Consider the following 576716-nt stretch of genomic DNA (forward strand, 5'->3'; position numbering starts at 1 on the left):
TGAAAGCAGGTTTCCCCCCTCTCCCTCCATCCCAGCTTTCAGTTGCTGGAGGGAGAGAAACACAAGGCATCCTTCTGTAATTAATCCCCAGGGTCTGCATTCAATTGTAAAACGCCCACAAAGTATATGTAAATCGCCCTCTGTTAATTTGTAAATTGCCTGCTATTTATATGTAAATTCTGTGTGCAATTGGGTTATCATTTAAAAACCTGCATTGATAAATTATTTCCCCTCCTCTGCATGGTACTCACCTGGAGGATGTAAACAACTACTTCTACTCCTATTGAGCCTGCTACCAGATACTGCACTTGTAGAGTGGTTCAGCCCTGTAGCAGGGATGAGTAAAGATGGTTGCTTGGGATGCAAAGGTGAACAGGTGGGGTGCAGAGGTACACAGTAAAGGGATCACCATTTAGCCCTGGTTCACACTGTTGTGATGCAGGAAATGCAGCCATTCTTGTGTGTTTCCCACACCCCATAGCAATCGCACTGTGTTCATGTGATCTACTGTGGGTGCGAATTAAAAGTTAATGACACCCCAAAAGCAGGCCACAAAATGCAGTGTTGAACCAGTGCAAAATAAAAAAGCTGTCTAACATTTTTCATGTGGATGTGGTGTAATTTGAGCCTTTCAAAATTAATGGCTTAAATCACACTGCAAAGAATCACATGTGATTCCTGTTTGATTCATGTGTGAATCACATGCAGTGTGCAGTGTCAACTGAGGCTTAGGGTACAAAGGTAAATGGGGGAGGGGGTAGTGTGCAAAGGTGAGCAGAGGGGCATGTAGAGGTAAACAGAGAGGGGGTTTGGAGTGCAGCGGTGAGCAGAGGAGGTTGGAGTGCAGATGTGGGATTTGGGGTGCAGAAGTTAGTAGAGAAAGGATTTGAGGTTAGCAGGGGTGGGATTTTGGGGTGCAGAGGTTAGCAGAAGAGGTGTTTGGCGGACAGAGGTTAGCAGAGGAGGAGTTGGGGGACAGAGTTGAACAGAAGGGGTTTGGAGTGCAGAGATTAGTAGAGGGGGTTTGGGGTGCAGAGGTTAGTAGAGTGGGGGGTTGAAGTGCAGAGGGTAGCAGGGGGATTTTGGCTGCAAATGAGAGGGGAGATAAGAATTCAGAGATTAGCAGCGAGATGGGAGGGGGGTCACTATCAATACCCCTGTTACATTGCTGATCAGTGTAAATGTCTCAACTACATTAGTGGTTGGTGTAAATACTCCTGTTGTGTTGAGGTCAGTGTAAATGATTCACACTCTACAGGGCACAGCACCTATGTGAATGATCCTCAAGACCTCATTCACACAGAAAACATTATTTATTACTCAATGCAGTTTTATCTTTCAGCAGGAATTTTCTAAGTTATGTTATGTTTGTGTCCATTAATGATTTTAGTTTAGAGCAATATTGTGCTTAGATGCCCAAAAAATCCTTTGATATGGTGGAGTGGGAATACCTATGGGCTGTATTGGAAGCATTTGGCATAGGCCCTGGATTTTTAAAATGGGTCAAAATATTATATGGGGACCCTAAAGCAAAGGTAAGAATTAATAATACACTATCCAGCCCGTTTACTTTATCAAGAGGGACAAGGCAGGGTTGCTCCTTGTCCCCACTATTATTCGCTATAGCAGTGGAGCCTCTTGCCCTTGCCATTAAACAATCAACAGAAATAATAGGATTCTGTCGGCCAGAAAGAGAGGATAAAATAGCCCTTTATGCAGATGAAGCTCTTATTTTCCTGGGGATACCTCAAATTCATTAATGGAACTTATGAGCCTTTTCTCCATATTTGGGCTGTTTCGGGTTTCCAGATAAACTGGGATAAATCCATATTATTACCCCTAGATGAGTTAAAACCCCCTCTATTAAATCAAGCCTTAAAAATTCAAATTAGGGATACAGTGAAATATATAGTGATCTCTCGGGATGTAAAAGACTATTTTAACTTGAACTTGAAACCTCTATTAAAAAAATTTAAGGATAAATGCCGAAGTTGGTGTACGTTACCTCTCACGGTGATAGGTAGAGCAAATCTTATCAAAATGATTTGGACCCCGCAACTACTTTATATGTTTAATAATCCACCTATATGGATTACAGTACCTTGGTTTAAAAAAATAGAATCTCTATTTAGAGAGTTGATTTGGAGGAAAAAGCATGTCAGGGCTGGCTTAGCCCTTCCTTCTCTGGGCTGGCTGCTCAGTTGTTGGCTAATTGCCAGCTATCATATAAATGTACTCACCGAGGCCAAGATGCCAAGAGCGGCCACTGTTGCAACTCGGCGCAGACCACCCCTGAAGGTAGCACAGAGGGTGGTTGCCCCAAGAGGCACAAGCTACCAGTAGGACAGTCATTTGCTAGTAGATCAGCAGGTAGCTTGAGCAGAGCTGAAAGGGGATGTCCCGTGGGAAGGTCCAGAAGCAAAGGTAGCAAGTCCGTAAGGCAAAGACAGAATCCAGGAGACAGGCCAGGGGTCAAACACAGTCCAGATCAGAAGACAACAAGTACCAGGAACACTGAGACAGAAGGATAATCCAAGACAAGCCGGGGTCAAACACAGGAGATAGCAGGTAAGTCCAGATGCAGGCTGAGGGTCAAACACGTTCAGAAAGCGGGAGTCCAAGGTCAAGCCAGAGGTCGGGTCAGGAGAAGATCAGCGAGGTCGATGAGGCAATCCGGGTCACAACGGGTAATACAGATCACAGGAACAGACGTGTGAATCACAGGAAGCTGAAGACGAACCAGCAGTGTGTTTGGATGACCTCACTTCCTTTATAGGTCAGCGAGGGGTCACACCCTGTGTGTGTGTGCTTGTGTGCTTTAGTTTATTCCTATTGCACACAGCTGTGCGCCAGAGCGCTTTACCCGTGCGCATCCTATGACACCAGCTCTCATCTCTCTCCACAGTCACCCTGCTGTTCCTGATCCTACTCGTCTGACCTACCTACTTAAAGCTGTCCAGCTCACTTCATCTCTGCCTTCACCTTGGTCCCATCAGAAGAAACCATTTCCTGCGGTTCTGTTTAAAGATTGGCTTGCTGACATCCCTTCTGGCTCCTTACCCTGCTTGCTGTTGCTCCACTTGGATCCCTGACTTCTGGCCTGGCTGATTACCCAATTAAGTTATTGAACTCTGGACTGGCTGACTACTCGATCTGGTTACTGGACTCTGGCTATGCTTTGACTACGCTTACTCTATTTACCTTTTTATTTTTTATTAATAAACAAGTGTGATTTAATTGTACTTCTGTCTCGGTCTGGTTCATGGTTTCTGACAAAGCAACCACGTATAAAGTTAACAACATTAATGCTAACCAAAGAAGAAGTTGGATTGGCCGTCCCCCATCCCCAAAATTATTTTTTAGCCTTTCAATTACAACATTTTTATGGTTGGACAAGAGTATTAGTCTCTGATCCTATACAGACGTTGTTACTATCAGTTTATGAAGACTACCCATTGATTTCCCTACTAGAGTCGAGAAAGATAAAGGATTTTTTACAGGAATATTATTTGATAAGGTATGGCAGGAAATGAGGAGAATTACTGGAATAAAGGGACATACATCATATACTCCAATTTGGAACAATAGTAGTTATACAGAACTGTTGAAACTGTAAGGGTTTACATTTTGGAGGCAAAAAGGATTAAGGTACATGATACAGTTATTTCAGGAAGATGAGATGAAAATCTTTAGTGAATTAAGAAATGAATATAATATCTATCTGCTGCTTCCTTCCTCTGCTATCAGCATGAATCACTTCTGACAAGTTTTCCTGACAAAGAGAAAAAATGTGACAGAGGAGGGATCTCCAGCTGTTTGACAGTCTCAGCTCTGTTCCTGTGTGTTGTGTGAAGGGGCTGTGTTCCTTCCCTTCAATCAGCCCTCAGAGCTCTCCTCACTGAGCTCTGCAGCGTGGGATTTCAGCCCTCCATCCCTTTTTTCTGACGGCTCAGACAAGCTTTATTCATTACTTACTTTGAATGGATGTAGATAAGAGAACCCTGCAGATTAACAGGTACAACTTATGTAGGAGGATTTGTTTCAACACTGCATATCACCTGAGGCCACTCGCTTCACTGGACATATGTTCAGGTTTATTACCACTTTAAAGCGGGGTTCCACCCTAAAGTGGAACCTCCGCTGATCGGATCCCTCCCCCCCTCCGGTGTCACAATTGGCACCTTTCAGGGGGGAGGGGGGTGGAGATACCTGTCAAAGACAGGTATTTACACCCACTTCCGGGCATAGACTCCCGTGGGAGTCTACGCCATTTCCTGTCCTGCCGCGCTGTCTGCTGGGACACACACGGGTCTCAGAGACAGCGCAGAGAATTCCTATTGCGCTGCGCGACTCGCGCATGCGCAGTAGGGAACCGGGAAGTGAAGCCGATTCGCTTCACTTCCTGATTCCCTCACCTAGAATGGTGGCGGCAGTAGCCGAGGGCCGAGCGATCGATCAGCCTCGGCTGCCGGCATCGCTGGAACCCGGGACAGGTGAGTGTCCATTTATTAAAAGTCAGCAGCTGCAGTATTTATAGCTGCTGGCTTTTAATATTTTTTTTTTTGGTGGAATCCCTCTTTAATGACTATCCAGTTTAACCCTGTCCATACTATAAAAGGATAATACAGCAGCAACAAAGGAAGAAGTTCCACAGCAGTTATGAGCTACTGTCCAGGTTACAGAAGCTTAAGAAAGGAATGCACTTTTACCATGCAAAGAAGACCAGGTGCCATGCCATATATATTCAAGCTATAATGAATTACACTGCATTCTGCTTCAGAGCATTCTTGGTGAGGTTAATGGTCAATGAGTTAACAAAGACAAAACACTTAGGCCGCGTACACACGGGCGGACTGTTCGCCCAACTTTGTCCGCTGAACAGTGTTTCAGCGGACAGTCCGCTCGTGTGTGGGCTTCAGCGGACAGTTTCAGCGGACAGTCTGACGAACAAAGTTTTTCGGAATTCCCGTAAGACAGTCCGCTGAAACTTGGTTTGAGCGGACAGTCCGCTCGTGTGTAGGCTTGTTTGTCAAACTAAGTTCCACGCATGCTCAGAAAGGATTTACACGCCGAAGGTTGCATTGCAGTGTATAGGACGTAGTTTTTCGAGTCCCGTCGTACGTGCCGTTCACGTCATCGCGCACGCTTTCAGCGGACTGTTCGTTCATCGTGTGTGGTCAAGTCCGCTCATGCAAATTTTGAGCGGACTGTTTGTCGGATTGTTTGACAAACTAAGTTGGGCGAACAGTCCGCCCGTGTGTACGCGGCCTAAAAGAAAAATTTGACTGCGATTGGGATTGAAGAAATATAAGATATTACTCCTCGCACTACAAAATAAGGCCCTGTTGCCTAACAGTTAATGAGATACTGACTTTCTGCAACAGTCCATATTTTAAAACAAAAAAAGAAAGACTAATGAGAAGATGACCAGTTTACGTATACTGTACCTCAATTACATAAGTTGTAGGAAGGTCTTCTGATCTTCTTGCATACTTCAATTTGAGGTATAGAAGGGAAAGATTATGTCTAAATATACACCAATTAGCCATAACATTATGACAACCCATCATAACATGACCACCAACCTAGTATTGAGTAGGTCCCCTTTTGCTGTCTAAACAGCCCTTAACCCATTGAGGAGTGGACTCCACAAGACCTCTGATGATATGCTGTTGTATCTGGCACATAGCCTTCAATAGCAGATCATTTAAGTTCTGAAAGGTGCAAGGAGGGGCCTCCATGGGACTGATTTGTTTCTCCAGCCCATCCAACAGAAGCTCAATTTGACTGAGATCTGGAAAACGTGGAGGTCAAGTCAACATCTCAGACTTGTTACTGTGTTCCTCAAATTGTTCTTGAATCATTTTAGCAGTGTGGCAGGGCATATTATCCTGCTGAAAGTGGCATCTGCTGTTTCTGTGAAGGGAGGCACTTGGTCAGCAACAATATTTCAATGGGTGGTACATGAATGGCAAGACCCAAGGTTTCCCAGCAAAACATTGCACATAGCATCACATTGTCTCCGCTGGCTTGCCTTCTTCCCATACTGAATCCTGGTACCATCTCTTCCCCAGGTAAGGGATGCATTCCTTACAATACAAATCCTAATATGCACTATGCAGTAGGAGGTGTGGAGAGATGATTTTATATTGAACTGCCTGGGAAAGCTCTTGCTCTTGGCACCAGAGTTAAAAAGAGAGCACCTCGGTCTGGATATTCGCTGCCAGCGGGAGACCACACCAGCAGAGATCACCTGGGGGCAGATCAGCACCACCCTCACCACGGCACCTGCACCACTGCATTTGGGAGACTGGAGTGTCCACTCACCCTCTGCTTCCTGCCACTTATGACTGAAGGATTTCGAGGAGAGACTGAGGCCCCCCTTTCTACAGCAAGAGATAACTGCAGCACCCTGGGTCTGGTGAGAGGGCTATTCACCCATTGTTGATACTGCTAGCAGGGACTGAGCTGCTAAGAGCAGGACAAGAAATGTACCCAATTCATACCACCCCCATACTGCACTCTATACCACACTTATTCCAAACCTAGACCACACCTATTCCAACACTATCCCATGTTACACCAAACCTTTGCTGCATCTGAACCACATCTACCTTGCACCTATGCCGAGACCATACTGTACTTACTGTATACTGTACATATACTACATGGAGGTTAACTGAGAATGTTGTTAAAGAGGAGGGCCGGTTATACAAAAAAAAAAAAGTCGGCAGCTGCAAACACTGCAGCTGCTGACTTAATCAACACACTCACCTGTCCAGGGTGCCCGCGATGTCGGCCGCCCGAGGCCGACCCGTCCCTCGGCTCTCGGGTCCCGGTGCTGCCATTCCTTGTAAGGGAAACAGGCAGTGGAGTCTTACGGCTTCACTGCCCGTTTCCTACTGCGCATGCGCGAGTCCCGCAGCTACTGCGCATGCGCGAGTCCCGCAGCGCTTTCTGAATGGGACGCGCTGTGTTCTGGAACACACAGTTCCCAGAATACAGCGCGACTCATTACCCAGAAGACGCCGCGACGAAGACAGAAGACAGAAGATCTCCGCGGAGGAGGAAGAGGAAGATTAGGAGAAAGTGCCTAGCAACAGGCATTTCTGGTAAGTAAAAAAAAATTTTTTTTCATTTTTTTTTTTTTATATTTTTTGGTAATTTTTAATATTTTTTTTGTTTTCAGGGTGGCCCTCCACTTTAAGTACAAATGTGCTCAGTACATAGTTGGCTGACCTCAGACGCTGGGGACTCAGCCACGGTCCTAGAAGCGGCACACCTGGGCTCCTATGAGTCCCTGCGGTTGGTCATACACAGAGGGATCAAGATGGATCTTCCTCTTACTGTTTCAATGAAGGCCACGTTTAAGGCGTGGGGGAAGGCAGTTGGAATGGCATGCCCCAGTTATCAAGGTCTCTCTCCTTCCACTCCCTTGTGGATGAACCCTAAATTGTCACATTTTTACTCATTCAACGATCCCATAGGCTAAGTAACCAGAGGAATCAAAACTCTCAAGGACATATACTATGGACGGGAAATTGCTGAGGTTCGAGCGTAAGCCAGACATAACTTACCTTACACACATTACTTCAGGTATGTTCAGCTGTATCATGCGTTTCAATCACAATTTAAAAATAGAAGGATAGAATCCTTTCCCTCTGACTTAGAGAATCTGTTAACAACAGAGGACCTTTTCCAAAAAACGCTCTCAGTTTCCTACAAAGAGTTGTTCAAAACCAGGTCGAAGGCAGTACACAAGTGTAGAGAACGTTGGGAGGCTAAGGGCCCAGATAATCAGGGTGAGGACTGGGACGATATGTGGGCACACCCATTTCAACATTTGGTTGCAGCTAGGGATAGACTGATCCATTTTAAGTTCTTGCACAGGATTTACTATATTCTAGCTAGGTTGGCGTCTATTTACCCAACAGTGCAGGCGGAGTGCTGGAGATGCTCTTTTGCTCCAGCGGCGGCTAAACATATATTTTGGAGCTGCCCTCAGATCAAACAGTTTTGGTCTGAGGTCACCTCCTGTATATCGGAGGTTCTGATGACTGGTCTCAGTGACGGTCAAGGTATGCCTCCTGGGGTTGGTTGAGGAGGTCCCATCGTGGGCCCATAGAACTCTCCTCAACATCCTCTTGTTCTATGGGAGGAAGGCCATTTTGTTGCGGTGGTGGTACCTGACCTGTGCTTCTGGAAGGGGCTGGTCAATTCTATGATGCCATACTACAAAGGGACATACTTATCTAGAGGCTGTGTAAAGAAATTTGATAGAGTTTGGTAGACATGGTACAAATCTGAGCTAACTGTAGGTTAACAACAGTACACGGGGGAAAGGCCGATTTGAATCTCTTTGAATAAAATGGTCCTGCTGAAAGATCTGGGGCCCTGCCTTGGGAGTCTGGTCACAGTGTGTTGTGGGGCAAAACTGCTGTATCTGGATGACTTATGTGGGATGGAGAGAGAGGGAACTGAGCAAGGGAGTGTGTGTGGGGAGGGGGGGGGTTGTTTTTTAGCTATGATCGGTAGTTAGAATACTACTGTCAGTTAGACAGGTCAAGTATCTGTAAATGGACCCGTACATGTAGGCCATATTGGCCTATGCCGACTCAGCGGAGCTGGGTCACTACTGTTTATTTTTCGTGGTATGTGTTGTAAAACAAACAGTAAAAATAATTAAAAAAAAAAGTACAAATACGCTCTTAAAGGGTCCCAACGAAGAACAGCTCAAAGGACTGCCCCTCCCATAAAAATTATTCTGCAAGCCCCCTTTGTTCTCCTACCCCTTCCGCTACCATCTTCCTTTTATTTTGGACAGTGCATACCCAGTCAGTCTAGGACTAGCACTATTGCTATAAATGCGCTCAAATGGCAGTAAAGTTCCAGCACTCAGTAGATTAAACTTTACTACTGCTCACTGCTACACTTGAGGTGGCCTTCCTACTGTTTATGCTGATCTAGATGCAAAATGTCATCCATTTCCTAGTCCTTACTTTTAATCACTTTGTGTTATTACCATTATTAATTCATTTTATGCTTCTCTAATTACCAACCAAATTTGGGTGACAATATATTAAGTTTGACTTTACTACCTGGTTTGATGTGTGTATTCTTTGAGGTAGCACTATACTAAGTATTACTTTTAGTGATTTACTGTGATATATTTGGTATGTTTGTACACTCAACGTGGTGTGTCAGAGAAGACGAGGTTCTCAAGAAGGTTGAGGCAAAGAACAGAGGGCCCATACTGTCTAGCAGCTATTACAGAGGTAGCACTACGTGAAAAAGACCACAGAAGTAGCAGCTTGTCATAGTCACCAGATGGAAAGTGAATGTCAGTTTATAAATTCCTGCAGAGTTAAGCATTCCTGTTTATTCATGACTCAGACATGTGACACCATTTGGACTTCTAAATCGTCTGAAAAGATGAGAATAAAGCTATTGTTATGTAAATACACAGATAATCAAAAATAGCCACCTATTGTATACAGTACCATAGGTGAAGAAAGAGTGGCATATCACTGGTGTTGGCATACCTATTCTCAAACACTGGTATAACTATATACACATTTGTGACTGAGCCAAAGCTAAAAACAAAAGCCTGTCAACTAAAAACAGATTCAGTATATGATTCTCTGAGATAAATTTATGTTTAGCATTGCCTGTCAAGCTTTAAAAGAAAAGATGTTATTTGATCCTGATCTCACATTAGACAGCCTTGACATTTTGTTTGAATCACAGGGACCAGAAATGTACAAATTGAAGCAATGTGTCCTGTTCTACCTGAGAAGACAAACAATGCATGCTGTATGTCACTGTAAAACATCTGCCAACACAAGTAATCTGTTAGGTCTATGCTTTAAAAGCTGACCATTAATGCATTGAGAGTAAATAAAAAGTAATATAATAAACAAAAAACTATGCTAAGGACAGCTGCTATTTTTTTTTTTTATGTTAGACCTGGGGCAGACCAACTGAGAATCCTCAACACTGCTCAACCATTGGAAAGCTGGTGTATGTGTAAAGTACATCTAACTACATTAATGGGCTGTAGTTGCGTTTGCAAATTTGAGGAGAAACAAAGTGGCTTGGGATATGAGACTATGTTTAAAATGGCAATTACTGGTTTTATTGGAAAGAATATTATTTCTCAGAGAAATTCTAATAAATCTTAACAGGTTGATGTAGCCCCACCTAGCCCTCCCTCCTGGTTCTTCATTGCCTCCCATTCTAGAATTGGATGATTTGCTACCCCTGTCCAGTGCATCTTCTCTCCTTCTTCTTCATAGTCTATCTTCTTTATGAAATTACATGCTGTTCTATATATGACAGGGAATGCCTGAATGATTAATTTAGTCAGCTAAATAGATAGCATCACAGTGCCTCCATTACAAGAATAATTTATAAAAATAATATAACTGACTTAATTAATTATTTTGAGTTATTTTTCCAAGCAGCATTCTTTAACCACTTGCTGATCAGCCACTGTCATTAAACTGCAGCAGGTTGGCACGTTCCCGCAAATTGCCGTAGGTGTACGTTGGCTCCTGTACAGCAGGGCATCTGATGCGCGTGGTCAGCGGCTGCGATGTCTGCAGGCCACCTGCGATTGTGGGAACGAGAGCCAGAATGGGGATCTGTCAATGTAAACAGACAGATCCCCGTTCTGACAGGGGAGTTAGAGAGAGATTTGCTGTTCCTAGTGATCACGAACAGCGATCTTTCTCTTCTTCCAGTTAGTCCAGCACCCATACAATTAGAAACACTCCCAGGGAACACACTTAGCCCCTTGCCTGCCAGTGACATTTATACAGTAATCAGTGGCTATTTTTAGCTCTGATCGCTGTATAAATGTCAATGGTCCCAAAAAAGTGTCAAAAGTGTCTGATCTGTCTGCTGTAATGTTGCAGTCCCACTAAAAATTGCAGCTCACCGCCATTACTAGTAAAAAAATAAAAATAATAAAAATGCCATAAATATATCCCCTATTTTTTAGACGCTATAACTTTTGCGCAAACCAAACAATATACGCTTATTGCAATTTTTTTTACCAAAAATATGTAGAAGACTACATATTGGTCTAAGCTGAAAAAGTGTCAAAAGTGTCTGATCTGTCTGCTGTAATGTCGCAGTCCCACTAAAAATTGCAGCTCACCGCCATTACTAGTAAAAAAATAAAAATAATAAAAATGCCATAAATATATCCCCTATTTTTTAGACGCTATAACTTTTGCGCAAACCAAACAATATACGCTTATTGCAATTTTTTTACCAAAAATATGTAGAAGACTACATATTGGTCTAAGCTGAAGAAGACTTTTTTTTATTTTTTTGGGATATTTATTATAGCAAGAAGTAAAAAATATATATATATTTTTTAAAGTGTCGCTCTTTTTTTGTTTATAAAAAATAAAAACCACAAAGGTGATCAAATACCACCAAAAGAAAGCTCTATTTGTGGGGAAAAAAGGACGACCGTGCAATTGTCAGTTAAAGCGAAGCAGTGTCGTATTGGGGGAAAATCTTCCGGTCTGTAAGTGGTTAAAGAAAACATGATAAGATTGATGTAAGTATAAACTGAGGCTATCGAAAATAAATTAATATTTATTCACAATAAGTCACTTAAAACATCTTAAATAATAATCATATTGTGATATACATAGACACTAAGATACTTGCATAAAAATTCTAAAATTGTCTGTAACAGAGGAGTATATATAGTAGACATGTGCATTTGTTTTTGTCCGAATGCATTTTCGTCCCAAATTCAGCTATTTTCGTTTTCGTTTTGACAAACGATAACGAAAGCACAGAATCCGAAAAACGAAAGATCCGACATAAATAAATGCTTTATTTTCGTTTTCATTGTTACAAAAGTTCGATATAGAATAGGAGATTCAATGTGACTCTGACAATAACAATCTGTCTATAGAACCTGTGGTTGAATGTGCCTAACCTTACCTCTATTAGTCCAAGATTATATAGAGAAAATATTCGACAGAGAAAAGAAAGATTTGACAGAGAGAAAAGATTCTGCAAGTTACTGTCCTAAAAAGTGTTTGGGGACCCGGGTCCTGCCCCAGGGGACATGTATCAATGCAAAAAAAAGTTTTAAAAACGGCCGTTTTTTCGGGAGCAGTGATTTTAATAATGATTAAAGTGAAACAATAAAAGTGTAATATTCCTTTAAATTTCGTAGGGGGGGGGGGGTGTCTATAGTATGCCTGTGAAGGGGCGCATGTTTCCCGTGCTTAGAACTGTCCCTGCACAAAGTGTCATTTATGCAGGAAAAAAAGTCCTTTAAAATCACTCGCAGCTATTATGAATTGTCGGCTCCGTAATACAGAGAACACTCATGGAAAGTCATTGATAAAAAATAAATAAATAAATAAATTAAAAAAAAAGCGTGGGGGTTCCCCAAATTCAATTACCAGGCCCTTCAGGTCTGGTATGGATATTAAGGGGAACCCTGCCTCAAATTTAAGAAAAAATTTGACGTGGGGGTCCCCCTAAAAATCCATACCAGACCCTTTATCCGAGCACGCAACCTGGCAGGCCGCAGGAAAAGAGGGGGGACGAGAGAGCGGCCCCCCTCCCTCCTGAACCGTACCAGGCCACATGCCCTCAACATTGGGAGGATGCTTTGGGGGTCTGTGACCCCTCAAAGCACCTTGTCCCCATGTTGATGAGGACAAGGGCCTCATCCCCACAACCCTGGCCGGTGGTTGTGGGGGTCTGCGGGCGGGGGCTTATCAGAATCTGGAAGCCCCCTTTAACAAGGGGACCCCCAGATCCCGCCACCCCTGTTTGAAATGGTAAGGGGGTATAAAAGTACCCCTACCATTTCACAAAGAAAGTGTAAAAAATTGTTAAATAAGACAAACACGCTTTTGAAAAATTCCTTTATTAAAAATAAAAAAAAAATTAAAAAAAGATTCCAGCGGTGGTAATCCACTCTTGCTATCCAGCGACGGACGGTCATCTCTCCAGCGATGGCTCATCTGAATCAGCGCAGCGAATCCATCCTTCTTCTGTCTCCACGGAGGAGACACTGCAAGGATTCCGGTGGCCTGACGTTTCTTATATACGGAGGGCGGGGCCACCCGTCACCTGACCCCGCCCCTCTGACGCAAGGGGAAACCCGGGGTTCCCTGTGACGTATGGGTGACCCCGCACCCCTCTGATGTAACACAGGCAGGTTTCCGTTACATTAGAGGGGGGCGGGTCACCCATACGTCACGGGGAACCCCGGGTTTCCCCTTGCATCAGAAGGGGGCGGGGTCAGGTGACGGGAGGCCCCGCCCTCCGTATATAAGAAACGTCAGGCCGCCGGAATCCCTGCAGTGTCTCCTCCGTGGAGACAGAAGAAGGATGCTGCGCTGATTCAGATGAGCCATCGCTGGACCCCGGAGAGATGATCGTCCGTCGCTGGATAGCAAGAGTGGATTAGCACCGCTGGAATCTTTTTTTATTTTTTTTTTATTTTTAATAAAGGAATTTTTCAAAAGTGTGTTTGTCTTATTTAACTATTTTTTACACTTTCTTTGTGAAATGGTAGGGGTACTTTTGTACCCCCTTACCATTTCAAACGGGGGGGGCTGGGATCTGGGGGTCCCCTTGTTAAAGGGGGCTTCCAGATTCTGATAAGCCCCCCGCCCGCAGACCCCCACAACCACCGGCCAGGGTTGTGGGGATGAGGCCCTTGTCCTCATCAACATGGGGACAAGGTGCTTTGAGGGGTCACAGACCCCCAAAGCATCCTCCCAATGTTGAGGGCATGTGGCCTGGTACGGTTCAGGAGGGAGGGGGGGCCGCTCTCTCGTCCCCCCCTCTTTTCCTGCGACCTGCCAGGTTGCGTGCTCGGATAAAGGGTCTGGTATGGATTTTTAGGGGGACCCCCACGTAATTTTTTTTTTTAATTTGACGCGGGGTTCCCCTTAATATCCATACCAGACCTGAAGGGTCTGGTTATGGATATTTAGGGGGAACCCCACGTCAAATTTTTTCTTAAATTTGAGGCAGGGTTCCCCTTAATATCCATACCAGACCTGAAGGGCCTGGTAATTGAATTTGGGGGACCCCCACGCTTTTTATTTATTTATTTATTTATTTTTTATCAATGACTTTCAATGAGTGTTCTCTGTATTACGGAGCCGACAATTCATAATAGCTGCGAGTGATTTTAAAGGACTTTTTTTCCTGCCTAAATGACACTTTGTGCAGGGACAGTTCTAAGCACCAGAAACATGCGCCCCTTCACAGGCATACTATAGACACCCCCCCCCCCTACGAAATTTAAAGGAATATTACACTTTTATTGTTTCACTTTAATCATTATTAAAATCACTGCTCCTGAAAAAACGGTCGCTTTTAAAACTTTTTTTTGCATTGATACATGTCCCCTGGGGCAGGACCCGGGTCCCCAAACACTTTTTAGGACAGTAACTTGCAAATTAGTCTTTAAAATTAGCACTTTAGATTTTGAACGTTGGAGTCCCATAGACTTTAATAGGGTTCTAAAGTATGCTATATACTAGCTCCGTCGAATCTTCTTTATACATTCGACAGACACCATAAGCCTTCAAAGACAGATTCGACCGTAATTCATGTGGATTTTCGGACGAATGCAATTTTTGAACGAAAAACGAAATAAATAAAAACAAATTTCGGGAGCAACTAAATAAATTAAGTTTTCGGACGAAAACGAAATTCCGAAACGAAATATTTTACTCTGCACATGTCTAATATATAGTGAGTTAAATTCAATAATTAATTTTTCCTCATAGACCACATAACCAATGATAACTACATAGCAGACAATAATCTGAATAATCTGAAATTCGACTGTTAGTCTCTGCAGAAAGTATAAGCATAAAAATACGTAAAAGTGAGCACCAATATGGCCCAAGAAAACAAAAATAATAACCAAAAATAATAATGATAATAATAAAAAAAATTTACCTAACACAAGTGTTTATGCTATCATGGGAGAAAGACTACATTACAGCATGGGTTATTGTAATTGGCATATTAATTTGGGCAAGCAAAATCACCAAAAATGATAATATATTATAATTACCCTCCAAGTATACTAGGTAGGCCTTTAGGTGGCTAATGTCCAGACCCAAAGACGACTGCCGAATTATGGGTGGAGTTTGCCCAAAAAATGATGTCTAGCCATGTTGGAGCTGAGTAGGTATGAGCTTGGAGTTGAACATTGCCTGTTCACCTGTTCACCGAACAGCAAACAATTTGGGGTGTTCGTGGCAAATTCAAAAAGCCGCATAACACCCTGTACAAGTCTATGGGAGAAATCTAAAGTGCTAATTTTAAAGGCTTATATGCAAGTTATTGTCATAAAAAGTGTTTGGGGACCTGGGTCCTGCCCCAGCGGACATGTATCAATGCAAAAAAAGTTTTAAAAACGTAAATTTTTTTGGGAGCAGTGATTTTAATAATGCTTAAAGTGAAACAATAAAAGTGTAATATTCCTTTAAATTTCGGATCTGGGGGGTGTCTATAGTATGCCTGTAAAGGGGCACATGTTTCCCATGCTTAGAACTGTCCCTGCGCAAAGTGTCATTTCTGCAGGAAAAAAGTAATTTAAAAGAACTCGTGGCTATAATGAATTGTCGGCTCCCCGTAATACAGATAACAGTCATTGAAAGTCATTGATAAAAAAAAAAATCATGGGGTTCCCCCAGATTCAATTACCAGGCTCTTCAGGTCTGGTATGGACATTAAGGGGAACCCCATTTGAAGAGGAACTCCACGCCAAAAAGAAAAAAAATGGCGCGGAGTTCCCCCCAAAAATCCATACTAGACCCTTTATCCGAGCATGCAACCTGGCAGGCAACAGGAAAAGAGGGGGACGAGAGAGCACCCCCCCTCCTGAACCGTACCAGGCCACATGCCCTCAACATTGGGAGGATGCTTTGGGGGTCTGTGACCCCTCAAAGCACCATATCCCCATGTTGATGGGGACAAGGGCCTCATCCCCACAACCCTGGCTGGTGGTTGTGGGAGTCTGCGGGTGGGGGGCTTATCAGAATCTGGAAGCCCCCTTTAACAAGGGGATCCCCAGATCCCGGCACCCTTTGTTAGAAATGGTCAGCGGGTATAAAAGTACCCCTACCATTTCACAAAGAAAGTGTAAAAAAATGTTCAAAAACACACACGTTGGGAAAAGTCCTTTATTAAAAAGAAAAAAAAGATTCCAGCGGTGGTAATCCACTCTTGCAATCTAGCGATGGGTAATCTGATCCAGCGATGGGTGATCTCTCCCGATGGTCCAGCGCAGCGCATCCATCCTGTCTCCACCGGAGACACTGCGGGAATCCCGGCAGCCTGCCACTTCTTAGCTGAAGAGGGTGGGGCCATCCATCACCTGACCCTGCCCCCAGTGACGTACGAGGACCCCACCCCCCCCTCTGATGTAACGGAAACCTGCTGAGTGTGCTAGCTTCAGTGTATTGCCAGATGATGTGATGTGGTGATTGCTAGATGATGGGCATCTGTCCAGGTGTTCAGATGACGTGTCTGCTGATGATGGGTGTCTTTCCTCTCTGTCACATGACCTGCTCTCTTTTAGAGTGGCCAGACAATACTTTCATAAAACTTTGTTAAACCTGGCCCAGAAGGTGTAACCCTCTCTAGGATTGGTAGGGCAATCTATCAACCCTGTGTTTACTTATGTACTAGCTCACTTGGCCACGAGATGGCACCATGAGACAAGAAATGTTCATATTGAGGTTTCCAATGGGAATGGATCTTATGAAATAATCTGTTATAGGACAAATAATGTTTTACTATAACAAGTTGGATTAGGTTATTCTATTTAAATATATAGAATGCAAAGGAGAGTCTGGTGATTTTCTGTTGTATGGTAGCAGCAATTACAGTATATGGGAACTTTTAACTATGAAAAGGTGGAATCTCATACATAAGAATTAGAATAATAGCTGTACACATACAGGGAAAATAAAATAAAATAAAATAAAAAATGTGTATACTTAGGCTACTTATAGATTATAGCATTAGCTACCCTATAACACACATGTTTTTAACAACCATATTCATATTGAGAAACCCATTTTCTGGTAGTTGGAGATATTGTAATGATAAAATATTTTTGTATCCAATCACCAAATATACCTTGCAATATTGTGTTACAATTTAAAATCACATATTTATAGATAGGGTCATGATAACTATAGTGGCTTTGTCAGGTATGATATGTTTATAATCCATTAGCTTGTAAGCAGGCACAGGCAAACAGGCTTGTTAATGGTTGTGTCTACAAATGACACAATGCATATACAAGGATTCATTTCTCATCTATCTGGTCACACATTCAATGTGTCTTCACAATAGACATTTATGGGACCTGGAAGTCCTTGTAAATATTTGTCAGTTTGTCTTTGCCCATATCGCAAGCAATTGTGCTTCAAGTTTGAAAATGACTCGCTAAACTATTGCTAGACTTGCCAGGCTTCACAAGTTTGTTGCACAATTGCAGTCCACATTGCATGACTCCAGATCAACTTTCTTTGCAAACTTTGTGCAAGTCTGCTGGAAGTTCTTGTTCGGTTATGTTGTGCAATAGTCATCCCACCACAGGGGTCACTGTGGCTGAATTTTCATGTTGTAGACTTGCAGAGCTCTTGCTGTAGACTTGCAACTTTGCTCTTGTTATAGGCTTTCCAAGCTAATTTGCTACAAATTGGAAAAGTGTAAACTAGAACGTGTGCTTCAAGTGCTCTGCAAGTGTACAACTTGCCAGTGAAAATTTGTGGCAAGTTATCCTTGCTATCTGGGTGGTTTCAGGTGTTGTGGGAATACCAGAAACCCATTGTCCAGAGACTACAAGGGTCTTGACTTTAATTAAGAGTCCACAACTTGTTTGTGGACCAATATTTTCTCCTGGGGTAGTCAAACTAAAATTAAGACATTTTCCTGTGCTTGCGTACTTTGTTTTATATAAACGAAAAATTAAAAATGATAAGCACACACACACACAATATATATATAAGTATATGTAGTTTACCCATAACATTTCTGACAGATTGGTGCTTTGTTGACATTTACATTATGCATTTTCTCATTGTAATGTTTTCTCTGGCATTGGCATTGGCCTCATTTACAGCTATTCTTGCTGTTAAAGTCTTCTTTTTCTGTGTAACAAATTTCATTATTACTGACACCTGTGTCTCGTACTTCTAATGCTGAATTTGTTTTTCTTTTTTTTGGTTCTTTGCTGTATATTCTAAAAATGTATGAATAAAGAATGCAAATAAATAATTAAATACAAACACTGTTACTCTTGTAGCACTGACCCCCGAAAGGGCGGCTGGTTTTGCTGGGCTTACCTTTTACCTTCTCCACCTCATTCTTGTCTAGGGGTTTCCTGAGGTTGATGGTCCAATAAACTGCAGAGACCGACACTTGAATCCATTTGGGAATTTTTATTTGCATAGAACGTTGAACAAAAGACAGTCTCTCAGTTGGGAATAGAGGGTATGGGTAGTAAAGCCCAGGTACTCTTGGAACTGCTGACACTTGAAATGTCTCTCTCTAGTTGATCCAGGGAATAACCATTCGCAACTGGATATTTCAACTACCGGATAAATCCCTGTTTGTGGATTTAACAGCCGACAGGTGATTTAAGCTTAGCAAATTCTCTGCCACAGACTTTGTCATAGAAATTTAAATGAGAAAAGTCTCTGCCACAGAACTTTAAATTAGCACAGAAACGTAGGTGCAACTCAAGGATGAAATTAGGAACTTTCTTACAGTACCAGTATCTTGCAGCCGGTCCGGCGATACCATAAGAATGTGGATTTACTTGGTGTCCTTTCAGCTCAGCTTCCAGGCTCTTACCGAGCAGCCAGCCTCGTGCGTGGCCCTCTCCTGAAGAGTCCTCCCCTGGTTGCGTTTTGAGTTGCTGGGCCTCTCCAAACCCGAGACGGCACCGGAACACCTTGAAATCCTCCTTCCAGTTACTGTGCCTCGGACTAGCCAGTCCTAAGACTTGGAAATGGATGGATCTGCACCCCAGGCCATGAGGGCCTCTGGGGGCTGGTCAGGAGGACCAGGACCATGGAGTCAGAACATACTTCTAGACTGGAACCCAGAACCATGTGACCTCAGCTCCTTAAGTACCCTCTCCCGGAAAAACAATGAGACAACGCACCCACTGGTTGGCTCAGAGAGAGAGATTGGTACCCAATGTGTCCAACCATGCTGCGTTCCAATGCCTGTCAAAGGGGATATCTACACCTATGACCAGGCAGAACATAGTACAGCCCAGCCAAACTGATGCCAAGACCACAATTTACTGAAATTAACCCTAAGACCCAACTATGGTCTTAGGAAAAAAGTAAATTTACAAAACATAGCGCGTGTTCTTCAGGAGCCCGGCGCTACACTCTTATAAAGCATGACCAAGTAACTGCAAACAGTATTGGAAATGCAAGCAAGCAGTGCCCTTTTTTATAGACATGTCATAAGCGTAGACAGAATAATTTTGTGAAGTGCTGCAGGACAGAAATTACTAAAACCAAAACCAGTAAAGAAAGGTCATAGTGGGCAGACTCCTATTTTTTTTAAGTTTTGAAGCTAGCATAAGGTATAAAACAAATAATATGGCTGGTACGCAGATCTAACAGCAGGAGATAGCATAATTCAAATCAAGCAAGATATTGGAACATTACACCAGTTTGACTGATTAACTTACTGCGCCACATCATTCGTGTTATTTAAGTAACTTGTGCAGCACTATACATGGAAGAACTTCTGGTTTATGGGGTCTTCTTCTTCTGATGACCCACTCTGGTAGTATCTAAACTCATCAACACACCTCGGGTTTACAATGCTTTTATTGATCAAATACAGTATACCCTGCAAGAAGTTAAGAGAAAGCAACTATTATGAAAGAAACACTGCTGAGAGGCCTAACTAATATCAAGGAATCCCTCGCTAAACCACTGACCAGCGGATTCTGAACACAGTTAGCTGGCATTGGCCCTGTATCTTTGGTTGGAGCACTCACTTCCAACTGGGAGTATTTGTAATTCCAAGGGTAACAATGTAAAAAAATGGCCAGAGGCTTCTTACCACCCCAGATGATACAGCGACATTCTCTGGGACAATCATTCCTTGTGTCAGTACTAGAATCCCTTTAGGACCCAGCACAACTCACCTGACACAGCCTGTGTCTGGGAAACAACAGTGATTGGCCTGCTCACGTTTAAATCACCTGTATCAGCATTCAGTCAGCGCTCGTGTTAGAGTTCACTCGTGTTTGATCCAGCTGATATTTGCTCTGTGACTTTCGTGTTTGACCCGGCTTGTTTGACCCTCCGTACTTGCTTCTGATTCTGTACCGTTTGGATTCTGATCTACCTGTGTATGACCCAGCTTGCCTAGACTACGCTTTGCCTGATTCTACTAGTACCCTCATCTGCAGCAGTGAACCACAAGGTCCAGCAATCATCTATCCTCATCTACAGCAGTGAACTACAAGGTCCAGCAATCATCTATCCTCACCTACAGCAGTGAACTACAAGGTCCAGCAATCATCTACCTTCGTCTGCAGCGGTGTACTACTAGTCCCAGCTGACCTGCTCTGCTTAGACCAGCTCATGGTATGTGCTTTGAACTCTTTGTATAATCAGCACACCTGAACTGTTACTTGTTATCTGCACCTAGCCTGACACCTTGCTCCTCTTCTAACTTAGTTCCTGCCAGCCATAATGCAACATTCTCCTTGCAGTCGTTTTGCCTATAGCGGGTGCGAATAGTAGCTTTTCACACAGCAGCACTGAATACACACAAAGTTATGATGCTCTAGGCACAGCTGTACAGGAACAGCAACACAGTCTCTGGTGGGTTCAGCACAGTAACTCTTATACGTACAGTGGTCTGGCAGCTGCACTCTGTTGGTTGTGTCCACATGGTCCTGATGCATTAGGAGGTGTAGTCCCCTTCTCCCTTGGAGCTCAATACTGGGATACAGCAGCCCTGGAACTATTCAAAGCATGATTAACTGGTCTCTGGAACAGCAGGTCTCTGGGACAGCAGGTCTCTGGGTAGCACGGTACGGCTAGCACTATCTGGGGTATCTGTGCACACTGTGCAGCTCAGAGAGTTCCAGAAGTCCACATACTGTTCCTCCAGCACCCAGAGTAGGCTCCCCCATCTCAGAAACAAATGATGTACCTACTTATCCACTTATAGGGCACTGTTGAAAATGATGGTACCTGAGACAACACTTATTCTGTACTATAAAATACCCAACAATGCTTACAATTCATTGCTGAATGTGCAGGAATACAAGGGCGATGTTTCAACTGTGGTCCAGAAGATCTGTTTTACAATGAAGAGATAAAATAAGAAAGCAACCTGGAATCCATAGCAACCAGTAGTAGCGTCTACATCAGAGCCATTTTATACAGCCTTGTAGATTTTCAAGGCTGAGATTCTCATTTTATACGGCGGAGGCATATACAGTACACCATGTAAAACCTCACAATCTCCTATGGAACAGTTGATAACAATGGCTAAAGTAGAACTATAGGCAAAACTTTTTTTTCATTTTGGATAGCGTAAGGGAGGGTTATAACCCCTGTCAGTTTATTTTTTGTCCTATTGGGGAGATTTCCCTTCACTTCACGTCCCATGGCCCAGGAAGTAAGAGAACATTTCTGCAAATTAAGGGAATCTCCTGGGGACCCCCAGGTCACCAGAACTAGTGTGCCTCTTGTAGGATTTCCCCTCTTCTACTCTTCTAGTGACAACCCAAAATTTGGGATTTCTATTTACTTTCACTTTCAATGATAATGTTACACAGGACAAATAGAGCTGGTGAATCTCCTTAACAAAGGCGCAAACAGCAATACAAACCTGACAGGCGTTGTAATCCCTTTCCATTCTCTCCAAAAGTTTAGCCTTTAGTTGTACTTTAAGTACTGGGGGTAAATGCTACCCAAAGAGACACAAACAGCAATAACATCCAAAAGAGTTTATAATGATTTACTTCCCTTCACTATTTGTTTCATGCCTCCCCCTCCTCTATTAAATCCTATAAGCATAGTGTTACCCGAACACCTCTTGAAAACTAGACATGTGCAGAGTGAAATATTTCATTTCGGAATTTCGTTTTGTCTGAAAAATAAATTTATTTAGTTACTCCCAAAATTTGTTTTTATTTATTTCATTTTTCGTTAAAAACTTGCATTCGTCCGAAAATCCACATGAATTACGGTCGAATCTGTCTTTGAAGGCTTATGGTGTCTGTCGAATGTATAAAGAAGATTCGACGGAGCTGATAAACTCTATATAGCCTTTAGGCGGAGCATTTGACTCCAGGAAATATATGATTGCAGCATCGTACAGTTTTGATGCTCCGTCTAATATTATTATAAACGTGTGTGTTTTTCGTTGCTTTGTCGAATCTCCGTCGTTCATGTTGAATGAATGGTCTAAGTCTCACAGTGTCAGGTGTCAGATAGTGAGTGACTGATAATAACAAATATGGCGGCAACCCATTGTGAGAGCGACATGGAGGCATTGGAGGACGTTCCTGGGCCATCTACAAGTGTTTCTGTATATATATTATATACTCGTTCAAACAGAAACTGGTGCACTGGTGATAGTAATCACTGATCAGACAGGTAACACGATTCTATAATAATAAATCCCCCCAACAACACAGGCAGCAACTATCACTAGAAGGTTCTCACACTAACACAATAGCAGCAGATTATTAGGAAAAAGCTAAGTTGAACTGTAGCTTGCTTCACTATTGTTCTGCTGCTGTGCTTATGCTAAACCGGTTCCCGACCGGTGCACGCCGATGTACGTCGGCAGAATGGCACGGGCAGGCATATTGGCGTACAGGTACGTCCAATCTTCAATGGCGCCCTGCCATCGCGAGCGCGCCGGCGGGCATCACTCGATTGCCGTGGGCATACCCGCGATCATCTCACGGGACAGCTGAATGGAGGAAATGCCGTGTAAACAGCATTTCCCCATTCTGCCTAGCAACTAGTGACGCTGATCTCTGCTCCATGTGATTGGAGCAGAGATCAGTGTTCACTAAATGAAAGCCCAGCCCCCCCACAGTTAGTAACACACCCCTAGGGACACTTAACCCCTACACTGCCACCCACTGGTTATCCCCTTCACTGCCAGTGTCATTTACACAGGAATCACTGCATTTATATAGCAGTGTTTACTGTATAAATGACAATGGTCCCAAAAATGTCCGATGTGTCTGCCGCAATGTCACAGTCACAATAAAAATCGCTGATCGCCGCCATTACCAGTAAAAAAAATAATAATAAACAATTATTAATAAAAATGCCATAAAACTATCCCTATTTTGTAAACGCTATAACTTTTGCGCAAACCAATCAATAATCGCTTATTGCTTTTTTTTTTTACCAAAAATATGTAGAAGAATACGTATGGGCCTAAACTGAGGGAAAAAAATGTTTTTTTATATATTTTTGGGGGATATTTATTATAACAAAAAGTAAAAAATAATGCGTTTTTTTCTAAATTGTTGCTCTATTTTTGTTTATAGCGCAAAAAATTAAAAACGCAGGGGTGATCAAATACCACCAAAAGAAAGCTCTATTTGTGGGAAAAAAAGGATGTCAATTTTGTTTGGGAGCCACATTGCACGACCGCACAATTGTCAGTTAAAGCGACGCAGTGCCGAATCGCAAAAAGTGGTCTGGCCTTTGACCAGCAAAATGGTCCGGTCTGTAAGTGGTTAATAATAATTCGGGTTCTCTGACATTTGACAATTCAAACGGACCAGCTAAGATTGACTGTCTTCTGAAATGATTCAGTGTGTGTATCTCTCTCTGCTAGCAATCGTAAGTGAAAGTAAGTTGGCTGTACGTGTGTACTTAGTTCTAGCTATTTTACTGCTCCTCCTCTTTGGTTACAATCAGCCAATAACATTCATCATCATCATTATTTTTATTTTACTTCCCCTACCCAATTCCATAATCTTTTCTCTCTGTCGAAACTTTTCTCTCTATGTCGAATATTTTCTCTCTGTCAAATCTTTTCTCTATATAATCTTGGACTAATAGAGGTACGGTTAGGCACATTCGACCACAGGTTCTATAGACACAGATTGTTATTGTCAGAGTCACGTCGAATCTCCTATTCTATATCGAACTGTTGTAACAACAAAAATGAAAATAAAGCATTTATTTATGTCGGATCTTTCGTTCGATCTTTCGGATTCTGCGCTTTTGTTATCGTTTGTCAAAACGAAAAGGAAAATACCTGAAATTCGGACGAAAATGAATTTGGACGAAAATGAATGCACATGTCTATTAAAAACTGCTAAGAGCCTTATACCCAAATTTTGAAATTTACCGATATGTTCAACTTTGCAGGATTGGAAAAAGGAGGTGGACAGAGTGATGGAGGCAGAGCGCTGGATCTATACCATTAAAAGCAACGTATTTTCCAGCGTATAAGACCTTTTATACTTAAAAATATCCCCCAAAAATCAGGGGTCATCTTTGATTAATAGAATACATCGCTCGTCGTGATTGTCTCAGTGCGGTATACTGTATGTATACTGTATATAGCATGTTACCGAATGCGCTGATTGGAACCATCTCGTTTGGACAAAATCAAGCCTGTTCCTGTCAGCAGTTGTTCTGGCTACCCCTCCGCTCCTCTTCCTTCCACGGCCATCTCGCTATCCACCACCGGAGCATTGGTTTGAAGCACCTGCCCCCCCATCTGGCTCTGCACACATTGGCTCTCCCCTACAGTGGATTTTGCCAGGCACATGAGGTACCGTATTTGCCGGTGTATAAGGCGACCCGGCATATAAGACGACCCCCTAATCTTACAGGACAAAAACGCTTTTAAAACTGTACTTACCGTATAAGACGACCCGGCTTTCGAGGCTTCATATTTCTTCCTTCTTCCTGCTTTTGCTGGAGCCAATCACGGCGAGCAATGTATTCTATTAATGAATACAAAGCCTGTTTGGATTGGCACAGGCTGTAACATCATCAGCCGGTGCCTTTCTGACTCCCAAAGCCAATCTGAGCAGGCTACAGAGTAGCCTGCTCGGATTGGCAGAGGTTGTTACTCCAATCTGAGCAGGCTCTGTATTCATTTGAATACATCGCTCACCAGGATTGGCTCAGCGGTATATACTGTATGTAGCCGAAGCTACATACAGTATTACCGAACACCAAGCAGGCATCTGAGGGGCTGACCCGGCGTATAAGATGACCCCTGCTTTTTGGCCAGTTTTTTTTACATGTAAAAGGTCGTCTTATACGCCGTACAATACGGTAGTTACCACTGCAGCATTGATTCACAAAGCTGGTGATAAAGTTGGAGAAACGTATTATTGCTGTTTCAGTATGTTACCGAAGCTATTAAACAGACTAGTCAGAAGGGGGTCGTCCTATACAACGAGTATATCCCAAAACCAACCTTTTAGCTGGAAAATTAGGGGGTTGTCTTATACGCCCAGTCGCCTTATATGCTGGCAAATACAGTATTTTGTCGGCCTTGATGTATTATTCCTTAGAAATTGATGACCCAAGCGGCTCCGGACCCTGACTTCTTTTGTTTCCTTACCTGATCTGACTGCACTGCTTTCTAGTTTTAATACATACTCTATACTAGTTTATCGGGTTCTTTCCCTCTAGAGTGACCTTAACCCCCGTGAGCCAAATTGTCTCCCCTACCCTATATTGGGGCTTTACTATATTTATTTTCTTATTGTTTCTCTGTATTGCATTATATTGTATTGAATTGTCCAGGATTACTACATCTACTTGGGTATAAAGCATTAATAGTTATATAATGTGTAATTGCCCATTACTTTATGTTGAACCTTGACCTTTTTGTAATGCGACCTGAATATTTCTAACTGTTCTAGATGACTGTGGTTTGTTAGAGATAAGTGGCTAGACTATGGGACACATTGGACTTGTCTCTTATCTAAGTACTGTTTTTCATTCTTTTGTAAAACTCAAATTTTTATTTTCAATAAAAAGATATTATACAAACGAGGTTATAACCATTCAACTTTTAATCTAAAAGTATAAAAAACTTATTGAAAGGAGATTCACTTTCAAGAAAGACTTTATATCTCTGCAATAGTGCAAAAAAGTTTCAAGCAATAGCTCATTCTTTTTGGAATAAAAGACTCACACTAAGCCTAGGTTCACATTTTAGCGATTTGTCATAGGATTTGAGAGATCAAATTGCAGGACTAGTCACAGCCTATTGGGGGCAATGGCACTGTTCCAATCGGTGTGACACCGATTTGCAAAAGTATTTCCTGCACTACTTTTGCTGATTTCAGGTGCAACTTCATTAGATATCTGTGTATGAAGCCACACAGATTTCTATCATGTAGCACCTGAAATCGCGCTGACCTAGCTACTTTGAAATCACGCTTTCACTTTAAGTAGTGCAATTTCAAAGTAGCATCAATGTGAACCAGGGCTAAACAAATGAAGGAGTGGGACAGTAAGGATAAGATGCAAGTCTACACCTGTGGGGACTTCACCAAGAATGCCTTTGACAAAAATTTAAAATGGAGTTGTTTTAAAGTCCCCTCTGCTCCCTGTTCTACACCTTTGCGAGTAACTGGCTTTTTTTTCCTTCATTTTACTTTCACTTATCCAAGTTTGATGCTTTCTTTTAACAATTTTTTTTATCACTTTTATTCCTATTACAAGGAATTTAAACATCTCTTGTAATAGGAATATGGCAGAACAGGTTATCTTTTTAGTGAGATCTGGGGTCTATCAGTTCCCAGATCTCACCTCTAGGCTGGAATGCCTGAAATAAAAAAAAGATCAGCTTCCCTGCGGCATTTTTTCAAATGTTATGACATCATGCCGTCCTCCGAACGACCATAGAGACTCCTGGGACCATCTGGCCCACCAGAAATCTCTATCATCAGCGTCAGCGGATCCCTTCTCTGGCTCACCGATCGTACTGGTGAGTCGGTAGAAGCACCGGAGAACGGCGGGGGGGCTTCCCCACATCGCCCGTAAGAACAATCAAGCCGCTATGACCATTCTTATGGTGCAGGGAATCACTGGCTCTAAAAAAAGATATCTGAATGATGCATGTAGCTGCAGGCAGCATTCAGATATCACTGCTCAAACCCGACTATGTCATATGATGCTGGGCAGGCGGCAAGCAGTTAAAGCAGAGTTCCACCCAAAAGTGGAACTTCTGCTCATTTGTCTCCTCTCCCCCTCCGGTGCCTGTGACATCACCGTGGGGTTCCCTCCTGCTCCCTCCTCCTCTCCCTGTCCCCGGGCCAGTAGGAGAGAGGAGCAGGGCCTCGCACATGCGCAGTAGGGTTCCTGGTGTGAAGCTGTAAGGCTACACTGCCGGGCACCTTACCCGCAATGGGGGCGGCAGCACTCGACAGCTGATGGAAACATCAGCTGCGGTGCCGACATCGTTGGACTCCAGGACAGGTAAGTGTCCTATTGTTAAAATCCAGCAGCTGTCGTATGTGTAGCTGCTGGCTTTTAATTTTTTTTTGGGGGGCGAAAACCACTTTAAGTGGTATGATAACCTACAGCCAATAATCACAATCACAAGCCAATAAGTGTGTCACGTGACTGTACCATTGTTTGCTTGTATAATTTGTCCAGTTGTCGTTCTTATGGCAATTATTTATTCTATAAAAAAGGACACACCTATGATTGGCACCTGGGGCGAGAGGAAGTGGTACAAGGGTGCTAAGACAGCCAACCATTTGGACGCACATCGGTGTTGACAGAGACATTTGCTGCTAAGACATCTGCAAATACAGTACTACTACTGACAAGTTCCATTGCTGAATTCAGCCAACATGGTAAATGTCTGTTAAGCTTCTCCACCTCATACTATTTAAGGTTGAATATATATTTTATTTTGTAAAGAAGAATAAAATACAAAAATATGACAAAGTTATTTACACATCGACATATTGGGATGAGGGTGCAGGAGGGGGTATTGGAGGGGAGGGAACATAGTGGGGTCAGGGAGGAACAAAGGGAAGAGAGGAGTGAAGCAGAGACTGTCCTCACCCTGCTACATAACATGTCAAAGTGCAATAACAAACATCTTCATAAACCAGAAACAGTTTCCAATATAAACATTAGTAACCTCGTGCAGTGTCATCACTCTTTGGACACCGCCCAAGGTTTCAACATCTTATCAATAATCTGTCCCCAGGTGGGGGGTATCAGATGGGTCAATATGGGTTGAAAAGGGGGAAAAAAAGGGGGGGGGCAGGGGGAAACCTAGTTTTCACCGTTGTCTATCTACCAATAATCTCTGACCCCATCCTTAGGCCCGTAGACTGTTGAGGAAGCGCTCAGAGGTGGAGTGGTGGCGCCAGAGGGACCACAAGGCGACATATTTGTCGTACATGTCTTCAGCCTTTGCCTGCAGTTCCTCCATAAGCATTATATAATTGAGGATGTCCACCCACCCTGAAACGGAGGGGGTGGAGTCCTTCTTCCAGTAAAGAGTAATATTATGACGGGTAGCTGAGAGGAGGAATCTTAAAAGACTTTTTTTTGCGACTGAATTGAACCAGGGATGATGGATAGGAGAGCAATTAAAGGCAAAGGGGACAGAGAAGCCTGATACATATCATTATATATTTCAAAAACGTTATCCCAAAATGGACGAACCTTGATACAACCTTGATACAATCCCGCCATATATGAATGTATGATCCTCTTCCTCTGTGACATCTCCAGCAAGTGTCTGTAGCAGTGGGGAACATCCTGTGCACTGGAACTCTATACCACCTTGAGATCAATTTATAATTCTTCTCCTGTGTGAATCCCGACCTGGATGATTGGTGGGTAAGTGTAAAAGCGGTATTCCACTGTGCTGGAGTTATCTCAGCACCTAGGCCACTGGACCATTTGAGTGTATAAGCCGGGAGAGTGGCACAGAGGTTGGATTGGATGTCTTTGTATACAAGTGACAAGGTGTGTCTGGGAGTCTGTGAGAGATTACACAGTTCCTCGAACGAGGTGAGAGGTCTATGGATTAAACCCGAGAGGTGTAGTGATTTACAAAAGGGAGATTTAGGGTTTAGGGAGATTGTGGAGAGCCAATCCACAGTGGTGGAGGGCTGTGGGTCTGTGGGCGACTGGAATAGTCCTGTGGAGGGGTGAACAAATTGATTAGCCGTAGGCCAAGTCTCCCGTCTGTATGTACCGTATTGTTCTTTAGAGAGAGAGGTAGACAGGTTTGCGTTAAGGGGAAAGAGGACTAGGGTCCGTGGAGAGGGCGAGTTTACTGGCTTTATTATACCACATTGTGAGAACCGCCGTAGTTAATCGGGAAATCCCTCGAAATGCGCGTAATTTGGCGTGATATCCCCATAAAAGGGCTCGCAGGTCAACCTGTACCATATCGTGTTCAATAGCAACTGAGGGCTTAAGTAGGGGTCTCGGGAACCATTCAAGCAGCCTGGAAAATAAAGTTGTGGTGTGGTATGTTTGGAAGTCTGGGAGACCAGTGCCACCCTTGCTCTTGGGGGCACACAGGGATTTATGTTTAAGCCTAGGAGGGTGGTGCTGCCAAATAAATTAGATTACCATAGTACAGAGGGAAAGGAAGAAAGCCCTGGGGAGAAGGATAGGCAATGTCTGGAATAAGTATAAAGTTTTAGGTAATATATCCATTTTTATAATGTTCATTCTTCCCCCCCATGTAAGCTTCAGATTATGCCAGGTTTCAAGGGAGTGCCTGACTTTGGTCAGCAGCGGGCTAAAGTTTAGGGGGTAAATGTCTTATGCGTCTCTAGGAATTTCTGTCCCTAGGTATTTAACTGAGCGGGATTGCCATTGAAACGGGAATCTCTTCTGAATAGCGGTTAGTTCCTGCAGAGCTAAAGAGATGTTCAGGGCTTCAGTTTTAATGATGTTTAATTTAAGCTCTTCTAGAATGGCTGGGATGCTAGTTCGGGGTTGGGTGACATATAGAAGTAGGTCATCAGCGTATAGTGACAGCTTATGGGGAGCCGAAGGAGTAGGGATCCCATGAATAGAGTTGTTTTTTGCGGACGGCTTGCGCCAAATGTTCCACTGTAATTGCGAATAATAACGGCGAAAGGGGGCAGCCTTGCCTTGTGCCATTATTAATAGTGAATGGCTCGGATTTTTCCCCATTAGCTGTGACCCTCGCGGTGGGTTGGGTGTATAAGGACATCATTTTTGACAGTAACTTTGGGCCCAGGCCTATTTGTTGTAGTGACGCTCGTAGGAATGGCCATCTCAACCTATCGAATGCTTTCTCGGCATCACATGCCAGAAGGCAAGCTGGGATGTTGTGGTATTTAGCATATGATAGGAGGTGAAGAGTTTTTTGTGGTATTGTCTCTGGCCTCATGACCCGGAATGAAACCTACTTGTTCGCTGTGAACTATGGAGGGGAGAAGGGGGGCTAGGTGCGTGGCCATGATTTTAGAATAAAGCTTTAGGCCAATGTTTAACAAAGATATGGGGCGATAGTTACCGCATTGTGTATGGTCTTTTCCGGGTTTAGGGATCACTACTATCTGGGCTTGCAAAAGTGGAAGAGACAGCGGATGGTGCTCGTCCACCTCATCAAATGCCCTTGCCATTATTGGAGCTAGCTGTTTGGCAAATTTTTTATAAAATTGGGGAGTATAGCCATCTGGGCCCGGGCTTTTGCCATTTTTAAGTCCTTTGTAGTCAAAAAGTCAGATGTGGTCAATGGTTGTTCTAAGTTCTCTACGTCATGTGGTGAGATTCTTGGCAATGCCGTGTCCTGTATATATTGTAATAGGTCGGGCTGGGGGGAAGGGTATAAGCTGTTAGGCTAGGGCAGATTGTATAGTGAAGAATAGAAGTCTCTGAACTCCGAGACTATCTCTGAGTTTTTGGATCGCTTCACTTGGGAAGAGGACATGATGTGTGTGATGTTTTGCCTCCATTGTCGAGGGTGTAACATTTGAGCGAGATGTTTTCCGCATTTGTTCGCTTGTGCATAATGAATGTGTCGGCCTTTGTTACAGGCGGTTACTGATCGCTCAGTAAAAATCCGCAATAGGTCTCTACGTGCATTAAAGAGTTCTGCCAACGTCCTAAGATCCAGAGAGCATTTGTGCGAGGCCTCGAGGGAGGCTATTTGAGAAAAGAGACGACTTATGTCCACCGTGCGGGCTTTTTTCAGCCTAGATCCGTGTTGGATGAAAATTTCCCGCAACACACATTTCAGAGTTTCCCATTTAATCAAACTAGATGTTTCGTCATGGGCGTGGGTCAGGTTGTAATCCACAATAGCCACTGCTGCACTACATGCAGTGTCATTTAACAGATTGTCATTCAATCTACAATGTTGCGTCTGGTGTGGTGTGGGGGTCTCCCGAAGGTCACGTGTACCGGTGCATGGTCTGACCATAATTTCAGGCCAATCTCGCTAATGGGATCACAGTCTAAGAGTGTTTGGGAAAGGAGGATATAATCTATTCTACTATAGGATTCATGAGCAGCAGAATAATAGGCGTAGTCCCTCTCGGCCTGGTGCAGTATGCGCCATGTGTCTACTAATGACATGTCTTTTAATTTGGTGCATATGTTAGTTAATGAGGATGGAGATATATGCGACTTACCAGTGGATGAGTCCAGTCTCGGCACAAGAGGCACGTTCAGGTCTCCTCCCAGTATCAGGTTGGGAGTCCCAAAGCTGTTCAGGCGGGTCATCGCGGACAATAGAAATCGATGCTGGTTCTGGTTTGGAAGGTAAACATTTGCAATTGTTAAAACAGTTTGTAGGTGTTGCAGTTTCAAAAATAAATATCTACTATTTCACTATCAAGCACGACAGGATTAAAGGAGCTATGAAAGGCCACAGAGACACCTTTTGTTCTGGCTACGGGGTTAGTGCTATGGAACCAGGTCATAAAGCGTTTGTCTGGGAATGAAGGGATCTTATCTGACCGGAAATGAGTCTCTTGTAGCAGTAAGATATGTGTTTTGGCTTTGTGAAAGTGATGTAAGATCTGTCTGCGTTTTTTCCGGGGTGTTGAAACCTCTGCAATTAAAACATGATATTTTGATTTCTAAAGGGGTAGTCATGGCGGGGATGTGTGCGGGGCCCTGATGTTCTTGTCTGGGGCAGAGGAGTAAATGGTCCCATGCAGTATAGCTGAGCTGCTTTGGGGGGGGGGGGGGGGTAGGATAGAAGAGAGAGGGAGGTCAAGGGGTGATTAGGGGTTGACTGCCCTAAACTAAGGGCGTGGGTCTACTGTCCGAGTGGGAAGCACAGGAACACTAGTGCTAATATAGAAGGTCTCGGTGGTTCCATGTCAGTGTGTCAATTTGCTTAGCACTAAGCTGAGTGTTGTAGATTGTAGGGAAGCTACTCCCTCTAGTCTCCAAAATTGGTGGGGGGAAATGAACACTACACAGTTTTCCTGCGAAATAAATCAAAAACAGAGGCAGTAAAGACTCTACAAACCCTAACGTGGGGAATGTGTCTGGTCAGAACTCAGGGGCTCCACCCCAACATACAAAATATACTAAATATGCTTGCCTGAGGCACACAGCACAATATTAGAGTAAGAACTAATGGCTATAGGTTTAGAACGAATTACTCAGGTAAGAAAAAGTCCCTGCCTATATTCAGCAAGAATAATGTCATGCATATGGACAAACAGGCAACTGAGGTGGCTGAAACTTTTTCCTTGAGAGATTCCAAAAATAATTAGTCAAAAAAAATAAAAAATAAATAAAGAGATAGCCTAAACCATAGAAAGGACCAAAAATAGTCAATGCAAGAGAAGTCTCCATGACTCAAAGTGATTGATGCAAGAAAAAAGAGACAGGCCAGCAACCCACCGGCCAGTGGGAGAAAGGTGGATCACCCTGGTGGGGATTTGGACCTCTTTTTCCTAAATTGCTTTTCCCATCCAGGAGCTTTGGGGAAGCCTGGTGTCGCTGCATTTAATGGCCAATCCGGGATCCTGATCTGGGGTAATTCAAAAATTCCCAGGAAGTTGGGCAGATCTCCGAGGGTGCGGAAGGTGGCCGATTTGCCGTCGTGGGATGCAAACAGGTGGAAGGGGAAGCCCCATTTATATTTAATCTGCTTGGAATGTAGTGCATCTGTTACTAGTTTCAGAGCTTTTCTCATGAGCAAGGTCTGCCTTGATAAGTCCGTCAGGAGCATGATGGGGGTGCCATTAAACAAAATGGAGTCCTGGGCACGTGCTGCTTGCATTATCTCGGATTTAATATTGAAGAAATGTATACAACAGATAATGTCTCTGGGGTATGCCGGGTTTGGATTGCAAGGGCCCAGGGATCTATGAATCCTGTCTATTTCCAATGGGTCTTTTTAGGCTTATACAGCAAGAGATTAAATATGGCGGTGGCCACCTTCGCCAAATCTTTATTTTCAACCGACTCTGGGACCCCACGGATGCGGATGTTATTGCGGCGACTTCTGTTCTCCTGGTCGTCGAGACCATAAAACAGTTGTTGAATCTGATTAGTGTGCTCCTGTAGTATATTGTCATGTTCTATGATCCTAGTCACAGACTCTTCAACAGTGGATTCAATATCTTCAATGCGCTGACCTATGTCATGTCGCAGGTCAGTGATCTCCCTTTTATATGAACGTTCAAGCCTACTGATATAGGCCTCAATATCCCCTTTAGTAGGGAGAACTTTAATATAGTTCTCCATGTCCCAATTCCCCTGCTGGCTATGCTGAGACGGTGAGGGGCTCCTGGACTGAGAGGGGCTCCGGGGGCTCCGGTTCTCTGGGCCAGGGGACCGAGATGGGGGAGGAGAGGGTGTAGGTTGCGAGGCTAGTACCTTAGAGGCAGTGTGTGCTGCCTGTGCTAAGCCACGCCCCTCCACCTCATACTATTTAGTATTATATCAAGTGCAACCAACTGCCTATGCTCTACCATTCACTGCATTTGCATTATTGCTTCCAGCTTTCAGCTTTGATAATTTCTTCTGCTGCAGTTTTAAATTTGTTATTAGGCTGGTAATATAAGTGGGATTGTTTAGTGAATATTGGCAATTTGGATGAATGAATGGCTTATCATTACAAGTCAGCATCAAATATTTGATTGCAGCTATTATCAGCTTATGAGGCAACCAATATTGCCTGCTTATGCATTAAGTATTAATAAGCCTGCTAATGCATTTATTACAGTTTAATTTCCAGGCAAGTAATAGATTTATCATTGAGGGGACACTTAGTGATAATTTAGAAAGCTCAAAGTATGTATATCAAGTCCAAACTTCTTAAGGGGTGTGATAACCTATAGCCAATAATCACTAAGTATGTTACATGGATGTAAAATTGTTTGCTCGTGCAATCCGAGACAATGTTGTCTTAATAATTTTGGTGTGGTAAAGGGTTTTTAAATTTGATTATATGTACTTGTGATACTTAGTAAAGGTATTTAATACATTTGTACCAGATGACTTTTTCAAATATACCTGTCAGTGCCACTCAGTTTGTTTTAAGTAGTTCTACAGATGGAATGCAGGGATTTTGCATGGGGGTGGGCCATTATTGATTAAGCAGACCTTACGTTTTAGTACAAGTTTGTCTTTAATTTTGTCTATGTATTATAAATAATTTGCTCAGGTTGAATTGCCAGGTTCATGACAAATTTACTTTAAGGATCCTCTCAAGAGGAAAGCAAATAATCTTTCCCCTGCACATTTTGCTATAAAGTACAAATCAGGATATGATGAATGATGAGCATATTCAGAAATTGGTGATTCTTATGCCGCGTACACACGATCAAACAATCGGGTGGAAAAGTCCGGCAAACTCAAGTCCGCCGGAAAATCCCCCCGTGTGTAGCCTCCTCCCTTTGGCCCGAAAGTACGGCGGACTTAGAAAGTAGTTTTGCACTCCAATCTTCCCGCCGGACTTGCATTTCGGCGAACAATCCGGCCGTGCGTATGCCAGTCCGCTGTACTTTTGAAATGAACTGACTTTTCCCGCGCGGAGAAAAGTCCGCTCATTTTGAGCACGTCTCCAGGTAGGCGGGGCCCGCGAGGGATGTTTCGCTGGCCCCGCCACCTGGTATGGACTTAAAGGGGAACCCCAACGCCGAAAAAATCGGCGTGGGGTTCCCTCCCACGTCCACATCAGACCCTTGTCCGAGCACGCTACCCGGCCAGCCAGGAAAGGGGGGGGACGAGCGAGCGGCCCCCCTTCCCCAAGGCACCCCCTCAACATGGGGGGTGCCTTGGGGAAGGGGGGGGCCGTGCGGCCCCCCCCAAAACATCTGAAGAGAAGAACAGAAGGCGGCGATGACAGCGGCGACAGAAGACCTGTAAAAGAGCTATAAGAAGGCGCGGTGGCCCGGCAGAAGAACCGAAGAGTGGGACAAGACCCCCAAAGTCGGAAGAAGAGGGCGGCGGCGAAGAAGAACGCGGGGCTCCTCCGCTAGTAAAAGAGCTAGAAGAAGATAGCGGAGGAGATCGGCGAGAAGACCCCAGAATGCGGAAGACCCCTGGAGCTGTGCAATAAACTATTTTAATCCTTGTGTGTTGTGTTTTTTTGTACTTTATTTTACAGGTGAATGGATAGGGGTACATTGTATTACATTGTAATGTAATGTAATAATGTAATGTACATTGTATGTACATTACATTATTAAAGATGGCTCCCGGATTCCGATAAGCCCCCCGCCTGCAGACCCAGACAACCAATGGCCAGGGTTGTCGGGAAGAGGCCCTTGTCCTCATCAACATGGGGACAAGGTGCTTTGGTGTGGGGGGGCGCACCGCCCCCACTTTCCCAAGGCACCCCCCATGTTGAGGGCATGCGACCTGGCACGGCTCAGGGGGGGGGGGGGGGGCGCTCGCTCGTCCCCCCCCTTTCCTGGCCGGCCAGGTAGCGTGCTCGGACAAGGGTCTGATGTGGACCTGGGGGGACCCCCACGCCGATTTTTTTGGCGTTGGGGTTCCCCTTTATATGATATGCATATGCAATATGAATGCATTCTACTCACTGGGGAAATCCTCTGGGGGAATCTAGGATGGAAAAGGACCTGGGAGTCCTGGTAGATGACAGGCTCAGCAATAAGGATGGCCGAACGGTTCACCCGGTTTATGTTTCGCTGCGAATTTCGGCTGTTCGCGGTCCGCCCGATCGGCGGACTATTGCCGCTGTTCGCCCGGCGGACTTCCGTGTTTACTGTGTAAAAGAACTTTGACCTATGATGACACATCCATCATGGGGTACAGGACAGCCAATTGAGACATTACAGCACATGGACACTTGGACATTCCCCCTAACTTATAAATAGACCCGATCCGGTGACAATTTTACATTCTTTCGTATGTCACTATTAGGGATGAGCCGAACACCCCCCGGTTCGGTTCGCACCAGAACTTTCGAACGGACCCCAAATTCGAACGAACTTTAGAACCCCATTGAAGTCTATGGGACTCGAACGTTCGAAATTAAAAGTGCTAATTTTAACGGCTAATATGCAAGATACTGTCCTAAAAAGGGTTTGGGGACCTGGCTCCTGCCCCAGGGGACATGGGTCAATGCATAAAATGTTTTTAAAAATGGCCGTTTTGGCGGGAGCACTGATTTTAATGACGATTAAAGTGAAAAAAAAGTGAAATATTCCTTTAAACATGGTGCCTGGGGGGTGTCTGTAGTATGCCTGTGAAGTGCCACGTGTTTCCCGTGTTTAGAACAGTCCCTGCACAAAATGACATTAAACGGAAATAACACCATTTAAAACTGCTTGCGGTTTTAATGTTATATCTGGTTCCTGCAATATGGTTGAAAATCATTGAGAAAAATGGCATGGGTAGCCCTCCCTGCCCATTACCAGCCTATTTGGGTCTTGTACGCATATTAAGGGGAACCCTGTACCCATATTAAAAAAAGGAAATGCGTGTGGCCCCCAGGCCCTATATACTCAGAACAGCAGTATACAGGCGGTGCAAACAAGACAGGGACTGTGTAGGTTTGTTGTGTTAAGTTGAATCTGTTTGTAATTTTCAACTGGTACATTTTTAAAGTGTAGCTCCAGTCAAAAAAACTATTTTTAAGCTTTTTGGAAAACATAGGGAAGGGTTATCACCCCTGTATAATTTGTTTTGTCGTCCATCTTTTTTCATCTCACTTGCTGTTGTCTCCTTCCGTTTGCAAGTAGGAGATGTTTGTAAATTGGATGTTTGAAAGTAGGGGCCTGCCCTATATGCTCTGCAGAAATGGCGGAACAAGGTGTTGGTTTTGCCACAACATTGTAAGCCCTCAAAGTGACTCTTGGTGGGCGCTGGAGCGCCCTGCTGTGAACGATTATATCAAGAATTGTAATTGCATGCCATTGTTGAACAGTGGTAGAAAAACTGACCTTTGGTGGTTGTGGTGCTGGTGCCACAACACTATAAGTCTTCACCGTTACTCTGGGTGGGCACAGGAAGGGGCCCTCCTGTGAAATATTATATCAAGAATTGTAATTACATGTCCCTGTTAAACAGGGGCAGAAAAATTTGGCCTTAGGCACTGCTGCTGGTGCCACCACACTGCAACCTCTCCCATATACTCTAGTTTTATTGCAGGAATTAGCCCTGCTGCAAAGCATTGCATCAAAAATTGTACTTAAACGCCCCTGTTAAACAGGGGCAGAAAAATTGGGCCTTAGGCACTGGTGCTGGTGCCACCACACTGCAACCTCTGCCATATACTCTAGTTTTATTGCAGGAATTAGCCCTGCTGCAAAGCATTGCATCAAAAATTGTAATTAAACGCCCCTGTTAAACAGGGGCAGAAAAATTGGGCCTTAGGCACTGGTGCTGGTGCCACCACACTGCAACCTCTGCCATATACTCTTGTTTTATTGCAGGAATTAGCCCTGCTGCAAAGCATTGCATCAAAAATTGTAATTAAACGTCCCTGTTAAACAGGGGCATAAAAATTGGGCCTTAGGCACTGGTGCTGGTGCCACCACACTGCAACCTCTTCCATATACTCTAGTTTTATTGCAGGAATTAGCCCTGCTGCAAAGCATTGCATCAAAAATTGTACTTAAACGCCCCTGTTAAACAGGGGCAGAAAAATTGGGCCTTAGGCACTGGTGCTGGTGCCACCACACTGCAACCTCTTCCATATACTCTAGTTTTATTGCAGGAATTAGCCCTGCTGCAAAGCATTGCATCAAAAATTGTAATTAAACGCCCCTGTTAAACAGGGGCAGAAAAATTGGGCCTTAGGCACTGGTGCTGGTGCCACCACACTGCAACCTCTGCCATATACTCTTGTTTTATTGCAGGAATTAGCCCTGCTGCAAAGCATTGCATCAAAAATTGTAATTAAACGCCCCTGTTAAACAGGGGCAGAAAAATTGGGCCTTAGGCACTGGTGCTGGTGCCACCACACTGCAACCTCTCCCATATACTCTTGTTTGATTGCAGGAATTAGCCCTGCTGCAAAGCATTGCATCAAAAATTGTACTTAAACGCCCCTGTTAAACAGGGGCAGAAAAATTGGGCCTTAGGCATCACCCAGAACCAGAAATGTTCTTCCAACATATCAGCAGAGGAGGAAGAGGATAGACAATCAACATAACAGGACAGTCACTCAGCATCAGCATAGGCAGTCTTGAAGGGATGTGATATTTCAAAAAAAATTATTCTGTTACATCAGCTTCAGGTGCTTGGTAGCTGTGGGTGAACCAAGACTGATTCATCTTGATGAAGGTCAGTCAATCAACTGATTCGGTGGACAGGCGCACCCTGTGATCGGTAACAAAGCCACCAGCAGCACTGAAGGTGCGTTCCGAAAGAACGCTGGATGCAGGACAGGCCAGTAGCTCAATTGCATACAGTGCAAGCTCTGGCCAGTGATCCATCCTCAAGACCCAGTAAGCCAGAGGATTTTCGGTGGGAAAGGTGTCCAAGTCTGACCTTGCCCCTAGGTATTCCTGCACCATGTAAATCAGACGCTGGCGATGGGTGCTGGAACCGATCATACCTTGGGGCTGCGGACTAAAAAATTGTCTGAAAGCATCAGTCAGACGGCCACCTTCTCCACCGCTCCTTCTGACCGATGCCTTAGCAACACGTTGTCCAGGACCAGGAGTTTGTAACCTCCCAGTCTCTGGGAACGCGTTGCACAGACCTTTCTGCAAGGCCTCCCGGAGATGTCTCATCCTCTGCTCCCTCTGCGATGGAAAGATAAGGTCGGCAACCTTACCCTTGTACCGTGGATCAAGGAGAGTGGCCAGTAGTGATGGCCGAACGGTTCGCCCGGCGGTCGTTTCGCGGCGAATTTCCGACTTTCGCCGTCCGCGGGTTCGAACGCCTTTTTCCGTCGTTCGCCCCGGCGGACTTACGTGTTTAATGTATACAAGAACTTTAACCTTTCGTGACACGTTTATCATGTGTTACAGGACAACCAATTGAGACATGACAGCTCATGGACACTTGGACATTCCCCCTAACCTATAAATACACCCGATCCGGTGGCCATTTTACATTCTTTCTTCTGTCACTGTAGGGAAAGGATCCTGTGTGGAGTAGGGACAGAGAAAACGCTAGCTATTTGGTACACAAAAGTTCTTTTCAGGACTGGTATAGGTGTTAGGTCAGCAGCCTGAGTTTCTTTTGTCAGTTTAGATAAAGGGACAGAGCGCTGTATGCTGCTATTTTAGGGACAGCTCAGCCAGATTAGTCTTTCTTCATCATCATCATCATCATCATCATTAGCTGTTACTATCAGGTCCACAAAAGAGCTGTTCCAGCTAATCGTTCCAGCCTACTCTTTTTTGCCAATTTGTATAGGGACAGGCAGGAAGCAGTGTGTCAGGCAGTGAGGATAATTTTAAAGACTTGCTGTTACTATTAGTTCCACAAAGGTTCTTTTCAGGACTGGTATCAGTGGTACGGTAATAGGCTTGTACACGTATAATATTCTTTCTTCCAAATATAGAAAGAATATTATACTTGACTGCTGCCCTTCTGCTGCAGTCTGCTAATCATTCACAACTCACTTGTTCCACAAAGCTCTTTATCAGGACTGGTAACTTGGTCTGTCTAGGGTGCTACGGTACATAGGCTTGGGTGCGGTACAGTCTGCTGTTCTGTAAGGACCGCTATCGGTCCACAATACATAGGGTTGCCGTGCACTACTGCTGACCGCTGCCCTATACTGCAGCAGTCCTTCATTGGTATAGGGACTGACGTACAGTCTGCTAATCACTAACACACAACCTGCTTGGTCCACAAAAGTTCTTATAAGGACTGGTAACTTGGTATAGGGTGCTACGGTACATAGGCCTGAGTGCGTTACAGTCTGCTGTTCTGTAAGGACCGCTATCGGTCCACAATACATAGGGTTGCCGTGCACTACTGCTGACCGCTGCCCTATACTGCAGCAGTCCTTCAGCGGTATAGGGACTGACGCACAGTCTGCTAAACACTAACACACAACCTGCTTGGTCCACAAAAGTTTTTATAAGGACTGGTAACTTGGTATAGGGTGCTACGGTACATAGGCCTGAGTGCAGTACAGTCTGCTGTTCTGTAAGGACCGCTATCGGTCCACAATACATAGGGTTGCCGTGCACTACTGCTGACCGCTGCCCTATACTGCAGCAGTCCTTCATTGGTATAGGGACTGACGTACAGTCTGCTAATCACTAACACACAACCTGCTTGGTCCACAAAAGTTCTTATAAGGACTGGTAACTTGGTATAGGGTGCTACGGTACATAGGCCTGAGTGCGTTACAGTCTGCTGTTCTGTAAGGACCGCTATCGGTCCACAATACATAGGGTTGACGTGCACCACTGCTGACCGCTGCCCTATACTGCAGCAGTCCTTCAGCGGTATAGGGACTGACGTACAGTCTGCTAAACACTAATACACAACCTGCTTGGTCCACAAAAGTTCTTATAAGGACTGGTAACTTGGTATAGGGTGCTACGGTACATAGGCTTGAGTGCGGTACAGTCTGCTGTTCTGTAAGGACCGCTATCGGTCCACAATAGATAGGGTTGACGTGCACCACTGCTGACCGCTGCCCTATACTGCAGCAGTCCTTCAGCGGTATAGGGACTGACGCACAGTCTGCTAAACACTAACACACAACCTGCTTGGTCCACAAAAGTTTTTATAAGGACTGGTAACTTGGTATAGGGTGCTACGGTACATAGGCCTGAGTGCGTTACAGTCTGCTGTTCTGTAAGGACCGCTATCGGTCCACAATACATAGGGTTGCCGTGCACTACTGCTGACCGCTGCCCTATACTGCAGCAGTCCTTCATTGGTATAGGGACTGACGTACAGTCTGCTAATCACTAACACACAACCTGCTTGGTCCACAAAAGTTCTTATAAGGACTGGTAACTTGGTATAGGGTGCTACGGTACATAGGCCTGAGTGCGTTACAGTCTGCTGTTCTGTAAGGACCGCTATCGGTCCACAATACATAGGGTTGACGTGCACCACTGCTGACCGCTGCCCTATACTGCAGCAGTCCTTCAGCGGTATAGGGACTGACGTACAGTCTGCTAAACACTAATACACAACCTGCTTGGTCCACAAAAGTTCTTATAAGGACTGGTAACTTGGTATAGGGTGCTACGGTACATAGGCTTGAGTGCGGTACAGTCTGCTGTTCTGTAAGGACCGCTATCGGTCCACAATACATAGGGTTGCCGTGCACTACTGCTGACCGCTGCCCTATACTGCAGCAGTCCTTCATTGGTATAGGGACTGACGTACAGTCTGCTAATCACTAACACACAACCTGCTTGTTCCACAAAAGTTCTTATAAGGACTGGTAACTTGGTATAGGGTGCTACGGTACATAGGCTTGAGTGCGGTACAGTCTGCTGTTCTGTAAGGACCGCTATCGGTCCACAATAGATAGGGTTGACGTGCACCACTGCTGACCGCTGCCCTATACTGCAGCAGTCCTTCAGCGGTATAGGGACTGACGTACAGTCTGCTAAACACTAATACACAACCTGCTTGGTCCACAAAAGTTCTTATAAGGACTGGTAACTTGGTATAGGGTGCTACGGTACATAGGCTTGAGTGCGGTACAGTCTGCTGTTCTGTAAGGACCGCTATCGGTCCACAATAGATAGGGTTGACGTGCACCACTGCTGACCGCTGCCCTATACTGCAGCAGTCCTTCAGCGGTATAGGGACTGACGTACAGTCTGCTAAACACTAATACACAACCTGCTTGGTCCACAAAAGTTCTTATAAGGACTGGTAACTTGGTATAGGGTGCTACGGTACATAGGCTTGAGTGCGGTACAGTCTGCTGTTCTGTAAGGACCGCTATCGGTCCACAATACATAGGGTTGCCGTGCACTACTGCTGACCGCTGCCCTATACTGCAGCAGTCCTTCATTGGTATAGGGACTGACGTACAGTCTGCTAATCACTAACACACAACCTGCTTGTTCCACAAAAGTTCTTATAAGGACTGGTAACTTGGTATAGGGTGCTACGGTACATAGGCTTGAGTGCGGTACAGTCTGCTGTTCTGTAAGGACCGCTATCGGTCCACAATAGATAGGGTTGACGTGCACCACTGCTGACCGCTGCCCTATACTGCAGCAGTCCTTCAGCGGTATAGGGACTGACGTACAGTCTGCTAAACACTAATACACAACCTGCTTGGTCCACAAAAGTTCTTATAAGGACTGGTAACTTGGTATAGGGTGCTACGGTACATAGGCTTGAGTGCGGTACAGTCTGCTGTTCTGTAAGGACCGCTATCGGTCCACAATAGATAGGGTTGACGTGCACCACTGCTGACCGCTGCCCTATACTGCAGCAGTCCTTCAGCGGTATAGGGACTGACGTACAGTCTGCTAAACACTAATACACAACCTGCTTGGTCCACAAAAGTTCTTATAAGGACTGGTAACTTGGTATAGGGTGCTACGGTACATAGGCTTGAGTGCGGTACAGTCTGCTGTTCTGTAAGGACCGCTATAGGTCCACAATAGATAGGGTTGACGTGCACCACTGCTGACCGCTCACCTATACTGCAGCAGTCCTTCAGCGGTATAGGGACTAAGAGTTTTGTCACAGGGTCATTTAAAAAATGACATGCAGAGGAAGAGGCAGGCCCTTCCGCAGGGGTGGTAGGGGTAGGGCAGGAGCAACAGGCTTGAGCCAAAGTGGGAAGTTGCAGAAGGTGCGTTCAATTACTTTAAAGGATGCACCAGACTTGGTTGAGTGGCTCGCTCAGCCTTACTCTTCTGCACCCTCCTCATCCTCTCGATCTGCACCCTCTTCTTCACTCTCTGCTATGTGCACCCCCAAAGACACTACCACCAACAACACGACCACCACCACCACCACCACATACCTTCCGCTTGAGTCACTGGAATTATTTTCCGATCCATATCAAGAGGACATTTCTGATGCGCAGCCACTCTTGGTATTGGATCAGGAAGAGGAGGTAGCAACAAGCGCTACTCAGCAGTCTGACGCCAGTACCCAGATCAGCCCAAGGAGGAGGTTGGTCCCCGGTGTTGCTGCCTACTCTACTTATAGCGGTGGGGAAGGTGACGTTGATGATGACGTGTCTAGTGATGTCACGTGGGTGCCCACAAGAGAGGAAGAGGAGGGGAGTTCAGAGGGAGATATGGACCAGCAGATAGGGAGGAGAAGCAGCAATGACTTACATTGCACAGCAGGGACAAAGCAGACTGCAAATGTATCAGGAGCGAGTCATCGACCATGTACGGTCACATCTGGCGCTCCCAGGACACCGGCACATGGCTCCGCAGTGTGGGCTTTTTTTAACGTGTCCGCTGCTGACAATAGCGTTGCCATCTGCAATCTTTGCAGTCAACGCGTTAGTCGCGGTAAGCCCAATACTCACCTAGGGACGACCGCCTTAAGAAGGCACATGAGCAGCCATCACCGAGCCCAGTGGGAGCAACGGAACACACAAAGCCACACTGCAGGCTCTCACCGTCCAGCCTCGTCTTCTACTTCTCCTTCTCCTCTCTCCTCACAATTGTCCTCCACTCCACCTTCCATCACGCCAAGCTCACATTTTTCTGCAAAAAGGCAGGCTTCCGTGGGCCTAATGTTTGAGCGTAAAAAAATGATGACGCCGGATAACCCTCTTGCCCAACGGTTGGCGGCTGGCTTGTCAGAACTCATAGCCCGCCAACTACTGCCATATAAACTGGTGGACTCGGAGGCCTTTCGCAAATTTGTGGCCATTGGAACACCACAATGGAAGGTCCCAGGAAGGAAGTATTTCTCAGAGAAGGGCATCCCAGAGCTATATGGCCATGTTCAGCGGCAAGTGAATGTATCTCTGGCACACAGTGTCGGTGCCAAGATACATCTGACCACAGACACGTGGTCTAGCAAACACGGGCAGGGAAGGTATATCAGTTTTACTGCCCACTGGGTGAACCTTCTGACGGCCGTCAAGCATGTAACCCGTGGCACCCGTGTAGATTTGGTTTTACCGCCACGGATTGCATGCAGGCCTGACTCTTCTTCTCCTCCTCCTACTCCATCCTCCTCCCTCTCCTCCTCAGCTGCCTCCTCCTTTTCCGCTGCTAGCGTCTCTTCCACTGCACCGCCCAAGCTCCCCAGAACCTATTCCACATGCCAGGTGAGACGTTGCCATGCCGTGCTGCGTCTGTTGTGCCTGGAAGCAAAGAGCCACACTGGCCCGGCACTCCTTTCAGCTTTGCGTTCACAGGCAGATGAGTGGCTAACACCGCTCAATTTGACAGTTGGTAAAGTGGTGTGTGACAACGGTGCCAATCTGCTTAGCGCATTGAAACAGGGCAAAATCACGCACGTGCCGTGCATGGCACACGTCTTAAACTTGGTCGTGCAGCGATTCCTTGTCAAATACCCTGGGGTCCAGGACATCTTGCGGCAGGCAAGGAAAATCTCGGCCCATTTCAGAAGATCTTACACGGCCATGGCTCGCCTTGCTGACATTCAGCGGCGACACCATCTGCCGGTCAGACGTCTTATTTGCGATTGCCCGACGCGATGGAACTCAACCTTCTATATGCTTGATAGGCTGCTCCAGCAGAAACGTGCAGTTAACGTCTACCTGTATGAACTCTGCGAAAGAAACGGTTCTGGGGAGCTGGGTTTTTTTTCACCGCGCCAGTGGCTGCTCATGCGCGACACATGCAGACTTCTGCGGCCATTTGAGGAGATCACCAAACTGGTCAGTCGCAGCCATGGCGCCATCAGTGACATGGTACCTTATGCCTTCTTTCTGGAGCGTGCATTGCGTCGTGTCATTGATCAGGCTGTGGAGGAGCAGGAGCGGGAAGATGAGGAAGTCGCAATGCTGGATGAATTCCCAGGGGGGGCTACTCTATCTGAGACAAGTCAACAACAGGAGTCTGATGAGGAGTCAGAGGAGGATGGTGCCGGGGCGGATGAGCAGGAGCAAGAAGAGCATGCTTTAAACCTTTCTGGGATCCCTGTTGTGCGAGGATGGGGAGAGGAGAATGAAGAGGACGACATTATCCTGGATGATGAGCAGGAGCCAGGCCACCACACCGCTTCCACTTTAGTGCAAATGGGGGCCTTCATGCTCCAGTGTTTTAATAGGGACCCCCGTATAAAAAGCATGAGGGTCAAGGACCAGTACTGGGTGGCAACGTACTTAGACCCCCGGTACAAACACAAAATGGCGGAAATGTTACCGCCGTCGCAGAGGGCTGTCAGAATGCAGCACTTCCAGGCCTTGCTTCGAGAAATGCTGCATTCTGCTTTTGCGTGCGCTGGCAGAGGAGCAATTCCCACTCCCAGAGAAGGATTTGCGGGTACCAATCCAACAGCGCCTGCAAGAAGAGGCCGGTTTGAAGATGTGTTGGTGACTTCGGATATGAGGTCATTCTTTCAGCCGACCCATCGACAGGTGTCATCCGGATCCAGCATCAGGGAACGCCTAGACCGTCAGGTGTCCGACTACATTGGGTTAACGGCCGATGTGGACGCTCTGAGGAGTGATGAACCCCTAGACTACTGGGTGGGCAGGCTTGACCTCTGGCCAGAGCTTGCCCAATTTGCAATCGAACTGTTGGCTTGCCCCTCATCCAGTGTCCTGTCCGAAAGGACGTTCAGCGCAGCAGGGGGGATTGTGACCGATAAGCGTACTCGCCTAGCTCACCACAGTGTTAACTACCTCACATTTCTAAAAATGAATGAGGCATGGATCTCGGAGGAATTCAACACATGTGATCAGTAGACCATGTATATGTCTATAAACAATTTTTGGAATCAAGCACACAGACCTTCTTAATTCATTTGGCTCACTTCCCTGACCCAAAAAAGCACACCGTACTATATGCCCCTACCCTCCTCTTTGAAGAGGTTGAGCGGTGTCATATTTCTACTGGGGCTGCTTATTATGAGGGGTTCCCACCATCCCTGTGCTGTGCTGACTTCCTCCTGGGTGTTCTTATTATGAGGGGCTCCCACCATCCCTGTGCTGTGCTGACTTCCTCCTGGGGGTTCTTATTATGAGGGGATCACACCATCCCTGTGCTGTGCTGACTTCCTCCTGGGGCTGCTTACGGTGCTGCTGTCAGCGCTGTATGTCACGGAGCTGCTGTCAGCGCTGTATGTCACGGAGCTGCTGTCAGCGCTGTATGTCACGGAGCTGCTGTCAGCGCTGTATGTCACGGAGCTGCTGTCAGCGCTGTATGTCACGGAGCTGCTGTCAGCGCTGTATGTCACGGAGCTGCTGTCAGCGCTGTATGTCACGGAGCTGCTGTCAGCGCTGTATGTCACGGAGCTGCTGTCAGCGCTGTATGTCACGGAGCTGCTGTCAGCGCTGTATGTCACGGAGCTGCTGTCAGCGCTGTATGTCACGGAGCTGCTGTCAGCGCTGTATGTCACGGAGCTGCTGTCAGCGCTGTATGTCACGGTGCTGCTGTCAGCGCTGTATGTCACGGAGCTGCTGTCAGCGCTGTATGTCACGGAGCTGCTGTCAGTGCTGTATGTCACGGAGCTGCTGTCAGCGCTGTATGTCACGGAGCTGCTGTCAGCGCTGTATGTCACGGAGCTGCTGTCAGCGCTGTATGTCACGGTGCTGCTGTCAGCGCTGTATGTCACGGAGCTGCTGTCAGCGCTGTATGTCACGGAGCTGCTGTCAGCGCTGTATGTCACGGAGCTGCTGTCAGCGCTGTATGTCACGGAGCTGCTGTCAGCGCTGTATGTCACGGAGCTGCTGTCAGCGCTGTATGTCACGGTGCTGCTGTCAGCGCTGTATGTCACGGAGCTGCTGTCAGCGCTGTATGTCACGGAGCTGCTGTCAGTGCTGTATGTCACGGAGCTGCTGTCAGCGCTGTATGTCACGGAGCTGCTGTCAGCGCTGTATGTCACGGAGCTGCTGTCAGCGCTGTATGTCACGGTGCTGCTGTCAGCGCTGTATGTCACGGAGCTGCTGTCAGCGCTGTATGTCACGGAGCTGCTGTCAGCGCTGTATGTCACGGAGCTGCTGTCAGCGCTGTATGTCACGGAGCTGCTGTCAGCGCTGTATGTCACGGAGCTGCTGTCAGCGCTGTATGTCACGGTGCTGATGTCAGTGCTCTGTATTACGGTGCTGCTGTCAGTGCTCTGTATCTCCTGCACCCTCTTGTTTGCCTACCCTGGTCCCTGACCTTCCCTCTCCTCCATTGCCTTCATTAGCTCCATAGTCCTGAATTGTCAGAACAATTTCCCAAATAAAAAAAAAATGCTTGTAGTTATCGATCCCAAATTCACCTCATACATGTATTATGCTATTGTCCAGGTGGTGGGACTACGTGCTACCCCCTAATAATTACCCCGTGGCCGCAAATTCGACCTAAAGGTTTGCGAAATTCGCCTCCCATTGAAGTCAATGGAGCCCGCGGCGAACGGTCGTTTTCGCGAACGTTTGTGTCCGTTCGCGTTTCGCGTTCGCGAAACGTCCCGTCGGAAGTTCGTCCATCACTAGTGGCCAGCCAGTAATGGTCCCTCTCCTTCGAAGATCCGAAGAATACGAGGATCCTTCCGCAGGCTTTGCAGGATCAGGGAGGCCATGCAGCGTAGGTTAGCTGAGGCATTCGGTCCGGAGTCCTCTGGGTCACTAAGGACAACATGATCCGCAGCTACCTCCTCCCAGCCACGTACAAGTCCACGTGTTTCTTGGGACTGTAAATCATCCCTACAAGACTGCTGCTGCTGCTGCTGCTGATGCTGAGTGCCAGCCTCCACCTCCATGCTGACACAATCATCCTCCTCCTCCTCTTCCTCCTCCTCATCCTCTTCCTGTGTGATGGGTGGCACAGCAGGAACACTGTCTGGATAAAGGGGGCCTTGAGAGGCAAGGAAGTCCTCCTCTTCCTACCTCTGTTCTGCCTCAAGTGCCCTGTCCATTATTCCACGCAGCGTATGCTCCAAGAGGTGGACAAGAGGTACAGTGTCACTGATGCATGCACTGTCACTGCTCACCATCCTTGTGGCCTCCTCAAACGGTGACAGGACAGTGCATGCATCCCTGATCATGCCCCACTGGCGTGGTGAGAAAAAACCGAGCTCCCCTGACCCTGTCCTGGTGCCGTAGTCGCACAGGTACTCATTGATGGCCCTCTGCTGCGTGTGCAGCTGCTGCAGCATGGCCAACGTTGAGTTCCACCTGGTGGGCATGTCACATATAAGGCGGTTCTTGGGCAGGTTCAACTCCTTTTGGAGCTCAGCCAGCCGAGCACAGGCATTAAATGATCGGCGGAAATGCACACAGACTTTCCTGGCCTGCTTCAGGACATCCTGTAAGCCGGGGTACCTGCCCAAGAACCGCTGCACCACCAGGTTAAGGACGTGAGCTACACAGGGCACATGGGTCAGTTGTCCCTGTCGGAGGGCAGAGAGGAGGTTGGTGCCATTGTCACAAACCACCATTCCTGGCTTAAGCTGGCGTGGCGTCAACCACCTCTCGGCCTGCCCCTGCAGAGCTGACAAAACATCCGCCCCAGTGTGGCTCCTGTCCCCCAAACAAACCAGCGCAAGCACGGCATGGCATCGTTTTGCCTGCGTACTTGCGTAGCCCCTGGAACGCCTACGAAGCACCGCTGGCTCTGAGGACAGAGCACTGGAAGAGGCCATGGAGGAAGAAGAAGAGGAGGGGGTGGAGGAGAGAGGTGTGTCACAACCAATAGTAGCATTTTGGAGGCATGGTGGCGGAACAACCTCCAAAACTACTGCATCCTTCCCAGCTGCCAGAAGAGTGACCCAATGGGCCGTGAAAGACAGGTAACGTCCCTGTCCATGCCTGCTGGACCATGAGTCAGTAATATGCACCTTACCGCTGACCGCCCTGTCCAGCGAGGCAAGGACATTGCCTTCCACATGCCGGTAGAGAGCCGGAATCGCCTTCCGTGAGAAAAAGACGTTTGGGGACCTGCCACTGAGGAACCGCACATTGTACAAACTCACGGAAGGGGGCCGAGTCTACCAACTGAAAAGGCAGCAGTTGAAGTGCTAGCAATTTAGCCAAGCTAGCATTCAACCGCTGGGCATGTGGATGGCTGGGAGTGAACTTCTTTCGCCGCTCCAGCAGCTGGGGCAGGGACATTTGCCTGCTATAATCGGACGTGGGTGTACCGCTAGCAGAGTTCCCGGAAGCACTTGGCTGTGACACACCTAATTCTACACCTTCATTCCTCTCAGAGCAGGTTTCAGAGAGGACTGAAGGTCTAGTGGGGTTGGAGATGCCAGCTGATGAGGAGCAAGGAGAGGTCCGCTTTGTTCTTTGGTGTGGGTCTTTGAGGTACGCTTGCCAACGAGCTGCATGGCAGGTCAACATATGTCTGGTCAAGCATGTGGTGCCCAAGCGACTGATGTTTTGGCCACGCGAGATACGCTTGAGACATATGTTGCAAAAAGCAGCGGTGTGATCTGATGCACTTGTCTCAAAAAAGGCCCACACCAAAGAACTTTTAGAATAACGCGCAGAGGCAGCGCCCTGCACAGGCGTAGCTCTGCGGTGTGATTCAGTCGGTGTGCTGCCCCTAAGCTGGCCCCCGGAGGGCATCCTGCCTCGTTGGACATGTGCCTCCTCCTCCTCCTCCTCTCTCCTTCCAGGCACCCACGTGGAGTCAGTGCCCTCATCATCCCCTCCCTCCTTATCGCTGTAGCAAACCTGGCAGTATGCTGCAGCTTGTGGAACATGACTGCCAGATTGCTGTCCTTCTTGAGCATCCCCTCTCTCTGCGCTCACGCTACTGCCTTCCTCTAGCTGAGTGTCATCATCAGAGCCCACAAAACACTGGGCATCCTCCTGGAGCATGTACCCAACACTGTGCTCAAAGAGTTCAGGAGACTCCTCAGGAGGACGTGGTGAGTCTAGGGAAGGAGTCACTGATGATGACATTGAGAGGAGGGAAGACGATGCGTTGGCAGCTGCTTTGCTAGTACCCTGAGACTGGGTGAGAGAGGATGAGGAGGATGAAGAGGGCTTGGTCATCCACTCTACCAAGTCGTTGGCATGTTGCGGTTCAACATGTCCAGCTGCCGAAAAGAAGGACAAGCGTGTCCCATGGCCACGTGCTGACACAGAGCCTGCTTGCCCTCTTTTATCGGCTCGCGCCTGTCTGCCTCTCCTTGCTGGCCTTCCAGACATGGTAATGGCCTGAAGGGAGTTGGGTAAAACAGCAGTGTAATGGAGTCACACAACACCCACTAAGCCCTGCAGATGGCTCTATTAGAGAACAGCAATAAACGGTAGATACAGGTGTATATTGTGCTGGAGTCACACAACACCCACTAACTCCTGCAGATGCCTTTATTATAGAACACCAGAGATAAAGGGGTATACTGTAATTGAGTCACACAACACCCACTAAGAATGGTTCTTGAATATAGGTTATTGGCGCTACCTCCAACCAATTATTTTCAACAAAACTGTTTAATTTCTCAAAGCCCTTATATCAATCACCTTGACCTATCCCCAAGGATTATGTGAATTAAGCCCGTATTCAGTGTTATATCTCAGCTACATCCCATTTGTCCGACACCTAAAACTCCACAAAGGTGGTTCCACACCACTTTATATCACCTCTACTAGGTGAACTAGTGCCACTTATTTTTTTGTGTTATTTTACATATAATTTCATTAATAGCCAGGACATTCAAATCAAAAACATATATAAAAAGTGATTAATTACATTATATGACTATAAAACCTCTAATGCCAAAACCAAGAAGCCTAAGACCAAAGTCAAAAAACAAAAAACAAAAGACCCAAAAAAACAAAAAAAGTTCCAACTGACTCGCAGTACAAAGGCCCCTCCCTAAAATAGGGAAGAAAACCTGCCTGCAATTTTCATACAAATCACTTGTGCTAATTAATAAATTCACTAAATCCCCCTACATTAATTGATGTGAAAAGAAAAAAAGAGAGATTTCCTCATACAATACAAAAAATAAAAATAAAAATAAATTAAAAAATGTGAGACATACGATTACATCCAATAATATATACACCGATCCAAAAGCTTATAAAGCTGTGAAAAAGTCAATGAAAACAATATATATAGAGTATAAACAATATATATATCATAAAAATATCATAAAAATAAAAATAAAAATAAAATTATTTCAGTCCACAGTGAATCTTCTATCAGATATATCAATGTGCAATTGTGCCTCTTCAGAATACAGGAAAGGTGACTTTCGTGAGAGTGCCTGCGCTTTATTGGTGACTTTCGTGCTTGTTCCCCCTCAAGGATCCCCACTCACCAGATCCATTCAACCCCTAAGGGGTTATAAGCCTTTAATCTGTATCCCGTTTGTCCGGAGATTCCACCATCCAGTTGTGTCTTCAGTAGATCCTTCTCAGGGTTTTATTGAAGGTGCAGGTGAGTCCTTATATCCACTAATGGTTCCTCAAAGGAAAGAAAATTCCCTCATGGTGTAGTATTTTTTTGATTATAATTAGGGAAGAGAGGGGAGAACAGTCTGATATTCTTCTTTAGAACAGGTATTTTTAGTTATGTAGAAATAGTAGGAGACTAATAGTCACTTAAAAATATTTTATTACCAAAAAACTTTTTTACAACGCTCCATGCAAGAAAGGGTTCTTTTATGCAAGATGCAGTCTAAAAAACCCACATCAGCATACAGCACCGTATATATATATGTATGTTATACGGCTCACAAAAATGCAACAACCCTTTTCAACAAGAAAAAAGGGGAAATGTATTTATTAAAAAAGAAACAACACAACAAAAGTACAGCACTGATTCCGGAATATATAAAAAATTATACCAAAAATCCACAAATTATAAAAATAAAAAATAAAAAGTAAAAATAAAAATCAAAATAAAAAATCACCTACAGCCCTTTCCATACGACCACAGGACGGCTGCACTCAGTCCTAGAAAGCCCTATTCCCCCAGTACTACAGTCCCCTTTCCACAGTGGGGTTAAGTGATGGTCTCCTCAGGGGGCCGTTTGCCAGGCTTAAATAGGCTGTTGATGGGGCTACGTAGGGAAAAGACCAAAAACAAAAAGAAAGAAACTTGTTGATGCTAAAAATATAAAAAGGTTGTTGGGCTCGCTTCCACTATCCTCAGCCCAAGTAATCAGCTAGCCGGTCCGCCACAGAACAATTCCCTTGAACGCGCGGCGTGCGTTCCAGGCTGCGTTCCAACGGGTCTGGCGCACCGGAAGTGACGTGTGTGCGTAATGACGCTGTACGCGTTTCGTCAGAGACGTCCTCGCTGCTGAGTATAATATTCTTTCTTCCAAATATAGAAAGAATATTATACTTGACTGCTGCCCTTCTGCTGCAGTAGTCCTTTATGAGTATAGGGACTGAGGTACAGTCTGCTAATCACAACCTACTAGTTCCACAAAGGTCCTTATAAGGACTGGTAAGGTATAGCGTACTACAGTACATAGGGTTGAGTGAGGTACAGTCTGCTATTCCTTAAGGACTGGTATAGGTCCACAATATATAGGGTTGAGGTGCACTAATGCTGACTGCTGCCTTATACTGCAGCAGTCCTTTATCAGTATAGGGACTGAGGTACAGTCTGCTAATCACAACCTACTAGTTCCACAAAGGTCCTTCTAAGGACTGGTAAGGTATAGTGTACTACAGTACATAGGGTTGAGTGAGGTACAGTCTGCTATTCCTTGAGGACTGGTATAGGTCCACAATATATAGGTTTGAGGTGCACTACTGCTGACTTCTGCCCTATACTGCAGCAGTCCTTTATCAGTATAGGGACTGATTTACAGTCTGCTAATCACAACCTACCAGTTCCACAAATGTCCTTCTAAGGACTGGTAAGGTATAGTGTACTACAGTACATAGGGTTGAGTGAGGTACAGTCTGCTATTCCTTAAGGACTGGTATAGGTCCACAATATATAGGGTTGAGGTGCACTACTGCTGACTGCTGCCCTATACTGCAGCAGTCCTTTATCAGTATAGGGACTGATGTACAGTCTGCTAATCATTCACAACCTACTAGTTCCACAAAGGTCCTTATAAGGACTGGTAAGGTATAGTGTACTACAGTACATAGGGTTGAGTGAGGTACAGTCTGCTATTCCTTAAGGACTGGTATAGGTCCACAATATATAGGGTTGAGGTGCACTACTGCTGACTGCTGCCCTATACTGCAGCAGTCCTTTATCAGTATAGGGACTGAGGTACAGTCTGCTAATCACAACCTACTAGTTCCACAAAGGTCCTTATAAGGACTGGTAAGGTATAGTGTACTACAGTACATAGGGTTGAGTGAGGTACAGTCTGCTATTCCTTGAGGACTGGTATAGGTCCACAATATATAGGGTTGAGGTGCACTACTGCTGACTGCTGCCCTATACTGCAGCAGTCCTTTATCAGTATAGGGACTGAGGTACAGTCTGCTAATCACAACCTACTAGTTCCACAAATGTCCTTCTAAGGACTGGTAAGGTATAGTGTACTACAGTACATAGGGTTGAGTGAGGTACAGTCTGCTATTCCTTAAGGACTGGTATAGGTCCACAATATATAGGGTTGAGGTGCACTACTGCTGACTGCTGCCCTATACTGCAGCAGTCCTTTATCAGTATAGGGACTGATGTACAGTCTGCTAATCATTCACAACCTACTAGTTACACAAAGGTTCTTATAAGGACTGGTAAGGTATAGTGTACTACAGTACATAGGGTTGAGTGAGGTACAGTCTGCTATTCCTTAAGGACTGGTATAGGTCCACAATATATAGGGTTGAGGTGCACTACTGCTGACTGCTGCCCTATACTGCAGCAGTCCTTTATCAGTATAGGGACTGAGGTACAGTCTGCTAATCACAACCTACTAGTTCCACAAAGGTCCTTATAAGGACTGGTAAGGTATAGTGTACTACAGTACATAGGGTTGAGTGAGGTACAGTCTGCTATTCCTTAAAGAGGAAGTAAACCCTGATGGGTTTACTTCCTCTTTCATTCCCTGCAAAGGCAAAGCATAATGGACTACTATGCATAGCATAGTAGCCCATTATGTGTCACTTACCTGACACAGGAGCCAGCGATGTCACCACTGTCCCCTGTAGTCCGGCGCATCCATCTTTTCGGTGGGGTCTTGCCGCTCCGCCGCTGTCATTCAGTGGAGCCGCGATGACGTCACTCCTGCGCATGCGCAAAGTTCTTTTAAAGCGGAGGTCCACCCTAAAGTGGACCTTCCGCTCATCGGAACCCTCCCCCCCTCCGGCGCCACAATTGGAACCTTTCAGGGGGGAGGGGGGTGCAGATACCTGTACAGTACAGGTATCTGCACCCACTTCCGGGATAGCTCTCTGCGGAAAGGGGTGTAGATTACGCCCCTTTCCGCTAGTGCCCGCCCCTTTCCGCAAGTGCCCCGCTGCCTGCTGGGAAACACACAGATCCCAGAGGCAGCGGGGACTGTCCTTATTGCGCAGCGCGACTCGCGCATGCGCAGTAGGGAACCGGGAAATGAAGCCGAAAGGCTCCATTTCCTGATTCCCATACCCAAGATGGCGGCGGCAGCACCCGAGAGACGATCTAGAGATCGGCTTCGGGTGCCGACATCGTGGGCGCGCTGGACAGGTAAGTGTCACTATTTTAAAAGTCAGCAGCTGCAGTATTTGTAGCTGCTGGCTTTAAAAAAAAAAAAAACGCGGAGTCCTGGAGGACTCCCGCTTTAACCTCCCTGGTGGTATGATTATTTCTGATTTTAGGTGCTGAAAGCGGTACCATTATCTTGCATGGAAATTTGGCATTTTATATTGTAGGCCTGTAATTCTTAAAAATAATTCACTTAAATCCATGCAAACAAGAGGCTAATAGACATCCTGGGTATGATAATTATGTGAAATATGAAATCATCAATTGATATATATATATGTATATATCTATATCTATATGTATATATATGTATATATATATATATATATATATATATATATATATATATATATATATATATAAAATAAAATAAATAACTATAGATAATTATAACAAATAATAATATTAAACATTATTCAATAATGTAATCAAATCAAAAACACTGGAATATGCTTAGTTGCAGAATTGTCACTGTCATTACTTTTAGTGGTTGATGACAAATTTCCCCACAAATTACTATCGCTCAATTCTATGAGTGATTCTAATTTATTATCACTGTTTTCTAGCTGGTCTATAACCACTTTTGATGTAAATGGAACAGTATTTATAATATAAAACTGCATGCAGGACACTGGACAAGCCACAAGGGACAAAGGGGATGTGTAATTATTTGATACAGTACTGTAATCTGTAAGATTACAGTATACTGTATCTATACTGTGTTTTTAACATTTTGAATTTGGCGCCGAACTCCGTCCCTGTGTGGTGTAACACTCGCAGGGAACGGAGTTCGGCACTGTCACAGATCGAGTGAGACACTGCGGCTCACTGATCACAGTGGGGAGACATCTCTGGATCCAGGGGACAAGGTAAGTAACCCTTACATGGATTGAGCGATGCGATCCTGAGTCTGGCTCGGGAATACTGCTTATGGTAATTAAATCTCACCCAGAGCCAGACTCAGGAATACCGCCAGGGAGGCTACGAGAACAGCTAACACACATTGGGGCTGATTTAAGAACGGTTTGCACCATGAGTTGCGGCGCACGCCGATACGCAACAGCCTTTTTTTTGTATATTTACAAAACATTTGCGCCTGTAAGACAGCACAATTCCCCATTTACTATTATATTCTCAGAAAAGGGAGGTGGCAATCAGTGCGCCACTATAGACATGGCGCATGGCATCTTCAACTCAGAATTTAAAGAAGCTGGAAGTGACAATATTATGGGGGTGATGTGGGTGATGTGAGGAAGTATAGTTATAACTGTCCAATTAACAAATATGCCCAAAATAGAATGAGAAAGTAACTTTCTGTGAACCATCCTGCTGCGCCTGCAAATACACTTAGAACTGCGCAAGGTCAATTTATACACTGCGCATGCACAAGCGGCATTTGCGCACGTTCAAATGCTTTGGTTCACTGCGTCGGCAAAATCTTAGTAAATGTCAAGCAACGTAAATGCATTTGCATAAGTTGAACGGGAACACCTCTCAACTTGACTTTTTTTTTTTTACGCTGGTTCACTTTTATGGGTTTTTTTTAAGGCTGTTTGCACACAGGTCATGTTAGCATTAAGAAAAAAAAATAATAAAAAAAAATGCGTGGAGGTCTCCTGAAAATCCATACCAGGCCCTTATACGAGCATGACCCCCTGCGTGAAATGGTAATGGTAAAGTGGCAAAAATGTTAAAAATTACAAGAGACAGTTCTTGACCGGCATCTTCCTCCACGGCGTCTCTTCTTCCTCACTTCGTTCTCGGCCCGCTCCGCTCAATGGGAGGCTCCCGCTGTGTGACGCTTTTCTTCTTCTGACACTTATATAATGGAACCGTGCGTCAGAGGGGAGAGGGGTCCCCAGATGGCCCCGCCCTCCATTATATAAGAACTGTCATAAGAAGAGGAGCATCACACAGCGGGAGCCTTCCATTGAGCGGAGCGGCCTGAGAACGAAGTGAGGAAGAAGAGACACTGTGGAGGAAGATGCCGGGCGAGAACACCGGAGAAAGAAGCAGAGGATTGAAGGATGAAGCAGAGGAAGAAGAAGATGGAGGAAGAAACCGAAGGATGAAGGAAGGAAGACCCAAAGAAGATGGAAAGAAGAAGACTTTAATAAAGGAATTGTCAAAAACTGTCTCTTGTCATTTTTGAAATTTTTGACACTTTTTGGGTGAAATGGTAGGGGTACGTTTTTACCCCCTTACCATTTCACACAGAGGGGGTGGGATCTTGGGGACACCCCTTGTTAAAGGGGGCTTCCAAATTCCGATAAGCCACCCCGCCCGCAGACCCCCACAACCAATGGCCAGGGTTGTGGGGATGAGGCCCTTGTCCTCATCAACATGGGGACAAGGTGCTTTGGAAGGCTACCCCCAAAGCACCCTCCCACTGTTGAGGGCATGTGGCCTGGTACAGTTCAGGAGGGGGGAGCGCTCTCTCATCCCCACTCTTTTCCTGTGGCCTGCCAGGTTGCATGCTCGGATAAGGGTCTGGTATGGATTTTGGGGGTGACCCCCACCATTTTTTTTGGCACAGGGTTTCCCTTAAAATCCATACCAGACCTGAAGGGCTTGGTATGGATTTTGACCGGGACCCCCACGCCTTTTTTTTTGGTGTGGGGTTCCCCTTAATATCCATAACAGACCTGAAGGGCCTGGTCTGCTCTTGGAGGGGAACCCATGCCAGTTTTTAATTTAAAATTAAAGTCGCCTGGCCTGGAGGCGACGTAAAGTCGTGTTGTAAGTCGCCACAAGTCGTGTTGAAGTCGCCCCAAGTCGTGTTGTGATTCATACTCAAGTCGTGTCCAAGTTGCCTCCCAAAGTCGCACTGGAAGTCATGTTTCCCCTGTGTAAATGGACTGTTAATGATACAGCGTGCGCTATTATCAATGGCATATTATTATCGCGTGCACCGGCATATTATCGTCTGTTGCGCTTATGCGTGCGCCGGTTCACACGCTCAATTAATAATTTATCTGGCACACCAATTAAGGTATGAACCGGCGCAGCGCATTCATCTTAGTAAATGACCCCCATTGTACAATTGCAAACAGATGTACTCCTCAATAATCTCCCTCTTGTGGTAACAGATGATGTTGTCTCTTGAGAATATATGTAATCTGATCATAAAAAATAAAAATACTCTTATTACAGTATAAGTTGAAAAAACAATATAAGATGTGCTGCCATATACTATGTAGCTATCATGCTTAATGGGGATGAATGGATGGGTCCTTGTATCATGGATTTAATCCACTGTGGGTATCTCCAGCTTGTATTTCTTTAGAGGACAAGCAGCCGCTCTCACACCCAATAATACCATCAAACAAAAAAGAAGGTATCATAGTGTAAAAGTTTATTAGATAAAGCAGCTTAAAAACAGTATTCCAACAATCAAGTTAAAATAGTCATTAGTGTAAAATAAAACCGCTTGTAAAACTCACATCTGAACTCCCCCACCGCAAACAACAGTAGTCAAGTGGACTGCTCCACCCAACGTGTATCCCAGCCAATGTGCATCCTCAGGGGCCTCTGAGACGACATCATTCATTACCAGAAGAGGGAAGTCGTTAAAGAGTGCATCTGTTTGCAATTGCACAATGTGTGTTAGCTGTTCTTTTAAAGAGGAAGTAAACCCTGATGAGTTTACTTCCTCTTTCATTCCCTGCAAAGGTAAAGCATAATGGACGACTATGCATCGCATAGTAGTCCATTATGTGTCACTTACCTGACACAGGAGCCAGCTGTCCCCTGTAGTCCGGTGCATCCATCTTCTCGATGGGTCTCGCCGCTCCACCGCTGTCATTCGGCAAAGCCGCGATGACGTCACTCCCGCGCATGCGCACGGGAGCCACCACACGCGGCATATTCGCCGTTGACAGTGCTGCGCTCAGTGCGCCTGCACGCCGCTGTCTACGGCGCATGCACCGTAGACAGCGGTGCCTGTCTTTCGGCAAATATCTCCTAAACCGTGTAGGTTTAGGAGATATTTCCTGGACCTACAGGTAAGCCTAGATTAAGGCTAAGTGTGTTGTAAGGGTTTACAACCACTTTAAGTGAGACAGTACTTGTATCTGCTGATTCAGCATTTTTGCTGATTAGCACATTTCAAGGAGAAATGTAATATTCTTTTGTTTATAAGGACTTTTGCACTTAAGGAAATCACATTTGTTTGAGAGTGCTGCAAACTTTTTTGTTTTTGTGTTATTTGGACTTAGACTTTGATCCATTTTTATGGCACCACAAAAACCTTACGCTAATCCAGTGGTACCAGGCCAGTCATTGAAGAGTCTCCAAAAATTTGAAACAATGGCTTAGACAAAACAAACTCAGCTCTTTGAGAACTTTGAAAAAATCTATAAGAGGTCTATTTTATGTTGCCAGCCTGAAAATGGAGCTGGTATTGCCAATAACGATCAGATATATTGTTCATTTTGTAACCTGTCCAAAAATAGCTTAAGCTAGAATGTATGGGATTATTTTTTTAAATTCAGTTTGGCTATTTTTAGTGTACACTACCTGAGTCTAATGCTTCAAATTTGATGTAAACCCTAATTGGATGACATTAATTTTACAATGTGCCATAAACCAGGTTACCAACTTTTTTCTGTATAAAAATACTGTTTTTACCTTTTATTATCTTCTATCTTTTTCTGTGCTATAAAGCTGTGTTTTAGCACGTACAGTTGGCCAATGGGAAGAAAGGAATGATTTGCATGGCACTGTTCGCTTTCCTAAACTTAAAATACGCCCCTTGTTTTGGGGATTATAAGAGCCATGTAGATACCTTCTGTTTTTGCCACTCTACTGTACTTTACGTATGTTTCAGAATTTGAAATATTCATATGTTAACCCCTTCCCGCACAGTCTATTGTAAAATGACAGCTGGGCATTGATGTTCTGTGAGGACACCATATGGTGTCCTCCCAGAATCACAACTTGCGATAAGACTCCTTATTATAAACTCTTTATTTTCATTTTGCAAAGAGAAATTATAGACAGTTATACACCTTATTAATTCAATTAATGCAATCCAGAGAGAAGTATAGTAACCGTAAAACCATCCATACAAGAGAATGTGCATATTCATAGAACTACATGCATTAATAAAAGTACAGCGAAAATACAGTAGGGCTGTGTGAATCATGCGAGACACATTGCATCAATCTCTCAGTTTTCTGACTGCAATCACAGAAACAACTGAACAGGACAGGAACACAAATGAACATCCTCTGTGACATTGCGGTAGTATGGGAAAAGCTCCACATTATTGGAACTGGCATCCTGGCATCCAACACAGAATGTCACCATTAGCTAATATTGAGGTCAGAACAAGAAGAATGTCAGATAAACTTCAGCAAATAAGTTGAGTAGCCATACGGTCATATATGGGCACACATTCTCCATAAAAGTGATCTCTCAGAGTGAGAAAAGTCCAGTGAAGAAAAGAGGAAAATAATTGAGTGGAAAGAGAAAAGGGGGAGCAGGGGCAAAAAAAAAACATGGGTGGCGAAAGAAAAAATGGTAGGTTATGCTGTTGAGAGAAGAGTGCACCAAAAACATAACTAATCAAAAGGGTGTTGTGAATATCTGATAAGTTGACGAGTAAATAAAGTCTGTCCAGTAGAACCAGGTTTTACGACATTGTTCACCAATGCCATTGGCAAAAGCTACAGTCTCTTCAATGAGCTGGATTTTATTAATTTTGCAAAACCAAAGGCTAATCAATGATGCAGTAGTTCGTTTCTACACCAAAGGGATACAAGCCTTTGTGGCATTCAAGAGATGGATGAGAAGCGATTTCCTATACCATTTGGTCGAGAGTGGGGCAAGATGTAGGAGGAAAGCAGCTGGGTCATTTTGTAGTTTGACAATTTAAATATCATTTTGTTCACTGGTTTTCAAAAGTCTTTCAGTGCTGGACAGCTCCAGAAAACGTGTGACATGGAGACCTCCTGTTGACCACATCTCCAGCATAGTGGAGAGGAGTTTGGTTAGAGTTTATGCAGAAGTTGAGGTACTCCATACCATCTAGATGTGATCCTAAAACTAGTTTCTTGCATTCTGCAAGATATGGAGGTGGCATGTGAGAGCCGCAGGATCCTCTCTGTCTGCTTTGTCGTGAAAGTCCTCCCTTGTTCCTGCTCCCAGTGCCGCAGATATGCATGGGGCTGGATATCTGGCCAATGTGTAAGTAATTTATAAGATGTCGAGAGTCCATGATGGATTTAAGACGAGGCCAGACATAGTTGGTCAAATTCAGTCAGGGGAGCTGGGTTATGTCTCCCAGTCCAGATTTTGTTCAGAAAGTGTCTAGTTTGCAATGCCCTCCAAATAGGTAATGGGGTGTTGGACAACGCTTGGATTTCAGGTATTGTCTTCATCGCTGTGGATGACAGAAAGTGTAGTAAACTGAACTTACCCCCCCTCTATCATAAACTGTCCAGCCTGATCTATCTGTCCACGCTGAAACTGCGGGTGACAGATATTGGGGGTCATCACAAAAGGTATGTGCACCACTCCTGATAGGCGTCAGTCTAAACGAAAGGTCGACAATGTAGCTGAGATTAAAAGATGAGAGGAAATCGATTGGGGAAGAGCTTCCTTGTACCAAGGTAACCCCTGCAAGGGAATCCCAACACTCGATTGCTCCAGTTGGACCCATAGTTTATCCTTCTTGTGGGTACGCCATTACAGAATCCGTACCATATGAACAGCCTTATGGTAGCCTAGGGGATCAGACAATCTCAGGCAACCTCTGTGTTCAGGAAACAAAATTAGAGTCTAATTCAGTCTGTGGGATTTAGATGCCCACAATAAATTACATAATTCTGTTCTAACTTTTTTCAAAAACACTTTAGTGATCAGGATTGGGAGAGTTTGAAGTTTATACAAGAGTCTAGGCAGTATAATAGTCCCTTTTAAAATTTTATTCTGCCTGAACCAGGAGAATGAAGAAGACCTCCATTTAGACCAGTTTCTGAAAATTTATGCCAAGAGAGGGGGAAAGTTGGCAGAGAAGATTCCCTCTAGAGCTCAGGTTAGCCGGTTGCTTAGGTAGACGATATTCTGAGATGCCCACTTAAATGGAAGCCGTAATTTGAGTGTCATCAGTGTTGATTCTGGGACGTTAAGATTCAAGGTTTCTGACTTTTGAAGGTTAATTTTAAAATTCCATAGGCGTCCATAGGTAAATAATTCCGTTAATAAGTTGGGAAGCAAAATGCAGGGATTGGTGAGAAAGAATAACAAATCATCGGCTTATCCCTCCAATTTATGTTCTCCATCAGGAAAAGGGAGGCCAGAGACATTAGGGTTAGCCCTTATATGACACAAGAGCGGTTCTAGGGAGAGGTGGAAGATAAGAGGAGAAAATAGACATCCCTGGCATGTTCCAGTCCTTAAACTAAACTCTTCTGACACACTTTGACTTTATTGAAGCCGCTGAATGGGAATAAATTGCGAGTATCCATTGGGTCATAAAGTTGCCCAGACTAATATGCTGTAGTACCGCCTGCATAAAACTACAATCCATTCTATAAAATGCTTTTTCAACATTGGGAGAGAGAGACAGGGTGGGAATATTCCTATGATGAGCCAAGTGGATTGCATTAAGGGCTTGTGTCGTATTATCTTTAGCCTTTTGGTCTGGAATAAAACCTGGTCATTGTGAATAAGCTGTTCTATATAGGGCAGCAGTCTGTTGGTCAATATTTTAGTTTAACATAACAATAAAATAGGATGTTACCTAGAGAACTGCGTGATGTCTTTTCCATCTCTGGGTATAACCAAGAAAGACTGGAAATATGCCAACGAGAAGCCGCCAGGGCCTTGCGCCTTGTTTAGCTTCGATTCTTTCAAAATCGCGTCAGGTTTCTCAGGGGAGATAGGTTTATCTAAAGCCTGCCAGGCCTTATTTGGAAGTCTTAGGTAAACCTGAACCCGCAAAGTATTAATCAAATTGCGTCATTCGCTCTTCTATCGGCGGGGATGAAACCGATGCAGAGGGGTTCTATAAAGTACTATAGAAATCTTTAAAACAGTTAGCTTTCAAATAGTTAGTGAAGTGTCATAGACTAATTTACCTTTACCCACATTTATACAAGGATATGCGATTTTAATCTTCTGTCTCTTAACGCCTTTGCCAATAATTTACCAGGTTTGCTGCCCTACAAAATTGGCTTATATTTTGTATGACACAAGTTGGGATAGCTTATCACGCTGCTGCTGGAGTTTCTGGCTGCTAATGGCTGTTCATGAGCCTGTTCTAGGGACAGTACCTGAGTAGGCAATGTCCTCAGTTTCTCTGTCCGTTGCTTTTTTACCAGGTGCCTTGTGAGATCAGAACTCCTCAGATGTAACACTTGTGTGCTTCCCAAAGAGTAAGTGGGTGTGTATGTGGATGCAAGTTCAGTTGGAAGAATGAGGAGATTTCTGTTGCAACAGCATTCCATACTTTTTCCTCCTGCAAGAGTTAGTTTTTAAGTTTCCAGTGCCAAGTTCTATGAGTGGCCAAGGAAAGAATCATCTCCTAAGACTCCTTTTTATATGTGTCACACAGCTTTGAAAAGAAAGAAAATCCCCCAAATAGGCCAACATATTGCACTTATAATGGTACCAGAGTCTCAGTTAATGACATGTGGCAACTTAAATGAAAGCTACAGGATGTAATTAATCCCCTGCTGTAACATTACCTGCATACTTGTAGAAACAGCAACTGAGCAGTAGGTTTGTTTAGCGACATGTTAGAAATAGAGGTTCAGCAATGCAAACTTGTTTTTTTGTGCATGTATACATTTATAAATGTGTGTGTGTGTTTGTGAGAAGACTGACCTTGTTTCTAATGGACGCTGCCTGCATCCTATCATTTAATGTAAATAACAGTGCAGAAGAAAGCAGAACATAAAACTGAGCTCCCACTGTGAGAATCCAGCATATTACAGGCGGAACGACCACCTGCAGACATCATCTATCCACTGCATCATTTAGCTATCCTGATGTATAATATGAAAGCCAACCTAACCCTTTTAGAGCCAGAAAATTCCATTAAAATTCAGAAGAAAATCTTACATTGGTCTTTCAAATGAATAAAAGTCTCACATATCACATAAGTGAAAGCCCTTGGTTTCACTCTGCTTATTAAAGAACTCCAGGCAAATGTAAAATCCTCCTTTTTTTACTGCAAAACTTTGCTGAATTTATTTTTAAACTGCATGTGATAGTCTGATATGTTTTCTTTCCAAACACCAGAATAGTTACACTAAATTGAGCTGTCCAAATCTGGCTGAGAGATCCAGTTATTTCTTGGGCCCTTATGCCTTGGGTAGGAAGCTAAAAAAGAGTCCAGTTTAGACAATTGCCCATTTTTACTGAACAGCAGTTGCCCATCTGGGCTTAAAGGTCCACAACTGGCCTATGAGAGATGTTTTACCTCGCCTTTGTCAGAAACTGAAGATACCTAAAGGTCGCCGTTCCTCTGGTCTACAAAATCTGCATTAGCCAATTAGGAAGAGGCTAAAGATACTTCAAGATATTACGAACAGAGAGAGATTTATTTGCTACTGTTGTGGGTTGTCCAGTACCCCCACCCTCTTTCCCCCTGACAATTAGTAAAAGACCAAGATTGACATGGAAGTCTGTCTGTTGGTGGTTGATGAGTGTCTGGGTGAAGCAACAAGGCAAATCACCAGTAGGAATGCAAGAGAGCCCATAAAAAAAATCCAGCAGCAGTTTATGGGGGTACTGCTAGACCTGGGGACCAACATGTGACTCCTCTTTCTGGAGGTGATTGGTGAACATTTTAAGCTGGAAACTGCATTACCAAGGAATTTGGTGTTTTTCAAAGTGTGAACTGTGTTTTGAACTGTTTCTGAGAGCCCAGAGGATTCTCACTAGTATTCTGCTTAACATTGGAGGGGAGTTTAGGGGTTTTGTGAAATAGGTCCCTGGTGATCAAGTGATCTTTTTTCTGTCTTTCTTTCTTTGGTGGCTTCAGGAAGGCTGCTGTGAGACCCTTGTTAGCTGGAAAGCCCAAGCCCTATGTGACAAGACACTATGTTGGTTATTTACAAAAGGCAAATCCACTTTGCACTACAAGTGCCAAGTGCACTTGAAATTGCACTGAAAGTGCACTTGGAAGTGCAGTCGCTGTAGATCCGAGGGGGACAGGCAAGGAAAATAAAAAACAGCATTTTAGCTTGCACATGATTGGATGATAAAATCAGCAGAGCTTCCCCTCTTTTCAGATCTACCCCTCAGATTTACAGCAACTGCACTTCCAAGTGCACTTTGCACTTTCATAAATAACCCCCTATATGATCAGAGAAAGAAAAGGGAGGAGCTGTCACAATCTGAAGCTAGAGCTGTCCTGTTCGCTGTCTGTTAGACAAGCTGCTGAGTTTCAGAGAGCAACATGATAAGTTTTTAGCGACCTGCTGCTTTTATTTTACAATTCATCAGAGTGATTAAATCAAAATAAATGTATCCTGAATAATGACTGGCTTAATTGTGTCCAGTAGGGGAACCTTTGTTAACACTGGCCTGCAAGTGCAACCACAGGGAAGCCTAGACCTGTGCACCTTGGGAGAGTATGAGCTTGTAGGCATTACAATTAGAAGGTGTGGGATGATTTTGTTCACAATCAGTCCTTGGAGCCAGTGCAACCACTGCAGGGATATTCTGCTAGCAGTGTTACAGACAATTTTTCCTCTCACGTATTAAGAGTCAACTAAACAACTGAACACATCATGGAGGAGCCAGTAATTACCACTATGGTGCCTGATACCTCACCAGGAGTGACCAGCCTGTGATTGCTGCACATCAACTGAGGTATGGTTGGGCCTCCAATGTCTGCAACTACAGCTGCTGCCATTAGAAGGGGAACCCATAAGAGACACTGTGAGTGTGATCTACATTAGCCATGGCTGTCACGGGCACAGTACCACACTTCCATCATGCTTCAGTTTTTGGCTAGTGTTCTAGGAGAATGAATATCCAGGCAATGCTTAACTACTTAACATAAAAAGTCAGTTATTTGCAAACATCTGAAGCTCAATATTATATACTGTAGATGAATGAATCAATCTGTTTGAGGCCTCATACACACAGGGCATTAAAATGCAGTATTTGACTTTTTTCTGCCGTGAAACATTTGTTAGCGTATGTGTTCTTGCACAACTATCAATTGTGTGTTCAGGACAGACGCTTTTCAGCAGAAAAAAATGCATGTGCCCAAATGCATCTAAATGTATCTTAGCACACATTCATTTCAATAGCCAGAATAAATTACTACTCTGGTCAATAGAATGAATGAACATTCAAGCGTCTGACTTGCAAAATCAGACTTTAAGTGTGTTTCTAATGCTTTTTTTCCTCCCCCAGACCAAAGGAGTCCAGGGGAGGAAAAAAATGTCCTGTGTGCATGAGGCCTAAACTGGGCCATACAGAGTTTTAACCAGAGACAGAATGTTTGAATGCAAACAGCTTTTGCTGTGCTCTGTCTATCCTGTTGCTGAAGCTGCGGGCGGCTATATGGGCAGGTTCAGCATCTTTGGAGGCAGAGAGCTGATGTCATCTGGAGCCCGGGAAAAATCTGCCTATGATGTGATGTAGTGGGCACATACTAACCAGGGTGAGGGATGGTACTGGCCACAGACTAACTTGGGGGGGGGGGGGATTTTAGTAGAAGATATTAACATGGAGGTGGAGGAATTGTAGTGGGCACAGACTAATCTGGGGGGATTGTAGTGGGCACAAGGCACAGACCAACCTGGGGGAAGGAATTATAGTGGGCACAGGCTAACCTGGGAGAAGGAATTATATTGAGCACAGACTAACCTGGGGGGATTGTAGTGGGCACAGGCTAAACTGAGGGGGATTGTAGTGGGCCCAGACTAACCTGGAGGAATTGTAGTGGGCACAGAAATGGCAACCCATCCATATGGTGCGCAGGGGCTCCCTAATCCATGTGCCCGGCCCCTAGTCTACATGCAGGGCACCGGACACATGGATTCCAATGGGGTTTTTTTCTTTTTTTAAGAAGCACATGATTAGAGCCTGAGGCTCTAATTGTCTCCAAAAAGGGTGGGCTTTGGGCACAGAGCACTGAGACAACAGCAAATGATTATTCGCTATTGTCTTCCTGATTCTCCTCCTGACCAATCAGGAAGCGGGTCCTGAGACCTGTCACCCGATTGTCTGAGAGGAGAAGTGATCCTATTGGCCACCGAGGAGGAGGAGGGAGGAGATGCAGAAAAAGACGCTGCCCGCCACTCGGAGGTGGCGTTTGGGTGGATTGCCGCCCCCGAAAAAAAAATATACCACCAGTGGCCACTGGGGCCCAGACTAATCTGAGGGATTGTATTTGGCACAGACTAACCTGAGGGGAATTGTAGTGCACACAAACTAATCTTGGGGGGTGAGGAATTGTAGTGGCTACAGATTAACTTAGGGAGGGGGTGGAATTGTAGTGGGCACAGACTAACTGGAGGGAGGAATTTTAGTGAGAACAGACTAACCAGGGGGGTTGTATTGGGCATAGACTAACCTTGGGGGATTGTAGTGGACACAAACTAACCCAGGGGGATTGTAGTGGGGAAAGAAAAACTTGGGGGATTGTAGTGGCCATAAACTAACTGGGGGGGGGGGGGGTTGTAGTGGGTACAGATTTACATGGGAGGGGATTGTAATAGGCAAAGACTAACCTTGGGGGAGGAGGAGAAATTGTAGTGGGCACAGACTAACCTGGGGGGAGGAATTGTAGTGGGCACAGACTAACCTGAGGGGGAAAGGAATTGTAGTGGGCACAGACTAACCTAGGGCAAGGAATTGTTGTGAGCACAGACTTGCCTGGGGGGAGGAACTGTAGTGGGCACAAACTAACCTGGGGGATTGCACCGGGCACAGACTAACCTGGAGGGGATTGTAGTGGGCTCAGACTAACCTGGGGGATTGTAGTGGACACAGACTAACCTGGAGGGGATTGTAGTGGGCTCAGACTAACCTGGGGGATTGTAGTGGACACAGACTAACCTGGAGGGATTGTAGTGGGCACAGACTAACCTGGGGGGATTGTCTTGCACACAAACTAACCTTGGAGGGTGAGGAATTGTGGCGGGCACAGACTAATTTGGAGGGTCAGGAGAATTATAGTGGCCACAGACTAACCCGGAGGGATTGTAGTGGACACAGACTAATGGGGAGAGGGGGATTGTAGTGGGCACAGACTAACTGGCGGGAGGAATTGTAGTGGGCAAAGACGACTAACCTGGGGGATTTTAGTGGGTACACTAAAGCAGCAGGCACAAACTAACCTGAGTCAAGAATTTTAGTGGGCAGAGGCTAGCCTGGGGGGATTGTAGTGGGAAAAGACTAACTTGGGGGGTATTGTAACGGCCGTAAACTAACTGGGGGGGAGTTGTAGTGGGCACAGACTTACCTGGGAGGAGATTGTAGTGGGCACAGACCAACCTGGGGGAAGAGGAATTGTAGTGGGCACAGACTAACTGGAGGGGGAGGGGAGGAGGAATTGTAGTGGGCACAGACTAACCGGAGGGGGAGGGGAGGAGGAATTGTAATGGGCACAGACTAACCTGGCGGGGAGGAATTGTAGCGGGCACAGACTAACCTAGGGAGAGAGGAATTGTAGTGCGCACAGACTAACCTGGGGTGGGGAGGAATTGTATTGGGCACAGACTTACCTGTGGGGGAGGAATTGTAGTGAGAAAAGACTAACCTAGGGAGAGAGGAATTGTAGTGGGCACAGACTAACCTGGGGGAGGAATTGTAGTGGGCACAAACTTACCTGGGGGGAGGAATTGTAGTGGGCACAGACTAACCTGGGGTATTGTAGTGGGTACAGACTAACCTGGGGGGATTGTAGTGAGCCCAGACTAACCTGAGGGAATTGTAATGGGCAGAGACTAACCTGGGGAGATTGTAGTGGGCACAGACTAACCTGGGGAAGGAATTGTAGTGGGCACATACTTACCTGGGGGAATTGAAGTGCACACAAACTAACCTTGGAGGGTGAGGAATTGTGGCGGGCACAGACTCATTTGGAGGGTCAGGAGAATTATAGTGGCCACAGACTAACCCGGGGGGATTGTAGTAGATACAGACTAATGGGGAGAGGGGGATTGTTGGAGGCACAGACTAACTGGCGGGAGGAATTGTAGTGGGCAAAGACGACTAACCTGGGGGATTTTAGTGGGTACAGACTAACCTGAGGGTTTGCAGCAGGCACAACCTAACCTGAGGGAAGAATTTTAGTGGGCAGAGGCTAGCCTGGGGGGATTGTAGTGGGAAAAGACTAACTTGGGGGGGACTGTAGCGGCCATAAACTAACTGGGGGGGGATTGTAGTGGACACAGACTTACCTGGGAGGATATTGTAGTGGGCACAGACCAACATGGGGAAGAGGAATTGTAGTGGGCGCAGACTAACTGGAGGGGGAGGGGAGGAGGAATTGTAGTGGGCACAGACAAACCGGAGGGGGAGGGGAGGAGCAATTGTAATGGGCACAGACTAACCTGGCAGGGAGGAATTGTAGCGGGTACAGACTAACCTAGGGAGAGAGGAATTGTAGTGCGCACAGACTAACCTGGGGTGGGGAGGAATTGTATTGGGCACAGACTTACCTGTGGGGTTGGAATTGTAGTGGGCACAGACTAACCTGGGGGAGGAATTGTAGCGAGAAAAGACTAACCTAGGGAGAGAGGAATTGTAGTGGGCACAGACTAACCTAGGGGAGGAATTGTAGTGGGCACAGACTTACCTGGGGGGAGGAATTGTAGTGGGCACAGACTAACCTGGGGTATTGTAGTGGGCACAGACTAACCTGGAGGGATTGTAGTAAGCCCAGACTAACCTGAGGGAATTGTAGTGGGCAGAGACTAACCTGGGGAGATTGTAGTGAAGAAAAAACGGGGGGCAAACTGCGCTACGGAATACAGCAAAATATCTAGTAACCCAAAATACAGGGTCTATCGGAAGCTGCAACTCTGATGTACACCAAATATACACAAAATCAAAATAAGAAAAAAAGGAATTGCGCTAACCTATATAAACTATTGTAGTGTGCACAGACTAACCTGGGGAAGGAATTGTAGTGGGCACAGACTTACCTGGGGGGGAGGAATTGTAGTGGGCACAGACTAACCTGGAGGATTGTCGTTGGCACAGACTAACCTGGGGGGATTGTAGTGAGCCCAGAATAACATGAGGGAATTGTAGTTGACAGAGACTAACATGGGGAGATTGTAGTAGGCACAGACTAAACTGGGGAGGAATTGTAGTGGGCACAGAATTACCTGGCAGAAATTGTATCGGGCCGTGACTAACCTGAGGGAATTGTAGTGGGCAGAGACTAACCTGGGGAGATTGTAGTGGGCACAGACTAACCTGGTGGGAGGAATTGTAGTGGGCACAGACTTACCTGGAGGGAGGAATTGTAGTGGGCACAGACTAACTTGGGGGAGAATTATAGTGGCCGCAGACTACCTGGGGGGGGGGGCACAAACTAACCTTGGGGGAATAATTTGAATGGACATAGACTTACCTGGGTGGATTGTAGTGGGGGTTGTAGTGGTCACGACTAACCGGGGGGGGGGGGGGATTGTAGTGGGCACAGACTTACCTGGGGGGGGATTGTAGTAGGCAAAGACTAACCTGGGGGGGATTGTGGCAGGCGCAGACTAAAAGGGAGAATTGTAGTGGACACAGACTAACCAGGGGGGAGAAATTGTAGTGGGCAGAGACTAACCTGGGAAGGAGGGGATTATATGGGGCGCAGACAAACCTGGGGGCGGAATTATACTGGACTATATATGTTATATTGTACATTAGACACACCTGCACTAGATACACTATATTACATATTACGTATGTCTGACCAAAGTGTTTATTGTCTCAACAGTTGCTGGTAGTTAGGCAGTCCCTGACTATTTTAGTGAAGTTATTCTGTAAAGTAGGCTGAGACAAAGTGTTAGTTCTCCCACTATTTTCAGTTTACACAAATCATATGTAATGGCAGTGTTTAATTTTTTTATGGGTACAAGATTTGTTTTATTTAACCACACTGCTGTAAGCCCCTCTCACTGTTAATGCAACTTGACCATGCCCACTTTTTATGGGTGTGGTCAGCTACCATTGCCCAAAGGTTTCCCAAGCCTTTTATAACATGAGCAACAACCCTGGTTTCTATAGGCAAATATAATGCAGAGTTCAGATGCACATTTTCTTAATTTTTCCTTTTAGAAAATATATACATTCACACATTGAAGGTTTTACAGTCTTGCTAAATGGCACACTTATCATATAGCATTGAGTGTTTTGATTTTCCAGTGCTTGGTCACTAACCTTGGAAAACTCTTGAGTGTAAGCTATTACTTCAAATGTTATATTTATATCTTAAAAGTGAGACCTGGAGGAGAAAATGGACAGAGGGGCGGCATAACTAAGGGAGGAACAGGGTCAGGGAATGGTCAGCTAGGTCAGTGTGTTAGGTGGGGGTGTAGCTAGCCCTTACCTGATTGGAGGCATAAGTTGAAGGGGCAGGGTTCAGATGAGAGGGGCTTTGTGATGAGGTAGTTCTCTCACATTTCAAGGAGTCAGGAGAAATGGCAGCTTCGGTCGCCCGCCCTCCCCCCGCAAGAAAAGTGACATGATGAGTGACTTGGAGGCCTTGTAAGATCAAAACAAGGCTGCAGTGGAGGATCAGGGCCTGAAGGGGCTGCAGCAGCAGCTATCGGACATGCTTGGGGTCGGGAGCTGCTCCCTCGCCTGCTACTAGGAGGGCTAGAAGGGTTCATCCTCCTGAGCGCCTCAGTCCTTCACCTGTCCCCCGGTTCCAGCATCAAGGTAGGCGCTCCTGTCATAGGGATCCTCCAGGGCCTGCTGCATGGTGGTCCTGGGAGGAATCCTCATCGCCAGCGGGACACAAGGAGAGAGGGGGCATCCTCCTCTTACTCTCCCCCCTCCCCCTCTCTTCAGGTACTGGAGCTTGTGGTGCCCTCCCTGCTGAGGTGCCAAGTGGGGGGGGGGGGGGGGGCTCAGCATGTGGGACAATCAGGAGGAGATTGCACGGAGGGGAGTATACTTTACACCCTTGCCCGCCTCCGCGGGGATCTGGAGCCATCGGCTCTCTCTGTGGCTTCAGTGCAGAGAGGAACTCAGCCAGAAATAGATCAGCTACGGGCTGCAGGAGGGTTTGGGCTCTTCCAGCGCTGCTGTAGCCTGGTAATGTCTGTGGAAGAAGGCCGTAGACTTGACTTGAAGGATCCGCCCCTTTAAAGTGACAACATGTCCCTGCTACAGCTGGGGGTTCTAAGGTACCCCGCAACTCATCATCCTTGCAAGATATGGCTGGGGCAGACGATGATGCTCCTGGGAGCCCTGAGCCAGAGTCGTCAGAACGCAGGATGCAAGGGACGTTGCTGCAGCAGGTATCTTCTGCCAAATCCGGTGAGGTCATCAGCGAAGATTATGATGGGTGGTCTACAGAGAGGCACCAGCTGGGATCTGGACAAACGGCTGGCTGTTGTTAAGCGCGACTGCAGCTTGGTAAGTCACACTCTATGCCTGTTTCTAGTTGTCAGGGTGGGATGATTAGTTTAGGGGTTCCACATGGGGTTCTTTCAGGGGCGTCAAGTTGGCAGGAGGTTCAGGCGCCCCAGACGTGCGGCTTTCTTTAGGATATGCGGTTGGCACCGGGGTGATGCGCCTGTTTTGGCAGCATTTTTTGCAGGTTTTTAGGAGTTATTGGCTCATCCCAGGGGCCCCTGCTGCTCCTGCATCAGGTAGTATGGGCTTGGTGGTTCCTTCTTCACCTTCCTCAGCAGGGGGACCAATTTGAAGGGCTACAGAGAGGCAGCCGTCGACACTGAGGCAATCGTGTTCTCCATTTCCATAAAATCTTTGGGGGTTGGAACCCCTCAAGGCAAAGGAGATCACAGAGGATAGGGTGCGGTTGGTGGATGCGGAAAAGTGCAAGATTTACGTGTGCTTTGAGGGACCTCTGGGGGTCTATCTTAAGCAGGATGTCAGGAACAAACTCTGTAAGGGGGAGTATGTTGAAATATTCCTCTTGTCTTTGGAGAAATTTAATATAGAGAAGGGTAAGGCAGATGAAAGCAAGAAATAGGATGAGGCGAAGCGCCACTGGCGGCTTATCCCCTGCACTTTTCTATTTGGCTTCAGACTTTTGCCATCTTGGCCAGTGTCATTGGTGAAAAGGCAGTGGAAAATTGTTCTCCACTTTTTTGCTATCTTGATGTCATTGGGGAAGCGTAAGGAGTTTATGGGGGGTAGATCTTGGCTGCTTTATGATGAGCAGTTCCACCAGCAGAAGGCCTGGCTTGTGCTGGGATCATAAGGACATTGGGCTTTGGATGAAACTTATGGCTCAGGCGAGAGCTCCAGGGCAGCCCTTTCTTGGGGCGGGGGGGGCTGGCGGTGTGGGTGCCGCTGGACAGTCGGCCAACCTTAATAAAGGAGTTTGTTGGCAGTTCAGCGAGGGGTGATGCCATCTTGGCGTGGCCTGTCGTTTCCGCTATGAGTGCTCCGGTTGCGGGGGATCACACATTTATGTCAAATGTTTTAAGAGAGGGAAGTCCCAACCCGATGAGTCTGCTTCAAAAAAGGAGGGCACCGGTAAGCCGGTAAGCCTTCCCGCGATGTTGCCGTATCTAGGTAGATTTCCACAGAGGGAGGCGGCAAATTTCAGTTGGGTGCAACATTACAGCCAGGGATCGTTGTTGGCGAAGACAGATATCGAATCTGCTTTTTGCCTGCTGCAGGTTCACCCTGGGAGCCAACATTTGCTGGGTTATTTTAGGATGGGCAGTTCTTTCTTGACTGCTGTCTCCCTGTGGGCTGTTCCATTTGCTGGCCGTCTTTTGAGGTTTTTAGCACTTTTTGTTGAATGGGTGATGCAGGAGGAGATTTCCTTTGCATTGGCCACCCAGATTCCCCCGGTTTGTTCTGTTTTCTTACACACTTGGAATAAATTGCAACATGATTTGGGATTCCTCTGGCACCTGAATTCACGGAAGTTCCTGCCGCGGTCATACAATTCTGGGGTATTGTCATTGACGCATGAATGATGGAATGTCACTTGCCGATTGACAAATTGGAAGATCTGCATCTGATGGTTGAAGAGGTCAAGACAACGAAGAAGGTTAGGCTTGAACAATTGCAATCCTTATTGGGTATGCTTAATTTTGACTGCCGCATTACACCTATTTCCCTAAGTTTCTGGATTGTCAAATTTGTTTACATTGCCTTCGTCATCGCCAGTGGCGCGTTTACTGCATCACCTTGTCTTGCAGTGTTTAAGTTTGAATTGTTTTTGTGCAAGCTGTTCATGTCCCAGGTGTTCTGAATTCCATTGCCGATTCATTGCCTCATTTCCAGCGGGAGAGGTTTCAAAGGCTGGCACCGGCAGCGGAACAGCGGGGGGTTCCTTGTCATGAGCAGCTGTGGATACTGGTGTTGGAGTAGAAGGGGTGCTGTTACGTTGATCTGTGAGGGAGGGTACGTGGGCTACATATTCATCAATTTAGGGTAAGTGGTCCGCTTTGGTAAGTTTGGTTGGTGGTTATTTTTCCACTCTGGATCAATTGTCTTTGCTATTGTATTTTATTGGGACTGAATTTGCCAGGGGCACATCAGTTTCAAAACTGAACAGGGGTTTGGCCGCTTTAGCTTTTCTCTTCCAGATGCATGGCTTGAGTGATGTTACCAAAGACTTTATGGTGAGACAGGCCATGCAGGGTTTTTGGCATAGGAGGGTGAAGCTAGATAACAAAAGGAAAAAGCCGCACACATATAGAAATACTATAAATACATTGAGCATAAACACATGGGCGGCAGCACTCTCACCTAGCAGTAAAAAGGGTTGCGGGTTAAAATCCCAACCACGACACTACCTGCCTGGAGTTTGCATGTTCTCCCTTTGCCTGCGTGGGTTTCCTCCGGGCACTCCAGTTTCCTCCCACAACTCCAAAGACATGCAGGTAGGTTAATTGGCTAATGTCCAAAATTGGCCCTAGTATATGAATGGGGACCTTTGATTGTGGGCTCCTTGAGGGTAGGGACCGATGTGAGTGTGCAATGTACAGGGATAGAGACAATTGTAAACACTCAGATTGAACTGGATGAACTGGTGTCTTTATTCAACCTTACTAACTATGTAACCTATGAGTGATTAATTCATTTATTGCAATAATAGTGAGAAAAGTTGATCTACCCCTCTGATAAATCAAACATAACATAATTTATAAAAAGAATTGTAGATAACAAGCGTTAATAATGAAATTTGAAAAATCCCAGTGAAGTGATAAAAAAGTTCAATAAATGAAAATAGTCCAGTGAGAACTTAAAAAATACCCGTCCAACCTACGCTGGGATGACGTCGGCACATCTGCCACTCGACGTCTGCCACCCGACGTTGTAAAAAGACTTATTTGTGGGGACTTATTCGTGAAGCTAGATACCAGGCACCCGGTCTCGTTTGATTTGTTTCAGGAATTAGTGGAAGAGTTGCCCGGGGTATGCACCCCTGCTTATGTGGTGCAGCTGTTCACTGTGGCTTTTGCACTGGCTTTTTTTGGGCATTCTGGTTAGCAAGAACAGGTGTGGTGTGGATGGCCTGTGAGCCTCGGATATGACAGCGGCTGACCACTGTGTCCGGATTTATATTGGGAAATCTAAAACTGATACGTTGGGAAAGGTGGTTACTGTTTCCTTGTTTTGGGCACTGCCAGACTCAGTTTGCCCAGTTTCTTGTGTTCAGTGGTTTGTCAAGGCTAGGGGGTCGGCACAAGGATGGATTGTCCCTGTCGCGATTTCAGTTTTTGGGTTTTTTCACCATTGTTTTGTTGGGGCAGCAGGCTTTCCCAGTTCAATACTCATTCCTTTTATGTGGGGACGGCTATGCGGGGTCAGATGGGGTTGGGACTCTCAGGTTGTGAGCCGAATAGGGAGGTGGGAGTCCGTTTGTTTTAAGATTTATGTTTGCCCTCATTTGCTCTGAAGTTGTCAGATGTTCTTTGCATTGTGGATTTTCATGTGGCTCTCTGTTTTCTTTTGTTTTCTTTCAGATCTTCCTCCTGGTTTTCACTGGATCTTGGGGGATTCCTATGTTTTTGGGTGGCTGGGTGGGCTGACACTCATCCTAAGGGGAGACAACTTGGCAGTCTATGGAATGAAGCTATTCTGAAATGGATTTGGGGCATGATGTGGGGTGGGTTCTCCCTGCATTTCATTACTATTCTAGGGTCCACAGGCCCCCGGATGTTTTAGTGCTGCAGGTTGGGGGTAATGAGTGGGGGCCCGGGCTGCCAGGGACCTGGTAAGGGATGTCAAATTTGACATTTGCACTTGAGGCGAGATTTTCCCAGATGCATCACTGTATGGTCAGATATCATGGCTAGAAAGGTTTGGCATTTTGCTCACTCCATTCGTCGTCTGAACAAGGCGCAAATTAAGTTAAACTGGGAGGTAGGCAGGTTTGTGGCTAAGCTTGGGCGCATAGTGGTTCGCCACCAGGAGCTGGAGGATCAGTCTGTCTGCTATTGGAGGGATGATGGTGTTCACCTGAATGCGGTAGGGACAGATATTTGGTCTTTGGGCCTAAAGGAGGGGGTGCTGAGGGCGCTGCAGCTGAGGAGGGATTCGCTTGAATGAGGTGTAACTCAAGCTCATGTGGCGGGTCAAGGGGTCTTTGGGGGGTCAGTAATTACATGGTTACAAAAGTGTGGGGCCCATCTAAGGTATGGCACTTCCACTTGGTTAGCAGTGGTTCTCCCAGGAGTAAGGTCCCTGGGGTTGTGGAATATGGAATTTTGTGTGATGTCGGAATGTCTTCAAGCTGGTTGGGGCGTGGCTGAGAACATGGACGATTCCAGTTAAAATTGTGCCTTAAGGACACCCAAAGACCTCTTGTTGTTGGGCATTACATTGTTGAATTTGCACTTATTGGTATGTTTTAATGGTATGTTATTTTATTCTTTGGTTAATAAAATATCCTGCTGTAGCCGTTTAAAACCCATGTCACTCAGTCTGTCTTTATTCAAAATTTGTAAGGACCTAGGTTGACGAATCCTTTAGTCATGAAACATCCATTTGACTGTATATACTACACTGTGCCTTTTGACTTATTTTCATGTACCAGAGATGGTTTACATTTTATTTTCATTAATAGATTCCATACTAGAGATTGTGCACTTAGAGTTTCCATACTAAAATTGCAGAGGCTAATATAGGCTAAGTTTGCATTTAATAGGAGACGAGGGCATGGGCGTCCGCAGAACTTTTTTCAGGGGGGGTGCATCATTTTAGGGTCACCCATGCACCGTCCCTTTTCGACAATGTCATGATCACATTATCATGGTCAGAGACTGCAGACATAGTACAGTCCCTAGGATAAGTAATGGATAATGGCCCATAGTCCCTCTTACCAGACCCAGCAAACTTAAGCAGTGATCCTTCTGGCAGGATGATCACACACTCTGGGTTCCCCTGGGGCGACTCTGACCAATAGTGTAGCATGTCTGTACCCTGGTAGTGGCTAATTTTTTTCTCTCTCTGGTGGCACTGGGCAGTGTGTCTCTCGGGCAGGAAGCTGGGTGGGGAACCTGGTGAGAGCCCCTGTCTCTTGTCCCTGACAGGAGAAAGGGGGGGGGGAGTGGGGGAAACATTTGCTAGCCCGCAGCACGCCTTTCTCCTGTCACAGCGACGCTGAGTTCTCTGCTGGACTGAGCAGGGAAAAGAGCCCGAAGTCACACTACACTGATGGGGGGCTTGACAGCACCTTGATGGTGTTACCCCACTGGCGGATGGCACCCGGGTGCAGGCTGCCCGCACCCCCCGATAGCGATGCAACTGTGCTGAATTTAAGATCTGATCCCTGATTCTGGGGGTGGGGGCACTTGACCCCCCTTGCCCCTACCTGCGAACGCCCATGGAAGAGGGCATAAGAATAAAAGCCATAGTTCATAGTGATCAAACAGGTTTCATCTTTATTCTCTTGGAAAATTGATCAAGGTGTCTAAATAGTAATTACTTGCAACATCTCTGCTTTTACTTTATATTCCCTTTTCTCCAGTTTTAATAAATTTGTGCCAGAATTGACATCCAACTTGAAAAATAGGTGGCCAGATTGGATTTAAAACTGATTCATAAATGCCTGTCTATTAGAGTTGTCTTTTTCTTTCTGGAGGCACTATTTGTCAGCTTTTCAAGAGCTAAGTGAATGATAGAAAAACGATGTATCCAAATAAGCAGGAGACAGAGAGAAGAGTTCATCCCTGAGGATTGACTCAGCAGAGTCTTAAACTAGTTTGTATTTTGTATGGATCTCCTTCTGCTAAAGGGACCCAGGGCTATGAGGTTTATGCTGATAGCCTTTGCATCAGGCCTCCTTTTGCAAGTGCATAGCATATCTTTAATAGAGTCCTGGCACAAAATTGTATTACACTATATCCAACTGTTTCTTTGATTTTTAGGTATTACTCTGTAAATGTAAGGTCTATTTTTCATTATAGAAATGAAAAAAGACAAAAAAATTTGAAGAAACATTTTTTTTTTCACTTTCTGCTAGAAAACATTTCCGATGAAAACTGTTAAAAATCAAATCTCTACACGTCTTTGGTAAAAAAAACAAAAACAAAAAAAAATTCCCAATAGACGTATATTAATTGATTTGCGTGAAAGTTATAGCGCCTACAAACTATGGCATATACAGTATACTGGAATTTGTATTTATTTATTTATTTTTTGTACTAGTAATGATGGTGATCAATGATTTATAGTGGGACTGTGATAGTGTGGTGGACAATCTGACACTGACAGTTTGAGGAAACTGATTAACTGACACTGACATCACCAGTGACATTAATACAGTGATTATTGCTAATAATATACTCTGTCACTATACTAATGTCACTGACATTGGCTGGGAAGGGATTAACATCTAGGGCGATCAAGGGGTTAAATGTGTGCATAACATTGTTTAGTGCGTGTATTATGTGCTGCTTTTACTAAGCAATTTGCCGGAAAGAAACGACACATTGCTGCTGTCGAGAGCCCGGTGTTGTTTGCCTACACAGGGCTCTCTTCTGTCTGTCACTCAGCCGATCAACGGGTCCTGGCCATAAACATTGGCTGGGACCCACTGATTGGCTTGTGCTGTAGCAAATTACAGCACAGCTGGGGCACAGCCGTATATACAGTATCTCACAAAAGTGAGTACACCCCTCACATTTTTCTAAATATTTTATTATACCTTTTCATGTGACAACACTGAAGAAATTACACTTTGCTACAATGTAAAGTAGTGAGTGTACAGCTTGTATAACAGTGTAAATTTGCTGTTCCCTCAACATAACTCAACACACAACCATTAATGTCTAAACCACTGGCAACAAAAGTGAGTACACCCCTAACTGAAATGTCCAAATTGGGCCCAAAGTGTGAATATTTTGTGTGGCCACCATTATTTTCCAGCACTGCTTTAACCCTCTTGGGCATGGAGTTCACAGGTTGCCATTGGACTCCTCTTCCAATCCTCCATGACGACATTGTGGAGCTGGTGGATGTTAGAGACCTTGCGCGTCTCCACCTTCCGTTTGAGGATGCCCCACAGATGCTCAATAGGGTTTAGGTCTGGAGACATGCTTGGCCAGTCCATCACCTTTACCCTTCGCTTCTTTAGCAAGGCAGTGATCATCTTAGAGGTGTGTTTGGGGTCGTTATCATGTTGGAATACTGCTCTGCGGCCCAGTCTCCGAAGGGAGGGGATCATGCTCTGCTTCAGTATGTCACAGTACATGTTGGCATTCATGGTTCCCTCAATAAACTTTAGCGCCTCAGTGCCGGCAGCACTCATGCAGCCCCAGACCATGACACTCCCACAACCATACTTGTCTGTAGGCAAGACACATTGTCTCTGTACTCCTCACCTGGTTGCCGCCACACACGCCACACACGCTTGACACCATCTGAATAAGTTTACTTATCTTAATAAGTTTATCTTGGTCTCATCAGACCACAGGACATGGTTCCAGTAATTCATGTCCTTAGTCTTCTTGTCTTCAGCAAACTGTTTGCAAGCTTTCTTATGCATCATCTTTAGAAGAGATGTCCTTTTGGGAAGACAGCCATGCAGACCAATTTGATACAGTGTGCGGCGTAGGGTATGAGCACTGAGCACTGACAGGCTGACCCCCCACCCCTTCAACCTGTGCAGCAATGCTGGAAGCACTAAAACGTTTATTTTCCAAAGACAACCTCTGAATATGATGCTGAGCACGTGCACTCAACTTCTTTGGTCAACCATGGCAAGGCCTGCTCTGTGTGAAACCTGTCCTGTTAAACCAGTGTATGGTCTTGGCCACCATGCTGCAGCTCAGTTTCAGGGATTTGGCAATCTTCTTATAGCCTAAGCCATCTTTATGTAGAGCAACAATTCTTTTTTTCAGATCATCAGAAAGTTCTTTGCCATGAGGTGCCATGATAAACTTCCAGTGACCAGTATAAGAGAGTGAAAGTGACACCAAATTTCACACACCTGCTCCCCATTCACACCTGAGACCTTGTAACACTAACAAGTCATATGACCTTGGGGAGGGAAAATGGCTAATTGGGCCCAATTTGGACACTTTCACTTAGGAGTGTGCTCACTTTTGTTGCCAGCGGTTTAGACATTAATGGCTGTGTGTTGAGTTATTTTGAGGGGACAGCAAATTTACACTGTTATACAAGCTGTACACTCACTACTTTACATTGTAGAAATGTGTAATTTCTTCAGTGTTGTCACATGAAAAGGTATAATAAAATATTTACAAAAATGTGAGAGGTGTACTCACATTTGTGAGATACTGTATATGTGATCCTGTGCAGCGGGGCCACTCTGTAGCAGTAAAGCTACATAAACCGGTCCTAAAGTGGTTAAAAACACTGTGATTTCTTATCATTCCCCACTATACTATAAATGTGATTTTCTTTGTTCTCATTTGGGATATTCCCCATCACTTCTTGTCCTTGCAGGAATAGAGGTGAAATGTCCCCGGTAGGGAAATAGCAACAATAACCTAACAGTTCTCTAACCCATCTCTGCTTTATCCAAAAACATAACCGACTAGAAATTATAAAGTTACTGTGGGGTATTTCTGCCTAGAACTGGAGCTGGAGATTTGGAGCACTGTATGAAGCAGCTAATGGTGATGCAGGGTCTTTGTACAAATATAGGCAAAAATAAAGACATTTTTTTTCTGAGAAAGGTAAATGATCCAAAAAGGGGTGAGACTATCATTTGAACTGAAAAAAAAAAAGGTATGGATAATTTTCAGCAGGAGATTGGTTTAGCAAAGGCAAATAGGCTTTTCACTTTGCAAGTGAATTTCCCCCAGAGCTTGGTCAATACGGTGAAGTTTCACATTGCCAAGAAAACTCAAAGGAAATAATAAAAAACAAAACAAAAAAAAAACATGTTTGCTTTCTCGTAAATGGATGATGGACGTCAGCAGAGCTTCACAGCTCTGGGGAAAATTCCCATGCAATTTCCATGCAAAGTAAACAACCTACTTGCATTTAGTAAATCCACCCCCATGGGATTAAAAAAAAACATCCTTAGGCCGGGTTCACACCACTGCGATGCGGGAACGCCGCGAATCCGCGGCGTTTTCCCGCATCGCATTACTCCCGTCGGCAGTTCACACTGCACAAAGCGGACGGCTGGGAGTGTCAATGATATGTTAATGACACCCCCAGATCCGTCCGCATATCGCAGTGTGATCTGCCGACTCGCACAGGAATCGGATCGCATGGTGTGAACCCCCATGCGATCCGATTCTGTTGCGGACCAAAAAAGGGTCCCGTGCGAGTTTGGGCTGAATTCGCATCGCTACGGAGATCGGATGTGATTTGCACTGCAGTGCGGTGCGAATCACATCCGGATCTCCCCCCGCAGCAGTGTGAACCCAGCCTTATTCTTGTGGTACAGCTTGGGATTTGAGCCTGATATGAACTACTTGGAAGTTTACAGATTATGTTGACAACCGTGGAGTTTGTGTCACTTACATTTAAAATCCATTTGTTGCTGTTAAAAAGTAAAACATATGATCATAAATATGCAAAATACTTGGATAAGAAAGCTACAAAGTGAGATTTTGTAAAAAGATCTTACATTTTGTGTTTGGATAGGTTCTTTGAATAGTGAAGTTGGGTAAGTGGTGCACCAGTGCCACTTTTTCTTTGTATATCAAATGTGCATATTGTAGTAACAACATTGTCTAAGGCTCCATGTACACCGGGCTTAAAAAAAAAAAGCGCCAGTTCCCTTGGCAGAAAAAAAACAAACGCTCATATAGAGCGTTTTTGTACACAATTTAGGTGAGTTTAGGAGAGTTTAGCTTTTTTTCTGCCAGAAATCTCAGAAACGCAAACCAGAAGGGATTTTTTTTTTCTGCCTCTAAACGCTGAGCTCAAAATATGCCAGTAAGGCCTCTTTTATACTTGTGTGACTTGTCCTGCGACTTGGGACTGCGAAGTTGCAGGACAAGTTGTGCCCCATGTTTTCCAATGGGTACCGATCATAGCAGTGACTTCAAAGTAGGCCTTGCACTACTTTGGTCTGACTTTGATGCGGCTTGAGGCCCACAGACTACACAGGCATTGCCTCTAGTCGTGTTGAAGTTGCGTCAAAGTCGGGCAACTTTCAGGTTGCACAAGTGTGAAATAAATGCCCTAATGTGCATGGACACATAGGATAACATTAAGCTGCTTCTACAGGCAAAACACAAAGCTCCTGTAGAAGCAATGATTTTTAAGCCAGTGTGTATGAACCCTATATAGGCAACTAAAATTTTTTAGTATTCATCAACTGAAGTTTTTTTTTTCTAGATTTATAATCATTTTAATATTGATCCTAAAGTAAATCTATCCCTAAATGTCTAAGCAGTACCCTGAATCTATATTTTTGTCTTACTAAAATAACAGCAGTTCACTTCACATGCAAAGGCACAACTGTGCCTTGAGGCCCATAGCTGCATATCTGCAGTGTGAGTTCATCTATGGCACTGCAGCCTGTGACTACTAGTCTCAGGGTATTTGGAGTAAGATCTTGTGATGCAACTACTGTGTTGCTCAGTATTTTGCTGGAGAAGATCTGCATAAGGACATCATGCAAGTTTCTACCTGCTTCTGCTTCTTTCAGGCCGCGTACACACGCGCGGACTGTTCGCCCAACTTTGTCCGCTGAACAGTGTTTGGGCGGACAGTCCGCTCGTGTGTGGGCTTTCAGCGGACAGTTTCAGCGGACAGTTTGACGAACAAGGTTTTACGGAATTTCCGAAAAACTGTCCGCTGAAACCTTGTTTCAGCGAACAGTCCGCTCGTGTGTAGGCTTGTTCGTCAAACTAAGTTCCGCGCATGCTCAGAAAGGATTTACACGCCGAAAGTTATAATGCAGTGTATAGGACGTCGTATTTTTCGTCCCGTCGTACGTGCCGTTCACGTCATCGCGCACGGTTTCAGCAAACTGTTCGTCCGTCGTGTGTGGCCATGTCCGTCCATGCTAATTTTGAGCGGACTGTTTGCCGAAACTGTTTGACGGACAAAGTTGGGCGAACAGTCCGCGCGTGTGTACGCGGCCTCAGTCTTTTCATCTGTGCTTCTTCCTTCTCTCCTGCTTCTTATGCAATATTTTTTTACCAATTGTGATGACAAATCTTACAGGGGGTTTAGCCTTCTAGTCCTACCAAAATAGTTAGCATTATTGTTCATATACAGTAGAACTATAACATTTTGTGCCTGTGTGCCCTAGGGAGATATTTCCCCCTATCTTTAGGGCAGTGTTTCTCAAATCCAGTCCTCATGCCCCCCCAACAGGTCATGTTTTCAGGTTTTCCATTATTTTTCACAGGTGATTTGATCAGTTTCACTGCCTTAGCAATTACCACAGCCGTTTCATCTGAGGGAAATCCTGAAAACATGACCTGTTGGGGGGGCCTGAGGACTGGATTTGAGAAACACTGCTTTAGGGGAATCAGTCAGGATGGCCATATCCAATGCAAAACAACTTTTTCACACAGAACTGGAAGTTGCCTTTGCTTGTTACAGGTAAAAATCACACCTGTACAGCATCAAATACAACCATGCATGCACCAAAATTAGCACTGCTTCTTAGAATAAGGCAGTAGCAATCTTTCGCCCTAGACAGTTGCACTGTGTGATAGATATTCACAGCTGTTAGCGAAGACAAAACATTTGTGTATTTGGAAAACCTTATAATGCAAACTTCTTTTGTTTTAAGCTACCTAAATGCCATGCCATGCCTTCCACCCGCGTGTTACCCCTGTGGTTTGCTGGCGGCTCCACCCCTTCAGCTTCCAGGCCAGATTTGGTCCGTGATTGCCTCCTAGGAGATCACTTTTTGGAACCTCCGCTTCACCAACTTGGAGCTCTTTGGGGCCTCTATGTGCAAAAGATATTTTTTGTGATATATATTTTCATTTGATACTTTGTCTTTTTAGATATACTGCATACAAAGGCCTACTCCTGGAGAAGCGAGCAGTGGCTCGCAAAACGCATTGAGTTTTAGATGCTTGTATAATTCCACATATTTTATACAATAACATATGTGTATGTTTTTAAGCAATTGTCACCATGCTACATTTTAGGCTGGCTTCCATGACTATGTATTTACTCAGGTTTCGAAATAAACTATATTATTATGTTTACCCTACTTTGTTGTCCCCCATGCTCACCTCATTTAAAGTCCCATGGGCTACTTTCTTCTTTTCTGTTGCAAATGTAAGGATGGGTAGGGTTTGGTCACACCTTAACACGTGTGGCATTGCACAAGGTTGTAATGTACGTTGTCATGTGGTTTTAAATGTGCTGTGTTAATTTGGAAGGGATCCCAAATTGCATTAACCTCCCTGGCGGTATGATTATTTCAGATTTTTGGTGCTGAAAACGGTACAATTATTTTGCATGGAAATTTGGCGTTTTATATTGTAGGTCTGTAATTCTTAGGAATAACTTAAATCTGTCCAAACCAGAGTCTAGTAGACATCCGGGGTATGATAACATTTTAAAAACAAAATCATAAAATAAAATATAATACATAACTATAAAGAATTATACCAAATAATAATATAATAATAATAAAAAATATTCAATAATGTAATCAAATCAAAAACACTGAAATTTGCTCAGTTGCAGAATTGTCGCTGTCATTACTTTTCAGTATTTGATGACGGATCTCCCCACAAATCACTATCGATCAATTCTGCGAGTGATTCTAATTTATTATCGCTGTTTTCTAGCTGGTCTAAAACCACTTTTGATGTAAAGGGACAGTTTTAGTTGCTATGGACAATCTCCAGTTTCCAGGCAGAAAGAACAGTTTTTATAATATAAAACTACATGCAGGGCACTAGGCAGACCACTAGGGACAAAAGGTATGTTAAATAATTACATACAGTAATGTAATCTGTAAGATTACATTATACTGTATGTAATGTGTGTGTTTCACTTTTTGAATTTGGTGCCGTTCTCCGTCCCCATGCGTCGCAGCGCTCGCAGGGAACGGAGCTCGGCTCCATGATAGATTGAGCGGAAGACGAGCCACTCAAACAGCCGGGGGGGACATCGCTGGATCCAGGGGATAAGGTAAGCATACTCATGCTGGATCCTGTGATGCGATCCCGAGTCTGGCTCGGGGTTACCGCTAATGGTACTGAATTTTTCCCCCGAGCCAGACTCGGGAATACCGCCAGGGGGGTTAATGGGATCCACAGGGCTCCACCAATGAATGGTTGAAAGCAAAATAAAATATATAGATCCTTTCCAGCTTTAAATGAATCCTGTTGAAGGAAGTGTGTAGGCTGTCATTGTTCACTCCTTCCCCTGAAAACGTACCGTAAGGTATTTTTCGTCATGCTGACTTCAGAACCTGCTCCTTTACATCCAGAACAAGTTTGTAGATTCTGATTAAGGCCTGTGTTAAAGGACTTTGGCCTTTTTCTAGTGGGCAAATGCAGCTTACTTCCTTGAGTATTTTGGTTGCTTTTGAAATTGGTGAAACTTCTGAGATCATTTGGAGATGATCTCAGAAGTGTCACCAATTGGTGCATTTAACCTGCATTTAACCTGCATTTGACCTCCTAAGTTGCTTCAAATAGGTTCTAGTATTTGTGGTATATATGGAAAAAAGTGGAGGGGGGGCCCCAAGGTGTTCCCTGGAAAAATAAGAGGAGAGGCAGGAGAGCCATTTTAGTGTTGTATGTAGACAGTAAAAGATGGAAAATTAAAGAAAATCAACTTACATTTGGCAAGGTTGGAAACCACCACATTCTGTGGTAGATGCACCTTTTTGAGTGCGTATGTGGAGAATACACCTGTCTCCTTGCAAGGAAAAAATAGGTCACTCTCAATGCCTTGGGAATATCCAATTCTAGGTCCTTTGCTGGGACATCAGGGGAGTTGGAAATGATTTACAAAGGATAAAAAAAAGAAAAAAACACTGAGTACTCGAACAGCAGAGGTGCCTGTAGTAAAACATGTTAGGAATATCTCAAGAGTCCTCATATTTACATCGGACACAGGATTTACTTATTGCACCAAAGAAACATTTTGTAGCCAAAATATGCCACTTCCTCAGATTTATGCACTTTCTAGTGCCTCCTTGGTGTGCAGTCTGCCACCTGGTTCTACATTGATTATGTGGAGCAAAGACTTGGCCAAAAACCCCATTGACATAGACTCAGTTTCAATTTTCTACATGCGTGTTCTGAGTGAGAGATCAGAAAGTACTGAATCCAGAGGCAACTAATATTTTCAGATAGCAGCTTCCATGTTTTTTTTTTTTGTACAGGTTTCTTCTAAAATGCTATATCCATTTAATCTTATAAATAATCAAAATAACCCGGTTGCAGCAGAGGTTCACTGATGTTCAAAAATACATGGTTTCTTCTTTTTTAATAAGAGAAGCAACAGCGTTCAAAGTGTAGTAACCTACACGAGTCATTCAGTATTTATGTTCTAGCAGTCGGAATTCAGTTAACTGAAAATGCTTTGGGTTACTGCTCTTTATACTACTTTACTGAATAAGCGCTGCATTATACAGAAAACGATTCATTGCTCAAAAGCTGGGATTATCCTCTTGTTCTAAATGAGACATTTGTCAGTAAGGGGTTATGACTGTTTAGTGTGTCAGGCATAATGTCATCTTCTCTCGTTTATAATAGACAGTGACATGAATATTTGAAGTTTCTATGCTGCGGCTGTGTTATTTATTTCAACATATAAATATATAACAGGACCGTTAAAAAAAAAAACAGCAACTTTATTAAAATTGTTCAGCCTGACATCAATGCACAGTGTTTATACAGCACATTCTTTTTGCAATTTTTACAGTGTTCTACACTTAAAAATGATGTAAGTTAAGAAAACAAAATGCTGCGGGGTGAAGCATTTCAAAGCATTCATCCATCACATTCATCCATCACCCTATTTATATTTCTCAGCGCAGACTAAGTCACTACTGTGTCATACTGGGAAACAGTAAGTTCTACTAAATCTTTTATATTACTGGAAAGGCTGTATGAATTTCAATTAATACTGCTATTGTAAATGACATTGATATACACATACTGTACCTAAAGTGGATCCCCAGTTAATATAATTTTTGAATAGAGTGTGGAAGAGTTGGATCCTCTATTTTTTTGGCTGTTTTTTTATGGGGGATTTACCCACACTTCTTGTCCTAGTGACAATGGTCACCAGAGTAAAAGATAAGGAAAAATACAAATTTTACATATGTCACTGGAACAGAAATTTCCTAAAGAGGATATTTTCCCCGCACTTTGGGGATATTTTTTTCTCATTTCCCTCAATGTCTCCAGAATAGAATGCAAAATCATTCCTACAGCTTTACAGACATCAATGAGAAACTGATGTTCTAAAATGAAAACATTCCTCCTTTGAGCTTAATAGGAAATCTACCATTGTTTATTATTCTATTGCATGTTACAAGATAAAATAAAGTAAATGCAAGCCAAGAGGAACAGTGCAAAGCTAGCCATACATGTATGCTGGCTTACCAAGAAAGCTAACAGATTCCTTCATCCGCACTAAACAGTGTGAATATAGGAATCTCCCCTGCTAGTATTATGCCAGCTGTGTGTGTCCACTGTCAGAATACCTAAACAGTAGCTACATCTGATTGAATGCAGTCACTGTTTAGCTGACAATTTTACACCTGGCACCTTTAATTAAAGCCCACTGAAAAATATGTAATGAGTTGGGTGGTGCTGACAGGACCACCCATGAAATTTTAAATATTCTATGGCAGATTTAACACTTCAGAACCCCAATGATTTGATGGGACTTATAATAGAAATGTCCCGAATAACAGTGGTAGTAAACGATTTTAGCTTTAACCAGTTGATTTTTAACAAATGGAAATTGTATAATTTAACATACCATTCAAGAGATCAAAATAATATTTTTTGTGTATAGTGTTTGCTAATCTGAAGAATAGAGTATGTAATCTATGAAATGCCCCTGTCACATTTTGTATTATCCAATAAAGAGTGTTTGTAAATATTAATCTTAGCAGCACAAAGTAACCAATTAGAATTCACCTTCTTCTGGTGTGACTTCAGCAGAGTAAAATCTGATTGATTGCTATAAGGGTTACTTCAAAAGGACAGTTATTATGTCAATAGAAAAGCAAGGTCTATAGCTATGTCTAGATTTACCATTAGGCCCCTTTCACATGGACAGACCGTATGTCAGTTTTTCATTCATCCGTTTAAAAAAAAAATGGATATACATGTATCCCTATCGGATAGCGGATGTCAGTGAATGAACATCCGCTGACATCAGTCTCTGCTATGCTCCGTTTCTGTTGACGGAGGAAAACCCTACTTTTCCATCCATCTGTGTATCGGATCGGATGAAAATGGACTCTGCGGTCCGTCATCAGCCAAACCCCCATAGAGGAGAGCGGCACTCTGACAGGTCTGTCCCTGCACAGTGTGCAGAGGCAGACCTGTCATCTACCTGCCCAGCGGGGATCGACAGGGCGATCCCCCGCTGAGCAAAGCTGAGCCCGTACACGGACACGTCTGTGTGAAAGGGCCCTTAGACACAGATGGGTTGATTTACTAAAGGCAAATAGACTGTGCACTTTGCAAGGTGCAGTTGCTACAGAGCTTAGTAAATGTGGTTAAACTTCACTTTGTAAAGAATACTCAAAGCATTGAAAATATGCAGGGGAAATAAAGAAAAGGCATTTTGCTTGCACATGATTGGATGATGGAAGTCAGCAGATATCCTTCTCATTTACTAAGCTTTGCAGCAACTGCTCTTTATGAGTGCAACTGCACTTTGGAAAGTGCACAGTCTAGTTGACAATAGTAAATCAAGCCCAGAATGCCTGTTTTTCGGATAATAAAAAAAAAGCAGAAGCCCCTACTGCCCATCCAGTCAAAACGCCAAATCACTATTTTTGGGTTGTTAGAGACAAAAATAAATAAAGCTATGTTATTTCTTGCTATAGCATTTAGTGGGGTTGATTTACTAAAGGCAAATAGACTGTGCACTTTGCAAAGTTGCAGTTGCTCCAAATGTTGAAAGCTTACCTTTGAAAAGAATGCCCAATCACATACAAGGAAAAAAAAAAAACAGCAGTTTTGCTTGCACATAATTGTATGATGGAAGTCAGCAGAGCTTCTGCTCATTTACTAAGCTTTGGAGCAACTGCTCTTGCAGAGTGCAACTGCACTATGTAAAGTGCACAGTCTATTTGCCTTTAGTAAATCAACCCCAATGTTGCTCTACAGTATACTTAAAGCTATCCAGTGATGATATTCAAGATAGAAAGGGGCATATAAGAATTCATGTTGTCATACCAGCTTTGTAATCCAGAGTGCACGTGCCATTAAATGCCATTTTATCAAAACTCAGCCATCTGATATAACAGGCTGATATAAGGTTTGGGATAAGCATTCCAACAATATATATTCCAAACATATGTATTTTTTTATCAACTCTTTCTTTCAAGTTTTTCTTGCTGTATATGGTCCTGATAGGAAGGACTTCTCTCACTTCCCACTAAAGTACTGTCAATAAGGGTAGTAGAGAATAAAAACCTTTGGCAGGTAAATTGTTCCTTATGAGGTTGTTTTAAACCGTCTTGCCCCAATGACAATGGTCACAAACCAATGACAGTTCTAACTCTTCAGCTCCTATATTTTATGCTATCTTCTAGTTGGAGAGATTTTCTGCAGTAATGTGAATCCTTTCCAAAAAAGCACATAAAAAAATGGCAATAAAAGTCCAATAAATATTCTAGCTGTTCCTCATTACATCCAAAACGAATCATACCTTTTGGCTGGAGTTGCATGTTAACTTGTCATTCATAGAATATTCCAGAACAATATCAATGTACATCTTAGTTGAAGATCCATCTCAGTGTTAGAGTAAGTAATATATGATCCAGTTGAAGTTCATATTTTAAACTAGGGCTTACTTATGTACATACAATATAAATATAAACAGACATATAGTCACTCATTCTTACACCCACACAGCTAAAGTAACAAATGGACAGCAAACCAGCAAGAACTAGGGGGTCAAACGTCTACCACAAAATCGCACATGTTATCTGTAAGCAAACAGTAATAATACCAAAAACAGAGCTCCCCCCAACCCTTATCCCACCCTTAGAAGCCTATTTATAAAGGTCGACGTATACTGCATATTTCCAATACTTGCACCGGTTAGAAAGATGGTGATATCATATGGGGTAGCTCACTAAATTTAAAAGATTTGTAGACATTCTTCATTTTTTGGTTTACAAACCATTTCTGCTGTTTTTAAATTAGAAAGATAGTTTATGCTCACCTAAACCAGAAGTAACCCACTTATTTTTTATGTAGAAAAGCTGGAGAGGAGAGTTTCCTGAAGGTGCCATAATTTGGTATTTTTACCTTTTTTACCTCTTTAACACTCTGCTTTAACACCTCAGCTTTTCAGTTAATGTTTTTTTATAAATACAAGAAAAAAAATCAGCAAGACAAAAGGGTGATGTGTGATGAAAGCAATTCTTTTTTAACAATCCTTATAAATAGGCCTTATAGTCTCCCCTCTGAGAACCCTTTCCCAAATCCTTTTAGAAGCTAGCACCTGTAGATAGAGCTACTTTACTTCTTAAAGCGAAAGTGTAGCAAATAGGATACTCTAATTGTATGACTGAGGATGCACAGCAGGCGCCATGATTTCCCTCCTTGCTCCTACATTTACTGCACTAAACTGCTACGATGATCTGTCACTAAAACCCCTTAAACTGAATTAAAATAAAGACTTTCTGAAAGTTATTTGCATAGGGCTTGGCACCCCCATTGCCCCCATTTGACAGTGCTCAGGGCTAGCAATTGACTGCTCAGGCACTAAGAACTGCATTATGGAGGAGAGGGGGGAGAGTCATGTGTGCCATATACTTTAGCTGAGAATCATGGTGGTTGGGGGTGTGTGGTAAAAGAAATAGGTGGTACATTATGGAGCCTTCTATATACCTTTACTCTACCCATGACATTTTCTTTCTTGATATAAGTGAGAGCACTAATCCATATGAAGTAAAGCCACTACAATGCACATAGGCACTTTTAAAAATCAGCTCATGACATGACAATTTTATGGAAAATAAGACAAGATGTATTTTACCACAGCTGAACTATAATCCGCTTTTGTAGGTGCTTGTATGCAGTAATGATAATGCTTCCATAAATATCAATGCTCTCTATGAGGATGTTAATATGCTCTTCTGCTTACCTGACACTAAAAACACACTCATTTGCACAAAGTCTTAGCCTTTTCACTGCTCAGGGGGCATTAAAAATGGTGAGTTGCCCTACCACAAGCATCAAGTGGCAAAAAGACACTATTTTCTAATCAAATTGCACAATTTAACATTATGCATTTTATAAAAATGAAATTCAATCCCCCTCAGTACGTAATTTTTCTTAAAGTATTATGAGTGCCACAAATTATTATAGCCACCAAAACTATACAGGACTGAAAACCAAAGACTGTTACAGAGAATCCCAAACATCCAGATTGCCCTGTGGATTTGAGCAAAATCTATCCACACATATAAACAGATGCAGATTAATATGTGTTGCTTTTTACAATTTAATTATCGACCTTTCTGCCAATTGGTGATAATGAGGTTTGCCAGGCTCATACTGTGACCCTTAATTGTCCATATTGTCTACCAATAATGGTCCTGGTGTTTGTGATAATCAAAATGGTTTCTCTGAGGGTTATTATTTTACAAATCTTCATCAGAAATTGATTGGCCTTATTTTCTTGCTGCTCTTCACAAATAAAAAGACCATTATAAAATAATAATTTGAGAGAATCTTTTCAAAAGAGTTCTTAAATGAATGGGCCTGAATGTCTATTTCTTGGTTCTTGGAAATGTAGAAGGTGATGTGGCAGATAATACAGCAAGTTATTAAATATTCCTCTGAGTTCATTATGGATATTTCAGTTCCATTGACCGGTTATAGAAAGATGTTGCTTGTTGTAAGACACATACAACACCAGATTTACATAAACATAAACAGTCATATTAAACCTGGTGCTATTTCCAATGAACACATCTCAGAAACATATAGTACTAAATAGGGGTTGGGTTATGTGGTCTTCGGCTGCATCATATCTGTCGCCCCTATGGTTGATGGGTATGTCGGCAGTAGGTGATATTTTCAAGACTCAGTGGCCAGATGCTTCTTAATAGTAAGTGTCCTTATCTCTTCTGTGTGCATGCCGGTCTTCTTTTCTCCTTTCACGGTGGGATTTGTGCTGGTGGTGGTGATGGTTCTTGTGGTGGTGGTGGTGGTGATGGTGATGATTGTTGTTATGTTGATGGTGGTGCTGGTGATTTGTGTCATGTGTTTGTTTTTTGTGTGGGTGATGCCAGTGCTGACGATGATGTCTCCTTGTCCTGTGATGTCTTCTAGCTGTTAGATTATAAAAAAAAATTATATATATAATTAGTGTACTTCTTGTGAAGCTGCTCTTAACATAAAATGCAGATGCATAAAATCTATGCCATTCTTCTAAACTGAGAAAACAGCACAGATCCTCCTCCTAAACAAAGGCAGTGCAAGTCCCTTTCTTAAATGGAAAAATTGACTCTCTTTTTTATGTCGTGTCTGTGCCAGACTCCACATAGAGAGCGTTGGAGCTGTTTGCTCTGGCTCTCTCTGTCCAACCTCCCCCACTTAACTGAGAGCATGGAGCAGGAGGAAGGCTGGTAATCTTGCATTTTTCAGGTTTAACAGCTGGACATATAAGCAGAGAAAAGCACTTCCCTGCCTATATGCAGTCTCTGCCTGTGTAGTGTATTCACATAATGGGCAGAGGGAGGCATGTGAGATAGTCTCCAGGTCCAGGTCTCCCAGGTCCAATCTAGTACAGATCTGTAGCAGTTTTCTCTATTGCAAACTACTGTAATCCCTTTGTAAATAAGGTATGTAACCTGCACCAGCTTCTATTTCACTCTTAAATAGAAACTGGCATGGGTGGCGCTCAAAGACTTTCTACAGGTTATTCTGGCACATGCTACATGTTCAGTTTCCTGTGCCATTATAATGGTGCAAGAAGTTTTGTTCATTTCCCCATTGTTTATTTGAAGGCAATTTTTTTAAGTTTTGCAAGAGTAGGAATGAGTTAAACCCCCATCTGATTGCTGGGGACATTTCTGTTTTGGAGGCGCTATTATCACAGGAAAAGGAAGTCTTCCCCCTTAGCCTTTAATTCTGGTAATAACTCTAAAATGTAAGATTTCCCATCATGTTCTGTTCAATGACAATAGTGATCAGGGTAAACAGAATGTTGAATTTCCCCAGTGAGGACACAGACAGCAAAAAAACTTGTCAGGGTCTAATCCTTAATTACTTTATCCAAAGCCAAAAAAAATGTCCCTTACATAAACTATGATGGAAAATCATACAGCTAGTAACCCTAGTGGGGTACAATGGAATTTAGGTTTTCAAGTGACTTTCTCACCAGCTTTACCACTTCTTATATCTACCCTTTTTGCATGTCATCATGAATTTCCACTGGTCACTGTGACCCGAAAAGAAAAAGGGGGCGGAGAACTCAAGGTGGAAAATGTAACTATTCTTCATGTCATTTGGCAGATTTATAAAATGCTGCTTGGATCTGTCAACATTTAACTATACTCTGCTGTAGAGGAAATAACACACAATGATATACCATAAACATTTGGAATTGATTTTCTTTTTTTTCTTTTCCTTGCACCTGATTGGGTATCCTTTACAAATGCTATTAGCGCTAAGAAAATCAGTGCAAAGTGTATTTTCTGTTTGCCTTTAGTAAATCAACCCCATAGTCTAGTAAACAGGGTGAATCTGTTCACTTTGAATGCCCAAACATGTGCAAAGAGAAATTTACAAATTTATTTTGTTTGTCCCTGATGATTGAAGTGAATGAAGCTTTTCCCTCTTCTCAAAGCTCAATGAATAATTAATCACCACCTCCACCCCATTTGTGTTGGACAATCAGAAATGTCCTGAGTAATGCAAAGTCTGGACTGAAATAAAGACTTTAACAAAAGTTTTACTTACTGGCCCCATAAATCTACTGTAGAAACTGTTAGAAACTGTACATATGGGATCCAACATCTACAGTATCTCACAAAAGTGAGTACACCCCTCACATTTTTGTAAATATTTTATTATATTTTTTCATGTGACAACACTGAAGAAATGACACTTTGGTACAATGTAAAGTAGTGAGTGTACAGCTTGTATAACAGTGTAAATTTGCTGCCCCCTCAAAATAACTCAACACACAGCCATTAATGTCTAAACTGCTGGCAACAAAAGTGAGTACGCCCCTAAGTGAAAATATCCAAACTGGGCCCAAAGTGTCAATATTTTGTGTGGCCACCATTATTTTCCAGCACTGCCTTAACCCTATTGGGCATGGAGTTCACCAGAGCTTCACAGGTTGCCATTGGAGCACTCTTCCACTCCTCCATGACGACATCATGGAGCTGGTGAATGTTAAAGATCTTGCACTCCTCCACCTTCCGTTTGAGGATGCCCCACAGATGCTCAATAGGGTTTAGGTCTGGAGACATGTTTGAGCAGTTCATCTTTTACCCTCAGCTTCTTTAGCAAGGCAGTGGTCGTCTTGGAGGTGTGTTTGGGGTCGTTATCATGTTGGAATACTGCCCTGCGGCCCAGTCTCCGAAGGGAGGGGATCATGCTCTGCTTCAGTATGTCACAATACATGTTGGCATTCATGGTTCCCTCAATGAGCTGTAGCTCTCCGGTGCTGGCAGCACACATGCAGCCCCAGACCATGACACTCCCACCACCATGCTTGAATGTAGGCAAGACACACTGTCTTTGTACTCCTCACCAGGTTTCCGCCACACACGCTTGACACCATCTGAACCAAATACGTTTATCTTGGTCTCATCAGAACACATGACATGGGTCCAATAATCCATGTCCTTAGTCTGCTTGTCTTCAGCAAACTGTGTGTGGACTTCCTTGTGCATCATCTTTAGAAGAGACTTCCTTCTGGGACAACAGCCATGAAAACCAATTTGATGCAGTGTGCAGCGTATGGCCTGAACACTGATAGACGGACCCCTCACCCCTTCAATCTCTGCAGGAATGCTGGCAGCACTCATACATCTATTTCCCAAAGACAACCTCTGGATATGAATCTCAGCAGGTGCACTCAACCTCTTTGGTCGACCATAGCGAGGCTTGTTCTGAGTGGATTGAAAAATATGTACCGCATTGGCGCGGCAGTAATGCCAAGCGTACTATCTCAAGAGCTGAAACTAATTGGATACACAAATTGGGCACGCACATCCCTGGGGGACTCAATGTTGAGTGGGATATCAACTGTTTTATTAATAATGGTTGATGTCCCTCTCTTTAGCCCGTCCCAGTGGTTGTGTTTAACTGGTTTAAATTGATAAATAAAATGCCTACACTCTGATGACTGAGCCATGTGATATCAGGCACTAATATTATGTACTTTTTGTATAAACAGCTTCTGGAATGCCAGTTGTATAACATTATTGTAAAAACAGTGTTATTTTTTATGTTTTATTTATTTTATATAAGGCTATTTGATAAATAGACTATGGGTAATGTTTGGTAGTTGATGCCAGTATGGAATTTTATTGGCACATCCATATATCCGCATATAAATTTTTATGCATTTTTTATGCTTTTGTGGATGGTGGCATTTATATCTATATATTTCATTTGCTTTACAATTTTTTTCTTATCTGTATTTAAAAAAAAAAAGGTTTCTCTACCATTGGAGATAGGGTTGCTCGGTGGTCCCGATCGTTATGTGTTGTTACACATCCATTTTTGCTAATGGACCGATTTGGGTTTCCGATCCCATTCGAATGTGTATGTCGTTCGGTGATTAATCTACAAATTTTTCCATTTTTGGTAACGGGTTAAATTTGGGTTCTGATCCCGTTCGAATGAGTAAGTTGTCCGGTGGTTAATTTACCAAGCCCATGATAGGGGTTTGTTTTTACCTATGGCGGGGCTCCTTACCTTACCTGTAGGCTATAAAAGGGTTTAGCACAGGGGTGTGGGCGTACCCCTGATGACGTCAGATTTTGACGAACCGATCGTCGGGTAGCCACGCTCACCCTTTGTGCTTTAGCATTCGTATATTTTATTTTTTTTGCTAGCAAATTGTCTATTTTTTAACGATACGTTCATTTTTGTATGGCTCGGTGGAGTCGTTCTTTAGCGCTTAAAATTATTCGGTGGAATAAAGATTTACGTGTTTAAACTTTATCACACGATTTGGCGCACTTTTATTTTTGTTTTTATGATGATATGATACTCCAAGACTTTTGAGAGGACCAGAACGGACTTGGTGACTACGAGACATTCGAAGGTGTGGGTTGTCTTCCGGCTTCCTGTATCAAGGCTCCTACGTGTTCGCAGCCACGCAGACCGGCTCACGAGAGGACTCGAACTGATTCGGTGATTGTGGAACGTCTGAGGGACTGGGTCGTTTTCCAGCTTTCCGCATCGAACCGTTTGGATGTCCGCATTTGCGTATACCGACCGTTGATCTGGTAAGCCTCCATTCATTACTGACCTATAGCAGTGAAGGGTCCACGTGGTCAAGCACTATATATTTTTTGTTTGAACAAACAATGATCAACCACACTTTTTGTTGTTCACTCACATAGGACATTATTTATACTGTGTAGCCCTACTATACACTTTTTGAATTTTTTTCACCAAAAATTTTTTTTTCAAATGTATTGGACTTTTGGGTTACTGATGAATGTTTTTTTATTTGATAATTAATTTTTGAAAATACTTTTCACCATTGATTTTCACTATTGATTTTCACTGTATTTGGATTCACTTATATTCTGATTTTCATTATTTAGATTATTTAGGATTCTTTACCAAAGTTTATAAATTTCTTTATTAAGTCACATTTTCATTTTCATAGGTTAGGCGCTGCACTTTTATCTTTTATGTTTTGTTGTGCTTGGTTATAGTGTTCAGCTGCTGTTCTTTTAATTTTTTATTTTTTTAAATTTTGTTACTAAGCGCAGATTTTTTATACTTTTTTCTTGTTCTGAGTGGAACCTGTCCTTTGTAAACCGTTGTACGGTCTTGGCCACCGTGCTGCAGCTCAGTTTCAGGGTATTGGCAATCTTCTTATAGCCTAGGCCATTTTTATGTGGAGCAACAATTCTTTATTTCAGAGTCTCAGAGAGTTTTTTGCCATGAGGTGCCATGTTGAACTTCCAGTGACCAGTATGAGAGAGTGAGAGCAATAACACCAAATTTAACACACCTGCTCCCCATTCACACCTGAGACCTTGTAACACTAATGGGTCACATGACACCGGGGGGGAAATTGGGCCCAATTTGGCCATTTTCACTTAGGGGTGTACTCACTTTTGTTGCCAGCAGTTAGACATCAATGGCTGTGTGTTGAGTTATTTTGAGGGGACAGCAAATTTACACTGTTATACAAGCTCTACACTCACTAATTTACATTGTAACAAAGTGTTATTTCTTCAGTTTTGTCACATGAAAAGATATAATAAAATTTTTACAAAAATGTGAGGGGTGTACTCACTTTTGTAAGATACTGTATATGTTGCACACTTTTGGCTTAAATATTTAATTATACTTAAACATTTGTGGTTTATTTATTTATTTATTTTTGTTAGGGTAACATGTTTTTAATTTGCTTACGTTTGACACATAGGATACGGGGCCTATCCCATCTTCCATTTCGGTGACATCTGATCGTTGGTATGTGGCGCTGTATAAAACCATCCTGGCACTGGTAACGTATTGTAGAATGGATGCTATATTTTTCTTTTTTCTTACCGATAATGTCAGCGTTTTTGACAGATGGAGGTGAACCACAAAGGACTATGGGAAACAAAAATCATCTCAGCATTACACTAATTCTCACTTTTACAGCCTTATTAATAAAAGATATCAGAAGGAAAATTGGCTCATGTTAATTTTTTTCTGTTAAAATTGACTTTGTATGAAAATGGAAGGTACACTTGACTGGCAGCCCCTCCCCCGCCTCAAAAAAAGAATGGCTAAAATAAATCTTTGCTTTTTTTAAAAAACTTTCTTTTGTCAGCCATTTTTTTTATCAATTTGAAATTGGGAACAGAGTTGTTGGTAAAGCGGACCTTCTATTTTCCTCAGAGGCTAGCATAATCTTTGTTCAGACATCATCCGAGGTCAGCATCTACCAGCCTATGATGCTGAAAAGTTAATGACACCATCATGTAAATCATAATGTAGAAACAGTAACTTGTTATATGACACATATGGTCCCTCTGCCTGTAGCAGACTGATGATATTGTTTTCCCCGCATTACTTCAGAAATATGTTGAAAGATGAAGACAGAGGGTTATATTTATACATTTTTACCCAGGATTCACACATTTTACCAAATGAATCCAATTAGAAACTGTGTAAATCTTGGATTTGTGTGAATCTTGTGTGAAAACAATCATAAATTGACCAAATAATCTAGGAAAGGAGTCTGCAAACTTTTTAGTACGAAGGCCACAACAAATATATTACAAATATTTGTGGGCCAAAAAAAACAAAACAAAACGGTTTTATAAATAAATGAATAAACATGCTCCAAGAAATGACTCCACATCAGAGCCAAGAGTTCCCCTTACATATTAGAACCCCCTTACATTAGGGTCCTCGTCAGAATTCTTCTTTACGTTCTCTTTACATTACGGTCCCCATTAGAGCCCCCCTCCACATCTGGGTTCCCATCAGAGCCCCCGTTACATTAGGGTCCTAATCAAAGTCCCTCCTTTCATGGGAGTGCTCACATCAATGTTCCCATTAAATATATCCTTATATTAGCCCTTGTACACAGGGTCGGATATTCTGACAACCAAATCCATTGGATTTTGTCTGATGGATTTTGTCCGAAACTGTTGCATACACACGCTTGGACAAAGTTGTCGGAAAATCCAATTATACATAACGTGATGACGTTACGTCGTTAGGAGGGGACTACGTTCAGGCTAGTAGCCAATAGCTTTGGTCTAGGAATTTGATCTGAGCATGCGTGGCATTTTGTCCATCGGAGTAGGCTTCACATGATCGGAGTATGTCCGATAGGAGCATTTTGTCAGAAAATTTTATGGACAAGCTGGAAAACTTGGTCCGTCGGATACTCCGACGGAAACAGTCCGATGGAGACCACAAACAGTCGGATTATCCGACAAAACGGTCCAATAGGACACATTCCATCGGAATCTCCGACCGTGTGTACAAGGGCTTACAGGATTCAGTGGGGGTAGAGGTGGAGTGTAGAAAATGTCTTAGTGGACTAGATAAAATCTCTGTGGCCTGTGGGCTGTAGTTTGGAGACTCCTGATCTAGGCAGTTGCCTGCTAGCATCTCTACAAATAATATATTTCACTATGCATGAGTGTAACACAATAGTTATAACATCTTGGTTAATGAAAGATTCACCCATAAAATAGTATCCTTACTCAGTGAATTCTTCAAACTAGTTTAGTACTCCATTAATGACTAAATGGAGTCATTAATGGATGAATGCTGAGCCTTACAAACTCTAGTCGTACAATTTAAGCTTGCAGGATTTTATTACATTTCCCGGAAAATTAACTATATTTGACAGTAACTATAACATTATTGTTATTAATGTGTTATTTATGACTTATGCTAACTATACATATAATGATATGCTGTATCTTTTCAATATAGTGATCAATAAAATACCGGTAATTAAATCTTACAGATACCATTTACACTAAATGAGTGGCTCAATTAACGATTGTTTTCTTCAGAACAAGAATATGTCCTGGTAGAGAATCAAATCCAATTCAACCAAATCAATATTTATTTTTGTTGTGTCAAGCAATGGTTTTTAATGTAAATAGTTTTTGAAGCACTTAAGATCGATTGATCATTTGATAAAAAAAGGAAACCTTGTAATATAAAACATCATGAAGCGGTTGCAAAACTTATCATGAAAAGTCTGCAGTGCCTATTGACCACTATTATCTGTGTATTATAACCACTGATGATTTGATACTTTCTTTGCCACAATGTATCCTCTTTGTGTATTAGAAATTTTTCCGAGGTTCATTGGCCTGCAGGAGTTTCTAGCAGCCCAAATCATGCTCAGATGCATGTAGATTCCAGGTTTATCAGACTGGTAGTAGTGGCCAAAGGGGTTATGCAATAGTATGTATGTAGTAGGTGGGCAATCTTAAAGTTTTCCTGGACACTGATTAAAAAAAAAAAAGAAAGTGCATGAAAAATAACCTTCTTACATTGTTACTATAAGCAGGTAGGCTTCTCATAAACTTAGATACACCAGCAGTGTAATGAGTGTAAGACACTTTCTATGTTATAGTAAGAGCATATAAGGACAATTCTGTGCCTAGTATGATTTTACCTTCTCTGCTTCAGTTAAGGTACAATGTATAAAGAACATTATATTTCATTTTGAGGTCTGTAATTTTCATTTTTCACAGTACGTACCAGTTCCTTTCTTGCAGATGTAAGGTAAGTTGTAGTTGCATGGCACATCATTCCACTTGCCCTCTTCATGTGAAACCATAACTACACAGTCCTCTCCACCAGAAAAAAAGTTATCTGGCTGCTGATCCCGCCAGCTCTCATATTGCTGTGACAGATATGAAAATTAAAATAGGTTACAGGTCCTCCATATTTATGTATTATCTTATCATAGCAATTATTCAAAAATAATCCCTTGAGATAATCTCAAGTACAGGCATACCCCAATTTTAAGTACACAATGGGGTTTATTTACTAAAGCTGGAAAGTGCAAAATCAGGCTCATGTCTGCATAGAAACCAATGAGCTTCTAACCCCAGCTTGTTCAATTAAGCGTTGGTAATAAAACCTGGAAGCTCATTGGTTTCTATGCAGAAGTGAGCCTGATTTTGCACTTTCCAGCTTTAGTAGATAAACCCCATTGTGTACTTAAAAGTGGGGTATGCCTGTACTGAACAAAATGTGTACATACATCAATGTATTAAGATTGTTAGCAAAATTTAAACAGAGGACCTCAGTACTGCAAGTCTTCTAGTGCATTTGGGTATCTTTAGTTTGTATCCTTCAGCTTATCAGAAATCTAACAAGGGCATTTATCTCCACATTTCTGAGAGTACCAGCTATAGGTTTGTATATTGAGTTGATTATCATTATCAAAAAAAACATAAAACAATGCAGTTATGAAGTAATTGAGACATTGGGACATGTATTGTTCAATGCAGCTAGAGTAAATATCTAAAGATAGCCATCCATGGGTCGAATTTCTGAAATATTTTCTTCCGAAAACCATAACTAAGAATTTCCTTTCATAATTTTGCACCGTTAGTGGGGCTGCAGCACGGACGATTTTCGTGTGGCCAATGAATTTGAGTGATCAGGCATGTTGGAAATTTTTGGAAAAACAAACTAATCTCTAATCAATGATGGGAAAATTGTGTGAGAAATATAACCGAAAAAAGTAATGCTCATGAGCTGTGATCTGGAAAGAAAAGAAGATTCCCGGCCACAAAAATTATTTTCTGTACCAATATGAGTTGAAATTGAAGGCTTGGTTAATCTAATTTTCTAAATCAATGAAGGCACCGTCGGATCACAAAACACATGAAATTTCTGATTTTCATAAGAAAATTCGTTTGGAATTTGTCCCATGTATGGCCAGCTTAACCACTTAAGCCCCGGACCATTTGGCTGGCCAAGGACCAGAGCACTTTTTGCGATTCGGCACTGTGTTGCTTTAACTGACAATTGCGCGGCTGTGCGACGTGGCTTCCAAACAAAATTCACGTCCTTTTTTCCCCACAAATAGAGCTTTCTTTTGGTGGCATTTGATCACCTCTGCGGTTTTCATTTTTTGCACTATAAACAATAAAAGAGCAACAATTTTGAAAAAAAATGCATTATTTTTAAATTTTTGCTATAATAAATATCCCCCAAAAAATATATAAAAAACTTTTTTTCCTCAGTTTAGGCTGATACGTATTCTTCTACATATTTTTGGTAAAAAAATTGCAATAAGCTTTTATCGATCGGGTTACGCAAAAGTTATAGCGTCTACAAAATAGGGGATAGTTATATGGCATTTTTATTAATATTTTGCTTTTACTAGTAGTGGCGGTGATCAGCGATTCTTATCATGACTGCGACATTATGGCGGACAGATCGAACACTTTTGATGCTATTTTGGGACCATTCACATTTATACAGCAATTAATGTGATTAAAAATGCATTGATTACTGTGTAAATGTGAAGGGGTTAACCAGGAGGGGGCGCTGCAGGGGTTAAGTGTGTCCTAGGGAGTGATTCTAACTTGAGGGGGAGAGGCTACGTGTGACACGACAGCAATCACTGCTCCCAATCACACGTTAGTTGTGATCTGTGTCCTATCACTAGGAAGAATGGGGAAATGCTTGTTTACATCAGCATTTCCCTGTTCTTCCTCTCCGTGAGATGATCGTGGGTATATTCGTGGACATTGATTCCGCGGGACCTACGATCACACTCATGGAGCTTGCGGCAGGGTCGCGCGTGCACCGCCGGCAACTCGCACAGGACCACATGGTGGCAAATTTAAAAGGACATAACTGTATGCCCATTTGCCTGTCCGTGCCATTCTGCCAAAGTATATGTACATGCTGCGGTCGGCAAGTGGTTAAATCTGTCTTGATATTAGTCTATTGTAACCCCTGTACAACAACACTGGTGTGCTACAACGCCAAGCAGCATTCAGACAGGAGGCGAGAGCAGAGAGAAGACTCATTAGGATTCTGCTGCTCCTTCTCTGATGTCTAGCAGAGCAGTGTAAAGCTTAGGACTGACTTGATGAAGTAAATATTTTAAGAAAAACTGTTTCCATATTTACGGCAATATTAAGCATTTAAACAAAATGATTAGTTGTGTAATGTACTATAGGGTATAAGAGTAATGCCGCATACACACGACCGGACTTTTCGATAGACTAGGCCCGACAGTCTTCCCGACTGACTTTATGATGGAGTTACGACGGACTTTCCAAGCGAAAGGACTTGGCCACACACAAGCACACCAAAGTCCAATGGATTTGAACGTGATGACGTTCGACCGGACTAGAATAAGGAAGTTCATAGCCAGTAGCCAATAGCTGCCCTAGCTTCTGTTTTCATCCATCAGCCTAGCATACAAACAAACAGATTTTTCGACCAGACTCGAGTCTGTCGGAAAGATTTGAAACATGTTTTAAATCTAAAGTCTATCTGATTTTTAGACAGCAAAGGTCCGATAAAGGCCCGCACACGATCGACTTGTCCAGCGGATTCGTTCCGTCGGACCTAGTCCATCGAAAAAAGTCCGGTCGTGTATGTACGTGGCATAACACCTAAAAAATGGTTACTGCCATACACAGGGAGATATCACCTCAGTGTGATCTCACTGCGAAACTGGAGTTTCCACTGCTAGAAATCTGGCAAGTTGGGAAAAGAAATCAGATTTCCTGTACTGTACATTCACTGAAAACAGTGCTGATTTTGTGTGCTGTGTGTTTAACTAGATGATGAGCTGTAATCTATTTTGTTCTAATTTCTGTTAAAGTAGAATTACAGTCAAATACTAACTATACTTAAACCTGCTCCCACACCCACTCTAGGCCCTGTGCTAACTACCCTGAAAAGGAAAGATGTCTATACTTGCCTATTACCAATGACTTCCACTGCTGCCTCTGAGCCTATGAGGAGGGAGAGAGCATAGAGAGCTGCTGCTTGTGTGCACGGCGCTGGATCGAGATCAGGCTTGGATAAGTATGAGGGGTGAGAAAAAAACCTACAGATTTTAGAACCACTTTAAGCCTGTGGGGACAATTCTCACAATTAAGCTGTGGGCCTGTTGATTTACCAAAAATGCTTTCATTGTCTATGATAACAGACAAACATTTCTTTTATGTGGATTTGTCTTCCAGGAATCACAGTGCTTTGTTTACGTATAGACTCCCTCCCCCCTTTGGCTTTTCCACATTGTGTAGTGTTACAACCTCTCACTAATGTAAAAGTGGAAAAATATTAATATATATATCTATATATATCTATATATATCTATATATATCTATATATATCTATATATATATATATATATATATATATATATATATATATATATATATATATATAAAAGTTAAAAGCTGAAAAGATGTTATTGCAAAATCATTTACCCCTCTGCTCTAAACTCCAATTCTTAGCTCTAGTCCAACCAGCTTACACAGTATTGTATGCACAAATGAAGGAATTCCACGCAGTGAAGTTTGATTAACTAAAACTGGAGAGTGAAAAATCTGGTGCAGCTCTGCATAATAACCAATCAGCTTCCAGTTTTTATTTTGACAAAGCTTATTTGAACAAGCTGACATTAGAAGCCGATTGGCTACCATGCACAGCTGCACCAGATTTTGCACTCTCCAGTTTTAGTAAATCATCCTCAATGTCCATTGCACTCTGGAAATATAAACCGTTATAATGCATTATTGCAAAAACTATGCTAAACATTGTGCACTTGTGTATATATAATATGAGGGGCTTCTGATATTTGCAGGTTTCAGTGGCCATTAGGGGAGCAGGGGCACCGCCCCCCTATTAACTTGCCTGGCGGTATGATTCAGTCTGGAATTAGGTGCTGAAAGCGGTACAATTATTTTGCATGGAAATCTGGCGTTTTATTTTGTAGTCCTGTAATTCTTAGGAATAACGCTCTTAAATCTCTTCAAACCAGAGTCTAGCAGACATCCCGGGTATGATAAAGTTTATAATATAATAAAGAATAATAAAAATTATTCAATAATGTAATCAAATCCAAAAACACTGAAAAAGGGACACGTTTTGGTTACTATGGACAATCTCCAAATTCCAGGCAGAAAAAACAGTATTTATAATATAAAAGTGCATGCAGGGCACTGCACAGACCACTAGGGACAAAGGGGGTGTGTATTTTTTAATACAGCACTGTAATCTGTAAGATTACAGTGCTGTGTGTGTTTTGTGTCTTTTTACTTTTTCAATTTGGCGCCGATCTCCGCTTCCGTGCGCCGTAACGTCGCAGGGAACGGAGCTCGGCGGCATTCGTCACTGTGAATCGAGCGGAGGACAGCTCGCTCACACAGCGCAGCGGACATCGCTGGATCCAGGGGACAAGGTAAGTAAGTCTCCCTGTGTCCTCCCCTGCATCCAGCGAAGCGATCCTGAGTCTGGCTCGGGGTTACAGCTTCTATCAGTAAATTCCTAACCCGAGCCAGACTCGGGATTACCGCTAGGGGGTTTAATGCATCCAGCCCCTTAATCTACATGTGGGGCACCGGAAGCATGGATTCCAATGGGAGTTTTTTTTTTTAAACACATGATTAGAGCCAGAGGCTCTAATAGGTTTAAAAAAAGGGTGGGCTTGGAGCGAAGAGCACTGCGCCCCAAGCTCACCCAGTTGTGTGATAACAGCATATTAATATTTGCTATTGTTGCACTGATTCTCCTCCTGGCCAATCAGGAAGCGGGTTCCAAGACCCGTTTCCCGATTGGCCAAAAGGAGAATTATGATCCTATTGGCCTAGGAGGAGGAGGGAGGAGGAGGAGGGAGAAGATGTCTGGCTGCCGTGATGCCGACAAGGATCACCTCAAACTAACTGCAGCTCTCGCCATAGATGGGGTAAGTGCGGGGCTGGTAACTGACTGACCATGGGAGGGGGGGCTGCGGGGAGATCGACCAACCAACTCACCCACTGGGGGGCTATGGGTGTATTGTTTGCTGCCCCACCCAAAAAATACACCACCATGCTCAATGTCTATTTTTTTACTTTTTTTCTAGTTAATGTTAGTATTTTACGGATAATTTTGCTTTAATATTGAGTCATTTGAGAGGAAGTGTTAAACCTTATTATGAGCAGGGGCGGACTGACCATTGGGGCACTCGGGCACTGCCCGAGGGCCCCATGCTACTAGGGGGCCCCATCAGGGTTGCCAGCCTCAATATAACCAGGGAAAGTATGTGTCTGTGTGTGTGTGTGTATGTATGTGTATACTGTGTGGCCCCATAATCTCCTATTGCCCAGGGGCCCCATAATCTTCTATTGCCCAGGGGCCCCATAATCTCCTATTGCCCGGGGCCCCATGAGTTGTCAGTCCGCCCCTGATTATGAGTAAGATATTTAGTACATATTCTAATAATTAAAAGAGGCCATTGATAACTCACACGAAGCTGCAGAGATTTACAACTAGGACAGCAAATTATGTCATTATGACATATAGTATATAAACAGAGATGCTTCACAAAGCTGGGATTATGGAAGTGCATTAAAAACAGAATAAACATATTAAATCTCACTTGGAGTTTGGGTGACACGGAAAATCAGAAAATCATGAAATGTGTGTCTTTTTTTTATTCAAGTCTATCACATTGGAAAATGTGTGGTTGTAATGACTTGTTCAAATGTATCTAAGGCAACATAAGTAGGAAGATAGCTTTTATGAAGTTTTCACCAGTGGTAATTTTAAAATAGATGTAACAGATGTAAGTACTAATTTTACAACTTTTCTATTTGATCATGATATTAGTAATTTTGTCTGCTTGTTTAAAGTGGTTGTAAACCTCTGACATGAAATATGAACACAACATATCTATCTATAGCGTGTATTTGTCTCTATTAAGAGCACTAAATGTCATTGCTGTCTGCTGTCTCCTTCCTCTGTTATCAGCATGAGTTTTTCTGACACCAAGAGGTAAAAAGATAACAGGGTAGGGATCTCAAGCACACAGCCTGTGGAAGCCCAAGGATATAAGAGGCAGACATAAATGAATTAGGGCTATTCGGGGTTAATTTTGGATTAATTAGTGTTATGTAGGAGAAAAAGTATTTTGCTTTACACATTTGTTACAAACAGATCACAGAACAAGCTTATCATATTTTAAAGTGGCATTAAACCAAAAAGCAAAAATATAAAGCAGCTTACCAATCATCGATGTGGTGGCTGCATTCGTTTTTTTTTTGTTAGGCCTTTTCCCTCTGTTTTCCCCTGGTTATCTGGTCAGTAAACACACCTCCTGTTTAGAGCCCCCCCCCCCCCTCTGGATGAAGGAGCACAGGGAGCACCCTTGGACTGCAGCAGTGTAATATGTACTGGCAGATATAGATACAATAACAAATTAAAAGCAGACTCCAGCTCACACTTTATAAGCAGTTACAGCAAACTGTTTTCTTTTGGGATAAAAGTTTTATGTAAATAAATAAAAGCTGATAATTGTAAGCACACATGTCAGAGGTAAATGCTTTGTCTTATCGCTGTAACTGATACATCTGTAAGAAAGGTTGTTCTTTTAAAAAACATTAGACTTACTGATTGGATCACCAGAGGAAAACAAGGGAAAGAAAGCCTAAAAAGAAAAGTAATGCAGCCATCACATATTGTGGACAATTTTAGATATATTGTCATAAGAGTCCCCCTGTGTTCATTCTCCCCTAGCCCGCTCTAAAGAGCTGACTGGGGCAGACTGACGCTGGTTGAGATCCGTTAGGTAGTGGATAGCCTCCTGGGATTGGAAAGAGGTGTTTGCAGAGTGGGGGTATATCCGCCAGCGAAAGGGCCCCTATACATTGTACAGACGATCGTCTGGGGGTATATGCTTGCTCTGCAAGGATTGGTTGTGGGTGGATGTGTGCACATTGTCTCTGTTGTGTCTGATCACCACATGTGGAGATCGCAGCGCACATCTGTGTATAACCTTCCATCCACTGGGAAGTGTAGAATAATCCAGGTATACATTGTTCTCTGGAACAATGTATATTAAGGATTTCTATCAACTGAATTGTAGTCATCGTTCATTGGTTTTGTATGGTTTCCATCATTGACTATTTGAATGTATACATGTCTGTGATTGGTTCTTTTGAAGGAAAACAAATGTCTCATTGGCTGTCTGTGAAGACACCACTTTCTTCTGCATTGTATTGCATTGTATTGTTTAATTAACGCTGTTGGAAGGGTTCCTGTGTTGTCAAATCCTTATCATTTACATCCTGTGAGGACACAAGTTTTGTAGAAGGCGTTTAGCTGTTGGAGGCAAACCCTCCAGGGCATGGTTTCCTGTTGAGATGTAAATAAAAGCAGATTGCTCAGCTCAGAGGACACACATGTTGACCATTGGAGAATGTAAGAATGTTGGTGATGTCTCTTTAATGGGGAACTGATACTGATACTGTACTGATATTGCTTACTCTGAATTCACTGTACTCTGTAAATTTCTCACATTGTGCATTAGAAGCTACAGCACATCAGGTAGAGCTTGCCCCATGTCCTGGATGTGGGACATCTAGCTCTTTTATTCCCAGCCTAACTGTACCTGGCCCACCTCTTTCATTCATCGTCTTGAACTTATATTACTATAGTAAAGTGAATACTAATTGGTTGGTGTGGTGTGGGTTGCTGGTCTTTGCCCTTGTGCACCTTGCATTGTTTAATGAGTTAGCCAGATAGAGCTAGTTCAGTTAACTATAAAGGTATACCATTTAGAGCATTGTTCAAAATTCTCTGGTTTACTTACCAGTGCTGTATTATCTGTCCACTGGAAGTCCTGTTCCACTGTTCTATCATTGAGACCAATCCAGGTGTTCTCACGACCAAAACCTTACAGAAAGAGAAGAAGACCAAGATATTTATAATAGTAGGACTCATTTTTTATCCAATTAGACAAGCAAAGCTGCACACAAAGTATATTTGATCTCCCTATTTGTTTTCTGTATCAGTTGGCATCTTGGTCAAGTCTGCCTCATTTTTACATAAAACACAAAGTCAGGCAAGCATTTGCACCAATTTCTTTAACATTACTGACATTGGTTGACAAATCCAGTTAGTTCTTACAAATGCCACATTAAGGAACTGTCACTATGACTTCTACAGGTTCTTAAAGAAGTATTGCCAGTTTGTAGATGAAGAAAATGGCGGTAATTAAAACCAACTTGGAGATGGTGTACAGAGACACCCATGCTCAGATTGGGGCATGTCTGTGCCAGAAAACAGTAATCAATGATATAACTTCCCAGACACAACTGTGTTCCAGGTCCCATTCATCTCAGCTGGGAGCAGGGCTGCCTTTACAATTGATTGGACCTGGGCAGACATTTTCTTGGGCCCCTCCATGCAATTCCACCTGCTCTGAGACATACAATAAATAGTAGTTAGACTAAAAATCAGTTTACTAAATCAGATCAGGAAGTGGTTGTTAGAGGTTACAGCATACCATTACTGCTCATTGGCTGCTAGAGGTCACAGCACGTGACTTCTGCTTTTTAATTGTTTGCTAGAGATTACTGTACATCAATACTGCTCAGTGATTGGTTGCGAGAGGTTACTGCACTTTAGTACTGCTCACTGATTGATTGCTAGACTGTACTCAGGGAGGCATGATATACATATAAATGCCGCCTCTATTTACATATCAATGCAGATGGTCCAACACTATTAACATATTTATGGTGCCGCTATTTACATATCAGTCCCGGTTATTTACATGTAAGCACAGGGTCTGCAGGTGAATCATCTGTACACAACAATAGGGCAGAGCTGGGCAGAATTAGTAACATAACTTGACACTGAGATATCAGGACACAGCACGGGACTAAAACTTCAAGGGACAATGGAATTTAAACTGGGATAGTTGGCAAGTATTAGGCAACTACTTTGGGCCCCAAAACAATGACAGGGCCCAGGGCAGCTGCCCCTTTTGCCCTGCCTTAAAGATGCTCCTGGCTGGGAGCTTCCCAGATTGAAAGCTGAATACAAACAAAGGGGTCTGGGTACTGGCGATGCCATTACCCAAACATGTCAAGTGCCTATATTTGAGAAATGATGACTCACATGCCTGATAGGGAAGTAGTATAGCCTAGTGGAATAAATTTAATGGTTGGGGGGGGGGGGGTCACTTTGACCTCAGTGCTGGCCCAAAATATTTATATGCCTGTTCCTGACAGGTATGTGAATCTTTTGGACCAGCACTACTAATTTTGGTGCTGACACCAGGCAGAATTCTAAAGGGTGTCACTGATACTCTTTATGGATTTTCACGAAATGTCATCTTGCAGAACCCCAACTTTATTATATGTAAAGCTGAACTCCAAGCACAGGTAAATAATAGGGTGTATTCCTTTAATAAGAATAAAATGCATATTTACATGCAACTTGTGTAAGTACGTAAATCTGTCTTGATATTCGCCTCTGTTGCAAACCATAAACATTTCAATCTAATTGTACAATTTAGCTCGATTATGTAGTGCAAGGACCTAACTGATTAGTTATGAATGAAATGGAATGTTTAAGAAGGATCTCAGAATACATAGTTCAATAAATGTATATGAGATTGTATAGGGATTCTATATTTATATTGTAATGCTTACGACCAGCTTGGAAGTAGGACATGGAATCGTAGGGACTAATCAGGATCTGCTGCATGCACACAAGCTATCAAGAACATGCTGACCTGGTGAAGTTAACAGAGTGAACAGTATTAATGACTTATCAGTGTGTTATTGCTTCTTCACTGTCCATTCAGCAGACAGAGAAGTGACAACTCTAGGTTCCGTAACTCTAATGCCGTGTACACACAGTCAGACTTTCCGATGGTTTTTACGACGGAGTTCCAACAGAGTTCCGCTGAAACGGACTTGCCTACACACAATTACACCAAAGTCCGTTTGCTTAGAACGCAATGACGTACGACAGGACTAGAAAAGGAAGTTCAATAGCCAGTAGCCAAAAGCTGCCCTTGCGTCGTATTTGGTCCATCGGAGTAGCATACAGACAAACAGTTTTCCAGATAGGAATTGATTCAGTTGGAAAGATTTAAAACATGTTCTATTTCTAGGTCCGTCAGAATTTTTGAAAAAAAAAAAAAATCAGATGAAGCCCACACACGATCAGAATATCTAATGAAATGATTCCATCTGACCTTTTCTGCCGGAAAGTCTGGTTGTGTGTACACGGCATAACAGAGGAAGTGATGTTACACTCCTGGCTGCGCAGTCTAGCAAAGGCGTAGAAATCACAAAAGAGGCTGAGTAAAATTACAAATCCTTTTGCAATTAAGATGGTGTATTTTACTTTGCATATGCAAGGAGATTAAATATTAAATACAATACAAATGTTTAATGACAATCAAATAAAATATATAAAGAGGAAATAATTTCCTAAAAACTTTCCCTAATTGTACATGAAAATGATTTCACATATGGTATGAGTCTGATTCTCTACAAGTGCAGGTTCTCCGATACCTTGATTAATAACCTATGGAACAACACTAATAAAAAATTCACACCAGTAAGTATTAACTGGTAAAGTTAAATATATCAGACTGTCAGTACTGTGGTCATGTGAGAGCTAGAAGATTAATATTTAATTGTTATAACCATTATTCTAAGTATGTTACATGTAGTGACTAGATTTTGAATTTCCTTATAGCTGTGATGTGTCTTTTCAGATGAAAAAAATGGCTTCATAAATGTGACCTATGTTTATTTCAGCCAGCAAAATAAAGGCTACGAGGAACATTAAGTCCACTCTGAAAAATCAATGCAGATCTATTTTTCTTTGGGGTTGTTTCGTACTTACTGCATACCTTCCAGCTCTTGTTACAATTGCAATAAAAAATACATGAAGACTGAGATCTACCAAATACACTTAAAGGAACATAAAATCAATGATCTCTACTGGCCACTGCAATCTCCCAAACCTCGGGTAATTAATTTGTGGTCTGAACTCACAAGTAAGTGTGAAATACCTAAAAAAATATTTTAGTTTCCTTATAAATATTAATGATTTTTTTATTTGCATTGTGTACAAATATGTACCATGGAGATATACATCAATAGTCTTTTTTTTATTTTATCTTTATGGAATAGCTGAGCAATGTATAGTACCAGAGTATCTGAGTAAGGCACATAGCTGCAAGGAGCAATAATTGGGTAAATCCACTTCTACATTAAAAATTAATCCAATTAAATTGAAAGTGTTTGTTAACCTAAAGAAAAAACAAACAAAAAAAAGAAGATCCCATTCCTTTGAAGCATGTTATACAGCACAGGGCTTGTGCTGTGTAATTTTGCCCCTCTTATTACCTAAAAAACCTGGCTGATTCTGCCTGGCTATACCCTCCCCTCTGTAAACTGACCATACTATATCATGGATGCTGAGCCCTGACACCGTGGTCAGTTTACAAGCCTCTGTCATCCACTGCTCTCCCCTGTCCTTCTCTGACCTTGCCCCACCCCTCCCCTCTCTGCCTATATTCTCATGTCAGTGCCCGCCCCCTCCCATCCTGCTGCTCTCATAACTACTATAAAATCTTCCTATCCCCTCTGTAACATAACATTATGTGTCCCTGTGTTAGATTAAAAAAAAATACCAACCTGTACCTATATGAGAGTGTCTCCTTGCACTCACATGACTCCTTGGCTCTGTTTTCTTCCCCTCCTCTGCTGAAGTCATCAGGAGTTCTCTGCCCTGCCCACTGGAGCTCTCATCCGGGCAGAGGAGAGAGCTGAGGAGTCACGTGAGCTCTGATGTGGGTACAGATCGGCATATTTTTTTTATATGACACATTGGCACATAATGTTATACTACAGGGGATGGGAGTTTTTTTTTTTTTATAGTAGTGGCTTAACAACCCCTTTTTAAAGAGTACAGTAGTTTCTGAGCTTACATATAAGATCATATACAAAATACTAAATAACAAATATAACATGACACTTAAAAATCTCCATGATACATTACGTAGTTTGACCCGTTCTTGTGCTGGTGAGAATACTTAGTAATACCTGCATATTTGTATTCCTTCAATGTGTTCATGCGCCTGAATTAACAGTAAGGCCGCGTACACACGGGCGGACTGTCTGACGGACTTGGTCAGCTGAAACGTGTTTCAGCAGACAATCCGCTCGTGTGTGGGCTTCAGCGGACTTTTTCAGCGGACAGTCTGGCGGACTAAGTCTTTCGGAATTTCCGTAATATTGTCCGTCCAAACTTGGTTTCAGCGGACAGTCCGCTCGTGAGTAGGCTAGTTTGACGGACTAAGTATGGCGCATGCTCAGAAAGGATTTACACGGCCGAAGGTTGCATTGCAGTGTATTGGACGTCGTATTTCTAGTCCCGTCGTACGTGCCGTACACATCATCGCGCAAGCTTTCAGCGGACTGTCTGTTCGTCGTGTGTGGTCAAGTCCGTTCATTCAAAAGTAGGACGGACTGTCTGTCGGATTGTCTGACGGACTTAGTTGGACGTATAGTCCGCCCGTGTGTACGCGGCCTAAGTTACACATTTTTAGCATTTCGTCTTTTGTGACTCCAATGGGTAGAGAGCTTTTAGAAGAGGATTGAGAATGCCTTGAAGTAACAGAGCTCAGAAAAAGGGAAAAAAAGAAAGAGAAACGCTCAAGTGATCCACATGGAGGCAAGAGGGAGAAAAGAGAAGGAGTCAGGAGAGGCAGGAAGGGTGAGGGAGAAGTGTATCTTGCTGAGGGCTATAGGAACGCCTCATAAATAGGGCTGCACTTTAGTTGAAAATTGATCCATGGATACCATATTGATAGGAACTTTTTATAAGAACTATTATCATTCTTGAAGGCTAGCTGTTCAGGGGTAGTAAAGCCCACTTTGTTATTTTTACCTACAGGTAAGTCTATAATAAGGATTACCTGTAGGTAATGTCAATATTTCCCAAGTTCACTGTTTAGGAGATATTCACCCTGCATGCAGCTGGTGATGCTCTGAAGGTCCGGCATACCTTGTTGGACTTTCAGAGCTTCGTGCCAAAACCGAGGGCACACACATGCGTGGGAGTGACCTCATGGCCAATCACACTGGAGAGTGCAAACCCGGAAGAAAGACTGGGGGAAGATGTCAGCCCTCTCAACAGTGACAGCTCACCGCTGGAAGGCTTAATTCCAAGGTAAGTATTTCATAATGTGCTAGTATGCAATGCATACTAGCACAATCTGCATTTGCCCTACAGGTGTTTTTTGTAACCATCAGCTGGTTACTACCGCTTTAGTTTATCCATCCTCAAAATGTAGTGAAGTTCTTTGACTCATTCTTTGAGAGTGGCCATTAAAATCTTAACTTATGTATTCATCATTTCAGGTTTGAAATTCTCACACATTTTTACTATCCTGCTTTGTTTCCATTGGTAAATGCGGCCTTCTAAAGCTGTAAACACATCCATGGATCCAATCATTTTATAATGTCTTTGTATGACATCTTCTGTCTTAACCACTTCCCGACTGGCGCACGACAATACACGTTGGCAGAATGGCACGGGCAGGCAAATTGGCGTACAGGTACGTCCATTTGTATTTGCCGCCCTGCCATCGGTGCGCGCGTGCCAGTCGGGACCCCCGTGAGTCGATCGCCACCGGGATACCCGCGATCATCTCACGGGGAGGCTGAACGGGGAGATGCCGATGTAAACAGCATGTGATTGGAGAAGAGATCGGTGTTCACTAACACACAGCCCAGCCCCCTACAGTTAGTAACACGCCCCTAGGACAAACTTAACCCCTACACTGCCACCCCCTGGTTAACCCCTTCACTGCCAGTGTCATTTACACAGGAATCATTGCATTTGTATAGCACTGATTGCTGTATAAAAACATCCGATGTGTCCGCCATAATGTCGCAGTCACAATAGAAATCGCTGATCACCGCGATTACTAGTAAAAAAAATTATTAATAAAAATGCCATAAAACTATCCCCTATTTTGTAAACGCTATAAGTTTTGCACAAACCAATCAATAATTGCTTATTGCGATTTTTTTTACCAAAAATATGTAGAAGAATACGTATCGGCCTAAACTGAGGAAAAAAAAAGTTTTTTTATATATTTTTGGGGGATATTTATTATAGCAAAAGGTAAAAAATTATGCGTTTTTTTTTAAATTGTCACTCTATTTTTGTTTATAGCGCAAAAAATAAAAAACGTAGGGGTGATCAAATAACACCAAAAGAAAGCTCTATTTGTGGGAAAAAAAGGACGTCAATTTTGTTTGGGAGCCATGTCGCACGACCGCGCAATTGTCAGTTAAAGCGACGCTGTATCGAATCGCAAAAAGTGGTCTGGTCTTAAGCCAGCAAAAAGTTGTGCTAGGTTTTCTGGAGGAAGGTAGGGTAAATATACAGGAACAATCATGGAACTGGCTTATTTTGAGGGAGGCAATAGCAATGTTTTCTAGAACACCTGAAAATAGCTTGATTAGAGGATTGTCATCTAATTTTTTATTGTGATCTCAAATCACAAAGTTCTTGAATTTTACTAGAGCACAATAGAGATCCCACAAAGTGGTTTGGATTTTATTGTATGTCACTTCCAGATTGTAACCTTTGAGTTTGTCCCAAGTAATGGGGTAAAAAAAGGCAAGTATTACAGTAGATTGGAAAATTCGATTTTTTTAATTTAACCTGTGGGCTAAACAATAAAAAAAAAAAAAATCTGAAAAACAGATTCTTATATCCAAGCTATATACCGCAGATAAACAAACTCCTCTTCTGGGCTATTGTATCCCAACAACCGCCTGGGGCAACTGTCAGCATTTCTGAACAGTGGATGCTTTTGCTTGGATGCAGCTGCTGTTTGGCCAGCAGACACTTTTTAACTGAAGGATGACGCAGGCAGACAGAAGCACCCACTAAGTGAATTTCGGTCAGTTCATTCGGAAACCAGCTGAAACTCGGACAATGTATAACCAGCTTTATTAAAGTCAAAAAGTTTAAAGTATGAGCTGGGGCATGGACAAATTAAAGCAGCATTAATTTAAATCAAAAATATAATGTATGGCAGCTTACCAATTATTTGATGTGGTGACTGCATTAGTTGTTAGACTTTTTTACTCTGTTTTCACCTGGTGATCTGGCCAGTAACACACCTTCTGTATTAGAAGGCCTGCACTCTGAATGAAGAAGCACAGGGGCACCTTTGGACAGTAGCATTATCTGGGGGGAGGGGAGTGTTAGATGTACTAGCAGATTTAGACAAAGCAACAAACTGAAGCCAAACTCCAGCTCACACTGCAGTAACAGCAACAGTTTTTTTTCTTTTGGGATAGAGTTTTTATATGAATAAATAAAAGCTGAACATTGTAAACAGCCCTGTCCATGTTAAATGGTTTGTCTTAACTGATACATATGCAGAAGAGCCTGTTCTGTTGAAAAACAACTGACTTATTGGCTGGATCAGCAGGTATAAATAAATGAAACAAAGCCTAAGAAAAACAAATGCAGCCATCGCATCTAATGCCGTGTACACACAACCGGACTTTTAGACGGACTAGGTCCGACTGTCTTCCTGATGGACTTTCAGCAGAGGTCTGACGGACTTTCTGAACGAACGAACTTGGCCACACATGACCGAAGTAAGTCCGTTTGAAAGTCCGTTAGTTTTGAACGTGATGACGTAAATGAGACTAAAGAAGGAAGTTCAATAGCCAGTAGCCCTTGCATCATATTTGGTCCGTTGGCCTAGCACACAGACAAAAGGTTTTCCCGATTTTTATTCCATCCGATTTGAGTCCGTCGGACAGATTTGAAACATGTTTTATTTATTTCTAGGTCCATCGAACTTTTGGGAAAAAGAAGTCAGCTGGAGCCAACACACGATCTAATTGTCCGACGGATTCCGGTCCGCCGGTCCAAGTCTGCTGGAAAGTCTGATCGTGTGTACATGGCATAGGAATTGGTAAGCTGCAATATATTATTGCTACAATGTTACTAAAGCGCTGATGTGAATATAAAAAAATTGTGATATAACTGGAAAAAAAAATATTAAAAGATAATCAAATGATAATTGCTACAATTATTGTCTTGTGTACTGATATCACAATTTTTTTTAATATATAGGGTTAATAATGCACTAATATCAACCTTCTAATATTGCACAGTGCACCAACAAACTATTATTATATATATAAATATTTGGAAAAATAAAACATATAAAATAAGTGTCCAATAAAACATCCACCACCATTAAAGTGATTCCAACTACTCCCAAAGTTAATGAATGAATGCTGTGGGAGGACAAAAAAACAGACACCTCTCTTGATTAATTAAAATCCAAGCTCTCAAACTTTGTTGGTCGGACATTCCGACGAAAAAAAGTCTGATGTAGCCCACACACGGTCAGATTATCTGACAATATGGTCCGATCGGACCTTTTCTCCAACCATCACAGCTCCCAGACTTTGTTATATTTAACCAGTGAATTGTGGAAGCAAACTGTAAGCTTTTCAATCAATTAGACATCTCGGATCCTTGTGTGAAGTTCTATGATAAATAGGGGATCAACAGTCTTCCATTTGTGGACCGCTAAGCATCTCTCTGCCATGTGTGTGTATGTGTTAGTAATTTTTTGGCTGGTTTGGAAAAGTCTTTTGGGGGTAGACCCAAGAGGAAACCTTTGTGGGGGGGGGGGGGATACAGGTGTCAAACCCTCAAGATATGAACAGTTTTCCTGTAGGTTTTCATAAGTGGGCATTGGCAGTATATGTGTTGCAAGGACCCGAGGTCCTTCTTGCATATCAATATCTGTTAGAGGATATTGGGTATATGTTGCATAGAAGGTCTGGTACCAATGGAAAAAGTATTTTGCATTGCTCTTAGAGGCTTTTAGTGGCTTGTGACCATATTATTTACCATATTTCCAGAGGCAATTCCTCTTCCAGAATTTTCTGCATTGGCCATTTATGGAAGAGTAGCAGCTTCCCATGATTGGTTGGTTGGTTCAAGTGGCTGATTTCCATTGTAATTTTTTTTACCAACTGGTTTACCCCTTACATAGCTGGTACCACTTCCATTAGTAATAAATTAAACATTGGAGTTAATCTTCATTACCAAAATACTTTATTATTTACACCATTAGTCTCTAAATTGACTCGGTGTTCTTTCAAATGTTCTTTTCAGGCTTCTGATATGAAATTGTAAGACTTTTAGTAGTGATTCATCTTTATATTTTTTATGCTTCCATGTTTAAACTCTGCAACATGCTCTCAGATATGTAAATTATCTGCTGCTGTTAAAACTGCTTATTACCACCTCCAATTTTCCCATTTAAATATTTTCCACACAGAGTTTTTACTCTGGAATATTTTGCAATATGCTGTCAGACTGCCTAATACTGAATACTTAAAATTCTGCCTGAAAACACATTTTTTTTACATATCTTATTCTATACTTACTTGCCAATTTATTCACATTCCCACTCACTGTGCACAGCACTCCATCCTCTTCTGTGACATATTTATAGATGATATCTTTATCATATTTTTTATTTCTTAATTGTATATAATCTTTTACCAAACTTTTTCTCCTGCTTATTAACTCCATGTCTAATACTTGTCTAAATTGGAAGTAAAGTGCATTTTTAAACTTGTACCTACAAGTATGCCTACAATAAGGCTTACCTGTAGGTACAATGAATATCTCCTGAACTTGCAATGTTTAGGAGATATCCATATGGGATGCAGCACCTCATACAGCTGGAGCCCACAAACCTGGAAGGAAGGCGGGGTGAAGTTTGAAGTGTCCGGGAGCCATGACAGCGTTGTGCTGGAAGGCTCTCTGTGCAGTTGATCTGTCATAATGTGCTAGCATGTGGTGCAACGCTGAAGGGGGCCCAATTTTTTATTTGTTTGGGGCAGTTTACTACCGCTTTAATTTGGAGATCCCCTCCATAATACCTTCTTCCCTAGCACTTTGCCACTTCAATCCTTCTCTTCTCTATTCTGCTACTGACCACCCCTATGACAGAATCTCACCCCTGTCTTGCCCCAATCTAGTCACTTCTGTCTACAATAGATCTCTGTGCTTTCCCTGGACAAGCTTACCCCCCTCACTACACACAGAATCAGACCCCGACCCCTAGAACCCTGGCAAACAGATGACATTAGAAGTCTCAAAAAATGTAACTGTGCTCTTGAGTGTCTGTGGTGTCAGACCAAGTCTCACAAAGACTTCCACCAATATAAGTCTACTCTCTAAAAATACAATTCTTGTCTCCACACTGCCAAGCAGACCTATTTTATAACTCTCATTGACACTTTCTTATCCAGTCCTTGCCAACCCTTCTCCACCTTTAACTCTCTACTTTGTCCTCTTCTGCCCCCACCCACTAACTCACTCACTGCCCAGGAGATCACCAATCACTTCAAAAATAAAATGTATTAAATTCATGATGAAATATAAATTTTACATATCACCCTACTTAACACCCCATATCCACAGGTACAATCAACACTTCCCTTATTCAACCCTGCTAATATAGACAAGGTTGGCAAACTTATTTCTAATGCCCACCTAACCACTTAACCCCTGGTTGCAGTTCCCTCTCAAATACTGTGGTCACCCTCTGACTATCCTACACTCTCTAACCCACATATTAAATCTCTCCTTCGCTTCTTGCATCTTCCCCAACTCTCTAAAACATGCACTAGTCACTCCCATATTTAAAAAAGCCTTCATTGGACCCCATCAATCTTAACAACCTATGCCCTATCTTCTTGCTCTCCTTCTTGAATAACCTTCTTGATCCCCTTCAGTCTGGATTTCGCCCTCAACACTCCATAGAAACTGCTCTCCTAAAACCCACTAACAGGAAACCCAATGGACACTATTCTGTACTCCTACTTCTGAACCTTTCGGCTGCCTTTGATATGATTGACCACCCCTTCTAAAAAAATGTTTTACTCTTTTTATCTCTGTGACTGTGCTCTTCACCTTTCCCACCGCACCTTCAATGTCACAATTCTACTTCCTCCTCTCCTCTTTCTTTCTCTGTCAGGGTCCCCCAAGATTCTGTTCTAGGACCTCTCCTCCTATTCTCAATCTACACATCCTCCCTGATTTCAACATAATTTCTATGCTGACTACACCCAAATATATCTCTCTACCCCTAAGTTCCCAACATCAATCTCCTCACACATCACTAATTTACTGACCAGCATATCAGTCTGAATGTCATACCACTTCCTCAAACTCAACCTGTCCAAAACCAAGCTCATAATATTTTCTCCCCCATGTGCCTCTTCCCCTGAATTCTCTGTCAAAATCAATGGCACAACCATTAACCCATCCATGCATGTCAGGGTTCCATGTTTTTTATCCTGGACTCTGAACTCTCTTTTTAGCCCCACATCCAATCACTTTCCAAAGCTTGCTGCCTCAACCTCTGCAACATCTCCAAAATATGCCCTTTCCTAACGAATGACACCACAATGCTCCTAATTCACTCCCTGGTTATCTCTTGCCTCGACTACTGCAACTCCCTCCTCATTGGCTTACCTTTAAATAGGCTATCCTCTATTTAGTTCATCATGAATGCTGCTGCCAGGCTTATCCACCTTAAAAACCACTCAGCGTCTGCTACCCCTCTCTGTCAATCCCTTCATTGGCCGCCATTCACCCAACAAATTAAATTGTAAATACTAACAATAACTTGTAAAGATGCTTTATATGGTCCACCACTTGAGGTTGGTGTTCAGTGAAACTCTTAAACGAAAATGTGTGATTATAACCTTAATTATAAAATCACAATACAGCAACTTTAAAAAAATGTATAGTACATATTAGAACAATATTAAAATTACTCAAAGCAACTGAGTTCCTTATAACATTGCAGCTGCGCTCTTGTCATATAATAAAAGATGGCAAGCTTCAATATAGTGTTCATATATGGAAATTTACGATGGCCACATAGTCTAATACTGTCAGTAAACATTTTAATAATTCTCAAACAACCCCTTACAATATATACATACAAAAAAACAAATTGGGCAAACAATAAAAGTGCCTGTGCATGAATCACCCATTAGCTGGTATTAGTAAAGGAGCGTCTGTGTGCATCAGTGGTCCGATCCTACTTCCTGGTATTCCAGCTGTCTGTGAAACGCACGCGTCACTTCCGGAAACCATGGAGATCACGTTCCTGATGCGTTTTGTCACTTCCTGATTTTATCTGAGGGCAAGGTCTCGTGTTCCGGAAGATAGGGTTATATAGAGCTAGTGCGTGTCACTGCCCTACGCTGCCTGGAATCCCATGACATCTATCCTGACTGCCCACATAGCTCTCAACCAATGGACCAGCATGCAAACAGTCAAACTGGAAATCGTCATGATCACAGAACCGGCAAATCATAAGTAAATCAGCAACTAAAAAGGCATATATGTAATACATTTAAAATTTGTAAACATAATAAAATGCTAAATTAATTAAAATCATTATAACATTAAGAGCAGCTAACCTCTAGATGAATATGGTACTAGCGTATAATCAATCAGACCTGTTGGATCCTGATTGTGTTTCAATTTAAAATGAAGGGACACATTATGGTCCTTGAATCCTATCTTAATATTGTTTTCCGGAAATGACACGTGCGTTTCAGGACATCTGGAATACCAGGAAGTAGAATTGGATCGCTGATGCACACAGACCCTCCTTTACTACTACCAGCTAATGGGTGATTCCTGCACAGGCACTTTTATTGCTTGAGTCAATTTGTTTTTTTGTAGGTATATATTGTAAGAGGCTGTTTGGAAATTATTAAAATGTTTGCGGACAGTATTATGCTATGTGGCCAATTAGTTTTTTCCACATGGATCCCTGAATGATACATCTTTATTACGGTGGGATTCAGTTTAAGATTTCAGGCACATTATCTTTGCATATGTGGTGAGTGCATTCCCAAAGGGGAGATCATCTCACATGGTGAATTTTCTGGTGGAAGGTGCTTCTTCACGATTAATTACTACATATGACATCACTGAATCGCATCATAAATTTCCATATATGAACACTATATTGAAGCTTGCCATTTACATTATATGACAAGAGCGCTACTGCAATGTTATAAGGAACTCAGTTGCTTTGAGTAATTTTAATATTGTTTTAGTATGTACTAACAATAACTTACAAAGTCATCCACAACTTGGCCCTCAACTACATCACTAACCTAGTCCCAAAATACCAACCAAATCGTTCTCTTCTCTAGTTCCCTTGTCATCTCCTCCCATGCTCACCTCCAGGACTTATCCCGAACCTCTCCCATCCTTTGGAATTCCCTACCCCAATGTGTCCAAATATCTCCTAATCTATTCACTTTTAGTCGATCCCTGAAAACTGTTCTCTTTAGAGGAGCCTGTCCTGCCTCCACCTAACTATATAAATATATAAATATAAATAATATAAATTCTGTATAACAATGATAATAATAATACTAATAATAATAATTACACCAAAACCTGAAGCTAGGATATGCGTACGCATCTGCATTTTCTTGTCTGCATTTCATCTCTTATACTTACTACTGCAACTTACTCTTCTAATACACATGATTGGAATTTTGGTCGGAAAAAGCTCTGATGTTTTTCCCGACGGAATTCCAACGGGATTTTGCTCAAGCTGTCTTGCATACACACGGTCACACCAAATTCCAATCGTAAAGAACGCGGTGACGCACAACACATACGACGGGACTAGAAAAAATAAGTTCAATACCCAGTAGCCAACAGCTTCCATCTCCTAGTTGAATCTGAACATGCGTGAGTTTTTGCATGTCGGAATTGCATACACACGATCGGAATTTCCGATAGAAAGTTTTTCCATCAGAAAAATTGAGAACATGCTCTCAAATTTTTTCTGGTAAGAATTCGGGCAGCTAAATTCCAATGGAGCATACACACGGTCGCATTTTCCGATGAAAAGCTCTCATTGGTCTTGCAGCCCGAAATTCTGATCATGTGTACCCAGCATAACTCCTTAATCTAATTTTCCTCGAGAGTACTTTTCTATTTCACAGCCCCTCTTTTCTCTTTATAGAGGATCTTCATTGGTGTTAAATCCAATAAGAGACTCTAGCCAGTTTTCCCACCAGCTATTACATGTTTTTTGAATATCTACAGACCATTCCTATTATCTTAACTTGTAAATCTGTAGACCTCTGATACATTTGACTGTGAAGCCAGATGTTATAGTTTTGGCAACCAATTGTGTATTGCCCATATCTGTGTACTCTTCTACTGTATATTGTTGACTGTATTTTAAAAATCTGTAATAACAACTTATTGAAAGTGAAAAGAATAAAATGGCAGATATTTTGCCTACTATAGTATACTTTTAATCAAGAGTGTAAAGAGAAAGGGGAATGACTTTTTTTGTTAGTATGAGCAATAAGGAGTCTTTTGACTTCTCTCTAAAAACCCCTGTAAGCCCTCTCCCCTTCATTGGAATGTATCTGTATTTGTTCAGAGGTTCCCAAAACTGCCAAAAATGAAAGAAAAATTGAATACCGTCCTGTTATCCAGAAACAGGATGTGACTTGGGAGTCAAGGCATATCAGCTTTTATCTGTAGCTTTCTATGTAAGTATTTTGCTTTGTGGTAGAATGTAACAGCACAATCTAAAAAATCTGTATTGAAGCTATGGAGAAATTACACAAATTTGATTTTTATTATTTTTGCTACATCTGCCTAGAATTCAAATATAGAGAGCACTTATATCATTTAAATATTTTACTTACCATTAATAGATTGGATGAGACATGCAAAAATACAGCTTAACTGTGTGTTAATGATTTTTATTTGTACAGTAAATTTTGTTTTAAAATGCTACTTCCCAATTTCCTGTTTAAGTGTTATTACCTGTGTGATCTTGGAATCGTGCTACATTAAAATTTATCTACCTGGCACATGGCAGCATTAAATTTCATGTTTTTGCTGATAATCAGCAGAGGAAATGTAGACCATGAACTGGGTAACAAGGATAGAGATCAGCATCCCTATAATGTTATGCTCTGGCTGACAGCATAAGGGCTATTAATGTTAATAGTACTGGCACTGTCACTAATTAAAAGTCTTCCAGAACAGGGTTTATGAATACCTTGGGCAAAAAAGGAAAGGAGGAGGAAGATGATACAGTGTTGGGATGCTTGCTTTGACTGACAAACAATCAATTGCCTAAGCAGCTATGAAATATATGTATTACCCCACAAATTATGTAGGCAACCATTATATAAAGTAATGAAAAAAAAAGTCTTAGATACCAATTATGTACAACTTCAGGACTTCTACTACACTAAGGGAGCATGAGTAGGTTTACCAAAAGTCTTCCTTACTCACTGTCATGCCCTTCTTGTAGACTTTGAGTTGAGAGGGAACCCTTACTAATAAGGTGCCTGAGATCTACTGCTTAGGACAGACAAGATGATTGCCATGTAAAAAACAAGTGGACTCCACAAATGAGGTAGAGCATTGAGAGCCTTTTTCCAAAAAGCACATACAGAATTGGAATGCCTTGATGCATTTTGCGCTGTTTTGCTTAGTCATAATAGCCCTATGACTAAGCACAACAGCATGAAATGCATCAAGGCATTTAAAGTGACACTAAAGGTTTAAAAAACAAAACAAAAAAACAAACATATCATACTTATCTCCACTGTGCAGCTCGTTTTGCACAGAGTGGCCCTGAACCATGTCTTCTGGGGTCCCTCAGCGGTGCTCGCGGCTCCTCCCTGCTTCAGATAACCCCCTGGGAGAAGCGCTCTCCCGGGGGGTTACCTTGCGGGCGCTTTCCCAAGTCCAGCATTCGGCGTCCATAGACGCAGAATGCAAGACTTGGCCCCGCCCTCCTGGCGGCCACGTCATTGGATTTGATTGACAGCAGCAGAAGCCAATGGCTGCACTGCTATCAATCTATCCAGTCAACAGCCGAGAACCCCCTAGCAGAGAGACGGCACGTCCTCGTGGGACAAGTTTGAGGGTTCAGGTAAGTAAAATGGGGGGCTCGATCACTGACATTTGTTTTTTCACCTTAATGCAATCTATGAAAAAACATGAACCTTTACAACCCTTTTAACTTTTGTATATGCTTTTTGGGATAAAGCCTCCTGGTGCTCTACTTATTTTGTGCAGGCTACCTGTGGGTTTACATGAAGCTCACAGATTGGAAAAGCTAAGAAGTTGATAACCAAGTGGTAGTAGGGTTGCATGCCAGTCCTTGTGTAGCATGGGTATTCGTATATGTTTTGAAAGTGTTGCCATGGAACTTTTTAAAAATAAAATAACATAAAATAAAAAGAAGAAGGCAACTAATAAAAATTAGATTTTAGCATAGTCCTAGCCTATAGCCTCCACTTTTTGAGTGTCAATATAGTTTGTATAATGTAATAAGAAAAGAGTACATATGAAAAAGTATATGTATAGTAAATACACTAAAATACATATTTTGAAATATTTAAAAGAATATTTTCTTTTTGTAGTAGGTGCATTTTAATGAAAATAGGAAATGTATATATGGGTACATCTTTAAAGTGCACCTGAGGCAGTAGTATAATTATAAAAATGATCACCATCACCCTTTCTGAAGAGCACTCTTATTTTCAATGAGCTGTAGTATGCAAACACCAATCATATCCTGTGATCCCAAGCCTTATAAAGCCTACAACTGTCTCACCACTGAAATGAGAAGCCTTCACAGTGATGGGCCAATAGTAAGGCTAAGGGGGCAGGCAGAGCTGGAAACCATGTACTCAAATAGTTACACTGTGGGTGTAATGACCAAGCCCCTGGGGGCGAAGTAAAACGCGTTGGGGGTGGCCTGGTCGGAGTCCAGGCTGAGGTTGCCACTTCATTCATCTTTCTAGGACACCTTAGATGTGCGACTTCCAAGGGCACCCCCTTCTTTCCCTAATTACACTGTGGGTACTTTTTTTTTAAAGTGCATTTCTAATTTATAATAACATTTAGCACAATAGTATCTTACATTACCTACACCAAACCAAGCTAGCTTGAAAAGATTTATGAGTTCATATTTCCTTCTAACAGATAATATGTTCATCTAGCTCGACAATACAGAAGGATTTGAGTAATGGAGCTATGGACCAGGAAGGCTTGCCTCCTCTATTACTTTTTGAATGCAAATTAAGCTTTGATTTTTAGAAGTCAGTATCTTACTGTGAATCAGGTGAGACAATGAGTGTACCCAATCTCAAAACAGTGATAGAAGATGCAACTGTTAAGAAGAGCTTACTGTTAACTTCAGGCTACTATGCTAAACAGCAACTGTTTCCAGTTAAAAGGTTTGAGCTTTTTTAATGAACATGCACCCTTAAAAAAAGGTTTAAGTCTATGCTATACATATAATCTGTTATATACTTAACCTGGTACATATATATTCTTCTGTGAGTGAAGTTAAGATTCTTATTCAATAAATAGTAGAAGTAACAAAGTACAAGGTGCAGTATGTAGTTAAGTGCATATGGACATGCTTACTCTTGATAAATACTTGTTCCTCAGGAGAGTGGATACTAGTGAGGTGGCCAGATCTCCTTCTACAGTCTCTTTCTGCCTCCTCCCACGGCCTCCGCTGAGGAAAGTATCTGTAACAAGATCCTTGGAATTTGTGCCAGTTATGATCACAGCCTTCTGTATCTAAAAAAGAAGAAAATAGAAAATACAACACTTCTGTGTTAACCAATGCAGATTTTGACTTCAAGCAACATAGTTTTGAACCATTAAAAGGCCACTGTTGCAATAAATAATGTATTTTAATTACTGTATGTGGTTAGTTCATATAATGGTAGTGACAACAGTGGGGACAAACTACCAGAGTGAAAAACTTTTTCAAACTTATGCTGCAACTGCTCATGCAAGTGTTATACGTGATCACAGTGCCTGCCACTTTGCATTTGTATGTAAAAGTCAAGAAACTTATTTAGCAAAGCACTTGCAATAAAAAATGAATTCACGTACAGTGTTTATCGATACATGTATTAACTGTCTACAGTTATTAGAATATAATAACTTTCAATTAGTGGCATGGCTTTAAAGCATAACGTCAAGCAATTTCTAAATACACATAAAACAATTACAAGAGTTGATTTATCTGCCAAGGATTTGTATCTCTGCCCATCTAGTCCTCAAATATACACAGCTTTGCCACACAGCACAGCCCTGTTTGGCAGGGCAACTGACTTGATGTAACTCTGCCATAGTTAAGTAACATTTACAAGGCTTGGCCCCTCTCCCCTTATCCAGTACCTGGACAGTGAATGAAGAAGCAGCAGACAAATGTCAAATCATTATGTTCTCTCCTCCTGTCAGCAGGTTCCTTATTAGCACAAATGCGCTGCAGCAACTGATTAGTTCTTTGTTCTAAAAAATTATTAAGGCTTGTTTTGCTCAATGATTATTTAAATGCTGTCGCAATATGTAGAAAGCTGCTGCCTCCTCTAAACACAACTACCAGGGTGAAGTTTCAGTTTGATAAAATTAAGTATTGGGTGTGGTGCTGCTCTGTGGGATAATGTACAAGTATATAAAAATAAATAAACTCAATATGTTCCTGCGTATTTAATATTCACATTATATACAGTAAGTATCAGGTGTTGTAAATCATATGTCGGTGTTAGAAACACATTTTTTATTAGCAACCGCTAAATATTATTAAAAAACAATACATATAAGTTCATAACCATGTGCAAAAATATCCTCAAAATTAACAAATAAAAAAGTCCATCATTATTTTATTAAAAAATTAAAATTAAAAATAAAGTGACAAGTGTTCTTTAAAAGTGCTTCAAAATATGAAGTTAGCAATTTATATAATATAAGTTCATAAGCATGTGTAAAAAAAATATATATGCTCAAAATTGGCAAAATAATTAATCCATTGGTAACTGATAAAGTGACAGGTGATCTTTAACCACCAGCTGACCAGCTGCCATCATTCTACATTGGCAGGTCGGCTCTCTCCCGCAAATCACGTAGCTGTACGTTGGCCCTTTAAACAGCTAGAGCAGGCACACGCACACTGCATGGAAGGAGCCGTTGCGCGTGGCCGGCGGTCGCAATGACCGCCGGCCATGCATGACCGTGGGCACAATAGACGAAATGGGCATTTGTGTGTAAACACAAAAATCCTGGTTCTGTCAAGAGATGAGAGTCAGATCATCTGTTCCTACTAGCTAGGAACAACGATCAGGCTTCTCCTCTAGTCACTCCCATCCTCCCACAGTAAGAAACACACTGAGGAACACATTTAACCCCTTGATTGCCCCCTAGTGTAAACCCCTTCCCTACCAGTGACATTTACACAGTAATCAGTGCATTTTTATAGCTCTGGTCGCTGTATAAATGTCAATGGTCCCAAAAATGGGTAAAAAGTGTCCAATCTGTCCACCGCAATGTCGCAGTCCCGATAAAAATCACTGATTGCCACAATTACTAGTAAAAAAAATAATAATAAAAATGCCATAAATATTGCCATAGTTTGTAGACGCTATAACTTTTGCACAAACCAATCAATATGCGCTTATTGCAATTTTTTTTTACCAAAAATATGTAGAAGAATATATCGGCCTAAACTGATGAAGACATTTTGGGATATTTATTATAGCAAAAACTAAAAAAAAATATATTTTTTTCATAATTGTCGCTTTTTTTTTGTTTATAGCGCAAAAAATAAAAGTGATCAAATACCACCAAAAGAAAGCTATATTTGTGGGAAAAAAAGATGTCAATTTTGTTTGGATACCACGTCGCACGACTGCACAATTGTCAGTTAAAGGGGCGCAGTGACGTATCACAAAAAATGGCCTGGTAATTAAGGGGACAAATCCTTCCAGGGCTGAAGTGGTTAAAAGTGCTTCAAAATTCATGTGTTGTGCTAGTGCTCCAACTCGTGCTCCTCCTCTGTTACCGCACTCACCAGAGAGCTTTCCCCTCTAGGGGGTAGACAGCATTCACAGCACACACTGGCTGAAACAGTAGACCTCAGATCCACAGTTGGTGTATTGCTCCTCTCTTCTTTAGTTTTTATTTAAAAAACATTTGAACGGCATAAGATTCAAGGAAGTCTGGCCAGTGATGTATTCCACTGACCCTAACTGGAAGTGACACAATGACCCTGGTAGCTCTTTCCTATGCGTTTTGTCAGAATGGCATCATCAGGAGTGGCCCTTTATTCTGCTTCTTCTACTCTCATTCTGAGCTCTGCTGTACAGTGGCTTGTTAGAGGCTAATACCAATTTGAATTCAAGTACTTACACTGCTTGTATTTAAAAAAGCTATGTATAATGATGTGTTCATTAATACAGAGCTGTATTAATATGTGTCTTTATATTATTAGTATTTATATTACTCTGGAGTTCAGATTAATTAGCTATACTGTATTTGTGCACTCACTGTTAAGACTGAGCCATTATTTGTTCCCAGTGACAGCATTTTGACTGACATGTAATTAGTGTACACCAAAACCAGTGTCAAAAGTAAAGTAATAAAAGTCACTAATGTCCTCTATTGTTTATTTAATTATGTCATTGTAATTATGTTACAATTAAAATGGGTCATAATGTGATAAAATAATGTCAAGTTCACAATTTACATTACAAAGAGTGATGTTATTAATGCCTGCACTGAAGCATAATTTAATTTATTGAGAATATATCTATGTATAATTCTTCTGTTCTGCATTCTCAGTAAATGAACAAACTCTAATCAGTATCTCTCTATCTGCCCATAAGGTGTACATACTCTTGCGGGCCTCTCTTATTACTGTTAACCATGCAATTCTCAACACAGCTGTCTTGTTCCAAGTGCAGATCACGCAGGTCACATCATACGGGGAGGGAAGGACACAGGCACTTGGCTTAACTGCTGACACGGGTGAAGTTTTACTGTAGGGAGCTGATTATGCACAACATCCGACTCATTGCTGACTGTACCAAGTTGCAGTGCTAGAAAGCAACTGCATTGCTCAATTCAGTGATTTTACAAGTGCAGATTTGTTTTTGCAATCGGCTTAAGGGCACAAAGCCTGTAAAAGTGTCCACTGACCTTAACAAGAGTACTAAATGTCTATCAGCCTTGTCACCCAGATTTGCTAGCCACAAATCCTTGATGATAATTTAATATCAAAGTAAGCATAAAACAGTTCTTGTTAAAATATTATTTCTTCTGTAAAAGTACGCTTTACAAAAAAATAAATATTACTTCTGTTCTGCTGGACAGGAGTGACACTGCAGTCACTCCTGTCAATGACCAGAAAACCAGGGGAACTAAGCCTGGTTGCCAAAGAGCTGATAACCTAGGCAAAAAAGCCTGCATGTTCCCAGTATGAAGTTACGTGTGGTTTTAAGGCAATCTTTTAAAATGTGTGTCCATTTGATAAACAGTTGTCCATTATTAGACACCCCTTCTCTTAATTTGTACCATAGAGCAGTGGTCATCAACCCTGTCCTCAGGGCCCACTAACAGACCAGGTTTGCAAGATAACTGAAATACATCACAGGTGATATGATTTGCTGCTCAGTGATTGCAGTATTCTAGTCTTCATCTCCCCAAGGTAATACATAAAACCTGGCCTGTGGGCTCTGAGGACAGGGTTGATGACCACTGCCATAGAGCATTATGAGCATAATCCGAAATCACGACCAATGTTTGTGGAAACTATGCTGCAGTTTGGTCTTGGAGCTGCAGAGAAGCAAACCTATTGTTAAACATAATTGTCAGACAAATATGTGCTACCGAATTTCTACGAACTGGAGTTTTCAACTTCTGCACACTTCTAGGTCAGTGTATCTGTAGGATAAGCCTGACTGCCAAGCATATAGCACGTTTAAAGGGGATCAGAATTGCAAAACAAGTTTTTTTTTCTTGTGACAGGTTACCCTTATAAAATAAAAATTGCATGAGTAGGGAAAAGCTGTGCCAGTTTCCGAAGCATGGTAAATGCCCTAAAAATAAATATAGTGAGACAGCAGAGAATCTGATAAAACTGAAGACTACAAATGACATTTTCTAAACATGAAATGGAAATAAACTTGGGAAACTGTAGCAGGAGGAATGTAATGTGCCACGGTTTTAGATTTACACATCAACCTTCAATACTTGTATAGCTAATTGTCAGTCATTTTGTGACAGTATGACAGAGCTTATTTTTAAGAACCCATGGGCAATGTAAAAAGTTTCCGTCTTAGAATCCATATTTGCTTTCAAGATAGATGGCTAGTTTTATACCACTGGGTTCTTTCTCAGGTATAATAGTCACAGTTTTCACCTTTAGCCTCAGCATCCCCATAGGACTTGATATGCCTACGGCACTTGGATTCCACCAGTTAAGCATGGGCTTGGTTTATCTGAGTGAGTTAGAAGTGCTGACAAGTTATGATAGTAAAAACAAGAATCCAATATTGCAGTCATAGGGAAAGCTGAGGTTAAAGCCAGGGAATGCAAATCACAATCCAGGGGCAAGGAGTAAAGGACATGCTTTAATACACTCAGAGGTCAAACAATCTGGATTTACAGAAAAATGAAACCCCACCCACAATGGACAAGGCTCTATCTTATCATAGGTAAGGTGTAACTGTAATAGAACACTATTTAAAGAGACCAGAAAAATCATTTCAACAAAAATATTCTCAGTATAAACATGGGGTGGCACAGCGGTGTAGTGGGTAGCACTTTTGCCTAGCAGTAAGAAGGATTGCTGGTTTGAATCCCAACCACGACACTACTTGCCTGGAGTTTGCATGTTCTCCCTGTGCCTGCTTGGGTTTCCTCCAGGTACCCCGGCTTCTTCCCACACTCCAAAGACATGCTGGTAGGTTAACTGGATCCTGTCTACATTGTATCTAGTATATATGAATGTGAGTTAGGGACCTTAGAGTGGGAGCTCCTTGAGGGTAGGGACTGATGTGAATGTACAATGTATATGTAAAGTGCTGCGTAAACTGACGGCGATATATAAGTATCTGAAATCATGCAGGTTTTTTGTATCTGTAAAATCCTCCCTTGTGTAGATTGCTGATTGATGTCACCATCTTGGATGTGATGACAGCAGCCCCAGCAGAGTCATTTCTCTCACTCAAGTGATGCTTCTCCTCCAACAGCTGTATTATAAAATTTATATAGAGAGGGGTAGAGGGAAAGGGTGGAGGAGTTGCCAGATCAAAAAGTAATGATATACTCCTACAAAAGTAGCAGTGAGAGCATGAAATGAACAGGAACAAGGAAGGAAATTGCATCCCTCAATGAACTCAAAGAAAATTTTTTTATGATGAATATAAAAATTCTATTCTCTTTATCTTCCATTCGAAAGTATAGATGACCTCAACACCCCCCTGTTCGCAAAACATTTGTTTGAACACGCGAACACCGTTAAAGTCTATGGGCCACGAACATGAATAATCAAAAGTGCTAATTTTAAAGGCTTATATGCATGGCATTGTCATAGAAAGGGATTTGGGGACCTGGGTCCTGCCCCAGGGGACATGCATCAATGCAAAAAAAGTTTTAAAAACAACCGTTTTTTTTCGGGAGCAGTGATTTTAATAATACTTAAAGTGAAACAATAAAAGTGTAATATTCCTTTATATTTCGTACCTGGGGGGTATCTATAGTATGCCCGTAAAGTGGCGCATATTTCCCATGTTTAGAACAGTCTGACAGCAAAATGACATTTCTAAAGGAAAAAAAGTAATTTAAAACTACTCGCGGCTATAATGAATTGTCGGTCCGACAATACACATAACAGTTCTTTGATAAAAATGGCATGCAATTTCCCCACAGCGGATCCCGAACCAAAATTAAAAAAAAAAATGTGTGGGAGTCCCCTAAATTCCATACCAGGCCCTTCAGGTCTGGTATGGATATTAAGGGGAACCCCGCACCAATTTTTTTTTTAAAAATGGCATGGGATCCCCCCAAAAATGTAACCCTTTTGACACTTTTTTGTGAAATGGTAGGGGTACATTTGTACCCCATTACCAATTCACACGGGGGTGGGATATGGGGGTCCCCTTGCTAAAGGGGGCTTCCAGATTCCAATAAGCCTCCCTCCCACAGACCCCCAAACCACCGGGCAAGGGTTGTGGGGAGAAGGCCCTTCTCCCTATCAACATGGGGACAAGGTGCTTTGAGGTGGGCTGCTACCCCAAGGCACCCTCCCAATGATGAGGGCATGTGGCCTGGTACGGTTCAGGAGGGGGGGCGCTCTCTGGTCCCCCCTCTTTTCCTGCAGCCTGCTAGGTTGTGTGTTCGGATAAGGGTCTGGTATGGATTTTTGGGGGGACCCCACGCCATTTTTTTTTATTTTGCCACGGGGTTCCCTTTAAAATCCATACTAGACCTGAAGGGTCTGGTCTGGATTTTGAGGGGGACCCCCACGCCAATTTTAAAACAAAATTGGCGCGGGGTTCCCCTTAATATCTATACCAGATCTGAAGGGCCTGGTATGGAATTTAGGGGGATCCCCATGCATTTTTTTTATTTTGGTTCGGGGTTCCCCTGTGGGGAAATTCCACGCCGATTTTATCAATGAACTGTTATGTGTATTGTCGGACCAACAATTCATTATAGCCGCGAGTAGTTTCCTTTAGAAATGTAATTTTGCTGTCAGACTGTTCTAAACACGGGAAACATATGTCCCTTTACAGGCATACTATGGACACCCCCAGGTACGAAATTTAAAGGAATATTACACTTTTATTGTTTCACTTTAAACATTATTAAAATCACTGCTCCCAGAAAAATGTCAATTTTTAAAACTTTTTTTTGCATTGATACATGTCCCCTGGGGCAGGACCCAGGTCCCCAAACACTTTTTATGAAAATACCATGCATGTAAGCCTTTAAAATTAACACTTTTGATTTCTCCCATACTTTTAAAGGGTGTTCTGCGGCTTTCGAATTTGCAGCTAAAACCCCAAATTGTTCGCTGTTCGGCGAACTGGTGAACAGCCAATGTTCCAGTCGAACTCATGTTCGACTTGAACATAAAGCCCATCCCTATTTGAAAGCAGTCCAACCTTTTGTATTGAACTGTACTATAATTGTGTTGTTCCCCCTATACATTGTAAAGCGCTGCATTGGCGATATATAAATTGTGTATATATAACAGGCCCAAGAAAACAACAGAAAACTGTGGACTGGCTGTAGCTCAAACAGCAGCCTGAAGGACCCAACACAAAAGCTGCCATCGGGTATGACCTGAATATCCACCTGGTATAATGCAGAAACTGAAAACTGAAAACCAATTAGTAGCTTTACAAACTGGGAAGTTTGCATGATACTGAAATGCACAAGAAGCACTCACAGATCAATTAGAATGCACCTCGACAGAAATGGGTGGAACTTGATTCTTAAAGTGTATCTATGGTCAAGGTTTAAAATCATATATTTATTTCCACATTGAATTTTAGTTATATCTAGCCTACCCTTATTAATTTTAATGATCTCAAAGTTTAAAAAAAAAAACACTCACATTTATTACCTTGAATGCAGTGACACATATTCACTATGCCTTATGAAAATACACTGATGCGTCACACATTTCACAGAACCTACCTATTGAGCTACAGGAGGTACAAAAGAGGAGGAGTTTCAGGAGCACAGTCAGTACAGGAAACCTCCACATGTGACATCATCACTGCTTGCAGGCAGCATGAAACCATAGGAAATGTAGTCTGTAGAAACTAAGTGTAAAATAAAGGAATAAGCAGAGGAGAAATTGCAAAGCATACAGGGAGTCCAGGAAGTTGTTGAAAGAGATGGCTAGCAGATAGATCACATTCACAACATGAAAGGGGATTTTTCAAGAAAGTATATATTGAATTGTCAAAAATAGCCATCATTTGTATTGCTATTACAATTCTGATGTTAGAAAAAGAAGGTGTGTGATTTTATTTCTCCTTTAAGACAATTTGTTTGATGACGGTACAAGACTAGAGACGGTGGACCAAGAAGCCTTATATGGTCCATCCAGAATACAAAAAGATTAATTCTTCCTAAAGAAGAATCCAGACAATAGAAGGAAATTCTCTTTTGGCAAACTGCAGCCAAACACAGAGATGGAAGAACAATGTCCTGGTTCAGGTGAGAGACAAAAAACACTCTATGTTAGCCTAGAAGATAGTCCTGGGCCTCAACACTACCCGGTCCTTATGTAAAATCATAAAAGGTTCCTTTTAGGATAAAACCTCCAGTTAAGACACTTGCCTTGTAGAGGTGATATCTACAAGGATCACCCACCTTGTGGGTGGGAGTAGAGAGACAGGGATTTTTCTAATGGCCAAAGAGCCAAATGCTTTGCCAGTCTCAGCCGCAGGAGGTAGAGGATTTGTCCTACAGAGATACTTGTAGTGTGTAAGTCTTGAGAATCACATGAAATAAGGTTTGACTTCTATGTTCAATGTTAGAACTTTAAAATTATTGTAAAACATTAAAACACTGGGGAGGGTTTTAGGAACACTAAAAGATAATCAATTGTTGGTTGATAAATGATGTAGATAATAGTGGTGTGCAGACCTTGTGCATGAACTATAAACCTGGATTGGAGGGTCTTGATGAGGAAGTGGAGAAATAAAAATAATGTTTATTAACAGCCAGATAGTGGGAAGACTTAATAGTTTATCCCTTAGGCTTGAGTAAGGTGGGTGTTCTCGCCACCAGTAGTGCCCTAGGCAAATTGTGCAGGTTTTCCCAGAAAACCTGCACTAATTAGCTTACTGGAGAAACTTGCATGATTTAAGTTATCCAGCCTGAATCTACCAGCAGCTGTTGATAGCAGAAAAAAATCCTAAAAATGTTTTTTTTAATTAGTTTTTATTGAAAGAAAAATTTACCATACAAGCAACAAAACATTCAATGAGGTACAACAGGTATGCAAACAAGTATTTCCGACATAATAGTATTGTGTCAGGTTTACAATAGGAGTTGTCAAGGAACTACTGGGTAAAAGGTAAGAGCATCAGAAGCTATGTGAGCGTACCTCCGAAGGTAAGGGGGGGGGGGGTAGAAGAAAAGAAAATGTAGGGAAAAGAGAAGCTCATATAAGAGTCGCGAGCCCAATATTACAGTACGGTTCAAACTTGGACATTGTTTCAGACAAAGAAAAGTGTTCACATCAAATGACAGGTTAAATTTCAGGGAACAGAACGTGGCACTACCATGCACATTTACGGAGACTACGGCTTTGTGCTGTTTGCCAACCAGTCCATAATTTCCAGTGATAATCGAAAGTGCGAACGTGGCCTTGTCTACATGCTAGTATTCGTTCGAATCACGAGTTATATTGTACCATGTTAATCACTTCAAGTACACTAGGGGCCTGATTTGTTTTCCATCTTCTGGTGATGAGCAATTTAGCTGCTAGGAGGATGTGGGTAACTATTCTGCGGCAATCAGGTGGAAACTGTTCTATGCCAATGTTAAGAATGGCCAGGGCCGCCATGGGTGGAGTAAGAATACAAGTTATGTCTGAGATGACACGGAACAACTTGTTACAAAAGCTCGTCAGGTGTTTACAAGTCCAGAAAATGTGCATGATCTGTCCCACTCCCCCGCATTCCCTCCAACACAGTGGGGACTGCGATGGGAGGAACTTAGACAATCTATATGGAGTAAGATACCACCTCAAAGTAATTTTGTGTGATAATTCCCAATGATTGGCGCACTTAGAGGCCTGATACACAGATTTAATGGCCGCAATCCATTGGGCGTTGGTAAATGAGGACCCTAGCTCTGACTCCCATTTCATGTGTGGTGCAGCTTTTTGGAAAATAAGTTTATTTTGTAGGAAATTGTAAAATAGAGAGGTTACCTTGGACTTGAGGTTTTCTATACTCGTGAGATATTGCCAACATGGGGCATGTACTAACAATTCTGGTGAGCTCAAAGAGGTCATGAATAGCTGTCTTGGAGCAACTGTCCCAAGACTGAAATACCTTGATCTTTCAATTTTTGAAGAGATAGGTTGGGGATTATCAGCTTTAGGGCCTCTGTTGGTGTTGGTACAGAGGCTTTCTGTGACAGAGGAGAGTTAGTCGATATGAATCGCTTCCAGGCCTCCAGAGAGGCCTGTATAGTGAGAACCGATCCATTGAATAGGCCAGGCTTCCATGTGTCCGCTATTAGTAGGTTCACTAGGGCCGGAGTAGAGAAAAAATCCTAAAAACTAGCAAAGTAATCAAGGTATGATGGTTGTGGGCAGAATTTTTCTTTTTGGTGCCAGCGTCTATTTTACCTGTAGGTGGCAGATTAACCAATAGTCTAAGAATTCTAAGATTTTCTGGGTTCCTCAATGAATGATATAGAAAAAATAATAATATAAAACAAAATCTCTGCAATCAATTATTTAATATATTTTTTTGTGTGTTGTTATCTGCATTGTTTTCAAATTGGTGACGGGCAATCTTCAGAAGCAAAACAACACAAAATGCTTGAATGTGCACTGGGCACTCACATACATATAGGTGTACATTACAACTGTGAAAGTAGGTATGTTCATGACCTAACACATAATAGACAGCATAAACTAATGATTACAAAGTAATTTTCTAAGCTTTAACTCATGTAAAACCATTTATATTCACCTCCTTTCTCACACTGCAGGAGTATCGATTTGAGAGTGGCACACTCATAAATTATCAAATTGGGCAGACTATTTTCTTTGACTGAGACAGCTTTCTAATCTCCCACTCTCTTCTACATCATCTTCTATTTAGTCTCTTCATCTTTTTCTATCATCTTCTTCTACAATTTCTCTGCTTCCAGTATTAAACTCTACAAAGCCTGTTTTCTATGGCTTATATTCAGTATTTTTTAGTTGTCTTTTAATTTTGCAAAAAAAAAAAAAAAAAAGAAGACCTCACTCCTTCACAGGGTAAAAAATGTGCCTGTGGATTTATAAATTCACTATGATCCCTGAGATTTGTGTACTTGTGTAGCACTCACCCGCAAAAGGGCCCGCTGTTTTGTCCCAGTTTCTTTTCCCAAACCAGGGCAGTGACAGCCAGGAACACAGCAACAGTCACTCTTCTGGCTCAGTGAACCATTTAGGGCAGTGATGGCAAACCTTGGCAACCCAGATGTTTTGGAACTACATTTCCCATAATGCTCATGCATTCTGCGGTGTAGGTGAGCATCATGGCAAATGTAGTTCCAAAACAGCTGGGGTGCCAAGGTTTGTCATTACTGATCTAGGGGTATCTTTTTGAAACTATATTGAGAGTTGAACTTGGACAGGGTGCAGGGTGCAGGAAAGCCCTGCAATACTCCAACGGTGCAATGTAGCAACACAAGGTTACTTTCCACTTTCTGAAAGCTTCTAGGCACAGTCTTTGCAATAGCAAGTAAGGGAATCACCCACACTGGAAAACCAAGAAAATGCCCAGATTTGATCTTAAGCTGGCACTGATGCACAGAAAAAAATAGCGTCACACAATCACTAGAATTTCACACACAGGTCTGTATTCCCAAATCCCCATGGATACTTAGATGCCTCCTTTCAACATCAGCCAGACAAATATCCTGTGAATCAGGAAAATCTGGTCAAAGAGGCCCCCCAGTTCTAACATAGCTAGGACCCTAATAAGCACTTGGCAGGCCCCACCCAGCACAGCTGGGACCTCAGTGAGTAAAGTAAGAAGCACAGCTGGACTGCTTAGAAGGGCAGCTGTCCTGAATCGTAACCCTTTATTCCTAGACAAGAACCTCAGCTACCTCAGGCCCAGGCTATTTATGCTCTCATCAGCCACCTACTAGGCACCCTCCCCCATGGGTTGGCTAAGATCACATAAATATTGAGACTGTGGGTTTGCCTCTTCCGGCCCTCTACATTCTCAAATCCCCAAGAAGGCAGAGGGAAGCAGTCAATCCTGCAGCCAGTGAGGCCTAGAATAGCCCAAATTAATTACAAATTGCTCCACTGATTACCTAGCCTATCTAGCAACCTATCTAGGAGGGTGCTACAACTTACTGTGATGTTTTCTGGGTTCATGCTGTTAACAGTAAACGTATGCCTTGTTTGTAATTCTCCCCATGTCTACTCATCAGTTCTTTAATTTGCTTTTAGGTTTCATTTCAGTTTGTTTCTTCATCCCTGTGTTTATCTGTACTCTTCACTTCAATATCATCCGTGCTTTCTCTCTGTCTCTTCTGCATCCCTGTGCAATCTGTTTTGTCCTTTCTAATTTGCCATATAGGCCCTCTTTGTCTCTTCTTCTTCCATCTGTTGTGCCTTTTCTCTTCTCCAGTCTTACCTAAACTCCCGCTGTGTGTCTTTGACATGAATTTGCTATAGGTATTCTCTTTTCAAGTTTTCCTCTTTCTAATCTATATTTTCTGATCTCTGTGCCCTTCTACATTTTTTATTGTGTCGCCTCGGTCTCTTCTGCGTCAATTTAGTTTCCATATTTTCCTCTTTCATTTCCCTTATATACTACACTGTTAAATACATTATCTGTGCTGTCCTCACTAATGTCTTTTATATTTCCAGTTTATTTTACATTCATAGGTTGCTTAGTGTCCTTGTAATATTTTTTGTTTTACCTCTCTGTCTTTTCCACTTATTTTATTTCCTCAATTGTTTGATCTCCCCAGTGCCCAGTGAATGGCTGTGCCGGGAAAAGGGTGGGGATCATCAAAAGTATGATCATTTTAGGATAGGCAGTCTGTACTCCCAGCATAGCCAGAAACCTGCCCATGTTGGAGTGGATGCTCTCATGCCTAGCGCGGTCAGTTTTAATTTGAAATCAGGGGGACTGGTTGGTTCCCCAGGTATTTCACACAAAGGAAGCAATACAGAATACTTTTTTTTAACACAAGTACACTACATGGTACAAAAGATACATATCAGGAATGTGAAAAGTTGGGGGTAACATCTCCTTTAATGTCATCTTTAAAGTATTTTCTTTTTTAAATTCACCAAATAATTATTGGTGGTTCTGCCATGATTTTCCTTTTTTTGACACTTCCTTTAATGGGGTGATTGATTTATCCCTAACTCCCAGTTGTGCTCCTGTATTGTCACCCTGTTGCAGGGTCTTCCATAAAGTGGCTACAAGTGACCGCTTCAACACACGCTATCCAGGTATGGTCTACCATTGTTATCATCATGAAACTTAACCCTGAGAGACACCATATAGCCATCAATAGAAAGCATGCATTTACACAGGAAGTGGCTACAAAGAGGCTTCAGCAGCACTGAGCTACAACAGGGTAGGACAAAAAAGGCAAAAATAAAACAAAACAAAAGTCAGTTGTCAATAATACACATTGCTTTAGCAAACTAAATGCTATTCAGTTAAGGTTTATTTAATGTCCGTGATTGTTTGAATGGCATATCAAAAGTTCATAAGTGATGGTCTGATGTCCACAAATGCTTTGGTCATATAGTACAAGCTACAAATTGAGCATCCTGCTTTGCTTAAAAAAAGGTTACGTTCCTTCCTTTTTTTTAAGTCTAACAAAACTTCCTAAAAGTCCAAGAAATAATGCTTAGTTATTAAAAATCATAACCAAATGCAGGACTCACATTACTGTACAGACAGCTGCAGTCTAAGCCTTTTTGAACCTGTAGTTGCTTGGTCACAGCCAGCTTTTCACAAGCAAGATGGCACCACCGAGGGCCCAAAGACTGGCGAAGAACTGGCCCAAGTTAAAGGGGAGGGCCAGCTTAAAAAAAAGAAATGTAAAAGTCAGCAGCTGCAAACACTGTAGCTGCTGACTTTTAATAAGCTGACTTACCTGTCCAGGGCGCCCGCAATGTCGGCTACCCGAGGCTGACCCGTCCCTTGGCTCTCGGGTCCCGGCACCGCCATTCCAACTAAGGGAAACAGGCAGTGGAGCCTTGCGGCTTCACTGCCCGTTCCCCTACTGCGCATGCGCAAGTCGTGCAGTGCTTTGTAAATGGGGCGCTCTGTGTTCTGGGATACACAGTACCCAGAACACACAGCGCCCCATTCTCCAGAAGACGCTGCACGGAGGAGAGAAGACCGAAGATCACCGCGGAGTAGGAAGAGGCAGATTAGGACGATATGCCTAGCAACAGGCATTTCTGGTAAGTTTAAAAAAAATGTTTTCATTTTTTTTTCAGATTTTTTGCAAAATTTTAATGTACTTTTGTTTTTCAGGGTGGCCCTCCACTTTAAGACACTGGATCCCTGGACTAATAAATGTGTGTTGATTTACTAAGACTGGAAAGTGCCAAATCTGGTGCAGCATTGCATGGAAACCAATCAGCTTCCAGGTTTTATTGTCAAAGCTTAATTGAACAAGTTGAATTTAGAAGCTGATTGGCTCTATGCAAAGCTGCACCAGATTTTGCACTCTCTAGTTTTAGTAAATCAACCCTTATGCATCTATTAAAAGTCAGCAGCTACAGTATTTGTAGCTGCTGACTTTTAGGTTTTCTTAGAAAACAATTGTAGCTCTTCTTTAAGTCTATTGATTTTAGTGGACCAAACATTGCTACTTCCGTTTAAAAAAAAAAAAATTTTTTTTTTGAATCAATGATCCAATGATTTCTCAATATACATCATATAGAGATGACATTTTATTTTGAGTTGGTTAAGCATCGTGGAATCTCTGATCTACCACTAGATGTCTAGTTTATTAAAGGATTTATGATTCTCTCTGCTACTGATTTCCCAGCTTCTCTGTGTTTTTTTCCAATCCCCTTTAATCTTTTTCTTCACATCTTTTATAAGCTTGCATCATTTATTAGAATTTGCTTCTCACCTTTGCCACATGTGCTTCCGCCATAGCTTGGTAAACACAAACAAAGGAATGAGTCGATTTCATCAATGCACGTTCCTCCGTTCTGGCAGGGGTTGGATAAACATTCATCAATATCTGTTGAGACAAAATATATGCATATTAAAATGAGCTCATGGCAGAAAAGTAAGTTTTGAGCCATATTCACTGTACTTAGTTCATCCATTCACAAAAACTGATATACAGTGCCTTGAAAAAGTATTCATACCCCTTGAAATTTTCCACATTTTGTCATGTTTCAACCAAAAACATAAATGGATTTTATTGTGATTTTATGTGATAAACCAACACAAAGTGGCACATAATTGTGAAGTGGAAGGAGAATGATAAATGGTTTTCCAAATTTTTTACAATTACAGCTACAAGTCTTTTTGGGGATGTCTCTACCAGCTTTGCACATCTAGAGGGTGACATTTTTGGCCATTTTTCTTTGCAAAATAGCTCAAGCTCTGTCAGATTGGATGGAGAGCATCTGTGAACAGCAATTTTCAAGTCTTGCCACAGATTCTCAATTAAATTTAGGTCTGAATTTTGGCTGGTCCATTCTAACACATGAATATGCTTTGATCTAAACCGGGGGTCTCAAACTGGTGGCCCTCCAGCTGTTGCGAAACTACAAGCCCCATCATGCCTTTGACTGTGGGACTCATGCTTGTAACTGTCACCCTTGCAAAGCCTCATGGGACTTGTAGTTTCACAACAGCTGGAGGGCCGTCAGTTTGAGACCCCTGATCTAAACCATTCCATTGTATCTCTGGCTGTGTGCTTAGGGTTGTTGCCCTGCTGGAAGGTGAACCTCCGCCCCAGTCTCAAGTCTTTTGCAGACTCTAACAGTTTTTCTTCTAAAATTGCCCTGGATTTGGCTCCATCCATCTTCCCATCAACTCTGACCAGCTCCCTTGTCACTGCTGAAGAAAATCATTCCAAGAACATGATGTTGCCACCATCATGTTTCACAGTGGGGATGGTGTATACAGGGTGATGTGCAGTGTTAGTTTTCCGCCACACATAGTGTTTTGCTTTTAGGACAAAAAGTTTAATTTTGGTCTCATCTGATCAGAGCACCTTCTTCCACATGTTTGCTGTGTCCTCCACATGGCTTCATCCAAACTGGATGGCCATGTCTTGGTAGGTTTGCAGTTGTGCCATACTCTTGCCATTTTCAGATGATGAATTGAGCAGTGCTCTGTGAGATGTTCACCGCTTGGGATATTTTTTATAACCTAGCTTCTCCACAATTTTATTCCTGACCTGTCTGGTGTGTTCCTTGGCCTTCATGGTGCTGTTTGTTCACTAAGGTTCTCTAACAAACCTCTGGGGGCTTCACAGAACAGCTGTATTTATACTGAGATTAAATTACACACAGGTGGACACTATTTACTAATTACGCGACTTCCGAAGGCAATTGGTTCCACTAGATTTTAGTTAGGGATATCATAGTAAAGGGGGCTGAATATTAAAGCACACCACCCTTTTCAGATATTTATTTGCAAACAATTTTGAAAACCATTTATAATTTTCCTTCCACTTCACAATTATGTGCAACTTTGTGTTGGTCTATCACATAAAATACATTTATGTTTTTGGTCATACCATGACAAAATTTGGAAAATTTCAAGGGGTATGAATAGTTTTTCAAGGCGCTGTATACAGGCATAAACAGACAACTTTTTCAGTACAGCATAAAACGAGTACACTATACCAAACAATCGGTTTTTATCTATCACTATACTAGCTCTAATTAAAAAAAAATGTGATTTGACTGCTATGGGTTTCTCTTATATACTCTACTCATTATACTTTACCTAATGTACTTAACAAGCCTAATACATTATTGTGCTATAACCATTTTAAAAGTGTTTATATATTAGTTGAACAGTTTTATTTATATTTTTCTGATGCACAGTAAGTACCTATTTCACAGTTTTCTCCTGTATAGCCTTTGTGGCAGACGCAGCTGTATGTGCTTCCATTAGACTGACAGGTCCCCATATGCAAGCAAGGGCTGTGAACGCAAGGCTGAGGTTCCCCTAAACAAAAAACAAAAAACAAAAAAAGGGAAGAAAGAAATGGTCACTTAAATATATTATCACAAAAAAGTCTCAAAATAAAGAGGATGTGGGGTACTAAAACATTGGAAGCCAGTAAGGAATTGCATCCAGAAGGATACTATAGCTAGCCAAACAACAGCAGATACAATTGTTCACCTCCTACTACAAAACACAGTCATATAATATGTATAAAAGATGGAAACTAAAATGCTGTAACACTACATTTTTTTTGTTAAAACAAGTAAATATATCGAAAAAAATGGCCACTGCCCTCAACAGTGTTGCCAACCTAACAGATTGAAATTTACTGACACAACACTCAAAATCTACTGGCATAGCCAAGTTTTTACTGGCATTTCCAAAAGTTACAAATTTAAGTACAAATTTCACTATTGAGGCTACAAACAAGTACAATATGTAATTAACAATGTGATTTAAGGTAGATAATAAGGAAAAAATATTTTTTTTTGTTTTCTACATAGTAAGTAAGTAGCTTAGGGACAGGCTCAGGAGGGCAAGAAATTAGAATGGGCGGTACACACATGAAATTGACTCTCACAGTGAGCAGCAGTACAGATCACCGACAAGGCACGTCCCCTCCTGAGGCCCAGTGACAGTCTCTCTCCAAGCCAGGTGGTCCCTCCAGCCCAAACAGCACTGATGGTCCCACTCCTAGCCTGCCTTTCTCCCAACCCACAGACCCACACACAAGGCTCTGGCCGCTTTGCTTGGCTCCCTTGCACCATGACATCACAGGACATGCTCAGGCACCGCCTCCACCAGAGCCGCCCAAACACACTGTAGTAGGCACTCCTACGGTCCCGGCTGGCTCTGAGCCGAGCGTCACAGCCATATTATTTACTGGCAACCTTTTCTTTTTACTGGCATTTACTGGCAGGAGAAAATTGCCTATATTTTACTGGCTACCAGTAAAAATACTGACTGTTGGCAACATTGGCCCTCACCTATACCTGGCCTTTTCAGCAAGGAGCACATGGGCAACGCATGCAAAACAAAACCAGAGAAATTCCCAGCTCAGCTTACCGACCAGCCTGCAACCAAACAAGTAAATATATACCTTATGCCACGTACACATGATCGGACTGGAATCTGTCTGACAATTCTATCATGTGTGGGCTCCCCAGTGGACTTTTTTCCCCAAAAGTTCGATGGATCTAGAAATAAAACATGTCTCAAATCTATCCGACGGACTCAAGTCCGACAGACTGAAAATCGGGAAAACCGCTCGTCTGTGTGCTAGTACGACGGACCAAATACGATGCAAGGGCAGCTATTGGCTACTATTGAACTTCCTTGTTTAGTCCCGTTTACGTCATTACATTCAAAATGAATGGACTTTCGAACGAACTTAGTCCGGTCATGTGTGGCCAAGTCCATGTCATTCAGAAAGTCTGTCGGACCTCCGCCGAAAGTCCATCGGGAAGACCGTCGGACCTAGTCAGTCGAAAAGTCCGGTCGTGTGTACGCGGCATTACAGAACAAACTTAAGTGTACTTGGATCTCCCCAATTAATGCTGTTTCAGACACACTTTTCAGAGGGCAATAGAGCAGTGGCCAATAGGTGTTTAGGAAGAGGTACTACTCCTACCTCCTGCACCTGTTTTTTGTGTTTTTTTATTTTGATTTTGAAATTGCTGAATAGCGATTTTTACATTGGTGGACCATGCCACAACTGCAAACCAAGCTTTCAACTTGTTGTTGCTGTGTGGCCCATTAAAGGTTTACTCCACTGTTGTGGGGAAAAAAAATAGCTAATAAAATAAATAAATAAATAATATAGCATAAACAAGCCAAATTGTATGTTATCCAAAATTAGTTTTCATTTTCAATATGCAGCGCTGTAATTTTCTGTAAGAATCAATATGGCAACCTGGATGCATTATGTACACAGATGGTGTACCCCATCCCCACCCCAGATGTTATTTTCTATTAGTTTGATTGGCTTACTGATTTCCCCAGAAGCCTGCACTAAGATAAAAGTCAGATTTTGGCCATCCCCTGCAACAAAAATGTCACTTTTGGTGAAATACTCCGAGAGGGTAATCACATCCAAAGGGAAGCAGACCCTCGTTAGAACACTGCAAATGCATCAGCTGACTGATAATTCTGAAATCATTCCCATTCATTTTGCACATGGACAATTTCTTCAAAATAGCAAAAGGTACTAATCAGCAACAAAGTTTGTTAAAATCTCTGCAATGTACATAAATCATCCAGAGGGGAATGTTTTTTTCCCAACAAAATTGGAGTCACTCTTTAGACTCAATGGGTGATTTTGACAGGTGGTGCTGCCTGCCAAACTCTGCACCCTGAGTTAGAAATGCTGCATCATAAAGCAAAGCATCATGGCCATGGCATGTATACAGCTCTTTTTGACTGTAACAGTTCAGGTGGATTCAGGTGGGTGGCTGGGGGACGGTAAAACCACAACTCAGCTTCTCACTTTTACCACCCCCTTGCTGCCCATCTGAAACAGCCCTTACTGTGTAATGTGTTTAGTAACTTTGCAAAGCAGTATTTCAAAGATATACATGTGCAGAACATGCTTATCTGGAAAATCGTTAAAATCTATGCATAGTTCTTATCAGGTGCTCACATTTTTCAGCAATCAGCATCTAAAATGATACATTTTTTGAATATTTTAGAGAAAAGGAAATGGGAGAGTTTCTGTATGGTATTCTCCTTTTGTTTCTGAGAACAAAGTTGCTGGGAAAATTTTGGACAGCAGCAAGAAATGAGGACAATGGGGACAAAAACTGACAAGGACAGTGATAAATGGGACTCTGGAGTGAAAGAGAAGTGAATAGAAGCTGAAAATAGGAAAGAGATAAATGGCTAGAGAGGAAAGTGGATAGTAAAATAAGAAGACAAATGAAAAATGGGAACTAGCAAAGAAATATTGGTGGAGTAAAAATGATCAAGATAACAATGCAAACTATGTTGGATATTTTATAAAAGGAAAGACTTAAACACACAAAAATCGATTGATGGAAGATTTATATTTTTATGAAGAATTGGAGTGTGTATAACAGTTGTGTCACTTCACTTTTTTATGATCAGTTGATTACATGGGTTCCTGCATCAGATATGACAATGACAGCATGTATAATACACAAATGTCTGTTTATAAACACTGCCCATAAAAATTAAAGGAACACTTTTGCCGCGTACACACGATCAAACAATCGGGTGGAAAAGTCCGGCAAACTCAAGTCCGCCGGACAATCCCCCCGTGTGTAGCCTCCGGCAGACATTTTTTTACCCGAAAGTACGGCGGACTTAGAAAGTAGTTTTGCACTCCAATCTTCCCGTCAGACTTGCATTTCGGCGGACAATCCGGCCGTGCGTACTTTTGAAATGAATGGACTTTTCACGCCCCGAGAAAAGTCCGCTCATTTTGAGCATGTCTCCAGGTAGGCGGGGCCCGCGAAGGATGCGTCGCTGGCCCCGCCACCTGGTATGGACTTAAAGGGGAACCCCAACGCCGAAAAAATCGGCGTGGGGGTCCCCCCCAGGTCCACATCAGACCCTTGTCCGAGCACGCTACCCGGCCGGCCAGGAAAGGGGGGGACGAGCGAGCGGCCCCCCCTCCTGAGCCGCGCGGCCCCCCCACCCCAAAGCACCTTGTCCCCATGTTGATGAGGACAAGGGCCTCTTCCCGACAACCCTGGCCATTGGTTGTCGGGGTCTGCGGGCGGGGGGCTTATCGGAATCTGGGAGCCCCCTTTAATAAGGGGGCCCCCGGATAGCGGCCCCCCACCCTATGTGAATGAGTATGGGGTACAATGTACCCCTACCCATTCACCTGTAAAAAAAAGTAAAAAAAAACACTACACACAAAGGTTAAAATAGTTTATTGCACAGCTCCGGGGGTCTTCCGTCTTCGGGGGTCTTCTCGCCGGACTCCTCCGCTATCTTCTTCTAGCTCTTTTGCTAGCGGAGGAGCCCAGCTTTCTTCCTCGCCGCCGCTCTCTTCTTCCGACTTCGGGGGTCTTGTCCCCCTCTTTGGTTCTTCTTGCCGGGCCACCGCGCCTTCTTCTAGCTCTTTTACAGGCGGTGGCCCGGTCTTCTGTCGCCGCTGTCGCCGCCTTCTGTTATTCTGTTCTTCTCTTCTCTTCTTCTCTTCAGATGTTACCTCGTCGCATCCTCCGCTCACAATGGCACGGACGCGACGTGCGGCGACTTATATAGGGACATCACCGGATGATGTCCCCGCCTATTATGATGTCACAGTCCCAGCATCCTCTGCATCCTCAGCATTTACAAGGCACCCCCCCATGTTGAGGGCACGCGGCCTGGTACGGCTCAGGAGGGGGGGGGGCGCTCGCTCGTCCCCCCCCTTTCCTGGCCGGCCGGGTAGCGTGCTCGGACAAGGGTCTGATGTGGACCTGAGGGGACCCCCACGCCAATTTTTTCGGCGTTGGGGTTCCCCTTTAAGTCCATACCAGGTGGCAGGGCTAGCGACCTCTCCTTCGCGGGCCCCGCCTACCTGGAGACGCGCTCAAAATGAGCGGACTTTCCTCCACGTGTGTGGGCGAGTCCATTCATTTCAAAAGTACGGCGGATAGTATTAGTCCGCTGAAAAAATGCCGTGTGTGGGCAAGTAGCCCGTTCGGAAAGTCCAGCGGACAGTCCGACGGGAAGTCCGTTGGACTAAGTCCGCCGGATAGTCGGCTACGTGTGTACACGGCATTTGAAAACACATCAGGCCGCGTACACACGCGCGGACTGTTCGCCCAACTTTGTCCGCTGAACAGTGTTTGGGCGGACAGTCCGCTCGTGTGTGGGCTTTCAGCGGACAGTTTCAGCGGACAGTTGGACGGACAAGGTTTTTCGGAAATTCCGAAAAACTGTCCGCTGAAACCTTGTTTGAGCGAACAGTCCGCCCGTGTGTAGGCTTGTTCGTCAAACAAAGTTGCGCGCATGCTCAGAAAGGATTTTCACGCCGAAAGCTATAATGCAGTGTATAGGACGTCGTATTTTTCGTCCCGTCGTACGTGCCGTTCACGTCATCGCGCACGGTTTCAGCAAACTGTTCGTTCGTCGTGTGTGGGCATGTCCGTCCATGCTAATTTTGAGCGGACTGTTTGCCGAAACTGTTTGACGGACAAAGTTAGGCGAACAGTCCGCACGTGTGTACGCGGCCTTAGATCTCAAAAAAGAAATCTCATGCTGGATATCTATACTGATATGGACTGAGTAATGTGTTAGGAACGAAAGGATGCCACATCGTTTGATGGAAATGCAAATTATCAACCCACAGAGGGCTGAATTCAAAGACACCCCGAAAATAAAAGTGAAAAAATTATGTAGCGGGCTGGTCCATTTTGCTGAAATTTCATTGCAGCAACTGAAAATGGTACTCAGTAGTTTGTATGGCCCCCACATGCTTGTATGCATGCCTGACAACGTCAGGGCATGCTCCTAATGAGAGGACGGATGGTGTCCTGGGGTATTTCCTCCTCGATCTGGACCAGGGCATCACTGAGTGCAACCTGGCAGTGTTGGCTGAACTGAAACTTAATGTCACAGAGGTGTTCTATTGGATTTAGGTCAGGCGAGTGTGGGGGCTATTCTGTGGTATGAATTCCTTCACCCCCCCAGGAACCACCTCTGTGGTTTTTATTTTTTGCGCTATAAACAAAAAAATAGCGACAATTTTGAAAAAAAAACTAATTATATTTTACTTTTTGCTATAATAAATATCCCCCCAAAATATATAAAAAAACATTTTTTTTTCCTCAGTTTAGGCCGATACGTATTCTTCTACATATTTTTGGTAAAAAAAAAATCACAATAGGCGTATATTGATTGGTTTGTGCAAAAGTTATAGCGTTTACAAAATAGGGGATAATTTTATGGCATTTTTATTATTATTATTTTTTTTTAGTAGTAATAGCGGTGATCTGTGATTTTTATTAGGACTGTGACATTATGGCGAACACATTGGACATTTTTGACACTATTTTGGGACCATTGTCATTTATACAGCGATCACTGCTATAAAAATGCATTGATTACTGTGTAAATTACACTGGCAGTGAAGGGGTTAACCACTAGGGGGCGATGAAGGGGTTAAGTGTGTCCTAAAAAGTGATTCTAACTGTGGGGGGATGGGCTACTATTCGCATGACACTGCCCTCGATGGCAGAGAGCGGTGATCTCTGTAATGACACTAGATAGAGTGGGCAAGTGCTTCTGGGAATTAAATTGTCACACCTTGTACCTGTCTCACCTGGTGTAATTCAGGATTAATATCTAATCTTCATATCTAATCTGTCATCATGTCATCGCTGATGAGGCTGCACTACATATCTAGAGTTTTTCTGTGTGGTACTGCTTTGCTTTAAAAAAAATAAAAATAAATTAAACTTATCCTTATTTTGATGCTTTATGCTGTAACTGCTGCATTTGCTTTTCTGTCCCACAATCCTATACAGAACTGTGCTGGGATTGTTCATCTTCTCAGTGCAATAAACAATTTTTCATCTATCTACCAGTTTAGACGTACTTTATATGACTTATGATTTTACCTACAGAGAGCTGCTTTTTTGTGTTTTGTTAACCCCTTCCCTGCCAGTGACATTTATACAGTAATATATTAATCTGATCGTTGTATAAAGGTCCCTAAAAAGTGTCAAAGGTGTCCGATCTGTCTGCCGCAGTGTCGCAGTACCACTAAAAATCGCTGATCGCCCCCATTGCTAGAAAAAATAAATATAATTATAATAAAAATGCCATAAATATATCCCCTATTGTGTAGCTTTTGCGCAAACCAATCAATATATGCTTCTTGCAATCATTTTAACAAAAATATGTAAAAATATATATATATCGGTCTAAACTGATGAAGACTTTTTTTTTTTGGGGGGGGGATATTTATTATAGCAAAAAGTATATATTTTTTAAATTGTCGCTCTTTTTTTGTTTATAGCACAAAAAATAAAAGTGATCAAATACCTCCAAAAGAAAGCTATATTTGTGGGAAAAAAAGGATGTCAATTTTGTTTGGGTACGACGTTGCAAGGCCGCACAATTGTCAGTTAAAGCGGCACAGGGCCGTATCGCAAAAAATAGCCTCGTCATTAACCACTTCCCGACCAGCGCATGACGATGTACGTCGACAGAATGGCACGGGCAGGCATATTGGCGTACAGGTACGTCCAATATTCAATGCCGCCCTGGTCGGGACCCCCGTGAGTCCGGTCGCGGGACTTGCGGACTCGATCGCCGCGGGCATCCCCGCGATCGTCTCACGGAGCGGCCGAATGGAGGAAATGCCGTGTAAACAGTATTTCTCCATTCTGCCTAGCAACTAGTGACGCTGATCTCTGCTCCATGTGATTGGAGCAGAGATCAGTGTTCACTAAATGAAAGCCCAACCCCCCCACAGTTAGTAACACACCCCTAGGTACACTTAACCCCTACACTGCCACCCACTGGTTAACCCCTTCACTGCCAGTGTCATTTACACAGGAATCACTGCATTTATATAGCAGTGATTACTGTATAAATGACAATGGTCCCAAAAATGTGTCAAAAATGTCCGATGGGTACCCCACAATGTCGCAGTCACAATAAAAATCGCTGATCGCCGCCATTACTAGTAAAAAAAAAAATAATAAAAAATTATTAATAAAAACGCTATAAAACTATCCCTATTTTGTAAACGCTATAACTTTTACGCAAACCAATCAATAATCGCTTATTGCGATTTTTTTACCAAAAATATGTAGAAGAATACGTATCGGCCTAAACTGAGGGAAAAAAAAATTGTTTTATATATTTTTGGGGGATATTTATTATAACAAAAAGTAAAAAATAATGCGTTTTTTTCAAAATTGTCGCTCTATTTTTGTTTATAGCGCAAAAAATAAAAACCGCAGGGGTGATCAAATACCACCAAAAGAAAGCTCTATTTGTTGGAAAAAAAGGACGTCAATTTTGTTTGGGAGCCACGTCGCACGACCGCGCAATTGTCAGTTAAAATGACGCAGTGCCGAATCGCAAAAAGTGGTCTGGTCTTTGACCAGCAAAATGGTCCGGTCTGCAAGTGGTTAAGGGGGAAAATCCTTCCGGTCCTTAAGTGGTTAAGGATCAGGATTGCCTTCCAATTTTTGTAACACTCTAAGGAAGCTTTTCAGTCATCAATTTTTGTTGCATCTCAGTTATACTATATAGTATACTATATAGTTAGGGGGCTCTTTTATGGGAGAACTGTCATCATGACCATTGAAAGTCCGCAGCCTGCAGTGTGTGTTTGCAGGTTGGACCTTCCCTCTAAGCCCTTGTACTCACGGTCGGACATTCCAACAACAAAATCCGTCGGAACCGTCGAAACTGGTGTTGCATACACACGGTCGGACAAAGTTGTCGGAAAATCCGATCGTTCGTAACGTGATGACGTTATTTCGTTATGACGGGACTACGTTCAGGCTAGTAGCCAATAGCTTTGGTCTAGGAATTTGATCTGAGCATGCGTGGCACTTTGTCCGATCGGAATTCTCTACAAGTGATCGGACAAAGTCCGATCGGATCATGTTGTCGGAAAATTTTATAGCCCAGCTCTAAAACTTTGTCGGTCGGATATTCTGAAGGAAACAGTCCGATGGAGCCCACACACGGTCAGATTATCCGACAACGCGGTCCGTTCGGACATTTTCCGTTGGAATGTCCAACCGTGTGTACAAGGGCTAAGATGAATTGAACCTGAGACTGCTATTATCTGTAACCTGTCATCTGTTTTCAGTTACGTAAATGTTATTTTTCATTATTTTTAATTGTGTGTGTGTTATTCACTGGTACGTTTCTGAGAGACTTAAACAGCATATACAATCAGTTTCCTTGGAGTGATTGTAAATGAAATTTAGAATGAACAGTGCCAGAAAAGTGAATTCTGATCCTTGAATTAAAAGTCTAAGCACTAAGCACTACACCTAGTGGTAAAAAATCCCTTATTTAATAAAGATCAAAATGATAAAATGTAGTGACCTAGAACAACTATTCTTTTACACATTTGACTATTATGAGCTTGTTTGCTACAAAGCGTTGGAAAATGAAGCTGGGCATGAGAAATATACTGTATAGACCAGCCTCTGCAAAGTGCTTTCGGTGGCTGTAGATTTATTTATTCTGTTAAATTTGATCTCCAGACAACAGCTAAACACACATACTGTGTTTGAACTGTCTTATCTGCCAAAAGATTTTAACTTTGTCTATTAACTTTTGTGAATAATATTCCTCTGCTAGGCAACACAGCCAGGGGGGTGATACCACTTTCTCTGTTGGACAATGAGGGAGCAGCAACACACTGATAAGGCATAAACTCTCTATGACTTAAGAGTGAAACATGGGGCACTCTCCAAGCCGCGCGGCGTGTATGGTTGAATAAAAATGTACTGAGCTGAGTGATGTCATGGTTTTGAAGCTTCTTTTCTGTCAGTGAATCTTCATAGAGCATGGATGGGCTCTTTAGACTAGTGAAGGGCACAAATCCTACCAATGACATCAATTAGGGAGCACAATTCCTCCCAAGGACACCAATAATGAGGCCCAATGACAACAATGATGGGGCACAATTCCTCCCACTGATACCAATGATAAGAGATTGTTTATTACCGCTGATGCTGGGACATTTTGTACTCCTGATGGCCACAGTCTGGCCCCCCTAAAGTCTGGAGGACAGTAAACTGGCGCTTAGTTTAGAAAGTTTGGAGACCCATGACTTAGACCCAGTAGTGTATTATAGGTTTTGTGCTGCCCTAGGCCTGACTAAACTCGCGCACCCCCTAATTTAAATATGACCCACCTCTTCCTGTCAAGGCCACACCCCTTGCTGTTTAAGACCCACCCTGAAATTTTCAACTGGGAACACTAGTTTTGAGGGCCTGGGGAGGGCAATGGATTCCCTTAATTTGCATAGATTTCCTCTCACTTCCTGATTGGCTATCATACAGGAAGTGAAGGGAAATCTCTGCAATGGGACAGGGATGGTAAAAAAATAGCTCTAGTTTAAGCACAAATTTTCTGATAATTTTATGGAGAGGACTAAGAAGATATAAATATGCCAATGGTGCAGCAGAAAATACAGCAAAGTGAGGAAGGTTTGTGGTCCAAGATGATAGGACGGTCAAAATTAGATGCGGCGCCCCACCCACAGTTGCTGAATGCCGGCCGCCCTCATGCCGGCAGGCAGTGCAGCCGCTTTATCGGGGGTGCTAGACTAATTTGCCTCTCAGCCCAGTCCACCCCATAAGACTGATGCTACACTAACAGGGTTTGGAGCAGTGACTCCTGCATGACATTAACTCTGTTTCATCCTCCTGTCAGTATGTTTGCTCTCAGCACTTGCTCATGCAACATAGCTTGATTTTCTGGTGCTGCTTCTCTGATTGCCATTGTGCAAGGGGTGACCAAAGGCTGACATCAACACAGATTTGGCAACTTATACTAGTAATAAAATACTATCAGTATGTAAAAATAAATGTATTTTTGAAGGTATAAAGAGCATTATTAAATGTTGTTTTTCATTACCCTGAGTTCAGCTTTTACAGCTAATCAAAGGAGACACAGCCAATTTTCAGCAAGTATGGTGGCTTATATCAAAGCTATCAGTAGTTAATCACATTTAACTGAACTATTTTTGTAATACTAAAGATGATTTGCTCTTCACCCGCAAAGCTACTTCAGTTCTAATACCCCATCATTTATTGCCACATGGATAATTCAGTCACCTTAATACATTTACCATGGAATATGTCATAGCAGATGTTAATTGTCCGAGAAAATGGAGAAGGGTATGAACTTTTGTGAAACAATCCTGTTCTAATAACATAATTCAATCACCATGGTGGTGTCCATGTTAATTGTTCAAGTCCACTGCTAGATGCGTGAACTGTTGTCAAATTGCCAGAGTAATGCCCCGTACACACGATCTGACTTTCCGACAACAAAACCGTAGTTTTTTTGTTTCGACGGATATTGGCTCCAACTTGTCTTGCATACACACGGTCACACAAATGTTGGCCAACAATTTTGAACGTAGTGACGTACAAAACGTAGGCGATATCTCCATTACGAACGCTAGTTTTACAAGACCGAGTGCTTCCGGCTCGTACTTGATTCTGAGCATGTGTGGACTTTTGTCCAACAGACTTGTGTACACACGATCGGAAAGTCCGACAACAAACATTTGAGAACCTGCTAGTCAACATTTGAAAGTCCAACAACAAATGATCGATGGAGCATACACAGGTTGGACTTTCCACCAACAAGCTCACATCCAACATTTGTTGTCGGAAATTCCAATCGTGTGTACAAGGCATTAGAGTAGAACTATAGGCAAAACTTTTTTTTATATTTTGGATAGAGTAAGGGAGCATTATAACCCTTGTCAGATGTTTTTTTCAGCATCTGTGTCCCATTGTGGAGATTTCCCTTCACTTCCTGTCCCATTGCCAAACAGCAAGTGAGAAGAAATTCCGGAAAATTATAGGAATCTCTTGGGTACTTCCAGGTCACCAGAGCTAGTGTGCCCATTGGAAGATTTCCTCTCTATTACTTTTCTGGGGACAACCAAAAATGTGTGATTTTCTTCTACTTTCACTTTCAACGATAATGGTAATCAGGACAAGTAGAGAGAGTGAATCTCCTTAACAGGACACAGGTTCTAATCCCTCTCCAATCTATACAAAACTAAAAATAAATTGCCTTTAGTTATACTTTAAATAGCCAGAGGTAAAAATTGCATTAAATGTAGGTGACAGGTGGTGTTGAAGGCCCCACCTCTGTTCAGAGATAGTCGTTCCATTTTGACATAGATGGCCTCTTTCACATCTCCTGTGGACCAGTTGTACTCTCTCTATCCAAAATGTGTGCCTCACCTTGAAAGTATATCTAAGCCAAAAAACAAAGATATAACAGATTGCAGCTTACTGGTTCTTAGATGTGGTGACTGCATTCGTTTTCTTTTCCAGCTACTTTTACCTATATTTTCACTTGGTAATCCTGTAAATAACACACTTCCTGTCCCTTTATGGCTACATTCACTTCTCTATTGCATCTTTTAGGTCAGCCATGGCCACCACACAGGCTGGACTTCAAATATGTCTGCCTTTGTTCAAAGAGATTTAATCTTCAAATACGGAAAGTTTTCTTCCCAGTAAGTACTGTGACATGTGGAATAGACTCCCTCCAGAGGTGGTTCTGGCCAGCTCAGTAGATTGCTTTAAAAAAGACATGGATTCTTTCCTATATATACAGTGGATATAAAAAGTCTACACACCCCTGTTAAAATGTCAGGTTTCTGTGATGTAAAAAAAAAAAAAAAACAAGATAAAGATAAATCATTTCAGAACTTTTTCCACCTTTAATGTGACCTAAAAATTGCACAACTGAAAAACAAACCAAAATCGTTTAGGTGCAAGGAAGTAAAACTAAAAAAATTAAAATAGTATGGTTGCATAAGTGTGCACACCCTTAAACTAAGACCGGGTTTGGACTGCCTCCGGCTGGAAGTATGAATGTTCGTGTACCTATCTGGGCAGAGTTAGAGGGGATATATCACAAGTTTATGTGATACCTTTTATGTTGTACTGTTTTCTGTACCGGTAAGTTTGTGGACGGTTGTTGCCCACAACATGTGGCTTGTTATAACATGTATTGTACAGTATAAAACAAAATAAAAAAAATTAAAAACTAAGGAGGGGTTCACACTATTGCGAATTGGATGCAAAATCTCCATATTCCAATTCACAATAGCAGGAGAATGTGATCGGCTCTCTATGGAGCTGGTTCACATATCTCTGATGAGGCTCCGGTGTGAATTTGCACAGTTCAGTGTGAACCGAGCCTAATACTTTGTTGAAGCACCTTTTGATTTTATTACAGCACTCAGTCTTTTTGGGTATGAGTCTATCAGCATGACAAATTTTGACTTGGCAATATTCGCCCACTCTTATTTGCAAAAACACTCCAAATCTGTCAGATTGCGAGGGCATCTCCTGTGCACAGCCCTCTTCAGATCACCCCACAGATTTTCAATCGGATTCAGGTCCGGGCTCTGGCTATAATCTTCTCCTGGTGAAGCAATTCCTTTGTTGATTTGGATCATTGTCAGGCCGAAAGATGAAGTTCCTCTTCATGTTCAGCTTTCTAGAAGAAGTTTGAAGGTTTTGTGCCAATATTGACTTGTATTTGGAACTGATCATAATTCTCTCTACCTTGACTAAGGCCCAAAAGCATGATGCTGCCACCACCATGCTTCACAGTGGGTATGGTGTTCTTTTGGTGATCTGCAGTGTTGTTTTTGCACCAAACATATCTTTTGAAATTATGTCCAAAAAGTTCAACCCTGGTTTCATCAGACGATAACACATTTTCCCTTATGCTTTTGGGAGACTTCAGATGTCTTTTTGCTAAATTTAGCCATGCTTGGATGTTTTTCTTCTTAAGAAAAGATTTCCAGCTTGCCACTCTACCCCATCGCCCAGACATATGAAGAATATGGGAGATTGTTGTCACTTGTAACACACAGCCAGTATTTGCCAGAAATTCCTGCAGCTCCATTGTTGCAGTAGGCCTCTTGGTAGCCTCCTTGACCAGTTTTCTTCTTGTCTTTTCATCAATTTTGGAGGGACCTCCGGTTCTTGGTAATGAACTGTTGTGACATGTTTTCTCCACTTGATGATGACTGTCTTCACTGTGTTCCATGGTATATCTAATGCCTGGGAAATTCTTTTGTACCCTTCTCCTGACTGATACCTTTTAACAATGAGATCCCTCTGATGCTTTGGAAGCTCTCTGTGGACCATGGCTTTTGCTGTAGGATGAGAAAATGTCAGGAAAGACCTACAAGAACAGTTGAACTTTATTTGGGGTTAATCAGAGGCACTTTAAATGATGGCAGGTGTGTACTGACTCCTATTTAACATGGGTTTGAATGTCTTAATCCTGAACACAGCTACTTCCCCAGTTATGAGAGGGTGTGAACACTTATGCAACTGCATTATTTATTTATTTATTTTATTTTTACTTCCCTCCCCCTAAAAGATTTCAGTTTGTTTTTCAATTGAATTGTACAGTTTATAGGCCACAGGTGAAAAAAGTTCTGAAATGATTTGTCTTTGTCTCATTTTTCTACATCGGAACCGGACATTTTAACAGGGGTGTGTAGACTTTTTATATCCACTGTGCATAATATAACTGGATTCTAACATTTATAGGTAAAGTTAATCAGGGGAATATCTGATTGCCTCTTGAGGGATCAGGAAGGATTTTCTTCCCCTGGAGCAAATTGGATCATGCTTTTTTGTTTTGTTTTTTGCCTTCCCCTGGATCAACTGTGGGTATAGGATTGTGTATATAGGATTGTATGATTCTCTTTTTCATTTTTTAGGATATATATATATATATATATATATATATATATATATATATATATATATATATATATATTTTTTTTTTTTTTCCTTTTTTATTGGTTGAACTAGATGGACTTACATGTGAAAGCTCACAAAAGTGTCAAGGACACTTAAATTCTGGGAAGAATAAAGGTACTCTACTTGCCGAAGTAAAAAGAAAATGAATGCAGCCATCACATCTAAAGACTAGTAAGCTACAATAAATAAAATTTTTGTTTTTAGGTGTAGGAAAACTCCTGACCTGCAGAGTTTAACCTCCTGTGTCTGAACACCTTTTTTTAGCGTTTTTTTTGCCTCCCCAATATACAGGTCTTTTTATTTCCACACTGGACTGAATATACCAACATTTCTCAACAAATGATAGATTGATAGCAAGGAATTTTTCTGACTCCTGATCTCAGAGTTTTGACAACTGCCTTTTGGATTGAAGACATCATATTATTTTGATGTTTTTGTAGATACAACTTATATGAAACACATCACAATGCGACTTTGTAAATAATTTATCTGATTCAAGGGTACATCTAGTAGTTCAATAAAGCTTAGACTGCAAGTATGCACATACTGTTAAGGGCTCATTTCGACTTGCGACTACCTATTGAAGTGTGCCTCAACCCCCTGGTTTTGCAATCCTTTCTTCAACTGCAAAGGCAGCCAAATAAGTGTGTACACATATCGTGGCCATGGCAGAAAAGGACATCCCCCTCATGTTTGTTGGGCAGTGCTACTTCAGTACGTAACCCATTCAAGCAAATGGGGCAACAATGCAACTGCCCCATATCCATGATGTTGTGGCATAGTAGTGTGGGATTTATAGGGTTAAAATATGTGTTGGGGGGAGATAAGATGACATATTGCCTCCTCATATGCCTCTGAAGTGCTATCCACCACAGATCAGAGGTGTATAATAGCCGCACATCTAAATGTAGCCTAAGGGTAAGGGTGTACTTTGCACTGATTTATTACAGCAGATCTCCTGACAGATACAAAATATTCATGAACATGTTTAAATGAGTTGTAAATCACGTATTTGCCTTATGTACTATTCTTCATACCTGCTTTCTGTAGCTTCCAGATGAAAGGCCAAACCTAGGAGACAATCACAGTTTGCTGTAGTGCACAATGTCAGCCTAACAGAGGGAACCTGCTGATTTGTGCTGATGAGATTGAAGACACATTAATCTACTGTTCCTTTTTTTTTCACTTGGACTGAATTAGGTCTTGGACCAGGATTTACTGCTTAAATCAAATGGACTAAAATGGGCTTTGTTGTCTGGCATAGATATCTGTGTGTCATAGCCCTGGCTTGCAGAATCACATGTTTGTGACAGGTAACATACTTAAAATGTATACATATTTAAAATATGGTGGCTTGCCTTGAGTTCTGCTTTAACCCTTTCGCTGGCAGAGCCATTTTTACATATTTTTTTTGCACACATGTGGAACCATGCCTAAAATATACATAAAATCCCCAAAAACTGTATATATTTTCTGAAAGCAGACACCTTAGAGAATAAAATAAAATAGTGGTAGTTCAAATTTTTTATGTTACTTGTTATTACCGCAAAGGTCTAGGAAACTCAGAATTTCAGTGAAAAGCACACTAAACCGAATTTTAATGCAAACAAATGCAATAAACTACCCACATTTTTGGTAAAGTATAAAAGATGAGGTTGCACAGATTAAAGAGATACCCAAATGGCAACAAACTTCAGTACCCTATAACTTTCTATAAGCGGCGCTTCAAACGCCCCCTGTAGGTATCAGTTTAGTGTTACAGAGGAGATTTTGTGCTAGAAATATTGCTCTCACTCCAGCGTGTGTGGCAATGTGTCACATGTGTATCGCAATAAACGTTTATGTTCATATATGTTAGGGTGGGAGGGCCTCAAAACATTTTTGGGCCTGGGGGATTTTATGTGCTTGGGTGTAACTATTTGCAAAAACAAAACATCAAAACATGTTTTTTTGTTGCTTTCCTTTTTTTTTTTTAAATCACATAGGGGACAAAAAACCCTATGTGATGATTTTAAGGTAACAAGTTATTTTTAAAGAGATATGCAGGGTCTACCAGACCTTGCATGTCTCCTGTGGGCTCCACTGAATGTATTACAATGTACATCACATTGCAATCACATTGCTTTTCAACTACGCTATCTGGGAAAAGTGAGAGGGTAACCTGGAAGTGACATCATACTCATCACTTTCCGGGTCACAGTAAGAAGGAGAGGAAAGTGGACATGTATCCGCTCTTCTCCCTCCCCCGCAACCGCCAGCACCTGCCTTGTCATCCTGGGCCCACAGATGGTCAAGCAGAGCCCGGGAATACATGGTGGGGTCGCACACGCAGGGGGCTCTGTTGCTGGAGGTGTGTGGTAGCAATTGGGTGGCACCACATCTGCCCGAATGGTTTCACCTGACAGGCAGAAGTCTGCCTGTCAGTTTTACACAATCCCTGTGGCTGCAGCCACTGGACTGTGTGTGAAACCCCCTGCTGTCAGTTCTGTATGATGTACGGACCTGGCAGTGCAGGGTTAAAACCAAACTCCAGGCAAATGCAACAGCACACCAATTAGTTATATGATCTTTAAAAAAAAATTTTTACATATGATTAGCATAAGTACATGACTCTATCCTGATATTAGCCATCTACAGTCTCCTCTGCAGCAGTGCTCAGGCTGGCAGTAATATTAGAACAAGTCTGGCCACCATTGCTTTGTCAGTCTGTCAGTGCTGTCAGTCATGGTACTGCTGCTTCCTGTCCATTATGAGGCTTGGATGGAACCTACTCAGGTTACATTGTTTACCTGGATTAGAAATTCTTTTGCAGGTAATACAATGGCCAACTAAGTATTTAATCTTTGTAGTTAGCTTTAGAATGTATTAAAAACGCAAAACACCAGGACACCTAAAAATGATCTTGTGCAGTGAGGCTGTGCCTGCACTGTAAGAGTTAATTGCTTGTTTTGGCCTAACGAGCATAGAAAAGATCAATTTACCCAATCCACCGATCTTCTGTGCTGATTGACCAGTGCCCATGGTGCATTCTACTCCATGCTCCAGCAGTCATAGGTCCTGATATCATCAAGACAGAAGCAGGGGCCTTACATTGGACATAATGACCCCACAGAACAGCCCACTGCCAGAGCATGGCGGGTGCCATCTGAGGGGAGAGCAGAGGATCAGGTAGGTAAAAATTTAAAAACTCTCCCCTTAGACCGAATGAGCAGTTAACCCCTGTAGTGCGGGCACAGCCCCATTGCAAGATTCGTGTTTAAGTTTCCCAGAGCTGGGCTTTAACCGCTTCCCAACCGACTCACGCCGATATACGTCGGCAGAAGGGCATGTACAGGCAAAATCACATACCTGTAAGTTGCCCTTTAAGAGGCGGCAGGGGCCCACGTCCGTGGGAAGCTCCGTGAGTCTGGTCGTGGGTCCTGCGGACTCGATCACCGTGGAGATACCCACGATCGTCTCACGGAGAGTAAGAACGGGTAGATACAGCAGCTCCCCGTTCTGCCTAGCAACAAGTGACACTGATCTCTGCTACCTGTGATTGGAGCAGAGATCAGTGATCTGTAAAACACAGCCATGCCCCCCACAGTTAGCAACATGCCCCAGGACACACTTAACCCCTACACTACCACCTAGTGGTTAACCTCTTCGCTGCCCGTGTCTTTTACACAGGAATTGCTGTATAAATGACAATGGTCCCAAAAATGTGTCAAAAATGTCCGATGTGTCCGCCATAATGTTGCAGTCATGATAAAAATCGCTGATCGCCGACATTTAAAAAAAAAAATATATATTAATAAAAATGCCATAAAACTATCTCCTATTTTGTAAACGCTATAACTTTTGCACAAGCCAATCAATACTCACTTACTGAGATTTTTTTTTTACCAGAAATATGTAGAAGAATACATATTGGCCTAAACTGAGGAAAAAAAATGTTTTATATATATATATATATATTTGGGGGATATTTATTATAGCAAAAAGTTAAAAATAATGCGTTTATTTCAAAATTGTCGCTCTTTCTTTGTTTATAGCGCAAAAAAGAAAAACCACAGGGGTGATCAAATACCACCAAAAGAAAGCACTATTTATGGGAAAAAAGGACGTAAATTTTGTTTGGGAGCTACGTCGCACGACCACGCAATTTTCAGTTAAAGCGATGCAGTGCCAAATCCCAAAAAGTGCTCTGGTCAGGAAGGGGGTAAATCCTTCTGGTGCTGAAGTGGCTAAACTACAACAATTAGCTCTTTTTTTGCACTCTTTTGGTTGCTGAGTGTTGTCATCCTAGGACAGGTAGAGGGTTACTGGAAGAATCACCAGGTAAAAAAAAGAAAACTAATGTATTCACCACATCTAAGCTGCAATATATAACATTTTTGTTCTTAGGTTTAAATATACTTTAAACAAATTATGCAAATGTCAGCAACTGTAAAAAAAAAAGTGTTATCAAATCATAATTTTACTTTTCTGATTACCTCCGTGGCAGTATATGAATAGTCAGAGTCTACCTATGCATATGCTGCCTTGGAGTTAGTCAGGAAATATCTATTAGCACTTTGCAATACTTTGAAGCTAATTTATAATACCTAATTTGCACCACATTTTCAGTTAAAGAAAGGAGAGAAAGAGCAACTGGCCCTATATCATGATGTGCTATATAAAACCTGTATGTAGAGTCAGCGCTAAATTTCTCTCAAAACCAAGGAAATTCAAATGACAAAAGTAAAACTATGTGCCAAAGTAACACATATACAGTGTAAATCCAATACAATTATAGAATTGAAATATTACAACAAAGACAAGTGCTTGAAACACTGACTTATGTGTAATCACTATGAATTCAGATAATATCCCCCATGCACATACCCTCTTAAACAGAGAAATTACATGAGCTGTGCTACAAACTACGTATGTAGGTCATAAAAAGGTTTAGAAAGGTACCAAGAAATGAAGTAAAATAAAAGTCCTAGTGATGGACTCTACTGCAACCAAATCCACAAACACTTGTTAACTCTTGTGTTGCGTTTAATAAAATATGATTTTTTTTATATTAATCAGACATAACATTACATGGGACAATATTACAATAGTAGTTGGTCATAGAAATCAGGTTACTGTCAGGTTTCAGCTTGAGTAGATATTTCTCAAACAAATTCTGCTGCATACAATTGGTATGTAGATACCATTGTTGTATTCAATTGACAGTTTCAACAGTCCATTGTTTCTACAGCTACAGTAAACAGGTATGTTTTCTGTTGTTTGGTAACTATGGTAAACAGCCTTACACATAAAAGGGGGATTCAGGCATAAGCTAGTAGCTCATCATGTTTTAAGATCAGAAGCCACCCATGATACAAGAAGGTGCCTGGTCTCAAGGAGAATTGTTGCCAATAGAGATCACGAACATACAGTAACTGAAGTTAAGTAACTCTTAAGTGTATTTTTACTGTTATAGACCATAGGCTGTTCATTTGCTAGGCACTGTGCCTGTTATAGATATCTGTCAATCTTGTATTGTATTCCCAATATTGTAATCGTTTTGTATGTACAGCATCTTTGTATAGTAAAAGCATATTTAAACACTGTAGAAGTCTAAGCTTCCTTGCTTATACCACAAAGTAACCTTGCTAGATAGATGCAAGCAAAACATTTGGGGGCTTGTGCCGGGATCTGTGCTATAATTCAATTGAAGCAGACCTGTTTTTCTGTAGTGTGTTGTGTAGCTTGTGCTAGGTAAAATGCTGTGTAAGCTGTTTAGGAAAAGCAAGGCTGCAGAGGGTTCAGGTGGCCAGAATTAAGTGTGCAGCTTACCTATCTGGGCCAGAGACAATGAGTGGGAGCCTCTTACTAAAGAATTTGTGAAGTATGCTTCTCCCTTGAAGCTGACTTGGGGGTGATAAAGTCTCAGATCATTTTGTAGATTTTAGCTATAAGGGGTTGGATTTAAGTAAAATAGAGAAGAGAACAGTGTCCACAGTGAGCTGGTATTTCCTTCATGCTATTTATACCGAATCATATAGAAGGTAGAAAGCAGAGGCAGAAGTTAAGGTATTAAAAGACCAGCTAGCAGTTGCTTCAGAGTGTGTACGTTCAACCGCTAGTCAGGCTGATGATTTGCAAGAGCGGTGTGCAGCCCTCATGACCAAATAAATGAATGCCTTAAGGAAAAGGAAGGGGCGTAAACCTGTTAGTAAAGCCAGGATACGTGCCATTGTCACATCCCAAAATTGGGATTGTGAGGATGTGCTCTCCTCAAATGGATGGGAGATAGAGTTTCATATTTTGCATGATGATCTGCTAATGGGAAAGAAAAAGTATGCCAGACCTCTCATTACTAAGCATAGGAAATGGCAACATGATAGAGAGGATATAGCAGATGGGGAGGTGCATTATCGCAACCCAGAGATGTTGAATTTGAAGAAGTATGGGAGTTTACACAAACTGCACTTCATGAGCTGGCAAAACAATATAAACAAAGGTCTGGGGAGCCACAAGTGAGTTGGCTCCTACGCTTATGGGATGAAGGGGCGGGCATGTTGGGGGCGTGTTGTTTTGTCAGGTAAGGAAGCAGTGACTATGGGAGTGTTAACCCATGGTCCACAATTGCCTTAGGCAGTGGGAAAAGCCAGAGAGTTTAGCGTGAATTTGTAGACTGTTAGACCTCGTGAGAAATTGAATAGTAAAGTAGTAAATAGAAAATGCTAGTCCTACTGACCTGGAAAATACCTACTCCTGGAGATCAATAGGAGAGGGCATTTCCAGGTTACGTGAGCTGGGTTGTATAACCGGATTAAATGCGTTTCCAGAATGGATAGGTCCAGATATGGAACCCTTTACATCTGCTCTGCACTCTAAGCTGATGAAGTCTGCGCCATTTAATCTCAGGGCTCCATTATTGTCCTTGTTCGGAGGTCTGGGATTAAACAGAAAGATTCATGAAGCCACAACCCTTTTAAGACAGTTGGGGAAGCTAGAGGAGACTAAAACAAAACCTGTCAGGGCAGTAGATAAGGTAAACAGGCTAGACAGGAGGAATACAAGCAGGAAATAACAGAGAAGAAAGGGAATGGGGTAGAGGAGACAGGAGAGGAAAGGGAATGGGGTAGAGAAGACAGGAGGTGAAGAGAAAACCAGGCTAGTTATTTCTAGGAAAGAAATGTGGGTGGACCTATTAAAGGCAGGAGTACCAAAGATGAGCTAGATGGCATTTCTACTGCAGAAATGCTGAACAGGTGGAAACATTTAGTAGGAAAAACTGTCAAGGTTAGAGACACTACTCCTAGTGAAGATAACATTAGCCTAGACTTAGAGAAAACAGAACAGACCCCTCCTGTTAGCCCCAAATCAATTCCCAAAACTGAACATGAACCCAAACCCAAATCCCTTTATCCTGGGGAGGAGTTAGAGAGTCTCAGAAAGGGGGATTGGGAGGTTCCTTATCCTTTACTAAGGGAATGTGAGTCTCCTGTAATAGCAGTGAAGGCAGTGACAGCAGGAGACCGACACCCATATGCACCTGTCACTGTATCGTGGGGAAGTCATCTTCTCCTACACATGTAATGGCTTTAGTTGATAGCGGAGCTGAAGTTACACTTTTGCAAGGAAATCCATCCCATAACAAAGGAGAATTGATTTATGTAGAAGGTTTGGGAGGGAAAACTATACCAGCAGTTAGGATACGGGTGAAATTGACTATTGGCAAGGGATCAGGATTTATGACAAATGTTTTGGTATCAGAGTTACCCAAAAATATTATTGGGACGGATGTACTTCAAGGTCAGTCAATTCAGACTGAAAGAGGTACATTCATATTCAGGTATCCTGATAAAGCATATCTGATAAGGGCGGTCAAGGCTGTGGTCAGAGGTCATGCGAAATGGACCCCTGTCTACATTCCTCCACCAGAAAAGCCAGTCTGTCTCAAGCAGTACAGACTTCCTGGAGGCCAAAAAGAAAATGGAGGAGATCATTCAAGAATTGTTGAAAGTAGGGATTCTTAGACCTGCTGTAAGTCCTTTCTTGTCTCCAGTGTTCCCAGTAAAGAAACCTGATGGGACATATAGAATGACTGTGGATTACAGAGGTCTAAACAGAGTGGCACTTCCATTGAAGTCAGCTGTACCAGATATGATCTCAATTGGTGAGAAAATTGTTAAAGAGGCAGGCAGGAGAATATCATGCTCTGATAGACCTGGCTAATGCTTTCTTTTCAATTTTGATAGACCCAGAGTGTCAAGACCAGTTTGCTATGGTGTGGGATGGCCGACCAGTACACTTTCGCTGTCCTTCCGCAAGGCTATCTTCATTCTCCAACGATTTGTCATGGACCGACTGCCCAAGATTTAAGTACCCCAAATTTGAAAGTCGCTGTGTTTCACTACATGATGACATCATGATCTCTGGGACAAAAGAAGATGTAACTGAAGCGCTGTACCTGTTGATAGAGCACTTGGAGAACAGAGGGTGGGCTATCAACAGAGACAAAGTCCAAGGACCTACCACAGAGGTGAAATTCCAAGGAATGATGTGGACTGGGCAACAGAGGAAAATTCCAGAAACAGTTGTGCAAACGATTCAGGTGCTGTCACCCCCTACTATCGAAAGAGGGGGCACAGAAGTTCATTGGAGTTTTGGGGTTCTGGAGATTATTCATCCCACATCTTGGACTGATTCTGAGTTCTCATAGGGTTCAGAGCAGCGGACTGCATTCCTAGCTGCTAAAGAAGTTATTTTGCAGCATCAGGGTTTAGGACCCATGAGACAAGGAGTACCATTTCAGCTGGATGTAGTGGAGCAGAATGGTACCATATCTTGGTGTATGTGGCAGCCAAATGAAAAGAAAGGACTGAGAGCAATAACCATTGGATTTTGGTCCAAACAATTGACAGGGGCACAGAAGGGATACACGCCCCTAGAGAAGTACCTGTTTGGGGCCTACACAGCACTTCAACATGTAGAGACCATTACCAGAAAGGACACAGTCACCATCCATACTGCATTGCAGGATGGGTGAGAGATAATGGACTGACCACTAGGGCAGCTGTAGCCCAGAACCAGACACTGATGAAATGGAAATATGAACAGGGATAAAAGTAGGGGAGGGGATTATAACGGTGTCAAAGAGTATGTCGATACAATTATGTAAAAACTTGAACAATATACTTTATTATGAATACATGAAATTCCTGTGCTGCAGTTATCCCCCATTCAAGAGGCTCCACACTTTGAGTTTCTGTCAGAAGACATGAAGAAGTCTGTGTGGTTCACTGATGGTTCAGTCATAGTCGCCTTGTCTGGGTGTAAATGGACAGCAGCAGCCTACAACCCAAGTACCGACACAGTCTTGCAGGAGACCGAATTTGGAGGGTCCAGTCAGTATTCAGAGTTGAAAGCTGTAGTGATGACTCTTCAGGAGGATCCACTGACAGCTGGGCGACTTTTAAAGGACTGATAACATGGATGCCCACTTGGAAGTCCAATGAATGGATGATTCATGGAAAGGTGGTGTGGGGAGGCAAGGAAGTCTGGGACTACATCTGGAAGGAAGCTCACTCCCGCACCATAAAATTGGGGCATGTTGATGCACATGTGCCCCTAATCCCAGACTTTGAGAACTATAAAATATTTGCATATGAAATCGCCAAAGTGAAGGCAGTTGTGCCAATTGATCCTGCCTTGATGAACTAGGCCAACTGGGCCCACAAGCAATCTGGACATTTAGGGCAGAAAGCAACATATGAATGGGCACAGCAGAGAGGGTTGCCTATATCCATGGACATGATAAAGACTGTAATAGGGAACTGCACAGTGTGTGGAGAAGTGTGACAATGGCCATTCCAAAAGTACTCCACCGGGTCGTTTAAGAGGGGTGAGAGGCCTACAGAGATCTGGCAGATTGACTTCAGTGGTCCCCTGCCCCGGGGAAACAATGGACTGAGCTATTGTTGCACTGCAGTGGACACCTATTCAGGACTTATGCTTGTTCATCCTTGCAAAGGTGCAGATCAAGCCGCAACGCTTTAACTCCTCCAGAAACTTGACGCTGCTTATGGTTTTCCCAAACAAGTCCAAAGTGATAATGGCTCACACTTCACCGGATCAACAGTACAGCAGTGGGCCAAAGATTCTGGAGTGTACTGGTTGTGCCACATCCCATACTATCCACAGGCAGCTGGTTTGATTGAAAGATACAATTGGCTATTGAAGGACCAGATACATAAATTTACACCCATACATATACTAAGGGGGTTGGATCGGGTCCTCACACAGGCAGTCATGTTGTTAAATTCTAGGCCAATAGCCAAAAGTACACCATTTAAGGGGATGGTAGGGGCTGGGGCAAAGATTCCACAGCTGGAGTGCAGAGTTCAGTATTTATGTAAGGTTCCTGAAAGAACAGGGCTTAACAGATACCATGTTACTTCTTCCAATGACATAGAATCCAAGAGTGACGTATCCGAAGCTGAAGCCTATCTAGGAATGAGAGGGAATCTGGCAGAAAGGTTTGAAGTTATATTTGCATTGGCAGATGAGCTTCAAGACAGTGGCTGGGACTCTGACTGGTTAGTGGATACTTCTCAGCAAGAGTGGAAAGTGAGGCTATATAACATCAAACCTTCCAAAATAAACAGCAGTGATCTTCTGAAAATATCAGTATATTTCCTCTCATCCCTATTGATGTTCTTTGGGAGGGTAAGAAGTGGGTACAGCCATGGGGCAAAGTGTTAGAAATCCAGGCAAGAGGCCATTTAGAGGAGAGATTGTAGCTGAAGGGCCTGGATCTACTGTTTATGTATTATTAGAAGGAACAGATAATCCGCTTTGTTTTCCACTCCACAGGCTGTCTCAGATTTGATCTAATGGAAGACCAGAGAAAAGTGGTTACATGATGGAAAAAATTACGGAAGACCGCAGAGCTGTGGAGAGCAAGGCCTTTGATGTATTACAAGACTGGACTTGTTTCTAAAGAACTTTAGAATGGACTTTCTAATTAACTTTTAGTTAGAGACTGAAATACCTTCTCAATTACAGAAATATGGGTGGTGTTGCATTCAAGGAAAATTTATGTTTAGAATGAGTTTTCTTAGTAATGAAGTGATTTTCTGTATGGAGTCTGAAAGAAAAAAATCTAGAGCGGAATGTGTTGCGTTTGTTAAAATATGATATTTTTTTTATATTAATCAGACTTAACATTACTTGGGGCAATATTACAATAGTAGTTGGTCATAAAAATCAGATTACTGTCAGGTTTTGGCTTGCGTACATATTTCTCAAACAAATGCTGCTGCATACAATTGGTACATAGATACCATTGTTGTATTCAATTGACAGTTTCAACAGTCCATTGTTTCTACAGCTAAGTAAACAGGTATGTTTTCTGTTGTTTGGTAACTATGGTAAATAGCCTGATACATAAAAAGGGGCTCATCATGTTTTAAGATCAGAAGCCACTCATGATACAAGAAGGTGCCTGGTCTCAAGGAGAATCATTGCCAATGGAGATCACGAACATACAGTAACCAAAGTTAAGTAACTCTTAAGTGTATTCATACTGTTATAGACCATAGGCTGTTCATATGCTAGGCATTTTGCTTATTATAGATATCTGTCAGTCTTGTATTATATTCCTAATATTGTAATAGTTTTGTATGTACAGCATCTTTGTATAGTAAAAGCACATTTACACACTGCAGAAGTCTCAGCTCCCTTGCTTATACCACAAAGTAACCTTGCTAGATAGATGCAAGCAAAATAACTCTCCTTCTCTAGGGGCTCATCATGTTTTAAGATCAGAAGCCACTCATGATACAAGAAGGTGCCTGGTCTCAAGGAGAATCATTGCCAATGGAGATCACGAACATACAGTAACCAAAGTTAAGTAACTCTTAAGTGTATTCATACTGTTATAGACCATAGGCTGTTCATATGCTAGGCATTTTGCTTATTATAGATATCTGTCAGTCTTGTATTATATTCCTAATATTGTAATAGTTTTGTATGTACAGCATCTTTGTATAGTAAAAGCACATTTACACACTGCAGAAGTCTCAGCTCCCTTGCTTATACCACAAAGTAACCTTGCTAGATAGATGCAAGCAAAATAACTCTCCTTCTCTAGTGCCCTATTCATCCAGTGCTCAAATGGTAAAATATGCTTACTAGAATGCCATGACCACCTATTTATAGAGCGATAATGACAACAGTTAAATTTAAAACATCAGGCCCAACTTTCCATCCACCACTAACCAACCGTTCTGCTCATTACATAAAATACCCCAGAATGAATATATAAAGGGAGGAACACTCATATAGTGTGAACCCACAGCAGCAGCTTTATTAAAACTTAGTAAAACTACTCACATGATCAGATAAAATCAACAGCATAATGAAAAAAGACACCCAGAGTGTCCCTGATTGGTACTTTTGGCAAAGTGTGATGATGTCAATGCATCCCGGCCATGTCCCTACACATTTTGTGCAAAGCAGACATGATTGGTTTTTTTTTAATTCAACTTTATTGCTATCACATGGAATGAACGACATCCCTTATGATAACTGGGCAGTGACATTTCCTCTTTATTGGGGGACCTGGGGTCAATTAGACCTCAAATCTCTTCTCTGTCATCCAAAACAGCTAATCGAATTGAGATCAGTGCTTATTTTATTGTGAGTGCTGTTTTAATAGTTTTAATAAAATATTGGTGGTATAGCAGAAGCGCTAAGATTGTTCACTCTTTTTGCTTTTGGAGATAATTCTCTTATTGAATACGTGTAAGAGAATGTATAAACAACTGACTTCATCTTAGATTCCCCTCCATTTTACATAAAGTAGAAGTGAACTTTTTGTTTGTGTGAGTTTTGCCATGAGATACTGTGGTTAAGCCGAATCTTGGAGTAACATTCTGTGTCAGAAAGTCATCAGCTATTTCTTGTTATCTAGACAGCATTCTAACTCTTGATAAGAAAGTCCATGAGTGTAAGTTTTGTATAACCCTTAGACACATATTTTTACTGGTATATAAACTACTGTTGTACTCAATAAAGACAGACACCTTGTGAAAACATTCGAAGCTTGTTTCCCGTGTTTCATGTGGTGTCTCACGGATCCGAGGGTCTCGTGGTCTACTTGCATAAAGCAGGGTGGTTGTCAAGGTGTATAATTCCTTTCAATAAGGAATGTGAAGGATGTGAATTGAAAAACCTGGAGGCCGCAAAGAGGAATATTTTATTAAAAATATTAAAATACTGCTCACGATAAAGTACAAACAGTGCACATGTTATTGTGAGTGATATTTTACATTTTTTAACAAAATATTGGTGGTATAGCAGGTAGCGCTATGATAGTTCACTCTGTTTGAGCTTTTGGAGATAATTCTTTTATGGAATGAGAAGGATGGATGTTGATTGAAATACCCGAAGGCCACAGACAGGAATACCAGCTGTCACTATATACAAGGGCAAGGCGCAATAGACCTAATTTCCTTTAGGTCAAGCAAATAAGGTGAGGGCACCTCCGTGTTGGTGCTGGGATTTACACGTATATGGTGAAATTGGTGCACAGAATCATGGTGTTGGGGTTTTAAGGATGATATCGATTTTAAAGTACAAAAAAAAAAACAGTTAAACAGAAAAAAAGTTATGTGGAGTTATATGGATTAACATCCACCCCCCTCCAAATCCATAGCAAAGCCCTCCCTGAGCATGCAGCCTGGCCAGTAAAGGAGGAGAGATGATTGTGGGTTCTCCCTTTCTCAAACCATACCAGGCCACATGCCCTCAACATGGAGAGGGTACCTTGCCTACCCATGACTCCTCAGCTCAGCACTGGTCTAACTAGCTGGACCACCCAACCTGGTGACTGTAATTTGGTTGGTTTATATAGGTCCCAGGGCAGGCAATATTCCAGGTGATTACATGCATTCAATAAAACACCTGTCACCAAAAAAAATTTTTCTGAGGTTCAGGTGTGGAGACATATTTCTTCCTGTACCAGGCTGCTGATTGGCTGCTGTGGAGTCCTAGGGCATTATAGGATTGCTGTTGAATTTTCCCATCAACATCGGTTTGAGCATTCTGAAATTAAAAATGCCATACTTGGGTATGATTCAATTTTTAACCAAACAGGAATGCTACCCATGAGCAAGTGCTGAGTGTTCCGTTTTGGTGCCCATTAGTGCACATTCCATGTAATTACCAAGAGTTGACAATCATTAAAGAAGAGAAGATACCCTGTCAGCCCTTATCTGAAACAGGGACAGATATAAATATCTAGCAGTTGTAAATATCGAATCATCAAATAGTAATAACTATGATACATTTATGGATGCTTGCTATATTTGAAGTGATCACTTCAAAAAGAATCCACTGCCACGAATGTCATATGGATAAAAATGAAGCTGTTATTTTGGGACTATTTACACACAGCCCGAAACACTTATTTTACACATTAAATTTATGGCATGCTTGAAATTGCCTCACAGGGCCTTATTAACAGAGCGCTGTAGCGATATTCTCCCTACTTGACTGGCAGAAAGCACACAGAATACCCATGGTTGCCATAGAAACTGTGTCACCTGGACATATGGATACAGTGTTGGTCTCCAAATGCTTAACTTACTGCAAGACAGAAGCAAAATGCAGTGGAAAGTTAATTGGCTTTGTGTTAACGTTTGTTCATTTTGTTTTAATTGTATTTAACCAATCTCTATGATTTTACAAGTTACCTTTATAGGCTCTGAAAGAATAACACCTGAAGACTTTAACAAAATAACTGTAGCTGCAGTAAAAATAAAATTTATATACAAAGTATATTGTTAAGCAAAACTACCACTTTTTGTCCTTGCAAATAGGGGGTTTACATTTTTAATACCATGATATATATGCTTTGTATTGTGTGTTTGATTATTACCCTTCCTAATGAGTTCTACTATGCACATGGAAAACCAAATAATTTTTTAGAGAACATTATGCCCAGATCATTTTTATGGCATGAATTTCTTCACTTGGCACCATTTTAATTTGCTGCATTTTTTCTCTTTCCTTTACTTACTAGAAACTTTACTGTATCCAGTATTTCCCCCATATGTTACAGCTAAATATTAAATAGTTTGTGCAAAGCCAAGTTTGAAATAATTGTCTGTTCAGCAGATAAGATAAGGAAAACCAACCAGCAAAAAGATTTTTTTAATGCTTAGTGCATTAAACTAAGTAACGTGTAAGTGTAACATAGATAAGTATTGCTACTCACAGAGATCACAGTAATTCCTTTGAAAATTACTGCATTGTCATCTCGACCATGACACTACCTGCCTAGAGTTTGCATGCTCTCCTTGTGCCTGCGTGGGTTTCCTCCGGGTACTCCGGTTTCCTCCCACAATCCAAAGACATGCAGGTAGGTTAATTGGCTTCTGTCCAAAATTGGCCCTAGTATATGAATGGGGACCTTGGATTGTGGGCTCCTTGAGGGTAGGGACTGATGTGAGTGTGCAATGTACAGGGACAATTGTAGACACTCACTCAGGTTGAACTGGATGGACTGGTGTCTTTATTCAACCTTACTAACTATAAACTATAAACTATAAAAAGGACGGAACCATCTTTGGCGCTGTTCTAGGTCTGCATCTATATTTTGGAATGAAATGCTGGTTCAAAGATGATTTGATTATTTGTAGTGCTGTGCAGTTCTTGACCATGTTCATAAATATCTGACATAGATTAGCTTGGTTCTCACCTAGTGATTTGCTACAATGTTAAGCCTAGTACACATGAGCCGAATGTCAGGCAACATCGGTGGGTTCAGAAACATTCGACCCATGTGTATGGCAGCCAGTCCCACAGATGCCGGCTGAAGGGTCATGACTGAAAATGGTCTGCCAACCGACTCCTGATCAGCGCTCTCAGCCAATGGCTGAGAGCGCTGACTGGAGTGTTCTGGTGGTGGGCCAGCCCCCTGTCTGAACACAATAGCACAGCAGAGAAGATCACTGTAATAACATTGAATTGTTAGTACAGCAGCTCTGACCTGAGCTGTGAGGCTTTTTGCTTTCAACCACCTGGTTTTATGACAAAAAAAATCTAGTAGTGTGTATGAGGCTTTGAAATGTCACTGTCTGAGAGATCACTGGGGAAGAGTAGACTGATTAATTTTTCTGTCTCGAGCAGTCTGATGACATCATTTCACAGATGCTTATTGATGAAAAAAGATAGATATTATTTGGAAAATATACTGGTATTGTACAGTATATTGTGACATGTCAAGAATTCATACTTTTACCAACATGTCCACCCTAAGGAAAACATTTTGATAGCATGTGGCACATAAATTAAATGGTCATATAAACAACTATTACTGGACATCTGATCCGGATAGGTTGTTTACCACTACAGGGATCTCCACTTAGTTATCACTTTTTTTTGCACCCTGCATATGGGAATCTACTTGACCATTTATGTATAAATTTGTCAATAAGTAAATAAATGAGCATCCTAGCTTAGCAAAATGTCCATCTGTTTTTATTTGGATGTATGTTTTTGAATGTTGTCTATACAACAATTTAATCAACAAGCAGTGGTAAAATATGACAATTGCTCTAAGCAAAATTCAAAAAAACATAAACAATGTATAAAAAGATAAATATATATAAAGATTTACCTTGTGCACTATGACCTTCAATAAGCCACTGTGTACTGTCTTCTTCTCTACCACTTCCTATATCCTCTTCCTTCTCCAGAGACAAGGCTTCTTCCATCTCACTATCTGCTGTAGGTCCAAACATAAGAGTACTGTCAGAGGCAATAGTAGACTCATAAGTAGGCTGATCAGAAAACCCCCGCATGCCACTTGGCTTGTCTCCTCCATAAATGAGAGATGGTATTATTGTTCCCATTTTCCCATCCTCAGTTTTTAAGTTATCCAGTTGAGTAATAGATGTTAGAGGTGACTGTGAGATAAAACTGTAATGCGGTCTCGGTGTTCCGTGGGCAACTGTCACCCTGTCTTCCGTCGCCAAGATTGAGTCTGTTGTAAATGAGCTGGTTGCAGAAATGTGTTCACTTTCTGGAACTGACTTAACACTTTCAGCTGTTATCTTTTTTTTATCACCTTCACTAGTTTCATGATGGGCTTCATAAGAAGCAACTTTTATTCTCTGTATTGAGCTGGTTTTACTTTCAAAGCCTAGGTTCTTAGTAACAGGTTCATGGTGGCTAATAGCTGTGGTTTGGTTTTCTATTTCAGTGAGTACAGTTTCAGGGACCTCTTTAATATCAGGAGCCAACAAAGTTACTTCTTGTTGCCACCCTTTGGATCCTTTTTGACTGCTGGTTGTGAGACTCGGCGGCAGAGTAGTTTTGTTTATTGTGTCTGGCTTGATATTTTCATGATAGGTGTCATGATTTGAATGTGGAAGTGCATTTAATAAATCAGCATGCCTGTGCCCCAAGATAGTGTCAGAAATGGTGGTTGCTGACACCTTCAGGTCAGGTGGGGTATGTATTTCAACTGTTTTATTCTTTTGAAAAGATAATGCTAGTTCCTCTGAAAATGTCTTTTCTTTGCCTTGCCGTTCTTGGAAATTAAAGTATAGATTTTCTCCATCTCCCATGTCAACAGTTTCCCATACTGTGTCTGAATGTTTTGTTACTGGGAAGAAAAAATTACCTGATCCTTGTGTTGTTACAGCTGAATCAATAGGATTTGGAGTTTCTAATGATAAATGTCTGTCATTTTTTACTGTAAGATCTCCCGAAAACCCCTCAACATCTTCTCCATCTATGGTTTTATGACCTCTAGTTGACAGAACTTCAGAGCTTTCTCGATTATTTGGCTCCTTATGGTTGTCACCTGCACTAATCCAATTTTTGGGTACCTTTGAGTCCTTGACAATGTCTAAAGGAAATTTAGTACTACTTAAAGGAGTTGTTTCAGTTGATGGATGGTAACCTGTATGAGGCTCAGTAATTGTAGGCAGCCAGTCATCCAATAAATTTTGATTACTATCCACTTTCATAGCATATTGTTCTGCTCTTTTATTATCATGAGGCTCTTCTGTCAGTGACTGCACTGGCTGGTTTTCACCTACTGTTGCAACACTGGCATCTTTATATGATGGAATTATTGGTAGATGTTCTGTTTTTTCATGCTCCTCAATGCCAGTCAATCCTGCAAATCAAGTTAAAGAAAAAAGTTCAGCTTTTTCAACCAAGGACAGTAAAGCTTTTTTACATGACATAGGATGTGTGAATATGATAAAAAATTAAAATAATATTGGGGCGAACATGCCAGTTTTTTTCAAGTTCTACACATCCTGAAACGCGTATTTTAATTTATTCAAATGTGATACCCATAAGTATGTGAAATTAGAGTACATGCAAAGTGTTGTAAACACTTTGCATATACTCTCTATCAATCTAAAGGATAGATATCAGAGTGTTGTTGTAAATGGTGTTCATTCAGAACTTTGTTCATTCAGAACAAAGACCAGACCACAAGGCTTTGTATCAGGTCCTGTTCTAATTAGTCTATATGTAAGTTATAAAACTAAAGGTTTGTTGGGAAATGTATGTCTTTTTGCTGATGATACAAAGGTGTGTAATAGGGTTGACATCCCTGGAGGTGTCTGTAACATGGAACATAATTTGGCTTTGCTGGAACAAACCAGTGGAAACTGCAGTTCAATATTTCTAAATGTAAAATAATGCACCTAGGGAAAACAAATCCCTTGAGAGAGTACAACATTGAGGGTACAGTGTTGACCAGCACTACAGAGAAAAAAAAAATTAGGAGTACTTATTATAGATGATTGCAAAATTTGCAAAATTAGCACACAGTGTGAACAGTAAGTGGGGAAAGCAAACATCATTTTAGAATGCATCACTAGAGGGATCATCAGCAAGAGGAAGGAGGTTCTGAAATATTTAAATACATAAGGGGATAAATAAGGTTCAGGAGGGCAGTGTATTCAATATGAAACCAAAATCAAGAACACGGGGAAATGACCTCAAACTAACTAATGGGTAGTTCAAAACTAATCTTATAAAGTAATAAATATTATTTTATTGAAAGGGTAGTTGATGCTTGAAATAAACTTCCAGCAGAGGTAGTCAACAGTAAATGGCTTCAAACATGCTTGAGACAAACACAGATCTGTACTCAGACAAAACAGTTAATGAAAAAAAAAAAATACATGTATTAAAAAACAAAAATACACATAATTTATGATCATTTGGGATATATTAGCTTATTGGTAGTGCCATAAAGTGAGTTTATTCCATGCCAAAAGTAAGTTTTAGGGCTTTTTCTCCTTGCTTTTATTGAAAACAAAGCAAATTTCACATTAAAGTAGTTTCCCTCACAGGGGTTCTCACCAGCAATGTGATAACTAAACAGTGCTCAGCCTCCTGGCTCTTCTTTGCAGTATTTCTGCTTCCCTGCCTTGGTCCTCCAGACTGCCAAACACACAGTCCCCAGTGCTCGTGCACTAAACGCTGCACTAAATCCGCAGCTCCCTGCTGCTACATACTTACAGGCTAGGCCTTTCATTGTCCCAGTGTGTACAGTATAGAGCAACGTGCTCCTTACAGCTCCCCTTGACAGACTGACCCCCCTTGGGAGGGTGGGGCCACTGATCTCTAATCCCAGCTCCAATATAACCCCAGCACACACCTTGCTCTTTAGCTGCTTGGCGACCAGCCTCTGCAGTTGTACTGCAGCAAACATGGCTCGGCTGTACGAATCGCCATTATATTATGTCCCTTCTTTTAGTGGCCACTAGAGGCACTGCACGCCTCCGGAGCCGATGGCGCCACTCGCACCCGGAGCCAATGCTGGGCTCGCGCGATCGCTCGTGACGCGGCGAGAACTGGGATCTCTGTGTTATCTGAGAGGAGAAGAGACAGATCGTGTGTTCATACAAAGTATGAACACCGATCTATCTCTTCCTCTAGCAAGTCCGACATTTTTATAGCATTGATCACTGTATAAATGCAAATGGTCCCAAAAATGTGTCATAATTGTCAGACGTGTCCGCCATAATGTCACAGTCATGATCAAAATTGCAGATCGCCACCATTACTAGTAAAAAATAATAATAAAAATAATAATAAAAATGCTATAAATCTATCCCCTATTTTGTAGACGATATAACTTTTGTGCAAACCAATCAATATACACTTATTGCGATTTTTAGTACCAAAAATATGTAGAAGAATACATGTCGGCCTAAACTGAGAAAAATATTAGCTTTTTTTAAAAAAAATGGGGATATTTATTATAGCAAAAAGTACAAAATATTGTGTTTTTTTCAAAATTGACGCTCTTTTTTTGTTTATAGTGCAAAAAATAAAACCCGCAGAGATGATCAAATACCACCAAAAGAAAGCTCTATTTTGGGAAAAAAAGAACATCAGTTTTGCTTGGGTACAAGCCACATGACCGTGCAATTGTCAGTTAAAGCGACGTAGTGCCGAATCGCAAAAAATTGCCTCGTCATTCAGCAGCCAAATCTTCCGGGGCTGAAGCAGTTAGTGTGCCTGCTTTCTGCAAAACCTGGCCCAAACTGCCAAAATAAATGGTGGAATAGGCCTGTGTCTCTACAAGTTACATAGTCTGGTTGAAAAAAGACCATCCAGTTCAACCAATAAAAGGTAAAAAAATAAATGAATAAATAAATTATTCATTCCTATATATACACAATCCTATACCTACAGTTGATCCAGAGGAAGGCAAAGAACCCCAGCAAAGCATGAGCCAATTTGCTCCAGCAAGGGAAACTGGATATTGTCCTGGATCAACTACCTATAAATATATGTTATATATAATATAGTATCCAATTATATTATGTCATTTTAGGGAAGATCTGGGGGTGTCATTAACTTTGCATTGACACCCGCAGCGATTCGCAGATGTCAGTGTGAACCGCCTGCAGGTTACATGTAATTTGGGAACCCGCACTTGAATCTCGCTGGTTCCCGCATCGCATATATGTAAACTGGAGCTAAGTTATCAGCTCACTGGATTTCTGGCAATATCAATGGGTATTTTTTTACACTTATCATACTTAGATACTGTATAACAAATGCTTTAGTATTTAACAGAACAAAAAGTAGAAGTTTATTGCTAGTGTTTACAATTAATTAAAGCCTTTAATTGGAACAAGCAGTTCAGTCATTCCAGATTCACTGGTTTTATACTTTTTCAGAGCAAGCTCCTTATAAATATTAAATTGAGGGGGTCAGCACAATAGCCAAGGCAATAACAGTTTTTAAATGTAAATGTATACCTTCATGGTGGTCTGCATTTGGTGACCTCATTCTGAAAATGCTAATTGTTTGGCTGTTTCCATCTTCAGAAATTGTAAGATCCAAAGCAAGAAAATAGGAGAAAGTCAGACTTTCCTATATCTATACTTGTTGTAGGTCAGGGATTCAGAACACAATAAAGCCAAAGCATCAGCATGATAATAGCAATTTTAGAAGAGGTCAGCAGTTGCAGCTTTCCATATTTCTCTCAAGACAGGTTTCCTTTAATAATAAAATGGGTTAGGCACTTCCTGTTGTGACGATAAGTTAGTTTATTGCACAAGGGTTCTTCTTGGAAGCTGTAATTCTGTTATGTATTAATTATTTATGTGGCTTTATGTCATATGTTTTGGCTCCAAATTACACTTTAATGAAGTAAACTTTTGTTTTGAAGTTGCTTTATGCTCTTAATAAAGGCTACAGTATATCCCATAGAAATACTAGATATCCTTTGCTATTATAATATGATCCCAAATCTATTTTAACTCATTAGTTACACCTCACTAAAAGCTTCTAAAATACCTTGTGCATAATCTTCACCTGAATTTAGGCAGCAATCATTCAGTGAGAATAATTCACCCTAAAAATGTTGATATATAAATTATAACATGCTGCATATTATTATTATTATTATACATGATTTATATACAGTTTACGCAGCGCTTTACAATGTATAGGGGGGGACAACACAATTACAGTAAAATAAAAAAGGTACAGGAGGGCCCTGCTCGTAGAGCTTGCATTCTAAAGGGAGGGGGTGGTGGTAAAAAATGTAATAGCTACAGAGAATGATTTCATGGGATGCATATAAAGCATATATAAATCCATATAAATCCATAAAAATCCAATTTAGTGCATCATATCCAATACTGCATACCCATGTACCTACCCCACTAAATGTAATAGCCAATAATAAAGTATCTCACATTAATAAAAAAAAAATGTATGTAACACTGGTATAATAACCTCAATAAAAAAACATTGAATGCAAAAAATAATCATCAAAATTGATAAAATAAACCATAAATTGCATCTTCTAATTTTCTTGTGCAGCATGTGAAGACATGCATATACACTCGTGTCAAAGCAACTGTGACCTCCACCTTCCCCAGTGGGCACACTCTCACCTTCTTTATATTAAAAGGTTGTTCACAGCATGTCCCTTTTAAAGCCAACCTAGGACTAACACCAAAGGCAGATGCAGCTCACTCGGTATACAGATTCCACAGCAGGATAATAAACTCAGAAGAGATAAAAGACAGCCATACCATATAAAAGCTTTATTGGAAAAATAAAAGTTGCACTCACATAAATATAAAAAGGATCGGGCTTATCTAATGACTGAGGGAAGACATCTCACATAGGCTGATACAGTACAAGCTCTCGCTACTCACAGAGCCACACTGTGCCATCCTCTCCAAACAATCCTAGGTAGCCCCTCTGACATGCACAGTGTCCTTGCCCTGCCCATCATCAGTGTTTTCTCATCAGTGATGTCATCAGGAACGATACCTCTCCTGTTATAGCTTCAAGAGTCTTCTTTGTAAAAGACCTCGCTTACACCTGCTTTGCTGTTTGAAGCGCGATCTGCAGACAGCAATAGACAGGTTGCGACGATCCATTGTATCGCCTCCGTACCAACTGTTTTAACCCCTAAATACTGAACAAATGTGTCACAACTGCATGCTCTGTGCGGTGGTGATAGCACAGCCCAATTCACTTGAATAAGTCACGCTCATTGGGCAGTACTGACGACCAATTGTGACAGGCAGTATAATTTCTGCTGAGGTTGTGGCATGTGTACAGTCCAGCCGCAGCCTTAGCAGCATAAGGGGGAGCATTTGCGAAGCAGTAAAAATATGGATCAAGAACAGGGTTTTACTGCCACCCAACTGCAAGTGTAAACAATAGATCAGTACTTATAGATTAACCTTATAGAGCAGAACACTGTTCCATGCCTAAAAGCTAAATGCCAACCAAAAAAGCGTTGAACCAAATCATTTTTTTGACAGCCACAAGGGATATAAATTCCTTTGCAAACCTACATCATATCCTTTAAAATCAGCGATAACATCATCACTTTTCAAATGCAGAGAGCAGAGCTATGGGTGGGTCCCAACATGTCCTGCCACAACAGGCTGCCATAGAAATTACAGGAAGCGGTGGATACAAGGCAAGTCAATCTGTACGAGAAAATACAGTGAGTGGTCTTTATTACAGGAAACTCCAGCCAGAAAGCAAATTGCTGCCGTTATTTTAATTACTGCAAATATCTACACAGAAGACTCTCTGTCATTTTTTATAAAGCCTAGATTTATACTTTAAATCATGGTATTCGTAATTACCAGAAGGTAGCCAACAACTAGCATTTTCAGAAAGAGATCAGCAATGAAAGCCTCTGCATTTAAGCTAGTGCACGTTTTCTACAGGTGCTGTAGGATTCATTGTATTGCACAACTTATGATAGCATAATACATTTACATTTTTCATTCCATTTCCCAATTTGCACTGTCTGGTAGTCTTATAATTGTTACAAAAGCTTTGTGTATGAATGAGATAAGATTTGTTTTTTCCAATACTTTAAGTGCTAATAAATGGCTTGAAAGTCTTTTGAAGCCCATTTATCCATCACTTTGTGACATTCAAGCACAACTCTGTTCTGCAGGTTGAGATTTATGTTTCTACCCTGGCATCTTAAACCCTTGTATGTTCCCAAGATGCAGGCACCAGCTTTACTTATCTAGGATTAGAAAAAGATTTGCTGAGAATTAACTAGGCTCATGCGAATACATGACAGGTATATTGCATGTATTATTTTTCACTCCGCTCAGAAAATATTACATCTTACAAAGGCTTTTCTTACAACAAATACATTACCCGTTAGACATTTTAATTGTTTCACTAGACTATGTTGTATTTATTTATTTAAAATGCTATCTTAGCGCTAGGTTCATTTAAAGATGTCTGTTTTTGGACATTCAGTGTAAGTTATTTTCCATTTTTAAATCACCCATCTGTGTGTATACACAGATCTCCCTTAGTTGCTTCTAATGCCACATACACACGACTGGACGTTCCGGCAGACTAGGTCTGACGGTCTTCCCAACGTACTTTTCAGCGTAGTTCCGACGGACTTCCGAATGAATGGACTTGGCCACACACGAACGGACTAAGTCCTTTGAAAAGTCCGTTAGTTTTGAACGTGATGACGTAAGACGGGACTAAAAAAGGAAGCTCAATAGCCAGTAGCCAATAGCTTCCCTTGCGTCGTATTTTGTCCATCGGACCAGCATACAGATGAACGGTTTTCCCGATAGGAATTGAGCCTGTCAGACAGATTTGAAACATGTTCTATTTCTAGGTCCGCCGGATTTTTATAATGAAAAACGGTCGGATTAGCCCACACACGATCGGATTGTCCGATGGATTGATCCCGTCGGACCTAATCTGCTGGAAAGTCCGGTCGTGTGTACACGGCATTAGGGGTATGCAGGTGACCAAACCCTGCTTAACTACAGGTGGGATATATTACATCAATTCCCTTTAAATTGAGTTTAAAGGTCAAATGAATGTCAAAACAGCAAAAATGCTGAATTGGTCTGGTTAGGTTTCCCTAAGCTTAGTGGTTGATTAATCCTGCCTGTCTCTGGAAGAAACTTCCAGAGAATAGAGTAGGTGTGTCAGCAACTGACATTATGAATATTTATCTGCTCTCAGCCAAACCCTGGGAGGGGCATTTAGAAGGTGGCTGAAGGAGAAGATACATGTTTGGGAGACTTGCTCAGAGTGTTCTTGTCCTCTGGCTGCTGTCCCTGAGATGCAGCCTGTGTACTGGAGTTGCTGTTTGGGCCTTAGCATTTACTTGACTGAGAGCCTAAAGGAGACCTGACTCATAGACATTTGCTGGAGGGTATCACCTGCGGAGATTGGTGTGGACCCATTCTTCCTCACTGGAGAGTGTCGCATGGAAGCTGGTTGGCAGTCAGCTGTCCTTGTACTTTGTGAGAAAGACTTTGGATTATGGATCCCAGATGTGCATGTGCATGTGCTTAGGGATGTAAGTTCCAGAAGTTGCACTAGGAGACTAGGATTGTTTGCATAGAGTTCTAGATTAGCTAGCTATTCCCTTTTACCCCCTGCAGAGGATTTTGGTAAAAGTTTGTCCTCCTGCAAATTTTTCCTGATGTTTTGGAGTATCCTGCACCCTCTCCTGTTCAAGTTTTCTGCATTAAATCCATAAAAGGCATCCCCTAGACAGAACCTATATTTGTCAGCGTGCTTGGAATTGTGTCTGGTTCTGGCATCTTCTCTACTAGCAAGGGAGACTTGGGTCAATTCCCGGTGGCTTCTTCGGAGGTAACCCCAACAATTTTTATTTTTCTAATTATTCTTTTTACTTAATTTTCATACATAAAATTTACTTCGTTTTCCCACCATTATACATAAGAAAAATTACATTTCACACATCTTCAACTATAATATTTCAGTAACCTTTGGCATCTATGCTCACCCTAACTTATTAACTTCATATTTCCATTATCCAAAGTACCTATTCGACTGGCTATATCCCCCAACATTCACTCACACAAAAAAGTGCTGCAATACTAGTTCTGTGGGAAGTAGTGTTGAGTAACCACTTAACCCTGGGAAAAGATTTATCCCCATTCATGACAGGCCAGTGCGATCAGGCACTGCATTACATTAACTGGCAACTGCATGATTATGCAATGCTGTACCCAAATAAAGTTTATGCAATTATCCTTCCATTAATAGAGATTTCTTTTGGTAGTATGTGAATGCCATTGTGTGCGATAAACAAAAAAAGACCAACAATTTTGAAAAAAAAAAAAATTTTTTTTACTTTCTGCTATAAAACATATCCAATAAAAAAAAAATTTAAATACCAAATTTCTTCATAAATTTAGGCATATATGTATTAATCCACACATTTTTGGAAAAAAATCCCAAAAGCATATATTGATTGGTTTGTACAAATGTTATAGCATCTACAAACTTTGATATATATACTGGAATTTTATTTATTACTAGTAAAGGCAGTGATCAGTGACTTATAGTGGGACTGCAATATTGCGGCAAACAATCGGACACAAACTGACACTTTTGACACTTTGTGGAAACCAGCGACACTAATACAGTGATCAGCGCATTGTATTATATGTGATTCTGCACGGAATGGCTACTCTGTAGCAGTAAATTTGCTATGGGGCAGTCATTAAATGGGTAATACTTACTAAATATATATATTATGATAATAATATAATATTTATTATTATATATTATACTTTATAGTTAAATGGCAATATAGCCCCTGCCTAGGTATCAACTTCCTTATCTAGAGAGCAAAGGTAGGCAACCTCAGCACTCCAGCTGTGGTGAAACTACAAATTCCATGAGACATTGCAAAACTCTGGCAACCACAGTAATGACTCCCAGAGGTAGAAGCATGATGTGATTTTTAGTTTCACAAAAGCAAGAGTGGGGAGTTATGGAGACTGGTCTTATGGACTGGTCTTATGGAGAAAATAATTAAATATATATATATACATATATATATATATATATATATATATATATATATACATATATATATATATATATATATATATATATATATATATATATATATATATATATATATATATAATTATTTTCTCCATAAGACCAGTTTCCACAGGAACAGATATCAGGTTTTGTGGCTACTCCTCAAACAAATGCTGTTGGAAACAATGGGAATGTAGATACAATTGTTGTATTCAGTTGACAGTTTCAGCAGTCTATTGTCTCTATAGCTACAGGTAATATACAGTGGTGTGAAAAAGTGTTTGCCCCCTTCCTCATTTCCTGTTCCTTTGCATGTTTGTCACACTTAAGTGTTTCGGAACATCAAACCAATTTAAACAATAGTCAAGGACAACACAAGTAAACACAAAATGCAATTTGTAAATGAAGGTGTTTATTATTAAAGGTGAAAAAAAATCCAAACCATCATGGCCCTGTGTGAAAAAGTGATTGCCCCCTAAACCTAATAACTTGTTGGGCTACCCTTAGCAGCAACAACTGCAACCAAGCGTTTGCGATAATGTGCAATGAGGCTTTTACAGCGTCCTGGAGGAATTTTGGCCCACTCATCTTTTCAGAATTGTCCTAATTCAGTTACATTAGAGGGTTTTCGAGCATGAACGGCCTTTTTAAGGTCATACCACAACATCTCAATAGGATTCAGGTCAGGACTTTGGCTAGGCCACTCCAAAGTCTTCATTTTGTTTTTCTTCAGCCATTCGGTGGTGGACTTGCTGGTGTGTTTAGGATCATTGTCCTGCTGCAGAACCCAAGTTCGTTTCAGCTTGAGTACACGAACAGATGGTCGGACATTCTCCTTCAGGATCTCTTGGTAGACAGCAGAATTCATAGTTCCTTTTATCACGGCAAGTCTTCCAGGTCCTGAAGCAGCAAAACAGCCCCAGACCATCACACTACCACCACCATATTTTACTGTTGGTATAATGTTCTTTTTATGAAATGCAGTGTTCCTTCTACGCCAGATATACTTGGACACACACCTTCCAAAGAGTTCCACTTTTGTCTCATCGGTCCACAGAATGTTGTCCCAAAAGTCTTGGGGATCATCAAGATGTGTTGTGGAGAAATTGAGACGAGCTTTGATGTTCTTTTTGCTCAGCAGTGGTTTTCTCCTTGGAACTCTGCCATGCAGGCCATTTTTGCCCAGTCTTTTCCTGATGGTGGAGGCATGAACGCTGATCTTAACTGAGGCAAGTGAGGCCTGCAGTTCCTTGGACGTTGTTGTGGGGTCTTTTGTGACCTCTTGGATGAGTCGTCGCTGCGCTCTTGGGGTAATTTTGGGCGGCCGGCCACTCCTGGGAAGGTTCACCACTGTTCCATGTCTTCGCCATTTGTGGATAATGGCTCTCACTGTGGTTCGCTGGATTCCCAAAGCTTTGGAAATGGCTTTATAACCCTTTCCAGACTGATAGATCTCAATTACTTTCTTTCTCAATTGTTCCTGAATTTCTTTGGGTCTCGGCATGATGTGTAGCTTTTAAGGATCTTCTGGTGGACCTTACTGTGTCAAGCAGCTCCTATTTAAGTGATGCCTTGATTGTGAACAGGTGTGGCAATAATCAGGCCTGGGTGTGGCTAGAGAAATTGAACTCAGGTGTGGACAACCACAGTTATAGTATGTTTTAACAAGGGGGGCAATCACTTTTTCACACAGGGCCATGATGGTTTGGATTTTTTTTCACCTTTAATAATAAACACCTTCATTTACAAATTGCATTTTGTGTTTACTTGTGTTGTCCTTGACTATTGTTTAAATTGGTTTGATGTTCCGAAACACTTAAGTGTGACAAACATGCAAAGGAACAGGAAATGAGGAAGGGGGCAAACACTTTTTCACACCACTGTATAACGTATGGCATGTATCATGGCAGATAGAGGTGCGCATCTTCACTGGCCTCACGATTCAATTTGATTACGATTATCATGTCAACGTCAATTCGATTCAATTCTGCGATGCTTTACAATGCATCACAATTACAGTGCAAGTGAGCATGGTTTTCATCAAAAAAATTCAAACAGTCAGGAGAACTCGATTTTTTAAATGTTATCTGTTCTTAAAAAAAAGATAACACTCCCTGCATGTAGCAAAGTCTAAACACAGCAGACAACAAATTAAAGGAGCTCCAGGCTCTCCCCAAAATACTAGAGGAGATGGTCAGAGACTGCAGACATGATGCAAGAGATGGTCAGAGACTGCAGACATAATACAGGAGATGGTCAGAGACTGCATACATAATACAAGAGACAGTCTGAGACTGCAGACATACTACAAGAGACAATCAGAGACTACAGACATGATACAAGAGATGGTCAGAGACTGCAAACCTACTACAGGAGATGGTAAGAGACAAAAGACATGCAGACATGATACAGGAGATGATCAGAGACTGCAGATGTGATACAGGAGATGATCATTGACTGCAGACATGATACAGGAGATGATCAGAAACTGCAAACATGATATAGGAGATGATCATTGACTGCAGACATGATACAGGAGATGGTCAGTAGAAAGGTATAATATCTTTTTTATTTTAAAGAAAAAATAATACCCTTTTAGTATCACTTTGAGTCTTTTGGCAGCAACTTGGATAATAAACAGGTCAACCTCACTGCAACAATAAAAAAAGGAAGACAATCCAGTCAGCAAGAAATATACTGCTCGCAGATCAGTGAATGTTTCCAGAGGGGAGAGATGTTGGAAAATCTCAGGAAGAAATTAGACAGAAAAAGAGTGTGCACTGTGCAGCCCCCAATGTGTTAGGCCACAGCACACACACTGGATAGGTGCAGCAGGTGGGGGATATGCCACTTCTATACACTCTTCTATACTAAGATTTATTTTGAAATTTGAAATTTCTCCATACACTCTTATGCCCTATATACACGGTCGGACTTTCCAATGGAAAATGTGCGATCGGATCCTTTTGTCAGAAAATCCAATCGTGTGTGGGCTCCATCAGACTTTTTCCGGCAGAATTTCCGACACACAAAGTTTGAGAGCTGTCTAAAATTTTCCGACAACAAAATCCGATCATTTAAATTTCGATCATGTGTAGACAATTCAGACGGACAATGTGTAGACAATTCATGCCACACATGCTCAGAATAAAATACGAGATGAAAGCTATTGGTTACTGGGCCGTTTATAGTCCCATCGTACGTGTTCTACGTCACCGCGTTCAGAACGATCGCATTTTCCAACAACTTTGTGCGACCGTGTGTATGCTAGACAAGATTGGGCCAAAATCCGTTGGAAAAAAATAACGGATTTTGTTGCCGGAAAGTCCAACCATGTGTACAGGGCATTAGAGTCTTCAATAGGTTTGGCATTGTGATCCTTGGTTTTGAGATGAAAAACAGTACATCATCTGCAAAAGCTGCCAGCTTGTGCTCTTCCTCTCCTATCTTAATTCCATTGATATAAGGTCGAATTGACGCAAGCAGGGGTTCCAAAGTTAACACGAACAAAAGAGGTGATAGTGGACAACCCTGCCTGGTTCAGTTTTCCATCTCAAAAGGGCGGGATAATATACCATTTACTTTCACACGGGCAGAAGGGCAGTTATAGTACTTCCCAGGGGATGCTGGGACTGTGACATCATAAGGGGCGGGGTCACCATGTGACATCACCCAGTGACCTCGCCCCTTATGCCTATATAAGATGCCATGCAACGTGTCCCCAGCAGTACAGCGGGAGAGAGTGTCATGTCAACATCGGAAGAAGAGAAGAAGAAAAGAAGGAAGAAGAAGAAGGAGAAGAAGATGGCGGCGGCGGCGATGCCCAGGGCAAAGCTAGTTAAAGAGCTGGAAGTAGATAGCGGAGGAGCCCGGCAGAAGAACTGAAGAGCGGGAGAAGAGGGCAGAAAGTGCAGAGAAGTCAGAAGAAGACCCCCGAAGTCGGAAGAAGACCCCATGATGAACGAGAACGTCGGGCTCCTCCGTTTGCAAAAGAGCGGCAAAAGAGCAGAAGATAGCGGAAGAGCCTGTGAGAAGACCCCCGAAGTGGGAAGAAGATGCCCGCAGATGCCTAATAAACTACTTTAAAAACCCTGTGTTGTGTGTTTTTTTATTACCACTTTTCCCCCCAGGTGAATGGGTAGAGGTACGATGTACCCCATACTCATTCACATTGGGTGGGGGGCAGGGATCTGGGGGCCCCTTATTAAAAGCCCGCATCCACATAGGGACAAGGTGCTTTGGGGTGGGGGGTTGCTGGGCGCCCCCCTTCCCCAAAGCACCCACCCCCATGTTGAGGGCACGCAGCCTAGTACGGTTCAGGAGGCGGGGCGCTGGCTCATCCCCACCCCCTTTACTGATCGGCCGGGCTGCGTGCTCGGATAAGGGTCTGGTATGGACTTTGGGGGGACCCCCACGTCGTTTTTCGGCATAGGGTTTACCCTTAAAACCCATACCAGGCAACGAGGCTCGTAAGGTGTCAATCTCGCTGATGGAATTGATGTACCTAGTGCATTCGTGTGTGATCGGGTGTGGGCAAGACCGCTTGTTCTGAAAGTCCGGCGGACCTCCGCTGGAAAGTCCGCTGGATAGTCTGATCATGTGTATGCGGCATTATGGATTTCCTCCTTGGTTATCTAAAATGGTCCTGTTGCTTACTGATATATGGGGCAATCTGGCGTTTTTTTAAATTTCAATCTTCTCAGTTTTTTCTATTTCCTGTTTTCCCTTCTGATTGATGGATTATAGGGCCCCATAGTAACTCCTAAACACATTTGCAATCTCTTTCGTTTTATATACCATTTCTGCATTTTTATTTTGAATTTTTTCTATATAATTAATTTATTTTTTCTTAATTTTCACAAGATATTTGCCCGCCTTATTTCCCCCAAGATATCTTTCTTTTGCTATTCTATGGAATGTCCTTTTTGACTCCTGATCCATAATGTCTTTGAGTTCATCCCTTTTACCCACTAGTTGGTGGAAAGTCTCCTGGTGTTGTCCTTTATATTTTTTATGATCTTGTTCTAATCTGCAAATCTCATCTATTAAGGTATTCATTTTTTTTATTCTCTCTTTTTTTCCCCCAGCGCCAATCGAGATCAGGATGCCCCTAATGTAGGCTTTATGTGCCTTCCATAGGGTGGCACCTGAAATTTCCCCAGTATCATTAATTGAGAAATAATATTCTATTTCTTTATGAATTATTTCTGCTACCTTCTCATCTTGGAGAAAGGCTTCATCCAGGTGCTATGAAATGGCTGTCTTGAAGTACCTGGCATCTCTATCCTCATTGAGACCAGGGAATGATCAGATAGCATCAATATTTCTATGTTTGTTGCAATTACTCTGCTCCAGTAACATATGGTCAGCCAGTATATAATCTAGTCTCGAGTATGCCCCGTGAACAAGGGAGAAGAAAGTATAATCCTGTGTCTTTGGGCGCTGCATCTTCCATACATCAATTATTTGACACTGGCACATTTTCTGTTTTATCATATTTAACAAAGCTTTATTTGTCCCCTGTACCCGGGATGTACTGTCTGTAGCAGGATCTATGCAGAAGTTCAAATCTCCAGCCAATATCACATCCCCTATCTTAAAATCCATTAATCTGTTTTAAGTACTTGATGGAGTTCTTATTGGGGCAATAGATGTTAGCAAATGTATAAATCCTTTCCCCCAGTCTACCCTTCAGGAAAAGATATCGGCCTTCAGGATCTGTCATCCTATCTTCGAGTATGAATCTCATCATTTTTGCAAACCCAATTGCGACCTCCTTGGCCCTCTTAGTAGGTGAATCTCTGTAATACCAAATTGGAAATTCCCTGGATAAAAGATTAACATTTGTTTCCTGAGAAATATGAGTCTCCTGCAAAAACACCACCTCGGCTTTATACTGCCTGAGTTCCTCCAAGATTTTGTGTCTCTTTGTTGGAGAGTTCAGTCCTCTAACATTATATGTCAATACATTTATTTCAGTCATCTAAATTTACCTATTTTCTTCCTCTTACAGGTTGGTGGCCAACAGTCCCTAATTTCGGGTTTCTGTTCTCCACCAATCTTTTCCAACTTCCCTCCCCCACAGCATCTCTCACCTGCTTTGGAGGACCTATGTATCCTACATATCAGAGGGTCGTAATCCTTTAGAGGAGTTTATATCTGTTATAAGTGAATGCTGGCTGTCCCAACAAGGTGCCCCAACTCCCATCCACCCCCCTTCCCTCCGCGCTCTCCCACCCCAACCTCCCCCCTCCCTCACTACACCCCCTCCTTGACCACATTCTGGCCCTGAATCACTGGTGGGGTTTCTACCCACTCCCACCTAAAACTCTCCAACCTTGAGGTGTGGCTCTGGTCGTACCCCCTCCCCCCTGCTCCCCAAATATGGGGGACACACTATATATATATATATATATATATATATACACAAAGAATAATAATAATGGTCGTTTGTACACATAGTTCTAAAATAAAAAAAATGTAAGGGAATAATACAAATAAAGAAATAAAGGTAGGATACTAGATTGATAATAAATTGATAACAATTGTGCTAATAATAAAACAATATTAACAATAGCTATATTGTTAATAAAACAATATTAACCATGCATGAGGAGTATATTATAATTTAAATGTAATATATACAAAAAATAAACCTACAAATAAATCATGTATAAAACCATTGTATACGCAATGATAGTCAACAAGAGTTAAATTCCCTTCAAATTTTTGTGCATATGTAATGTATCTGTGTTTGTTAACTCCTTTCGATATAAAATGGAAAAAGAAAATGTTGATATGTCATTGACATACATGCAATATGGTCTTGCTGGATAGTATACTATATGCTGACAAAGTGTACAATTATATTATAAGGAGATACTGTAAAGAAAAAAAAATGACAATAAAATACAATTGTTGTTCATATGTAGAAGAAAGTAGTATTAGGGGCAGTGGGGACTGCTATGTAATGATGTAATGTGATGGGAAGGAGAGTTGAGCGTGGCTAAAGAGGGGGGAGATCTATTGAAGAGGTGTACAAAGGAGTAAATAATGTGGAACTGGGTATGACTTATGTGTGTGCAGTGACTGTATTGACGGGCAATGGCTGGGACAGTGATGGGCAGTGCATAGTATTGCTGGACTAATGGCAAGTGACTGGTATTACATTACTGTTTGACAGTGGGAGCATGAACCTTCTTGGCAGTGGGAATGCAGTCTTGTTCTATAAGCACTGAGAGTAAAGGTAGCTTCTCTCAATGTTAATATTGTGCTGTATCGGACAGTGAAATCTTGATCCGAGATGAATGTTCAGGACTTTTTGGTAAATCAGGCTATATGATTTGGGTCTGATTAGTCTGCACTAATGGGTAGCTTGGTTACTCACAAGGAACTTATTTTAATTCCCAACAGATAATAGAAAATAGCAGAGTTAAAAATGTAAAATGTGCTAATATTAATAAATCAAACCTTTGTACACAGATTACTATATCAATAACCACCATGATATTATTAAACTGTTCATAAATAACCATATAAAGTGACTGACTGTTCCATTCCATTCCGTTTTTTCTCCCATACACTTTTTTCCCCCCAAACTTTTAATTAAAGTGGAGCCCCACCCAAAAGGGGAAGTTCCGCTTTAAGGACTCGTTCCCCGTTCCTCTTGAACAATTGGCACTTTTGAGGAGTGGGGGGGCACGTACCTGATTTTTACAGGTACCTGCTTCCTATTTCTGTTCCTAGCACCGCGTTGGTCAGAAACGGAAATTCTCTTCCCTCCCGCAGATGCGCACTGAGCACCCAGCTTTGCAGCCGCAAGCTGTCACAACCGGGAGGCCATAGGGAAGATGCCAGTGCTGAGGACCGAAGACAGCAGGTGAGACCATCTGGGTTGAGCACACCGCTAGATCTTGGGACAGGTGAGTGGCTTTTTCTTAAAAGTCAGCAGTTACCGTTTTTGTAGCTGCTGACTTTTATTTTTTTTCACAGGTGACTGGAACTCTGCTTTAAAATATTCTTAACACAGAATGTACATCAAGAGTTGTCAACATTAGGCACACAAGAGAATAAAAATAAAGACTGGGCAGAATGTAAACCATTTACCAATCATCTGGAACATCAATAGTAGTATACCAGAAAAAAGGGGAGGGGATTGCCCAAAAGAGAACAAAAAAGGGTGGGGGGCGGCGTGGGGAGCATTGTCTTATGGATTTAATGGCAACAAATGCCCACTTTAGGTGTTAGGGGTTTGATTGTGGTATGAGATCCATGGGACCCAGATTTTTCAGAATTTGGAGTGTTTGTGATGGTGCTGGTCAATCATAGAAACATAGAAAAGTCCAGCAAATTGTGTATTTTTATGTGATCAATGATCCTCCTGATTCAGGATTGAGTTCATTAACCTGACTACAATCGCTATTAAAGTCGCTGCAGCACGTAGGCCCCTTCCAGCACGTTTTGCACACATGCACATCCTCAGGGGCTGTTTGTTTGTTCTTACTATACATCATGCTGCAGCGATGTTATACTTTTTATTTTGTTAATAAAATACTACATTATATAGTACTTATCTTTTTGGGCTACGTGTGGTGAGCTTTTTATTCAACTTACTGGTGCCCTATTAAGTGCATAATTGGTGGAGGTTCATCATCACTGGATTTTCCGTAGCACGTGGTGAACAGTGTTGGTCATCTTACTTAAAAAAAGTAATTAGTTAAGTTACAAATTACTTCTCCCAAAAAGTAATTGCGTTAGTAACTCAATTACTACATTGGAAAAGTAATTAGTTACTCAGCAAAGTAACTGTGACTTTTTTTTAAAATATTCTATAATGCAATTACATTCTATAACATCTTTAATATTAAAGATTTTTATATTAACTGAAGAATAAAAGCACTATATACAGTATTTTAGAACATTTGGTATTTATTTGAACCCAAATGTTGAGGGCGGTGGCAGCGGTGGTACTTGAGGGGGTGACAGCGGTGGTAATTGAGGGGGTGGCAGCGGTGGTACTTGGGGGGGTGGCAGTGGTGGTGGTGTACTTGGGGGGTGACAGCATTGGTACTTTGGGGGGGTGGCAGTGGTGGTGATGTACTTGGGGGGGGTGGCAGGCAGCGTGGTACTGGGGGGGGTGGCAGCGGTGGTGGTGCCATCCTCTCCCAACACCACCACCTCTGCCTCTGCCTCTTACTGATCTCATCCCCCACCACCACTGATCTCATCCCTACCTTACCCCCCAATCACTTCTGTTGTAGAAGTGATGGTGGGTGGGTAGGGATGGGATCAGTAAGAAGCAGATGTGGTGGAGGACTTAGGATGGATCGATTTCACTGCAATTCGAATCATCAGCCACTTACTTAAATGCCTCCAGGGAGGCCTTTCCTCATGGGGAGAGAGAGAGAGACCCTCCCTTTCACTCGATTGGTGTCAGCTGGTCAGCTGACTTCATTTTTCAGTGTCCTCCCCGCCTCCCTACATTCTCTCTCTGGATAGGCGGGGGGGGGGGTGGGGAGGTCCAGACAGTCTCTCTGAGTCTCAGCCTCTTCTCAGTTCAGCGGCCGAAAGCCCCCCTCCCCCACGGCGGAACGAACGACCAGGCAGCGCGGCCACAGCGGGCCTCCTGGGCAGTAAATGTAATTGAGGTAACTCTGCGCAAGTAATGAGAACTGAGTTACCATGAGGGGAAGAGTAATCAGTTAGATTACTCGTTACCCTCTAAAGTAAACTCCATTTATTTTAACTGAGTTACTTACATCACTGGTGGTGAATTCCTTTGGTTTTTCACTTTATCTGTGTGTTTGTTTTCTGTGCACGGTGGATCGGAGCCCAATCATCTATTGGGGCACCTACATGTGGTGGACAGTTTTTCACTTCAGAATTTCTGTTATAATTGGGACTTTATTTTTATCACCTATATGTATTTGATTCAAGCGCTGCACTTATATTGATTGTATAGGTAATTAGGAACTGTAAAGTGTCATTAAACCCAGACTGAAAAACAAAATTTTTGCTATATAACAGAGTGTTCATACTCACAAAGCCACTAAAGCATTTGTTTTGTGTAGAGTGAAATATACCTGGTTGATTCTGCTGTCAGCTGTTCCTCCCATCTTCTCTGTGTCTCCACTGCAGGTGGAGAGTGTGTAGACCAGCTGGTGTCCTCTATGGTGTATGCTGAATTTCAATTCCCTTCTAAGATCTTAATTTCCTCCTTTTTCTGGTCTGTGCAGCCCACATGACATAGAGTCACACATGTTGGCGTATACACAGTGTTAAATTACACTCTCCTCCCTCCCTCCTCCTCCATAACCTTATATTGGTATATACTATACGGGCAGGATATGGTATGCTGATTAATTACATTCACTAAGAAACTCACAAAAAAGCTTAACTTAATTATGAATCAGTATTAAATATATCACAAAACTCACAGTGAGAGTCATAGATGCAGATGCCACCTGAACAAAATGAAAGCCAGTGTCAATCAGCTTTGACTCCTGCCGTCACCATATTAATGCACAAAAAATACAAATTTGATGTTCGGTAAAGGTTTATAGGGAGCTGTAAAACAGTTACTTATAATCTAATTGTAATTGCTCTTCTGGTCATGTGACTGGCATGGCACCATTCAGGGCTGGCCATACACAGACTCACACTGTAGAGAGCATACATCAGCAGAGTAATAGAAGCTCCTCCCAGGGATTTTTCTCTGCAGATGCCAAAGATTAGGGAAAGATCAAGTGACCACACAACAGCGCTGCAGGAATAAGGATTTAAAAAATATATAAAATACAGTGACATGATATACAGTATATGGTTTATGTGAATGAATTATGGCAATTAACATTTCTTTGTTTAGTATCACTTTAAGTTCTCAAAAGGGATAGTTATTTTCCAGACCCTTGCAATGGTCTGTTTTGCTGCAGTGAAAATAAAAGAAATCAATAGAATAATCTTCTGGTTTCATACCTAATAAAGCCTCTAATGGGTGCTTCTGCAGGGGTCTATCTAAGACAGTTGATAATATAGGTGATTCAATTTTGTGCCCAACCACCAAGAAAATCTTTAGGGAGATTTCAAACCAGAAGTGAAAAAAGGGTTAAAGGAAGGCGAGGGGATACAAGTTTGCTAACCTAGATGGGGGGGAGCCAAAGGGCATTTTGCATGAAGAGGGGGGCAGTAGCATAGGCTTTTAAGCTAATCCAAAGAGTGACATTAACCTGAATGTGAAGAAGAGTGAGTTGTGATATTTGAGCAGCTTAAAAAAAATGGATATACAGCATGTGGGACTTCCAAATCTCCTTGTAGCTTCGGTCAAAATAAGCTATTTTTTGTGGCCCATGGTCTAGTATAACCCTATATAAAAGGCAAGGATAATGGCTTGAAAAGTAAGCAAAACATGTAGAGTTATCTGCAGTCTGAAATAATATAGTAACTTAGGGAAAAGTATCATCTTGCGATTCATCCAAACTAACACATAGGATGATGTTGCCATTCAGCCAATAAATCTTTCAGGGTTCTAAAAAGAGTTGGGTTATTTGGCTAAATAAATACCAAAGTAGGGGAGCTCATTTGGGGTGCATGTAAATTTAAAATTATCTTTAATATTTGGCACATGACTGAAGGAAGATTACTGTTCAAGTCATTCGATTTTTGGCTGTTAACATGCCAAATAGCATGCCGGAAATAGAAGTGAAAGTCCACAGAAGGGAAAATAGATTGGGAAGGGATAAAATAGGTTTTGTGAGTAAAGGACTACATCATCGATGAACATGCATAATTTATGATGGTAACCCGTAGCTTCAAGGCCTGCAATCAGGGGATTGGTGAAGGAGATGATCCAAGGTTCCAAACGATATAACGAAGAGTAGGGGAGGTAAGGGGAAACCTTGTCTAGTCCCGCATTGGCAGTGGCGGAATTATAGGGGTCGCTGAGATCGCCAAGGCGACCGGGCCCCGTGCTGCAGGGGGGCCTTGGGGGCCCCCCTGTATATCTGAAGGTGCGGGAGGCTGAGACCGAGCTCCCCGATCTTCAGCCAAAGTGTAATCGGCACTGTGCGGGGAGCTCGGAGTCATCACACTGCTTATAACTAAATAGAAAGTAGTGTGTGCTCTTTGTCTCCCCCTACAGTGCAGTACCCGGCAGGAAGAGGTAAGATAAAGCACTGCCGTTTTTGAAAAGACTTTATGTGTGTGTGCATTTGTGTGTGTATGTGCGTGTGTGTGACAGTGTATGTGTGTGTGTATGTGCATGTGTGTGACAGTATGTGTGTGTGTGTATGTGTGTGCATGTGTATGTGCATGTGTGTAGATGGCGAGCAGGTGGGGGGGGGGGCACACTGGCAGCGTTTAATGGCACAGTTGTAGCATTTGAGGGCACAGTGGCAGTGTTTGGCACAGTGGCTGCAATTGATGGCACAGTGATAGAGTTTGATGGCACAGTGGCAGTATTTGAGGGCACAGTGGCAGCGTTAAATGGGCACAGTGGCTGCAGTTGATGGCACAGTGGCAGTGTTTGATGGCACAGTGGCTGCAATTGATGGCACAGTGGCAGCGTTAAATGGGCACAGTGGCTGCAATTGAGGGCACGGTGGCAGCCTTTGAGGGCACAGTGGCAGTCTTAAATGGGCACGGTGGCAGCGTTAAATGGGCACGGTGGCAGTGTTAAATTGGCACGGTGGCAGTGTTTGATGGCACGGTGGCAGCTTTTGATGGCACAGTGGCAGCTTTTGATGGCACAGTGGCAGCATTTGGGTACAGTGGCTGCGATTGATTGCACAGTGGCTGCATTTGAGGGTACAGTGGCAGTGTTTGACGGCACAGTGGCTGCATTTGATGATTTGGTTTATAAAAAATTTTGTGCCGCCGCTGTTTAGATGTATGTATGCACATTTTATGTATCTGCGTTTAATCCTGCCCCCCTGTCCTCCTGTCATTTAAAAAAAAAAAACACTCGATTCACAATTCGAATCCAGTTTTTTTTTTTATGGACAGGCCGTTTTTAGGTGAGGCCGTGGCTTCGTCCTAGTCCGCAGGTCTGGCCTCGCGGACTAGGCCGAAGCCACGGCCTCACCTAAAAACTCCTGCCCGCAGCTCCTCAGGACCGATGCGGTGTCAGCACTGATCCTGGTGAAAAAATAAATATCAAAAAAAAACTATTTGCTGAAAATTTTAATCGATTTGACCTCTCAACTCAATTCAAGATTCAAATCGATTTTTTTTCCCCAGCCCTACCCCATATGTGTACAATCAGAACTGTTTTTTTTTTCTTACTTGTTCAAAGTAGCAGCAAAAAAAAATGCTATTCCTCTGAAAAGCAATCTGTGCTCAGATCGCTTTTCAGAGGCATTTGACAGCTGGTAAAGGGGCAATATGTTGCCTCCTGACCACCTGTTTTAATCCCTTAATGTGATTGTAAAGGTTTGCTTTTTTTTTTTTTAATAACAAACATGTTATACTTACCTTCACTGTGCAGCTCGTTTGGCCCCAAACCTGCTCTTCTGGGGTCCCTCGGTGGCTCTCGTGGCTCCTCCTCTTATCAGACAATCCCCTACGAGAATCGCTCTCCCGGGGGGGGGGGGGGTGTTACCTTGCAGGCACCCCGGATGCCCGCGTCATTGGATTTTATTAACAGCAGTGGGAGCCAATTGCTGAGCTGCTATCAATCTATCCAATCAGGAGCCGAGAAACCCCAGGCAAAGGAAGAGCACATCTCCACCTGGTAAAGTTCCAGGGCTCAGGTTAGTAAAACGGGGGGGGGGGGGGGGGCTGGGGTTCAGGTGACTGCCAGGTGTTTTTTCACCTTAAAGCGGAGGTCCACCCTAAAGTGGAGCTTCCGCTCATTGGAACCCTCCCCCCCTCCGGCGCCACAATTGGCATTTTTCAGGGGGGAGGGGGGTGCAGGTACCTGTACAGTAAAGGTATCTGCACCCACTTCCGGCGTAGATTCTGCAGAAGCTACGCCCCTTTCCGCAGAATCTACGCCCCTTTCCGAAGGTCCCCCGCTGCCTGCTGGGAAACACACGGATCCCAGAGACAGCGGGGACCATCCTTATTGTGCAGCGCGACTCGCGCATGCGCAGCAGGGAACTGGGAAATGAAGCCGCAAGGCTCCACTTCCTGATTCCCATACCCAAGATGGCGGCGGCAGCACCCGAGAGATGATCGAGAGATCGGCTTCGGGTGCCGACATCGTGGGCGCACTGGGCGGGTAAGTGTCATTATTTTAAAAGTCAGCAGCTGCAGTATTTGTAGCTGCTGGCTTTAAAAAAAAAAAAAAAACGGCGGACTCCCGTTAAAATGCATAGGATGGATTAAGGTGAAAAAACAAGAGGGTTTACAACCCCTTAAATGCATCCTCACTATGCTGGAACTGCATGCAATGCACACAGTTGCAGGGTGGTTGCTGTGCAGCCCCATTCACCTAGGGATGTACTTAAAGGGGGCCTTGACTGGAAAAAGCTTGAGAAACACCGACATAGAGGAACCGGTCTCTTCATTTTCCTCCTGCAGCCGCTGAATGCCTGTGGAAGGGAGAGCTGGAGAAGCGGCGGCAAATGGAGAAATTGGTTCCTTTACATGCAGCCACCCACTTGCAACCGGGCCCTGTTGTTCCGCCACCAAACTCTGAGTAAAGGGCCCTGTCAGGGGGGCCCTTCATGGTTTCTTGCATCGGGGCCCTGAAGGTTCTAGTTACGCCACTGCGCATTGGATATGGAAAGTATTTCACCTGAAGCCAGAGTATTTTACGAAGGCTTGTAGGACTTTATAAAGTACTCAGATCCAAGTAAGAAAATTATTTCCAAACACCCTATTGTAAAGGACAAATAAAACATAATCCCATGAAAGGCTATCAATTTTTTATTTTTTTTATAACCATGGACTGAAATAGAGAGAGTATTTTTCAGGATTTGACTAGCTCTATGAGATGAAGACGGTGACAGGTGGCCAGGTACAGTATAAACCCTACTTGGTCCTGAGACTAGCTACATTAGAGCTTAAGCTAGTGGCTAAAATTTTAGCTAGCAACTTGATATGGGTATTAAGGAAGGAAATATGTCTGAAACTAGACAACTTAGTATTTTGTGTCGATGGTTTGGGACTCATACTAATAGCTGCTTTATGGGATTCAGGGGAAAGTGTTCTGTACCAAGAAGACTATTAAAAGGCGAGACCAAGGCAATTACAATTTTTTTTTTATAATAAATGGTGGTAAAACTCTCCGGGTCAGTTTGCTTGCTAGTTTTAAGAGCTTTTCACAGTTTGAAATTCTAAAATACAGTGCCTTTGCAAAAGCATTTTTCGTGTTTTGTTGCCTCCCAACCTGGAATTAACATGGATTGTTTGTTAATTTACAGAACATGCCAACAACTTTGAAGATTTTTTTTTTTATTGTGAAGCAACCAACAAATAGGACAAAATAACAGAAAAAGTAAATGTGCATAACTATTCACCCCACTAAAGTCAATACTTTGTAGAGCCACTTTTTGTGCAGCTATCACAGCTCCAAGTTGCATTGGATAAGTCTCTATGAGCTTGCCACATCTTACCACTGGGATTTTTGCCCATTCCTCCTTGCAAAACTGCTCCAGCTCCTTCTAGTTGAATGGTTTGTGCTTGTGAACAGCAACCTTTAAGTCTGACCACAGTTTGCTATTGGAATGAGGTCTAGGCTTTGACTAGGTTATTCCAACACATTTACATGTTTCCCCTTAAACCACTCAAGTGTTGCTTTAGCAGTGTGTTTGGGGTCATTGTCCTGCTGGAAGATGAACCTCCATCCTAGCCTCAAATCACACATAGAGTGGTACAGGTTTTGCTGAAGAATATCCCTGTAGTTAGCACCATCCATCTTCCCCTCAACTCTGACCAGTTTCCCAGTTCCAACTGCTGAAAAACATTACTACAGCATGATTCTGCCACCACCATGTTTTACTGTGGGGATGGTGTTCTTTAGGTGATGGGGATGGGTTTGCACCAGACATTTTCTTTGATGGCCAAAATGTTGAATTTTAGTCTCATCAGACCAGAGCACCTTCCTCCATACATTTTGGGAGTCTCCCACATGCCTTTTCACAAACTCAAAACATGCCATTTTGTTTTTTAAAGAATGTAATGCCTCAAAGCCCAACTCTATGGAGCGTATGGCATATTGTCGTCCTATGTACAGACACTCCAGTCTCTGCTGTGGAACTATGCAGCTCCTCCAGGGTTAAATTAGGTCTCTGTGCTGCCTCTCTGATTAATGCTCTCCTTGCCCAGTTTGTGAGTTTTGGTGTGCGGCCGTCTCCTGGTAAGTTTGCTTTCCATTTGGCTATGATAGATTTGATGGTGCTCCTAGGGATCATCAACGATTTGGATATTATTTTATAACCTGACCCTGACTAGTGCTTCTCAACAACATTGTCCCTTACTTGTTTGGAGAGTTCCTTGGTCTTCATGGCAGTGTTTAGTTAGTGGTACCTCTTGCTAAGGTGTTGCAGCCTCTGGGGCCTTCAAAAAGGTGTGTATATGTAATGTCAGATCATGTGGCACTTAGATTGGACACAGGTGGACATCATTTCACTAACTATGTGACTTCTGAAGGTAATTGGTTGCACCAGAGCTTTTTATGGGCTTCATAACAAAGGGGGTGAATGCATACACATATGCCAATTATCAGTTTTTTATTTCCGAAAAATAGTTATATATATATATTTCTCTAATTTTACTTCACCAAATTAGACTATTGTGTTCTGATCCATCACATATAATTCAGATAAAAAAAACAGTGAACTAAAGGCTGTAATGTAACAAAATAGGTAAAAGTCCAAGGGGGGGGGGGGGGGGGGTGAATACTTTTACAAGGCACTGTAGATATTTCCTTTTCTAGCAGAGAATGGAAATCAGGTGAAAGCAGAGGAAGAGCAACATTAGAAAAAAAGAGAATCTACCAATGATTCATTAAAAGGTTGTGGAGATGAATAAAGACAGGTGAGTTTTGGAAAATCTGGATAATTTTAAGGGGGCTGCTAGCTTGCTGGCCAGCCATAGACTTAAAGCGATTGTAAAGTTCTGTTTTTTTTTCCTACTAAAATAACAAACATGTTTTACTTACCTTCTCCGTGCAGTGGTTTTGCACAGGGCAGCCCAGATCCCTCTCTTCTTGGGTCCCTGGCTGGAGCCCCCCCCCCCGCCCAGTGCCCCCACAGCAAGCAGCTTGCTATGGGGGATCTAGAGCCGAGCTACTGCTCCATGTATCTATTCAGATACGGAGCCGTGATTCGGTCCTGCCCCCTCTGTCTCCTGATTGGCTAACTGAGTTTGTCTGACAGCAGCGGAAGCCGATGGTGCCGCTGCTGTGTCTCAGCCAATCAGGAGGGAGAGTCCCAGACAGCTGAGGCACTCGTGGACATCGTTTGATAGAGAGAGGGCTTATGTAAGTATTTGGGGGGCTGAGGGGGGCTACACACAGAAGGCTTTTTATCTTAATGCATAGAATGCATTGGGATTAAAAAAAAAAACTTCTGCCTTTACAATCGCTTTAGGTCGGTGTGGTATCTGTTATATGTGTAATTATTTACTTCTATTCATTTATACTTTAAATTTTTATTATATAATTTATTTTGTATTATAATTTATTATTCATTACATTCATTCATTACACTATTATGATTTATATAGTTTTATTAACAATATTAATATTAATACTGTATTATTAGGAGCACAATTATTATCAATTTATTATCATCAATCTCATAGCCTTGTATTTTTTATTTTTATCATGCCCTTACAGATTAAAAAAAAAAAAGTATTATTCTTTTTTAAAATTTTTATGTTATATTTCAGCCCTGATTGGGGGACGAAGTATAGCCCACCAAACGCACTGGCCCTGTATTTGTCTTTGAAATAAACTTGTGTCTGGACTTGCATATTACAGCGTGCTCTACTCAATTCTAGACCGACTCATCACAACCCAAGGTGATTGTGGAAGTCCTTCAGTGTGTAAAAGCGCCTAGCCCATTATTCAGATTTTCTGTAATTACACCATTAATATTCCATTATAAAAAAATCTGAGGGTTCCAATGCCACTAATCCACTTTTTTTAGGTCTCTTTTGGTCAGTGTCTGGAACCATCCCTGCTTGGATACACCTACTCCCTTCTAAACGGTTAATATGCCTGCAAGGAACCAAGTAATAATGTATAGGAAGATGTGATCTGGGAGCAGGTGCAAGTCAAACTCTATCATCACTTACACAAGCCCTTCACAAAATGCTAGCAAATAGGCCCTTTAAAGTAGAATCAGGTTTGTTTAAGGTTATTTAAGGGTTTGTAAATAGTTTTTCTTTTATACACTCATAAATTGGCAATATGTATATATGTACACACTCACACACACACACACACAGAGGGAGATACATAATACAAATAAATAAATAATACATGGCAAGGCACTATAGCCCTGCAATGTAGTAGCAACCTACAATACTACAATAGAAACCTTGGACTGAGCCTTCCGATGGGAGAAGTCTCTAGCTTAAGCTTTGCATTTTACAATGATGCTTGCTGTACGCAGTAAACATGAAGAGGCAAAGGTCAATGTAATGCTCATCTAAAAAGTAATGAAGTTCCATTCATCGTCTGCTTATGAAATAGGACTTGCATTTGAGGCACTCCAGCCTCCACCCTCCCCTAATGCCATGGATGTAACTCCAAAATCTGACTCTGTTGTTCTAACACAATTGAAGAAATATGCAAAAAGGGGCACATTTGTTAACTCTGTTAATTGTCAGTTGGCAAGCATTACTGACTTCAATTAATATAATTACTGAGTATTACCAGCCACTGAGCACCTTCTAAAAGCAACCCTGTTCCACCACAGCCCCACTGGCTGCAAGTGCATTTGCTCTTACCTCTGATATAATAGATCTTATTGCTATAGGGTTGCTATAACTAAAATCTCATATATCTGTCCCTCTAGACCTGATTGATGAAGGTTAAGGCCAGACTTACACATATAGTATAGCCATAAAAATGGGAACAAGTCAATCTTCCTGACACTAATTTCAAGCCTGAATGCCTCTGTCCCCTGTTTTGATATAAAACCCCATCCCCCCCGTCTTTTACTGATGAATGGTCCTCATTTAATCAATGACCACTCCACAATAACAAAGAGATTAGGTGGACGTGTTTATTAAAGAACCTGTCAACATTTCTGCCCAAAGCGAGATGTTCTTCTGGGACAATTAATCCTGGCTTTTACACAGAAACATAGATTGACAGTGTGTAAAAGCAGTTGGCCATTAAACAGCCTCTTACTATATCTAATTGCTATTTTGTAATACATAATGCACAGTATGTGTACTTTATCTAAACATATTCGGTTAGCCAGTGATAATGTACAAAATGTAGTAACCAATAGCAACCAATGAGCAATTGCCTTCTAAGCACAATCTGGTGGGTTGCTATAGGGTAATGCATTTTATACAGCTTTATTGTTCTTTGTGCTATTTTACTGAAAAAGCTCAATGAAATAAAGTACATTAGATACAAAATATGGTATATTTCCATGCTCCTTTACATACATTTTATAACAATCTATGTCAGTATACTATCTTATTATTTTTGAATGATCATGCTCAGTAACAATTGTGAAAAAAAAACAAGATAGCAGACGGCCCTAGTCTGCAAGCTGCTATTTTAAGTTGTTGCCCCTCTGTTGTAGATAGATATACCAGAAGTAGATACCACAATTCTTCAACATAGAGTATATAGTTTCTTGACGCCCACCGCTGACAGAATTCTGAGACTAATGCATGAAATATTTTTTTCTTTGCATAATTAACTTACATTTTTTATGCAAATTGTTTTACACCGATCTTGTGCAGAGTTTTACTAATGCAAATTTGCTCTTCAAATCAAATTTTGTTTTATATTCATTACTTTTTTCAGTAAGACTTTATAGAGCCAATGGTCAAGAAAAGATCTGGGTGTTCTGGTAGATCATGATACTAAACAGAGAAGTGTTATTAACCATAATAAATATACATATAATACCACTGTATTTTTTTCCTGTAGCACTATTGTGTGGTCGTACGATTTTTCCCTGTTCTCTGGCATCTTACATAGTTATATAGTTAGTTAGTCTGGTTAAAAAGTCCATTTAGTTCAACCAATAAAAGGAAAAAAATATATACAATCCTATATACACAATCCTATAACCACAGTTTATCCAGAGGAAGGAAAAAAAACAGCAAAGCATGATCCAAGTTGCTCCAGCAGGGGAAAAAATATCATCCTGATCCCTTAAGAGGCAATCAGATATTCCCTGGACCACCTTTACTTATAAATATTAGTATCCAGTTATATTATTTACATCCAGGAAAGAATCTAGGTCTTTGTTAAAGCAATCTACTGAGTTGGACAGAATCAGCTCTTGAGGGAGTTGATTCCACATTTTCACAGCTCTTACTGTGAAGAAACCTTTCTGTACTTGGAGATTAAATATTTTTTCCTCCTTGTCCTCTGTGAATAACTCAACACCAAGTTCACTATATGGACCTCTTATGTATTTGTACATGTTGGTCATCTCCCCCTTAATACCCTCTTTACAAAGTAGAATACATTCAGTTACTCTAATTTTTTCTCATAGCTGAGCTCTTCCAGGACTTCTATCAATTTGTTTGCCCTTCTCTGCACTTTCTCCAGTTCTCTGATATCCTTTTTGTGAATTGGTGCCCAAAACTTAACTGCATATTCCAGATGAGATCTTACTAATGATTTGTACAGGGGCAAAATTATATTTCTCTCTCTGGAGTCCATACCTCTCTTAATGCAAGAAAGAATTTTGCTTGCTTCGGAAACTGAAGCTTGGTATTGCTTTCTATTTTTAAGCTTATGATCTACCAGAACACCCAGATCCTTCTCCACCATTGATTCCCCCAGTTGTACTCCCCCTAATATGTATGATGCATGCATATTCTTAGCCCCCAAGTACATAATGTTACATTTATCAATATTAAACCTCATCTGCCACATAGTTGCCTAATTAAACACTGAATTGAGGTTGGCTTGTAAGTTGGTTACTGCCTGTAAGGACGTTATTCTACTGCATAGCTTGGTGTCATCTGCAAAGACTGAAATGGTACTTTTAATCCCAGACCCTATATCATTTATAAAGATATTAAAAAGTAAGGGTCCCAGCACTGAAACTTGGGGTACACCACTGATAACCTTATACCATTCAGAGTAATGCCTCGTACACACGATCAAACAATCCGGTGGAAAAGTCCGGCGGACTTTTTTTACCCAAAAGTCCAGCAGACTAAGAAAGTATTTTTGCACTGCAATCTCTCCGCCGGACTCGCATTTCGGCGGACAATCCGGCCGTGTGTGTGCCAGTCCCCCGTACTTTTGAAATGAAGCCCGGTCTTCTGTCGCCGCTGTCACCCCGTCTTCTGTTCTTCTCTTCTTCTCTTCAGATGTTGCCTCGTCGCTGCCTCCGCTCACAATGGCAGGGACGCGGCGTGCGGCGACTTATATAGGGACATCACCGGATGCTGGGATTGTCATAATGGGTGGGGACATCATCCGGTGATGTCCCTATATAAGTCGCCGCGCCGCGTCCCTGCCATTGTGAGCGGAGGCAGCGACGAGGCAACATCTGAAGAGAAGAAGAGAAGAACAGAAGACAGCGACAGCGACGACAGAAGACAGGGCCACAGAGCTAGAAGAAGGTGCGGTGGCCCGGCAAGAAGAACCCGAAGAGGGGGACAAGACCCCCGAAGTCAGAAGAAGAGGGCGGCGGCGAAGAAGAAAGCCAGGCTCCTCTGCTAGCAAAAGAGCTAGCAGAAGATAGCGGAGGAGTCCGGGGGGAGAAGACCCCTAAAGACGGACAGAAGACCCCCGGAGCTGTGCAAATAACTATTTTAACCCTTCTGTGTTGTGTTTTTTTTAAACTTTTTTTTACAGGTAAATGGGTAGGGGTACATTGTTCACATAGGGTGGGGGCCGGTATCCGGGGGCTCCCTTATTAAAGGGGGCTCCCGGATTCCGATAAGCCCTCCGCCCGCAGACCCCGACAACCAACGGCCAAGGTCAACATGTTTTTAACCCCTTGTTAACCCCTTCTTAGGGGGTTAAAAGCGCCCCGCTACCGCCCGCACAGTGCCAGTAAAGTTCCGCTAAAACAAGTGGAGCTTTACTGCAAGCACTGGGCAGTGTTCAGTGTGAAAGTGACCTAAATTTATAGGTTGTTTTGCCCATCTGAAGCATTTTGGTCCATAGTTCTATTGCTTGAACTAGAGGGACTTGTATCTATTTTAACCCAAATATTTAATGATGTGTAGATAATTACATGGTTTGTTTTTGTGCACTGAGTGTTTTAAGGATATACAGGATGCTGGCAAGTGCATGGGGAACAATGTTATAGTGGGAACCTTGTGTATCCGGCAATGTCTAATGAACATTAAATAAAGCCTCTCTTCTTGGTGGGTTGATGGTAATATTTACTTTTGTCCAATTATCGGCACAGTTTCTACCTCTACCATAACTACTGTGAAAGAAAATAACTCCATCCTAACATAAAATCGGCATCCCCTCATAAAATCATCATTATCACCTAACGGTGTTTTGTTTCCGCTAGACAAATGCTGTAATAGGAAATCACAGCTGGAGCAGAGTAAGATCAAAGATAGTGGCTCATTACAGCAAGTTTAAGTAATGGTATAATTCCCCCTCCTAACAACACATACCTCCTTTTTTCTTTAAGCCTATCGTATTGTAAAAGCAAAATAAACTCACTGGCACATTAAGCATTTCAAGTTAACACACTCATCGGTGCATGCAATAACATTTGGGACAGACTTAAGTAAAAATATGGCAACCACTAGATTAGCAGCGCAGATGGCTGCTCTTGCAGGATAAAATCTCCTCCCATTACCTCAGTGAATGCTAGCAAAGAGAAGCCCACCAGAGGGACTTTGGCTGAAGGCAGTCGGCTGTGGGCTTCGCTGGTTAAGATAGAGCAGCAGAAAGTTCATTATTGGGAGCATGGGCTGTAATCAAGACTGTGATTTCATTGTTAAATGAAGCTTGTAACAAGGGATAAAAGCAATACATCTGCACACAGCGGGGCCCTATGCAATCCCACATCTCTTTAAACACTTTGAAAGGAAAAGATAGTGTCTCCTGGAATTAACTATTTATTGAAAAAAAAATTGTTGGTGAAGCTGATCTCCAATCCTTGGTAAGATGCCTCCTTTCAAAATATTTAAACCGTATAACCTGACTAAACAATTTATTACATTTATTGTATATCGCAAAGATGTAAGAGGCTCTCAGAGGCGTCCAAATACCTCTGGGTTATAGGAACCAAATTATGGGTGAATGGCACTGGATTTATAAATAATTAATAAGAAACTTGATTCTATTCATAACAGAACATGAAATCAAAGTTGAGAAATCGACTTGATGTGTCAGATGACATGCAAGTAACATTGCTAGTAACTGGACCCCAATTCTATGTTTTGATTGCACAAAAACAACAGCAAACATCTCACCAGTTGTAACTTGAGAATCTGTGATTTGCGCTTTATATAGCAAATATTATCTAAATCTTATGATTGACTTTTAGTCTTTCTGTTCTTAGATATATGATACCTACATATAGAAAGTATAACCAAGCTTTTGACATCTCTTGAATTCCTACTGGTCTCTAAAGGGCCTAGTGATGATCACAATTTTGCCTGTCTAGTGAAGGGGGTATGTGGCGATATTGGGAAATCAAATTTGAGGTTTGTGATCATAAAACGTTGGCTTCCCGATCTAGAATAATGGAGCAAAGTAGCCAGAATAAGAAACCATCATGCACCTGGATTCTCTCACCATTAGTTATGTGACCCCTGCCAACTAGTCTGATTGTATAGTTATGCTAGAGCACAGCCTAATGCAGTATCATACATTGATTATGCAGTGCCCTCCCCAACCAGGACCAATGATATAATTATACCATATCTATGTACTTGTGATCATTAGGAATACTTATTTTACTATACAGAACTGAAGGAACTAAAGAAATACTTTTGAAGAAACAAATATTGAGACAAACATGGAGGCTGTCATTGCTGAGCTCTCCTTTTGAAAATACTAACTGCACAACTGTCATGCTGAACCTTTTGCTCCAAAGCTTTCAGTAGAAATGAGCAAGTATGTATGATATTCCTAACCTGCATACTTATTAGCCCTTGTACACACGGTTGGACATTCCGACGGAAAATGTCCGATCGGACAGTGTTGTTGGGTAATCCGACCATGTGTGGGCTTTATCAGACTTTTTCCGTCGTAATGTCCGACCAACAAAGTTTGAGAGCTGGATATAAATTTTTTTCGACAACATGATCCGATCAGACTTTGTCCGATCATTTGTAGAGAATTCCAATCGGACAAAGTGCCACGCATGCTCAGATCAAATTCCTAGACCAAAGTTATTGGCTACTAGCCTGAAAGTAGTCCCGTCATAACTAAATAACGTCATCACGTTACAAACGATCGGATTTTCCGACAACTTTGTCCGATCATGTGTATGCGATACCAGTTTCGGACAAAATTCGTCGGATTTTGTTGTCAGAATGTGTACAAGGGCTTAGACATGTGCGGCATCAATAAATTAATTCCGTTCCTTTTCATATTAGCCGTTAATTGGATTCATACGAAATACAAATTTTTGTTAGGTTCCTTAACTTTTCGTAGCAATTATGAACGTTCGTTATGATGAATTTATCATTATGAGGGGATCCCACCATCCCTGTGCTGTGCTCGTTATGAGGGGCTCCCACCATCCCAGTGCTGTGCTGATTTCCTGGGTTTTTAACTTCATCATAACGAATAATCGTAATTAACAAAAATTCTTATTTTGTCCGATTCTGAATCTCCCACTCCCATATTAAAAAAGGTCATTTTCATAACCCTCACTCAGCAGTGGATCCGAAATTCATAAACTAATTTTCGGATTTGTACAAAATTTGGAAGCATAGCAATTTGTATTTCTGATTCTCCCGAATGTACAAATTTACGGAAATTCATACACACATGTGTAATACTTATTCTAGATCAGTGACTCAGAAAGCAATATAGCTATTAGATCATTGTAACAGCTAGGCAACTAGCAATTTACGAAAACGTTCTGGTATGGTAGATCCCATTTTGCTCTTAATACAAGTTTACTTTAAAAAGGTATTAAACCCAAAAACAAATATGTAATGTAATATTTTGCAACTTACCAATACTTAAATGTGGTGGCTGAATTTCTTTTCTTTTTCTTGTCTTAGGGTGTCTCCACTAGGGGGAGAACCTCTGGGGGAATCCAGGATGGAAAAGGATCTGGGGGTCCTAGTAGATGACAGGCTCAGCAATGGCATGCAATGCCAAGCTGCTACAAGCAAAGCCAATAGAATATTGGCATGCATTCAAAAGGGTATTCACTCCAGAGATAAAACAATCATTCTCCTACTCTACAAGGCTCTGGTCCGGCCACATCTTGAGTATACCATCCAATTCTGGGCACCAGTCCTTAGGAAGGATGTGTTGGAACTGGAAAGAGTCCAGAGAAGGGTAACAAAGCTAATTCTGGGACTGGAGGACCTCAGCTATGGGGAAAGACTACAAGCATTGAACGTATTCTTTCCGGAGAGGAGACGCTTGAGAGGGGATATGATATCAATGTACAAATACTGTACTGACGAGCCTAACATAGGGAAAAAACTATTTAATGAAAGGGAATTTAAAAAGACGTGGCTATTCACTAAAGTTGGAAGAGAAGAAGTTTAACCTTAAACTGCGTAGAGGGATCTTTAATGTCAGAGCAGTAAGGATGTGGAATTCTCTTCCACAAGCAATGGTATCAGCAGGGAGCATCGATAGTTTCAAAAAACTATTAGATGGGCACCTCAACGACCACAACATACCAGAGGTATACGATGTACTATTGACGTAAGGACATACACACACATCATAGCACAGAGACACCTTTGCACAGCAGCACTGTCATTGTGATGAGGGGTAATGTTAGACATACTATCAGATTTTGGTGGACTAAATAATTAAAGATAAACTTCAGCTTATAATTTTTAATCACTTACAGTAATGCCACGTACACACGATCAGAATTTCGGCCAGCAAAAGACCAATGAGAGCTTTTCATCGGAAAATGCAACTGTGTGTATGCTCCATCGGAATTTAGCTGGCCGAATTCCCGCCAGCAAAAATTTGGTCGGAAATTCTGATCATATGTATGCAACTCTGACGGGCAAAAACTCACGCATGTTCAGATTAAACTATGAGATGGAAGCTATTAGCTACTAGCTATTGAACTTCCTTTTTCTAGTCCCGTCGTACGTGTTGTACGTCACTGCGTTCTTGGCGGCCGGAATTTGGTGTGACCGTGTGTATGTAAGACAGTTTGAGCGGAATTCTGATGGGAAAACCATCAGAGCTTTTTCCGACGAGAATTCTCATCATGTGTACGCGGCATAACAGGTTTTTTTCCTTTGGGATAAAGGTTTTACATAACGGAATAAGAGCTGACCTTTAAATACCCGCACAATAGAAAAATGTATATTTGAAATAATTTGTAATTGGCATAGAAAAATTATGAGGTGAGGTGAGGAAGGGACATCTAAATTGTAATCCGATCGTGTGTGGGTTCTATCGGACTTTTTCTGTCGGAATTTCCGACGGAAAAAGTTTGAGAGCTGGATGTAAAATTTTCTGACAACAAAATCCGATTGGACTTTTTCCGATCGTGTGTAGAGAATTCCGATGCACAAAGTGCCATGCATGCTCAGAAAAAATTTGGAGACGAAAGCTATTGGCTACTGGCATCTACGTAGTCCCGCCGTACGTTTTGTATGTCACCTCGTTCTGAACGATCGGATTTTCTGACAACTTTGTGCGACTGTGTGTATGCAAGACAAGTTTCGGCCAAAATCCGTCTAAAAAAATACGACAGATTTTGTGGTAGGAATGTCCGACCGTGTGTATGGGGCATTAAGGTGGGAAGGGGGAGAGGGGGAGTAGGAAGGGATAGCATGGTGGATGAGATCAATACATAAATAAAGAAGGGCTGAAGCAACTAATCGTTTAATCGACAACGAATCGATTATTAAATTAATTGATTACTATTTTCATAATCGATTAATCGCCCAGTAACAAAATGGGGTTAAAGTTAATGAGTCTGATGATATTTACCAGATTGACCATTTAATAGTATATCTCTCCTCTAATAGTATATACAGTATTTCTCTCCTCTAATGGTATATACAGTATTTCTCTCCTCTATTAGCATATGCAGTATATATCTCCTCTAATAGCATATGCAGTATATATCCCCTCTAATAGTACATACAGTATATATCCCCTCTAATATTATATATAGTATATCTCTCCTCTAATAGTGTATATAGCCTTTAATAGTATATACAGTATATCTCTTCTAATAGTATTTACAGTATATATCCCCTCTAATATATACAGTATATCTCCTCTGTCTGTTATTCTCAGAGTGGATTAGATATATTTAACCATATAGTTGGTTATTTATATTTACCACTGCATATAGAGATATTTAAGAATAAATTACCTTTTTTTTAAACTTTACATATTAACTAAATTATACACCACACCTTTTTTTACGGTTATTAACCAATTAATCGATTAATTGGAACAATAATCGGCCAACTAATCGATTATGAAAATAATCGTTAGTTGCAGCCCTAAAATAAAGCATACTAAACTATAGAAGTACAAGAAAGATAAGTGTGGAATAGGAAAAAAAGGAAAGAAGGGAGTTGAAGTAAAATAGGGCCAATAAGTAGTGAGTGCTGAGTTGGGTAAGGTGTAAAAGGTTATTTGAAAATATACCCCTGTCTCTCTCCCCCTCCCACTTTGTGTCATATCCGTGTGTAAAAATATTAAGTGTGAGATGTATAATATTTTTGTATTGCAAATGTAACTAAGAACATTTTAAAAGCAACTGGTTTTTCCCAACCCTCTAACTGCTACTTTTCTGGGCAGCTTGGTCTGTTAAGGGAAGTTAAAAAAATAACAGACTTATTGGCCAGATCAACAAGTGAAAGTAAATGGAAAAAAAAATTAAAAATTAAAACGTATGCAGCAACCACATCTAAGAACCGGTAAGCGGAAATATATTTCGTTTTTGGTTTTGGGTTTAATACTTCATTGGACAGTGTAATAAAATGAAGCAGTGAAATAATCCCTTGCAGTAGAGAGTATTTTTTTTTAAAGGACTGTATAATAAAATTTAGTACAGAGAGAAAAGAGAAAAATTATTTCAATGGATGTTAAATATAGTAGAGCAACATGCTAGAGTACATAATCATGGGGGTCCTTTGATGTGTTATATGTTTTTTTGTTTTGGGGAAAGTACAATTTTAAAAATATTTGATTTGAATACATGTTGTCATTGAAATTGTATTGTGGAAAAATATCCTAAATATAAGTTCAGTGATGTCATTGAACAAATGAGTTCTAAGAAAACAAAATACTACCCTAACAAGGCTATTGTCTGATCAAGTGGGTCTAGGAACCCCTTTTATCTCCACCTTCCATTTTCCCATGAAAATATAAAAACATGTTTTATCAAGAACATTTGAAAAAGTTTCTTATTCATTTCTTGACAAAAGTGACTTTATGTTAATTGATAAAGACTTGTCTTTATTCCCTAAACTCAATCCCTAGATTTAAAATGTAACTGTTCTGATGTAGGTACCCAATAATTTGCTTTCTGTCTTAACAAGCTAGCCCAGTTATAATATATAAAATGATAGCATTTCTAAAATACCAAAAAAATATGATTCAATTACTTTTACAAATGAATGTTCTCATAGCATGGGGAACCCCGACATTCTTTATGGAAAACAACAATTTTGAAAATATAAATTGGAAACTATATGTTCACCCCAGTGATTGTGTGCAACATATACATTCTAACATACGAGTGTCACTTTTTTCTGCTTTGTAAACTTTTCCAACTAGTACATTTTTCTTATTAATCTCTACAATTATCTCTTATAACAACTCATTCATCTGAAGATCTAAACTGATATTGATTTTCAGTGAACTAAAGAACCTAGCTATATTAATAAATAGGATCTTTCTTCTATAAGTCTGGTGTACACTGTAAGAAATGAAAAGTTTGGCTTTTTGTGTATGTGAATGCATTCTTACTTGATTGCACTTTCCCTGTTTCCTTCACTGCATTGGAACTGGATAGAGATTCAATCTGAGGTATTTGGTCTTTGCCCCAGTCTCCTATGGTCGACAGTTCATTGTTGCTTTGCATCTGGTCATCAGATCCATCAGGCTTCCATAAAATATCACTTGGCAAACTTGTTTCATGTTCACTAAGTCTGTTCTGAAAATGTTGCCCACCAACTCGGTCATATTTTTTAGCTGGGCTGTCCAAAGAACTTGGCTTGCTTTGACCACTGACTTGTTCTACTAAACTAGTTTGCTTTTTTACTGTATTAATATTTGTGCTTCGCCTTCCATTTTCCAGTTCTGCTGTGGGAGTGGGATTTTCAAAGTGTTCATAAACAAATGTGTGAACAGGTTCATCAGTATTAGCAGATAGAGCCTTATGTTTATTTAAAAGCCATGTATACTGCAATGAATTTTGGCCATCTTCTGGAACTGAATTTATTTCCTTGTCAAGTCCATACTGTTTGGGTACTTGGCCAGCATTTGAAGGTTCTTCTGAAGAATCTGGCTCCACTTGCTCTACAATATCCCTCCAAGTTTTCTGTCTGAGTTTTGATTTTCTGCCCACCATGTTCAATGACCAGTCCTCCTCTTGTCCCTTGGAAACCTCGTTTTTGGTCATTTTCCTCCTGACTGTAGTTGTAGTCGTCTTAGTATTGTGCGCTCCTATTGTATCTTGTATCCTATCCCAAATAGAGGCATGCGTAATAGTTGGCGGCCTTGAACTGTGAAAATAATCTGATTCCGATGGATCACTAGTCACTGTTTCTTGTTGCACTTCTTCAGTGAAAGCTGGATTAAGCAGCTTGGAAGATAACACATTGACTTCCTTTGAAATTCCCTTTAAATCTATGGATGTTACTGGATCGCTGCCTTCGATTTCATATCCATGCCTTGTAGTAGGCATTACACTGTCAGTGGCAGACAAGGCATTATTAAATTCCAATTGTGTTGCTTGTCCAGGCTCTTGACTTTGAAGTTCTGGTTTTATCAGCCTGAGGTCTTCCTGTGGCATGAACGTTGGACCTTGCTGCTCATTCCCTTGTGAGGTGGGGGCTGTTGCTTGAAGAGCTGTTGAGAGGCAACATGTCAAAAGGATAAATTAGAATCCTATCATGCTGAACGGAGAGAGAGAGAAGCCATCAAACCAAGCAAGAAGCTGCTCTTAATTCAGCAGTCAATTCATAAAGATAGAAGGATCTAGATTTATCCATGCTCTGCTTCGTTTTGGAAGTGCACCAAAGAATCTAATGGGATTAGCATGCCGACATGCCACAAAAAACTTGGTTTATTATTTGACAATGCAATAAATATTTATGGAATGCCTTTCAAATCTCAATTCCTGCACAGTTATGTATGACATTTTGCAGTTACTTTGCCTGCGGTTTATAGCTGTGGTTCGGAAATGACTGGCCCCTGCAAAGACTATATCATTATATTATTATGATAAAAATCTCTGCCGGTGTCGACTCCAGACACATCCCCAGGTGGGAGCTCGTGTGAGATATATCCCCTTCCCACCCTGCCTGCATGATTTACAGTATACCACGTCTGCAGTATGCTGATTTCGCCCTTGCCTCAACTTTTCCCCACGAGAGTTTCCACTTCAGTAAAGTACTGCCTATTTTACATAATTATTTTAATTTATTAACTGAGCCTCATGGAACATAGATAAATAAATTACAATAGATAGAAGACAGAGAAAGAGAAATTGAAGCTATAAAATTGCAGTGCCCATATACCATATGTAAAACTGCAGTTTATAGTCACTTATTTGGTCCATAAATGCTCAGTAATATGTACAGATAATAACTATTTTGCAATTGGAAGTTCAGTAATTTTTATTTATTTATACTAAGGATTTTTCTACTGTGGGCAAATCTGAACCCTCACTTTTCTATTAACTATCGACTATATTCATGAAAAGAGTGCAAGAATGGTGGTGATGTAGAAATTGCAGCAGCATCTAGAAACTAAAATCACTGAACTAAAATTTGATCAGTTTTTGTTGGTAACTTATTCATCATTGTTCCTTGTACAGCATTGCTGAAAGTAAGCACGCTTTCCACATGTTTTAAAACAGAGCACATTTAAAATGTGTGTTCAGCCTAAACTTTTTTAGTTTTTGGTTTTCAATAGAGTTGGTATTTATTAAAACAGGAAGTGACAAAAAGTCTCCAACAGCATCATGTACAGAAATAAAAAGAGGAATGCTAGAACCGCTGACCTCTTTTATATCTGTCTGTATCCCTGTTGCAGATTCTCTCTTACTTCCTGTTTGTTAAAACTATTGTGACTGTCACAGTAAATGAGAATAGTTTAAGCGGTACTCAAGAGAAAGTAGCAGCAGATTTAATCTTCCACTCAAAAAAATAAATAAAAAAATGGCACACACATACATCAAGCACTTGATGCCCTTTAAACACTCTTCAGTTTCCTGAAGAACTTCATCAGACATATAACATGTTATTTGTTGTTCTAAAGATTGTCAAATGCCAGTTGAAGGCTGCCTAATGCTTCCTTAAAGGCTAAGTTCACCTTTTTTTATTTCTAAATTCCAGCTCCTCTATGTACCAATATAGCATAAGTGCCGGTTCACACAGGGGTGACCTGTCAGACGACTTGTCAGCCTGACAAGTCACGCTCCATTCAGTACAATGGAACCATTCTAATAGGAGTGATTCAAATCGCTCTGACTTAGAGAAAGGTTCCTGTACTACTTTGGGGCGACTTTGGAGCAGCTTGCATTGACTTCTATTAAAGAAATTGTTTGCAAGCCGCGCTGAGGTTGCGCTGTGTGGGGAGGCTTCAAAGTCACATGACTTTGAACCCGCCCCTGTGTGAACCAGCACTTATTGTACTTCTTTTTCAAAAATAAAACAACTTTCCATGAATTCTACACAGGTTTACCTCATACACTCACACTCTTCATAGCTGTTTAAACACACTGCTTGATTACTTCTGCCTTACTCCCTGGTCAGACTTTAGGTCATGGCACAGGAAGGAGTTGACCAGCTGATCTGATTAGCACACACACTGCATCATCCACCCTCAGCTGGTCAACTCCTTCCTATGTAATGACCTAAACTCTGACCAGGAAGTAAGGCAGACATAATCGAGCAGTTTAATTACTTCATACCTGGAAGATTTGGCTGCTCAATGACCAGGCCATTTTTTACAATACGGCATTGCGTCACTTTAACTGACAATTGCGCGGTTGTGCGACACTATACCCAAACAAAATTGACGGAATTTTTTTTACCAAAAAGAGAGCTTTCTTTTGGTGGTATTTGATCACCTCTGCGGTTTTTATTTTTGTGCTATAAACAAAAGAAGTGCGACAATTTTGAAAAAAACACAATATCTTTTACTTTTTGCTATAATTATTATTATTATTCCCAATTTATATAGCGCCAACAGTTTATGCAGAACTTTACAATGTAGAGGGGGGACAATTACAGTACAATGCAGAAGGGACAGGAAGGCCCTGCTTGTAGAGCTTACATTCTAAAGGGAGGGGATGGTGGTACAAAAGGTAATAGATGCAGGGAATGATTTGATGGGGTTGTTAGGTGGGTGTGGGATAGGCTCCCCTAAATAAGTGAATTTTCAGGGATCTCCTAAAGATGGACAGGTTAGGGGCTGATCGGATATACCAGGGCAGGGAATTCCAGAGGATGGGTGAAGCTCTGGAGAAGTCCTGAAGACGAGCATGAGAGAAGTTAATAAGGGAGCTAGAGAGCAGGAGGTCCCGGGAGGAGCGGAGGGGATGATTTGGGCGATATCTGCAGATGAGGTTGATGTAGCTGGGGGCAATGTTGTGGGTGGCCTTGTATGTTGTGGTTAGCATTTAGAATTTTATACGGTGGGGTAGGGGAAGACAGTAAAGGGATTAGCAGAAAGGAGCAGCAGTCACAGATCGGTTAGTGTGGTGTATTAGTCTAGTAGCAGCATTCATTATAGACTGCGTAAGGTTAAGCCATTAAGGAGAGAGTTGCAGTAGTCAAGGCGGGAAATAATCAAGGAGTGAATAAGTTGCTTTGTAGTGTCATTAGTCAGGAAGGGTCAAATTCTGGAGATGTTGTGGAGGTTAAGGTGGCAGGATTTAACCAGTGATTGGATGTGGGGGCTGAAGGAGAGGTCAGAGTCAAGGATTACACCCAGCACCCTGGCATGTGTGGAGGGACCAATGGTTGTGCTGTTGATTTTAATGGTAAAGTCATGGGGGGGGGGGGGGGGGGGGCAGGAAGGAGGAAATATTACAAGTTCAGTTTTAGAAACATTGAGTTTGAGAAAGTGGTGTGACATCCCTACTGAGATGTCATTCAGTAAGTTCGAGATCTGTGAGGGGATTGAGAGGGTGAGTTGAGGAGTGGAGAGATAGATCTGGGTGACATAGAAATTGTAATGGAAGCCATGGGAGGTTATCAACTAGCCCATGGAAGAGGTATAGAGCGAGAATATTAGGGGTCCAAGGACAGAGCCTTGGGGTACCCCAACAGAGAGAGGAGTAGAGGAGGTGGAGTTGTAAGTGACACTGAAAGTGTGCTGAGATAGGTAAGAGGAGAACCAGGATAAAGCAGAATCACAGAGGCCAAGGGAGTGTCATTTGCTGAGGAGGAGCAGGTGGTCAACTGTGTCAAAGGCAGCAGAGAGGTCTAAGAGTATGGAGTAATGGCCATTAATTTTAGCAGTTAGTAGGTCATTGGTGCTATAATAAATATCCCACATTTTTTTCCACAGTTTAGGTGGATATGTATTCTTCTACATATTTTTGGTAAAAAAAAATTGCAATAACCGTATATTGGTTGGTTTGTGCAAAAGTTCTAGCATCTACAAAATGGGGGTTAGATTTATGGCATTTTTATTATTTTTTACTAAATTGTACCTGATATCAACCTCTTAGCCCTTGTACACATGATCGGAGATTCCCGACGGAATGTGTCCGATCGGAGCGTTTTGTCGGATATTCCGACTGTGTGTGGTATGCATCGGACTGTTTCCGTCTGAATATCTGTCGGACCAAATTTTCCAACTTGCCGGAAATATTTTCCGACAAAATGCTCCGATCGGAATACTCCGATCATGTGTAGAGAATTCCGATCGGACAAAGTGCCACGCATGCTCAGATCAAATTCCTACATCAAAGCTATTGGCTACTAGCCTGAACATAGTCCCGTCGTAACAAAATAAAGTCATCACGTCGGATTTTCAGACAACTTCGTCCAACCGTGTGTATACAACAGTTTCGGACAAAATCCGTCGGACAAAATCCGTCTGATTTGGTTGTCGGAATCTCCGACCGTGTGTACAAGGGCTTACATTCCCTGCACAACAGTGATTACATGTAGGAAGAAGAAGCAGCACAAGGGGCAAATCAGTTAAAGTGGATGTAAACCCACTCTCATCCTTTCTAAACTACTGCAATATTGGTTATCTAGAAGAATATACATGCCTCCTGCATGTATATTTATCTGTCAAATGTCTCCCCTCTGTCTGCTATGAGACCAGAAAAACTGCTGATTTTGTTGGTGGGTCTGTTTTCCAGGACTCAGTGGGTTGGTGTTATGATGTCAGTAGACTTCCCACCCACCTCTCCACTCCCCTTATAAACATGCATTTTCTCCTGTGTATTTCTTACACTGAACTTCTGCTATGATCACTAACATCCAGTCAAAACCCAGAAAAAGTCCTCACATGACTTCAGCATGCCAAATCATGCTGAGGTGTGGAACAGCCAATCCTTGCAGAGCAGCAGAAGAAAGGAGTGGGAGGGAATTAAAAAATAATGCATGTCTCTTAGGCTAGTGCATGAGATATGTAAATCACATGTGACTCACAGCAAGGGGGAGGATTTGACAAAGTTTCTCTCTGTTTGCCAAGATTTATCTCACTGAACAATAAAAGAGGATTGTTCAGAGCTGGATTAACTCTTTGTGGCAAGACTGGGCTCAAATGATAGGAAATCTTAAACTCTACATTATGACATAAAAATTTTTTTTTAAATAAAAACATTTGGGTTTACATCCACTTTAATGTGCTAAAAACAGAGTGCTAAAAGTTGGAGGAAGAGTGATGGAGAGATGAGCTCATCACTTCTGCTGGGTCTTCTTTCACTGTCCAGTCAAGGGTCCAGTTAAGTGTCAGGCTGAAGTGGTTGTAAAGGCTGAGGGTTTTATACCTTTGTGAATTCCATGGATAAAGGTAAAAAACCTTCAGTGTGCAGCTCACCCATCAGCCCCCCCCCCCCCCCAATACTTACCTGAGCCCGATCTCAATCCAGCAATGTGCATGAGTGCCAAGGCTCTCCCGGATCTCTCCCTCCTCATTGGCTGAGATGCAGCAGCAGGAGTCATTAGCCAGTGAGGAGGGAGTGAAGGGGGGGGGGGGGGCAGGCCTGAGCAGCGCTCTCTGTGTCTTATGTGCACACGAGTACACCCATAGCAAATGGTTTGCTATGGGCACAGGTAAGAAGGTAAGTATGACATGTTTGCTGTTTAAAAAAAAATGAAAAAAAAATCCCTTTGAGTCCAGGATGACCTGTGTTCAGAAGATGGAGTTCAATAATGCTGGTCATCAGACTTAAGCCTCATGCACACTGGACATTTATTCAGCTGCTCCTAAGGGCGTCTGACGTTTTACCTGCCTCTAAATGACCCTGCATGTTAGCCTACGTGTCCATACACACATGAGCTTTTGGAGGAGTTTGCAAGCAAGCGCTAGATGCTTCTAAAAGGGCACTAATGTTAGGCATGTTTAGCACTTGAGCATTAATTAATTTCACGTGTTAGGCATGTTTAGGCTAATTTAGAAGCGTCAAGCTCTTGTACATAAATTAATTTCTTTGGCTAGAATAATCACTTATTCTGGCCAAAGAAAGGAATTTATGTCCAAGAGCTTGATGCTTCTAAACAATACATTGACATCTGCATGCAGATTGCAAGGGCAATATGTAAAAACAAGCCATGAAATAAACACTTTATTCAAATTAAATAAAAATCAGCCACATTTATTAAGTTTTGTTCCCCAAATGAGATGATCTCCTGTCAGAAAACATTTGATCCACTTCATTTTTCACATCAACTGTGAGGAATTATTTTTCAATGCTGATAAAAGCCAAATTGGTCAATCGCTCTGAGGGCAAAACCTACTGTATATACTGTATATACCTCTGAAGTCTCTGAAAACCATAGATACTTGCAGTTCATTGCTGAAGTTTCATTATTAACCCACACAAGTGGCTATATGTGGAGTGTATGTAGGTGGGTAGTATGTGCAGAAGAGGGGTGTGGAGTGTATGGAGGTGGGTAGTATGTGCAGGAGAGGGTGTGGATTGTATGGCGGTGGGTAGTATGTGTAGCAGAGGAGTGCGGAGTGTATGGAGGTGGGTAGTATCTGTAGGAGAGGAGTGCAAAGTGTATGGTGGTGGGTAGTATGTACAGAAGGGGAGTATGGAGTGTATGGTGGTGGGTAGTATGTACAGGAGAGGAGTGCAGAGTGTATGGGGGTGGGTAGAATGTGCAGGTGAGGAGTGTTTAGTGCACGACAGTGAGTAGTATGTGCAGAATGGTATCAGTAGGACAGACAGTGGAAAGAGTCAGTAGTTCTTTATTTTTTTTTATTTTTTTTTTACAATTTAATTATTATTTTTTTATATTCTTTGGGGGCCACTGGATGGTGTCATTCGAACAATGGACAGTGTCAGAATTTTTTTTATTTTTTACAATTTATTGTTGTATTATTTTTTTTCACAATGATTGGGGGAGTGACAGTAGGACAGTTTTTTGTTTTTATAATTTTATTATCTATTATTTTTTACAATTTTGTTTGGACAATGTCAGTAGGGCGTGGGGGGTGGTGTTAGTAGTTTTTTTTATATTTAATGCGATTTTCTTTCTATATCAGTTGGGGAGCTTTGGTGACATGTCAGGGGTCTAAACAGACCCCTGACATCTCCCATTTGAGACAGAGAAAGAGGCTGAGAAAGAGGCTCATGGCTCATTGAAGATGAATGGACAGAACACAGCTGCTCTTGTTCATTCATAAACTGAAGCAGAGTAAAACACAGGTTACTCTGCTCAGTTATTACAGGACATAAAGAGCGTTCGGTAGCAATCACTCTCTACATCCAATTCAGAAAAGGAAGGAGCCAGTAAATGACATATTTACCAGCTCCTTCCTCCGCTCTCCATCCTGACACATCCCCCGCAGCTACTGGGAGAGGAGAGGAGGGAGCTGGCTGTGGGGAAACGAGGGGGGGGGCGGAAGTGGAGGAGGACAGGAAGCTGGAGAACACAGGACTGGAGGAGGACACAGTGGTCGGAGGAGGAGGACAGGGGTTCGGAGAACACGGGGGCTGGAGGAGAAGGACACGGTGGGCATTAAGGGGATGATCGGTGTGGCAGAGGGACAGTTGCGAGCACTGATCTCCTAAAAAAATGCAATTAAAAAAAAAAATGATACTTACCTAGAAGGATGGAGCATTTCAGCTGACAGCTGCGGGGTGGCATTTTAGTTGACAGCTGTGGGAGGGAGGAGGAGAAGCGGCTGTCTTAAAATCCATACTGGGAGATAAGTACCCACAATTGTCCCCCCGATGCACCGATCATTGTCACGATCAAGGAACAATCATCCATGTGTGCAGTGTAGGTCACAACGCCCCCCCCCCTCAGGGTCCCATGTTCAGTGAACACCCTGCACACATGGATGATACGCCACTGGTACTGTCTCCCTTTATATTGGAAAGTGACGCACAAACTGTTGGTGCTATATGAATCCTGTATAATAATAATGTATTCGTGTCTTGTGAAAGCCAAAGATGAGAGGGAGTTAAACCACAAGGCAAATTTCAATTATGTCCAAATATTTCTGTGATTTGTCTGAATATACTTTTGCTCAATGATTTCTGTACTTTTTTGATAAACTGTTGTCACTAATGATTATTTTGACAGATATCATATTTTTGGATTTCCTCCCAAATTCATGCCTTTTGAAATCCAGATAGATTAGTGAATAATGAGCAATATTCAAACTGAGCTTAAGCTATTTATATTTTTATAACAAAAATGTTATCCATTTACAAAAGTATAACTTTTCACCTGAATGTCTATATTGTTTGAATAATTGACAACTTTGTGCATATTGTGATCATCAGCGAGTCAGGTCTTGAAACAGCATGTTGGACACACTATTAGCTTTATGCAAGAAAATATTTGGAAGACAACTCGCTTTAAAGACAGATATCTTAATCCCAAGTGTGAAGTCTTCCCTATGGCTGTTTGCTGTACTTTCATTAATTTACAGCTTTATTCTAGCACCCTTGCCTCAAGCTTTTCATGGGAACAAAAGACATTCCAGAGATGCAGTTATGGCATACCTAGGATAATCCATTTTTTCTGCTCCATATGCTGTTATATTGTTCTATAAGGTCATAATTATTTATCTGATTAAGACTTCCATCAAATATTCATTGGAAAGGATTAGCCAGGACAAACATATCGATTTGAATTAATCAATATTTCTCAGCATTCTTTATTCATTTGTCCCTCACCATGTAACCTTCTTTAGCCCCTGTAACAGTTTCATGCTATGTGACTTTTACTGCTGGAAAATATCCAGCCTCGTAAGAATGAAGAATTGTTTGTAATAAAGTGCTTATAAGACCGGATTTCCATTACCAGTATTTATCATACCTGGGAAATCAGCTGAAATGTGCAGCCATGCCCAAAATCAAACTTATACTGTAATGCTTATCACAAAAATTTTCCTATCATTTCTGTGCAAGCTAAGGGCATAAAGACCTGTATTAAATAAATAATTCTTAAAGTGGACCTGAATTCAGAAAGTGAAGCTCTGCTATGTCATAGGAGATATCTAGAAATGTACATTGTGGCTAAACAATACCCTAAAAATATGCCTTCTTCTGAAAATTTTCTAAACAATAGCAGTGTACTTCCTGGTATGTGAGGGTGCCTAAGCACTACTGTAGCCTATAGTCTCATAGTTGTATATCTACAGTGTGCAGTCTAAGGTATTGTTGCCCCAAATGCTGGTCTCAGACTTGGAGTAGGATCTGAAAATGACACCACTATGCTAATCACGGTTGCCTCTTGTTGGAGGCTCTGACATGAGGAAGCACAGCCCTGCCCCAACCAAAATGACCACATCCACATATAAACATATTACAGAACAAGGCAGTAATGGGGATAAGATCAGCTGTAAGGAGATCAAATGCAATACTGCTGACTAATCCTTTGCCCTCTGTCTGCCCTTTTTTTAGCAGAGCTTCTGGAGTTATTTTCCACTTTAAAGAGGAGGGCTGGTTTAAAAAAAAAAAAAATTAAAAGTCAGCAGCTGCAAACACTGTAGCTGCTGACTTTTAATAAGCACACTTACCTGTCCAGGGAGCCCGCGATGTCGGTCGCCCAAGGTTGACCCGTCCCTCGGCTCTTGGGTCCTGGCGCCACCATTTTGGCTAAGGGAAACAGGCAGTGGAGCCTTGCGGCTTCACTGCCCGTTTCCTACTGCGCATGCGCGAGTCACGCAGCACTTTGTGACTGGGGTGCGCTGTGTTCTGGGACACACAGTTCCCAGAACACAGTGCGACCCATTACCCAGAAGACGCCGCACGGAGGAGAGAAGACAGAAATCTCCGCAGAGGAGGAAGAGACAGATTAGGAAGATGTGCCTAGCAACAGGCATTTCTGGTAAGGTAAAAAAAAAAATGTTTACATTTTTTTTTCAGATTTTTTTCTAAATTTTTATGTATTTTTTTTTTTCAGGGTGGCCCTCCACTTTAAGTACAGTACCATAGCAAACAATGAGGTTCCATTTTGACCACCTGCTCTGATTTCAGCACATTGAAATTTTGATTGGTTATTATGGGTTAATTGACATAAAGCTTCCTGTCCACAAAATATACTAAATTAATCAACTAATAAACTTGGGATCTACATTTTGTATTAATATTTGAACTCTTACTTTTTGTTGCAGGCTGACAATGATAAGCTGGTGCCTCTCGAATCATTTACAGAATAAGTCACTTTGGGTTTCGCTCCCAGTTAAATTACATGTGAACCTATTCCAGTTTAAAATAGAATGCAAGGCAACATTTTTATACACAGTATATATATATATATATATATATATATATATATATATAAAATATATATATATATATATATATATATATATATATATATATATATATATATATATATATATATACATACACAGTGGTGTGAAAAAGTGTTTGCCCCCTTCCTCATTTCCTGTTCCTTTGCATGTTTGTCCCACTTAAGTGTTTCGGAACATCAAACCAATTTAAACAATAGTCAAGGACAACACAAGTAAACACAAAATGCAATTTGTAAATGAAGGTGTTTATTATTAAAGGTGAAAAAAAATCCAAACCATCATGGCCCTGTGTGAAAAAGTGATTGCCCCCTAAACCTAATAACTGGTTGGGCCACCCTTAGCAGCAACATCTGCAACCAAGCGTTTGCGATAACGTGCAATGAGGCTTTTACAGCGTCCTGGAAGAATTTTGGCCCACTCATCTTTGCAGAATTGTCCTAATTCAGTTACATTAGAGGGTTTTCGAGCATGAACGGCCTTTTTAAGGTCATACCACAACATCTCAATAGGATTCAGGTCAGGACTTTGGCTAGGCCACTCCAAAGTCTTCATTTTGTTTTTCTTCAGCCATTCGGTGGTGGATTTGCTGGTGTGTTTAGGATCATTGTCCTGCTGCAGAACCCAAGTTCGTTTCAGCTTGAGTACACGAACAGATGGTCGGACATTCTCCTTCAGGATCTCTTGGTAGACAGCAGAATTCATAGTTCCTTTTATCACGGCAAGTCTTCCAGGTCCTGAAGCAGCAAAACAGCCCCAGACCATCACACTACCACCACCATATTTTACTGTTGGTATAATGTTCTTTTTATGAAATGCAGTGTTCCTTCTACGCCAGATATACTTGGACACACACCTTCCAAAGAGTTCCACTTTTGTCTCATCGGTCCACAGAATGTTGTCCCAAAAGTCTTGGGGATCATCAAGATGTGTTGTGGAGAAATTGAGACGAGCTTTGATGTTCTTTTTGCTCAGCAGTGGTTTTCTCCTTGGAACTCTGCCATGCAGGCCATTTTTGCCCAGTCTTTTCCTGATGGTGGAGGCATGAACGCTGACCTTAACTGAGGCAAGTGAGGCCTGCAGTTCCTTGGACGTTGTTGTGGGGTCTTTTGTGACCTCTTGGATGAGTCGTCACTGCGCTCTTGGGGTAATTTTGGGAGGCCGGCCACTCCTGGGAAGGTTCACCACTGTTCCATGTCTTCGCCATTTGTGGATAATGGCTCTCACTGTGGTTCGCTGGATTCCCAAAGCTTTGGAAATGGCTTTATAACCCTTTCCAGACTGATAGATCTCAATTACTTTCTTTCTCAATTGTTCCTGAATTTCTTTGGGTCTCGGCATGATGTGTAGCTTTTAAGGATCTTCTGGTGGACCTTACTGTGTCAAGCAGCTCCTATTTAAAGCGGAGGTCCACCCTAAAATGGACCTTCCGCTCATCGGAATCCTCCCCCCCTCCGGCGCCACAATTGGCACCTTTCAGGGGGGAGGGGGGTGCAGTTACCTGGATAATCCAGGTAACTGCATCCACTTCCGGGATAGCTCTCTGCGGAAAGGGGCGTATATTACGCCCCTTTGCGCAAGTGCCCGTCCCCTTCTGCAAGTGCCCCGCTGCCTGCTGGGAAACACACAGATCCCAGAGGCAGCGGGGACCGTCCTTATTGCGCAGCGCTACTCGCGCATGCGCAGTAGGGAACCGGGAAATGAAGCCGAAAGGCTCCATTTCCTGATTCCCATACCCAAGATGGCAGCGGCAGCACCCGAGTACCGATCTAGAGATCGGCTTCGGGTGCCGACATCGCGGGCGCGCTGGACAGGTAAGTGTCACTATTTTAAAAATCAGCAGCTGCAGTATTTGTAGCTGCTGGCTTTAAAAAAAAAAAAAACGCGGAGTCCCGGCGGACTCCCGCTTTAAGTGATGCCTTGATTGTGAACTGTGGTTGTCCACACCTGAGTTCAATTTCTATAGCCACACCCAGGCCTGGTTATTGCCACACCTGTTCACAATCAAGGCGTTTTTTTTTTTTTTTTTTAAAGCCAGCAGCTACAAATACTGCAGCTGCTGACTTTTAAAATAGTGACACTTACCTGTCCAGCGCGCCCGCGATGTCGGCACCCGAAGCCGATCTCTAGATCGGTACTCGGGTGCTGCCGCCGCCATCTTGGGTATGGGAATCAGGAAATGGAGCCTTTCGGCTTCATGTCCCGGTTCCCTACTGCGCATGCGCGAGTAGCGCTGCGCAATAAGGACGGTCCCCGCTGCCTCTGGGATCTGTGTGTTTCCCAGCAGGCAGCGGGGCACTTGCGGAAGGGGGCGGGCACTTGCGCAAAGGGGCGTAATCTACGCCCCTTTCCACAGAGAGCTATCCCGGAAGTGGATGCAGTTACCTGGATTATCCAGGTAACTGCACCCCCCTCCCCCCTGAAAGGTGCCAATTGTGGCGCCGGAGGGGGGAGGATTCCGATGAGCGGAAGGTCCATTTTAGGGTGGACCTCCGCTTTAAATAGGAGCTGCTTGACACAGTAAGGTCCACCAGAAGATCCTTAAAAGCTACACATCATGCCGAGACCCAAAGAAATTCAGGAACAATTGAGAAAGAAAGTAATTGAGATTTATCAGTCTTGAAAGGGTTATAAAGCCATTTCCAAAGCTTTGGGAATCCAGCGAACCACAGTGAGAGCCATTATCCACAAATGGCGAAGACATGGAACAGTGGTGAACCTTCCCAGGAGTGGCCGGCCTCCTAAAATTACCCCAAGAGCGCAGCGACAACTCATCCAATAGGTCACAAAAGACACAACAACGTCCAAGGAACTGCAGGCCTCACTTGCCTCAGTTAAGGTCAGCGTTCATGCCTCCACCATCAGGAAAAGACTGGGCAAAAATGGCCTGCATGGCAGAGTTCCAAGGAGAAAACCACTGCTGAGCAAAAAGAACATCAAAGCTCGTCTCAATTTCTCCACAACACATCTTGATGATCCCCAAGACTTTTGGGACAACATTCTGTGGACCGATGAGACAAAAGTGGAACTCTTTGGAAGGTGTGTGTCCAAGTATATCTGGCGTAGAAGGAACACTGCATTTCATAAAAAGAACATTATACCAACAGTAAAATATGGTGGTGGTAGTGTGATGGTCTGGGGCTGTTTTGCTGCTTCAGGACCTGGAAGACTTGCCGTGATAAAAGGAACTATGAATTCTGCTGTCTACCAAGAGATCCTGAAGGAGAATGTCCGACCATCTGTTCGTGTACTCAAGCTGAAACGAACTTGGGTTCTGCAGCAGGACAATGATCCTAAACACACCAGCAAGTCCACCACCGAATGGCTGAAGAAAAACAAAATGAAGACTTTGGAGTGGCCTAGCCAAAGTCCTGACCTGAATCCTATTGAGATGTTGTGGTATGACCTTAAAAAGGCCGTTCATGCTCGAAAACCCTCTAATGTAACTGAATTAGGACAATTCTGCAAAGATGAGTGGGCCAAAATTCCTCCAGGACGCTGTAAAAGCCTCATTGCACGTTATCGCAAACGCTTGGTTGCAGTTGTTGCTGCTAAGGGTGGCCCAACCAGTTATTAGGTTTAGGGGGCAATCACTTTTTCACACAGGGCCATGATGGTTTGGATTTTTTTTCACCTTTAATAATAAACACCTTTATTTACAAATTGCATTTTGTGTTTACTTGTGTTGTCCTTGACTATTGTTTAAATTGGTTTGATGTTCCGAAACACTTAAGTGTGACAAACATGCAAAGGAACAGGAAATGAGGAAGGGGGCAAACACTTTTTCACACCACTGTATATATATATATATATATATATCACATTATACGGTACATGCCTTTTTTCCTATTTTTATAAGTGATCACATGACCTTTAAAATGGAATGCAAGGCAAAATGTTTATATATTTATATATATATATATATATATATATATATATATATATATATATATATATATATATCACATTATACAGTAAATGCCTTTTCCCTCCTTTATAAGTGATCACATGACTGCATAAGGGACTTAAGGTTGAAGGGTGGAGACTGCAAAGGAAGTGTGTCAGCAGTAGGCAGAGAATAGCAGTACACTGATCTTCATAGTGATTATCTGTGCAGGGGGGAGTATCAGCAGGGGACAGAGAAACAGCAGCACACACATTTTTCGAGTGGTTAGCTGTACAGGGTGCATGGCAGCACAAATCTGACTATTGGATTACAGCCAGTAGAATCCAATCCAAACTGACCACATTGAGATGAATGTTCTTCCCCATCGAAAGTGGTCAACTTGAAAGCAGGATGACTGGCAGGATCACAAGGTATTTCCCACCATGGAAGCAATGCAAAGAGATCAAAATACTTTTTAACACAGGTACATCAGACACATATCAGGAATATGAAATGTAGGGGTAACATACACTTTACTGTCAGCATAGACTTATACTAGGAAAAGAGGTAATCATTGTAAGACAATATTTACTATGCAAATATCATGCCAGTAGACATGTTACAGTGGCTTGTACATACTTTGTTTGTGGGAAGGATTTTACTGATATCCAAGACTCCATTAAATATATCTCCCCTCACTTTTTTGTCATAGTATCAACAGAACAATAAAAATTTAAATGGGTTTTAATCTTTCCCTACCTTATTAATAAAAACTAAAAACATTTATTGTTGCCAAATTATGATATCTAAAAATAAGTAAGAAAAGTGCTTCTCTCAAAACATTTTAAAAAGTCAGTACTGTAAATGTAATTGATTAACCATAGGGTTTTGCTGGATTTTTGATAGGTAACATTTACTATATTTCTAAAGCATATTTGCTGACTTATTTAAGTGAATGAATAACATTCACACACCATTGACAGTGCTTGTCCTTAAGGCTGCATTCACACTTCAGCACTCTGAGTCGTGGGCAGATTTGCCACGAATCTGCCCGCGATTTGAAATCACGATGTGTGAATGACAAATCGTGGGACTCGAATTTGAGATGGCATTCATTTGAATGACCCCTCATATCGCGGTGTGGGTCTGCCGCGATTGTTGCGTGATAAATCATACTACAATCCCAGCAATACGCATTGCGGGAAGCATGTCGCCCAAAAGTAGCTCCTAAACTTTTTTTAGATGACATGATTCAGCACGATTTATCACGCAACAATCGCGGCAGACCCGTCCCATAATTTAAGGTGTCATTAACATCTCAAATGTGAATACCGCGATTTGTCATTCACACATCGATGCTTTCAAATCGTGGGCAGATGCGTGGCAAATCTGCCCATGATTCAAAATGCTGAAGTGTGAATGCAGCTTCAGTGCAAATAGATGATAATTGTACCATTCAAGCTTTTTTTTTTAATAATTGGGCAACCCTTTTATTTGGACTTTGTTGGACACTTGGATTTATGTTTGTTGGACACTTGGATTTATGTTTGTTGGACACTTAGATTTATCTGCACTTTGTTGGACACTGTCAATATAACGTTGATCATAATGAGATGTTAATTAACTGTGGCTGATTTACCAAAGTGATTGAGAATCTTCATTCAACAAATTGAAAGACAGATTAACTTTAGCAATGTCAAAAGAAAAGATTCTAACTAGACTGCTGCTGTGAGTGCAGGCAGGGACAGGGAGCTCATCCTAGCTCAAAGCTGCAACAATGTTAGAGGAAAATATTCATAAGCTGCACATCATGAAGCAGACTTATGTGCATGAAGTGATATAAATGGCAGCCTCAGTTCAGACTTCAGCCAGGCCACACCTCCAACGTGTTTCACTCCGCGCTTTGGATAGGAATCATAGCCATGATTAAGCTCCAAGGGGTGGAGTGAAATGTGTTGGGACGTGGACTAGCTGGACTTCAGGCTGAGGCTGCCATTCATCTCACTTCAGGCACATGAGTCTGCTTCATGATGTGCAGCTTATGAATCTTTTCCTTTAACATTGTTGCAGCTTTGAGCTAGGACGAGCTCCCTGTCCCTGCTTGCACTCACTGCAGCAGTCTAGTTGGACTTTTACCTCTCTATCTGAGCGGCACATACATTTTGTCTTTTTGGGTGACAAATGAACTTTAGTTATCCAAGCACAAGAAAAGCAAATTCCTATTTACTTTGAATACTCACATATACAATAAGTTATTCCTATTATCATTTTTAATAATGAATGTAAATATTCACTTAAATTATTGGGTAAAGTTTCTCCACTCCTTTAGTAATGTTTACTCTCATTTATCGAATGTGCTGGCCAGAGCTGTTCGTAATGCTAAAATGTTTCGATCCTGAGAAAGTCACATTTTAATTTGTTTTTAAATCCTTTATAAAATGTGGTCATCTGTTCCTCCTTTAATACCAGCCTATGCACATCATTTATTCCCATCAGATGGGAGAATTATCTTGCAATAAGAAAGTTGACCTTATGTCATTCCGATTACTAGCCTACATGCCCTTCATCAGTGAAGGGTCGCCAGAAAACAAAAATATTTGCTGCCAAAGTTTGAATGCACGATGCATACAGACATCAATCTCTTGCATTACCAGTGCAATGGAGGGAATGCCAGAAACAGAAGAGCTTATATGCACCTAAAGTAGGGGGCCATGTCTCCCTGGTGGATTGGTTTGTGTGGTCCTTACATGTGAAAGGGTTAAAGAAACCCCATTAGTCCTTAGAAAGTGTATCCTCGTATCCGGTGTTATCAAATGTCTTAATATTTCAAAATGTATAAGATGTTATCAAAGAGCCGAGAGGATTATACTTTGTACTGCAAATGACACCAATTTTGGATTTTCTGTTGTGCATTGTATGCATAGTAAGAACCTGACATCACAATACTGTTTTGGAATAGTCGACTGGCTGGAGCTGTTCACAGTGCTGAAATGTTTTGATCTTGAGAAAGTCACGTTAATTTGTCTCTTATAATACCAACCTATGCATATTGTGTATTCCCATGACAAGGAAGCATTTTTTGCAACAGAGAAGTTGGCCTTCTGCCGTTAAGATTACTAGCCTACATGCCCTTCATCAGTGCAGGGTCACTAGGAAAAAAAAAACAGTATCTCCTACCAAAGTATTAATGCATAATGTAGACCAGTGGTTCCCAACTCCAGTCCTCAAGGCGCCCCAACAGGTCATGTTTTCAGGATTTCCCTGCAAAATAATGGAATGCCTGAAAACATGACCTGTTGGGGCACATTGAGGACTGGCGTTAAGAAACACTGATGTAGACAGACATCAATCTTTTGCATTCCCAGTGCAAGGGAGGGAATGCCAGAAACAGGAGGGCTTATATGCACCTAAATTAGATAGCCATGTCCCCCGATGAACTGTTTTTTTGTGGTCATTACACATGAAAGGGTTCAAGAAATCCCATTCGTCTTTTAATAAAATGTATCCTGGTATGTTACTTAATGTCTGAAAATTTCAAAATGTATACAAGGCTGTCAAAGAACCTAAATGATTCTGCTCTGTACTGGAAATGACACCAGTTTTGGATTTATTGTTGTGCATTGTATGCATAGAAATAACCTAACATCACATTACTGTCTTTTGCCATTATTTGCCTCCTAGCGGAGACTGAAAATATATTACAAATCTAGCTAATTATGCTGAAACTGAGACTACTTCAGACAACAGTGCACAGAGGATTTATAAAGCAGCAATATTATTTTTATTGCTTGGCGTCATGGTCCCCATTCTTGTTGTGATTTTCTTAGATAAAGTTCTGTTTTGTATTTCAATCTTCATGATTTTTTAACCACTTGCTTACTGGGCACTTAACCCCCCCCCCCCCCCCCCCTGCCCAGACCAATTTTCAGCTTTCAGCGCTGATGCACTTTGAATGACAATTGCGCGGGCATACAACACTGTACCCAAATTAAATTTTTATCATTTTTTTCCCACAAATAGAGCTTTCTTTTGTTGGTATTTAATTACAGCTGGGAGTTTTATTTTTTGCTAAACAAACAAAAAAAGATGCAAAAAAAAAAAAAATCATGTTTAATAGTTTGTTATAAATATTTGCAAACAGGTCATTTTTCTCCTTCATTGAAGTGCGCTGATGAGGAGGCACTGATAGGCTGCACTGGTGGGCACTGATAGGCATAGTTAAGGCAGCACTAATAGGCACAGATAAGGTGGCACTGATAGGCACAGATAAGGCAGTACTGATGGGCACAGATAAGGCGGCACTGATGGGCAAAGATGGGCACAGATAAGATGGCACGGATGCGTGGCACGGATGGGTGGCACTAAGGGGCACTGATAGGTACCACTGATAGATGGGACTGATGGGCACTGATAGGTGGCACTGCTGGGCACTGATGGGCGGCACTGATGGGCACTGATGGGCACTGGTAGATGACACTGATGGGCACGGATATGTGGCACTGGGGTGCAGCACCGTTGTTGAGGCAGATTGTGGGCACTGCTGGGTGGCACTGTGGGCACTGCTGGGTGGCACTGTGGGCACTGCTGGGTGGCACTGACGGGGGCACTTATTTTTTAATGAGGTGGCACTGGCAGGGGGCAGGTGGGCACTGGCAGGGCTGGCCATGATCGGGACTGATGTCCCGATCACGGCCTCCTCGCGCTGTCAGGAGGAATAATAGCCGATTACCGGGTCCGTTGTATCACATGATCAGCTGTCATTGGCTGATCAGTGATCGGATCAGTGATCAGGCGAGTCTCTTAGACTCACCGATCACAGAGCGCGCCGCGCATGCCCCTCAGGGGGCACGCAGGCCGCTCGTGCGCGGGACGACGTCAATAGACGTAGTCCCGGCAAAGGAGGTCCGCGCTGTAGCCGTCATTCGGCTATAGCGTGGGTCTCAAGTGGTTAAGATGAAAGAAAAAAAAACAGTTTACTAATAATAACACGGCAAAGCTGCACGTCAATGCCATCACTTTCAGATAAAACATGTATTGATGCAATCGGGGGGGGGGGGGGGGGGATCTTCAGGCAGGAACATGAGTGTTTGCTGGACTGGATCAATACCGTGTTATCGGGAAGTGACATCACTGGCGTGCACCTGCTTTTTTTCTTGAGATTTATATATACAGAGGTTGAACGTGCTCCAGGGTCTGCAGAAGGGCCCAGAGGTTTAGAGAGACTGAGGGTTGGGAGTGATGGCAACTCTACTTTCTCAGATAACATTGATATGTGGTTGTTGTATGAATACAAATTGGCCTATGTGTTGATGTAGGTGTAGCAGGCATGTTGTAATGCAATTTCTCCTTTTGGCCACAAGATGGAGACTGAGAGATGTTGGCTGGTCCTTCCAGAAAACTGAGACAGAGAACACTGGGAAACAGGGGAGTTTCAGGAAGTGCTGAGGGGACAGAAAAGAGGGAAGTACTGAGGAAAAAGAGAGAGAGAGAGTGCTTAAGAGAGAGGAGATTACTTAAATCAGAGGGCGATACCAAGGCTCAAAAAGTCCTTTGCTGGGACACAGTGACACTTAACAGTAAGGAGAGGAGGAGTGTGTGAGGGGAAGGAACTGAGGTGCCAGAGAGAGGAGAGAGACACATGCTGATACCAGGGACTGTGTGCCCCAACAGACGAGGAAGGATATCCTAAAGTATGGAAAAAAAGAGTCTGTGAGGAGAATAGGGAGAGCAGTCTGAGGAGAGAGAGAAAGGGAGAGAGTGTGGTGAGGTGACAGGTGTGAGGAAAACCACTGAGACTGAGGAGACTGAAAGAGAGAGACTCTGGCAGCATCAGAGGGGGAGAAAGCCAAGCTTTTCCAGAGACTGCCAGGAGAGTCTTGCCTGGAGATGGAGGAGTGATGACGCCTGAGGAGAGCCAGGAGCAGAGACAGCCACATGGTCCACTACTATTTAGTCCAGGGACCCTACTCAGCAGCCCAGCACCACTCAGCTCAGCAATTTCCCTTTCAGGGATTGAGATACCCATCTGGGTATTGGGTCAGCCCCTGCCTGTTCACTTTGCGAGTTTTGCTACTAGTCATATCGATCGGCCATCAGCAAGAGATGCAGTGCCTTACAACATTGCTAGTAGCATCAGGAGCTTAAACCAGCACCTGGTACTATTGTTGTGTCATCGCACAGAGGACTGGTGAGCGGGTGTAAACCCAACATCCTTCTTGACACCATCTTTCCTTTTAAGTGTCACGGAATGCTTATTTGGAGCTGCCATCTTTAGTAGTTCGCCCTTTTATATCTCTACCTAATGGAACATTTTAGAGGATTGCTGCTCCATGCAAGCTTGTTTAAACCTTCTCTTAAAACAAGGGCCCCACTGTTTGATAGCAGAAGCCACTAGTATTTTTCATCTCAGGACCTGCAACATTACAGAACTGTGCTTACTGTACTTGTGTAACCCTTTTTTTTTGCTCTGTGTTTTTCTCTCAAAGGTGTTTGCAGCCCAGAAGGAGCTGAGAAGTTGATAAGTCTTCTCTCATCCCTCTCAGCCCCTCTGTTAAGGGCATATAGATTACTGCCCTTTCTATACCTGCAGTTGGTAAATATTGAAAGTTGTCTTTCCTAATGTATTAGTTATTTGTAGCAAGGTTTAACAGTGTTTTACATTTTCATATACTTGAAAAAATGCTAATATATTTAAGTTGTTTATCACTACCAGGTGTGTGTGTATTTTTGGTGATAATCCACAGCCAGGACAACTGTATTTACCACACGTGTCCTTAATGTGTTTGCAGTAATTTTATTTAACCAGGTGTGTCAGAGGGGCTGTAGTCATTCTTGGAGTTGAGGCGGAGATCAGAGAAACCAAAGTCACCAAGCGGCTCCTTCAGGGGTGGCGTTACATAGGCTTTTAATGTGTGTTTTAAGGCTTTAGTACATTCTGAGAATGTTTTATGTCATTGTGATCTGCTTTTGTGATTTGATGACAACAGTTATTTTGTAAATCTATAAAATATGAAAAAAATCAATTGTAGAGTCAGTCTATGCCCTAGACACAATGCACTCTAAATTATTTTAGATATTAGGTAAATTCAAATATTTTTTAAGAGAGGAGGGGCTAGGATAAGAAATTGATTTGCCTTAGTATGTATAATAAACATAAGCCAAGACGGAGAAATAATTATGGAAAATACAATAAAGATATTTATTGTATTTAATGAGAATATTAAAAGTTACATTGTCAAAAAGAAACTTAATGGGCTGCAGCAAAGATAGGCCATGGAGTGAGGAATGAAGAAGGGGAGGAAGGGGCAGAAGGGGAATTGCTTAATAGTTTAATAGTATACCCTGCATGTATTGGGAGCCCCACTGGATTTAAAGTTTAATTGTAAACATTGTTTTTAAAGACAAAGAATTTGCTTACTTTATATATGACAATTGGCAGCTGTCATATTTTCGGAGTGCACATTTTCTGTATTAAAATCACATAATATGTGATTGGCAAATGACATTACTATTACAGATGACTATATTTTACAAATATTACCTTTGTAGCAGTATGCTCCAAACCTCTTCATGGGACTAGGGAAACCTGTTCGGTTTGGAAATTGATATAAAGTCCGAACTCCTGGTTCTTCCCCTCCACAGTTTTTTCTTGGGTTCCGAATAGGGTAACGGACACTGTTGTCTGCCAGCCAGCCTGGATCACACTGGTCTAAACCCTTTCTCCATGCTGCATACAGTTGCCCCACTGTGGCCAATGTTGCCTCATCACGTAGACAAGAGTTTCTGGCACCTTCCAGATTGTTTCGTTCGGAAACATAATAAACATCTCCTGGGTGTTGAATTAAAAAAAAAAAAGTTACAAATTACTAGATGGAGATAGTATGTAAAATGAATTTGTTTCAGTGCAGCTTTCCAAAGCCAAATCTCGGTTGGAACATCTGGCAGTAATGATAATGATAGGTTCTAAAAGGGGATGCAAAGTCAATAAAAGTGATTGCGCTATTCATATGATGAAAGTATGCCAAGACGAAATCTCAAGACTTCATGATAAATTATACAAGGATGGTGAAGATGTTTAATGATTGCTGATCTTGCTATCAGGCAACAAAAGCTGAACATTATAATATGATCAAATTACTAAACTATAATGCTTGTGTTGTTTCTCATCACAATTGTTATTTTCATTTGTGTGATTGTTCTTTTGAGTCCTCACATTTTTTTTTCCACTGGTTAAGGTGAGTATTATTGTGCTAACTAATGATCTTTATCTCCCTTAATTGAGCACATTTGTCCCCAGAGATCAAAATCTACCTTGTGGTTCTTTGGTGTAACAATATACATCATAGGTTTCTTCTGGATCCCTTTCTCCATACGTCCTAACACCTGGCAGGTTATTTCTGTCCCCATAGCAACCAGGCCTGGGAGTTTTTATTGGATACCTGCAGAAGAGATGAATGCATAATAGAGAATTTTACATTGAACTGTTATTATCCCCTTCATGCGGCACACTTTGTTAGATCACAATCTATTCATTTAGTTTACCTCTCAGCTTTAAAAGGAAAAACTTTACAAGGAAAATTCCATAGCCATCTATCTATAGGGGCCTTTAACTAGCCACGATTTACCATCCTCTAGACACTCTAGCTAAAGAATTCAGTAAAAACAAAATGCACTACTAAAATGGAATCTGTTAATTTTGTGAAATTTGCAATTCAGAAATAATCTATAGCTATACAGAGTCATTACATTGCTTTCAGAAATGTACAAAATTACAAAATGGTTTGAGGCAAACACACTAGAAAGCTTTTTCTTAGTTGCAGGGATAACTTTTTAAAAAACCTTCAGTAAAATTGTAATTGCCATAAATGATGATAAACTTGTCTCATGCGGAGATACAGCATATTGCAAAACGGTAAATGCCTAACTCTAGCCAAATGTGTTTTGAATAGAATAGGAATGAGTATAAATTTGTCGCCATTTCTTATTTTTTCCCTGTGACCCCATTGGGAAGATTTCCCCTAACTTTCTGTCCCTGTGTCACCAAATGAGAAGAGAAGGGGGGGGGGGGGTGTTGAAAGACACAGATAACAATAAAAGCATTTGCCCCCTCTACTGAAAATGTAGTTTTGTCTCTGTAGCCACTGGAGGAATTTTCCTGGCCATATGTTAAGGAAAATTTTCCCAGTAGGGAAGCAACATCAATAAAAAAAACCTACAGGCTCTAGCCCTTCCCCTACTGCAAAACAAAAAATGTTTTACTTCGTGTTTTGGCTTTTGTAGGCCACATTAAAGGAAACTTGTGCAGTGATAACAATGGAGATTGACACTTTTGATCTTTTTTTCTTAAAAATGCTAGTTCCCTGTCATTCTAATTTAATAGCTAAAGTACTTTCTGAACTGGGCCAGATCTAGCCTGTCTGATGTACTGGTGCCATAAAAAATGTCAGGGAGGCAGAGGTGTGGGAGGTGCGCAGGGCAGCGTACAAGGTTTCAGAAGGGCAGAGGATAAGGTTAGCAGTTTTTTGGCAGTTACATAGTTAGTTGGATTGAAAAAAGACACAAGTCCATCTAGTTCAACCATAAAAATAAATAAAAAATAATATCAAACAATCCCATATACCCAATCCTATACCCACAGTTGATCCAGCGGAAGGTGAAAAACCCGAGCAAAGCATGAGCCAATTTGCTATACCAAGGGAAAAATAATCCTTCCTGACCACCAAGAGACAATCAGATTTTCTCTGGATCAACTTTACCAGTGTACAGAGGCTATTAGTTTGTAGGGCAGTGTAAAAGGGCCAGCAGGTCAGAGGGCAGGAGGCAGCAGAGTCGAGGATAGGGGTCAACAAGGCGGGGGACCGGGGTCAGCTACCTGACAAGGCCTCCTCTAAAACATCAAAACAATAATTTTGCTAAAAAAACACTAACATCACTATTAGCAGACACAAACACAACATGATTTACAGAGTCCGGCTAAATCTAAAATATAAAACTATACTGGGTTAATGAATACAATTTTGTGTGATAATGAAGTGTTGGGGCTCATTCACATTGGGTTATGGTGTGTACAGTGTGAATCAGTGTTTTTTTTTGTGGCTGAAGCTGTGTGTAGGCAGACTATGTTATGCTATGGGGAGGCATCAGCTATACAAACATAGCAAGTGTACGGTCTTTAAAACAGACGCTGTGCATTCAGGGCCACACCTGTACACCTGTCAAATTAGGACCATGTGAATTTGTCCTTAATTTTTTTACTACTTTTTTATTATTGTTAACTTTTTTATGATTTCATTTTTTAATATTTTTTTTGGGGGGGGGGGGGGCTTTGGTGAAATATTAAGGGCCAGACAAACCCCTAATGTCTCACTTTTGAGACAGAGAAAGGGACTAAGGGCATAAATGAATCAATCCCTTGCTCTGTAGCCTCAGCTACACTGGACAGTGAATAGACAGAAAGTACTCTGTACAGAAACTCCTGTTCATTTAAATGTGGTGGCATAGCAAACATAGTTTACTATGCATCAGTTATGAATGAACACAGTGAGTGATTGGTACTGATCACTCACTTTATGTATTGAGGAAAGGAAGGGGCCTTCTAATATATTATATTTACCACCCCCTCCCCCTCTATGTGGCTCTTTTTGCAGCAGGTGAAAACTGGCAAGAGGGAAAGAAGGAGAAACCAGCTTTCATCTGCTACAGATAGAGCCACACAGAGTATTGAATCTGTAATTGCCCCCCTGCCGCCTGATCGCCCTTCCTATGCACATGTGATATCTGCAGCCCTGGCTGAGTGCAGTGCAGGGATGGACTCAGCGGCTGGGCACAGTGTCCGAGGTGGAGGAGGGAAGGGAAGGCGGGGGGCACAACTGAAATCTGGGGGGGTGAAATACTCATGAGCTATGCTCAGATTTTGTCAGTATTTCATACTTGTACCAACTTCAACTCAGGAAGCAGTAGTTTTATTTACTAAACGCAAATAGACTGTTCACTATGTAAGTGCAGTTGCCCTCTGCAAGAGAATTTTCTCCATAATAAAGTAAAGCTCTGCTGACATCCATCATCTGATCATATGCAAGAAAAATACTTTGCACAGTTTTAAATACTTAGGAAATCATAAATTAAAGATTATAAATCCCACTTGGCAAATTAGGTGCTGCAAGTATATATGCATATATGTGTGCTGCATATACACAGTGGATATAAAAAGTTGACACACCCCTGTTAAAATGTCAGGTTTCTTTGATGTAAAAAAAAGGCACAAAAATAAATAATTTCAGAACTTTTTGCAACTTTAACGTGACCTATAAACTGCAAAAAAGTTGAACAAAAAACTGAAATCTTTTAGGTGGAGGGAAGTAAAAATAAAAAAGTAAAATAATAGGGTTGCATAAGTGTGCACCCCCTTAGACCCCCATACACACTATTACATTTTCTGCAGATTTTTGTCTTCAGATTTACCAAAACCATGTAGTGCAAGGACCTGCCTGATTGCATACAAATTGAAACTCTCAAGGTTTGACCTCATATTATATGGTTTTGATAAATCTGAAGACAAAAATTTGCAGATAATCTAATAGTGTGTATGGGGTCTTAGACTAATACTTTGTTGTTGAAGCATCTTTTGATTTTATTACAGCACTCAGTCTTTTTGTATATGAATCTATCAGCATGGCACATCTTGACTTGGCAATATTTGCCACTCTTCTTTGCTAAATCACTCCAAATCTGTCAGATTGCAAGGGCATCTCCTGTGCACAGCCCTCTTCAGATCACCCCACAGACTTTCAATCGGATTTATGTCTGGGTTCTGGTTGGGCCATTCCAAATCTTCTTCTGGTGAAGCCATTCTTTTGTTGATTTGGATGTATGCTTTGGGTAGTTGTCATGCTGTAAGATGAAGTTCCTCTTCATGTTCAGCTTCCTAGCAGAAGCCTGAAGGTTTTTGTGCCGATAATGACTGTTTTGTGGAACTGTTCATAATTCCCTCTACCTTGACTAATTCCCCTGTTACAGCTGAAGAAAAAAACCCTAAAGCATGATGCTGTCACCACCATGCTTCACTGTGGGTAAGGTGTATTTTTGGTGATGTGCAGTGTTGTTTTTGCACCAAACATATTGTCAGGATCACTTAGTGTTCCTGTCCCTCATGCCAGAATCTGGGGTTTTGGCTATGGCACTTGTCTGTCTGTCCACCTGCAGACTGATTACTGTGATCAGCCTCTGGGTGGAAAACAAGCCTGTTATAAGCCGTCTCAAACCTCTTTTGGGTGCTTGTGATAGAGAGTGATACATGTGTTGTTCCCGATCAAGCTCCCTGTCTATCTGCCCTGCTTTTCTAGTTTGAATTTCCCTGTGTATGACTTTGAACTGAATTATTGGACTATTCCTTGAACTCAGCTTGCCTTTTACCTGGAATGTCATAGAACCACGTTATCTGTCTGCAAACCGCAAATATCTATTTGCTTTGCTCGGTTCGTATCTGCCCTGGTGTGATGGCCAGGCACTATAACATTGTGTATAAGTCCGGGGGGCAACCGAGTACCAGTAGGCCTGCTAGCCTTATGGGAAAGGGGGCTTCTATAGGCGAGGAACACAGTAGCCAGCTATAGTGTCTGACCACCTGCGTTAGGGAATACGTGATGGGAATTATGCCCAAAAAGTTAAACCTTGGTTTCATCAGACCAGAACACATTTTCCCACATGCTTTTGTGAAACTTCAGATGTGTTTTTGCAAAATTTAGACAGGCTTGAATGTTTTTCTTCGTTAGAAAAGGCTTACTTCTTGCCACTCTACCCCATAACCCAGACATATGAAGAATGTGGGAGATTGTTGTCACATGTACTACACAGCCAGTACTTGCTATATATTCCTGCAGCTACTTTAATGTTGCTGTAGGCCTCTTGGCAGCCTCCCTGACAAGTTTTCTGCTTATCTTTTCATCAATTTTGGAGGGACGTCCAGCTCTTGGTAATGTCACTGTTATCATATTTTCTCCACTTGATGATAACTGTCTTCACTGTGTTCCATGGTATATCTAATGCCTTAGAAATTCTTGTGTACCCTTCTCCTGACTGATAACTTTTAAGATCCCTCTGATGGGTTGGAAGCTCTGTGGACCATGGCTTTTGCTGTAGGATGCGACTAAGAAAATGTCAGAAAAGACCTACTAGGATAGTGAAACTTTATTTGGGGTTAATCAGAGGCACTTTAACCACTTTGCGTCACGGCTATAGTCAAATTGGTCTCTCCCATCCTGGGCAGGTGTCATATGAAGTACTCAGCTTAATGCCAGTATAGGGGATCTGCCACATAGCTAAGGAGCCAATGTGCGTGCCCGGCAGCCACGACGCTCACCGGGCACCCGCGATTGCTCGTGACAGAGCAGAAATGGAGATCTGTGTGTGAAAACACACAGATCCACCTCCTGTCAGGGGAGAGTAGACAGATGGTGTGTTCCTAGTATATAGGAACACCGACCGGTCTCCTCCCCCAGTTAATCCCATCCCCCCACAGTTAGAACACACAGTGAGGGGACACAATTAACCCCTTAATGTGAACCCCTTCCCTGCCAGTGACATTTACACAGTAATCAGTGCACATTTATACCTCTGATCACTGTATAAATGTCAATGGTTTAAAAAAAGTGTCAAAAGTGTCCGATCTGTCAATGTCGCAGTCACAATGAAAATCGCAGATCGCCGTCATTACTAGTAAAACTTTTTTAAATAAAAATGCCATAAATCAATAACCTATTTTGTAGGTGCTATAACTTTTGCGCAAACCAATCAATATACGCCTGCTGAGATTTTTTTTAACCAAAAATATATAGAAGAATACATATTGGCTTAAACTGAGTTTTTATTTTTTATTTTTTTAAATTGGGATATTTATTATAGCAAAAAGTAAAAAATATTGTGTTTTTGTTTCAAAATCTTTGCTCTTTTTGATTATAGCACAAAAAATAAAAACCGCAGAGGTGATCAAATACCACCAAAAGGAATCTCTATTTCTGGGGAAAAAGGGACGTCAGTTTTGTTTGGGTACAACGTCGCACGACTACACAATTTTCAGTTAAAGCGACGCAGTGCCGTATCGCAAAAAATGGCCCGGGCAGTAAGGGGGTAAATTCTTCCAGGGCAGAAGTGGTTAAATGGTGGCAGGTGTGTACTAACTCCTATTTAACATGAGTTTGAATGTGATTGCTTAATTCTGAGCACAGATACATCCCTAGTTATGCAAACACATGATTTTAGTTTTTTAGTTTTACTCCACCCCTAAAAGATTTCAGTTTGTTTTTCAATTGAGTTTATAGACCTTATATACTTTATATATATACTTTATATACAGTTTATAGGTCACATTAAAAGTAAAAAAAGTTCTGAAATTATTTATTATTGTCTCATTTTTTTACATCACAGAAACCTGACATTTTAACAATATATAATTATATTTTTTGACAAAATTATCAAAGTTTGGTTCTTGCAATATGGGAACTATAAACTATGTATCTAAGCGAAAAAAATATGGCAATGGGAGCATTGGAAGCACTCCATATTGGACTTAGAGTATAGCTCAAAACTTCGCAGAAAAATAATGGAGCTACTAACATTTAAATATTATTAAAATGCCCTGCCTGCAATAAAAAAAGAATAGCTTAGAAAAGTGAAAGCAGTCCATAAAATAATCTTATGTCTGTGATGAAAGGCAGACATCTGCTGGCTTACAATTCCTGGCCAAATATCAGTTAGGCATGTCAGAATGCTTGTCCCAATCATTGTTCTTTTTCTTCAAGATAAGCGACATTGGCAGCATCTGCCTGCTCCACTCACCTCCTCCCCTCTGCTCTGACATAAATTAGGTTGGCTCTTTTCGAGTTTTCAGATCCTTTTAAATTCTATGGTTGGTATAAATTATAGCAACTTTCTAAAGTTCAAGTCTAATTGTGGTTTTATTACATAGGTGAGTAGGTCTTATGAAATCCGTATTGTGCACTTGAAAATAATCTGGGAGAACTTATAGCATTTCTTAGGTAGCCTTTCACTATAAGGCTAGGTTCACACCGTAGCGATACGGGAACGCCGCGAATCCGTGGCGTTTTCCCGCATCGCATGCCTCCCGCCGGCAGTTCACACTGCCCTATGCGGACTGCTGGGAGTGTCAATGAAATCTTAATGACACCCCCAGATCCGTCCGCATATCGCAGTGCGATCTGCACACTCGGACAGGAATCGCATCGCATGGTGTGAACACCCATGCGATCCGATTCTGCTGCGGACCAAAAAAAGGGTCCTGTGCGAGTTTGCGGCGGGTGCGATGCGAATTCAGCCATACTATCTGTATGGCTGAACTCGCATCGCTACAGAGATCGGATGTGATTTGCACTGCAGTGCGGTGCGAATCACATCCGGATCTCCCACCCGCAGCAGTGTGAACCCAGCCTAAAACACAGTTTTATCAATCATTCCTGAAAAATTATTAAAATGTCCACAGCTAATGGTATAATGTGTAAGCAGTAAAGCTGAACTCCTGACAAACAGTTGTGTACAGAGATGAAATATTTATAAGAGAGTTGTTTTACCTGCCAAAAAAATTATATTTCCAAAGATTCAGCCCTGATACAGCGCATTGAAAAGGTATTCACACCCTTTGATATTTTCCACTTTTTGTCATGTTACAACCAAAAACGTAAATGTATTTTATTGGGATTTTATGTGATTTTATGTGATAGATCAACACAAAGTGGCACATAATTATGAAGTGGAAGGTAAATGATAAATGGTTTTCAATTTTTTTTACAAATAAATATGTGAAAAGTGTGGGGTGCATTTGAGTTCAGCCTTCCTGAGTCAATACTTTGTAGAACCACCTTTCACTGCAAGTCTTTTTGGTAATGTCTCTACCAGCTTTGTACTTCTAGAAAGTTACATTTTTGCCTATTCTTCTTTGTAAAATAGCTTAAGCTCTGTCAGATTGGATGGAGAGTGTCCACAGCAATTTTCAAGTCTTGCCACAGATTCTCAATTGGATTTAGGTCTGGACTTTGACTGGGCCATTCTATGAATATACTTTGATCTAAATCATTCCATTGTAGCTCTGGTTGTATGTTTAGTTTTGTTGTCCTGTTGGAAGGTGAACCTCTGCCCCAATCTCAAGTCTATTGCAGACTCTAACAGGTTTTCTTCTAAGAATGCCCTGTATTTGACTCCATCCATCTTCTTATGAGCTCTGACTAACTTCCCTGTCCCTACTGAAGAAAAGCATCCCCACAACATGATGCTGCCACCACCATCTTTCACGGTGGGGATGGTGTGTTCAGGGTGATGTGCAGTGTTAGTTTTCTGCCACAGATAGCGTTTTGCTTTTAGGCCAAAAAGTTCAATTTTGGTCTCATCTGACCAGAGCACCTTCTTGCATATGTTTTCTATGTCCCACACATTAGCTTCTCGCAAACTGCAAACGGGACTTCTTATGGATTTTTTTCAACAATGGCTTTCTTCTTGCCACTCTTCCATAAAGGTCAGATTTGTGGAGTGCACAACTAATAGTTGTCCTGTGGACAGATACTCCAACCTGAGCTGTGGATCTCTGCAGCTCCTCCAAATTTACCATGGGCCTCTTGGTTGCTTCTCTCCTCGCTCTCGTTGCCTGGCCTGTCAGTTTAGATGGACGGCCATGTCTTGGTATGTTTGCAGTTGTGCCATACTCTTTCTTTTTTCAGATGATGGATTGAACAGTGCTCCGTGAGATGTTCAAAGCTTGGGATATTTTTTTATAACCTAACCTTGCTTTAAATATCTCCCCAACTTTATCCCTGACCTGTCTGGTGTGTTCCTTGGCCTTTATGATGCTGTTTTTTCACTAATGTTTTCTAAAAAAACTATTTTTTTATAACCTAACCCTGCTTTAAATATCTCCCAAACTTTATCCCTGACCTGTCTGGTGTGTTCCTTGGCCTTTATGATGCTGTTTTTTCACTAATGTTTTCTAAAAAAACTATTTTTTTATAACCTAACCCTGCTTTAAATATCTCCCAAACTTTATCCCTGACCTGTCTGGTGTGTTCCTTGGCCTTTATGATGCTGTTTTTTCACTAATGTTTTCTAAAAAAAAACTCTAAGGGCTTCACAGAACAGCTGTATTTATACTGTGATTAAATTACACATAGGTTGACTCTATTTACATATTAGGTTACTTCTGAAGGCAATTGGTTCCACTAGATTTTAGTTAGGGTTATCAGAGTAAAGGGGGCTTAATACAAATGCATTCCACACTTTTCAGATATTTATTTGTAAAAAAAATTGAAATCCATTTATCATTTTACATCCTCTTCACAATTAAGCGCTACTTTGGGGGTTATTTACCAAAGGCAAATCCACGTTGCACTGCAAGTGCACTTGGAAGTGAAGTCGCTGTAGATCCGAGGGGGACATGTAAGGAAAATAAAAAAACAGCATTTTAGCTTGCATATGATTGGATGATAAAATCAGCAGAGCTTCCATTTCAAATCTACACCTTAGATTTAAAGCAACTGCACTTCCAAGTGCACTTGCAGTGCAAAGTGGATTTGCCTTTGTAAATAACCCCCATTGTGTTGGTCTATCACATAAAAGCCCAATATAATATATTTACTTCTTTGGTTGTAACATGGCAAAATGTGTTCAAATCCGTGGCATGCGGAACAACCAAGGGGATGACTCCACTTTCTCAGTTATAGTTAAGAAATAAAGCGGCGTCAGCTCTCCACCCCCAGCCTGCTGAATGGATAGTAGAGAAGCAGTAGGGGACCGATGAGGTTATCTTTCTGCTCACTTTGTTCTCTCTTCCTGTAAGCTTATTACAGAACGCTTAATTGGTTCTTAATGCTGCTTCTCACTCAGTCTGAGTGCTATTGTACATGATTGCATGAGGGTGATACCAAGTTAAAATCAAGCATTTAAACTAGTTATATAAAAAAATATATACCTTTATTAATGTATTAATGAATAAACAGCTGGGTTTATTTATGTTTGTTATATCTGCCTGGTTTTCATCTTCAAACAACACATAACTAAAAGCCACCAACATAACTTAGAGCATTATTTTGGAAGTCACCTGACAGTTCGATCAGACAGCCATCCTGCATCACAGTTATCCAATCCATCCTCAAACGCAGCTTGCAGTTGCTCTGGAGATGCAATGATACCAGAGTTCTCCTTACAGGATCGCACGGCATCAGGGAAAGTCAGTGCGTACCGATTACTTGCCGCTCGGTAATGAAAGACCAGACCTAAAGTACAAAAGTAAGTCTTATTTCTTTTTTGTCCCTTTTAAAAATAACATATAAAGATAACATTGGATCTCAGCATGCACAGATATATCTTACAATCTGCTTGCTTTTAAACAAGTACCTTCTGCCAAAAGTTTCATGTTTGCAGAGAAAAAATAATGATGACATTGGCAGGTTTGCTACCATGTATCTGGAGAGTACAAAGAACAATCTGAAAGAATTTCACTTGTAAGTCTCTTTGATGCTTGCATAAAGACATCTTAGGATTCAAACACACAGACACTTGTTTAGTCCATGTGGTATGTTCATTTTAAGTTGTGATCATTGTAGTTGAAAGTGCTATAAAATAGAGATTACTGAACATTATAACCAATGGAACTGTACACAATTACTATTTCATGGTTGCTTATTGAATTTATTGTCCGCCGAGCTGAAAAGTATTAGATTGTACTGATATCTAAACTGACTTTTGACTGTAGCGATTGCAGTTTAAAAGTGTTATTAAACCCCAAAACGTATGACAGTTCACCAATTCTTAAGAGTGGTAGCTGCATTATTTTTCCAGTTCTGTTCCATTACTTTCACCTGGTGATCTGGCCTTTAACACATTTCTTGTGTAGCACCGGCTCCTGAAGAGCACGCGCTATGTGTTTTGCCGTTTAACTATTCCTGGAACCGCAGTTTGGTTTGGGTTCAATAATTACACAAAATTTTGGCCTCAGTACTAGTCTGGCTGGATTGCATGGTGTTCTGCCTGACCATGGGTGGCACTGCTATGTCTGGCAGGGTTTAGAATGCAGTCTAGTTGGGTGCATTAAGTGTTTATTCTCTCTTAGAACCAGCCCAGTGGGAGTGTTCTCTTGCTGTGCATGGTAGGAGAGGATACTTAAGCTGACGTCACGTGCTCCGGGATTCCGGTCCAGAACATCTTTTCTGCCTGTTTGGTCCTGGTCATCCTGACCAGCCCCCGGGGCTCTTGTGGCCTGGGGTGCGGATCCACCCGACTCCAAGTTTCGGGGCTGGCTAGCCCGAGGCGGGGTGGCTGAGGGAAAGATTTGATGGTGGTCCCGTGCCGTCTCGGTTGGTGGAGAGGCCCAGCAACTATAGAGGCATCCAGGGAAAGACTCTTTGGGGGAAGGCCACAAAAGGGTTAGCTTCTTGGAAAGAGCCTGGAGGCTAAGTTGAAAGACCCTAAGCGAATCTGATCTCGTATGTTATCGCCGGACCGGCTGAAAGATACTGGTGCTGTAATAGGGTTCTCTAAGCTGCTATATCCTTTCAGTTATTCAAGTGTCCTATATCAAGTCTGTGGCAGAGACTTTATTCAAGTGTCCTATAGCAAGTCTGTGGCAGAGGCTTCGCATTGTTTGATTTAAGCACCCTGTTGGCTGCTGGGCCTGGCGAGAGAGGGACTATCCGATAGGGGGGAGGGTCCAGCTGTGGGTGGCTATTCTCTGGATTTCCTAATGTGAGAGACTTTTTCCTACTTTGACTTGGTACTAAGAGTACCTGGACTTTCCTGCCTAAACCCTCTAACCCTACGTTGAGAGACTGTGTTTTTGTTTATGCTTTTGCAAATAAAAATCCCTTAGGTGGATCTGACGTCAGTCTCTACAGTTCTTGGGCCATCTACCTCGGGAAACCCCTAGACACGCACGAGGTGAAGAGGGTAGCGATAAGTCCAATTAAATCAGCCGCTCCTTCGGGGGTCAGTGCTACACTTGTCTTGGGGTGTCTCCACTATGGATAAAGAAGCAATGGGGACACCTTAGGGCAGCAGCATTGACTAGCTGCTGACTTTTAAGTGAGCGAGCCCACAATGACGGCCGCCCGAGGCCGATCCGTCCATCGGATCGACTGCCGGTGCCTCCATCTTAACGAAGGGAAACAGGTAGTGGAGCCTTGCGGCTTCACTGTCCATTTCCTACTGTGCATGCGCGAGTTGCGTGGCGCTTTGTGAATGGCCCGTGGTTTTCTGGGACACACACATGTCCCAGAAGGCAACGGGGCCACTCGCCGAAGAGGAGGAAGCACCGTGGAATAGGAAGAGGCAGATTAGGAAGACTGCCTAGCAACAGCGATTTCAGGTAAGTTAAAAAAATAAAATTATATATATTTTTTTCCTTTTTTAAAGAATTTTAATGCCATTTTTTATTTTAGGGTGGCCCTCCATTGGTTTGTCTCAACTACTTTCCACTTTTGCTCGCCAGATTGATCTGTTAAAAGTTGAAAAAAATACAGACCAGATTGACAGGTGAAGAATAAAAACTTGAAACAAAAACAAATGCAGCCACCATATCTAAGAATTGGTAAGCTCCAATAAAATAAAAAATTTTTTTTTGGTTTATAACCGCTTATGTACTTATATTACATATTACACAGTGCATAATAACATTTTGTGTGAATCTATTCTTTAACCACGCGCCTTAACTATTTCTACCCATAATATATGTGTTGCTTCCATGCTGGTTGCCATTGGCTATATGCAACTCACAGCAACCTCAGGAGAGAGAAGCAGTGCTGGAAGTTTTTTTTTTTTTTAATACAAAAAAGCCTTACCATCAAACATAACTATTGACCTTCTAGTGCAATAATTACTTTTGGCACCCTAGTGTACTCTGTCCCTGAGAAGAGCCAGTATTTTCAACAGATCAGTAGCAGAAGCTGCAGAAGGGAGCTGATTTAGTGCTAAGTGTTATTTTATGAATTGTCAAGTTATTGTTACGATCAGAAATTAGAGAGTTAAGTTACAGTCTTAAGGGAACAAGAACAAATAAAGAGAGTAAAGCTACCCTGGGGGAAAACAGACAGCAATAAAAAAACTTGACAGGGGTTGTAAACCTTCCCTGCTCTGTCCACAACTAAAAAAATGTAAGAAAGGTTTTGGCTATAAATATAATGTATTACCATAAAAGGTTTAGGAGCTTGTGACAAGATGTGATTGCATTGATTTGCTAAGAGAATACAGACTGTTGACTTAACAAAGTATATATTTACTTTTCAAAGTGAATGGTCACTGAGCTTAAGTGGGCGATACATGGATTGAAATTCGGCCAGTTCAGCAGGGACCAGGACCAGATGAACGAACAGGTGTGGGTTGGTTAGAGAACTCAGCCTGAAATATTTCAAAATATGTCTCTCAATCCCCTTAAATCCTATGGGGCCCAATCTTGTATTTTTTTTCTAGCCTTTTTAAAGGCCAATTTTCAAGCATTTGATCATAAAAGATCAGCTAGCTGGGCACTACATTGGGGGACATGTACCAGGTCAAGTGGTGTAGTGGGCGGCACAATGGTGTAGTGGTTAGCACTCTCACCTAGCAGTAAGAAGGGTCGCTGGTTCAAATCCCAACCATGACACTACCTGCCTGGAGTTTGCATGTTCTCCCTGTGCCTGCGTGGGTTTCCTCTGGATACCCCAGTTTCCTCCCACAATCCAAAGACATGCAGGTAGGTTAATTGGCTTCTGTCCAAAAATTGGCCCTAGTATATGAATGGGGACCTTGCATTGTGGGCTCCCTGAGTGTAGGGACTGATGTGAGTTTGTAATGTACAGGGATAGGGAAAATTGTAGACACTCACTTAGGTTGAATTGGATGGACTGGTGTCTTTATTCAACCTTACTGACTATGAAACTATGAAAAAAAAAAAACGTGAAACCATGTTTCGGAAAATATGTTGTATGGGCATACCAGATGCACAGCCGTATACAGCCATTCACTTGTATGCAAGGCTAGGTACAGCACCTAAAGTGCCCCCCAAGTGCAGGAAAACACCATGAATTTTATCCTGGACATACCGTAAATTTAGCCTAAAACCATTTCTGTGCATGAGGCCTTAATAAGACATAAAGGTTAGCTTTAAATATACATAGTTCATTAAAAAAAAAAACTCTCATGTGAAGAAGCAAACTGAAGGATATACTACAGCATTTAAAAAAAATCAAAAAATGATATATAAATATATATATATAATGACAGATTTTTTCTGCTGGTCTATCTGTGTAAACAAAGCCGCTAGTGGGATCACATGTCATTGATGGAGTACTGTAACAATTGTATGTCCTTATGTGGTCAATGATGTTAGACAACATTACTGGCTGATTTGTTGACATTCAGCATGCAACTAGGAAGCTGTTCTTTTTTTTTGGTGAAAGTCGGATAGAAGAGAATCATTGGTGTGGATCATAAAGCTTGTGTCAGCAGGTCGTTGGGGCATTGTTTATTGTGGCTGATAACTGATTTAAACCTTCTGACACTTTTTTTTTTTTTTTTTTTTTTTTAATAATGGACTTTGTCATTGTGTGGGTGTATTTATTTATAACGTTCCTATTTTTTGTGAATGAGTAACAAGGAGTATTTTGTACCTTTTCCAGATTCTGATAAGCCCTCCCTCCAAAAGACCTCCACAATCCACAATGATGTGAAGATGAGGCTTTGTCCCCATGAGCCCCCCTGGCAAAATACCCTCCCCATGTTGAGGGAATGTGGCATGGTATGGTTTAATAGGTGGCTGCACCTTTATTGCCCCTCACTTTTCTGGTCATGCCTGAATAGATTATTAGAATTACTTTGGTGGAACCCACTTTTTTCTCTTGTCGCCTGGGGTCCCCCTCTAAATCTATTCTAGAACTGTATCATCATTATCATTGGACAAAAGACTGGTATGGATTTCATTTGGGGTCCCCGTTAAAAATTCCTACCAGACTAGACCAGTAAGTAAAGATTTTGGGGGTCATCCCACTGTTTTTTGTTTGTCTTTTTCCCTAGGGCCTGGTATGTTTCAGGAGGGGGGCGGCATGCAAACAAAAAATACAATGTGGGTTGCTCCCAAAATCCTTATCTTTGATAACAGTCTGGTATAGATTTGGAGGGGAACCCTAGGAAAAAAAAATACAAAATAAGTGAGAAGAGGCAAACATAGATGAATTTGGAAAGCCCCAACATGACCCAAGTAGATCCAAGAACAGAGATTTGGGATTTCCTCCAAAATCAACACCATATCCCAATCCTTGATAAGTATTTGATATGGAATTGGAGTGGGATCTTAAAAAAGAATGCTCTGGCCAGGAATGGGAGTGGCTGGGAGCGTGTGCCTTCCTTCGGATCCATATACACGTCAGGCTTCAACAAGGATAGAGTATCTGTCAAGGGGTCCCTTCTGGCACGGCAATGTTACCTCATGGGGACAAGGGCTTCATGCCCACATCCCTGGGGTGATAGAGGGGGTCTGTGGGGGGGCAAACTTTGGAAACTGGAAGCCCCTTTAGAATTCTGGGGCCCCTGGATATCGATTCCCTTACATAGTACCCCTTGTTACTCATTCATAAAAAAGAAAAGGAAATGAAAATAAGTACACCCATACTGTTAGCAATTCCTGTGGTTAAAGAAATATGCACAGTTTAAATCCATTATCAGTCATGTTGTCCAGTGATGTAGATCTATAACAATGAACAAAGCCCATTTGACCTGCAGACAGATGCATTGCGACCCACCTGATAATCCTCTCCCGTTGGACCATAATTGACAGCTCCCCAGCCGCCAGCTAAATTAAAAAAACTGGGCAGGTATGATGACCAAATATGGTCATGTACATAAGTATGTTCAGTGATGTCACCCAGAATACATATTGGCTTGTTTAATGTGACACAAGCTGACAGGCAAGCTGGGAAGTTTTTCTATTTGTGCTGGTAGTAAGGCCAGCACTAAATGAAGCACTCCCAGCTGCAGCAGCAGCCAGAGGTTTGGGGCGATCAAACAGATCTTTCCCTTCAGTTTGCCCATTTGGTGGACATTTGAACAACTAGAGTTTAGGTCAAACTTTCTGCTGGCTCCAAGCTCAATTGTAGTGAAGAGGCTTCGGAGAGCCTGTGCCCCAGAGTGTTTTTTAAAGTTATATAGAGTTGGTAATCTACGAGTCAGATACGAGTATCCAGAGTAAATCTGCACCCAAAAGATTCCTTTTTAAGGACGCTGTAGAGGGAACAATGTCAAGTTGCTCCCCTTACACAAAGAAATTCAGTGGGCGTGCTGTTTTTGTCACTTTGTGTCATAAAACAGGTGCCCCATTGATCATAGACATAGGTGTGATATACTGTATATATATATACATATATATATATATATATATATATATATATATATACATATATATATATATATATATATATATACATATATATATATATATATATATACATACATATATATATATATATATATATATACATACATATATATATATATATATATATATATATATATATATATATATACATATATATACACACACAGTATACAGTATATATACACGCACACGCTTATAAATAAATGTAATTTTTTTTTAAATGTATTAAAACATGGACGTTGTTAGTAGGGCAGTGGTTGGTATCAGTAGCGCAGTGGACTGTGTCAGTCGTTTTTTCTTTTTATTATTTTATTTTTGTATAATTTTTTACAATTTTATTTTGAATAGTTTTTTACAATTTTTTAGGAGTCCCATTGGGGGCTTTGGTGAATATCAGCAGGGGGAATCTGCGCCACACAGGGTGATTAGGGTGTGCCCAGGCACACCCAACATACCGCCCGCGCACGCCTATGGTCATAAATTTATACATGTTTGGTAAAAACAGAGGTGTCTGTCAACTTATTTTGATCACACATACTGTACATTTCATATATCAGTTTTTTTTTTGTATGTAATATTATTTTTGTTGTGATAAATGCCGCATACAGCAATTTCATTTAATCCTGCGCAACAGAGAATGTTCTCATGTAAGGTGCTGTCTGTATTTGCTGTAATCTTTATTTCTCCTTCCAGATTCCTGCTGAGGATTGAAATCAATGAAATACACCTCTCCCGTGCAACACACAGCAACATCTCAGAAAAGTGAAAAAATAATATAGTGCTTGATCATTTTTAGTTTACCTGCTGAGTCTGTCAGTCTGGCTTGCTGCACTGCAAAAAGGTGAGCAGAGAGTTTAGCCACATAAACATGAAAACACTTTGGAGGAGAGCTACTTTAATCTCTCTCTCGCTCTCTCTCGATCTATATATGTGTTAGTGTGCAACAAAGAAACAACTAAGCTTGAGTCAGTAGATAAATGAGCATTTGTAGATGGAAGGGTCACAACTGGTGCCCTGAATGCTTCTCCGCACACAGGTTTGCTTTAATTATAGGGTGGTTTTGGTAAACCTCTGAATCTGTGCTTCTTTTATCTTGATGAATAGAGTGGATCTCTCAAAAACTTGCAATGGAAAATGAATTGTGAGAGCAAATAAAAAAATTGCATTTGATACGCAGCTGCTTTTTGTTTTGTTGTTTTTTTTTTTTACTAGTGCACTTTTACAGCAGCTTTGGGGTCAGATTTAGACTATGGGGGGCCCGGGGCACTTCAGGTTATGCTATTTGAATTGTAAGGCAAATTGCATGAACATAGCTCTGCTTCTATGTGCTCTTATTTTCCAACGATATTAATGACTAACTCAACAGTTTACACAACAAAATTAAACTCTGAACCAGTCAATTAAAAATGTTTAAGCCCTTGTATACACGGTCAGACATTCTGACGGAAAATGTCTGATCGGACCGTGTTGTCGGATTTTGTTGTCGGAATGTCCGACCGTGTGTACAAGGGCTAAGATTATCCAAGCTAGGTAAATAAGTTTTACCAAAGTATTGGTGTATCTATTGCTATTTTTTTCTACACTTGACATCTGCTGAAAAATCTTTAAAGAACTCCCCAGACTGTATGCTCTTTAGAACACTGCTACATACACCTAGTAGGCACAGAGCACTTAGCCCTTGTACACACACGGTCGGACATTCCGACAGAAAATGTCCGATCAGATCGTGTTGTTGGATAATCCGACTGTGTGTGGGCTCCATCAAATATCTGACGGACAAAGTTTTAGAGCTGGGCTATAAAACTTTCCGACAACATGATCCGATCGGACTTTGTCCGATGGTTTGTAGACCAAAGCTATTGGCTACTAGCCTGAACGTAGTCCCGTCGTAACGAAATAACGTCATCACGTTCCGAACGATCAGATTTTCTGACAACTTTGTCCGAACGTGTGTATGCAACACCAGTTTCGGACAAAATCCGTTGGACAAAATCCAACGGATTTTGTTGTCGGGATGTTCAACCGTGTGTACAAGGGCTTAGACTTTGATGGGTCATCATAGTTTTCAGATCATTCTTAATCAGTTCCTATTTAATGAATGAGGGACTTTAAGGGCACCTGATAAAACAAAATATTATTTTAGAAAGTAGAAATGTATTGTTTGTATAAAATATGTGGTGCATACATCACCATCATCAATTCCATAAAAACAGACAAAAACAGAGTTGTATATCATATAAATGCAATTCCTTCAATGTTAGGACCGACGCGTTTCAGGACCTGTGTAGAGTCCTTTCCTCTGTGGCATTCCACGCAAAGTGACACTGCTATACAATATTCTATAATGAGACAAAATCACACATCAGAATCAACACCAGGGATACTTTCTAATATAATATTTTGTTGATCAATTTCCCTTAAAGTCCCTTAGTATTTCCTTGGGGGGTACTTCCTGTATATGATTTTTCAATTTGGGATGTTGGCAACACTTGGGTCTTCTCTTTTGGATCTCTATAAATTATTTCATGAATGATCTCTCTCCCTAACAGCTAGTTACTATTATGCTTAAATAAATTCTTATGCTGTGTACACACGACCGGTTTTCCCATCGGAATAAACTCTGAAGGTTTTTCAGACAGAATTCCGTCGGAATACCGCTGAAACTGTCATGCATACACACGATCACATCAAAGCCCGACCATCAAGAATGCGGAGACGTACAACATGTAGGAGGGGACTGGAAAAAGGAAGTTCAATAGCCAGTAGCTTCCGTCTCATACTTGCTTTAGAGCATGCGTTGTTTTTGGTATGTCGGAATAGCATACAGATGAGCGGTTTTCCTGATAGGAATATATGATGAAAAGCTCCCGTCTGACTTTTTCTGTTGGACATTCTGCTCGTGTGTACACGGCATAGGAGCTAAATTAACACCTTACATTAAATTAACACCAACTGCTGCCACCCCCTATTCAGGCGCCTGGTGGCAATGGGTGTTTTTGAAGCACCTGATTAGAGCCATAGGCTCTAATTGGTGTCAAAAAGGGTGACCTGTGAGCGCTATTGCTTGGCACTCGCAGTTCACCCATACTGACAGATGTTTATCAAACTGGTTCTGGTGTTGTCCATAGCAGCTGCTATTGAAGCCATTGATAGTACTTTTTGGGATCGCTGAATGAGATATGTGAATGCTGCCTTTCACTGCGGTTAGCTGATCCATGAATACAAGGTATAAGGAGGAGCATACTGAGGATACTGAGGATTTGCATACAACGCTTTAATTAAGCTTCCATCTGGTAAGCGCACTCACTTTTTGGTGACGGGCACTTGTGTGCATCTTTGTGAGTGTAACCACAGTGGTGTTCTTGTAAAGGATCGCAACTGTGGATTGTTTATGGACTTTTGATGAACTTTGCTCGTTTTTTTCCTCTCCAATTGGGAAATCACAATAATTGCCATTCTTCTCATTTGATGCATAGTGAATGAGATATTTATTTATAACCTTTACATTTTTTAATTTTTTGGGTAGCTAAATATAGACCATTTTCTCTGTTGGCGCAGCTTTTTGAATTATTTTTTTTTTTAGTTCACCCAAGTGTTTTAGAACAGCGAATATTTGCTTTTCTAACACTAAACCACCTCTCCGCCAGTCAAATGCTCGGGTCTGTTATCCGTCACCTGATTGGCTGAAACGACAGGTGCTGAGAATGATTGCCTATCAGGTGGAGAGGATGAGAGGAGACGCGTGGAGGACACCGCTCGCCGTCACCCGCTACCCCACGAGCGGGCGGGGGGGTCACAGTGGTGGCATTCGATGGCTCAGTGGCAGCATTTGATGGCACAGTGGCAGCATTCGATGGGCACAGCGACAGCATTCAATGGCACAGTGGCAGCATTCGATGGGCACAGTGGCAGAATTTGATGGCACAGTGGCAGCATTTTATGGGCACAGTCGCTGCATTTGACCACAGTACAGCATTTGATGGCATTTGATGGCACAGCAGCAGCGTTTGATGGGCACAGTGGCAGTGTTTGATGGGCACAGTGGCTGTGTTTGATGGGCACAGTGGCTGTGTTTGATGCACACAGTGGCTGCAATTGATGGGCACAGTGGCTGCGTTTGATGGGTACAGTGGCTGCAATAGATGGGCACAGTGGCGGCATTTGATAGGCAGAGTGGCTGCGTTTGATGGCACAGTGGCTTCAATTGATGGGCATTGGCTGCAATTGATTGGGGGTTTTTTCAGAATTTTTCAGTTTGTTTGTGCTCCCCCAAAAATTTTGAGCACCAGCCGCCACTGTTACATAGTTAAAATGATCCATCTTGTTCTTCCTTGGGATCCTCATGGAAACTGGAAATCACTGTAGCAGGCACCAAATACTACAGTGATCTCTAGCTTTTGGGTCGCATGCCATCACAGGGAGTGGCCCACTTTACCATTCAGGGAACATGCTGCATTTTCTTAATGAATACAAAGCACTCTCAGATTGGGTGAGGTGGAGAAGTGGGGCAGTGATATCACAATCTCCACTTGCAATTAGGAAAAACCTTGTATCAATTGAGAAACAGGATCCGGAAGCTAGTGGGGATCACGGTAGTAGCTGTTCCTATCACAGTGATTTCCAGCTTTCACAAGGATTCCAAGGTATGAAACAAGCTGGACCAATGTAACCACGTAAAAAATGCAAATCAGAAAACAGAAAGTAGATTACCGCACATCAGAGCCCAGACACTATAGAGGTGAAAGATATAGCTTCAGCCTGTTAGACGAGTAAAGTCAAGAGGAGCATAGGATAAAGCCTGCTACAAATTGACAGTTTCTTTTCATTCAACCCAGGGAGCTAAAAGAAAAAAGCTTGCTGTACTAACTATGCAATATTTGTACAGTGATCTCCCCACTGAGCTATTGTGTTCTGATAGGGGGACTGTCACCTTGCTAGAACACAATAATCAGCCATTGCCTGTGAGGACAGATTGGATGCCAATCGGTTGCTGTTTTACTAGTATGCCTGCTCGACAGAAGCCAGACATTTCTGTTGAACAGGCCGATACTAGACAATAGTTGGCCCACGTGTACGAGACTTTATGCCATTACTTCACTTGTTTGTATAGTGCCTGGGCTCTGGTGTGCGCCGTTTCCTCCTTCTATTTTATGATCTGATCTGATTTTCTGCTAACCTCTTTAAACGCCGGCACCCGTTTTGTGTTTTGGACTGCAGGGGGAGGTTTGTAGTGCTTTGAGCGATGCTCCAAGTTCTTTGCATATGGGTCACAGAATGTAAAAATTGCATTACCTAAACTTCAGCTTTAAAGAACAAGCAGCACATTGATGAGGTCATCTCTTAGTCACTGCTATGAAGGGACTGCAACAAACTTACACTACTTGAATTTAAAAAAAAAAATACATTTAAGCATACATAAATGAATATAGAGCTGCCTTTTTCATGCCTTTTATTTATACCTGGAGTTTAGCTTTTAGCAGCTTGGAGCTTTTGATGGCTGTTAAAAGATTGTGACTGGCATTTGTTTCTAGAAAAGATGGGCAGCTTGGAAGAAAGTGGCAACAGAAAGTAAAGAGAAAATGGTACTTCAAATGATAGATGAGTGCCAAGGAGACATTTCCAAGTGCACTAGAATGCAGATAAGTAACACAGGGCCGCTGTTAGCTGCTGTATTGTTATTCTTTTACAAAGCAAAGTGTATATTTAAAGCTAGATTTAAGCATCAAGGCAGCACATTTTCTGAAGTACTAGGCTCTTGTCATCTGCAAAGCCACTTTATTGCCATAGGCCCACAGCTGCACGAACCATCAAACAGCATGAACTGTTATTTCTCAGTAAACCATGACTAACGCTACTGATGTTAACGCATGGCGCTTGTCCATTTGTTCTGCATTGGAATAAAGATGGCTAAAATGGAGCCAGATGCTCTATTAGCATACGCTGTAATGAGCAAGCATGAGTGAGCATACAAACGGCTGGAAATAAATAATAAAACAATCGTGTCATACAGCACATGTGTAAATAAACCTGTACGACCTACTGCAAACGCTGCATGTAACAGTCTGGAGCAATTCTGCAGATTTACATAATTGCTAATAATTACTAGGGTAAGCAAGCTGTGAAAGCAGCAGACATTAAGAATGAGAGAGCGACAACACAAAGAACAGGGCAAGGAATGTGAAGGGGGCCAAAAACATATAGAGGTGATGAGAGCAGATGGCAAGAAGAAGGCTGGTTTGAAATAAAAAAGGAAGATGGACACGGAGAGCCAGGAATCAGAAATGTGCAATTCCAGCTGCTTTCAGGATAACAACTTCTAAATGGAATTCTCTGTGTTTGATCATATCAAGGAAAGTGTAGCTGAAAATGGGAAGGGAAGTGCTTGTTTGTGGAAATGCTCGTAAATAAGAGCTATGACAGGGGGAATATGAGTCTAAGATAATGCAGAATACAAGAGACTCGGACTGACATGAAGAATGGGTGAGATGAGAGATGGTAAATATACATGGCAGCAAATGTAAAGCTGATGGATTGGGAGCAATGGAAGAATTGCATGTTCTTTATCTGGAAGTAAAGTATTTGTTAGAAGAATAAAAAATGATCTGATGCAGGAAAGTTATGGGGGGGGGGGGGGGGGGTACAGCATAATGAATTGAACAAGAAGTACAAAATTTAGACAGTAAATAGAGTATGGATCAGGGAGCTGAGTGTAATTTGACATCTGAGAGGAGAAAGAGGACACAATTTCAGAGGGAAACATGCACAGCCTAGGCCAGAGGTGCCCAACCTTTTGAGGAGCGATGGCCACTTTATTGACTTGGTAACCAGTCACGGGGCACAATGAGCGTAAAGGAGGGATGACAGGTCTGTGTCCACTCTGCATATGTAGAGCAGACACGGATGCAACCCGCTCTACCATAAGGGCCCTCCAATCTGCCCAGACAGAAGGAGATGGGATTGCAGATAGGTGGGTGTAAACAGACACAAGTCCGTTTACATCTGCCACTCTATAGAGGTGAATGGAGAGTCTGTTTGAGTCCACCTGAAAAACAGACAGACGGACCCGATCAGACCGATCATGTGAAAGGGGCCTAAGGCTGCTTTCACACTGATGTACAGTGGTTTACCTGCTCCTCAACCGACCTCAATCTTCCCTTCTTCCTCAGGATTCCTGCAGCTAGCAGGTACTGCTGGCTGGTACTGCCGGTGGGTACTGCTGACAGGTGCTGGTAGTGTTAGCTGGTACTACTGATGGGTTATATTGGCCGGTACTGGTGCTGCTGGCTGGTACTGGTACTGCTGACTGGTACTGCTGGTGGGTACTGCTGGTGGGTACTGGTACAGCTGGCTGGTACTGGTACTGCTGGTGGCTACTGCTGACTGGTACTGCTGGCTAGAACTGCTGGTGGGTACTGGTACTGCTGGCTTGTACTGGTACTGATGACTGGTACTGCTGGATAGTACTGCTGGTGGATACTGGTACAGCTGGCTGGTACTGGTACTGATGACTGGCACTGCTGGCTGGCACTGGTACTGCTGACTGGTACTGCTGGATAGTACTGCTGGTGGGTACTGGTACAGCTGGCTGGTACTGGTACTGCTGGTGGGTACTGCTGACTGGTACTGCTGGCTAGTACTGCTGGTGGGTACTGGTACTGCTGGCTGGTACTGGTACTGATGACTGGTACTGCTGGGGGGTACTGGTACTGCTGGCTGGTACTGGTACTACTGGCTGGTAGTGATACTGGTAGCTGGTACTGGTACTGCTGGCGGGTACTGCTGGCTGGTACTGATACTGCTGCTTTATACTGCTGGCTGGTACTGGTGACTGGTATGGATGGTGGGTACTGGTACTGCTGGCATGCCCTTGAAGAGCTTACAATCTAAGGTACACAATGTCTTACAATTGCACATTTAATACACAACAAAAGACTCCCAAAGTACTTTTGGTTAGCTAAGAGACAGCAATACCAATCTGCCTTTGTCTTGTTTTGTCTTACTAAAACCTCAGACTGAGCAGTCCAAATAAAGAGTCACTGCTTAAGAGTCATCCACTTCTGGGTGTGCACAGCAGGCATTAGAAAAAAGTGAGTCTTGGTAACATTCCGATAAGCCCCCCACCCGCAGACCCCGACAACCAACGGTCAGGGTTGTCGGGAAAAGGCCCTTGTCCTTATCAACATGGGGACAAGGTGCTTTGGGGTGGGGGGACCGCAGGGTGCCCCCCTTCCCCAAAGCACCCATGCGGCCTGGTACGGATCGGGAGTGGGCGGCGCTCGCTCATCCCTACCCCCTTTCCTGACTGGCCGGGCTCCGTGTTTAGATAAAGGGGACCCCCACGCCGTTTTTATTTTTTGGTGTGGGGGATTCCCCTTAAGATCCATACCAGACCGAAGGGCCTGGTATAGTCCTGGGGGGAACCTCACGCAATTTTTTTTTTCCCCTTCAAGATTCTTAACACACAAGTCGCACCGCAAGTCGGATCATCTTGATCCAACTTCTGGTATGACTTCTATTCAAATCAATGGGCTCCCATAGGGAAACATTGGTTTTTGAATTGAGACAGAGAAACATGGCTGAAAGCTAGCGTGGCTTAACGTGCATTGAATTCAATGCAAAATGTGGCAAAAATCGAGTTTTTAACGCTGCTTTTTTCCTGGCATCTGTACTAACTTTACAGCCAGTTTTTTTAAAACGTCCATGTGCATGAGGCCTATATTAGGACACTTACCTGTCCAGGGTTCCTGCGATGTCAGCATCCCAGCCAATTTAAGGGATCCCAGCAGTGGAGCCTTCAGGCTTCACAGCCAGTTCTCTACTGCACATGTGCAAAGCGCTTTCTAATTGGCCCGGCGGAGGAAGGAGGAGGGGGTACCTGTTCCCCCCTCGCCCTTGAAAGGTGCCAAATGTGGCACCAGAGGGGGGGGGGGTCAGTTAAGCGGCAGTTCCACTTTTGGGTGGAGCTCTGTTTTAATCCTGGGACCTACACAGATGGGGAATGTGTTTTGTAATCAACAGCTGAGTGGTTGCAGGTACGTTTGGATTTTTGGGTCTAGAATCTCACTTTTTTGTGTTTGTTGAGAGCAAAATGTTAATATGAGAAAAATAATCATATTTACCTGACTTAAAGTGGAAGTAAACTCTCCTATCGTTTTCATCCAGGGAAGCTGCCATCTTTGCCTCTGTTTAATCTTCAGCTGCCACAGTGCTGCACATGTCATCCGTTATGACACCAGCCATTGGGTGGTTTGACAGTTTGGTTGAGAGCACAGCCAATGTGCAGTTAGCATTCCCGGCATGCCGTTTTTTGAAACTGTTTAAAATCGATGGGTTTACTTCCACTTTAAAGCGGTTGTATAGTCTTTTTTTTTTACTTTTACCTACAGGTGCACAGTAGCTCATTATGCCTTTTCCCTTACAGGTCTGAAAAAAAAATTCAGCGGGTTTACTACCGCTTTAATAAAACAGGAAAATATTTGTAAAATTAAAAAAAAAAAATGTTTTCCCTGCATTGAAGTAAAAAATGTCTCACTACTTGTCCCCCCTCCCGCCCCCACACGACACTTCTAACTGCCTGCACGGCTTGCTGAGGTTGCACTCGTAGAAGAGGAGGAGCAAATGGCACTGGTGGGGGACCCCACAAAAGGAGGTAAGAGACCGCTCTGTGCAATTCCATTATACAGTGCAAGTAAGTATAACATCTTTTATTTTAGGAAAAAAAATACCTTTAAAGCGGGAGTCCGCCGGGACTCCGCATTTTTTTTATTTTTTTAAAGTCAGCAGCTACAAATACTGCAGCTGCTGACTTTTAAAATAGTGACACTTACCTGTCCAGCGCGCCCGCGATGTCGGCACCCGAAGCCGATCTCTAGATCGACACTCGAGTGCTGCCGCCGCCATCTTGGGTATGGGAATCAGGAAATGGAGCCTTTCGGCTTAATTTCCCAGTTCCCTACTGCGCATGCGCGAGCCGCGCTGCGCAATGAGGAAACACACAGATCCCAGAGGCAGTGGGGCACTTGCGGAAGGGGGCGGGCACTTGCGGAAAGGGGCGTAATGTACGCCCCTTTCCGCAGAGAGCTAGCCCGGAAGTGGGTGCAGTTACCTGGATTATCCAGGTAACTGCACCCCCCTCCCCCCTGAAAGGTGCCAATTGTGGCGCCGGAGGGGGGGAGGAATCCGATGAGCGGAAGGTCCATTTTAGGGTGGACCTCCGCTTTAAAACCACTTTAATAAAGAAAGTATGTATAAAACCCATATACATTATATCACAATATAATCAACAAGGATGCACAGGGTAACTATATGATCTCTGCAATCACATGTCTAAATGTCATAGTCTATGCTTTGTATTTAACAAATATGTAAAATGAAAAAAATGAAAGCATATGCGCCAAATGCAGTCATGTGTTCATATGCATCGTTTTTTTCTTTGCTAAAAAAATAACATATGGCGGCTCACACACAAGCCCATTTCATCAGTAAATATATGACATTTAATACATTTCTAAATGACACATGATGACGAGAGCAGATGTCACTTCCAGGGCTGCCAGAGCTCTCCTGCAAGAAAGAAACCCCAAGGAGCAGCCCTGCTGAGGTCAGTGCTACGAGTAGTGAATCAGAGTCTACATCTCTGAATCCATAAGGACAAAACCCTAAGACATCCTCCAAGGTATCAATGTGAAATGTCTGCTGCTCTGAGACAGAGAATGACAGATTTCATTACACCCCCATTTTATACTGTCTCTCTGGGCAAGGAGCAGTCTGGCAGTGAAGCATGATGTGCCTCACTGTAAAAAAAAAAAGATATCAAGACATCAAAAGAAGTTTTAAAAGAAGCTCTCACTACAAAGAATATAAAGGTAAGCAGCCTGGTAATATAGCTGAAAAATCTCATTAGCAATTCTATGTTCCCTAAACACTCAATGGTTAGTATAAGGATTCCCATACATGATGTCCTTTCAATAATGATATTGTAGAAATACTTTCTAAAAATTATTTTTCAAATAGTTCTATTTTTCCGCATACTCCTTGCTCGTCAAGGTGAAAACTGAGATGCACATTTTTACAGCAAAATACAATTTTCCCTATTGTTATTAAACAAAAAATGATCCTGAAAAAAATATTTGCATAAGCAATTTGCATGTTATGAGCTTGCAAAAAATAAATAAAAAATGCATGAAAAAATATTTGTTGGAAAATCTGCATTTAGAATGTTTGTGTGGAAAAAAAAATATTAGTGAATTATTCAAGAAAGCCACTAAATAGATATTAATTTTTTTTATATACCATGAGAAGTCACAAGGATCTTTCAAGTTTTGTGTACATCAAGCTCTCAGATCTGATTGGTTCCTACAGGCAATGCAGACACTTCACTTTAAAGGCATAGTTCACCTTTACTAAAAAACGGTCTATGCAGATGCACAAACTCTGCAGTTTTGACTAAAGTTGAATAATACCCTTGCTAAAGGTGTAGACCATTTACCGACTTCATGAAGCCTTATCCGCTTCTATTTGTTTTTGTCAGATCAGACTGGATTGGAGGTAGGCAGCATAAACTAGGTTTGCACCGATGCTAGTATCGGTATCAGTTCCGATACCAAGCATTTGCACGAGTACTTGTACTCGTGCAAATGCTCCGATGCTTAATCCGATACCTCAGAATGAAGAGATGTCAGGGGGCGGAGAGGGAGTCAACAATACGCTGGTAGCAGTGGCAGGTAAGCTGGGCGGGACAGGAGCATGGGGCTCAGCCATTATTTTCTCAATGCCGGGTGACATCTTGTTACATTCAGCCCATATAGTTCTAACTATATCTGCTGCAGGGTGTAACAAGATGAGCGTGGCAGTGTTCTGATGGAACGTCGCTTCCATTACCAAATCTGACAGGTCGCCGATTCTGACAGCACAGGCATTTGTCTTGCTAGCAGATTTGAAACAAATCCAGTTATCAAATAAGGTTCAGTAAGTAAAGCACTTCTTCTAGACCAGTGTTTCTCAACTCCAGTCCTCAAGACACCTCAACAGGTCATGTTTTCAGGATTTCACTCAGATGAAACAGCTGTGGTAATTACTAAGGCAGTGAAACTGATCAAATCACCTGTGCAAAATAATGAAAAGCCAGAAAATATGACCTGTTTTGGTGCCTTGAGGACTGGAGTTGAGAAACAGTGTTATAGACAATGGCAAATATGCTTCCCATACTTAGTGCGTACAGGATCTAAAGCAGTCCATTACAGATACATTTAAAAGCTCTTTTGAATTTGAAAGGCGCTTTCATGTGAAAAGGGTTTTTGCACAGTTTCAAATATCTAGATGGGTGGACTTGTAGCCCACTCAAATGTTTAAATAAATATGACAGGTCTTATGTACATCAACATACATAAAACTGGATGGATTATCTGGCAATTACACTGCTAGGGTTTGGCCCGAGCATAAGTTCGGGCCGAACTTTGGTTGTTCGGATGTTCTGCGAACAGCGAACAATATGCGGTGTTCGGGGCGAATTCGAAAGCCACCGAAACACCGTTAAAGTCTATGGGATGCTAACATGAAAAATCAAAAGTGCTAATTTTAAAGGCTTATATACAAGTTATTGTCATAAAAAGTGTTTAGGGACCTGGGTCCTGCCCCAGGGGACATGTATCAATCCAAAAATATTTTTCAAAAATAGCTTTTTTCAGGAGCAATGATTTTTTTAATGTTTAAAGTGAAACAATAAAAATGAAATATTCCTTTAAATATCATGTCTGGGGGGTGTCTATAGTATGCCTGTAAAGTGGCACATTTTTCCAGTGTAAAAAAAAAAATGTCCAGCGATGTAAACACGCCACCTGTTGGACCGAAAAAGAAAAAAAAAAGCTGCAACTGTTCAATGGGAGGCTCCTGCCAAGTGACATTTCTTCTGGGTGACAGTTCTTATATAGCTGAGGGCGGAGCCACCCAGTGATGTAAACGGCTGATGATGCCCCCTCTGACGCCACAAGGGCTTCCCCGTGGCATTAGAGGGGGGCAAGGTCACCCGTTTACGTCACCCGGAGGTCCTGCCCTCAGCTCTATAAAAACTGTCATCCAGAAGAAGCGTCACTCAGCGGCAGCCATGGAGGCGGAACGGTTTGCGGCTTTTTTTTTCTTTTTCGGTCTGTCGGGTGGTGTAAATTTACATCTCTGGACATTTTTATTTTTTTTAATAAAGGACTTGTCCCAAACTGTCTCTTGTCTTTTTTACCATTATGACACTTTTTTTGTGAAATGGTAAGGGTACAATGTACTAATTCACATGAGGGGGGCTGGGATCTGGGGGTCCCCTTGTTAAAGGGGGCTTCCAGATTCCGATAACCCCCCCACCCGCATACTCCCACAACCACCGGGCAAGGGTTGTGGGGATGAGTCCCTTGTCCATATCAACATGGGGACAAGTTGCTTTGGGGAGACTACTCTCCCCATGTTGAGGGCATGTGGCCTGGTACGGTTCAGGAGGGGGTGATCTCTCACCCCCCTCTTTTCCTGTGGCCTGCCAGGTTGCGTGCTCGCATAAGGGTCTGGTGTCGATTTTAGTGGGACCCTTGGGCCATTTTTTTTTATTTTGGGCGCAGGGTTCCCCTTAAAACCCATACTAGACCTGAAGGGTCTGGTATGGATTGGGGGGGTCCTACCCCATTTTTTTTTATTTGGTGCAGGGTTCCCCTTAATTTCCATATCAGACCTGAGGGGCCTGTTATGGATTTTAGGTGGACCCCCACGCAATTTTTTATTTTTTTTTGGTTCGGGGTTCCACTTAATATTTGCACCAGACCTAGAAATGGACTGGAGGGGGGGAGCCCATGCCCTTTTTTCAATAAGTTTTACCAATTTTGCCGAGACCCAATGATTCATTAAAGAAGTGACAATTTTTCCTTTAGAAATTTCGTTTTGCTTGGGTACTGTTCTAAACATGGGAAAAATACGGCACTTTACAGGCATACTATAGACACCCCCCAGGCATGATATTTAAAGGAATATTTCATTTTTATTGTTCGGATGTTCTGGATGGGAACCCGAACCAGGGAGTGTTCGGCTCATCCCTATACACCGTATACTAAAAACAAGGTACTCTGTTGAGCAGTTTTTGTTAAGGTTTCCATTGCTGACTTTTCCTTCTTTAAATATTAGTTGTCTCATTATGCCAATTGCCAATCAGTGCTGCCTTTCAGTGGTTATCAGTGCCTGCCATCAGTGTCACCTATCACTGTCCATAAGTGCCGCCTATCAGTGCTGCCCTTCAGTGCCTCCTATCAGTGCCATCTATCACTGCCCATCAGCCAGTGCCACCTACTAGTGCTCCTCAGTGCTGCATATCAGTGCCACCTATCAGTTCAGTGCTCATCAGCACTGCATATTAGTGCCCCCTCATCAGTGCCACCCCATCAGAGCCAATCAGAGCCACCTCCTCAGTGTGACCTAATCCTATCAGTGTCCATCAGTGCTGCATATTAATGCCTCCTCACCAGTGCTATCCCATCAGTGTATTGTGCTTTGAAAATTGTCACATGACATAAAAAAGTATCGCTAATCGGTATCGGTGAGTACTTGATAAAAGGTACCAGTACTTGGTCCTAAAAAAAGTGGTATTGGTGCAATCCTAGCATAAACGGATACAAGTTTGCTCTCCAGGACTTAGACTGGGAGAGAATATTGGCACCAATGGGCACAGAACAGAAATGGGAATTCTTCAAAAAGCTTGTTTGTGATCTCACGGCAAAGTATATTCCCATGGGCAATACGTTTAAAAGGTTAAAAATAAAGCCAATGTGGCTCACGGCCAAAGTTAAAAAAGCTATAAACTATAAAAAAGAGCTTTAAAAAAATATTAAAATGAAGGAATGCTAGTGTCATTTAAATGTTACAAGGAATATAACAGAATATGTAAAAAGGAAATCAAGGATGCAAAAATTCAAAATGAAAGACAGATTGCAAAAGACAGTAAGACAAACCCCCAAAAATTCTTCAAATATATTAATAGTAAAAAGGTTAAGTCTGAGCATGTAGGCCCTTTGCAAAATAATCTGGAGTGGGTGACTGGGGACAAAGAGAAGGCTAACTTATTAAATACTTTCTTCAGCTCTGTGTATACAAAGGAGCATGGGGGAGCTCATGTCCATAATGGGGGTGGTACTGACGCAGCCCCAAATCCACAATGGCTCATAAGTGATATGGTCCAGAAATATTTGGACAGAATAAAGGTGGATAAAGCACCTGGACCTGATGGCATCCACCCACGGATCCTAAAAGAATTGAGCTCTGTAATTTCAAAGCCATTGTATCTAATTTTTAGGGACTCATTAATGACAGGAATAGTACCACTGGATTGGCGCAGGGCCAATGTGGTGCCTATATTTAAAAAGGGAAAAAAGTCTTTACCAAGTAATTATAGACCCGTTAGTTTAACTTCTATAGTTGGGAAGATACTGGAGGGATTAATAAAAGACCACATAGACGAGTTCTTGCAGGAAAAAAATATTTTGAGCAACAGACAGCATGGATTCATGAAAGACAGAAGTTGTCAGACAAACCTGATTTCTTTTTATGAGGTGGTAAGTAAAACCTTGGACAGAGGGGTGGCGGTGGACGTGATATATTTGGATTTTGCAAAAGCGTTCGATACAGTTCCGCACACACGGCTCATGTGTAAGGTAAAGTCTACAGGTTTGGAAACATCAGTTTGTAGATGGATAGAAAACTGGCTAAAAGACAGAATTCAGAGAGTAGTGGTTAATGATTCTTACTCTGAATGGTCTAAGGTTATCAGTGGTGTACCCCAAGGTTCAGTGCTGGGACCCTTGCTTTTTAATATCTTTATAAATGATATTGGGTCTGGGATCAAAAGTAACATTTCCGTCTTTGCAGATGACACCAAGCTATGCAGTGCAATAACGTCCTTACAGGATGTCACCAATTTACAAGCCAAACTCAATGCTCTGTCTAATTGGGCGACTATGTGGCAGATGAGGTTTAATGTTGAGAAATGTAAAGTTATGCACTTGGGGGCTAAGAATATGCATGCATCATACATGCTAGGGGGAGTACAACTGGGGGAATCCATAGTGGAGAGGGATCTGGGGGTTTTGGTAGATCATAAACTCAATAATAGCATGCAATGCCAAGCTGCGGTTTCCAAAGCGAGCAAAGTCCTTTCCTGTATTAAGAGAGGTATGGACTCCAGAGAGAGAGATATCATTTTGCCCCTGTTTAAATCATTAGTAAGACCTCATCTGGAATATGCCGTTCAGTTTTGGGCACCAGTTCTCAAAAAGGATATCGAGGAACTGGAGAAAGTGCAGAGAAGGGCAACCAAACTGATAAGAGGCATGGAGGAACTCAGCTATGAAGAAAGATTAGAGGAACTGAATTTATTCACTCTTGATAAGAGGAGATTAAGGGGGGATTTGATCAACATGTACAAATATATAAGGGGTCCATATAGGGAACTTGGTGTCGAGTTATTCACTTTACAGTCAACAAAGAGGACAAGGGGGCACTCTTTACGTCTAGAGGAGAAGAGATTTCATCTCCAAATACGGAAAGGTTTCTTCACAGTAAGAGCTGTGAAAATGTGGAATAGACTCCCTGCAGAGGTGGTTATGGCCAGCTCAGTGGATTGCTTTAAGAAAGGCCTGGATTATTTCCTAAGTGTACGTAATATAACTGGGTACTAAAATTTATAGGCAAAGTTGATCCGGGGAAAATCTGATTGCCTCTCGGGGGATCAGGAAGGAATTTGTTCCCCTGCTTTAGCAAATTGGATCATGCTCTGCTGTGGTTTTTTGCCTTCCTCTGGATCAACTGTGGGTATAGAATTGGGTATATGGGTTGGTATGATATTTATTATATATATATATATATATATATATATATATATATATTTTTTTTTTTTTTTTTGGTTGAACTGGATGGACTTGTGTCTTTTTTCAACCTGACTAACTATGTAAGTCCGTTTACATCCGGCGCTCCATAGAGGAGAATGGAGGGTCTGATTGGATCCTCCTTAAAAACAGACAGGTGGACCTGATCGGACCACTCGTGTAAAAGGGACCTTACTGTTTACCTTCACCATCTCAGGAGCAAGCTCTTTCTCTGATTCGGACCTCCTCATATGTGCTTTCCCCTGATGCAGTAGCTCTTGAGCTTAGTATTTGAGAGTGCACTCCGGTGATAGCAAAGGTGCACAGTAACAGCTGGGACGATCAATGTCCTGAGAACATAAATGGTCTATGTTCCTCATGATGCTGCATTACTCAGCTTTACTCAACTTTACAGATGCCCCTTATCTGCATAAGCAGTTTTTTGATAAAGGTGAACTAATCCTATAAGATATGAGGTACTTAGAGTACCGTATCCCTCTTCTAGTACCTGCACAATAACATCTGTTATTATCTGGGTGTTGTAACAGTTTTTATAGATTAAGCTGACACTTACCAGTGACTTCCAGTGGCACAGTGTCTTGTTCATCTTCAATGCCCAAAACAATCTCACAGCGGTACATCCCTGAGTCACTGGCATGAGCATTGGACAAGACCAGTGTGGCATTGTAGCGGTTGTGAGGGTATCCAGGCAAAGATACTCTTCCCTCGTAACCACGAGCAACTTTGACCACATTTTCACGGGCCACCAAAACAGCTATTTCCTTCTCTCCTTGGTCAGGCTGAAGTTTGCTCCACTTAATGCGTGGTGATTCTGATGTGATATTGAAAGCCTGTTGGGTTTGGGAAGGGCGAACCATGAAAAGGCAAGGGAGGGCCACCGACTGGGCCAGTCCGCATTGCACAAGGCCATGTTGATGTCTGTGGATATGCAGAGGTTTTATATTCTCTTCCGCATCTAGGAACAAAGCACATATGTTATATGTGTTAATATATGAATGTGTTTAGTTACACGTTATCATCCATTTAATGTACATAGCCATGGGGTGTGAATTTACAAATGAGAGGTTAAGTGCCATTAACTACAAAAATATTTTTCCTGTGACATTCTACAGCTTCCTTTGCATTTCAAACATATAAAACAAGAATCCAATTTTCATTAATCCCATTGTAGTACGTACAAAGCTATGAAGGTATTATGAACAGTATGATAAGCATAAGAGTGCAGGGCACAAATTTTGATTGATCATTGGTGGCTTCATGTAGATATATGCATAATGTTAATAGACGCATACAGTAGGTACACATTAACCATTGGTTGGTTGTTTTTAGTGGAAACATTCTTTTTATTTTATTTATTTCTTAATAATATGGGAGGTGGATTCACTAGGTTTTTTTTTTTGTATCTGTCTCCACAACTGGGAAGGGTATCCCTCCCTTCTTGTGACATTATTCATTACAGCTAGAGGTGATGGGAAATATCCTGATGACAACTGTCATTATGGGGAGATTTTCTCTAACTTGTTGTGCTACTGGGATGGGAAGTGAAAGGAAATCTCCCTTTCTTTTTTGTACATCATGGGACACAGAGCCACAGTATACACTGATGGGTTATATAGGCACCACTAGGTTATGGACACTGGCACTCCCTAGACAGGAAGTTTAGCCCCCTATATAACCCCTTCCCTTACTGGAAGTACCTCAGTTTTTTCACCAGTGTCTTAGGTGTTGGTCACGAGTAAAGACGTGCTGTGCTGAGCTCCCCTGGAATATTCCTTACTGGGGCAAGCCATGCAACCGGATCCATTCAAAGTGCCTTTTCCAGGCTGAATTGAATGGTATCTGGGCCTTGTGTCCGAAGAAATTAGTTTTTATCTGTAACGCTTCTCTTTTTAGAGAGCTGGACCCCGGGATCCAGTATTTGTTTTTTTCAGCCATATTCCTGGTGGGGTGCTTTACAGGCCCAGGGCTGTGGATCCCGTGTTTAAATAAAAAAAAGGTGCCCCAATCCCTGAAGGTTATCTAAACGGAGAAGATTGGGTCTGTTACCACAGAACCCTGCAGCTGGATAAGGTAAGGGAGATTCCGAAGGAATTTTCGAATGATTGTGGGTTTTCTCCTTTAGGTAAATGTTTTGCTATGCCTAAAGTCACCACCGGGGGCTGTCAAGGGCACATACCTTTCCATGCTTGTCAGTCTCGTCTCTGTGTCCAAGCTGCACGCTCCTCTGAGCTCATGCTCCAGGTAGGATGTGGGAAGGGGAGGGGTTTTCTTTTGGGTAATGTCCCCCCACAGCTTCCTTCAGGTTAGAGGCCATAGGGCAGTCACGGTATGTCGCACCGCCTCCCATCGCCGCCACCATTGCAGCGGCTATACATCCATCGGCCCTTCTCTCTCCTCCGCCCCAGCCTCCCCACCATGTGCGATCCGATCAGGATCGGAGCCCTTAGCTCACGCAGGAAAAGCAGTCTTTTTTGAAAAAGACGAGGGGGGCGGAAGGGATGGTCGGAGGAGGGGGAGCGGAGCATTAATGCGACATCGGCGTGGTTTAACGCCCACAACATGGGCTACACAAGGCTATAAAGTGCTCTGTTTTGAAGGTGCACTCAGGAGGGACACAGAGCAGATGGATGGCATGTGAGTGTGGGTAACACAGGCATTCCCAGGCAACATTTACTTAGCATCAGACTGAACCTTGATAGCAGCAGCAGTTGCTGGACTATTTTGCTCAGCAGTGGGTGCATTTCTGGTAGTACCTCTGCATTTTGTGCTTGGCACTATGGGCAGAAGGGGAGGTACAAATACCCAGAGAAATAGGGGCTCAAAGGGATCTCTCTCAGGCTCTGGGGACCACCCCTATGCAGCACCATCTTCTCTTGAAGGATCTAGGGAGGCTGGTCAGAGTGAGCCATCGGGATCATGGGCTGCAACTGCTTCTGGCATTTCAGCCCTTGTATATATTACTCAGGAGGTTTTCTTCCTCAACCATAAGTGGATTAGAGGAAAGATTAATGACCTTAATCGCATCTTTACAAAGTGGAAGAAAACACATTAGGTCCCCTTCTACCACCCAGGACCCCCAAACAGAGGAACTCTGGGAAAGGGGAGACAAATCCCCCTTCAGAGGACCAGGATGAGACTAATGACTCCTCTTCTGAGGAATGAAGTGGGGAAGGACCCTTTTCAGCTTCACAGGCTGAGAAATTGCTGGTGCAATCTCTTACTGAAATGGTCCACTCCACATTTAAGTTACCCGTAACTGAGTCGGTTGAAAAACCCACGTCTTGTTTGGGTTCACTAAAGCCTCCTCAAGCTGCACATACTTTTCCTGTTTATGTCTTGCTGGAAAAGCTTATTTATTCTGAGTGGGATCACCCAGATAAACTTTTTTTTTTAACCTAGATAAACAGACTTTGTGAATAAAAGTCCTGTTGACAATGCTCAAATGCTTAGGGATCCAACCGATAACAAATTGGAATTCCTGTTAAAAAACATTTTTTCCTTGGCAGGTTCAGTAGATCAACCTGCAGTAGCGGCAATTGGGGTATGTCAATACTTGAGAGACCACTTGAAGCAGGTGCTCAAGGTTTTCCCTGAACAGCAGGCCCGGGAGTTAGCCAACCTACCAGTGGCTTTGTGTTTTGCAGTTGACTCAATCAGAGATTCTATCCTTCAGACCTCTCTCCTTACGCTTGGGTTGGTGCATATGTGTAGAATCTTATGGTTGAAAAATTGGTCAGCCGACACACAATGCAAAAAGCTCCTGGCTGATTTTCCCTTTCATGGTATAAGTCTGTTTGGGGAGGATTTGGACAATTATATCCAAAAAATCTCAAGTGGGAAAAGTACCCTTTTGTCAGTTAATAAAAGGAGTAAACGTCTCTCATTTAAACAAGCTTTTTCTCCAGTGCCAGGGGCATCAGCCTCCAGGCAGTTGTGACGGCCTCCACTGTCAGGTTCAAGAGGTAAAACTCAGAGTCAACCCCAGGGACAAAAGAAGTCCTGGGGGAGGAAATCTACAAGACAGAACGCTAAAGCCTCTTTATGAAGGGGCGCTCCCGCTCGTTCGAGTGGGGAGAAGACTGCTACAGTTCTCAAGGGTCTGGCAGGAGGATTTTCAGGACAGATGGATGGTCTCCACAATAACTCTAGGTTACAAACTGGAGTTCCGAGAATTCCCGTCTCCTTGTTTCCTCAGATCAAATGTCCCCAAAGACCCAGAAAAAAAAAAGTCTCTCTTTCAAGCATTGGAGCAACTTTTGTCGCAAAAAGTAATCATGGTGGTTCCCATGCAAGAGCAGGGATTGGGGTTTTATTCAAATCTTTTGGTGCCAAAGCCAAATGGAGATGTTAAACCCACCCTAGATCTCAAAGATCTAAACCAGTTCCTAAAATTTTGATCTTTTCACATGGAATCAATCCAATCAGTAGTCTCCATCCTACAAGGAGGAGAACTTCTGGCATCAATAGACATCAAGGATGCATACCTGCATGCACCTATTTTCCCTGCTCATCAGAAATATCAGCGTTTTGAAGTAGACAAACTTAATTTTCAGTTGGTAGCTCTGCCTTTCAGTCTAGCTACTGCACCTCGGGTGTTCACAAAGGTCCTGGCTCCTCCTCTGGCCAGATTAAGGGCCCAGGGTATAACGGTTATAGCGTATCTAGACGACCTGCTCTTAATAGACCGGTCGGTAGCCCTCTTAGACCAAAGCTTGGTCACCACAGTTAACTACCTGGAATACCTAGTTTAGATCTATAACCTAGAGAAGTCTTCTGTAAAACCAGTAAGAAGACTAGAGTACTTGTGTCTGGTCATAGATATAACCCAGAAGAGGGTGTTTTTACGCTAGTCAAAAATCAGTGCCATAAAGGAGCTGGTTCAGGTATTCAGGGCAAAGAAAGGTCCTTCTATTCGCCTTTGTATGATCTTGTTGGGAAAGATGGTGGCTTCATTCGAAGCAGTTCCCTATGCTCAGTTTCATTCGAGACTGCTGCAAAACAGTATCCTGTCTGCCTGAAACAAGAAAGTCCAGGTGCTAGATTTTCCGATGCGCTTGTCACCAATAGTGCGTCAGAGCCTCAGTTGGTGGTTGGTACCAGAGAATCAGCGGAAAGGGAAATCCTTTTGGTAGCAACAGATGCCAGCCTTTTCGGGTTGGGGAGCAGTTCTGGAAGAGATGACTGTCCAAGGGAAATGGTCCAAAACCGAGAGAACCTTACCCATCAACATTCTAGAAATTTGTGCGGCGTACCTAGCCCTAAAGGCCTGGACATTGAGGTTGCAGGGTTTTCCCATCAGGATCCAATCCGACAATGCTACTGCAGTGGCTTATATTAATCTATGTAGCTATGTAGCTATGTAATAACCAAGCGGGCATCAGGAGTCATGCAGCCCAGGGAGAGGTAAACTATATCCTAATCTGGGCAGAAAAGCATGTGTCATGCATATCGACAATCTTCATTCCAGGGGTAGAGAACTGGCAGGTGAACTACTTAAGTCCCTAGCAGTTGTTCCCAGACATCTTCCTGGCTTTACCCCGACATCTTCCTGGCTATATGCCACAGATGGAGGATCCCGGATGTAGATTTGTTTGTGTCCAGGTTCAACAACAAGATTGACAACTTTGTGTCAAGAACAAGGGGTCCACTTGCATGCGGGACAGATGCATTGGTGACTCCATGGCATCAGTTCTCACTGATTTATACATTCCCTCCTATTCTGCTCATACCATGACTTCTTCGCAGGATCAAGTAGGAAAAGAGGTCAGTGCTTCTAGTGGCCCCAGTGTGGCCCAGAAGATCTTAGTATGCAGAAATAGTGAAAATGGCGGTAGGGTCCCCATGGACCCTACCACCACGTCCAGACCTGCTATCGCAGGAACCAGTGTTCCATCCTACCTTACAAACACTAAATTTAATGGTTTGGCTATTGAAACCCACATTCTGAAGAGTCGTGGGCCTTCAGGCCCAGTCATTTCTACCTTGATTAATGCAAGGAAGCCAGCTTCCAGAGTCATTTATTATAGAGTCTGGAAGGCATATGTCTCCTGGTGTGAATCCAGGGGTTGGCATCACAGAAAGTATGTCATAGGGAGAATCCTTGCTTTTCTGAAAATGGGGTTAGAGATGAAGCTGTCTACTTGCTTCGCATTCTTTGGTCCAAAGCTTTATGCAGGGGGTAAAATGGCTTAATCCACTGGTTAGAGCTCCTCTGAACCCCTGGGACTTGAAATTAGTTCTGTCGGCATTACAGAAACAACTTTTTGAGACGATACGACATATTCCCTTGGTCCTCTTGAAAAGGAAGCAAATTTTTCTGGTAGCCATTTCTTATGCAAGAAGGATATCAGAATTGGCTGCTCTTTCTTGTAAAGAGCCATATTTAATTATTCATTTGGATAGAATAGTATTGCTTCCTCATGCTAGCTTTTTACCGAAGGTGGTTTAAGGTTTTCATCTAAACCAGGATATCGTTCTGCTTTCATTTTTTCCAGATCCCTGTTCTATGGAAGAAAAGTCACTACATTCTCTGGATGTAGTGAGAGCGGGCAAAACCTATTTGGAAGTGACTGCTCAGATTTGCAAAACGGATGTTTTAGTTTGTGTTGCCTGAAGGTCCTAAAAAAGAACAGGCAGCTTTGAAGTCTACTATTGCTAAGTGTATTCGACAGGTAATTATTCAAGCTTATGGTTTGAAGAGGAAAGTTCCACCTTTTCAAATCAAAGCGCACTCCACCAAGGCTGTTAGTGCTTCATGGGCAGTGCATCACTAGGTCTCCATGGCTCAAATCTGCAAGGCCGTAACTTGGTCTTCAGTCCATACATTCATCAGATTCTATCAGGTGGATGTGAGAAGACATGAGGATATCGCCTTTGGGCGCAGGGTGCTGCAGGCAGTGGTACAAGGTCCTCAGGTCTGATTGCACCCTACTTTTGTTGTGTCTCCCTCCCCTCAGATAGCATTGCTCTGGGACATCCCATCAGTAAATACTGCGACTCTGTGTCCCATGATGTACGATAAAGAAAATAGGATTTTTATAACAGCTTAAATGTAAAATCCTTTTCTTCGAGTACTTCACGGGACACAGAGGTCCCTCCCCTCTTCTAATACATGTATATTGCTTTGCTACAAAACTGAGGTACTCCCAGTAAGGGGAGGGGTTATATAGGGAGCTAAATTTCCTGTCTAGGGTATGCCAGTGTCCATCACCTTGTGGTGCCTATATAGTCCATCAGTGAATACTGTGGCTCTGTGTCCCGTGATGTACGAGAAGAAAAGGATTTTACAGGTAAGCTGTTATAAAAATACTATTATTAGGAAAGATGACAGCATCTGGCTACATATGAATACCCAACTGAGGTTCTTTCCCTTCTCCATCCTATCCAAAACAAAATGTAATCACCTCTTTTTGCTGGAGTTCACATTTAATTTACTGGCTAAAATGATGAAATGGTGTGGGAAAGAAAAAAAATACAATACAGCCCACTGCAGGGATTCTTTGGCTATATACTGTACATAATTCTTCGCATACAAACCACAATATAATTAGAGGGAACTTTTGCTCTGTTCTAAGAATTAATAGTTGGGTGAAATTTGGTTCTAAGGCACATGGCAGTTTGTTTTGTTTGTCTTCTTTTTATGAATGTCTGGGACACAAAAAAAAAAACAAAAAGAAAAAAACAGCAGGGGTTTTTGAGATTATTTTCATGCCGCACCTTCCACTCTATAGAAAGAAGGCTTTATCTGAATCTGTTTTTGCCTGTATACTGTGACTTTATATAGTGCGAATATATAGGTGAATAGTGAGACTATAGGTAGACACTCAATATCTCCCACCAGTACTGAAGCATTGAAGCTGAATTTCAGCCTTACTGTTAGTCTTGCCCAGTTGTACAGGTCTCCTGTACAGAAATTGCTTACCCTCATTTCACTGCACACTGTAAGCGTCTCACATTGTGCATTAGAAGCTGCAGCAGGTCAGACACAACCTGCCTCATTTCCTGGCTGGATGACATCCAGTATCATCTTCTAGGTCGTTCCTCCCAAGCCTTACTGCTCTTGCCCCAACCCTTTCATTTATTAGGGCACTAAAATGTTTTCAGGAAGTCATGTACAACACACCTGACATTCTCTCCCATGAGCAATGGTCTGCATACATTGTATATTGAAGCACAGAGACCCAGAGAACCAGTGATGGCATCACTAGGCCTAAAATGCTGTAAGGTTTTATTTAAAACTGTAATTTTCATTTAGCTGAGGAGGTAAAGGGGGAACCTTGGAAGACAAAACATAAGTAGATTACAGTGCAGCTTTAAGATCAAGACTTTGTATAGGAAAATAGTTGTAGATCCCCTGCCCTAGACTGGAAAAATCTAGCTTTCAGCTCTGTTGTATCCAGCTAAGCAGCAGATCTTTTTTTTTAGGTCTGCTCAGGTCTCCTCAAGCCTGGTGGTTTATTACTCCTGCCTGCCTCTGGAAGAAGCTTCCAGAAATAGTTTAGGAGAGTTAGCCACTGGGTTATGAATACTTATCTGACCTACCTTCCAGGGATTGGCCGAGTTCCAGAACATGTGGCTGGGAAAACATAAATGTTTGGGAAAATCTATTTAGAGGTCTCTCTCTCCTGGAACCTCTCCCCTGGGAGGCAGTCTATGTTACTGAAGAGCCGTTAGGTCTCAGCATGTGCTTACTGTTAGGCCTTAGCATGTGCTTTCCTGAGGGCCTGGACCTAAAAAGAATTTGCTGGAGGACACTACCTTAGGAGACTGGGCTGAAGAAGGACCCCTTTCACGTAAGAGTGTTGCAGGGAAGCTGGTTGGGGAGCTTTCTCTGGACATTTTGCGTAGGACATTTTGCTCAAAGATCCAGGAGTGGCTGTATTTTGAGGGTTAGACGCCAGATGATGCTGCAAGGACTGTTTCTCCTCCTACAGAGTCTCAGCCTATCTGGCTGTCCCCTCTACCTCCAACAGTACTTAAGGCTGCTACTGAAGGACTTTGCCTGAGAATGTGTCCTCCAATGCCTGCCTGTTTTCCAGTGGTATACAGACAATTGAATGTATGGCAAAAAAAAATGAAAATATAATACACTTGAATACATTTCCGAGAATACCTGACCAATAAAATTTGTATAAATTGAGGCGATATTAAACATGTTCTATTGGAACACACTCCAGGGCCATAGGTAACATAACGAACCAAACAAACAGTAAATAATTAAACATTCACACCAAGGCATTGATAGAAATGGTAAGGGAAGGGGGTGTTTTAGTATGAGGTATTCTCTACAAGGAGAAGGATACATAAAAGGATTACCTATGCCATGTTTAGGATGAACTGGTGAGTGGCGAGAAGAGCCCCCTGACAAAAATCTTTTCATATTTATCAGGACATTTTGTTATCTTCTTGAGAGGTAGTGTGTTATTGATAGTTTTCAAGCACAGAGCTATTGTAGATAGGAGGGCTAGCAACTGGGTCCTAGTTATATGTTTTTAGCAGTGCACAACGTGTCAAACAGATAGACATCAGTATAGCCATCCAGGCAAAAAGGGTAAAGGATTCCAATAAAAAAATGTTTGGGGTCGAGCTCCAATGGCTTACAGTAATCCTGGATCACTGGGCAGGTCCATAATATATGAAAAACATGCATGGGGCCTGTTGACATTTAATGACCATGGTATGGACATAACAGGCATGGTAAGGTTTATATTTCGCTAGAGGCACTGGAGTTCGGTAGGCTTTTTGAAGCACATATTAAGTAAGCTTATCCAAGGCCTTAAGGATGTCAGTAAATCAGTTGAAAGGGTCTCATTAACCAGCGGATCAATAATAAGCTTTCTGGGTGCCTTTCTAGTAAACACCATCGGTCTGGAGTGCAGAACATTTGAGGGTTGAGATTCGTTTATAGATGGTGTCCACAATGGGACCCCATAGAAAAGTGATCTATATTAATGCAAATCTGAGTTAGGGGAGCATGGCAAAACTACAGGACGCAAAAGAACATATTGAGTTGGAATTCTGTTTTCAGCTGTCCAAAAGTTTTAATTCAACCATTTTGCAAGATTTGGCCCATGGGGGAGATCCCCAGCCCATATCAAAGCTCTAGATGTGATAGTAAAAAAAACTCTGGTAGGTTATGATTCTGTCAGAGGGGGGTCAGTTGCCCTTGTGTGGGGATTGTGGGATAGCTGCAAAGCTATGTAATATGTAATAAGGTTAGACTAAATCTTAAGGTCTTTTTATAGGATTGACCACATTTATGCCTTCTTAACTCTGAATGGTTATATGGTTTAAAATTAGATACACTGAAGAGTGCCAATAAACCTATAGAATTTTAGGCAGCATTTTAATTTTCATTAGAACCAAGGGTTGTTTCATCCATTTAGAACATGTTTCAAATCTGTCCGAAGGACTCAATTCCTATTGATAAAACTGTTCGTCCAACGGACCAAATATGACGCAAGGGCAGCTATTGGCTACTTGCTATTGAACTTCCTTTTCTAGTCCCGTCGTACATCATTACGTTCAAAACAACGGACTTTCGAACAGACTTTAGTCCGTTCGTTCGGAAGTCCGTTGTAACTCTGTCCAAAGTTCGTCGGGAAGACCGTCGCACCTTTTCTGCCGGAAAGTCCGGTCGTGTGTATATAGTGTCGACCTGGATGACCTTCACCCAGTTAGAGGTTATACCTGGGAAACTGTAGGGCACTTGTAATGGTCAGTTGTGCAGTAATGGCACCAACAGGCTCAGCTAGCTGCAAAATTTGGATGGAGAATCTTTTGCCATGCTAATGAGTTCTTTCATATCTTAATTTTTAATTAACTTCCTTCTTGTTTGTAGTCAACCCTCATAATCATGGCATGCGCTATAAAATCTGAACACCAGATTTGGACAGCTTAAACACAATGTTCTGTAAGCTCTATACTGTGAAAGCAAACTAGATCACACCAGTGCCTATACAAACTTAGATTGGAAACTAGAACTCACACTGTACATTTAAATATGAGGAATCATCCAATACCAGCACAATGAGAGTCACACTTTGGCCCTTTGGTAATAGCCCAAACTGACTCTTCTGGTATTCTGTGACACTTTTATTCTCAGTGATTGCAACCTCTACATTCTAGCAAACACAGGTCCAAGAGGTCTGTGGAAAGCTAACAATGTCAGGTCTGGAGCATGCCACACGACACTAACTAATGCAGGCTGCTCCTGATCACAGCTGAGATTAGAACCAATTTAGGTCCTGTCAAAGAAGGTAGCCATCCTGCAAGGATTTATCATCTTGCCTGCCAGCGATAAGAATAATCAGGGCCAGCTGTGCCCTAAAGCTCAGGGAGGGGAGAGAAGTAGAGAGCAGGCATATATATATATATATATATATATATATATATATATATATATATATATATATTAATTATATCTGTACGGAGTAAGGCTTTGTGTGCGAATGTCACCATTCTGGGCCTGACTATTGTTCCAGGCTATGAATATACTCGGAGCCTGAGCAAAGTATCAGGGGCTTCCCCAGAGGCCTATTCTCACCATCAGGAAATGTAGAGAATTGCTTACATTACATTTCTTTGTTTAACTCTCTCATTCTCTCTCCATTGCATGTTTTCACCTGATATCCTCCCTGCTCTCTGTGGATCATTTGCTCATGTCATGTTCTTCTGTTTTCACCTTATCGCCTCATGTTCCTATATCTGCTGTGTGTCTTACACATTTCTTACTCTTTGCAAGTGCTGATATTTATCAGGTCATGTTTAAAATAGGCTGTAATGCTGGAGCATAAAAAGATCAAGGGCTAACTGTCCACAAAGCAGCAAGGTAACACATATATTTATAGAAACTGCTGCCTTACACATTGTTCACTAACAATGCCAAGCAATTATTTAATATTCATACAACAGCTCGGTAATCTAAAACTTTTAAGAAGCCAGTCTAAATATAACTCTCACATTGTTCTGGGACACTAAACGTCAATGTGCATATGTACTGGGGACACCAATATTGGGCCTGGACTGAAAAGCTCAAATAGCATTCATTTTAATTTAAGTTACTGATAATGAAATAAACCTCTTTAGAGTATGTTGAAGGTATTAACAGAAATAACTGGAGGCAAAGGTGGAATACCACTTTAAATCTGGACTTCGGGCAAATAAAAGACAAGTTAATGCAGCTCCGTATTCGTTAATATATAATTACATTTATTTTGTTAAAATTAAAACAGTGTAAGTTTATGAATGCGTCTAGGTATGAGCCCCTTGCAGGCCATGTACAGCAAAGCTTAGAACAGAAGAGAGAACAGCAGCACAAGGAGCCAGTCAGGATTTCTGCGGTGCTCCTGTACTAACACAGAATATGCTGATAAGTGAAAGAGGAGTGATAAAGAAATTAGCTCACCATTCTGCAACCTTTCACTGGTCAGTCACTGGTTGGGGAAGGCACAAGACCTTTAAGTGTTACAAATACTGTAGCTGCCGACTTTTAATAAATTAACACTTACCTGTCCAGTGATCCAGCGCTATCCTCACCCAAGCTAGTTCTTCAATAGACTTTGGGTTCTCGGCATCGGTATCCTAACTGGGCAGCCAGATATGCAGCTTTCAGATTCACAGCTGGCTGCCCACTGCACATGTACGAGCCATGCTGTGCTTTGTGAATGGTCCTGCAGTCTTCTGAGACCTGTGATGTGTCCCAGAAAACTGCAGGGAGAGAGGGGACAACCTAGGCAATCCCAGTGGAAGTGGGAGCAGGTACCTGTCTAAAGTAGTTACCCACTCTCCCCCCAAAAAATAACATGCCAAATATGGGAGATGAGGAGGGGAGAAGAACTTAAAGCAGAACTTTCCCTTTTGGGTGCAAAAAATATTAAGTCCCTAGTCCTAGCTGAAAAGTTTATGCTGTGTGGCAAAGCAGTGTACATCTCAGGATGGAGTGACAGAAATAGAAATCCTTTGGTAGGCAAACAGCTCTCATATATGTATTTCATTTGTGTAATTAGCTGTTTGGCTGGAATATAGTTTTAAACTCCGTTATTTCATTTTTCCAAAGTTAATTGCATAGGGAGCACAGTGAGAAGTGGGTGAGTGAATTCTCTATCTCTATTCTCAGTTCACCCATGTTTTTGCTATTCTCCTAATGTATCAAGGAAAATAGCAAAAACATGGGTGAACTGGCCAGTCAGATGGTTTCATTCTAGATCATATCAAGTATTTATTGAAAGACGCTAGCAGACCAGTGCATAGGGAAAAAGGGTAAGGAAGTTCCGCACTGTACTCAACTGGCATATAAATAAGAGCGATGGTGATGTGTAGAATGCTGTGGTCTGAGCATTTAATAGATGGCTTCTAATTAGATACTATTGATTTATAAACTACGCATACCTTAGTTCCTCTGTGCAGTGCTTTGCTGGAGCAGGCCACAAATGTTCTGTTACCTTTACACCATCTCCCTTGTCTGGACATCATCGGGCACCTCATGCATGGTAATGTCCTCATGCATGATGACATGCATCTCCATCCCTAATCAGGTGCATAAAGAAAGAGGGCCAGGACTTTAAATAAGGAGCCCATCTGTCCCACTGTTCAAGAAACTCTGGGTTACACCTACATTCATGCTCCCTGTGTTCCTGTTGGACCCTATTAGCACAGCTTCAGGACCAGGCATTCATTTCGGCCCTAGCACCCTGGTGATGTGTTTGTTTAACACTAAGCAGATATGTGAGTCTTACAGGGGTTACTATTTTATCCTCCCTGTATGTATATTCTTTCTTTTCCAATTTTTGTCTATTAATGGTTAATTTTGATACACTTACCTCTCCTCACAGAAGTGTCATGCATCCGCCCCTGATGATTGGATAGATCCCATGAAACGCGTTGGGCTTAACCTAGAGGCAACGCACACATACTTACATGGTCTTTGGATCCAGGCAATACTGTGGATTATAACTGTTGTATTACAGTGATTTTGTTATTATTGAGGACAATATTATTGTATATTCTATTCATGCTTTTAACATGTAAATGATTTGGATACATGATTTGTTATATTATGTGCCACTATTGCATGTGTTGTCTGCTATGTACCTACTCAATCATGGCAAACAAATAAATACTTGTTCATGTTTTCACTTCGACTCCTCCGATTAGCTACAATATGCACACCTCATTTAAAGTCCCGACCCTCTTTCTTTATGAACAATGGTCAAACAGAACCAAGGGAAAGCAAAACTAAAGTAAGTATAAACAGCATGGGCAAAGCACAGATTCACTTTACAAACCCATTTCATGGGCGAAGTATTCATGTAGAGAAGTGTTATAGGATGCTTTTATGTACAGCGAAGTTAGATTTTTTATTTTTTTTTACTTTAGATGAACTGCCAAGTTTTCATTCATTTGTACAGATTGCTTCACATTGAAAACTACAAGTGCCGGATGCCTGGCTTAAAAAACAAATGTCATGTTTTGTGAGCCAAAACTGGAAAGTGGGTTAAACGATACCAATTTACCTCCTTATTTTGCTGCTGTTTGATATGGCACATACGTTAAAAATACAATGTTTCCCAGTAAATGATTTCCCACAGATAGTTTGGGCCCCTGATGAGGCTGTTTCCATAACTGAGCAGCTGATGATCAGCATCTCGATGGCGGGTAATTACAATCTGTGCATGTGATCTGCTCTTGTCATTACAGCCAAAAATGGACTTCTGTCAGATATATTAACTCTAGGAATTCTGCATTAAACATTGTTACAATGAATATCCACTATTATTTAGAGTTTGGTCCTTAAAGTAATGCCAAGCAAAATAAAGAAGGAGGAATAGGTAAGAATAGGATGGAGACAAAAGTAGAATACTAAGGGGGTGTGGCTTAGCTATGGCAGCGTGAGGACGCACCGACAGGAGTTCTACACAAGAACGGGCTGAGAACCACCCGTAGCGCACTCCAAACAAGCCAGCTTCACATGCCAGGGGACCGCAAACACCCGCTGGCCACCGAGGAGCGGAGGGGACCTGAAATAACTCACTATTTCCTGCAGCAGTATCTGGTCTCCTCGCCCGCCGCAAGGACCAAGATGGCGCCGCCACAAGTTCCTCAGGCAAACGCCGCCGCACCAAGTAAGAAGGGCACACAGGCCAGGGCCGCAGCAGTGGAGGAGGATTTCTCCCCTCTAATGCCCAGGGCGCACTCTCCAATACAGACACACAGCTGCACACTGAGAGGGCAGGGGGAACGAGTGGCCTCACAGAGGGATCCCTAAGGGATATGGTCTCAGGTTTGCCCACTAAGCAAGACTTAAATGCCATGGCAGCCTCAATAGTGAACGCTCTCACAAGGGAGCTGCATGATTTGAAACAGCAAGTCGACACAGTGGAGGAGAGGGCAACAGTGATAGAATCCACCAATGCCACCACTGATGCCCGCATTACCTCCCTAGAGACAGAACACAGAGCTTTTCCGCTACCACCTTGTAGATGTCCAACTGCAGCTAGATGACGGCGAGAACAGGAGCAGATGGAACAATCTGCGCCTCCGAGGCATCTCTGAGGCCACCATGGGTCCAGATCTCTGAACTACTGTTGTAGCTATCCTGAACCAGGTCCTGGGTAAACCACCTATCGCTGACTTGGAACTAGATAGGGTCAACCATGTACCAGGCCCCAGGGTCCCACCTTTAACACCACGGACCTCTGCCACCATGGATCTCCCACGTGATGTTCTCTGCAGGGTGCACTTCTTTACCATCATGGAAGAGATCCTACGCTTGGCGTGGGAAAAGGGCCGATTGACTTTGGCGGGGGAGGCCTCCATGCGGATCTTTCCTGATATCTCCAGGCAAACCCGTGTTATGCAAGGACTGCTGTGACCACTGTTGGAGGAGGTTAGGAAGCTGAAGCCACATACCGTTGGGGCGATCCCTTCTACCTGATCGCTAGAAAGCAAGGATCGGAGTTCCATCTCCGCTAACCTCACCAACTCCCTGAACTATTTAGCTTCATAACCAAGCCAGCTGTCAGTGTGCTTAACTGGTTCGACTACCTGCTCTCACAAGAGACACCTGGCCCACCTCTGCCCATGTAACAACGGGTCCGACGATCGCGTTCACGCGCACCTAATCGCGAGGCTTCCAGATCACATACAACATCCTCTGAGGCTTGACCTCTTTCCCTACTCCACAGACTGGTAAGGCTTTGCAGTATCCCTTCTTATGGCCCCTCTCGGAACAGACCTGTCCTCTCTCAAGATCCTGGCTAACTTTGGGACATGTTGCTGTTGACTTCAGGGGGAGGGTTTTCTTCTCCCTCTTTTTCTCTTTTTTTTCTTCCCCTTTGAATGACTGTCCTGTAATGCTTCCAACAGAGGCGGAACTTTTTATCCAAGGCGACTTTTGCTCAGGGGGGGTTCCCCCGGTGGAAGGGGGGCAGGGTTTGCTCTACATGGAACTAGGCCGCAGCATAAGTTGGTTCACATAGTCTGGCTTGCCATCCCCCCCAGCCTGCATCCCTCTCAGGCATGCGATGAGGGGGCTGGCTATATAGACTGGGGTCCGGCGGACAGGCCCCACACCCTGCACCATGGGCCATATTTAACATCCTGTGGCAGCTGATAGGATGGCCATGCCTAACCATACCACAGAGAGACCCGTTTTTTGGGTCCACCTGGGTGTCCACTGAACCCTACCCATTTCCCCCCCCCCCCCCACAGCAGGCATTGGATTCTGACCCTCCCATGTCGGGGAAATAGTGGGGCTTGTCCGGCAGAAAGGCCTATGTGACTAGCCTTGTTATTGCATTCCTAACCATATTTTTTTTCCTTAATACAGCAAGTTTCTATTTACACACGAGGACCGTTCCCCGATCCTGGTGCCTGGGGGGCGGGGCGCGGGGACTTGCATGCTCTACTTGTTGGGGTCCTTTCGCTCTGGAGATCCTCCCTACAGATGCTAGACCTCATTATTTTCTGCATAAGCACCAGTTGTTAATAAGAGCTGTTCATATATGTTGTTAAGTTGGCTCTGATGTTATTTTGTATGCGGTTCTCACTGCCATCATCCTGTGCATCTCCTAACATGATGATTCATTTGTTTCCATTTACCTGTTATACCATTGTTTGGTTTAAAGCAACTCTTACCGCTCTGACCACCCCCAATTAGGGCGGCCCCCCGCTTGGGCACCACCAATGGTAATCGGGGGCCCATAGAGTAATCACATTTGAAGACTAGTTTTCCCCTCCCCCCTCTTTCTCCTTTCCCTTTCCCCTTCCCCTTCCAATACCCCTTTCTCCCTGAGGTGGTGTTGCCCCTCTGCTAGGCGAGGTTCCTGGCAAGGGACCACTACTCTCTCCATTTTGCAAACAGTGGTCGCCACCTTCCCAGAAGGCATTATGGGTCTCCTGAAGGTCACCTTCCTCAATATAGGTGGCCTCAATGTACCAGAAAAGCACTCGCAGCTTCTAGCTGACTTGCGCAAAGGCAGAACTCAAATTGCCTTTTTACAGGAAATGCACTTCCATGGTGAACGTATTCCTAAATTGACCAATAGGGCCTTCCCGATGGCATACCACAGCACATCAACCATCTCCAAGTCCAAGGGGGTCAGCATCCTCCTGGCAAAGTCGGTACCATGGACGTTTGAGACGCAGCGGGTGGACCCACAGGGCCGCATCCTTCTCCTAAAAGGGAGAGAGTTTGATGTGCAAGTCACCTTCACCAATGTCTACTTCCCTAAAGTAGATCACCCACAATTTCTGAGGAAGCTGCTACCTCAGCTGCTGGAGTTCTCAGAGGATATGTTCATCTTTGGGGGGGGCCTCAATTTTACAATAGATCCATCATTGGACGCCTCACGCGGCGCCTCCCATCTCTCATATGCATGTCTCAAGCGGATGAAAGCAGATGTCCACGCCTTGCTCCTGATTGACCCCTGGCGACTGCTGCATCCCCAGGACCGGGACTATTCATTTTTCTCCCAAGTCCATGACTCCTCTTCGATCTGTGGTTGTCACATAAAGACTTATCTAGGGTGGTGTCCACCTCCATTGATGTCATCTTTTTCTTGGACCATGCGCCGATACACCTCACACTTCAGTTGGGCCCGGTGATCCGGACTCCATCCTCGTGGAGACTGAATGAGGCTTTGCAGCAGAGGAGACCCGCTCAGAGGTACTGGCCACGCTGCAGGAGTATTTCTCCATCAACAAAGCCTCAGTCGCCAACCCCCTGATGGTATGGGAGGCCCACAAGACGGTTATAAGGTGCACCCTAATTAAAATAGGGGCCTGCCTTAAACGGAAGAGAACACATTGTACAGATGAACTCCTTGCCCAGATCCATTCCCTAGAGTGCTCCATAAAGCCAGTCTCGCACTTTCTACCCACTAGGGACTCCTCAAAGCACGAGAAGAACTTTGCTTGCTTCTATTCCATAAAACAAAACAAAAACTGGCATGGGCATACTGTACAATGTTCGAATTCTCCAATAAACCCAGCGCGTTGCTGGCCAGAGCACTGCAAGGTCCCCGCACCAAAACCTATATCTCAAACATCCTGACGTCCTCTGGCCAAAAAGTGACCACATCATCAGATATGGCGGTGGAGTTCCGGTTATTTTATGAAGGCCTCTACAATTTAGACATGCCACCTCCGGATGACCCTAACTCCGCTGGGGGATGTAACCACGGTCATACATAGCCACATCTGGCATGCCCTCACTCCGACCGCGGTTCAGGAGGAACTGTAGGAACCTATTACAACAGCAGAGTTGGGGGTAGCGCTAGCAAACTCTAAAGAAGGCCCCCGGCCCTGATGGCTTCACACCAACATACTACAAAGCCTTTTTCGAGACGCTTTCTCAAATTTTGGTATCTGCCCTCAACTCGATTAAAGAGGGCAACTCCTTCCCGATAGACACCTTAAGAGCCTACATATCCCTTATCCCAAAGGAGGGGAAGGACCCACTGCGTTGTGGGAGCTACCGCCCAATAGCTCTTTTGAACACCAACCTAAAATTGTTCGCCAAGATACTGGCCAATAGGATACTCTTACACATACCAAACCTAATCCGTCTCACCCCTCCATTCTTTAAGCGAATTGACTCAATGTTCCGTGACTTTATCTGGTCGCATCAAAACCCGCATATCAGACTGCAACTCCTCCATATGGCAAAGCACAGGGGAGGAGGAATTGGCCTCCCAGACAAAAGGGCTACTACAGGGCCACCCATCTTACTAGAGTGGTCGACTGGCATTGCCACGCAGAGGCTAAACAGTGGGTGGCGATGGAGTTGGAGGACTCTGATGAAATGGCCAAGAGCTGGCCATGGATCACCACCCCTCTGCCGAGGGACCTTACCGACCATCCCACGTAAGGCAGCACAATAAAGGTGGGCAGAGATGACTTCTGACACTCCTCAGTATCCCCGATTAGTGATGGCCGAACGGTTCGCCCGGCGGTCGTTTCGCGGCGAATTTCCGACTTTCGCCGTCCGCGGGTTCGAACGCCTTTTTCCGTCGTTCGCCCCGGCGGACTTACGTGTTTAATGTATACAAGAACTTTAACCTTTCGTGACACGTTTATCATGTGTTACAGGACAACCAATTGAGACATGACAGCTCATGGACACTTGGACATTCCCCCTAACCTATAAATACACCCGATCCGGTGGCCATTTTACATTCTTTCTTCTGTCACTGTAGGGAAAGGATCCTGTGTGGAGTAGGGACAGAGAAAACGCTAGCTATTTGGTACACAAAAGTTCTTTTCAGGACTGGTATAGGTGTTAGGTCAGCAGCCTGAGTTTCTTTTGTCAGTTTAGATAAAGGGACAGAGCGCTGTATGCTGCTATTTTAGGGACAGCTCAGCCAGATTAGTCTTTCTTCATCATCATCATCATCATCATCATTAGCTGTTACTATCAGGTCCACAAAAGAGCTGTTCCAGCTAATCGTTCCAGCCTACTCTTTTTTGCCAATTTGTATAGGGACAGGCAGGAAGCAGTGTGTCAGGCAGTGAGGATAATTTTAAAGACTTGCTGTTACTATTAGTTCCACAAAGGTTCTTTTCAGGACTGGTATCAGTGGTACGGTAATAGGCTTGTACACGTATAATATTCTTTCTTCCAAATATAGAAAGAATATTATACTTGACTGCTGCCCTTCTGCTGCAGTCTGCTAATCATTCACAACTCACTTGTTCCACAAAAGTTCTTATAAGGACTGGTAACTTGGTCTGTCTAGGGTGCTACGGTACATAGGCTTGGGTGCGGTACAGTCTGCTGTTCTGTAAGGACCGCTATCGGTCCACAATAGATAGGGTTGCCGTGCACTACTGCTGACCGCTGCCCTATACTGCAGCAGTCCTTCAGCGGTATAGGGACTGACGCACAGTCTGCTAAACACTAATACACAACCTGCTTGGTCCACAAAAGTTCTTATAAGGACTGGTAACTTGGTATAGGGTGCTACGGTACATAGGCCTGAGTGCGTTACAGTCTGCTGTTCTGTAAGGACCGCTATCGGTCCACAATACATAGGGTTGACGTGCACTACTGCTGACCGCTGCCCTATACTGCAGCAGTCCTTCAGCGGTATAGGGACTGACGCACAGTCTGCTAAACACTAACACACAACCTGCTTGGTCCACAAAAGTTCTTATAAGGACTGGTAACTTGGTATAGGGTGCTACGGTACATAGGCCTGAGTGCGTTACAGTCTGCTGTTCTGTAAGGACCGCTATCGGTCCACAATACATAGGGTTGCCGTGCACTACTGCTGACCGCTGCCCTATACTGCAGCAGTCCTTCATTGGTATAGGGACTGACGTACAGTCTGCTAATCACTAACACACAACCTGCTTGGTCCACAAAAGTTCTTATAAGGACTGGTAACTTGGTATAGGGTGCTACGGTACATAGGCCTGAGTGCGTTACAGTCTGCTGTTCTGTAAGGACCGCTATCGGTCCACAATACATAGGGTTGCCGTGCACTACTGCTGACCGCTGCCCTATACTGCAGCAGTCCTTCATTGGTATAGGGACTGACGTACAGTCTGCTAATCACTAACACACAACCTGCTTGGTCCACAAAAGTTTTTATAAGGACTGGTAACTTGGTATAGGGTGCTACGGTACATAGGCCTGAGTGCAGTACAGTCTGCTGTTCTGTAAGGACCGCTATCGGTCCACAATACATAGGGTTGACGTGCACTACTGCTGACCGCTGCCCTATACTGCAGCAGTCCTTCATTGGTATAGGGACTGACGTACAGTCTGCTAATCACTAACACACAACCTGCTTGGTCCACAAAAGTTTTTATAAGGACTGGTAACTTGGTATAGGGTGCTACGGTACATAGGCCTGAGTGCAGTACAGTCTGCTGTTCTGTAAGGACCGCTATCGGTCCACAATACATAGGGTTGACGTGCACTACTGCTGACCGCTGCCCTATACTGCAGCAGTCCTTCATTGGTATAGGGACTGACGTACAGTCTGCTAATCACTAACACACAACCTGCTTGGTCCACAAAAGTTCTTATAAGGACTGGTAACTTGGTATAGGGTGCTACGGTACATAGGCCTGAGTGCAGTACAGTCTGCTGTTCTGTAAGGACCGCTATCGGTCCACAATACATAGGGTTGACGTGCACTACTGCTGACCGCTGCCCTATACTGCAGCAGTCCTTCAGCGGTATAGGGACTAAGAGTTTTGTCACAGGGTGATTTAAAAAATGACAGGCAGAGGAAGAGGCAGGCCCTTCCGCAGGGGTGGTAGGGGTAGGGCAGGAGCAACAGCCTTGAGCCAAAGTGGGAAGTTGCAGAAGGTGCGTTCAATTACTTTAAAGGACGCACCAGACTTGGTTGAGTGGCTCACTCAGCCTTATTCTTCTGCACCCTCCTCATCCTCTCGATCTGCACCCTCTTCTTCACTCTCTGCTATGTGCACCCCCAAAGACACTACCACCAACAACACCACCACCACCACATACCTTCCGCTTGAGTGCAAATGGGGGCCTTCATGCTCCAGTGTTTTAATAGGGACCCCCGTATAAAAAGCATGAGGGTCAAGGACCAGTACTGGGTGGCAACGTACTTAGATCCCCGGTACAAACACAAAATGGCGGAAATGTTACCGCCGTCGCAGAGGGCTGTCAGAATGCAGCACTTCCAGGCCTTGCTTCGAGAAATGCTGCATTCTGCTTTTGCGTGCGCTGGCAGAGGAGCAATTCCCACTCCCAGAGAAGGATTTGCGGGTACCAATCCAACAGCGCCTGCAAGAAGAGGCCGGTTTGAAGATGTGTTGGTGACTTCGGATATGAGGTCATTCTTTCAGCCGACCCATCGACAGGTGTCATCCGGATCCAGCATCAGGGAACGCCTAGACCGTCAGGTGTCCGACTACATTGGGTTAACGGCCGATGTGGACGCTCTGAGGAGTGATGAACCCCTAGACTACTGGGTGGGCAGGCTTGACCTCTGGCCAGAGCTTGCCCAATTTGCAATCGAACTGTTGGCTTGCCCCTCATCCAGTGTCCTGTCCGAAAGGACGTTCAGCGCAGCAGGGGGGATTGTGACCGATAAGCGTACTCGCCTAGCTCACGACAGTGTTAACTACCTCACATTTCTAAAAATGAATGAGGCATGGATCTCGGAGGAATTCAACACATGTGATCAGTAGACCATGTATATGTCTATAAACAATTTTTGGAATCAAGCACACAGACCTTCTTAATTCATTTGGCTCACTTCCCTGACCCAAAAAAGCACACCGTACTATATGCCCCTACCCTCCTCTTTGAAGAGGTTGAGCGGTGTCATATTTCTACTGGGGCTGCTTATTATGAGGGGTTCCCACCATCCCTGTGCTGTGCTGACTTCCTCCTGGGTGTTCTTATTATGAGGGGCTCCCACCATCCCTGTGCTGTGCTGACTTCCTCCTGGGGGTTCTTATTATGAGGGGCTCCCACCATCCCTGTGCTGTGCTGACTTCCTCCTGGGGGTTCTTATTATGAGGGGATCACACCATCCCTGTGCTGTGCTGACTTCCTCCTGGGGCTGCTTACGGTGCTGCTGTCAGCGCTGTATGTCACGGAGCTGCTGTCAGCGCTGTATGTCACGGAGCTGCTGTCAGCGCTGTATGTCACGGAGCTGCTGTCAGCGCTGTATGTCACGGAGCTGCTGTCAGCGCTGTATGTCACGGAGCTGCTGTCAGCGCTGTATGTCACGGAGCTGCTGTCAGCGCTGTATGTCACGGAGCTGCTGTCAGCGCTGTATGTCACGGTGCTGCTGTCAGCGCTGTATGTCACGGAGCTGCTGTCAGCGCTGTATGTCACGGAGCTGCTGTCAGTGCTGTATGTCACGGAGCTGCTGTCAGCGCTGTATGTCACGGAGCTGCTGTCAGCGCTGTATGTCACGGAGCTGCTGTCAGCGCTGTATGTCACGGTGCTGCTGTCAGCGCTGTATGTCACGGAGCTGCTGTCAGCGCTGTATGTCACGGAGCTGCTGTCAGTGCTGTATGTCACGGAGCTGCTGTCAGCGCTGTATGTCACGGAGCTGCTGTCAGCGCTGTATGTCACGGAGCTGCTGTCAGCGCTGTATGTCACGGTGCTGCTGTCAGCGCTGTATGTCACGGAGCTGCTGTCAGCGCTGTATGTCACGGAGCTGCTGTCAGCGCTGTATGTCACGGAGCTGCTGTCAGCGCTGTATGTCACGGAGCTGCTGTCAGCGCTGTATGTCACGGAGCTGCTGTCAGCGCTGTATGTCACGGTGCTGATGTCAGTGCTCTGTATTACGGTGCTGCTGTCAGTGCTCTGTATCTCCTGCACCCTCTTGTTTGCCTACCCTGGTCCCTGACCTTCCCTCTCCTCCATTGCCTTCATTAGCTCCATAGTCCTGAATTGTCAGAACAATTTCCCAAATAAAAAAAAAATGCTTGTAGTTATCGATCCCAAATTCACCTCATACATGTATTATGCTATTGTCCAGGTGGTGGGACTGCGTGCTACCCCCTAATAATTACCCCGTGGCCGCAAATTCGACCTAAAGGTTTGCGAAATTCGCCTCCCATTGAAGTCAATGGAGCCCGCGGCGAACGGTCGTTTTCGCGAACGTTTGTGCCCGTTCGCGTTTCGCGTTCGCGAAACGTCCCGTCGGAAGTTCGTCCATCACTATCCCCGATGCCCTCCCTTATGGTACCAATCTTGGGTAATCCGGACTTCCCACCCGGCCGTCTAAATCCTATTTTTGGGCATTTGACTGCGGAAGGGCGGCTTCACCTACACAACTTTCTGGGCCTGGATGGCCAACTAACAGCAGAAGCCGGGTGTCTGCTACAGACCCCCCCGTTGGACTTCTGGAGTGGTCTCCAACTGCGTAACTTTTTGCGCCGGTGTGCACGGACCCGGGCATATCACGTCAACTCACGGAACTGGAACAAATCTGCCACCGCAGAGAACCGATCCGTCACTGTCTATCTCTAATCTACTACTCCCTGATTTCACTAGCAGAAGGGTTTATCCCCCCCTTCCTCTCTAAATGGGAGGCGGATTTAGGAGTCCGATTCAATGACTCACAGAGGGAGAAGATCCTACACTTCGCCCAGAAGTCATCCATAGCCACCAGAGTGCAAGAGACCTGCTATAAAATTATGACCTGATTGTACAGAGTGCCTACTACTCTGCATCGCTTCTTCCCACAAGTCCCCAGTCTTTGCTGGCGATGCAGTTTGGAGGAGGGAATGATGCTCCACATCTTCTGGAATTGCCCCAAAATCAAACACTACCGGCTGGAGGTTGCACACATGATCAAGCACCTGACTGATGTCACTCTGGAGGGGGATCCCGGAGATTGCTTGCTGCACCTCTCTAAGCGACCCATCAAGAAATACAAAGCCTTCCTTACCATTCAGCTATGAAACGCCGCCAAGGCGTGCATCCCCTTGTGCTGGAGATCGGAGATTCCACCGACAAAATCCCTGTGGTTTGCCAAGGTGAACGAACTAAGAAACATGGAGGGTCTCACTGCCACCTTGTACGGAAGGGAGGAGGCCTTTTGGGAGACATGGCAAAATTACATCTACACCGAAGCATACCTCCGAGAGGTTGCATAGCCTGATTAATCCTTGCGTCTCGAATTACTCCCTTGTCGGGGGGCACTGTCCTCCTCCTCCTTTCTCCCCCCTCTTCACCCCTCTACACTGCTACCCTTTTACCTATCTTTCCCCTTATCCCCAACCGGTGAGTCCTATCCCCCCTGCCCTTCCACTCCCCCTGTCCTCCCTCCCCTAATCTGCTCCCAGTCATGGGCCGGTTTAGTCAGATAATATGAATATCCTACTTTACATCACCCGTCTGTTTTGTCACATGGCTGGGCTCAGCTGGTACTTGGGAGATAACCCTCCCAGACAGCTGTGAATGTGTTTCTTACTGTATGGCCTTGGTAGCTATACTAGCCTTAGTGAGTTATCTAAGTAACAGTCTGGAAGCCCCCCCCCCCCCCCCGGTATAGGGCACAGACAGTTTTGTCACACAGCCTCACCCTTACATGTATTCTACAGAGTGCATAAACGGGGGATATTTGACCATGCTGATATAACATCTAAACCTATCTGTTACACGTTTCTTTCTGTTTTTATTCTAATCACTGTTATCTTTTTTGACTGTTAAATTGTACCATCTTATAAAGAAATAAAGGAATTGCAAAAAAAAGTAGAATAATAAAAATGATTAGAGATGGCCTTGCGGTTCGCCCGGCCGTCGGTTCGCGGTAAACTTTGCTCGTTCGTGACTCACTTTACCGGCGGACTTCTGGCGCCGTTCGCGGCGGACATATTCGTTTACATTGTAAAGAACTTTGACCCATGACACATCCATCATGGGGTACAGGATAGTCAATTGAGACATTGCAGCACATGAACATACCCCCTACCTTTTAAATAGACCTGATCTGGCGGCCATTTTACATTCTGTCTTTTGTCAGTGTAGGGAAAGGACGCTGTGTGGAGCAGGGACAGTCAGTCTAATCACTAGTTATTACTATTATGTCCACAAAATTCCTTTTAAGGACTGGTATAGGTGTACAGTATATAGGGTTGTAATACACATATAATATACTTTCTTTAAAAAATAGAAAGCATCTTATAGTGCACTGCAGTGCTGACCGATTCTGCAGCTGTCTTTTCTCAGTGTAGGGAGGGACAGGTTGGTGTTTGGAGCAGGGACAGTCTGCAATTCACTAGCTACTAGCTAGCTACTATTAGGTCCACAAAGGTCCTTTTAAGGACTGGTATAGGTGTACAGTATATAAGGTTGTAATACACTTATAATATACTTTCTTTCAAATATAGAAAGCATTTTATAGTGCACTACATGCCGTGCTGCTGACCAATTCTGCAGCTGTCATTTCTCAGTGTAGGGACAGTTTGGTTTTTGGAGCAGGGACAGTCTGCAATTCACTAGCTACTAGCTAGCTACTATTAGGTCCACAAAGGTCCTTTTAAGGACTGGTATAGGTGTACAGTATATAGGGTTGTAATACACTTATACTTTCTTTCAAATATAGAAAGCATATTATAGTGCACTGCAGTGCTGCTGACCGATTCTGCAGCTGTCGTTTCTCAGTGTAGGGACAGTTTGGTGTTTGGAGCAGGGACAGTCTGCAATTCACTAGCTACTAGCTAACTACTATTAGGTCCACAAAGGTCCTTTTAAGGACTGGTATAGGTGTACAGTATATAAGGTTGTAATACACGTATAATATACTTTCTTTCAAATATAGAAAGCAAATTATAGTGCACTGCATGTCGTGCTGCTGACCGATTCTGCAGCTGTCATTTCTCAGTGTAGGGACAGTTTGGTTTTTGGAGCAGGGACAGTCTGCAATTCACTAGCTACTAGCTAGCTACTATTAGGTCCACAAAGGTCCTTTTAAGGACTGGTATAGGTGTACAGTATATAGGGTTGTAATACACTTATAATATACTTTCTTTCAAATATAGAAAGCATATTATAGTGCACTGCATGCAGTGCTGCTGACCGATTCTGCAGCTGTCGTTTCTCAGTGTAGGGACAGTTTCGTTTTTGGAGCAGAGACAGTCTGTAATTCACTAGCTACTAGCTAGCTACTATTAGGTCCACAAAGGTCCTTTTAAGGACTGGTATAGGTATACTATTTGGTGTGCAGTATATAGGGGTGTAATACACGTATAAAATACTTTCAAATATAGAAAGCATAGTATAGTGCATTTCCACTGTGCAGGATTGTGACTGCTGAGCGGTTCTGCAGCGATACTACAAAGAGTGACAAACACAATTAGAAAAAAGTATTATAACTGGTGTGATAGACCAGTGGCTCCCCAAAACGACAGATTGAAGCAGGGTGTTATATACCTTCTTCCACATATACTGCACTTCTCTAGAGACTTTTGTCACAGGGTCATTTAAAAAATGACAGGCAGAGGAAGAGGCAGGCCCTTCTGCAGGGGTGGTAGGGGTAGGGCAGGAGCAACAGGCTTGAACCAAAGTGGCAAATTGCAGAAGGTGCGTTCGATTACGTCAAAGGATGTACCAGACTTGGTGGAGTGGCTCACTCAGCCTTACTCTTCTGCACCCTCCTCATCCTCTCGATCTGCACCCTCTTCACTCTCTGCTGTGTGCACCCCCAAAGACACTACCACCAACACCACCACCACCATATACCCTCCGCTTGAGTCACAGGAATTATTTTCCGATCCATCACAAGACATTGCCAATGCGCAGCCATTCTTGGCATTGGATCAGGAAGAGGAGGTAGCAACAACCGCCACTCAGCAGTCTGACGACAGTACCCAGATCAGCCCAAGGAGGTTGGTCCCCTGTGTTGCTGCCTACTCCGAGATCTCTAATTATAGCGGTGGGGAAGGTGACTTCGATGATGACGTGTCTAGTGATGTCATGTGGGTGCCCACATGACAGGAAGAGGAGGGGAGTTCAGAGGGAGATATGGACCAGCAGATAGGGAGGAGAAGCAGGCGGAACTTACATTGCACATGAGGGAAGAACCAGACTGCTAATGTATCAGGAGCGAGGCATCAACCATGTATGGTCACATCTTGCGCCAGGACGCCGAACCATGGCTCCGCAGTGTGGGCTTTTTTTAAGGTGTCCGCTGCTGACAATAGTGTTGCCATCTGCAGCGTTTGCAGTCAACGCATAAGTCGCGGTAAGCCCAACACTCACCTAAGGACGACCGCCTTAAGAAGGCACATGAGCTGCCATCACCGAGCCCAGTGGGAGCAACGAGACCCACAAAGACACACTCTAGGCTCTCACCATCCAGCCTCTTCTACTTCTCCTTCTCCTCTCGCCTCAGAATTGTCCTCCACTCTACCTTCCATTATGCCATCCTCACGTTTTTCTGGAAAAAGGCAGGCTTCCCTGGGCCAGATGTTCGAGCATAAAAAAATGATGATGCCGGATAACCCTCTTGCCCAACGGTTGACCACTGGCTTGTCAGAACAGTTAGCCCGCCAGCTACTGCCATATAAACTGGTGGACTCGGAGGCCTTTCGAAAATGTGTGGCCATTGGAACACCACGATGGAAGGTCCCAGGAAGGAAGTATTTCTCACAGAAGGGCATCCCAGAGCTATATGGCCATGTTCAGTGGCAAGTGAATGTATCTCTGGCACACAGTGTCGGTGCCAAGATACATCTGACCACAGACACGTGGTCTAGCAAACACGGGCAGCGAAGGTATATAACTTTTACTGCCCACTGGGTGAACCTTCTGACAGCCTTCAAGCATGTAACCTGTTGCACCCCTGTAGATTTGGTTTTACCGCCACAGATTGCATGCAGGCCTGGCCCTTCTTCTCCTCCTCCTACTCCATCCTCCCTCTCCTCCTCGGCTGACTCCTCCTTTTCCGCTGCTAGCGTCTCTTCCGCTGCGCCGCCCAAGATCCCCGGAACCTATTTGACATGCCAGGTGAGACGTTGCCATGCTGTGCTGCGTCTGTTGTGCCTGGAAGCCAAGAGCTACACTGGCCCTGCACTCCTTTCAGCTTTGCGTTCACAGGCAGATCAGTGGCTAACACCGCTCAATTTGACAGTTGGTAAAGTGGTGTGTGACTACGGTGCCAATCTGCTTAGTGCATTGAAACAGGGCAAAATTACACACGTGCCATGCATGGCACACGTCTTAAACTTGGTAGTGCAGCGATTTGTTGTCAAATAGGACATCTTGCGGCAGGCAAGGAAAATCTCGGCCCATTTCAGAAGATCTTACACGATCATGGCTCACCTTGCTTAAATTCAGCGGCGACACAATCTGCCAGTCAGACGTCTTATTTGCGATTGCCCAACGCGATGGAACTCAACCTTCTATATGCTTGATAGGCTGCTCCAGCAGAAACATGCAGTTAACGACTACCTGTACGAACTCTGCGGCAGAACAGGTTCTGGGAGCTTGTTTTTTTTTACTGTGTCAGTGGCTGCTCATGCACGTCGCATGCAGACTTCTGCGGCCATTTGATGAGATCACCAAACTGGTCAGTCGAAGCCATGGCGCCATCAGTGACATGGTACCTTATGCCTTCTTTATGGAGCGTACATTGCGTTGTGTCATTGATCAAGCCGTGGAGGAGCAGGAAGATGAGGAAGTGGCAATTTTGGATGAATTCCCATCTGAGACAAGTCAACAACAGGAGTCTGAAGAGGAGTCAGAGGAGGATGGTGCCGGGGCGGATGAGGAGGAGCAAGAAGAGCATGCTTTAAACCTTTCTGGGATCCCTGTTGTTGTCCGTGGATGGGGAGAGGAGAAAGAGGAGGACGACATTATCCTGGATGATGAGCAGGAGCCAGACCACCACACCGCTTCCAGTTTAGTGCAAATGGGGGCCTTCATGCTCCAGTATTTTAACAAGGACTCCTGTATAAAAAACATAAAGGTCAAGGACCAGTACTGGGTGGCAACGTACTTAGACCCCTGGTACAAACACAAAATGGTGGAAATGTTACCACCATCACAGAGGGCTGTCAGAATGGAGCACTTACAGGCCTTGCTTAGAGAAATGCTGCATTCTGCTTTTGCGTGTACTGGCAGAGGAATTCCCACTCCCAGAGAAAGAGTTGCAAGTACCAATCCCACAGCACCTGCAAGAAGAGGGCGGTTTGAAGATGTGTTGGCCACTTCTGATATGAGATCATTGTTTCAGCTGACCCATCCACAGGTGTCATCCGGATTCAGCATCAGGGAACGCCTAGACTGACAGGTGTCCGACTACATCGGGTTAACGGCCGATGTGGGCGCTCTGAGAAGTGATGAACCCCTGGACTACTGGGTGGGCAGGCTTGACCTCTGGCCAGAGCTTGCACAATTTGCAATGGAACTGTTGGCTTGCCCCTCGTCCAGTGTCCTGTCCGAAAGGACGTTCAGCGCAACATGGGGGATCATGACCGATAAGCGTACTCGCCTAGCTCACGACAGTGTTGACTACCTCACATTTATAAAAATGAATGAGGCATGGATCTCGGAGGAATTCAACACATGTGACCAGTAGACCATGTATATGCATAGCTCTATAAACGATTTATATAATCTAGCACACGGACCTTTTTTCTACCTTTGGCTCACTTGTACAAAAAAAGCACATCGTACTATATGCCCGTACCCTCCTGTTTGAGGAGGTTGAGCGGTGTCATATTTTTGGGTCCCGCAGCGAGTTGCTGGTATCAGTGCTGGTGTCCGTGCTCTCTATCTCGGTGCTGGTATCAGTGCTGGTGTCAGTGCTCTCTATCTCGGTGCTGGTGTGGTGTCAGTGCTCTCTATCATGGTGCTGGTGTGGTGTCAGTGCTCTCTATATCGGTGCTGGTGTCAGTGCTCTCTATCACAGTGCTGGTGTCAGTGCTCTCTATCTCGATGCTGGTGTGGTGTCAGTGCTCTCTATCTCGGTGCTGGTGGGGTGTCAGTGCTCTCTATCACGGTGCCGGTGTGGTGTCAGTGCTCTCTATCATGGTGCTGGTGTCAGTGCTCTCTATCTCGGTGCTGGTGTCAGTGCTCTCTATCTCGGTGCTGGTGGCTTTCCCCTCATCCAGTGTCCTGTCCGAAAGGACGTTCAGCACAGTATGGGGGGATCGTGAACCGATAAGCATACTCGCCTAGCTTACGACAGTGTTGACTACCTCACATTTATAAAAATGAATGAGGCATGGATCTCGGAGGAATTCAACACATGTGACCAGTAGACCATGTATATGCATAACTCTATAAACGATTTATATAATCTAGCACGCTGACCTTTTTTCTACCTTTGGTTCACTTGTACAAAAGAAACACACCCTACTATATGCCCGTACCCTCCTGTTTGAGGAGGTTGAGCTGTGTCATATTTTTGGGTCCCACAGCGAGTTTCTGGTATCAGTGCTGGTGTCAGTGCTCTCTATCTCGGTGCTGGTGTGGTGTCAATGCTCTCTATCACGGCGCTGATGTGGTGTCAGTGCTCTCTATATCGGTGCTGGTGTCAGTGCTCTCTATCACGGTGCTGGTGTGGTGTCAGTGCTCTCTATCACGGTGCTGGTGTGGTGTCAGTGCTCTCTACCTTGGTGCCGGTGTCAGTGCTTTCTATCACAGTGCCGGTGTCAGTGCTCTCTATCTCAGTGCTGGTGTTGTGTCAGTGCTCTCTATCATGGTTCTGGTGTGGTTTCAGTGCTCTCTATCTCGGTGCTGGTGTCAGTGCTCTCTATCACGGTGCTGATGTCAGTGCTCTCTATCACGGTGCTGGTGTCAGTGCTCTCTATCACGGTGCTGGTGGGGTGTCAGTGCTCTCTATAACGGTGCTGGTGTGGTGTCAGTGCTCTCTATCACAGTGCTGGTGTCAGTGCTCTCTATCTCGGTGCTGGTGTCAGCGCTCTCTATCTCGGTGCTGGTGGCTTTCCCCTCGTCCAGTGTCCTGTCCGAAAGGACGTTCAGCACAGCATGGGGGATTGTGACCGATAAGCGTACTCGCCTAGCTCACGACAGTGTTGACTACCTCACATTTATAAAAATGAATGAGGCATTTGTGGGACCCAAAAATATGACATGAGTGTGTCATATTTTTGGGTCCCACAGCGAGTTGCTGGTATCAGTGCTGGTGTCAGTGCTCTCTATCTCGGTGCTGGTGTGGTGTCAGTGCTCTCTATCATGGTGCTGGTGTGGTGTCAGTGCTCTCTATATCAGTGCTGGTGTCAGTGCTCTCTATCACAGTGCTGGTGTCAGTGCTCTCTATCTCGATGCTGGTGTGGTGTCAGTGCTCTCTATCTCGGTGCTGGTGCCAGTGCTCTCTATCACGGTGCTGGAGTCAGTGCTCTCTATCACGGTGCTGGTGTGGTGTCAGTGCTCTCTATCTCGGTGCTGGTGTCAGTGCTCTCTATCTCGGTGCTGGTGTCAGTGCTCTCTATCTCGGTGCTGGTGGCTTGCCCCTCATCCAGTGTCCTGTCCGAAAGGACGTTCAGCGCAGCATGGGGGATCGGTGACCGATAAGCGTACTCGCCTAGCTCACGACAGTGTTGACTACCTCACATTTATAAAAATGAATGAGGCATGGATCTCGGAGGAATTCAACACATGTGACCAGTAGACCATGTATATGCATAACTCTATAAACAATGTATATAATCTAGCACACGGACCTTTTTTCTACCTTTGGTTCACTTGTACAAAAAAAGCACACCGTACTATATGCCATACCCTCCTGTTTGAGGAGGTTGAGCAATGTCATATTTTTGGGTCCCACAGCGAGTTGCTGGTATCAGTGCTGGTGTCAGTGCTCTCTATCTCGGTGCTGGTGTGGTGTCAGTGCTCTCTATCACGGTGCTGGTGTGGTGTCAGTGCTCTCTATCTCAGTGCTGGTGTCAGTGCTCTCTATCACAGTGCTGGTGTCAGTGCTCTCTATCTCGGTGCTGGTGTGGTGTCAGTGCTCTCTATCTCGGTGCTGGTGTCAGTGCTCTCTATCTCAGTGCTGGTGTGGTGTCAGTGCTTTCTATCACAGTGCCGGTGTCAGTGCTCTCTATCTTGGTGCTGGTGTCAGTGCTCTCTATCACGGTGCTGGTGTCAGTGCTCTCTATCACGGTGCTGGTGTGGTGTCAGTGCTCTCTATCTCGGTGCTGGTGTCAGTGCTCTCTATCTCGGTGCTGGTGGGGTGTCAGTGCTCTCTATCACGGTGCTGGTGTTGTGTCAGTGCTCTCTATCATGGTGCTGGTGTGGTGTCAGTGCTCTCTATCTCGGTGCTGGTGTCAGTGCTCTCTATCACGGTGCTGATGTCTGTGCTCTCTATCACGGTGCTGGTGTCAGTGCTCTCTATCACGGTGCTGGTGTGGTGTCAGTGCTCTCTATCTCGGTGCTGGTGTCAGTGCTCTCTATCTCGGTGCTGGTGTCAGTGCTCTCTATCTCGGTGCTGGTGGCTTGCCCCTCATCCAGTGTCCTGTCCGAAAGGACGTTCAGCGCAGCATGGGGGATCGGTGACCGATAAGCGTACTCGCCTAGCTCACAACAGTGTTGACTACCTCACATTTATAAAAATGAATGATGCATGGATTTCGGAGGAATTCAACACATGTGACCAGTAGACCATCTATATGCATAACTCTATAATCGATTTATATAATCTAGCACACGGACCTTTTTTCTACATTTTGGCTCACTTGTACAAAAAAAGCACACCGTACTATATGCCCGTACCCTCCTGTTTGAGGAGGTTGAGCGATGTCATATTTTTGGGTCCCACAGCGAGTTGCTGGTATCAGGGCTGGTGTCAGTGCTCTCTATCATGGTGCTGGTGTTGTGTCAGTGCTCTCTATCATGGTGCTGGTGTGGTGTCAGTGCTCTCTATCTCAGTGCTGGTGTCAGTGCTCTCTATCACAGTGCTGGTGTCAGTGCTCTCTATCTCGGTGCTGGTGTGGTGTCAGTGCTCTCTATCTCGGTGCTGGTGTCAGTGCTCTCTATCCCGGTGCTGGTGGCTTGCCCCTCATCCAGTGTCCTGTCTGAAAGGACGTTCAGCACAGCAGGGGGGATCGTGACCGATAAGCGTACTCGCCAAGCTCACGACAGTGTTGACTACCTCACATTTATAAAAATGAATGAGGCATGGATCTCGGAGGAATTCAACACATGTGACCAGTAGACCATGTATATGCATAACTCTATAAACAATGTATATAATCTAGCACACGGACCTTTTTTCTACCTTTGGTTCACTTGTACAAAAAAAGCACACCGTACTATATGCCATACCCTCCTGTTTGAGGAGGTTGAGCGATGTCATATTTTTGGGTCCCACAGCGAGTTGCTGGTATCAGTGCTGGTGTCAGTGCTCTCTATCTCGGTGCTGGTGTGGTGTCAGTGCTCTCTATCACGGTGCTGGTGTGGTGTCAGTGCTCTCTATCTCAGTGCTGGTGTCAGTGCTCTCTATCACAGTGCTGGTGTCAGTGCTCTATATCTCGGTGCTGGTGTGGTGTCAGTGCTCTCTATCTCGGTGCTGGTGTCAGTGCTCTCTATCTCTGTGCTGGTGTCAGTGCACTCTGTCTTGGTGCTGGTGTCAGTGCTCTCTATCACGGTGCTGGTGTCAGTGCTCTCTATCACGGTGCTGGTGTGGTGTCAGTGCTCTCTATCTCGGTGCTGGTGTCAGTGCTTTCTATCACGGTGCCGGTGTCAGTGCTCTCTATCTCGGTGCTGGTGTGGTGTCAGTGCTCTCTATCTCGGTGCTGGTGTTGTGTCAGTGCTCTCTATCATGGTGTTGGTGTGGTGTCAGTGCTCTCTATCTCGGTGCTGGTGTCAGTGCTCTCTATCACGGTGCTGATGTCAGTGCTCTCTATCACGGTGCTGGTGTCAGTGCTCTATATCACGGTGCTGGTGGGGTGTCAGTGCTCTCCATCACAGTGCTGGTGTGGTGTCAGTGCTCTCTATCTCGGTGCTGGTGTCAGTGCTCTCTATCACAGTGCTGATGTCAGTGCTCTCTATCACGGTGTTGGTGTCAGTGCTCTCTATCACGGTGCTGGTGGGGTGTCAGTGCTCTCTATCACGGTGCTGGTGTGGTGCCAGTGCTCTCTATCTCGGGGCTGGTGTCAGTGCTCTCTATCACGGTGCTGGTGTCAGTGCTCTCTATCTCAGTGCTGGTGTCAGTGCTCTCTATCTCGGTGCTGGTGTCAGTGCTTTCTGTCTCGGTGCTGGTGTCAGTGCTCTCTATCACGGTGCTGGTGTCAGTGCTCTCTATAACGGTGCTGGTGTGGTGTCAGTGCTCTCTATAACGGTGCTGGTGTCAGCGCTCTCTATCACGGTGCTGGTGTGGTGTTAGTGCTCTCTATTTTGGTGCTGGTGTCAGTGCTCTCTCTCTTGGTGCTGGTGTCAGTGCTCAGTGCTCAGTCTCTATCATGGTGCTGGTTTCAGACAGTGAAGGAGCACCATGGCTGAGGATCAGCACTGGACTGGCACCTCCGGACCACTGAAGTGGAGCCCTGCATAGGTGGGGGTAAGGGCCCAGCAGAGGGAGGGGCTCAAGCACAAGTTGGCACCCCCTTCTGCACCCCCTTCATAGCCTGGCCTGACCTTGCCTCTCCTCCATGGCCTTTATGCGCTCCTGAATTGTCAAAATTTCACAGATAAAAAAAGAATGCTTGTCGTTGTCGATCCCAGATTCACTTAATACTTCTGTTATGTTGTGTGCACAGCTAGTAAGTATTTTGTAGCTGAAAATATGACCTGGAGGTTTTTAAGGTTCGCCTGCCATTAAAGGGAATGGGGTCCTCCGCGAACTGCAACATTTGCACGTTCGCCGAACGTCCCGTCGGAATTTCGTCCATCACTAAAAATTATGTTATAAATTGTGAAGTTACTTGGTAAATGAATAACTCTCCCCAAAACGAATGGAATAATTTTAATATATTTGTAAACCCAATCACTAAAATTTCCCAAAAGCTTACAAAAGTAATTTGAAATCATTTTCAATCTTCAGCTTTCATTAACCACTCCAGAAGATTTATCCCCCTTCATGACCAGGCCACTTTTTGGGATACGACACTACATTACTTTAACTTATAATTGCGCGGTCATCCAACGCTGTACCCAAATAACATTAATGTAATTTTTATTCCTCAAATAGAGCTTTCTTTTGTTGTATTTGATCACCTCTGCATTTTTTATTCTTTGTGCTATAAACACTTTTGAAAAAAAGTGTTTACTTTCTGCTATAAAACATATTCAATAAAAAAATCTAATTTCTTTATAAATTTAGGCCAATATGTATTCTGGTACATATTTTTGGTAAAAAGAATCTCAATAAGCATATATTGATTGGTTTACACAAACGTTATAGCGTCTACAAACTATGGTATATATTTTTAGATTTTTTATTTATTTATACTAGTAATGGTGGCAATAATGGGATTTTTATATACAGCTTACCTGTAAAATCCTTTTCTTGAGAGTACATCACGGGACACAGGAGCTTCATTACATAGTGGGTTATATAGGCACCTCTGGTGATTGGACACTGGTTGACCCCAATTAAGGAGAATTCCTCCCCTAAGAAACCACGTAAAACCCAAGAGGGGCGGGAGCCCTGTGTCCCGTGATGTACTCTCAAGAAAAGGATTTTACAGGTAAGCTGTATATAAAAATCCCATTTTCTTGATCATACATCACGGGACACAGGAGCTTCATTACATAGTGGGATGTCCAATAGCAATGCTCAGATTGAGGGGAGGGAGACACAGATCATAAATATAGGCCGCCAGGGACCGGAGGACCTAAACTGCAGCCTGCAGTACACTGCGCCCGAAGGCGATATCCTCTTGCCCTCTGACATCCACCTGATAGAATCTGGTGAATGTGTGGACTGATGACCAAGTCGCAGCCTTACAGATCTGAGCCAGGGAGGCCTGTTGATGCACTGCCCAAGAACCACTAACAGCCCTAGTAGAGTGCGCTTTCACCCGAAAAGGAGGAATCTTCCCCTTTAAACCATAGGCCTGAGAGATAACTTGCCTGATCCATCTTGAGAGAGTGGATTTTGATGCAGCCTGGCCCTTTCTAGGGCCTTCCGGCAGAATAAATAAACAATCAGTTTTTCTTATCTGAGTAGTTGCTTGAAGATAAATACTGATTGCTCTAACCACATCTAAAGTGTGTAAAGATTCTTCTTCTGTGGATTAAGGGTCCGGAAAAAAGGATGGTAGGATTACATCCTGATTCAAATGGAAACCCGAAACCACCTTAGGCAGAAAGGACCTGTTGGGACGCATGACCACCCGGTCCTTATGGATAATTAAATACGGCTCCTTACTGGAAAGAGCTGCCAACTCTGATACTCTTCTAGCCGTAGATATGGCTACTAAGAAGACCAGCTTTTTAGTCAGGAGAGCTAAAGAAGCCAGGTGTAAAGGTTCAAATGGTTGCCCCTGTAAGGCCGAGAGAACCAAATTCAGATCCCATGGGCATACCGGAGGTTTAACTGGCGGTTTTGTCCGCATAGCCCCCTGGATAAAAGCCCGTACTAGGGAATGTGATGCAAGCGGTTTTTGAAAAAATACAGACAGGGCCGAAATCTGCACTTTGATAGTGCTTATGGCCAAATTCATTTCCAGGCCTGACTGGAGAAAGGCCAAGATTCTGTTAATGACATACTTTCTAGGATGCCATTTCCTGAGTTCACACCAGGAAACATATGTCCTCCAGATCTTGTAATAAACAAGTCTGGAGGCCGGCTTTCTGGCATTGACCAGAGTAGAAAGGACTGGCCCCGAAAGGCCACGGTCTCTCAGAATGTGGGTCTCAGCAGCCAGACCGTCAAATTCAGACTGCGTAAAGCAGGATGGTAGATTGGACCCTGTGAGAGCAGATCTGGCCGGAGAGGGAGGGTCCATGGCCTGCCTACTGCCAACTTCATGATTTCTGCGTACCATGGTCGCCTGGGCCAAGCCGAGGCCACCAAAAGGACCGACTTTGTCTCCCTCTTGACCCTTCCCAGGAACCGCGACAGAAGCGGGCTCGGGGGGAAGGCATAGATCAGATTGAACTGATCCCAGGGAACTGTCAGAGCATCTGACCCCTGAGCAAGTGCATCTCTTGTCCTTGACACAAACTTGTCCAGCTTCCTGTTGAACCTGGAAGCAAACAGATCTACGTCTGGAGTACCCCACTTGTGACATATGTTCTGAAACACGTCGGGGTGCAGAGCCCATTCTCCCGGGCACAACTGCTGGCGGCTGAGAAAATCCGCCTGCCAATTCTCCACTCCTGGGATGAAGACTGCAGAAAGACACGGAACATGCTTTTCTGCCCAGACAAGTATGCGATTCACCTCTTTTTGGGCCACCAGACTTCTGGTACCGCCCTGGTGATTGATATAAGCCCCTGCGGTGGCATTGTCGGACTGAACCCGAACTGGGAAACCTCGCAGTCTGTAAGACCACTCTATGAGTGCCATGTAAACTGCCCGGATCTCTAAGATATTTATGGGCAGTAGATTCTCGGTCGCAGACCATTTCCCCTGCGAGCATGTTTCCTCCAATACAGCTCCCCAGCCTGTCAGGCTGGCATCTGTTGTGATAATCTTCCATGAGAGATGAAGGAAGGTTTTGCCCTTCAGCAAATTCTTGGTTTGTAACCACCAGACAAGACTCTTGCGTGTCCCTGGGGATAGACTCATAGGAAGATCCAGAGATTGGGGCTTCCTGTTCCAAGCCGCAAGGATGCATCCTTGTAAAGGCCTTGAATGGAACTGGGCGAATGGGACGGCCTCGAAGGAGGCGACCATTTTCCCTAACAGTCTCATGCACAACCGAATGGAGGAAGATCTTCTGCCCAGAATCAGGCGCACCAGATCCCCAATGGCCAAGGCTTTTAGCCTTGGAAGAAACACCCTGCCCTGAGCGGTGTCGATGATCATACCTAGATATTCCAACCTGGTAGTCGGTTGTAGGGACGACTTTTCCAACCTTTTCCAATCCAACCTAGGCGTTCTAGGTGTTCTAGCGTTTTGGTGACGCTGCGACTTAGGAACGCTGCAGTTTTCTCCATGAGAAGCAAGTCGTCTAGATAAGCCATGACGGCTATGCCATGAGCTCTTAAGTTTGCTAAGAGAAGGTCTAGAATCTTTGTGAAGACTCGAGGGGCTGTAGCAAGCCCGAACGGCAAGGCCACAAATTGAAAATGGCGCCGCTCTACCGCGAACCTTAGGAATTTTTGGTGTGCGGGAAAAATTGGCACATGGAGATATGCATCCTTGATATCTATTGATGCCATGAATTCTCCTCCTTGCAGGGAGGAGACCACAGTGCGGATTGACTGCATTCGGAAGGACCGGATGTGTAAAAACCGGTTCAGGTCTTTCAGATCCAAGATAGGTCTGACACTTCCACTTGGTTTTGGAACGGTGAAGAGATTTGAGTAAAACCCCGAACCCTGATCTTTCGGGTTCACTTCTACTATCACACCCTGGGATAGTAACTGATCTAAGGCCAGAAATAGCGTTTTTTGCCTTACTGGATCCCTGGGGATCCTTGACCTTAGGAAACGAGAAGGTGGAATCTCCTGAAACTCTAGCTTGTAGCCCAGAGATACTGAAGAGATCACCCACTTGTCCTGGATCTCTTCCCGCCAGGCGCCTGCAAACTGCAGGAGCCTTCCCCCCACTCTGCCGAGCGGGGGCGCCCCTTCACAAGGAAGTTTTTGGGCTCTGCTTGGCAGGCTTTCGCCCCCAAGTCTTTTTCTGTCCCTGGGCTTGGCCTTGAGCCTTTCTGGTAGAGGAGGACTGAGAAGGCCGTCGCCACTGTTTAGAGCTTGATGCTTTGGGAGAGAGAGCACGCCTGAATGAAGGACGCTTGCTCTTTTTGACTGGAAGGAGAGTAGATTTTCCTCCTGAAATATTTTGGACGAAGTTCTTCTCCAAACAAACGCTCCCCTTTAAACGGGAACCCAGTCAAATGCTTCTTGCATGACAGCTCAGCTGCCCAATTCTTTAACCATAGGGCCCTTCGCATGTGAACCAACATGAGAGACAAACGTGATGCTTGTTGGACGGAATCCAAAATCGCATCAATTATGAAACACAGAATGTGAGGCAATTCTGTATAATTTTCTACTTCCTCACTGGGAAGGAGCCCAAGCATCTGTTTAACCTGTTCCTTGAGGAACACAACCCCACGGCTGCGACTGTAGGTTGCACCACAGTGCCAGCCATGGAAAAGGAGGCTTTTAATAAGGTTTCCAGCTTTTTGTCAGTTGGATTCTTGAATACCTGCGCATTATCCAAAGGACAAGTTAGGTTCTTATTCACACAAGAAACAGCCGCATCGACAGATGGGACCCCCCACTTCTTGGTGAAACTTTCCTCCACAGGATAATGCATAGAAAACCTTTTAGGAGGAGCAAACAGTTTATCGGGATGTCCCCAATCCTCATACATCAATTTATCCATTAAAGGATGAATTGGGAAGGAATAGGCAGTCTGTGGGGCTTTCCTGACTCCCAGGGAAGAGACGGAGGACGTAGCGACTTCAGCAGCAGGCATTCTGAATGTGGTACGCACCAATTCAGTATAATACTGCACCTATTTTCTGAGCGCCTGGGAGGAGGGGACTATCTCCTCTTCCTCTGACTCATCCGACTGCTCATGATCCCTATCCAAAGATAGGGATCCCTCTTCATTTTCAGAAGAATCATCTGAGAGAGGGATATCAGCAGAGGGAGGGGATCTACCCCTTTTCCTGCTATCTTTTATGGAAGCAGAAATAAAATTCATGATTCTCCCTTCAAAACCCTCCAATGTAGCCCTAAGGGAGTCCTCAGTGACATAAACCGGGGCTGCGACATTAGGAGAGGCTGCAAAACCCGACAGGGGCACTGACTCGTCTTGAGAGGCTGGCTCCAGTCTTGCGGGGGGGATGGTAATTTACAGGCACTTTTGGAACCCCTGGACCTAGGCGGTGATTTACCAGTGCCCTTCTTACCTCCCCCTGAGACCCTCTTACGAGGAGACATAGTACTAGGCTACAAAGCAGAGGTACTAGTACAAGTGCAATCACTGTTGTGCTTAAAGTCTCACAATAATATATATGCTTAAATTGCACAACCTGATGCTGAGTAGGTGTCTAGGTTTGCCTGGATCCAATCCCCACGGATGCTTACTGCCCACAGCTCCTGTGTCTCCAATTACAGCCCCCTGACACTCTGGGCTTTTAAAACTGCCGCCTGGCGCCTGCGCAGTACAGCGCCGTGCACACTGACGTGCACGGCTCGCAACCACACCCCCCCCTCCATTAGGCCGGGAGCGCGCCCGGCGCACATGCACGAGGACCGCGGAATCCAGGGGGGGAAGGAGAACCCAAAAACGGAGCTGCGTGGGACCCCTGAAGTGTTTACCTTATTTGTGGCAGGGACTGCAATGGAGACGTGAGTTAGCTGGAGAATCAGGCTTTCACTGAGCATGTTGAAAAGGCATGTAAGTATGCATCAGGCTGCTCTTACTCCCTCTAGTGGTGGAAACCAGGCAAGACATACAACTACTCACAATGAAGAAATCCATTCATATAATTAAATATACAGGATAACTTCCCTTACCTGTCCCCGCCGCAGGAATTGCTGAACCAGACAAATTCCAGCCTTCACCCATCACGGCGGGTATTGTTAGCCAACCTTCAGGTATATCTGGGGTTCCTTCTCGGAAGAACCTCCCACCTGGGCCATGTAGAAAGCTCTGCCAGAAACTTTCGTGCGCTCTGTATAAACAGTACACCAAGTCTGGTTTTCCCAGAGCCCAGTCTTCCAATGGAGAGGACTTACAGGCAAAACCTCGCTTCTTCGGCAGACGAGGCCCAGGTACCATACCATCTTGGGAGTCAAATATCGGCCCGAGGTATGGATCCGGTTTATTGTAGCCCTTAGGCCCTCGCAGGAACCTTCATAGAGCTAAAGTTTTACGTGACCATCACCATAGACACTGGCGAAAAAACTGAGGTGCCTCCCAGATGGGAGGGGTTATATAGGGGAGGAATTCTCCTTAATTGGGGTCAACCAGTGTCCAATCACCAGAGGTGCCTATATAACCCACTATGTAATGAAGCTCCTGTGTCCCGTGATGTATGATCAAGAAAAGTGATTTATAGCGGGACTGCAATATTGTGGTGGACAATCAGACACTAACTGATACTTATCGGGAACAAGTAACACTAATATAGTGATCAGTGCTAAAATATGCACTGTTGCTGTACTAATGATACTGACTGGGAAGGGGTTAAACATCTAGGGCGATCAAAGGGTTAACTGTGTGCCTAGCCAGTGTTTTTTGTGTACTGTATGGGCTGTTTTTACTATAGGAAGAGGTGGATTCCAGTCCCTGCTTTTCAGAAACACAAAATCCATCCCTTCCCCCCGTGTCAGAATGAAGATCTGCCTTGTTTACATATGTAGCAGTCTCCTCAACCTCCAAGGGCCCAATGGTGACCCCCCGAGGCCGGAAGGTCTGACATTCCTACTCGGGGTGCAGGTTACTAGGCATGGTGGGTGTAGTGATGGAAAGAGGGGCGCCAGTTACTTTTAAAAATGAACAAAGAGAGTTTTATTTCTCTTAACAGGAACAGGGGGGAGTGTTGCCAACCGCCCGTAAAAACAGGGCACTTTTCTCATGCCCATAAAAGCCCGTAGCAGGAGAAAAGTTCCAGTAAAAATGACTGCGAACGGCCCGGCTTGGAACTGCGCATGTGCAGTTCATGAAGATGTCCGAGTCAATCCTAACCTGTCAATCACTTTCGCTCGGTGGAGGTGCCGATGGGTGGGTCTGGCAGAGCAGGTTGAAGATGTCACAGCAACACCGTGCCAGCCCAGGAGCCGAGCCAAAGCTGAAGGTGCCTGCCGCTGTTGTGAGTGGGAGTGAGACTGGGAGACTGGGAGTCTGTGCTGCTATACACTGTGAGTGTGCCTCTGCAGGGTGCAGTTTTATGGTCATGTGTTCTAGACACCTCCTGTATCCTGTCCGCAGCCGCTAACCGCCTCCTGTATTCTGTCTGCAGTCGCTAACCACCTCCTGTATCCTGTCCGCAACTGCTAACCACCTCCTATATCCTGTCCGCAGTCGCTAACCACCTCCTGTATCCTGTCCGCAGCTACTAACCACCACCTGTATTCTGTCTGCAGTTGCTAACCACCTCCCTATCCTGTCCGCAGCCTTTAACCACCTCCTGTGTCATGTCCACAGCCTTAAACCAATACTTGTATCATGTCTGCAATCTCTCAATATCTCTTACATAGTTACATAGGGGTTTATTTACTAAAGGCAAATGCACTTTGCACTACAAGTGCACTGCAAATGTACTGAAAGTGCACTTGGAAGTGCAGTCGCTGTAGATCTGAGGGGGACATGCAAGATAAATAAAAAACAGCATTTTAGCTTGCACATGATTGGATGATAAAATCAGCAGAGCTTCTCCTCATTTCAGATCTTCCCCTCAGATCCACAGTGACTGCACTTCAAAGTGCACTTGTAGTGCAAAGTGGATTTGCCTTTAGTAAATCAACCCCATGGTTACATAGAAGGTAAGGTTGAAAAAAGACACACGTCCATAAAGTCCAACCTGTGTGTGTGCTTTTATTTCAGTATTACATTGTATATCCTTGAATTTTGTGGTCGTTTAGGTGTTTATCTAATAGTTATTTGAAATTATCAATGCCCTCCGCTGAAACCACCGCCTGTGGAAAAGAATTCCACATCCTAACCGCTCTTACAGTAAGGAAACCTCTAAGTTCTTTTAAGGTTAAAGTTCAGTTTAAGGTTAAATTGTGTCACTTCTAATTTTAGTGAACGGCCGGGTGTCTTTTTAAATCCCCTTTCGCGGAAAAGTTTTATCCCTTATGTGGGGTCACCAGTATGGTATTTGTACATTGAAATCATATCCCCCCTCTCAAGCGTCTCTTCTCCAGAGAGAATAAGTTCAGTGCTCACAACCTTTCCTCATAACTAATATCTTCCAGACCCTTTATTAGCTTTCTTGCCCTTCTTTGTACTCGCTCCATTTCCAATACATCCTTCCTGAGGACTGGTGCCCAGAACTGGACAGCATACTCCAGGTGCGGCCTGACCAGAGTCTTGTAGAGCGGGAGAATTATTGTTTTATCTCTGGAGTTGAGCCCCTTTTTAATGCATGCCAATATTCTGTTTGCTTTGTTAGCAGCAGCTTGGCATTGCATGCCATTGCTGAGCCTATCATCTACAACAGCCTTTCTTAACCTTTTCAACACAGAGCAACCATTGAAATAGTTCTTTGGTCTCAGGGAACCCCTGCTAAAAATTAGAAATCTACAACTCATGATACATTAGTGTGATGGTCAGTGGGAAGAATGGTCCTTACACTTATGGTCATTGGGAAGAATTACCTCCTTACAGATAGCTAAAAAGTTCAATGGTGTCAGTGGGAACTTATCTGAGAGGCAGAAATTGCCAAATGCTGAAGGATCCCCTTGCAACCTCTGGAGGAACTATGGTTGAGAATCACTGATCTACTAGGACCCACAGGTCCTTTTCTATCCTAGATTCCCCCAGAGGTTCTCCCCCAAGTGTATAGATTACATTCATATTTTTGCCACCCAAATGCATTATTTAAAATTTAAACCTCATTTGCCATGTAGTTACCCATTCATTTTTTCCGATCCTCTTGCAAGGTTTCCACATCCTGCGGAGAAGTTATTGCCATGCTTAGTTTAGTGTCCTCAAATAATGAGATTGAGCTGTTTATCCCATCCTCCAGGTCCTTTATGAATAAATGAAATAGGACTGGTCCCAGCACAGAACCCTGCGGGACCCCACTACCCACCCCTGCCAATACTCCCCATTTATCACTACCCTCTGAACTTGCCCCTGTAGCCAGTTTTCAATCCATGTACTCACTCTATGATCCATGAAGGGCCCCCCCTGACCCCCGGACAGGGTCCTTTCCTCTGAGCATGGTGGTGGAACAACAGGGCCCAGTCGCAATTGGGTGGCTGCATATAAAGGAACCGATTCCTCCATTTCCCCCTTCTTCTCCTCTCCCTCCTACAGGCATTCAGCAGCTGCAGGAGGAAAATGGAGAGATCCGTTCCTCTATGCCAGTGTTTCTCAATCTTTTTCCATTCAGGGCACCCTTAACCACTTCAGTTCCGGACCAATAAACACCTTAAGGACCAGAGGTCTTTTTGCAATTTCGCACTGCGCTGCTTTAACTGGTAATTGCGCGGTCATGCAATATTGCACCCAAACGAAATTTGCGTCCTTTTCTTCCCACAAATAGAGCTTTCTTTTGATGGTATTTGATTGCCTCTGCGATTTTTTTTTTTTGCGATATAAATGAAAAAAGAGCGAAAATTTTAAAAAAAAAAGATATTTTCTTCTTTTTGTTATAAGAAAAATCGAATAAACTAAATTTTAGTCATACATTGAGGGCAGAATTTATTCAGCCACATGTCTTTAGTAAAAAAAATGTCAATAAGCGTATATTTTTTGGTTTGCGCAAAAGTTATAGCGTCTACAAACTAGAGTACATTTTCTGAAATTTACACAGCTTTTAATTTATGACTGCCGATCTCATTTCTTGAGGTGCTAAAATGGCAGGGCAGTACAAATCCCCCCCAAATGACCCCATTTTGGAAAGTAGACACCCCAAGGAAATTGCTGATGGGTATGTTGAGCCCATTGAATATTTATTTTTTTTGTCCTAAGGGATTGAATAATGACAAAAAAAAAAAAAAAAATTTTTTTTTACAAAAAGTTGTCACTAAATGATATATTGCTCACACATGCCATGGTTATATGTGAAATGACACCCCAAAATACATTCTGCTGCTTCTCCCGAGTACGGGGATACCACATGTGTGGGACTTTTTGGGAGTCTAGTCGCGCACGGCACCCCGAAAACCAATCACCACCTTCAGGATTTCTAAGGGTGCAAATTTTTGATTTAACTCCTCACTACCTATCACAGTTTCGAAGGCCATAAAATGCCAAAATAGCACAAAACCCCCCCAAATGACCCCATTTTGGAAAGTAGACACCCCAAGCTATTTACTGAGAGGCATGTTGAGTCCATGGAATATTTTATATTTTGCCAAAAGTTGCGGGAATATTACAAACTTTTTTTTTTTTGCACAAAGTTGTCACTAAATTATATATTGCTCACACATGCTATGGGCAGAAGTCAAATTACACCCCAAAATAAATTCTGCTGCTTCTCCCGAGTACGGGGATACCACATGTGGGGGACTTTTTGGGAGCCTAGTTAACTAGCTACCTAGCGACACTAGCGACACTGATGCAGCGTTCAGAAAAATTATCGCTTAGTGACACTGGCAAAAGGGGGTGAAAGGGTTAACTAGCGGAAATCAGGGGGTTAAAACCATTATTGGGTAGTATATCGGGGTACCTAGCGCTATAAAAACCTGGCGGTGAACCTAAAAAAATAACTAGCTACCTAGCGACTGTAGCGACACTAATGCAGCGATCAGAAAAACGATCGCTTAGTGACACTGGCAAAAGGGGGTGAAAGGGTTAACTAGCGGCAATCAGGGGGTTAAAAACATTATTGGGTAGTATATCGGGGTACCTAGCGATATAAAAACCTGGCGGTGAACCAAAAAAAATAACTAGCTACCTAGCGACACATGCAGCGATCAGAAAAATGATCGCTTAGTGACACTGGCAAAAGGGGGTGAAAGGGTTAACTAGCGGCAATCAGGGGGTTAAAAACATTATTGGGTAGTATATCGGGGTAACTAGCGCTATAAAAACCTGGCGGTGAACCTAAAAAAATAACTAGCTACCTAGCGACTGTAGCGACACTAATGCAGCGATCAGAAAAACGATCGCTTAGTGACACTGGCAAAAGGGGGTGAAAGGGTTAACTAGCGGCAATCAGGGGGTTAAAAACATTATTGGGTAGTATATCGGGGTACCTAGCGATATAAAAACCTGGCGGTGAACCTAAAAAAATAACTAGCTACCTAGCGACACTAGCGACACATGCAGCGATCAGAAAAATGATCGCTTAGTGACACTGGCAAAAGGGGGTGAAAGGGTTAACTCTAGGGGCAATCAGGGGGTTAAATCTTTATTGGGGGGTGATAGGGGGCTACCCTGGACCTAACACTAACTGTCCTGACAGTTTTTACTGTCACAACTGACACTGAATGCATTGATCAGTAAAGAAATGATCAATGCAATCAGTGACACTGTGACTGGGGGGGGAGGGGGGGCGGGGGGGGATCGGGGGGCGATCGGGGGGGGTTTGTGTGCCTGTGTGTACCTACATGTCAGTGTAGTGTTCGTGCAGACTTACTTTTACTCTTCTCCTCGTAGTCCGGTCAAAAAGACCGCCCCGAGGAGAATGACATCACTTCCTCCTTCCTGTGTAAACAATACACAGGGGAGGAAGCTTCTCATTGGCCAGGAGCGATCCAGAGGGGGTGGCCGAAAACGAACGGCCATCCCCTCATCACGGAGCGCTCCTGGACCGAATCGGACCGCCGTATCCAGCGGGAGGGGGTCCGATGGGACCCCCCACCCGCTGGAAGGCAATCACGTAGATGTACGTGATTCTGCCTGCCTGTGCCATTGTGCTGACGTACAATGGCAATACGGCGGTCCTGAAGTGGTTAAAGTACATCCCTAGGTGAATGGGGCTGCACTGCAACCACTACACAATTGTGTGCATTGCATGCAGTTGCAGCACAGTGATGATGCATTTAAGGGGTTAAAACAGGAGGTCAGGAAGCAATACATTGCCTCTTTACCGGCTGTCACATGCCTTTGAAAAGTGATCTGAGCCTAGATCGCTTTTCATATGAATAGCATTTTTTTTTGCTGGCACTATGAGCAAGCAAGAAAAAAAAAGTTCTGATTGTACACATATAGGGGGGTCAGGATTAAAAGCGCATATATTATTATTATTATTATTATTATACACAGTTTACACGGTGCTTTACAATGTATAGGAGGGACAACACAATTATAGTACAGTTCAATACAAAAGGTACTAGAGGGCCCTGCTTGTAGAGCTTACATTCTAAAGGGAGGGGGTGGTACAAAAGGTAATAGCTGCAGAGAATGATTTGATGGGTGGCTCGGGGACAGTTAGGTGGGTGTGGGATAGGCTTCCCTGAATAAATGAGTTTTCAGGGATCTCCTAAAGGTGGATAGGGTAGGGGCTGATTGGATATACTGGGGTAGGGAGTTCTAGAGGATGGGAGAGGCTCTGGAGAAGTCTTGAAGGTGAGCATGGGAGGAGGTAACAAGGGAGCTAGAGAGCAGGAGGTCCTGGGAGGAGCGGAGGGGGTGATTTGGGCAATATCTGCAGATTAGGTTGGTGATGTAGATGGGGGCGAATGGCCTTGTATGTTGTGGTTAGCATTTTGAATTTTACACGGTGGGGTAGGGGGAGCCAGTGAAGGGATTGGCAGAGAGGAGCGGCAGTCATGGATCGGCTAGTGAGCTGTCTAACAGCAGAATTCATAATAGACTGAAGGGGAGATAGCCTGCTTAAGGGTAGGCCATTAAGGAAAGAGTTGTATACATACATAGATACATAGATGTAAACACACACATGTACGCACGCACACACACATATATAAATACACACACACACACATATATAAACACACACACACACACACACACACACACACACACACACACACACACACACACACACACACACACACACACACACACACACATATATATATTGTAGACATGTCACTGGAGAAGTGATCGAGGGGGTGTACATCTCACCTAGGTTGCTACACAGTGTGAGATGGTAAATCCAGGATGGATCAGTTTCTCAGCAGCGATATGCTGCTGAGTTGTTATTTAATTTTGCCGGGCCTGGGTTTATATGGAATGGCAGGTAGGTTTGGTAGAGGGACCTGTCATTCCACATCCCCCGATCCAGTTCTGGGTTTGGGATCAGGTGAGCTTTGATCCTAATTAGCCTGGGAAGCTAAAGGCACTGCAGGGTCTGCAGGTGGTTGCTCTCAGCCAGGGAATGAACAATCTGTGTGTTGAAGGAAGCTGCAAGCACAGCCACTGCTGGAGCTAAAACTCACCCTGCGATATCCAGGTGAAAGACGCTGTGTTTGTAAGTGTCAGATAGGTGAGCAGAACCTGTTAGTAAGCGCCCAGCCGGGCTAGGACTTTTATTTTTGTTGTACTTAGAAAGCACGGTGTTGCTGTATATTTTGTTTGCTGGACTGTTTGTACCACGAATAAACGCCAAGATCTGCTTTATAAATTCCAAGTCTGCTGTGAACTGTGTCCAAACACACCCTACCCCGGGAAGATCCCTTACAATTGGTGGAGGTAGCGGGCAACGCGGTTGCTAGGGGCAACGGTGTGGACAGACTTGGCTACAGCTGCTGATGTCCTGGGTGAAAGCTGCAACTACACTCCAAAAACAGTCCAGCAACATGGAGGAGATGCTGAAGCAGTTTATGCAAGTGAGTTTGCAACAACAGCAGGCTCAGACAGAGGCCAATAGACGACATGAACAGTCCATGGCTGCACAACAGCAGGCTCAGACAGAGGTCAATAGACGACATGAACAGTCCATGGCTGCACAACAACAACTTATCGAGCACCTGATAGCAAATCGAGAGGCGCCTGTGGTGATGGGAGCCGCTCCAGAGATTTTTTTGGGAGAAGGACTGTGCAGAAAGCGCTGCAAAAGATGACTGCTGAGGACGATGTTGAAGCCTATCTAACAGTATTTGAGCGCGTGGCTGAGCGAGAGAAGTTACCAGCCGCTGAGTGGGCAGAGGTAATTGCGCCCTATTTAACAGGTGAACCTCAAAAGGCCTACTATGACCTCAGTGAGCAAGAGGTTAAGGACTATACTCGGCTAAAAGAGGAGATACTTGCCCGACTAGGAGTTACTACTGCAGTCCGTGCCCGGAGGGTACGCAACTGGAGCTACAGTCTGGACAAATCAGCGAGGTCCCAGATGTATGACCTAATCCATTTGGCAAGAAAGTGGTTGGAGCCAGACACTTCTACTCCTGCACAAATCCTAGAGAAGGTCGTGATGGATCGCTACCTCCGAGCACTTCCTACTGACCTGCAACGCTGGGTGGGACAAGGTGATCCTAAGAATGCCAACGAACTTGTCAACCTTGTGGAGAGGTTCCAGGCGACTGAGGACTACCTCCGTGATGTTCCTGCAGAATCTTCACCTCCCCGGAGCGCCAGATCTGTGCCGTCAGCTGGTAAGAGACTTCCATCTATTGGGGGAGTGTGGAGGGGTGCTGATGGAGGGAAAAGGGCTCAAGTGGTGTCTCAGGGACAAAAGACTGGTGATGGTCCCGGGTGGCTAAGGGGCTCTGAAAAGGACTCCTTGCCAAAGAGACCAGGCCCTATCCAGTGTTGGAGATGCCATGAGGCGGGACACGATTCGGCCCATTGCCCTCTTACCTCTGAACCCATGGAATGTGACGCTAGCCGGCGTCAGTCGCTATTTGCGGAACCATCTTGTGCTGCAGTTCCTGGACTAGAGACTGAACCGCAAATCTGCGACATCACAATCAATGACTTTCCTGTTAAAGCGTTAATGGACTCAGGAAGCCTCGTAACCTTGGTGCATGCTAGCCTGGTGACTGGGGACTTAGAGTCTAAAAAGCATATGAGCGTTGTGTGTATACATGGTGATACAAAAGTGTACCCTATAGTGCTGGCTAAAGTCGGGACTGAACAAGGCACAGTACAATATGAAGTGGGTGTGGTTAAAAACCTCATGCATAATGTAATATTGGGGCGCGATTTTCCTTTATTCTGGGCTCTCTGGGAAAAAAGAAAAATCCCCAAAAGGAGTGAGGATACCTCTAAGGGGGTTGCCTTGTCCACTGTGAATGATAAAAGTGTACAGGATGAAAATGATTGTTTTCCTTTGCAGGTCCTGGCTGGGGAGGAGGAGGCTCCTCCCACTGAGCAAAATATACTAGACTTAGAGGTGTCTAGCGATAATTTTGGGGCTGCACAATTACAGGACCCCACTCTCAAAAATGCGAGAGAGCAGGTTGCTGTTATGAACGGGGTACCTCAGGAACCAGATGCTGAAAAAAGATTTCCACATTTTTCGGTGACTAATGATCTTTTCTATAGAGTCAATAAGGTTAAGGATGAGATTGTGGAACAGCTTCTGGTACCTAAGCCGTACCGACGTCAGGTGCTTGACATGGCACATAACCATGTTCTTGGGAGACACTTGGGGACTGACAAAACGCGAGAGAGGGTTCTCCAGAGGTTTTTTTGGCCGGCCATATATGATGACATTAAAAAATACTGTGAGTCGTGCCCCACATGTCAGGTTAGTGCCCCAGTGTCACATTTTCGCAGTCCTTTGGTTTCGCTCCCTATTATAGAGGTGCCTTTTGAGCGTATTGCCATGGATTTAGTGGGTCCCATTGTAAAGTCAGCTAGAGGACACCAGTATATTTTGGTAGTCCTGGATTATGCGACCCGCTATCCTGAGGCTGTACCCTTAAGAAACACTGCATCTAAAACAATTGCACGTGAGTTGTTTTATATGTTCTCTAGGACTGGGATCCCCAAAGAAATCCTAACTGACCAAGGTACGCCATTTATGTCGAAAGTAATGAAGGAATTATGCAGACTATTTAAAATCTCACACATCCGTACCTCTGTATACCACCCCCAGACGGACGGATTGGTGGAGAGATTTAATAAAACTTTGAAACATATGTTGAAGAAAGTGGTGGCAAAAGATGGGCGTGACTGGGATCATTTATTACCCTACCTCCTGTTTGCTATTAGGGAGGTGCCCCAAGCGTCCACAGGGTTCTCACCATTCGAGTTGGTCTATGGTCATCACCCTAGGGGTCTACTAGACATTGCAAAAGAGACATGGGAGAATGAGTCCACCCCATACAAGAGTGTTATTGAGCATGTAGCACAAATGCAGGACCGTATAGCCACTGTAATGCCCCTGGTAAGGGAACACCTCCAGAGGGCTCAAGAGGCCCAAAGTAGAATTTACAACCGGTCCGCAAGAATCAGGACATTCAACCCAGGCGATAGGGTCCTTATACTAGTCCCCACTGTTGAGAGTAAATTCTTGGCGAAGTGGCAAGGTCCCTATGAAATTGTTGAAAAGGTCAGTGAGGTGAACTACAAGGTGCACCAACCAGGTAGAAGGAAGCCTTTCCAAGTTTATCACATAAACTTGATCAAGCCCTGGAAAGACAGGGAATCCTTGGTGGCGACAAATACTGTTAATAATTTGTCACCACCAATCCCTCCAGTCAAGGTAGGTGATACTCTATCAGTGTCACAGAAACAGGAGGCTCAGGAATTTTTACAGAAAAACAAAAACAAGTTCTCTGACCTCCCAGGGCGTACACACCTCATCCATCATCACATTGAAACTGAGCCTAGAAGCAGAGTAAACCTTAAGCCCTATAGGATACCCGAGGCACGTAGGGAAGCCGTATCTGCCGAGGTAAAACGTATGCTTGCTCTGGGGGTAATTGAGGTGTCACAGAGTGAATGGTCCAGCCCAATTGTGCTAATCCCAAAGCCCAATGGAACTTGGAGGTTCTGTAACGATTTCAGAAAGTTGAATGAGATCTCCAAGTTCGATGCGTATCCTATGCCCAGGGTAGATGAGTTGATTGAGAAGTTGGGTAACGCCAGGTACATAACCACCCTCGATCTCACAAAGGGCTACTGGCAGATTCCACTTTCTGGTGAGGCTAAAGAGAAAACTGCATTCTCCACCCCTGATGGGCTATTCCAGTATGTAGTGATGCCATTCGGGTTACATGGAGCGCCTGCAACTTTCCAGAGGTTGATGGACTTGATTCTGCAACCACATCGTGATTACTCAGCTGCCTACCTCGATGATGTGGTCATTTTTAGCCCTGATTGGGAAAGTCACCTCTGTAAGGTACAGGCCGTGTTGGATGCCATAAGTGATGCGGGGTTGACCATAAATGCCGAGAAGTGTGCTCTAGCCCTAGAAGAGGCCAAATATCTAGGCTACATTATTGGGAGAGGGTTGATTAAGCCACAGCTAAATAAAATTGAGGCAATACAGAATTGGCCTAGACCCCTGACAAAGAAACAGGTTAGAGCTTTCCTGGGTATTACGGGGTATTACCGTAGATTTGTGCCGAACTTTGCCTCAGTTGCTGCTCCACTAACTGACTTGACAAAGGGCGGAAAGACAGCAATGGTCACGTGGACCCCAGAGGCCGAGAAGGCTTTCCAAAGCCTTAAGTCGGCCTTGTGCCAACCACCTGTCTTAGTTACCCCCGATTTCAGGCGAGAATTTCTGGTCCAGACAGATGCCTCTAACACAGGCTTAGGTGCAGTACTCTCACAAGTAGTGAATGGTGAGGAGCATCCAGTGACGTACTTGAGTAGAAAACTAACCCCGGCCGAGAAAAATTATGCCATTGTGGAGCGAGAATGTTTGGCAGTAAAGTGGGCCCTAGAATCGTTAAAGTATTACTTGCTAGGCAGGAAATTCAAGTTGGTGACAGACCATGCCCCCCTAACATGGATGAAGTTAAACAAGGAGAGAAATGCAAGAGTGACTAGATGGTTTCTCTCCCTACAAAACTTTAATTTCACTGTGGAACACAGGCCAGGGAAATTACAGGCAAATGCTGACGCATTGTCAAGGGTAAGTTGTCTGTGGGGACAAAAGGCTCAGCCCTCCGGTCTGAAAAAGAGGGGGGGGATATGTAGACATGTCACTGGAGAAGTGATCGAGGGGGTGTACATCTCACCTAGGTTGCTACACAGTGTGAGATGGTAAATCCAGGATGGATCAGTTTCTCAGCAGCGATATGCTGCTGAGTTGTTATTTAATTTTGCCGGGCCTGGGTTTATATGGAATGGCAGGTAGGTTTGGTAGAGGGACCTGTCATTCCACATTCCCCGATCCAGTTCTGGGTTTGGGATCAGGTGAGCTTTGATCCTAATTAGCCTGGGAAGCTAAAGGCACTGCAGGGTCTGCAGGTGGTTGCTCTCAGCCAGGGAATGAACAATCTGTGTGTTGAAGGAAGCTGCAAGCACAGCCACTGCTGGAGCTAAAACTCACCCTGCGATATCCAGGCGAAAGACGCTGTGTTTGTAAGTGTCAGATAGGTGAGCAGAACCTGTTAGTAAGCGCCCAGCCGGGCTAGGACTTTTATTTTTGTTGTACTTAGAAAGCACGGTGTTGCTGTATATTTTGTTTGCTGGACTGTTTGTACCACGAATAAACGCCAAGATCTGCTTTATAAATTCCAAGTCTGCTGTGAACTGTGTCCAAACACACCCTACCCCGGGAAGATCCCTTACAATATATATATATATATATATATATATATATATATATATATATATATATATATATATATATATATATATATATATAAAAGTGTGTGTGTGGGTATATATATATATATATATATATATATACACACATATGCACACACCCATAGATACATGCATGCATACACATGCAAACACACACACATGCACAGAAGAAAAATGCACATGTGCCCGCACATACATACACGCACACACATACATACATACACATGCAAACACACACACACATTACATACACACATGTACATGCGCATGTGCACACATGCATAAATACACACACACATGCATACACATGCATACACACATGCACATGTACACACACATACATACAGTATCTCACAAAAGTGAGTACACCCCTCACATTTTTGTAAATATCTTTTCATGTGACAACACTGAAGAAATTACACTTTGCTACATTGTAAATTAGTGAGTGTACAGCTTGTATAACAGTGTAAATTTGCTGTCCCCTCAAAATAACTCAACACACGGCCATTAATGTCTAAACCGCTGGTAACCTACAGGGCGGTTGCTTAACTCTGTACATTGACGTCTTCCCAGAATTCCGCTCTTGCGTGCCCCCTGGGGCAGGCACTCGAAAACATCCATGACCGCTGGGTCCACAGGACCCGGCACATCACGGATCACGGTAAACCACGTGATCGCTCTGTCAAATGACCTTCCCTCTCTGTACTGATCAGTACAGTGTGAATACCCAGCAATACCCTGGCAATAGGGGGGGGGGGGGCATCACCGGAATGGGGGTCACTGGAGGAGTCAAATGTGTGTGGACTATGGGGAGGAGACTATATGATAAAACCAGATCCCTGCACAGTGCACCTGAGAGTAGATCAGTGACAGCGCCGCAAGGCTAGCGTAAGGTGGGAGTGAATACAAAAATGTAAGGGGGACACTGATATAAGGGTTCCCCTCATATCAGTAACCTCCCCCTTGCCTTAGTATATTTACTCTGAGGAAGGTGGTCTCTGGTCGCCAGAGTCCCCACCCACATCAGAGTTCCCTGCATTCCCATTTACATCAGAGTCTGTAGGATTCCCTCTTACAGTGCAAGGGGGAATGCTGCAGTCCCGGATGTAAAGGGGAACTCTAATGTAAAGGACAATGCTGCAGACCATAATATAAGTGGGAACTCTGATGTAAAAGGGAATTCAGTGGACTCTGATATAAGGTGGTCTCTGGTCATCAGAACCCTCTCTTACATCAGAATTCCCCCTTAGATCATGATCTGCAGCATTCCCCATTTCCATCAGAGTTCACCATGCACTGTAATGCCGCGTACACACGACTGGACTTTTCGAAGGACTTGGTCCGGCGGACAATCCGACGGACTTCGCAGCTGAGGTCCACCGGACTTTCAAACGAACGGACTTGGCCACACACGATCACTCCAAAAGTCAGACGGATTAGAAGGTGATGACGTAGAATAAAGAAGTTCATAGCCAGTAGCCAATAGCTGCCCTAGCGTCGGTTTCAGTCCGTCGGACTAGCACACAGATGGATGGTCCGCTAAAAGCTGAGTCTGGCAGACAAATTTGAAGTCAGTCTTATTTCTAGGTCCGCTGGACTTTTGGGAAGAAAAAGTCCGCTGGAGCCCACACACGATTGGAAAGTCCACATGTGTGTACATGGCATTAGAGGGAATCCTGCACATTCTGATGTATGGGAAAACTCTGTGCTGGCTGTGCTATAGTAACCTGACCTTCATGGAAATGGAGAAATATGTTTTTTTTACTTTTTTTTTAACTTTAACACATTGCTAATAGCACTAGCTGCATGTTTATAGTTAAAATATTCAGTGTTTCACTGAAAATGGCTATTCTATGTACTTTTTTGCAAGGTCAGTAAAAAATGTGGCTCTGTCAGTAAATGTCATGATTTTTGCCAGAAAAACATTGGTGTCATTTGTAAATTTTGGCGTCCTGCCAGTAAATTTCACTTTGGGGGGTTAGCATTACTGACAGGGGGAGAGAAGGGTAGGGCACAGGACACCCTTAGGCAAATGCAATAGCAAATTGGCAGATTCTGCAGACCAAAAATAGAACTAGGCAGACAGCAATACATAAAAAGGGCCTCATGCTCAACTCACAGTATCCCACTGTAGATCCTCAAGCTTAGCTCCCAGTTACCTGCTGGATTCCTTCGACTCACAGCTACCTGCTGGATCCCTCAAGCTTTACTAACAGCTACTCATTGTACTTCTCTTCAAGCTTTACTTACAGCTACCCGCTGAACTATTTCAATCTTTACTCACAGCTACCCAATGTACGTCTTGGATGAGTTCCCTTCTGAAGCTTTCCCACTCACTGCACCATCCTCAGCTAGTGAAGTGTCTGCTCTGGTACTCCTTCAGAACTCCATACCTTCTACACTTGCCTCTGACAACAAGAGTGGTTGTCCCTCTGGCAACGGCTTCTCCTTTGCCTCCAGCAACAATCAGGCTCCCCTCGGGCCGAGTCTCTTTACACGTGGCTAGGCCTCAGGCTTTAGGCCTACACCTCTGCCGCTGCTCCACACACACCCACCCAGGCCACAGTTTGGGTGGAAAGAACCCCGATCACCTGACTTTCTCCAAATAAATAGACTATCCCAGCAGCCTCAGTAGCCAAAAAAAAACTCCTGCTGATTGGCTGAGAAAAGCATATTTACTCATACCTCAAATTCACTGTAATTGATCATTCTAATGCCAAAGACAACAGGGCCACCATTTGACAGAAGAGAGAAATCACAGTTAAACTCAAGCTTAGGAGAAAACCAATTAATCAAGACTACAAATTAGCCAGGCTAGTTACCACCTAGCACCACTAAATTTACTAGCAGCCCCGTTTAGGACAAGGGTGTTACACATAGTCAGATCCCTGTTCTGTGATGTTTACTGACCATCAGCAGGTGCTGGAGGACATCGAGTGCTCGGCAGCTGCAGATCGGCTTCTGATGTGAAGAATGACAGCAGAAGCAGCCTGCTGCCAGCACGCATATGTCCCCTGCAGGCGGAAGTGCAGGATCAAGTATATATATGTGATCCTACACAGACCTGCCGCCATGTATCAGTAAAACTAATAATACCTGGTGATCCTGCCAAGAAGAGCTTTTTTCAGACACTTCCTGTTATAGAGTGACAATACCCTGTCCCTGTCTCCCAGTTGTTCCCCTGCATTGTTACCCTGTTACGTGGGATTTTGAGGGAGACCACACATTGTGCAGGTATAGTACACTGTTGTCACCATTAGAAAGCCATGCGACCCTTGCTGTAGTACATGCAAGTAGAAAGGAATTGGCTGAAAAGAGGCTGCAGAAAGATTAGCAGCTCCAAGATTTAATGAGGATAAAACAAAGGTGAAAACAGTATTCTATTTAAAAACGTGCAATAGTATTTAATACATACCGCTTTAGAAAATGTAATGGCATATATTGTAGTTAGGTGTCAATACTGGTCATCTAAGATGACTTAAGACATAAAATCAAGTCTTTATGTTGGTATCTGTCAGCAATAATTCTGCAGTCGTTGTTTTATTACAATATTGGCATGGTGTGGCATAGCAAATGAGCTTTACGGGTAACAGGGCAAAGGGCAATTGAGCAATTTAGTGCAACAATCCATAGTAAGCATTCGCAGGTATTTTTTCATGAATCTGACAGCACATCTCCTAAGGGCAAATCACATAAAACTTTTTCATGCTAGTGTTTTTCTAACTTAAATTTACAGAGTGAAAATTTTCAACTGAGCTGAAGATTGCAGGGAAATCAATAACTCCGACCCATCTCATAAGCTTTTCCTGAGAAAATCCTTTGTCTCTTAGGATCATAGGCATGAAACCCAGTTGTGTGAAATTAGCCTTCAGCTGTTAACATTGCTATGTGCACTGTAATATTATTTTATCATAAAGCTTTGAAATTGTCTTACAACAGGATTCTTCATATTTAAACACACATTCTTTACTAGTGTATTGGCACATTCGGGCCTATAAGCAGCTATTGAAGACCATCTCTCGGCAAAGAATAGAATCCTTCCTGGCAGTGGAAATACCCCTGCACTGCAAGGGCAGAATGCTTGTTTAGGTCTAGGAGGCTGCAAAAATTCAGTTCAACTTACCCGATCTTTTGCTCCTCTGGCAGTCAGGACTCTCCTATAGTCCACTATCTTCCAGCAGTCTTTTTGTCAAATGCAAGGGTATAGGCTCTGCATTGTCAAAATAAGAAATTACTGCATCTAACGTGGGCTTGGACTGGCCATAGGGCATACCAGGCGTTTGCCCAGTGAGCCGCAGTCCCTGGGCTGCATGTTGTAGGAAGAGCAGACTCTTGATGACTGGGCCACGCAGCGGGAAATAAGTGGCGACCACGGTCAGGACAAGGTTAACACAGACTGCTGCCACCACTCAGCTCCCACTATACGGGCATTCCTAAGGCAGAAGAGAAGGCTCCTGTCCTGTGACATGCAGGAAGCGCATGCAGGGGACAGACAACATGCGGACTGGTCGCTCTAGAGTTATAGCTACACTGAAGGAGACAGGCAGCAGCCACTCTCCTAACACCAGCTGGGACACTTGATGGCTACACAGGGAGGAGGAGGGTGAGTGCAGTGGAAAAAAAAAGTGTTCCAGTGCATTACATGATGAGGCTGTCTCTTTACTGGTATGGAGCTGTCTGGATGGGGCTGTCTCTTCACTGGTATGGGACTGTCTCTTTACTGGTATGGGGCTGTCTCTTTACTGGTATGGGGCTGTCTCTTTTCAGGTATTGGGCTGTCTGTATGGGGCTGTCTCTTTACAGCAGGGGTCTCAAACTGGCGGCCCTCCAGCTGTTGCAAAAATACAAGTCCCATGAGGCATTGCAAGGCTGACAGTTAGCAGCATGACTCCCACAGGCAGAGGCATGATGGGATATGTAGTTTCGCAGCAGCTGGAGGGCCGCCAGTTTGAAACCCCTGCTTTACAGGTATGGGGCTGTCTGTATGGGGCTGTCTCTTTACAGGTATGGGGCTGTCTGTATGGGGCTGTCTCTTTACTGGTATGGGGCTGTCTCTTTTCAGGTATTGGGCTGTCTGTATGGGGCTGTCTCTTTACAGGTATTGGGCTGTCTGTATGGGGCTGTCTCTTTACAGGTATGGGACTGCATGTATGGGGCTGTCTCTTCACTGGTATGGGGCTGTCTCTTCACTGGTATGGGGATGTCTCTTTACAAGTATGGGGATGTCTGTATGGGGCTGTCTCTTTACAGGTATGGGGCTGTCTCTTTAAAGGTATGGGACTATCTGTATGGAGCTGTCTCTTCACTGGTATGGGGCTGTCTCTTAACAGGTATGGGGCTGTCTGTATGGGGCTGTCTCTTTACTGGTATGGGGCTAACTGTATGGGGCAGTCCCTTTAAAGGTATGGGACTGTCTATTTACAGGTATGGGGCTGTCTATTTACTGGTCTGAGGCCATCTCTTTGCTGGTCTGAGGCCATCTCTTTGCTGGTCTGAGGCCATCTCTTTGCTGGTCTGAGGCCATCTTTTTGCTGGTTTGGGGGTGTCTCTTTGCTTGTCTGGGGCCGTCTCTTTGCTGGTTTGAGGCCATCTCTTTGCTGGTCTGGGGCCATATTTTTGCTGGTCTGGGGCCGTCTTTTTGCTGGTCTGGAAATGTCTCTTCACTGGTATGGGGATGTCTCTTTACAGGTATGGGGCTGTCTGTATGGGGCTGTCTCTTTACAGGTATGGGGCTGTCTGTATGGGGCTGTCTCTTTACTGGTATGGGGCTGTCTCTTTTCAGGTATTGGGCTATCTGTATGGGGCTGTCTCTTTACAGTTATTGGGCTGTCTGTATGGGGCTGTCTCTTTACAGGTATGGGACTATCTGTATGGGGCTGTCTCTTCACTGGTATGGGGCTGTCTCTTAACAGGTATGGGGCTGTCTGTATGGGGCTGTCTCTTTACTGGTATGGGGCTAACTGTATGGGGCTGTCCCTTTAAAGGTATGTCTATTTACTGTCTATTTACAGGTATGGGCTGTCTATTTACTGGTCTGGGGCTGTCTATTTACTGGTCTGAGGCCATCTCTTTGCTAGTCTGAGGCCATCTTTTTGCTGGTTTGGGGTTGTCTCTTTGCTTGTCTGGGGCCGTCTCTTTGCTGGTTTGAGGCCATCTTTTTGCTGGTCTGGGGCCGTATTTTTGCTGGTCTGGGGCCGTCTCTTTGCTGTTCTGGGGCTGTCTCTTTGCTGGTCTGGGGCTGTCTCTTTGCTGGTCTGGGGCCATCTCTTTGCTGGTCTGGGGATGTCTCTTTGCTTGTCTGGGGCCGTCTCTTTGCTGGTTTGAGGCCATCTCTTTGCTGGTCTGGGGCCGTATTTTTGCTGGTCTGGGGCCGTCTCTTTGCTGGTCTGGAAATGTCTCTTCACTGGTATGGGGATGTCTCTTTACAGGTATGGGGATGTCTCTTTACAGGTATGGGGCTGTCTGTATGGGGCTGTCTCTTTACAGGTATGGGGCTGTCTGTATGGGGCTGTCTCTTTACTGGTATGGGGCTGTCTCTTTTCAGGTATTGGGCTATCTGTATGGGGCTGTCTCTTTACAGGTATTGGGCTGTCTGTATGGGGCTGTCTCTTTACAGGTATGGGACTATCTGTATGGGGCTGTCTCTTCACTGGTATGGGGCTGTCTCTTAACAGGTATGGGGCTGTCTGTATGGGGCTGTCTCTTTACTGGTATGGGGCTAACTGTATGGGGCTGTCCCTTTAAAGGTATGTCTATTTACTGTCTATTTACAGGTATGGGGCTGTCTATTTACTGGTCTGGGGCTGTCTATTTACTGGTCTGAGGCCATCTCTTTGCTGGTCTGAGGCCATCTTTTTGCTGGTTTGGGGTTGTCTCTTTGCTTGTCTGGGGCCGTCTCTTTGCTTGTCTGGGGCCGTCTCTTTGCTGGTTTGAGGCCATCTCTTTGCTGGTCTGGGGCCGTATTTTTGCTCGTCTGGGGCCGTCTCTTTGCTGTTCTGGGGCTGTCTCTTTGCTGGTCTGGGGCTGTCTCTTTGCTGGTCTGGGGCCATTTCTTTGCTGGTCTGGGGATGTCTCTTTGCTGGTCTGGTGATGTCTCTTTGCTGGTCTGGTGATGTCTCTTCGCTGGTCTGGGGCCGTCTCTTTGCTGGTCTGAGACCATCTCTTTGCTGGTCTGGGACCCTCTCTTTGCTGGTCTGGGGCCGTCTCTTTGCTGGTCTGGAGCCATCTTTCCTTGCTTGGGGATGTCTCTTTGATGGTCTGAGGATGTTTATTTGCTGGTCTGGAGCCATCTTTGCTGGTCTGGGGATGTCTCTATGTAGAATTGGGGATGGTTCTCAGGATGAATATCTGGTTACCAACCACCCCCGCGAACGCCTGCCCCACATCTCTGACCTACTCCCCCCCAGGGACTGGGCTGCCCAGTTGAAAAATTCCGGGCCTATTTCTTGTCCCAGTCCGGGCCTGGCTCCAAGTAAAGATTATTGGATTATGAAAATATCCAAAATGACACCAGAGGACAGTAGCAGTGGTCAAGGTAGATGCATTTCACACAACAGAAAAATCATGATTAAGCACATTTCTGTTGTGTGAAACGCATCTACCTTGACCACTGCTGGTGTCCTCTGGTGTCATATTGAATATTTTCATATTCCAATAAACTTTACTTAAAGTCCACGTGAGATGCAGCCATTTCTTATTTTGACAATTTACCATGGAGGCGTGCCAGGGCTAGCACTCAGGTGTGTGTTCCAGTGGGCTTATTAGTTACACCTTTCATTTAGGCTCTGCATTGTACTTGATGACATCTGTGACTGCGGGTGCATAGGTGAGAAGGGGCTGCAGTCACATGATATAGTTGAGGGAGGACTTCCCCTCATTGCGCTCATTTTGCACTGGGGAGAAAGATCTGTACTGGGGAGGGAATCTGTACTAGGAGGAGGAGGTGGAGGGGAATCTGTATTGGGGGACGTAATTTTTTATTGTAGTCTGTCTACTGATCTGTGCAGTACACTTCCCTGACCTCTACAATTTGAAAATTAACATACCCCGACCTTGTACCTCGAGTACCCCGTTAAGTTTGTTTTAATTACATGTGCCATAAATGAGTGTCTAAAATACAGATAGAAACTTCAGTAAATTAATTTGTAAAAATGTAACTCTTCCATTATATATGTTTATATATATATGTTTATATATGTTTTCTGCAAAGCACAGTGTATACAGTACAGGGATCAAGAGTGTATAACACACACAATGCAGGAGAGTGCATATGGCACAGCGCAGGGCTCAGAGTACAGGGGTCAGGAGTGTGCAGGTGTCAGGATTGCATATCTTAAGGAGTACACTCTCCTGATCCCTGTACTCCTTAAGATATGCAATCCTGACCCCTGCACACTCCTGACCCCTGTACTCTGAGCCCTGCGCTGTGCCATATGTACTCTCCTGCATTGTGTGTGTTATACACTCTTGATCCCTGTACTGTATACACTGTGCTTTGCAGAAAACATATATAATGGAAGAGTTACATTTTTACAAATGAATTTACTGAAGTTTCTATCTGTATTTTAGACACTCATTTATGGCACATGTAATTAAAACAAACTTTACGGGTATGAGAACTGTGGCATATGTTATTGAGTACATAGCGAGTAGGCTCAATTTTTAAGCCTCTCACTGTGTTAGCGCAATTTTGCTATACTCACAGTTTTCTCTGACATGGATGTGGTTATTCTCTATATGTTTTGCCCACAATTTGTCACACTGCCCTGTGTTTTCTGCCTAGTTTTTCTCCTTTGGCTGTCCAAGACTAAACCCCCATGGGAAAAAAAAATATCTGTGGCCCTGGTAAAGACCTATTATTATACCTTTTCAGAGTCTTTTAGTAAGATTTATTCCAAAATTGATAGTCTGTCCTGCAATTTCATTATAATGTTAACTGTCTTTGAAAGCATGCTTGCTGTTATAGCCCAAGCCACCTACACAGTGAACATTTTGGCAGGATATCTTGTATTATGCTCAATTCATTCTACTTTGCTACTTTAAAAAAAGCACAGTAAATCAGTAATTTTGGCAATGCTGAAACCCACCTTTGTGGGACCAGCAATCAAGTCTGTTAGGTCACCCTCTGAATCTACTGTGGTAATCTATTCCCACATAAAATGAAGACATTGCTGTTCTCTAAACCAGAATTTCTGCTGCTTGCCCAATGATTAAAATTTTTCCCAAAACCGACCAAGTCCAGCAACCATTTTTTAGACTCTTTTTGTCAGGGAAGTATTAAATATCTCCTGTTGAGCTGCCTAGGCTGTGCTAGGCATGAATGAGTGATCAATCTCTTCTCATTCCAGTGAAGCTAGTGCAATCAAATTCCAAAGTCTCTACATGCAGCATTTTTTAAATGTCTTCCTTTTGCTTGTGTTACAGAAAAACACATTTTAAGCACTAATCACAATTATATATAAAAAAGAAAAACATTATACAAAAGCATGAAATATACTCTATTTAAAGAGGAAGTAAATCTTGATGAGTTTACTTCCTCTTTGATTCCCTGCAAAGGTAAAGCATAATGGACTACTATGCATCGCATAGTAGTCCATTATTTGTCATTTACCTGACACAGGAGCCAGCGAAGTCACCGCTGTCCCCTGTAGTCCGGAGCATCCATCTTCTCGGTGGGTCTCGCTGCTCCACCGCTGTCATTTGATGAAGCCGCGATGACGTCACTCACGCGCATGTGCACGGGAGCCGCCACTCGTGGCATATCGCCGTTGACAGCGGCACGCTCAGTGCGCCTGCGCGCCACTGTCTATGGCGCATGCGCCATAGACAGCGGTTCCTGTCTTTCGTCAAATATCTCCTAAACCGTGTAGGTTTAGGAGATATTTCTTGGACCTACATTTAAGCCTTAATCTAGGCTTACCTGTAGGTCAAAGTAAGGGTTTACAACCACTTTAAAGTATATGTAAAACCCACTCTTTTTTTCCAGCTTTGGGTAGAGTAGGGAAGAGTTCACATCCCCATCAGTTTATTTGGGCTGTTTGTGTCCCAACAGGTAGGTCTCCCATTAGAATAGGAGAATATCTCTCCAAAGTGTCTCTTAGACAGCTGTCACCAGAACAAGTATCCCCACCGAAAGACTTTTCCTCTCCCCATCTCCCAATAACACTTCTAAAATGTTTGATTTCCCATCACTCTCTGCATTGTGACAATGGTCTTTCTAGTGGGGGCACAGTTAACAAAAACCTGTTTTGGGCTCTAATCCTTCCTATACATAAACCTTAAACTAGAACTGAAGGCAAAAACATAACAATTGTGAACATGCAATGTCTCCTCTGCAATAAATACACTTACTTGCCTGCTATCAATCCTCTGTGATGTCATCCTACACCCAGCAATCAAGATGGCCAACGCCCAGCACTGGGAAGAAGTGAGGGATCTCGCAGGTGTTGGACCATTGGACCATAGGTGAGTATTTGAACCTTTAGTGGGAAACTGACCCATTCATGGGAAACTGACCCATTGTATTTCATAGTATTGTGCTGATATTATAAAACTGGTGAAGTGTAAGGTTACAGCTTAAGTTTAATCTGCTTACATTTTGTCTTTCATGGTAATGCCCACACATTATGCTGAGCATCTGTGATTGAGAGAACTAAAATATGGTGAATGAAAGGGTTGAGCCAGGGACCGGAAGGCTGGGGAAGGAAGCAATAGATGATGTAGGGTGTCCTCCAGCCAGGAAATTAGGTGGCCTCTATCTGACGTATTGCAGCTTTTAATGTACACTGTGAGAAGCTTAAATTATGCAATGAAATGAGACAAAGTCGTTTCAGTACAGGAGAGGGGTCTGTACAATTGTGCAAGACGGTAGGACTGGAGCTTAGCTTTAACCGCTTGCCGACCAGTCGCCGTCATTATACTGCAGGAGGTCGGCACAATCCCACGAACCGTCATAGCGGTACGTTGGTCCCTTTAAGCAGTATAGCAGGTGTGCCAATGCGTGTGACCGGCAGTCGCCTTGACCGCCGATCACGCGCGGTCACGGGCACGAGAGCCAGAACAGGGACGTGTGTGTGACGAGAGGCGAGACAGATTGTGAGTTCTTACTAGCTACGAACAACGATTTGTCATTTCTTCCAGTCACTCCCATCCCCCTACAGTTAGAACACGCGCTAGGGAACACAGTTAACCCCTTGATCGCCCCCTAGTGTTAACCCCTTTCCTGACAGTGACATTTACACTGTAATCAGTGCTATAAGATTTTTATAGCACTGATCGTTGTATAATTTTCAGTGGTCCCAAAAATGTTTAAAAAGTGTCCAATCTGTCGACCATAATGTTGCAGTCCCGATAAAAATCGCTGATCACCGCTATTACTAGTAAAAAAAAGAATAATAAAAATGTCATAAATCTTTCTACTATTTTGTAGATGCTATAACCTTTGCAAAAACCAATCAATTGCAATTTATATTACCAAAAATATGTGAAAGAATATATATCGGCCTAAACTGAGGAAAAAATTAGCTTTTTTTAAAAAAATGGCAATATTCATTATAGCAAAAAGTACAAAATATTGTGTTTTTTTCAAAATTGTCACTCTTTTTTTTTTTATAGCACAAAAAATGAAAACCGCACAGATGATCAAATACCACCAAAAGAAAGCTCTATTTGTGGGAAAAAAAAGGACGTCAATTTTTTTTATGTACAGCGTTGCACGACTGCGCAATTGTCAGCCTGGTCATTGAGCAGCCAAATCTTCTGGGGCTGAAGTGGTTAATGATTTTTAGTAGAAATCAGGCAATCTGTTTCTCACAGTGGAACATGTCTGATAGCAGATACCATAAAAACGTACATGGCGCTGAAAAATATCACATTACATGTAATCTAAAGTATTTCAAATACTGTAAAAGCATTTGACATATAAAAGGAATCCTGATAAGAAAACCTTACTCTTGGATCAAATCTAGAATAAATGCAATCTCTAAAATACTAGTAACCATTTTCTAACTTGATGTATTCTGAATACCAAATTAATTCAACCAAATGGAAATTTGTAACACCTCTTACAGGCTGATGGGTAATGGATCAAGAGCTCTCAGTGCTTATTAAACAGACATTGCATTATAAATGGATCCATTTATTGTATTAGAGAATCAATGCACATTCAAATTATATCAAATCAGATACATTTGAATTTGAACTGACTAATTTGCTTATATTTGGTCATAATTATTTCTCAATCAGTTTCTAATGCTTTTTCCAATAAATCCTCTTTAGCTAATTCTCTGAGCAATTCTGCTTGACTGCTTTTTTTTTTAACTGTTCCCAAAATCATCTGTTATCATTATTATTTTGCTTTTTTTTTCATTATTTGCCTTTTAACTGATCCTAATATAAATGTATGTAACAGGTTTTGTCATTCCAGATGTTTTGTTTTGTTTTAGGGTTGTAATATATAGAGATTTAGACACCATGTGCCAACTTGCAGCAAATTTATTGCAATGACTTATTTTAAAGCAGAGCTGCCCATAATCAGGGTAGTGATGTACCACTGCCAGGAATTTTAGAGGACTGGGAACCTTCTATACTATAATACTGGTAGGTTTTTCTGTACTCATATTATGGGGAGTTTTTAATAGAAGATAATTGTGTGTCCACATGGGCTTCTGCTATACATCATCTTGAATATGATACACAATTCTAAAATGATTGCTTCCTACCATCATCCAGTAAGGGTACGACTACAATGCTATTACACCTATATTGTGAACAAGTCTGTTATGTCCTGTAGATTACATCCTATGGATTTCCCTACATTAGGACAACTAAAACTACATCACCTTGTCCCATGGACTTCCATTTTAATACACACCAAGAACCTTCCGGTGATCAAACAGCTACCTCTCTTGTTACATTTTGAAAAGAAAACTGTGTTGCATGACCAAATTTGTTTTGCCATCCAGTTTCTCCATCAGATTTGTACCCTAAGATTGTTATTTTTATCCCATAACATTATGACAACCAATTATCTTCTATTAATTGTTGCACAAAGTTTCAACATATCACTGTCTTGAAGCCGTTTGCCTTTTAAAGCAAACCTCTGTTTTGCCAATTCAGAGAAAAGCTAAATGTTTACTTTAAACATCCCAGTGGTATATATACTGTAAATTTCTTTTACTTTTTTTTCTACTTTCTTCAGTGCTGAAAGCTAAAGGAATAACCTGACTTGGCCATGTGATAGCAATGGGAAGACACATGGGAGACCAAAGTTTAGTGTAAGGTATAAATCTGTTGACTTAAAGCTTACATATGGCTTTGCTTTCATTCCAAGTGGCTGCAATATGTGAACCCATGGCTTTGTTCTGCATAGCAATGCACAAATAAACAAAAAGGCCTTATAGAAAAAAACTGCTTATGATTTTCTAGCAGTATGCATGGGCATTAAAGTGCTGCCTACTAGAGTGGTTTCACTCGGGGATTACATTTTTATATGCAGCATTTCTTTGGAATCAGAGAAATGCCAACCTAGAGTTGGAACAAGTACCTTTAGTCCGATGGAACCCTGTGGCAGGGGAAAAATAAAGGACATTGGCTACCACTAATATCTTTCACATGCTCTACACTTAGAGTATATACAGGATTACTGTATTACAGATTAATCATCTCTTTTTTACTTCGGAACAGGAACTTTTGTAACACTTTCAGCAGACAATGCCAGGGGGGGACCTAACTATTCCCTTCTCTTTATATTGCTTTCTTGTTTTAAGGGAACTAGCTTGTTGTAGCTCAGAGAGTAGCCTAGGACAGGAACATCTTCACATTATTTCAAGTGTACCTTATGTATAGCCAAAACTTTTTTTTAAGTTTCAAATAATGTGGGAATGGGTTAAGCGTCTGTCCGGGTATTGTTTTTACAGCCACATCCTGCCTTGGAGACCCAACATGCAATGAGAAGAATTAACATTTTAGATAACTGTCCCTGTAAGGGCTCGTGCACACTGCAGCTCAAAAAAAGCTGCTTTTACGGGCATTTGAGCTTTTATTTTAGCTTGAAGAAGCTTGTGCTTTTTGTGTTCTGTTTTTTTTTTTGAGATTCTTTAAGCTCCTTTAAGCTTCTTTGAGCTTTTTTGAGCATAAGCATTTTTTTTTTCATAAACCCTCCCCTCACCTAAATTTTCCTATTTTTGTGTGTTTTTTCACGCTTTTACATGCTTTTTGGCATGTTGTTGGGCACTTAGGTGTCTTTTCTGCTCGAAAGCTCCTCTCAAAAATGTGTGTGTGTGTGTGTGTGTGGGGGGGGGGGGGGGGGGGGCTCTGAACATATGCCTGTAAAATCCTGAAAAGGCTGTAGTGTGCATGGACACATTGACTAACATGGAGGGGAGTTTCCAGGAAGAATAAATGAGAGCTCAAAAAAGCGCAAAACCATGTAGGAGCAACCTCTTTGAGCTGCAGTGTGCATGAGCCATAACACTTGTTCCCAATGGAAACATTTCCCTCATCTCTTGCTTCAATGACAACTCTATATTGCTTTCTTGTTTTGAGGCAACTAGCTTGCTGTAGATCAAAAAGTAGACCAGCACACTAAGTATAGCCCAAACTGTATAAAGTGGGAATGGGTTAAGCCTCTATCAGGTTATTGTTTTTGCTGCCATTTCTTGCCTTGGAGATCCAACGGACAGTGAGGAGAATTCCCATCTTAGAGAATTGTCCCTCTCCTCTTTCTTCAATGACAACTCTAAAATGAAGGATCTTCCCTAAACCAAAGATTTTAGAAAGTGGTTTGAGAACAGTAGATTCTATATCAGTTCCCATGTTGTGTATCAGGAAGACAAGCAGACAGAGACAAGCCCATATATGTAAAGCACTACATAAAGATAGCGTATAAAGATAAGACACACAGACAAAATAGACTGAAGAAACAGGTTATTCGTATCTTACCTGCAGTATTTGTGCTTCTACTGTGAATCAGGAAGAGCCAGAGTCCCAGTATAATTATCCTTAATAAGGAGAGAAAATAAATATATATTATTTCTATATACGGTATATTCTCTGCATGTTTTACTTAAAACATCCATAGAAAACGTAATTAGTAGTACTAACTTTTAAAATAGGAGCATTGATTGTTGTGAAGTGACTGTAAAATTAATGAAGGCTGCAGAACAAAAATGTGGATAATTACCTTGCAAAATAAATATGCAATTTAAACCACTCACTCACTTACAACAAAGCTAACATTTTCAGATGTACTGTTGGACTTGGTGAAGAAAGCCATGCAAATACCTTTTGTTCTAGGTTCGTAGCACTAGAGATGTTGATTTGAATCCAAACCACAGCACAACCTGCAGGGAGTTTGCATATTCTCCCTGTGCCTACATGGGTTTGCTCCAGGTACTTCAAGTGATTGTAAAGTCTCATATAAAAATAAAATAACAAACATGTTATACTTACCTCCTATGTGCAGTTGGTTTTGTACAGAGCAGCCCAGATCCTCCTCTTCTCAGGCCCCTCTCCGCTGCTTCTGGCGCCTCCCTCCTTGCTATGAGGGCACCCGAACCGAGCTGCAGCTCCGTGTGACCATTCAGACACGGAGCTGATATTCAGCCCTGCCCCCTCTCTCCTGATTGGACAACTGACTTTGATTGGGAGCCAATGGTGCCACTGCTGTGTCTCAGCCAACCAAGAGGAGAGTCCCGGATGGCCAAGGGACCCCCTGGACAATAGCTGGACAGAGATAGGGCTCAGGTAAGTATTAGGGGGTGCTGGGAGAGGCTGCAGCACACAGAAGGATTTTTATCTTAATGCATAGAATACATTAAGATAAAACATCTTCTGCCTTTACAACTCCTTTCAGTTTCCTCCCACACTCCAAAGGCTTGCTGGTAGGCTTATTGGCTCATGTTTAAATATGCCCTAATATGTGTATGTATATATGTAAGTTAGGCACCCTAGTTTGTAAGCACCTTGAGGGCAGCGACTGATGTGAATGTATAATATATGGAAGGAGTAAATTGACAGCACTAAATAATTACCATTAATGAATAAACATGTACATGATTAGGTATGGATTTGATTTGGAACACTATGGCAGAAATGTTTATTTCCTTTACTAAGACTTTCCAGATCTGGATCTAATTTTGTGTATTCATTAAAGGTTTTCATATTGATCATAATTCCTGCCTACACATAAACACCATCTCAGCCATAGCTGGTTGTAAATAGGTATGAGCTTGCATTTGTCACAGGACACGGGAAGTCAGGTGTCATGCCTGGTCCAAAAGCTCTGGACTGGGGATTCCTGGTTTCGTAGCTGACATATACAAAGAGGTCATGATGCTTCTAAGATCATTAAACTTATATTCCCACATGGCCATTTTAGGTCAATAACATTGACCTAATATGACCAATTGCTGCATTCACTAGCAATAAAGTATGTATGTATAGCCAAAATGTTTTGCTTATGAAAAAAACTTGACGGAAGGGCTAATCCTCCCCCACTTAATTCTGAAAAAAATATTTGTCAAGAGAAACACTTTAAGTGCTGTTTTGAAGCTTGGGGTAATGTCTATAGTGCTGTTTTAAAACATCATATTTTTCCAGCATTCACATATACACTATAGTCAGCCTTTTATTTTACTTGTTTTTATGTTGTGACATATTCTGCTTCCATACTTGTGTGAGGAGTGTCTAAAGCAGTTGTAAAGTTAAATTTTAGTTTTCTTGTGCAGAAAACTAAAATGTAGTCACTCTAAATCTAAGGCCGCGTACACACGCGGGGACTGTTCGCCCAACTTTGTCCGCTGAACAGTGTTTCGGCAAACAGTCCGCTCGTGTGTGGGCTTTCAGCGGACAGTTTCAGCGAACAGTCCGCTGAACAAGGTTTTTCGGAAATTCCGAAAAACTGTCCGCTGAAACTTTGTTTCAGCGAACAGTCCCCTTGTGTGTAGGCTTGTTCGTCAAACTAAGTTCCGCGCATGCTCAGAAAGGATTTACACGCCGAAAGTTATAATGCAGTGTATAGGACGTCGTATTTTTCGTCCCGTCGTACTTGCCGTTCACGTCATCGCGCACGGTTTCAGCAAACTGTTCGTTCGTCGTGTGTGGCCATGTCCGTCCATGCTAATTTTGAGCGGACTGTTTGCCGAAACTGTTTGACGGACAGTACGCGGCCTAAGGGGAAGATCTGAAATGAGTGGAAGCTCTGCTGATTTTATCATCCAATCATGTTCAAGCTAAAATACTGTATTTTATTTTCCTTGCATATCCCCCTCGGATCTACAGTGACTTTACTTCCAAGTACACTTGCAGTGCAAAGTGGATTTGCCTTTAGTAAATAACCCCCATAGTATACTTACCTGCACTCTGCACTGGTATTGCACAGAGCAGCCCTGAACTTTCTCTTCTGGGGTCCTCCATCAGAGCTCTGGGCTCCTCCTGTTCTCCATGTGCCACCATAGGAAATTGCTTCCTATGGTGGCACACGTGTGTGCTCGCTCCTGAGATCGGCTCTGTGTGTCTATAGACACACATGAGTGCTCGGCCCTGCCCCCTCACCCCTCACTGGTTTTAATTGACAGGATCGATACAGGACTCAGGTAAATGTATTTTGGGGAGGGGAGAAACAGCAGCTGAAATGTTTTCTTACCTTAATGCATAGAACGCATTAAAATAAAAAACAAAAAAACAATTATTTAACAACTTTCTGCCCATGCTATAGCCAAAAGATGGCTACAACACAGACTCAATTTACTTTGCCGGGGGGGGCGACCATGATTCAGACAAAAATGTTGGTCTTTTTTTGTTTGTTTAGCAAAAAATAAAAAACCCAGTGGTGATTAAATATTACCAAAAGAAAGAACGTCCCGGAGCAAGGGAACCTTAGTGGAGGGGCCACATGACTGGGGGATGCTGGGGAAAGATGCACCAGGAAGTTGGGTGCAGGAAGAGGCTGGGTCAGTGGGGACACAGCACAGGGTGGTGCTAGCCAGCACATCCTGTGTCTATTAGTGTGGGCAGGGGTAACACGCAAGCAATTGTTTTCCCTCCCACCCTCCCTTTAGGTAGCCCTTTTTGTGCTTCCTCTGTTTTGTTGTTTCAGGTCTGGTTCCTGAAGGTTAGAATGGTGGTTGGTGTATGTGTGTATATACATATATATATATATATATATATATATATATATATATATATGGTATGGGTACGTTTCCTATCTGGAAATATGAGCTATCGGATATTGAGCTAAACGGTGCAAGAAGGTGGTAATCATTTGTGCCTGTGCTGGTGGGATCGCAGGATGCCGTGGTGGTGGTGGACAGCCGATTAGATAGTATTACCTTATTTCAGGAACCTCAGACATAGCAGTCAGTTAAAAAGTTTGGGTTATAAATATATATATATGTGCTAAAATAAAAAGGTTATTTTTAGTTGTTGTTATGTTTGAAATTAATAAAGAGGCCATTGTTGGCCATTTAATCCAGAAAGTGTTATGTGTTTAATTTAGTCATTTAAAGCGGTTCTCCACCCTAAAGTGGAAGTTCTGCTCATCTGATACCTCCCCCCCTCCGGTGCCACAATCGGCACCTTTCAGGGGGGAGGGGGTTGCAGTTACCTGGATAATCCAGGTATCTGCACCCACTTCCGGGACAGACCCCCGCAGACCGCTGCAGATGCCCTGCCCCCCCCCCGTTGTGTTCTGAGAAACACACAGTTCTCAGGACACAGCGGGGACCAGCAGGGACACGCAGCACGACTCGTGCATGCGCAGTGAAGCCACAACGCTTCACTTCCCGATTCCCTGACAGAGGATGGCGGCGGGGGCAGCAGAGAGACGAGCGATCGCTCGTCATCTGCCGCCGACATCGCTGGACCCTGAGACAGGTAAGTGTGATTTTATTAAAAGTATGCAATATAAAAGTGTGCAATATTTGTAGCTGCTGGCTTTTAATATTTTTTTTAAAGGTGCAGAACCGCTTTAAGGTTAAGCGAAAGGGGGGCTAAGGGTGGTTAGTAGTACATCAGCCTTACGCCAGTCAAGTTATATTTTAGTGAAAAAGATTATAAAAATGTCATATGGGTACAGTGTAGCATGACCACTCAATTGTCATGCAAAGTGTGACAGCGCTGAAAGCTAAAAATTGGCCTGGGCAGGAATGGGGTAAATGTGCCCAGTAGGTTAACTTTAAAACCACTTTAAAAATATCACAGAGACAGTTACCTTAAAGGACCATAGTGCTGACATCTGCACTATCTTACATATGTTCACATCTTCAGCAAGGAATATATAGACTATATTGTGATGAACAACAGTCACATCAAGATGTATGCTGATGTTTTGGTATTTTTATGGTAAGATATTGCTTTCTATGCAAGGGGATAATAAAGGCACATAGTTCCTCACTTTATGTATTGAATAAGTGTAATGGCCATTATGTTCTAGAATTGATTCATGAGAAGTGCTCTTAACTTAAATGAAAATAGAAAAAAAAAATAAAGCTTGTTAAGGAATGAACTGGTACAAACTGGAAGAACAAAATCTTCGATATCTGATGGATCATTTATTTAGCTAAGAAAACTGATACCAGTTGAATATCCAGGGATCATTGATTGAACATTTTATTAAATGGAATGCATATACTGTAGGCTAATACAAAAGCAATGCAGCCAGAAAGGTGAAATGTACAGTACATCTAAAGAAGCCAATCAAGTTTCTGTTTAGAATGGAAGATGAATGCTTATTGGTGGTTTTCTGTTATTGTACCTAATGCATTGATCTTTTGCCTAGCTGAATTCCACTGATATTATAGCTGTCAAACTGCCCTTCTGATCTCTGTGCTTCCCCCCTCATTATAAACCACCAATTTGCAGTGGTCAAAGAATGTATTGAAGCAAAGAATAGAATGTATCATGATCTCTCAGTAATAATAATGAGACCAGCTCATAACAAAAGATCATAAAGATAAATAAAGGCTCACACCAGCAAAAGAGGACTCTAAAATGTAGAGCTACAATGCTGTGAGTTTGCTAAGAATAAATTAAAGTCGCATTATAGGCAAAATCAATAGCGTTAAGGCATTAAAGCCTATCTATGGCTAAAATATAAAAACATATATTCATTTTCACATTGTAATTCAATTATTTCAAACCTAATCCTGTTAATCTGAACAATCTTTAAGTTTGTAAACTTACTTTGAGAGGATCCCCACACATTTACTTCCTTAAATTCTGTGACATTCAGCATGTCCTGTGAATAAGCACTGCTGTCACACATTTCACAGTGCCTGCCTTCTGAACTACTTGCAAACAGCAAGGTACCATGGGATATGTAGTCCTTAGAATTTAGAAATAATCAGCAGAGGAGAAGCTGCAAACCATGCTGGGTATCCAGGAAGTTGTGGAAAGAGATGGTCAGCTGACAGGGAGAATTCACTACATGAAATTAGATTTTCCAAGTAAACTTATATTGGATTGTGAAATAAAATTATTGTTTGTATTTTTATTCCAATGCTGATGTTATAGAATGAAAATGTAAGCTGTGACTATAGAACTTCTTTAACATAGCAGACTTAGTTTTTTTCGGTCCCTCCTGTAACACAGTTTTATTACTTGTTGGTCCTTTCACTAAGACCCCTTTCACACTGAGGTGCTTTTCAGGTGCTTTTGGGCTAAAAATAGCACCTGTAAATCACCAAAAAAATGCCTCCCCTGCAGCCCCAGTGTGAAAGCCTGACTGCTTTCACATTGGGGAGGTAAGCTTGCAGGACGTTAGAAAAAGTCCTGCAAGTGGAATCTTTCGGACAGTGGAGAAGGGGTGTTTATTAGGCCACTAGTGGGGGGTAAAAGCACCCCACTCGCATCCGAAAAGCACCGCTATTACAGCGGTAAAGTGCCGCTAGAATTAGCAGCGATTTACCTCTGCTGCCCCCCCTGCCCCAGTGTGAAAGTACCCTAAGTATGATATTTTTCAACTTCCTTTTGTCAGATCAAGCGGTTCAACAAAAGTGTCAGTTAGAAGGTTGAGACAAATGCTAGAAAGGATGCTTAAAATGGTCAGCTTTTATTCATATTTTTAAAACCTTTATCCCACCATTCATCCAAGGGGTGTGGTATGGAGAGTAGACACGCTACGTGAGTACGTGGAGATCTCCGGGCTCCAGGACAACAAGCACCATCAAGTTACAGCTCTTCCCCTCCAGACGTATCATGTCAACACACCACCGCTCAGCTCCACAGCCACTCGGCAGAGGAAAAGTCCCAAACAGGCGGACTGCATGTCTATCTGTCTCCACAGAGTACGGACCACGGATGTACAACTAAGAAGATGTCCGGCCAAGAGGGAACGAAGCGTGGCTCCCCTGATCCTAAAGGCGGACTAATGAGGTATGAAGACGGCTCACCATTACACAGCTGTGCACCCCCAGGGTTCAGTCACGGGGTGTCTAGTAACAGGGGAAGGCACTACATCGCTAAGCCACAGATCCCCTGTGGCGGCTCTTGGGAAGATAATTGTGGCACTAAAACACCCAGCGGTGATTTGTTATCTGCCAGTAAAGGATCTCCTTCATATAGTTGGTCACATAGCAACAATATCTGTAGTGCAGGCACAGCATTGTAATCCTTGACCAATGCATTTCCCCATACTCAGGTTGTGTCTCAAACAGAATTTCAATGATGGATATGGACAGAGACCTCAGAGAACATCTGCGAACCCTCCCTGCTAAAACAGTTATTCAATCACTTATTGCCTCTGTTGAATTATCATGTATACAGATTTTGGAAGGGCTCAGGGAAGACATAGTGGCACTGGGACATAGAGTAGAAGAAGTGGAGATGGGTCAAGATGATATTAAGCAAGCCGTGGCTGATACTCAAGAAATGACAGTATCATGAAGAAGTTTTGAACATTCTAATGGATCAAATGGATGATCATGAAAACAGAGGTCATCGGCACAATATACACATACGGAGGTTACCCGAAGTAAAACGGGCCCCCGATTTACTTCCAACAGTGGCTGACTAATTTCGTCAAATTTTGGGGGTCTCTACAACAGATACGATCAAAATAGATAGGGTGCACCGCGCTCTATTTTATGCCCCCCAGAATACAGACAGACCAAGAGATGTTATATGCAAATTGCATAGATATTCAATGAGGGAAGCCATTATGAAAGCAGTCTTCTCCTACGGTGGAATTCAATGGAGCTCAGATATCCTTAATTTAGGACTTAACACACCGCACACTCATGCATGCCGGACTGTTCGACCTTTATTAGAAGCCAGGAGGCGCGGATGAGAAATATCTTTGGGGCTTTCCCTTTCATATAATAGTGGCTTGAAATGGAAGAACAGTGGTTCTCCGAACTAAGGATGACTTGCAATATTTTTTAGAAATATTGGACCTTCCTTTAGTGGATTTTGCTGAACTAAACAAGCTTCTGGGTCCCATGCCAAGCGGATTCACTTCTGCTTGCTGAACACAAAAGGTCATCTGCTTGGTCGAGCACAGTGGCGACCAGTCCATAAGGGTGCACGGGCACCGCCCCCTCTCTCCGGCCACCCCCTCTATGACCAATGGATAGATTCATGCATAGCATGAATCTATCCGTGGACGCCTCTGCCACCCCCCTTTACAGCGGCGGGGGGTTAAATTACAGTGGCGGGGGTGTTTTTAACCACCTGATTAGAGCCATAAGCTCTAATAGGCATCAAAAAAGGTGATGGCTCCCACACACATGTGCGGGAGTGACGTCACGCAACGCCAGGCCGTCACAGAGCCAGAGTCCATGATGCATACTAGCCCATTATGCTTTTACTTTGCAGGGGACAGCAGGGGAAAAAATAGGAAGTAAAACCCGTCAGGGTTTACTTCCTCTGTAAATACTTCAATACAGGAGACTTTTCCAACCACCTGTCCCGGCCAATTTTCAGCTTTTAGCACTGTCACACTTTGAATGACAATTGCGCCATCATGCAACACTGTACCCAAACGACATTTTTATCATTTTGTTCACACAACTAGAGCTTTATTTTGGTGGTATTTAATCACCACTAGGTTTTTTTATTTATTGCAAAATAAATGAAAAAAGGCCAACATTTAAAAAAACAAACAAAAAAAACAAATTTTTCTTAGTTTCTGTTTTTTTGCTAATAAATAATCATTCTTCATAAATGTAGGCCAAAATGTATATTGCTATATTTCTTTGGTGAATATAATCCAGTGTATATTATTTAGTCTGTAGGAAAGTTATAGAGTCCACAAAATATGGTATATATCTGAAAATGGATCAATTCTGATGAATGCCGCCCGCCATATAGCAAAATGACAATGGCAAAGTGGTTGTGTTATCCTGACCAGACATCGCACGATTGTTGTTGCGGAGTATCAGTCTGACACACTGCACCACGTTATCAGCTGTGTCCAATCACAGCTGATCACGATATAAACAGGAAGAGCCATTTATCGCAAGTAGAGGAGTAGATGCCCACCCAGGACCACCAGGGATGCCACCAGGACCACCAGGGATGGCCACCACTGATGACCACCAGGTATGGCATCCCTGGTGGCCATGAGTGGCAATGTGTGCCCACACATGATGCTAACGTGTGCCCACACATGATGCCAATGTGTGCCCACCAGCAATACCTGCCAGTGCCTCCTAATCGGTGATGCCAATCAGCGCCATCTATCAGTGTCAATCAGTGCCCATCAGTTCCACCCAAAAGTACCCATCAGTGTAGTATTTTAGTGCCCATCTGTGCTGCCTATGAGCGCCCATTTGTGCCATCTATGAGTGCCCATCTATGCTGCCTATGAGTTCCCTGTCAGTGCTGCATATCAGTGCCACCTATCAGTGCTCATCAGTGTCGCATATCAGTGCCCATCAATGCCACCTCATTGGTGCCACCTCATCCATGCTCATCAGTGCCACCTTATCTGTGCCCAGCAGTGCAGCCTCATCAGTGCCCATCAGTGAAGAAGAAAACATACTTATTTACAAAATTATATAACAGAAAAACATTTTTTTTTCGAAATTTTCTGTCTTTTTTTTATTTGTTTAGCAATAAATAAAAGCTGCAGAGGTGATAAAATACCACCAAAAGAAATCTCTATTTGTTAAAAATGTTGTTTGGTTACAGTGTAGCATGACTGAAAAATTGTCATTTAAACAGCAACAGCGGTAAAAGTGGCTTGGGCAGGAAGGAGGGAAAGTGCCCAGTATTGAAGTGGTCAAAGTCCCAAAAATGTCAGGACAGTACAAATGACTAATTTTTGGAAAGTCCAAGTCCAAGGTATTTATTCAGGCATGGTGAGTTTTTTGAAGTTGTAATTTTTTGTCATCTTTTTTTGGAAAATGAAGAAATTTAAAAAATTCACAATTTTTTTTTTTTACATACTGTCACCAGTGCAGTACAGAGTCATCATATAACTGGAGCGGTGATAATTTGGGACACTGACTGGCCATAATACAAAAAATAAAACAAGAAAAAAAACGAATAATAAATTGTTTTCTTTTTTATTAATTTTTTTCAACACACTGTGACCAGAGCAATATAGTGTTACCACTGTTACCATTGTTACCATTGTTACCATTGTACTACTTTGGGGAAGGGATCAGTATTTTTTTTGCACATTATGATTGCTTATAGAAATTAAATTCAAGCATTTTACTGAATGAAATAGAATCATTCAGTTTGTTTTGTTGTGATTAGCTGTGATTGGCCACAGCTAATCACATGGTAAATATGGGCCGTGATTGGCCCTGTTTGTACTATGTGATCACTGTGACCTATCACAGCTAGCAACACAATTGTACACAAGGAAGCAGTCCATTGTTTACAATTGTCATGTAATCTGCTGTGATTGGTCACATGGTACTGGCAGCAGGTGATTTACAGTCGGTAACAGATCATGCAGCAGCGGCTCAAAACTTTGAGGATGTCATATGACATCCACCCAGATCGATAAAAGTCCCACTTGGCCTTCATTTTGCTATAGGCCGGGCAGGAATTGGTCACGGTAAAAAAACATTTTGACATTAGAATCACTTTAACTTATAGCGGGGTTCCGCCGGCATAATAAAAATGTTTTAAGTCAGCAGCTACAAATACTGTAGCTGCTGCCTTTAATATAAGGACACTTACCTGTCAGGGGAGCCCTGTAATGTTGGCACTCCTGCCGATCTTCAGATCGACTCCATCATTCCTGGTAAGGGAACCAGGCAGTGAAGACTTTCGGCTTCATTCCTGGTTCCCTACTGCACATGCGCAAATAGCGCTGCACATTCTGATTGGTCCCTGCTGTCTTCTGGGACCTGTGTGTCTTCCAGAAGACGGCGGGGGGAGGAGGATTTGCAGCAATTTTCCCCGAAAGTGGGAGCAGATACCTGGATTTGACAGGTATCTGCCCCCCCCCCCCCACCTCCCCACTGAAAGGTGCCAAATGTGTCACCTGAGGGGAGGGAGGAATCCAAATTGCGGAAGTTTCATTTCTGGGTAGAACTCCGCTTTAAAGGCAATCTATATTATAGAAGAGTACTCCCTAACCCATGACACTCGTCGAAGCCTAAGTGGCTAGTTTGTTGTTGCTTCCCAGGTTCTTCTTCAGAAAAGCTATGTTTTTCATTGCCTGAAAAACACTATATGAAATATGGAACCTGGATGCACAGGTAGCCACTGCCTTTAGGCCATATCATATAAAGAATGTATTTGTATGCTTGCCTTTTCTATATTTACCCAATCCTTTTTTTAATGAGAAGTCAACCCTTTGTGTTAGAGATTTGTGATGACATGTAAATACCTTCTGTTTCAAGAGGGAATGATATACTTATGCATAAATTTCTAAGGGGAGTCATAAACATCCCTATCCCACACCCTCGAACAAGGTTTCAACATTCAAAAGTCAGCATGATCTGGTTAAACCTTTCTTCTCAATGGGAAGAGGAGAGGAATGTGTTAACAGCAATTGTACAGTTTCAGTCCAATATCTCATACTAGAACATTCCCCTTGGGATTTTTACATGAGTTGCACCACACAAGTAAATCAATAATTTTTTTTCAAAAAAAAATATAAACTTTTATTGAATTACATGATTACAGCAGAAGGCCTTGGCACTGCAGACAACATCTATGTCACCTGTTTATCTCAGGGAGACCTCTGTCCATCTATATCTTAGCCTTACCTATTTTTCTAACCCCTAAATAAGTAACCGTCATACCACAATTTGTTGCATATAGATACGCTAAAAAGCGTGATATGACAGAAAAAATATATATTTTTCTGTTCATAAGATTAATTATGGTTATGTTGATCTCATAACAATCAATAAACCTTTTTGTGGCTTACTCCCAGATTACACTAGGGGAGGCAGAACAAAAATTGTTATACTGACAGTACTGTGCCCATCTGTGTAAAAAATCAATATGGCAAAAACAGAAAGAAATATGAGGCAGGAGGGAAGTGAACTAGCAGAGAGCTATGCGTGTATGTGGGCGGCCAGTACAAGGATAGGAGAGCGAGAGAAAACTGCAGGGTAAACCTGTGCTCTGACTATAAAAACCTGCAAGAGCTTTAGAGTAAAACACCACTGCCTGCATTTGATCAGTAATGAAAAAGAAAGACATGAGCAAAAAGGAACATCAGAGTGTTTAATGTACAGATCCTATCTGGCTTAGTCAAAAAGTTGACACTAAACTAAAACTTCTGCCAAAGCTTTTGTCTTGAATTTTGGAAAAGGTAAAATAAGGCTCAAATGCTGGGTTTTTGTCAATGCCTTTGAAGATAATACCCTACTTTGGGTCCTTATGTGACTGCAAAGGTTTGCAAAGAAATTAACTATCCAGTTCACTTCTCCAATGTATATTTACCATGTGCAGGTGGTCCCCGGGTTACAGATAGCTGACTTACAAATGACTCCTACTTACAAACGGAGGGAGACAACAGGAAGTGAGAGGGAATCTACATCTAGGAAGAGATATCCACTCCTGCAAGAGTCATCGTGGGAAAAAGGTGTCTCTACTGAAGCTTTATCACCAATCCTGGTTTCCCTAAAAACCCAACATATTCAAAATCCAATTATCACAGGGATAGAAAATGAGGGGACATCTCTTGAACAGGGGCACAGGCAGCAAAACCAAGGTGTTAACCCTATCCCAAAAACGCCCAAAAAATTTTTGGACCGAAGCTATTGTAGCACTGACCCCCGAAGGAGCTGCTGGTTTTATTGGGCTTACCATTACCTTCTTGACCTCATCTCCATCTAGGGTTTCCCGTGGTAGATGGCCCAAAGAAATGCATAAACTGACACTGGATATTTCTTTTGGGTATTTATTTAGAACAGGAACAAGATCTCTCAGTTTATGGTAGAGGGTTAGGAGGAAGTTCAAGTACTTTGGACTGTCAAAAGAGAAAAGTCTTTATAGAAGGAATCCAGAGAATAACCGTTTCACAGCTGGATTTTCACAACCCCCCGGATAGACCTCCTCTCATTAGGCCTAGCAGCCGGTAGTAAAGTAAAGTCTCTGCCACAGACTTGAGCATAGAATACTTGAGGAGAAGTCTCTGCCACAGACTTGAACGTAGAATACTTGAGAAAAAGTCTCTGCCACACACTTGAGCGTAACTGAGGGACATAGACAAACTTATAGAGCTATCATACGGTACCAGTATCTCACAGCCAGTCCTGCGATACCATATGAGTGTGGATTCATGAAGTGTCCTTCAACTGAGCCTCCAGGCTCCTTCACAGAAGCCAGCCTTGTGCATGGCCTTCTCTTGAAGAGTCCTCCCCTGGATGCTTCTCCAGTTGCTGGGCCTCTCCTTAGATGAGATGGCACCAGACCACCCTTGAATCACCAGTTTCTCCTTCTCACACACTGATTGTGTGTGAGGAGGAGATTGCGGTAACTCGTTACCGCTCAGTGTACACCAACACACACTGATTACCCCCCCCAATAAAGAGGACCTGTCACCACCCATCAAAGTACCTGTCACTACCCATCAAATTACCTGTCATCACCCAGCCCATCTGAGTACCCGAGTACCTGTCAGCCCATCTGAGTACCCGAGTACCTGTCAGCCCATCTGAGTACCCGAGTACCTGAGTACCTGTCCCAGCCCATCTGAGTACCTGAGTACCTGCTAGCCCATCTGAGTACCCGAGTACCTGAGTACCTTTCCCAGCCCATCTGAGTACCCGAGTACCTGTCAGCCCATCTGAATACCCGAGTACCTGAGTACCTGTCCCAGCCCTTCCGAGTACCTGAGTACCTGTCAGCCCATCTGAGTACCCGAGTACCTGAGTACCTGTCAGCCCATCTGAGTAACCGAGTACCTGTCAGCCCATTTGAGTACCCGAGTACCTGTCACAGCCCATCTGAGTACCCGAGTACCTGTCACAGCCCATCTGAGTACCCGAGTACCTGTCACAGCCCATCTGAGTACCCGAGTACCTGTCACAGCCCATCTGAGTACCTGTCACAGTCCATCTGAGTATCCGAGTACCTGTCCCAGCCCATCTGAGTACCCGAGTACCTGAGTACCTGTCCCAGCCCACCTGAGCACCTGTCAGCCCATCTGAGTACCCGAGTACCTGTCCCAGCCCATCTGAGTACCTGAGTACCTGAGTACCTGTCCCAGCCCACCTGAGTACCTGTCCCAGCCCATCTGAGTACCTGAGTACCTGTCCCAGCCCATCTGAGTACCCGAGAACCAGTCACAGCCCATCTGAGTACCTGTCACAGTCCATCTGAGTATCCGAGTACCTGTCCCAGCCCATCTGAGTACCCGAGTACCTGAGTACCTGTCCCAGCCCACCTGAGCACCTGTCAGCCCATCTGAGTACCCGAGTACCTGTCCCAGCCCATCTGAGTACCCAAGTACCTGAGTACATGTCCCAGCCCACCTGAGTACCTGTCCCAGCCCATCTGAGTACCTGTCCCAGCCCATCTGAGTACCCGAGAACCAGTCACAGCCCATCTGAGTATCTGTCACAGTCCATGCGAGTACCTCTCACAGTCCATCTGAGTACCCGAGTACCTGTCACAGCCCATCTGAGTACCTGAGTACCTGTCACAGTTAATCTGAGTACCCGAGTACCTCTCACAGTTCATCTGAGTACCTAAATGCTTGTCACCAGCCGTCGGAGTACCTAAGTACCTGTCACCAGCCCGTCGGAGTACCCGAGTACCTATCACCAGCCCGTCGGAGTACCCGAGTACCTGTCACCAGCCCGTCGGAGTACCCGAGTACCTGTCACCAGCCTGTCAGAGTATCCAAGTACCTATTTTCAGCCCATGCCTCATAGAATACACATTGGGGTGTTTGCTTTCCAAAATGGGGTAATTTTGTGGGTAATTCTATTGTCCTGGTGCTCCAGGACCTTCAAAAGTGTGATAGGTAGGAACGAAATGAGATGTGTCATTTATGCTCCTAGAACGCCTGAAGGTACCACTTCCATGTTGGACCTCTGTATATGGCCAGGCTGTGTAAAAGTCTCACACATGTGGTATCGCAATACTCAGGAGGAGTAGCAGAATGTGTTTTGGGGTGTAATTTTTGCTATATACATGCTATGTGTTAGAAATATCTTATAAATGGACAACTTTGTGTAAAAAAAAAAAAGATTTAAATTTTCTTTCCACGTTTTCTGAACACTTGTGTAAAAAAATTAACTGCTCAAAAGACTCATAATGCTTCATAGAATATACTTTGGGGTGTTTGTTTTCCAAAATGGGGTCATTTCATGGGTAATTCCATTGTCCTGGTGCTCCAGGGCCTTCACAAATGTAATAGGTCGTTAGGAAATTAGAGGTGTCATTTATGCTCCTAGAACACCTGATGGCACTCCCTGCATGTTGGGCCTTTGTATGTGGACACGCTGTGTAAAAGTCACACACATGTGGTATCGCCATACTCAGGATGAGTAGCAGAATGTATTTTGGGGTGTAATTTTTGCTATGTACATGCTTTGAGTTAGAAATATCTTATAAACTGACCACTTTGTGTAAAAAAAAATATGTTTTCATTTTCTTTCCACGTTTTCCGAAGACTTGTGGAAAAAAATGAATTGTTCAAAAGACTCATTATGCCTCATAGAATATACGTTGGGGTGTTTGCTTTCCAAAATGGGCCTTCACAAATGTAATAGGAAATTAGAGGTGTCATTTATGCTCCTAGAACCCCTTACGGTGCTCCCTGCATTTTGGACTTCTCTGTGTTGCCAGCCTGTGTAAAAGTCCCACACATGTGGTATCGCCATACTCGGAAAGAGTTGCAGAATGTATTTTGGGGTGTAATTGGAAGTATGCATATGCTGTGTATGAGAAATAACTTGTTATTATGACAATTTTGTAAAAAAAAAAAAAAAATAACATTCTTCTTTTTCCCAAGAATTGTGGGAAAAAATTACAACTTCAAAAAACTCACCATGCCTCTTACTAAATACCTTGGACTGTCCACTTTTCAAAAAGGGGTCATTTGGGGGGTATTTGTATTTTCCTGACATTTCAGAGCCTCAAGAAATGAGATAGGCCATCAGTGCATCAGGTGTGATCAGATGTGATCAATTTTCAATGATTTGCACCATAGCTTGTAGACTCTATAACTTTCAAAGAGACTAAATAATATCCACTAATTTGGTTTATTTTTACCAAAGAGATGTAGCCGTATACATTTTGGCCAAATTTATGAACAAAAATGACTTATTTGCAAAATTTTATCATAGAAACTAAAAAAAAGTGTTTTTTTTTCAAAATTTTCGCTCTTTTTTCACTTATGCCGCAAAAAATAAAAAACCCTGTGGTGATTAAATACCACCAAAAGAAAGCTCTATTTGTATGAAAAAAATGATAACAATTTTGTTTGGGTACAGTGTTGCATGACTAACTGTTGAGTAACTGGCATTCAAAGTGTGAGAGCACTGAAAGCTAAAAATTGGTCTAGTAAGAAAGCTGTATAAATGCCCTGTATTGAAGTGGTTAAATACCACCTCCTAGAGTGCACAGTAGGAGAAAACTCCCAATGGGCTGGTTCCGAGAAAACGTGGCACTCAATACACTCAGCTAAACTCCTTTCTACCACTTGCTGGCGGTGACAGCGACACCTGCGGCCAAGGAGAACCCAGTGCAACCCAGCTGGACTAGTACTGAAATCATAATTTGGTAAAATTAGCCCTAAAACCCAATTGTGGTTTCAGGAATATTAATTTTCAAAAACATATAGTGCATGCTCGTCAGGAGCCAGCACTACACTATACTTAAAAAATTACCTGTTCTGACTTGCATACAAATTCAACCTAAGAATAAACCTACAGACCCTATCTTGTTTGTAAACCGGGGACTGCCTATATTTGCTTTTTATGAGATTCTGTAAGAGATCGTATATGCTTCCTGTATGCATTTTCAAAAGTTCCAAGGATTTTTGCTACATTGTTTGCTAACTATGTATTTGTGTTGGCTGCACCCTTGATAAAATTAAACTTTTCTGGTAGCTATCCCCTAGAGCATCCAACAAGACACTCCTCACAAGATGTCTACTACCCTCCTGGGCAAGTCACATATCCACAATAGCTTGGCATTGGGCTCATGGTTTGTGCCAAAACAGGGGAATAATGTTCAGCCAGAATCTATGATTTTCTGGCTCTGCCTGAACATCACTCCTCCAAGCTTCTTTAGCAGAGACCACAGGGCCAGCATATCCTGCTGCCAAAGAGAAAAGCAGAGAGGCATTTCACAACTCTCTTTACCTTTTTAAAAAAATAATGGCTAAAGGTGTTGAACTTGAATGTATTTCCAAATGACAGTCCTGTACGCAATTTCAGCTTAGTGAAGCTCACATCATAATTTTTTGACGCTACTGTGGTCCAGTAATGCCAGTTCAATTATTTTTGAGGCTATAATTTATTGTCTTTAGCAACTATCATATGAAGTGACAGACAGTCTTTATCAGTGCAGTTTGTGCACATTTTCCGTGTACTTTTTGTACTTTACACTGTAATTATTTTTGAGTATGACACATTAAATAATTCTACAGTCTTTCGACTTATGTTCAGTAGTGTTCAGGTGCAGTTCAGGTGTGTCTATAAAGTGTTTTTTTTTTTCAGTAATAACTTGCAATTGTCAGTTAACCCAATATATATATGAACACACAATAGTTTATTTTAGTTATATTATACTGTATATACATACAGTACATATATCATTTATAAATTATAGTCATTTCCACTTGACTATCTTTCATAACTCAATCACCTGGTCCTTATATGTGATGACGTTAATCTCCACTATGCCAATTACTATTTATCACATATAAAGAAGGTTAGACACATAAATGCCTAGATTATATATTAAAGTATTACTAAACCCACAACAGTAAAATCTGTCTGTATATGCAGCATAATATGCTTTGTTATACTCACTGTTAGGGATGAGCTTCGTGTTCGAGTGGAACGCATGTTCGACTCGAACATCGGTCGTTCGTGCGTTCGCCGAATTCCGAACGTTTGGGCCGTTCGCGGCAAAATTCGTGTGGCCCACAATGCACTGCGATGGCGCAATGCATTGCTGTCTCACGATTGGCCAAGCATGCACTGTGACCCCGCATGCTTGGCCAATCGCAGCGCCAGTAGCGGGAAGAGCAATGGTTGGTCACAGGCATCCTGCCTGTGGCCAATCATAGCTCAGACAGTGTAGTGCACGCCCCACACTATATAAAGCTGCCTTTCAGGCGGCCTCGTGTAGTGTTTGTTAGCATCTGAAGCAGTGGGTGTTCTGTGTACCTTCAACACAGTTACACACCAATCGTTTTTGGCTGATTTACTATTTTGCTCTTGTGTAGTGGTTACTGTCTGTGCCCTGACCGCAGTATACACCACTATATTCACCTCACCTATATAGCTAGTGATCTAGCTTTAATAATAGAGCTTGCAGTCAGTAGTGTTAGTGCGTGCTGTCTGCGTGCTCTGTACCCAGTACATACCACTATATACACCTACATAGCTGTTCTCTATTTGAGCCCGATTGTCATTTGCTGGAGTTATTGGAAGTTGTGTGTGCCTCCAGCACAGCACAGTATACAGCTGTATATGCCCCTTTAACTCTGCTGTTTTCTTGTTATTGTCTGCGTGCCCTGACCGCAGTATACACCGTGATATTCACCTCACCTATATAGCTAGTGGTCCATCTTTAACAATAGAGCTTGCAGTCAGCAGTGTCACTCAGGAGATAGTGCGTGCTGTGTGCCTGCTCTGTACCCAGTACATACCGCTATTATCCACCTACATAGCTGTTCTCTATTTGGGCCCTGATTGACATCTGCTGGAGTTATTGGAAGTTGTGTGTGCCTCCAGCACAGCACAGTATACAGCTGTATATACCCCTTTAACTCTGCTGTTTTCTTGTTATTGTCTGCGTGCCCTGACCGCAGTATACACCGTGATATTCACCTCACCTATATAGCTAGTGGTCCATCTTTAACAATAGAGCTTGCAGTCAGCAGTGTCACTCAGGAGATAGTGCGTGCTGTGTGCCTGCTCTGTACCCAGTACATACCGCTATTATCCACCTACATAGCTGTTCTCTATTTGGGCCCGATTGACATCTGCTGGAGTTATTGGAAGTTGTGTGTGCCTCCAGCACAGCACAGTATACAGCTGTATATACCCCTTTAACTCTGCTGTTTTCTTGTTATTGTCTGCATGCCCTGACCGCAGTATACACCGTGATATTCACCTCACCTATATAGCTAGTGGTCCATCTTTAACAATAGAGCTTGCAGTCAGCAGTGTCACTCAGGAGATAGTGCGTGCTGTGTGCCTGCTCTGTACCCAGTACATACCGCTATTATCCACCTACATAGCTGTTCTGTATTTGGGCCCGATTGGCATCTGCTGGAGTTATTGGAAGTTGTGTGTGCTTCCAGCACAGCACAGTATACATCTGTATATACCCCTTTAACTCTGCTGTTCTATAAAAAAAGCATCTGCAGGAGTTAGTGGGTGTTGTGTGCCTCCAGCACAATATAAACTACCCAACTACTGTTTTACCCAACTCCCTTCAGGCCATTACCATGTCTGGAAGGCCAGCAAGGAGAGGCAGACAGGCGCGAGCCGATAAAAGAGGGCAAGCAGGCTCTGTGTCTAGAGACAACAGTGCTGGTCGGGGACGCAGTGCATTGTCATCAGCACGTGGCCATGGGACATGCTTGTCCTTCTTTTCTGCAGCTGGACATGTTGAACCGCAACATGCCAACGACTTGGTAGAGTGGATGACCAAGCCCTCTTCATCCTCCTCATCCTCTCTCACCCAGTCTCAGGGTAGTAGAAAAGCAGCTGCCAACACATCGTCGTCCCTCCTCTCAATGTCATCATCAGTGACTCCTTCCCTAGACCCACCACGTCCTCCTGAGGAGTCTCCTGAACTCTTTGAGCACAGTGTTGGGTACATGCTCCAGGAGGATGCCCAGTGTTTGGTGGGCTCTGATGATGACACTCAGCTAGAGGAAGGCAGTAGCGTGAGCACAGAGAGAGGGGATGCTCAAGAAGGACAGCAATCTGGCAGTAATGTTCCACAAGCTGCAGCATACTGCCAGGTTTGCTACAGCGATGAAGAGGGAGGGGATGATGAGGGCACTGACTCCACGTGGGTGCCTGGAAGGAGGGAGGAGGAGGAGGAGGAGGAGGAGGAGGAGGAGGCACATGTCCAACGAGGCAGGATGCCCTCCGGGGGCCAGCTTAGGGGCAGCACACCGACTGAATCACACCGCAGAGCTCCGCCTGCGCAGAGCGCTTCCTCTGCGCAGAGCGCTTCCTCTGCGCGTTATTCTAAAAGTTCTTTGGTGTGGGCCTTTTTTGAGACGAGTGCATCAGATCGCACCGCTGCTATTTGCAACATATGTCTCAAGCGTATCTCACGTGGCCAAAACATCAGCCGCTTGGGCACCACATGCTTGACCAGACATATGTTGACCTGCCATGCAGCTCGTTGGCAAGCATACCTCAAAGACCCACACCAAAGAACAAAGCGGACCTCTCCTTGCTCCTCATCAGCTGGCATCTCCAACCCCACTAGACCTTCAGTCCTCTCTGAAACCTGCTCTGAGAGGAATGAAGGTGTAGAATTAGGTGTGTCACAGCCAAGTGCTTCCGGGAACTCTGCTAGTGGTACATCCACGTCCGATTATAGCAGACAAATGTCCCTGCCCCAGCTGCTGGACCGGCGGAAGAAATTTACTCCCAGCCATCCACATGCCCAGCGGTTGAATGCTAGCTTGGCTAAATTGCTAGCACTTCAACTGCTGCCTTTTCAGTTGGTAGATTCGGCCCCCTTCCGTGAGTTTGTACAATGTGCGGTTCCTCAGTGGCAGGTCCCCAAACGCCACTTTTTCTCACGGAAGGCAATTCCGGCTCTCTACCGGCATGTGGAAGGCAATGTCCTTGCCTCGCTGGACAGGGCGGTCAGCGGTAAGGTGCATATTACCGCTGACTCATGGTCCAGCAGGCATGGACAGGGACGTTACCTGTCTTTCACGGCCCATTGGGTCACTCTTCTGGCTGCTGGGAAGGATGCAGGACAAGGTGCAGTAGTATTGGAGGTTGTTCCGCCACCACGCCTCCAAAATGCTACTATTGGTTGTGACACACCTCTCTCCTCCACCCCCTCCTCTTCTTCTTCCTCCACGGCCTCTTCCAGTGCTCTGTCCTCAGAACCAGCGGTGCTCCGTAGGCGTTGCAGGGGCTACGCAAGTACGCAGGCAAAACGATGCCATGCCGTGCTTGCGCTGGTTTGTTTGGGGGACAGGAGCCACACTGGGGCGGATGTTTTGTCAGCTCTGCAGGGGCAGGCCGAGAGGTGGTTGACGCCACGCCAGCTTAAGCCAGGAATGGTGGTTTGCGACAATGGCACCAACCTCCTCTCCGCCCTCCGACAGGGACAACTGACCCATGTGCCCTGTGTAGCTCACGTCCTTAACCTGGTGGTGCAGCGGTTCTTGGGCAGGTACCCCGGCTTACAGGATGTCCTGAAACAGGCCAGGAGAGTCTGTGTGCATTTCCGCCGATCATTTAATGCCTGTGCTCGGCTGGCTGAGCTCCAAAAGGAGTTGAACCTGCCCAAGAACCGCCTTATATGTGACATGCCCACCAGATGGAACTCAACATTGGCCATGCTGCAGCGGCTGCACACGCAGCAGAGGGCCATCAATGAGTACCTGTGCGACTACGGCACCAGGACAGGGTCAGGAGAGCTTGGTTTTTTCTCACCACGCCAGTGGGGCATGATCAGGGATGCATGCACTGTCCTGTCACCATTTGAGGAGGCCACAAGGATGGTGAGCAGTGACAGTGCATGCATCAGTGACACTATACCTCTTGTCCACCTCTTGGAGCATACGCTGCGTGGAATAATGGACAGGGCACTTGAGGCAGAACAGAGGCAGGAAGAGGAGGACTTCCTTGCCTCTCAAGGCCCCCTTTATCCAGACAGTGTTCCTGCTGTGCCACCCATCACACAGGAAGAGGGTGAGGAGGAGGAAGAGGAGGAGGAGGATGATTGTGTCAGCATGGAGGTGGAGGCTGGCACTCAGCATCAGCAGCAGCAGTCTTATAGGGATGATTTACAGTCCCAAGAAACACGTGGACTTGTACGTGGCTGGGAGGAGGTAGCTGCGGATCATGTTGTCCTTAGTGACCCAGAGGACTCCGGACCGAATGCCTCAGCTAACCTACGCTGCATGGCCTCCCTGATCCTGCAAAGCCTGCGGAAGGATCCTCGTATTCTTCGGATCAAGGAGAGGGACCATTACTGGCTGGCCACTCTCCTTGATCCACGGTACAAGGGTAAGGTTGCCGACCTTATCTTGCCATCGCAGAGGGAGCAGAGGATGAGACATCTCCGGGAGGCCTTGCAGAAAGCTCTGTGCAACGCGTTCCCAGAGACTGGGAGGTCACAAACTCCTGGTCCTGGACAACGTGTTGCTGAGGCATCAGTCAGAAGGAGCGGTGGAGAAGGTGGCCGTCTGACTGATGCGTTCAGACAATTTTTTAGTCCGCAGCCCCAAGGTATGATTGGTTCCAGCACCCATCGCCAGCGTCTAATTTACATGGTGCAGGAATACCTAGGGGCAAGGTCAGACTTGGACACCTTTCCCACTGAAAATCCTCTGGCTTACTGGGTCTTGAGGATGGATCACTGGCCAGAGCTTGCACAGTATGCAATTGAGCTCCTGGCCTGTCCTGCATCCAGCGTTCTTTCGGAACGCACCTTCAGTGCTGCTGGTGGCTTCGTTACCGATCACAGGGTGCGCCTGTCCACCGAATCAGTTGATCGACTGACCTTCATCAAGATGAATCAGTCTTGGATCACCCACAGCTACCAAGCACCTGAAGCTGATGTAACCGAATAATTTTTTTTGAAATACCACATCCCTTCAAGACTGCCTATGCTGATGCTGAGTGACTGTCCTGTTATGTTGATTGTCTATCCTCTTCCTCCTCCGCTGATATGTTGGAAGAACATTTTTGGTTCTGGGTGATGCCAGCAGCCCAATTTTTCTGCCCCTGTTTAACAGGGGTGTTTAAGTACAATTTTTGATGCAATGCTTTGCAGCAGGGCTAATTCCTGCAAAAAAACTAGAGTGTATGGCAGAGGTTGCAGTGTGATGGCACCAGTGCCTAAGGCCCAATTTTTCTGCCCCTGTTTAACAGGGGCGTTTAAGTACAATTTTTGATGCAATGCTTTGCAGCAGGGCTAATTCCTGCAATAAAACTAGAGTGTATGGCAGAGGTTGCAGTGTGATGGCACCAGTGCCTAAGGCCCAATTTTTCTGCCCCTGTTTAACAGGGGCGTTTAAGTACAATTTTTGATGCAATGCTTTGCAGCAGGGCTAATTCCTGCAAAAAAACTAGAGTGTATGGCAGAGGTTGCAGTGTGATGGCACCAGTGCCTAAGGCCCAATTTTTCTGCCCCTGTTTAACAGGGGCGTTTAAGTACAATTTTTGATGCAATGCTTTGCAGCAGGGCTAATTCCTGCAATAAAACTAGAGTGTATGGCAGAGGTTGCAGTGTGATGGCACCAGTGCCTAAGGCCCAATTTTTCTGCCCCTGTTTAACAGGGACATGTAATTACAATTCTTGATATAATATTTCACAGGAGGGCCCCTTCCTGTGCCCACCCAGAGTAACTGTGAGGACTTATAGTGTTGTGGCACCAGCACCACAACCACCAAAGGTCAATTTTTCTACCACTGTTCAACAATGGCATGTAATTACAATTCTTGATATAATCGTTCACAGCAGGGCGCTCCAGCGGCCACCAAGAGTCACTTTGAGGGCTTACAATGTTGTTGCAAAACCAACACCTTGTTCCGCCATTTCTGCAGAGCATATAGGGCAGGCCCCTACTTTCAAACATCCAATTTACAAACATCTCCTACTTGCAAACGGAAGGAGACAACAGCAAGTGAGATGAAAAAAGATGGACGACAAAACAAATTATACAGGGGTGATAACCCTTCCCTATGTTTTCCAAAAAGCTTAAAGATATTTTTTTTGACTGGAGCTACACTTTAAAAATGTACCGCTTGAAAATGACAAACAGATTCAACTTAACACAACAAACCTACACAGTCCCTGTCTTGTTTGCACCGCCTGTATACTGCTGTTCTGAGTATATAGGGCCTGGGGGCCACACGCATTTCCTTTTTTTAATATGGGTACGGGGTTCCCCTTAATATGCGTACAAGACCCAAATAGGCTGGTAATGGGCAGGGAGGGCTACCCATGCCATTTTTCTGAATGATTTTCAACCATATTACAGGAACCAGATATAACATTAAAACCGCAAGCAGTTTTAAATGGTGTTATTTCCGTTTAATGTCATTTTGTGCAGGGACTGTTCTAAACACGGGAAACACGTGGCACTTCACAGGCATACTATAGACACCCCCCAGGCACCATATTTAAAGGAATATTTCACTTTTTTTTTTTCACTTTAATCGTCATTAAAATCAGTGCTCCCGCCAAAACGGTAGTTTTTAAAACTTTTTTTTGCAGTGACCCATGTCCCCTGAGGCAGGAGGCAGATCGCCAAACCCTTTTTAGCACACTATCTTGCATATTAGCCGTTAAAATTAGCACTTTCCAATTCGAACGTTCGAGTCCCATAGACTTCAATGGGGTTCTAACGTTCGTGCCGAACGCGGGGGTCGTTCGCAAGTTCTGGTGCGAACCGAACCGGGGGGTGTTCGGCTCATCCCTACTCACTGTAGAACTTAAGCAGTTAATCCTCTGCATTGTGTAAAAAGGCTGTTTTATCCTGTATGCACAGATCCTTGCCCTCCTGCACTGTCTATCTGGGGAAGACCAGCTAACACAGGCAGGATAGCCAACCTGCAAGAATAAACAAAAAACACTGCGCTATCCTAACATGAAGGAGCAGCAAACACACTAAATTGGATAAATTCAGTTCAGCTCGTAAGTGTACAGAAAGTGTTGCACTAAAGAAAAATGTGAGAGATGTGTTGAATAATGACTAAATATCACACTCATTTGCATATAAAGATAACCAACATCCAAAACAAAATGAGATATATACAAAAATATATATAAAAATACAAAAAAGATGTGAAGAAGTCCTTTGTTAAAAGGTCATAATAGTTGTGCTCGCCCTTGGTGCAGACAAAAGAATATTGAAATGTTCATTTCATCCGTGATATATTTGATCCAGAGAAGAACACCCTGCTGCAGACACCACATGCAAAAGAAGGATGTAAGCTTACCGACTCCCAATGACCCCTATAAGCATACGCTACAGGGGTCGGAAACGCTTTTCAATTATATCGATAGAAGATCATCCAATCAGGAAAGATGAGCTTTAGATATTGATGCAAAAGCAATACTCCCAGGAAGATCGCACCCTCATTCATGGGATCATAGTGGACAAGAAGAAATGGGGCCACATAGCATAATTCCGTATAGTAAATAAATTTAATAAAGTAAAATCACACTTACATTGGAGAAGTGAGAAAAGCGCTTTACAGATAATAAGCAGCAGTAGAGTCCTCCCGACGCGTTTAGTTTTCGCCTCATTTAGACATCGTCTGGGGTGTTCCCCAGACGATGTCTAAATGAGACGAAAACTAAACGCGTCGGGAGGACTCTACTGCTGCTTATTATCTGTAAAGCGCTTTTCTCACTTCTCCAATGTAAGTGTGATTTTAATTTATTAAATTTATTTACTATACGGAATTATGCTATGTGGCCCCATTTCTTCTTGTCCACTATGATCCCATGAATGAGGGTGCGATCTTCCTGGGAGTATTGCTTTTGTGTCCAACTCAGCTTGAACAAGAGAGGAGTTAGCATCAATATCTAAAGCTCATCTTTCCTGATTGGATGATCTTCTATCGATATAATTGAAAGCGTTTCCGACCCCTGCAGCGTATGCTTATAGGGGTCATTGGGAGTCGGTAAGCTTACATCCTTCTTTTGCGTGTGGTGTCTGCACCAGGGTGTTCTTCTCTGGATCAAATATATCACTGATGAAATGAACATTTCAATATTCTTTTGTCTGCACCAAGGGCGAGCACAACTATTATGACTTTTTAACAAAGGACTTCTTCACATCTTTTTTGTATTTTTATACATATTTTTGTATATATCTCATTTTGTTTTAGATGTTGGTTATCTTTATATGCAAATGAGTGTGATATTTAGTCATTATTCAACACATCTCTCACATTTTTCTTTAGCGCAACACTTTCTGTACACTTAGGATAGCCAACCTGCACATGCTCAGTTGTGTATTTTATGCTGGAGAGAACATTTACTTGTTCTCAGAGCTAGCCAGGTCACATGATATTGACATCACACATGTGGGTGTGTATACAGGCTAAAGTGGAAATCTCCTCCCACCTGAATTCTCAGCACTGGAGAAACTGTGCCGTTTATCATGTAACTGTGGTATACAGATCACCTAAAAAGGTATATCGTGGCAGTATTTTAATGTAAAAAGATGATTTATAAGTTGTGTGGGCACTGTAGCGGGATGGATGAACTATTTTCATATTACTGGGTTTAGTAACACTTTAAGTCTAACAACTCTTGTCTGAAACATTGAAGTGTTCCAAAGTAAATGTTTACATTGTTATCTTTAGGAAATATAATATGCATACACACTTACATAAATAAATAATTTAAGTAATGTGATTTCTTACAACAGAGGACCCATGCGCATGCATTGGATTATAAATCCAAACAGATTCAATGAAGTATTTTTTTTTTAATTGAAAGCATAGTTAGTTAAAGGCCAGATGTACAAAGCCTAATGTGGGAAGCGATGAGGCATCAAGTATACATAAAAACGAAGGAACCACTCATGCATGCTTTAGACCCCATACACACTATTCGATTTTCTGCAGATTTTTGTCTTCAGATTTATCAAAACCATGTCATGCAAGGGCCTGCCTGATTGCATACAAATTGAAACTCTTAACCACTTGACCACTGGGCACTTAAACACCCTTAATAACCAGACCAATTTTCAGATTTTGGTGCTCTCACATTTTGAATGACAATTCAGTCATGCAACACTGTACCCAAATGAAATTCTTGTCCTTTTTTTCACACAAATAGAGCTTTCTTTTGGTGGTATTTAATCACCTCTCAGTTTTTTATTTTTTGTGCTATAAAAGAAAAAAGACTGAAAATTCTGTAAAAAAAATAATTTTTCTTCAATTCTGTTATAAAATTTAGCAGATTAGTTATTTTTCTTCATAAATTTTGGCCAGAATTTATACCACTACATATCTTTGGTAAAAATAAGTACAAATTGGTGGATATTATTTGGTCTTTGTGAAAGTTATAGAGTCCACAAGCTATGGTGCCAATATCTGAAAATTGATCACACCTGAAGTACTGAAGGCCTATTTCAATTCTTGAGACCCTAACATGCCAGAAAAGTACAAATACCCCCCAAATGACCCCTTTTTGGAAAGAAGACATTCCAAGGTATTTAGTAAGAGGCATGATGAGTTTTTTGAAGTTGTAATTTTTTCCCACAATTCTTTGCAAAATCAAGATTTTTTTTCCTTTTTTTTTTCCACAAAATTGTCATATTATCAGTTTATTTCTCACACACAGCATATGCATACCACAAATTACACCCCAAAACACATTCTGCTATTACTCCCGAGTACGGCGATACCACATGTGTGAGATTTTTACACAACGTGGCCACATACAGAGGCCCAACATGCAGGGAGCGCCATCAGGCGTTCTGGGGCACCCAGAACAATTCTGACATTTCTCTCCTACATGTAAAAATCATCATTTATTTGCTAGAAAATTACATAGAACCCCAAAACATTATATATTTTTTTTTTTTTTTAGCAAAGACCCTGGAGAATACAATGGTGGTCATTGAAAATTTTTATCTCACACGGTATTTGCGCAGCAATTTTTCGAAACGCCTTTTTTGGGGGGAAAAAACTGTTTTGTGCTTAAAAAAACAAAAACAGCAAAGTTAGCCCAATTTTTGCATAAAGTGAAAGATGCAGTTATGCTGAGTAAATAGATATTGAACATGTCACTCTTCAAAATTGCACATGCCCGTGGAATGGCGCCAAACGTCGCTACTTAAAAATCCCCATAGGCGACACTTTTTAATATAATTTTTTTTACTGGTTACATGTTTTGAGTTACAGAGGAGGTCTAGGGCTAGAATTATTGCTCTCGCTCTAACGTTCACGGCGATACCTCACATGTGTGGTTTGAACACCGTTTTCATATGTGGGCGGGGCTTACGTATGCGTTCGCTTCTGCATGCGAGCGCATGGGGACAGGGGCGTTTTAATTTATTATTTTTTTTTTCATTTTACTTTATTTATTTTAGTTTGACATTTTTTTCCCTAAAAATACATTTTTGATCACTTTTATTCCTATTACAAGGAATGTAAACATCCCTTGCAATAGGAATATGGAATGACAGGTCCTCTTTACAGTGAAATCTGGGGGTCAATAAGACCCCACATCTCACCTCTAGGCTGGGAAGCCTGAAATATAAAAAAATAAAATAAAAAGCTGGCTTTGATCGTATTGGCGAGTTGGTAGAAGCACTGGAGGGCGGTGAGGGGTGGGTGGGCGTCTATGGCTGGGTATTGCAGGGTATCACCGAGTATGGCTGGGTATCTCCGAGTATGGCTGGGTATCTCCGTGTATGGCTGGGTATTGCAGGGTATCTCCAAGTATGGCTGGGTATGGCAATTTATGGCAGGGAATTGCAGAGTATTGGCAGGGTATTGCAGAGTATTGATGGGTATTGGCAGGTATTGGAGAGTATTGGCGGGTATTGCAGAGTATTGGCAGGTATTGGGGGGTATTGCAGAGTATTGGCGGGTATTGCGGGGTATTGGCGGGTATTGCGGGGTATTGGCGGGTATTGGGGGGTATTGCAGAGTATTGGGGGGTATTGCAGAATACTGGGGGGCACTGCAGAGTAATGGCAGGGTATTTCAGAGTAATGGCAGGGAACTGAGGGGTTAAATTTCGGTGAGCAGAGATGTGGGCACTGCAGATGCAGTCCACAGCGCTGCTGACACCGATCTCTTTCCCCTCCGCTGTACCAATCGGTACAGAGAGGGGAGGGAGGAACCGGCGTCATAACATGATGCCGGTTTGTTTACAAGCGATCACTCCGTCATTTGACGGAGCGATCACGTGGTAAACGGCCGCGACGAGCGGATGCTCTCGTGTGCGTGCCCCAGGGGGCGCGCGAGAGCAGAATTCTGGGAGGCCGTTAATTAACGGCCTCTCAGAGTTAAACAACCGCCCTGAAGCCGTTAATCGGCTATGGGCGGTTGTTAAGTGGTTAAGGTTTGACCTCATATTATATGGTTTTGGTAAATCTGAAGACAAAATCTGCAGAAAATCTAATAGTGTGTATGGGGTCTTAGAATTAGCTTTAGGATGGATCTCATAACAGAACTATACCATCCAGCTAGCTGTACCCTTGACAGAGTTCGTCTTTATTTCACAGGGTTATGACCAGAACATACATAATTTAATCAGTCTTTGAAATCCACAGTTGTGAGAGAGTGACCCTCAACTGAGAACAGAATAATGATACTCAACAGGATATCAAGCAGGTATTTCAGACACATAGACTGCACTGCATTAAAACAATCAGCAACACTAAACTGTCCTTTTTTTAATTTATTTTTTGCTGAATTAAGCTTTAGTGATACCAGGCAAGGTCAATCAGACACCTCCTTCCCTAGGTGTGCTTCACCCACAATGTGGGCTTAGTCATTGGGGTGGTTGAGTTAAGGAAGGTAGGAACATCTATACTGAATCATAACTCCAACAATTTATTGGTTGTAAAGCTAAAGTAAAATAGAAAAGCATGTCATATTTCATTATTCTAAAAGTGATGTCCCCTTTCAAACCTTCTCATAAGAACAATGATCTTTAGTAATTGCTCAAAACAATAAAAACGATATAGAATCCATATTGCTGAAATCAAATAAATGTTGTTGTATATGTGTGAATCAACTACATACGAATGCAAATCATCTCATTTTCACCTCATGTTCTGCTTTGAGTACCCTCAGTGTGAAAACTGATTTTTTTTTTTTACTTTTTTTATATATATAAATCACAAAGAATCATAAAGGCGGAAAATATGCCACTTAAAATTAGAATCCTCTGGAATGCATGCATTTAACCACTTAAGGACCAAGCCTCTTTCTGAGATTTGTTGTTTACAAGTTAAAAACAGTTTTTTTTTTGCTAGAAAATTACTTAGAACCCCCAAACATATATATATTTTTGGGAAAAAAGACACTTTTAATAATTAAAAAATAAGACAACCGTAAAGTTAGCCCATTTTTTTTTTATATTGTGAAAGATAATATTACGCTGAGTAAATTGAGTAAATTCAGAATTGCGCCCACAAACCTTTACCCTTAAAGATCTCCACAGGCAACGTTTAAAAAATTCTACAGGTTGCATGTTTTTAGTTACAGAGGAGGTCTAGGTCTAGAATTATTGCTCTCCCCCTACTGATTGCAGCAATACCTCACATGTGTGGTTTGAACACTGTTTTCATATGCTGACGCTACTCACATTTGCATTCGCTTCTGCACGCAAGCTCAGCAGGACGGGGCGCTTTCCACAAGAAAAAAAAATCTTATTTATTTTACCTTTTATTTTTTATTTTTACACTGTTCTTTAAAAAAAAAATGTGTCACTTTTATTCCTATTACAAGGAATATAAATATGAGATTTGGGGTCAAAAAGACCACAAATCTCATATTTACACTAAAATGTAGTAATAATAAAAAAAAATTGTCATGAAAAAATGGCCCTTTAAGAGCCATGAGCGGAAGTGACGTTTTTAATGTTTTGATGTCACTTCCACCCTGCAATGAGGATCCAATCCCCTCTGTCGCTACCGACGGCTCGGTTAAGCGGCGGAGGGCACCAGAACGTGGCAGGAGGGGTCCCTCTCCCACCGCCTATAAAAGTGATCTCGCGGCACAATCTTTTATCTTGAAGCAGACCGCCCGCTGAAGAAGAGGCTACCAGGGTTATGGCAGCTAGCTACTGCCAAAATAATGATAATCCTCTTCAAAGTACCGACATATAACGATGTGCTTGTCTTCAGCATCCAGAAGTGGTTAATGTACAAATCCAAAATACTTTCTCTAAATCAAAATAAAGAATCTGTCTCCACCCCTAATGCAACTATTAATGAGATATACTCATAATGGGGGAGACTAAAACTGCTGCAACACAGAATCATGTGCAGCTGTGCATAGTAACCAATCAGTTTCTAACTTCAGCTTGTTCAATTGAGCTTTAACAATAAGGGTCCTTTCACACGGGGCGGATCAGTTCTGATCCGCCCCGTGGATGTCCGTTTGCTCAGCGGGGATCACTCCGCCGATCCCCGCTGAGCAGGGAGATGACAGGTCTGTCTCCGCACACTGTGCAGGGACGGACCTGTCACCGCGCCGCTCTCCCCTATGGGAGATCGGATGACGACGGACCGCAGTGCCCGTCGTCACCCGATCCGATCCGCAGACGGATGGAAAAATAGCTTTTTCCTCCGTCACACTTTTTCGGATCGGAGCGGGTCGGATGTCAGCGGACATGTCACCGCTGACATCCGACGCTCCATAGAGCTCTATGGAGCACCCGTTCAGGTCCGCCTGAAAAACTGACAGGCGGGCCTGAACGGGACGTTAGTGTGAAAGGGGCCTAAAACCTAGAAGCTGATTGTTTTTTATGCACAGCTGCATACGATTCTGTGTGCACTGGTTTTGGTAAATCTCCCCCAATGTGTCCAAATTAGAATGATGGATCTGTACAAAGTTATCTTCCAAATTAGATTTCTTTATTCTTAAAGAGGAAGTAAACTTCCCTGGTTTGTTTGTACCTATAGGTAAGCCTATAAAAAGGCTTACCTATAGATACTGTAAATATCTCCTAAACTTGCACCGTTTAGCAGATATTTACGGTATACTGAGCCGACGATGTCATTGGCGCATACGCGCTGAAGGAACGGTCGTCCGTGCCATTTCTTCAGAGCCCTGTGTCATAACCGGTGGCTCTGGCACGCATTGCCGGAGCCTGCAAACCCAAAAGAAACACCGGGCAAGATGTCGGCCGTGTCAGTGGTGTGTGGGCACTGCTGCAGCGCTTCTGTCAAAGGTAAGTATTTCATAATGAGCTAGTATGCAATGCATACTAGCTCATTATGCCTTGGTCTTACAGGTTATTTTGTTTCCCCAGGGTTTACAACCTCTTTAACAAAATACAAATTGTCTCGAAACCAATTACATTATCTCCTCGTAGGTTCTTCCTACAAACTGGATCTAGAAGTTTGTGCAAGTTAGAACATAAACAACATACCTTGTGCTGCAATTGATATATTGTTTAATGGGGAAAGACTTAATATCCCAAAAACTGGCAACTGCTACTTATGCCTCGTACACACGATCAAACAATCCGGTGGAAAAGTCCAGCGAACTCAAGTCCGCTGGACAATCCCCCTGTGTGTGGGCTCCGGCTGACTTTTTTTACCCAAAAGTCCGGCGGACTAAGAAAGTATTTTTGCACTTTACACTGTAACATGGGGGGTGCCTTGGGGAAGGGGGGGCCGCAACTTGTCAATCACAACACTAAGTATGTTGTTTATGTTCTAACTTGCACAGTGTCTGATCCAGTGTGTAGAAACAACTACAAGGAAATTCTGTTTGATTGGGATACCATATACATTTAATTAAGACAAAAGGCAATTCTAAAGTGGCAAATTACTTACGTCCATGATTCTATTTTGGACACAACTGCATCGACAGATTATAGAATGCATTGAGGGTTCATTTAGGGGTTTCTCTGTTTCGAGTAGGAGAGAATTTTTTTATTTTTACCTCAAATATACACATAGCAGTTGGCCTTAATTTTGAATGGGATGTTTCCCACCTTTTTAACTAATATACTGTTTTCACTCTTTGGGTACTCAGAACATGAGGTAAAAATTAGATAGTTTCCACGTATATGTAGTTGATTCAGACATATCCAAAAGCATCTATTTAATTTTAAAATGATGTATTTTGGATAGTTTTTAATGTTTTCAGCAGGACAGAATTTTCTTTTTTCTTTTACATTAAATACACACATTTCAAATGTTCTTTCTGACTGGGATGGTTCCCACTTTTTTTGACTAATATATATTTAAAAAATGTATTTTTAAAACTAGGTTCACCTTGAGAGTACTCAATGCAGAACACGAGGTGAAAATTAGATAGTTTGCATTTATAGTAGAAATTGTTGTGATACTTATGGCCACCATCTGTATTGTATACATGGGAAAAAAAGAGAGCAACTAGATTTCAGACTGTAACAGGCCAGACAAAGAAGTTTGATAAAGTATAAAATATATAGTTTATTCGATAGAAAAATGTCAAAAATCATACGACATGTATGTATTGCGTGAATAAAACCAGGTATATGATATGTAATCAGACAGCGAAATGGAGTGCTGGTATAGTGGATCCTCATATGCTATCAGTTTCACCAGAATTGCTTCCACAGGGCCTATGAAGGATATATATATTCTTCACAACACTGAAGAAATTACACTTTGTTACAATGTAGTGAGTATACAGCTTGTATAACAGTGTAGATTTGCTGTCCCCTCAAAAAAACAACACACAGCCATTAATATCTAAACCGCTGGCAACAAAAGTGAGTACACCCCTAAGTGAAAATGTCCAAATTGGGCCCAATTAGCCAATTTCCCTCCCCGATGTCATGTGACTCGTTAGTGTTACAAGGTCTTAGGTGTGACTAAGGACCAGGTGTGTTAAAGTTGATGTTATCGTTCTCACTCTCTCATACTGGTCACAGGAAGTTCATCAGCTTTCTGAGGATCTGAAAAAAAAAATGTTGCTCTACATAAAGATGGCCTAGGCTATAAGAGGATTTCCAAGTCTCTGAAACTGAACTGCAGCATGGTGGCTAAGACCATACAGCAGTTTAACAGGCCAGGTTCCACTCAGAATACTCCTTGCCATCGTCAATCAAGAGAAGTTGAGTGCACATGCTCAGCATCATATCCAGAGGTTGTCTTTGGGAAATAGATGTATCAGTGCTGTAAGCATTGCTTCAGAGATTGAAGGGGGGAGGGTCAGCCTGTCAGTGCTCAGACCATACACCGCACACTGCATCAAATTGGTCTGCATGGCTGTCATCCCAGAAGAAAGTCTCTTCTAAAGAGGATGTACAAGAAAGCCCACAAACAGTTTTTTGAAGACAAGCAGATTGGCAGAAACCATGAATCAGACTGAGACAGAAGTACAGTTAAAGCTCACTTGTTTAATAATAATAAAAAAGGTAAACAAAGTAAACATAGTCAAAACATAGCCAGAGTTCAGGAACCGAAACGGATAGCCAAAACGCCAGGGAGCCAGAGATGAGCGTTGTAGAACAACAAGCAGGATCTGGAGCCAGAAGGAATGTCAGCCAAGCAAGTCTTTAACAGGAACACAGGAGACGGCTAAAGTAGGCAGGACCGACAAGCAGGATATCATCAACAGGTGAGTCACTGTGGAGAGATAGGAGCTGGCAATTAGCTGACAGCTGAGCAGCCAGCTCAAAGAAGGAAGGGCTGAGCCCAGTCCTGACACAGAATAAGGATATGGATTACTTGAACCATGTCCTTTGGTCTGATGAGACCAAGATAAACTTATTTGGTTCAGGTGGTGTCAGGTGAGGAGTACAAAGACAAGTGTGTGCCTACAGCCAAGCATGGTGGTGGGAATGTCATGGTCTAGGGCTGTATGAGTGCTTCCAGCACTGGAGAGCTACAGTTCATTGAGGGAACCATGAATGCCAACATGTACTGTGACATACTGAAGCAAAGCATGATCCCCTCCCTTTGAAGACTGGGCCGCAGGGCAGTATTCCAACATGATAAGGACCCCAAGCACACCTCCACTGCCTTGCTAAAGAAGCTGAGGGTAAAGGTGATGGACTGCCCAAGCATGTCTCCAGACCTAAACCCTATTGAGCATCTGTGGGGCATCCTCAAACGGAAGGTGGAGGAGTGCAAAGTCTCTAACATCCACCAGCTCTATGATGTCGTCATAGAGGATTAGAAGAGGACTCCACATGGCAACCTGTGAAGCTCTGGTGAACTCCATGCCCAAGAGAGTTCTGGCCACATTCTTTTTTATTTTTCTGGCATCCCATCATAATGCATTAATAACCAAAATAAAGTTTATATTTGTTTGCTATTGGATCTGAATTTTATATTATTTTTTTATACTTACAATTAAGAAAATCCTCTTCTGGCCTTTGCCATGATGATTGTGGGCATGTGAAGCCCAATCGCAACCTCTTCCTGGATTTGCGATGGAGAGGTGCATGCTGGGTAACCAGCATGCAGTTCTCTATCTCGCACATGCGCGATGCTCTGCCGCCCATAGCACCGATTGTTTAAAAAGTTGCCATAACAACAGGCGGCAATGGAGAAAGGTCCGACCTCGTTGTTATGGCAATAGATGTGATCCGCCTTAAATTGTGTAATTTCCTGTCGGGAAATAATACAATTTTTGCTCACAATACTGCCCATTGACTCCTGGGAAATGAGCACAGGCAAGGGAGGAAGTGATGCAGAGCTCCGTGGAAGTGGCAGATTAGGAGCCACTACATAGCAAACTTTCTGATGAGTTAAAAAAAAGAATCCTGCAAAATGTTTATTAATACTATGAAAGTACTGTTTTAGGGTGGAACTCCGCTTTAAAGCAGTGCGGGAAAATAATGGTGGCCACACAAAATGTTGACAAAATGCCCAATTTGGACATTTTCACTTAGGGGTGTACTCATTACCTGGCTTTATTCACTCAGTACATACATGGTGTATGATTTTTTACATTTTTCTATCGAATAACTACATTTTATACATTATCAAACTCATTTGTCTGGCCTGTACAGTCCGAAATCTAGTTGCACTCTTTTTTTCACAAAGTTTACATTTATAGGTAGTTGAGTCACATATTCAACAATGTTTATTTATTTTTAAAATTATGGATTTCACATATTTTTTTATGTTTTGAGCAATTGTTGAAAATCATTGTTCTTATGGGGGGAAAGGAGTATTTGATAGGGTACAATATAAAAATATTGTGTTAAAAACTATTTGTTAAAATCAGTGTATTTTTATATATGCTACTTTTATGTACTGCAACTTTAGGACTCTTGTATTGATGGGCCACCATGAAAAATAACATGGAACCTTCACTGAAATCTATGCATATGGGCTACTAAACCACTGTAATGCCTCATACACATGGTCAGACATTCCGACCACAAAATCCGTCAGATTTTTTCCGACGGATTTTGGCCAAAACTTGTCTTGCATACACACGGTCGCACAAAGTTGTCGGAAACTCTGATCGTTCGGAACAAGGTGGCATACAAAACATACGGCGGGATTACGTAGAGGCCAGTAGCCAATAGCTTTCGTCTCCAATTTTTTTCTGAGCATGCATGGCACTTTGTGCGTCGGAATTCTCTTCACACGATCAGAAAAAGTCCAATCGGATTCTGTTGTCAAAAATTTTAGATCCAGCTCTCAAATTTTTTCTGTTGGAAATTCCGACAGAAAAAGTCCGATAGAGCCCACATATGATCGGATTTTCTGACAACATAATCCGATTGGACTGTTTCCGTCTGAATTTCCGACAGTGTGTATGAGGCATAAGAGATCAGTAACACTGATATGCAACAAAGGATAAACAAATAGGTAAATTACTATTGTTAGAGGTTTACAAACTGTTTACTGTGATCCTGCATCTAATTGATATCTGCTCTCCTCGTGAGTTTAAGATTTACATCCTCTATGAGGCTGGGTTCACACTGGTGGGATGCCAAACATTGTATGTCATTCACACTGCATGCCTGTGCGCATCACATACGATGTATGTAAACTGAAAATTCAGCCATAAAGTTTGTATGGCTGAAATCGCATTGCATTCGGAACACAGTGGTGCAGGATTCTTTTTTTTGTCTGCACTGTAATCAGATTGCATGGGTCTGAACACCCATGCGATCCTAATCCATCCGCTTCCTGCAAACTGATTTGGGGGTGTCATTATCTTTATATTGACACCTGCAGCGGTTCACAGAGAGCCATTCAGATGTGATGCGGGAGCCTGCACAGGAATCGATTTGGTTCCTGCATTGCACCAGTGTGAACCCAGCCTAAAATGGTATACAGAATTGGAAATGTCATTATTATTTTCTTTGTTATTGTACTACCTTCATTGTTACTATCTATACTTCTATATTCTAAAATTTCTAATATAAAGATTATGAAACTAAATTAGGATTAATATCTATTTCAGAACTTAAGTAGGTTAAACAGTGTATTTTCTATTCACAGTCACTTAGTTAAAACAGTGCTATAACTGTATGTAACATTATCACTCTGAAGTGATACTGACTACTCGGACAAACAAGTATAGATTCTTTTAATGTAAGGTAAAAGACACCTTTTCATTTTTCATGATGAGTTAGCAAGAGGATGTTCAATTTCTATTCCTTCCCTACAAAAGGTATTACATTTTTTCATGGTATAGCATGGAGAGGGCTGTAACTATCATTCATGATAGTACTTGTCAATATTCTGAAATACAGTGGTGTGAAAAAGTGTTTGCCCCCTTCCTCATTTCCTGTTCCTTTGCATGTTTGTCACACTTAAATGTTTCGGAACATCAAACCAATTTAAACAATAGTCAAGGACAACACAAGTAAACACAAAATGCAATTTGTAAATGAAGGTGTTTATTATTAAAGGTGAAAAAAAATCCAAACCATCATGGCCCTGTGTGAAAAAGTGATTGCCCCCCTTGTTAAAACATACTATAACTGTGGTTGTCCACACCTGAGTTCAATTTCTATAGCCACACCCAGGCCTGATTATTGCCACACCTGTTCACAATCAAGGCATCACTTAAATAGGAGCTGCTTGACACAGTAAGGTCCACCAGAAGATCCTTAAAAGCTACACATCATGCCGAGACCCAAAGAAATTCAGGAACAATTGAGAAAGAAAGTAATTGAGATCTATCAGTCTGGAAAGGGTTATAAAGCCATTTCCAAAGCTTTGGGAATCCAGCGAACCACAGTGAGAGCCATTATCCACAAATGGCGAAGACATGGAACAGTGGTGAATCTTCCCAGGAGTGGCCGGCCGCCCAAAATTACCCCAAGAGCGCAGCGACAACTCATCCAAGAGGTCACAAAAGACCCCACAACAACGTCCAAGGAACTGCAGGCCTCACTTGCCTCAGTTAAGGTCAGCGTTCATGCCTCCACCATCAGGAAAAGACTGGGCAAAAATGGCCTGCATGGCAGAGTTCCAAGGAGAAAACCACTGCTGAGCAAAAAGAACATCAAAGCTCGTCTCAATTTCTCCACAACACATCTTGATGATCCCCAAGACTTTTGGGACAACATTCTGTGGACCGATGAGACAAAAGTGGAACTCTTTGGAAGGTGTGTGTCCAAGTATATCTGGTGTAGAAGGAACACTGCATTTCATAAAAAGAACATTATACCAACAGTAAAATATGGTGGTGGTAGTGTGATGGTCTGGGGCTGTTTTGCTGCTTCAGGACCTGGAAGACTTGCCGTAATAAAAGGAACTATGAATTCTGCTGTCTACCAAGAGATCCTGAAGGAGAATGTCCGACCATCTGTTCGTGTACTCAAGCTGAAACGAACTTGGGTTCTGCAGCAGGACAATGATCCTAAACACACCAGCAAGTCCACCACCGAATGGCTGAAGAAAAACAAAATGAAGACTTTGGAGTGGCCTAGCCAAAGTCCTGACCTGAATCCTATTGAGATGTTGTGGTATGACCTTAAAAAGGCCGTTCATGCTCGAAAACCCTCTAATGTAACTGAATTAGGACAATTCTGCAAAGATGAGTGGGCCAAAATTCCTCCAGGACGCTGTAAAAGCCTCATTGCACGTTATCGCAAACGCTTGGTTGCAGTTGTTGCTGCTAAGGGTGGCCCAAATAGTTATTAGGTTTAGGGGGCAATAACTTTTTCACACAGGGCCATGATAGTTTGGATTTTTTTTCACCTTTAAAAATAAACACCTTCATTTACAAATTGCATTTTGTGTTTACTTGTGTTGTCCTTGACTATTGTTTAAATTGGTTTGATGTTCCGAAACACTTAAGTGTGACAAACATGCAAAGGAACAGGAAATGAGGAAGGGGGCAAACACTTTTTCACACCACTGTATTAGCTCTTCTGCAGTATTTGAATACACCTTTATTTAAACACTGATAGAAAACTTGAATTAAAATAGACACCACTTAAAATAGACCCAATTTTCTGCCACCGCTGGGAAATTTATTTCTGGCTCCTGCTTTCCGAAAGTACAAGTTTTATATCATCTGTTTATAGCATATCTTAAATGGTATTTAACTAATAAGTGCTACCGTCTATATTATTATTACTTAATCAGTGATGACAGTTTCATGATTCTCACAGCACAAGGTACCTCTTAAGAGTTATGCCCTGTACACACTGTCGGACTTTCCGATGGAAAATGTGTGATCGGATCTTGCTGTTGTGAAATCCGATCGTGTGTGGAATTTGCGACACAAAGTTTGAGAGCAGGATCTAAAATTTTCTGACAACAAAATCACCCACCCACTCCCATCATGCTTCAAGTTTTGTACAAAAGCAGTACTTAGGAGTAAATTGGGGGGGGAGCTTAAAGGCCAACTTTCAGTTAAAATCAGCTAAATACATTCCAGGTGAATCAAAAAAAATATGTGTAATGTCTAAGCCCTTGTACACACGGTCGGACATTTCGACAACAAAATCCGTTGGATTTTTTCCGACAGATTTAGTCCGAAACTGGTGTTGCATACACGCGGTCCGACAAAGTTGTTGGAAAATCTGATAGTTCAGAACAAGATGACGTTCGTTTGTTAGAACGGGACTATGTTCAGGCTAGTAGCCAATAGCTTTGGTCTCTGAGCATGCGTGGCACTTTGTCCAATCAGAATTCTCTACAAACAAAGACAAAGTCCGATCAGATTATGTTGTCAGAAAATTTTATATCCAGCTCTCAAACTTTGTTGGTCGGACATTCCGACGGAAAATGTCAGATGGAGATGGATTCCGTTGGAATTTCTGACCGTGTGTACAAGGGCTTACAGTTCCTTTTTCTTTATAAGGCAGCCACAGTCTGAGTATGAAAGCCTGTCTTCTGCAAGTAGGCTGTAGAGATATTGTTCTCTGTGGACTTCCTGCAGTGGTCCAATATGCCGCCTGTTGAATCAGACCTATAGCTCTGCAATCAGCAAACTCATGAATCCTGCTGATTGGAGAGTTCTAACTTTGACTCAGCAGGGGAGGGGTGTGTCAGACCTCTGCAGAGAGTCCTCCCAGAGAGCAAGAGTCCTTTTCTAAAACATGTAGGCAGGGGAGGCACTTTTCTACTCAGGCTGTGTCTTCTTTCTAAACATTACAAACTGTAGGAGTTTGAACACTTTTGCCTCGATGCACCTGCAATGAATTTAGCTGATTTAAGCTGAAAGTTTATATGAGCTTTAAGCACTTCAGCCCCCCGGAAGAATCAGCACATTTTTTGCGATACGGCACAGCGAATTTAACTGACAATTGCTTGGTCGTGCAACGCTTGTACCCAAACAAAAGTGACATCCTTTTTTTTTCCACAAATAGAGCTTTCTTTTGGTGGTATTTGATCATCTCTGCATTTTTTATTTTTTGCGCTATAAATCAAAAAAAATTTGCCAATTTTGAAAAAAACACAATATTTTGTACTTTTTGCCCCCTTTTTAAAAAAAAGCTATTATATAAATAGGGGATAGATTTTTGGGTTTTTTTTCACTAGTAATGGCAGCGATCTGCAATTTCCATCAAGACTGAGACATTATGGCGGACACATTGGACACTTTTTACACATTTTGGCAGTAATTTACAGCAATCGGTGCTATAAAAATGCACTGATTACTATATAAATGTAACTGGCAGGGAAGGGGTTAACACTACGGGGCGATCAAGGGGTTAACTGTGTTCCCTATGTGTGTGTTCTAACTGTGGGGGATGGGACTCAGGGTCATCTTTAATAATGACTGGACCCTGGGCAAACATTTTCTAGGGCCCCCTCTTCCATGCAATTTTTGCTTTGAGACATACAATAAATAGCAGCTAGACTCAAAATCAGTTTACTGATTCAGATCAGGCAGTGATTGCAATTGGTTGCCAGAGGTTACAGTGTATCATTACCACTCACTGACTGGCTGCTTGATGTTTCACACACATTATGGCTCACTGTTATTTTCTAGAGGTTACAGCACATGACTTCTGCTTGTTTATTGGTTGCTAGAGATTACTGTACATCAATACTGCTCACTGATTGATTGCTAGAGGTTACTGGGCATCTATACCACTCACTAATTGGTTGTTAGAGGTTACTGCACATTATTACTGCTCATTGATTGGTTGCAAGAGGTTAGTGCACAGCATTACTGCTCACTGATTTGTTGATAATGGTTACAGCACATCATCTCGTGGCTGCCTGCCTGCATATTCACATGCACCAAAATTCAGGGTGCAATGGCACCATGTTATTTTGAAGAAGGGTTCCCCCTCCAATTTGCTTACTTTTGCAGAACAGGCTGATGTTAGGCTTAATGACCACAGTTGTAGGTAGGACTTTCAAGCTTACTCCATTTCCTTCCCAGTGGGCAGCATTCAGCAGAAGTCTTGGTGGATGTGACCTCAGGGGGCATAATATACATATGAATGCCTCATCTATTTACATATCAATGCCGCAGCTCACAACTATTTACATGTAAACACAGGGTGAGTCATCACCATAGGTGAGTCATCTGCATATGACAATAGGGCAGAGCTGGGCAGCAGAAGTTTACACTGAGATGTCGGGACACAGCATGGGACTAAAACTTCAGGAGATAAGGGGATTTAAACTGGGATAGTTGGCAAGTATAAGGCAGCTGCTTTGGGCCCCACTACAATGATGGGGCCTAGGGCAGCTGCCTCTTTTGCCCTGCCTTAAAAACGGCCCTGATGGGACTGACTATAGGAGATGAGAGATTGTGGTTCCCAGTTAATAGGCACTCATGATCTCTCTCTCTCCTCAAAGAACTGTGAAGTGTGTGTGTTTGGGAATCACTGCATCCAAATTCATGAAATTAGACCTGAATCTAGCATTATCTGAATTTCAGGAACAGCTCCATTTGTGAACAGTCACCCAGGATAGATCTTGCCATTTGTTGCAGACTGAGTAGCTAGGTTGCTAATAAGCAGATTGCTTTTGACTCTTAGCAATTAATTAAAGAGCCTGTGTGAGTGCCAATCATTGTGGGTACACACACTATGGCTGGAGGTCAAATATAACCATGTACATTTCCAGAGCATTGAAAGAGAAATGAAGAAAACATTTTTCTTATTTCTCAAAGGCATATCTGAAAATGTGGGCAAACATCTGTGCTAGTAAAAAATGCATGTATAACTAATATAGAATGCATAACTAATAGCATTTATAACTAATATGTTTGCCTAGCATTTTTAGACAAATTGTACAAATATAATGCAGATGATAAAAGAAAAACCTATAGTAAACAGGAAAAAGGTGATTTATCTAAGAAAATAAAAGACTTTTCCAAAGTCTCACTGGGATTTTCGGCCAAGTTCTGCATGTCATTATATGTATTTACCAGTCTTCTTGTTTTCCAAAGAGCAATGCTTTATAGACCAGGGAAGTGCTCTTCATATTAATGAAAAAATATAGAATGACCCTAGAGGCAGAGAGGGGTCACTTTAATTGGATGAGTTCAAGAGACTGCTTCTGTATACTATTATGCTTGAACCCACTGCTCTCTCTGGTCTTTCGTTTAACTCTTAAAAAACTTGTGTGGCTTATGCGGTAAGGAAATCATGGACACCACACTAGGTGGGTGTTTTTTTTTTTTTTAATAGACCTCATCTCTTTTTCTTGTGTTAAATGAGGAATTCAAATGTTGAATTATTGAGTCCATCAACTAATTACGAAATTTGGCTAATTATAAAAGAAAAAAACCCCATGTATTCACTAAAAGGACATGTTCACCAGGCAACGGATGTCTAATACCAGTACTTTTGCACAACATTTCCACCCAGCAGTAACAGCAACACAAACTAAGAGACACTTCTTTTCATAAGAGTTAGAAGAACCCAAGGATAAAAGAAATCTGGCCAATGATATGCTGCATTAAAAACAGATGCTTTTTCAAGGCAAACCCTTCAGAGATCACAGTATATCCCCTGGCAATGCAACTATCTGCTTTTTTCTCTATAAGGATGTTCAGGCATCATCCAGGGTCAGCATCTCCTTTCTGGACCAAGATGCTGGCTTTTTTGCCCATGCAGTTCTCAGATGTGCTCAGAAAAGTCACTTCCTGCTGCAGCCTCTCTCCTTGGCACTTGATAGTCCAATCTCTGTGAGAGAGGAGGAAATGCCACCTCCAACCTGCATCTGACTGATGACATAATCTCAGCATAAGCTTTGTCACAAGACTGGAGCCTAAAGCAGCATTAAATCCAAAAACAAAACAAAACATCAATATAATGCAGTTTGGAATGCTAAATGAAGTAGACAAATAGTAGCCTTGCTGGTCCAATCACCAGGTGAAAATAAAGGTAAAAAGAATAAAAAAAAAGAATGCCACATCTATGGACTGATGAACTGCAATATAATATATTTTTGGTTTTGGCCTTAATACCACTTCAAAGGCTGGTTTTCTAAATGATAAAAAGGTGGAGCTTTTTTGAAGAATGATTATGTTATTGTTGCTGTTTTGTGACATTTCCAGGATTGTATGTAGTAAAACGTTGTTGAAAGGTTCGCTTTACATATAAACTAAATATAGACTAATTTGCATGGTATTAGGGCCAGTTCACACCAGAAAGTGGTATGGGAAACCCATGGTCTGTGCATGCTTCCCAAAGCGCATTCACAATACACTGCCCTTGTAATCTGCAGTAGGTGTCAATGGAATGCTAATGACACCCCAAACACAGGTTGCAAACGCAGTGCAATTGCCTGCACAGGATAGCATGGTACCATGCAATCCGGTTGCAGAGTATTTTTAAAAATAGTGCATGCATGTGATTCCTGGTGTGAGCTAACCCTTACACCAGAAATGTTCTCACATTGTTCCTTATGCTCTGAAATAAACCACACATTGCCTTGAAGTAATCTCATATTCAGAAACTAGCCTGAAACAAATGAATAGACTGAAGAGTGCTGTGCTAGAAAGCATGCAGCTATTGTTTATGGACATATTTTAATCCATCATTGAATTAAACAATCATGCTGTCCTTTGGAAGCACAAGCAACTAAAGAGCAATGATGATTCCATTACACGTTTGGGTTATTAAATAATCCTGTTAGTGTGTTTCTTGTAAGCAGATATTTTGTTATACATGATAGAACCTGATTTATTTTCATACTAATCCATAACAGGATTATAAAAAAAAAAATTCATGGAGTCCAAAGGACTGATCTTAAATCTGAAGTCCAGGCAAACAGCTAAATATACATATGAAATACCAACATGGGAGCTGTTTTAGCTGACAAAGAATTTGTAGTTCTGTTTATGCAATCCTGAGATTTAAGCCCCGTACACTGGATCAGAATATCGTACATAAAATACCACTTTCAAAGCAATAGTCTTCAGAATTGTATCATTAATAATTTGGTCTTCTTCCACTCAGTTTTTGGTACTACTAGTATTTATAACATTTTCTGAAGGGACAAACATGAAAATGTTTCTCTTACGATACCAGATCAAAGGATTTTCATTTAATCAGTACAGTTTTCATCCGAAAATACAATAGAAATACACTACAACACATTACATCATTTCCAAATTTTTATTCTGTCTTTTGATAATTTTTGTACTTTATTAACCTATTCGGTATGAATCCAAAAAAAACCCCAAAAAACCGGGCGATCATTCGTCCGATAATCTCATCATATGTACTAGGCTTTACACAGATGTGAGTTATGTGACTTACAGCACAATACTGTAAACTGGGAAAGTTGGCCTGATCTTTCTTTGCGGCAGTTTCACTTTCACTTACAGGTCCCCTCCTCCACCCTGTGTTTGGACAGTGAAAAGATAAACAGTTTTCTGGGGTTCAGCATTAAATAAAAAAAGCAGAAGATGACGTTACGAGCATGCATTTTCATACTTCAAACCTTGTTTTGACATGTGATTTCCCATGCAGCATAAAGGTTAATTCGCTGTCTTATTTCCAGCAAACAACTCTAATTTTCATATTCAGAAAAGCTGATTCTGTTGCAAAGTACAATTAACCACAAAACTACTAGTTGATTGCTGCTAGCAGCAAGAGTTTATATAAAAATAATTACATGCAAGGATGCCTACTATTCGCTCTTAAACTGGAATGCGTTAGTACACTGGCATTCTAAAATTTTTATTCAGCATAGCCTGCCTCCCATGAACACAGTAAATCTTCCTAGACTCATCTTAGAATATCAAACACCAGTTTGATATTTAAGTTTGAAGTCAATGCAAACATTCTTTTACCCGTACCAATCCCTTATGATATATAATTAAATCTCAGGTCAATATCTCATGATTGCTGGAGGCCTTAAAGCAGAAATAAAGACAAAACATTTTTAAGTAATGGAGGGTTATAACCCATGTAAATTATTTTTTTTTTGGGGGGGGGGGGGGTTGTCATCTGTGTCCCATTGGAGAGATTTCACTCTACTTCCTGTCCCATAGCCAAAACAGGAAGTGAGAGAAAATCATTGCAAATTAAGGGAATCCATTGGGGCCACCCGACTCACCAGAACTAGTGTACCCATTGTAAGATTTTCTCTCTATTATTGTTCTGGGGACAACCCAATTTGGATTTTCTGTTACTACTGCTACTTTTTAACAGGGACAAAGTTACCAATAAAATCCTAACAGATGTTTTAATCCATCTCCACTCTGCCCAAAACTAAAAAAAAATGTTGCCTTTAGTTACACTTTGAAGTGGGACTAATGTTAAAAAAAACATAAAAATTGCAAACAGGCAAACTCTTTATTACAAGATATATGCAATGTTTGCAATCCCCTGCAGTATGAACACTAAGTTGAGCATGAGTAGTCCAATGTACATTCTGACAAACTGTGGATGTGCATGCGCAGGAGTGACATCATCCCTTGTCAGCCAAACAAAACAGACAAAGACCGACACCTGGAGAAACCTGAGGAAAAGATGCTGGTGCCAGAACGTTGGAACTAAGGTAAGTATTTCTATCTTTTGTTACACTTTAGAGAAGACCTTCCTCTTCCTTATATGAAAATGGCATCATTACTGTAATTAATATCAAACAGCAACGTAAACAGCATTACGCTACCTGACGCTCATGTTACTGAAGCCATGGTATTGTATAAAAAATAAAAAATAAATACAGTACATTTCCCTCAAGATCCTGAGAGATTTTGCATGAGATCTCAAAGGCGATCTCCCTGGAAGGCAGTGGTGACAAAACCTTCCCAGTGTGCAGTTGTGAGGTCCTATCTATGTCATCAGTACTTGAGGAAATCAGGAAATTTATTTACACCAGATGTAAGTTAAATTAAACAATCTATAATTTTACAGGTGAATTGGGAATGATTTAAAAGTCAAATTTAATGGTGTTTTTTTCAATGCTAGCAAGGCTGAGATCAGTGGACAGAAGGACCTTTGATGATGTCATAGGCATGTGAATTAAATTGGAGATTTTTGTTGCTTTTTTAACTGAAAAATCCATGTAGGGTATTTAGTTAGTTTAGTCGACTGGAGCATTGTGTTACCAATGATGAGGTTTTACATTAGATAGATTTATTGAAATCATGCATATACAGTTAAGAAATTAATTTATGAACTTTCTTTATTGACTGATATAAAAGTCAGTTTACTTATTATTCATACATGGCTTAAACATATACAGCATACTTTATATATAAATTATACAGAATAAATAAAATGTTATTTTACCTGCACTATAAATGCATGTGTTCTTATTGCAGGCTCTATAAAGACGGTTGTATGGTACCCTAGAAATTGCATGGTATCGATAAAGAAGGTTGTAGGCCAACTTAGCTATTTTAACAAATTTAGTATTACCACATATATAGCAGTTTCATACTGTCTTATACATGACAGTGGTATTCATTTCTTAGAATTAAAGCTGACCTCCAAGCAAATAGCAAACATGCACAGATGAAATACCTACATGACAGCTGTGTACCTGCCAAAGAATGTGTATTTATGTGTATCCAGTCCTGAAATGTAGTTCTTCCCCACAGCCCAGTCCTGTCTAGCAGTAGAGACAACCTCTTAATCTCCTGCAGTTTCATATCCATTTTAATGTCTCCTCCCCACATCTGTGATCCTGTACAGAGGATTGTAAAAGGCTGATACCAAGGCCAATTTAGGAACTTACATTGCTTGCATTTGAAAAATACTTTTAATAATGTATTAATGATTACAAGGATGCAAACATTTGTGCCATTTTATTTCTGCCTTGAGTTGAGCTTTTTTAGTAAAAAAAATTAAAAATTCAATCACAGTTCATTTTAATTTAAAATATCCATTTCATTCATGTAATTATAGATATACGTAACGTGGTGTTAAAAACCTATAATACCTATGAATCAGTAAACTCCTAAAAATGTATTATATATCTTATATATTTTGTTCTAGTTTATTTTGCTCCAGCCTAATGAAGTGGCCTAAGTTGCCAATTGCATATCATTAAAATAAAATTATTTAGTGAAAAAAAATACTGCGGCAGCAAGAATATCGTAAAAATATAACAACAGGAGCACTTTGGCTGAAGTGCCACAAAAAGCATATGGGATTTTTGTACAACTTCATTTGTTTTGCATTCAATTTCTATGCATGACATTATTTTACCCTTAAAGGGTAACTCCATTTTCATGTGGAAAAAAATTGCAAATAAAGAAAAAATAATATAGCGCATATATTTGCGACACTAATCATATTGTAATTGAATGTTATTAAAAATTACCTTTCCTTTTCAATCTGCAGCCAATGTAATTTTCTGAGAATGCAATGCAATATGGCTACCTGGGGTTGTTCTGTAGACAGAATGTGTACTGGCCACTCCCCAGAAACACCATTTCCTGCTTGTGTGATTGGCTCACCAATTTTCACAGAACTCAGCACTAAGATACAAGTCAGATTTTAGGCATCCCCTGCAACAAAAATGTCATTTTCGGAGCGAGATACTTTCAATAGGAAGCCATCTAAAGGAATGCAGGCCCAGCAGATTTCCTCATTAGTGCCCTGCAGCTGCCACACCTGACAGTTAATTATGAAACCACTCCCATTAGACCCACTCTGCACAGAGGCACAAACAAACACACGTGGATTTCTTCAGAATAACAAAAGGTAGGAGTCTGCAGCAAAGTTTGTTATACTCCTTGCAATGTACATAGATCACCCAGAGGGAAATGTTTTTTTTCTCAACAAAAGTGGAGTTACACTTTAAAGATATATTTATTATTTGAATTTTTATAATTGTTATTGATAACAGTATGAATAAGCCAGGGTTTGGTGTTAGGGTTTGGTTTCTGGTCAGGGCAAAGTGATATCCCTAGTGAATTTGACTAATTAATCTGATGAACTATGTCCTTGAGGCAAGCTTTTGAACCCCCCCCCCCAAGTACTCTTTATAATGCTTAAAGATTTAAATTGACATTCTTGCTGTTATCAATGGCTAATAAGGTATAAAATACTAGTACAACTGTATTACTGTCTCTAGTATTATTGTTGTTATCTCTATTTCTTTGTCTCTAGATTTGGAAGACATGCTGGAATACACACATAGAGACATTTCTATAAAAGATGAAAATGAATATACTTATCCTTGAACCAAAAAAAACATCTGACTTCCTATGAATTCACACTAGAGAAAACGTTTCATTCAAGTTCATGTTTTGCATTTATTTGTATTGAACACAAAATTATATTGCACATCTCAGAATTATTAGATCTATGATTCTCAGCCATTTCAATGACAGCAGTAGCAACCTATTAGTATAAGAGACCTGCCTAATCTGGCACCAATTTTTAATATAACAAAAATCAAGCCACCCTGTCTTAACTAGTCCGACAATCAAAGAGACACAGCAAAAGCAAACAATGCTGCCTCATTAATCTCAGAATGGAAAAGCCTTAGCATTATGTGGCCATTATACACTGAATGCCGCCAGTTAATATAGAAGATATAAACAGCAATTATCCATCCGCTATATGAATTTAATTGTATGCTAGTTTAAAGGGGATGTGCAACACTAGATGAAAGGAAAAACAGAGGGACATATTTGTCGTAAGATACCTGTTGGCCAAAGGCCTTATGCCAGATGGGTGCAACAAACCACATTACAATCTGTGCTTACTTTTTCCTTTGTTTTTGCTCTTCCTGTCACCTCTGGATACTTTAGGCTACTCCTACAGCAAAAGGAAAACCTCTAAACACTAATCTACCACAAAGTTATCAACGACTTCAAGATTTTATCCTTACCTAAATTTCCTCAAAAGATAAGAAGGTAATTCCTTATCCATTATTATACTTAAGTATCTTCAAAAAATGTACTTTTATTCTAACCTATTCAGAACCTGCTGTGATGCACCACTGTCAATATTCTAACCAGGACCAGATTATTACCATCATTTCAGCTAGAGACAGAAAAGCCATAAGTAGTGCTATTAGAGAAAATAACTGTTTGTGTTTGGTACTCTCTTTCTGATGATCATCAAGACGTAGGTGTCGTTGGAATTTTGAGTAGGAAGTTCTGTATAGTTATGAACAAAAAGAGTAGCATTTTTCAAAGCTTGTAGTGAATCTGTGGCTAAGTTATGGGCATCTACGTATTTATGTATTCTTACCAAGAAGATAATAAGCTTTAAAACAAGCTTTTCCTGACCACTATGGCAGAAGGCACTATGGAGTATTGCATCCACAATTTTCACAGGAGAATCTCTTAAGGCAGATTTCTTCTTTGAGCAACTCAGCTGACTCTGTTCTTTACATTCCAGCTGTAACCCAGCAGCCTTATAGCCTTTAAATATCTAATGCCAATACAGAACTGGTTCTCGGGGACCATGGTACCTGCAGTTGGGGCTCCAGATAGGGGGGTACAGCCAGCCAGCCCTCCCATTTCCAGGCCTCATCTGGTCAGCAGGGGGTTTCAAGTTTGGCTTGGAAACATGATGAGTTCTACACAGTGTAGTAGTGGAATATCACTGTAGGTGAGACTTGCCCATCGCCTTTTGCCCAGCAGCTTGCAATGCGATGAGGGGATTTTAGGCTTGGACTCCGATATGTATTGGGGTCACCTTCCGGTCTCCCCCTGATTGAATGGGGTTTGCTTCGGTATCAGGGTGACCTCTTGTTCACACCTGATTGGCTGAGCTGGTCTTAAAATGTATTGGGATCGCGTCTTGTCATCAGAGAAGATAATGTGTAGCTGTCTAGCCACCCCTTACACAAATACCCACCCTTACACCGACCACACACAATGGTTCAGCATATCAGGATCAAGCCACATGCAAATGTGAAAGCACAACACAGAAGTGTAGCTCAACACTTTCACTCTTCACTAATCCTTGTAACTGTATAGCTGGGGAAAGGGGGACCTGTCAGGTAGGCTGTGTGGACCCTGTGATTTCCAAAGGTGCTGTCTGCAGCTACAGAAATCAGTAAGACTTTGTCTTAAAGCACATTGACTGCTTGTTAATTATTTATAAGTATATAAATGTCCATAATCTGCCAAAGGTTCACATTAAGATTTTGGAAGCATGCACATAGCAGTAAAACTTTCTCTTATCTCTGTCCCTATAGTTTCTAATTTTAACTCCACCTCTATTTTGTTAACAAATGGACATTAGCTCTTAAAACCATCTGCGCCTGTTTATGCCAATAGGCTAGTTAATCTGAGGCTCAAATCAGGTCAGAAGGGATAAAATAGTGACACCTGACATTGCCAATAAATGTAACAGTTGTACATTCTGCTGTCAGGGACTTTACAGCAAAATAGGGTAAACAACTTCTTATCTATCTGTAGTGAAAGCTCCCAGCACCGCTGAGGTTTGAGGATAACGAAGAATATAAGGAGCCAGCAATGTGCCCAGTAAGAAAGCTGTGTGTGCGGCATTGAGATAGGTTTAGCTCCACATGCAGACAAGCAATGACCAACATGTGCATCTGCAATGTAATAAATACTATTTTACTGTTATAAATTTGTCAGAAAGGTGTATTTTACTACATATGTCCATAATAAATATTCTTGGAATTGTTTGTTCCAATGTGAAGTGTGTAGACTGTACAACACTGCACACATAATGAATGTGTTGCCATGTGAAATAAGAATGTGCTGTAATTATCATGTTGTCTAGAACAATTTATGGCCATACTGTATCCTATGTTGTGGAATCTTGTAGAAGTAGAAAAATGTGTGATCACAACTTCTACTGCTGACCAGCACAGTCATGTTCAATTATAATAGGAGACAGACTGAAGAACTGAAGGAATAACAGGAAGCCTTATGCTTGCTATCTTCCAGCAAAAAAATATCCGTGTACTTATCTATTTTTAATCCACTCCAGTGTGGGCAGAAAAGTGACCTTACTGTATTATTGAATTCCCCTGCAAGTTCAATGCACAAAAATGAATACATTTATATACAGTATATACCTGTGTGCATATATATATATATATATATATATATATATATATATATATATATATATATATATATATATATATATATATATATATATATATATATATATATATACACTGTATAGTGTCGTATATCCAGGACTTTTTTTTTAGCTGGAACATGGTGGAACAGAGCTTACTGTAATGCCATGTACACACGACCAGACTTTTCGTCAGGCTAGGTCCGACGGTCTTCCCGACTGACTTTTGGCGAAGTTCCGACGGACTTTCCGAACAAAAGGACTTGGTCATACATGAACGGACTAAATCCGTTGGTAAGTCTGTTAGTTTTGAACATGATGACGTAAACGGGACTAAACAATGAAGTTTAATAGCCAGTAGACAATAGCTTCCCTTGCGTCGTATTTGGTCCGTCGGACCACACACAGACAAACGGTTTTACAAATTTTAGTCCGTCAAAATTGAGTCCATCAGATAGATTTGAAACATGTTCTATTGCTAGGTACGTTGGATTGATTTATTTTTTTAAACGATCGGACTAGCCCACACACAATCGGATTGTCCGACAGACTAATCCCTTCGGACCTAGTCTGCCAGAAAGTCCGGTCGTGTTGCTCTTCTGCAGCAACCATCTGTCATTTTCTAAGCAGGGGGGAAATGTATTCGTAGGGATTTGGGGGAAGTCCTCTATACTGGGGAGTGAGGGTTGAGGAGAATTTGGGGGTGAACTATTTTTGGTTGTAAACTGGCCTGTGAGATATGCACTCCTGAACCCTATACTCTGTACATAGTTCACACCTGAACTCTGCACTCTGTATGTAACAGTTTGAACAAGGTGCCATAAATCACAGACCAAAAACGGCCTACCAAAGCCCCATCCTAATAAACAAGATAAAATAGAAAAATATTTTTCTCCTCTAGGGAGAGGACTTTAACATGGGCAGGTGGCCGTAGTAAATCAAATTATATCAAAAATAATAATACAAAATTTAATAATGATAATTAAAATTATTTAACAATAATGAATACAATACAAATTACACATATTGAGAAACATACAATAACGAATATACAGCGTGCATTTCCTGTTAGACTGTATACTACTTTAATCCAACTGTATGGTAAAACCCTACAGTGGACGGAAGGCAGCAAACCCAATGCGTTTCGAGATCTTAGATAAACTCTCTTCATCAAGGGTATAAATAAATTGCATCAAACAGAAAACAGGAAATCTAAAGGCAAAGTAACACAAAATTTAGTATATATCTCTCAATAAAACAAAGTTGAATAATAATACATAAGAGGTTGCAGGGAAGAGAAAAAAAAAAAACACACACTATGTGAAAAATAATTAATATTAATTAATAATCATTTATATACATTTTGATCCATCTTGTAACATAAAGCATCACTCACCAATATAGTAGCCAGAGTGAATACACTGAACGATATATGGAATGTGAGATAGGGAAAGAAGCCCTCTATCCAAACCCTGGAGGTGAATTGTAGGCCAATGTGATCCGCAAACATCACCCAAATGACCCCTATGGCAGAATCCTCACAAGGGACATCGACTGGTATAGCCCTGGAAGATGAACAAAAAGCTAAAGAGGGGGGGGGGGGGGGTATATAATGGCACATCGCAAATAGATGTTGCAATATACCAGGAATTGTACCAAAAATACATATACATGTATATATATATGCATATGTACACACATACATACATATATACGCACATACGCATACACATGCATAACCCGACTCCAATGAAAAGATAAACATAATCAAGTGCTTAAGAATAATGCATCCTACAGGGAGAGGTTAACAGATATTGAATCCACCGTTAAAACAAAATATACTGTGCATCGAGACACTAGACTAAACGATACGTGAATATCACATATATATAAACTTCCCCAGTCAAAAGAGAAGGTGACTACAACCATCAGAAAAAAAATTAATAAATAAAATATATAAATATGAGTATATACCTGATGTTTAATATTCATCAATTGTATGAGGGGAGCCCAACTTTCTCCATCAGACAGTCCACCGCCCAAAGTAAGCACACATAGCCTGCCAGCAGAATACAGCATAAAGAGCAGCCAAGCCCTGAGTAGAAAGGACATATAGGGGTGCTCACACCAAAATAATGGCATATATAAAACATATAGGTCCAAGAATGTAAATGAGGATGAATGCAATCCGTGACCATACACAGGCTAGACAATTTATAAAAGTGTAATGGGACTTACAGCAGGTATAAAAGGTGGTTAGATCGGGCTCACGTCCTAACATTGAGAGGACTGAGCCCAGACTAAATACATCCAATGATTACCATGGGGCGGATCTGAAAGATGATCCCATACTGAGGCAGCAGCCAATGAGATCAATAGAAGGGCGGGCACTAATGCAGTGGCGCGAAAGACTGAGAGCAGAAACCGCCGCAACCAAGGCAACATGCGTGGCGTCGCTGAACACAACACAAAGACCAGCGTTGGTATAGTGATGAGTACAGCGTGGCACGCAAGCCCGCCGTCGCCATGGGGATGAGCGCGTGATTATTAAACCAACGCGCGATTGGGTGGATTGTCCCTCGGGGTGGTGACGGCCGAAGGCATGCCCACCAATACAATGATAGGCGGCCGTGTCCCAAAAAGCCCAAGCAACGCCAAAACTCGGCGAGGGGCGGGCAACGACGATGTCTATCGGCCAGTCACCATCCCTCAGCGCAAGTAACACACGAGCAGGAGATCCAGATAAACTAGATCCCATGATCGCGCGATAATAGGAGGCGACAGCCCCAATGGGAGAAGCCGCCTCCCGTGCGCCGAGTGAGGATAAGTGCCAAAGGTCACAGCAGTGAGACAGATCCAATAGGCATCACCAAAAGACCAGGGGCCAGAGTGAAACCTAAGGACAAGATGAAACAAAAAAAATAATAAATAAAAAAAAAATAAAAAAAAAGGAAGGGAAGGGGGGAAAAGAAAAGAAAACAAATCTCCTTTCCTCTCTCTCTCTCTCTTAATTATTCAATAGAGGGTTCCCATTCACTACCCCCTGAAGTCTTTCGCGCCACTGCATTAGTGCCCGCCCTTCTATTGATCTCATTGGCTGCTGCCTCGGTATGGGATCATCTTTCAGATCCGCCCCATGGTAATCATTGGATGTATTTAGTCTGGGCTCAGTCCTCTCAATGTTAGGACGTGAGCCCGATCTAACCACCTTTTATACCTGTTGTAAGTCCCATTACACTTTTATAAATTGTCTAGCCTGTGTATGGTCACGGATTTCATTCATCCTCATTTACATTCTTGGACCTATATGTTTTATATATGCCATTATTTTGGTGTGAGCACCCCTATATGTCCTTTCTACTGGCAGGCTATGTGTGCTTACTTTGGGCGGTGGACTGTCTGATGGAGAAAGTTGGGCTTCCCTCATACAATTGATGAATATTAAACATCAGGTATATACTCATATTGTATATATTTTATTTATTAATTTTTTTCTGATGGTTGTAGTCACCTTCTCTTTTGACTGGAGAAGTTTATATATGTGATATTCACGTATCGTTTAGTCTAGTGTCTCGATGCACAGTTATTATATTTTGTTTTAACGGTGGATTCAATATCTGTTAACCTCTCCCTGTAGGATGCATTATTCTTAAGCACTTGATTATGTTTATCTTTTCATTGGAGTCGGGTTATGCATGTGTATGCGTATGTGCGTATATATGTATGTATGTGTGTACATATGCATATATATATATACATGTTGTAAGGGATCTTCCCGGGGTAGGGTGTGTTTGGACACAGTTCACAGCAGACTTGGAATTTATAAAGCAGATCTTGGCGTTTATTCGTGGTACAAACAGTCCAGCAAACAAAATATACAGCAACACCGTGCTTTCTAAGTACAACAAAAATAAAAGTCCTAGCCCGGCTGGGCGCTTACTAACAGGTTCTGCTCACCTATCTGACACTTACAAACACAGCGTCTTTCACCTGGATATCGCAGGGTGAGTTTTAGCTCCAGCAGTGGCTGTGCTTGCAGCTTCCTCAAACACACAGACTGTTCGTTTCCCTGGCTGAGAGCAATCACCTGCAGACCCTGCAGAGCCTTTAGCTTCCCAGGCTAATTAGGATCAAAGCTCACCTGATCCCAAACCCAGAACTGGATCGGGGGATGTGGAATGACAGGTCCCTCTACCAAACCTACCTGCCATTCCATATAAACCCAGGCCCGGCAAAATTAAATAACAACTCAGCAGCATATCGCTGCTGAGAAACTGATCCATCCTGGATTTACCATCTCACACTGTGTAGCAACCTAGGTGAGATGTACACCCCCTCGATCACTTCTCCAGTGACATGTCTACATATCCCCCCCCTCTTTTTCAGACCGGAGGGCTGAGCCTTTTGTCCCCACAGACAACTTACCCTTGACAATGCGTCAGCATTTGCCTGTAATTTCCCTGGCCTGTGTTCCACAGTGAAATTAAAGTTTTGTAGGGAGAGAAACCATCTAGTCACTCTTGCATTTCTCTCCTTGTTTAACTTCATCCATGTTAGGGGGGCATGGTCTGTCACCAACTTGAATTTCCTGCCTAGCAAGTAATACTTTAACGATTCTAGGGCCCACTTCACTGCCAAACATTCTCGCTCCACAATGGCATAATTTTTCTCGGCCGGGGTTAGTTTTCTACTCAAGTACGTCACTGGATGCTCCTCACCATTCACTACTTGTGAGAGTACTGCACCTAAGCCTGTGTTAGAGGCATCTGTCTGGACCAGAAATTCTCGCCTGAAATCGGGGGTAACTAAGACAGGTGGTTGGCACAAGGCAGACTTAAGGCTTTGGAAAGCCTTCTCGGCCTCTGGGGTCCACGTGACCATTGCTGTCTTTCCGCCCTTTGTCAAGTCAGTTAGTGGAGCAGCAACTGAGGCAAAGTTCGGCACAAATCTACGGTAATACCCCGTAATACCCAGGAAAGCTCTAACCTGTTTCTTTGTCAGGGGTCTAGGCCAATTCTGTATTGCCTCAATTTTATTTAGCTGTGGCTTAATCAACCCTCTCCCAATAATGTAGCCTAGATATTTGGCCTCTTCTAGGGCTAGAGCACACTTCTCGGCATTTATGGTCAACCCCGCATCACTTATGGCATCCAACACGGCCTGTACCTTACAGAGGTGACTTTCCCAATCAGGGCTAAAAATGACCACATCATCGAGGTAGGCAGCTGAGTAATCACGATGTGGTCGCAGAATCAAGTCCATCAACCTCTGGAAAGTTGCAGGCGCTCCATGTAACCCGAATGGCATCACTACATACTGGAATAGCCCATCAGGGGTGGAGAATGCAGTTTTCTCTTTAGCCTCACCAGAAAGTGGAATCTGCCAGTAGCCCTTTGTGAGATCGAGGGTGGTTATGTACCTGGCGTTACCCAACTTCTCAATCAACTCATCTACCCTGGGCATAGGATACGCATCGAACTTGGAGATCTCATTCAACTTTCTGAAATCGTTACAGAACCTCCAAGTTCCATTGGGCTTTGGGATTAGCACAATTGGGCTGGACCATTCACTCTGTGACACCTCAATTACCCCCAGAGCAAGCATACGTTTTACCTCGGCAGATACGGCTTCCCTACGTGCCTCGGGTATCCTATAGGGCTTAAGGTTTACTCTGCTTCTAGGCTCAGTTTCAATGTGATGATGGATGAGGTGTGTACGCCCTGGGAGGTCAGAGAACTTGTTTTTGTTTTTCTGTAAAAATTCCTGAGCCTCCTGTTTCTGTGACACTGATAGAGTATCACCTACCTTGACTGGAGGGATTGGTGGTGACAAATTATTAACAGTATTTGTCGCCACCAAGGATTCCCTGTCTTTCCAGGGCTTGATCAAGTTTATGTGATAAACTTGGAAAGGCTTCCTTCTACCTGGTTGGTGCACCTTGTAGTTCACCTCACTGACCTTTTCAACAATTTCATAGGGACCTTGCCACTTCGCCAAGAATTTACTCTCAACAGTGGGGACTAGTATAAGGACCCTATCGCCTGGGTTGAATGTCCTGATTCTTGCGGACCGGTTGTAAATTCTACTTTGGGCCTCTTGAGCCCTCTGGAGGTGTTCCCTTACCAGGGGCATTACAGTGGCTATACGGTCCTGCATTTGTGCTACATGCTCAATAACACTCTTGTATGGGGTGGACTCATTCTCCCATGTCTCTTTTGCAATGTCTAGTAGACCCCTAGGGTGATGACCATAGACCAACTCGAATGGTGAGAACCCTGTGGACGCTTGGGGCACCTCCCTAATAGCAAACATGAGGTAGGGTAATAAATGATCCCAGTCACGACCATCTTTTGCCACCACTTTCTTCAACATATGTTTCAAAGTTTTATTAAATCTCTCCACCAATCCGTCCGTCTGGGGGTGGTATACAGAGGTACGGATGTGTGAGATTTTAAATAGTCTGCATAATTCCTTCATTACTTTCGACATAAATGGCGTACCTTGGTCAGTTAGGATTTCTTTGGGGATCCCAGTCCTAGAGAACATATAAAACAACTCACGTGCAATTGTTTTAGATGCAGTGTTTCTTAAGGGTACAGCCTCAGGATAGCGGGTCGCATAATCCAGGACTACCAAAATATACTGGTGTCCTCTAGCTGACTTTACAATGGGACCCACTAAATCCATGGCAATACGCTCAAAAGGCACCTCTATAATAGGGAGCGAAACCAAAGGACTGCGAAAATGTGACACTGGGGCACTAACCTGACATGTGGGGCACGACTCACAGTATTTTTTAATGTCATCATATATGGCCGGGCAAAAAAACCTCTGGAGAACCCTCTCTCGCGTTTTGTCAGTCCCCAAGTGTCCCCCAAGAACATGGTTATGTGCCATGTCAAGCACCTGACGCCGGTACGGCTTAGGTACCAGAAGCTGTTCCACAATCTCATCCTTAACCTTATTGACTCTATAGAAAAGATCATTAGTCACCGAAAAATGTGGAAATCTTTTTTCAGCATCTGGTTCCTGAGGTACCCCATTCATAACAGCAACCTGCTCTCTCGCATTTTTGAGAGTGGGGTCCTGTAATTGTGCAGCCCCAAAATTATCGCTAGACACCTCTAAGTCTAGTATATTTTGCTCAGTGGGAGGAGCCTCCTCCTCCCCAGCCAGGACCTGCAAAGGAAAACAATCATTTTCATCCTGTACACTTTTATCATTCACAGTGGACAAGGCAACCACCTTAGAGGTATCCTCACTCCTTTTGGGGATTTTTCTTTTTTCCCAGAGAGCCCAGAATAAAGGAAAATCGCGCCCCAATATTACATTATGCATGAGGTTTTTAACCACACCCACTTCATATTGTACTGTGCCTTGTTCAGTCCCGACTTTAGCCAGCACTATAGGGTACACTTGTGTATCACCATGTATACACACAACGCTCATATGCTTTTTAGACTCTAAGTCCCCAGTCACCAGGCTAGCATGCACCAAGGTTACAAGGCTTCCTGAGTCCATTAACGCTTTAACAGGAAAGTCATTGATTGTGATGTTGCAGATTTGCGGTTCAGTCTCTAGTCCAGGAACTGCAGCACAAGATGGTTCTGCAAATAGCGACTGACGCCGGCTAGCGTCACATTCCATGGGTTCAGAGGTAAGAGGGCAATGGGCCGACACGTGTCCCGCCTCATGGCATCTCCAACACTGGATAGGGCCTGGTCTCTTTGGCAAGGAGTCCTTTTCAGAGCCCCTTAGCCACCCGGGACCATCACCAGTCTTTTGTCCCTGAGACACCACTTGAGCCCTTTTCCCTCCATCAGCACCCCTCCACACTCCCCCAATAGATGGAAGTCTCTTACCAGCTGACGGCACAGATCTGGCGCTCCGGGGAGGTGAAGATGCTGCAGGAACATCACGGAGGTAGTCCTCAGTCGCCTGGAACCTCTCCACAAGGTTGACAAGTTCGTTTGCATTCTTAGGATCACCTTGTCCCACCCAGCGTTGTAGGTCAGTAGGAAGCGCTCGGAGGTAGCGATCCATCACGACCTTCTCTAGGATTTGTGCAGGAGTAGAAGTGTCTGGCTCCAACCACTTTCTTGCCAAATGGATTAGGTCATACATCTGGGACCTCGCTGATTTGTCCAGACTGTAGCTCCAGTTGCGTACCCTCCGGGCACGGACTGCAGTAGTAACTCCTAGTCGGGCAAGTATCTCCTCTTTTAGCCGAGTATAGTCCTTAACCTCTTGCTCACTGAGGTCATAGTAGGCCTTTTGGGGTTCACCTGTTAAATAGGGCGCAATTACCTCTGCCCACTCAGCGGCTGGTAACTTCTCTCGCTCAGCCACGCGCTCAAATACTGTTAGAAAGGCCTCAACATCGTCCTCAGCAGTCATCTTTTGCAGCGCTTTCTGCACAGTCCTTCTCCCAAAAAAAATCTCTGAAGCGGCTCCCATCACTGTGGGTGGATTAGCAACCACAGGCGCCTCTCGAATTGCTATCAGGTGCTCGATAAGTTGTTGTTGTGCAGCCATGGACTGTTCATGTCGTCTATTGGCCTCTGTCTGAGCCTGCTGTTGTTGCAAACTCACTTGCATAAACTGCTTCAGCATCTCCTCCATGTTGCTGGACTGTTCTTGGAGTGTAGTTGCAGCTTTCACCCAGGACATCAGCAGCTGTAGCCAAGTCTGTCCACACCGTTGCCCCTAGCAACCGTGTTGCCCGCTACCTCCACCAATTGTAAGGGATCTTCCCGGGGTAGGGTGTGTTTGGACACAGTTCACAGCAGACTTGGAATTTATAAAGCAGATCTTGGCGTTTATTCGTGGTACAAACAGTCCAGCAAACAAAATATACAGCAACACCGTGCTTTCTAAGTACAACAAAAATAAAAGTCCTAGCCCGGCTGGGCGCTTACTAACAGGTTCTGCTCACCTATCTGACACTTACAAACACAGCGTCTTTCACCTGGATATCGCAGGGTGAGTTTTAGCTCCAGCAGTGGCTGTGCTTGCAGCTTCCTCAAACACACAGACTGTTCGTTTCCCTGGCTGAGAGCAATCACCTGCAGACCCTGCAGAGCCTTTAGCTTCCCAGGCTAATTAGGATCAAAGCTCACCTGATCCCAAACCCAGAACTGGATCGGGGGATGTGGAATGACAGGTCCCTCTACCAAACCTACCTGCCATTCCATATAAACCCAGGCCCGGCAAAATTAAATAACAACTCAGCAGCATATCGCTGCTGAGAAACTGATCCATCCTGGATTTACCATCTCACACTGTGTAGCAACCTAGGTGAGATGTACACCCCCTCGATCACTTCTCCAGTGACATGTCTACAATGTATATGTATTTTTGGTACAATTCCTGGTATATTGCAACATCTATTTGCGATGTGCCATTATATACCCCCCCCCCTCCTCTTTAGCTTTTTGTTCATCTTCCAGGGCTATACCAGTCGATGTCCCTTGTGAGGATTCTGCCATAGGGGTCATTTGGGTGATGTTTGCGGATCACATTGGCCTACAATTCACCTCCAGGGTTTGGATAGAGGGCTTCTTTCCCTATCTCACATTCCATATATATCCAGTGTATTCGCTCTGGCTACTATATTGGTGAGTGATGCTTTATGTTACAAGATGGATCAAAATGTATATAAATGATTATTAATTAATATTAATTATTTTTCACATAGAGTGTGTTTTCTTTTTTTTTTCTCTTCCCTGCAACCTCTTATGTATTATTATTCAACTTTGTTTTATTGAGAGATATATACTAAATTTTGTGTTACTTTGCCTTTAGATTTCCTGTTTTCTGTTTGATGCAATTTATTTATACCCCTGATGAAGAGAGTTTATCTAAGATCTCGAAACGCGTTGGGTTTGCTGCCTTCCGTCCACTGTAGGGTTTTACCATACAGTTGGATTAAAGTAGTATACAGTCTAACAGGAAATGCACGCTGTATATTCGTTATTGTATGTTTCTCAATATGTGTAATTTGTATTGTAGTCATTATTGTTAAATAATTTTAATTATCATTATTAAATTTTGTATTATTATTTTTGATATAATTTGATTTACTACGGCCACCTGCCCATGTTAAAGTCCTCTCCCTAGAGGAGCAAAATATTTTTCTATTTTATTTTGCACTCTGTATGTAGGACACTCCTGTACCCTGCATTCTGTATGTAGCACAGTCCTGTACTATGTGTGTAGCGCACTCATGAATCCTAAACCCTGTGCATAAGGTAATCCCGAACCATGCTATGTCACACACTCCTGGTTTATTTAAGACTACCACTTAAGGACCCTCCACTGTGCAATTAATCCACACCCACTCTATGACATGGCATGCACAATCAACCACATCACTACTTTCCCCCATGGGTGGGGGGAATGGTGGCAGTGGGAGGGTTGATGGCTGTGGGGGGGGGGGGCAGGGGAGTTCCTGCACTTATTCTCTGCCAAAAAAGCCCTGTATATATCTAGAATAGTGCCCTATAATTTTCTTAAAATCTAATATCAGATTAGCATTATTGAGGTTATTATTTACACAAAGATGTTGTGTATGATTAAGTATTGCATTCAGTTAAGTTTTTTTAATGCCCCTCTGCTTGTCCTGTCGTCCTGCAGGGAGAATCCACATTGATAAGCTTGCTTTACAATGAATCATTTCCCTCATCAACTACCAACTATAGATTCTTATTTCAGCACTCTGGTCCTAGTAATTCAAGTTAGTTGTATAACACCATTTATAATGCCGTATATCACATTTCATTAACTTTACTTACAGGGCTTCGCCCTCTTTTGGCTTCAGCGTTGTCAGCTGTCCAAAGCTCCCCATGTTAGCCCAGCTCTATTCAAATTCCATTTTATTTGATATAACATCAATGTATGCTGTGAAGACCAGCTACTTTAAACAGGCACATTTTGGAGACACCGTTCCGCCTATGTTCTTCGTTTTTAATAGCTCTATTGGAATGTTTCATCTGCGATATCGCCACAACATATGTGAGTCTACATAATATATAGTTGATTTAAACATACTGTCAGGGCTGAGTTCAGCCCTTCTGTCTCTGAGCTGGCCACTCAGCTGTCGACTAATTGCCAGCTTCTACCTGTCCACAGTGACTCACCTGTTGATGTGATATCCTGCTTGTCAGTCCTACCTACTTAAGTCGTCCAGCCCAAATGATCTCTGCCCTCGCCTTGGTCACATCTCTAGAGATGCTCTCCTGTGTTCCTGTTAACCGCTTAAGCACTGCCTCATGCCGATGTACTTCGGCAGAATGGCACGGCTGGGCACAAGCACGTACAGGTATGTTGCCCTTTAAGTGCCCAGCCGTGGGTCGCGAGCGTGCCGCTGGCAGAGCACTCGCGGCCCGGTCCTGAGCTCCGTGACCATGGCCGCGGGACCCGTGGACCCGATCGCCGCGAGTGTCCCGTGATTGGGTCACAGAGCTGAAGAACAAGGAGAGGTAAGTGTAAACAAACCTCTCCTTGTGCTTCCTACTGAGGCTGTCACTGATCATCTGTTCCCTGTTATAGGGAAAGACAATCAGTGACGTCAGATGCCAAGCCACGCCCCCTACAGTTAAAAAAACACACACATTTAACCCCTACACTGCCCCCTAGTGGTTAACCCCTGCTCTGCCAGTGAAATTTTTACAGTAATCAGTGCATTTTTAATTGTACTGATTGCTGTATTAAAGCCAAAAATGTGTCAAAATTGTCCAACGTGTCCGCCATAATGTCGCAGTCACAATAAAAATCACTGATCGCCACCATTACTAGTAAAAAAAAAAATATTAATAAAAATGCTATAAAACTATCCCCTAGTTTGTAGACGCTATAACTTTTACGCCAACCAATCAATAAACGCTTATTGCGATTTTTTTTTACCAAAAAACTTCTGGCTCCAGATCCTACTTGCTGTTCTACTATGCTCTACAATCTCTGGCTCCCTGACATTTTGGTTTGTCTGACTATCCATTCCGGTTCCTGAACTCTGGCTATGTTTTTACTATGTTTACTCTATTTATCTTTTTTTTATTATTATTAAACAAGTGAGATTTAACTGTACTTCTGTCTGATTCATGGTTTCTGACACATACATGTGATACAATGTTGTTTATTATATATTTCTATATATCTTGCTTTTTACTTTTTTTAACCACTATATTGTAGATATATGATTGACCTCCTCATAACATCCCTGAAGAAAGAGACATTGATACTCTGAAACGCGCCGGGTGAATCACAAGAACTTTACAGTCAATCTTTGTGGTGATTCTGTACCTTGTACACAGTAACTGTAACCGTTCCAGTACATTCTGTTTTTTATCTTGTTTATTATGTTTAAAAAAATATACTTTTTCTATCAATCATCTTAGTGCCTTAAAAGTCCACTTAGGGGATACTCTCCTTTTGTCTAGTTAGTTTGGATGTGGCACCCTATAGGGACACCTTTACCGATATAGTTATTCGTTCTGGTAATGTGCCACATGAGACCTCTAGTGGTGGTTTCAACACTGATGTAAAAGCTCCAAGCTATAGCAACAAGTATCTGCGTCAGTGGGCTGCAGCCACCGTTTTGACTAAACAATGCAGGTAATGCAGATGCACTCTTTCAGCATATATAAAGCTTTGTTGTACTTGAAGGTAAATAGCCCCACCAAGACCTTACTCGATGTGTTTCCCCCCCATGGGCTAAAAAGGTTAGTTAACTTTCACCAAAAAACTGCTTATGCAGGTAAGGGGCACCTGTATATCAAAACAAACTGTGCAGGTTAAATAATGCCCTTGCAATAGTTGTAGGCCATTTACGTACCTTCTGGTAAAAAAAAAACTCCCAAAGATGGCATCATCTGGTCCGGCTTCTTTGTTAGGATGTTGTTAGATACTGCCAGCTGATTCAAACCCCCTCAAATGCACTCTCTTTTCACTTTCACAGTAGGTCTGAGCTTACGTAGCTTAGACATAGAAGATAGCAGATAGCAGACCACATATGTGCAGGGGTTTGAGAGCTCATTACTGTGAAAGTGAGGGTGAGAAGCAACAGCCTAGCAACAAGGCACAACAGGATGATGCCATCTCAGGATTTTTTGGCTAGGAGGTATGTAAATGACCTACACCTATAGAACAATTTATTTTTATCTACAGGCACTCCTTAGCCGCATAGGCAGTTTTCTAGTAAAGGTAATCTAACCATTTAATCATAGGTTCCTAATGTGACCATGTACCTTCAAATAAAGTAAGCCCTATACACACATGAAGACTAAATACAGTTGCATTCTCTGCATTGTTTGGTCATGGAAGGAGGGAGTTGGACTGAGCCCCTTGGCAGCCTACAAAAGCACCTGATTGTCACAGGCAATCAGCCTGGAGTGGCATTTACAAATGTGCTTTGAAATCTGAATTTTAATTTTTGCTATGCCAGGCAGTCATTCACATTTATACTTTGGGATGCAGAATGCATTGCATGTATTGTGTTTGTGCCCCTACACACGTGCTAGGTTCTTGCCTAGGTCACCATGTGAGTGCTTTGGCTATGCATTAGCTAACAAGAATGCACAAAATTGGATAGTTTAGCACAAAGTCAGAAAGACCCGCAAAATATATTTGCACTAATTTCTACAGAGTATTGAATATTTCACAAAACACAAAAAACTCAATATACTAAGGACTCCAAAGGCGAAATGGAAAACTGAAGACTGTGTCTTGAGACTTTCAAAGAAAGAATCTCCTGTAAGCAGATTGTTGAGGCCAGTATTAAACAGACTGAGTCTCTGGCGCGGATAGACACAGTATGGCTGTTTGTTATGGAGTCTGGAGCCCAGACAAACAGTAATTAGATAGAAAGCACATACTGAAAGCAGGCACATAGCCCAAGACACTCTACACAACACAAACTGCCAGGAGGTAGGGAGGACAGATTCATATGGGAGGATGCAGTAACTAAGACATTTTATGGGTGATAAAACTAAGAGGGAGGAAAGGAGTGAGATATGGTGCATATGGATACAGAACACATATACCCAACATGCTAACCAATGCATTTTTTTTTTGCCAATGACAATATCATTTATGATAACAAAAATAGCAAAAGTGCGTTTTAAAGAGCTTTCTGCTTTATTAAAAGACAAGCCTTCCCTTCAAACATATCTGGTTATCTACATTATATATGAACTTTAAACAATGTTGTCTGGTTGTTGAAATTGCATTAAACTCGAGGTAGATCAAGGCGAGGAAGTTTGACCCCGGACAAGTGTCTCTGCAATGCATTGGACTAGTTGACAGTACCGAAGCCTATAAACTTTCCCCTGTCAACAAGTCTCTTTCAGGAAGACATGTAAGCAGTTAACTCACTCTTTGGGCCAACCCTCTATAATACTTAAAAATTCTATGACTGTCACATCATTTACATAACTATAGCACATTGAAAATGTATTTGTGAAACATATGAAGACACAAAGCAGAACTGAATAATTTGAATGAAATGAAATAAAATGGACTTCTTTTACACTGCTTACATTAATCCACTTAATAATTCTGGAACATCAAACTGGCAAACGTTAACAAATTTTCTCTTAGTATAAAGTGTGCATCTAGCATTTCAGCATCTTTCACAACTTCCCCAGTTATAATTATGTTCAGTAAAAACCATCAAATCTTCTTATTTGCAATGAGGCAAACATGTTAACTAATGCTAGTTTCAGTTTTTGTGTATAGTTTTAAAAGTACACTTGTAGCCAGAATATGGACATTAAATGATTTACATATTCTTAACAAGAAATTAAAGAGCTTTAAAACAAGCTACTCTTAATTTCTTTAGCTGCTTGTAATTTGAAGTAATTCATTCTCGAACATCATCAAGGGGAACACAAGAAGCTCATAGTGTGCAGGGAAATCGGAGTAAGCAATTTCAGCACAGTAGAAGAGCCTGCAGAACTGTGCAAGATTGAAGGCAAGGCTGGAATTCAGCTTTAAAAATCATCTGCTGCCATAAACAAAAAATCATCAGGCTTAAAAGATTCTACAATAAAAATGAATAGGAAAAAAAAATAAAAAATCAGACCCTTTGTTGTGGAGACACATTTCTCCACACTGGCTATAGCTTCAGAGTCTTGTTCAAAATTTCAATTTTTTTTAGTGTGCATGACTTCAAAGTGTACATGCAGGCAGAAATAAAAATCTCCCATTTTTTTCCAGTTATGTATTTAAAAAAAATACTGGAATCTTTAAATAGTATCTCAAAATGTTTGTACTAGCCTACCCATCAGAATTCAAAATAAGAGGAAAGGGCAGCTCTCTAAGTCAAACTGGCTTTACTGTATTGTACAATGCTTCCAGTAATGATTCCAACAAATACATTCTGTTGGCCGAGAGTGCGCCACTCCATTACCTCATTGGTGAGCTGCGGCTCCTTTCCAACCCAGTACCAATCTTGATCCAACTATAGTGTGTTGACTGCAATAGAGAAATTACATGGCAAAGATATATCCATGTCTGGTAATGGTGTCTGATCTTTAAAGCTGGCTGAACAGAGTTACAAAATGTGTGGCATGTAAGTTAACTCATATATATTTCAACTCTGCATTTCGCAGTTTATATATATATATATATATATATATATATATATATATATATATATATATATATATATATATATATATATATATATATATATATTGTAATGGACGCCGTGGCTGGGTCCTGGAAGGACGCTATATTTCCCCTCTGTTTGGGTTGTGCTCTCTTTAAGGGAATACAATTGATTAACCCACCTGTTAAGGCAGTGTCTTTAAAAAGCAAGACAGGAAGTTGTAGAGGGGTGTGGAGGAGTGTGAGCAGCTTGCTGCTGGTTGAAGAGTGGTTTGCCCTGTGGGAGACTGTAGTCCGTGTAAGGGACTGGGAAAGGCTGACAACCTTGAGAGTCAGGAAGACTAAGGAAGCCGGTGAGTCCAGGGGGCTGGAAAGAGTTGATAAATCTGTTGGGAGCAAGCAGAGGAACTGTTGACAATTGAGAGCCAGGTGGCTTGGTATGTTCATTTGTGTGCTGAATGAATTTAAACCCCTGCGTGGGATTACTGGATGAACTAATATTTTGTTTTCTTATAATAAACGTGGGCTACCAGGCCCTTAACCATAAACCGCCTGCCTGATGTAGACTAAAACGTGCATCTACCAATTGTGCTTAATCACCCGAACATTACAAGTGGTGCTCGAATGCGGGCATGTAGAAGGTGGAATCCGGGTCCTTGCTCCATGGTGAGTCGCATCAGGAACTACTGCTAGCTGTGTGTGACAGCCAGGCGAACAGCATTGCGTATATGTTTATTTGATGGACTGTGTTGCATGCGGGTTGTGTACCTGTGAAGGAAGAATCAAACCTCAGATTTTTTTTTTTCTTTCTCTGCTGAGAACTGTTACAAGCTGCTGTGTGCATGTGATTGCAAGGATGGGACGGTCAAAGCAAAAAAAGGAAGCAATCCTTGCTAAAGCCAGGGAGCGGCTATTGTGGCTAGAGGGTATTTCACCACATGCCCCCGCCACACCAAAGAATTTGTCTGAGTCTGACATCGCTGTGATCTGGGGTAAATTGATCATGTCACCCCGAGTTAAAGGAGAAGTGAAAGAGGATGTTGTTCCTGGCAGCCTGAGCCCAAAGGTGCCACAGCATGACGTAAGGAGGCCTCTGCGCTGCATTAGTTGTAGTGAGTGGGGACATGCTGTTGCCCATTGCCCCTTGTCACAGGAATGTTTGTGGAATAACCAAGCTGGATGGGAGGTTGATGAATTCTGGAGCTCATCTACTAATGATTGTGATCAGCTGTGTCCTCAGAAGTGGTATCCAATGGCAACGAGTGAGAGCCAGTCATGGAGGAGATGCCAAGAAGTGAGCTCAGCATGGCCTGAGAAGATGTCTCCACCTTGTAGGACCAGTAAAAAGGGGCCAGTGACATGTGAGACAGCAAATGAATGGTTCAAGCGGAATCGCAAAGAGTGGGGTGCACTGCAAGGGGCTGAGATCTTGGCCTCTGACTATGTGCAACCCATGCTGCCTACAGAGGAGGTGGGAGACTTCCTTGTAAGATTTGAAAAAGTTGCTGTAAAGAGAAAATGGCCTAGGGACCGGTGGCCAAAACTGCTGCAAACCTTATTGCGGATAGAGTTCCGGTCGGTTTACCATTTGATGGATGGGGACCAGGATGACTATCGCAAGTTTAAAGAGGAAATCCTTCTTAGAGGAGAGTTCCATCGTATCATGGGCCGCCAGCAATGCTCCAGGATGGGAGAAGTGTCGCCGGAAGTCCTAGGAATTGGAAATCCAGAGAAACGTAAGGTTTTCTGTCATGGCCGCTTAGGCAAAGGGGTCAGTCCCGAAAGGAGAGTACATCAGCTTGAATCCTGCATGAGGTATAGCCAACCAGCTTTGGAGCGCAAGTCTGCAGTTACCCCTAGCAACAAGGATCTTGTGTTACCTACAAGGGGCGTCAGTGGGTCCAGAAAGGCTGCAGTTTTGCTCCATGGCCACATGGGGGAGTCAGCCTATGGAGACACCACACCAGTGAGACAACGCACTCAAGTGAAGGCTATGACACCAGCTGCAGGAACTGGTAAGACTGTTTCAGTTTATGATGCTGAACCCAGTGAAGTGGGAGTATGTCCAGTGGGGAGATCCGCAGTACAAATGGACATAGACTTTCTGCATTGTGCTACCCAGAGCAGTGGGGAGGCACCGCGTAAAGCCCAAATAGACGCAGGGCTAAAGACTGAAAAGGACATGGGGACTCTGCATATGCCTGCTATGATCCAGCAAATGGCTGGGAAAATTGAGCTAGGGGTGACCAAAACAGTGCTGGTACCATGTTCTCTAGTGATAGCTGCTGCAGGGTTGCCCAGGGAAACTTCCAAGGAGCTTGCAGTGTTGGAGCAGAGAGTTTCCCAGGTCAGCTATGGAGCTGCCCAAATAGGCAAAAGTGCCCCTTTACAGAGAGCAGGTGCTGTGAAGAGTCGCTCAGAGGTTATGGTGGCTCATAAACAAACCACAAAAACAGCAGTTGTGTCTACATGTAATGAGAATGCTAATGATCGTACTAACAAAAGTGATACTATTGCTAAACGTTATGAGTGTAATGACATTGAAACATGTATTTCTTGTAATGTCATATCTGAGAGTGAGGTTGGTAATGTGTTCACTACCAGTGATGAGAGTAGGAGATCTCCCATGATAGGCAGAGGCACAGGATTGTCCATGGAAGTCTCATGGGGTCTCCATGTGTTGGAGTCAGAGGCTGCCCAGGATGGCTCTGGTGCTATGCTGGTGGAACAAGGGGGGACTAATTCACACAGTGAGAGCGTGTGGGCGCAGCCCCACAACCCTACATGTAGCCCAGTGGGCAAGGGGTTAATTCAGCCTGCAAAAGTTAAGTGTACAAAGCTGAATGTGTCTGTAATGCCACCAGAAAAAGGTGTTCAAAATGGTGTGCTGCACCAAGCTTTAGGTGATGAAGCATCACCCCAATGCAACGTTGATAAAAGTGTGGTGTTACAAAATGATGTATATAGAAGTGAGGAATGTGCAGTTAAAGCTAATGAATCCCAGGTTTTTGTGCGGCCTTCTACAGCAGGTGATGCAATGCTGTGGAACACCCATGGTGGAACCACAATGGACTGGGACAGCTGGGCCAAACAATTGTTAGCCATGCTGGATAAGGCTAGCTTAAGTAACAAGGGTGTGGACACAACTGCTATGCCAGACAGGGGGATCGCCGACCCGCAGGTGGTTGAGGGCGTCTTGGTCCGTGCAAAGGTTGCTGCCCTCCCCTATGAAGAAACAGTTCAGGGCACTGGCATCGCAGATGTGTTGTCCACAGCCCCACAGCTATTGAGTATCAAAGTGATAGTGTGACTTGTAATGACCTGCAGAGGCTCACCAACACTGGTGCAGAATGGATAAGTGTGAGACATGTGTCTGACAGCTCTCCAGGGGAACAACAGGCCGTGATGATGAGTACCTCCAAGGAGGATGAGGTCTCTTCAAATGTCTCACCTTCTCAACCTGCAGTCGCTGAGCCCCTCCATGTCTTGGACAGGGTAAAGGACCCTAGAAAGTTCTGGTGTTTAGACATGGGATGTTTAGAGATGACAGAAACTTTACTAGAAATTCTAGAGTTGGTAAAGATGAACTTACTGTATACTTGGGTATCTCCACCGCAGTTGGACCAGGTGGTGTTGCGTAGCACCAATGGGTGGAGCCAGGTGGTACAGGCAGTGCTGGGAAACCATGACAAACAGTGGAATTGGTGGGACCAATGGTTACCCATTTGGCACAGGATCTCCAGATTCTCTGTGAGCGTACTTCTAGTTATTGATTGGTATGGAAGGCACGCGAGAGAACTGCTTGAGATATCAGAGGTCTCTCCGTCTGATGCGGTGACTAGAAACATCTCTGCTGGTGTGGTCCGAGGTGCGGCGGAGCAGTGGTCAGTAGAAGGCGCAGATACTGCCTTTCCCGCTAGGCCTCATGAGAAGGAACGGCCCAGAATGGACTCAGCAGTAGCAGAGATGCTTTCTGTCACTGGCCCAGGGGTACAAGTTAAGGTGCCCGGAGACACTATGGGAGAAAGTGTTAATGTTGGTTGCCATAACAATGTAATGTGTACACCTGAAAAAAATGGTTTATGCTTAGGTCAGGGTAGTTTGTTAGAACAGGTACCCATGGAGTGTTGGACAACGGGTGAGGTGGAGCTGTGCTATGGTCCCGTCGGATGTAGTCCCTCCTTGGGTCTTCTTCTAACAAACACTGATTTGGAAAGCTGTGATCTGTTAAGAGTTCGTTCTGCAAACAATGATTTGGTTGCCATGGGTAACAAGAGAAACTGTTTTGAACCTGAAATACAGATGGTGAAGGGTAAAATGGGTATTTGTAAGTTGAAAGGAGGGATCAAGGAAGGCAGAGTTCCCCCAAGAAAAGTGAATAAGCCCAGGGACCCCAAAAGAAGAGGAAGGCTGAGTATAGGACAATATAGGAACCTGTTAAGATCCAGGGGGGAATGTTCCTGGAAGCGCACCCGGAAAAAAGGTTGGGCCTACGTGGCTGACAGCCAGCACAGAGGTGTCCCAACCATCATGATGGGTGCTGGTGTTCCTCCCTCCGGATCGAAACACAGGGGGGGGATATGTAATGGACGTCGTGGCTGGGTCCTAGAAGGACGCTATATTTCCCCTCTGTTTGGGTTGTGCTCTCTTTAAGGGAATACAATTGATTAACCCACCTGTTAAGGCAGTGTCTTTAAAAAGCAAGACAGGAAGTTGTAGAGGGGTGTGGAGGAGTGTGAGCAGCTTGCTGCTGGTTGAAGAGTGGTTTGCCCTGTGGGAGACTGTAGTCCGTGTAAGGGACTGGGAAAGGCTGACAACCTTGAGAGTCAGGAAGACTAAGGAAGCCGGTGAGTCCAGGGGGCTGGAAAGAGTTGATAAATCTGTTGGGAGCAAGCAGAGGAACTGTTGACAATTGAGAGCCAGGTGGCTTGATATGTTCATTTGTGTGCTGAATGAATTTAAACCCCTGCGTGGGATTACTGGATGAACTAATATTTTGTTTTCTTATAATAAACGTGGGCTACCAGGCCCTTAACCATAAACCGCCTGCCTGATGTAGACTAAACCGTGCATCTACCAATTGTGCTTAATCACCCGAACATTACAATATATATATATATATACACACACACACACACTTTTTTTTTTAACAACAGCTCTATCCATTATATGGAAGGCATACAATATAATATGCTCAAAGCTGTACAGAATTGCATGTCACTTTATCAGCCACACCAATGATACTAACAGTTGAGAACTATAGCATGTAACTCTGGTTTTGGGAGGGAGGTAGTCATGTAAGATGATCCTTACTATGCAGTAATTTACAGAGCTTACAGTCAATGTACTGATGTTCTTAGCTCTATAGTGTCTCCATCTATAGAGGTCTTGACGCTACAAAATGGAGTTGCTTTTACACTATTCCTAGTTCCCAGAATATAATATATTACTTTACGACTTTACATATTACTTGTCCATTGAAGGAAATAGGTCCATATTTGACAGTAGTTTCAGTTCTTTATCTAGAAGAAGGATAGATGGAGAAAGAATATTGTTGGCAGGGCTTGATGTGCCCTAGTGGGGACAATGTGTAACAGCACTCGCTAATGCCTGCATGACAGGCGGTAGACATGGTCATGTGAATTTAACATTAAGATGGCTCTCCAAACTTAGAAGCGAGCCAGACATCTTGCGCAGTTTGCTCACACTTTGTAATCCATGGCCATACTTCTTACACTGTTGACACTGCACTATGCGCACAATATTCGGTTAGACACTTCTCCCCAGGCATGTAGCATTTCTGAGCCAGTCCCGCAAACCTTGTACCGGTCCCCACCAACTCACTTCTCTATCAGTGATAATTTCAGTATTGGATACAAGAAAACACACGTCTCTATAGATTAATGCTTGTTCTCCTCCTTGGGGGCCCTTCTGCATCTCTCTCTCTCTGGGACTCCAGGCAAGGTCCCTAGGTGCTCTGTGCCACGAGACCAGTCCCAGTATGCGGGGGCCAGTTGCCAGTGATGGGACCAAGCATAACATCACTTCACTACTAGATTATCCGTCACCCTGATCATGTCATCTGGGCTGGGTGGCTGTGTTAGCATGTGACACAAATATGAAAGTCATTAGCAATGGCAATCTAGCCTCTCTAGAACAGCTACTCTGCTCATTATACCTCTGAACTGTATCTTCTCTAACTTTTCTCATCCCCTTGAATAACTCCTGTTCTTTTTGATACACTATGCATGTGCCCCTTAACTTACTTGAGACCATCCAGTGGAACTGAGTAATAAAGGTCTTTTACCAGATATTTCCACACACAATCATAAAAACTTTCTCTAAGTGCCCCTGTCAAAAGCCTATTAGTTAGACATACCTTAATTAGGTAGTAAAGTCCATTAAAAGTCCTTTGCAAGGCAAAGATCCATTATTGGCAGTAAATCCATAGCTTGGTAGCAAAAATCCACAGCTGGCACTAAATCCTGGATTAACAGCATAAGTCCCTAAAGGTCATACCCCTTAGAACTCTGACTGACCATCCACAAGGGGTAGTAGCTCAGCATAGTAGCAGCTTACTTAGCCGTTCAGTCCCCAGGAGCCCTGACCTAGATTCAGTTCCCATTTTATATGTTTTGTTCAGCAGAGGGTGGTACTGTTCAGAAAAGCCCAGGAAAACCTGGCCAGAAGAGTTAACTTTTGCCTAGCAAACAGTGCCACTTCTGCTGAGCAACATTAACTAAGCAGTGCAACTGACACAGCAGAAAATACACTTGACCCCAAAAGTACAAAACATGACCAGCAGAGAAATACCCTAGTCAACACTTGCTTACACTATGGTATACTCAAAATGCCAAAGGGGCTCCTACAACTTTAGTTAGTTGTTGCTGTATTGATCTCAGCATCCAGGAGGATCATACAGCTTCTTCTCAAGTTCAGCAGCCACTAAGCAGAAGGGTCTGTAACTCCATTCCAGTGGTGACTCTAGCAGAATTCCTCAAGCACACATGACCTTCAGGCACACAATCTGCTCCCAGAGAGGGGCGATACCCATTACTACCAAGCTCCAGGCCCGGGGTCTCAACTCAGCATCACTGGATCCCGATATCCAATATCTGATTTTGTAATGATAGTAAAACATCTGTGAATTAGGAGCTGTGATATCACTGAAGCATGTCATTTTGATGCTGAGCTAGGAGTTCACAGGAAAACACAATGTAAAGGCACGAACCCTATTATCCAAAATTATCATTGGGATGTTTATATAGCAGGTACTGCCTTAGGTGGTATGGATAATAGGAACAAATAATATTATTTATCAGCGCTCTTTTCAACAATTACAAGAAGAAACTGTGAGTGTATTTGTGGTCTTGTAGCCACTGGCCAAAACTATTCTATAAATATCTGTTAAAAAATGGAAGCACAAATGACAGACGCTGGGTAAAGATAAAACAAATTTAGCTCAGTTCCAGACAAATATTTCTTTGTGCAGCCTAAAACTGAGGCCCAGAAGACATTATATTAACACATTTAAAACCTTACATTTCTAGAGAAATAAGTACATTAAACTGACACATATCTGCAGGGTTCCTCAACGTCTGTTTCTATCTTCCTTGCAGATGGTAGTTTAGTGCAATTAAAAAAAAAACGTGCAGCAAATGCAATTAGCACATTTTTAGGCAGATAATGAACAAATCTTTTAACCTGTTCAGTTATAGGATCCCATTCTAGGACTGCTAAATCAGGGCATGTTTTTAATGGAAAAGGTGTGTGTATTTGGCTATGATGTAGGATACTATTGTCTTAATAAAAGGGTAATATTTGCATATAACTCTCCACAGGGACAGCTTAGAAATGACCTGGAATATTTAATGCGTTTTATATTATAATAATCTTATGATAGCATGATTCAAATCTCCTATTTTTTTTTACAATGCAGTGAACATTTTAGTTCAGTTTAATGCTAAATGTCCCAAATTCCTCAATCCACGGTCACATGATGTGCTGGATCCCAAGTCTACTTACTTAATTACTTAATTAGTGCAGGTGGTATGGTACTGTTTTGTTTTGTGACATGGACACATCCTATTGTGACCTCACAAAGTCCTGAAGACTCCAGCAGTGGTGACATCAGAAGATGGGACGGTGACAAGACAGGTCGCGCACTGCACCAGTTGATCATTGCTCCAGGAAGAGGCAACATGGGGCATCATAGAACAGCATATTCCAATAATTAAAAAAAAAGGGGCATAGCTAGAGATTTGAGAGAAAGGTGGATGGGAGGAATTTCCTATTTTATGGAAACCTACAATCTTGAAGTTACAAATAATTACCTGTCATTACAAAATACTAGTTTTCTGGCTATTTTGCATGCTTATTATGGGTTAGTCATACAGAAAACTCTGAATGTAAACACAGCCAGGCTTTTATAAGGAGCCAAATAGCCTATGTACCTAGAAAAATCAGTGGAAAAGGGTCTAGCTTTAACTTAAAAGTCTACCAGTTACTTGACTGCTGGGATCTGACCACCCATTTGTTAGGACATTTAGAATATTGGTCAATTGCTTACTCAGGTCCGTAATACAAGAATTACAACATTGTAGTATATGACACCCTTTTCATCACTGCATGTTTGTTGACTAGTGGAAAGTAGTGGAATATAATAATCTGCATGTAATAAGTCGAAATAGACACTCTTTAGCCAACAGATACATTTGCAGTAATTTTACTGAAAGGTTGATAATTGAAAAAAGAAATGTGATTTAACACCTTCACAGTCATCTTCGAGCAAAACAGGGAAGGACCATTCTTTCCACTTCATTGAGAGGACCTAACACTTGTAACTAATGTTACAAAGTTTTCTCTCTCTCTTTCTCTGTGTTTTTATTATCCACATTTGGAGTTCAGTCAAGCTAATTATCACACCTGGGAGGTTGCTAAGCACACATGAGATCAGTGTTTCACATAGGACACCCTTGCATGTATGCCCAGGATCTTGCAGCTTTGGAAACCATCATTATCCCAAACTACTGTCTATGCTACAAAATTCTGCAGCAAAAAGCAGCATTTCCCCATTCCAAGTAAGTGACACTGATCCTTAATCCTATCAGTTTGATGCATCTGTGAATTGCATTGCTTCTGATGTCTGGCAACCATGAATGCATTTTCACATACTCCCTAAACATGGCTGCTAGCACACTCCTCTCACTGAAGTAGGGTAGCAAGCTGTTTCTCCAACAGGTATCCCCCATACGTAAAGAATATTGTAGACTGATGATGCTGTTAAATGGCCATCTACATTTTCAGAAAGTTAATCTGTACAGTTAATAGTTTTGTAGTTTTTGTACAAGGCATTGTTTGTTTGTTTTTTTGTTTTTGTACGTGTGACTGCTCTGCAAAGTCTGATGGCAGGGTTTAAAAGAATATGCACAATTAAGTGTCATCTTCCACCTAGGCTACAGAATTGTCATAATTAGTTGTATAACATCAAGGTTGCTGGCCTACCATGACATAACACTAAATACATGCATTTGGTGTTGGACTAAAATTAAGTCAGGAAAAATGTTGTTATAAACAAAGAAAAAAAATTGTATACAGGTTATGTTATTCAAAAATGACAAAAAAAGATTTTCTATCCTTAATCAACTGACTGCCACAAGGACTGATTGCTGCATGAGCAATTACATGCGAATGGGTCCAATTAGCTGTTAGGTGCGGCAGCCTCCCGTTGCTTTCCATTTGGGCTGACTCTCGCAGCTAATTGGGGAAACCTCTGCTGGGGTTCTTGTATGTAATCGGACTGCAAGTGCATTTGCAATTATGAATGCACCTAACCCTCAGTGAGGTTTTTTTGCAGCATCACACAAATATAAACAATATTCAGCTTCGTGGCTATTTGATCTGCTTAGACTGCCAGCCTACATAAGGGACTAACCCCCCTAAATTATGGTCTAGTTCAGGTAGCTGTCATTTTAGGCCAGGGAGGCAGACACTAGGGATGATGTTCAAATTTGCCGTTACCATGGGTTCACTGCTATTTCCTGGAATTTGCAAATTCCCACATTTTTTCTGAAAACTTTTCAGGCTCACTGCTGGAAATAAGGAACATCAAATAATGCAGTGCAAAGAGTCCCCCCCCCCCCCCCCCCCGGTCAGCTGCATCACAGGAGCCAGTAATTAGAAAAAATATATAGCCCAGCCTACTTTTCTAAAAGCGGTGGGCTCAGAGCTGTCATTTTATCAATGCGTGTTGGAGATGTTGGTGAGACTTGACAATACTTTGTATAGATATATACTTTAATTTTTATTTAATTGCCATCGGTACATGTCATACTGTCATACATGTCCTGCTCTGTGCAGTGGTTTTGTATAGAGCAGCTCTAAAACTCTTTTTTTCGGTTCCCCCACCGGTGCTCCAGGTTCCTCTCCATTGACCAGTGCACCCAATAGCAAGCCGCTTGCTATGGGGGGACTGGTGGGTGCTTGCTCCCAAGCCCTGCTCTATGCATCCATAAGACAAAGAGGCATTGCTTGTCCTTCCCCTTCCACTCTCTGCTTATTGGCTCACTGGCAGTGATTGACAACGGTGGGAGTCAATAGCTCACACTGCTGTCTCAGCCAATGAGGAGAGGGAGTCCTAGGACAGCCAAGACTCTTGTTTACATCCCTGAATCGAGAGGGACCTCAGGTAAGTAATGGGGGAGGGGGAGCAGCACACAGAAGTTTTTTTTACATGCATTAAGGTAAAAAACCTTCAGTCTTTACAACCACTTTAAAAGATTTTGGTTCTTGTTTTTGGCGCTCAAAGCATGTAATTGAGGTACAGTTGCTGACAATGTTACTAACATACGATCTGACACATCAGCAATATTTCACCACTTTAATTTCAGGTCAATAATGCAGCGAATCCTGTTTCAAATTCATTTTAAATTATTCAGAGATCCAGTCCCATACCACCAAGCGTTGTGAATATCCCCAGTTAAAACCCCTGTTGTAAAGGGTCCACTTAAGTTTACAGTCCACCAAAGGCTTTCTGTGTAGATATAATTGGTATTTTAAACTGCATGGATTAAAGAAACAAACATTACAAATTCTAAGATGACTATATACAGTATATATGTAGTATATATGATTTTTTTTTTTTGCTGGCATAGCTGAGTAACAGTCAAAACCATCATCACAAGTATTGTCACCTAGACTTGTATTGCAGAGAAGGGGAGTGTAGCTCACTAATCTTTTAAATTGTTGGTACATTGTTAATACAATCTGAATATATTTCTATTCATGGGGGCTTTAATAACAGATTCAGATTTTTTCCCAAGTCTATGCAATTCATTTAAGAATGTTTAAGAAATGTGCTATAAAATATTAATATTGCCATTATTGTTATCTATAATGAAATCTATTAATGTACAATATTGTCAGCTATGCCTGCAAAGGCACCAGTAATGCATACTTCTTGATTAAAGGCAAAACAAACAATAAATAACTACTAACCCTATTTACACTTGACAAAATGAGAGAAGATAAATCTTCGTTTTCTTTCCTATAATATGAAACAGATTATAACAAACAGATTTTCTGGGGAGTTGTTGGAGTTTTTTGGAATATAACTTATTAAATCAAATTAATAACTCATAGATGGATATTTGTGCCAGTAAATATATGGTGTGCTGATATATATATATCAGCATTTTTATTGTGAAAAAGGGTAATTCCAGCCAAAAATCATTAACGAACCATATTATGCCAGAGCAAAGAGCAATAAAATGGACTTCAACTAGGCTTTGAATTTGACAAGGATGAAACTCTTCAGACTGAAGTGGGTAATGAGTTTCATATTGTCCACGACTTCCTATTGGGCATAGTAAACCATGTTCACATCTATGCACTTTCCAGCAGTATATTACAGTCAGCTACAAAGAATTCAGTATATATCAACGTTCACTGGCATATGGGCCCATAGAAATTAATGGTTACACAAAAGCACATGCAGGTCAACAATACTATTTTAAAATCAAAAAAAGATTGTAGCAATATTTTTGTAGACTTGCAGCCAATATAACTAGTAAGTAACCAAAATATTTAAATATTTACCAGGAACATTCTGCTAATGTATATAGGCTTTAACCACTTGCTTACTGGGCACTTAACCCCCCCCCCCATCTAGACCAATTTTCAGCTTTCTGCGCTGATGCACTTTGAATGACAATTGCCTGGTACACTGTATCCAAATGACATTTTTATAATTTTTCCTCACAAATAGAACTTTCTTTTGGTGGTATTTGATCACCTCTGTGGTTTTTATTGTTTGTTAAAAAAATGTTAAAAGACGGAATTTAAAGAAAAATTTTTTTTTTTACATTTTGTTATAAAATTTTGCAAAGAGGCGATTTTTCTCTTTCATTGATGCACGCTGATGAGGCAGCACTGATGGGCACCGATAGGTGGCAGTGATGGGCACTGATGGGTGGCAGTGATGGGCACTGATGGGTGGCAATAATGGGCACTGATTAGTTACACAGTTACACTAGGCAGCACTGCTAGGTGGCACTGATTGACACCACTAGTGAGCATTGATAGGTGGCACTCATGGGCATTGATAGGTGGCACTGGCAGGTGGCACTGGCAGGGGGTACTGGCAGGGGGTACTGGTGGGCACAGATGAGGCATAACTGCCTCTTCCTCTTCGGAACCAATGTCCCTTGCAGATAAGCCGGTGATCTGCTTTCTTTTCTCCTTGCGCTGTCAGTGTGAAGGAAAGAAACTGATTACCGAGCGTTTGTTTACATCATGTGATCAGCTGTCATTGGCTGACAGCTGATCACATGACCAGTATGAGAGAATGAAAGCGATAACACCAAATTTAACACACCTGCTCTCCATTCATTCCTGAGACCTTGTAACACTAAAGAGTCACATGACACTGGGGAGGGAAAATGGCTAGACCCAATTTGAACAGTTTCACTAAGGGGTGTAGTCACTGATGCAGGGTGAGGGACTTATTATACTAAACGCTTCAGTGGGGTGCAGTCCATTTTTGCCTTGACAAAGATGGACTATTTGGACACATTCTCTTGCTTTCAGACATGTGACTTCCTCCACAATACATAGTTATATAGTTAGTTACATAGTTAGTCAGGTTGAAAAAAGACACAAGTCCATCCAGTTCGACCACAAAAAAAAAATATATATATAATAATATAAAAAAAAATATATATAATAATAATATCATTTTTTGTAAATGTTTTGTTTTGTGTGGCAAGTATATTGAGCAGCCATAACTGAACAAAGAATTAGCTGCTTTCTATTGGCTCTTTAAGGGGAAGTTCCACCCAAAAGTGGAACTTCCGCTCATTTGTCTCCTCCCCCCTCCAGTGCCACATTTAGCACCTTTCGGGGGGGGAAGGGGGAGTGGATACATTTGACAGGTCCCCACTTCCGGGAGACCGGGCCGTTGTGCACTACATCAGCAGCTCACCTCCCTCCTCCTTCTCCCGCTGCCAGCAGGAAAGCACAGTGGTGCCTCACGCATTTGCAGTAGGGACTCGGCGTGAAGCCGTAATGCTTCACTACTGGGTTCCCCTACTGACAATGGCGACGGCAGCACCCGACAGTTGATGGAAACGTCAGCTGCGGTGCCGACATCGCTGGACTCCAGGACAGGTAAATGTCCTATTATTAAAAATCAGCAGCTACAGTATGTGTAGCTGCTGGCTTTTAATTTTAGCAGAGGTGGGCGGACCTCTTCTTTAAGAATTGGCTGGAAAAAAAAAGGGATTTTAATAGGATTTTTAATAGGATTCGGGATTGGTAAACATTAGTAAAATAACAGCCACACACTTCCAGAGCTGCAAATGTTAACAGCAACACCCCTTCTTTAAACTGCAGGTAGGTTAATAGTAAGCAATGCAAAATAACTCAGTGACACATCTATCACTTAGACAGCTCATGAATAATAAACGTTGATGCTAGGATATGGAAATGCAGGGAACACTGATTAACTTCCCATTAAAAAGCAGCACGAGTAGGGAAAGGAAGAAATTAGTATGTGCATTCTTGGGTGGGTGAGATTAGTTGTAATAATGAGACACAGAGTAACTGTTTGTCTGCCAAAAATAAAGACAACCCGTGCTATATACTATGACTATAAAGAAGAAACAGTTTTAAATAGACGCAAGCTGCGCTAGTTAATAGAGATCTATAATGCATGTTTACACAAAGTATAGCTATGTATTTTATATAAAGCAAGAATCAGATGGAATATATCATTTCATTGCCTGATACCTGCTAAGTTTAAATGTAAAATATTTAAATATGCATGCTCAAAATATATACGTGCGCTGCTTTGATCTTCAAGGGACAAAAATTACAGGAGAAAGAAAAAGACTTCAAAGCCTGGTAATTCATCTGGAAATGAAATCTATCCGAAGTAAAGATAGGCAGTGTATACTTCTTGCATGAATAACAAAGTGTATATCCCTCAGGTTGCATAACGTGGGTCAAAACTAAAGTAATCATGAGCTGGTCAATGCATGCCCATATTTTATTTACTGTGCTATTTAAAAATACCTATACAAAGTTACAATAAAATATTAAGTCTTGGCTGGGCTATTAAACTATTTCTTATCTTTGTGCAATGCATGGGTTCATTCACATTACAGAAGCAATTTCCAAAATAATTGTAATACCTGTGAACATATGTTCTCTTAAAAAGACAATGACATTGATGATATGGAGGGAATGAAAAATGGGAAACATTCCTTAAATCTGAATGGCTGTTCGAAAAGAGCTCACTGTCTTAAATTTATGCCTATATGAAATAAACTATCTATGCTATCTCTATCTATCTATCTATCTATCTATCTATCTATCTATCTATCTATCTATCTATCTATCTATCTATCTATCTATCTATCTATCTATCTATCTATCCATCTATCTATCTATCCATCTATCATTCTTCTCTCTGTACCATCTGTCTATCTGTCTAACTCCCTGTATTACATCAATGTATGTAAATTCTAATCTATTTGTCATTTGTTAGGCCTTTTTTTTGTCTTTCTTTGTGTTATTCATCTGTCTGTCTAGCTCACTGTCTTATATCAATATATGTATAATTTAATTAATCAATCAATCAAACATTTGTTGGCCATTTCTCTGTCTTTCTTTATATGAATCATCTGCTGTCTAGAGCACTGTTCTATATCAATATACAGTATGTATAATAAAATTAAAATCTATCTATCTATCTATCTATCTATCTATCTATCTATCTATCTATCTATCTATCTATCTATCTATCCATCTATCCATCTATCTATCCATCTAATATATCCATAATTTGTAATTTTTTCTGCCTTTCTTTGTACGAATCATCTGCCTAGCTAGCCCACTGTCCTATATCTAGCTACAGTATCTATCTATCTATCTATCTATCTATCTATCTATCTATCTATCTATCTATCTATCTATCTATCTATCTATCTTTGTATGAAACATATGTCTCTACGGACTAAGACTGGGATGCCATTAAAGTTCATGTGTGTGTAAAGGCAGGCATCACAATAGTTTTGGCAATATAGTGTATGTATAATTTAATCAATTAATCAATAAATCAATTGGTCTATCATTTGTTGGTCATTTTCTTTGTTTGTTTCACTTGTCTGTCAAACCCACTCTCTTATATCTATATATGTATAATGTAACAAACTTTATTTATCCAATTAATCAATCAATAAATCAATCAGTCTATTATTCGTTTGTCATTTCTTTTGTTTTCTTTGTAGAAAACATCTTTTGTCTAGCTCTCTATCCTATATCAATATATGTATAATTTAATCTATAACAGTATAATCTATCTATCTATCTATCTATCTATCTATCTATCTATCTATCTATCTATCTATCTATCTTCTCTCTTTCCTTTTCTCAGTCTATTTGTCTATCTTTCTGTCTAGCCCTGTATGTCTACCTCTCTCTATTTTTTGTCTGTTTTGTGAACGCCATGCAATTATTTTATTATACACAGACTATGCAGTCAGCTAGACACACCAAGTTACATAAAAGTACAATTGGCTATGTTCTCATGCAATAGTTAAACCTCTCACCATATTGGTTGGCCAGATGACAGCAACATTTTTCTATCCTCAGTGTCGAGTTTGTTATTACAGACTGCTCCAATTACCATATATCTCTGGAAAATGCGCGGTGGCAGCTTTCATTATCATATAGCCATGCGGGCATTTAAACTAGCCCTGTATAGCAGCAAATCTAGGCATCTACAAAGATACACAGCTATTGACAGATAGCTGCCTGGGCTAGACAGGAAGCTTTCATTTGGAAGGTAATTAAACTGCTTCAGACAGTACGCGTTAAGAAGATATTAGATTTCTCCTTTAATTAATAACCAGTTCTGCACTGATAAACACACATTCGTATCTTTGTAACAACTGCGAATCGGAATAAATTTGCAGGTTTGAGAAACTGTAACCCAAGCTTCGTCTGCAGCATGGGGGCAGTTTTTCACAACCTTGCTGTCCGTTTCCAACAGCCTTCAACACTTTCTCACATCAAAATGCCTGGAGATTAATTCTGTTATTGCTAAACAGGAGAAAGGCGAAAAGGTGCAAAAGAAAGCAGAAGGGAAAAAAGGAGGAAACATTTAAAGAGCAAGGGATAGGGTACAAGTTCACAGAGGCTTAAAGTGGTATTATGCCGACTTTTTAAAAGCTTGCTGAGAGGCAAGATCTATTGGTCTTATTTGTCATAAATGCTTCCCCCGTTTGTCAGCTGTAATGTGCACTAAGTGGCACATACGCAGCTCAGCATTGATTTATGCCACCGTGTGCCATGGTGATGTGACTCCCATGAGCATGTGCAGGAGTGATGTCATGGCGGCCCAGCCCTTCAAGCAGCCGAACAGCCAGAACCTGAAAGGAAGACCAGACAATGATGGAAGCTCTGGGGACCTGTGGGATTGGTGACAGCTCAGAGCCGGAGGGCACATTATGACAGGTAAATCTGTCATAATCCTCCAATACAGTAAAGCTGGTTACTCAGTAACATCCAATGCAGCAATTCTTTATTGACATGGCAGGATAAAAAAACTAACAATTAACGTATTTCGACTGAAGCCTTATGTCCCATACACACGAGCAGATTTTCCGTTGGCTGGTCTTTCCGACAGAATTCCGGTCAAGCTTGGCTTGCATACACACAGTCACACAAAAGTTCTCTGAATTCGGTGACGTATCACACTACAACAAGCCGAGAAAATTAAGTTCAATGCTTCCGAGCATGCATCGAATTGTTTCCGAGCATGCGTAGGAATATTGAGCGTCGGAATTTGTACAGACAATCTGAACTTTTTCCGACCGAAAAATAGAGAACCTGCTCTCAATCTTTTGCTGGCTGGAATTCTGGCAGAAAAAGTTCGATGGAGCATACACACGGTCACAATTTCTGACCAAAAGCTCACATCTGACTTTGCTGGTAAAATTTCTGATTGTGTGTATGGGGCTTAACTCATAGCATCATGCCTGGCATTGGCGTTTCTGTGATGAAAATGGTGTTCAAACCACACATGTGAGGTAGAGCGAGAGCAATAATTCTAGCCTCAGACCTTTCTCTGTAACTTAAAACGTGCATTCTATCGTTTTTTTAAACGTTGCCTATGGAGATTTTTAAGGGTAAAAGTTTGTCGTCATTCCACGAGTGGGAGAAATTTTGAAGTGTGACATGTTGGGTATCAATTTACTCGGCGTAACATTATCTTTCACAATATAAATATATATTTACTGTTGTCTTATTTTTTAATTAAAAAAAGTGTATTTTTTCCAAAAAATTTGCACTTATAAGACTGATTCGCAAATATGGTGTGACAGAAAGTTTATTCTCTAGGGTGTTAGAAAAAAATGTATAATGTATGGGGGTTCTAAGTAATTTTCTAGCAAAAAAAAACAGTTTTTAACTTGTAAACAACAAATCTCAGAAAGAGGCTTGGTCCTTAAAGTGGAAGTAAACCCATCGATTTAAACAGTTAATAAAAAAAGGCATGCCGGGAATGCTAACTGCACATTGGCTGTGCTCTCAGCCAAACTATCAAACCATCCAATGGCTGGTGTCATAATGAATCACATGTGCAGCACCACAGCAGTTGAAGATTAAACAAAGGCAAAGATGGCAGCTTCCTTGGCTGAAAACGATAGGGTTGTTTACTTCCACTTTAAGTGGTTAAATGGATTTCCTCTTACTTTCTGTTTTATCTATGGGACAGGAAGTCAAGGGAAATCTCCCCAATGGGACCCAGATGGCAAAAAAATAACTGACGAGTTATAATCCTCCCTTAAGCTAATCAAAATGAAAAGAAAAGTTTTGCCTTTAGTTGTACTTTAATGATATAGTAAAGATTACAGAGCCATAATATGTGTGTCTTAGCCTTAAAGCCACCATTTTAGTGGGCAATGGGCACTAATATGCTAATGTATTATATGTATACTGTATATAAACACACACACATGCAATCCCGCTCATTGCTGCACTAGACTTTCCAGATGTTATGACTGTTATTTCACTTTTCAGGGCATAGTCAGATGCACTTTGCAGGTCCTGAATATTATGAAAAGTTTTATGCCATGTACACACGACAGGACTTTCCGACGGACTTTCGACGGAGTTACGATGGACTTTCGAACGAACGAACTTGCCCACACACGAACGGACTAAAGTCTGTTCGAAAGTGCATTCGTTTTGAACGTGATGACTTGCGACGGGACTAGAAAAGGAAGTTCAATATCCAGTAGCCAATAGCTGCCCTTGCGTCGTATTTGGTCTATCGGACCAGCATACAGATGAAGCAATCGGACTATCCCACACACGATCGAACTATCCGACGGAATGATTCCGTCTGACCTATTCTGCTGGAAAGTCCGGTCATGTGTATGCGGCATAACTGTTATTAGAAGTTATAAAATGTTAACAGTGACTTGATGGATCTTGAAGGGCATTACAACAAAATCTTTACATAATGGCATAATATATTTTGATGGTCACTATATGCTGACAAATTTCCCATTGTTGCAGAAAGTCATTGACATTATTTTGTGCTTGCTTTGCATCTTTCTTGATCATAGAGTTTCAAATGTAATGGATCTATTTACATTACAATCAGGCCTCAAAATAGTTGCTCTACGACATTATCAGAGCTTAATTTCAATGAAAACCTGATTTCACAACAATCGGTAAATCCAGAACATAGTATGAGGGCTGGTTCACACCATGCCTGCACATGAATCTCATGCACTATTTTTAAAACTTACTGAAACTGGATTGCATAGTACAAAAGTACCAGGCACACTTGCAATTTGCATTTGGGGTGTCATTAACTTTATATTGATACCTGCTGCAGATCGTAAATGGATTATGTTTTGCATGTGGTGGGAATCGCACAGGAATAAACAGAACATGGTATGAACTGACCCTAAGAGTTATATGCTCAACTTTTCCTATATAAACTAAACCACCTCCCAAGCAAGCATCAAGGTATTCCTCTTTGCAACATGCTGGCAAAGGTCAGGCGTTTTGTACTCTGTTGCTGTGGCTGTTTTCAAAAGAAAGGCAACTGTAAGCCCCTGTACACACGGTCAGAGATTTCCACAACCAAATCCATCGGATTTTGCCCGTCGGATTTTGTCCGTCGGATCTTGTCTGAAACTGTTGCATACACACGGTCGGACTAAGTTGTCGAAAAATCCGATCATTCAGAACGTGATGACGTAATTTCGTTACGATGGGACTACGTTCAGGCTAGTAGCCAATAGCTTTGATGCAGGAATTTGATCTGAGCATGCGTGGCACTTGGTCCAATCAAAATTCTCTACACATGATCGGAGTATGTCCGATCGAACCAGTTGGTCGGAAAATATTTCCAACATGTTGGAAAATTGGGTCCGACGGATATTCTGACGGAATCAGTCCGATGCATGCCACACACAGTCGGATTATCCGACGACACGGTCCGATAGGACACATTCCGATGGATTCTCCAACCGTGTGTACAAGGGCTTAGATTGTTCACACCTTTGGTTTTGATGCAGCTGGGATGTAATTAGCTGATTTAAACCACGTGTGTATGTGTGTTACTGGGGATATATAAATATAATAGAACAAGTCAAAAAGTAGTTGATAATATCAAAATGATGAATGTGTTGCATAACAAAAAACTCAATTCTGCAGAAAGAACTCAATGCAGACTATGGAGGAAATGACCCTGACATTTGAAAATTAGCACAGAGTCAACATTCACGTTAGAAGAGCCTGTCCTCAGAAGTTTCCTACTGTCATTGTGAATATCTATATCAGAGCTCCAAGCATACTAAGCTAATTTAATGCTGGGGTTGTAAATGCTTCTGAAGCAGCTGCAACAGATCTGCCCTTGTTGCGTAAAGCTACCCATTACTGCTATTGGACATTGTAATGCACTTAGAGCTAAAATCAGGTGTGTTATGCAGTAGCTTAGAGACATATTAAATTAGAATTCTGGGATATATATTCTTAAAACTGCCCCCACCCTCCTTCTAACAACCATACTAACAAACCTGTAGAACAAAGATGTATATACGTACCTATTTTCAACCTGCTCCGGTCTGGTCATGGGATTTCCCCTGTGTCAGAATGCTCCAACAATGGCTGGAATGCCTGAGCAGTGATGTCACCCATAGGCTTATTATGGGCTGTCCATTTTTTGGCACTATGGGGGTTATTTACGAAAGGCAAATCCACTTTGCACTACAAGTGTAAACTACAAGTGCAAAGTGCACTTGAAATTGCGCTTAAAGTGCGCTTGGAAGTGCAGTTGCTGTAGATCTGACGGGGACAATGAAAATGAAAAACAACATTTTAGCTTGCAAATGATTGGATGATAAAATCAGCAGAGCCTCCCCTCATTTCAGATCTACCCCTCAGATTTAAAGCGACTACACTTTCAAGTGCACTTTGCACTTGTAGTTTGCACTTGTAGTGCAAAGTGGATTTGCCTTTCGTAAATAACCCCCATGTGCTACCAAACAGTGAAACAAAAGAAAAAATGTGGTGATGTATTAAACCATAGAATACAAGCTAAAAATTACAATGTTTTATTGAATTCAAAATTAAAAAACCCTCAATGGGGTAAGATGATTGTTATCACAAAAAGCTTAAGCTAAAAACAATGCAAGGTGCCAAAAAATGCCAGCTTAGAGACACAATGGGGGTTATTTTACGAAAGTCAAATCCACTTTGCACTTTCCCAATTTGCACTACAAGTGCAAACTACAAGTGCAAAGTGCAGTAGTGGGCTCTACTACTGAGCTCTGAGGAAGAAGGGTCGTCCCTTCGAAACACGTCAGTGGGTAGTGAGTGATATGAGCTCTTTTGTGACCTCTGGAGAGTCCTGCTCGACTGGTACTAGATGCTGCCACTTGATGACTACTCTTACTGTCTTAGTGCAAGATTTTATACGTTTGTTTGTGAGTAGTTTTCTTTTTATGTCCTTAATAAATACGTACCTAAAGGATAATGCACAAGGCTGGTGCGCCCTCTTTTCTCTCTTTGACTTCTAGGGTTCCTCACCCTTGAGGGCAGCAAGGCCAGTGTGTGCTTTTTCATAGCCGGTCTGGTGTTCCACCTATGCGCAGGAGTGCTTTCGCGTTATTCATTTGATTGGCCTGCCCTAAAACAATGCATGTTTATGTGCGGCACAAGGTGCATTAATGCTTATGTGCTAACACACAACAATAATGTGAATAGACCTTCATAATTATTTTTCATTAGAAACACACTTACATTAAAATCTTTTTTCCATTTACAGCTTGCTAAAGTTAATGCACATATATGGTATGTGCACTTTCTTTCCTTTAGCATAAAAATACAGTTTTAATAACACTAGACACTGAAAAAGCAGCAGTAATAAAAAGAATCTGACTTGACAAAAAATACAGAGTTGAATTATGACCTGTCTAAGTGCAGAAAGCAAAAGACTCCTATTTGTGGGAACAACAAGATCAAGTGGAAGTTTCATTTCAGGAAAAGGAATTAAAAGGCTTTGAAAGGATAGGAAGAAAATCGGTAAAATAAATAAAAATATTTAAGAGACAGAAGAGGGAAGAAAGCAAGGAAGATGCTGAGAAGTGACAAAGAAAAATGGGGGTGGGGAGGGCACATGTTAAGGAACTGCCATTAACTATTTCACTGCTCACCCACGAACAGTGCTTTGTGATTACATTCTTAACCCACACATTGCTGGCCGAATTTCATATAGCTGACTGATGTCAGGGGAGGGAACAAGAAAGAGATCTCTTTCTATAGATTGGTTGCCATGGAAATCCTTCATCTCTGGAGATATTTAATATTTGCAACATTTCAGAAGAATGGTCTTTCATTAACCTCTCAGGTTTTCTTCATGGGAAACTCTGAATATGCTATGTTTAAGATAACCATAATATCAACAATTTCAGTGTCAGTTTAGGTTTTATTTTGTGAAGGTATTCATATCCTTCTTTTTGTTTTATTTTATTTTTGTGAAACATGAATCAGGTCATGACAATTACAATTAGCGTGTATACATATATATATTTATAAATATATATATATATATATATATATATATATATATATATATATATATATATTTATATTTTAAAAAATGTACAAAGATAGTTACACCATATTTAATAATGGCAGTTGTTATAGACATACTGTCATTGTTTGACAACTGACAATCAATAAAGTCAAAAATGTCTCCCAATATTAACACCATATTTCATTTATTTGGTACAAGCTAAAATGGTTTATCACATGAGACGGCATTGGCTAAACCATGAGGGAGAGAGGGGTGCTCTCAACGGAGACCTTGGCAGTACTAGTCAGAGGAAAAGGCATGTGGAAGTGGGATAGGTCTGTTTGGAACCTGCTCTGTTTGGTTAAGATATCCAAATAGTACCAGATTTTCCTGAAATATATATTTGGTAACGAAGTAGAGGGCAAGGGCTTCCACCTGCAGTTTTATTCACGCTGGAGGGCCTCTGTATTTTTGGTGGCAATTTTGTTTCCAGAAGACTGGGATGCCGGCTTTTGCTGAATGGATAAGATGAGAATGAGAATGCTTGTATCTCTTTATCGATAGAGAGGAAATAGGCCAAGGAGTTATCGATCAAGTTCATATCAGTTGAAGGCTGATTTGTCCCACCAACTTCCAATAGTCTTGTAGTTGAAAACAATTCCAAAACAGTTCCATTATAATATTCACATCTCCAAAACTTGGAGATTTGGTGAGATTTGGTGAAAGGTGTAAGTAAATGCAATATAGGAGGGCTGGGATTTTATACCATCTAGTTAACAATCCATTTTTCTTCTTGAGTTTGAAATGGACAACTTACAAGTTAAAAAGATTATGGGGTTTATTTCCTAGCTGGATTTAAGCTGGAGAGGGCAAAATCAGGCTCACTTCTGAATAGAAACCAATCAGCTTCTTACATCAGCTTGTTCAATTAAGCTTTGGTAATAAAACCTGGAAGCTGATTGGTTTCTATACAGAAGTGAGCCTGCTTTTGCTCTCCAGCTTAAATCCGGCTAGTAAATAAACCCCATTATCCTTTTAACTTGTCAGTTTCAACTTTCAAACAGAACTCAAGAAGCAGAAAAAAGATTGTTATCTAGATGGTATAAAATTAGAGCCCTCCTATACTGCATTTGCTCACACCTTTTACTATATTGTTTTCTGTTCTGTTGTTTTCTATTGTGGTGTAAATTAAATGCCCAGCTCCTCCTTCCATATGTTTACATTTGGAGGTGAGATAGCATATTTCACTTCTATTAGTATGGAATGTGTTATGGAATTGCACCTCTGATCAGGGTTGACTCCAAACATAGTTTTTCGAAAGGTGGTAATCAAATTTTAGCTGGGAGAGATACAAAAAAGGCAAGCCTGTTGTATTTGATGAGGTTCACTCATCAATATACCTTGAAATGCTTGTAAATGCTATTAAAATTTTCTACAGTATAGACTATTGCTACATAGTCACGGAACACCTGAAACTATGTATACAATTACACTGATGTAATTTTTTATACTCTAGAAAGGTTTTAAGACCTTGAAAGAATTTTTCATGGACCAAGTCAAAAAAAGGTGTTGTTACTTGTGGTAACTATTAGGATGTCTCCCTTGGTATTCTCTATCAAGCAGCTGCTTCAGAATCTAAAGACCCGTACACACTATCGGATTTTCTGCTGGTTTTTGTCTTCAGATTTACCAAAGCCAAATAATATGAGGTCAATCCTTAGGAGTTTTAACTTATATGCAATCAGGCAGGCCATTACATACTTGTTTTGATCACCAGAATTTTTGGATACTAATGTTTATATACAAGAGACTGGAATATTGACACTTGTTGCACACATTTTTTTCTGTTTATTTGTCAATATTATTTGATATTTATGTTGCACATTAATATATTTCTGCACTACATTTTTTTTTGGATTTACACCATGATACAGTGAGAGGTGTCTGTTGTTGCATTCACTAATTCTGTGTGGTTTGCACATTATTTAGGAGGATGTATTAGTTTTATATTTAATCACTATCTAGGTTAATGTTTTAATATATCTTTTAGAGCCACATATCCTATCTTTATTTGGAGCTAGGTATATACATTCACAGGCCCTTGCACTGCATGGTTTTGGTAAATCTGAATCCAAAAATCAGCAGAAAATCTAACAGTGTGTATGGGGCTTTACAGTATTAATTTTTCCTATAAAATCAGAGCTAAAATATTATAAATTTCTAACAAGGATGATTAACAGTAAGTCAATTAAACATATAAAATAAAGTCACAAGGCATTGTCAAACTTAAAAATAAATTATGATGCTATGGGGGTTGCCCCCCCCCCCCCCCCCCTTTGCCCTTTGTAATATCATTAACCACTTTCAGACCGGACCAATTTGCTGGTCAAAGACCAGACCACTTTTTGGGATTCGGCACTGCGTCGCTTTAACTGACAATTGCGCGGTCGTGCGACGTGGCTCCCAAACAAAATTGACGTCCTTTTTTTCCCACAAATAGAGCTTTCTTTTGGTGGTATTTGATTACCCCTGCGGTTTTTATTTTTTGCGCTATAAACAAAAATAGAGCGACAATTTTGAAAGAAATGCATTATTTTTTACTTTTTGTTATAATAAATATCCCCCAAAAATATATAAAAAAACATTTTTTTCCCTCAGTTTAGGCCGATACGTATTCTTCTACATATTTTTGGTAAAAAAAATCACAATAAGCAATTATTGATTGATTTGCGCAAAAGTTATAGCGTTTACAAAATAGGGATAGTTTTATAGCATTTTTATTAATAATTTTTTATTATTATTTTTTTTACTAGTAATGGCGGCGATCAGGGATTTTTATTGTGACTGTGACATTGTGGGGGACCCATCGGACATTTTTGACACATTTTTGGGACCATTGTCATTTATACAGTAATCACTGCTATATAAATGCAGTGATTCCTGTGTAAATGACACTGGCAGTGAAGGGGTTAACCAGTGGGTGGCAGTGTAGGGGTTAGGTGTTCCTAGGGATGTGTTACTAACGGTGGGGGGGTTGGGCTTTCATTTAGTGAACACTGATCTCTGCTCCAATCACATGGAGCAGAGATCAGCGTCACTAGTTGCTAGGCAGAATGGAGAAATGTTATTTACAACGGCACTTCTCCATTCGCTCCGTGAGACAATCGCGAGGATGCCCGCGGCGATCGAGTCCGCGGGTCCCGCGACCGGACTCACGGGGGTCCCGACCAGCGCTCCCGATGGCAGGGCGGCAAATTTAAAGGGACGTACATGTACGCCCATTTGCCTGCCTGTGCCATTCTGTCGACGTACATCGTCGTGCGCTGGTCGGCAAGTGGTTAAGATGAGTAGTGATGGACGAACTTCCGACGGGACGTTTCGCGAACGCGAAACGCGAACGGACACAAACGTTCGCGAAAACGACCGTTCGCCGCGGGCTCCATTGACTTCAATGGGAGGCGAATTTCGCAAACCTTTAGGTCGAATTTGCGGCCACGGGGTAATTATTAGGGGGTAGCACGTAGTCCCACCACCTGGACAATAGCATAATACATGTATGAGGTGAATTTGGGATCGATAACTACAAGCATTTTTTTTTTATTTGGGAAATTGTTCTGACAATTCAGGACTATGGAGCTAATGAAGGCAATGGAGGAGAGGGAAGGTCAGGGACCAGGGTAGGCAAACAAGAGGGTGCAGGAGATACAGAGCACTGACAGCAGCACCGTAATACAGAGCACTGACATCAGCACCGTGACATACAGCGCTGACAGCAGCTCCGTGACATACAGCGCTGACAGCAGCTCCGTGACATACAGCGCTGACAGCAGCTCCGTGACATACAGCGCTGACAGCAGCTCCGTGACATACAGCGCTGACAGCAGCTCCGTGACATACAGCGCTGACAGCAGCACCGTGACATACAGCGCTGACAGCAGCTCCGTGACATACAGCGCTGACAGCAGCTCCGTGACATACAGCGCTGACAGCAGCTCCGTGACATACAGCACTGACAGCAGCTCCGTGACATACAGCGCTGACAGCAGCTCCGTGACATACAGCGCTGACAGCAGCACCGTGACATACAGCGCTGACAGCAGCTCCGTGACATACAGCGCTGACAGCAGCTCCGTGACATACAGCGCTGACAGCAGCTCCGTGACATACAGCGCTGACAGCAGCTCCGTGACATACAGCGCTGACAGCAGCTCCGTGACATACAGCGCTGACAGCAGCTCCGTGACATACAGCGCTGACAGCAGCTCCGTGACATACAGCGCTGACAGCAGCTCCGTGACATACAGCGCTGACAGCAGCTCCGTGACATACAGCGCTGACAGCAGCTCCGTGACATACAGCGCTGACAGCAGCACCGTAAGCAGCCCCAGGAGGAAGTCAGCACAGCACAGGGATGGTGTGATCCCCTCATAATAAGAACCCCCAGGAGGAAGTCAGCACAGCACAGGGATGGTGGGAGCCCCTCATAATAAGAACACCCAGGAGGAAGTCAGCACAGCACAGGGATGGTGGGAACCCCTCATAATAAGCAGCCCCAGTAGAAATATGACACCGCTCAACCTCTTCAAAGAGGAGGGTAGGGGCATATAGTACGGTGTGCTTTTTTGGGTCAGGGAAGTGAGCCAAATGAATTAAGAAGGTCTGTGTGCTTGATTCCAAAAATTGTTTATAGACATATACATGGTCTACTGATCACATGTGTTGAATTCCTCCGAGATCCATGCCTCATTCATTTTTAGAAATGTGAGGTAGTTAACACTGTGGTGAGCTAGGCGAGTACGCTTATCGGTCACAATCCCCCCTGCTGCGCTGAACGTCCTTTCGGACAGGACACTGGATGAGGGGCAAGCCAACAGTTCGATTGCAAATTGGGCAAGCTCTGGCCAGAGGTCAAGCCTGCCCACCCAGTAGTCTAGGGGTTCATCACTCCTCAGAGCGTCCACATCGGCCGTTAACCCAATGTAGTCGGACACCTGACGGTCTAGGCGTTCCCTGATGCTGGATCCGGATGACACCTGTCGATGGGTCGGCTGAAAGAATGACCTCATATCCGAAGTCACCAACACATCTTCAAACCGGCCTCTTCTTGCAGGCGCTGTTGGATTGGTACCCGCAAATCCTTCTCTGGGAGTGGGAATTGCTCCTCTGCCAGCGCACGCAAAAGCAGAATGCAGCATTTCTCGAAGCAAGGCCTGGAAGTGCTGCATTCTGACAGCCCTCTGCGACGGCGGTAACATTTCCGCCATTTTGTGTTTGTACCGGGGGTCTAAGTACGTTGCCACCCAGTACTGGTCCTTGACCCTCATGCTTTTTATACGGGGGTCCCTATTAAAACACTGGAGCATGAAGGCCCCCATTTGCACTAAAGTGGAAGCGGTGTGGTGGCCTGGCTCCTGCTCATCATCCAGGATAATGTCGTCCTCTTCATTCTCCTCTCCCCATCCTCGCACAACAGGGATCCCAGAAAGGTTTAAAGCATGCTCTTCTTGCTCCTGCTCATCCGCCCCGGCACCATCCTCCTCTGACTCCTCATCAGACTCCTGTTGTTGACTTGTCTCAGATAGAGTAGCCCCCCCTGGGAATTCATCCAGCATTGCGACTTCCTCATCTTCCCGCTCCTGCTCCTCCACAGCCTGATCAATGACACGACGCAATGCACGCTCCAGAAAGAAGGCATAAGGTACCATGTCACTGATGGCGCCATGGCTGCGACTGACCAGTTTGGTGATCTCCTCAAATGGCCGCAGAAGTCTGCATGTGTCGCGCATGAGCAGCCACTGGCGCGGTGAAAAAAAACCCAGCTCCCCAGAACCGTTTCTTTCGCAGAGTTCATACAGGTAGACGTTAACTGCACGTTTCTGCTGGAGCAGCCTATCAAGCATATAGAAGGTTGAGTTCCATCGCGTCGGGCAATCGCAAATAAGACGTCTGACCGGCAGATGGTGTCGCCGCTGAATGTCAGCAAGGCGAGCCATGGCCGTGTAAGATCTTCTGAAATGGGCCGAGATTTTCCTTGCCTGCCGCAAGATGTCCTGGACCCCAGGGTATTTGACAAGGAATCGCTGCACGACCAAGTTTAAGACGTGTGCCATGCACGGCACGTGCGTGATTTTGCCCTGTTTCAATGCGCTAAGCAGATTGGCACCGTTGTCACACACCACTTTACCAACTGTCAAATTGAGCGGTGTTAGCCACTCATCTGCCTGTGAACGCAAAGCTGAAAGGAGTGCCGGGCCAGTGTGGCTCTTTGCTTCCAGGCACAACAGACGCAGCACGGCATGGCAACGTCTCACCTGGCATGTGGAATAGGTTCTGGGGAGCTTGGGCGGTGCAGTGGAAGAGACGCTAGCAGCGGAAAAGGAGGAGGCAGCTGAGGAGGAGAGGGAGGAGGATGGAGTAGGAGGAGGAGAAGAAGAGTCAGGCCTGCATGCAATCCGTGGCGGTAAAACCAAATCTACACGGGTGCCACGGGTTACATGCTTGACGGCCGTCAGAAGGTTCACCCAGTGGGCAGTAAAACTGATATACCTTCCCTGCCCGTGTTTGCTAGACCACGTGTCTGTGGTCAGATGTATCTTGGCACCGACACTGTGTGCCAGAGATACATTCACTTGCCGCTGAACATGGCCATATAGCTCTGGGATGCCCTTCTCTGAGAAATACTTCCTTCCTGGGACCTTCCATTGTGGTGTTCCAATGGCCACAAATTTGCGAAAGGCCTCCGAGTCCACCAGTTTATATGGCAGTAGTTGGCGGGCTATGAGTTCTGACAAGCCAGCCGCCAACCGTTGGGCAAGAGGGTTATCCGGCGTCATCATTTTTTTACGCTCAAACATTAGGCCCACGGAAGCCTGCCTTTTTGCAGAAAAATGTGAGCTTGGCGTGATGGAAGGTGGAGTGGAGGACAATTGTGAGGAGAGAGGAGAAGGAGAAGTAGAAGACGAGGCTGGACGGTGAGAGCCTGCAGTGTGGCTTTGTGTGTTCCGTTGCTCCCACTGGGCTCGGTGATGGCTGCTCATGTGCCTTCTTAAGGCGGTCGTCCCTAGGTGAGTATTGGGCTTACCGCGACTAACGCGTTGACTGCAAAGATTGCAGATGGCAACGCTATTGTCAGCAGCGGACACGTTAAAAAAAGCCCACACTGCGGAGCCATGTGCCGGTGTCCTGGGAGCGCCAGATGTGACCGTACATGGTCGATGACTCGCTCCTGATACATTTGCAGTCTGCTTTGTCCCTGCTGTGCAATGTAAGTCATTGCTGCTTCTCCTCCCTATCTGCTGGTCCATATCTCCCTCTGAACTCCCCTCCTCTTCCTCTCTTGTGGGCACCCACGTGACATCACTAGACACGTCATCATCAACGTCACCTTCCCCACCGCTATAAGTAGAGTAGGCAGCAACACCGGGGACCAACCTCCTCCTTGGGCTGATCTGGGTACTGGCGTCAGACTGCTGAGTAGCGCTTGTTGCTACCTCCTCTTCCTGATCCAATACCAAGAGTGGCTGCGCATCAGAAATGTCCTCTTGATATGGATCGGAAAATAATTCCAGTGACTCAAGCGGAAGGTATGTGGTGGTGGTGGTGGTGGTCGTGTTGTTGGTGGTAGTGTCTTTGGGGGTGCACATAGCAGAGAGTGAAGAAGAGGGTGCAGATCGAGAGGATGAGGAGGGTGCAGAAGAGTAAGGCTGAGCGAGCCACTCAACCAAGTCTGGTGCATCCTTTAAAGTAATTGAACGCACCTTCTGCAACTTCCCACTTTGGCTCAAGCCTGTTGCTCCTGCCCTACCCCTACCACCCCTGCGGAAGGGCCTGCCTCTTCCTCTGCATGTCATTTTTTAAATGACCCTGTGACAAAACTCTTAGTCCCTATACCGCTGAAGGACTGCTGCAGTATAGGTGAGCGGTCAGCAGTGGTGCACGTCAACCCTATCTATTGTGGACCTATAGCGGTCCTTACAGAACAGCAGACTGTACCGCACTCAAGCCTATGTACCGTAGCACCCTATACCAAGTTACCAGTCCTTATAAGAACTTTTGTGGACCAAGCAGGTTGTGTATTAGTGTTTAGCAGACTGTACGTCAGTCCCTATACCGCTGAAGGACTGCTGCAGTATAGGGCAGCGGTCAGCAGTGGTGCACGTCAACCCTATCTATTGTGGACCGATAGCGGTCCTTACAGAACAGCAGACTGTACCGCACTCAAGCCTATGTACCGTAGCACCCTATACCAAGTTACCAGTCCTTATAAGAACTTTTGTGGACCAAGCAGGTTGTGTATTAGTGTTTAGCAGACTGTACGTCAGTCCCTATACCGCTGAAGGACTGCTGCAGTATAGGGCAGCGGTCAGCAGTGGTGCACGTCAACCCTATCTATTGTGGACCGATAGCGGTCCTTACAGAACAGCAGACTGTACCGCACTCAAGCCTATGTACCGTAGCACCCTATACCAAGTTACCAGTCCTTATAAGAACTTTTGTGGACCAAGCAGGTTGTGTATTAGTGTTTAGCAGACTGTACGTCAGTCCCTATACCGCTGAAGGACTGCTGCAGTATAGGGCAGCGGTCAGCAGTGGTGCACGTCAACCCTATCTATTGTGGACCGATAGCGGTCCTTACAGAACAGCAGACTGTACCGCACTCAAGCCTATGTACCGTAGCACCCTATACCAAGTTACCAGTCCTTATAAGAACTTTTGTGGAACAAGCAGGTTGTGTGTTAGTGATTAGCAGACTGTACGTCAGTCCCTATACCGCTGAAGGACTGCTGCAGTATAGGGCAGCGGTCAGCAGTGGTGCACGTCAACCCTATCTATTGTGGACCGATAGCGGTCCTTACAGAACAGCAGACTGTACCGCACTCAAGCCTATGTACCGTAGCACCCTATACCAAGTTACCAGTCCTTATAAGAACTTTTGTGGAACAAGCAGGTTGTGTGTTAGTGATTAGCAGACTGTACGTCAGTCCCTATACCGCTGAAGGACTGCTGCAGTATAGGTGAGCGGTCAGCAGTGGTGCACGTCAACCCTATCTATTGTGGACCGATAGCGGTCCTTACAGAACAGCAGACTGTACCGCACTCAAGCCTATGTACCGTAGCACCCTATACCAAGTTACCAGTCCTTATAAGAACTTTTGTGGAACAAGCAGGTTGTGTGTTAGTGATTAGCAGACTGTACGTCAGTCCCTATACCGCTGAAGGACTGCTGCAGTATAGGTGAGCGGTCAGCAGTGGTGCACGTCAACCCTATCTATTGTGGACCGATAGCGGTCCTTACAGAACAGCAGACTGTACCGCACTCAAGCCTATGTACCGTAGCACCCTATACCAAGTTACCAGTCCTTATAAGAACTTTTGTGGACCAAGCAGGTTGTGTATTAGTGTTTAGCAGACTGTACGTCAGTCCCTATACCGCTGAAGGACTGCTGCAGTATAGGGCAGCGGTCAGCAGTGGTGCACGTCAACCCTATCTATTGTGGACCGATAGCGGTCCTTACAGAACAGCAGACTGTACCGCACTCAAGCCTATGTACCGTAGCACCCTATACCAAGTTACCAGTCCTTATAAGAACTTTTGTGGAACAAGCAGGTTGTGTGTTAGTGATTAGCAGACTGTACGTCAGTCCCTATACCGCTGAAGGACTGCTGCAGTATAGGGCAGCGGTCAGCAGTGGTGCACGTCAACCCTATCTATTGTGGACCGATAGCGGTCCTTACAGAACAGCAGACTGTACCGCACTCAAGCCTATGTACCGTAGCACCCTATACCAAGTTACCAGTCCTTATAAGAACTTTTGTGGAACAAGCAGGTTGTGTGTTAGTGATTAGCAGACTGTACGTCAGTCCCTATACCGCTGAAGGACTGCTGCAGTATAGGTGAGCGGTCAGCAGTGGTGCACGTCAACCCTATCTATTGTGGACCGATAGCGGTCCTTACAGAACAGCAGACTGTACCGCACTCAAGCCTATGTACCGTAGCACCCTATACCAAGTTACCAGTCCTTATAAGAACTTTTGTGGACCAAGCAGGTTGTGTATTAGTGTTTAGCAGACTGTACGTCAGTCCCTATACCGCTGAAGGACTGCTGCAGTATAGGGCAGCGGTCAGCAGTGGTGCACGTCAACCCTATCTATTGTGGACCGATAGCGGTCCTTACAGAACAGCAGACTGTACCGCACTCAAGCCTATGTACCGTAGCACCCTATACCAAGTTACCAGTCCTTATAAGAACTTTTGTGGACCAAGCAGGTTGTGTATTAGTGTTTAGCAGACTGTACGTCAGTCCCTATACCGCTGAAGGACTGCTGCAGTATAGGGCAGCGGTCAGCAGTGGTGCACGTCAACCCTATCTATTGTGGACCGATAGCGGTCCTTACAGAACAGCAGACTGTACCGCACTCAAGCCTATGTACCGTAGCACCCTATACCAAGTTACCAGTCCTTATAAGAACTTTTGTGGAACAAGCAGGTTGTGTGTTAGTGATTAGCAGACTGTACGTCAGTCCCTATACCGCTGAAGGACTGCTGCAGTATAGGGCAGCGGTCAGCAGTGGTGCACGTCAACCCTATCTATTGTGGACCGATAGCGGTCCTTACAGAACAGCAGACTGTACCGCACTCAAGCCTATGTACCGTAGCACCCTATACCAAGTTACCAGTCCTTATAAGAACTTTTGTGGAACAAGTGAGTTGTGAATGTTTAGCAGACTGCAGCAGAAGGGCAGCAGTCAAGTATAATATCCTTTCTATATTTGGAAGAAAGAATATTATACATGTACAAGCCTATTACTGTACCACTGATACCAGTCCTGAAAAGAACCTTTGTGGAACTAATAATAACAGCAAGTCTTTAAAATTACCCTCACTGCCTGACAACACTGCTTCCTTCCTGTCCCTATACAAATTGGCAAAAAAAGAGAACGATTAGTGGTTACTGGAACAGCTCTTTTGTGGACCTTGATAGTAACAGCTAATGATGATGATGATGATGATGATGATGAAAGACTAATCTGGCTGTCCCTGTAGCATACACCGTCCTTTCCCTTTCTCTAAACTAACAAAAGACACTCAGGCTGCTGCAAGAATCAGCAGCACAGCAAACCTATCAACACCTAACACCTATACCAGTCCTGAAAAGAACTTTTGTGTACCAAATAGCTAGTGGTTTATCTCTCCCTACTCCACACAGGAACCTGTCCCTATCGTAACAGAAGAAAGAATGTAAAATGGCCACCGGATCGGGTGTATTTATAGGTTAGGGGGAATGTACAAGTGTCCATGTGCTGTCATGTCTCAATTGGCTGTCCTGTATCACATGATAAACGTGTCACCAAAGGTTAAAGTTCTTGTATACATTAAACACGTAAGTCCGCCGCGGCGAACGACGGAAAAAGGCGTTCGAACGTGCGGACCGCGAATGTCGGAAATTCGCCGCGAAACGACCGCCGGGCGAACCGTTCGGCCATCACTAAAGATGAGTATCTTACCTAATTTTCTGCACCTTTTCCAGATATTGCCCATCCATATTCCCACGCCCCACGGCCTTCTTTCATCAAATTAACGCCCTTTTACTATTTTTATTTGGGCACATAGATGACCTAGACTAAGTAGACGCCTTATGACATTGCCTACATGTCATGTGTTGATGGACGCATTCAAATACTACCAATCCACTCACCTTGGAAGGGTGATTGACTGGCATAGGGACGGAGAACTTAATATATGGACGACTATCAGACAGCTGTATTGATACGGTTTCCCTGCGTAGGGACCAATGGTGTTATTCTGCTTTACTGACTTTTCTAAAAATGCACCCCACTATTGGCCCTTCACTTTGCGTCAGCTTCTTGGCCTGCCGGAATCTGGAGCTTTCTTCCACTCTGTTCCCATTATTTCCCATTTTGGGGAATCCTAGCTTCCCCCCAGGCACAGAGCCTGGCCCATTTCAGGGTCTTATTGAAAGAGGTTGTTCCCAACTTTTCATTTCTTGAACGCCAATGGTTGGCCTTCTGTCTTCATGCTGATGCAGTCGAGCGAACAATACGGGTTAAGTTTCTGGCAAGCTATACAATTGCTTCATTATCTCCGAACCTTGGGTTCCCCCAACAAACTTCCAACGTTAGCTGACACTGTTTGAATTGTACTGCGAGGACAATGACCCCCCTTCCTTGCTCCCTTTCTAAGATGCGCATGTTACTGATCTCCCCCTGAGGATTTTGTTATGCCTAGCCTTTGCAAATGGGAAAGGGACACCGATAAAACCTTTACTTCTGCCCAGTGGCAGAACATCATACACTTTGCTTTGAAATCATCCATATGTACCCATGCCCAAGGACCCCAATACAAATTACTAACACACTGGTACCGTACTCCATCAGTTCTACATAAATACTTCCCTGAGACCTCAGATCGTTGCTGGAGATGCCAAGAGGAGCAGGGGACTTTGACCCATATTTTTTGGAATTGTCCGAAACGTAGGCAATATTGGCTAGAGGTACATAAGATTACCCAACAGTTTGCAGATTTCCCAATACCAGATGATCCTGCCTTTCTTCTTGCTCCATGGCTCCCAAATTCTTATTAAAACATCCAAGAAATCTGTCCTTCGTCACAAGATTAATGCTGCCAAGGCTTGCGTAACACTGTGCTGGAGAGACCCTAATTCTCCCTCTATAGCCATGTGGCTTAACAAAGTCAGAAATATTACCGATCTGGAGGATCTAGTTCTCACTGCCCAAAACAGGAGAGAGCTATATTCTAAAACACGGTCATATTGGAACATGTTTGTATACTCAGAAGAGGGTAAGGCACTTTTAGAAACCTACTCTGGAAAGTGAACTCTTTCTGCCCTTATTGAGGATGTATAGGTGTACACCATCACCCTGGCTTCCATCCCCCCCTCTCTTTTCTTTTCTCTTTCTCTCTCTTTCCGCTGTGCCTTTCCTTTCCGGCACCCATAGGTGTCCCTTATCGTCTATGTTTTCATAATTTCCCTTCAAAAATTTGAATATCCATTTGAGTGAATCCTTCTTAATATTGTGTTCCTGGAAAAGAGATTTTATTCATGTTCAGTTTAACATATATTTGCTTTGTTTCTGTTTGTATCTCTCATTATGCCACCATGTTACTTTGGATTGTACTTATTTACATGGGACATTGATGCTTTCTATTTTTTTATTGTTCTGTTCTGATGGATGTTTTACTCCTCTATATCTATATATAAATTAAGAATTTGATAATTAAGTCACGAGACTTGCAGATTCATCACTTTTTCTCTGTTATGTAATATTTTCCGGTAGATCAGTTTAATATTTAATAAAATTGTAAATGTAAAAGTGCCTGCTCTCTATAAACCTTGTAAAATGAATATACAATTATCAAAAATAGTCATCAATGCATACACATGTCAGTGTCAATTGATACTATTCATTTAGGGTATATAGACAATATGAAAGCAACTGAAATCCTAGCTGAAATGAATGTAATAGATTTTTACTCCAATGCCAATAATGTAAGTGCTACTGGGAGAGCGAAGAAACAATATTGGCAAACAATGTCAAAAGGTAAGTCCCATTGTTCAATCAAAAGAGTAAACGGGGCTTATAGCCTCTAAGGATATTATTAGAACTGCCAAATACAAAAAGAATGTGAGACACACCAACCTAGTTTAATACAGCAGCAATTTATTAATTTATTAATATGTTAAAAGCAAGATGATGCATGTTCAAAAGTCTTAGGCAAGAAAGACATCTCAGCAGTTGCGATGGGAATTTGCCTAAAACATGGCCAGCTGTAGAATTTAGAGTAGCTATTTCGAACACCTCAGCATTGCAAAATACATACATTACAATCATGTTAATCTCTTGGCCTTAAAAATGATCTATAGACATAATTATTATTGTCACTCGTTTTTTTTCTCTCTGTCCTAGTATCAACATTTTCTTTGACTTTCTGTCCAACACAAGAGGAAATTAAGGAAATGTTTCCAAAGTCAGGTGAAATACCTTTTTATACAGTTGTCACTGGAACAGTATCCATTGGAAGATTCACCCTCAACCTCATTTTAAGGTTGTTTGGAATTTTCTATCACTGACAATGTTCAAACAGAGAGGCTGAATATCCACAGAAAGGACAGAAACACTAAACATCTTACCAAGATTCTAACACCTAACTTTGTATCCCAAAAACATTTTTTAAAAGCTTTTTTTTGTTATAAATGCACTTTATCTTTGTAACAAAAACCAAGTCTGGCTCTAAGGGACCAAGACAATGAGCCCCTACACTTTAACTTTGGATTGTAGCCATTGGCAGATTTAACTATTTGCGTGGTTTTTATGCTGATTTGATTAACACAAATTTGTATTAATCCCAGGCTTGGAAAGAAATGCCACGTGTCACACAGTGCACACCAATCAACTGTTGTGTATGGGACCAAATGAGCCAAATAGGAGAGAAATGTTTATGAGGTAGCACCAATTGTGGGTGACACAGAAAAGGCTGCTGTGTATGTTTTTTTTGGATAGAGCAGATTTACAAACCCACAGATGCTGGAGGCTTCAGAGGGACTAACATGAACCTGTATAATTTAAGTCCTTTCTGGCAAATACCAGTTTTAAAACTGCTGGACCGGGCATGCTTCTTGTCGGCAGCAGCTATGATTTAATTTGTACAAAGATTAGCTTTTTTATTTAATTCATTTTATTACTTTTGTTTTGTTGCTGTTAATGAAAATACCCAAAGCTTTAGACTTAATTTTGCTTTTATTAATGGACTAACATTTAATTTATATCCAGAGCTGTTTCTGTGAGTAGCACCATCTGTTGTACATGTATTGCAGCCTAATGTTATTTATCTACATCAGTAATTCATGTGGTTATTCTTTGTGATGTCAGAATTTGCAGGTCTTTTGACATATACTGTATTATCACTCAAGCTGAAGGTTCTAGTAGTTTCTGTTGCCAACATTTATATTCTGTATTTTTAAATCTTTCTTACAAACACATTAAAGTCAATGGAGTTATATATAATATAGTTAACTCTCAGTAAATATTTGGTATAATTAATATTACATGCAGCATTTTCCCTTGCAGCATGCTGGGATCATAACTAATGATATGAAAATTATTCCGCCAGACCTTTTTATTCTATATTTTCCATTTTTAAAGTTTCCAATGAGTTGTTACAGAACCACTACACTAGAAATTTTCTGCTGACATTAGAGCCACCAGCCAGCACCCACTTCTGATTGGCTTGACAAAGCTGACTCCACGCTTTCATTTAGAAAAGTGTATTGCAGAAAGACAAGCAACTCCAGCTGTGCGACTGCTGAAAGTCGTTTGCTAGAACCATCTAAACAGGGAGCTGCATGTAGCTCCTAAGCCACTGGTAATTGCTGTTCTTTAAGATGTTTCTATGTAACACCTTATTCACGCTTATTCAACATGGCATTGCAAAGATCACTGGGGATGTATGAAGAATAGCAACCCTTAGCAACCAGCAAGGTTTCAGTCTACTTCAGAATTCAGAAAAATCTCTATGATTTATTGTCATTTTCACATCGCCACTGCTTATTGTTTTACAGCATTGGCCCGAATTGGTCAGTGAATACATACTCAAGATCCATCAACTGAGAGGCCAGCTATGTACATGTATGAAAACAGCCATTGGTTTAACTGTGATTAAATTATCTGAGCCTTAAAAAAATCTATACTGTATTAATACCATTTTGGAGACAAGAAAATATTAAGAAAGCTCATTTGTAGCATTGATGTATGCAGCTTTTTTTCTGGGTCTTTAAAAGTTTCCTAAAAAAAAAAACCTTCAAAAGGTTTATACTACATGCTATATGAGTGGCTATGTGACTGGTTGGATTGTAGTGAAGGCTTTGGGATTGGTTAAACATTTATGGCCCCAGAATAGCCAGTTCTGCAGGATATATTACTGTATACCAGTCAGTGGAACTCCTTTATAGAGAAGCAAAAATAATATAGGCGTAGGGCTGGCATGATTACGTAGCAGGGAAAACAGGTAGTTATAGAGTTAAAATTTTTATGTATTTTACATACCGGGATTGATGGGTCTTTAATTTGAAGGAGGGGCTTCTAGACAGAAGAGGATTGTCCCGGGCATTTGGAGAGCTGCTGAAGATGTTTCCCATGTTCCTGCCCATTTGCTACGTTTGTTTTGCTGCATTTGTCATAGTGGCCTGGTGGTTGGGATCTTTGGAGGCCTTCTAAAGTAATCAGCGATATGGCATAGTGGGGAACCATCTATGGTATGGGGTCCTCAGTAAAATTCCAGTTAACAGAGGTTTAACTGGGCATTTGGGATATGGAGGTATCTGTGTAGAAGGTGAGAGTTGTATTGTCCCTGAGTCAGTGTGTTGCAGCTGGGGACCTGTATGTATGTTGTGCAGATACAAAGCTATGTTTGGTTCATCAGTGCCTTCAAAGATCAGCAACCTGAATTATTGTGTATCATTGCGATTATTATTATGTTTCTGTTTATATGTTAATAATAAATGGCCACTACGGCCAATTTTCACTCCAAATGCTGTCGTCTGTTTATTCTTGAAGGTTGGGAAAGTAGAGGTCATAGTGGTGGCTTAGTTATTTTGGGGGAGGGATGTTTACAGCTGTTTAGTCATATAGCTTTCGGGTGAGGAGTGAAGGTGAATCTATAAGGTATCACTTGAGTTTGCTGGCGCTGCATCACATCCAAGATAGTGGCACCCAGCAGGAATCTCAAGGTTTTTGGATGTCATAAGGGAGACTTTCACTGGTAATTAACATAATGCACAAACAAAATATGTTAAATGCATATGTAATGTAATTGAAAATTTTTGTAATGAATGGTCTGCAGTCAGGGACTCTTTAATGTTGTTTAACAAAGGAGACCCTGCAATTCTCTGAATGGTTCTTGTAAGAATAAATGTATCAGTCATACCCTCTTCTGCATGGGATCCTTTGATAGTTTGTCAGTACATTGATTTCCTGTTAAAATTGCTGTAAAAGACTGCCTAGCTGCTCTAGTTAGTAGCAAGGAACATTCTTCTGCACCAACAAAATACAACATTGATATTATATTATATTAAATCAGATTCTGCTTTAAAACTCTCACTTTCCTTCTGACAAATTAGTCATGTAGTTCGCTCCCCATCCTAACCCTTATCTTTTCCAATCCAATATACTCCCAGGTCAGTCACATTCATTGACTCCTCTTTTTGTCCTTTTCAGTCATTTATCATCCTCACTGGCGACACACTACATGTAACCCTTTCATAGCCAGAACCATACTTGTCTCTGGTATATCTGTATAATGCCCTGTACACACGATAGGATTTTCTGACAACAAAATCCATGGGATTTTTTCCGACGGATGTTGGCTCAAACTTGTCATGCATACACATGGTCACACAAAGTTGGTCGAATTATGTACACACGATCGGAATTTCCAACAACAGGGTCCTATCACACATTTTCCATCGGAAAATCCTATCGTGTGTACAGGGCATAAGAGTCACATATACATAAGGGTATTTTTTGGAGGTGGTGGGGAAGCTGGTTAATGCACCTGTTTATTCTTCTTTTTTTTTGGTGTGTGGAAGGAAAAAAATACACAAAGGAAAGCTGCAAAAACACAGGGATATCAAAGAAACAGACAACACCAGAAGTCTCAAAAGACATAGATGTTTTTTTGAGGGACTCTGGTGTTAAACTAAATCCCTACAAGACCTTGCCCTATATACATCTCCCCTCCTAAAATACAATGTCAGCCTTCATGCTGCCAAACAGACCTATTCCATCACTCATTAAGACCTTCTTATCCAGTTCTCACCAACTAATCTCTACCTTTAACTCTCTACTTTGTCCTCCAATGCCACCACTTGCTAACCCATTTACTGCCATGGGATTTTCAATCAATCCAATAATAAATTGATGACCTTTGTGATGAAATCTTCTCTGTTTAAGCATCTCCCCCACCTAACATATCATGTCTATCACCACATTCAATACCTTCCTCATTTGACTACATTAACATAGGTAAGGTTGCTCAACTTCTTTGTGATTCTCATTTCACGAACTGCCCTCTGGATCCTGGTCTTTCACAGCTCCTCCAGTTACCTACTTGCTCTATTCTATGATCTCTAACTCACACCTATAATCTCTCCCTCTCTACTGATACAGTGCCTTGAAATTTATTCATACCCCTTGAAATTTTCCACATTTTGTCATGTTACCACCAAAAATGTAAATGTATTTTATTGAGATTTTATGTGATAGATCAACACAAAGTGGCACATAATTGTGAAGTAGAATGAAAAAGATTGGTTTTCAAGTTTTTTTTACAAATAGATATCTGAAAAGTGTGGCGTGCATTTGTATTTAGCCCCCCTTTACCCTGATACCCCCAAATAAAATCTAGTAGAACCAATTACCTTCAGAAGTCACCTAATTTGTAAATAGAGTCCACTTGCGTGTAATTTAATCTCAGTATAAATACAGCTGTTCTGTGAAGCGCTCAAATATCCCAAGCTTTGAACATTTCACAGAGCTCACAGTTCAAGCCATCATCTGAAAATGGAAAGAGAATGGCACAACTGCAAAGTTACCAAGACATGGCCTTCCACCTAAACCGACAGGCCAAGAAAGGAGAGCATTAATCAGAGAAGCAGAAAGCAGATGGTAAGTCTGGAGGAGCTGCACAGCTCAGGTGGGAAAACCTGTCCACAGGACAACTATTAGTCGTGCACTCCACAAATCTGGTCTTTATGGAACATTGGCAAGAAGAAAGCCATTGTTGAAAGAAAGCCATAAGAAGTCCCATCTGCAGTTTGCGAGAAGTCACGTGGGCGACACAGCAAACATGTGGAAGAAGGTGCTCTGGTCAGATGAGACCAAAATTGAACTTTGAGCCTAAAAGCAAAATGCTATGTGTGGCAGAAAACTAACACTGTACCTCAACCTGAACACACCATCCCCACTGTGAAATATGGTGATGGCAACATCATGTTATGGGGATGCTTTTCTTCAGCAGGGACAGGGAAGCTGGTCAGAGTTGATGGGAAGATAGATGGAACCAAATACAGGCCAATCTTAGAAGAAAACCTGTTAGAGTCTGCAAAAGACTTGAGACTGGGGCAGAGGTTCACCTTCCAGCAGGACAATGACCCTAAATATACAGCCAGAGCTACAATGGAATGGTTTCAATCAAAGCATATTCATGTGTTAGAATGGCCCAGTCAAGGTTCAGACCTAAATCCAATTGTCTGGGGCAAGACTTGAAAATTGCTGTTCACAGATGCTCTCCATCCAATCTGACAGAGCTTGAGCTATTTTGCAAAGAAGAATGGGCAAAGATTTCACTCTCTTTTGTGTTGGCCTATCACAAAAATCTCCAATAAAATACATTTACGGTATTGGTTGTAACATGACAAAATGTGGAAAATTTCAAGGAGTGTGAATACTTTTTCAAGGCACTGTATCTCTGTACTCCTGAGCTCCTTTCAGCCTCTTCCCACATCACTAATTTCCCATCTGATTCAAAACAGAGCTCATATTATTCCCCCTCCCCCATCTCCCTGTTCATTATTTTGCTATGCAGATTAATTGCACAACTCTCAATCCCTCCCCTCCTGCCAAGTTACTAGGTGTAATGCTGGATTCCCACTACTCCTTCTGCAACCAGTCACTGTTCAAATATTACCACCTTCACCTTCCTTACATTTCAAAAATTCACCCCTTCTTAGCAGCAAATGACAGCAATAGAGCTACTATTTCAGTCCCTTACATTATGCCTTGCCTTGACTATTGCAACTCTCTCCTCATTGGCCTATCTTTACACAGGCCATTTCCCCTGCAGTCTACCATAAATGCTGCTGTCAGACTCATCCACTTTACCAACCATTCTCTGGCCGCTGTCACTCTCTGTCATTCTCTTCACTTGCATCCACCCACCCAACAAATACAATCCAAAATACTAACAACAACATAATAAGATATCCACAACTCCGAACCAACCTTTTCTTAAAATATCAACTGTCTTCTCTTCTCCTCCCAAGACCTAGACCTCTCTCTCTCTAGCGTCTTCATCATTTAGCCTCCAGGAATTCTTGGGAACCTCTCCTTCCTCTGAAACTCCCCACCCCAATCTGTCTGGCTGTCTTCTATTCTTTCCAATTGTGAATGATCCCTGAAAACTCATCTCATCAGGGAAGCCTATCCTGCCTCCATCTAAACACTGTCCTTTATCCTCCAGCTCATCCCTCACAGTTATCACCATTTGTTCTACTCATCCCTCCCTCTAATGCCCTGTACACCCGACCGGTTTTCCAGTCGGAATAAACTCTGAAGGCTTTTCTGACGGAGTTCCGATGGAATTCCACTGAAACTGTCTTGCGTACACACAATCACACCAAATTCCGAACGTCAAAAATGCAGTGACGTACAACACGTATGACGGGACTAGAAAAAGGAAGTTCAATAGCCAGTAGCCAATAGCTTAAGTCTCGAACTTGCTTCAGAGCATGCGCCGTTTTTGGTCCGTCGGAACAGCATGCAGACGCGCGGTTTTCCCAATAGTTCCATCAGAAATATTTAGAACATGTTCTATTTCTAGGTACGTCAGAATTTTCGAAGTAAAAAGTCTGATGGGTCATACACACGATCGGAATATACGATGTAAAGCTCCTTTTGGACATTTTCTGTCAGACATTCCGCTCGTGTGTATGCGGCATCAGAGTGTAACCTTTAGTATCAAACCTAAGTCTCTTGTATTGTAACTGTACTGTATTTTGTAAATCAATCTGCAAACTGCTGGCATTGTATAAATCCTGTATAATAATAATAATAATACCTCCCAGGTGAGAGCACACCTCTCAGCAAGTGAGAACAAAACTCCAAGGCTGTAATGCTCAAGTGCAAACAAGCTGATTCTTACACCAATGTACGCTTCTGCTGTATTTCTTATATTCAGTGTTACTAAAGCGATATACTGTATTTTTGTAATTCGTCGTGTAAGACTAATGAAAGCTTATCTCAGGGTTTCTTGCTATATGTGTTGGTGCACATCAAGTCTCTTTATACTTTATTATAAAGCCATAGATGTACTGTATGTTTGGAGATACCTATGTCAAACTTATTATCACAACCAACAAGAAGTAGAACCATTGCATATAATAATTGCTGCTATGTAATATAAAGCCTATTGTACAACCCGATTGTAATTTATTCGGTTGGCGAAATAGTTATGCATATTGCAACATCATATTGTTATGCTCACATCACACATTTACAAAATAACATTGCTCAACTAAATGTACCACCACTATTTTGTTCTTTATCAAAAGAATAGTAACTCATAGCTACAGTTGCTATATAATAATGCAAAAATAATAGATTTTTGGATAATTATTATTACAAATATTGTCTTTGTAGCATACACATTGGAGTCACAGCTGCTGCAGAGGGGACTAGACCCTATTTAAACCAGAGCTTCTGTCTTCCTCTATTCTTGACTATGCAAAGGGATTACACACACTCGCTCTCCACCAGATTTACCAGAAGAGCCCAGTATGTAATTGAACCTCTGGACATACATTTTGATGGTTTTACATTAATAATGGGTGTAACTGGAACATGGTTACAAATATGAAATTAGCCTTTAATTGAACAATCCTAAACAATATTTAATAGTAGCCACAGCTTTCTGGTCAGAGTGCACAGTAAGAAGAGGAAACTTGGCATCAGTATGTGTGGCATGTATGACATGCTGGCTAATTTTGAGGATGTTCAAACTCATTCACTACTTTTCAGACCAAAGAGTCTCTTTTTACATTGCTATGACTCTGTTGTAACCAGATCATAATTATTACCGTTATTATACAGTATCTCACAAAAGTGAGTAAACCTCTAACATTTTTGTAAATATTTTATTATATCTTTTTATGTGAAGAAATTACACTTTGCTACAATGTAAAGTAGTGAGTGTACAGCTTGTGCAATGGTGTAAATTTGCTGCCCTCTCAAAATAACTCAACACACAGCCATTAATGTCTAAACCACCAGCAACAAAAGTGAGTACATCCCTAAGAGAAAATGTCCAAATTGAGCCCAAAGTGTCAATATTTTGTGTGGCCACCATTATTTTCACGCACTGCCTTAATCCTCTTGGGCATGGAGTTCACCAGTGTTTCAGAGGTTGCCACTGGAGTCCTCTTCTACTTCTCCATGATGACATCACGGAGCTGGTGGATGTTAGAGACCTTGCGCTCCTCCACCCTCCATTTGAGGATGCCTCACAGATACTCAATAGGGTTCAGGTCTGGAGACATGCTTGGCCAGTCCACCTTTACCCTCAAGGCAGTGGTCATCTTGGAGTTGTATTTGGGGTTGTTATGTTGGAATACTGCCCTGCGGCCCAGTCTCCGAAGGGAGGGGATCATGCTCTGCTTCAGTATGTCACAGTACATGTTGGCATTCATGGTTCCCTCAATGAACTGTAGCTCCCTAGTTCTGGCAGCACTCATGCAGCCCCAGACCATGACACTCCCACCACCATGCTTGACTGTAGGCAAGACACACTTGTCTTTGTACTCCTCCTCCCCTGGTTGTCACCACACTCGCGTGACACAATCTAAACCAAATATGTCTATCTTGGTCTCACCAAATCAGGGGTGTACTCACTTTTGTTGCCAGCAGTTTAGACATTAATGGCTGTGTGTTGAGTTATTTTGAGGGAACAGCAAATTGACAGTGTTATACAAGTGGAACACTCGCTACAATGTAGCAAAGTTAAATTTCTTCAGTGTTGTCACATGAAAAGATATAATAAAATATTTACAAAAATGTGTGTACTCACTTTTGGGAGATACTGTAATTCTATTTAAACTATGATCCAACAAAAATGATTGGTCGTAGAACTATAACCTTTATAGCAAAGGTAAAAAAAAATGTAAAACACATTTAACTCTGATATGTATTAAAGTAACAGTCCACTAGTCATTGCAGCAACATTGATCTCATCATCAGTGTGCAATTACTATTTTCTTCAATAAAACCTGTGCATTACACAAGCTTTTGCAAAGTCTTTCCCCAGCCTCAGGTCCTTAGGGTGGCATAAATCTAGTGGAGAAAGTGCAGATCGACCTAAAGGAGAGAGGGAATGTGGCAAGGAAGGTTTGCCAGTGCTGTACATAGCCTCTCTGCCACAGTGGAAGATGGGACCTGTAGTAATTGTTTGTTTGCATTCATAGACTGGATGACAAGGCTGTGCATAGCTCTGCCAAATAAAAAAAAGCTCAGATTCCTGCAGGGAAAAGAACCCCGTGATTCAGGTATGAGTGGGGGAAAGGTGGTTTACTAATGCGTGTAACAGGAAACATGGTTATAAATTTGGAATTAGTCTTTAATTGAACAATCCTAAAGAAGATTCTAAATAGTAGCCACAGGGTGTCTTTATATTAGTAGTCTCTACTTCCCTGTGCAACAGAATTCAGGCTGGGGCAGAAAGTGAAAGCTCAATAAACCAATTGGGCTTCACTAAAATGCACAGTGTACAGGTAGTTGGCTAATGTGGGGGAACATAGGATTGACCTCACTAGTGTACTGCTGTTCCCCTGCTATACAATCACAGGCCAATGTGGTCCTTGACCAGGCTGTGCTGCTCTAACTACAGTAGACAAAATGCAAGTTAGTACCTTGCTGTGCTGTCTGACAGCGTTCTCACAATTTGAAACCTTGCTATACAGAATTACAATTTTTTTGTTAGTTATGACAACTTACACATTATTATTACATTGTATTTAAATCCTGACTTAAGCTGTTTCTCTTTATTCTGCTTTAAGTACACAAACCCCCGTCTGACTGTTTTACTTTGCTACCACTGAATCCAAACTCTCAAGGGGGGCTTTTTAACCAGGTGAAATACCTGTTATTCAATATCGCCACTCCTATTTTTTGGGCACCATTGTTCGACTAAATAGCCAACACACTGCCATTTTCTGTTGCAGATGTGAAGGCTTCTGTGTCACTTACCTCCTTACTATACTGTGAAAAACACTTTTGTGCTATTTAGACTTTTGTAAGCCAACTGAACACATCCGCCTTCTACTTCCAGCACCTGAAAACATGGTAGATTGGCAGTATTTTGCCATACAGCTTGATTGGCTTACAGTGCAGAGCATCCCACTCACAGTCTGTTATTCTCTGTGCAGTGGGGATTGTGGAAAAAAAATACTGAGACTAGCAGTGTTTTAAAAAAAAAGTGATTTTCTGTGCATTCATAATTAGACTGAAGGTTGTATTTAGGAAAAAAAAAAAAAAAAAATATATATATATATATATATATACACATCTATATATCTATATATATATATATATATATATATATATATATATATATATATATATATATATATATATATATATATATATATATATATATATATATATATATATATATATATATATATATATATATATATATATATATATATATATATATATAATATACTGCAGATTACCATTCTGTGGTGGCTGCATTACTATTCTTTTTTCCCTTTACCTTCATTTGGTGATCTGGCCAATAACACACTTCCTGTCTTAGGGTGTTTCCCTTACATTGGAGAAGCAACATAGACAGCAGCATAGACAGCAGCATTGTCAAGCTAGCTTGAGAGTAATGTTAGATGCACCAGCAGATTTTAATGGACTTGACTATAGCTGGTCCTAAACTGATTGAAATTTGTCTAGTTCAGCAGGGAAAGGCCGAATTTTATTCAGAGTATGGCCATCTCTACTAGACAAAAGTCGATCATTTGATCAACTTCTGTTGAAGGGACAGGCTGGAAAACATTTCTCGATCAGTATATTCAAATAAAGATGAGTCCCACTTTCAAATTTCAATGTCCCACTGGGGAGGATTCTTCCATCCACCTTTAGTGTGTTTATGGCCAGCTTTACCCTTTAACGTTCTAAGTCTAGTACACACTACTATTTTTTTTTTTTTACTAAGTCTACCAAACGGTGGAGCAGAACGTTAAAGGGTTAACAACAAATTAAGGCTGAACTCCAGCTAACACATTTTAAGCGGCAACAGCAAGAGTTTTTCTCCTTTTGGGATACAAATTTTTGTTAGGCATTTAGTACTGCTTTTTAAGTAATCATAATGGTTTCCACTCTAGCAAATTTCACGACCAAAATGCCATTTGGAGATTTGCAATATATTATTACCATTTTAAATGCTTCTCTTTTACAATCACAATTACACAGAACACCTTTTACATGATCATAATTGCAAGAGAGCACTTTATAGGTTAAGGAGAAGAAACACTTCACTTGCAACAGCACAAAGCGGGCCGTTAAGGTACGTGGCTAAACCATAATGGTGCATAGTGTATATACTGCAGTTTTTGGCAGTGCATAATTGAATACTGCATATTGTACATTCTGCCATAATAGTTCACATACCATTATGGTAGGCAGCTACTCTCTGTAATGCTTTTTTCAAAGCTGCATCCGGCTCCTGAGGGGTGGTGGTGGAGACTCCTTGTGATGGTCGGCAGATTCTGTCAATGTCAAATATCCCAGCAACTATCATGCACACTGTACAGGACTGGGAGGAAGGTACACTATATAACCAAGGGTAGGGTTCAATATTGAGTTGCAACTATAACAGCTTCAACTCTTCTGGGAAGGCTGTCCACAAGGTTTAAGAGTGTATCTATGGGGATGTTTGACCATTCTTCCAGAATCGAATTTGTGAGATTAGGCACTAATTTGAGGCACTGGCTCGCAGTCTCCACTAATTTATCCCAACTGTGTTCTATCGGGTTGAGGTCAGGACTCTGTGTAGGCCAGTCAAGTTCCTCCACCCCAAACTCACTCATCAGCGAGTCATGTTGGAGTCATGTTGGAACAGGAAGGGGCCATCCCCAAACTGTTCCCACAAAGTCGGGAGCATGAATTTGTCAAAAATGTCTTGGTATGCTGACACCTTAGGAGTTCCCTTCACTGGAACTAAGGGGGCAAGCCCAATCCCTGAAAAACAATCCCACACCATAATCCCCCCTCCACCAAATGATTTGTACCAGTGCACAAAGTAAGGTCCATAAAGACATTGATGAGCGAGTTTGGGGTGGAGGAACTTGACTGGCCTGAACAGAGTCCTGACCTCAACCCGATAGAACACCTCTGAGATGAATTAGAGCGCATACTGCGAGCCAACATCAGTGCCTGACCTCACAAAGAATGGTCAAACATTCCTATAGACACACTCCTAAACCTTGTGGACAGCCTTCCCAGAAGAGTTGAAGCTGTTATAGCTGAAAAGGGTGGGCCAACTTAATATTGAACCCTACGGACGAAGACTAGAATGCCATTAAAGTTCATGTGCGTGTAAAGGCAGGTATCCCAAAACATTTGGTAATAAAGTGTATGTCAGCAGCAGTACAGGTGTGCCATGCGCAGACATAATATCATGTAGCCATCAAACAGAAGGCAAAGGTATATACTGGTCTCACTGGAATGGATCTGCTTCTGTGCCTAGCATGCTCAGAGGGAAAGGGTAATGTAGGGAACTGGTAGGATCACTAGGTGTGTATTTTAGGTATGAAGAAATCATATCTATGAGCTATGATTAAGCACCGAATATGGTGTGAAAGGCGTTAGCTGTATTGAAAGCTGTATCACCTTCCCTCGCTGGCTGTATGGAGTGTCGTATATTTTTGATTAAATAAAGGTGATATTATTGGAGTTCGACCATCCAGAAATTTCTTTATACCAGATCATCTGCAAGGCCAGCACCTTCTGTTTGTGCAGTGGAGATAGAACACATAAGGGTGACTCATTTGAGCAGTGTACTACTTCGCTAGGTGTGTATTTTATTTTAATGTTTTTTTTTTCTTCAAATTAAAGCGATTGTAAATACTTTTTTTTATAATAAACAAGTTATGCTTATCTGCTCTGTTTAATGGAATTCCACAGATTGGCCCTGAACCTCCTCTTCTCAGGTCCTCTGCCAAAGGCTTCTGCTACTTTCAACAAAGCCTGTGAGAGTGGGAAGAGAGGACAGAACCACTACAGATGAGCACAGTGCTGGATCGAGTGAGGACTCTGGTAAGTATAAGGGGGGTTGAGGGGGTAATACTGCTACCTAAACACTTTTTACCTTAATTCAGGGAATGCTTAGGCTCATAGGTGTGTGCAGACTATTACATTAGGGTGTGCACCCCAAAGCTCAAACACACATGCCTTTCTCTGCAGCCTCAGCTGCACTGGACAGTTGATGAATGGGAAGTGCTCTGTGTTGAGCGGCTTCCTGTTTATTCACAAGCTGAAGCATAGTAAACACAGTTTATTATGCTGCAATTATGAATGGACACAGTGAGTTTGTTCACTGTTTTCATTTAGAAAGGGAAGGGGCCGGTAAATTACATATTTACCAGCCCCTTCCCCAATCTCCATTTTGAAACATCCCCTGCAGCAGCTGAGAGGAGAGAAGGGAAGCCAGCAGCACTGTGGGGCTGGTGGGGGTAACACAGGTGGGGGGGTAGCCCAGGAAGTAGGGGGAATCTGCACCACACGTAGTGATTAGAACACCCATGCTTATGCTAATAAATAATTTATTAAAGGAGAAGTAGGCTCAGGGCTCTTTTAGCCCTACTTCTCCTTTACGCCACAGGAGTACACTTTGTTCTGCACTGACCTGTATTCAGCCCACAGAGGGTCCAGAGCTGGTCCAGACTCTGGAAAGATCCAAACTTAGCGTGCCGCTGAGAGGCTAAGTCAGCTGTTCCTGTCCCCTCCATAGCCTGGCACTCCAGTGAGTGTTAGAAGGGCAGAGCAGTGAGCCAGTAACTGACAGTCTCTGCTCACTGTTCATTGAAGACCAGTTTTTAACTGCTCAGGCCCCGGTCTTAGAGGTGGCGGGGACATCAGATCGATGCTGCATCCACTTAGGTGAGTATGTAGATTTTCAAACCCCATACCTCTCTTTTAAGTGCATTGTTGAAAACAAAGCAAACTAATCTCAACTATGTAAATTAAGGATCTCATACACATTAAAGCACAGATTCAAGATTCCAAAAGACCTGTATATTAGTAGACATTATACACTATATTGTTTACAACATAATATTTATTGCTTGTGCAGCAGTGAACATAAGGTATATAGCATGTTAACTATTATAGAGAATATCATTGGACTGCCATGTTAAAGGTATTGGTGTGTTAGAAACATTGCCATCTTAGAGACAACATACCAAAACATAGAGAGTGCCATACTATATTAAATAAGAATGTGTTCTAACAAAAGATTGTTGGAAGTACAGTAAAAAAAAAAAACAATAGCATGTTTTTTTCCTGCAGAGCTGTTCAAGAAAGTATCTACATTGGTTCCCGAGCTTTGACTAAGCAACAATGATGTTGTGAAACGCGTCAGCGTTTGTCATGCTTCTGTTGTCACATGAACGTTGCCTATTCATTACAATAAAGGCTGGAGTGTGGCTGTCCAGAATCCATTTCTTCAATATTGCTCGTGCTGAGCCTGCGCCTGGCTTCCACTTTGAGGAGGGTATTTTCTTCAGTACACCACCTGGAGCGGTTCACCCTTTTGTTACATTGGCTCATGACCCAGCACTGACCCTAGTGTTCATTGAGGCTATCTTGTAACCATTGATGTCACTTGCTCATTTGCAAGGAACAAATTTGAAATTATCCCTGTGCTCAGTGCTGGTCAGGAGACCATGACTGAAGTCACTTCCCTGCCCACCTCAACAATCAGCCCTCCATGCCCTGGACTGCAGGAGGCTCTAGGATACTTTATGAGACTGTAGAAAACTGGAGAATGAGGTGAAACCATAGGTGATTGCAGGAAGATAACTGATTTGTATTTACTCTTCTGAAGACTTCATTAGATCCTAGAAGCTTGAAGAATGGGATAAAACTGTATCTTTTGTTTCTCTTGAACCATTCCTTTCTTCCTACTCTAAACTCCAGAAGAGTCCTGAGACCCTAGAAGACTGGAGAATAGGATGTAACTCTAGGTGACTCTAGGAAAAAGATGGGACATAATTCTGTATGCCTGATTTCTATTAAAAGGGAAAAGTACAGTGAATTTTTAAATATGGGTAAATATTTTAACTATTGTGGTGTTATCCTTAAATATGACACGATTTTCACATTTTGACATGCCTGCTCTCTTTTTTTCTTTCTTATTGTAACAAATGCAGTGAATTGCAGATTTCCTCTAGAATCAGAGTTTTTATTAGAATCTGCCATTCGGCTTGACAACTGCTGTGATGAGCTATTAGCCACAAAATAAGTACATTGCTTTCAATGAGTCAGCTGACTCAAAGTACAACCATTGCATAGTACTGCAAAGCGGAAAGCAGAGCCTATTTTCTGGACCAAGCAAATGTGGATATTCTCATGTACAACATCCAAGTACAAATAATATATAATCCAAATGATAGGGATGTGGCATAGATACTGTTGCAATTTTTTTTTTAATCTTTCAATTCAAATGCTGTACACCAGTACAACAGAACAGTTTTGGGCATCCCAAGCTTTCTCTAGTTCCCACTGGTTCTGTCATGTATGGCATTCGAATTGAAAGATTAAAAGTAATTGCCACAATATCTTTGCCGCATCCCTTTTCATTTAGATTATATTTATTGGCGGTGGATGGGAGTCCACGGAAGCTTCACCACTTCACAGTTTACAAACAATACAACAAAACAATGTTAATAACACATTGGGGGTTATTTACTAAAGGAAAATCCACTTTGCACTGCAAGTGCACTTGGAGGTAAAGTCACTGCAGATCCGAGGGGGACATGCAAAGTAAATAAAAAACAGCATTTTAGCTTGCACATGATTGGATGATAAAATCAGCAGAGCTTCCACTCATTTCAGATCTACCCCTTAGATTTAGAGAGACTGCACTTCCAAGTGCACTTGCAATGCAAAGTGGATTTGCCTTTCGTAAATAACCCCCATTAGCACACATTGGGGGTTATTTGCGAAAGGAAAATCCACTTTGCACTACAAGTGCACTTGAAATTGCACTGAAAGTGCACTCGCTGTAAATCTGGGGGGTAGATCTGAAATGAGGGGAAGCTCTGCTTATTATATCATCCAATCATGTGCAAGCTAAAATGCTGTTTTTTATTTTCCTTGCATGTACTCCTCGGATCTACAGTGACTGCACTTTCAGTGCAATTTCAAGTGCACTTTGCACTTGTAGTGCAAAGTGGATTTGCCTTTCGTAAATATCCCCCCATTGGTAAGATCATATGTACATAAGATTACATATAGAATAGCACTGAAAGAACTGTACATTCCCTTTAAAAAAGACATCCTACAAAGCCAAATTTAAAAAACGTCAGGCAAGAAACTTCTTTAACTCACACAAAGAATAATTTGTGAAGTGGGCGCAATCAACCATTGCAACCAAACAGAAATCAACTCTCTGATTACGCTCCACCACTACTGGATATCTGACTGGTTGTAGTGGGCTATGTGCTGTTTGTAATAGGTTATTAAATAAAACCTAGAGTGTGCCGCTGTTCAGGTTCAGGACCAGCAATAGCCTAGAGCATGCATAATTCATAACACTATCCCCTCTTGAGTGACCTCTCTCTCAGGATTTATGGGATGCCTATTATACAGTAATGTGCTGTGTTCGGCTCACTTAATCCCCACAGTGTTGTTCATCACGTATTTAAGATAAATGGGAAATGCAACCAAGAAACAAATTTGTCCATATTGAGAATTTGCCAGGGGAATTTTACAGTAACTAACTTCGTATACATAACAACTTTATAATACCTAGGAATTCTTATGCTTTTGCATACGTATATATGTACACTGATGCAATGCCAGGTGGATGCACATCTATTATTTTCATTGGGCTATTGAATAATAAAAAATAAAAAAAAAACACAGTACAAGAAGATGTGGATAAGTCAATTGGCCCTTTATCTATCAACCAATGGCATCATCTATATATCTTATTATGGAATAACACACACACGTATGCAAATTACATATACATGCATATTATATATATATATATATATATATATATATATATATATATATATATATATATACATATACATGTATACACACACAAATGTGTACACGTGGTGTATAGGTACATAACTGTCTTCTATGGTTTGTCTATTCGTAGCTGCTGTTTTCTTGTAGCTGGATGGAGAACAGCAGCACTGACTAATTCCTGTGTCCCTGGATTACGCGGCACAAGTCAATGGTGCACGTTCTATTCTTCTCACCCCCTAATAATTTCAGCAGGACTGCCAACTGGAATCTAATGGCCCACCTGCTCCACATGAAGAAAAGATAGAGTGACAAATGCCAATTATATTGGTTTTCTGTTGTCACAATGGGTTTCCTTCCAGCCCCCTAGGTACATAAAAATGACATGTATCTATGTACATTTTGTCTTGATGACTTTGAAGTCATTCTGTATTCTACAGACATTTCCCAGGGCAGTCTCGCCTACAACAAACATGGAATCTATATTCCAGCAACATGTTGCAGATGGATCAGTAAAAAAAAAAAAAATATGAAAAAAAAAAAAGCGTACGCTCTTTGTGAATTAATATCTTTGTTTCCAACAAATGACAAAAAAAACCCACATTGATTTACTTTGAAAAGGAAAACATAAAGGCAGACATATGAAGCTGCTTCACAAACCCAGAAAATGATCTCCATTGACTGCAAATATGAAATGAGCACACGTGAAATAACAAATTAAACTGCAGATTAGACTACATTACTTGATCCCTTTAGACTATCACCGGTGCTATTGTGCGGCAAGTATGATTCATGGTAAGTTTAACAAAACACATACTGTATATATTATAATTAGAAAGATAACTGAACTGTTCATTTGCAATAATTACTACTCTAGATAATAACAATGGTAGAGATCAATTTTGTACAAACTACAGATATAAGGATCAATCTTTGTATTTTAGTTATCAATTATTTTATTGCCTTTAGGAACAAGCTCATATCATTAACTTTTAATTAATGACCTTCTGCTACACTAGATACAAAGAGGAAAAGAAAATGAGTATCAATAATAATAATCAAAATGTAATTAAAACCTCCCAAAAGTAAGAAGGGATTATCTAAAGTGTGAGGCGTTTGTTAAACGATAGAGCACACCAGGAATTCTATTAAAGCCTATCGGGCTACAACAGCGCATCAATAGACACCAAGGGGAATTTGGAAGGACAATTGAACGCACTTAGCCCTCTGTAATCCTAAATAAATAAGGGTGTTATTTGTTCCATGTGAGTGTCAGTTTAATGAAAGCTCAGATCACAGAAAGGGATATATAATAAGGCTTAATAATTACCTGCATGGACGCTGTGGATCCATATTAGAAAGTCTTCAGGAATTCATTGACAATCCCTTCCGATATGCAGCTGCTGTGAGCCAGGCAGAAGGGCACGGGAGGGGGCTAAGCAATGGGAAGAGGTACAGGGAGGTGGAACAGGGAAGCAAGGTAGGAGGCAGGTCAGGCATCCAGCTCTGTTTGGGTACCAGATATGAAGGATGCTGCAGGAAAGCCAGTTCCTAGAAGGGGAGTGTGCATGAAACAGTCATACAGCTCCACTGCATCTTTACTCTCCTCTCACATCTGCAGGCTGGGAAGGGGGGTCTGGCTAAGCTTATGGGCTGTGCGCTCAGGACCCTTGGGCATCCCCTTCCTTGTCAAAGAGCATCCCATCAGGGATCGATAGGCTATGAGAGGAAGAGCTTGTGCTCACTCCATAGTGCTTAGGGGGAGAAAAGAGGCAGCTGCTGTGAGCATGCGTGCCAATGGATCTGCACCCTTTTTAATCAAGGCTGGTGCTCAGACCAGGTGGTGCACTGCAGGGGGATTGTTACCACTGGGGGATCATCACCGTGGCTTCAATGAAGTTGTTATTTATTTTTTATTTTTTTAAAACCAACAGTCACTGGCCATTTAGCAGCCAAAAAATGTGCTACTGCGTTAACCCTTTCTGCTCCCAGCCTATTTCATGACACGTGGTTTTAATAGAAAATGTAGAGTGCGTATTTATAATAAGGCAGCCCAAAGAATTCAGACCTTTGTCAGTGTGTAAAAGCTCATTTAGACTTGCGGGAAGGGGGCACTAAATATGAGCAGTTGAACTGCGAATTTAGCACCCCACGGGTTGCCAACCTTGCGCAGCATTTTTTACTGACAAAAAATGGAAAATTTACTGGCGGAGCACTTTTTTTTTTTTACTGGCAACCTGAGAAATTACAGAACTCCTATTGAAATGAACACAGTGAATATTTGAACAGTATAAACATGATATGGAAACACTGACAATACTTAAAACAAAGTAATTTACTTGATTTACACTTAAAATGTCAACACAGCATGAAATTATTAGCCCCTGATATTTACTGGCAGTTGTAAAAAAAAAAAAGACTGATTTTTACTAACTGTCAGTAAATTTACTGGCGGTTGGCAACCCTACCCCCTCCTTGCAAAGACAATGGAGGGGGAGTTTGCATGTCACAATTACAATGCTTTGCACCCGTTGCTAAAACCATTGCTCTTCTCATGTTCGGGGAGCAATAAATCTGCCGAATGCAACCTATTCAAGTGAATGAGAAAGTGCCACAAATGCCCCACAACCACGATTATGAGATTAAAACAGGCATTGAGACTTCACATCGCCTCTTTACCGCTTGAAAAGTGACCCAAACACAGATCACTTTTAGAGGCACAGCAGTTTAGATGCAAGTTGATTGAGGGCAAGCAGCAAGCTTTTACTTTGCTGTAGTTAGTGAAAGATACATTGAGGGGAATTTACTAAAATTGGAGCAGCTGTTCATAGTAACCAATCAGCTTCTATCTTCAGAATGTTCAGCCAAGCTAGGTTCATATCTATGCGGGTGAGGGACTGCGTGTAAATCACAAGGGTTCCCGCACCCGTGGCAAAAATGCGATGCTGCGATTTCTTAACGGCACTCCCATCCACTGGAAACTGCTGCACGTTTTCCAATAGCACTATGCAGTTTCCGCGCGGCTGTAATTTTATAAAAGGTACAGGGACCTATTCCCTGAGTTTCCCACAGGTACAGCAACCCATTCAAATGGTCTGCTGTGCCCACACAAATGCGGCCACGGGGAAACTGCATAGATGTGAATCTAGCCTTAAAGCGGGAGTCCACCGGGACTCCGCGTTTTTTTTTTTTTTTTAAAAGCCAGCAGCTACAAATACTGCAGCTGCTGACTTTTAAAATAGTGACACTTACCTGTCCAGCGCGCCGGCGATGTCAGCACCCGAAGCCGATCTCTAGGTCGTCTGTCGGGTCCTGCCGCCGCCATCTTGGGTATGGGAATCAGGAAATGGAGCCTTTCGGCTTCATTTCCCGGTTCCCTACTGCGCATGCGCGAATCGCGCTGCGCAATAAGGACGCTCCCCGCTGCCTCTGGGATCTGTGTGTTTCCCAGCAGGCAGCGGGGCACTTGCGGGAAGGGGCGGGCACTTGCGGAAAGGGGCGTAAGTTACGCCCCTTTCCGCAGAGAGCTATCCCGGAAGTGGGTGCAGTTACCTGGATTATCCAGGTAACTGCACCCCCCTCCCCCCTGAAAGGTGCCGATTGTGGCACCGGAGGGGGGGAGGGTTCCGATGAGCGGAAGGTCCACTTTAGGGTGGACCTCCGCTTTAAAAGAGAAGTATGGGAGGTTTTTTTTTGCCCGTTTATACTTACCTAGGTGGATACAGAATCGGTTTGAGGCTGCATCTGTCCCCTGCCACCTCTGCACTGAAATCTGAGCCACCAAACACCACCGATGGCTCGGTTCTTACAAATCCCTGAGCAGAGAGCTGCTGACTGTCAATCAGTAGCTCTCCTCTCTGCTCCTCCATGCTCACCGGAACGCTGAGCTATGGAGGGGCAGAGAGTGGCCATCTCAGCCCTTGTACACACGGTCGGAGATTCCGACGGAATGTTTCCTATCGGACCGTTTTGTCGGATATTCCGACTGTGTGTGGTCTGCATCGGACTGTTTCCGTTGGAATATCCAACTTGCCGATAAAATTTTCAGACAAAATGCTCCTATCGGATATACTCCGATCATGTGTAGCCTACTCCGACGGACAAAGTGCCACGCATGCTCAGATCAAATTCCTAGACCAAAGCTATTGGCTACTAGCCTGAACGTAGTCCCATTGTAATGAAATAACGTCATCACATTATGTACAATCGGATTTTCCGACAACTTAGTCCGACCGTATGTATGCAACATCACTTCCGGAGCTCTTCCGGAATTAATCCATCGGAATTACTCCGACGGATTTGGTTTTCGGAATCTCCGACCGTGTGTACAAGGGCTCAGACTTTCAGCAGCTCACTGAGAGGCTGAGATGGATATCAGTCCAGGAACCTGGCAGATCCCGACTTTATTGTCGCAATGACGTGGTGCCTAGACTGATTCCGGTGATGCTAGCAGGGAGGGGACTTCAGATCGCTCCCTGCTGAAAACAGGTCACGGGTGTGCAAAACTAATTGTACTCCTGTGACCCAGCCAAACAAGCTCAGGCTGGACTTCTCCTTTATGCTTTGAAAATGGAATGGAAGCTGATTGGTTGCCATGCACTGCTGCTCCCCAAATGTTCCCCATAGTAGTTTCTACCCTGGGCATTTCATCTCATTTCATTTCACTCCTTTCTCTGTTCTTACTGCTGTCTTCAATCTCTGTAGTTTTTTTACCTATAGTGCTGCTCTCCTTTAATACTGAGCCATTACTACTTGGGCACAGTGGGCACAGTGGGCACAGTGTGCAGTTGAGAAGACCAGTATTTTTTTTATAAATGTTGGATTATTTTATTTACTAAATGATCTACCAACCATACTTATACATAATTGCAAGAGGAAAAATCCTGTACTGGAAGCGTGGGAGTGAATGTGCAAAATAAAAAATAATAAATCACAATGGCGGCATCTGTACCATTTACATTCTGAATCAAAAAAGAACATAAGGAATGTCACTTTTGTGACATCCATGTCCATTTAGGTTTTTCTCGAGCCTCAAACCAAACCCTTGTTAGGTCTATGGACAGGAGAATGTAAACAGGTGTCTGTTGGACCAATGTGGACCAGCTCGGACCAAAGTAGTGTGCATATACCATACCTGTGAGATCCCTCTAGAATAGTGGTCTCCAAACTGCCGCCTGTGGGCCAAGTGTGGTCCTTTGACTGCCCTTATCGGGTCCTTTGGCATATTTCCTCTCACTGATACCAAATTTAAAGCACTACTCCTTCCACTAACACCAAAGACGGGGCCCTCTTTTTCCCACTGGCACCAACGAAGGGGCACTATCTTTTTCACTGACACTAACAATGGAGTACTATCCTTCCCACTGACAATAAAGATAGGGCATTATTCCTTTCACTGACACCAATAATGGGGCACTATTCTTCCCACTGGCAACAACGGGAGGCACTATCTTTTCCACTGACACCAATGATGGGACACTACTTCTCCTCTGCTGATACAGATGATTATGTATGGATCCATATTATAAAGTCTTTTGAAATTTATTGGCAATAAATGACTGCTGTGAGCCAGGCTGAAGGGCTGGAGGGGGGTGGGGGTTAGCAATGAGAAGAGGTACAGGGAGGTGGAACAGAGAAGCAAGGTAGAAGGCAGGTCAGGCATCCAGCTCTGTTCCGGTGCCAGATATAAAGGATGCTGCAAGAAAGCCAGTACCTAGAAGGGGTGTGTGCATGAGACAGGCATACAACTCAACTGTATCTTTTCTCTCCTCTCACATCTGCAGGCTAGGAAGGGAAGTCTCTTATGGGCTGCGCTCTCAGGCCCTTGAGCATCCCCTTCCTTGTCAAAGAGCATTTCATCAGGCATCACTAATACCAATGATGGGACACTATTCATCCTCCTATTGACCACAGGCACTATGTTATTTTATTTTTTTCACTTTCGCATTTTCTACTCCCACTGACCACAGTCCAGCCCCAATATAGTCTGAAAGACAATAAATTTGCACTTTTTAAAAAAAAGTTTAGAGACCCCTGCTCTAGCAGCTAGAAAAAACTCCACAGGTATGCTATATGCATAGTCATATTGGTCTAGCTATGTATAAATATTCCTACCTGGTATTCTTCTTTAAGAGCATACATTGTAACGAAAAAAAAATCCAACTTCCTGCTTTTTAGGACAGGAAGTGGAGAAAAATCCCCCCAAATTATAAACAGGAGTTTCAACTCTTCCCTACTTTAAAATAAAAAAAGAAGCTGGGATTTAGATATATTTTTAACAATATACTTAGGGCATGTGGCCTGACTATCGGGGGCAAGGCAAGACCCCGGTTTGCTACACTTTGCCGTTTGCTTTGGATATAATGCAGGTGAGGTAAAAAGGGTGAAAGGCACGATGGCTGGGGTGGAATGGGTAGCGTTGCTAGCAGAAAACTAAAATTCAGTTGGATTAAAAGCAATAGTTATAGGGAGACAGAGGGGATGAAACGTTGATCTGTGAATTAAAATTAGAGAGCCAAAAGTAGGCATGTTCGTGAAATGGAGAATGAGTCATTGATCAGTACATGTAGTAGAGAGGGCCGGAGATAAAAGGGATTGAAGGACTGGAGGCAGAGAAGAGGTCATGCTAACCAGAAGCTTTAATGGACACTGTGCATATACAAGGAAGCCAAGAGAAGCACACTGAACGGAGCTGACATGGGATGTGAGAGAATAATGCAAGAAATCATAGCAGAAGGAAGAATTCCACTCCACGGGGGAGAAAAAAAACTTTCACACGGATAAAATAAAAGCTTAGGAGCAGATTGCTGAAATATTGGCAGGCAGAACAGCGCTAGCTAAGTGGGGGGAATATGGAATGGCAAAAGTTAGAGCTGAAGCTGAGGAATGACAACAAAAGAAAAGGATGTGTCAGGAGGGAAGGCAGAAAGGATAGATGGAGACAAGCTCCTGAGATGCTGTGTAAGACACAGTAGAATATAGACAATTAAAGAGGGAAGATGTCAGAGACACACATAATAGATGGAGCTGAAGGTGATAGGTGTGTACAGTTAAGTCAGAATAACTGAGGGGATTAGAAAAGGAATAAAGTGGGTGTATTAAAATCACATTATACAATACATTTTTAGCTAAAACGTGATTTTTTTTAATTGCTTTTAGGTAGGGTAGGAAAGCATACCTCCCAAATGCCCTTCATTTGAAACATAATCCCTTTGCCCCTCTGCTTCTCAGTTGTCCCTTGTTTTGGACAGATGTGTAGGCCCCTATAATAAATGTATTACCTAAAGTGGTTCTAAAGACAAAATAGTTGTTTCTTCTACCTTAAAGCATTCCCTGCATTACAGTAAAACACTCCCAACCATCACAGGTTGCAAACTAAGTCCTCTTCCACTCCTCCATGAGGACATCACGGAGCTGGTGGATGTTAGAGACCTTGCGCTCCTACACCTTCTATTTGAGGATGCCCCACAGATGCTCAATAGGGTTTAGGTCTGGAAACATGCTTGGCCAGTCCATCAGCTTTACCCTCAGCTTCTTTAGCAAGGCAGTGGTTGCCTTGGAGATGTGTTTGGGGTCATTATCATGTTGGAATACTTCCCTGTGGCCCAGTCTCTGAAGGGAGGGGTCATGCTCTGCTTCAGTATGTCACAGTACATGTTGGCATTCATAGTTCCCTCAATGAACTGTAGCTCCCCAGTGCCAACAGCACTCAAGCAGCCCTAGACCATGACTCTCATGCCACCATGCTTGACTGTAGACAGGACACACTTGTCTTTGTACTCCTCATCTGGTTGCCGCCACACACGCTTGACAACATCAGAACCAAATAAGTTCATCTTGGTCTCATCAGACCACAGGACATGATTCCAGTAATCCATGTCCTTAGTCTGCTTGTCTTCAGCAGAGTGCTTTTGGGATTTTTTGTGCATCATCTTTAGAAAAGGCTTTCTTCTGGGATGACACCCATGCAGACCAATTTGATGCAATATGCGGCATATGGCCTGAGCACTGACAGGCTTAACCCCCCTCCCCTTCAACCTCTGCAGCAATCCTGGCAGCACTCATAAATCTATTTTCCAAAGACAACCTCTGGATATGATGCTGAGCACGTGCACTGAACTTCTTTTGATCGACCATGGTGATTGGAACCTGTCCTTTTAAACCGCTGTATGGTCTTGGCCACTGTGCTGCAGCTTAGTTTCAGCGTCTTGGCAATTTTCCTATAGCCTAGGCCATATTTATGTAGAGCAACAATTTTTTTTCAGATCCTCAGAGAGTTTGTTGCCATGAGGTGCCATGTTGAACTTCCAGTGATCAGTATGAGAGAGTGAGAGCGATAGCACCAAATATAACACACCTGCACTCTATTCACACCTGAGACCTTGTAACACTAACGAGTCACATGACAACAGGCAGGGAAAATGGCTCATTGGGCCCAATTTGGAAATTTTCACTTAGAGGTTTACTCACTTTTGTTGCCAGCGGTTTTGAAATGAATGGCTGTGTGTTGAGTTATTTTGAGGGGACAGCAAATGTACACTGTTATACAAGCTGTACACTCACTACTTTACATTGTAGCAAAGTGTCATTTCTTCAGTGTTGTTACTTAAAAAGATATAATCAAATATTTACAAAAATGTGAGGGGTGTACTCACTTTTGTGAGATACTTTAAGTATAACTCCCTTTTTATTTTAAGACAAAATAAATTTTAGATTTAGCATCACTTTAAAGAATATGTAACCCTAACATTACATATTCCTGATATTTGTCCTTTGTACCATGGACATGTATGAAAATGTATCCTGTTTATATTACTTCTTTTGTGTGAAATACCTGGTGTCCCCCCTGCTCTCCTTTTAAAATATGACCACACTAGGCATGAGAGCACAGCATGGTCAGTTTTCTGGCTGTGTTGGGAACTCCAATGATTAGGTTTGTGCTGACACAACACCCCCCCCCCCCCCCCCCCCCACAGAAATGATTTGTAAGACCATGGTACTACTGTTTCTCCTCCCCTAACTCTCTAAGTTTGTTATGTGGCTGAGAACAGAGGGTATGTTGTGATCACTTAAAAAAGTTTAAAAAAGTTATGTACGCTATATAGATCATAAAACAAAAGTGCAGTGCGTGTATTAGGCAAAATTCATAAAAAAGTGAGGATCATCTGTGCAACGTTTTCAACAATAAAGCACCAATATAAAAAATGTCCAAAAATACACCGTGACATGTTTTATTTACTGCACCTCCAAGGTGAGTATAAAAAGAAAAAGTCCCAAATAATGACTTATTGTGTGCTTGGAAATAAAGGAATAGCCAGGGTGACACCCAAGGAAAGATCCATACGAGAGACTTACCAGAATGCCAGTGACCCCCTTATTTAGAGTGGTCAAAACTCGCTCTGTAAGCCCTTGTACACACCGTAAGACATTCCGACGGAAAATGTCCGATCGGACCATGTTGTCGGATAATCCGACTGTGTGTGGGCTCCATCAGACTGTTTCCGTCGGAATATCTGACAGACAAAGTTTTAGAGCTGGGCTACAAAACCTTCCTGACATGAGTTTTTGCAGGTTGGGGTCTGGTGTGATAGCATAAAAAAAACGTAATTTAAAGTATTGGACTTACATGATTAAAACTTGCAAAACAGCATATAAGAAGACGAATACAGGTTCTTTCTCCAGTAACCAAGATGGCCAACCTTCGGCCGTGCATGTGCATTAGCTTAGTAGGGTGGAGCCATGTACATACGTGCTATAGAGTGGGTCCTTCGATCACAACTTTGTGCTCATGGTTGTCCCTCTTTCCCATTTCAAAAAGCTGGGAGGTATGGGAAAGGGTTAGAACTCCTAATAGTGTTAATTGCACTCTGCCACACTGTTTGGAAGGTTTTCCCAATTACAAGGTATCATCAGGACAGAAAATGGAGCGAAAGCTCCAGGATAGTCATATACAGCAGTGAAAGCACCCTTTTTTTGTACAGTGGGGGAAGGATTGTTATTGCTGTCAATATACTGTCTATATCCTTGTTGAAGATTTCCCACACTTTTTGTCTGAATGACCACATTGTCCCCCGCCAGTAGATGAAATGAGGGGAAATAAAGCCTGGGAGAGGTTCTTATCCTTACATTTTAAGGACAATGGACAATTAGAGGTAACCCAAGTAAGAGAACCACGTACCCAAATGAAATTGCTCACTCCACTGCAGATTCTCACGCTTATAACAAGAGAGCAGCATCTTACAGGTTTAGCAAGCGAATGAGTCCATAGAGAAAGGTCAGCGGTCTTAATCCTGCCACTGTCAGACTCCTTGCAGCCTACCACCAGTGGCAGGGTCACTTGACTAACATGGCCCTAAACGAAATATGGTTATGAAGCACAGAACATAATGGAGGCCATGTGAGATTTCTATGGATTGAGATACTTCCTACAAGTACACTAAAGCTCTCAAAAATGTGAGTATTATATTTTTGTATGTACAAGGAAAGAGAGAGTAGATAATGTGATTTACCCATAGCATAAACATTTAATTTTGCATTCTTGCAGATTCAATGAAAGACTGTGTAGACTGAAACCGGGAGAGGCCATTTTGTGTGTATCTGATTTAGTAATGATTCTGCAACTCATTACTGAATCCTCATCTCACTTAGCGAATGTACCCCCTGTGAGGATGAGAATTTTCTGCTAATAGCTGACAGTGTAAGCTGTAGTTAGAGACAGCACAATGACTAACAGACCTCACTATTGCATAGCAAGTCGTCCTAACTGAGATGGGTGCGCACAGCAGGGAAATCCACTGTACAGCTTGTGCAGCTTAATACCAGTACTTGCAAAGTGTTGACGATCTGTTAAACTGCTTTAACTCATTGTAAAACATTTTATAATATGAGCATTTGCCCATTTTATGTATAGCACATTGAACATACCATTTAGGCACAAGGAGGGAAAGGAGGTATTAAAATAAATAAATTGTTGTCAGGTTTAAAGTTCAGGTAAATAGAGATACTGGTACTTACTCCTTATAGCCATCAATGACAGCACCACACCAATAATAATACAGTCCTAAAAAAGATTTTATTTAGTTCAAAATAAAGTGGTTGTAAAGGCTGAAGTTTTTTTTTTACCTTCATGCATTAAATGCATGAAAGTAAAAATTCTTCTGGGTGCAGACCACCCTAAATATCACCTGAGCCTGCTCTCGATCCAGCAATGTGCATAAGAGCCTCAGCTGTCGGAGTTCCCCTTAATATTCATACCAGATCCAAAGGGCCTGGCAATGGACTGGGGGGATCCCATGCTGTTTTTTTCAATGACTTTTATCTGTATTGCCGAGACCCGACAATTCACTATAGCCGCTATTACTTATAAATTACTTTTTTTCCTTTAAAAATTTCATTTTGTGCAGGGACTGTTCTAAACATGGGAAAAATGTGCCACTTTACAGGCATACTATAGACACCCCCAGGTACGACATTTAAAGTAATATTTCACTTTTATTGTTTCACTTTAAGCATTATTAAAATCACTGCTCCTGAGAAAACAAGCATTTAAAAAAAAAATTAATTGGTACATATCCCCTGGGGCAGGACCGGTCCCCAAACACTTTTTATAACAAAAACTTGCATATAAGCCTTTAAAATGAACAGTTTGATTTTTTGTGTTAATGTCCCATAGACTTTAACGGTGTTCCGACGGCTTTCGAAATTTGCCCTGGACGCCGCAAATTGTTCAGTGTTCACTAGAACATCTGTACAAGCGAAGTTCGGCCCGAACTTATGCTCGGGCCGAACCGTTCGCGCATCCCTAGTAGGGAGTTAACATCATCTGGGTGGCTTGCTGGTAGGATGTGGAGAATGGACGACCTGAACCACATGGAAAGCGATAACTACACGTTGGCAAAAGAATGATAGACAGCTCACTGCCATCAAGCTGGAGATCAGGTTCCGTTGGTGCCCAGGACGAAAACCGCAATGGCGGGAGGACACTCTGCTGGCTAATGTAGGGTGCTGGGGCTGTTTGCGGGGAACAACCGTGCCAAGCTGCAGGCAGTGGAATGCGATGTCTGCTGCAGAAGGATGGAGTCAGGGCAGCTGAACAAAACCACAGGAGCCGGGCACGCTGGGTGACATCAGGGCTGCTTCCGGATGTGAAGGGGAGAAGAAGCTCATTTGAGGTGGTGGACCGCAAGCTCTAGGTTTCCGTGACTAACATGTTTTGTGCGCATGCTCTTTGTCAAAGTTTAGGGCTCATTCACACATGCGGAGCGTTTAGGTTCACCTGTCAGTTTTTCAGGCGGACCTGAACGGACGCTCCATGGAGCGACAGACGTCAGCAGTGACATGCCTGCTGCGCTCCAATCCTATCCGCTAAATACAGACAGATGGAACCCTATTTTCCATCCATCTGGCAAATTGGATCGGATGAAAACAGACACGCGGATCCATTTTCATCCAATCCCCCATAGAGGAGAACGAGTGTGCAGAGACGGACCTGTTATCCACCGGCTCGGCGGGATCAGCAGATCAATCCCTGCAAGCGGAGTCTGTAAAAAAACGGACAGACATGTGTGAAAAAGCCCGTAGAATTAGTTTTTGCCTGGACTTACACTTTAAGGCAAAGCAAAAGCCAATACATTTCAGGGGTTTCAACAGAACCTTTCATCAGAACTTATAAATTTAGTGAAACTGTCTTTGACAGCTCAGTCTTTGTACTGAGACTGCATAGTGCATGCTCTCAGCACATAAACGACTGGCTGCCCGGCCACACAACACGCATGTGGGTATTAAAGCCCACCCTTTTGTCACTGCACATATATGAAAACCTCAAATTGGGTGCAAAAGGGTTAAGCCCCTGATAAAAGGGAACTGTTGAAACCCCCGAAACGCATTTGATTTTTGCTGCACCCAATGTGAACTAATTAAAATCTGCTTTGGGCTCTTTGGATGATTAATAAAATGGCCTTCTAAATACCTTCTTCACCCTTTGGATTTTACTCTGGGCCTCGCACAGGGTTGCTGAGCTTTATGAGGGTGGTTAGCTTGTTCTGTTCATTGAACTTATATTCCTCAATATGAGACTTTAAGAATGGAAGTGTCAGCACCTCACACCCACAGACACTTACAATAATGCCCGTTCTGACAGGCAAAGCTTTGGAGGGTAGTGGTAGCTTCAAAACTAGCCTGCATGTTCCTACCTCCTGTAAATTTCTACTAGCTAGCGAGGCAGCCCATCATAGTGATGAGTAAAAAGAATGTGTGCAGGGGACAGGAGGATGTTGATAAGCCTGACACTACAAGGAAGTGCTGGAATTTGGGCATTGGGCATAACGCCAGGAATGTGGGGGCTGCAATCAGTTCTACTTACCCGCACACAGTATACCTCACACAGTAATTTCTTTGTTTTACCAATAGTGACAGAGTTGCTTTAAAAAGCCATGATATCAGTCAATACAAATTTTTCTGTCCAAAAATATTCTTACATATGACATTAGTACTGCGTTAGTGATGTAGTGATACAGTCGCAGAAATGTTCTCTCTTTCAGTGTGAAATTAAACTACTGTATTTTAGGCCAGCATAATAGTACTATAAATACATTACCCACCACTGATAAAAATAACATTGAAGGTTGACAAAAAGTCACATGTAGTATTAATCCAGACATTACATTTTTTACTGCACATATCATTTCTCTATGTGAAGGCATAGGGGTTGTAGCCAGGGTCTAACTCTGGCCATATAATGTATTATATATTCACTATATGTCCTCCTGGAAGCCTCGCACAGATACAGCCTTTGCAGCTTTTGTTTCTCTATCATGTCTGCAAAGCTCACTCATTACTGTCAACTGCTTCCTTGCCAAGACTAACAGTACAGGACAATACCGAATGTAAGTAAGCCTTTGATGGTACATCAATCTGTTCCAAAAAAAATATGTGAGGAGGTATAGAAAACAGCTAGGAAGAACAGCAGGAAACGAATAGCACAAAGATAATCAGAGATTGAATTTTAATTCCTGTTTCAAATCGACAAAACATGGCATTTTTAGCAGATACAAATGGTTTGGAAGACTTACTACAACTCATCTGTAGTGCTTGTGACAGGAGAAGACTGAAGTTGGATCAATACATTTTATTTAATTTAAAGGATTATTTCCACACATACACAGATACAAATAAATCAATGTTTATTTATTTATTTACTATGATAAAAAAAAAAATTAACTTTGTTTAATCGTTTTCGATACTGGACAATTTTCAGTTTTCAGCGCTGTAGCACTTTGAATGACAATTGCGCGGTGATGCAACGTTGTATCCAAATTCAATTTTTATCATTTATTTTTTTTGGGGACAGATAGAGCTTTCTTTTGGAGGTATTTAATCACCACTGGGTTTTTTTGTCTTTTTTTGCTAAAAAAAAGAATAAAGACCGAAAATTAAAAAAAAATAAGTTTTTCTTAGTTTCTGTTAGAAAATTTTATAAATAAGTATTTTTTCTCCTTCACTGATATGCGCTGATGAGGCTGCACTGATGGGCACTGATGAGGCAGCAATGATGGACACTGATGAGATGGCACTGAAGGGAACTGATGAGGTCGCTCTGATGAGAAGGCACTAATATGCAGCACTGATGGGCACTAATAGGCAGCACAGATATGCACTGATGAGCACTAATAGGTGGCTCTGCTGGGCAATGATAAGTGGCACTGATGGGCACTAACAGGTGGCACGGATAGGTGGTACTGATGGTTGACACTGATGAACAAGCACTTATGGGCACTGAGAGGGAGCACAGACTGGCATCAATGATGGGCACTGACTGGCATCTCTACTGGGCACTGTTGGGGCTGCACTGATAATCAGTGCCCTGATTGTCTGTGCAGGTCTCCCCTGCGAGGAAATGCAGATGATCGGCTCTCCTCTCTTCCCACTCTGTATATATGCGGAGAGGTATTTACATGTGATCTGTTGTGACTGGACACAGCTGATTACATGGGTAAAGAGCTGTGTCATCAGCTCTTTACCAAGGTCGGGGATGTGTCATGTCCCAGGGACACAGCGTGCCGCCAAACGCTGCGTACCTTTGCAGGCATGCAAGCACGATGAGAGTGCAACATATGATGTCCTCCAAGAACAAGCGGGCCACCTTGTACCCATCAATTGTCTATTTAGCGGGCAGGAAGTGGTTACAGTGGTTGCAGAGGCAAGACATCTTTTACCTTAATGCATTCACTGCATTAAGGTAAAAAATGTCCCAACAGTTGTACTGCCCCCTCACAGCCCCCTTATACTTACCTAGTCCTATATAGTTCCAGAGCTGTGCCCATCTACAGTGGCATTCTCCTCTCTCTCTCCTCAGTTAGTTATAACTGTAAGGCTGGAGGGGGTCACCTCGAAATTAATGTGAGAGTAGAATAACATCTCAGGTCCCAAACTTTATGGACAGTTCCTATTCCACTACATAATTTTCCATAACAGATAGTCTTATTAACCCATGATTTCCACTACGCTACAGTAGGGGAGGATGGACTCATGCATTCAATATATATGGTTTTACGAGCCATAAACAAAGTTTCTCGTAAGAATAGTAAACTGTAGCCAATATTCTTCATCTAGTATACTGTATACTGAATAAATAATAACATCAGGTGTACAGGAAATAGGGACTTCCAGTAACCACTTGCTGCCAGAGAGGGGTTCATTACATTGTATATAGTTGAAAGTGGCCATACCTTTCATTTTGTGCAGTTAAACAGGTGATAGGTATGTTCAGTGAATAACATACATTGATTGAATCATTATCCACTGGTGTGACCAACATATGAGAGAGGCATATATCATCCCATTCCTCTGTATACATAGTAGGTAGCAGTGGTCTGCCATTTAATGTTAATTTCCAATGGAGTTTTATCCAGTTCCTTTTGGAACTTTTGATTTTGATACTCCTATTAGTGAGTATTCTAAAAATTGGTTTATCCTTCCTGGTTACTGCTGGAGTAAATCATTTCTCTCCTTTATTTGCATGAATGAGTGCATTGTTCCTTCCTGGTAAATAGTGAGCGCTATTATTTATAGCAATATTTTTTCTTTTTGCATTTTTTAGTAAAGTAAATATATTTTCAGGCAGCAGGTGGAGCTTTAGGTTCTTTTTCACATGGTTTACAGCCAGCTCTCCTTATTTGTTTTCAATATATAAAAATATATAATAATAATAAGTGTGCATTCCCACACAACAAATCAATAATAACAATGCATATAATATGTGTAATATAATAAAAGTCCAATAGTGATTGTTTTTTCTCATCAGACAATAGGTTGGTAGTGTCCCTTTAAATTAGTATGTGCACCATCCACCAATGAAGTGACTCCTAAATAAAGATGGATAAACACCTAATACCCCACCGCAAGTAAAAATGGTCTCTTACCAAAAAGACTGGATCCCTTTAAACAAGATCAAACCAGGATGTTTAAACCAAGCCTCCTGACAACCAACAACATTCACTGCAAACTTCAACTACTAGGATTCAGTGACTCCAGAAGTCAGTGAGCCATGCCAGCACATCATGGTTTATAAAAAGGAATTAAGGCTGCACATAGTGTAAAACAGCTAAAAACTACTAAAGTAGGCCATAGATCATGCAACTTTTTTGTGCTACAACCACGGTTTGCATTAAAGAAAAGTGCTCAATTCCCCCATCAACACACTCAGGGCTTGATTGACTAAAACTGAAGAATGCAAAATCTGGTACAGGTCTGCATAGAAACCAATCAGCTTCCAGTTTTTTTTTTGGTCAAAACTTAATTGAACAAGCTGACGCTAGAATCTGACTGGCTACCATGCACAGCTGCACCAGATTTTGCCCTCTCCAGTTTAGTAGATCAACCCCTCAGTGTTGCTGGGGGAATACCTTACCACGGAGCTATTGTGTTCTCCGGGTGGGGGACATGGGGAGCTGTCTCATGCCGGGACAGCAAAATGATTACTGCTAGCGGCTATAGTCGCTGGCAATAATTGAATGCTAAAAATCCAACATGTTGGTTGCACCCAAGTCAATCCACTCGACAACAAACAGCCTGCTCATAGATGGAACAAGTGTCAGACGGTCCCTGCTGAATCGGCTGAAATGTAATTAATCTATGGCCGGCTTTACTGTCTGGGGTAAATTTTCTTGCTTCTTTTCTATTTGACAGATGTCAGACAGAACAGGAAGTGAACATGTTTTCAAGTGATTTAGAACCACTGACAGAAACACATCCTCAACAAGAATATAAGCAGCAATTAAAACTTGAGAGATGTTCTTGTTCTTCCTCAACCTATCCAAAACTAAAAGAAATTTGAGAAGAGTTGGGATCATAGCTCCCAACTGTCCCTGATTTCACGGGACTGTCCCTGATTTGGAGTAATGTCCCTCTGTCCCTCATTCTTCCTCATTTGTCCCTCATTTTGGTCTGATCTATATAGTTGTATATAAAAGGCACGTTTTATCTATCAAAAAGTGTTTTCCAGCGCTAAACCTTTCATCTGATTTCTAAATTGCTGCATTTGTAAATTCCAAAAGCCAAAATAAAGGAATAGTAGTGGTAAAAAAAGCACTTGTGTTTTTGTAAAATTCTCCTTTAAGGGGACGTGACAATGGGGTGTGTCCTATGCCTGCATACTTTTGCTGATAGGTGTCCCTCATTCCCATCTCAAAAAGTTGGGAGGTGTGGTTGGGATTTAAACTAGCTATAGACATTAGAGGATGGGCAGACACTAGCTGATGGCTTAAATACTTTTTTTTTTTATAAAAGATTGTTCCAGAACCAGCCAAATGTTCAAAGCTGCATGTTTATGACTATGCCAGCGGGAAGGCAATATGCTTGAGGCTATGCAGGAAAGGAGGACAAGAGCTGAAAAACATACTTATTGCCAGTCCTGTCTTGGGGAAAACAATAAAGATTGGGGCAGAAGTCACATGGTTAAATGCAATTTCTATTGTTGATTTCTCCCTAAGCAGACATCCAGGGTTATCTCTAGCAAGTTGCTGAAACCTATTAACAATCACCTCATATACCATTAAGTCTCCTATCTTCCTGAACCTTGTTAAAATTATTAGCCTGTTATTTCCTGAAAATATGAGCTTAATATGGGTTAGCGGTTGCTATATATAGTTCAGCAGTACAATGCATATTTCTGCAACATGGTCTATGTATAAAAAAATCTGCCATGTGGATGTCCTCAGTAATTGCAAATAACACAATGAATGATCATTGTCTTGTTTGTAATATTATTATCTCTCATGATCATCAATTCCATTTAGTGGCCAACATGCAGTATTGCTTTTGTTGAGGAGGTATTTTAGAAAAATGCCACATTAAGGCCACTAGATGGAGCTAAAGATAATAGGAGATAATCATATTACAAACAAAATGGCAATCATTTACTGTCTGTGCTTGTGTGAATGCTTAAGACATCCGCATGCATGGTATGGTTAAAAAAAAAAAATCCAAATTTGGCGGAAGGGGCTTTACCAAACCTTGTGTTGCACAAGGCATTTATAATACACAAAAACACATTTTGCTATGTAATACATGCCAATGACAATTCATACATTGACACATATAATATATTGTCAAAAGTATTGTGACACTTGCTTTTACATGCATATGAACTTTAATGCCATCCTAGTCTTAGTCTGTAGGGTTCAATATTGAACTGGCCCACCGTTTGCAGCTATAACAGCTTCAATTCTTCTGGGAAGGCTGTCCACAAGGTTTAGGGGTGTGTCTATAGGAATGTTTGACCATTCTTCCAGAAGCGCATTTGTGAGGTCAGGCATGGATGTTGGACAAGAAAGCTTGGCTTACAGTCTCCGGTGTTCTATCGGGTTGAGGTCAGGACTCTGTGTAGGCCAGTCAAGTTTCTCCACCCCAAACTCGCTTATCCATGTCTTAATAGACCTTGCTGGTGCGCATTCATGTTGGAACAGGAAGGGGCCACCCCAAATTGTTCCCACAAAGTCGGGAGCATAAAATTGTCCAAAATGTCTTCGTATGCTGACGCCTTAAGAGTTCCCTTCACTGGAACTTAGAAACCAAGCCCAACACCTGAAAAACAAACCCAACCAGCCCCAACCACCAAATGATTTGGACCAGTGCACAAAGCAAGGTCCATAAAGACATGGGTGAGCGAGTTTGGGGTAGAGGAACTTGACTATCCTGACCGCAACACTTTTGGGATGAATTAGAGCAGAGATTGCAAGCCAGGCCTTCTTGTCCAACATCAGTGCCTGACCTCACCAATAATCTTCTGGAACAATGGTCAAACATTCCCATAGACACACTTCTAAATCTTGTGGACAGCCTTCCCAGAACAGTTGAATACAATATTGAACCCTATAGACTAAGACGGTGTGCCATTAAAGTTCATGTGCGTATAAAGGCAGGTATAGTATTACTTTTGACAATATAGTGTATAATATTTAAAGTCTACTCAAAATGTTCTCTTTGTTTTGGATAGAGTAGGTAAGGATTTAAAAAACTAAATCTGTCAAATGTTTATTGCTGTCAGTGGCTGCACTGTAGGGTACATGTAACTAAGTTTAAACATCAGATCACATCTTTTATTCTCCAGCCAGGCAAAACACTCACTGAATCAAACTTTGTACAAATTAGAATAAGTCATGCAGATGTAACAGTTTCTGCTGCTCTTCCTTGAACACACTGTTAAACAAGAAACTCTACAATCCCTGCCTACCTTAAATGTAAAAGTCAACCAAATGTAACAGGTGTAGAAAGAAAACTGTTTTATTGGTTCATGGGTAAGGGAAGGTGCATTCAATGGATGCCCTGCACAAGCAACTTTCTGAAACAGCATAGCAAATGAGTACCACGTCCATGTGCTCAATGACCAAACGCCAGTTTGACAGTGCACCCCAAACCTAAAATGCTTTCTCTGTCCTTGACAGGACCTCACAAAGAATCATACTTATCAGTGCTCCACTAGTGCCTCTCCAGCTTGCATTTTGTGGACAACAAATGCCCTCCTTTATCTCTTTTTGAGTCTCATAGGGAAGGTTTCCCATCAGAAGGTCACCAAATCTGGTTGCCTCTTACCCCAAGGTTTCTTCACCTTGCTGCTCTCTTCTGGAACTCAGCAGTTTCTGTTCCAACTCTCTCCTTGGTCTCTTTGAACCCTGTTTCTGTAATACCTTCCCTGGTGCAATAGGAGTAATGTAGGTCCACATGATGGCATGTCAGATAAACTATTTTTTGAAAAGTATTTTCGCAAAAGGTAAACATGGCATTCTTTACCTTTGCAGTAAATGCATTAAACATTTTATCTCCATAAGGTAGGGGCACTCAAAACCCCCCATGGTGGGTGTCCATACAGTAATTACAGCTACTTGCTGATACTCAAAGGGACAAAGAAGACTTACTGCTTCCTACACTGCACCTAAGCTCTCTCTATCAAATGAACACACAAGACCCACCAATGTGCACTGAATACTCTAGGGAGTGAACAAGTCACACAGGGAAAACCCTCAAAACCCTTCAATTACTCCCCTCCCACTCAACATATTTAACATTAATCATGGCTGCAAAGATAACTAACGCTGTGCACCCAAACAAAAACATTTTAACCTTTAAATTCTTTTCTATACACAAATGCTTTATGGGGCATACACACGAGCATATTTTCCATTGGAAAAAACTTGGATGGTTTTTCTGACGGAATTCTGCTCAAGCTTAGCTTGCATACACACGGTCACACAAAAGTGACCTGCAAGACTACGACTAGCCGAGAAAATTAAGTTCAATGCTTCAGAGAAATTTTTACTGAGCATGCGTAGGAATTTTTACGCACCAGAATTGGTACAGACGATCGGAATTTCCGATCTGAACTTTTTTCGATCGAAAAATTGAGAACCTGCTCTCAATCGTTTGCTGGCGGGAATTCCGCCAGCAAAAGTCATAGCATACACACGGTTGGAATTTCCGACCAAAAGCTCACATCGGACTTTTGCTGGTGGAATTTCCGATTGTGTGTACGGGCATTAGGTTAGCTGATGGCCCATAACGCCTGATGATTCTTATGAAATTACTATTTTATCATAGTGAATAGAATTTGATTCTTCTAGCCAGTTACCCAGCTTTTAATGGTTGGTCCTCTAACACAACAAACATTTTAAATAGGGTCCACATAAATAAGCCTCTCTCCAGATTCTTTAGAATAAGATTGTTGCCTCTGTTCCAGTTCATAAAAACTACACAGCGTCCCCAAGGCCCCAGTGTGAAAGTACCCTTATAACCAAGAAAGCTGCTTCTGTTTGAACTGCAACTGCCATGGAACTGCACATGTGATCAATTAGGAGCCATTTGATGGTTTGACAGTTTGGTTGAGGACAGAATCAAATCAAACTGTTTTTTGAAACTGGCAAATCGATGGGTTTAGTTCCGCTTTATAATTTACAGCTGGGGCTCCTGGCTTCAGCAAAATGGCGGCCTCCGGCGAGAAGAAACAGGAACACTGCTGGAGGCAATTTACAGCACACACTCATTTTGGTAACATAATTATTAATGTATAATGTATGTTCCTTGCTAAAGATTTTTTTTTTTATCAAGTTGATATGGGTAAAGTACCACTTTTTTTTTTGTAGGTGAAAAGTATTTTTCTCAATAACAATCTCTGATTATTTCCTGTTAGTGTGCCACAGGCACAATATTTTGCTAGACAAGCTAACCTTGTCAAATAACTGTCATCTATCCTCCCACTTTTAGTGCAGTTTTTCTAAACATATATATATATATAAAAAATGTTTTTGCTCAAATTACTAAGTCTGTTTATAGCATATAACATCTGAATCCTCCTAAGTTCTTCATAGAATGTCCAATATATCAAACCAGATGAAACAGAAGAGCTCCACTTTATATAGGTACAGTCCCTCCAGTTGGCCAGAGCATAGAAATAAATGTTTTTTTTTTCATTGTTTAAGTATGGTAAAAGACTATGGTCTTTAGATATTTTAAATGGTTTAGCTGCAGGCAGATCTAAATATTTTGCCATCCTCGTCTCCATTTATAGGGTGTAAATAACAGGAGTGGTCCTTATCAGAGCACAGGGGGTAAGTCTGGATATTGGTTTTCCCACATAGGCTAGATCATTTAGTGCGTGAGAGAGTGGTCAAACGTTTCAGGAAATCCCATTGGTCGCCTAGAGGCTATTCAGTTTGCATTGTGCGCTATACAAGTATTTCATTCATTCATTCATTCATTGGTTGGATAAGTACTGCAGTAATTTACAGGATATTTATCGGTTTCATAACTAAGTAGTCAAATAGTGGTGGCAGAATACATGTTACTTGAGATGCAAAAAAGCTAGAGCATGCTGAGATAAGCAGCAGCATTTCCTATATTATGTTAAAAGACATTGGCAAATCAGTGAGTAGTAATCTACAGTCCACAGTCAGCAACAAGTGAACAGTGACAGTACAGAATCAGCAGACAAGATTATACAAGATTATATAAGAGTTTCAGGCAAATGTTTACAATAAAACAGGCAGGCAAGTGAGAGTAGGGACACAGAATGGTGGTCAGTGGAGAGTGTCCATGTTGTATTTGTGGTCAGTTGAGTGGCACCTTACACTAATGTCCACTGGAGAAGTGTCCCATTACCAGTGACGTGGCCACATTACACTAAAGGAGCCCCCATTACATTGTGGACAGTGACAAAGATCCCACTTTACACTGCTGGTCAGTGGAGAAGTGCCTATTACATTATTGGTCAGTGGTGGAGAACCCCCTATTATAGTGATGTGCACCTCTTACATTGGTGGTCACTGAAGAAATGCCAATGTTACATTATTGGTGATTGAAGTGCTAACACTGTTGGTCAGTGAGATGCCCATTACATTTGTGGTTAGTAAATAATTATCCTCATGCCACTGCTGGACAGTAAAGTTCCTTGGTTATACAGGTAGTCAGTGGACAGGCACCCATTACATTGTCATTTAGTGAAGAATAACCCATGTTACACAAGTGGTCAGAGGAGAATTGTCAGTTTTTTCAGATGGATAGTGAAGTTATGCAAGTGGCCAGTAGAGAAATGCCCTGTTACACAAGTGGTCAGTGGGGTGTTCCTTAAAAGTTGTGGTCAGTTGAGAAGTGCTTCCGTTACATTTGTGTTGTTATTAACGTGCCCCATTACATTGGTGGTCAGTGGGGAAATGCTATTGTTAATTTGAAGTCAATGGGGATGAGTAAATCTGTCTTGGTTGAGTTTTGTGAATCTTGCTTGAAGTTCAAAGTTCACTAATTTTGAGGTAAACCCAACTGAAGTTTATGTGCGATGAATCTTATTTAACTTTGGTTATTTGTGAGGCTAATAAGCAATCTATCATCAAACAAAAGGCATAGGAAGCCAAACACTGGCATGGAGCAATGTCAAAATTAAGAAAAATAAATAAAAACTATATCTTTCACTACACAGTAATGCCAGCTCCCTGTAGCAGCTTGTCAGTGTGCTAACCAGTAGAAGAATATGCAATGACCTGCACATGTCCAATATGGCTGTACTCGGTTGCACAGGAATACACACATACGTATTGGGACAGCTCCGGGAAGCGCCGGTGCACATCTGTGTGCATTGACGCACATATGGTCTTTATAAGGACAGCACATACGCTCAGACTTTGCTGATTGTTCTTCAGCTCTCTGTTTTCTGTGTTTCTGTGTGCTCAGTATTCTTGGTTCTCCTATTGCCAACCCGGCTTGCTTCTGGATCTGTCCCCTGCTTCTCTCCTGGATGTCACCTGCTTCTCTCCTGACTGCTTCCATGGACTTGCTCTTGTCTGTTTCATGTTTATGACCCTGGCTTGTCTGATTACCATGTCTAACCTTGGCTCCAGCTCATGACTATGTCTCCTGTTCAGCCCTGCTGCTCCAGACCCATCTGCACATCCATAATACTACTTGGACCAGCTGCCATTCCAGTCTGCCCTGTCTTTAGGAGGTTCCTCATCACTGCAGATCCTTTGTCATCAGTACAGCTGGCAACCCATACTTTTTTGAGCTCAGCATTTCCTGTCACCACTCTCAGGGATGTAGTGCACTCAGCTGCAAGGGAGGCCCTCTCGTCTCTTGGGCCTCAGACCAGGTACGTGGCACAGCTCCAAAACACAGAGACAATATTGCTACTGTGAGCTCACTTTTTATAGAAAGGGGACTGGGTTATCAATTCCTTAACCGAGCTGACCAGGGGGAAAAGACTATGCACTGCATTATAGGTTTCTCATTATTAGCGATGAGCTCAGTATTCGACTCGAACACAGGCCATTTGCCTGTTCGGCGAATTCAGAACTTTGTGGACCATTCACACCAAATTCGTGTGGCCCCACAATGCACTACGCCATCGCAGTACATTGCTGGCTCATGATTGGCCAAGCATGCACTGTGACCCCACATGCTTGGCCAACCACAGCGCTGGCAGCGAGAAGAGCCATAATTGGCCACAGGCAGGATGCCTATGGCCAATTATAGATCAGGGGGTTTAGTACACGCCCCCCACTACATAAGGCCGCCAGTGCGGCAGCCTTGTGTAGCGTGTTCCGGTGTGCAGGGAAAGAGCTAGATAGGCAGGGACAGTGTGTTCTTTTCTCAGGCATCTGCAGGAGTTAAAGTGGATGTTGTGTGCCTCCAGCACAGTATACACCTGTAGCTACCCTTTTTTGCTGGTGTTCTCTAATACAGGCATCTGCAGGAGTTAGTGGGTGTTGTGTGCCTCCAGCAGAGTATACACCTTTATCTACCCTTTATTGCTGGTGTTCTCTAATACAGGCATCTGCAGGAGTTAAAGTGGGTGTTGTATGCCTCCAGCACAGTATACACCTGAAGATACCCTTTATTGCTGGTATTGTCTGTTGCATATCTTGCATATTAGCCTTTAAAATTAGCACATTTGATTTCGAACGTTCGAGTCCCATAGACTTTAATAGGGTTCTAAAGTTTGTATGAATTTTCGGTCCGTTCGAAGGTTCTGGTGCGAACCGAACCGGTGGGTGTTCGGCTCACCCCTACTCATTATTTCTGGTGGCAAAAGTTTTCCCATGGTAGCGGTAAACTGAAACATCATCCCTAGTAGTTACTGAAGTATTCTCTTACATTAGTAGTCACTGGAGAAGTGCCTTCAATAGAAAAGGGGTGTAGGGTCCTCTCGAATCACTGTCAGTATAGTGCCCACTTACATTGGTGGTCAGTGAAAAAGTACACTTTACACTGGTGTTCTGCAGAGAGGTGCCCTTGGCATTGGTCAGAGTAGAGGTTTCATTTACTTTAGTGGCCAATAACGCTACATAGTTACATGGTAAGGTTGAAAAAATACATAAGTCCAACCTATGTGGGTGATTATATGTCAGTATTACATTGTATATCCCTGTATGTTGTGGTAGTTCAGATGCTTATTTAATCGTTTTTTTAAACTATCAATGCTCCCCGCTAAAACCACTGACTGTGGAAGGGAATTCCACATCCTTGCCGCTCTTACAGTAAAGAATCCTCTACGCAGTTTAAGGTTGAACCTCTTTTCTTCTAATTTTTATGAGTGGCCTCGTGTCTTATTAAACTCTCTTCTGCGGAAAATTTTTATCCCTATTGTGGGGTCACCAGTATGGTGACAAACACTTTTTAGTGACCATCTCTATATATTATCATTGGCTTCTGTGGTGGAGTGAAGAGAGGAGAAATATACTCCTACCACCAGATGCAGGCTCTGTTGACCATGTCAGCAAGACTATTCGGGTTCTGGTGGGAAGAACAATCCATCATGAAATAGTATGGTGCTACTCAAGCCTGGACCTCAACAAGTTCAGACTAATTCAGTGGGGACAGCCAGTGCTGTTAAGGAGCTCTGGCTGCAGATATGTACTTAATCTGCCAGCCCTTGCCTCAGCTTCTCTGCGCTCAAGCCCCCAAAAACAAATTTGGTTGCTAAGGTTGTAGTTCCACCCTTTCCTGCAAAATTTGAACAAAAGACAGCAAAAGAACAATGAACTAATAGAATTGGTTACCAAGCAACCTTCCAGACAATCATCCCCAGCAATACAAACATTAGGCAGCTGCCACTCTACCCACTTACTGGGTCCTCTAATGCTCTTGTAACTGGCATAGAGAACCTCCACATCTTGTTCAAGTGCCTGTGTGGATCAGGCATAATGAAGGAAGTTTTAAGGGATGTTAATGAAGATCTACATTTTTAGGTTTATGGTTATAGTCAGCTTAAAAGAAAACTGCAAGCATATTCAGCACTAGTGTATAACTTAAGATGCCTTAGTCTATATAGAAAAGCTTTTTTAGGATGTCAAAACAACAATAAGTGGAACTGCCTTTTTCATGGTAATAGGCAATGTGTACAAATCCATTGAAAACTAAGGCTAAAATGATGGACATATCACTTTGTTCCTGCTTCACTTCCTTCAAAGTGGTTAATTAGAGTGTATTTAATTCTTATGATAAAAACTGCTGTAATAATTCATTCTTCTATTTATAACATAAGAACAGCTAATGGCTATCTCCTTTAATGTGGTTGAAGGTAGTTATCTCGCCTCGGTGAATATTTTATGCTGTCTGCCATTGAAATGATGGTTGATGAATGTGTGGTTCACCAGCTGTGATACCTTTATTGGGATTTAAAACAACACAGTCTTTAAATACTCCCCTGAGAGATGGTTCACGAAAGTAAATGAATGTGGAGAGGAGGAGAAAAGTAAAACAGTAATGAAGAGGTATCCACAGACATTTTTAGTGCTGTTTGCCAAAGAAAAAAAAAGGATCAGAGAATCCATATATGTAGAAAGAACTGGTGCTGTGTTAGATCCTATTGTTCATACAAAATGCACAAAAGGGTCTACGCATTGGGGGTTATTTACAAAAGGCAAATCCACTTTGCATTGCAAGTGCACTTGAAAGTGCAGTCGTTCTAAATCTAAGGGGTAGATCTGAAATGAGTGTAAGCTCTGCTGATTTTATCATCCAATTATGTGCAAGCTAAAATGCTGTTTTTTATTTTCCTTGCATGTCCCCCTCGGATCTACAGCGACTTTACTTTCAAGTGCACTTGCAGTGCAAAGTGGATTTGCCTTTAGTAAATAATAGGCTTGTGCAATTTGTTTTGTAACTAAAGGAAATTCGGCCGAATTTTGCATCTTTTGTACATTCTGATGCATCTGAATGTCCGAATAAAAAAATAACGAATTACAGCGAATACGAAAGAAATGATAGCGGATATAAGGAATTAATTCGACATGATTTGGTAATTCTTTAAAAATCGAATGAAACCAAAGTTCAGCTCAAAGTAAATCTTATAGTCCAATCAGCTGATTCATTTTGTGCCGGAGGATGGATTACTGGCAAAGTGCATTCCTGAGAACTGAGTTAGAAGGGTGTTGTATTGTATTTGAGCCGAGGAGAAGAGACGCTGTCATTGTGTGTGTTAAAAGATTCAATAAACAAGCGACTTTCCAAACTACGAATCATTATCACGAATGTATATACATACATGAATATTGAATTTCAACGAATACAAACGAAATGATAGCGCATATAACGAATGAATTCGACAGAATTCGAGATTCAGTTTAATGAATATCGACACTCTACGAATAATAACAAATTATCCGAAAACTTATTAACGTAACATAACGAATATAACAGAACAAAATTATGTATTTTACGTATGACAACGAACCGAAACTAAACAAAATTTTCTGTTGTGCACAAGTCTAGTAAATAACCCCATTTGTATGCCTTCATAGTTATGTGTGCCTGTCAGTGTATATTATAGGAACAGGGTGTAACTTGGACCCCGCAACTGCTAAGTGGCTTAGGGGGAAATAATGGTCTAGTCATGCAACAATAGTATGCAGTAAAGCATTTTTTAGATATGCATGAACAGCATCCCAATTGCTTTGCAGATCTACAGCATAATACAGATCTGGAAAGCGAACCTTTATTTTGTTATGGGGCCCCAAACATAACATACAACATGCTCAGACTTATACAATGTGGCCCTTATAGTGTTAAATCTCAGGTACCATGGCCAATGTGAGTTCTAGTGTTACCTCCGATTCAGATGTCACTGAGCCAGCTGTCAGACAATCCTAGACTATCAAGTATCTGCCCCAATGTCATACTGGGAAAAGGATGCAATGCTAGACATCTTTTTCTAGTATACTACTACATAGTTAAAATATACCATATGTTGATAAATGGAAAGCATGCTGCCTCTAATATGTACAATACAAATGTAAAAATAACTATTTATTGTAACTTTTCTATCCTTAGTTTTTGATTCTGTATTGGATAATGTATTCAGAGTATGCAAGAAATAGACTGGTTCAGCAATAGATTACAGCATACCAGGGGAGTGTATATATGTTACTGTACGAAGGGTCATTATTACAAAGAGTAGCTTTACTCAACTCTCTGAGCAGCCTAGTAATGCTATCCCAGGTATGGAAAAGATAGGATTTGCTTGCCGAGCCCATGAAAAAGAAGTAAAAAGCTATTAAGTTGCAGCAATAAAGATGTGATCACTGCTTCTGACCTCATTTTAATGGATCTTCCGTGGAAGACATTAATGCAATTAAAATGAACCTATTGTTAAAAATGTAATTTGGGAGTGAAAGAGAAGCTTTTTACTTCTTGTGACATCACTCAATAGAGTGTCACTGAAAGAAGCAAAAATTGCAAAATGCTGTAGACAAATGAAGCTACAGTGTCACCAGGATGCTTTTTTTTCCACAAGATTAAAGCTTCCATGCAATATCACCATGGTGACAAGGTCAATTTGCCTGTCATAACTATTGAAATGATCAAAAGCCAGTATTTCTGCAATTAAATATATTCATAAATACAGATGTCTACAACAAGAATATGCAGAAATTTGTACATGTAAAGAGCAACTCCACTTTTAACCACTTTCAGACCGGACCATTTTGCTGGTAAATGACCAGAGGTCTTTTTACACTTTGGCACTGCGCTGCTTTAACTGGTAATTGCGCGGTCATGCAATGTTTTACCCAAACAAAATTTGCGTCCTTTTCTTCCCACAAATAGAGCTTTCTTTTGATGGTATTTGATTGCCTCTGCGATTTTTATTTTTTGCGATATAAACGTAAAAAGACCGCAAATTTTGAAAAAAAATGATATTTTCTACTTTTTGTTATTAGAAAAATCCAATAAACTCAATTTTAGTCATACATTTAGGCCAAAATGTATTCAGCCACATGTCTTTGGTAAAAAAAAAGTCAATAATTGTATATTTATTGGTTTGCGCAAAAGTTGTCACATCTACAACTAAGGTACGTTTTCTGGAATTTACGCAGCTTTTAGTTTACGACTGCCTATCTCATTTCTTGAGGTGCTAAAATGGCAGGGCAGTACAAAACCCCGCCAAATGACCCCATTTTGGAAAGTAGACCCCCTAAGGAAATTGATAAGAGGCATGTTGAGCCCATTGAATATTTTATTTTTTTGCCTCAAGCGATTGAATAATGACAAAAAAAAAATTTTTTTTTTTTTTTACACAAAGTTGTCACTAAATGATATATTGCTCACACTTGCTATGGGCGTATGTGAAATGACACCCCAAAATAAATTCTGCTGCTTCTCCTGAGTATGGGGATACCACATATGTGGGACTTTTTGGGAGCCTAGCCGCGTACGGGGCCCCGAAAACCAAGCACCGCCTTCAGGCTTTCTAAGGGCGTAAATTTTTGAGTTCACTTCTCACTACCTATTACAGTTTTGAAGGCCATAAAATGCCAAGATGGCACAAAACCCCCACAAATGACCCCATTTTAGAAAGTAGACACCCCAAGCTATTTGCTGAGAGGCATGTTGAGTTCATGGAATATTTTATATTTTGCCACAAGTTGCGGGAAAATTACAAACTTTTTTTTTTTTTTTTTTTTTTCACAAAGTTGTCACTAAATGATATATTGCTCATGCATGCCATGGGCATATGTGAAATGACACCCCAAAATAAATTCTGCTGCTTCTCCTGAGTACGGGGATACCACATATGTGGGACTTTTTGGGAGCCTAGCCGCGTACGGGGCCCCGAAAACCAAGCACCGCCTTCAGGCTTTCTAAGGGCGTAAATTTTTGAGTTCACTTCTCACTACCTATTACAGTTTTGAAGGCCATAAAATGCCAAGATGGCACAAAACCCCCACAAATGACCCCATTTTAGAAAGTAGACACCCCAAGCTATTTGCTGAGAGGCATGTTGAGTCCATGGAATATTTTATATTTTGCCACAAGTTGCGGGAAAATTACAAACTTTTTTTTTTTTTTTTTTTTTCACAAAGTTGTCACTAAATGATATATTGCTCACGCATGCCATGGGCATATGTGAAATGACACCCCAAAATAAATTCTGCTGCTTCTCCTGAGTACGGGGATACCACATATGTGGGACTTTTTGGGAGCCTAGCCGCGTACGGGGCCCCGAAAACCAAGCACCGCCTTCAGGCTTTCTAAGGGCGTTACAGTTTTGAAGGCCATAAAATGCCAAGATGGCACAAACCCCCCCCCAAATGACCCCATTTTGGAAAGTAGACACCCCTAAATTTAGGGGTACACTAGTGAGACTAGGTAATAAATGGCGGGTGCCCTGAAACTATAAAAAAATAACTAACCAACCAGCGTCACCTGTAACAGTTATATGGTGATCACTGGTGAAAGGGTTAACTAGGGGGCAATCAGGGGGCTTTATGCGGTAGTATATGGGGGTCCCTGGCGCTATAAAAAGCTGCAGCGAACCTAAATACCTACCTGCCTAACTAGCGTCACCTGTGACACTAATACAGCGATCAGAAAAACGATCGCTTATTAGGCTGGGTTCACACTGGAGCGATGCGGGAACGCCACGAATGCGCGGCGGGTTCCCGCATCGCATGCCTCCCGGCGGCAGTTCACACTGCCCTATGCGAACTGCTGGGAGTGTCAGTGAAATGTTACTGACACCCCCAGATCAGTTCGCATATCGCAGTGCGATCTGCAAACTCGGATCGCATGGTGTGAACACCCATGCGATCCGATTCTGCTGCGGGCCAAAAAAAGGGTCCCGTGCGAACTTGCGGCGGGTGCGGCGGGTGTGGCGGGTGCGGCGGGTGCGGCGAATGGCTGAACTCGAATCGCACAGAGATCGGATGTGATTTGCACTGCAGTGCGGTGCGAATCACATCCGTTCTCATAAACCGCTGCAATGTGAACCCAGCCTTAGTGACACTGGCGACGGGGGGTGATCATGGGGTTAAACCTTTATTGGGGGGGTTAGGGGGGTACCTTAGAACTAAAGGGGGCTAACCCTAACTGCCCTAACAGTTATTAGTCACAAATGACACCCGCCGGGTGATCAGGGGGTTAAACCTTTATTAGGTAATAAATGGCGGGTGCCCTGAAACTATAAAAAAATAACTAACCAACCAGCGTCACCTGTAACAGTTATATGGTGATCACTGGTGAAAGGGTTAACTAGGAGGCAATCAGGGGGCTTTATGCGGTAGTATATGGGGGTCCCTGGCGCTATAAAAAGCTGCGGCGAACCTAAATACCTACCTGCCTAACTAGCGTCACCTGTGACACTAATACGGCGATCAGAAAAATGATCGCTTATTAGGCTGGGTTCACACTGGAGCGATGCGGAAACGCCGCGAATCCGCGGCGGGTTCCCGCATCGCATGCCTCCCGGCGGCAGTTCACACTGCCCTATGCGAACTGCTGGGAGTGTCAGTGAAATGTTACTGACACCCCCAGATCAGTTCGCATATCACAGTGCGATCTGCAAACTCGGATCGCATGGTGTGAACACCCATGCGATCCGATTCTGCTGCGGGCCAAAAAAAGGGTCCCGTGCGAATCTGCGGCGGGTGTGGCGGGTGCGGCGGGTGCGGCGGGTGCGGCGAATGGCTGAACTCGAATCGCACAGAGATCGGATGTGATTTGCACTGCAGTGCGGTGCGAATCCCATTCGTTCTCATAAACCGCTGCAATGTGAACCCAGCCTTAGTGACACTGGCGACGGGGGGTGATCACGGGGTTAAACCTTTATTGGGGGGGTTAGGGGGGTACATTAGAACTAAAGGGGGCTAACTCTAACTGCCCTAACAGTTATTACAGTCACAAATAACACCAATGCAAAAAAAAAAAAAAAAAAAAAAAATGACATTGGTGTCACTGTGACTGGGGGGCAGGGGTAATTGGGGGGGTGATCGGGGGGTAAAGGGGGGGTGTGAGTGTGCCTGGCATGTTCTACTGTGTGTGTAGAGTGTTGGTGCAACTCACCGATCCGCTCTCCTCCGTGTCGGAACGAAAAATACCGACACGGAGGAGAGAATACATCACTTCCTCTCCTGTGTTTACATTACAGGAGAGGAAGTGATGTCACGGGGGATTTCTATTCGTCGGGAGCGATCGCGAGGGGGTGGCCATGAATGAATGGCCGCCCCCTCGTCCCGGATCGCTCCCGGACGAAAACCGACCGCCGCAGGCACCGGGCGGGGGCCCGATCGGGCCCCCGACCCGCGGGAGGCAAGGGACGTACATGTAAGCCCTTATGCCTGCCCGTGCCATTCTGCCGACGTACATCGGCGTGCGGCGGTCGGCAACTGGTTAAAAAAGAAATGTTACATTTTTAAAACAAAATATTTTATGCCTCCTCACTCTAGTATTGAAGGTGAACCTGTGCTTTTCACATGCACGGTACAGAATCAAGTGCCATACACATGATCAGAAATTCTGCCAGCGAAAGTCGAGAGCTTTTGATCAGAAATTCCAACCGTGTGTATGCTCCATTGGACTTTTACTGGCAGAATTCCAGCCAGCAAAAGATTGAGAGCAGGTTCTCTATTTTTCGGTCGGAAAAAGTTCTGATCGTCTGTACAAATTCAGATGTGCAAAATTCCTACGCATGTTCAGAAACAAACAGATACTGGATGCTTGCGGTAAATGTGCAGTAATACTGTATACATACAGTATACACCGCTGAGCCAATCCTGGCAAGCGATGTATTCTATTAGTGAATACAAAGACTGCTCGGATTGGAGTAACCACCTCTGCCAATCCGAGCAGGCCATACGGTAGCCTGCTCCGATTTGCTTTGAGTGTCAGAGGCGCGGGCTGATGATGTTACAGCCCCTGCCAATCCAAGCAGGCTTTGTATTCATTAATAGAATATATCGCTCGCCATGATTGGCTCAGCGCGGTATACTTTATGTATACTGTGAGACAGTGTTAACAAAGCTACTGAACATAAGGCATTACCACACATCCAGCAGGCTGACAGACTGGTTGGAAGGGGGTCGTCTTATACGGCAAGTATAGCACAAATCCAACATTTTAAATGGAAGATTAGGGGGTCGTCTTATATGCTCAGCCACCTTATACGCCGGCAAATAAGGTATAGGGTTTCATTATTTGCTCCCTGTTGCTAAATAGAGTAGCAGGGAGAAGTAAAGAAGGTGTGTATGTAAAGTTGGGCAGGGTCTGTAAGACTGTCATCACTGATTGCTCCTACTGAAAATACTAGTTCTCTGGCTCTCATGCTGATTCAGTGGCTTCAATACTTTAAAAATGATTGACAAGTGTTCTAGTCAGATACAGTCAACTAGCATTTTCAAAGAAAGTTAGCAATTGCAATAGTTAGCAATTGCCACACTGTTCACTTGGAATGAGACTTGGAAGGTGATTTCAAGCTTCCACTGTACTGTTTTCAAACAATGCAGACATAATAAGACTAGTGTATTGTTATTCACTTCTAAATTAGGCTATAAGAAACTGTAACATAAATGAAACACTGGCGTGAACATTTTCTTGTCATTTGTCTGTAGCATTGATGAACATTGTAGCATTCTAGTGACTTGTTATTGCTTGGCCAATACAATGACTCCAATCAAAGATCTGCAAATTTCCAGGTGTTTGGATGGCTGGGCCATTGTCTTGAAGTATGAAGTATATCAGCACACTGATTGGTAACTGCTCTGTTATAGATCACCTCAAAGCCAAAACACAAATGCTGCAGATCTGTGCTCTGCCAGCTATTTTTTGGAAGCAAGAAGAGGCAGGTATCTCAACTACAGTGCCCCATAATATTCCTGGAAATGGCAGCCCATCCATCAGGGGAGCAGGGGCACTGCCCCCCTAATCCATGCACCCAGCCCCTAATCTACATGCAGGGTGCCGGATGCATATATTTCAGTGTTTTTTTTTTCAAGTACATTATTAGAGCCTGAGGCTCTAATTGGCTTCAAAAAAGGATGGGCACTGCATCCTGAGCCCATCCAGTTGTCTGACAATAGCAAATTAATATTTGCTATTGTCTGCCTGCTTCTCCTCCCAGTCTTAGGAGAAGCAACAACTGTTCTGCTGGGAGGAGAAGCAACAGCCCCGGTTCTTCCCTTGGCAAGCTGGAGCGAGGAGCAGCATTGGCCACCTAAAGTAAGGCCACTGATCGCTGCCATCCATCTCCCGTTGGAGAGGGGGGGGGGCACTGATTCTCAGCATCCGTGTCCCCAGGGTCGTCTTTAATATTGATTGGACCATGGGCAAAACTTTTCTTGGCCCCCCCCCCCCATGCAGTTTCGCTCTCCACCTGCTCTGAGACATACAATAAATAGCAGCTAGACTCAAAATCAGTTTACTGTATCAGATCAGGCAGCTATTGCAATTTGGCTGCCCGAGGTTACAGTATCATTACCACTCACTGACTGGTTTCTAGAGGTTACAGCACACATTACGGCTCACTGATTAGTTACTAGAGGTTACAGCACATGATTTCTGCTTGTTGATTGGTTGCTAGAGATTACTGTAGATATGACCTCAGGGGGCATGATATACATATCAATGCTTCCAGCTGCCGCTAATTACATATGAATGCCGGTATTTACATGTAAACACAGGGTCTGGCAGGTGAGTCATCTGTACACAACAATAGGGCAGAGCTGGGCAGCATTAGTAGTAGCACTTCACACTGAGATATTGGGGCACAGCACGGGACTAAAACCTTGAGGGACGAGAGAATTTAAACCAGGATAGTTGGCAAGTATGAGGCAGCTTCTTTGGGCCCCACAACAATGACAGGGCCCAGGGCAGCTGCCCCTTTTGCCCTGCCTTAAAGACGGCCCTGCGTGTCCCACACGGGAGGGGCACTGAGCACCAAAATATTCAGCACCATCCGCCACTGATTCCTGGCTCAAGCTATACAGCCTTTGGCACCAACAATTTATTCTGAGCTGAGGTTGGGTGTTTATACCATACCACACCATAAACACCTAAGTCCTGCAAGAATGTGCACCTTTATAATTATCAAGAGGATCTATAGACATGTAGCCAGGTACTAACATAATTCTCCTTTAAGAAAAGTTTAGCGGTATTACAACAAATTGTTGTGGGGCAACAAGTCCCAGCATGTTCACATAATCTGATCCCTTTGACATTCTTCTCTGATTGTCCAGGATTGGTTGCCAATGGGAAAAGAAAACCATGCCATGACACTTAAGTGGAACTACCCATTGTTGAGAAGAAACCACAGCTCCCAAGGGTCTTAGAGACTGAGGAGGAGGGGAGAAAGAGAACTCTTACAAACTGCCTGGGAAGGTTCTGGCACTTGGCATCGGGGGGGGGGGGGGGGGGGGGACAAATGTTAGGGATGGAGTCCTTTAGCATCTGTCTGCCAGCGTGGCCTACATCCAGAGGCACAGAGTGAGATTGTGACTCTCAACTGTTCCAGAAATACAGTGAGGGATTGCTACTCTCAACTGTTCCAAAGACACAAAGTGGGTTTGACAAAGTTCATGCACCAGTGCATAGGGGTCCCCTCCATCACTGGGGTTTACACGTCAAATGCAGGAGTTCCGTGAGAGGGTTGTTAACCCATTCCATGCACCTATTCAGTCAAATGTCAGGGCTGTTACCTCAACTACCCATAATTACGTTCCTGACTCAGTATCACCTTTGGAAACCTTCCCCCCTTCCCCTTCTTGAACGTCAAGTAGCTCTGTTACCAGTTTGAGTTCTTCCACAAATGAAACCCCTTCCAGTCATCTTTGCTACAGTTGTCCTACTGACTTTAAGCAAGTGAGAAGCTTGTGCGCCACCGTACGGATCCCAACTAAGCTGGCAAAACTAAATTATTCTCTCCTTATTCACCCCTGCAGACTTTAACATCCAGGCCTTACTCCTTTGATAGGGGATAGTTCAATGTTTATACAGTAAAGTCCTGCAGGTAGACTTGAACATACCCGAACCACTATAGGGGTCTAATGGGGGCTTAGTCTCCAGAGGGATTGGTACTATATTTCTTTTCTGACACTATTGTATCCCTTGTGACCTTGTTACAGTTTAAGCTGATCTTATTGTCTTGTGTCTTGAGAGGGTTCTTTACTGTAATGCCCCGTACACACAAACGGACTTTCTGACAACAAAACCGTGGATTTTTGTTCAAAGGATCTTGGCTCCAACTTGTCTTGCATACACACGGTCACACAAATGTAGGCCAACAATTACGAATGTAGTGACGTACAAGACGTACATGATATCTCCATTATGAGCACTAGTTTTACAAGACTGAGCACTTCCGGCTCGTACTTGATTCCGAGCATGCGTGGACTTTTGTCCAATGGACTTGTGTACAAGAAAGTCTGACAACAAACATTTGTTGGCGGAAAATTTGAGAACCTGCTAGCCAACATTTTTTGACGGAAAGTCCGACAACAAATGTTCGATGGAGCATACACACTGTTGGACTTTCCACCAACAAGCTCACATCCAACATTTGTTATCGGAAAATCCGATCGTGTGTACGGGGCATAAGAGCGGCAAGGATGTGGAATTACCTTTCGCAGGCGGTGGTCTCAGTGGGGAGCAGCGATAGTTTAAAAAAACTATTAGATAAGCACCTGAACGACTGCAGCATACAGGGATATACAATGTTATACTGACATATAATCACACACATAGGTTGGACTCGATGGACTTGTGTCTTTTTTCAACCTCACCTTCTATGTAACTATGTAACTATGTGAAACCCATGCCCGGTTACTCACTGCCTTATTGTTAACAAACATCTGTAGCATAGAAGATCTACGTATATTGTTAGGGATAATTGCATTATCATTGTTACTTTGCTCCCTTTAGAGCTGTTTGACATTAATAAAATTACAGCTTCTACTGCATTTGGTGTTTTCTAACTCATTCAGTAGGGGTGTGTCAGGGTGGTTCTAGATACTAGATTAGAATGTGGGCAGCACAGTGGTGTAGTGGGTAGCACTCTCACCTAGCAGTAAAAGGGGTCACTGGTTCAAATCCCAACCGACACTAGTTGCCTGGAGTTTTCCCTGTGCCTGTGTGGGTTTCCTCCCAAACTGCAAAGACATGCAGGTAGGTTAATTGGCCTCTGTGCAAAATTGGCTCTAGTATATGAATATGGACCTTGCATTGTGTGCTCCTTGAGGGTAGGGACCGACGTGAGTGTGCAATGTACAGGGATGGGGACAATTGTAGATGCTCACTCTGGTTGGACTGTTGTCTTTATTCAACCTTAGTAACTATGTAAGTCTCAGAGGGCTTATTCACTCAGTGGCTGCTTCAGGGGTGGGCTACAAATAAAGAAGACAACCCACACTAACTTCATTTGTTTATATCTTTACCCCTAATCTACCCACTGTTGGCCAGTTTATGTAGGATATTATATACAATATATATATATATCTACTGTACATACACACACACATAAAGTAATGACATATTGATCGGGACAGAATTTGTCCAAGCCAACTAGAATTTACATAGCAAAAAGAGGGCTGATGTCTCTTTGTTATATACCTTGGTAATGTAATTGAACATTTCAAAGGGTACATTGTTTACATACTTAAGGGTGATACAATATGTTATTTGATACAATATGTTATTTGACTAATCAAGAAGTATTTATTGATGGTAACTAGACTTGAGGGGGTATTCATGGGAAATGATGGTTTGTTTACCTGGTAAACACTAAAGTGACCATAAAAGGTTATTGCCAGTAATTACAAGTACAGTCTTTTCACCTTGATTAACAATAAGATCAAAAAGTATTTTGGGTTAACTAACTTTTTTCTGTGCTGGGACTCAATAAATGCATCTCTCTGGATGAACCTAGTTGCTGCGGGAATAATTTGAATTATAATAATAATTATCATCATCCTACAACTATATCACTACACCCACCTTTGTATTTCTGAATATATTCTTTTCTTTAGCTCTTCCCAATTTTACAATTTCTTCCCTTCTCTTGCCTTTCCCTTTGCGGTTTGAGCACATGTTTCTTTAAGCGGCTTAATGAGTGGGTTTAGCAAACCTTCACTTTCTGGTGTATTAAAATTCATAGAACACTTTTACTCTTGGAAACATTTGAACAATTCAATAACAGTGATTAACAAAAGAATAAAAGACCAAATATATGTATTAAATTACAAATCCTAGATAATAGCTTATGACAATCAGTTTGAGAGGTACATGTGCAATAACCATTTTATGATGGCAGAAGTACATATGCTAGCATTATATACTTAATTGTAAATTTCAACTTATGAAATAGTTTTATAAAGATGCCCAACTGGGTGTGAGCTTTGCATGCTGTTTGATTTTAGTGTATTATTTACTATGGGTTGCTTGCTGCTATCATTGGTAGCAAATGTAAGTACATGAGATGCTGCAGACAAGAGACCAGCATCATAACAGCATCCCAAAGAAGAGCTAAAGTCACTGATTGCAAGTGTATGATGTGGCACAGTTGTGTTGCATAGCAAAGCACAACACACTCATGGCTGTTAGAGGACATCTCCTGGAGGCCTAACAGTTGACCATGTGCATTTTGGCATTGGCAGGTACTGTAGGTGCTGGTTTGTGATATTTTCTTTTTGCATCAAGGCTAATAGCACTGTGATATACTCATTGCTCCCTTTGAAAGTTCAGTAATAATGATATCCCAAACGTCATGTACCTTGCGGCTTCTCAAGCAGTTAGATGCAAACATATTTGTTGCTGTTTTTACCCTGTTGTTTAAGGGACTGTGTTTCACAGTCCCTGCCTGTCAAATAAATGTGAAACCTCCCTCAGATTAATGAACCTTATTTAGAGTGAGTAGAACATTAGATGGGGTGTTGTACTTCGGCTTCCTCTATGGCAATTGTTTCCCAGTTACATTAAAGTAGAACTCTGAAAAAACAGCTAAATACTGTTGAAATACATATATGGGAGCCATTTACTCTTCAAAGAATTTGTATTTCTGCCCAATAAGTTGTAAGATTTGCACTGCCCTAGCAGAGTAGTCAAGTTGGTGATATGACTTTTCTCAGCTGCAGCTACAGAGGAACTAAAGGCAAAATAAAAAAGGGCATATGTGATGCAGTCTGTCACTAACATTAACACAACAGTAATTTTTCTGAGTACCCCTGTAATATAGTTGTATTGCCTGTTAATTCTGCTGTTATCTTTCTGTTTCCTTTAACAGACCAAGTTGTGCAGCAAAAGTGGTAGTTAGAGGGTTGAGACAAACCATTTAACATTGACTGGGGTGCTTACAATGCTTTTATTCATTTATTGTTGCAAAAGGAAAAAAAATGTTTCTGTAAAAAATTGTTAGGTAGCATTCAGATTTGATTTGTAAAGTCCATCTAAATTTACTAGTCCATCTAACACTACCCTTCTCAGACAGTGCTGCTGTGCAAGGGTTCCTCTGTTGCTACCGTATAGATAGATAGAAGAGCGAACCAAAGAGAATGAGGGTTATTTACTAAAGCTGGAGAGTGCAAAATCTGGTGCAACTTTGAATAGAAACCAATCAGCTTCCAGGTTTTATTGCGGAAGCTTAATTGAACAAATTGAGGTTAGAAGCTGATTGGCTACTATGCACAGCTGCACAAGATTTTGAGTGCTCTAGTTTTAGTAAATCTACCCCAGTGTGTTACTAGCTAGATCACCAGATGAAAATAAATAGAAAAAAAACCCTAAAAACAGAAAACAAATGCAACCACCACATCTCAGGATTGATGAACTGCGAAAGAAGTAACTGGACTATGTCTATGACTATGTCACATCATTGCCCCTGGATTGGGACAATGAAGAAACAGAAGTAGACTCGTTCTCTCTCAATATGCGCCTTCTCAACACATGTACATTGGTGCATAGCTGTACTGGCTTACAATATACTGACCCTCCCTCTACATACGTTACAGTAAATAAAAAAAAGTTGATACCAAAAAAATCAGGCAATAACCCTAGTTGCCTTCACACAGTAATTCATGATATTTAATGAATACATAACTACAGGAATGTGTATTTCTTTTTTTGTATTTCACAGAGCTCAGCTTTAAAGTAAAAGAGCAGAGCAATCCAAACTGATCATATGATAAAAAAAGCATAAGCAGTTGTTATCTTGTGTTCAAACTGATTACTAGATACAGAAATATAGACAGATGACGTTTTTTGCAAGTTTGGAAATTTCCTTTATAAGCTGAGCCTAGCCCCATCTTTTGGAGCCTACCTATTGATCCTTTGATATGATGGGCAGCTCTGTTAACCTATGTAGCCGTGCCCTCATAGGGTAACTACGTGTTCTAGCATCCACACATTTCACACTGCTGGTCAGACATCCATTTTAGCACACTTTGCCAGACAATGAACAGTCTCTTGCTTGTTTTTATTGTTTTTATTAGGGGTTTAAACTTGGATGGGGACAAGGGACATGCCCAGATAATTAATCTTCTCCGGGAGATGTGCAGAGGAAAAGAGACTGTCAGATTTGGATTAAACTACATTTATTTCCATGCTGGAGCAAACTACTTGAGATCAACTGCGTCACTTCACTGTCTAAATCTAGATTTCCTGTCACAATTAGCACATGGCTAGGCCTCACTCTGAATAAGTCCTAACATTTTCCTGATAGCCTATTACAGGCAGGGATCTGCAGTCCGCTCTGAGGTAGCAACCATTTTGATGAGAAAAATGAATGTGCTAACTGATACTTGGTGGACTACTGCTCCCAACACTTCCAACGCAAATCCTGTCAACTCTCCTGGCTGCAACGACTTGACTCCACAACAACACCACAGTCTCAACCTCTGGCTCCACATCCAACTCCTGTCATGTCTCTTCCAGAGCTTTTCACTGTGCTTTTCACCCACTGACACTGACATGCAGGCCCGGACTGGCCATAGGGCAGACCGGGCATTTGCCCGGTGGGCCGGGGCCGCCCGTGGCCTGTTGATGATCAGGCCGCACAGCGGGGGGTAAGCGGCGGCCGCGGCCTGATTGTGGGTAACACAGGCCACGGCCGCCGCTCGCCTACCGCCATACGGCCGTGCCTGTGTCCTGCGGAACTGACGGCTGCATGGGCTGTGCTGTGTGTCTCTCTCACACACAGCTCAGCCTCAGCGCCGCGCTGACAGTTCCGCTCTCCTCCTCCAGCTGTGAGCGTCCGTGCGGTGGGGAGAGCTTCAGGCTGCTGCACTCTTCCCCCCCCTCGCTCCCCCTCCCCTTCCCCTTCTCACGTCGGGACTCGGCAGCAGGGGAAGAGAAGGCGTTCCTTTTTGGTAGTTTTCCCTCCCCATTGGCCAACACAGAGGGCCAATCAGAACCAACTAGAGGGGCATCTTGGGAAATGTAGTCCCAGAGATACATGGCACCATTGGTCTCAGCAGGGAGCAGACTACAGTCCCCAGCATGCACTCTGCTGGGGTGAAAGAGAAAACCAGGAAACAAGCTGAGGAGTGCTTGTAGCAGCTATGGCAATGAAACAGAGGACTGTGCTGGGGGAACTAATAGCCCCAGCACAACCAGCCACGCTGTACCGCACCACCAGAGAGAGTGACGCTAGACCGCACCACCAGAGAGAGAGCGCGACGCTGCACCGCACCACCAGAGAGAGAGCGCGACGCTGCACTGCACCATCAGAGAGAGAGCGTGACGCTGCACCGCACCACCAGAGAAAGCGCGACGCTGCACCGCACCACCAGAGAAAGCGCGACGCTGCACCGCACCACCAGAGAGAGCGTGACGCTGCACCGCACCACCAGAGAGAGCGCGACGCTGCACCGCACCACCAGAGAGAGCGCGACGCTGCACCGCACCACCAGAGAGAGCGCGACGCTGCACCGCACCACCAGAGAGAGCGCGACGCTGCACCGCACCACCAGAAAGAGCGCGACGCTGCACCGCACCACCAGAGAGAGCGCCATGCTGAACCGCACCACCAGAGAGAGCCACGCTGCACCGCACCCCCAGAGAGAGCCACGCTGCACTATACCACCAGAGAGAGCCACACTGCACCGCACCACCAGAGAGAGCCACTCTGCACCTGCAGCGCCAGAGGGAGCCACCCTGTACCCGCAGCGCCAGAGAGCAGGTAAGTGTCACTGGGCCATGGACACAATAGGAGACAGACAGTACTGGCATGGCCACAATAGGACTAGGACACTATAATATAAAGGGGACTGCCCCGTAAAAGGGCACTGTAATCATTGCAGTGCCCCTTTTTAGTGCAGTTCCCTTTATATTACAGTGTCGCTGCACATTACAGTGTGGAGGACCAACACCAGCCACCCCCGCTAATGTCTACCGAACCCTCCCCCCCCCCCCCCCCCGGTCCCTGGAAAGGTTGGCTGCGCAATCTAAAATGCCCGGGCCTATTTTTTGTCCCAGTCCGGGCCTGCTGACATGGATCCCTCTCGAATGACTAGCTTGGATATGTTCTCAACTATCCTCCTTTCCAGCTCCTTTTCCAGGACACCTCTCAATGACCATGTAATGAGAGGCTCCCTCCCAGCTCCAGAGCTCCCGGTCTGAGTACACCCCCCCCCCAGAAAGGGGGTTTCCTTAGACCACGACAGTCTAAAGCCGCGTACACACGGGCGGACTGTATGGCCAACTTAGTCCGTCAGACAATCCGACGGACAGTCCGTCCTACTTTCGAATGAACAGACTTGACCACACACGGATGCAAAACAGTCCGTCGAAAAGTTTTCACGATGACGTGTACAGCACGTACGACGGGACTAGAAATAGGAAGTCCAATACACAGCAATGCAACCTTTCGCCGTGTAAATCCTTTCTGAGCATGCGCCATACTTAGTCCGTCGAACTAGCCTACTCACGAACGGATTGTCCTCTGAAACCAAAGTACGACGGACAATATTACGGAAATTCCGAAATACTTAGTCCGCACGCTGAAAAAGTCCGCTGAAGCCCACACACGAGCGGACTGTCCGCTGAAATGTGTTTCGACTGACTAAGTTGGCCAGACAGTCCGCCCGACAACTCCTCCCACAGCAGGCTGACCATGGGTTTTTATAGGAGGCCCCTGCTAATCCTAGTTGGGGATTGGTCAGGGCTCCCACATGCACCCCATATCAATCCAGCTCTCTGCCCTGCCCCCTTTCCAGAACCTTCTCCCTGGAAACAGAGGAGGTGCCCAAGAGCTGAATTACATGTCAGCACTCACTTCTACACTAAACCACTCCCCTGCCACCAGATCAAAACAAACAGGCCTCGCTCACAGCATAGGCTTGCCTAAATTTTCCTGCGCTGAGAGCAAATAAAAAAAAAACATTACTCTAGCACCTACCTAAAGGTAGAGGGGGCTACACCCACCCCCCACCAGAATACAGCGGGGCCCCAGCTGTGAATAATAATAGAAAAATGGCTCCTGGATCCAGGAGCAAGGGCATCCCTTGAATTTGTTGGATGGGGGAAGGAAAATAACTTGGACAGGGCTATGATACAAATAAATTACCTACAAAAGGTAGCAGGTGCTACCCCTATAATAATGCTTGCAAAATGGGAAGGGTGAGGACCATTTTTTTTGGAACAGTTGAGATATATAATTCAAATTGCCTTTATCTCTTGTTCTAATGATGTCGTTCTCAATGACTGCAGATTTCACATTTTCATCATGTGCTTGGTTTGAATTGTTTTGTGGCAAGCTTAATTTAAGTATTTCAGAAGCCAGTTTGGACTGAACTTTCAGTTTTTCTTTGGGGAAATGCATGTGTTCTAGTAGAAAATCCAAAGGAAATTTCACATGATGATGATCAGAAACACCTAGCCAGGTTCCAGGTTTGTGTTTAGGTAAGTGAATATCACACAAAAGCAAGTCTGGGTTGGCTATCCAGCTTGTTCACCCTGTGACACACACTTGACTAAGTGGAAATTAATAAAATAAGCAGTTATCCCAGTTTTGTCCTTGCCTATCATTTTCAATCTTACAAACATATCAGGGATTATTTAAGACCTCTGTTATATTCCTAAAGAGCGTATGCACAGACAGTTCCAAATGTAATTTACTGTTAGTGATCTCAAATAATGGAAAGAAAAATTTCCCACAGCCCATAATATATAATATAATATAATAGAATTTGCAGGTGTCTATACCACAACTTGACTTAACGGCATTGCTCTACTCGTATGCTACTAAATTCTGAAGTTGATTGCCCCTTTCCAAATCCTTTGCATATACCCCTGCCTGGCTGGTGGAGTGAGATCATTTCTTTTCTTTTTATAGCTGGGACTTGGTAATCACAGAGACACTACAATCAAGCTACAAGAGTCTCCTTGGTTTCCAATGAGAGCCAATAAACGAAATCCTGCCATTGATTAGGTTAGGTATAATTTGGCGGGAGGGGGGTTACAATAAGAGGCATGAGCACGCATAGACTATAACCATGACATCACTCTTACATTTGCATTAGAGTCCAAGCAAATTTCCAAATCAGCCGATAATTCTTTAATCCAATCAAAGTGTCCAGAGAATATTTTTTTAAACTCTTTTTATTGCAAAACATGCAAATATAGTATTACAACATAAAGGGTCAAAGAGAATTTTTTTACCTTGCAAATTTTCTTCCTGATTGTTATACAATTTGTATAACAAATGACATTTGTACATATGTATGGGTATCAAAAGACTTCAGATGGTTTTCTGCTCATGTATTTTTCAAATTTAGCCCAGAGGTCTTCATTACCCTAGTTGGCCATTTAAATAAATGCACAATTGTTTAATAAACTAGATTTAAAAGAGGTGCAGCATCTCATAGCAACGGAAATAATGGAAATAATCTCAGGTGATTTAATTATCATGAAATCTGATTTATTTTTGTTGATTGGTTTCTATGTATAGATCCCTGTTCTTTTTTTATATCGCCATTGTTATTTTACCAGAATAACATATAGACACAATTCTGCGTAGAAGAGACAATTTTACTCACAGATCAAAGTCAGTTATCAGCGATGTGAAACTGGTTCTAAATGTTTGTTTTAGTCCTCTAGAACAATAATTCACTGCATCCTAAATTGTGTTTTTAATTAAAATTATTTTTGTTTTCTATAATAAACTGTCAGTGCTCAGCAATAAAAATTGGTTTACAGATTTGTATTTAAATGGAAGATATCAAATGGTTTTGGCAGAAAAAGAAATTAGCTCAGTATTTTCATTGGCATTCACTTGGCAATTCCATTTCTCCATTTTATAAACATCTGCTTACCAAATGCCTCATGCACAGCGCCAGAATATTATATCAGTAAAGTGAATGCAGCCTGGTAAACACCAAACCGGTAAATGAGGCATCTGCGCGCCAGCTCACAGGCGGACACTCCTTTCATTGACCCCTAATCCTCCACCCAAACCGATATACCATTTACATTTTATGGGCAGAAAATAGCCACTTCATCTTCGTCCTACTCGCAGCAACCTCCCTAAGTCTGCCCTAGAAATCCTGATATCAAATTTAACAGAAGCTGACAAAATAATGTAAAATGTCATTCATCATTATGGTTTCTGTGTAGCCTCAGAAAAACAGCTGAGACCCAGGACTGCAGACAGACAGGGATTTCAGAAACAAGTCATATTTATAAGCCATATCACTGCAGATTGAAATAGGATGCAGATTTCCATAAGAACAATAGTGACAATCAGTCCTCTTTAAAAAGATTCCCTTGCAATCAAATGAAAGGAGGTTAGGAGGCACGCAGTGAGACTGAAAAATGTTATGGGGTCATTGTATGAAGTGACAGGGAGATGAAGCCCCTTGAGGCCTGCCATTTACTATCTGGGAGATGTGACATGTTTACATTGCATTTTGAGGAGTATGAACCGGGAGCTGTATATACAGAGGTGGTTAACATCAGTATGAGCTGTTACAGTGTCAAATGCTGCACAAATAAAACAGTTTTATTTACCGCACACAGCACTGAATAAAACTGATTCTGTTTGCATTCATTTTACCCTTACATGCTTCACATTCACACTGTCATCCTTTGAAAAAAAAATCAACACTTCATAAGCTTTTGTTGACACTTGCAACACTTAAAACCAGTGAAAAAAAGGTATAGTACAAAAAAAACAACAACACCTAAACACATTTTTATTTTGGTTTTTGCTTGGGGCATACAAGTTACATCCTGTTTCCAGAGAGTCAGAAAATAAATTGCTACAGGCAGCATCAATGTGCTTTCTATATTCCATTGTGTTGGGAAAACAATCTATATGATTATTTAAACTTGGTCTCTTAGAATTGGTCTCTTTCAGGGTAGGGTTGCCACCCATAATGGAATGACCCAGACAGTCCAGTTTTTGACACTTGTGTTGGGATTCTGTCCTCTTCTAACCTGGACACAGCAGCATACCTTCAGTCACAACTGTCTCTCTTACTTTGCTTTCTCCCCTGCAAAGTCCCTTCTGTCCAATGTCCTCCCCCCGCCAGTCAGCCAGCCTGTGAATCCTCACCGGTGTTCTGACTAGAAAGGTCCCCCGTCGGATAATGCCTGCCCTGTACTGCGCAGGCGCAGCTGTTGCACCCTGTACGAAGGACAAAGGAGCCTCCAAAAGTCTCTGAACATGAACAGCTGTTGATCAGCTGTACACGGCGCCTGCGCAATTAAGTCTACATTGTGCAACAGGTTCCCGCACGCTCCCGTTGCTCGTGCAACTCTGCAAGGGGCGGGTGTATTATTCATTGAACTCTGAAAGGGGCGGGTGTATTATTCATTGAACTCTGCAAAGGGCAGATGCCTACAGAAGAGGCCGTATTTTACAATGAGGGGCAGAGCTGATAAGTTGAGGGTGGTTTTCTCAATAAACTACATGTTTTTGCGGGGCATGTTTACACAATTGAAGGGTGGGTTTTGCAATGTTGATGGGCGGGTTTGCAGGACCTATTTAACTACCTAATACAAGCAATTTGCCCCTTACACACTTCTCAATAATACATCTGCCCCTTTGAGAATTCCACCACCATCGTATGAGCTCTGTCCATTATGTGGCCTCTTCTGTATGCATCCGCCCCTTGCAAAGTTGCACGAGTTTCGGCAGTGCGCGGCAGCGTGTGGCACAATGTCATCGTGATAGCGCAGGTGCCGTGTCCAGCGAATCAACAGCTATTCATGCTTGGAGATTTTCGGCAGCTCCGTTGAGCTCCGCACTGCGCAAGCGATGCGCCTTTACAGTACGGACATTATCCGACTTTACTGGCACTGCCAACCTACCAGATTGAGATTTACTGCCACAACACCCAAAATCCACTGGCACAGCAAAGTTTTTACTTACGGTACTGTTTCCAAAAGTTACAAAATGACAGGATAAAGTGCAAATTGCAGTATTTAGGCCACAAACAAGTATAATATGCATTTAACAATGTGATTTAATGTACATATTAAGCAAAAAACATATTTCTTATATTATTTTTGATAAAGACAGTAGTTGAGGGTCAGGACTCAGGGGGGCAAAAAATTAGAATGGACAGCACACACACGACATTGACTCTCACAGTGACACTGACAACAGTGTGTAGCAGCACAGATCACCCACACGACACGTCCCTTCCTGAGTCACAGCACTGACAGTCCCGCTCCCGGCTTGCCTTGCTCCTGTCCCGTAGATCCGTACACAAGGCTGCGGCCGCTCCGCTGGTCTCCTCTACACCATGACATCACATAACATGCTCAGGCACCGCCTCTACCAGACTTGCCCCCTGCCAGAACCTCCTAAGTACACTGTAGCGGGCACTCCGAGGGTCTCGGTCAGCTCCAGAGTGAAACTACGCATGTGCAGTTCCAAACCAAGAGTCACTGCCATATGTCCCCTCTTATCACCCCCCAGCTGGGGATTTTTACTGAAGGGGGTCCTATGTTCCTGGATGGGGATCACCTCTTATCACCTCCCCACAGTCTTCCTAGCTGGAAGTCTTCTTTAACTGGAGGGGGGATGGAGGGTGTATTCCTGGATCGGGGTCTCTCATTTAACCAGGAATCCTTAGGGCTTGTTCACACTAGCTGTTGGAAGGTGGTAAGGTCCCACAGTAGAGCCAAGCTTTTATCCCCCCCACTTTAGCTGAAGAGGAAGTGGCCGAGATGTATACAACATGCTACATATTCAAGTGAATGGGGCTGCTCTGCAAGCACGCCAAAACCATGTTCAATGCATGCAGTTTTGACATGCTAGTCCGGGATTCAAGGGGTTAAAGCATCTGGGAAAAGACTGTCATATGCTCTCTGAAAACTGATCCAAATGCAGAGTGATCTTCAGAGCTAGTGTGAATGAGTCCTTAAACCTGTACAATTTGGGAGACACTTACCATATACCGATGTCATTGACGCATGTGCGGTGAAAAAATGGCCTTTCGTGACATTTCTTCATTGGCAAGTGCCATGACTGACAGCTCCCGCATGCATGTGTGGGAGTGACATCATGTGACTCTGGCCAGTCAAAAAGCTGGAGTCTGTGGCCCCGGAAGGAAGAGGGGTAAAGATGGATGCGGCCACCAGCGGGGACAATGCGGGCTTCGTTTTCAGGTAAGTGCCACATAATGGGCTAGTATGTGATGCATACAAGCCCATTATGCTTTTACTTTGCAAGGGAAAGCAGGGGAAAAAAGGAAGTAAACCCCATCAGGGTTTACTTCCTCTTTAAGGGTTTTTCAGTGGCCTTCCAGGTGAGGTGCTGAGAGGTGCTGTGGAAAGATGTGCCAATACTGGTGGCAGGCTGGGCAAAAGTATCTTCACCACACTCAAGTGGAAGAGGAACAAGATATGGGTGCTCTGAATCACCCATATGCTGTTCCTATTCCACAGGAACCTGCACTAAGCCTAAATCTCTATGGACAGCGTGTATTTGTCCCTGTCTACACACTCCCCACATTGCAGGTATGCCAAAATAACAGGAGCTAATAATAGCTTCCACGAGTCCAAGATGCCCACCCAAATCTCAAGAGAGTTCTGAGTCCAATCAAGCACAAAGGCTCCCCCAAGATGGCCACCAGGAGCCCGGAGCAGAGGACAAGTGAGTCCTCTGCAAGGTCCCTAGTGTCAAAGGCAAGCGTTGATCAATTGTCAGCTAATTCAAGAGTGAGTGAGTAATCTGGGGATTGCTGCCTCATTGCCCTCTATGCCACCTACTTAAATGGTGATTCTGCTCATCAGGTGCAACGCTGGCTGCCAGCCACCACCCTCTTATAATCTGTATCCAGAATTAGATTTTTCCTCCAAAGAGGGACAGTAGGGAGCAAGGTTCTTATACAGACACTTAAGTCATAAGTCATAGTCACTTCATAAAGACTGGCCCTGATCTGTGCTGATATGATAGCATGTCTGCTAGAAATACATGAATTCATGTATTTTTTATTATGCTGTGCAAATGAAACCTTCTTTAGTGTAAAGAGAGCCAAAAAGGTCAAGGCTAGCATAATGATTGTGAATTTCAGAAAAAAAGTGAATGGCATGGTTCTGATAATGGTTCTGATAATGGAGTTAAAAAAATTAAAACTGGAGAAGATATAACAAGAGTTTGCCGAAGCAAAAGAAATAAAAAGGTCTTTTAGAAACGTTCTTAAAGTAAGTCGAGCTACCACTGATATAGAAGTATGACATGAAAGGGTATAACATTCTACTGAAATTCACTGTACAACATCACAAATATAACCAGGCAGTTATAGATACTCATAACAGCAGCTCAAAGCTGAATTTCATTATAAACAAATGTTGTTTAACCACTACAATACAGGGCACTTTCACCCCCTTCCTTCCCAGCCCAATTTTCAGCTTTCATCACTCTAGCGCTTTCAGTGACAATTGCGCGGTCATGCTACACTGTACCCAAATGAAATTGTTATCATTTTGTTCGCACAAATAGAGCTTTATTTTGGTGTTATTTATTCACGACTCCGTTTTTTTTTTTTGCGATATAAGCGCAAAAATAGCGGAAATTTGGAAAAAAAACAATATTTTCTTTTTTCTATTTGAAAAGAAATCCAATAAAATCAAATTTTGTCATAAATTTAAGCCAAAATTTATTCTGCTACATGTTTTTGGTAAAAAAAATTCCGTTAAGTGTATAATAATTGGTTTGTGTGATCACGGACATATGTACGCAAATGATCATGTACATATGTGTGCAGGTGATCACGTACATATGTGTGCAGATAATCATTGGGACATGTGATTTTAGTGGGACATATGTGGGGGACATGTTTTTATTATTAGGGACATGTGTTTTTATTATTTGGGGACATGTATGTTTTGGGGACATGTATGTTTTGGGGACATGTGTGTTTTGGGGACATGTGTGGGGACTGTGTGGTGTGTTGTGTGTTGACACTACACTGATGATCAGTGAGTAAAAAGCTGTAAAAAGCAGCCCATACTCACTGATCATCAGCCGGCTGCAGCGTTCTGCTCTCCTCTCCTCAGCGGTGACTTCCGTGTGAGGAGAGGAGAGCCGATTGCCTAGCAACCGGCTGTTTGTTTACATCACATGACGGCCGTGATTGGACACGGCCGTCATGTGATCAGGAGGGCCAATCACAGAGCCCTCCTGCCGATCTGAGATGTGCCGTGTCCGGGTGACACGAGCACATCGGGATCGCGCCGCTGCGCGAGCGCGCGCGCGCGCGATCCCGCTATTCCTGAAGGACGTTCCTGAACGGCCTGTCAGGAATAGACGGCTCCCACCCGGCCGTATATATGCATTGGCCGGGTGGGAAGTGGTTAAATACAAAAGCCATGTGTATTCTTCCTTGAATCTAGGTGTGCTTTGGGTATTTCTACTAGATCTGTACAGTAACCTAGTGTGAAACTTTGTCTCTGTGCAGGAGCTTCCTGTACTAAAGACCAATCACTGCTGCTCTCTCTCTTAGTCCAGGGTGACTGGTCTTGCCTCCACCCCTGTAGTTTTCTTTTTAAAAGGCAATATCTGGGTTTAAAAATACATTTGGTCAGTGGTGGCCCATCCATAGGGGCACATGGGCACCACCCCCCTCCACTCAGTCACCAAAAAATAAAAAATAATACTGTCTCTTAAAAAAAAAATACAAAAAAAGGTCCTTAAGTGCACTGTGTTCAGACGCCGGACACAGTGCACGTATGGGAAGCGCCACGTCTATGCAATCACGAGATTGCAGATGTAGCGCTTCATTTGCAGCCGTTTAGCCCGCCTTGCAGTGCTTTCTGAACCGCTGAGTAGCTTCCGCGCGGCACCTGCAGTATCTATTACTACAGCCGGGTGGTTTGATTGACATCTCAGTTTGATGTCACTTCCTGTTTTCTTTCTCCCATTGCGCCCGGGAGAGAGGAAACAGGAAGTATGAGAGGACAGACCTCTCCATCGCTGCTGTGGAAGGAGACACCACTGGAGAGGACAACACACAGCAAGGTAAGTACCGCTGTGCTGTATTTAGGGGTCACAGGCAAGGCTGCATTTGGTGGACAAAGGGATAAGCTGCATTTGGTGGACACAGGCAAGGCTGCATTTGAGGGACACAGGCAAGGCTGCATTTGGTGGACACAGGCAAGGCTGCATTTGGGGGACACAGGCAAGGCTGCATTTGGTGGACACAGGCAAGGCTGCATTTAGGGAACACAGCCATTTGGTGGACACAGGCATTTGGGGGACACAGGCAAGGCTGTATTTGGGGGACACAGGCAAGGCTGCATTTGGTGGAGACAGGCATTTGGGGGACACAGGCATTTGAGGGAGACAGGCAAGGCTGCATTTGGTGGACACAGGCAAGGCTGCATTTGGTGGACACAGGTAAGACTGCATTTGGGGGACACAGACAAGGCTGCATTTGGTGGACACAGGCATTTGGTGGACGCAGACAAGGCTGCATTTGGTGGACACAGGCATTTGGTGGACACAGGCAAGGCTGCATTTGGAGGACACAGACAAGGCTGCATTTGGTGGACACAGGCATTTGGTGGACACAGGCAAGGCTGCATTTGGTGGATACAGGCAAGGCTGCATTTGGGGGACACAGGCAAGGCTGCATTTGGGGGACACAGGCATTTGGTGGACACAGGCAAGGCTGCATTTGGTGGACACAGGCATTTGGTGGACACAGGCAAGGCTGCATTTGGAGGACACAGGCAAGGCTGAATTTGGTGGACACAGGCAAGGCTGCATTTGATGGAAACAGGTAAGGCTGCATTTGGTGGACACAGGCAAGGCTGCATTTGGGGGACACAGGCAAGGCTGCATTTGGGGACACAGGCAAGGCTGCATTTGGTGGGACACAGGCTGCATTTTGGTGAGACACAGGCTGCATTTGGTGGACACAGGCTGCATTTTGTGTGACACAGACTGCATTTTATAGGACACAGGCTGCATGTAAGGACGGATTCCGCTGGGGACACCTGATGGCATCTGGTGGCAGGTGACGTGGCTAGTGACACGCTCAGCGCTCCCACTGATTCTGCATTATGGTGAGTTGAATTGTTTCATTTTATATTACAATGTAATAATAGAAATAAAGCGCTTCAATCATCCTGACACCATAACAACCATGGTGACGGGATGAGTGAAGTGCTAACACCAGGTGTTTGGAATATCTTTATCTGCTGGTGATTGTTAAACTTTCTAGGATACACATATTTCTATTGTTGAGTAGGATCTGGGCCTGCTGTCCCTCCATCCCTCTCTCCCTCTCCCTCCATCACTCGTTAATCTCAGATGCTAACCACACCACCTTAGAGCCACGCCCACTATTTCACTGAAACCACGCACATTTTCACCAGGTGGGAGGGGTCAAAAAGGAAGGGTGGTGCCTGCCCCCCCATCCTAAAACTTCCCCAGCCACCACTGCATTTGGCGCATGCAAAGTGGATTTATAACCTTTGTGGCTGCTGAGGAAAATGTTTTTGTGCCTGGAGTTCAGCTTTAAAAGAGCCCTTTCTCAGAATGTCATTATTATGCTCCATTGACAGTTCAGGGTAGAGAATGTACATGGCTGCCAATGAAGAGGGAATCAGAAGATGCTAGCTCTACATAGATGGATAGCTTCCACAAGTAGAACACCATGTTAGCCAAATGAGCTTCACTAATGCCTAATTCAAATCTGATAAATGCACTCTGTTGTGCTATCATGTGAATACCAAACACACTATAAATGTCATTTGTTTTTCCTTTGTTAGGAAGAAGCGCATTTCTATTTTCAGGCCCAATTCACGTATGCATTTCTTACAATAACATTTTTACCATGACTTAATCCTTTCAATTAACAAAAGTAATTCCTGATCTCCCCCTTGCTGGTATTTATTCAAATGAATTACTATAACTCAATATATATATATATATATATATATATATATATATATATATATATATATATATGTATATATATATATATATATATATATATATATATATATATTTTTTTTTTTTTTTTTTTTTTTTTAAGTGTGAGCACCAGTGAACTGATTTCTCCTGTTTTTTCCTGATCATATCTATAACAAGAAAAAAATACTTTCTTTAAAGTGGTTGTAAACCCACTTAAAAAAATAAAAAAACACATGCAAGACAAAGGCATAATGAGCTAGTATGCATAGCATACTAGCTCATTATGTAATACTCACCTAAGATCGAAGCCCTCACAGCGGTGTCTGTACACCGCACCGGCCGGCGACATCACTCTTGGGGGATACTTCCGGGTATCACAGCTCCGGCGCTGTGATTGACCGGAGCCACAAAAAAAACATGAAACTGGGAGTGGGTGGGTGGATGATGCAGTATGTGTGCTAATGAGAGCAGCTGGTCAACTCCTTCCTGTGTCATGACCTACAGTCTGTAAGGAAGTAAGACAGAGGCAATAGATAGGTTTGGAAACATGGATGGAGGGCAGTAAGTTACGTGTCTGTAAATTTGTATGGAAAGCTTTGATATTTTTGCAAAAAAAAGTACATGAATGCTATATTGGTATATAGGGGAGCTGGAATTTAGAAAAAAAAAAAAGGTGAACAAAGGTGAACTTAGCTTTTAAAGTAAAAAACCTTCTGTGCCCGAGGACCCCCCCCCCCCCCCCCCATACATGCCTGAGCCTGATTTCGATCCAGCACGATGCATGAGAGCAGTGGCTCTCTCCTCTCTTCATCATCACAAGGCGATTTGATGGCAGTGGGAGCCATTGGCTTTTGCTGCTGTTAATCAAATTCTGTGGTGAGGGAGCTGGGGGCGGGGCCAAGCCATGCTGCATGTGTCAACAGACACAGACAGGGCAGCTCAGGAGAGAGCCCACACGAGTGCCTCCCAATGGGGGGGAGGAGCCAATGGCGCTGATGGGGGACCCCGGAAGAGGAGGATCTGAGTTGCTCTGTGCAACACCATTGCACAGAGCAGGTAAGTATAACATGTTTATAATTTAATAAAAAAATATTAGAAGCTTTATAATGTGTGATGTGAACTAGGCTGTGCTTATGCCTTTTTTGTGCGGCTTGGTTATTAGGTGCAGGACCCCCCTTCACATCATTGAAACTCAGGTGGGTCTGACGGGTGTAACAGTTGCCCAGCATATGTCACTGGGCTCCAGCTTCACTAAATGACTGCTGTTTATTATGGAGATTTTGGGCATGTGATGTTTTGCACTGCTCATTAGGAAAATCATTTCAATCAGTTTCTAGTTTCAGAGGTTTTAGTTATATACAGTGCCTTGAAAGAGTAATCACACCCCTTGACATTTTCTACATTTTGTTATGTTACAACCAAAAATGTAAATTGATTTTATTGTGATTTTATGTGATAGACCAACACAAAGTGGCACATAATTGTGAAGTGGAAGGAAAACGATAAATGGTTTTCAATTTCTTTTACAAAGAAATATTTGAAAAATGTGGCGTGCATTTGTATTCAGCCCCCTTTACTATGGTACCCCTAACTAAAATCTAGTGGAACCAATTGCCTTGGGACGCCACCTACCGTATTTATCGGCATATAACACGCACCCCAAGTTTAGGAGGAAATTTTAAAGCGGAGCTCCCCCCGATTCATAAATAATATCTTCTTAATATTGTTATTCACTGTTATGTTCAAAGAGGACCTTTACCTTTCATGTCATATGGGCGGTGTGGCTGCGGATATGGGCGGGGTTGCATCGGCCAGGTCCACACTTCCTTTTTGCCGCACTGTCTCCTGGGGTCCTTTTTTCTTGTTCCCAGGAGTCTGTGCGGTGGCCAGGAGTGAGTTATCACACGATTTATCTCAGTTGCCATCACAACGGGGCGGGACTTCCTACGATGCCACCCGTTGTGATGGCAACCTGAGTTGTTGTCGGCACTCTAATTTGATTTAACTGCGCATGCGCGAGATCGGCGCTGGAACGGGCGGTGCATGCTGGTCCATCAGCAGCACAGTGTCCCGGAAGAGGATGCCTGTGGGCTTCACATGCCCACAGGCAAGATGAAAACCAGCATCATAAAGATTTCAAATTTTTTATATGTTTGGAAAAACGGCAACAGGACAGTTTTAAAACGGAACAAGTGAGTGACACATTTAAACATAATAATCGTTGTCATTTTATCCCCCCCAAAAAAAGCTTGGCATCAGTGGAACCCCGCTTTAAGGAAAAAAATTTACATTTAAATGCCCATAAATGCAGCCTTATCAGTGTCCATCTGCAGCCTTGCACAGCGTCCATCTGCATGCTTGTCAGTGTCATTTGCAGCCTTCTGAGTGTCATGTGCAGCCTTGCAGCCTTGTCAGTGTCATTTGCATCCTTCTCAGTGTCAATTGCAGCCTTGCAGCCTTGTCAGTGTCATTTTCAGCCTTGCAGCCTTCTCAGTGTCATTTGCAGCCTTGCATCCTTGTCAGTGTAATTTTCAGCCTTGCAGTGTCCATCTGCAGCCTCCTCAGTAGGCTGCCGTTAAACTGCAGTGACATGTCAGTGCCACTGCAGTTTGAAAATGGTGCCGCCGAGACACACAGATCTTGTCTTGTGCATCTCGGCTCTTCTCGGCTCCTCTCGTAGCAGAGCAGAGGAGCGAGCACCGCTGATAGCTATCCTCGGCTAGTTCCGCTCAGTCACGCCCAGTCCCGCCCTATGATGTACGTAACACAGGGACTGGGCGTGACTGTGAGCGGAGCCGAGCGCCGCCCATATACATACATAGCTGAGTGTACTCGCTAGGCACGGATATCTCCACTCACAGTCATGCCCAGTCCCTGTGTTATGTCCATCATATGGCCGGACTGGGCATGACTGAGTGCAAATAGCCGAGAATAGCCGAGTACACTCGGCTATGTATAGATATCAGCGGCGCTCGCTTCTCCGCTCACAATCAGCGGGGGATTGGTGGGGATCGGCGTAAAACATGCACCCACAATTTCCTCCTGATTTTAAGGGGGAAAAGGTGCATGTTATACGCCGATAAATATGGTAATTAGTAAATAGAGTCCACCTGTGTGTAATTTCATTACAGTATAAATACAGCTGTTCTGTGAAGCCCTCAGAGGTTGTTGGAGAACCTTAGTGAACAAACAGCATCATGAAAGCCAAGGAACACACCAGGCAGGTAAGGTATAGATACGCTCTACAGGTTTTATTTTAACTATCAAGTCTAATTAGATATAATAACTAAATGGTGTGGTACATGGGGTTCTAATACATATTTTTTTTATAAATTAAATTACAAAAGTAATTGCTTAAGCAGCAAAAAATCAGCTTCTCAGAATTTTTAAGAAAACAAAAACTGAAAAAAAATCTAATCAAACTTACAACAAAAAATTATAGCAAATGGCGCATTGTTATGAAATGTAAAAATAATTACCAATCCATAGGAAATGAAATGTAATGATAATTACCAATCTATATGATTATATTTCTTGCAGCAGTGAAACAAATGCCACATCTGTCATTAGCTAGCATTCACTGTCATAGACATTTGTTCCCATATAGCTACCTTATAAGGCTGGCTAGTAAGACTTGACCTGGTTCTTTACAGTTTAGGCCCATTAGCAACTATTGCACTGATCAGTGTTTTCAGAGAGTGCCCATGTCAAATTAACCTTTCTGTTGAGCCCAGCATCACTCCTCCTCTGGAACGTTCTGCCACACATAAAATTTTATTCTAATTATGCTAGATTAAAAAATACATTTTTTATTTAAATGTGCCTTAACATCATGGTCTACATTTTGATTGGCTTCAGTTTTCTTGATTTAAATTTTTTTACTGGCTTGCTTATTTGCAGAATGGCCCTATATTTGTCCCTGTGAATATGCAAGCCACATGTTTCCTGGTACCAAGAACTGTCTTCTGTAGTTCTCAGACTGGAAGGCTGCATAGCATCAAAATATGTGTTAGATAAACTGGGTGGAGTTTCTAACGTGCATTATTTCTTTGATAGTGGTTTAAAGTCATTGAGAGGCAGCATGGGCTCTGATGTAGACAGGCTTTTTTACCCCCGCACACACTTGTGATTAAAAAAAGAAATACGAAATTTGCTAGAGTAGCAACTTTCTGCCCCCTTTGTGATGTGAAATAAAGTTTAGTGAAAGTTTTTTTAAAAAGTGTAAACCCAAGTACTTAACCCCCACCTACACATACAGTACATATGAACGTAAATGCATGCCTTGGGGTGGTCTACGCATGAAGCCTTTGATTTCAATACACATGTTACATATCGCCACACATGGCAGAGTCAAAGCAATAATTCTAGGTCATATGTCAAACACAAGGCCAATGGGCCGAATCAGGCCCACCAGGCCTTGTCATGGGGTCTTTGAACCCAGTTTTGCAGCAGGGAACGTGGCCGATCTCCATCCTGCCACCTCGGATCTCACCGTCTGCTCCCGCTGTTTACAAGGACAATTTTGCTCTTAGCGGCTCACGGATCAACAGATCCCTGCACGCACCCACGACGGGCCATGGCAGGAACAGATATCCAGAATCTGACAGACTGTATGATCTGGAGGTACTAGAGCTGAATACACTGGTACTAGAGACGCCTATGCAGAGAAATACTAGAGCCGAGCTATGTACAAGAGAGTAGAGATGCAAGGAGGCTTTGTGGAGGGATGGGTTGTGGGGGGATGGGTTGGGGTTGCACTCTGAACATAATGTACTTTTGAACCCTACATTCTGTACGTAGCACACCCCTAAACCCTACACTCTGAATATAGTGCAAGTGCACCCCTAAACTGTGAACTTTGTATGTAGCACACCCCTGAACTCTGTATGCAGCACACCCCTGAACCTGCACTCTGTACATCAGTAACAGTAAGCCCCCCGACAGTCAGTTGGTGGGTCAGGTGCACTTACCCCATCTATGCAGTGCATCACCAGCAGCTTCCCTTACTCACGGCAGCGGTGGTGGCGGCTCTCCCTTCCCCTGCTCTCCACGGGCATTGGCGGCTTCCGTTTCCTCCCTCCTCCTCAGTGGCCAATTGGGACTTTTCTCTTTTCAGTCAATCGGAAAACGGGTCTCAGGCCTGCTTCTGACTGACTGTATTGAGCATCAGTCTTACAACAGCGAATATTCATTCACAGTTGTAACACCTGTGTGCGCTCATGGCGCAATGCCATGCACTCCGAGACCACTCTATTTTGAAGCCTATTAGAGCCTATGACTCTAATTAGATGCTTAAAAAAAAAACTCCCCAGCCGCTGTAATTTAGGTGCCTGGCGTGCTGAAAGGGGCCGGACGCCTGAATTGGGGGTGGACACAGTGGCCATGGATAGATTCATGCTATGCAGAGGGTGGAGGGTGGCACGGAGAGAGGGGGTAGCGCCTGGGCGCCCCTAGTAGATGGGCCGCCACTGCTGTATGTAATCCACTCCTGAACACTGCATGCTGTGTATAGGGCAACCCTGAAACTGCACTCTGTACATAGCGCACCCTTGAACTAAAACCAGTAATAATAAAATGCAGAGGCAATTATTTAATATGATAATTAAGAGTAGCTACATTTACATAGTCCTACAGATACAGCTGACACTTTGAGGGTAACCTTAATGCTGATGCAGCCCACAATGAAATTGAGTTTGACACCCCTGTTCTAGGCCCATTATTCATGGTTAGCTCTAAATAAATTATCTCTTTTGGCTTTAAATTGCCTTTAGAAAATACAGGGTATCAAAGTTTGTTGCCATTTCACAGGCGCACACAATTTTAAGCCTTGACAAGTTGGGTATCTACAATATTTATTTAGCATGGCCTCATATTTCATATTTTACCTGTTGGGTAAGATGTTGCATTTGTGCCCTAAAGTGAACTTTAGTGTATCTTATGCTGAAATTTTGCATTTCATGAACTGTTGTGCCAATATCATCATCTGACATAAAAAAAAAAAATTGTATGTCTGTTTTTAGAGAATATATAATGTTTGGGAATTTTAACTTATCTTCAGGACTAAAATAATTTTTTAAACATATGTGCAAAAAAAATGAAAAAATGGCTCATACAGTAAATGGGTTAAAGCAAACCGCATTTACACATGCTTAGGCACATTCACATGCGCTTCCACACATTTACATGTGTTTAGCTGCATCTAGAGTTTCCTATCGTATCCTGAACACACAGAATTGTATTTTCTTTTAACACAAGTAAATGCACAGTGTGAATGGCATCATTAAAAAATCATTACATGCATTTATATGCGTTTACAAATATCGACTAAACACAGGCTTGAGAGTGGTAGTGTGAATGAGGCTTTAAGGTTAGTGGTTCCTGGGTGGGAAAAAAAAGACCTGTGACCAGTGATGGAAAAAAATTCTGGTGTCAGTGATTGCTCGGACTAAAAAAAGGGCCTACATCAGTGGGGGGAGGGGGGATGCCCTGGCCTCAGTGATGTAGGAGGAATAGACATTTACAGAGGGTTGAGAACACTGAATACATACAAAGTTATTAACATTTTCTGGGTGAGCCTGAGGTGTGGTGCTTGTTGCTTTAGGCTGGGATTACTCAGTGGCATTGCGGTAAGATGTTATGTGCATTGATGCACTGCAGTGGAGAAGAGGCTGAGGCCGCGTACACACGGGCGGACTGTTCGCCCAACTTAGTCCGCTGAACAGTGTTTCAGCGGACAGTCCGCTCGTGTGTGGGCTTCAGCGGACTGTTTCAGCGGACAGTCTGACGAACAAAGTCTTACGGAATTTCCGTAAGACAGTCCGTTCAAACTTGGTTTTGTCCGTCCAAACTTGGTTTCAGCGGACAGTCCGCTCGTGTGTAGGCAAGTTGGACGGACTAAGTATCGCGCATGCTCAGAAAGGGTTTACGCGGCCGAAGGTTGCATTGCAGTGTATAGGACGTCGTTTTTCTAGTCCCGTCGTACGTGCCGTTCACGTCATCGCGCACGCTTTCAGCGGACTGTCTGCTCATCGTGTGTGGTCAAGTCCGTTCATGCAAATTTTGAGCGGACTGTTTGTCGGATTGTCTGACGAACTAAGTTGAGCGAACAGTCCGCCCGTGTGTACGCGGCCTGAGGGAGAAAAAAACTTCAATATGAGTGCACCTACACCAATGTAGGCAATTTTGAGGCTTTTTTGTGCATTTTCAGGCATTTTTAGAAGTTAGGTGCCATACAGGACCTTCTTTGGGGCAGGATAGACTTTTAGTATGGGAGTGCCTAAAAACTGCAAGTGACAAGCATTTTTCTGTGCACTCATGTGCCTTCTGGAGCTTCAGGCATTGATCTACAAGCACCTGAATGTTCAACTGAACAGGGACATTTTTAAAGCATGGGACTTAGCTTGTTGAGCATTTTGGAGCTATATATAAAGAGCATGAGCCCCAACAGAGAGTATATTTAAAACAAATTAATAACACTGATTTTACTAGAATAATTTGTTTTAATTAACGATTCCTGTAAAACATTATAAATAAAGCCACATAAAAAAAATATATAAAAAAACCTTTCTAGTAAACATGGACATATAGCATTAAAAAAAAAAAACAAACAATTGACACAAAGTTAATTCATAAATTAGCAAAAAAAAAATAATTTCCATGTTAGGCTTCGTGTACACTTGGCTGTCATTTACCGCAGCCATGGGAAAACGCAAAACGAGGGAAAAATTTAATTTTCGCTCAAGCGACGGCCAAAACATTCCTATCCTGAACACAATTCTTCCGCATTCAGGAGAGGGAGATGGAGGGAGGTTGAACCTCACCTAACAGCAGCAGCTTCTAAACTCTGCTAAAGACCAGTGTATACATGGACACATAGGGGTTGATTTATTAAAGGCAAATAGGCTTCACTTTGCAAACAATAGCCAATAGCATGCAAGGAAAAAAAACAGCATTTTTGCTTGCGCATGAATGGATGATGGAAGTCAGCAGAGCTCCTGCTCATTTATTAAGCTCTGAAGCAACTGCTTTTACAATGTGCGACTGCACTTTGCAAAGTGCACAGTCTATTTGCCTTTAGTAAATCAACCCCATAGGCTTTTATGGAGTTGAGTTTAGGAGCGTTGGCAAAAAAAACACCAAAAGCTCCAAAACTCAAGTTTAGGAGATGACAGTGTACATGAAGCCTAAGACCCCCCAGAAGGAATTGGAAAATGTAACCATTGGTTACATTTATTTGTTAACATTATCTAGAATTACATTGTGCCTTTTGCTACTAAGATGTATGCATTTCTGGTGACATAATAATATTATCTGGGGACAGAAAAATATACTAAACTCACTTATATACATCTGATTCATTATATATATATATATATATATATATATATATATATATATATATATATATATATATATATATATATATATATATATATATATATATATCTTGGTTTGACGTGGTATTTTAATAATCATTTTCATTACCAGCTGCCTCCTAACCAACTGCTTCTTGTAAGTTCCTACCCTCATCTACAGAATCTATTAATGAAAAATTATTAGGCTAGATCCACACATTTGCAGTCCATTGTGGTGTATTACCATGAATTACGTTGAGCTTTAACATGCACTGCGTTAAGGCTGCTTATTAATTATGAACATACTGCAAATCCACTGAATTAACCAGAAAGCACACGACTCCTTTTAGCAATATAGCGAACAACAAGGCACAGTATGTATGTCATGATAGATTGCATTGACTGCTACTGTACTGTGTGTTGAGGTGTCAGTGAATGATACCACATCTTAATGCTGTATGCTGTGGTATTGTGAGCATTTTACAATTTATTACTTCAAGGCATTAATGTAACTGAGCCTTTAAAAAGAATACATCATTTTTCAATTTTTTTTACACATACTTGTAAAACATAAGAGTTTGATGTTAATAATCTTCTCATTGTAGTGTATATAAAAGTTGTATGTAAGTCATTTTTGTATTGAACCCCTTTTTTGCTGGCTACGAACTAACCTGAACATTAAGGAAATCAAAGTGGGAGGAAAAGGATATAAGCTGGCAGTCTTCTGGATAATACTGTACTGTATACTGTATTACTATAGTATTCTTACTGAAGCCTTTTGTTGGGTATCAATTTACTTGGCGTAACATTATCCTTCACAATATCAAAAAAAAAATTGGGCTAACTTTACTCTTGTCTTATTTTTTTATTCAATAAAGTGTATTTTTTCAAAAAAAAGTGTGCTTGTAAGATCGCTGTGCAAATATGGTGTGACAGAAAGTATTGCAACGACCGCCATTTTATTCTCTAGGATGTTATAAAAAAATGTATAATGTTTGGGGGTTCTAAGTAATTTTTTAGAAAAAAAATATGTTTTTAGCTTGTAAACACCACATCTAAAAAAGAGGCCCGGTCTTAAAGTGGTTAAATGTCACGTTTGCTGGAGTACACTCTACAGTTGCACCACATGGAGGTTTAAAGCACCCCCCCCCCCCCCCCCAAGCCTGCTCTTTAAAGGAGTTGAGTATTTTTAACTTTCAATATGTTTTTTATTGAATATGCAAAAGCAGACAACAAGATAGTATCACAAAAAATACAATCAGTAAACTTCAGATCCAAGGGATGTGATTGTAGACAGAAACATCAATTAGGTCATTCAACAATGTGATTGAGAGTGCAGTTTCTCAAAACTGTAAATTGACAATGAACAATATTTGACCAGCAAATCGATGAAATGTACATTATTTATTAACTTAAAAGAATATAATGTTTCATCAGCCAGGTCTTCAAATATATCCCATATTCTGCCAGGTCCATTTACATTGCACCCAAGGAGCCGTTTAGGCCCATTTTACTAGGAATGGTGACAGCACAGGGAGAGGAACAGGGAGAGAGAAAAAATAAAAAAAAGGGGAGGGGGTAGTTCCCTAACTCCCTTCCTCCGTAAATATCGATAACATAGAATTGTACATAGTATCAAGTTATCTTTTATTACTAAGACTGTCCTATTGGACAGTAAATATGGAGAAGAAAAACAGAAAAAAAAAATAAGAAAGGAAAAGGAAAGGAAAGAGGGAAAGAAGGGAAAAAGAAGAGAAGAGAGAGAGGAGGGGGGAGGGTCAACAACAAGGGAGATACATATCTTATCCACGGGTCCCATATCATGTCGAATTTCTTGGTATTATTACGGAGAATCCAGGTGAGTCTATCGTTAACCATGATCCAGTTAAGTTTAGTTTTCACAGAGTCAATAGGAACCATCGACTGCTTCCAATATCTAGCTATGGTTATCCAGGCAGCCAAAATTATATATGTTATTCATTTTGAAGATTTTTTAGGAACTCCCTCAGGGAGTTTTTGGAAAAGTGCAACAAATATTAACTCCAGTTACTGTATATATGAGGAGTTGAGTATTTTTAGTGTTGTCCTCTAGGCCTTATTAAAAGACTAGCTTCCCACTGAATGGTATGGTATTTATTTAAATCCCTCACTGCAGTTTTTAAGTCACTGCAGTGCTCATCTACTAATGCATCTTTTACCAAAAACTCACAAACTGGCCTTGAAAAGGCCAGAAAAAAACAAGCTTAAGATCCCAAAGACTTTACTAAGGTTTGGGTGCTATGTTTGGGATTTTCAAATGTTTTTAAGCTTAAACAAGTGTAAACTGGGTCCTCAAAAGTTTTCGGAAAAATTAAATATACCTGATCCCAAAAAATATTCCAAGTTGTAGAATTCTACACTTATTTTTTTCTGCTGTCTGCTCTTCCCTCTGCCTAAAGGATTTCCTCCCTCAATTGTTTGCTGTCTGCTTTTTCCCCTTGAGTTGTGGAATGGTGGGCAGCCTACAGCCATAGGTTTCTCCTGCAGCTGTGCTTCCAGAGCCCTAACTATAAATAAAATGATATATTGTATTAAAAATACAGCTGTCTGCTAAGTGCCTGTTAAGAGAAATAATATATTATGCTGGCAAAGCAGAGGAATTTCAGATATGCCTTGCCTCTGCTATGTGTAGCTCAACAATGCACAACAAAATTGAAAAAAAAATTAATAATAGAAAGAAAAAAAAGGAATTTTTGATGGAATTGTAACCTAGACAAGCTGCTTACAAACTGTCCAGTCACTATGCAATATTTGTGGCTACACTCATATTTATTTACTTCTAAGTCAATGCAGTGTGATGCCATGAAAAAGTAGACTTTCCTATAGCTTTTACATCTGTTGTGGTTGTTTCTTCCATTGATCAATTAGGGCATATTATCAGTGCTAAGGCATCCAGTGTCAAAGTGCACCCCCAAGGGTTTATTATGCACAAGTTATTGTCTTTATTTGCATGTTTTGCTGTATACCGCAAAGCACACTGAGGAGAAAGTTGGATCTCAAACAAAGAGATTTTTTTTTAAGTGAATTGCTTTATAACCAGCAAACTGAGCCCAGTGTGTCCATCATGGGACAGGGCTAGTTACTACCAATGCCATTTTTAGTTCATACCACCCTTCCAGCAGCATATAATGCAATGCATTTCTATGCACACTAAGGGTGGCAGTGGCACGAAGGGAGTACTATTTAAGTTCTGCTTGGGGAGGGGCAGGACCACGAATAATGCCAGGAGGACCACCAGGCAAAACACATGTAACATGGAGGGCACCCCCTCCATATGAAAACATTGCTTGAAGAACACCCGCCCTTCCAGCTTCCCTCCTTGACAACCCTGCTTATTGCTGCTTGATAAACAAAAAACATTGGCGCCTAAACTACCTAAAAAGTTGGTTTTATTTAAAATTAAAATGAATCAGTTTGGGATTCTGCTGTATTTAAAGCCAAGCTAGATGTAAATGTTAAAATTAATTACACATCAAATCTATTGGTAGGTATTCGTGCAGTACTGTTCCTGTAACACCACATACAGCTCATAATCATGTAATTAAAAGGCCTGATGTTTTTTCCCTTGTCGCACTTGAAGTCACATTAAAAGAACCCCCTCTCCCGCTGTATGGTATTTTGTAAAAAAAAAAAAAAAAATAGTTTGCTTGTTATATGTCTCTCTTTGCATTGCCAAGCTTCCAATGTCTTTAGTATCAAGATTTACCCCCCCCCACACACACACACACACACACACACCTTCCCCCATAGACTTCAGTAGGGTTCACAGCCACGTTCAGGTTTCACTTGCTTCAAGTAGGAATTAGCATATAACATGCATGGAATAGGAAGTGTCCTGAACGCTATGCGACTTCTGATGAAACATGTAGGGAGGAGCTTCTCGCATCACTGTGTCACTTCCGGCAGTTCTGGTCCATGGAACACATAGCATCCCAGACACTTCCTATTCCATGCATGTTTTTTTCTAAACAATATAAGTGTTTTTTCAATTTTTTTAAATAAAAAATACTAACTGGAATTATAACTAAGGGGCTTGTCTCTTTCCATTTACGCCTGCTGTTAAAGAAGATCCAAGCGGAGGAAGAAAGACATATGATACCCATCATGGGGTACCAGCTCTTTGGGCTGTGTATTATTTTACCCCCTGGGCGGGTTCACAGCCACATTCAGGTTTCACTTGCTTCAAGTAGTACTTGGCATATAACATGCATGGAATGCAGGTGAGTGAGTGCAGACCTGGAGGGTCTGCATGAGTGGAGACACCTGCGTACCGCATGTTTTTTCTGGAGTGGACCAATACCAGAGCACAGACAGCACTTTATTATGAACTGATTATTTATTGCCACTAATTGGTTTTATTAGTGATTGTTATATGCACTTGGCACTTTATTTCATAGAGCATTTTTGCATATTTTCACCTAGTGTATACATTGTATATTTCACATATTGCATTGCTAGCACTGTGCATTTATGAGTGACATGCACTTTATTTATCTACTCACCTAATGCATTAATTCATTTACTGTACCATTAGCACAGAGAAATTTTGATATGTCCTAGGGGGTTTCAAATTGAAGAAGAACTATGGGCAAAACTTTTTTTTTTTCATTTTGGATAGAGCAAAGGAGGGTTATTACCCCTGTCAGATTTCTTTTGCCATCCGCGTCCCTTTGCAGAGATTTACCTTCACTTCCTTGCCCCATAGCCAAACAGGAAGTGAGAGGAAATCCCTGTAAATTAAGGGAATTCCCTGGGGACCCCCAGAACTTGTGTCCACATTGGAAGATGTGTTACTTTTCTGGGGGCAACCCAAAGATTGGGATTTTTTTTTTAACTTTCACTTTTAATGATAACGGCAAACAGGACAAATAGAGAGCGGGAATCTCCTTGAGGCTGGATTCACGCCTATACATTTTTAGTGCTTTTTGCATTTTGCAGATTTGCACTACAGAACGCGTTCCATAGGAAACCATGTTAAATGGACTGCAGTGCAAATCTGCAAAATGCAAAAAGCACTAAAAATGCATAGGTGTGAATCCAGCCTTACGGGGACACAGAAAGCAATAAAACCTGACAGGTGTTCTAATTCCTCTGCACTCTATCCAAAACTAAAAAAAGTTTTGCCTTTAGTTACACTTTGTCTATAATATTTATTTTAGATTTATCATAATTGAACCTGATTTCTGGCACAATAAGGAAAGGAATAGTGTCACAACACACTACAGGCATTATCCACAGAACCATTGAAGAGACAGCGCCATATCCACTCCCAATTTCACTTTTAGTTGACTAGAAAACTATGTTGTTTTTTTTAACACTTCCAAATAATAAACTGCTGATGAAGCCTGTGATGAGTTTACAGACTATACTTTAGGCAGTTTCAATCAAAATTGCATTCATACAGTATAATCGACCTACAAATTGGCTGTTATTTTTATAGGTCTGTCTATACTGCCAGTGTTTTTTCACCACATTAACAAGCCTATTACAGAAGGACCAAAGCTCTATGGCATGACTGTAAACTACAAAATAAAACATAAGCCATTGACATTTCTTATGTTTACACAGCAATTTTGCACTGCCGGTAGAAGTTATAGGTAGGTTGAATGGGTGAGTAGGAGGAGTTATTTGGATCCAGTGATTAAAGCAACAGAACAAGTGATTAGCAGGATGCGTGGTGCATTAGATTAAATGATAATATGTTGCATGTATTAGTGTGCTGTTTTTCTGCCAAGAGCTTGCAATAAAACTCCCATTTATTTCTACCTCCCCCATGCTGCCAATTTAAATATCATTAGCTGCCCATTTGTGCGACAGAGGACTAACTAAACAGCTCTGGTTTCCTCTGTCATTTTTCTCTCCAGATGGTGATCTCTGGGGACACAGTACTACATAGGTTTCAAAACAGAGTTAGACGGAAAAGTATTTAACCATGGCAACCAGTCATTATGCAAAGTATATGTGTGAATGCATATTAAGAATTTTCCACTTGCTCATATCTTAGAGTGTAATACATTAATTTTGTAGTAAGAAAATAACAATAATAATTGTCCTAATTATTAACGGGACAAACGGGACAAATGATACCTTCCTACTGACACGCGGGACACTTTTATTGTATGTTTCATATAAAATTGCATTTGCTTATAGCACTATATTGAAAGATAAGTTTTTGCCACTGATCAAGGGTTTAGCTAAACTTCTCTAGGAGCCAATCATTAATATGATCAAGGGCCTATAAAGTCCTGTTATTAAGAACACCTACAATAATCAGAAATATGTAGCCCTCATTTGGTGGGTTATGAGAAATGGCCCTTCTCAAGCAGGGTGTCCTGCTGAACCTGTAGGTGAATAACGACAAGCATCAAGATGAAGAGATCAAAAATAGTGATACCACTTCCCAGATATTCATATTCAAAAATCCAAATGGAAAGGGGAGGAAAAAACCAAAAGGGCTGGATGGTAACCAACCCCGGGACTTTGAACGGTATCAGATTGGATGGATCAAGACGTTATATTATAAAAGGTTTTATTTTAATTTATATAAAAAATAAAAATAGAGATAGAGGAAAGCATCAATATAAAATATATCAATACATAACAATGAATATAAGCCTGGTACAAAACATAAGTACATGAAATGCTACCAATCTTATACATAAAAGAAAAGCTACCACTCTCAACATGTTTCGCTCATTCAAGCTTCCTCAGGAGATAGGTGGTGCAGATTGCAGTAAATGCTAAGATAACAAATACAAAAAGAACTTGTAAGTACAGATTAATATTCATATACGTGAATACAATCCAAATAGTAATCAAAAACATAGATGATTCAAGCGACATAGAAGGCATATGACTGAAAATAGCAAAGAAACATAGGTGAATAAGAGAATCAGAACCTTCACTAAGTGGAATAACAGCAGAAAATTATGGGTAGCCTCTATAAACTAAATTAATGAGTAAACACGATCAAACAAGGGTTGTACCACCATCATACAAGACATTTTTAGAAATAGAGGGGTTTGCCCCACATTCTCTCCTTTTGGTGAGACCTGGCTGGGGACAAGATTCCCAACTCTATTTCCAAGTGGAATAACAAGTTTGATACTAAAGTTAATAGAGCCTCCACCCAGGACAGGGCCTCTATGAACAGAGGGGAGTCCCTTTCAGGGAAACTAATCAGTAATCTAATAAAAGTAATTGGAAACCAAGAAACTACTGCAGCCACATAGAACATTAACCATACGTACAGTGCCCTGAAATTTTCCAAATTTTCTCATGTTACAAATAAAAATGTAAATTTATTTTATTGGGATTTTATGTGATAGACCACCACAACATAATTGTGAAGTGGAAGGAAAATGATAAATGGTTTTCCAAATTTTTTTGCAAATAAATATGTGAAAAGTGTGGCGTGCATTTGTATTTAGGCCCCCTGAGTCAATACTTTGTAGAATCACCTTTCGCTGCAATTACAGCCACAAGTCTTTTTGAGGATGTCTCTACCAGCTTTGCACATCTAGAGAGCGCCATTTTTGCCCATTCTTCTTTGCAAAACATCTCAAGCTCTGTTAAATTGGATGGAGAGCATCTGTGAACAGCAGTTTTCAAGTCTTGGCACAGATTCTCAATTGGATTTATGTCTGGACTTTGGCTGGGCCATTCTAACATGTGGATATGCTTTGATCCAAACCATTCCATTGTAGCTTTGGCTGTATGTTTACATAGTTGCCAACATTGTAAAAAAAAAAATCGGGACACTTTTTTGTGTTATAATTAGGGGGCATGCAGTTATAGGCGTGGCATAGGAAAAGGAGAAAAGGCAAAATATGGGTGTGGTTTACGTAAAATAGTGGGGCGTGGCTTACCTGGGGTGTTGCTCAAATGGGTGTGGTTAGTGTCTGAGATGAATGCGGGATGGAGAGGGAGAGGGAAAGGGGGGGATGGAGGGACAACAGCCCCCCGATCCTACACCACAATAGCAATGTGTTTTCCAGAGTTTGACAATCAGCAGATAAAGATACTCCAAATACCTGGTGTTAGCGCTTCAATCATCCCGGCGCCATGATTGTTATGGTGTCAGGATGATTGAAGCGCATTATTTGTATTATTACATTGTAATATGAAATGAAATCATTCAACTCACCATAATGCCGAATCAGTGGGAGCCATAAGCGTGTCACTAGCCACGTTGCCTGCCACCAGATGCCATCAGGTGCCCCATCAGAGTCTCTCCTTACATCAGGTGCCCCATCAGATCAACCTTCCTCACATCTGTGTCCATCAGAGCAGCCTTCCTCACATCTGGTGTCCATCAGCAGAGCCTTCCTCACATCTGGTGTCCATCAGCAGAGGCTTCCTCACACCTGGTGTCCATCAGCAGAGCCTTCCTCACATCTGGTGTCCATCAGCAGAGCCTTCCTCACACCTGGTGTCCATCAGCAGAGCCTTCCTCACATCTGGTGTCCATCAGCAGAGCCTTCCTCACATCTGGTGTCCATCAGCAGAGCCTTCCTCACATCTGGTGTCCATCAGCAGAGCCCCTCCTAACATCTGGTGCCTCTCTGACATCCAGACTCTGACTGCGCCCCTCTGACATCCAGACTCACTGGCACCCCCTCTGACATCCACAGACTGGCCCCCTCTGACATCACATCCACAGACTGGCCCCCTCTGACATCCCATTCACAGACTGGCCCCCTCTGACATGACATCCCATCCACAGACTGCCCCCTCTGACATCCCATCCACACAGACTGCCCCCTCTGCCATCCCATCCACAGACTGTCCCCTCTGCCATCCCATCCACACAGACTTCCCCCTCTGCCATCCCATCCACAGACTGCCCCCTCTGCCATCCCATCCACAGACTGCCCCCTTTGCCATCCCATCCACACAGACTGCCCCCTCTGCCATCCCATCCACAGACTGGCCCCTACATACCGTCCTTCACACTCGTTGCTGCGCGGGTTCTCTATTGAAGACCAGCTTCTGGTCTTCTTAAAAATGGCGGCCGGCGGAGACATTGTCTCCGCCGGCCGCGGACCTCTAGCGGCCGGCGGCAAAAAAAGGGAAATTCAATTTCCCGGGACACACCGAATTTCCCGGGAAATTCGGGACAGTTGGCAACTATGTGTTTAGGGTTGTTGTCCTGCTGGAAGGTGAACCTCCACCACAGTCTCAAGTCTTTTGCAAACTCTAACAGGTTTTCTTCTAAGATTGCCCTGTATTTGGCTACATCCATCTTCTCATGAACTCTGACCAGCTTCCTGCCCCTGCTGATGAAAAGCATCCCCACAACATGATGCTGCCACCACCATGTTTCACGGTGAGGATGGGGTGTTCAGGGTGATGTGCAGTGTTAGTTTTTCGCCACACATTTGCTCTTAAGCCAAAAAGTTTAATTTTGGTCTCATATGATCAGAGCACCTTCTTCCACATGTTTGCTGTGTCCCCCACATGGCTTTTTTTTACAAATTGCTAACTAGACTTCCTATGGCTTTCTTTCAACAATAGCTTTATTCTTGCCACTCTTCTATAAATGCCAGATTTGTGGAGTGCATCACTAATGGTTATCCTGTGGACAAATTCTCCTACCTGAGCTGCGGATCTCTGCAGTTCCTCCAGAATTAACATGGGCCTCTTGGCTGCTTTTCTGATAAATGCTCTCTTAGCCCAGCCTGTCAGTTTAGGTACACAGCCATGTCCTGGTAGGTTTACAGTTGTGCCATACTCTTTCCATTTTTGGATGATGGATTGAACGGAGCTCTGTGAGATGTTCAAAGCTTGGGATTTTTTTTTATAACCTGACCCTGCTTTAAAATTCTCCACAACTGTATCCCTGACCTGTCTGGTGTGTTCCTTGGCCTTCTTGATTCTGTTTGTTCACTAAGGCTCACTAACAAACCTCTTAGGGCTTCACAGAACAGCTGTATTTATACTAAGATTCCCTTACACACATGTGGACTCTATTTACTAATTATGTGACTTCTGAAGGCAATTGGTTCTACTAGATTTTAGTTAGGGATATCAGAGTAAAGGGGGCTGAATACAAATGCACGTTTCAGATATTTATTTGTAAAAGATTTTGAAAAACATTTAACATTTTCCTTCCACTTGACAATTATGTGCCACTTTATGTTGGTCTATCGCATAATATCCCAATAAAATACATTTACGTTTTTGGTTGTAACATGACAAAATGTGGAAAACTTAAAGGGGTATGAATACATTTTCAAGGCACTGTATATACTGTAGATATACATCACTTTGGAAATAACACAATGTTTATATAAGAAAAGAATAATAAATAGTACATACATCTAATATACAAACCGATATTATCAGCAAAAGACCCAACAAGATGAAGCTCTGCACAGAATCACACACACACACACATATATGTGTATATATATATATATATATATATATATATATATATATATATATATATATATATACAGTGTATATATATATATATATATATACAATGTATATATATATATATATATATATATATACAGTGTGTATATATATATATATATATATATATATATGTGTGTGTGTGATTTTGCACCTCCGCCTTCAGGGGGTGCGCTCACTCCACCGGTGGGCCGCTTTTGCTGTGAGAATTCACAGCAGAAGCCAATCTGAGGTGCCAGATACTCAGTGTCCTCTGGCACCCGGGGATCATCGGTAAACTACACAGAACTGGGATCTGCCTATGTAAACAAGGCAGATTGCTGTTCTGACAAGGGGAAAGGGATGGATTCTGTGTTCCTGCAATGTGGGGAGTCAAATCCATCTCTTCCCCTAGTAAAAGCACACATAGTAAACACAATCACTGGCTAGGCACACAGTTAACCCTTTGATCACCCTAGATGTTGAACCCCTTTTCCAGGCCAATGTCATTAGTACAGTGACAGTGCATATTTTTAGTACTGATCACTGTATTAGTGTTATTGGTACCCGCAAAGTGTCAAAAGTGTCAGTTAGTGTCCGATTGTCGCGGTTCCACTAAGTCACCGATCGCAGCCATTACTAGTATAAAAATTCCATAAATATATCCCAGTTTGTACAAGCTATTGTTTGCGTAAACCAATCAATATACACTTATTGGGATTTTAGCAGAATACATATTAGCCTAAATTTATGAAGAAATTAGATTTTTTTATTTTTTTTATTGGATGTGTATTACAGCAGAAAGTAAAAAATATTGTTGTTTTTTTTTTGTTATGCCGCATACACACGACTGGTTTTTCCATCAGAATAAACTCTGACAGTCTTTCTGATGGAGTTCCAATGGAGTTCCGACAGAGTTCCGACGGAGTTCCACTGAAGCGGACATGCCTACACATGATCACACCAAAGTCCGTTAGTTTAGAACGTGATTATGTACAACGGGACTAGAAAAAGGAAGTTCAATAGCCAGTAGCCAATAGCTGCCCTTGCGTCGTTTTTGGCCCGTCGGAATAGCATACAGGCAAATGGTTTTCCCGATAGGAATTGATTCCGTCGGAAAGATTTAAAACATGTTCTATTTCTAGGTCCGTCTGGATTTTTGAAAAAAAAAAAAGTCAGATGAAGACCAAACATGATCGGAATATCCGATGAATTGATTCAGCCGGACCTTTTCTGCCCAAAAGTCCAGTCGTGCGTATGCGCCACTAGTCTTTTTTGTTATAAAGAGATGCAGTGGGGATGAAATACCACCAAAAAAATGCTCTATTTGTGGGAAAAAATAGCATACATTTTATTTGGGTACAGTGTCAGACAACCACATTGTCAGTTAAAGTAATGTGTTGATGTATCGCAAGAAATTAGCTGGTCATAAAGGGGGGTAAATCTTCCAGAGGTCAAGTGGTTAAAGATACCTCCAGATTAATGTTTCACAAAAGTTCAGTTGCAGGGTCCCCTGAGAATGATCGCGTTATATCATTTATCCCGGCGGCATAGCCCTGAAGATAAGTCTCTCTCACTCTCTCCCACTTCCTCCTTTTGGGGTTTCTAACCAAATAGCAGAAAGTACCTGTCTATAACAGAAATAACAGAAATAAGTTCACACTGTAAAGTTTTTTTTTTTTTTGTCCTTTCCATCTGAAGACAGATGCAGGAGACTTGTTAGCCAACAAAAACAAATGTAACTGGATAGGTAATCAGTCAAATGACCAGGTCAGTCCTTTTTAGTAAACTGCCAAGTTAGAATCAATGAGGTAAGGCAGGGTCAGAATGGCAAAAGACATGCATACACCACATAAAAATACAAAAGTTTATGGAAGCAGAAAAAGCACAGACTCTATACAACCACAGTGCCCATGCATGGATTCGAATGTGACCAGTCCCTGCTGAACAGGCTGAATTTCAATGTATGGCCAGCTTAGGCTGCACCACATTGTAATTAGACTGTGTTTGCAATGTGATGCAGGTGTCAATACAAAGGTAACAGCACCCCATACAGATAACAAACGCACTGGATTGCAGCAGATTGCAAAGTACAAAATGACCGCGTGATCTAGTAGCAGTACGACCCCAAAAAAGGTGCCTGCACAGTGCACACCTATGGTGCATTAAGGTGCAATTTTACACCACACTGACTTGCATGGGAATTACAAAGGAATGTGATGCAGTTGCTATGAGATTCACATGCAGGTTATAGTATGAAGGGCTAAGGATCAGATTTGAATGGGACCAAAGGCTATATGAACGTGGTTCCCTAGCGAGTTAAATAACATTAAATCATTTTTAATGATACATTTTCTTTAAAGACAATCCTATATTTTGTTCTCATTTCGAACTTTTAATAAACTGTGTTTAACTTGTTAATGTATTGCCTAGCATGGAAATCACATTTGACCAAATTCTGGTTGTTGATCGAACCTGTGGGTGGATATTGTTTTGTTTGTGTCAATCATTTGCGTTAATATTTGCCATTCCTGGTGGATAAAAAATAGTGAGAATTTTACTTTAAATTGCATCATGTGAGACCACAGATTCAGCAGGGACCAGCCAAATTTAGATCCCTGTACAGTCAGAATACAATATCCCAGTGGGGGTGGATTTCCTCATCCGCCTTGCTTGTGTGAATGGACAAATCTGTTTTGTTCTATGAAGTCTGAAACTTGATTTAGAAGTTACACAATACAACGTCAACACTTCTCTGATTCTAAGCATCATGATGTAATCTCCTTCCTGTAAATCGGTTAATAGTCTTGCAGACCTATCGTAATATTTAACATGATTCACTTTTATTGAATCCTTTGTTTTTGTCTGCCTACGGCAAATGGACAAATGTTTGCAGCTGGTTTCTTCTTACAGTGGCCAACCTATGTCCCAGTGAGCAATGGTCATTGTTGAGACTGTTTCAGGCCTCTCTTCAGCCACTTGCAAAGTGATCTGGAGGAATGTTTCTTTAAAGTAACTCACCAACAGGCACAAAGATCTGGCACTGATGGCAATCCAAGAGGGGTTGCTGCTCATGACATTCATGCATGCCAGAAACCTGTGCAGATATAGGCACTGCCTATTTTGCATCATCCAAGAGGAAATTGCTTTGCATGTTTTCTGGGAGTGCCCCTTTGCACAGGACCTGTTGAGGGCTTTGGATCCTGAGCTTAAAGCTAGACCCATTTAAAAGTCAGCAGCTACAAAAAGTGTAGCTGCTGATTTTAATAATTAGACACTCACCTGTACCACGATCCAGCGATGCAGGTGCACAAAGCCTCGCTCCTCTCCCCCTACTCTCCACGGTGCTGGAATTCTAACTGTGGCGCCCGGCTGAGCGCTGTGAATGGCCGTCTTCTGGGACCTGTGACTTGTCTCAGAAGATTGCAGGGAGGTTGGGGGGAGAGATGAACTTCCTTCTGGAGCCAGAGGAGGAAGTGGGAGCTTGGTACCCTTACATGACTTGCTTAACCATTTGCCGCCCGTCATATAGCAATATGATGCCGGCAAAGTGGTTTAGTTATCCTGATCAGACATCATATGACGTGATCAGGATAACAAGCCGGCACGCGCCCAATCGGAGGTGCGGTGTGTCAGTCTGACACCACCGCACCTCCTTTGTCTGACACACCGCACCTCCGATCGTGGTATGGAGCCTCTGACAGAGGCTACTTACCATGTGATCAGCTGTGACCAATCCTCAGTTCACGCTGACAAGGAGAGCTGATAGGCGGCTCTCCCTGTCAGAGGAGGGGGGGAGGGTCTGCGCTGATAATGAGGACATTGATTATCAGTGCAGCCCCCATCAGATGTGCCTATCACCTGTAAATAAGTGTCCATCACCTGCCAGCTTGTTCCCCATAATAAATGCAGGCCAGTGCCCATAAAAGTGCCAATCAGTGCCCACAACAGTGCCCATCAGTGCCCCATCAGTAATGCTTGTCATTGCCCTTCAGATTCCTACTCGGTCATGCCTGTCAGTAGCTCCTCATCAGTGCTCCCTATCCAATGCCACCTATCTGTGCCTATTAGTGCCCATCAGTGCCGCCTATCAGTGCTGCCTATTAGTGCCCTCAGTGTTGCCTATCAGTGCTGTCAGTGCCACCTTTCAGTGCTCATCTGTTTTTTTTTTTTCAAAATTGTTGTTCTTTCTTTATAGCGCAAAAAATAAAAAACGCAGAGGTTATCAAATACCACCAAAAGAAAGCTCTATTTGTGGGAAGAAAACAAAATTACATTTATAAAAATGTAGTTTGGGTGCAGTGTTGCATGACCGTGCAATTGTCATTCAAAGTGCAACAGCGCTGAAAGCTGAAAATTGTCCTGGGAAGGAAGGGGGGAAAAGTGCCTGGTATTGAAGTGGTTAAGCAATACGTATTTAGTAATATGTTTTTAGTAAATGTCTTTCGGGTAATGCGGCATCATGCATGATGTGATGTTTCAGGGTATTTCTACTCTGCACAACACGTTAGGCATCATACCGCAGGATGAATGTAATTTATTATATGCTTGAAACTGTATTGCTATGTAGTGTATTTATGTGCTGCGTCGCGATACAAGGTGGAACGTACCCCGTTGAAGTATTTGTTTTTTGTATATTTTAAATGCAAAAATAAAGTATACATTTTCAAAAAATAAAATAAAAAAATAGTGAGCCTATTAGTACTGTAGATGTTTACAATTTCGATTTTTAATCCATTATTTATAGGTATCAGTAAAAGGTGTTTTACATAAAATTGCTTTCAACCGCATCCATAAAGTTTGTCTTTAGTAGAAGTTAGAAGGTTCTGAGCATTTTTTTCAAATGCATCATACAGACTTGTGATTTTATTTTCAGTTTAAATTTGATCTGCTTTCCATTTTCCCCACTGCAACGTCAGAGAAAACATCATTACTTGATACTTTTGGTTGCATTTATAAAGTGCGTTGGCTTCATAGTTGTGGTGACCCATAGCTCCCAACTGTCACTGATTTCGAGGGACTGTCCCTGATTTGGAACAATGTCCCTTTGTCCCACTTTCCTCCTCATTTGTTCCTCATTTTGGTCTGATCTATAAAGTTGTATATAAAATGCATTTTTTATCTTTAAAAAGGTGTTTCTTAGTGCTAAACCTTTCAACCACATTCTAAATGGCTGCATTTGTATATTTTAAAAGCCAATATAAAGGAAAAGTAGTGGTAAAAAAAAAGCACTTGTGAATTTAATTAACCTTTTTTTTGTTAATTCTCCTTTAAGGGGGTGTGGCAGGGGGCGTGTCCTATGCCTACATTTGTTTGCTAGTAGGTGTCCCTCATTCAAATCTCAAAATGTTGGGAGGTACGGTGACCACTTCCATTGAGCAGTCACCGGCATCAACATTACATGCTGCATTAATATCCTCCACATCTTTTTAGTTGCCCATCTTGGCACAGCAGTTGTACTTTTGCAAAGCTAAAGAATAATTGAGTGATGACTGTGCACTTTCATTTAGGTAAAAATCTAAGAAATTGTTATTTCCTCCTAATATGTTATTGTATTATTGATTCATTATGTGCTCATCTTTTACCGCTGTGTTCCTCAGCACTCAGCAGTCACTGTATGACAATAAATTGTTTGCATTCACAGTGTTTACCTTGGACATGACAAAGATGAGCTGTAGGAAAGTAATTCAATAAACTGTGGTCAGGGTTAGATTATGTAATGTGCTTCTCTATCTTCTCCTAGGTAAGAAGACACCTCTTAAGGAAACAGCTGGCACATTTCACAATACACAAGACGATTGTACATAGCACATATACAGCCACATCTATCCACAGCAGGAAGGACAATAATCTTCAAAATGGAATTAGCTAGGCACTCCAGAATGTGGTTCAATGGCTGTACACATACCTATACAGGGACGCAGGGCTGTCTTTAAGGTAGGGCAAAAGGGGCAGCTGCCCTGGGCCCTGTCATTGTTGTGGGGCCCAAAGCAGCTGCCTCATACTTGCCAATTATCCCAGTTTAAATTCTCTTGTCCCTTGAAATTTTAGTCATGTGCTGTGTCCCTATATCTCAGTGTGAAGTGCTGCTACTAAAGCTGCCCATCTCTGTCCTATCGTTGTGTACAGACGACTCACCTGCAGACCCTGTGTTTATATGTAAATAGCGGCGGTATTCATATGTAAATATTGGCGGTGTTCATATGTAAATATTGGCGGCGTTCATATGTAAATATTGGCGGCGTTCATATGTACATAAAGGTGCCATTCATATGTATATCATGGCCCCTGCAGTGAGGAGATGATGTGCTGTAACCTCTACAAACCAATCAGTGAGCAGTATTACTGTACAGTAATCTCTAGCAACCAATCAACAAGCAGAAATTATGTGCTGTAACATCTAGCAACTAATCAGTGAGCCATAATGTGTGCTGTAACCTCTAGCTACCAGTGAGGAAGCAGTAATGATACACTGTAACCTCTGGCAACCAATCGCAATCGCTGCCTGATCTGATACAGTAAACTGATTTTATGTCTCGCTGCTATTTATTGTATGTCTCAGAGCAGGTGGAGAGCGAAATTGTATGGGGGGGGGGGGGGGGGCAAGAAAACATTTGCCCAGGGTCCAATCAATATTAAAGACAGCCCTGCAGGGATGTGCGGTGAGGTCAGTGGCTGCTGAGGCACTGGCTAGTATCAGAGCCAGATACACACAGGTTAAATACCCTGCTAATGTTAGAGCAAGAGGAATAATTCTAGCAATAGACCTCCTATGTAACGCTAAACAGGTAACCTGTAAAAAATGTTAAAGCATCACCTATGGATATTTTTAAGTACTGAAGTTTGGTGCCATTCCACAAGTGTGCGCACATTTTAAAGTGTGACATGTTAGGTATCTATTTACTCAGCGTAACATCATCTTTCACATTAAACAAAAAAATCAGGCTAACTTTAGTGTTTTTTTTTTGTTTTGTTTTTTATTATTCATGAAAGGTTTTTTTTTTTTTTTTTTTTTAAACACGTTTGAAAAATTGCTGTGCAAATACCATGTAACAATAAAAGTTGCAACGACCAACATTTTATTCCCAAGGGTATCTGCTAAAACAATATATATAATGTTTGGGGTTTGTGAGCAATTTTCTAGCAAAAAAATTATGATTTTTACATGTAGGAGAGAAGTGTAAGGCCGCGTACACACGCGGGGACTGTTCGCTCAACTTTGTCCGTCAAACAGTTTCAGCGGACAGTCCGCTCAAAATTAGCATGGACGGACTTGCCCACACACGACGAACGAACAGTAAACCGTGAAACCGTGCGCGATGACGTGAACGGCACGTACGACGGGACGAAAAATACGACGTCCTATACACTGCAATGCAAACTTCGGCGTGTAAATCCTTTCTGAGCATGCGCGGAACTTAGTTTGACGAACAAGCCTACACACGAGGGGACTGTTCGCTGAAACAGAGTTTCAGCGGACAGTTTTTCGGAATTTCCGAAAAACTTTGTTCAGCAGACTGTCCGCTGAAACTGTCCGCTGAAAGCCCACACACGAGCGGACTGTCCGCCGAAACCCTGTTCAGCGGACAAAGTTGAGCGAACAGTCCCCGCGTGTGTACGCGGCCTTAGAATTGGCCTGGGTGGCAAGTGGTTAATTACTAGGGATGGGCAGTGTGGACTTCTGTTTGGTTCGCACCAGAACTTTCAAACACCGTAAAAGTTTGGACCCAAATAGCAAACCCCATTAACCACTTGCCGACCGCCGCACGACGATGTACGTCGACAGAATGGCACGGGCAGGCATAAGGGCTTACATGTACGTCCTTGCCTGCCCGCCGGTCGGGGGCCCGATCGGGCCCCCGCCTGGTGCCTGCGGCGGTCGGTATTCGTTCGGGAGCGATCCCAGACGAGGGGACGGCCATTCATTCATGGCCACCCCCTCGCGATCGCTCCCGACGAATGAAAATGTCCCGTGACATAATTTCCTCTCCTGTAATGTAAACACAGGAGAGGAAGTGATGTATTCTCTCCTCCGTGTCGGTAATTTTCGTTCCGGCACCGAGGAGAGAGGTTCGGTGAGTTGCACCAACACACCACACATACAGTAGAACATGCCAGGCACACTCACACCCCCCCTTTACCCCCGATCACCCCCCAATTACCCCTGCCCCCCCAGTCACAGTGACATCAATTGCTTTTTTTTTTTTTTTTTGCATTGGTGTCATTTGTGACTGTAATAACTGTTAGGGCAGTTAGGGTTAGCCCCCTTTAGTTCTAATGTGCCCCCCTAACCCCCCCAATAAAGGTTTAACCCCGTGATCACCCCCCGTCGCCAGTGTCACTAAGGCTGGGTTCACATTGCAGCGGTTTATGAGAACGAATGTGATTCGCACCGCACTGCAGTGCAAATCACATCCGATCTCTGTGCGATTCGAGTTCAGCCATACAGATAGTATGGCTGAATTCGTGTCGCACCCGCCGCACCCGCCGCACCCGCCGCAAATTCGCACGGGACCCTTTTTTTGGCCCGCAGCAGAATCGGATCGCATGGGTGTTCACACCATGCGATCCGAGTTTGCAGATCGCACTGCGATATGCGAACTGATCTGGGGGTGTCATTAACATTTCACTGACACTCCCAGCAGTTCGCATAGGGCAGTGTGAACTGCCGCCGGGAGGCATGCGATGCGGGAACCCGCCGCGGATTCATGGCGTTCCCGCATCGCTCCAGTGTGAACCCAGCCTAATAAGCGATAGTTTTTCTGATCGCTGTATTAGTGTCACAGGTGACGCTAGTTAGGCAGGTAGGTATTTAGGTTCGCCGCAGCTTTTTATAGCGCCAGGGACCCCCATATACTACCGCATAAAGCCCCCTGATTGCCCCCTAGTTAACCCTTTTCACCAGTGATCACCATATAACTGTTACAGGTGACGCTGGTTGGTTAGTTATTTTTTTATAGTTTCAGGGCACCCGCCATTTATTACCTAATAAAGGTTTAACCCCCTGATCACCCGGCGGGTGTCATTTGTGACTGTAATAACTGTTAGGGCAGTTAGGGTTAGCCCCCTTTAGTTCTAAGGTACCCCCCTAACCCCCCCAATAAAGGTTTAACCCCGTGATCACCCCCCGTCGCCAGTGTCACTAAGGCTGGGTTCACATTGCAGCGGTTTATGAGAACGGATGTGATTCGCACCGCACTGCAGTGCAAATCACATCCGATCTCTGTGCGATTCGAGTTCAGCCATACAGATAGTATGGCTGAATTCGTGTCGCACCCGCCGCACCCGCCGCAAACTCGCACGGGACCCTTTTTTTGGTCCGCAGCAGAATCGGATCGCATGGGTGTTCACACCATGCGATCCGAGTTTGCAGATCGCACTGCGATATGCAAACTGATCTGGGGGTGTCATTAACATTTCACTGACACTCCCAGCAGTTCGCATAGGGCAGTGTGAACTGCCGCCGGGAGGCATGTGATGCGGGAACCTGCCGCGGATTCGTGGCGTTCCCGCATCGCTCCAGTGTGAACCCAGCCTAATAAGCGATCGTTCTTCTGATCACTGTATTAGTGTCACAGGTGACGCTAGTTAGGCAGGTAGGTATTTAGGTTCGCCGCAGCTTTTTACAGCGCCAGGGACCCCCATATACTACCGCATAAAGCCCCCTGATTGCCCCCTAGTTAACCCTTTCACCAGTGATCACCATATAACTGTTACAGGTGACGCTGGTTGGTTAGATATTTTTTTTATAGTTTCAGGGCACCCGCAATTTATTACCTAGTCTCACTAGTGTACCCCTAAATTTAGGGGTGTCTACTTTCCAAAATGGGGTCATTTGGGGGGGGGTTTGTGCCATCTTGGCATTTTATGGCCTTCAAAACTGTAACGCCCTTAGAAAGCCTGAAGGCGGTGCTTGGGTTTCGGGGCCCCGTACGCGGCTAGGCTCCCAAAAAGTCCCACATATGTGGTATCCCCGTACTCAGGAGAAGTAGCAGAATTTATTTTGGGGTGTCATTTCACATATGCCCATGGCATGCGTGAGCAATATATCATTTAGTGACAACTTTGTGAAAAAAAAAAAAAAAAAAAGTTCGTAATTTTCCCGCAACTTGTGGCAAAATATAAAATATTCCATGGACTCAACATGCCTCTCAGCAAATAGCTTGGGGTGTCTACTTTCTAAAATGGGGTCATTTGTGGGGGTTTTGTGCCATCTTGGCATTTTATGGCCTTCAAAACTGTAATAGGTAGTGAGGAGTGAAGTCAAATATTTACGCCCTTAGAAAACCTGAAGGCGGTTCTTGGTTTTCGGGGCCCCGTACGCGGCTAGGCTCCCAAAAAGTCCCACATATGTGGTATCCCCGTACTCAGGAGAAGCAGCAGAATTTATTTTGGGGTGTCATTTCACATATGCCCATAGCATGTGTGAGCAATATATCATTTAGTGACAACTTTGTGAAAAAAAAATAAAAAAAAATTAAAGTTTGTAATTTTCCCGCAACTTGTGGCAAAATATAAAATATTCCATGGACTCAAAATGCCTCTCAGCAAATAGCTTGGGGTGTTTACTTTCTAAAATGGGGTCATTTGTGGGGGTTTTGTGCCATCTTGGCATTTTATGGCCTTCAAAACTGTAATAGGTAGTGAGAAGTGAAATCAAAAATTTACGCCCTTAGAAAGCCTGAAGGCGGTGCTTGGTTTTTGGGGCCCCGTACGCGGCTAGGCTCCCAAAAAGTCCCACATATGTGGTATCCCCGTACTCAGGAGAAGCAGCAGAATTTATTTTGGGGTGTCATTTCACATATGCCCATAGCATGTGTGAGCAATATATCATTTAGTGACAACTTTGTGTAAAAAAAAAAATATATATATTTTTTTTGTCATTATTCAATCGCTTGAGGCAAAAAAATAAAATATTCAATGGGCTCAACATGCCACTTATCAATTTCCTTAGGGTGTCTACTTTCCAAAATGGGGTCATTTGGGGGGGTTTTGTACTGCCCTGCCATTTTAGCACCTCAAGAAATGAGATAGGCAGTCGTAAACTAAAAGCTGCGTAAATTCCAGAAAACGTACCTTAGTTTGTAGATGTGACAACTTTTGCGCAAACCAATAAATATACAATTATTGACTTTTTTTTTACCAAAGACATGTGGCTGAATACATTTTGGCCTAAATGTATGACTAAAATTGAGTTTATTGGATTTTTCTAATAACAAAAAGTAGAAAATATAATTTTTTTTCAAAATTTGCGGTCTTTTTTACGTTTATATCGCAAAAAATAAAAATCGCAGAGGCAATCAAATACCATCAAAAGAAAGCTCTATTTGTGGGAAGAAAAGGACGCAAATTTTGTTTGGGTACAACATTGCATGACCGCGCAATTACCAGTTAAAGCAGCGCAGTGCCAAATTGTAAAAAGACCTCTGGTCATTTACCAGCAAAATGGTCCGGTCTGAAGGTGGTTAAAGTCAATGGGACCCGAATTTCAAAAATCAAAAGTGCCCATTTTGAAGGCTTATATGCAAGTAATTGGGAATACAATAGTTATAGGGGTCCAGATCCTGTATCAATAAGAAAAAGTTTGTGAAAAACATAATTTTTAAATGAGCAGTGATTTTTTAAAGTGAAAGCATAAAGATTCCTTCCAATATAGTGCCTGGGGGGCCCCCTTAGTCTACCTGTAGAGTAGCAGATCTGTACCATGTTTAGAATCTGCTGCAGCAATAATTGCATTTATAAAGCCAAACAAAATGCCAAAGCCAAACAAAATGACATTTTCCCTGCAAGCTGCCTTAATTTTGCTCAGCAACAGCTGGGGAGCCAGTGTGTATGATGAGGCCACAATGCAGTGCACTGGGAAGAAGACTAAAGATTTTTTGGATACATTCTGGTGTTACTTTGACTTTGGATAGAAGTACCGGGGGGCGTGGCTTGGTGCCTGAGGAAGATGGACGCTTGATCTTCACCTCCCGTTCCCAGAGGTCCAGCAACAGCCGTTACGACGCTCTATCTAACTAACAACATGGGGAGCACACAACACAATACTAAGCTCCCGTCCACCCCGGAGCCAAGACGCACCGCTTAGCCAAAACATACCCGAAATATTTCGGGCCCGATCCAGAGGCGCGGCGCCGGACCCACAGGCCGCAATCCACGAGGCCACTCCAGCCAGCAGACCCGCGCACAGATCGCGAAGCCGCAGCCCCCAAGCTTCTGCCATGGATCCTCCGACACCTCCTGCCCTAAATATTGCGGACTTGCGGGCGGTTGCAGCGGACATAAAAAACACACTATCCGCGGCCATCTCTGAGCTCCGAGAGGACTTTCGCGCCATAACTCTACGAATGGAGGAAGTGGAAGAAGTGCAGGCCCGCCATGACACAGCGCTGTGCCAAGTTCAGCAAATCGCGGAATCACATTCGATCCACCTCAGGGAGGTGAACCGCCACTTAGAGGATCTCGACAATCGAGGTCGCCGCCGCAATGTACGGGTGAGAGGATTGCCTGAATCCATTGAACCGCAGCAACTGACCCAAACGGTGACGACGATCTTTAACGACCTGCTAGAGAGAGCTCCGGACACGGTGATCACCTTCGAACGTATTCACAGGGCTCTTCGCCCTAGAGGGAGAGAGACGGATCCACCGAGAGATGTCATCTGTTGCCTCACAGATTTCATCGAAAAAGAAGAAGTTATGAGAAAGGCGAGAAACAGGGGAAGAATACTACACCACGGGACGGAAATAAGAATCTTCCAAGACCTGTCGTCTATCACCCTCCAAAGACGAAGAGAGTTAAAGCCTCTTCTGGATGTCCTCCGTACGAGGGCCATCACATACCGCTGGAAATATCCATTCTGCCTATCAGCTACAGCTAATGGCCACACAGTCAACTTACGATTACCGGAGGACTTGGATCATTTTTGTACTGCCCTCAACCTACCTCCAGTTGATGTTCCAGATTGGTACAGTGACTTTCGCTTACCCACGTTGCACAGAGCTGAATCTATGGAGGGTATAGCTGAAGCAGGAAACTTCCACATTGGCCGCCGTCGCAGGTCACACCCGCCGCCTTCGTCCCCACGCCCATCGGGTAACCTGCGGAACCACAGCCCCACGGCGTCTCCGGACTACAGGAGACTAAGGAGATCTTAACTCGTCGTCACCCACCTCCAAATAAGGTACCAGCTTGAACTGTCCACTTTCTGGCATACGTTGTATTGCTCATCGTTTGCTCTGATGTCTCCAACTAATCTTATTCTCCCCTGAATTCATCACCGATCGTACTGTCACCGATCGTACTGTACCGGCGTGTAATGCGCACGAACTTACCACCAACATGTCTCTTTCTACACTTCGAGACACTGGACCTTACACTGCAAGACCCCAAACTCCCCATCACAACTGATGAGTAAATTCGCCCCTCTTATCAAGAATCACTCACTCTCTTTTTCCGGACCGATATGGTATGTTCCTAGCCCCCCGAAAAACTGACTTTGTTTGCCCCGAGGCTCATACCTTCCGATGAGCATTGAACCGAACGTTGATCCCGAATGTTGATCCGAAGCCTCAGATCTCGGGAAACCATGCACCTGCCGATCGTAGGTCATCTCGGAACAGTGCCTGCCGTCTCATTGACATGGTTCCCGTTCCACTCTACGGTACTGCAACCTACACGCAAGTCTCGGTATCCTTAAATACGAACTGGTTACCAAGTAGTTGTTATATGTTGGGCAACCGGTCTCCTCCCCCACGTCCAATGATTTCTTAATGATCCCAAGTATGTTCCCGCATCCGTTCGGGCTCTCACTACACGACCCCTTTTTTACACTCCAACATCCGAAGTTGAGATCACCGACCCCATATGATAGTTCGAGATCTCTCCTGCTGGGAGTGGAACTCTAATCCACGGTTACCCTACCTCAACGAAGAGACCGGTTGCCCTCATTTCTTCCATGCTTTAAGTAATATGTTTTATGTTTTATGTTTTATGTTTCACGACATATTTTCAGCATTGAGCACTCTTGAGTGAGTTACGTTTTGTTTGGCTGACTCTTGCAGTAAACAATCGTAGACCTAGCGCTGTAGTACTGATGCTCCTCTGATACGGTATACCGACTGGAATGCATTAGTTAGTTATGTCACGTTTTCAGCTACCCGGTACAGAAGTATCTGAAAACGCTCGTAATGTGATGTTCCACCTTAATCGCATCCCTCTGTTTGTAGCTACTCCTGAGTTCGTTCGAATGGGGCTCACCCACGATTCCTACGTTCAGAGGACAGCACCATTACCCTCTCACTTCTATGAAAAATAGTTTATATACCATGGCACCTTAATGCTCTATGACCCCCCCCCACTCCACTGACAAGGTCCGAAGAGCTGTCCGTTCTGCCACCACTCCTAGAGCTCCAGATTCAGTCATAAACACTTTCAGATATGGGCCTTCACCTCCTCTATCTCTCTCCCTCTCTCTCCTTTATTTCATCACATTAAGTCCATATTCCCCCCCCTCTTCTCTCACCTAACTAATGATAAAATTCTAACCCTGCCTCCCCGTTACATACTCTATGGTGAACGGCCAGATACATTCATTGGTAACCTGACCTCAAGGGATCTAAAATCCTACCTAACTCCGACCTCGACACCTACCACCCTCACTCACAGGGTTCTTTTTGCTCTCTACTCTCCGAGAGGAAAGAGATTTCCCTGATCCCTCACTGGACTACTATCAGTCGGGTGTGAACCGCTAAGTCACTCCGACCCCAGTAGTTATACCACCGTCCGGGCTGTGTATATCCCCCCATACACGACCGGAACTCCTTAAGCCCCATCAGTTCTATCCTCCCGTTCCCTCCTTCCTCTTCCATCCCTACCTTCCACCTGACCTTTACCCACCCCCCCGGCCTCCCATCTGTCCTCCGTTGTTCTCCGTCCACACGGTTCCCTATTAGACAGTGAACCTGACCACTTACAATGACCTCATCTTGTACTACCTCCATCCATCCGACTCTAAAAATTGTCTCTCTAAACATTAAAGGACTGAATACTCCGGAAAAACGAAAACAAACTCTATCCCACATGAAAAGCATGAAAGCTGATGTTATATTCTTACAAGAGACACACTTTAGTTCCCAAAACACACCACGACTGTCCAACGACTATTTCCCGCATAGCTACCACGCAACCACGCCGGCCTCCAAGACTAAAGGCGTATCGATTCTTCTATCCAAAAATGTTCCCATCCAAATTACAGACACACTGACTGACGACCACGGCAGATACATCTTTCTCAAAGGTTCATGGTGCGGCAAGCCTATAACTTTGGCTAATGTGTACAGCCCCAACAAAGCACAAGTACCCTTTTTTCGAGAGGTTTCCAATCAACTACTCGCATTTCAATCAGGCATGTTACTGCTAGGCGGAGACTTCAATGTCCCCTTAAACCCTCTCACAGACACCTCGGCAGGTACCTCCCATCTTCCTTACAGAGCCCTACGTCAAATAAATCTGTCCCTCCAACAGCTCTTTCTACATGACACCTGGCGCATCCTACACCCTAACGAAAAGGACTTTACTTTTTTCTCCAACCCCCACAACAGATACTCCCGTCTTGACTACCTTTTTCTAACCCAACCTGATCTCACCTACCTGACCACAGCGACTATAGAACCAATGACTTTATCCGACCACCACCCTATCACGGTAACGCTGACACTCCCCGAAAAGCAAGCCCATACTCGAATATGGCGCTTGGACCCCACTCTCCTCACTGACACGAGACACACATCAGGACCTGTTTAACCGACTACTTTAGAGAAAATGACACCCCGGAGACGTCCCCTATGACCCAGTGGGCTGCCCACAAATGTGTAATTAGAGGGAAAATGATCTCGCTATCCGCACAGAAAAATAAGGAAAAAAAATTCCACCTCCGTCAATTATTCCAAAGACTTAGAACTTTGGAATCAGCTCATAAACATACTTTAGCCGCTCAAACACTCCAAGAGCTGCAGGACGTTAGATTGTCAATACAAACAGAACTAGGCAAAACCACCAGGAAAAATTACATGCTCTCCCAAAAGCAATTCTATGAATTCGGAAATAAAAGCAGTCGCCTCATGGCAAGAGCCCTTCACTCCAAACGAACGAAACACACAGTGCATTCCCTAAGATCCCCCCTAGGGGCCATCTATACGAAAAATACAGAGATTGCTGAGGAATTTGAGAGATTTTATACCAAATTATACAACATAAATGAAACGCATGATCCTCCTTGCCCTAACCAGACCAGGCTCCGTGACATGGAAGCTTTCCTCCACAAATACTGTCCTAAAATTCAGACATCGGAACTTCTACGAGACATAGACGGCCCTATCTCACAACAGGAGTGGGATACGGCACTCAAACAAACAAAACCCTGCAAAAGCCCAGGTCCGGATGGACTTACATCAGCATATTACAAATCCTTCTCCGATATCCTCCAGAACCCGTTTAGGAAAGCTTTCAACTCCCTGAACGCCTCCAGTACCCCTGACACTGAAATGCTCACAGCCCACATCGTTGTCATTCCTAAAGAAGATAAAGATCACACGCAAGCTGCTAATTATCGACCCATATCCCTTTTAAATGTGGACATTAAACTCTTTGCAAAAGTACTAGCCAACAGACTTCTCCCCCTTTTACCAGCATTAATTACAAAAGATCAAGTTGGGTTTGTCCCTGGCCGCGAAGCCAGAGACAACACCATCAAAGCTATTAATATACACCACCTCACATCAAGAACCAAACAAAAGGGTTTTTTCCTATCCCTAGATGCGGAGAAGGCATTCGACAGGGTAGCTTGGGATTACATGCACACTGTTCTACAAACCATTGGACTCGGTCCAAGACTAACAACTTTCATCCAAGCGCTATACCAAAATCCGACTGCCCAGGTCAGAGTCAACAACACCCTGTTGAATGCCTTCCCCATACGCAATGGGACAAGGCAGGGCTGCCCCTTATCTCCTATTCTCTTTGTACTTACCCTAGAACCCTTTTTAAACAGTCTCCGTCAGAACCCTGACATAAAAGGGATCCACACTGCCACTAAAGAATACAAACTTGCCGCCTTCGCGGACGACATTCTACTGTTCCTAACACAACCGCACACGACAATCCCGGTCCTCTTGAGTGAATTCCGCAAATTCAACCTGCTTTCCAATCTAAAAATAAACTTCACCAAGTCCCATGCCCTCAACATTTCCCTGCCCCCGGCCGATGTCACCCTCTGTAAAAACAACTTTCCCTTCCAATGGCGAGACGATCATATCACATACCTGGGTATCAAACTGACGACTAACCTACAGGATCTGTATCCAAAGAATTACCTATCCCTGCTACAGACAATTGCTTCCGATCTCAAACGTTGGGACAAACCTACTTTCTCCTGGTTCGGTAAAGCCGCTATTCTGAAAATGAATATATTGCCGAGAATCCTTTACCTCCTCCAAACGATACCGATACATCTCCCCCAAGCCCTTTTCCGCTCTTATAGAAGCTTATGTTCCAAATTCTTATGGGGCTCCCGCAGACCCAGGATCAACTTTACTCTCCTATCCCGGCCCAAACACCTAGGTGGAATAGGGCTCCCGGACCTCCCCAATTACTACTCAGCAGTACACCTGACCAGAATCATAGATTGGAATGTCCATGCGAATAACAAAGATTGGGTACTTCTAGAATCCTCGTTCACGACATTACCACTTGGATCCCTGCCTTGGATTCCATCCTCCCCCTCTCAAACAGAAATCAAAGCACACCCACTCCTACTTCCAACACTACGATGTTTTCGTAAACTTTGCACGCAATCTTCCCTATCGACTGTCCCAGGACCACTAACACCACTGCGAATGAATCCCGACTTTCCTCCGGGGATGCACCATACCTTTCTTCAAAACCACTGGTCACACCCTCAAGTCCTGTTAAAACATTTCTACGAAAAGGGGCGCCCACAAACGTCTACCCAAATAGCTAACACCATGCAGAAACAGCCTATCCCTCCCTGGACGTTCCAACAGATCTCCCACTACTTACACTCGTTAAAGAAAATAACTGACTGCTCCCGACATTTGACGCCCTTTGAGACCCTATGCTCCGAGACTACGCCCTTATCCCATCTCGTCTCCCAAACGCACACGCTCCTGTTCCAAGACTACAACCCCAATACTTCCAAATTTTGCACGACATGGGAAAGAGACCTGGACCTCACACTCACAGAGGATGACTGGCAGAACATCTTTTTCAATATACATAAAGGCTCCATAAATGTATCCACCCAGGAGAATGGATACAAGATACTGTCACATTGGTACCGAACACCGGATAGATTACACAGTTGGAACCCATCTACGCCAGATAATTGTTGGCGATGCCTTCAGAGTAGAGGCACGATGCTCCACATCTGGTGGTCTTGCCCTTTACTCCAACCTTTCTGGCAATCTATACACAAACTGATCAAAGACATTACAACATATGAATTACCTTTTACCCCAGCTCAATTTCTCTTGCACCATACCACTTTGTCACAAACTTCCTATCGTAAAACCATCATAGTCCACATGATCAATGCAGCCAAACAATGTATACCAATATACTGGAAATCCCAGACAATCCCCTCTATTAAAGACTGGCTCCACAGGATGCACAGAATATCAGAAATGGAAGAATTAATACACATATCTAGAGACACCCCCGACAAATATAACGTTAAATGGGCCTGCTGGAAATACTTCACAACTACAAACACATTGGAAAGACTGCAAAATACACCGAGTAATTCTTGAACCCCCTAGTCAACCTCTGACAAAGATGTAGAGCCGCACCTTTCCTGCCCTTATGACGGTATGACAATTATCATCATGCGACTTTGGGACTGCTCACTGTTTCACGTCTTAACCTCTTTTTAGGGTATCCACCACTACGACCCGCATACACTAAGGAGTCACATCCTTTTTATGGAGAACAGCGGTGGACGGATCCTCAACTCCCCCCTACCCAATTCCCGTTTCCCCTCTGTCCTCCCCTCCCCGGCCCTCTCCCGACCGCTGGCACTTGGTCATGTTCCACATCCTTATTAAGGCAATTCCCCCTCCTCCCCCCCCATTTCACCTTCAGACGGATCCTGCCCCCTAAGCCCGGTCTATAGGGAGCCAGGGCCGAATAACCCGCTCATATGCCTGCTCATACGCTCCCCAATAGCGGGACTGTGCAATGCGCACGTAGACATAGCCTTTCTGTTTTATAACTTTACTGTTAATGCCACATTACTTCACATTGTCTTACGCATTATTGTGCATGTTTATGTTTACGTGCCATGCTAGTTGTAACACTTGATTATTTTATATTTTATGTTCTATGTTTCCTGTTATCACCCATTATACTCAATAAAATTTGTTGGAATAAAAAAAAAAGAAGTACCGGATGCTTAAAAATTGGTCTTTGGGTGTCGGTGGCGCCTTCCCACCGTAACCCTATAGAGGTAATCTTGATGAAAGCAAGAATTGGCCTTGCTGTAAAAAAATTGCAATGATATGCGCCTGTCAAACAGGTGCTGAAAAATTGGTCTTTGGTTGTTAATTGTGCCCATGAAACCTATACCAAAAACATTCTTCCAGATGAAATGATTGAACACCCTCAAAGCTAGGCAGCCTCGAAGTCCTGCAGAGATTCCACATCCCAAAAAGACTTAATCAGTGGCATTGGCATCAGGGGCTTCATAGCTGGTAATCCTGGAGTGATTCACTTTTATAAAAGTCAAACGGTCCATGAAGTCTGTGGACAGACACGTTTCATGATCAGTAACTAAACCTCCTGCAGCACTGAATGCCCATTCTGAAAGCACGCTGGATGCAGGGCAGTCCAACAACTCAATAGCATACTGGGCAAGTTCTGGCCAGTGGTCTATTCTCATGACTCAGTAAGTCAGTGGATCGTTAGCTGGAAAGCTCTCCATCTCTGTTTTGGCCTCAATGTAATCGTCCACCATGTGATCCAGATGCTGCCGAAGGGATGTGGAAGCCGACAGCCCTGGGTGGCGAGGACTTAAAAAATTCTGAAATGCCTCACTTAGGTGTACACCTTCTCCAACACTCCTCTCTTGACTAACAGAAGACTCAAAACTACGTTTTCCATGACACTGTAACCTACTGGAGTCAGGAAAAAACGTTCAATAAAATCCTCTTTAACGTGTCCTCAAGAGATTTTATCTTCTGCACTCTCTGTGGGGACGGGATGAGTTCTGAGACCTTCCCCTTATAACGGTGGTCAAGGAGGGTTGCCAACCAGTAATCATCCTTCTCCTTTATACCACGTATTCTTGGGTCCTTTCGCAGGCTTTGAAGCCTCAAATTTGCAGAGGCTTGAGAAGCAGACTCCTCAGGGTCACTCAAGATGACAGCATCTGGAACTTCCTCCTCCCACATACTACTCCCAATGGTCCTGGGGTTAGAAAGCCATTGCTTACAGGTTGACGCATGCCTTCCTCTTCTTCAAAGACTTTGAAAGTGCCAGAATCCTCTGCCTCATCCAGGAGGTGTCTGGATAAAGTGGGCTTTGAGTGAAAGGAAGTCCTCCTCCTCCTGCTGCTCTGCCTCCAGTGCCCTCTCCATAGTGCCTCGCAGAGTCTGCTCCATCAGGATTACAACATGGATTGTGTCACTGATGCAAGCACTGTCACGGCTCACCATCCTCAAATGGTGACAATACAGTGCATGCGTCCATAATAATCAGCCATTGGCGTGGAGAAAAAAGCCAAGGCGGCCTCAGCCTGTCGTTGTGCTGTATTCACACAAGTACTTGTTGATGGCCCTCTGCTGCATGTATTGCCGCAGCAGCATTGACAAAGTTAAAGTAGATTTCCCGCTGAATTTCAGCCAACTGATTACTGGCTGTGTATGACTACCTGAAATGGCAACAAGTCTCTTATGGCCAGCTTTAGCACATCTTGCAACCCTGGGTACATATTTAGGAAATGCTGCACCACCAAATTGAGGACATGTGCCAGGCATGGCACATGTGTCAACTTTCCCTGTCTAAGAGCAGACAGGAAGTTTGAGCTATTATCGCATACCACCATTCCTGGCTCCAGCTGGCGTGGTATGAACCACCTCTGGGCCATTCCCTCCAGAGCTGCAAGAATTTCTGCTCTGGTGTGGTTCCTGTCCCCAAAACACACCAGCTGAAGCTATGCATGGCACCTTTTAGCCTGACTCTTGGAATAGCCCTTTGAACGTTTAGGGGGTACCTATAGTTCATAGGACAATTCTGCTGAAGAGGGCATGGATGTGGCTGAGGAGGAGGGGGTAGAGCTCACAGATCTGGCTTATCACCACCAGCTGTTTGGTGACATGGCTGCACAACAAGCTGCAGCACCGAGCCCTGTCCTGCATCCTTTCGAGTTGCAAGCAGTGTTACCCAGTGTGCTGTGAACTAAATATATTGTCCCTTCCCATGCTTGCTGGACCATGTATCAGCAGTAAGGGGGATTTTACGGATGACTGCCTTGCCAAACAATGCAAGAACATTCCCTTCCATGTGATGCTAATGAGATGTAACTGCCTTTCGTGAAATGTAGTAGCGACTATGGACCAGCCATTGTGATACAGCACATTGTGCTAATTCACGGAAGGGGGCAGAATCCACCAGGCTGAAAGGCAGAAGTTGGAGAGCCAACAGCTTTGACAAGCTTGCATTTAGACACTGGACATGTGGGTGGCAGGAACTGTATTTTTTTTCTGCTGCAGCAGATGGGGCAGAGAAATTTGCCAGCTACAGTCTACAGCTGGTGGTGTGCTGCTGGCAGATGTGCTGCTAGTACCTGGGACAGCCTGTGCTATACCATCATCACTGTCAGTGGAGGCTGCTGAGAGGTAATGACTTGGTATTACAGGGGCAGACTGAAGTGGGTGAGGAAGAGGAGGAGGGACAGATTTGTGTCCCTTTTGTGTTGCTTTTAAGTGCTCTTGCCAATGGGCTGAGTGGTTGGACATTAAATGCCTTGTTAAGCATGTGGTACCCAAATAGTTGGTGTTTTTGCTACGTTTGATGTGCCTGAAACACAGTTTACAGATAGCAATGGTGTGATCTGCTGCAGATGTGCTGAAAAAGGCCCAGACAGCTGAGCTTTGGGGAGTGGGCCAGGAGATAACAGCTGCAGAATGTGATGGAATAGGGTGGCTGCTCTCTACTCTTTCTTGATGTCAGCCTCCTTAGGGTTGTGCCGCCTCACCTTCAGTTTCCTCCTCTGCTCTCTCTGGTACCCAAGTCGCATCAGTGACCTCATCATCATCATCTCCATCTCCTCCATCTTCATCATTACCACTGGAGACAACTTGGCAATATGCTGCAGCTTGGGGAACATGAATGCCAAATTGTCTACCAGTGTTCCTCCCTCTCTCTAGGACAAGGATCCTCAAACTAAGGCCTTCCAGCTGTTGCGAAACTACACATCCCATGAGGCATTGTAAAACTCTGACATTCACAGACATGACTAGGCATGATGGGAATTGTAGTTCCTGAACAACTGGAGGGCCATAGTTTGAAGACCCATGCTCTAGGATCATGTTCCTGTCATCCTCAACCTCAGAACCAACATCTGAATCTAGTAATGGCTAGGCATCATCAAGGAGCAAGTGGCTGACGCTGTGGTCAAATAACTCAGCTGACTCCTCAGTGGCTAATATTGAGGCTATGGCAGTCATAGATGTGGATAAGGAGGTAGGTTTATCCACTCTGGCAACTGCAGGGGACTGTGCACTTGTCTCTGCTTGCATGACAGAGGATGAGGAAGATGAGGAGGAAGGTAAGCCAGTCCACCACCTCCTGGGCATGCTGTGGCTGGATAGCACTAGCAAACTCACTAAACAGAGGAAACAATGCCCTGCTTGAGGACTGACCACCGCGTCCACCTTTTCCTTTGGACACATATGTTGCTGGCCCCCTTACACTGCCAAGGGAGTGTCTGCCTCTCCTTGTTGTCCTCCCAGACATTATTGGGAGGGAGGGAGCAGTACTTATAAGCAAATGTAAAGAAGAAGTTGAAATCTGTACATAGATGCACTTTAACCACTTGCCGACCGCCGCACGACGATGTACGTCCATTTTTTGAAGAGGGATATCTCGGTAACGGCAGCAGCTGCTGCCACAACCGAGGTGTCCATCTCTTCAGTCACTTCCGCCCATACCTCTTAAAGGTATATATTTTTTTTTAAATGTCAGATTTTCTTTTTTTTTTTTTTTTGTTTTTTTTGTTGCATTTTAGCCCAAATATGAGATCTGAGGACCTTTTGACCCCAGATCTCATATTTAAGAGGACCTGTCATGCTTTTTTCTATTACAAGGAATGTTTACATTCCTTGTAATAGGAATAAAAGTGATCCATTTTATTTTTTTATTTTTTAAAAGTGTAAAAATAAATTAAAATAAATAAGAAAAAAAAAAAAAAAAAAATTTTAAAACACCCCGTTACGACGAGCTTGCGCACAGAAGCGAGCGCATACGTGAGTAGCGCCCGCATATGAAAACGGTGGTCAAACCACATATGTGAGGTATCACCGCGATCGGTAGAGCGAGAGCAATAATTCTAGCCCTAGACCTCCTCTGTAACGCAAAAAATGCAACCTGTAAAATTTTTTAAATGTCGCTTATGGAGATTTTTGAGGCTAAAAGTTTGACGCCATTCCACGAGCGGGCGCAATTTTGAAGCGTGACATGTTGGGTCTCAATTTACTCAGCATACCATTATCTTTCACAGTATAAAACAAAATTGGGCTAATTTTACTGTTGTCTTATTTTTTTATTCAAAAAAGTGAATTTTTTCCAAAAAAAGTGCGCTTCTAAGACCGCTGCGCAAATACGGTGTGAAAAAAAGTATTTCAATGACCGCCATTTTATTCTCTAGGGTGTTAGAAAAAAAACAATATAAAATGTTTGGGGGTTCTAAGTAATTTTCTAGCAAAAAAAACTGTTTTAAACATGGAAACACCAAGTCCGAAAAAGAGGCCTGGTCCTTAAGTGGTTAATCAATGTAAAGAGGTGTTTGGTGCAGTTTAATTTGAGTACTCACACTACACAGACACACTCCATGGATACACTATAATATACTGCAATATAATGCATACAGTGATGCACAGAACTATATGGCGTAAAACTGGCAGTAATGCACACAAAACTATATGGCGGTAAACTGGCAGTAACGCACACAAAACTATATGGTGTTAAATTAGCAGTAACGCACACAAAACTATATAGCGTTAAAGTGTCAGTAATGCACACAGAAGTAAATGGCGTTAAACTGGCAGTAACGCACACAGAGGTAAATGGTGTTAAACTGGCAGTAACACAATCAAATAGACGGTGTTCAATGGTCACTACATTGATGCTATCTGAACTACCCTCTACTCTAGCTAATGTAAAGGTTACTGACACGGTCTTACTACACTACACTAAAACTATATGAGCTGTCCCTAGTCTACACTTATGTATGTATGAATGACACAGTCTCACTACACTACAGTGAAACTATCTGGGCTGTCCCTACTCTAGCTGCACACTATGCAAAGCTGAATGATGGTCCTTCCCACTACATTCACACTATCCCTAGACTGACACAAAACTAATATTCTACACTGACAATTATATAATAATATAATAATTACTATAAAATAGCACATTATAGTATACAAACTAACTGATAGCACTAAACAGAGCCCTGTTCTATCTCTCTCCATGCTGAAATCACACTGGAAATAGCTGTCATTGAAAGAATACTTTTATATTGTGGGGCGGGAATGAGCCATGATTGGATAAAGTCACAATGACAATGTCCAATTATGACTCTGACAGTGCTCTGTGCCCTGATGGGCTGAAGCTTTCACTGGTTCAGCCCATCAGGGCTTGCAATGCACTGTTAAGCGGGGGGGGGGGGGGGGCGAACAAATGGTCAAACGACACGTTTGTTTGGAACGCTGAAGACGTCAATGACGAAACGCGTTCGACGGAGTTACGCCTATTACGTCAGTTCCGTTCGTTGGAGCGCAGTTGGAGTGCAAGCCATAGCTGCGTGTCCACCGGGCGGCTTCCACGTTCGGATTATATTATTATTATTTTTTTCGCGCTAGAAGGGCTCTATCCCTAGGAGACTTACAAACACTGGAGTGACTTTAAACAACAGGTTATATCCTGGGACATTATTATTATTATTTTTTGGTGTCTAGTCCTTTGTGTTATCTGGGATAAAGTGCCATTAGCGTATGGTTACTACCTTTCTCTCAGCCCTGTTCTAAGGTTTTTTTCCTGGAACGTTATCATTTATATATGGAGGCTGAAAGGTTTTTTTAATGGACTGTGGTTCCACATCTTATCTCAACATATGAGAATTGTTTTTTTCGTTTTATCATTTTTTATGTTTTTATTTGTTTATATTTTTGTGGCAATAAATTGATTTTTTATACAAATCACACTATGGAGACTACAATTTTTTTCCTATGAGGAAATCTCCCCCTTGGTTGCGATTGAGGAGCTAGACATCAGCAGTGACCGAAAAAACTCTCTCTGGATGCGAATGAGGAGCTGGCTATCGGCAGACTTTGATTCCAAGGCGAATTACCCCTGCAGGGGTGTATTCTTCTGGTGAGTGAGGGACCTTGTGGGGGAACACAGAAGTCACGTTGGAGATTGCACGAGAAGCACTTTAGTCACATCTTTTGAACTGTCTGTAATTGCACTGTTGAAGAGATTTTTTGGAGATTTTTTGGAAATTTGGACACTATTTTTGTGATTTATTGTTTATTTAAGAGACCTTTTGTTTTTATATATATATATGTATTTTTTATATATATATATATATATATATATATATATTTTTTTTTTTCTTCTTTTTTGTACACATTTTTTTGTCCTTTGTTTTTGCACCTGCACTTCTTTGATATATATTTTTAATTTCTATATATTATTAATATTTTTGTTTTTTCCATATATATATGCTTATATTAGCACATTGCATGTATAGGTTGTATAATTTGAATTTTGTAGTGTGTATTTTAATCTCATTAAGCACATTTATATACACCTTCTACTTGGTTTTTTGCACATTTTGGCGATAATGCGATTTTAGGCAAAAAATTCTTTCATATGGATCTACATTAGCGTTTTACGCTTACAGTTTGCATATTTGGGACTATAAGTTCACTAGCACATTTACATACACCTTTTACTGGGAATTTGCCTACTCAAACCACACTTTGGCATTTATGCGACTTTAGGGAATACTGTCTCTTAGCGATACAGATACAAAAAATTCTTTTGATTTCTAGTTTGTTGTTTGGTTTTCGTTTTTTTCCTTTTCTTTTGCTTATTGGAATTATTTGTTAACCCCAGGAACTAATCTTTAGTAGGAACTTTGTTGTTTTTTGGGACTTCTGAGTAGCTTGCAAATTTTAAATCGCAGACTGGTAGTCTTTTTGGGGGTATGCCTCCTTCTATTATATATATATTCTTCTAGATGAATACATGATATATTCGGAATTATATATTGATATACACACATATAAGGAGTTTTACTTGTAGGTAGCGCCAATTACCCTGGTTATCATATTGTTTTTATTTCTTGGAGGAAACTCCTTTTGGAGTTTCTTTCTTTTGTGGGTGGCAGCAACCTAATGATATAACTAGTATTTAGCCATAGCTACTGTTATTATTATCCTCTCTTACTTCCCACCATTGTCGAGCGCGGTTTTTTCCTTTATTTTTACGTTTGTTTGGATGTTCGCCAAAAGGCCGAACAACGAAACTTCGGCCCAAACTTATGCTCAGGCCAAATCGTTCGCCCATGTCAGGACTGGGCTCAGCCTTTCCTTCTCTGAGCTGGCCGCTCAGCTGTCGGCTAATTGCCAGCTCCTATCGCTCCACAGTTACTCAGCTGTTGATGATATCCTGCTCGTCAGTCCTGCCTACTTAAGTTGTCCAGCCCAAAGGATCTCTGCCTTTGCCTTAGTCAACATCACAAAGATGATCTCCTCCATTCCTGTTAAAAGTCTTGCTTGGCTGACATGCCTTCTAGTTCCAGATCCTGCTTTCTGTTTTACTACGCTCATCTCCGGCTCCCTGACGTTTGGCTTGTCTGACTATCCGTTCCGGTTCCTGAACTCTGGCTACGTGTTTTGACTGCGTTTGTTCCATTTACTTTTATTATTAAACAAGTTGATTTAATTATACTTCTGTCTCGGTCTGATTTCATGGTTTCTGACAGTAGGCGAAGGCCATGAATTCAGAAGATACGGTCAATCCACTTGTTGGTAATATTTTGTTCCAGATTGGATGAGTAAGATCACAGCATGGATCAGTTTGCCATGGCGTTACAAATGCTCCTGAGTCGCACGCCTCACCTGGAATCTCCCACTGTGGCCGCTCTGATACAACTTGAGTTGCAGGACGTCCCTGCTGCTGCCCAATCTCTATGCAGGCACCTGCCTCCAGTATTACCTCTATAAGAGGTATGTCTGGTTCTGCTCCGCTTCCCCAGTGATTTGGAAGCAATCCAGTGGGTTTCTCAACCAGGTTGAGATATGCTATGAGATGCTGCCCCAGGCGTTTCCCATGGACAGAAGCAAAGTAGGTTTCATGATATCTTTGATTTCTGAGAGAGCCTTGGCCTGGGCAAACCCTCTATGGGAGCAAAAACCTGTTGTCTTCAGTTACCCTGAGTTTGAGGCCTCCTTTAAAGGGGTATTTGACATCCCTGCATGCTCCGCTTCTGCTGCCAAGTGCCTTATGTCCTTAAAACAGAGTATGAGAACTGTTGCCGACTACGCCATTGATTTACGTACTCTGGCAGCAGAGGTTGCTTGGAACAATGAGGCCCTTGTGGCTGCTTTTTCTCATGGTCTTTCGGATTCCATCAAGGATGAGATAGTAGCTTGAGATATATATAACCACTGAGCTGGAGAAGTTCATCACGTTTGTCATCCTCATTGTCTCCAGGCTCAGAGAAAGACTCTCTTTTAAAAAGCGCTTGCGGAAGATTCCTGTGTGTTTTCCTCCAAACTACTTTGCAATCCCACCCATGCCTCCCTCATCTCTCATGCCTGCTGGTACCAAGTCGGTCAGTGAAGATGAACCCATGCACTTGGGCTTCACGCGTCTCTCTGAGGATGAGAGAACCTTTAGGAGGAGGGAGAGATTGTGCATTTATTGTGGCCAGGCAGGTCAGTTTTTGAGGTCTTGTCCTACCTGTCCAGGGAATGCCCGAACCTTGAGGTCCTGTCATGGACAGACCTGAGCTGGCGTTGTTTATCCCCAGTTATCCAGAAGGATAAGCCCCTGGTTTTGGTCACCCTTTCTTTGGCTGAGTCGTCTGTCGAGTTATAGGCTCTAATCAACTCTGGGGCTGCAGGCCTGTTCATCGATGCTGCCTTTGTATCTGCTGCAGCTGCATGACCCTCCACTTGAGTTTCTGCTGGTTATTGGTTATCCTTGGCTACAGAGGCACAACCCCTCTTTTGATTGGCTCCGTGCTGAGGTTCTCTTCTGGTTGCCACAATGCAGTAAGACATGCTTCCAGAAGGCAGGCAAGGTCCTGTGCACCTCTTCACTCTCCTCCCTGCACGATTTAACGATGTCATTAACAAATGTCAAGCTGGTAGTTTTCCCCCACACGTGCTGTATGATGGCACAACTGACCTTCAACCTGTTGCCATACCCCCTCGTGGCCGGGTTTACCCTTTGTCGGTCTTGGAGGATAAGGCCATGGAGGAGTATGTTGCAGGCACACTTTCTCGAGGTTTCATTCGCTTTGCCAACTATAATCAGAAGTTTATTCATAACTTCTCATCTCTGGTCAAGCTTCTGACTGATATGGCCAGAAAGGACGATAACCCACAGAGTTGGTCTCCAGAGTCCATTAAGGCCTTTGAGAGTCTCAAGGCTGCCTTTGTTTCTGCTCCTGATTTGGCACATCCTGATCCTACATGACCTTTTATCCTTGAGATTGATGCTTCTGAAACTGGAGTTGGCGCTCTTCTGTCTCAACGTCCTACCTCTGAGAGCGCTATGCATCCTTGGGGCTACTTTTCCAAGAAATTGTCACCTGTCGAGTGCAATTACGAGATTGTTAACAGAGAGCTGTCGACGATAATTTTAGCCCTGAAGGTACCACTGTGCCGGTTTTCATTCTTACTGACCATAAGAATCTTACATTCTTGTTTGAGGCTAAATGCCTCTCTCCCAGGAGGGCTCAATGGGCTCTTTTCTTGTCAAGTTTCAATTACATGTCTCATTCGTACTAAGAATGTATGGGCTGACGCCTTGTCAGGACAATATTCCTCCACTTCAAAGTTGGAGTCGTTTCCGGTTCCTGTTATTCCTCCTGATCGTATTCTGGCTATGGTTTGCACCAGTCTAACTTCTCCTTTGGGTGAAACAATTCTTGCTGCTCAGGTCCATGCTGTTCCTGAGAAATCTTGTGACAACTGCTTTGTCCCAGAGAGTCTCCGTACTACTGTTCTCCAAACTTACCATTCTCCCAAGGCTGCTGGTCACCCTGGGAAGAATCAACTATTTTGGGCCATTTACCAACAATTCTGGTGACCTAGTCTACGTGCTGATGTAACCGCCTTTGTAGCTGCCTGTTCTGTGTGTGCTCAGAGTAAGACTCCACAACATCTTCCAGTGGGTCTCCTACAATCCATACCCAATGGAGAGAGGCCCTGGACCTACCTGTCTATGGTTTTCATTGTGGAGTTACCCAACTCCCAGGGAAACACAGTTATCCTTATGGTGGTTGACTTAAGAAGTTGCCCACTTCTAAGGAACTCGCTTCCATTTTTGCTTGGGAAATCTTTCATTTACATGGGCTACCCAAGGTGATTGTCTCGGACAGGAGTAGTCAGTTTGTGTCCCGGTTCTGGCAAACCTTTTGTGCACAGTTGGGAATTCAGCTTTCTTTTTCCTCTGAGTATCACCCGCAGTCTAATGGGGCCGCAGAAAGAGCCAATCAGTCCTTGGAGCAATTCCTATGTTGCTATATTTCTGACCGTCATAACAACTGGTCAGACCTATTACCGTGGACAGAGTTTGCTTACAAAGGTGTCTTGAATTCTGCTTCCCGATTGTACCCGTTTATGGTGAACTATGGTTTCTAACCTTCCACGTTGCCTGACTCATTTGTTCCGCAGAGCATTCATGCATTAGATTAGCATCTTCGGGGTCTTTGTTCCACTGGTGAACAAGTCCAGGAGGCTTTGTGACATGCTAATGATAGGTGCAGACTCCATGCTGACTGCAGACGCCTGCCCATGCCATCCTACCAGATTGGGGACAGGGTCTGGCTGTCATGTAGCAAACTTCGAGTTCGTGTTCCCTCACTGAAGTTCGTACCTTGGTTTATTGGGCCTTTCCGTATTCTTTGCTTAACCCAGTGGCTTACGCATTAGACCTTCCTTCTAACATGCGTCATTCGAATGTATTTCATGTCTCCTTCTTAAAACCTTTGGTCTGCAACCGCTTTACCACCTCGGTGCCACATCCTCACCCTGTACAGATTGAAAACCAAGAGGAGTATGAAGTTCAGTCTATTGTTGACTCCCGTAGGTTCCATGGGTGCATACGCTTTTGGGTCTCATCCTCGGACGTGCATACCCCTGTCCTCCTCCGTGATTTCCAAAGACGTTTTCCCCTCAAGCCTGGTAGTCCTCCGAGGGGGAGGGGTCGTTGAGGAGGGGGTATTGTTAGGGCTGAGCTCAGCCCTTCCTTCTCTGAACTGGCCGCTCAGCTGATTCGCAATTAGCAATAGGCTAATTGCCAGCTCGTATCTCTCCACAGTTACGCAGCTGTTGATGATATCCTGCTCGTCGGTCCTGCCTACTTAAGCCATCCAGCCCAAAGAAACTCTGCCTTCACCTTAGTCAACATCACAGAGACACTCTTCTGCATTCCTGTTAAAAGACTTGCTTGGCTGACATCCCTTCTGGCTCCAAATCCTGCTTGCTGTTTCACTACGCTCATCTCCGGCTCCCTGACGTTTAGCTTATCTGAGTATCTGTTACGGTTCCTGAACTCTGGCTATGTTTTGACTACGTTTGTTCTATTTACTTTTATTATTAAACAAGTGTGATTTGACTATACTCAAGCAGGTGGCTTAACAGACAAATTACTGAAGTTTGAAGTTATAACTTCCAACCAGTAATTTTACAGTAAATAGATAAATAATAAATTATTATGTTATAACATATAGCATAATAATATATGATTTAGCGTGAATAAAACAGTACCTTTTCAGCAGCAGCAGATTCTCTTTCTCTGTCTTAACTGTGTGAAAAAAAACAATGGGATTATGGGTAAACCTTATAACCATAAACCCATGTTTTTTCTTTCTAGTTAAGAGGGCTGGGCTGGAAGGGAGCATTTGTCTTTTAGACACATATTCCTTTCTATGACACTGCAGTGAGAGGAGAGCCTCCACTGCAGCATTTTTATTGGAAAGATTGAACCAATGGTACTTTACCATTAGTCCAAGGCTCCGAGCTGTCCATTGAGCTCAGTGCCTCTGACAAGAAGTGAGAGGCACTGTGAGCTCATCCTCTCAGTCTGCTGCAAAACTAATGTGCCAGCTTGTATTTAAGCAGGCTGTGCTGTATGTAGCTTCCGAAAGGCTGCACAAGGAATTACGTATCTATGGAACCAAAAGTGGCAGGAGTCCCAAATTTTGACCAGTGGTGGGACTTTGGCTACCTACCCCCCACATTTTGGGCCTCTGTGACCCCAGAGCTATGACCCTCGAAGCTCCATTGTTTCCTATTTTTTTATATTCATGGCAAATGAGGCTCTGCCTCACCTGCCTCACCTGCCTCCCCTGACCGCACGTCCCTGATACTTTGTAAATAAACTGCTGCCGCAAAGTATTATTCTGTTGTTCCTTACCCACCACTAGCATTAGTTGGTATAGAAAGTGAACGACTAGCCATTAAATTGTATTTTCCCCTATTCTGGGATTCGTTTTGAGATTGATGCTACGCTATATGTAACTACAGTGAAGTGCCCATTTACTCACCATGCAAGATGCCCCCCCCCCCCCGCCAGAACACTCCGATCAGCATCAGAGTCTGTCAGCTGCTGGTTTTCCAGTATGCTTGTCTGTCAGAAGCCAGTCAAACACACAGCTTCTGTCAGACAGACCGACATAGGCACGGGCCGAATGTCGGTCGGGTTTTTTTGAACCGGCAAATGTCTCCCGACATTCGGCCCCTGTGTACCCTGCTTTAATACCCGCTTGAGCACTCATTTGATTACATATGATGTTACCTGTTTATCTGCAAAGCAAGTGTACTGTTTCTTTCCACCACATAGATAAACTGACCAAGTCCCCCTGGGCTTGTCATATGTATGGGCAATGAACAACATAGGGCCCTTTAATGCCAGGGAAGTCTACTGTGGTTTGTTGGTCACATTATGTTGCCTGTTAAAGTGCATTGGGTTAAGGAAGCTTTTTTCAATGAATGAGCTACCAACACACAACAATGAACCAAAAATCACTACTCCACAAGCTGGGCTAGCACAGCGAATGACAATGCATTACTGCATTACTGCATGTTATGGTACAAGCAAGGCAGGTGTATTGGGAAGGTGTGTTGGTATGAATGTGCCCTTAGCAATTTTGTGCGTTGAGATTTTTCATTATTGTACGGTCATTTTTAACACTAGGAATGTTTTCATGATTGATTTCGTTCTAGATTTCTTGTGCTTTCAACTGTAACATAAACAGGATTAAAGAGCTAATGGGAAAAAAAGTCAAAATGATAAATGGGAAGGCATGAATGAATATTAGGCAAGCAAAGTGTTACCAACTGGCTGTATAAAACTTGTATAAAGAGGAAGAGTGGAACCTTATCATGCAGTGCTGTAATGCTATGACGGTACCAGTTTTCACACTGTGTAACTGTAGCAACAAAATAAAGGCAAATTTACAGGTATTGTGGCAGTACAGGGATGCTCCAGACTTTTATTTTTCACACAAACAACCAAGTTGCTAAACAGAGATCATATCTGATAATGAAATCTCTGAGATATATATCTCCTCTGCATCTGCTTCCATTATTATTTTTTTTAATAATAGACGGTCATTAGAATGCAAACATTGGATAAACCTAATTTTGTCAGATACTAAAGCTTAAACAAATTCGTTTTATATGCAGACAAGAGAGTACATTTCTTTCTGTAACATTCAACAGCTGGAGGAATTGTAATTAATCCATAATAATTATGTAGCTCAAATTCAGAATCAACGCCATTCATATGTCAGTACCTGATTAGAAACTGCACCAACAGAGCAGTAAAAGTAGAGGTTTGTACTCTCCGCAGTCCAAAGTGCTGCACATAAAAGAAGCAATTTACTGAAGGCATTTTACGGTATAACAAAACTGTTCATATTGTTAGCACCAGTCAGAGTAAATGAGACTTTCATATGCATCAAGGCACCCGTGTGATTAGGCTCTGATAGAAACCAAAAAAATGTGGGCGAGAGGGGAACCATAAAGAGAAAGAAACAAAAAAAAAATCTTGTTTCACCTTATATACGGCTTCCTCAGGAGAGTATACTACAGCATACAGGTTGCATCAAAAAATGTGAAATGGGAAAATATGGGAAAACAAATGTTTAGGTCTAAACAACATATATATTTAATGAAAAAATTTGTTTAAGGAGTATGATGAAAGGCATCTCATCAAATGACTATATACAAATATGCAAAATGTGCGGACAACATAAATGAAGAAAGCTATTGGTCCATACAACTGCAGCAGCACCCGATGATGTCCAGGTGATATAGGCAAGTCACAGGAAGGGCACATAGGATGACCCAACATTTCTATTAAAGGGATATACAAAAATATATAAAAGTGGCTTGTTGTTATCCTCCAGTGCCCACTCCGAGGCGCTTGCTGGTGATCCAGGTAGCCATCTCACCAGTGAGGCCCAGAGTGCATGGACTGCAAGGCAAGTAATGGAGGGCCGGGCATGACAGGGATGGATAAGGGACAGTAAGGGGTTAAGTGAGAGGTGAGGCAGAGGCCGAGGGGGGGGAGCTGGTGAGCGTTCTGTGGGACGGAAGGGGGGCGGAGCCATATAAAGGGTGGAGGGGGTGGAGCCGAGATCAGTCCGACGGAGGAGACAGAGAGAGGAGGCAGTTTTTTCGCTGCTCCTCTGAAGATGGCCGAAGTGGATCGACTGCTGGCGGAGCTGCGGCGTCAGGCGGAGGAGCGAGGACCGGACTGGCTTCAGGATCACCTCGGAGGACTGGCGGGGTCGGCCGGAGCGGACGTTCGGAGGGGTGAGCTGCTACCGCGCGCGCGGGGGTCTCGGCCTCCGGCGCGTTTTTCTCCTGGGCCTGACCCTCGGCCACCTCGTGTTGTGCGCAGCCCTGGGGAGGATCGTTCGCTTCCTCCCGCGAAGCGGACACAGGGGACTTTGGGGGGTGCTGTGCGGTCCTCACGCCGCGGCCCCGGGGGGGGGGAGGGGTGGGTGGGTCACGCGGACGGCGGGCGGCCATCTTGCCTGAAGGGGGGGCGGTGTGGAGTCTGCTGCTGGACGCTATGGGGGTAAGGGCGGCTCGGGATGGCTCTGCTGGGGACCCGGGGGCTCCGAACAGGGGGGATGTCGTCCGGCCTGTGCAGGTTCGAGGATCGCCTGCGGGTTGCTCTACATGGCGTGGATCGGTGAGCGCCCGGGGGTCTGCCGTTCCAGGGGCTTGCAGGGCTGGTTCTCATCACCAGGCTGCCGAGGAGGGATCAGCCGGGAGCGTGGCTGCACCCCTGCGGGCTGCGACGTCGGCCTCCGGGGTCTCTTCCCCCGGGGGGCTTACTCCCCCGCCTACCTGGGGTCCGGATGATCGGTCAGAAGGGGAGGTCTCGGAGGAGGACGAACTGCCTGGTCCATGTGGTGCTGTCGCCGGTCCGGCATGAGGAGCGTCCCTGGGCCGCCAGGTGAGTCCCCTGATGCGTTGTCCGTGTCGCATGCATTGCAGGGTTTGCTGGGAGTGGTGCAGGCCTGCATGGGGCGGCCAGTGACGCCTGTGGGGGGGGGGACCAGGGGGGGGGCGTCTCGGCGGCGGGGGTACCGGGGGGGGAACCTGCCGGGGTGTTGCGGGATCTAGTGGAGGGGTTGCGGGCGTTGGTGGGTCCCTTCGACCGGGGACAGGCCGCGCCGCCTGTGGCCCCGTGGGTGGCTCCCCCGGCGGGTGAGCTGGGGGCGGCCCTGGGGGCCGCCGGGGCTGTTTCCTCTGTGGCTCCTGTGGTGCCTGCGCCGGCGGTGGAGGGGGTGGGGGCTGCGGTTGCTGACGAGGGTAAAAAAGATGCGGTTGTGCGGGCGGACATGGTGCGATTGGCTGACGCGGTGCGGTGCGAGGTTACGTGTGTTTCGAGGGCCCGCTGGGGGCCCATTTGAAACGGGGGGTCCGGGACAAGATCTGGAAGGGGGAGTTTGTGGAGATTTTCTCGCTTCTCCCTTTGGAACAGTTCAACTTGGATAGGGTCAAGCCCGATGATTCTAAGAAGGAGGATGAGGAAAAGCGGCGGTATCGGCTGAACTTTCTCAAATTGGCTTCAGGCGTTGGCCATCTTGGCGAGCGTCACAGGTGAGAAGAGCCCCGAGCATTGCTCGGCGCTTTTCTGTTACATGGATGCGATTGGCGAGGCCCACCGGGTGTATGGGGGGGTGGCGTGGCTCCGGTACGATGAGCAGTTTCGGCGGCGGAAGGCGGTGCGGCCGGAATTGCGCTGGGACCACAAGGACATCAGCCTCTGGATGCGGCTGATGTCTTCGGCGAGGGCGGCGCCTCAGTTTCTTCAGGGGGGGGCCGGGAGTGCGCCTACCTCGGGACTGTCAGCCAGAAAGAAGTGGGGGGTTTGCTGGCAATACAATGAGGAAGCCTGCAAGTTCTGGGGCACGTGCAAGCTTAAGCATGAGTGTTCCGGTTGCGGCGGGGCCCACCTGTTGTCCCGCTGCTTCCGAAAGGGGAAACGGGCCGGGGAGACCGCTCAGAAGAGGGAGGACGCCGGTGATGCTGGCAAGGATGCTCCCTTTTCTGAGTATATATCCGGATGGGGCGGCGGCTCGGTTGCTGGAGGCGGGGTTTCGGGATGGCTTTCCGATTCCGTGCTCGTTGCCGGGGGTGCCGCGGGTCGCAAACAATTTGAAGTCAGCGTTGGAGCGTCCGGGGGTGGTGGACGGGAAGCTGCGGAAGGAGGTGGCGCTGGGGCGCATGGGGGGGCCGTGGCCCGACTTGGTGGTTTCCCCGTTGGGGGTGGTCCCCAAGAAGGAGCCTGGGAAGTTTTGGCTCATTCATCACCTGTCCTTTCCTAAAGGGGGCTCGGTGAGTGATTTCATCGACCCTGCGGTGTGCACTGTTCTTACACGTCGTTTGACGCCGCGGTTCGGTGGGTACGGCGGTATGGGCGTGGGGCGCTGATGGCCAAAGCCGACGTGGAGTTGGCTTTTCGGCTGCTTCCGGTTCATCCTGACAGCTTTCAGCTGCGTATTTTGGCGACATGTGCCTGCCGATGGGTTGCTCGATTTCCTGGGCGTACTTCGAGACGTTTAGCTCCTCGTTGGAATGGGAGGTGCGGGATGCTGCGGGTCTGGAGTCGGTCAGTCATTATTTGGATGACTTTCTCTGTGTGGGCCCCCCCCCTGCCTCCGCTGTGTGTGCGCGATTTTGTTGTCCACGTTGCAGCACATCGCGGGCAGGTTTGGGGTTCCTCCGGCGGCTGATAAGACGGAGGGTCCGACGTCTGAGCTGAGTTTCCTGGGGATCGTGATCGATTCCCAGGCTATGGAGTGCCGGCTGCCAGAGGCCAAGCTGTTGGATTTGCAGCGGGAGATTCAGGGTCGACGTAAGGTTCAGTTGCGGACCTTACGGTCGCATTTGGGTAAACTGAATTTCGCTTGCAGAATCATCCCCATGGGGCGGATCTTTTGCCGACGGCTGTCGGCGGCGACGGCGGGTATCAGCGTTCCCCCTCACTTCGTGCAGCTGGGGAGTGAGCACCGTGCGGATCTACGGGTCTGGCAGGAGTTTTCTGGCTTCTTACATTGGCAGGGCCATGTGGATGGCGGGTCCTGTCAGTAACTTTGACTTGGATCTGGTTACGGACGCTGCGGGTTCCTCGGGTTACGGGGCGTTTTTTAAGGGCAGATGGAGCGCGGAGCCTGGGTCGGAGGCATGGCGTGCGGCGGGGTTCCTGGGCAACCTGGTCCTGTTGGAATTTTTTCCGATCGTGTTGGCAATGGAGCTGTGGGGGGAGGAGTGTCGGAATCTGAAGTTGCGCATTAATTGCGACAACGTGGGGGTGGTGCAGGTGGTGAACCGAGTGTCGGCTTCTTCCCCTCCGGTTCTACAGTTGCTGCGGCAGTTAGTCCTGCGTTGTTTGCGGCTGAATGTCTTTGTTTACGCTGTCCACATACCGGGCGTGGAAAACGAGTTGGATGACTCCCTGTCTCGTTTTCAGTGGGATAGGTTCCGGGAGCTGGCGCCGGGCGCGGAAGCGGACGGGGCCCCTTGCCCGGAGTGGATTTGGAGGCTGCCATTGGAGTCGCCGCCGGTTGGATTCGGCAGTCAGTGAGTGGGCCCACCTGGTTGGCCTATTCCAAGGTTTGGTCTGAATGGTCGGGGTTGGTTCGGGAGGCGGGGGTGGTCGATCGGGGCTCCGATTGGCGGTTGTTGGTGATCTATTTTGTGGCCCGGAATATGGAATTTTTGTTTAAGCTGTTGCGGGTGGAAGACTGGACTAAGGATTTTTTGGGTACGTCAGGCGTTGAAGGGTTATCGCAGGCGCTGCAGGACAAAGGATTCGCAGAGGCCGGTTACGTTTGCTACCTTGCGGGCGATCTGTGCTCAGTTGGGGTTGGTATGTTCTTCGGAATATGAGGTACGGCTGTTTCGGGCGGCTTTTTCCTTGGCGTTCTATGGGGCTTTTCGGATTGGGGAGTTGGTTAGTCCGTCCAAGCGCGTGGCTGGGGGTTTGTTGGATGGGGAGGTTCGCTTGGGTGCAGAGAGGGTTGGACTCTGGCTGCGTAGGTCCAAAATGGATCAGCTGGGCAGAGGGGTTCTGGTGTCGCTGTTTGCTTTGCCGGGATCCGGGGGTGCCCGGTGGCGGCGGTGCGTGATTTTCGCGCTGTCCGTTGTGGGGGGGAGGATCCTTTCCTGTGTCACGCGGAGGGGTCCTTTTTGTCAAGATACCAGTTTGTTTTGGTTTTCCGTAAGTGTTGGCGGGCAGTGGGTTTGAATGGGAGAGACTTTGCGTCCCATTCGTCCGGATCGGGGCGGCCACGGAGGCGGCCCGGTGCGGTCTGGACGAGGCGGCGGTCCGCAGGATTGGGAGGTGGGTGCGTTTCCGTTCTTATGTTCGGCCGCACTTGGTATTGCTTTGATTAAAAAAAAATAATAAATAAATAAATAAATAAATTGAACTCAATGTTTCACGGTTACAATCGCAGCTGCGCTATGTGGGGTGTGTTCTGCTTGTTGCCTTCGTGTCCCTCCCTTGGGATTTTCCTTGGTGGGTTGTTTGGGGGTGGTTGAGGGGGTTGTCCTTTTAGCTGTGGCTGCGCTGTGCTTGGGTGGGGATGCTTTTTACACTGTTGGTTTTTCTTTCAGATGGAGGTCCGGCTCGCCTCGTCTGGATCATGGGCCACTCCTATGTGTGTTGGGGGGCCAGGAGAGGAGATCAGCGACCGGAGGGCAGGCAACTTGGGATCTATAGGGGGGAGGCGTGATTACGTTGGTTGGGGGTCCCTGGGATGCGCTGGGGTGGTGTGGTGGAGGAGGTGGAGAGACATGTGTCTCGGGGGGGTCCCCCGGCGGTGCTGGTGATTCACGCGGGGGGGAATGACCTGGGGGTCCGGAAGGTTAGGGATTTCCTGGCAGACATCAAGTCTGACTTCCTGCGGCTGCGCTTCCGTTTTTCGGGTACGGTGCTGGTGTGGTCGGGCATCGTGGCGCGGACGACCTGGCGTTGGGCTCGTTCGGTGGCGAGCATTCAGATGACCCGCATTAGGGTTAACAACGTTGTGGGGCGGTTCGTGGCCAAACAGGGCGGGATTGTGGTTCGCCACCGGGAATTGGAATGCAATGTGGGCATGTACCTGAGGCGGGATGGGGTGCTCTTGTCCGATGTGGGGATTGATTTGTGGTCCCTGGGTTTGCAGGAGGGTATCCGACGGGCTTTGCGGGTGTGGGGTGGCCCGCAAGGGTAAGGGGGTCACCCTTTTGGGCCGTGGCGGTGTGTGTCTGGTGGTCTTTGACGGTTGGTGGTAAAAATCAGAAGTCATCTGATATGGGGTGGGGGGCCCATTGCTAAGATGGGTCCCTCCGGTGTATTCCTGAACGTTGGAGGGAATACCGGTATGGTTGTCACTGTGGAGGTTGTCTCCGAGCGGTCACAGCTGGAGGCCTGGAGAAGTGGGAAGTGGGTACCGCAGTGACTTGTTGGGTTGGTAAAAGTTATGGGTTACCGTCAGAGATCACCAGACCGGGCATGTTAGCTACATGCTATTCGTTTACCAGATGTGTGTTATTGGTTATATGTATATGGTTATAAGTATATTTTTATATTGTACATTGTTTTGGTTATATATTTATATGGAGATATATAGTTATATATTTTGGTTGGAGTATTTTGAGTATTGTAATAAAGGCTGTTATGGCCATTTTACTCCAAAGCAAGGTGTGGTCTCTTAATTATGGGTGGAACATGGGGGGTGAAGGTTGGAGTGGAATGGGTAACAGGTAATATTGGGGACCTTTAGACTACCCTGGTCAAGTGAGGCCCGGAGTGCATGGACTGCAAGGCAAGTAATGGAGGGCCGGGCATGACAGGGATGGATAAGGGACAGTAAGGGGTTAAGTGAGAGGTGAGGCAGAGGCCGAGGGGGGGGAGCTGGTGAGCGTTCTGTGGGACGGAAGGGGGGCGGAACCATATAAAGGGTGGAGGGGGTGGAGCCGAGATCAGTCCGACGGAGGAGACAGAGAGAGGAGGCAGTTTTTCCCACCCTCCCGCCCTACTTTTATGCATTTGAGGTGTTTGGTGTTGTTGTTGTGTTTTTTCTTTCAGGTGTCGTTGCTCGGATGTCATGACAGCGGTACGGTCGGAGTTGGACGTTGGCGGTGTGTGTCTGGTGGTCTTTGACGGTTGGTGGTAAAAATCAGAAGTCATCTGATATGGGGTGGGGGGCCCATTGCTAAGATGGGTCCCTCCGGTGTATTCCTGAACGTTGGAGGGAATACCGGTATGGTTGTCACTGCGGAGGTTGTCTCCGAGCGGTCACAGCTGGAGGCCTGGAGAAGTGGGAAGTGGGTACCGCAGTGACTTGTTGGGTTGGTAAAAGTTATGGGTTACCGTCAGAGATCACCAGACCGGGCATGTTAGCTACATGCTATTCGTTTACCAGATGTGTTATTGGTTATATGTATATGGTTATAAGTATATTTTTATATTGTACATTGTTTTGGTTATATATTTATATGGAGATATATAGTTATATATTTTGGTTGGAGTATTTTGAGTATTGTAATAAAGGCTGTTATGGCCATTTTACTCCAAAGCAAGGTGTGGTCTCTTAATTATGGGTGGAACATGGGGGGTGAAGGTTGGAGTGGAATGGGTAACAGGTAATATTGGGGACCTTTAGACTACCCTGGTCATGCTTGCCAGCATTGGTCAGCTACAGAAAGCATCCAATCAGTCACCATCTGAGAACTACAGAGAAAATAAAGTGGTGTGAGGGTCACAGACCCACTGTTAAGCTGCATATATTAACAAATAACGTACAGTCACCTCTTGTTGTATACACTGCTCATGCTGTTCTAGACCAGGCCCAACACAACCCTGTTATCTCATCTGCTTTACAGGGTGCTCCAACTGTGCACACCATTACATTTAACTACTTGCAATTGTTCACACCATAAGATATAACTATTGCAACCATGCACACCATTACATCTAAGTACACAATTACACGTAACTACTATGGTTGCACCGATACCGATACCAGTATTGGTGGCCATACTGAGTATTTGCACTGCAAAGAAGCGCATGCGATTTGAACAGGAATGCGGTGTAATTCCTATCCTAATCGCATGCAGTTCCGCACACCGTTCCTGTGTGCACGCAGGCTTCTCATAGTTCAGAAATCCTGTTCATAAGGCATGCAGTCCTTTGCAGTGTGAATTGAGCCTATTCATTTTGTATGGGCTCGAATCGCACCGCAAAGGCATTGGTACTCAATATCGGAGAGTACTTCACCAAAGTATCGGTACTTGTACTTGCCGGTAAAAAAACAGTATCAGTTCAACCCTAGTACTGTAACTGTGCATACCCTAGCGCCTGGCTGCTGCAACTGGGATTGCCTCCTTCTAAATATTCATCTGCACCCAAAAAGTCCCCTGCCTTCACTAAGATCAATCACCTGAATACATTTCTGCAATACAGAGTCCCTTGACTTACTTTCATTTCCTTGAGCGCCAACATTCTTAAAGGGCCCCGATGTAATTGTCAGAAAATCCCCCACAAACACTTACTCAACCCATTCTATCTTGAGGACAGTGCTCTCCCCTCTAAGGCTCCATTCACATTTGGCATTTTGGGATCTTAGGCAGAATCCCAGCGATTTCAAATTGCACTGCAATTGCAAAAGGAATGTTCAGGTGCCATTCATTTTCACTGGCACCTAAAACTAAATAAAATCATGTGACAATCATTGTAAACCATAACGTGCAAAGCTAGTCGCCCAAAAATGAGCAGGAGCTTCTTTTGGGCGACAAGCTCCATGGGGTGCGGTTTCCCACAATTTTTCGCACGATGTATCTCAGTAAAACTGCACCGCGTTGGAAATAAATGGCCCCCAAACATCTGTTTTGTGATTGCAGTGCGGTTTGAGAGCACAGGCAGAATCGCAGAGATTCTGCCTGAGATCCTAAAATGGCAGGTGTGAACAGAGTCTAATGGGCCGTAAAACATGATTGGATTTTCTGACAAATATTGGATTTGAGCTTGTTGGCGGAAAGTCCGACCATGTGTATGCTCCATAGAACATTTGTTGTCCGACTTTCCGCCAACAAAAGTTGGCTAACAGGTTCTCCAAATTTTCGCCAACAAATGTTTGTTGTTGGACTTTCTGATCGTGTGTACACAAGTCCGTCGGACAAAAGTCCTCGCGTGCTCGAATCAAGTACGAGGCCGAAGCGCTCGGTCTTGTAAAACTAGCATTCATAATGAAGATATCATGTACGTCTTGTACGTCACTACGTTTGTAATTGTTGGCCAACATTTGTGTGACCGTGTGTATGCAAGACAAGTTGGAGCCAACATCCTTTGAACAAAAATCCACGGTTTTGTTGTCAGAAAGTCCGATCGTGTGTACAGGGCATTAGTCTTTATCTTGTAGGCCTCCATTTAGCCCCTTTATTTGAGAGCTCTCAAGTGAAATAGTTGATCTATGCTGTTACCCTTGTTCCCTTGTTTTGAAGGCCTCTTGAGCCCAATATGGAAAGACAGCCTTGACTGATGGGGGCATGGCCAGGTGAAAGACAAGGTTGTTGATGGTCACAAATGATTGTTGGAAAGATGGGGGATGGGATTGGCCTGAACTCGGAAAACATGTGCCCCCAGGGAATTCTGGGTCTTTTGGAAGAATTGTATGGAAGAGCTACCCACCCTCCTGCCCCTTTTTTCTCTTTTATGGTATGTCACAGCTTGCTGCGGTTTCTTGACCTTGCCAGCATTTAAAGTTGTTGTAATGGGCTATGCCCTTGATGAAAAAAATGAAAGTAGGCTGTCTGTCCAGTACTTATGGTAAGGACAGGCCCTACTCCCCCCTTTTGGAATTGAGTGCTCACATTGACTGGCACTGGTTAAATGTGTTCAAATGTTATGTGTTGGAATTTAATAAAGCTGTGGCCTTGCCCTTTCCAACCTTATGGTTGTAAGTGTTTTAT

General features: G+C 42.9%; 1 protein-coding gene across 2 annotated transcripts; it reads right to left on the bottom strand.

Moving 5' to 3' along the window:
- Window positions 1–87470: 87470 nt before the first annotated feature.
- On the bottom strand, window positions 87471–463071 carry NCAN (neurocan). 2 transcript variants are annotated; one of them, XM_077475452.1, is made up of 15 exons: window positions 462626–463071; window positions 340617–340675; window positions 271889–272290; window positions 248132–248306; window positions 238348–238475; window positions 237578–237865; window positions 214986–216089; window positions 175551–177059; window positions 144303–144419; window positions 142354–142467; window positions 127108–127266; window positions 109358–109440; window positions 101281–101425; window positions 98467–98649; window positions 87471–93177 (listed from the first exon to the last, which is right to left on the bottom strand). In XM_077475452.1, the coding sequence occupies exons 1-15, from the start codon at window positions 462646–462648 to the stop codon at window positions 92948–92950; spliced, it is 4719 nt and encodes a 1572-aa protein (XP_077331578.1). In that variant the 5' UTR covers window positions 462649–463071; the 3' UTR covers window positions 87471–92947. The 2 variants fall into 2 exon arrangements, with proteins under 2 accessions (XP_077331578.1, XP_077331579.1); XM_077475453.1 differs by lacking the exon at window positions 214986–216089 and having other exon boundaries at window positions 462626–463070.
- Between the last annotated feature and the right edge of the window lie 113645 nt (window positions 463072–576716).

This window comes from Lithobates pipiens, unplaced genomic scaffold, assembly GCF_037356315.1.
Source record: "Lithobates pipiens isolate NorthernLeopardFrog02 unplaced genomic scaffold, aLitPip1_a1.2 Scaffold_13, whole genome shotgun sequence".
NCBI classification, from domain to species: Eukaryota; Metazoa; Chordata; class Amphibia; order Anura; family Ranidae; genus Lithobates; species Lithobates pipiens.

Coding starts and splice junctions, on each gene's coding strand:
- NCAN (XM_077475452.1), bottom strand. CDS start 462,648: ATGGATCCACAGCGTCCATGCAG. Junction 272,291..340,616: donor TAGAAGCACAAATACTGCAG/GTAAGATACGAA, acceptor CTTTGTTCCTAG/ATGCGGAAGAGAATATAAAA. Junction 127,267..142,353: donor CGGAAGCACATGTGGCAAAG/GTGAGAAGCAAA, acceptor CTTCTTTTTTAG/ATACAGAAGGCTGTGATCAT.